General features: G+C 36.0%; 4 protein-coding genes across 5 annotated transcripts; all 4 read right to left on the bottom strand.

The window, feature by feature from the left end:
• Window positions 1-103381: 103381 nt before the first annotated feature.
• Window positions 103382-104446, bottom strand: LOC150097374 (zinc finger MYM-type protein 1-like). Its single transcript, XM_090407656.1, has one exon. The coding sequence runs from the start codon at window positions 104444-104446 to the stop codon at window positions 103382-103384; it is 1065 nt and encodes a 354-aa protein (XP_090263782.1).
• Window positions 104447-154920: 50474 nt separating this feature from the next.
• On the bottom strand, window positions 154921-387914 carry LOC150097373 (TATA box-binding protein-associated factor RNA polymerase I subunit A-like). Of its 2 annotated transcripts, none has more exons than XM_090407416.1 (13): window positions 387888-387914; window positions 374311-374416; window positions 346322-346406; window positions 323701-323837; window positions 315424-315488; window positions 287887-287992; window positions 255505-255634; window positions 237503-237624; window positions 226571-226720; window positions 218092-218158; window positions 208673-208790; window positions 178876-179045; window positions 154921-155923 (listed from the first exon to the last, which is right to left on the bottom strand). In XM_090407416.1, the coding sequence occupies exons 2-13, from the start codon at window positions 374380-374382 to the stop codon at window positions 155709-155711; spliced, it is 1437 nt and encodes a 478-aa protein (XP_090263542.1). In that variant the 5' UTR covers window positions 374383-374416; window positions 387888-387914; the 3' UTR covers window positions 154921-155708. The 2 variants fall into 2 exon arrangements, with proteins under 2 accessions (XP_090263542.1, XP_090263543.1); XM_090407417.1 differs by lacking the exon at window positions 154921-155923 and adding an exon at window positions 156086-156420.
• A 19179-nt stretch (window positions 387915-407093) lies between these two features.
• Window positions 407094-424296, bottom strand: LOC150097372 (zinc finger MYM-type protein 1-like). The gene is made up of 2 exons (XM_090407655.1): window positions 424257-424296; window positions 407094-407854 (listed from the first exon to the last, which is right to left on the bottom strand). Exons 1-2 carry the CDS (start codon window positions 424294-424296, stop codon window positions 407094-407096), a joined length of 801 nt encoding a protein of 266 aa, XP_090263781.1.
• A 16408-nt stretch (window positions 424297-440704) lies between these two features.
• Window positions 440705-508021, bottom strand: LOC150097371 (multiple coagulation factor deficiency protein 2 homolog). Its single transcript, XM_090407531.1, has 4 exons — window positions 507892-508021; window positions 501737-502014; window positions 453667-453824; window positions 440705-441008 (listed from the first exon to the last, which is right to left on the bottom strand). The coding sequence occupies exons 2-4, from the start codon at window positions 502003-502005 to the stop codon at window positions 440824-440826; spliced, it is 612 nt and encodes a 203-aa protein (XP_090263657.1). The 5' UTR covers window positions 502006-502014; window positions 507892-508021; the 3' UTR covers window positions 440705-440823.
• Window positions 508022-521576: the final 13555 nt, after the last annotated feature.

Here is a 521576-nt window from a genome sequence, read left to right as displayed (position 1 = left end):
CTTATATTCCTCATGCAGCTGTTTTCTACCTCTCTTTATATGTCTTCCATAAACTCTTTTTCATCTGCAATTCCTCTTTAATTTCTCTTGTCATCCATTTGAATCCAAATCGCTTTATCTTCTTCACTTGAGGTATAAAATCTATCGTTGCTATCTACAATGTCAAACATGGGAGATACCAAAGAAAAAGCTATTTCTTCTTCAATATCTCCCATGTGATACTGACCTCCCTTCCTTCAAATTCTTTCATCCATTGTACTGCTGCAACCTGGTTTCTAAGTCTATGATAATTGCCTGCCTATAATTCCACATCCTTCTGCCATGATACTTCTATGTGCCTATTCATCCTCCAAGCCAAGACTTCATGGTCACTCTCACCAGCTGGGGGCAAGTATGACATCTCAGTCGCAATCAGATCCTCTGATGCTATAACCAAATCCAAAACTCTTGATCCTCATGTTCTTCCTCCACATGCTGCCTAAGACAGTAGTGCTTCAAGAAATCCAGAAATTGCTATAGTTGAAACCCCATAATGATCACTCATTCTGTGCTTGCCAAACTAATTTGATAAACCTTTCCTGCTCATCACTATAGCAATATTCCACTAAATATTGTCTTATAAACATCTATTGCACATCGTATACTCTCAAAGCATTAGTGTTATTTCCAATGTGACTCCACCCAGAGAGAGCAAAATTCATCTCTTATAAGTACCACTCCACCACCACATTTACCTTCCCTATCCTGCCAAAATATGCTACCCTTCAATTTCTATCCCCCATTACAATATCTTCCTCAATTAATCAACTTTCACTGATTACCATTATTTATACTCAATCTTTAGAGAGATTGAGTCAATCAATACCACAAACTTATTCCTTTTATTTCTAATGCTCCTAGCATTTGTATATAGAAAGCAGTGCATTGCCAGTATTCTTAGAGCCATTTTTACTCCCCTCATACTCCACCTGGCTCTGAGACCACAGGGTCATTCCTGCTATGTTCCACCCTTGCAGTTCTACTTTCCCAGCTTTGACACACACTCACTTGCCTAGAAACAACAGTCTCTCTCTCTAAATGCCTGCATTCAAATGTAATCCAGCTCTTGCATACAGCTCTCTTCTATCCTCAAATGTATCCCATAGATCCACATATTCCAGACCTCTATTCCTACACATTCTTGCTATCATCTCATTCATTATGATAACTAATATTTAAGGCATTGACAGTGTATACTAGAAATATAAATTAAATAAACTTTAATATATACTTTCCGATATTTTGGCAAACGTCACGTTGCCATCTTCTTGGGAACTTAATACAAAGACACGTGCACACAAGTACTAATAACAGCAAATGAGACCGAAGCTAGGAAGCTAACGTTTTCCTAAAGTCCTGATGGTGCCCCCTGGCAGGCTATATTGGTAGTTCTTGGCCTTTGGGCTGAAGTTCTTCTGATAAAAGTTTCCCAAATTTGGGGCAGTCTCATGCATCCAAATTTGTTGAGGTTTGGCATGTTCCTAAGGGCCGAGGCTGATTCTATGAATAGTCTTTCATACTTGAACTTGCTGCGGTGTATTACTGTGGCTTTCTTCCATCTTATTCTGTGGCGGGTATCCAGAGCGTGGTCTGCAAGCCCAGAGTGGCTGTATTGGTGAAATCGGATGTAATCCTTGTGTTCTGAGATTCTGATATTTGCTGTCCTGCCTGTTTGGCCAAAGTAGGACATTTTACAGCTGCAAGGGACCTGGTATACACCAGGTAGGTCTAGGGGACGTGGTTGGTCTTTAGTGGAGCAGATAAGGGATGCCAGTTTTCTATGTGGTCTGTAACAAGTGGTCAAGTCATGTTTTTTTAAGATTTTATTGATTTTTTCCTCGGATGTAGGGAATGGTGATGGATTTAGAGTAATCTTTTTTGTGAAGGGGAGGGGTGGTGGGTTGTGGATAACTGGGTAAAGTATTTTTTGGATTTTTTGGAGGGGGTAGCCATTGGCTGAGAAAGTGTCACGGATGTGATTTAGTTCAGTGGTTAAGGCTTGATCATTTGAACAGATTATTTTTGCCCTGTTGAATAATGTCTTAATAACTCCATATTGTTGTGAGGGGGGGAGTGATGGGATTGTTGGTGAATGTATCTGCCTGTATTGGTGGGTTTTCTATAAACTGAGAAAACCAAGGTTCCATCAGGTTGGCAGGTGACTAGTGTGTCTAGGAAGGGGAGGTTATTGTTTTCCTCTTTTTCCAGGGTGAACTTGATTCTAGGGTGTTGGTTGTTTAAGTGTGTTAGGAAGGAGAGGAGTGAATCCGGGCCATGTGGCCAAATAGCGAAAACATCATCAACGTAGCGAAGCCATATGGTAGGTTTTTGTGGGGCTGAGTTTAAGGCTTTCTCTTCAAACGTCTCCATGAAGAAGTTGGCCAAGGGTGGGGAAAGTGGTGAACCCATGGCTGTCCCCTCTATCTGTTTGTAGAATTTTTCCTGCCAAACGAAATAGCCTGAGTTCATTGTAAACTGAAATAGGGCTGAGATATCGGGAGGAAATTTAGCTTGGATTAGCTCGGTTTCTTTGAGGGAGACATTCGTGAATAGGGAGGAGACATCAAAACTGACCCCACAAACTCAGCCCCACAAAAACCTACCATATGGCTTCGCTACGTTGATGATGTTTTTGCTATTTGGCCACATGGCCCGGATTCACTCCTCTCCTTCCTAACACACTTAAACAACCAACACCCTAGAATCAAGTTCACCCTGGAAAAAGAGGAAAACAATAACCTCCCCTTCCTAGACACACTAGTCACCCACCAACTTGATGGAACCTTGGTTTTCTCAGTTTATAGAAAACCCACCCATACAGGCAGATACATTCACCAACAATCCCATCACCCCCCCCCCCTCACAACAATATGGAGTTATTAAGACATTATTCAACAGGGCAAAAATAATCTGTTCAAATGATCAAGCCCTAACCACTGAACTAAATCACATCTGTGACACTTTCTCAGCCAATGGCTACCCCCTCCAAAAAATACTTAGCCCAGTTATCCACAACCCACCACCCCCTCCCCTTCACAAAAAAGATTACTCTAAATCCATCACCATTCCCTACACCGAGGCACCCCCGAAAAAAATCAATAAAATCTTAAAAAAACATGACTTGACCACTTGTTACAGACCACATAGAAAACTGGCATCCCTTATCTGCTCCACTAAAGACCAACCACTTCCCCTAGACCTACCTGGTATATACCAGGTCCCTTGCAGCTGTAAATTGTCCTACTTTGGCCAAACAGGCAGGACAGCAAATATCAGAATCTCAGAACACAAGGATTACATCCGATTTCACCAGTACAGCCACTCTGGGCTTGCAGACCACGCTCTGGATACTCGCCACAGAATAAGATGGAAGAAAGCCACAGTAATACACCGCAGCAAGTTCAAGTATGAAAGACTATTCATGGAATCAGCCTCGGCCCTTAGGAACATGCCAAACCTCAACAAATTTGGATGCATGAGACTGCCCCAAATTTGGGAAACTTTTATCAGAAGAACTGCAGCCCAAAGGCCAAGAACTACCAATATAGCCCGCCAGGGGGCACCATCAGGACTTTAGGAAAACGTTAGCTTCCTAGCTTCAGTCTCATTTGCTGTTATTAGTACTTGTGTGCACGTGTCTTTGTATTAAGTTCCCAAGAAGATGGCAACGTGACGTTTGCCGAAATATCGGAAAGTATATATTAAAGTTTATTTAATTTATATTTCTAGTATATACTGTCAATGCCTTAAATATTAGTTATCATGTTTAACCAGCGTATAAGTCTCTCAACAAGAATAATTATCATTGCTCTTCTCCTCTACTTTGTATTATCATACTGGAGCAATGTGAATAACTATCTTCCCTCTGACACGTTTCTGCTGCACTATCCCTAACATTAATCTTAAAGCGCTCGGTAAATGATTCACACTACCTCTCAGGTTCTTTGTACCAACCATTACTATCATCTCCTCTACATTTTCACCTGTCTCTTTATTGCCATACTCTCTATTGTTCCACCTGGCAAGCACTCCTCTATTACTCTACTCTGCACATCCCAAATCATTGAATCTCCACCTCTATTACTCTACTCTGCACATCCCAAATCATTGAATCTCCATATATGATCCTTCGAACAGATTCATTCATCCTTCTCTCACTGGCATCCCTGACTATTTCTTCCAAACTCTCTCTTCCTCTCTACTTTATACATTTGTACAATAATGATATCAGGAGAAGTTTACACTGTTTGCTGATGTTGCAAAATTAGTAGAGCAATAATTATAAAGGTGATGTAGTGAACTTGGAGGAAGATCACTACATCACCTGTATAAGGATTTAAATAGAGCAACAGTATGGGCAAAGGAGAATGACTGTTGGTTTAATGTAATGCAGCAAAGTGTAATGTTTATGCATTTTGGGATCAAAGACTGCCAACTGTGTACTACATTGATGGAAATGGGCTAGGGATATTAGAGGTGTGTGTGTGTGTGTGTGTGTAGGGGGAGGATTGGTGGACTACAAATTAAAAGTTCAGAAGTCATAAAGAGGTATGAGTATACCTCTCTATAAGGCTTTGATATAGCCTCATCAGTACTATTATGCACAGATCTAGACTGCCAACTGTGTACTACATTGATGGAAATGGGCTAGGGATTTGAGGTGTGTGTGTGTGTGTGTGTGTGTGTGTGTGTGTGTGTGTGTGTGTGTGTGTGTGTGTGTGTGTAGGGGGAGGACTGGTGGACTACAAATTAAAAGTTCAGAAGTCATAAAAAGGTATGAGTATACCCCTCTATAAGGCTTTGATATAGCCTCATCAGTACTATTATGCACACATCTAGTTGCCCGGGTTTCTTGGGGATGAAGAAGAGTTGGAGAGGATCCAGAGGTCAGTAACCAAGTTGGTGGCAGTTGTAGAATGCTCCTTATGAAGACAGGTTGAAAAGTTGTGGGTTACAGAAATTGGTTGATAAGTGGCAAAGGGAAGATATGACAGACACATAAAAGTTACTTAAAAAGATTTTTATGTGATTAATATACTAGAAAATTTTCAGTGCACGACTTTTGAAGGAGTAATAAACTATAATTTTTTTTTGCTTAGAGAGTAACTGGAATGAGTTGCCTGAATCAGTTGTAAATGTTCTGTTGGTGAATGAGATCAAAGTGAAGTATGACAGATATTGTGTGAATGATGATTAGTAGTTGATGAAATGTTTAGGGGCCTCTCCTCTTTGAGTCTCCATGGAGATGCCCATGTAATAAGAAAAAATAATAAGCTTAATATATTCTTAAAAATGGAAGAGTTTTATTAACGTCAGCATACCTTGTAGTATTTACACCTATAAACTGTGAAGCTTTTCTCTGTTAGTCTACTGAAACTAGCTGTTAGTTTGTATTTATACCTGAATTCCATTATACACATACCGGCCACTGAATTAGGAATCTTTATGCAGACATATGTAAATGTCACTTCTTTGAGTCTCCATGGAGATGCCCATGTAATAAGAAAAAATAATAAGCTTAATATATTCTTAAAAATGGAAGAGTTTTATTAACGTCAGCATACCTTGTAGTATTTACACCTATAAACTGTGAAGCTTTTCTCTGTTAGTCTACTGAAACTAGCTGTTAGTTTGTATTTATACCTGAATTCCATTATACACATACCGGCCACTGAATTAGGAATCTTTATGCAGACATATGTAAATGTCACTTATGCAGAGTATATACAAAATACTTAGTTATGTGCATCACCACATGTTCTAGGCAATTATTTAAGAATTCTGCTGGTCAGTAATCATGAATAATGTTGATCACAATGGGAAAAATAAAGGATCTTTCAGAGTTTGATAAAGGGCTGTCTTATTGTAGGTGCCCATCTGGCTGGAGCCACAATTCTGAAAACAGCAGAGCTGAATGGTTTCTCAAAAAGTGAGATATCCCAGGTGTTTAATCAGCAGAAAAGTAATCTGCATTGCTTGTCTAAGAGGCATAACTGTAGCCCAAAGACAATCAGGAATGAGATTGCTGAGAAGGCTAGTAGAGATAAACAGAACGTCTGTGTGCATCAATTGACTGAAGGCTGGTATGTGCATAAATAGATGTGATAATTTAATGTAAAAATAATTTTTATTATTTCTATTATTATTAGAGACACTATCATAACAAAAACATTCTTGTTTACTTCAAAGCTCTATTTGCTTTAAAGTAACAAAGATAATATTGAAAAGGCCATCCATTAATAACAAAGATAAACTGGCTATTATAAGATGTACACTGTGTGCGTGCGTGTGTGTGTGTCCACAAATTCCAGACATATTCTCCAAAAAAGGTCAATAATGATTTTTTTTTTTTTTTTCAAATAATAATAATGCATATGCAATACAGTAAAACATATCAGAAAAGTTTTACCTCTTGTCTCCTTTCCTCTGCTTTTTGCTGCTTTTCCTCAATTTCCTGAACTGTCAATGTTCCCTGAGCCTGTTCTTCAAGACGCTAAACATACACCTCAATTAATAAATTAATTAAACATTATAAAAGTAATTTAATATTATACAACACTAGACTCTTAAACAATAACTTTGCTTATTTTATTATTTTGTTATTTCAGTTTTTGTGTAAATTACAGATATGACGTTCTACCTTTTGTATGCATGACTATGATGAGAAGTTACACAGTGGTCACTTCTTTAACTCTACTAAGCTTGCCGATTATTCCTGATCATTTTGTATTTTCTCTCAGTATGCAAAATCGTATACAGGATAGTAAAGAATATAACTTAATTCTCTATTTTTAGTTTAACCTTATACTGCATTGTGGCCACTTATTTGTAGTAGTAATGGTTTATTTTGAGTACAATCAAACTGTGTTGCTGACATTTATTGAGGATACTGAAACTTATGCACAGGTTGATAACAAAACATTTTATTAAACTGAAACTTATAATGATTAAGAAAATTCAGTTATAACAATATTCTCACTCTCTCATTTAATAAGTTAATCCACTTGTCTGCCTGGTTGATATTAATTCTTCAGAATGAGTTTTTCAATGCTACATTTTTCAATGCTTTGCGAGTGTTTATTAAATAACTTGGGAAATCTGTATGAAAACTGAAAAGTGCCTGAACATGATTTTGTAATGTGCAAAAACTGTTTTGTGCAATGTTTTCAGTATTCTGCATATTAATGAATAGATTTTAAAATGCATTTATTAGTTGGAGTTCATAATGAACCAAATTTTGTCAAGCCTATTGCTATTTGGCTCTTCATTAAGTAAAATGAATAATGCAAAAAAATGAATAATGCCAAAAAAGAATAATGCAAAAAAATGCAGCCAATTTAGAACAATAGCTTTAATCCCACATGTTAGCAAAATTCTGCTAAAAATTATTCAAAAATAGATTGTCTATTGGATGAAGACCAATTTGGATTCAGAAAGAATAAAGGAACAAGAGTGGCAATACTTTAAGAACAATAATAGAGAGAAGATTAGACTTAGTCAAAATACTTACATTTGCTTCCTTGATTTAGAGCAAGCGTTTGATAAAGTAAACCAGCAAATATTCCTAAATTGTCTAACTAATATCGGCATAGATTTGAGGGATAGGAAAATAATTTATCAAATTTACAAAAATCAAAATGGACGGATTAAAATTAACGATAAGGAGAAAATAATAAATATCAGGAGTGGAGTAAGACAAGGATGTATACTTTCACCACTTTTATTTAATTTATATATTGAAAAGGCCATTCAGGAAACTAAAGATAAAATAAATAGTGGCATAAAAATAAATGGTGAGCAAGTCATGTATAAGATTTGCTGATGACATAGCCCTTGTACCAGAAAACAGAAGAACTTTAAAAACAATGCTAGAATTACTAAATACTAACCTTGAAAAATATAAAATGAAAATTAACCCAGATAAGACTAAAATCATTGTTACAGGCAAAATCCCTATCAATACAGAGCATATAGACATCAGCAGGGAACAAATAAAACAAGTGAAAAGCTTTAAATATTTAGGAAGCCTAATAACAGAAGATGGCAGAACAAAAGAAGACATAAGATCAAGAATAAACAACGCAAAAGCCCAATTCTCTAAGATGAAAAGCATTTTAACAGGAAACCTCAACCTACAATTGAAAAAAAAAATTAGTAAAGACATTGATATGTAGCATTGCACTGTATGGATGTGAAACCTGGATTCTAGGCAGAGAAGATGTAAGAAGATTGGAGGCTTTTGAAATGTGGTGTTGGCGTCGCATGAACAAAATAAAATGGACAGAAAAAAAATCAAACCAACAAGTCCTAAGAGAGATAAACGAAACAAGAACCCTAATAAAATTGATCAAAATTAGAAGGGATAGGTGGTTTGGACATATACTTCAACATGATGGACTTGTGAAAAGAATAACTGAAGAATAACTGAAGGCAAAATAGAGGGGGAAAGAAGAAGAGGCAGAACAAGGAAAAGCTTTCTTGACGAAGTCAAAGACAGCACAGGTTTGAGGAGTTACCAGGAGGTTAAGAAGAAAGCCAATGACAGAGCGGAATGGAGGAAATTGCTGCTGAGCTACCAGTCCCAAGACTGATGCAACTGATGATGATGATTAAGTAAAATGGCATTTTTAATTTTAATGTCATTAAATAAAATGGCAATGCCGACCTGGTTGGTCGAGTTTAGCGTATCTGCTCTCCAGCCAAAAGGATGCGGGTTTGAATCCTGCAATGAACATAGATGTTTGTGATTGTCTGAAAATACTAGTGCTGGTGGTTGGCAGTAGATGGCGTTGGTATAGTTGCGGTTCGTTGTAGGTGGTGAATTGAGTGGTGTAGATAGAGTTGTAGGTATCCACCATTGATGAGTCTTTGGACTCCCTGGAAGTGTCACATAATAATAATAATTTTGATGCCATTGTACATAATTCTACTGAAGACTAATCCTTCAGTCTGTTTTTTCACAATACACCTCATTAGTAGCACAAATACAAAAATATTTATACACAAATATTATACACAGTTCAACAATTCTTAAATAACATCGATTTCTTAGTAAATGATGAAGAAAACAAAATTAAATTATTGGAAATTTTTTCCCACTTGGTTAGACTATAATAAATTTAGTTTAATTCTTTATCCAAGTGTAAGCAAACAAAGTTTGTGCCTGAAGTATCTTCAGGACTGAGGCAACTTGGGGCAAAGGTGGACCAAGCTCTCATCACTAGTCTCAGTGTCTCCCATAATGCAAAGCACATCTCCTTGCGGACATGTATGGGAGACACTGAGAGAAGGAGTGATGAGAGCTTGGTCCACCTTTGCCATGAGTTGCCTCAGTCCTGAAGATACTTCAGGTGCAAACTTTGTTTGCTTGCACTTGGATAAAGGATTAAACTAAATTTATTATAGTCTAACCAAGTGGGAAAAAAACTTCCAACATCTTTCTCTAAATCCAGAGTAATTTAACAATAAGGTGGTATACCTTTTGGCAACTCGTATAGGTAAATATGACTTCTCCATTGCTTCTGCCTTAGTGTCACCACTTCTGGGTCTGGCTCCCACTGACAAGACCTCAACAAAGGTCAAAACCAGTTCGAAGCTTGGGTGATGAATGGCAATGCTGAAGCCCATAAAGTTTGAACTGAGGCTCGGTTGTTGCTGTCATCCAGGTCCTGAGTGGGGTGGGGGTAATGAATGGCAATACTGTACCCCGTGAAGTTAACTGAGGTACGGCTGTTGCTGTTACCCCTCGGATGAGATATGAGCGGCTCTGCTCGGTGGTGGGGTGAGCCTGCCACTGTGTAGAGCCAACTGGTTCTGAGAGTTCTTCTTAGTGGCAGGGTGAGCCTATTACTGAGAGGAACAACGCTGAGTTTTTGGAGTTTGACCTGTATTTGAACATTCAATAAAGGCCGAAACCAGTCTAGGTAGTGGCCCTTCCCTTAATGCATAGCATTATACATGTCCGCAAGGAGATGTGCTTTGCATTATGGGAGACACTGAAGGAGTGATGAGAGCTTGGTCCACCTTTGCCACGAGTTGCCTCAGTCCTGAAGATACTTAAGGTGCAAACTTTGTTTGCTTACACTTGGATAAAGGATTAAACTAATTTTATTAAAATTAAATTATATTCACTGGCCTGATTGGCCAGTGGTTAATGTATCTACTCTCCAAGCAATATGCTGCAGGTTTGAATCCCACCATGGGCTTGGATGTTTGCAGTTGTCTTTAAGTGGGAGATGAATTTCATTGCTCAGTGTGACACCACCAGCCTGCTTATTGGAGTCCTAAAGTGGTTTGAAAAAGTTCCATGCTTGGTCTCTAGATAGGGTTTCCAGATTAATTAAAAATAATGATAATAAAAAATCCTTAGCCCATGCACTTTATTAATGTACTATAGGTTTACAACTTTTCATGAGTGGGTGTCATGTAAAAACAAAATTCTTGTTTTAATACTTTACCCAAGCATATCCAAATAAAAGTTTGCACATGAAGCATCTTCATGATTAGGCTGAGGCTAATTTTACCAGTCTCTATATAAGTGACTGTTGACTTCACATCAGTTGCATCAGTATCCCACTGTGTACAGCATACTTCCCATAATGCATAGCAATATATTGCTATGGATTATGGGAAGGATCACTAGTAAGACCAGTTTTGATCTTTATTGAAGTTTTCATCAATGGTATCATTCCCAGAATATCTAGCAATATACATGTGCTGAGGTACCTTACGTGCAAAAAAGTGTCACGAGGAGAGATATCTGTGTATTTGAACTGTGCTAAGAAACAGTGTTTTGCTATTTCAAATTATACTGTGTAGTTTTTTTGTAATGGTGCTTTTGTGTAAGTGCAAGATTTGATATAGGCACTGATTTTGATTTTGTTGGTTTCAGTTGTTGCTCTTTGGTTTAACAAGATAGTTGACAGTTCAAAAATGGTGGCAGTAAGGAAGCACATGTTATCAGCACAAAAAGTTTTAACTCGGAGATCAAGTTTTTCCTTGGGTTTTTCACAGTGTATATGCTTTGAAAATTGTTACATGCATGTTCAAAAAATGTGAAAGGTTTATGGACTATTAGGTTAAATGAGAAGAAGGAAAGTATTAGCATGTGTGAGTAAAATGCAATGACAGACTAGAGCATTCCAAAAATGAGAATAGTATCACCAGGGGTAATCAGAAAATGAATGGAAGTCCTGGCAGTGATAATACCAGAAATAAAGTTAAAGCGGTTAGGCAAGAGTTAATGAAAATGAAGAGGGAGGTTAAACATGTTATTACTATTATTATTGCATAGGCACCTCCATGGAGTCCTAAGACTCATCATGGGAGAAACAAACTATCAGCACAATATCTGTCATACCTCTCCTTGAAACCGTTAATAGACAAAGCACTTACAAATGATTCAGAGCAACCCATTCCATTCATTCACCACTCTCCAAGTGAAAGATCTAGTCCTCACACCCTTACTAACCACACACTTACCCAAATTCCAGGGATGACCTCTTGTTCTGCTCCCTCTAGCTAGATGTTAAAACATTTCCTCCTGCATCAATCCTATAAAATTATTTCAAGTAACTTACATGTTTCTATCATATTCCCCCTTTTCACCTATCAACCAACATTTGTACTCCATAAACCCTCGATCTATCTTCATAGGAAGAATTCCATAGACCACAGACTTGCCTCTGGATCCACTTCACTTCCTCATCCCCAAGAAACTCAGGTGAACAGACCAGAGCATAGTAATCCAGATGTGGTCATATTGAGGCTTTATCAAAAAAAAAAAAAAAAAAAAATTATAACTCTCTTATCTCTGCTTGTTAGTGTGTTCTTCAATAACCAAGTAATCCTGTGAGCTACTCTGGCTACTTTAGTAATATGCCCTCTAAACTTTAACTCTATCTACTCTACCCCAAATCTCTGGCTTCACTTCCTGGAGTATAGTTCCCTCAATGTGGTACACAGCTTGTGATCTTTGTATCCCAAAATGCGTAACTTGACATTTTTCCACATTAAATTGGCATACATTAAGTTTTGATCATACTGTCAGCCATTCAAATCATCTAGCAAACTCTGTACATCACCTTGATTAAATATTATACTACCCAACTTTACATCATCAACAAACAACTGAATATCTCCCTTCAAATTATTTCCTATATCATTTATATACAAATTAAACAGCGGTGGTCCAAGCACAGAGCCCTGCACACCACTAGTCACCTGCCTTCTCCTGGATTGTGCTGCTCCATATACTACATTTTGGTATCCATCCATCAGCCATCCTTTAATCCATGTCACTAGTTTCATATCCATCCCTATTTGTTGCAGGTTGCATAACAGAGTTCCACGTGGTATCTTGTCAAATGCCTTTGCAGTATTATCATGTAGCTATTCCCTTTATCCAACTCACTTGTCACTCTATTATAAAAAGTCAGATTACTAAGCATGACCGATCTATCACAAAGCCATGCTCCCCCCCTCATAGAATATCATATTCTTATCCACCCATTCTTCTTGAATTCTCTTTTTGATCAACTTTTCTAGTATACTTTTACCACCACTCCTAATATGCTACCACAGACCTCCTTTATGCAAAGAAATTATTTTGCTCTCCTTCCACTGTTTTACAACTTTGCCAGAGCTGAGACTTAAATTAAACAGCCTAGTCAAAGGCAATGAGAGTTCCCATGCGCATTCTCTTAAAATGTGAGCTGATATCCCATCCAATCCCATTGCTGTATTTGCATTCAGATTTTGCAATATCCTAAGTACTTCCAATTCATCAACCTCTATTCTCACATCAGTCCCCATTACTTCTCTTATAACAATATCTTCACTTGGATGATATATCCTTGCAAAATGATCATTCAGTAGCTCAATAATTTTATCTGCCTCTGTTGCCTCTCTACTATCTGCACTTATTATAGTTATACTTTCATAGTCATTCTTCCTCCTACTTGCAACATTACGAAAAAACTCTTTGGGATAAGTTATGGAGGAGGAAACTGAACATCTAAAGAAGCAATTGATTGATGTGAATGAGAAGGAAATTTGGTAATGGGAAGAAGCAAATATCAAGGGATGATGGGGTGACATTGTATGAAGATTCGATCGTTAGTGAGGTGGTATATAAGAGACTCCGTATCTCGATCAGAATAGATGAAGCCCTTTGGTCAGAAAGACCCGAGTTTGATTCCCATCCAAGATGTGAGGAACCTTTATCTGGTCTCTTCTGACTAAAAGTGAGTGTTAGCTGGTCTCATACAGAGGTGAGGTCCCCCCCCCCTGGAAACTCGGGTTTTTAGCCCCCCCACCACCACCACCAAGCCAGATGTGAGATGATATTGTCTAACTTTTAGTTTGAGTGTTATTGTGCGATAGTTGAGTGTGAAACACAGTGTTTAGATAAGTTCTCAGGTAATATTACTTTAGATTCATTGTTTCTTGTTAGCACTCAGTGCAAAATAGCAGTGAGACGTAGATTGTTATGTAGGTTGACGCAAAAGAAAAAAAAGTGATTGGTATTGATTTTTCAAGAACAGTACAGTGCCATGATTGTAGTGTGTATGTGTGAGAAGATGTTGTGGATATTTGTGTGGAGAGGTTGAATAAGAGAAAGGAGTGAGCGTGGGTATAGAGGAAGTGCAATATTCTGATGACCCATGATGCTTGTTTAAATCAGAGTAGGGAACATGGTATCGTAACTGAAATAGTTATTTCAGAGGAAAATTGTGTGAATGCTAAGAAACCATGCAAAACTGATAGTGAAGAAAAGAGTGCAGTTGACGATAAAGTGTGCAATGAGGATGTTAATAAACAGAGCACAATTAATGGTAAGCGAGACTGACAGAGAACAAGCTTGTGTAACTGATAAGATAGTGAGAGTGAACAATAGCAAAAAAAAGATGCAAAATTTGAAAGCTGAGTTAGTAAGGATGAAGCAGATGTGAATTGAAATGAAGAGAATTGTAGATGTGTATGGAAGAGTATAGAAGACAGAAATGAATGATATTGTATGAAGGAGGTAACGAAACACTCAGGAGTGGTGTGGTATGTGGATTTGATTATTCGAGATGTGGTGAACGAGAAGATGCACAAGGTCTGTTTTCCAGGAAGTAAAATGAATAGAGTGATTGAGGATTGAATGAGGAGTAAGCAAGCAAAAGTGTTGGTAGTGGGAATAAATGTCTTGACTAGGAACAAGGAGAATGTAAGATGGGATATTAGTTATTATTTGTTAATTATTTTTGATTTTTATGGTGAAAAGACATCAAAAGTCATACTGTGCCAGGACACAGCAGTACATATGTTAAATGGTAAAATGGACAATTGCAAACATTCATGTCCCTAGTAGGATTCGAACCCACAGTCTTTTGGCTGGAGAACAGATACACTAACCATTCAGCCAACCACGCTGACTGGATATCAGGAGGTTGTTGAGAAGGATAAAAGTGTGATAGGAAAGGTAGTGTGTTGCCCGGGTAAGACACTGATGAGATGAGATGAGATGAGGTGGAGAACAGGGATTATGAATGATATGCTAGCAGAAATATATGAAGAGAAATGAATGCAGTTTGTTAATGTGTTGAATGAGTTTGAAGGAAGAATTGAACTATATAAATGTGATGGACCACATTTGAATGGTTTTAGTGCAAATCATTTGGAGAGACTGCTGCCGGAGGTGCAGAAAATGAATCTAAACAAGTAAGAAGGCATGCGGAAGAACAGAAGAGTAAGGAAGGATTGAAGTGGAGCTTTTGAATGGAGAAGTGAAGAGCACGAGTGTGCAAGACAAACAAGGAAATGGAGTGATCATTATGGGCAATTTTAATTATGGCAATAGAGACTGGGGAATACAATGTGACAAAAGTCAATGCTCAAAAAAGAAGTGAAAGTGTGAATAGACAAGATAGGAATGGAGTGGCCTGGGATGCAAGGGAAATAGTTGGGTTTGAAGAGGGTACACCAGGATGGGTAATGAGAGAGAGGAATGGCTCAAATGGAGAACCCACATCTATAACAAGTTTCACACCCAGTGAAACTTGTTATAGATTTCAGAAATGAGCTGTTATGTCCTTATACAAATACAGAAGTATCAGGAACAAGGGAAATGAAATGTTGCATTGATTGAGATTGTTCACTCAAAAATTGTTGGAATAAAGTGAGACATGGTTAGATGAGGATGACATCTTAACAAAAATAGAGATGGAAGGTATGATGTTTTTTGTGAAGATAGAAAGTGAAAAAAGAAAGGTGGAGTGCTACTGATGATAGAAAAGAAGTTATGTCCATACAAGATAGAGATACAAAGGGGAAAATAGTGACAGTGGTTTTGAGGCAGCATGGTGTGAGATAGAGGTGAATAAAATGAAATACTTAGTTGGATGTTGCTGGCCTGGTTGGCCGAATAATTAGCATATCCACTTTCTAGCCAAAAGGCTGTGGGTTTGAATCCCTCCCTGGGCATGGATGTTTGTGATTGTCTGTGAAAATACTAATGGTGGTGGTGGTGGTGGTGGGCAGTAGATAGCATTGGTGTAGATGAGGCAATTTGTTGTAGTTGGTGGATTGAGTGGTGGAGATGAGAGTTGTAGAGTAGGTGTTTTCCCTCAATGAGTCCTTGGACGCCTTGGAGGTGTCACGTAATAGTAATATAGGCCTGGAAATGTGGAGGGTAGTGACCATAAAATGTATAAGCAAACTAGCTAAGGCATATAGGAAAATGGTGATCATTATGGTAATTTTAATTATGGCAATAGAGACTAGGATGATGAGGTAGCAACTGGAAGTAAAGAAAATGAGTTTCTCAAGTTTTTGAGGGACAACTACCTCAGGCAGTATGTAACAGAGGGCACACGAGGATTGAGGGTCTTGGATTTGATCATCTTATCAAAGGATGTTATTATAAATGAGGTGTCAAATCACCTCCCAGTTGGTGAGAGTGACCATGAAGTGATTACCTTTCGTGTGTAGAGGCTTAAGTGCTGTGAGGACATCATGTTGGAGGCTTAATGGATTTTTTACAACACTCAAAAAGGATTAAAATAGAATTTAATACTTCCTATATTTCGTCCTAGTCACTAGGACATCTATGGGATTACAAAAACAACTAATGTAACATGTACACAAATATCATACAATACTAAGCCCAACCACATGGGTGACACTAAAGTCCTATCTAGGTGGAGCGCTCTCAGAAACCAACCAAATCTTAATAAATACAATTGCATTAAGCTTCTGAAGATTTGGGAAACACTCATCACCAGAGGTCCCACCTTACATTCCAGGCCACCTACTACTGCCATTTGAGGGCGCTCCACCTAGATAGGACTTTAGTGTCACCCACGTGATTGGGCTTAGTATTGTATGATATTTGTGTGCATGTTGCATTAGTTGTTTTTGTAATCCCGTAGATGTCCTAGTGACTAGGACGAAATATAGGAAGTATTAAATTCTATTTTAATCCTTTTTGAGTGTTGTAAAAAATCCATTAAGCTTCCAACATGAAGTGATTACCTGGTTAATTGCCAGCAGTGTGAGGAAAGTATATGTGGAACTACAAGGCTGGTGATTATGAAAAGCCAAGGAGATAGTTTGCAGGTGTAGCATGGAATGAGGAATTGGGTGGAAATGAGATCAATTCTGCTTAGGTGATATTCAAGAACTATCTAGTAGAAGCAATGTCTAAATGCATTCCAAGAGTCAGAAGGTTAAATAAGGTATGTGTGAAATGAATGAATGACCATATTAAGCATATGAAAAAGGCATTATGGAGGCAACATAAGAGGAGTAGTAATAGTTAATTCCACAGGGATTACAAAGAACAGGAAAGGAGGATGACTTGGTTGGTAAGGGTAGCAAAAGTAAAGTGTGTGAGCAGCAGTTAGCTAATGAAGCCAAAAATAATCCTAGGGAGGTTCTTTCGATATGTAGCCAGCAAAAAAAAAAAAAAAATTATGGAAGGATGAGATTGATTGGAGAAAATGGTATAAGAACAACTGCTACAGAGGATATAGTTGAGATACTTAATGAGCAGTTCATCCTTTTGAATGTGACATTATGGAGAGTTTGAGAGAATTTGATGATGAGGAGGAGGAGAGTAAGCAAGCAAGAGGTATATGGAGAATTGAGCAAACAATGTTAATAAGGCTGTGGGACTTGATAATATATCACCATGTATTTTGAGCCTCCATAGCTCAGTTGGTATACACAAAGCCCTTTGGTCAGACTGACCTGGGTTCGATTTCCGTCCATGACGTGAGGAACCTTTATCTAGTCACATTTGACTAAAGGTGAGTTAGCCAGTTTCATACAGAGGTAGAGGGTTTTTTTCAACTGTAAACTCAGGTTTTTCATCTCTCAGAACAGGCAAACCAGGCCCATTAATACAGAGATCTACAGTCATAAAATACATACTTAATCTCCCTCATTAGGAGGGCTCAAACCATTCCTAAGGGAGGAAAGAGGGGAATGCCATGAAATAAATAACCATGTATTTTGAAAGAATGTGCCATGCAGTTAGCATCTGCCTTGACATATTTGTTTAGTATGAGTCTTGCATTGGGTCAAGTTCCAAAGGAGTGGAAGGCAAGATTGTTCTGCTTCATAAGCTAGGTGATGGAACTCAAGCATCAAATTATAGGGCTATCTGTGTGTCAGTTGTTGTAGTTAGAGTCCTGGAGAGGGGCTGGTGAGAACCAGGATCCAGAATTGGGTTGACAACAGTGATATTATCTTTGATGGACAGCTTGAATTTGCTAAAGGAAGGTGTCATGTTTTAGTAATCTACTTACTTATTACAATAAGGTGACAGCTTCATTGGACAAAGGAGATGGATACACAGTAGTTTACTTAGATTTTGCAAAGGCTTTTGATAGATTATCGCATGATAGCCAAACTAGATCAGGTCGGGTTGGATATTAGACTAGTGCATTGGATTGGAGATTAGCTATGTGATAGGAATCAGCAAGTTGTGTATAGGGGAGCAATATCCCAGAAGGGGAAAGTCACTAGTGGTGTGCCTCAGGCAGGGCTGTCGCCAGATTATATCGTGCCCTGATGCAAACAATTAATCGCTCCTGATGGATTATAAGACAAAAATATAAGAAAATCTCCAATTGCTATTTTGTTTTTATTACAAGAGAAACATTAATGCAAAACGATTATATAATAATATTAATTAAATGTTTGCTCTACGGGGATATCGCACAATAAAACTGTTTATAAGTCTTCTAAATTAAAATTATAAGATGTCTGCCTCTATCAATATAGTTGCTAGATCAACCAATCTTTCTTGGGTCATTGCTGTTTGCAAATATTTTTAAATCAGTTTAAGCTTGGAAAAACTTCTTTCTGCACCGCAATATGGCTGAACGAGAGCCCTTATTAAGCTGCGCCGTGAGGCAGGCTGCCTCTATACTACACCCTGTCGATGGTAGCCTCAGGTGTCAGTTTTAGGGCCATTGCTATTTAACCTGTATATTAATGATATTGGGGAAGATTTAGATGGGGATATTCAGTTGTTTGCAGGTGATGCAAAGTTGGGATGAACTATGAGGAGCAAAGCAGATGTTCTGGCCTTACATGAAGACTTGAATAGATTGAGTAAATGGGCATGGGGGTGGGGTGGGGATGACAGTTCAATGTTGCAAAATGTGAGGTTTTAAAATTTGGGAAACAAAGATGGGATGTAGAATTTACACTTGGTGAGGATATATTGTTGGAGGTGGAGGAAATAACAAATCTTGGGGTGATGGTGGATGAGAATCTAAAATTTAGAGAACACATTGCCAAAATTGTGAGGACAACACAATGAATTCTGAGAATGATGTGGCAGACACTGACTTCTAGAAGTAAGACGATTCTTGTTCCATTGTATAAGGACTTGATTAGGCCACATATGGAATACTGTGCACAGATTTCATTACCTAGTTTTAAAAAGAACAAAGAGATGTTGGAAAGGGTCCAGAGGCAATTGACTAAGGTGGTTTCTGATCTCTGGAATATTGAATATGAGGAAAGGTTGAGAAGATGCAATTTACAGAATCCAGTGGACAAGAGGAAGAGGGGTGACATGATAGAGATGTGCAAGTTGGTAAGGGGGTTGTTATAGGCTCAATGTTGAAGAACTTTTTCATAAAATAGTGGGAGATGAGGGAGGGGGATAAATAAGGTCATTTCTGGAAGTTGTATAAGGAGGGTTTTAACAGGGAGTGAGAGGCAGGTTTTTTGCATGCAGAGTTGTGAATGATTGGAATGCCTTGCCTGAGAGTGTGGTGTCTACAGAGAAGTTGAATGTTTTTAAGGCAAGTTATGATGAGCTGTGTGTATGATAAATGGACCTCCTCGATGAGTCTTTGACTGCATGGGGTCATAGGATAATAATAATAAATACAAACTATAATAAATTATTGCTTTTGGCCTCTATTAATTATGATTAGTTTGCTTTCCTCTATTGATTGCAATGATTTAAAAACATTTCGTTAAATGTTAAAAGTTATGAATCTGCAAGATTTAAGGTAAGCAGTGGTGTCCTCAGGGTTCAGTCCTTGGGCCATTATTGCTCAATCTATACATTAATGACATCAAGCAGGATCTATCATCAGATTTGCAATTGTTTGCTGATGATGCGAAGCAAACGTAGATAATATGTTTGCTTTGCGTTAGATAATAGCAAACGAAATGATATCTACCATTTCTTTTGCCCAGACTGGAAATCTGGGCAAACGAAAATGGTTATCAGTTTAATGTTAGTAAGTGTAAAGTTATGCACTTTGGTGTGATTAGAGTTCCAGCGGCATATTATATTAGCGGGGTTATGCTACAAGAAACTGAGGAGGCAAGGGATCTTGGTGTATTAGTGGATAAGAATTTAAAGTTCAAAGGTCACATAGCAAAAGTTGCAAATACAACTCAGAGGATAATTACTATGTTGAAGCAAACCTTGACATGTAAGGATAAGGAAGTAATTTTGATTCTTTATAAGGCTTTGATAAGACTACACCTGGATTACTGTGCACAGATTTGGTCTCTGGGCTTCCAAGGGGATAAAGAAGCTGTGGAAAGGGTGCAAAGAAGAGTTACAAATATATCCAGATTATGGGATTTATATTATGAAGACAGATTGCGAGTATGTAAATTGCAGACTATGGTTAACTGGAGAAAGAGGGGTGATATGATAGAAGTCTATAAACTTTTGAATGGGTGTTATAGCATTTCAAATGATGAAATTTTTCATTATATGGAAGGCAGGGAGAGCACACAGGGGCATCCATGGAAGTTAAGGTTGTTCTCAGTCAAGAAAGGGGGTACGAGCTAGTGGTGTACCTCAGGGTTCAGTCCTTGGGCCATTATTGCTCAATCTATACATTAATGACATCAAGCAGGGTTTATCATCAGATTTGCAATTGTTTGCTGATGATGTGAAGATAGGCAGGGAAATCAGGGATGCTACTGATATTCAGCAATTACAAAGTGATTTGAATAGACTGGAAATCTGGGCAAACGAAAATGGCTATCAGTTTAATGTTAGTAAGTGTAATGTTATGCACTTTGGCGTGATTAGAGTTCCAGTGGCATATTATATTAGCAGGATTATGCTACAAGAAACTGAAGAGGCAAGGGATCTTGGTGTATTGCTGGATAAGAATTTAAAGTTCAAAGGTCACATAGCAAAAGTTGCAAATACAACTCAGAGGATAATTGCTATGTTGAAGCAAACCTTGATATGTAAGGATAAGGAAGTAATTTTGCTTCTTTATAAAGCTTTGATAAGACCACACTTGGATTACTGTGTGCAGATTTGGTCTCCGGGGTTCCAAGGGGATAAAGAAGCTGTGGAAAGGGTGCAAAGAAGAGTTACAAAGATTATATCCAGATTATGGAATTTAGATTATGTGAGTATGTGGATTACAGACTCTGGTTAATAGGAGAAAGAGGGGTGATATGACAGAGGTCTATAAACTTTTAAATGGTGTTATAGCATTTCAAATGATGAAATTTTTTGTTATATGGAAGGCGAGGAGAGAACACTGGGGCATCCATGGAAGTTAAGGTTGTTCTCAGTCAAGAAAGGGTTAAGAGCTAGGTTTTTCTCCCAGAGAGCAGTGAGTAAGTGGAATAATTTGCCCTTACGGGTAGTGAGTGCATCTAGTGTAAATGAATTTAAGGGAAGGTATGATAGCTGGGTTGGGTAATTTACAGCCTCCCTTGATGAGGCCTTGACTCCTTGGAGTTCTCAGATAATAATAATAATAATATACTTCACTATGACATACTCCATATAATTTAGGACAGTGACATCTCAGATAGGATTAACCAATAACATATAATGCAAACTACCGGAACAGCATGAATCTTGCTTAGAATCATTCGCATGCATAATTCTAAAACTTTGCATTCTCACAATTCTTTCTTATTCAACACTTTGTCAATCATAATAGTGATTATAAACAAAAAAAAAAAAAATCATTAAATTTCTTCCTGCCTTTTGTATTTGTGGAGGTGGAGCCTTTTTAGGTACAGTGTTTTCCTTATCTTCATCCAAGGGAATATCAAAAGCAACAGGTTTTGGAACTGTAGAGAAAAAAAAATAATATGCAAATTAATTTATTTGATACACCAAAAAGAAACTCTCAACTGCAGGATATATAAAAAAAAAACTGTCTTGGTTTGAACTGAGTATATGCATTCACTGAAATATTGTACTTTTAAATTATTCTGATATTATCGCAACAGATATCCACAGGGACAACAGATTAATCTTGGGAAGGCTCACTCAGCTAGCAATATCTATCATCTATCATAAGTGGATCATCCATCTCCTAACATACGAGGTGTGAAAATTTAATTCCCAAACCGTCCACATAGTGTTGCCTATGTGGTGATTTGGTTGGAGTCACGTGAGTAATCATCTTTGTATATGTTTTAACTAATGTCTGCGTAAACCTCAAGCCAATAGAGCCATATGCTAAGTTGGCTATTGCAAAAAACCATAGAGATCTGCATGTAAACTTTGGAGTAAAAATGTGTGATCGAAATTTGGAACATGTTAACATCAATTTTGTGTGAAAATAGGCAAAACTGCTACTGAAACGTTGGAGCTGTTGAAAGTGGCATATGGTGTGGATGCTCTGAAAAAGTCAAGTATCTTTGAGTGGCATAAGAGATTCAAAAGTAGGTGAGAAGATGTGAACGATGATCCCATAAGTGGGCAGCCAAAAACAAAAATGATGGACACGAATGTGAACATTTGGTACAGTCTAACAGATGATTAAGTGTGTGTAATTAATGGCTAATGCATTGAGAAACACTCAGGGTAATTTTAACTGAAGAATTGGGTATGCAAAAGATTTCTGCGAAGTTTGTGCCTCAGATCTTGATGGACGAACAGAAGCAGCAGCGGCTACAAGTTGCGACTGATCTTTCTGCAAATAAGCACATGTTTCCAAAAGTAATTATGGATGACAAAACCTGGTGCTTCCAGTACAATCCTGAAACAAAATGCCAGAGCATGCAGTGGAAAATCCAGAGTTCACCACATCCAAAAAAGAAAAGCATGCATGTCATGTTCGCAGTTCAAGACCATGCTGGTGTGTTTCTTTGATCACAAGGGGATAGTTCACTTTGAATTCATTGAACAGGGACAACAAACGGTCAACAAACAATGCTATTTAGAGGTGCTGAAAAGATTACGAGATTCTGTTCAGAGAAAAAGACTTGAATTTTGGCCTGATAAGTGGGATCATTCATCACGACAATATGCCAAGCCATAGTGTGCTCACCATGAGAGAGTTTTGGCCAAAAAATCGATTACCGAATTAGATCATTCTGCTTATTCACCCGACTTCTCCCTGTGATTTCTGACTGTTTCCAAAATTAAAGACTGCACTAAAAGGACGAAGATTTTCTGACATCGGTAATATCCAGTATAATATGCCGGAAAAAGAGTTCCAGGCCTGTTTTCAAAAATGGGAACACCGTCTAAACCAGTGTATAAATGCACAAAGGGACTACTTCGAAGGCGACAGTAGCCACTAATGTATAGTTCCAAATACAGTAAAACCCCGAAGTTATGCAGTAGGTGGGACCAACAAAAAGTGCGTAACTCAGGGTATAATTTTGCATGTAATTTATATATACAAACATACAATTGGGAACAAAGATTTACAAAAACACCTATATTTTTTAAGAAATATAATCATAATTGTAGTTTTTCGTACATAAAAAAAAAAAAGTTATTTCGATGTCAATGGTTTCATAAAATCTAATAGATTCGTTTGACAGCATAATGTCTTTTTCTTGTCACGCAAAATTTCTTCATAGCAAGCTAATGATTATTTTATTCCTTGCCTTGTGGCTATAATTCGTTCCTCGTTAGAATCTATGTCCTCCAAAATCTGTAAACCTTTCTTTTATGATTGTTCTTACTGTGGATTCCTGTAGATCGAACTTCTTTGCTAGCTCACAAATTTTCATTCCGCCTTCAAAATCCTTAATAATGTTGAGTTTTGTTTCCAAAGTCAATGTTTTTCTTTTCTTGCTAGCTGTAGAAGAATCGGACTTGCTTCTTTTGGATGACATTATTATCTTTTATGTGATAAAATTTTTATCAAGAACATAACATTAAACAATCCCAAGGTTTGTAGACTATAAAAATCGTGTATGAATGGAGACCGCGCAAAACACATCAGTGGTCGTTCACAGCATGTGCGACACTGGCGAATGCGGCCGGCGCCTGAAAGATACTAGTGGTGAGGAGTGAAGCGGGACGGGAATACGTACATATAAGAAACCGCGTAACTCCAGATTCGCGTAAGTCGGGGTATGATTGTATAGGTATTTTACAGGTGCATTCCGGGAATTAAATTGTCACACCTCATGTATTATTATTGTATTACCCACCATGGAGTCAGCTGACTCATCACAGCCCACTCAACAATATATTTATCATATTGAACTTAAACTCCTGGCATTCACACCTGGGTGCAATCCATGCCAGGTAATGGATTGCACCCATGTAAAATATCTACTCCTCATCCTTTACTACGTCCATAACTTCTAGGGATGGCCCTAGTTCTTCCCTCACCTTCCTCTCTTTTTTAAATCCTGGTTGTCTCTATCTAATAAAATTTCCTCACCAACTTAAATGTATCTATCGTAACACCTCTTTTGCTTATCCACAAAAACTCTGAAATTTCTGTTCTCTCAACCTCTTCCCATAACCAACATTCCTGAGTCCTGATATTGCCTTGTTCACCTGTCTCTGAACTGTTGTCAATGGAGTTTTACAATGAAAATTAGACAACTAAATCTGAGCACAACAGCCCATACAAGTGGCACAACAACCTCCTTAATTCCTATTTGTCATTAGCCTCTCTATATACTCATACAAGTAGCCTAGTTGTGAAGTGACTTCATGTGTAAACTTTGCTTATGCTTGTATAAAGGATGAAACCAAGAACATTATATAATTTGGTATGAAAATTGGCTGGAGCATAAAAAACTTGAGCTGCATTCTGAAAAAATGTAGAATATTTCAACTATTTAAGCACAATTTTTTTACTAAATATAAAGAGCCAAAGGCTTCAATTTTTTTAATGAAGATGGTAGATTATATATGGGAATAGACAACAGAATAAGCAAAACTAGTACGAGGAACCAATTGAATACATTTATATGGAATAAGAGAGAAATTAGTCGAAATACTAACCTAGCACCATACACTCTCTTGTATGGTGCTAGTTTTGTATTTCGACCGATTTTAACTTGTGGATCTGAAAGTTGGGTTTAGAAATAAAACAGTTGATCAAAGGCTAGACTGCAGATATAAGAGTTTTCTGTGAAAAATTAGCTAAGTGAACAGATGGTACCAATCGCAAGAATCGTATTAAAAATGAAGATAACAGGAAAGAACAATATTTTTAGCATTCAAGAATTGGAGTCTGATCTCTGATGAGGTGTCTGATGTCAAGATTTCTAGAAAAAGACCCAAAGGAAGACTAAAATCTAAGTAGATTGATATAGTCAGAAGTGCTCTAGAAGGCAGAAATATAAAATCTAACAAAATTGGAGTGCAGAGCAGTGATAGACTAATTTGGAGGAAAATTGTTGACAGATTAGTAATAATGTAAACTTAATCGATATGTAGTGCTGTCATAGTATCCTGTACAACACCTGAAGACAAATCTGGGAATGCATGGTGATGATGAATCTTTCTCTATGTGATCTGCTCTACCGTAAGATTTCCTTGTTCTCTCTTGTTGCTTTTACTGTTCTCCTAATTTGAGACCAATTGAGCTTCCATAGATCTGTTAGTATTATTAAAAATGCTGTAATGCAAAAAACCTTTATAAGGACTTTCATCTGAAGGAGAATTACCTGTTTCACATGACAACATATCTGTTTTTCATTCTGGCTTAAAACCATCAGTCAGTTTGGCTTAATGCCAAATGACAACAACCCCAACCGATTTCAGTTTCATGTTCTTAGGCCCAGTAATGACCTCTAGATTTTCTACACTCTTTTGCATGGTTTAATTACTCTTTCCACTATGCTGATACAAATACTTTCTCAAACTGAATAACTGAAATAATGCTTTCTGGAATAAAGACTTTCATTACTCTTCTTTCCCCCCCTACACACCACAATCCAGATTTGGTTCTCCAAGAAGTCTGCTAAAAGAAATCAAAGAAAAAATTCAGGATCTGCTAATCATATCTGCTGAAATTTTATATTTTATTTTCATTCAGCCTGAACTGTCTGTTTTTTTTTTTTTTTAAATCAACAACAGTTCCAATGTAAAAAATGACCAGACAATGTAAAAAAAAAAAAAAAAAAAACTTGCCTCCTGTCCAAATGGCATTCGAACCTTCTGGACTCTTGCTAAGGCTCATTTCAATAATGAAATACCATGAGTTGGCATAATCAAAAGATATATAAAAACAGAGGAAAATTCACATATAAAACTTTATTAATATTGAAGTTTTTGGACGCCTTGGAAAAGTTTGGAGATACTTGAGTGGTTGTTCTCTTGACTTTTCTAAAGAATTTTACCAATTTTGCACAGCGTCATCTTACAAAGCTACTATCTTATGAGCTCCCTTCTGTCCTTTGCCTGATTTATCAGTTTTGGTCATTCTTTATATGTCACAGTGGATTGATTCCACTATGTATGATCTTTCAGTAACTTGAAATCCTATCCATAGTTATGGTGATGACACACTCCATTTCTCTTCTTTATTTGAGAAATCTTATAGTGATCAAATGATTCAAGCTTCAAAATCTTTAACCATTGCTTTAAACACTGTTCTCTAACAGGGAAAGTAATCTTATGAATTTCAATGCTACCAAAACACAATTCTGTCTTATATTTTGGCAGAATGATCTTACACTGTTGGAAGTTTTTTCCACTTGGTTAGGCTATAATAAATTTAGTTTAATCCTTTATCCAAGTGTAAGCAAACAAAGTCTGCACCTGAAGTAACTTCAGGACTGAGGCAACTCGTGTAAAGGTGGACCAAGTGCTTATCACTCCTTGTCTTAATATCTCCCATAATGCAAAGCACATCTCTTTGTGGACATGTATAATGCTATGCATTAAGGGAAGGGCCACTACCCAGACCGGTTTTGACTTTTATTGAGGTGTCGTCAATGGGAGCTAGACCCAGAGGTAGTGATACTAAGGTGGAAGCAATGGAGAAGTCATATTTACCTATACGAGTTGCCAAGAGGTGTCTCACCTTATTATTAAATTACTCAGGATTTAGAGAAAGATGTTAGAAGTTGTTTTCCACTTGGTTAGACTATAATAAATTTAGTTTAATCCTTTATCCAAGTGTAAGCAAACAAAGTTTGCACCTGAAGTATCTTCAGGACTGTAGATAGACCACTCCAGACCACTGGGTCTGGCTCCCACCGACGAGATTCAATAAAGGTCAAAACCGGTCTGGGTAGTGGTATTAAACTAAATTTATTATATCTAACCAAGTGGAAAAAACTTCCAACATCTTTCTCTAAATCCTTATTATTAATTTAATAATACGGTCAGACACCTTTTGGCAACTCGTATAGGTAAATATGACTTCTCCATTGCTTCCACCTTAGTCACCACCTCTGGGTCTGGCTCCCACTGACGAGACCTCAGTAAAGGTTGAAACCGGGTTGGAAGCTTGGGTGATGAATGGCAATGCTGTAGCCCATGAAGTTTTAACTGAGGCTTGGCTGTTGCTGTCACCCAGGTCCTAGGTGTGTGTGTGGGGGGGGGGGGGGTAATGAATGGTAATGCTATATAGGTAAATATAACTTCTCCATTGCTTCCACCTTAGTATCACAACCTCTGGGTCTGGCTCCCACTGACGAGACCTCAATAAAGGTTGAAATCGGGTTTCAGCCCATGAAGTTAACTGTGGCACGGATGTTGCTGTTACCCCTCAAATGACATATGAGCAAATGAGCGGTTCTGCTCGGTGGTGGGGTGAGCCTGCCACGTGGTAGAGCCAACGCTGAGAGTTCTTCTCAGTGGCAGGGTGAGCCTGTTACTGAGGGGAACAACGCTGAGTTTTTGAAGTTTGACCTGTACTTGAACATTCAATACAGGTCAAAACCGGTCTGGGTAGTGGCCCTTCCCTTAATGCATAGCATTATACATGTCCACAAGGAGATGTGCTTTGCATTATGGGAGATACTAAGACAAGGAGCTATGCGAGCTTGGTCCACCTTTACCACGAGTTGCCTCAGTCCTGAAGATACTTCTGGTGCAAACTTTGTTTGCTTACACTTGGATAAAGGATTAAACTAAATCTTATAATGGTTTCACTTTAATCAAAATCAGTTTTCTCCTCTTGGATTGAGTGCAAAAAATGTTATTATTATTATTATTTTGGAAACCTCCATGGAGTCAGACTCATCGTGGGAAGCCTATTCAACCAGCAATATGTCTATCATAATGAGCTTTGAAGTTATTTACACTACCTGCATTCATAATGCATCTCCGCTCACCAACAACTTTCCACGCAAAAATCTACTCCTCAGATCCTTCTTCTTTATACAACTTCCAGCGAGCGATGGCCTCTCATTTCATATCTATTCTTTTATAATTCCTTCTGTATTAATCTGATAAAAATCCCATAGCTAACTTGAAGGTTTCTATTATATCTCCTCCTTTCCTCCTATCCACCAACCTCTGTAATCCACATTCCCTTTAATGCTCTTCATAACCAGCACTCCAGAGTCCTGATATCACTTCAGTCATTTGTCTTTGAACCCTCTCTAGTGTTCCACATCACAATAAAAAACAGGTGACTAAATCTGAGCAGCATAGTCCATATGTGGTCTGACCAATGTCTTATATAGAGGCACCACCACCACCTCCTTATCCCTATATGTCAATGTACTTTTTATCATAGCAGCTATACGATATGCAGTCTTTGTAACACTCAAACGCTTGCCCTCGGAACTTCTGTCCACTGTCTACCATCACTCCAAGATCTCTAATCTCATCCACTTCCTAAAGTACAGCTCCACCAATACAGTAAATGGCCTTATATCTCTGTATCCCAAAGTGTAACACCTTGCATTTATTAATCAGGTAAAGCTGAGCCCAGTGGAGTCCAGAGGGGATAATGCTAGGTATAGAAACAGTGGCATTTTTATGCTTTATACTGTCAGGAGAATCCGGAATGAAGGAGAGGAATTGGTGGTGCTGATAGCATCAGCCTGGCCAAAGATTATTGGGATCACTGAGACATGGTTGACAGAAGAGGATATAATAACAAGGAATAGAAGTAGCAGGGTACAGCATTTTTCGGCAGGATAGGAAGGGAAAGCGTGGTGGTGGAGTACTGCTTATGATAAGTGACGACTTATGTCCTCTAAGAGTGGAGGCTTTGGAAGGCAGTGACACTAATGATTTTGAAAGCATATGATGTGAGGTAGAGGTGGGCAAGACAGGATATTTAGTGGAGTGTTGCTACAAACCAAGGAGCACAGAGGGTGGGGACCAGGAGATGTTTAGACAGTTGAGCTTGGCAAGTGCAAGAAGAATGATTCTTATGAGAGATTTTAACTACAGCAGTATAAGTTAGGAAGAGGAAAATGCATGTAGCAATAAGGGAATAGAATTTCTAGAATTCTTCAGGGACAAATGTCTTAGGCAACATGTAATAGAGGAACAAGAGTTTCAAGAATTTTGGATTTGGTCATAGCATCAGAAGAGTTGATAATAACTGAGATAACATCCCTCCCACCAGTTGGAGAGAGTGACCATGTGGTTTTGACTTGGAAGATGAATAAACATGCAGGAGTATCAAAGAAAAGGGAACGTATGTGGAATTATAAGTCAGGTGATTAAAATAGTCTTAGATATCAACTTGGGGGTTTCATGGAGGAAGGAATTGGAAGGCCAGGATATCATTAGTGCTTGGGAAATTGTGGAGGAATATTTGTTAGCAGCAATAGTAAGCTGTATTCCACAAGTGAAGAAGAGGACACAATTTGGTGTAAAGTGGATGACAAACAATACTAAATAGAAACTGCATGTGAAAAAGAGACTATGGAAGAGATATAAGGAGACAGGTGAAGAGCAGATGCAAGAAGAATATAAGACACAGGCCAGGAGAGTGACTAGTGTGACTAGTGACTGACCAAAGAAAATCCTAGGGAATTTTTTAGCTATTGTGGCTAGTAGGAGGAGAAATGATTGTGGAAGAATGACATTGTGGGATAAAAATAGGAATAGAGTGACTGACGCAGAGGACATAGTGGAATTGTTCAATGAACACTTTATTGAAGTATTTCATCCTGGAGGAGTATTTAATACTAGAGGGATAGGGCTGGTTCAAAGTTGAGAGATACAGGAGGAGAGTGTGTTCCAAATACTGAGTACTCTAGATGTCAGTAAAGCTGTGGGACTGGATGGTATTTCACCAAGTTTTGAGAGAATGTGCTAAAGAACTGATGGCTCCTTTGACCTGGCTTTTCAATGAAAGTCTGGCTATGGGAAAGGTGCCCAGGGAATGGAAGGAAGATAAGATAGTGCCATTGCATAAGGGCAATAGCAGACTGGAAGTGTCTAATTATAGGCCAGTTTGTGTGCATGGGTGTGCCAGCAGTGTCCAGCACCTGTGTGCAAAACTTTAGTTGGCACCCCTATACCCAGTAGCATGCCAGTAGTGTACAGCGCCCATGTGCAAAACTTTAGTTGGTGCCCCTATACCCCCTCCAATAAAAAATCACTTTAAAATTAAGTTTTTTTTAAGTATTTCCTCCTCTTTGGCACCTTTACTATCCTGGCACCTGTGTGCATCACACACATTGCACATATGGCCGATGTGCCCTAGTTTGTGTGTCATCAGTAGTTGTTAAGATCTTGGAGAAATTAGTGAGGAACCGTATACAGCATTAAGCAGATGAGGGTAATGTTATCTGTGAGAATCAACATGGATTTGTTAAGGGGCACCCTGTCAAATTAACTGCATTTGACAGGGTGCCACATGATAAGCTGATATTTAAGTTGCAGCACATGGGTTTGGATATCAGGTTGGTTAACTGGATTCAGGATTGGCTGGATTCAGGGAGTTGTGTATGGTGGGGGCAATATCAAGGAGGCAGAAGGTTACAAGTGGGGTCCCACAGTGCTCAGTACTGGGACTTATATTTAACCTTTATATCAATGAAATTGTCAGTGGATTGCAGGGGGATATTCAGTTGTTTGCAGATGATGTGAGGGAAAGATTAGTAATAGTGCAGATGTGGTAACCCTGCAAGAGGATTTGAATAAACTAGACAGATGGGCAAATGAATGGGGGTGTCGGTTTAATGCAGCAAAATGTAAAGTCTTGAGGTTTGGGGCACTTCATACTCTATTGGAGGAGTCATACTAGAGGAAGTATGGGAGACAAGAGATCTGGGGTTGATGATTGATAGAAACCTGAAATTCAGGGGACATATTGCAAAGGTGGTGAAGGTAACAAAGGATTGCTGCAATACTGAGAAGGATGCTGACCTGCAGAGATAAAAGAGTTATCATTCCATTGTATAATACCCTCATCAGAACACACTTAGACTATTGTTCTCAAATTTGGCCTCCAGGATTTGAAGGGGATAAATTAACTGTGGAAACAAAGATGGTTTCAGGACTGTACAATGTTAGTTATGAGGATCGGCTGAGGGAATGTGAACTGCAGAGTTCAGTAGATAGGAGGAGAGATGATATGATTGAGACTTTTAAAGTGTTGAGAGGTGGTTACAGGGGTGATACTGGGGAGTTCTTTCGCTTGGTGGAACAGTAGGAAGGAGTGATTATGAGGGGCCATCCCTGGAAGTTACGAATGGAAGCTGTGAGCAAGAGAGTGAGGAGTGGTTTCTTTGCATGGAGGGTGGTTGAACTGTGGAACACATTGCCTGATAAGAGCGAGAACAGTCAGTGAGTTCAAGGAGTGGTATGATAGACTTTGTGTTTCCTAGGAAGGACCTCCCGTGATGAGTCTTTTGACTAAATGGAGGCATGAATAATAATAATATCAAAACTGTAATCCCACTCATTTGTCCAAGCAAAAATCTATTTAAATCTTCCTGTAGAAAATTATCAGCAGCACTACTGATAATTCTACCTAACTTTGCAATATCAGCAAACATTTAAAGATCCCCAGTCAATCCACTGAAATATTATTAACAAATAAGTTAAACAGTATAGGACCCAAGAACAGAATCCTTAGTCACGCCACTGGTGTGACTATAATACTTCTAACCAATATACTATCTCTTCCTATCCTCTACATCTTGTACACCAACTTATCATGTGATAATATATCAAACGCTTTTGCAAAGCCCAAGAATATCATTGTATATGATTTTCCCTTATCCAACACATTTATCACCTTATTATAAAACATAAGCAGATTGCTGAAAAAATACCTGTCCTTCATAAACCTGTGCTGCCCATCACGGAGAATCTTATGTCCATCAACCCAATCCTGTATTCTATTTCTAACCAATTTTTCCAACACTTTGATCACAACTGCAGATATACAGGCCAGTCTGTAATTGTAAACGTCTAGTCTCAAACCATGCTTGTGGAGAGATATTATTTTGCCTTCTTTCTACTCCTTAAGAACCTTCCCTACTGCAAGACTTTCATTAAATAACTGGTGAAGGACATGGCTAACTTTTTTTGCACATTTTTTAAAAATATGTGGTGATATATCATCCATTCCAACAGCTTTATTAATGTCTAACCCAAGCAGCACTTGATATACTTCTAACTCTCTTATGCAGCATCATTCACACCACTGTGATATATGCTGATGAAGTGTTCATTAAATAATTCCACTATATCATTTGCTATGGTTACTCTGCTACCATAACTATCCACCGGTTTCATCCTGCCATAATTGTTTTTCCTCTCACTTACCACATAGCAAAAAAATTCCCTTGCATTAGCTTTGACTTGACTGGTCAATCTCCTCTCATATTCTACCTTTTCTTTTTTAATCACACCTGTCATTTTTCTGGCCTGCAGTTTATATTCTTCATGCATGTGTTCACTGCAAACCGTCTTGTACACAGGCGCCAGATAGTAAAGGCACCAGAGGAGGAAATACTAAAAAAAAACCTTTTTTTAAAGTGATTTTTTTATTGGGCGGGGGAATAGGGGTGCCAACTAAAGTTTTGCACACAGGCACCGGACACTACTGCTTGTACATCCTCCATAACAACTTCTTTAGTAACCCTACTTGCTCGATTTCACCATTCATCCATCTCACTCCTACTCTGTTTATTCACTTAGCTCTTGGTACACAGTTATGCATTGCTTGTGTTAGATACTGCCTTATCATTTTCCATGCACTGTCAACATCTTTTCTACAGAATTCATCAACCCAATGTATTGATGCTAGACTACTACAGAGCATCTCATTATCACCTTATAGTTCCACATATAAACCTTCTTGATAACTTTTTCCTGTTTGACTCTCTACCAAACCAATATCTCATGATCACTGATGATGACAACTCATGATGACAACAGGTGGCAGTGTTGATATCTCATTCACAACCACATCCTTTGAGGATATCACCAAATCTAAAACCGATACATTTTACAACTATAAACTTTATATTAGACTGAGTTCAATGTGTGATGCTCTTCAAGAGTTAGCTCAGACCCTGAGTTTGACTTACAGGAACATAGTACTGATCTGTAACAGGCAAATGAAAAATATACAATTTGTTATACAACTTTTTCATAACAGACAAAATCGTTCAAGGACAATATGCCAAAGATGCCGAAATCTATGATTTTTTTAAGGAGTTCCACTTCATGAAGCAGATTATAAAAATTTTTCTCCAGTCGATCGAAAAGCTTTCTACAGAGCTTTGAAACAATCAGTAGAAAGCAGGCTGCTGGATAGGGAAAATGCGGATTTATCAGTGTTAGGTCAAGTACTATAGGAAGCAGCTGCCTAAAGATATTAACTCTCAATACAAAATTAATAATGGAAAACTCACGTACAAAGATTATTTAATAGTATAATTTTCGCCTGTGTGTCACAGGCATCTTCAGTACATTTTAAGCTCAAATTAAACAATAACTGACAATTCCAAAAAGCGTCACACAAGTAGCTGGTGTAAGATAACTAAAAAGGTCAATACATTTCCTAACAAAAAAAAAAAAAACGAATACAATAAAAAGTTAGGAAAGATTAGCTGATTTACAAAGTACTATCTCCCATAAAGGGGATAGACGTAATCCGTCGGATCTGTTTAAATTAGGAGAATGAAGTAAAGTTTCACATGTTTCTTTATAAAGGCGTTCCATGAGGAACCGACTTTTGTGAAGGACTCTTGTCTTTCTCCAATGAACTCTATGTCTAGTGAAGGTGGCATGTTCTGCAAGTCCAGACTTTTCGGGTTTAAAGTATTCAATATAAGATTGGTGTTCTTCTAGCCAAATAGAGGCAGATCTTCCTGTTTGTCTGAAATAAGATAATCCACAAGAGCACGGAATCTGGTAGACACCTGGATATTTAAGGTGTGGAAGCTTGTCCTTAGAAGAAGTGAGAAATGTGGAGATTTTTCTAAACGGTCGAAAGGCAACAAAAATATTCACTGGTTTTAAAACTTTTGCTATACATTCACTAATGCCTTGTACATAAGAGATAGGAATGCGGCATTTGAAGAGGAAGACATATTAAACTACTCAAAGCTCTTTTAATGAAGCAATTCTTATAACCATTAGATAGAAAGGAAGAAGTCATATATTGCAGTTCTTTCTGTAAAAGATCGTCTGAAGAACAAAAGGAGTGGGCCCGATGAACCAGTGTTTTAATAGTTCCTGCCTTTTGACTGGGATGGTGATGAGATTCAGCATGGATATAATGGCCTGTATGAGTCTTCTTTCTATAGACTGAGAAATGTAGGTTACCATCTGGTTGACGAATAATTAGAAGATCTAAAAAGGCTAACTGCTTATTTGATTCTACTTCTAGGGTAAACTGGATCCTAGGATGAAGTGCATTTAACCTAGTGAGAAACTGTTGAAGTTCATCAGAAGAGCCATTCCATACAGTAAAAATGTCATCGACATATCTGAACCAATGAGTAGGGCTGGGAGAAATGTTGTCAAAGATACGTTGTTCAAAATGTTCCATAAAGAAATTGGAGATAGCAGGAGAAAGGATTGCCCATTGCTGTTCCTTCAATTTGTTGATACAACTTATTTTTAAAGGAAAAATAACCAGAATGTATTACAAAGTCAAATAATTTTACAATGTCTGAAGGAAATTCCTGTTGCAGTATTCAATGCTTTCAGAAAGAGGCACATTTGCAAATAAATAAACAACATCTAAACTGATCATGATATCAGAAACGTCCAAATGAAGATATGAAATTTTATTTTTGAAATCCGAAGTATTTTGTAAGTATCAGTTCTTCTAGTTGAAGGGAGAGTAAATTTGATAAAAATTTTGAGATTTTGGAATGAAGATCAAAAGAAAAAACTTAAAAATCTTCTTCGGTCTTCCACCTAGATTGTATGGTCTTCCGAAAGTTCATAAACCAGCATAATGGTTATAAGAATTGCTTCATTAAAAGAGCTTTGAGTAGTTTTAATATGTCTTCCTCTTGAAATACAAAAGAAATTAACGCGCATTCCTATCCCTTATGTACAAGGCATTAGTGAACGTATAGCAAAAGTTTTAAAACCACTGAATATTTTTGTTGCCTTTTGACCGTTTAGAAAAATCTCCACATTTCTCACTTCTCCTAAGGACAAGCTTCCACACCTTAAATATCCAGGTGTCTACCAGATTCCGTGCTCTTGTGGATTATCTTATTTCAGACAAACATGAATATCTGCCTCTATTCGGCTAGAAGAACGCCAATCTTATATTGAATACTTTAAACCTGAAAAGTCTGGACTTGTAGAACATGCCACCTTCACTAGACATAGAGTTCATTGGAGAAAGACAAGAATCCTTCACAAAAGTCGGTTCCTCATGGAACACCTTTATAAAGAAACATGTGAAACTTTACTTCATTCTCCTAATTTAAACAGATCCGACGGATTACGTCTATCCCCTTTATGGGAGATAGTACTTTGTAAATCAGCTAATCTTTCCTAACTTTTTATTGTATTCGTTTTTTTTTTTTTTTTTTGTTAGGAAATGTATTGACCTTTTTAGTTATCTTACACCAGCTACTTAGGTGGTGCTTTTTGGAATTGCCAGTTATTGTTAAATTTGAGCTTAAAATGTACTGAAGATGCCTGTGACACACCGGCAAAAATTATACTATTAAATAATCTTTGTACGTGAGTTTCCCATTATTAATTTTGTATCGATATGTCTACTCACGGTATACCTCTTTTAAAACTTATTAACTCTCAAGTGATGCTTGGTGAAAGTGAAGTTAGAAAATTGTCAATTAGGTGCTTCAGTTAAATGAAAGAGACACAATTCATGGATTTCAGAAAAATTTAAGCATTTAATGAATGCTCTGAATACAATACCAATTTCATCAAATCGATGGGAACAGAGTAAAAAAAAAAAAAAAATCTGATCATTAGGCCAACCAGAACGCCACTGGTAACAAAAACATTTTCATCCATACTGTTAAAATCATAGATCCACTCCCGACATGCTTCAGATTTTTGCTTGGACTTCTGACCAGAACAGACGTGTTATTTTAGATTGAGCCTGATTAGATTTCATACAAGGTTTTTCAGAAATCTCACACTGCACTGGCGCTGACACGGTATGATTCCTACTGTCTCCTCCTCTGCATGAAAAATGCACGAGGTTTGATGGCTGTGTAGGTCCCACCTGAAACAAATACCCGTGGTGGATTTATGGTATTTTAGGGAGGTAGGTTTTCACTCTGTGACCAAGTGAGTTCTTGACATTCCTTTTCCCTTTTAGTAGGGCATTACAAACTTGTTTTACTTAGCTAGTAGACTTCCGCATGAGTCTACAGGATCTGATAGTAGGCTATAAGCCTACAGGATTGCCAAAACAGGCATAACTGAACAAGAGATATATCTACCAAGGTGCTCTTTAATCCCAGTATGGACATCACAGACGATATTGTTCAAGCCTTTAGCAAAGAGCAGTTGCTTAACCTGTTCAAGAAGATATTAAAAAGGTTTGATACAGAATTCCTGGGATTTATAAACATATATGCCCAGGAAGGAGAGGATGAAGATACAATGACCAAGAAGGAGAGGATTCACAAGGGTTCCATCTCCCAAGAACCCTCTACAGATCGACTCCCAGGGTGCACAGGCAACCAAAAGACAGAGGACTTCTGAAGATCTTATGGAAGAAGATCTAACACCATAAGCTTCAGAAGACAAAAAGGAAAAAGTCCTACCAGTGATTCTCCGAGACAAAGAAAAGTGGACATCAGTTTCAAGGACCCTTGGGAACAAAACATCAACTTCTCTAGGGCCAGAAACATAGATGAGAGAGTTAAGATTCATCTGTTATTGTCTCAGATTATTGCAAAATGACAAAAATGCTGGACAAATCCAAATTGCCCTTCCACACCTTTGCACTAGCAAGCGAGAAAAATCTTAAAGTGATCCTCAGAGGAGTTTGTCGAGGGCATCACAACAGATGAGGTCACTGCTGACTTCATCAGTGAAGAACTTACCCCAATCAAAGTTAACAGAATGCTGAGATCTGACAAAAGGCCAATGCTTTTAGTACTAGTAGAAATCAGCAACGCCCAGAAAAGAATATACGAAGTGACAGATATCTGCAGGCTCAAAATTACTACTGAGCCTCTAAGGAAAAGGGCATCGGCAGGCCAATGCCATAGATACCAAAAGTTTGAGCATGCCCAAAATTTGTGCAGAGCAGCCTACAGATGTCTAAAATGTGGTGAATGATACCAGACCAGCTCCTGCACCATGCCAAGGACTTGGTGCAGGAACTGGTCCTCTACAATTGGCACAACCTGCCTGTTGTGCCAATTGTAGAGGACCTCACCCTGCAAACTACAAGAGGTGCCTTTTCCATCCAAAAAATCATGGTCCTCCACGTAATGACACCATAAGCAACCAAGCAAGTTGCCTTCCTGTTCGAAGTACCTCACCTTCGGCAGCACAGGAAGGCACGCGATCTTCATCCATGACAAAAACATACGCAGAGGCAGCTTGAACTCGTATTCCTTCATCTCATGAGCAAGCAAGCTCCTCCATCTTCCAGAAAGAGATTTTATCTAAAAACCCAATCCATACTGACAACTCTATACAATGTATAAAAAATTCAAACCAAACTCACTCACTCACGACAATAGCATGGAATGCTAATGGTCTGTTAAACAAAATCCTTTAACTGCAAGAGTTCACTCACAGAAACAATCCTGATATAGTCTTAATTAACGAAACACACCTTAAGCCAGCTAATAGCCCTAAATTACGGGGCTTCATGATGTATAAAACAGACAGATTTACTGCCAGTGGAGAAGGCACAGCCATATACATCAAATATTATTTAAGCCACAACGTCATGACCAACCCACAAACCAAGAACCTTAAGATAATAGGTATTGAAGTTCATACTAACAATGGCAGCATCAAAATCGACGCTGCATACAACCCACCCAGCATCCCACTGTTGGCAGCTGATTTGGCTTCCATTCTCGGCTCTACTGACTCCATTATTATGGCTGGAGATTTTAATGCCAAACACACAGCTTGATTCAGCTCCACAATCAACAATAAAGTTCGTACACTAAACAATTACACAACCCAAAATCAACAGTTATAGCTAGACCTACAGATCCCGCTCATCATAGCCCAGCTGGAAACTCAAATGTACTTGACGCAGTCATCCTCAGAAACATTAGATACCAGTATCAGCTGGAAACACTAAATGAACTGTCTTCCGACCACAACCCCATCCTGCTTAAGCTCGGTACGCTCGAGCAACTCACTCCTCCGCACTCATTTATACCTTGGGACAAACTCTCTAGAATTCTCCCAGAGCACATCGGCCCAGCCTCTGTTATTCAAAATAAAGAGGAGATAGACCTTGCTGTAAACAACCTAACCAGTCAAATCAAAAAAGCAATATAGTCAGTCCCCCAAACTACAGTCTTTCACCCAATCAGTCGGATCCCAAAGGAAACCATGGACCTATTAAGAGCAAAAAACAAAGCTCGCAAAAAATACCACAACACAAGAGCCCAACAAGATAAAACAATATTGAACAGATTAAATCGGCAAGTCCGTGAAGCTCTTCAAAAGCACTGAAACCTTGATTGGGAAACCAAACTGACTAACCTAAACCCAGAGGACAACTCCATCTGGAAATTCTTGAGATCTCTTCGCACTAAAAGGCAACTTTACCCCCAATACAGACCAAGAAGGGAGTAGCCCACACTGACAAAGAAAAAACAGAAGCTCTAATAGACAACTTGGAAATACAATGCAACCCCTGTTATGAAAATTTAAACATCAACCTTATTTACAAAATTCACTGCCGTGTCAAGCAAGTCTTAAGATAACAACAGGCCAATTCTTCTGAACCTATCATACCTACTTCTCCAGCAGAAATAACAAATATCATAGCCCATCTGAAAAACAAAAAGGCTCCAGGTCCAGATGGCATCACCAACAGAATAATCAAATTACTACCTAGAAAAGCTATAATTCATTTAGTCAACATAATTAATGCTATTCAGATTTCAGCACTTTCCCACAACTTGGAAGACTGCCGATATCACCCCTATCAAAAAGATTGGAAAGAACCCCAACTCCCAGAAAGCTACAGACCTATCAGCCTTCTACCCTGTCTTGGTAAGGTCACTGAAAAAGTTATATTCACAAGCTTTCAATCTGAAACAGACAAGTTAGGAATCATTCCAAATGAGAAATCTGCATTCCGTAAAGACCATAATACTGTACAACAGATACACAGACTGGTTGAGCAAATCACAAAAGGCTACAATTGGAACCTCCATAGAGCTGCAGTCTTCATAGATGCTGCAAAGGCTTTTGACAAGGTGTGGCATCAGGGCCTGCTTTATAAACTCATAGAATTCAACCTACCAATTAAGCTAATAAAAATAATAGATGCACACCTCAAAGACAGATTTATGCAAGTCAAAATAAATGAAATCGCATCTAGTTGATGCGATTTCATTTATTTTGCGACTCTCTCAGCCCCCCCCCCTGTTGTTTTCAATTTACATAGCTGATATCCCCCAAAACCCTAGTACAACCATCACAGCATTATATGCAGATGACACTGCTCTACTAGCAAGATCACTCAGCCCCCAACTTGCAATCAGTAGACTCCAAAGCAGTATTCGTATACTAGAAAAGTGGCTGATGGACTGAAGGATTAAAGTAACCCCCCCCCCAAAAAAAAAACTACAGCTATAATGTTTTCCAAAAAGAAGGTCCAGAGCAAGAAGGACATTCACCCATTAGGAGTCAAGATTCCATGGCAGACCGAAGTTAAATACCTAGGTATGATACTTGACAAAAAAACTTAAATTCAACAATCATATAAAACACATTAGCTCGAAGACATCTAAAGCAATCATGCAACTCTATCCCATGATCAACAGAAGCAGCAAGCTGGATGTACATAACAAACTACTTATATATAAGATGGTAATACACCCAGTCATCACTTGCGCATCAAGCCATACCTCGAATACAAATACTGTATTCAAAAACAGCAGAGGATACAGAACAAATGCCTGAGGATGATTCTGGATGCCCATGGTTCATTAGAAACTCACAGATTCACAGAGAAGTCAATATTCCTTATATTTCCTCCTTTCTCCACGATCTAGAAGAAACGTTTTTTATCAAGGCAAGTCATTTTTATCAAAGCAAATAATCATCTAAACCCGCTGATCAAACAAGCTTCGGACTACAATGAAGCGAAAAACTACAAATATAAAAGACCCAAATCAATCTTATGCTCAGCAGAATGTAGCTAATCTCAACGCCTTCACAGGGCGAGCCTAGAGCTCAATAACACACCACTAAAAGAATCTCCCTCACAGACAAAGGGGAATATGAAAAGCATTAGTGCTTCACCCATCAAACCAGCAATGTTCTGCATTCTGCGACACGCTTCAATAAACCAAAATATGTCAATTAATGGCTGCTTAGGAAACGTTATTCATCAGATACATATGATAAGGAAAGTATTTGGCATACTGTGGCGGATAAAAAAATCATAAAAATTTGGAACTTTTAATTAGAAAATTATCATATACATCTGGCATTTTTTAAAGCAGTGTACACACGCGCATACGCAAGGTTCGGAACGTGCCCCTGATCGCTCTTTTTTTTAGCCTGATTTTGTTATTGAACAGAAAAACTGGTTGGTTCTATACGTACCGACTGATAAATTGTACAGTGTAGCGCATATGAGTGATTTTTGATTCTACCTTTTTGGAATGAATAAGGCCTGTGAGACTATCCGATGCTCAACTAGTCTCAAAAACAATGTCCCTCTCACAACATCATTAACTGTTATTGCAACGGCCATACCTCCCCCCCCCCTCCACAGACACACGCCCCATCCCAAAAGCTACCTCTGAGAAGGACAGAGGTCACAAGGAACAGCGCTCTGAAGAGAGCTCAATTCAATGGAAGTGTCACTTCTACGAACAATCAGCAAAACTATCTCTTAAACTTTGTACTTTAGGGAAACTTAACAGTTGAAGCGAGAAATTATAGTACAACTTTCATTAACACTAAAATGGACACGGGACGAATTAAAGTTTGAAAAGCTCTCGATTAGTTGCGTAAGGTTGCCAAAACAAGCGATAATAATTTAAGAAATGACAAAAAATGGCATACTAACTGCAGCGAGAGAACTAACGAAGGTATTCAATAAAATGAAATAAAAGCATCGAAAGACCTACAGCCAAGCAGGCGCAGGCTAACGATGAGTCTTTTGACTCCATGGAGGCACCTTATATAATAATAATAATTTAGCTCAACGTATTCACAAGTGATTAAAACTAATGCTAAAATCAAAGACGAATCTGAAAACAGTCCTTGCTATAAATTAATAGTAGTTAAACCGATAGCTCAAGTAAAGAGCAAAGAAATCAAAAATAACACAAAAGAAAAAATACCCCCACCCCCCAAAAAAAAAAAAATCAATATCAAAATTCACATAACGGGGGGGGGGAGTCTTAATTGAATCCAAAGAAAAGGACCGACATTGACTTACTACATAACGAAATCTCTAAGTAATACAAATACATGTTAGTAGCAAATCCCAGTAAGAAATACTTCCAAGGCTAATTATATATATTTCCAGCGAAATCGATACGAACAATGCAATGACTCAATATGCTTGCAAAACGAACTCTTCAGTGGAGATCACGAAAAAATTCATCATGACAAATAAAAAAAAAACGGGCAAACCTAGGATAAAATTGCTGAGAATGGTGTTAAAATACTGTGGAGAAGTTGTCATTGTGCAGACTACATTAGCATTCTGAGGTGGTGCTTTAACTACAATAAGTTCCACCATCATACACAAGACTGTGGTGGTGGGGGGGGGGAGAAACCACCTGTCCTTCCTACTCTAGGGAACACAAACTCAGCGAGTGCCCACGAAATGAGTCCGAGATGAACTGTATAAACCGGCAAAATCATAATAAGCATGTCAAAACCAAAAACAACTGCAAACACATGGCACTAAAAGACTGTCCGACATACAACTACTGCAGATAGCTCAAAATTCAAAATGTAGATCAAGGCTGTCCAACCTTAGGTAATCCGAGGGCCGCATTAAAAAAAAAATCCGAGGGCCGCATCACAATGCGTATCTAGTAATTTGGTGAGCAACAGCGACACAACCTCGAAAGCTGAACAAACGAACAGCACTAATCGCGCGGTCACGTTCCCCGTGAGTGCCTGGGGAACGTGAAACATGTAGACGAAGCTTTGAAACATGTTGGAGCATGTGCGTTGGAGCAAGACAGTGTAAGAACGCTTCTTTAACACATCTAATATTTGAAAAGCACGTGGATATATAGTGATGTAAAAGCACCAAATAAAATTACCAACATCGAGATTATCGATTAGTGATAGAATTAAAATATCTAGTACGCATTCGATTCAAATTGTCGTTTTATTTTTTCGCTCGTGAAAATCAAAACCCACAGGTGGGCCGCACAAAATCGCAACACGGGCCGCATGCGGCCAGCGGGCAGTGCTTTGGACAGCCCTGACGTAGATTATGGAAAGCAATAATAAAGTTGGCAGAAACAGCTACTTCCCTTCAAATAAATCTTCAACTCTCTATCAAGGCTGTAAATAACTTAACAGGACTCATACATAGAAAACATATAGGACTAGTATTAATACAAGAACCTGACAACAAAATATGGGGTTTACAACTAATTATAAAATATTTTACAAAGGATCAGAAAGAAAGAGAGCTGCAATACTCGTGGTCAACCCTGAAATCGAGGCAATATTAATTTCTCAGTGCAGCAACGAGAACTCGGTACTTATTGAAATGACGTACCGCGGAATCAAAACTTTTGCTGCAAGTATGTATGTAGACCAGCGTTTCCCAAATTTTTCCTAAGATGGAACACACAAATCCTGAAATTTTAACGGGACACCTTGGTTGGAGTAGGGTATCATCGGTCTCGTATTCAATGTAAAGCTAAGCGCACACTATCACCGAAGCAGGCTGTATCGCATCGCATTGACCTTGCTTGTGACCGCACGTTTCCTAGAATAGATACCTCCGTACTTCACTCGCACTCGGAGGTGTCGACAACTACGGGCGGCTGAGTCAAGGGCAGCGCGCGCTGGCCTTAATAGCACAATCCACACGCAAAATGAGGAGCGCCTGATTTTCAAACATGTTTGAACTTGTCGCAGCATTTAAAACTATTTCAGGCTCATATTAATTTTGATAATTTTCACGGAACACTTACTCACTTTCCACGTACACAATTTGGGAAACCCTGATGTAGACCATCATAGTGACATAAAATACGACTTAGAAAAAAAATTGCCAATATCGTGGATTTTATCATCAATCACGGCCAAATTCTTGGAATAGATAGTAACGCTCATTCTGGTTTACGGTTTAATGAGAGTACAAACAATAGAGGTATACATGTGGCAGAGTTTTTAGCATCAAATTCGGTTCTAGGAAAATTCGCCGTAAAGATTTTCACTGTAGGAAAATTCGACGGCAACATTTTCGCTGTAAGATATTTTGCATTAAGTTTTGTAAATAATCAATGGATGATAAATGTATTATAAATTCATTAAAAAGGCCAATTTTCATTAAGGTGAATGTCAGTGATACATAGCACATTTTAAAATTGTGCAAATTAAAAGAGATGCTGAGTAAATAATTAACTTTGTGCTGCATATCATCAATTCAACAAATCCATCAGTAATATCGCTAAATGCTAATGCTCTGAAGCATTTAATTTTCGTGTTGAATTCAGCATCTGTTTGATAATGTAACTTCAAATCAGTGGCAACAGTTTTGCGATATACATTTTGTACCATATGAAATAAACAACCTGTTATAGTTGTTGATGTAAATATGTTAGAAAAAACGTTGATAGTTGCTTTATCGAAGAACCATTAATGTTAAAAAAAATCAGTTAACGCCTTTTTATTTACGTGTAGGGAGTAGGCGAGGCCGTTTAGCCCTATCTAACTTTTGGAGACTGAGTGGGCAGTTCAATCTCCATTGGTTTCAGGATCTAATGATGAACATAAGCCATTTTAAGTCACTGAATAATCTGCTGTAAGTTAATTATGATTTGCCAGGAAGCAAAGCAAAAAGCCGCCATGGAATACTTAGGGGGTCTCATGCCAGTCCCAAGCCTGGACAAAGGAGGAGGATCGGTCAGACGAGTGTCGATGCTCTGACTGTAAAGAAAAAACACGATTGTTATCTGATGCATATACGATCAACAGCTACAACATGCCGGCTCGGACGTCGGCCCGGATTAACAAGGTCCGCAATTCCATATCATACTCATTACCTAGTGGTGATATCTGCTTCAATTCTTCAGTCAGTTTCCCAACGCTATCTAAATCTACTTTTTTTCATATAACTCACTACAGTATCCTGTCCATCGCTGTACAATTTTATCTTTATTCATCAATACTTTGCCTTTTTCGTCTTTAACTGTCTTCTTTTTTGGTTGCCACCTTCTATTAATGGTTCTAATCATTTCGTACACCTCCCTAGTTTTATGCTCGCCATAGCACTGTTCTATATTATTGCATTGGACTTCTAAAAATTTGATCTTATCTGGCTGACTGCTCTTTTCACCTCATTACACTTTCTTCTATATTGCTCCTCTATTTGTTCTGATGTATTCCTTTTTATCTTCAACATTGTTTTCTCCTGTACTAACTTCAGTGTTTCTTGTCTAATCCATTTCTTCTTGATCTTCTCTTCTTCTGGTACTGTTTCTTCAACTACATCTTCTATCGCCTTCATTATTCCTCTCACTCTTAGATTCGAATTTTTTTCTTTGTCCACACTTTTAAGTTTCTCCTCTAACACTGTTCTGCACCTTCTTCCTATTTCTGCTTCACTTGTTCTTGTACTCTTCGTTTCTGATGATGGGGTTTATATTTTCTTTTTTAATTTCAACTTGATGTTTGCAATCACGAAACTATGATCCGAGTTTATTATCCACTCCTTGAAAAGTTCGATACTACTGTACTGATGTTATCCATCTTCTTTTAATCATAAGAATATCATTAAGATTATTCATATTTGGACTTTGTATATTTAATAAACACAAAACTTATTCTTATATAAGACCATCTATTTAATACAACTATGTACGAGAACGGCTAGCGAAACTAGTAGGCGTTCTTGTACATAGTTGTATTAAATAGATGGTCTTATATAAGAATAAGTTTTGGTTTATCATAATAATATCAATCATGTTCTTGGTTTTCCTATCATTTGATCGCCACGTCCATTTTCTACACTCCTTTTGCTGGAAACTTGTGTTAGAGGTCATCATATCGTGGCCCACAGCAAATTCTAACATTTTTTTCACCTCGTTCATTTCTTTCTCCGAAATCATATTTTCCCATGACTCTTTCCCAACCATCATTATATACTCCGACTTTGGCATTCCAATCTCCTTCAATAATTAGTACATCTTGTTTTGGTATTGTTTCTATTGTCTCTGTCAGATCTTTGTAAAATAAGTCAATATCCTCATCTGTACTGTCAGATGTGGGCAGTGGCGGATTACCCATTAAGGCAATGAGACACGTGCCTAGGGGCCTCAAGCTTCTGGGGAGGGGGGGGGGCAGGCAAGTCAAGACATTTTCCTCTAGTGTTTAAAAATAGATTAATGTTTTCAGTAAACACATCATAAAAATCTTGATTATTTTAAGCGAAAATTTTTTCAAACAATTATTACGTTTTAATACGTATTTTGAACAGCGCGCACTATCTACGCTTTAAATAATGCCGCAATACCAATGTCGGCGCTGGTTGACAAGCTTCGTATTTTGTATTTTGAACAGCGCGCGCTATCTACGCTTTAAATTAAAGTTGCATTACCAATGTCGGCGCACGGCGCTGTTGACAGTTTCGAGATCACGAAAACTGATTGCATTGCTGAGATAGGAAGTTTCGTCTGGTTGCTCCTTAATTTCATTTGTTATTGAATCGTGTAAGAGTGAGGTGTTTGTTTCAAAAATAACTTTTTAGTGTGACTTTTCGTGTTTTCATTATTTGAGTGTAGTGCAAGTAAAAAAAAAACTTTGTAAAATTGTAAAAAAAAAACGGTACAAAAATTAAAAATAAAAATAAAAATAAAATAAAAAGTTTTATTATTTATCATCCTTTAACTCTTTAACAGGCAGAAAAATCAAGAAGTTCAAAAAATTCAAAAGTACAAAATTTCATTTATCTTCCACCTAACTTTTATTTTTTGTTTATTCTTTATTATTATTTTTTTTTCGGGGGAGGGGGGGAATATAATTTGTCGAGGGGGCCCCAACTATCTTTAATCTGCCACTGGATGTGGGTGCATATACTGGACTATTGATATATTAAATGGTTTTTCTTGAAATCTTGCTGCTATGATTCGTTCATTGACTGGTCTGTAGCCTGAGATTGCCTTTCTGGCTTTCTGAGATTGCCTTTCCTTCTTTTGTTAAGGAAACCAACTCCTGCTTCATGCTCGGTGTCATGCCATGACCGTATGACACTTCGCATCTATTTATCTTTCCAGCTGACGTCCATCGCAACTCCGCCAGTCCTAGTATATCACACCAATTTCTCTTCATTTCCTCGAGAAGTAATTCTAGTTTTCCTGCCATCCAAAGTGTCCGTACATTCCTACTGATAACAGTTCTGTTAGTTTCAGTTTTTGTTTCCTTTTGGTATCCCACTTTTCGATCCAACCCCCGATCTCTCGATTGGTATCGCGGACCTTGTTGATCCGGGCCGACGTCCAAGCCGGCATGTTGTAGCTGTTGATCGTATATGCATCAGATAACAATCGTGTTTTTTCTTTAGTCAGAGCATCGACCCTCATCTGACCGACCCTCCTCCTTTGTCCAGACTGGCGTGAGACCCCTAAGGATTCCATGGCGGCTTTTTGCTTTGCTTCCTGGCAAATCAGAATTAACTTACAGCAGATTATTCAGTGCCTTAAAAGGGCTTACGTTCATCATTAGATCCCAAAACATTAATGGTTGACTACGAGAAAGCAACTATCAACGCTTTTTCTAACATATTTACATCAACAACTATAACAGGTTGTTTATTTCATATGGTACAAAATCTATCGCAAAATTGTTGCCATTGGTTTGAAGTTACGCCATCAAACAGATGCTGAATTCAACACGAAAAAATAAATGCTTCACAACATTAGCATTTTTTCCAATTAGCGATGTTACTCATGGATTTGTTGAATTGACGATCCGCAGCAAAAAGTTAATTATTTAAGCAGTATCACTTTAATTTCTTTAATCATCTTTAATTTGCACAATTTTTAAATGATTTCATTATGGTATATATCACTGACATTCACCTTAATAAATATTGGCCTTTTAATGAATTTATAATACCTTTATCATCCATTGATTATTTACAAAAATTAATGTAAAATATCTTACGGCGAAAATGTTGCGTCGAATTTTCTGGTCACGATCAAATTCCTTACACACACTAAACGACGACAGTAATTCCCTATCGTTTGAAAATACCAGAGGAAGTAGCGTCATTGATCTGACAATAGCAAACGGCCTTATTTTACCCCGGAGTTCTGAATGAAGATGTAAGGAAGAAGAAAGTTGTTCTGATCATCGCATATTAAGTTTCATCATCAGTAACAAACATTTAAATGGTATACACGAGATAAACCACTTCAGTAACTTTAAATACTTCACTAAGAAAACCAGCCTAGACGCATTTGTCAAAACATTGACATATTTATCTCAGAGCATCGCTTCACTGTCACCAGTGAACAGCAAAACTTAACCTTGACAAAAACTTAGCTATCAGCACAAGCCAATATAGACTTCTTGCTCTTTCATCATGTCTGAATAAATCCTGAGACCAAACACTCACAATATCCAAGAAGCTAAACATCAGTACGTTGGTGGAATGACAAATTAACAGACAAAAGAAGACATGTAAATGCACCCAGACGACTCTATCAAAGAACCTACAACAATCAAGAATTAAGACAGAGTAGATGACAGAACTACTTTAAAACTAAATACAGCTATCAGTCCAAAATTACAAACGTGAAAACAGAATCGCGGAAAAAATTCTGCACTGTTTCGATCGCATGGAATTCTTGGAACTCTATGTATAAATTAGAAGCAAGCGAGAATAAGGCAACACTTATATTGTCAACTACAGTATTATGAAAACAGACGGCTCTTACGCAGAAATTGCAGCTACTATGATAAACAAGTTTATTCCTGGTGACGACGAATCAACAGATGAAGAAATCTACAAAACTTACAAAAAAAAAAAAAAAGAAAGAAAAAAGAAAACAGACGATAAAATTACGTCTAATGAATTCAAATCAATATTAATATCAATGGAAAACCCCTAGAGACGGAATGACCAGCGATATACTCCTAACTCCTAAGCGCATTTGTCGAATTCCCTGAATTCACAACAACAGTTTACAACGAATGCCTCAAGAAAGGGTGATTTCCTTTATTATGGAAGCATCCTAAAATTATACCCATGATGAAACCAGGAAAAGGAACGTCAAACGAATTAGCAAACACAGGCCAATTAGTCTCATAAATGAGGCTGGTAAGGTACCAGAAAAACTTCTGATAAACCGAATAATACACTTTGTCTGTTCAAGAGACCTAATAAGCCGCAATCAATACGCATTTAAACCTCAATTTTGCACTCCAGGTGCAATTATGGAGGTTTAAAGCGTTCACAGAAGACAGTCTACAGCAAGAAAGGACGTACTACTGATCTCACTCGATGTATAAGAAATCTTCGAAGCTGCATAGTGGTCAGCCATAACTACTCAATTAAAAGATTTCAAATGTCCAGAAAGCCTACTCTAGCTTACAAAAAATTATTTTGCAGGCAGAAGAGCAACATTGAAAGAAGTCAAATGAGGCTGTCCGCAAGGTTCTTGGTGTGGACTAGGTTTCTGGAACATCCAGATCGACTCGTTATTAAGACTTCCTTTCAATGCTGAAACAAAAATCATAGCTTTTTCACTGATGATGCAATGATAACAGCCAACAAAGAACTCTGAAACTGAGGCGCGGGGGACGAAAGTTAGAAGAAAAATAAATAACATGTAACGGTCTTCCTAAACGGAGTAGCCAGCAAGCTAAAATACAATAGACAACAAATTTAACTTCAACAAGTACATCTCATATGTCGCCGAAAACAAGCTTATAAATAGTAAACTTTCTAGCGAAGTCGGCAAGGATAAACTGGAGGTTAGTCAAAAAACACTGATATTGTATGCTGCACCCGCTTGGAAAGATGTAGTAAAAACCTAAGGAAAACTAACAAGATAAACACGTTAAACAGAGTTCAACGCCTTATAGCCATACGAATAAATATCTTTCAAGGCTGCTTGCATTATTGCTGATATATATATATATATATATATATATATATATATATATATATATATATATATATATATATATATATATTAGGGTTACCAAGTAATTTTATAAACTTGGTTATTTACTCCTAATCCCAAGTAAGCAAACAGTTAAGTTTGCGCCTGAAACGTAGTTCAAGTCTAAAGGTGGTGCAACACCAGGGGAACTCACTGTAAAGGTGGTAAAGCTCTGATCACTATTCTTAGTATTTTTTATAATGTAAAGCACATCTCACTAAGAGATGTATACTGCAATACATTATGGGTGGGGTCACTACCCAGACCGGTTTCAACCTTTTTTTGAGGTCTCCTCATTGAGTAGCTAGACCCTAAATACCAAGGTTTTAGTAATACAGAGTCTTATCAACTTTACCTATGCAGGTTGCTAAAAGATGTTTTTATTTTGAATAATCTCTGGAGGAGAGATAGATGTAAATAATTTTTTTTTTTTTTTTTACCTTGGGAATAATGTAGATTAGGGTTACCAAGTCATTTTATAAACTTGGTTATTTACTCCTAATCCCAAGTAAGCAAACAGTTCAGTTTGCTCCTGAAACGTAGTTGAAGTCTAAAGGTGGTGCAACATCAGGGCAACTCATTGTAAAGGTGGGTAAAATAAAATAAAAAAATTATTTACATCTATATCTCCTCCAGAGATTATTCAAAATAAAAACACCTTTTAGCAACCTGCATAGGTAAAGTTGATAAGACTCTGTATTACTAAAACCTTGGTATTTAGGGTCTAGCTACTCACTGTGGAGACCTCAAAAAAAGGTTGAAACCAAGTTTATAAAATTACTTGGTAACCCTAATATACATTATTCTCAAGTTAAAAAATTAATTATATATATATATATATATATATATATATATATATATATATATATATATATATATAGGTAAATAAATTTTTGTTACCAAGTATAAAATTACTTGGTAACCCTAATATACATTATTCCCAAGTTAAAAAATTAATTACATATATATATATATAGGTAAATAATTTTTTTTTTACCTTGGGAATAATGCATATTAGGGCTACCAAGTAATTTTATAAACTTGGTTTCAACCTTTTTTGAGGTCTCCTCAGTGAGTACATATTAATTACATATATATATGCGTAATTAATTTTTTAACTTGGGGATATTGTATATTAGGGTTACCAAGTAATTTTATAAGCTTGGTTATTTAACTCCTAATCCCAAGTATGCAAACAATTAAGTTTGCGCCTGAAACATAGTTCAAGTCTAAAGATGGTACAACACCAGGGCAATTCATTGTAAAAGTGGATAAAGCTCTGATCACTGTTCTTAGTATTTTCCCCTAATGTAAAGCACATCTCACTAAAAGATGTATACTGCAATACATTATGGGTGGAGTCACTACCCAGACCGGTTTCAACCTTTTTTGAGGTCTCCTCAGTGAGTAGCTAGACCCTAAATACCACAGTTTTAGTAATACAGAACCTTATCAACTTTACCTATAGAAGTTGCTGCAAGGTGTTTTTATTTTTAATAAGAATCTCTGGAGTAGATATAGATGTAATTATTTTTTTTAACTTGGGGATATTGCAGTATACATCTTTTAGTGAGATGTGCTTTACATTATGGAAAAATACTAAGAATAGTGATGAGATCTTTACAGTGAGTTGCCCTGGTGTTGTACTATCTTTAGACTTGAACTATGTTTCAGGCGCAAACTTAATTGTTTGCATACTTGGGATTAGGAGTTAAATAACCAAGCTTATATATATATATATATATACATATTATAGGGAATTAGAACTGAACACCTCTCATTAAAAGACCGCAACAATTTACAGTGACAGTGGACGCACTATGGACGGCATAACAAAAAAAAAAAAAAAAAAAGCAGAACAACCATCTAGCAAACAAGAAATTTGGCATGGAATCTCATTTTAGAGGGATGGGAAATCAAGTTCTGCTGATGAGCGCGCTTACTGGGATAGCAAGAAACGAGAGCGCGAATCAGTTGGCTAAAGAAGCGGCTAGAAACGAAAGTACTCCAAATCTGCTATAAAAACACTTTGCAGAAGAACTAAGCCTAAACATGTGGAAATAAGAATGGAAAGCATCTAAAAACGAATCAACAACAAAAGAATTCTTGGCAAGTATCAGAAGCAGACTATTGCTGAAAATATACGCCATCTCTCCAGGTTTAACCACGCTACTAACGGGACATGGAAAAATTAAGACACTATCAACACACAGTCCATATTCTGGAATCGCCATTATGCATTTTTGTCCTTCAGCAGACTGTCGATCACATACTTTATGACTGTCAGCTACTCTCCATCAGGCATAGAGACGTCGTTTTTTTTTTTTTTTTTAGTTTTTAATTTTTCATATTTTATTTAATTTAGGGGCAACAAAACTGTGCTTGCATATGGGATGTATACAGCACCTAACAACGGTTCCGAGCAGTCATTATATTCACCTAAGTTACATGCAGAATTACTACACAAATGATTTGCATACATAACAATATATTTTGAACTATGATATATCGAATAAATAAACTATCCTTTCCGCACACTAGACATGGGCAAACTGAGAGCCGCGAGTCAGATGGTAGCCAGTAAGGAGATTTGTAAAGAGAAATTCCGTTTCGATTTTTTTAAAACCATAAAAATTGACAGAAAGGATTGCGCTCATGTATATTTGCAATAATGTCGTTAAATATCATACTAAGCTAGAGAAGCTTGTGGTGCAAAGAGGAGTAGACAGCATCAGCCGCACAGATGATCCACGATTAGGGTGTATGGTATTTCCCTGCTGATTGTGTTCCTGGCAAGATCTATGCAAGTATACTTGAGAAACGGTTGAGAAGAATTGTTGAAGAAAAGATTGGTGAAGAACAAGCTGGATTCAGGCCAAATAGAGGCTGTCAGGATCAGATCTTCACTTTACGACAAATAGTTGAGAAATCATGGGGAATATAACAAAGATCTGTATTTAAGTTTTGTTAATCTGGAAAAAGCATATGACAAGGTGCCAAGAGAGAAGCTATTCAATACGCTACAGCTATATGGTGTCAATGGGGCATTATATCAAGCAATACTTAGTCTGTATTTGAGTTGTAAATCGGCAGTTAGAATTGAAGGATGTACACGAAGATGGTTTAATGTTAAATCTGGTGTGAGACAAGGATGTGCATTATCCCCTCTGTTATTCATTATCTATATGGATCACATTATGAAAAAAAGTGGTATTAAACATGATATCAGAATTGGAGATGTTAATGTCATCTTTGCTTTATGCGGACGATGTTATACTTCTGATTAAATCTGCTACAAGTTTGCAAGATTCCCTGACTAAATTGAATAACTGTTGTAATAGATATGGTATGAAGGTCAGCATTAAAAACACAAAGACAATGAAAATAGGTAGAATTGTTGAAAATGTCAACTGTGTTGTGAACGGGGAACCTGTTCACAACATTTCAACTACTTAGGCACGATTTTTAATGAAGATGGTAAATTAAATATGGAATAGACAACAGAATCAACAAAGCTGGTATGGCTGGAAGTCAATTGAATAAATTCATATGGAATAAGAGAGATATTAGTCGGAACACTAAATTAGCTGTATACAAGACAGTGTTCAAATCAGTTTTAACTTATGGGTATGAGAGCTGGGTCAGAAGTAAAACACTTGACCAAAGACTAAAGACCGCAGATATGAGAGTCCTGAGAAAGATTGGAGGCGTGAACAGATGACATCAATGGCAATATCATATTAAAAACGAGGATAATAGGAAAGAACTTGACATTGTCAACATCCAGGAATGCGTTAGCAGAGCTAATCTCAGGTGGTATGTTCACTTAAACAGAATGGGCGAAGAAAGATTAACAAAACAAGTGTTCTCTCTCTCTCAGGTTGGCAGCAAAACGACCCAGATGAAGACCAAGATATAGGTGGATTGATACGGTACATAGTGCCTTAGACGATAGAAATATAAGATCTGATAATGTTGGAGTCTTGACAAGTAACAGACTGATTTGGAGGAAAATTGTGGATAGGAAGTTAGTAATGATGTAATTTTTTTCATGTAGTACTATCATATCCTGTACACCCCTTGAGGGTACATGGCAGGAATTTGATGATGATGATGATGATGAGTCTTGGCTATTTTTTTTTTGTTCCCAGGACACAAGATATTTTTATTTCTTTTCAAGTTCCCCGAATTCCCAGTAATATACAATTTCAATCATGAAAATTATTTTTTAAATATATTTACTATATTCCAATACATTTCATTGCCATTTTTTACATGTTATGTCATTAATACATTTTTGCAATGAATAAAATAGAGATTAAATAAGTATATAAATAAATCCGCCATTATATTATTATTATTAGTCCCTATAGGGAGTAAAAAGAACTTTTAGAGACTGAGGGACAGTTCAATTTCCACCGGTAGCCAATTAGAGATAGCTGACTCAAGACTGTCGCTAATTGGAGACTGTAACAAGGAGTCAGATCAAATTTTATCAACTTTTGGAAATTAAATTAAAACTATTCCAAAAAAAAAATAATTTTTTTAGACTGTTACTCGTAACGTTTTGACGTACAATATACATATGAGCATACATTTGAGCACTAGTATTAAATAAAATCCTTCTTATTCAGAGCTGAATGAATTTTCAAAATTTGGAACTGTCCCTTTTTACACCAAATTGCATAAAAACACTCTAATCTACTGTAAATAATTAAAATAAGTAACAAAATTCTGTACAAAATTATTTATTACTACATGGGCATATATATATAAGAAAATAAAAAACAATACAGTTTTATAAAAGTTACAATGAAATATTTGCAAAAAATCATGAATATTAGTCGCAAAGTTGTACAGTGCAAGTACTATAATTCATTATACAGCCACATTGGCTTATTGGAGCTCCTCGTTTTTACATCTGGTATCTATTCAGCGATTTTTTTTTTTTATAAATACAATGCAGCCTATAACTCAGTTTTCGACTAAAAATGGAGCGGCTTCTCTTCTGCAGCAATGTTTTCAATTATAAACCGCATCTGATGACTGCATCTTATGGTCCCTAACACAATATACTATTTATCTGATATCCTATGTGTTCTACGGTTGATTATCTCGAGTTTGCGGGATGAATACTCGTAAACCTTAAGAAAACCAGGAAACTCGGCCACCAAGGGAGGCCGAGTTTCCGTGAGGGGAAAAAACGTGCTTGCCTCTGTAAGCGGTTTTTTAGAAGTTCCTCTAGTCGGCGACTAGTTTGGAACTGAAAAAGGATTTCTCTGGTTAGCCAGCACTATGGACCAACGTCACTTACACAGGCCTTAAACATGCAGGTGAAAGAGTAGCGTAGTTATTATCGTCAGTTATAAGATGTGTGCAAGTGGGAACATGTTGACTCCATTTGCCAACGCCGAGTGGGTTGACATTCGTTTCGACCCACTCGGCGTTAAATGGAATCAATATAGCACTAGTCGGGTTCGGAGAAAGCCTAGTGCTACGGAAGCACACACACACCATTTCCACAAGGCTATATACATGTGCGTGTGTGTTTTTTCGGCCTTGTGAAAATGGTGTGTGTGCTTACGTAGCACTAGGCTTCCTCCGAGCCGACTAGTGCTATATTGACTAAATTTACCAACGCCAAGCGGGTAAATCGTCAACCCATATAGGATTGAGGTTCATTTAAAAAATGCCCACAGTGTAGGACCGAATCTGCAATTTTTATATTGTTTTCGTCATCATTTACTAAAGTGTCTGACGTAACAACCTTATTCTCGACATCATTGTATGTTTGTACGTGAGAAAAACTGCGTTTTCTTCAATAATCGATGATAACGATGTAGATGTACATTTCGTAAACATGAACGTTTCGGAATCAGTTGTTGCTTTAGCGAAGAATGCAGTTTTTTACACCACCTTTTAATATTTTCTTTAGTTTAGTAAATTATAACAAGAAGAAACAACAAAAAAGTTGCCTTTTAAGCACGTTTTAAATATTTTCTTCTTGTTATAATAGACAAGCAAATGTATTATTTTAATCCTTTACACATAAAGAAACAAATTGTGGATGAAGCTTGTTGAAAAACTTCCTATAACTATTTTTTTCTTCTTGTTTATTTAGCTTATAACTCGATAGATTAATTTCAGTTATTTCATAAGAATACTATGCCTCTTGGACGCTTTCCCCCACCCCCTCCCAAATTTCCAAAGGTTAAGATTTACCCCTAACCTTTGGAAATTTGGGAAAGGGTAAAGCCTCTCTTAATCCCCGTTGAATAAAAGCCATTAGTTTTTTTTTTTTTTTTTTTTTTTTTTAACTATCACATTTTTACATCAGAATACACAGGCCTTATTATTTCAACTAGGGAACTAACACTAATTATTACAGTTCTAGGTTATTTATACTTTGAAAACGATAATATACTGTACACAGTGTGCCGGTAAGTAATGAGACAGCAGTTATTATATCAAAACAACAATGGCGGTCCGTACATAAGCACTGCGACACTGCAGTACCCCCATGGAAAAAATGCAAAAATTAAATATTGTTTGTGTTTATAAATAATAACAATGCTTACAACATTATATAAATGCAACATTTATATAACAACTTACAACATTTGCAGGCGTAAACTTCTGTGGCTAATTGGTTCAAAAGACATATTTCGGTGATTACACCACATTTTTATTTATTTTTTATTATTATTCAGTTCTATAAAACAACATGTTAAAGGTTATAGCTTATATTTCGACATTGATTGAATAGTTAATAATTGGAATTGTTCTATTAACGCTTTAGATTACGAAACAAATGCACTGCGGATTTAACACTGATATTCGTTTGCGCTTGTCACGTTACGTCATTCCCACACTGCTCAAACGGCAGTGTATCTTTAGTGTGCTTACGTATGGTGCGTGGTGAACTATTTTTTGTAAATCTTATTTTATTTTGTTAAAAGACCATATAATTATTTATTTATTATAGATACAAGGCTGAATTATGACGAGTGTCACTGTTGAAAATATGAAAAGAATTATATTTTTTCATTTCTTTCGTGTAACGATAATTGCGATCTAACACCGATATTCGTTTGCGCTTGCACGTTATGTCATACGATACACTGCCGGTTGGACAGTGTCTCATATGTTTCCGCGCGTTATTTCTGTGAGATATTGAAACGTTTATTATTGGTGCGTGTTCGTGGTGAACTATTTTTTGTCAATCTTATTTTATTTTGTTAAAATAACATATAATTATTTATTTATTATAGATACAAGGCTGAATTATGACGAGTGTCACTGTTGAAAATATGAAAAGAATTATATATTTTCTATTATCGTTACACGAAACAAATGCACTGCAATCTAATGCCGATATTCGTTTGCGCTTGTCATTGCTATTGATACGAGACTTTTATTATTGGTGTTTGTTCGTGGTGAGGATGAAATATTTTTAATAAAACAATTTTAATATGTAAATTTATTCATTAATAAATTCGTTACTGATTAGGAAAAAAACGTTTTTGTATATGCAGCACCCCCACTTAAAATTTTCACCGGCCGCCACTGCAAAACAAAGAACCATATTTGGAATTTTCAAATTGCACAGATTCATAATAATCTCCCTACAACTCCACACAACGTTTATATCTGTCGTACTGGAGAACCTTCCCTCCAGTCTCTGGGTCACACTGCGTTGAATGCCCTCAATGTCGCTGAAGCACTCCCCTTTCACGACGCACTTCATCTCTGGGAAGAGGAAAAAGTCTGCGGGAGTCAAATCTGGCGAATAGGTGGGTGGGGGGGGGGGGGGGGGGGAAGTGGTGTAGCTAGAGATGTTGTCGCCCCTCTCAATACACACCAAAAATACTACAAAAAGTCAAAACGACGTATAGGGAAATAAATTAAAACGCCTATGTTCAAAATCATCGATGACATTGGCAAAGTCTATTTCCTAGTAATGTAGGTAATTCTTAATCAATTTTATTTAGAAAACTCCTCTCACAACACTTACAGCAATTGCGAGGAAAATTCGCAGCAGTATTACAATATTTGGAACTGAGTTCTCGAGACTGTATTTTAGAATTAACTATAAAATTCAAAAAGGTTCAAAGTGCCGCCCCGGGCGGACCGCCCTTCTTCCCCCCCTCTAGCTACGCCACTGGTGGGGGGGGGGGGGGTGTTCAATCACACAGGTCGACTTCGAAGGCAGCGCACAGTGCGCAGGTACGTTGTCGTGCAACAGAAACCAATTGTGGAACAGTTATTTCCTGACATGTCGCATGCGAGCGTACAGACGTTGCATTACTCCTAAATATACTGACTGTTCGCTCTGGTGCCCTCAGGAACAAATTCGCGATGGATAAGTCTAGCAACGTGGAAAAGTGAAAAAAAAAAAAAAAAGACCATTGTCTTGACGCGTGATTTTTACAACCCAGCTTTCTTCTGCCGGAGAGAAGACGCACCACGTCATTCCATACTTTGGCGTTTCGTTTCCGGTGACAATTCTTTGTAACACATCACGATCTTGATCAACTGCATAGATGAAATTCTGACATGCAACCCAGTGTTTCTCTGTTCGTGTGTCAACGTGCGCAGCGCAAACCTCCAACAAATCTTCCTCTTGTGCAACTCTCTTTCTAAGATTAAGAAAACTAGGGCAACAATTTCCCTAGCTTTCACCACATTTTCATTTGTCCGTGAAATATTATTATTAACAGTGTGGTTCATCCTCCAGGAAATCCCTCTCTTCCCCCCCCCCCCTCTCTTTAAACGTTGAAAATCAGCGGAACACTAGTGCACGGCTCAGTCGCCATAAACTTTAGGCCTTGATACACTAATGCAACCGTTTTTCCTAATTTACAGTAAAATTTTATCACTCCATGATTCAACTTCTGACACGCTCCACTCACACACTCTTACTTCAATGGTTACCATACAAAAACTGCCGCGTCATCCGACTCGAAAATTGCACCTGCGATTACAATACACTCTAGCGGTCAAAACTAAAGACACGTTTGTTACTTTTATTCAAAGGGCTGTCCTATAAAAAATCAATGTCAACTTAATGGACACACTGTGTATATTAACCATACATGACGCGAAGAATTATTATTATTATTAACATTATACCTCCATAGAGTCAGAGACTCATCGTGCGAGGTATTTCTCTGAAAGATAATATTTCCTGGGAGAATATTTCTCTGAAATAAAGGTTTTTTTTTTTTCAAATGAAGTTATTATAGAGAGGTCAAAGGGTTTATTTATTATCTGGCTTGAAAACATAGACCGCGCGGTTAGCCTAGTGGCTTTGCGCTTCGCAACCATATGCCTGGGGAAGGAGTGTCCCAGGTTCGATTCCCGTTGCAGACGTGAGGAATTTGAGGATCTTCCTCAGGCATAGCCAAGTTAGCCGGTCTTGGGCGCGTCAGTAGGGTTTTTTCCGCCAGTTTATCTGGCGTTTTTCATCCCGCAAATAGGCAAACCGGCCCCATGAACATACACCTCTACAGTCAAAAATATATCTCCCCCCAGCGGCAGACCAGGCGACGGGTCGGTTGGGAGTAGTACTAACAAGAAGTCGCATCTAAAAGTAACACGCGGACCCTGCATGGGAAGCGGGAATAACGCGTTGTAGAAGAAGATCTGGCTTGAAAACATAGCATAATTCAGAACGTCTAGAGATAAATTGAATCCCTAAAAGGCTTGAGCTCAGGATACTAGTCGAAGGGTAGAAAATAATAATAAATTAAAAAAAAAAAAAGCAGGAAACAAACTGTATCCAGGGTAGAACTGTTTAAGGTAGGATCGGATTTCGAAGGTGAGAAAATATCTGGTTTAAAACACTGGTTTAGAAATCGTGAAATATAGGAATCGTGAGTAGGAAAGTACTTAGCATGTGCACGCGAACCCTGAGCATTGGGATCAATATTCCCCTCCACATATATGGGAGGGGAATGATCAATTAAGGTGATCAATTAAGGATCAATATTCCCCTCCCCATATATGGGAGGGGAATATTGATCCTTAATTGATCACGGACTCCAGTTGTAATGAAATAACGTATAATTTTGGTTTGCTTGTTTTTTGACACAACAAAGAATCCTTCCTATTGAAGCCAGAATATGCAGTTCAATTAATTTTAATAGAGATTGTAAGAACCAAATTTCACTAAATTCCACTAAGTTAGTATGGAATTATTAATACCATTTCGAATCGTTTTGTTAACAAAAATGATCTGATTGAAACCAAATCTGAAATACATTGATATATCCTAGTTTGCATGCATGTCAAATTTTATTAATCTCTCCAGCCAGAATGGAGTTATAGCTATATATAATTTCGACACATTTCACTCCTTTATGCCACTCGAAATAATTCAACTGAGGAAAAATAAATAAAAATAAAAAAATTAGTGCACAAATTTTTGTAAGGATTCCCAGTCCTATAGTCCGTCCAATCAGTTAAAAAAAAAAAAATAAAATAAAATTAAAAAAAAAAAATTGAATAGTGACGAATCGACAAATGAAATCAATCTTAACAGACACATCTTGCAATATATGTATATATATATATATTTGTGTTTGTGTGTGTGAGAAAAAAATGATGCAAATATATACAGGGTGTTCGGGATAAATTTGACAGTTTCGTAAGGAAAAAGAAAATCTTCTTTGTATCTATTAAATTAAATGAATTGACAAAAAAACATTACAGGCAGAGTTAATTACAATACTATCAACAAGATTTACTCAAAATAACCACCATTAGCATCGATCACAGCTTCAATTCTGCTTCGGAACCTCGAACAAGCTGATGCTACAGTCTCCCTGGGAAGGGCCGCAAAAACTGTTTTAATTTTATCCATTAACTGGGCTTTTGTATTACTGGAAGTGCGATTGGTGTCTTTTTCAACTGCGCCCCATACAAAATAATCCATGGGGTTAAGGTCTGGGGAGTTTGGAGGCCAAACATTTGGACTGGTGAAGTCGTAGAAATTTTCAGACAACCATTTTTGACTTTTCCCAGAGGTGTGGCAAGGGGCCGAATCCTGCTGCCATACATACGGCCTACCATTGGCTACCCTTGTTATCCAGGGCTTGACTACAGTTAGCAACTCCACGAACAAAGCCCGAATTCCAATGCCAGGGTTCTTCAACACCTGTTCCTGCAGATTTGCGAGGAATTCTGCTGTACGAACGCAATCAGATCGTCTGCTAGGGATCTTTCTTCTTGCTACATCCTCGTAGTCACCATTGCAAGTCTCTAGTTCATGCCTGATTGTTTTTACTGTATTCAGGGAGCATTGGGCAGCAGTCGTAATATCCTTATTTTGATGGCGGGCACGAATCATCATGATACAAGTTATTCTCTTCCATGATTCAGGTGGGTTCCAGCTATCCATCATTTCTGACATCTTGTATATGAATGAAGAAGGGTCCAAACTTTTAAATGAAGAGAAGTGTGTGTTAATACATGTAACTTACGGGAAAATATAATTAATTATAAATATGTCAAATTTATCCCGAACACCCTGTATATATATATATATATATATATATATATATATATATATATATATATATATATATATATATATATATATATATATATATATATATATATATATATATATATATATATATATATATATATATTCATCTGTGTAGTATTTGTTGCGTGTACACAGGCGCGCGCCAGGGGTATTTGCCGCTCGGACGCAAACTTTTATCGGCCGCCCCTTAAAAAAATAACTAAAAGAAATTGCATGTAGCATTTACTACAATAAATAAAATAATAATTTATGCAAACCAAAAGTTGCATGTCTTATTTGTTAAAAACACAGAATACATACTTTTGTATAGTTATTTTTAACATTTTTTCAAAAACAAACAACAATAAAAGAATAACAATTATTTCTTAATATAAACAAAGATTAATTGCACATGCCTTTATGTAAAATTTACTTGACGTGATTTTTTTGTAGCAAAATCATTTATTATATCCTCCATATTTAAATTAGTAGCAATTTGATGGTCTATGCTAATAAGACTTAAATTGTTGGCTCTCTCTCCTGTGTCATTGTACTGCGGAGATGATTTTTTATAATTTTCAACTTTGAAAAGGATCTTTTGCCAGTTGCAACAGTCACAGGTATTGTTAAATAAATTCTATTAATATAGTTAATAATATTATATAAGTTAAATTTTACGATGTAGGATATACCAAGAAATGAATATTATTACTATTAATGATTATACTGCATTGTAGCTACATAAAATAAATATTTGATATTTGTTTCTTGTCGCCCTATCAATGTTGTCGCCCGGGTGCGGCCCTGCGTATACAATTGAAGATGTGTATCATTTTGATAAGATAAAAAAATAATAATAGCAAGCGACATGCTTCAATGAGAATATTTTTCCCATCGACGTCTTCTTCTTCTTTTTTTTTTTTTTAAACAAGCGCTTAATCTTGCCAGAGATAAAAATGAACAAGATTTCTACTTGAATAAATCACTTCCAGCAAATCGTATTTGTTAGGTATTTAACATCATAATTTTTATCTAATCTCTTTATTTAATAGTATCAACTACCCTGCACACACGCACGCACGCACGCACACCCACATATACACACACACACACACTCACTCACTCACTCACTCACGAACCTGACAAGAAACGATCTGTAGCTTGTTTCGAAATTCCGACTTTACCTTTACGCTGACTGAATGCAGAAAAGAAATCAATGAACAGAACGTGTACAATTTTCAGCGAAGATCTATATAAAAAGCAAAAGATGTGGACTTCTTGGAATGATCGAACTGTACGCAGTAACTTTATTCTGTAGCTATCTAAAGATAAAAGCGAGCTGTCACACTAACATGGTGAGGCTTCCGAAAACTGCTTTCTAAACAGACACGATTAAGACATGGCTATTGGTATACTTTCTCCGAGTATGCTAAACCGTCATACCTCAACCAATGAAAGCATAAATGCTATTTTATAAAATATATATATATATATATATATATATATATATATATATAAAATAATAAAAAAAAAAACTATATGTACAGGTACATACCTAACTGAATAAAAGATTATGCGTATATGTTGATACTCGATTTTATACCATGGTCTGGCATGTTTTTAATTATTTTTGACTGGAGTTCATTTCACATGACAAAAGCAGATAGGGATACAAAAATGAGTAACGCAATTTCTATATTCCATTATTATTTCAAAAGTGTGATATCTCGTGAGGTTACAGCGGGGCGGAGAGGAGAATGATAGGGCCAGCATCTCTTATCGAAAAGAGGGAAACATTTTCCTCTTGAAATTCGAAGGAGAAATGAGATTTTCCTCTACAAATAAACAAGGCGCACATAATAATAATAATAATACAAAATAATCTTTCTATGGGCTGTTTCAACTGAAGATGAGTTAGTCTCATAAGAAGGTAGCAGGTTTTCTCCCGGAAACTAGGAATTTTCATCGTAGTTTCAGGACTAGCATACAGGCAAATCGGCAACAGTACACGCGCAATTTGCATACCAAAATACTATTAGTGGGATAGATGGTGTTGTGTCTAGATGATGGATAGCTGCATGGTGTGCAGATAGTGGGGTTATGAGTAGAGGGAGGATTAATTAGTGCAGACGGTGGATTGTATGACGTTGCCTCTCAAGATGAGCTCTTAGACGTCTTGGAGGTGTCTCGTAATAATTATAAAACCGCCTATTTATAAAATTTTAATTTAAAAGGCGCTGGTTTATAAAATGTTAATTAAAAAAAGTCTCGAATTGTTTTTTGTTGCAAGCTTTAAACAGGCTTGAAAAAATGCCACCAATTAAAGATAAATCCCTTAATGTATTTCCATAATTTATTATTATTATATGGAATTATACAATTATATAGTAAAAAGCAGCAGAAACTGATCGTCGAACTAGAAATTCATTCTCGAAGAACATAGTCTAGCAAAGCAAATTGATAAACAGTTTTCTGTCCGTTGCAGGGGCGAATGCTGGTCTTGAAATTCAAGCTTGCTCTTGTTATCATTCAGGGAGTGAGAGGTGTGATAGAAGTCTAATTAGCGGAATAATGAATTACTGACCATTTAAAACTATATATTTAGAAATTTATGTACATTTAATCATAAAAATACAACATTTATTTTACAAATGATATTCTGTCTTTTTCAATTTAGCTACTTGAATACAAATTCTACCCTACGGTTCTTCTTTATGAACTGGTCAATAACATCGTCATAAAATGTTGGTTGTAACTTAATTTTCCCAAGAAACACGCACACTTGTAAAGGCTGGCTGAAGCTCACTGGCTAGAGCTACTTTGACTGCGTATGGCCTGTGTTTAAGACGACGTGAAGGGAGCAAAAATGGCTATGCGCGCGCATGAAATCATGGTGCTGCGAGGACCTGGAAGTTCCCACAACTGAGCAAGCCAAGGTAGCTTTGACTAGACGAGCAAGCATCGTCCTTCGATACACAACGCAAAGTTCAATTATTGCCGAGCAAGCTTAAGACGTCTTCTGTCTACAAAAATAAAAGCCTAAATGGAATGCTTATAAATGCATGCATTTATTAACAAATAAATATTACTTCTTTCTCAAGTAATGAGCTTGCATAGCAAGCATGGAGAATTCGCCCCTGGTACGTTGTCTCAGTAAATTCATAAAATAATTTTGCCTCATACTGTAAGTTTACTAAAACATCAAGTTGATTTACTAACTCCCCATATATACTATGTTGATAAAAGTATTTTGGGTACCTTACGTGCCATGCAAATTTTTGTTTCTACTTCATGCAAATATTCATTGATTGTCTGCATAAGTCTGAATAACAAAAGGTGATGTGTGCTGCATGTTTTGCACTGTACCCTATGTCAAGATGCCACGCTCAGCTGAACTGGCAGACTTCCAACGTGGGTGTCACGGACTTCGTAGTTGGGTGTAGTATTCTTTCTCTCCGTTACATTACGGACAGAAATTCGGTATACCTGTCTTAGTATATCGAAATTCACCGTTGCTTATGTCATTCGTAGATGGAAAGTTGATGGTGTTACCACAGCAGGAAAACACCCTGTGAGGCCACCGACACTCACTGATCGCGATCGACGAACTCTGTCTCAGAATGTTCGAGCATCCCGCACGTCTTCAGCGTCGGGCCTCGCAGTCAACTTGGAAAATACTGCAGGAACATCTGTTAGCACTAAAACCTGAGGCATGCAACTCTCTCTCTCTCTCTCGAGTTGCATGCCTCAGGTTACCACGGCAGAGCTGCCGCAAACAAGCCACACACCATAACACTGAAAGCCGAACGACTTTTGGACCGGTATCTTTCACATTGTTATCGGACCGTAGATAATTGGAAAAGGATTCTGTAGAGCGACTAATTACGCTTCCAAATGTTTCACTTTGATGGTCGTATTTGGATCTATAGATCACCCTGGGAACGGTTCCAGCAGGACTGCATCCTTCCAACTGTCAAGTTTGGTGGAAGCTCGGTAATGGTATGGGGTGCTTCAGTTGGGTGGAACTTGATCTATTGGTGGATGCCAAAAACCATGACGTCTGATGGCTAACTGGACATCCTTGTCCACGTCATGCTTCTGACTCTGGGATACTTCGGTAGTGAATCTTGTATGTTTCAGCAGCACAACAATGCTCCATGCCATACTGCACTGCGTGTCCGAGACTGGTTTCCATAAAACAACATTGAAGTGTTGGATTGGTCAGCTCAGAGTCCAGACCTTGGACTCTGAGCCGACCAGTCCAACAACCCAATCGAACATCTCTGGGACGAATTAGAACGCCGAACTCCTCCTTACCATAGTGCCCACCATCAGCATCAACAATGGGGGAAGGGGATAGTTTTGCGAGAGGAATGGAAGAAAATTCCTGTTGCGTATCAGAAATTGGTTGAAAGCATTGGTTGTCCCGAAGGGTAGTTGGTATCATTCAGGACAAAGATGGTCCCACTCGGTACTAGAAATGTAATTAAAACTCATTTTTTGACCACAACTAGGTGTCCAAATACTTTTGTCAACATAGCGTGCATATTACTTATTAGACTTGCAATAGCGAAAAGATAACTGAATATTTGGGATGGAAGAAAAGTGGCGAATTAGCATGGAGGCTCTGGATTCATGACACATTAATTAAAATTGTCATAGTGAACTTATTTAATTATAAAGTAGTTAATTCTTTTAATTGAATATATTTTCTAAAATATCACTGCCAGCATAATTATAGGAAACACACTCACTTTAAATGAGGTTAAACAAAAATGAATTACAGAGCTCTTGTGGTTCAAGTTCAGTGACACAAAGCTGTACCGCATTATGCAGAATGGCTTTCCTGAAGTATTCCTGGAATTGGGAAACGCTGAGAGAGCTATTATCGAGATTTTTCAACCAGTACACAGAAATGAACTTTAATATTTCCGGAGACTCAGGTCATTATAATTCTACCTTATTACTTTCTTTTGTCAAATTTGTTTTTAGCAGCTTCTGACTGAAAATAATTATAGATTGGTATTTTTATCAGTTTCAGTTAAACACGGTATAAAAATTGATAAAATTAAGGCAATCTTGTATATAAAGTAACAGAAAATATAATATGGTGCAACTGTTATTCATACATTTCGCACTCGATCCTTTAATGCTTTCTAGTTTTTTTGTTTTTTTTTAATAATTGTGCATATTAGAGAAATTCTTGTACGAGAGTATTTTTCGATGAAAGCTACTGAATATGAATTTTAACTTCTCTTTATTTACATTGATGTTATAACAGTTTACTTACAGCGAAAAAAAAAGGGGGAAAAAACGAGTTGCAAAAGTATTTTTAAAATAACTATTTATCTCTTTCTTTTCATTATTGTTATTATTAATTACAACACATCCTGGAATGAAGATTCGTCGAGAGAGGTAACAGTAGGAATCAATCTAACAAAAATAATATATATCATACCTCCCTTTAACTTGATTCAACGTTCTTGTAACCACTCATCAGCATGCAAAAAAAGATAATAGCTCACTCTCTTTCCGGAGCTTGCCGCTCTCTACTAGTAATACAGGCGCTCAAATCTGTGCGCAAGAGTCCATATGTGGTCTAATCAAGCATACAACAGAATGATCACCTTCTTATCTTTATTTGTCAATATTCTTCTTACTATAGCACCACTTACTAAGAGTAGCGCAATTAGAAGAGCGAAGGTACATTGTGCCCTTCGACTCGAAAAGACCTGAGTTTGATTCTCATTGTGAGGAGCGGTTCTTTGCATTGTTGGTAAGTGGAATGCACTGCCTGAGATGTGTGCAGCAACGGTGAATTTAAGTAGCGGTTTCATAAACGTTTTGTGTAACAGTGTGGATCTCCGCGATGAGTTTTGATTCTATGAAGTTCTGGTGCGAATAATCATAATAATGTAGTCATGACACACTCTCTGACCAGAGGTTGCTGTTAGGATCATGTAAAATGTGATATGTTCACAGGAATGGTAAGTTTATTAATGTATTGGTGGTTGTTAGTACTGTCCGACCACAGATTCGAGACCCTCAGCTGGCAATGTACCTAGAAGAGTCAATTCATGTTGAAGGGGAGAAAGGAATAAGACGATGTTCAAATGCTTTATACGTAAAAGTTTCCAACTGTTGTACAAGCAAAATAGTTACCAATTTAAAAACTATAATTTTCATAAAAGAAAAGCTAATTTTCCGACGTATAATACGAGCATTCATCCCACGAAACCGTAGATTACTCTATTATCGGAATGGATTTGCCTTCTTCTGACATGCGCAGAAGTGTCGAGGGGTTTCGCATCTGTGGTCGCACAGTACAGTACTAGCATTTCTTATCTTGCGTATGTTGTACTACTGCAGCTGACTTGTGTGTAGAGCATCAAGTCATATAGAGTTCATGGTACTGGGGTGTTTTTTTTTTTTTTTGGAGGGAGAGGGAGGGAATGGAGGGTATGAAACTTTCGAGAGCTTCAAGCAAGAAGCGTTGGGTAGTGTGTACTACATTTAAACATTTCAACATTTAAACTAGGTTACTTAACTTTTAGGACATTTCTTCATCTTTTGATACTTACATATTATTTTTATCTCTGAGACAAAATACTTCATGGACATATCACATTGTATGTGATCGTGTACACCAAAAAACCTCTGGTTAGAGAGTACGAACAATTCGCTTTCTTTTAAGTCATGGTTGCCTATCTTATTATTATTATTAATCAAAAATCAGCTAACTCCTTTTATTCCCTTATAGGGAATAGGCGAAGTCGTTATAATGGTATCTAACTTTTGGAGATTGTGTGGGCAGTTCATTCTGCACTGGTAATCAGTCAAAGAAAGCTGGTCCAAGTTATCACTAATTATAAGTGGCAATCGATGAAGAGACTGGCAAGCAAGTTATTGTTAATATGTTCTTGTCTGAAATAGTGTGGGTTCTACGGTCAATTTTATTGAGTTTCCGGGGGGGGGGGATCGTTTTCCAGTGCCAGAGATCGATTAACTCGGGAACAGGTCGAAGAAAGGCCTAGTCGGCGACTAGACTTGAATTTGGGTCTATCTTCGGGCAGCCTAGCGCAGAGGATGCAAACATTGCTTCCACCGAGTTACAGGCCTTCTTCTTTATTATTATTATTATTATTATTATTATTATTATTATTATTATTATTATTATTATATACCTCCAATGAGCGTAAGGACTCATCCAGAAAGCTCTGCATTCCATACAAATCCACTGTATTCATTACTTAGTCCTCATTTACACACACACAACAGCACTATCACAATGGCACTGATTAGGGCCTTACTTACGCTTTTCCTGAGGTGGGTGGGGCCCAAGGCGCTAGAGGGCTCTGGGATCCACCCATTGTTTGGGTACCTTAAATTGGTCCTAATTTTTCGGCGCCCCCAGCTAGAGTCTCGTGTACCGGTGTATAAGTATGGCCCTGGCACTGAAACCATCAACTCACATAACTATCTACTAATATAGTATTTTTGTCTGTGAATTATGTGAGTTCTCTAGCCGATTTGTCTGTATGTAGGAAGAAAACTCTGCTACCTCTGTATGAGATCGCCTAACTGGGCTTAATTGAATGTTAGTTATATGAAACATGTAAGTAAAAAAAAAAAAAATCTTTAACACTGCTTTTAGGGGATTTTGCATGTTTTTTTTGTTTTGTTTTGTTTCTTACTTAATAAACATCAACAACAATAAAAAAAAATAAGCAATTTTAATCGTAAGCAGTTCAAGTAAACTTAACGTATTGCTTAATCCGTGAGTCTGTCTAGTGCAGGGGTCGGCAACCTTTTTGGATTGAAGAGCCATTTTTAAAATTATATCTGTTAAAAAAAAAAGGGAGCCGTACGCAGTGATGAGCAACCAATGGTCCGCGGGTTGCATGCGACCCTCTCAGGTTTTTTGTGCGGTCCACGGTGTTCGTTTTGTACGGCAGAATTAGTATATTTTAATTAAAAATCTATTTTATGAATGTTGATTTTTACATGTGGATTTATTTGTGCAGGTTAAAAAATTAAAATATAGCTAAATGGAACGTAAATTAATACTTTCTTATCAAAGAAAAAGAAAATATTCTTTATGCGGATCGAACCGAGTATTTGATTTATTATTTAATTGCTCATCACTGCTTTAAATTTAGAAACTACATTGAAAAATATTATAATTAAATTATTTATTCTTTTTTTTTTTTTTTTTTTACAGTAACGCGTTATCATACTTGTAAAACACAGGGGTGGCATGCCACACGAAATTATCTGATATTTTTAAATATTAAATAATAAAACAATGATTTGTTCCTCCTTACAAATACATGTGTATAAAATCCAATAACATATCTATTTCTTTAATTTTTTTTTAAATTTAAAATATCTTCTTAGTGCGACTTTTGCTGTTGAACTTCTTGGGATAGTTTCTCAATATGCGGCGAATACGCCGTAATTTTCATTTTCAAACATGACGAAAGACTCACGTTGTTTAGTAGGTTTCTCAACTTACTTTTAATAAAATTCATATTAGAAAATATTTGCTCACAGAAATATGTCGATCCGAAAATCGATAGAAGTCCAAATGCGTATGTTTGAAACCACCGAATGTAAGTGTCCTGTAAACAATTCCACGTGTCAAATACAATCTGATCTTGCTTTTTAAGATCTTCCATTTCAGACCATTTTTTTGTATTGCAAATGTAGATTTTTGTCTTTCCAACTCCTCCAGGTCAGCTTTAAGATTTCTAAATTTTGAATTCCACAAATCCTGGGTTTTCAAGTCCTCTGACTGAAGTGAAATTCAGCCTCATCAATTCCAGCAGAAGGTGAAAAATTTAATTCGGCAGGATTAATTTCAAGCGGTCGCAATAAAAATGACATAGTTGCCTTGTTCTTTCTAAATTCCTCAAATCTCCCATTAAATGCAGATCGCATATTTACCACAATTTCTTTGAAAAAGGTTAAATTTATGGAATTATTATCAACTACGTTGATATTTCTTCAACGTAGGAAAATGTAATAATGTGCCTTTCTCTAAGTCTGTCGCAAACAAATATAATTTTTGTTCAAACGAAATCACTTCTTCTAAAAGCAAAACTGCTGTATTTCCCTTTCCCTGTAGTTTCTTATTTAGTGCGTTTAAATGGGAAATCATATCCACCATAAAGTAGAATGTAAATAGAATGTAAAGAAGGATTATCGCGTATGATTTCAAAGCGTTCAAACATGAAAGTATTAATTTTTTCAGCATCGCATGTGCTATTTTCGATTGTAAAATATCCTTGACTTAATGTAAAATGTCCTTAATTTATTGCGAATGCTAAATTTAGGGTTTTTAGTTTCTAATTTAATAAATAACATTAATTTTGCATTATTCAAAAATAGATTGTTTAATAACGAAAAGAGCCGCAGGTTGCCGACTCCTGTGTGTCTGAATTTCATTCTGAGTCATTATCCCCTTTGAACAGTTTGCAACTATCGTTAGCTGCTAAATCACTTGACACGTTGTGCGCCTAGCTCGATAGTTCACCAGAGCTTTAACCTCCCTACCGGCTAGGACGTCTATAGACGTCCAACTAAATCTGGATATGTTTCAGCCCACCTGTTTAATGCTCTGGTGAGTACAATAAAAGGGCATACGAATCTGCTCCCCACATTTATGTGACTTGCTGTTTCATAGAATGTAAATTAATATATATTAACAAAATAAAAAAAAATTGTATTAGATTATAAAGACATTCCTCTCTTCCTCGTCGCTATATATATATATATATATATATATATATATATATATATATATGCTAAATTTAGGGTTTTTAGTTTCTAATTTAATAAATAACATTAATTTTGCATTATTCAAAAATAGATTGTTTAATAACGAAAAGAGCCGCAGGTTGCCGACTCTTTTATATATATATATAAAAGAGTCGGCATATATATATATATATATATATATATATATATATATATATATATATATATATATATATATATATATATATATATACACCTGTTTGTGCGTTTTAACACACACACACACAACTTTGTAGATTTTAACATACACTTGTGTTAAAATCTACAAAAAAAACACACACACATTTAGGGAGTGTTATTTAGAACGCTCATTAATTATGAATAGACTTTAACATCTGTAATGTAATAAATAAGATTTGTAATAAACTTGAGATCGAAGAAATATAGTTACTTGAGTACACTGAAGAAAAATCTCTATATCTAGATGACGCCGTTGTTATTTAATCAGAGGCTGGGTTAGACTGGATTGTTTTGAATCACAGCTGAAACACCCAAGGCTATAAGGCCATTATTATGTTTGTTAACTGCGTATGTTCTTCTGACCGATTTGCCTGTCTTGTTGGATGAAATCGAAATTTTCAGGAGGTACCACCTCAGTATGAGATCGGTAAGCTCATCTTCGGTTGAAAAGCCCTTATAAAATTTCTTCGTATCCTAGACAGGGTAGGGTTCGAACCCAGGTCTTTCTGACCAAATGGCATTGTCGATACAATCTGAGCTATGAAGACATATGTATAGGCATCTAACATCACTATAAGAATCTATTGCTTCTTTCAAATCCACGTGTGTGTTCTATAAACAGTTCTGTTTGTTAAAGAACAAACTAACTCGCCTTCAGCTGAAAAGCCTTTTTAAATGTTTCATGTTTCCCAGACGAGGTGTGAACCTACGTCTTTCTAAACAAAGGTCACGAGAGTTCTTTCAACTGCGCTAAACAGGAGCTTTAATCCTTCATTTTGTAGCCGGTGTACATTAGGATAGATATAGATTTTTTTTTTTTTTTGCTTCATATTATACTACAAAATTTTGAATAATCATATGAAACTTTTTAATACAAAAATGCTAAAACCAATCATTTATACAATTATTTTGAACAGTGCTTCCGCATTTCTGTGGGAAAATAAATATTCTTTCATTCGAGTTTTGTATTTGTTTGGGTTAGTTGCATTTCTTATTGCCAGAGGTAGTGTACTGAATATTTTTGGTGCTAAATAAGTACAATGTTTATGTATTGCTTCTTTATTTGATTTAGGAACTATATATTTTAGGCCCTTATTTCTACTAAGGGAAGCATCTCGTTTGATATTTACGTATTCGTTATCGTTTTTTATGAATATCAGCATCCTATAAGCGTATAAATATCTAAGGGGTAGTATGTTTAGTATGCATTTATTATACATTGCAGTATCCTTGTATTTGTTTCTAGTTAAGATTTGAATTACTTTATTCTTAGTCGAAACTAGAGCTATTGGCAAATCATTTACTAAGGAGAGTAAATTATTTATTTATTTTTCTTAATAATTACTATTGTTGCCATATAATATTAAGATGTTTATTGAAAGCCTGATGTCGATCAATAATTTTTTTTTTAAATAATTATGATGCATTTTTATTCCCAAAGAGTGTAAGATAGAACTTTTTTTTTTGTTTGTTTTTTTAGCACTGTCTAATTTTCGGATATTGGTGGGTAGCTGGTCTCCACTATTAATTGTCATATTAGCCGATCTCATAACTATTTGATGATTTTCAAGGAATCAAGGAGAGGGTAAGGAAGACAACTGCTCAACTGCTGCCATCCCAGGTAATCGTACTAAATCGACTAAAAGCCTAGCAAAAATTCCTCTTGGCCAGTGCGAAATATACACATTTCGCACGGAGTCAAATACTCGCGCACGCATTTAAACTCCTATAGCCACACGACTTGCATGAAATTATTTACAACAGTCATTTTTCAGTAAAGCACTATTAATGTATGTAATTCTTAAACATACGACAAGCTTTAACCACACGAGTGTTAAGCAAATTCCCCCATTGTTTGTTCTATTTTAGTTCTAATTTCGATCGATTCATCGTTATCATACATTTGCGAATAAACATTTTCTCATATGAAATTGAAGAAATCAAGAATAGAAAGAGGAGACAGGTGATCATCATCACCAATTATTGCGAATTGATTCATTATCATATTGCATCTATTATTATTGTTGTTATTGTTGCAATACACATCCGCACATTCCAGTAATGAGTGAATTTTTTATTTTATTTTATTATATATATATATTTTTTTTTTGGTATCATAATAATAGTAAGTACCATACCCTTATATTTCGACCAGTGGCGGCCGATGAAAAAAAAGTGGGGGGCTGCATATAGAAAATAATTCATTTTTTCCTAATCAGTAACCACTTTATTAATAAGTAAATTTACACATTAAAAAATTGCTTTATTAAAAATATTTCACCCTCACCACGAACATACACCAATAATAAACGTTTCCTACACAGAAATAACGCGCGCAAGCATACAATTTATCTGTAGCGACACTGCTCAACTCAACGAGCAGTGTAGGTTTCGAAATTCCGACACTGCGTAATATATCACAGTGCATTTGTTTCGTGTAACGATAATTTTTCATGTAACGATAATAAAAAAATATAATCATTTTCATATTTTCAACAGTAACACTCTTCATAATTCAGCCTTGTATCTATAATAAATAATAATTATATGTTATTTTAACAGAATAAAATAAGATTTACCAAAAATATTTCACCCTCACCACGAACACACCAATAATAAAAGTTTCGTATCTCACAAAAATAACGCGCGCAGGCATACAATTTATCTGTAGCGACACTGCTCATTGGGCAGTGTGATAATTCCGACACTGCGTTAGATCGCAGTGCATTTGTTTCGTAATCTAAAGCGTTAATCGAACAATTCCAACTATTAACTATTCAATCACTGTCGAAACATAAGCTGTAACCTTTAACATGTTTTATTGCATTTATATAATGTTGAAAGCATTGTTATTATTTATAAACACAAACAAAATTTAATTTTTTCATTTTTTCCTTGGGGATGTTGCAGTGTCACAGTGTTTATGTACAAGCCGCCACTGATTTCGACACCGCTTTTCTATATTTGTATACATTTTAGCCAGTTTTTCTCCCGATATCCTTCCCTTCCAGAGCCTTCGTAGCTCATTCGGTATACATGAAGACGTCTTTTGGGAAAAAAAATGGCTTCGAATCCCGTATGGGATGCGAAGAAGCTTTATCAGGGTTTCTCAACTGAAGATAGTCGGTCTGATACGGGGGTGGAGGGGTTTTTCTTCGTCCTGGAAACTCAGGTTTTTCATCCCAAAATCAGACTGGCCAGGAGAATACACACAATTTGCATACAAGGAATACTTATAGGCATAGCGCTAGCCACCTTATCCTAGAATTATGGTTATGAAATCAGAGAATATTTGGAAGGTCGTGGACGCTGAAGTGTTTGTTAGATCCATTGATGACGGTGATACTTCCCTTTGCCAATTTTGTATATGAGTAACATATGACGGCTTTCGCGGTCACTTTCCACTTGACTTTTTTCTTGCCATTCCCACCCACGAAGGGTTTTTAAACCTTTAGTTGGTACCAGAGGCAGACTCATCTGGAAATCCTACACGGCCCGAAAAAGTTGGGCCGTAACTGTTCTACTCATTTAACCGTCTCACTTGTCACAGTCGTATATATCGAATTTTTGGAATTTTGTAAGGTACTTCATATGGGGAAAAAAAAAAAAAAGTTCGTAGGAAGCTTATCAGGCCATGGAACCAAAAACAGGCTACAATATTAAGTTAAGGGGATAATAAATCCCTCATTATTTTATTTTATTTTAAAGCCGGATCCGAAACTCGGAGATCGAAATCCATCGAATTCTAAGAGTTTCATGCCGAAGAACTATCGGCGAGTCCAGGCGTAAGTGATCACCTGGGTAGTACAACACTAGGGCAACTCGTTGCAAAGGTGGAGCAAGATCCGTCACTATCCTTAATATTTTCTCATAATGTAAAACGCAGCTCCTAGGGGATGTAATACTGCCTTACATTATGAGGAGAGGTCGCTACCCCGACCGGTTTCGACCTTTATTGAGGTCTCATCAGTGAGTAGGTAGACCCGGAATACCAAGGTTTAAGTGAACCGAACATACAAATCGATGGATTTCGATCTCCGCGTTTCGGATCGGCTTTAAAATAAAATAAATTGATGAGGGATTTATTATCCCCTTAACTTAATTTACGCCGCCGGAAAAATAGCCTCTTGGCTCTTTTTCGTAGGCTACAATATTATTTGTTAACTGTGTTCTCTTAGCCAGTTTGCCTATTTTGCAGAATGAAAAATTCCACTTTCCAAGAGCAAAAATCCTGTCATCTTCGTATTTAGCTAGCTAACTTTCCTTCAGTTGAAAAGCCCTATTAAATATATATATATATATATATATAAACAAAAATTACTTTTATTTTAATATAAAAAGAAATATTACATAATAAAGATATTTGGAGATATGATTTTAATTAAATAACAATTAGGATAAATGTAGATTTATTTTACATATTTATCCGTCTTGCTTTAGCCTCCACAAAATTTTTAATAATAATTTAATGTCTAATGAATCCATAATGTTATTTTCAATTGATATAATTGATACATCCGTTAGACGCTCTCCAGACATTGTTGACCGCAAATAATTTTTTATTAATTTCAGTTTTGAAAAACTTCTTTCCCCTAATGCTACGGATATTGGTAATGTTCAATAAATATGCATCAAAATCGCAGTATTTGGAAACGTGCCAGTTAATTTAATTTCGTATATCTAATTTAAAACATCCTGAGAAGCCGACTGTTTTTTTAATAAAACATTGCAAAGTTTTTAATTCCTCAAATATAGTCATACCGATAATCAATATCGCGATTGCCGGAATCTTGATTGTCGCTCAGTTTTAAGTGCAAATCTTTACAATGTTTCATTAAATCTTCATCGCTCCAATCTTTTAATTTGCTAATGTCTCTTATAACTTTAAAGTCCTCGCTATGTTGTTTTAAGAATATGAATCTTTCCGTGACTGAAGTTATTGTTGTGTCTAAAATCGCGAAGAAAAAATTTATTTTAAAATTTTGTTTAGGATCATGCGTTGTCTCATCTGATGCTTCGTAACCAAACATTTTTGTTTTTGTTCTTTTGCGAATGTCTGGAAAAATAGGATCAATATTAAGATCGTTTGCTACTTCTTTTGCAGTTCTAATAATATTTTCAAAATATTGGTCTGTTCGGCGAGTATTTAATTCTTGTATAACATAATCAAGATTTTCTGTAATTTTTCCTATATCAAATGTCGGATTCTGCATTATTTTGCTTGCAAACATTTACGAGACTTAAGATTTCGTACCAAACATGAACAGAGCAAATAAATTTAAACGAATAAATCTTCGAAATTAAGTTGTCTGCCTGAACTTTAGAATCGATATCTTTAGCTTCATCTTCCGTAATATCAAAAAGAGCCTGGTAAATTTCTTTGATATTATTTTTAAGTGGCTTTATTGCTTCTACTCTACTTTCCCACCTAGTAGCAGAAAGTGGTTTAAAATTTAAAACACGAATATGTTTTTTTAATATAGCCCAACGCTTCACAGATATTGAAAAAGAATTATATAATTCCTGCATTAGCCCAAAAAAAATTACAGTTTCAGAGGATATCTTAGCTGCATCATTAACTACCAAATTTAATGAATGAGCAGCACACGGAATAAAAAAAAAGCCCTTGAATTTATTTCAAGGATTTTTTTCTGCAGTCCATTATGTTTACCTCGCATATTTGAACAGTTAACATAAGCTTGGCCGCTTAAATCCGAAATGTTAATATTCAATAATTTTAAATAATTTTTTTATAAATTGAAAGTATTAAGTATTAATGTCAAGAATTAATGAATAATATTTCGCCTCTTTAACCATATTTTACTTAAACTTTTTTGTTTTATAGCTTCAGAAATTAAACGGATGATTTCATTTTGTATTTTATCACCTAAATAACGAGCAATGTTCCTTTTTTGTGATGTTTGGATGCGATGCAAGTGTTCTGCCATTATCGAATCAAATTTAGCGACAGTTTCTACTAACTTTAAAAAATTGCCGTTATCATTTTCAAAAAGTTTTTGTGAAGAACCTCTAAACGCTTTCACTGTCTTGATAAATATTGTATTATGTAGATCAACCGTGCTATAACAGATTGCCAATATTTTTTCTCAGTTTCGTATAATCTTTTTTGTGTGCAATCAATAATGCATTTCTTAATCAGCGACATTTTAAGTTCGCTGGATTTTGAACAGTTTTTAATGTGCGCGGAACTTGTCTAGTGTATTTTTAGTATATGACTCAAATGTTGCCAATCGTTACAACCGTATTCGTTAGTAAGTTGGGAATTTTGACTACCAAATATTTTGCAATAATAACAGAAAACCGAATTTCGCGATTCTGAATAAACTAAATAACTTCTTAAAAGTTGTTCTCCATTTGCTAAAGTTCGATAATAGTATGAATTGGAAAACTTGTGACCAGATTCATCTTTGGGAAATTCTTTATTAACTACTTGACGCGGGCAATGCTCAACCAAACAATCTTTAACTTTGGTAGTTATATGATTCGGCCAAGTACCTGGATGATTAACATTAAAATTTAAAGTAAAATTTGAAGTTTCGTGTTTCGCTGAATCGGAATCCAATATTTCCTCTGCTGCAACTTCTGTAGACGATCCAGTTTCATTTTCGCATGTAACATTTGTTTCTTCATATTGTGTCCTCTCTTTTTCTGTTGTAGAGCTACACGGAGTACTTGCTTCGTCAGAACTTTCTGTTCTTCGTTTTTTATGTGGTCCTGAAGTTAAAAATTTATTCAGCAATCCAGCCAATTTATGTTCCAGTTGTACTCGTTGCAATTGTTTTTTCCTGTTTTGTGCACCAGAAAATTTCTTTGGCTTTTTTTCCCGACATCTGGGGGTTAACATACTTGGTTAGACTTTAAAATAAGAAGAGCGTTAAAAGTTGTCCACCAAAATAAATAATAATTGCTGAAATTTTCCTTTAAACTTATTTTTTAACCCCTATTATTTTTAAGGTGAATGGCCCAAAACTATTTTTTTTTTTTTAATTACAGAATTTGATTTTTCAGATGTTTTGAATAATAAATATGCTTACATTTTAGGTATTATTTTGAAAATTAGCAAGTAGAGATATTAGGAACTGATTGATTTCTCGGTGATATTTATTTAATATTTTTTATATTTTGGTAATTGTTTAATAATTAAGAAATTTCTAGAATATTAAAATTAGTTATTAAAGAAATTAGTAAAAGGACCCCAACCCCAATGTCTTCCAACCAGAAGAAGAACAAATATATAAATAGATTTCGTATTTTCTAGACGTCTACCCAACATAAGATAAAAATCTTTTGTTTTCAAAATAAGATAATTAATTAAAATGAAACAATGAAACTGATTTTCAAACTTAACAAAAATATAATAGACGTACTTACTTTACGTGAATAATAATCCAAATTCACAAAAACCAGTCAAAAATTATCCAAAGTCACTTAAACACAGAATACATAATACACGCAATATGTTTCACATTCAAAATTGAAATGACGCTGAAAAAAATGTAAGAAGTGCATATTTGGATAGACGCTATTTCGTCTATCCAAATTCGAAGCTGAATTTAAGAAAACGAACATCATACCTATGTTTCAGACTAAATATTTGGATAGATCAGTGTTTCTTAAACTTCAGATATCTGTGTACCCCTTCTTTAATTTTCATTATTACCAAGTACCTTTTCAAAATGCCCTTATCAAAATAATAATAATAATAAATAAATAAAAATATATTTCATTTTAAATGTCTGTTTTATTTGAATTTAGATATACATTTCAACAAAGAAAAAAAAAGATTTATTTTTAATAGAACAAAATTTATAAAGATACTATACATTTTTACTTAATATAAATAATTTATCATCAATGAGACAAGTGAAATTGCCTATTTCTATATCTGCTCTCTTATGTGCGCTTTATAAATCTAGTCTTTAACCAATGGTCCATACTTAAGAATTTGAAAGCTAAAAAAATTACCGTATTTACTCGACTATAACTCGCACTTTTTACCAAAATTAAAGCTAAAAAATCGTGGTCCGAGATATATGCGGGGATTTTCGGAAACTAAAGTTTTCAGGAAAAAAAAAACTGAAAATGGGTATGACTTACCAAGAAGCTTCTATTCTCCATCACGTCTCCTGTCCTCGAGAGTGGTTTCCTTGTGTGTAATCAAAGTTATCTACCCAAATAGAGTCATCTCCTTTCCCATTATATCAAGCAAAAATTACCAGTAATTTAAAACTTGAGATACGTAATGAACAATCCTTGACAAATTACTAATGAGAAGTGAAAGATGTGCGCGATTGTAGGCCAGTAGAGAAAAAGCAACTATTAAGAAGTACATATGATTGGTGCGGTATTAACAAAAGATCGCACGACCCAAACAAAACAAGCTGACAATTGCTAATTCTCTTAAATCGATTTCCATGATATCTGAAATGCATTCACGATATATTTCTTAGTTTTAACACGCTCATGACGGGGTAGTGTCAACATGTGGTTTGCTCCAGTCTATACAGCAGAGGAGATGTGATTATTAGTTAGTGTTTATATATTCCCAGTTGTCTCTAATTGCACTGTTTTTTGAGAAATATATTACACAGTCTGCAAATGTCTGTGAACCTTATTCAGTGACATGATAAAACGAATTGTTTTTCGTGTTTCTGCAGTACAGTTGCTGTTGTGGAGGGCGTATTGTTTACTGCAGGGAGTAAAATGTGAAAGTCGGAGCGATAGTGATTCGCAATTTGAGTAAGAGAATTCATGCATAATATAATTTAATATATATATATATATATATATAGACTATAAAAGTTTATGAAATTCACATCGTATGATACTTTATGAGCTGTTTCCTTAAGTATCTAATAAGTGGGTTCTAAAATGTTTAGTTAGTATGTATGACTGTAATTTTTTTATTAATAAAATATAATAAGCACATATTTAACTGTTAATAGGGAAATGGCGTCTTTTTTATTTGCTAAACTAAACGCTGTATTTTTGTAAAATATCATGTTGCCGTAATACGGCTGAACGAGCGCTCTTATTAAGCAGCGCCGTTAGGCAGGCTGCCTCTATGCTACACCCTGTCGACAGTATGAATTCACTGTCTGTCTTAAACTAACAATGTCCACTAAAAATATAATAAACAATCGAGAATATTTATACAATTTTCGCTGAGTCAATGCTTACTCTGTGAAATAAAATCTGTGGTAATATTGATAACGTTTTACTTCAAACAAATTATAATAAAACTGATGATGTATTAAGTTAAAAATGTTGTTAGATTATTTAGAATTCATAATAATTTGACTGATTAAAAATTTTATTTTTATTGCATTAACTATAATTTGTAATTGTGATATTTATATAGTAAGATATAATTCAAGAATATATATTATTATTATTATTATTATTATTATTATTATTATTTCCCGTCGTGAAATGGCGCCCCTATCTTCAAGCGCCCTTGTGCAGCGCACAACCGCACGGCTCGGCCCTGCACCCACCTTAACAAGATGTAGGACCTCATACGTTTCGACCAGACTACAATGTATTCAGCAGTTGCAGTATAATTGAAAACGAGAAAGGAAATAACAAGAAAGAAAGACATGGCCGTTAGGCATCATTTTTTGCTTTTTATCACACTTTCAGTAGTACAGTGTTTTTTAGCATCGTCACAATGACAGATATTGCGTGCGACCCGGAGTAGCGAGGAAGAGAGTGAAGCATATTAACATTAGATTGAATTTTTACAGTTTGTACTTTTTTATGAAATATAGGTGAATGAAAAGGTAAAAACGTTTGTTCTGTATATAAATTTGAAGTTAATTTCAGTTACAATGATTCTGATTAAGAGGAAGAGAAGTGCGGAGAAAATATTACGAAGCCATTTCTGATGAATAACGAATGAAATTCACATTAACGCTTGTGTAAAAGAAAGTGAAGCCAATCGATGATAGAATAATTTTCTTAAAACGAACTGCTCCCTTTTGAGCAGAGTTAAGAATTTTTAGGGACGTTACAAGTGAATTCGCTCTCAGATATGGAAACACTATTTCACGACTGGAGATTTGTACAGGATTATTACTTAATATTTGTACAACTGACAGAGAGAGAGAGAGAGAGAGAGAGAGAGAGATCCAGCTTTATTACCGCCGAAGCTAACAATTGTAGTTACTAAATAAGACGGAATCGAGTTTTATTAGCACTGAAGCTAACCTTGTTATCAAGCAACAGGGATCAGATAATCTTATTATCTGACTTATGTTGAAAAATATTTTTGAAAATCAATATTTAATAAGATTTGGGGAGCAACTTTCAAAGCTGCACCCTTGAAATGAAAGAAACGTCGGAACTTTCTCTGATGCTCATCCTCAGGAGGACCATTACAGAGAACGTGAAGCATTTTCTACAAGTGCCAAATTAAAATGGGATTACTTCACTAAAATGTAATCTGAAAAAAGATTCGAAATTATTTTGCGTTCAAGGTGCTAGAAAGCGGGGAGTCGTCTGTCTCCTGACTATGACACTAATGGCATTATATCGGAATGCTGCTGGTATCCACCACTTGCAGAATGATTTGAATAGGCTGGAAATTTGGGCAAACTAAAATTAGCAAGTGTAAAGTTATGCACTTGGCGTGAGGAGATTTTCAGAGGTATATCATATTACCGGAGTTATGCAACAAGAAACTGATGACGCCAGGGATCTTGGCATAATGATGGATAAGAATTTGAAGATCAAAGATCACATAGCAAAAGTTGCAAATACAGTTCAGAGGATAATTGTTGAACGAACCTTGACATGTAAGGATGTGATTTAAGGTCTTGATAAGACTGCACCCGGACTATTGTTCCCAGATTTAGTCTCCCGTGTTCCAAGGGAATAAAGTGGAACAGGGGCAAAGAAGAGTTACAAAGATTATATCCGGATTATGGGATTTAGATTATGTGGACAGATTGCGAGTATGTGGATTACAGATTTTGATTAACAGGAGAAAGAGGGGGGGGGGACGATATGATAGAGGTCTATAAACTTTTGAATGGGTGTTATAAGATATTGTCTGGTGAAAATTTTCATTATATGGAAGGTGGGGAGAAAACACGGGGACATCCACCGAAGATCAAAGCTCTTACCCCTTTCTTGACTGCAAGAAAGGGGTAAGAGCTAGGTTTTACCCTCTCAGAGCGGTGAGTGAGTGGAAGTTTGCCTTTAAGGGAGAATGAGTGCATCTAGTGTGAACGAATTTAAGAGAAGGTATGAGAGTTGGTTTGAGTAATGTATAGCATATATCGATGAGTCCTTGACTCCCTGGAGGTCTAAGATAATAATAATAATAATAATAATAATAATAATAATAATAATAATAATAATAATAATAATAATAATAATGTCTGAAGTCCAAACATAGTTTTGGTCATTTCAAACCTCCAATATGAAAAGTGGAGCTGTTGTATGAGAGATGAAAAGTCTTCTATCTACAACCTTGTGCTCTGGGCGGAGTGAGCGGGAAGCAGTGTTTCTTAAACTGTTTTCCTTGAAACTCTAGAGTCTGCGAAAACTTATGGGGGTTTCCCGGAGCATAGAAAATCTTTCATTGAATAGGGAGAGTACTAATATTTATTAAACTGACTTATTTCTAAAACAAGTTTGCTACTTTATTATTATTTTTTTTTTGTAATATTATGTATCCCATGTTTTTTTTTATTAAAACATCTTTCAGGTAACTGCTCATTGTCACAAATCGTTTCCGATGATTTATGAGCATTTTCGTACTGGTTCCGTGAAAAAAAAAATTTTTTATGCAGGGTTCCGCAGTCTCAAACAGTTTAAGAAACACTGCTGTAGCGGCTTGGTCTATTCTCTGATGCTCTGCATTGATGGAAAGACCATAAAACACACCATTTCGGAACATAGAACTAACACTGTTTCAGACGGTGACATATACAAGTTAGGATTTCGGAATATTATTATTATTATTATTATTATTATTATTATTATTATTACGGGCAACTCCAAGGAGTTCTTAGACTCATCGAGGGAGGCCCTAAACAACTACTCAACATCCACACAGTATCTATCATACTTTGCCTTGAACTCATTCACAGTCATGGCACCCACAACAGACTCTGGCAACTTATTCCACTCATTCACCACTCTCCGAGTAAAAAACCTAGTTCTAACAGCCTTGCTAACCACACTCTTGCCCAGTTTCCAAGGATGGCCCCTAGTCCTCCCACCAGTCCTGCCAATATGAATGGCAGCAATTGTCTGCCACACGTTCAAGTCTCAAAAATTCGTAGCGATGAACTGAACTGAACTAGGTGATGATTAGGAATGAACTAAAGTCCGGTTCCTTTGAAAAAAAGAAAAAAAAAAGACGTTAGGAGATTTATTTTATCTTTTTAATATATCTCCATTTCTTTTAGCAGAATAACTTAAAGGATTCAAAATATCAAAGAAACACTGCTTAAATTTTGACAAAGTTCTAGGGAAAACATAGGCACATAAGCATGGCAAGAAATATATACACGTTAGCACAAGAATAATGTTTAATTTGCCAAATATTTCTGGATTAGCTCAGCATGGATTAAAAATAAACCACAACATCCTTTGGTCCAAGACTCTCCTCCTACACAGATGTCGCTACAAATTTGAACGTTTATTTAAAGAAAGTGTAGAGGCCTTACTTCAACGTCCCAACTTGAATCGTAATGACTGTATATCTATATCAAAAATTTGGGAAAGTTTAATCAGGATGACACATTATTATTTTTTTTATCAGCATAATGTTATTTAAGATCATTATATGAATTTCTGAATTAATATCTTTAATTATGTTTTTTTTAAATGTTTCTTCTAATACTTAGCGATATGACATCACGCGGCGCGTTCTATTTATGAATGATAATTGTTCGTATTCCACTTCTTTTTTTTTTTTTTTTTTTGAAACCATTCCTATGTAGCCACTGAAGATGGTCTGTAATATTCAGACCGAAATATTTGGCAAATTAAACATTATTCTTATACTAACGTGTATATATTTCTAATCATTATGCCACAAGTATCGTTAAAAAATCAAATAAGAATGGCATGGATAAGGTGATTCTAACAGGTGCTAGCATTTTGCGACCAGTGACTGAAAATATTCAAGAACATACAGTAGGTCCTCAATTTAACGGATCCCGATTTAACAGACCAGAAATTTCTATCCTAAAGGAAAAATTTATAACCCTTTTTTTTTTTTTTTTTAATTCACGAGAGTAAGCTAAATATGTTGGGTCAATGAGTCAGCATTATCTTAACATGCATCCCGTATGAACTCCCTCTCTCATCTAGACGAGAGCGGGAGTTCATAGAGAGGGAGCGATTAGCGGTGTGCGTCAATACTGTCAGTATTTATTATTTTATAATAAATACGTAATATTATATAAATTAAGTGGATATTAAATTCAACATAATTTCAAAGCTGAATACAGAAACTATAATGTTTCGTGCGAAAATTGACTATATCGACTCGTAGTATGGAGGAATACACCGCCGCATACTACGAGTTGCCATAGCCGAACCTAATAGGAAAAGCACGAATGCTAAAAGCGCCCGTATATTGCCTTCTATTGGTCCCTTTTGATAGTTTTCACTAGTCTGACAGTTTCAAACTGATTGGGTTTCGTCAGAGACACTGTTTAAGTAAAGGTCTCTCTTAAAAATTAGTCGATCCCGCGGACCACTCAAAACGAGTGACCGAAAGATCGTCCAACTCAGCATTGGTTCCAGTGGCGGATTAAGGATAGTTGGGGCCCCCTAGGTAAATTATATTTTGGGGTCCCCCCAAAAAATAATAATAATAAAAAAATTTAAAAAAAATAAAAGTTAGGTGGAAAATAAATGAAATTTTGTAATTTTGAATTTTTTGAACTTCTGGATTTTTCTGCCTGTTAAAGGGTTAAAGGATAATAAATAATAAAACTTTTTATTTTTTAAAATTTTTAAATTTTATTTTTTATCAGTTTTTTTTACAATTCTACAAAGTTTTTTTTACTTGCACAACACTCAAATAATGAAAACACGAAAAGTCACACTAAAAAGCTATTTTTGAAACAAACACCTCACTCTTACACGATTCAATAACAAATGAAGTTAAGGAGCAACCACGTGAAACTCCATATCTCAGCAATGCAATCAGTTTTCGTGACCTCGAAGCTGTCAACAGCGCCGTGCGCCGACATTGGTAATGCGGTTTAATTTAAAGCGTAGATAGCGCGCGCCGTTCAAAATACAAAATACGAAGCTTGTCAACTAGCGCCGACATTGGTATTGCAGCATTATTTAAAGCATAACTAGTGTGCGCTGTTCAAAATACGTATTAAAACATAATTGTTTTGAAAAAATTTTCGCTTAAAATAATAGATTTTTATGATGTTTACTGAAAACATTAATCTATTTTAAAACACTATAGGAAAATGTCTTGGCTTGGGGCCCACCAAAGCTTGAGGCCCTTTAGACACGTGTCTCATTGCCTTAATGGGTAATCCGCCACTGATTGGTTTCACTCAGTGATAAGTTCAATCTATCACTGAGCAGAATCGCTCATATTCCAGAGAAAAGCACTCACTAACATGTCCCCACACGGACCACGCCAGAAAGCACCCTCCCCGGAGACTCAAAATGCTCTCTCAGGCAAACCAAAATCAACCCCCTCTCACCGAGAGTAAAATTCCGGAAGAAACCCTAAGAAAGCAAAAACTCTCAGTACTAGGGAATTGACAATTGACTTTAATGGCTTTAGGGGTGAAGCAAGATGCTTTTCATATACCCTGCTATCTGTTACGGTTACAGTGAGGGGAAAATTTTATGAGCAGTTTGCTCGCCCTGAATGGGCATGGAGATTATGTATCGCTACAGGAAGTTAAAATGGCTTTTGGTCTTTTATGTTTAAATATATCCGCTGCCTCGTAGGCTACAGCTTTCTGAACTAGATCGTTGGGTTGTATGGACGTTTTTAGGATAAACTTTGTTGCTAAAGATTGTAGGAAAGGGAAGATATAAGGAAGATTTGTATCTCGATGAAGTTGATTGTTTCTGATGAACCATGGGGCGTTTAGAATCATTCACAAGCACCTATTTTGTACACGTTGCAGTTTGAGAATGTTAGTATTGGAGGTATGGCTCCAGGATGGAGAAGCATAAGTGACTATGGATTCGTCAGCTGGTATAAAAACAATTTGATTCTGATGTTTAGCTTGCTGTTCCTGTTAATTAGGTGGTAGATCTAGGCGATGGCTTTGCATGCCTTTGCACACGTAGTCTTCATGTGCTGGTTAAAAGTTAATTTTTTGTCGAGCACGACACCAAGGTATTTTGTTTCTGTCTGCCAGGGAATTTTAGTATTGAATAGTAAGACGTCTCCTGCAGGAGATATCGATCTTTTCGTGAAGAGAATGGCTGAGCGCTTTTGGAGATTTACTTGTAGTCTCCATTTGGAGAACTATTTCTCTAAATTTAGAAGGTTTTCTTGAAGCTTTTTAGTAATGAGGTGTGGCCGAAGAGATCTGGCTGATAATGTTGTATCATCCGCATATCGGGCCATGATGGATGACATTGGGTTGTGCGAATGTCTGACATGTATATAGAGAACAGCAATGGAGCCAGTAGGGATCTCTGTGGTACTCTGGCCAAGATATGGCGCTGGGATGAGATAGTACTATTGATCTTGCTATTCTTCTATTCTGTAGATAAGATCTAACTAGGTGTAGCATTTTCAGTGAAATACCGGCAGATACGTTTATGTAGCAATCCGAAGAGCCATATTTTGTCAAATGCTTTAGATAGATCAAGAAAAACAGCTCCAGTGTATTGACGCCAGTTGTAGCTGGTGGTAATATATTCAACAATTCTGAGGATTTGCTGGGTAGTACTATGGTATTGCCGAAAACCAAATTGTTCTTTAGGAAGGATGTTTAGTTCATTTACTGAAGCTTGAAGTCGTGAGAGGATGACCTTCTCTGCAACCTTACCCAGGTTGTAGATGAGACTGATTGGACGATAATTTTGAGGCAGGTGTGGGTCCTTGCCTGGCTTATGTATAGGGATGACATCAGCCAGTTTACAAGTGGTAGGAAAATAGTGAAACCTCAAGATTACATTTATGATTATGGTCAGGTGCACTACAGTTTTTCTGGGCAGCAGCTTGATCACTTTATTTGTGATGCCCTCTGGACCAGAAGCTTTTTTGTTCTTCAAATTTTTTATAATATCATATATTTTAGCAGGTGATGTGGGTGCAATATGGTAAGCACCTGTATCAGGGAGTTTTAATGAGTGTCTGACCTGTCTGTGAATTTTATACAAGTGATCAAAGTCCAAGTTTTCATATGAAGGTTTCCACTTTTCTTCTAAATTTTTTGCTATGGCTTCTACCTTTTCTACGTCTATGTGAACCAGTGGCGCACTCAGAATTTAATCTTGGGGGGTGCCGAGCACTCAAGATTTAATCTTGGGGAGGGGGGGGTGCCGAGTTAAGTAGACGATTTGAGAATACACACTACGCATTGCATACGACCTATGACAGCATCTGCAGTGATCGCCAATACATGATCTCCTTTGGCCCGGCTCGGGCAAACGAAGTAGCGCTCGGTCCAACGGAACAATACTTCGCCTCGCGTTCAACAGTGGCCGTGATTCCCGAGAACTACAGGGTATTATCCTACCTTATGTAACCGCTAATTCATAAGTAGTATAGAAATTGAAGACACAACACAATATAAATTTTTAAACAAAAATTAATTAGGAAAAGATTTTTGGAAAATGTTCTAGTGTTTTTCCTTTTTCTTTTTTTGGGGGGCCAGGGCTCCTTGGCCCCCTATCTGGGTGCGCCACTGGTGTGAACAAGGAAACCTGAAGTGTACTAGGGAACTTGAAGCGTCGGAGAGGTGTATTTTCCGTATGCGAACTCTCGGTTAGTGCGTAAAGTATTTACTAAAATAAAGAGCCAAAGCATTTCGGCGATGCAAAATTATATAAATTAAGTGGATATTAAATCTAACATTATTTCAAAGCCGAATGCCGAAAATGATATTGGATTTAATATCCACTTAATTTATATAATTTTGCATCGCTGAAATGAAGCCTTTGGCTCTTTATTTTAGTAAATACGTAATATTTGTCTATCATTATGGCCTCTCGGGATAAAGAAGTAAAGCGTAAACGTGTTAACTTGAGTGTCACACAAAAATTACAACTGGCGTAAAACCTGAAATGGACTTTGAGGGAGTTGAAGCATCTAATTTTCGGGATACTCCTCTGAGGGCCGGCAACAAAAATGCAACTGAGAATGATGTAGAACAGTGGCTCGAAAATGGTGAAGGTGATCCGGGCTATCAAATTTTTTCTGACGTACAGATTGCGTAAAATATCTTCATGAAGAAAAAGAGGACGATGATGATGACAAAGACAAAGAATCAGTTGCACCTCATCCTAAATTGTCTGTTATAAGACAGCATATGGATGACATCATACATTATACTGAATCGTCATCAGACCTTGATGTGCTTCCTTGTTATGAACATTTTAGAGAATTTTGCTTTACAGTAATAAGGAAGCAGTACCAAAGTGTAAGGCAATGAAACTTGATGATTTCTTCAAGTCCACTTCAACTGGAGCAGTTTCACCAGAACCCTCTACCAGCAAGGAATTAACACCTCTTCATCCATGTGACAGTTGTATTTCCGACTCTGAAAATTGCGATTCTTTCAATTAAGTTAATATTAATACTTAATATTATGTATCTTTATTTAACGTTTTTTGTACGTTTTTTTATTAATATTAACTTAATATTAATATTATTATTCAATGGAGTTTAAGAATTTTGAAGTAATTTCTTCCTCTAAAATGAATTTACATAAAAAAAACACTAATCTTCATATTGAAAACAACTTTCTGTGAGTTTTAAGAAAAAATAAAAATTAAAAGTGGGGGAAATACTCCATTAGTTACATTGCATAGATTTTAACGTGTTTAATTAAAATAAAGTTTGGTTCCTGTGGTAAATTTATTTTTTATATTTTAACAGATGTTTTATTGGCGTGTATAAATTACTCAATGTACATTATAATAATAATGTATTCATATTCACACTTATATATTATAATAACATTTTAATACATGCTGCACACTTGTAAGTTTATTAATATACGTTTTTAAAATACATTCGATTTAACAGACTTTCGGCAATAGCGGAAACCCTCTTCACCCAATTAGTTCGTTAAATCGAGAGCCTACTGTATAATTAATAATATATATATAAAAAAAGGAGGAAAACATTCACAGAATTTAAATGCGATTACAGAATGAAAATGCATTAAAACCATTACAACAGTAAAATTTAGCAAACAGAAGATGAAACTACGATACTTACTAGTGCAGTTACTGCCACTTTCTATATAAGCAGATTGAAATGAATTGTCACACAGCTTCAAAGAATTAATGATAAGCGAAATCACTCGATTAATATTTTGCGATTTTCATTACATGTTATTAGAACAGATAATCAGCATCACACGTCTCCTCTAACTAGACTTTTCTTTTTTTATTATTCACGAAGCTGCAATATCATCATTAATATTCATTTACATCGAAGGATGGCATAACGTGAATAATAATTTATTTGTAACTTTCATCTGATAATAACGAAACTGCTGATAACAAAACTTACCACCACACAGATACCGCCTGTCTAGTAGCTGACAGGAACGCACTGCTATCGGCAATTTGCTTTGCCGGTGTTGTCGCCTTTTCCAACATAACCACGCGGTTACCATGACGCCAATAGACGATTCGTAAACAGACGCGTGTGACACTTGAGTACCATCGAAAGTTTTATAAACCAATACATCCCTGGATAAATGAGGATCGGAACAAGCACGGTGACCCAGAGACACAAATCGTTATATATTTCTTTGTGTGATGACATTATTTATGCTTGAAAGCAAGACGTCGATTGTGGCGCCACGTGCTGGTAAGTAAATTGACTCTGTTTTATCTCACAACATACGATAACAGCAGAAGTTGCTACTTGTTGCCGTTCTGTATAAATTAATTTTTAGCTTCTCTCTTCTGAATGAATTTAGCATTAGAGCAAATAATCGTTATTTGTTGTACGTTATTTTTCACATTTCGGCAGAGATAAGCTATTATTTTTAAGTAAAATATATTTTTCAAGTAAGCATATTTAAGTAATATGTTTAAAGTCAATATATATTTTATTAAAGATAAAGTATATATAAAGTTTAAGGTAATATATGATGCATATAGGAGGAGATTGACTATCGCCAATAATCTTCACTAGAGAAAGTATTACGGCGATTAAGAGATAGTGAAACAACGCTTTCGATTAGTTTTTTTTTTTTTTAATTATTATTATATTTCCAGAAGTGTTTCGTGGTTCTCGCATGGCGTTGGCTACAACCTTTGTAGCGCAATTGGAAGAACGACGGTACGCTGAGCCCTTCGATTGGAATAGGCCTAAGTTCGATTCTCGTCGCGACGGAAGGAATATTTATCTGGACGATTTCAATCGAAGGTGAGTTAGCCGATCTCATACGGAGGTAGCAGGGTTTTTTTCTCCCGGAAACTCGGGTTTTTCATCCCGCATACAGACAAATCGGCCCTTCAGAACACACGCAATTTACGGACAAAAAATACTAGTTGTGGTGGAGGTGGGCGGTAAATGGCGTTGATGGAGATGATTCATAGTAGAGGTTCGGTGTAGTGGTTGAGACAGTTGTAGCTGTCCTCCCGCGATGAGTCATCGGAGGTATCAATAATAATTAGAAATACCAAGGTTAAGTAATACAGAGCTTATAAGTATTTTACCAAATCAAGTTGCCAAAAGGTGCTTGGTATCTTGGTATATAAAATAACTTGGTATCTTGGTATATAAAATAACTTGGTATCTTTAACATATATTATATCCAAGGTAAAAAAAAAAAAAAACTTTCTACATCTATCTCTCATCCTGAGATTTTTATTTTTATTTAATAAGATCAAAGCACCTTTTGGTAACTTGTTTTGGTAAAATACTTATAAGCTCTGTATTACTTAACCTTGGTATTTCTAAGCCAGGCTCCAACTGATGAGACCTTAATAAAGGTCAAAACCGGTCTGGGTAGTGGCCCCTTGCCTTTAGTGCATAGCATCGTACATCTCCTCAAGGAGATGGGCTTTGCATTAAGGGTAAATATTAAGAATAGTGATCAGAGCTTATTCTAACTTTACCACGAGTTGCCTGGACTTGTACTACTTGGTCAGTTAGACTTGCATTACATGCAGGTGCAAACTTGACTTATTTGTCTGTTTGCTTACTTGGGAAATGGAGTAAAAACCAGATTTAAAATAACTTGGTATCTTTAACATATATTATACCCAAGGTAAAAAAAAACTTTCTACATATATACATATAAATTTAACTGTAGATTTTAGCGATCTTGTGATTATTATCGAGGCATAATCAGTTTCTTATTTACTGAAGAGGCCTATGACATCGGTTGTTTTCTTTTGAACAGCATATAATTAAAATAATGATATAATTTAAATTTAATATAATAACTTTAAAATATTTAAATTTCCTATTTTAAATAAGTATATGAATTAGAACAATTCTTAGATATTATTTAAAATTACCAGCAACAAAAATAACTTAACCATTGTCATGAACATATCTAAATAGGGAAGTCAGAACTTCTCCAACCATAAATACTTCATTACGATAAGCTGCCTTTTCCTTTCTGCTAAAACGAAAATAAATTAATAATAATAATAATAATAATAATAATAATAATAATAATAATAATAATAATAATAATAATAATTATTATTATTATTATTATTATTATTATTATTATTATTATTATTATTAATTATAATAATTATTATTATACAAACATCTCCTGGAGTCAAGACTCATCAAGGGAGGCAATAGTAAGATGCATTCTAACAGAGATATTTTTTATCATACCTCATCTTAAATTGGTTCAATGTTTGCGCACTCACCATCTTCTTATTTGGTAATAAATTTCACCCACCAACCACTCTCCATGCAAAAAAAAAAAAAGTCATGCCGCACTCTCTTACGCACCACCCCTTTATACAACTTCCAAGAATGACCTCTTGTTTCTATCCCCTACCCTCCTTCCACCCTTTAAAAATATCCTCGGTATCTATTTAATAAGCACCCCTTAGCAATTTATGTCTCGGTCATATCGCCCCTCTTCCGCCTGTTGAGTAGCGTCTGTAATTTACATTCTCACAACCTGTCTTCATAGTCAATATTCCACAATCCCGATATTGCTTTTGTTATTCGCCTCTGAACTTTTTCCAGAGCTTGCTTCTCATCTAGGAACGCAGGTGACAAATCACTGTGTAGTAGTCCAGATGTGGTCTAATCAAAGTCTTGTACAGCGGAATGACCACATCCTTATCTCTACTTGTCAGTCTTCTTCTTCTTAGTATACTGGCATTTCTTTGTGCTGCTTTTATAATTTTTGCAATATGTCCCTTTAACTTCAGTTCTTTATCCATCAACATCCCAAGATCACACGCTCCCTCCACCTCCTGCAATACAACGTCTCCAATATGATACGCAGCTTTACTTTATTGAGATCGAAAATGCAAAACCTTACATTTACTGATGTTAAATTGACATCCCTACTTGTCTACCTACATAGCCCACTTTATTCAAATCACTCGGAAGCACCAGTACATCTGCATCATTCCTAATTACTTTTCCCAGCTTAGCATCATCCCCAAGCAGCTGAATACAGCTTGCAGACCACTCGCAATATCATTAACAAACAAATTGAACAGCAGTGGCCCTAGAATAGAACCCTGTGGGACTCCACTGGTAACTCTCCTCTTGAGAAACGTGGCACCTCTATACACAACCGTTTGATATCGATTAGAGTTATAATATGTCGCTGGAAATCTCCTCATGCTAAAGTGCATAACTTTACACTTACTAACATTAAATTGATGGTCATTTTCGTTTGCCCAAATTTCCAGTCTATTGAAATCATTTTATAAGTGCTAGATATCAGTAGCATCCCTGGTTGCCCTGCCTATCTTTGCATCATCGGCAAATAATTGCACATCTCCTGTTAGACTCTTCCTAATGTCATTAATGTATATATTATCTGAACCCTGAGGTACACCACTGGTCACCTTAAATCTGGCAGATTCACACCCACCGTATACCATTTTTTGATATCTGTCAGTCAGCCATCCTCTGATCCAAGTCAAGAGTTTATATTCCAATCCTATATTCTCCAGTTTCTGCAATAGCCTTTCGTGTGGCATCCTATCAAATGCCTTAGCAAAATCCAACATTATGATAATATATGCATTCCCTTTATTCAACTCGGTCGTAACATTGTTATAAAATATTTTATAATAAATAAAATATAATAAAAAATTATTATTTTATTTAGAAAAATGTTTAATCCAGTTTGTTAATGCATAATCATTTGTTATAATTTAGTCCTTCATCGATATATACTTCTTCTCTTCTTCTTGAGTATTCTGCAGTTGAGCAGGTTCTTCTCTTAGTAGCAAAAACAAAAACTATTTCCACTCTCTTCTGTTCTGAGCCTTCTCTTTCAAGGTTGTGTACCTGTCTCCATTCAGCATGTCATTTAGCATTGCTTTCCTTACTCTTCCTCTGGGTCTTTTTCCGTCTATTTTTCCTTCGATAGCATCTCTGATGATTCCATTCCCTCTCAGAATATATCCGATCCAGTTTCCCTTTCTTCTTTTTATCCTCCTTAACAGACTTCTTTCTTCTTCTATTCTTTTTAAGACCTCTTCATTAGTTATTTTATCTGTCCATTTGATTTTTTCCATCCTTCTCCAAATCCACATCTCAAAGCTTTCCAATATCTTAATTTCTTCTTTCTTCAATGTCCAAGTTTCAGCTGCATAGACGGCAACTCCACACATAAAATTTTATTAAATTCATTTTACTTCTGAATAAATTCTACTTTCTATTAAAGGCATCTCTTCTCATCGCTATTCTTGCTTTTATGTCACTTTTACATCTTCCATCACTGCTAATCACACTTCCTAGATATTTAAATGTCTTTACTTGATTCAATTTTTCCCTATTTATTCCGATATCCATATTTGCCTCTTTCCTTGCTATTTTCATTACCTTTGTTTTTCTTTGATAATAATGACTTGTGATCTGCGTATCTTATTGCAAATATCTGTCTACCTCCAATCTTTATTCCTTCTTCCGAATTCTCCAGTGCTTCTTTTAACATTGCTTCGGAATACATGTTAAACAAAATTAGTGACAGAGAACAGCCTTGTCTTACTCCTCGTCCAATGATACCTGGTTCTGTTGTACCATATATGTCTCTCACCATGGTAGTTTGTCCCATATATAGTGAAATAATTAGCCTTCTGTCTTTCCAATCTATACCAATCTTTTCCATTACTTTCACCATCTTATCCCATTTTACAAAGTCAAAAGCTTTTCCAAAATCTATATAACAGATATTAACTTCTTTATTCACTTATTCACTTCCAGACTTATTTCACTTACTATTCTTAACAGTCCAATCGCATCTCTTGTTCCCTTACCCTTCCTGAAACCAAACTGATCTCCAAGAAACTCTTCCACCTTAGAAGCAATTCTTCGTGTTAAGATTCTCATAAGTATTTTTGATGTATGGGAAATGAGGCTTATTGTTCTAAAATCCTTGCAGTTCACTGCATTACTTTTCTTTGGTATAGGTATAAATATTAAGGTCATAAAATCTTTTGGTAATTCTCCTTTGTTATAAATGAAATTTATTATTTTGGTTATTTCTTCAGTTCCTTTCTTCTGAAGTTGTTTCAGGAATTTTGCAGGTATTTCATCTATTCCTTCTGCCTTTCCACATTTTAGTTCTTTAATGGCCATTTCTACTTCTGTTTTCAAAATCTCTGGGCCTAGATCATCTTCATTTACCTTCTTTATATCTTCTAATGGCAACTCATTTGGTCTATTTTCCTTGTCATATAGGTCTTTAATGTATTCCTTCCATCTCATTAGGATTTTATCTTCTTCAGTTATGATTTCTCCATTCTTATTTTCTATGCCTCTAGCTCGAATTCCATTTCTTTTGCGATTTTTGCTTCTTGCTGTTTCATACAAAAGATCATACCTTCCCCCTCTCTCATACTTTTTCCATCTCTTCACATTGTTTTTTAAGTCAATCTTCTCTACTTCTTTCTGCTTCCTTTCTCAATTTGTCATTCTATATTGTATTTTCCCTTCTGGGGTGTCTTTATTTTTCCATTTCTTCTTTCTTCCATTAGAGATATCATAACATTATGGAAAATTATGGATTGAAAAGTGTTTGTAATGAGAAACAACACTTTTTTTTTTCTTAGGTGTTTTCCAAGTTTTCCAAAACATGGTATTTATGAGTGATTATGATCACTGAATGTTTTCCAGTTCAAGGCTTTCTGGGTAGAGTATGCAGACAACTGCTGCCAGCTTGTGAACCCAAATCCTAATAGTATTATATCTGAGATATATATATATATATATATATATATATATATAATTTTAATTCTAGTTGCAGACCAGGAAAACTTTTTTCTAGTTTTTTATTTATTTATTTTTTTAGTCAGTTCTTTTAGTTTAGTTAATCGATCTTTGGCACATACAAGTAGGTTACCTTTAACCTCAAATCTCAGAAAAATCGACTAGCGAACTCATACTATTTCACACAATGCTTAAGGGTTTATATATATATATATATATATATATATATATATGTTAAAAATACCAAGCAATATATATAGTTTTAATTCTAGTTGCAGACCAGGAAAACTTTTTTCTAGTTTTTTATTTATTTATTTTTTTAGTCGGTTCTTTTAGTTTAGTTAATCGATCTTTGGCACATACAAGTAGGTTACCTTTAACTTCAAATCTCAGAAAAATCGACTAGCGAACTCACACTATTTCACACAATTCTTAAGGGTTTACGATCGAAATATGGCTGTAGTGCTGTGCACTCTCTATTCGATGCCCTAAGTAAAATGATCGCTAGCCATGAGCTAAGCCATCACTAACGACAGAGGGGGTGATCTGGTGCTCAACGATTCCTAAATGCAAAAGGATTCCATCTCTTCTTTTTTAAAGGAATAAAAAAATAAAAAATATATTATAGGATTTATTTACTTTTTAAATTTTGAAATCATCAAACTACTTTTGTTCACCCTGTACTTTTAACATTTTTCATGTGTTTTGATTGTTAAGTTATAAAAGCGAATCATGAAATAATTTAAAGACTAATTAGCAGCTGTACTGTACTGCGTAAATCCAGGTCTTTATTGCCTATACCGATTTTGAATATACATATATTTTAAAAAATAAGGACACTAAAAGATTATGCTTCGCTGATTACGTCCTGAGGGAAAAATAATACAAACATCGTAATTTCTAACCAGTCAAACATATTTAGGCTTTGAACTATGTAATTAATTAGAGAGGGTCAGCTAGACTTCCAATACGTGCAGGCGCAAACTTGACTTGTTTCTCTGTTTGCTTACTTGGGAAATGGAGTAAAACCAGGTTTAAAATAGCTTGGTATCTTTAACATTTATTATGTAATTAATTACTTGTGAACTTAAGTTTTCGCGTCGTGATATATTACAATTCAAGAAACATTTGGAAACTACCTCTTATCAATGAAAAGTAAATAAGAGGCTTTGAAATGATTATAATGAATAACAAAAATACGTTTCACGAAGAGAAGAGGAAGGGAGAGGGTGTTTTAAAAGTATAGTATAATCGTAGGGCAACATTGTGAAATCGAGACTGAATTACACAACTGTCGTCACATGCAAAAAAGAAAAAAAAAACTATTTGCTCCTGCTTGATTAAAAATAAGAACTTTTCTTCCACTTTTTAAATTAATTAGAATAATAAAGGAAAGCCCTAACGTGTCTAAAACATCGGGTTAACTCATATGATGCAAGAAAATTTACAGCCAAATATATTAGTGATGGCGGACAGTAGATGGCATTGTGCGTAGATGATGATGGTAGTTGCAGTTCTCTTGGTAGATTAAATGGTGGAGACAAAGGTAGAGTAGAGTCTCTTCCTTGATGAGTCCTTGCAGATGTCACGTAATATGTAGCTACTGTTATAGTGTCAGGGGGCGTAGTTCAGATGGAAGAGCGCTCGCTTAGTAGGCGAGATATACCGGGATCGATGCTCGGTGCCTCCATTTAATTGAGGTGGCTAAAAAAAAAATCATTATTATTTTTTTTTTTTAGCCAGCGACCATCTTACTACGAATACACCGGTTCTCGTTCGATTTAGTTCGAGCTTGGATTTCGTCCAGTACAGACGTGTTTTTTAAGCGCTCCAACAACATTTGAAATTGTTCATGCCTATTAGGATTACCCGGACTGTCACACTGAAATATGGGGGATTAACCGTCACTTCACCGTGCGAAGGTCATCCAAAAGAATGTCATGGCTCTGTGATCTCAAATGTGGCTCATTACTCGCCTTCAAAGCTGATCTGTGGCGATGCAAGTCCGAGGTCACCACTTCATTCGTTATCATGAGCGAAGGTCAATCTAACAAGTACAGTAATTCCGTATCTCACTTATTGTCTTATTCAGAAAACGTAAAAATTGAAATTAATAACGTTAGACCAACCCAGTCAACCAACAATAATGGCCAAGAGAGTTTAGCAACAGTTAGTGGAATGAAACCGGTAAAATCTGCAGTACGTATTGCAGATTTTACCGGTTTCATTTTACCGGCCGGACAATACCTCCTGATTGTAAGTAGGTATAGGTTTTCTCAAATGATTAATAATTTCATAACTTCAAGATTTCTACTTATCATTTCTATTCACTAACAAAAAAAAAAAAAAATAGTACATACAAAAAAAAAAACAACAACTAAATTATTGGTTATTAAAAATATTATGGGTTTTACACTTTTGATTTTATCAATTATAATTTACATATATATTTTTATTGATTTTAAATCTGCGAAAGTTTTTATTCCTTCACTAATGTCTATTTTCTGAACAACTGCATGTTCAATAGATAGTAAGTCTAAAGAATTTGATCTCTCACTCCCCATTGTTGATCGCAAATATGTTTTGATAAGTTTCAATTAGCTGAAGCTTCTCTCAGCTGTTGCTACTGTAATAAGAATCGCCAGCAGAATTCTCAATGCAACCTACGTATTTGGAATTATATTCTGCAAAATATTTGCTTTTAAAAATTGTAAAGTTTCCAATGGCGAATTGATGTTTTCCGGAAGAAAACTGTTTGGACTCTAAACAGGGGTGTCCAATCTTTTAGCTTCCCTGGGCCACATTGCAAGAAGACGAGTTGTTTTGGGCCACACATAAAATACACTAACACTAACGATAGCTGATGAGCAAAAAAACGTAGAATATATAGTTAACATATTTAAGTAATTTAAACTTCATTAATTCATGAATTTTTTATTATAAAAGTAAAAGACAAGACAGCAACATGAAATTAGTGAGATGTTTGACATTGTTTTTGAGACACTAATGCTTCGATATTTTGTTCGATGGAAGTAGTTGCAATTCTCAGTCAGTTCTCAACGTGCTCATCAGATATTTTGGTTCTAGTTTTATTCTTCGTGTGCTTCATCCTTGAAAATAGCTGCTCACAAATGAAGGTGCTTCCAAATAGCGATGACATGAATAAGGCATGATTGTGAAGCGAGGGATATTTTTCTCTGGGAAGATATATCTTATAGAAGTCCAGTAAAGCGACATGATCAAATTTTTCTTTAAGTTGAATGTCAGATTGTAGCTCTATGCATTCCATTTGAAAATTGGCAGGTAATATGTTTATGAAAATGTAATATGTCTACTGAAAATGGAGTCGCAAATATACCAAAAGATTGATGATTTTTCCGGAAATCTTGAAACCTGTTCTCAAATTCCTGTATCAAATCGAAATGCAAGGCTGCATATTTTTCGTTGTTCACAGGACCGTGTTTAGCCAACGTGTCGAAATGCATAAAATTGTTTGCCTTAATTTGAGATTGTCATAGTTTCAGTTTCATTTCGAGCGCTCTTATAGTTTGAAACATTGTATTGATCAGTTGGTTTTCACCTTGAAGACGCATGTTTAACTCATTTAAATGAGCGATCAAGTCTACTAAAAATTACAAATCTGTGAGCCAGTTTTCATCGTCAAGTTCTGGCACAAATTTTGTTTTTGATTCCATAAACGACTTGATTTCATTTCGCAAATCATAAAACCTTTTCAACATTTTACCGCGACTTAACCATCTTGTTTCCGAAAAAATAAATGATGTCCCCATAGTCACCATCCATAAATTTAAGGAATTGCTGGAATTGCCGATGATTCAATCCCTTGGCCCTTATGAAATTTACAGCCTTGATGACAATCTGCATGACGTTATCCATCTTTAAAGCTTTTGCGCATAAAATTGCCTACCAAAATTTACGTATTTCATCATACGTAAATTTTGGTAGGCAATTGCATCGTCTTCTATTAATTTTACAAGTCCATCTCTTTTACCTATCACCACACAAACTGATTTCATCAAATCAGTTTGTCTGGTGAGACAAACTGATTTTAGAAAAATCCCCTTTTTTATCAGGGCAAATTATATCTGCCACACTTTCCATACATTGCTTAATAAACTCACCATCGGCATACGGTTTTGATTTTTTTGCTATCAGGTTTGCAACCACATAACTAGCTTTTACAATGGAATCCGTTTCAGTTGTTATATTTTTAAAAAAAATTTGTTGAGATGATAGACTTTTTTTTCAGTTTCGATATTTTGTCTTTACGACACATTCCTTGATACGCACTAGATTTCGCAGCATGTTTTTGCGTGTAATGCCTTTTCAAATTGTAGTCTTTGAAAACTGGCACAAATTCCCTACAAATTAAGCAGATTGCCTTAGTATTTGCCTCGACAAAAAAGTAGTCATCTGTCCACTTTTCGTTGAACAATCTTCCTTCTATAATTTTTCTTCTTTTTTTTATTCGGTTTTCTTTGGAGACGCTGTGGAAGCCATGTTGGAATTAAAAAAAAAAGATTGAAAATTAGAAAGCAAGGTTTAATAATCGTCAAATTTTTACTACTAAAAAAATTACTCGCCAAATCGCCACAAACACACGTAACGTGTGCACCTTTCTTCGATGTTAACTCGACTGTTTACAAGTGCACATTGAAAGCCGTACCAGCGTACCCATGGCGCACATAGAGAGACATCTATTGCGTGGTAAAAGTAGGAAGCAAGAGCGCTAGCGCACCATTTATTATGTCGAGAAGTAACTACTCGCATGGGTGGCAAGTTTGAATAAATATAATTATTTGAGAATTATTTTATGAATCTCTCATTGCTAAAGAACGTGTTAAATTCAAAAATTCACCGCTTATAAATTAATAGCATGCTAAAATTGTATTTGTAGTATTATTAATGGTATTTTTAGTCGCAATCTCATAAAGTTTATAAGTTTACGATTTTTTGTTTGGCCGCATTCATAGCCGTCCTGGGCGCATGCGGCCCGCAGGTTGGACAAGTCGGGTTTAGAGATTTAATTTCTTCAAAGAGCTCGTTCCCGTCAATGTCACTATTATTTTCATGATGAAGAATTGAATGCAAATCCATACATTGTTTTTTTAATTCATTTAAATCGCCTATTTTAGTTATATTAAAAAGAAAACCCCAATTTCGCTCGTACGTTTTTATTTGTTCAAATCTTTCTTAAAGAGATGTTAATATCCTGTCCAAAATGACGTTGAATATATTTATTCTAAACTTCGTTCTCTCATCAACAGTAACAAAGAGTGTCTTCAGATTCATAACTAAATAATTTCTTCCTACGAATTATTCTTTTTTCAGTAAATATTGGCTCCGTTCCTAAAAGTTCTGCTAATTCCTCAGCTTGAGTTAAAGCATTTTGAAATTCTAGTGTACGGTATTATCTAATGAATGCCGTACATGATTTTAATAAATTTATAACCGTTTTTAAATCCATACTTTTTGTTTGTATTGATTTGTTAACTATGTTAATCAAAATGAAGTATGTCATACCACTTCACAAACATAACTAAAAAGGAATAATCGCAAAGTTTTTCTGTGTTACACCCTGATACCTTAAGAATGTAGAATTCCCAGCTATCATGGTGTAACATGAAGAGAAAATAAAATAAAACCCCTGTATAAAAGCTAATAGATGAATTATTTAAAAGAAAGAAAAATATTCTTGCATCCAAGTAAAATAAAAATAAAAAAAAGGTGTTTGAAGAACTTAATAATAAAAGAAGGAAAATATTACAGTTGTGATATAAAACAATTAGCTAAGTAAAACAGAAAAGATTAGTAATAAAAAATTGTATGTGAGAGGCTAGAGATTGAAATATTAAGAAAATTCTTAAAATTTTGGAAGGGGGATTAATTTAGAGGCTAGCAAAAGAAAAACAATAGACTATCGCTCAGGGTCAATTCCCGGATTTGAGACATCGTCATGGACTCGCCGACCAAAGGATGTTTGGCAGAAAAACGCCACCCTAATTTGTCGGTGAAGTCGAATCAAGTAAGGGGCGGAGAAAAGAAATTAAAGTGGGTGCCGTTAGGAGTCAAGGTATAAAAGGGTTAGAAACCCTCCCCCAACAAGGCTTTTTTTCCCGGATAGTTTCTTCACGAGTTCCTTCGTATAGGTTTCACGTGGTTTTCCTGAGTGGCGGGATTGGAGTTAATCCCCACAAACACAACAAGGAAGCAAAAGTGAGCGGGATTTCGATTCCGTGTTTCCTATGGTAAGAAACGAGGAATGCCATTTAGCCAAAGAAAAGAAAGAATTGTCTAAGTGTTTCATCATCCAGTGACAACTACGAAAAAGGGGAAATCTGTAAAGAAGTTTGTGTCCACATGGCGAGTTTCACAGCCATTGTATAGATGATTCTAAAAGTGTCCGTAATTCAAGTACAAGAAGTTAAGATCGTGTAAGCACAGTTTAGTGCCAAAAGAACTTAGGAGTAACAGATTATTAGAGAGATCATACCAGGATAGAATAATCGGATAAAAGTGGAGGCCAATATAGAAAACTCAAGAGAAAAAGGTACTGTAAAATCTCATGTTAACTGAAAATCGTCTGTAATTGTTATCATTATTCTATTATTGAACTGTTGAAGAGACTAAGGAAAGTTATACTAGGACTTTAGTGCATGACTGATTATAATGAAAGTATGCTTGTTAATATTAATATTATATAAGTAATTATGTGTCCTAAAATTTATGCATGTGTATTGTAACATATAGGAAAGTTTTAAATGTCAAAGTTATGTGTTAGTACAGTGAAAGGATAATTTAATCCACATAGTTTTGGATAGTTAAATAGAGTGAATTGATTACATATGTGCTACAGCATATAGCGTATTCAGACTAATATAGGGTTAGCTAAAGTTAATTAGATAAGGGATTATACATATGATTGTATGAGTCGAATTTGTCATGGCGGCATGATCGCATTACTCATATAGGATCATAGCCAAATTACTTGTGATAAGCTAATGTTACTTTTTGTAAATATTTTCTTAGTATTGAATTAAAATATATTAGAAATTGAATTGTACCATACTAATGAGTTTAATAAACCTTTGTTCATTGATAAAACAGTTGTCTGAAATTGCTGCCCAATGCACCACTTGAAAAACGTACGAATCTAATCACGTGGGAAATCAATGTGTTAAGAAACGAGATAAAGTGTCACGACTGCAATATTGTTTCACATTCAGACATATTTTAGTAATTGCTCCTTGTTTTGGTATTTAATATCTCAAGCTAAATGTCCCAAAAGGCACAGCATAATATAAATATTAGGGACACTAAGGGAAGAAATAACTTAAATATTTGTAATTTGGGTGATATCTCGTGCATAGATAATAGGCGAACATAGATAAGCATAATTTCACTAGATAGGATAATAGTCGTAAATTGGGACACAACATCTGCTAGTGTTAAAGATTCAGATTTGGTGGCTGCATCGGTTGAATTTTCACTAAGTAATATCAGTGCATCATGCATTTCGACAACTAATACCTAACTGACTTTATGCATTCAATACGACTCTCTCAACGAGTTTCACATACTGCTTCAACAGTGAAATTTGGTACATTATCAGTTAAAATTTTCCATCTAGCAACGGATGCTGAAAATAATGTATAAAGCTGTTGAATAACACCAAAAAATGAAACAGATTGTGGGCAAGACATTGCTGCATCTCCTATAACTATTAAAGAATGGCAGCCACAAGGTATGTAAAATGCTCGGGGATTTACTTGCCGTAAACGAGCTGGAACACTTTTATTTTTCCCTCGCATATTGGACCCATTGTCATAGCCCTGTCCTCTAATATCATTAATATTTAATTTTAAATCTAAAAGCAACTTAATGATCTTATCACATAATGATTCTCCTGTAGATTCATTGATTTCATAGAATTGAAACAAAATAACTAAAATAGACTCTGTTAAATCTACGAATCGTAAAATAAAAGAAAGTTGTTCTTTGTGACTAATATCTGGGGTGCAATCTAAAATAATTGAAAAGTATTTTGCTTCTTTGGCACGCTTAACAATATCATCGCAAACAGCTGATGCCAAAAGAGAAATCATCTCCTTTTGAATAGTTTTGCTGCAATATGTTACATGGGTTTCCTTCGACAAAATGTGACGTACATGTTCGTGCATAATGACATCATATTTACTCAATAATTCTATCAAACCCAAAAAATTGCCATTATTTGGAGTATACAACCAATCTGATGAACCGCGGAAAGCCAAATTATGGGTTGATAAAATAATATCACACAGCCTTTTCAATACATTTTCCGAATGCTCTCTTTCTTTAACAATGAGTGACTGCATTTCTTCATCTATTATTTTACTTTTTAGAAATCTCGTATTTGTTTCAACCCATTTGAAATAATTTTTTACATGTTCTGGTGAATTTTCATGACTCTTTAAGTAATCATTTATATGTTTCCACTTACAATGACCAAGTGATCCTAAGGCTGAAGTCACTTTATTAGAGTAAAATAATTCGCAGCAAATACAAAATACTTTGTTGGCACTCATTGAATAAAAAAGCCATTTTCGTAAATATTTTTCACCATTTGGAGTTATTCTATAATACATTGATGCTGAAAATAATCGATTTTCTGTGTCTCTGGGATAAACGAAATCAGTGCTTTCATCTCTGGTACATTCTAATAAATCTGAAGATAAAATATAATCGCGAACTGCAGAGTTTAATGGGAAAGGCCATGTAGCAGGATCGTTATACTGAAAAGTATTTTCAGAAATTTTCTGCGGGTTTTCTTTGAAATTTGTCACTTTTCAATTTGAAATTTGCAAATCATTATTTTCATTTTTTTGATCTTTTTCATTTAGACTTATATCATCAGATTTTAATTCTCTAGAATTTTCATCACGTGATGCATCTTATTTTATTGAAATGTTAAAAGAAGTAGAGTCAGGTGAAGATGAATTTGTTGATTTTAGGAAGTTAGTTAAATATTTTGCACTTTTAAAAATATTTCTTTCTTTTTCTAATTTTATTTTACGGTTTTCTGCCCCAGATAATTTTTAGAAGCCATTTTGAAGGGTTAGAAATTTTCAAAATTCTATGATTTAAAAAAAAAAAATTGAATTAACAGTAAAAGGGGATTTAATAGTAAAAATAATAAGATGTAAAACTTACCACTAAATCACCAGTATTATTATAAATTTAAAGGACAGGCAAAATAAAACAAAAAGAAATACTTAATAATTTCAAAACATATAACACATACAAAAACACAGAACGGATAAAGACGATCTTGTATAATTCTAATTTAATGAACTAACACCTAAAATTAGAATCAATATGGAGAACGCCTTTGTTTGACGACTTTTCCGAGAGAGTTTTAAATTAGTTAATTGGTTTAGCCAATGCCAAGGCGCCGCGTCGTACCAATTTTCAACTTTTTGCGCACACTTCCACCTCGCCTACTGAATATTATGTACATTTTTTATTTGTTTACTAAACTTTTATAATTCGAGCTTCAATTAAAACAACTTTATAGTACATGGTATTTTTAATTTAATTTCTTTGCGATCCATCCTATCTTAAATATTTTTAAAAAAAATCACGCATAATGAATAGTGATGATGACTGTTATAAAATGAAGTCCCTGCTATCTAGCGGTGGTTTATTTTACTGTTACCGTTTATTGTTGCTATCAATACATTCTACGCTCTCCCTATGGACTTTTAATAAGTAATAAGACCCTACTTCGCCTTTTCAAAGTTGCATAGGTATAAGGCTTTATTGCCTCCCAGATGAGTCTTTGACTTCATGAGGTCTTGGGAAATAATAATATTGCTGGCGCCCCAGGCAGCTGCCCGTTAAGCCTACCTCTTAATCCGCACTGACTGCAGATTTTTTAAAATTATTAAACCTACCATCGGAGATAGGCTGGTCAAAAACAGTTATTTGAATGTGACCCAAAGTATGGTCCTTATACAGAGGAAGATATAATTAAAGGCTTAGAAAAGGAAATAAAAGAAAAGGAAGTGACATATGACACCTAGCTCACTTGATGTATGAATTAATCGTATTGCACTTTGAAAAATATGGTAAAATAGAGTTCTTAGGCAAAATCGCTACGATTAAAAATAATGATTGGTCACATGTTTTCAGTAATAAAAAGAAAGTTATTTTAGAATTAAAAGAAGGGGTAAAATTTGAGGAAATTCCATATGTTATCCGTGTAGAGAAGATAATCGGAATTGTGATCCAGGAAAGTCACCTTCATGCTTTAAGTGTAAGAAAATAGGTCATCTGAGAAGACAATGTGTAGAACCAAAATGAGGGAATTGCCTCCGCATCGGATATATGGCTGATAATTGTACTGGAAGTAGATATGCCTCTGTTTTAAGGAGGAAAGTGGATAACCAGGAAATGCATGAATTAGAAGAACTGGAAAATGATGATGTGCAAGATAAGGCAAGAGCAATAAAGTCACAAACACAAGAAGGAATGATTCAGTATAAGAAAGTTATGTCACAGAAAGGTATTCAGACAAATTCTCATCCTCTGACAGAAATTACTGGAAAACCTGAAGAGAAAATTGAAGCAGAAGATGATCAAAAAGTGTCCAGGTACACAGGAATATGATGTCACAAAAGAACATGAAACAACCACGAAAAATGAAGAAAGTATTAAAAAATAGAATAAAAAAATACTTGGAAACAGAATCTGAACAAGAGATTGAAAAAAATTAGAAAAACAGACGAAAGTGTTAAAAAACAAAATAGAAAAAGTAAAAATACACTGGAAACAGAATCTGGACAGGGACAGGAAATTGAAACAGTGTTCCTGAAACTACAGCTAACATTAAATCGCAAGGAGGAACATTGTATACATCACCAGTGATAACGAGTGACCTTTGTAACCCTTTAAAACGAGTGACCTTTAAAACATAGAAGGACGAAAATAAAATTCACTCCAAATATCATAAGAGCAAAAAATAAAAAAGGCAATGAAAAAAGAAATCTGTACGAAGAGTAATATAAAGAACAAAACCACGAACGTTATGAGTCTAAATCATAAGGATACTCAAAATTCACTAGTCAAGGGACCTGTAATTAAATCTTTTCCAGATATTCTAATAATAGAAGAAACAAAAATTTGCTCTATTAATCCACGAATTTGTAAATAATATTAATAGTGGTGGATTGGTAACAATCCGGACATTCAGTTACTTTCTCATAAGGTACTAATAAGGCATAAAATATTAGAAATAGATACAGTAGTAGAAAACAAAGTATGTACATTTATTAATGTATAAATAAAATAAAAAAGCAGCTAACGCCTTTTATTCCCTTATAGGGAGTAGGTGAGGCCTTTACACCCTATCTAGCATTTGGAGACTGAGTGGGCAGTTCAATCTCCACCGGTAGCCAATTACAGATAGCTTGCCCATGTCTATCAATAGGCAGCCACCGATGAAGAGGCTGGCAAACAAGTGCCGCCATCTCTTGGTACTTAACCCTAACAGGATATGTTACTGTCTGAAATAATGTGGGTACTACGATCGATTTCCTTGAGTTTACGAGATGCAAAACCCGAGTTTCCGAGAGGAAAAACCCGCTTGCCCGTGCCAGAGATCGACTAACTCGGGAATCGGACGAAAATAGGCTTAGGAAAAGTTTCTCCAGTTGGCTAGTCGACGACTGGACTTGAACCAATGTCTAATTTCGAACGACCAAGTGGCACTTCCATTGATCTACACAGGCCTTTATTAAGGTATATGATTAATATATATATATTCATATACATTAATATTAATAATATACTTTAATATACATTAATATTAATCATATTTCTTAATATACATTAATTTTAATAATATTTCTTAATATACATTAATATTAATATTAATAATATACACTGATATACCTTAATATACAATAATATTAATAATATACATTGATATACATTAATATCAATAATATACATTGATATACCGGGTGATTATAAAATAAAGTCAAGTGTTCAGAGCCCTTTAGCGAGTAATGTATTGGACGAAACACACCAATATTCGGTAGACGTACACAGTGGAACATGGGGATTCGATTTAACGAAAAAAAGTACCAAACGTCGCCAACAGGGGAAATTTTGGCGCTGTTTACCGAGTAAAATGCATTAATTTGCATTATCGCGTTTCTTGTGAGTGATCATGCAATAAAAGGAAAGCTTGTGAGATTTCTTATCATTCGTAGACGAACTGCTTTTCGATGCCTCTTATCTTACGTGAGCGTGCTTTGTTAGTCAAACTCTATTATCAGCGGAACAATAATACCAGTGCTTGTCTTCGTGATTTTCGGCGTATGAAAAATTTACGAAAAGGACCGATTAGCGTAACAAACTTACGAAAACTGATTCGCCGATTTGAAACTACTGGAACTCTAGCAGTGCAGGTAGGCAGGGGATGCAAACCAATTAATCACCGACAAGTTGAACAAGTTGCAACTGCTATTGTGGAACAGGAGATGACGAATGTGCAGGGTACCAGCAGTGCATGAGCCATATCCCAGCAAACGGATATCGCATACACAACAGTGTGGAAAATCCTACATCAGATGTTGAAGTTTTACCTCTATAAAATCAGTCATGTTCAAGAATTGCGCCCTGGTGATGCGACCACACGAATCGACTTATCTTTGAGATTCTTAGCATGCATGGAAGTGGATGATACATGGCCATGGCAGATTTTATGGAGTGACAAAGCTCACTTTTATTTGAACGACGATATTAACACACGCAACTGTCGCATTGGGGCTGCAACTAATCCGCACATGTGTCTGCAAATGCCTATCTACTCGCCCAAAGTCACAGCGTGGTGCGGATTTACGGCATCTTTTATCACCGGTCCATACTTTTACGAGGAAAATCGCCAAAATGGACCAGTGACCTGTTCCGTCAATGCTAACAGGTATGCCAATATGCTACAGAACTTTGTGGTTCCACAACTGCAGCAAACAGGATATCTCGATTCGACTATCTTCATGCAGGATGGTGCACCATCCCACATCCGACTTCAGGTACAGCGTGTTTTGCGACAACATTTCTCTGACAGAAGAATCATTAGTCATGCATTTCCCACGTCATGGCCACCGAGATCGCCTGATCTCAATCCTTGTGACATTTGGCTCTGGGGATTTCTTAAAAGCATTGTGTATCAAGGACATGTACCCGATATTCCAACTTTGAAAGATCGAATGTTACACGTGAGACAAATCAATTCCGATATGTTGCGAGCCATTGGGGAAAATGTCGTGCGCCGTATGCAGTTCCTGGAACATCAGAATGGTGGTCATATTGAACCTCATTTGTAATTAACAATAAACGTCATGAAATTGATGTGTGCTGCCTCTCATTTGCCATTTAGTCATTCATTAGTCACACCTACTACAATTAATTTGGCAGCGCCAAAATATCCCCTGTTGGCGACTTTTGGTACTTTTTTTGTTGTTGTTAAATCGAATCCCCATGTTCCACTGTGTACGTCTATCGAATATTGGTGTGTTTCGTCCAATACATTACTCGCTAGAGGGCTCTGAACACTTGACGTTATTTTTAATCACCCGGTACATTAATGTATTAATGCATATTTATTAATGTATATAGACCAACAAAACCTGAAGAAAAAAACATTTTGGAAACAAATGAAACATCATATATTACAAAAAACATCGCCATAGTAGCAAGGAACATGAACTTCGCGGAAAATAAGGTAAACCACCAAGAGAAAATAACTTAAGTACTACAAAAGGAACACACTAACATCTTTAAATTCAACGAGATTTAGCATCTGGAGACTTACTAATGATTTCAGATTTTTATATCCGATTAAAAAATAATTCACTCACTTCGCTACAGGCAATGCATCTAGAATAGACAGAATTTACCTTCCAATCATCGAAGAATAACCGTAAAAAGGCGTTAAACATACTTTAGTCGATTTCAGTGATCACCACATGGTAGAGGCTAAACTTCAGTATTCCTAAAAAGAAAACCAAAAAGATTTATTAATCGGAACTTTCCATTATGGAAATTCAATGAAAAGCTAACAGAGGAAAGGGTATTTAATACGGAAGTAAAAATATAATAGCAGAAACAAGACAACTTGAAAATGTAATCAGCGCTTGGGAAACATTTAAATTAAATAGAAAAAAGGTAGCTATCCGATTAGGAATTAGAATAAAGAAGAGCCAGCAAAAGAGAGAACAGGAAGAGGATCTAAAAAAAATATCTAGCCTATACTACTGAGACAGAACAAATAAAAAAGTAAAAACATAGTCAAACATAATAAGACAAACAAGTAAAAAATAAAATAAAATAACTACAATACAAGGAAATAGAAGGTGCATGGCTACGGGCACGTTGAAAAGCTGTAGAAAATGATAAAACCAAAACATCCACTGCCTGGCTGTTTGAAAGAAACAACAATGAAAGAAGAAGGATAAATGCTCTGCATTATGAAGGTTATGAAGAAGAAAAGAAAGACAGAAAGGAGAGAAGGGGAGAGGGGCCATTCTACAAATAATATAACAGATGCATATTACATAAAGTAAGGCTGGTCAGGCATCAGGTCCCTTGCATTTGCTACTCCCATTAAAGTGAGCCCTTGAGAGAGTTTTTGTAACAGAAGACGAAATTAAAATGAGGAAAGAGGATGTGTGCATAATAGAAGATTTATTAAGGATTCATTTTCGAGCCAAAATTTTTCTTCGAAGAAAAAATCATGGATAAAAGTAGATCCACGCATAGTTTAGCTGATATACTAAGTGAAACAAGAAGTGAAGTGATCATGATGTTCTGATACATGGCCCTGTGAGAGTAAAAAGTCATATTCATTGTACCGCTTTTATGTTCAGAAGAGAAAAATGTTCGGATAATATAATAATAAATACACGTTTGGCTTTGCGATGTATATTTCAAAGTACACTTATTTAAGTAGTGTTGAGTGCATGCTCCAGCAATCATAATTGCCACATTACGCTACTGGGCAAAATATAAAGCTATGCACTTTGGAATGAAAATGTTACATATTGGGAATTACATTGACGGTACTGGTCTGCAAGAAACTGATGAAAACAGGGATTGGGTGGTGGACAGGTAGTTGAAGTGCAGAGAGTATATTGCAAAGGTAGGCAGTATGTGATCACGTTGATGTTGAAGAACACATTACCAAATAGAGATAGAGAAGCTAAGTGTGTGATATAGCGATTCTGTGATGTGATAGTGACTATGTGCACACATTTGGTCACCTGGATTTCTTTGGGATTCTCAAATGGTAGCGAGGATGCAGAGACGAGTGACCAGGTTTGGTGATAAGTCTGTGGAATGCTCTCTATGAGGAGAATTTGGTTAACAAGCAAAAAGGGGATATGGCAGACATTTATGTTATTAAAGAGGGTTCTATAAGATTGATACGAAACGAAAATTTTCAATATATAAAGAGTTAAGAAAGAACTAAGGGTCATCCTTGGAAATTGTGTAATGGTGTGCGTGCGTGTGTGTGTGGAGTAGATTTTTTTGATTGCAAAGTGGTGAATGAGAGGAATGGATTGCTAGAGTGCGAGTGCTCAGACAGACAGTGAATGATTTTAAGGAGAGGTATGATAGATAATATGCGAATAAGGATAGTATTGCCTCCTGCAACGAGTCTTCTGATTCCATGGAGATTTTAATATTATAATAACTCGGAAACCAGATGACTAAGTCTTATAAAGAAGCAAAATATCATTCCTATCATTACATGTTAATGATAATTTCAGCATCGAAATTAAGCTTTGAGTTGTGCTTGTTTGTAATCTTTGTTATATGGCTCCTGATTTCTTTCTCTGTACTAAAATTCCAAGATCCTTAGACTGATCAGCTTTTCTTACCATAATCCCATCAATCTAATACACCATTGGATATCTCATCACGCCAAAGTAGAACTTTACATTTACTAACACTGAACTGATAACCATTTTCGCATGTCCACAAACTGACCTCTTCAAATCATTATGCACAAGTACTGCATATCAGTCATTACCCTGCGTATTTCTGCATCATCAGCAAGAAACTGTACGTTTCCTGTGAAATCCTTTCAAGTATATTTAATATAAAGACTGAATAACAATGGAGGAAATGTCTAGGGCAGTACCCATGACCTTAAATCTTGCAGAATGACACTACACAGACACGCCACTTTGTGATATTTCTGTCAGTCATCCTCTCACCTAAGCTAATAGTTTATACTTCATTTTCATATCAACTTATGGAACAGCCTTCCATAGTACATTGTGTCAAAAGCCTTCACAAAGTACAAACATATCACGGGGTATCCATTTCCTACCTTGTCTAACACAACCATAACATTATTAAAAAATGTGAGCAAGTTACTCAAACATGCCCTTCCCTTCATAAACCCATGCTGTTTGGAAAGAATAAACTCTCCGCCTACCCATTTTTATATGTGACGACTTATCAAGTCTTTGAAAACCTTTATCACCACTCCAATGGCAGGTCGATAATTATACATATCAGTCGCGCCATTCTTGTGCATTGAGACCATCATACGAGCTCTCCACTCCTACACTTAGACTCAAAGCTGGAATAACAGCAGATACAACTAAGGCTACGAGGTCAGCACTTTCACCTGTGCAAGAACGAACACTAGACTGGTGCCCAAAAGCAAAGCATGAACTACATTTGTACTTATATATGAAAAATATTTCATGACTACAGCCAAATATGGACATAAATTTATTGCCAGTACTAATAAATTATATTGCACAAAAAATGTGTCATAAATTTCGTACAAACTGAATTGCAAAACGTTTTCTGCAAAAGGTAAGGATATAGTTAAGGAATTAGTGTACAGTGCTTACAGAAAACTATGCAGTGAGACCGTTCAGTATGGAATATGTCTACCACGAACTGCAATGCGGTTCTCACAACGTTGTACCATGCTTAGCACTAAGTGATTCAGGAGTTCTTGAGGCAAACTGGCCCACCCCCTCCTTCAGAGCAAGGAGATCTTGTTTGTTTTCTGGAGGGGAATTTCAAGCAGCAGTGCATCTCACTATTAAGTCCCAAACATGTTCAATGGGGTTGAGATCTAAAGAGAGTGCTGATAACTTGATTCAATTGATATTATCGGTCTCCAGAAGTATTCCCACTGCTCGTGTACGATGTGGTATGGCATTGTCATCCATAAAAATGAATTCTTCACTTACAGCACCACGGAACATTCGAACATGACTTTGAAGAACTTCGTTGCTATATCGTTCAACAGCCATAATCTCATTTTTCCAGCACTTGTAGCTCAGTGCGTCCATTAAGCATAATGTCTCCCTGCACCCTGACCCCAGCACAGCCGATTTTATCCCTTTCAAGAATATTCTCGCGATGGTAAGCGGTACCACTTTCATTCCAGATCAAGCGTCTCCTAGAATCGGAGGAAAGATGAAAAATACTCTTATCAGTAAAGAGTACATTAGCCGATTGGTGCCTTGTCCAATTTTTATGGATACAACACTAAAAAGGGACACAGTTTACAGGCCTTCTGGTGCATAGACCTACTTATCGCAGACGTCTTATCAGAGCTTTTCGAGATATCCACGTACCTGTGCTTGAATAGAACTGACTTGTAGCTTACCTGCAGTGGTGTGTTCATTATGTTTTGCTGTTATCATCAAAAATCTATCTTCATGATAGAGCAAGTGCATTCGTGATAGAGCAAGCTTTCCAATAATTCCTCTCAGCGTGAAAGCATCTAGATGACGTCTCTGCGATATTATGAGATATCTAAGTTTGCAACTTTATTCCTTCACAGAAAGAACTCTCTTCAAATACAATTCGCTTAGCGAAGCTTTTGAGCGCTACCACGTGACCCCCTTTTCGCGCGATTCGAAAATTTGAATGTGTACCACTTTCTACTCAAAATCGTCAGTTTATACAAATTTGCAGAAGCTGATTCGCTTGAATCTGCGGCTGTGATCTTCAAAAATAGTGTTTTTCCTTAGGTTTTGGACACCAGTGCATATTCTCAATATGGTGAAACCCAGTTGAACAGTGCGAGATGTAGAGACGGAGACAAAGGAAATATAGTCTCCATACAGCACTACATAAATAAATAAAGGGAATAAAAGGCGTCAGCGGCTTTAATTTATAACCACCTTTCCACTGAAATCATTCATCTTTGACTCATTTGCCACCTGGTACCTTCCCTGTTACACTCTCCAACTATTAATATTGATAACTATTGATATCGTCTCTAAGTGTCCTATCTCACTCTGCACCCGTCTCAATTCATTCTTCAATCTTACCAATTATTTTCGAATGTCCTCATTTGCATTTATATCTTTCATACTAGCTTCTTTACATTCATCATTCATTCATTCTATTATTGCACTGTCTTTCGCATCTTTGTCTGTCTTACTACACTCTGCCGCGTCATTCATCACATTTGTACTGCATTATTCCTGACTTTTGATACACTTGTATCGTTACGTCATTCATATCAGCATCGATTATTTTTTTCATCAGATCACTTGTTCATAATCGTCTTACTACTTATTCTCTGCTCTTTCACAGAGTATCGCTCTTTGGTATCAGACGAACACCTTCTTCTCGTTCCATTGTGTTGGTCAGATTCTATTCTTAAGGTTCCGAGGATAAATAAAGTAAGGGTGAAATGGATGAATAATGGGATTAAACAAGAGCTTCTGAGAAAGATAATATTAGACTACCCATGATACTGAGAGGTATCCTCAGCAGCATGCGGAGTATAAGAAGTGCAGGCTAGGAAGGTGGCAAGTATAAATTGGCATATAAAAACAGATTGGCTGAAGCAATGAAGCAAAAGCGTATAGAATTCTATAGTTATGTTACTGGTAGAAGAAAGGATGAATATATGGAAGACTGACCATAGTTGTTGTAGAGTAAACATGAGTCACATCTACTGAAGATAGAGTGACATGGTTCAATTAGTATTTCACAAAAAGGTGACCGAGTAGTTGATTAGCAATATGAAGGAAAACAGAAGTCTGAACAGTTCAAGAGAATATTACCTAACTTGATGTTAATAAGGCTGTCGGGCTGGAAGAAATATGACCAAGCATATTACAGGAATACGTGAAAGAGCTGGCGATGCTTTCTCTCCTGATTTGGTTGTTCAACAGAAGTCTGGCAACATGAACGGTCCCAGAAGAGCAGAAAGCAGGAAAAATAGTACTACTGCACGAGGGAAAATCAAAGTCAGTGTTGTCAAACTATAGATTAGTGTGTATATCAAATGTAGTGATGGTGTCAGAGGAGCTAGTTAGAGATGGAATACGAACCTGGACTGATGAGAATGGAGGTCTTTCGAGAGTGAGTAGCATGGATTTGTTACGGAGAAGTCACGCTTTCCTTACCTTTTATATTGGGGTGACTAGCATATTGAACAGAGGATATTCTTATACCGTGATCTTTCTGCATTTTGCTAAAGCATTTGATCGAGCACCGCCTGATAAACTATTGTTGAAATTGAGCAGGATCGGGATGGATAGTCATTTGGTCACAGGGATGGTTGAATGACAGGAGCCAGCGAATTGTGTATGTAGGTACAGGGTCCAGAAAAAAAAAGGTAACGAGTGGGTGTTCCAACTTCCATAGGGTTCTGTTCTGGAACCACTGTTGCTTAACTTATACATCACTGATATAGTTCAGGGCATGAAAGGAGATATTCAGTTGACAGCTGATGCTAAATCAGGAAGGACACTGTCAGGAAATTCTGACGTATTTTTGTTACAAGAGAATTTGAATAGGTTTTTGCTTTGGACTGAAGAATAGAGATGCCATTTCAATGTTGCTAAGTGTAAACTTATGCAATTTGGCCAGAGAAGATGGAATCTACAGTTTGCCATATTGGAAGAACTTTGCTTCAGGAGGTGGAGGAGGAAAGGTATCTGGGGATCTTGTTGTACACCGAACTGAAGTTCGGTGGAAACTGCGCGAAGGTTGTAAGAGTTATCCAAAAAAAGGCTGTTATATTGCAAAGAATGCTGATATGGATGAATAACGAGATGATAGTTCACCTTATAAGGTGCTAATTAGGCATCATTTGGATGTCTTTGCCCAGATTTGGTCACTTGGCTATATGGGTGATAAGGAAACTTTGGAGAGAGAGAGAGTGCAGAGATGAATAACTAAGACTATCTCAGGATTCTGGAACATTAAATATAAGAACAGATTGATGTGGTCCTCAGAGATTGGCAGGTAGGAGGAGGAGGGGGTGATATGATTGAGATGTTGCAGTTGTTGAGAGCAGCTTATCACATAGATAGGAATTTCTGCAGGGGAATGTATCTGTAGACTACCATTACTAGTAACCGCAGTCGATACAGATGAAGCCCTTTGATTGGAAATAACTGCATTCGAATCCAATCTAGGACGCTAAGAAACTTATTAGGCATTTTCAACTGAACAATTGCAGGCTAGTCACATCCAGAGGTAGAAGCAATTTTTCCTAATGGAAATTCGAGTTTTTCATTCCAAAAAAAAAAAAAAAAAAAAACAGGCAATCCAGCCAGAATAACACAGGCAATTTACAGACACAGAATAATGCAGAATAAGGATTAACCAACTTATTCCATCGCATCTGGTGTACAGCCTGCATGGTTTATGCATAACCTGTAAAATAAAGGCTATTACTAGTAATCACTTTTTGTAGCTGATGCACAACTACAGCATCCAAGTTAAATGTGAATGACATTAAAATCTTTTCAAACTGACAGAAAACGAATGTGAAAGTGTTGTGAAGAGTTGCACATTCCTGCCACAATGAATTAGCAAATTTTTTTGAAACACTGGGATAACCAGCTATAAAGAATTGTCAGTTTGTGGGTTTGATATGATAAAAGTCTTTTGATGATTAAGTAGTAAACCATTATATTGTTATATATAATGATAAATCACATCCACACTTCGAATCAGATAGATATATTTGGTAATGGGATCTGCCAGGAGAATATTATCCTGTTAAATGCAGTGATAAGATTACTGTATGAGAATCCTTCTCCACTTTGGAGAGCAAGTCATTGCAACCCCTCCCTCCAAAAAAAAAAAATGAACAACAGATGCAATATTAACATTTTGAACAGTCTGTACTGTGCCACTCATATGGAAATATACCTGATAAATATCAACACGATAACATGTTACGTCATTCTATACTTATGGCAGTATAGTTTGTGGAAAAGGAAATAACAAGGAGTTAGATTACTATAGTGATTTTGATTTTGAAACAAGTAATTACATCAAATAATATATCTGTGTTCATTTATTAACATTTACTGGAAAGTGGAATATATAACTGCAGCCAATAATGTATACCACTGAGTACAATTATGGTGAACTTTAAAAAGTTTAGGTTTTTCCTTAATTTTATTTTTAGATTAATGAAACAAAGGGTCTGTGTAACTCAGTGGAAGTAATCTTCGTGCGGCCTTGCGCTTGCATCCTCTATACTAGGACGCAAGAAAATAGACTTATAGTTCCAGTCTAGATGCTGACTGGAGGAACTTTTTCTAAGCCTTTCTTCGACAGGTTCCTGAGTTAGTCAATCTCTGACACTGGCAAGCGGGTTTTTTCTCCCGGAAACTCGGGTTTTTTGTCCTGTAAACTCAAGAAAATCGACCATAGAACCCACATTATTTCAGACAGTAACATATCCTCTTAGGATTAGGCACCAAGAGATGGCAGCACTTATTTGCAGGTCTCATCATCGGTGGCTGCCTATAATTAGTGATAGACATGAGTCAGCTATCTCTGTTTGCCTACCAGTAGAGATTGAACTGCCCACTCAGTCTCTAGAAGCTAGATAGGGTTTAAAGGTCTCACCTACTCCCTATTAGGGAATAAAAGGCATTGGCTTATTATTTATTATAATTAATGAAACAAACACTGTCTGTATACTGGAGCCTCTACACAACTGGAAGAATGATTGGATATTATGCCATTCGACTGGAAAAGACCTGAATTTGATTATTGTCATGACGAGAGGAATCTTTATGAGATTTTTCAACTGAAGATCAGTTAGCCACCAATCTCATATGGAGTTAGCAGGGTTCCTCCCGCCAAAAAATTTATCTTTTCAACCCAAATAGAAACAAACTGGAGAACAGAACACTTGTCAAATTAGACAAAAATACTCATAGCGGGCAATGGATAATACTGTTGTGTAGACAGAGGATTATATAGTGGGGAAGGTGGGTTGTGTGGCAATGAGTACTTGGTCCTTGAAGGTGTCAATAATAATATGCCTGTGTAGCGCTGTGGAAGTGGCATTTGATGCAATAGCCCTAGACTGCCAGAAAAAACCCATTATTACCTTGATTCTCTTTGCCAATACAGCAATTTATGGACTATTTTTAACTGGTTTCTCAAGTTAGTTGATCTTTGGCAAATAAGGTCTCCTTACCAGACTGATTTTTAACTCCACAACTCGAGATAAATGACCACAAAACTCAGTTTTATACAATAATTATCGTGAGCCTGTGTAGCTAAGTGGAAACGTGTGCAAACGCTACTTCTACAGCGATGATCGCTCAAAGGAAGACCTAGGTTCAAATCTAGTCGCCGACTAGAGGAACATTTACTAAGCCTTTCTCCAACCGGTTCCCGAGTTAGTCGATCTCTGGCATGGGCAATCGGGTTTTATCCCCCTGTAACGTTTTTTTTTGTCCTGTAAACTCAAGAAAATCGACCATAGAATCCACACTATCAGATAATAAATATATAGTGTTAGGATTAGGCACCATGTGATGGTGGCACTTGCCAACTGCCTCTCTTCTTCACCAGATGTTGGATGCTGTTAGTGATAGTCTTGGGCCAGGTATCTCTAATGGATCCTCAATGGAGACTCAACTCCCCTTCAGTCGCCAAAATTTAGATTGGGCTAAAGCGGTCTCATCTACTCCCTGTAAGGGAATCAAAGGCATTAGAAGTTTCTTTCCCAATAATTACTGTGAAGACTATAAACTATTGGCCGTTTTGTGCCATACTCTCATCTTTTATGGCTATCGAAATCCTTGAAATGCAGGCATAATTGATTTAATAAGCATTGCTATGCCATTCCAAATTGTCATTGATAACCTTGGACCTGCTGTCTGTCATGGTGGGAGATAGTTTCCCTCCATCTTCAAAAATGTTACAGATAAACAACCTCACCATTTGCAGAAGAAAGGTGATAACAGATTTTTTATGTACATGCACAGCCTCCATATTACAATTGGAATAATGTTGGAAAATTCTGACCTTTGACTGAAGAGACCCTAGTTCGATTCTCATCATGATAAGAGGAATCTTTTCACCGAAAGGCTAGTTAGCCACTTTCATATGGTGGAAGCACAGCTTCTATACGAGGAAATTAGTTTTTCAACCTACATATAGGCAGATTGGCTAGAAAATACACAACCTACAGACAAAAAAAAAAAAAAGGAAAAAAAAAGGCATTTCTGGAAGGCAGATAGCATCATGAAGATGGAGGATAAAGGGGCGTAGACGACGAGATATATACTGCTTGGAAAGAAGTCATTCTTCCTGTAGGCATGTAATAAGGTCCTAGACTTTTGCATGGTGGACGTCCCTTGACTTCACCTCATCCATTTCATCTCCTAGATGATCAATAGAGTTAAGATCAGGGCTCTGTGGAGGCCAGTCAAGTATGGCGTTCATATTCATCCACAAACCACGCAGATACAGCAGCACCCTTAGGACACGGTGCAGTCTTGCAGAAAGAGACAATGGTCAGTTCTGTAGAAATGCCACATTGTAGGACGCATCGTGTTCTCCAAAATGTTCAGATACCTCTTGGAGTTCAATGTTCATGGCACCACATAGGTCCGAGCCAAAAAAACCAGAAAAACAGGACCATACCATCACACTTCCACCTCCAAAGTTAATAGTTGGAGTTATGCACTCTGGTAAGAGACGTTCACAAGGCATCCGCCACACCCACACCCATTGATCTGGTCGGTAGAGGGTGTAGCGTGATTCATAACACAGCTTTCAGTCCCACTGTATGTGCTGTTTGCACCACTGAAGATGACGCTGCATGTTGTTTCTGGGAAATGTGGGATTGCATATTGAGGTCCTACCATGGAAACCCATGTTGTGAGCCTCGGTTCTGAATGCTTTGTACAGATGTGTCGGCCGACGAATGCCGGATTTTACATCCTTCGTAGTATCCTACGAACACGTGTTGTGGGGTCATCCACTGTGGGTAGCAATTGCAGTTGACTCCGTGAGCTTTCATCTCCGATGGAATCGCTGCTGACCTGGGATAAACTAATTTCTCAACAAATTACCGAACAGATAGGTCTACAATATGGCATCCCATCCTGTTTCTTTCGAACTCCGTTAGATCCCTTTTCGCAGCCATTTCACCCGGACATAGTTGCACTGACTTGGGAACATCCTTTTCATCCAATTTATAACTGCCTCAAACATGTAACTCGTTACATGGGGATGCATCGTGTCCATGGGGATCTGTTGACTTCTTTCCAAGCAGTGTACTGTAGACAGATTTGTGTATCAATTGTGATGACAAATACATCATTGTGATTATTCACTACAAAACCTTGCTACTCACCTAAATGTATGTTTAACTTTCCTTTTTGAAATTGTTGTCAATAATGTGCTAAAGATCAATTTCTTCATGGTCTTCTTTGTTTGCATTGTTGCTTTTTTGTATGTCTTAGTTGTGTAAAAAAAGACAAAACCGTATTCAAAATTAAAATTCACTATCTGATCAAAAATAAGAGGATGCCTGATGATCCAAACTCTCAACCTATTATGAAAGGAATTAATATGGGGTCAGACCACCCTTTGCTGCTATAACACCCTTAAATCTTCTGGGAATGCTTTTCATTAGATTTTCATGCATTTCTGCGGTATTTTCCTTCCATTCTTTCAGAAAAGCATCAGGTCAGTCACTAACATCAGGTGATTCGACCTGGCTCACGATCGGCGTTTCATTTTATCCCACAGATGTTCAGTGGGTTGAGTTCACAGCTCTATACAGGCTAGTCAAGTTCTTCAACACCAATCCAATCAAACATTTCTGCATAAACTCTTTGTGGACGTGGGCATAACGTGTTGATATAGGAAAAGTTCACTAAATTGTTGTCATAAAGTTGGAAGTACGGAATTGTCTAGAATGTCATCACAGACTGCCAAAACCATGAAAACATTTTGAGATCACGACACCTTCTCCACCCAACTTCAAAGTTGGCACAAATATTCGAGTAGGTAGCGTCCTCCTAATGAAATAAATGCCATTATGACATTTATTATACACGCATACAAGTACATAGTAATTTTATTACTGCAAATATTTCAACCAAAAGCTAACTGGTCATCATCAGTGCATGAGCATTATTACAAGATGAAGCTACAACAAAGAATGTTAATTCTATTTACTCAGCCAAATGCCGGATGCCACTTAGTGGGCAGTTAGAATAAAATAAGATTACAATTTTAAGGCCCAAATTTAAAACTTAAGTGATTGGAAATAAAACTAAATTACATAATGAAACGACAGCGCATTATATTAAATTAAAAAATAATTAAAATGGGGAAAGAACATTGCCATTTATAAGATTCTCCCAACCTTGGCAATAGTCATACCGATTTATATTTGGATGGTGTAGAAGTGCTTCAGTACCCTATTTAAATAATCACTCAAGCCTAAACCTGTACCGATGTAAAAGGCAAATATTGGACCATAGAATATCGTAGTTAGTGTCCACTCCATGCTGAGCAAAGCCAGATTTTCAGGTTGAGTTAATATGATTGGTGTGCTTGTAATCGTTTTCAATAGTCAGATATGGAATTCCTTTAGGCACTCTTGCAAAATTATGTCCGTTCGAGAGAATTGAAGTTTCCATAGAAGTGAGGGAATGTTCGGATATGCTGACAACCCGTCTGTTCATTGCTAGCTTTACCTTAGTTGGTTTACGCTTTTGAGCAAGTGAGTGAAGCTTGCAGTCAAGAATAAGTTTTTATCCTAAGAACGTTGGAGAGACTGCCTAGATAAGTCTAAAAGCAAGGAGAACAGATTTCTGTTCAAGACATGTTGTATCTTAGAGAGATAATGCGAATATTCAGGGCTAGATCACGTTCGGTGGCTCGTCGTTGATTATGTACGAGCGTATGGCTAGCTTTCATATAAATACGATGAGCACCATACAATTCGATGGTTTCTTTGAATTTAGCGAAGTTAGGAATTATCTTGGAGACACGGCATTGTTTTAAAAAGGAAATCCCGCTTGTAGCTTACCTTGCTGAACAGAACATTTGCCGATTTTATGTGGCTCTTTCGACGAAAGGTGGGTTAATTGCCAACAAACGCATCTACAGACATTGGTCTCACACACACACCGGGAGGCATAGGGTTAACCACCTTATCCTCGAGTACGGTTATGATTGTAAGAATACATACATCGACACCATAAAAAGGTAGAAGGATAATTAAACGAATTAGAATGGAACTTGTGCCATTATAACATTTATTATATACACGTACTCACAAGTATATAGTAATGTATATTTGATATATTTTATTATATACCACAACCAGAAACTAACTAGTCTTCATCAGTGTATCAGCATAATCACAAACAGAGCTGAGTCACGTGCCACCTAGAGAGTGGTTACAATAAGATTACAATTAAGGCCCAAATTTATAATTAAGTTATTTGGAATAGAATTAAATAACGAAATGACAAAGCATTCTATTAAATTAGAAAATAATAAGTTACTAATAATTAAAATTGGGGGAAAGGAACATTATTGCTTACCATTTATGAGGAATCACTTCTCAAAAGTAAAAACCAACTAAAGTAAACCTAGCAATAAACTGATGGATTGTCAACATATCCAGACATTCCCTCTCCTGCAGAAACTTCAGTTCTCGTGAAAGGACATGACATGTAGTTCTTAAAAGAATTACATATCTGGACGTTGAAAAACGACAAGCACCCTGATTTTATATTAACAAAAATAAACCTGAAAAATCTGGCCTTGCTCAGTATGGAATGTACATCGACCACAATATCCTATGGTCCAATACTTGCCTTTTACATCGATACAAGTTTAGGTTTGAGTGGTTATATAAAGAGTGCTGAAGCCCTTCTACAGTCCAAATTTAAATCGAAATGATTATTGCCAAGATTTAGGAGTCTCATCCTCATAAATGGCAAGAAATAATGTTTCTCCCCAGTTGTTATTATTATTATTTGACACCTCCAGGGAGTCCAAAGACTCATTAAGGGAGAGTGTGCCAACAGCATCGAACGTTTGGTCCCCTTCCAACTACTAACCGCACTCAAACTTACTTAACCGAGTCATTAGTAGCAGAGGCTCTACCAATCGACCAACTATTTTAATAATTATTTTTATTAAATCTATATTATTATATTAAAGTTAATATAATGCTGTGTCATTTCATTATGTAATTAAATTTAATTTCAAATCACTTAATTTTAAATTTGGCCTTAATTGTAATCATATTTCATTGTGACCACCCACTAGATGGCTGCAAATAGGATTAACATTTTTTGTTGTAGCTTTACCTTGTGATTATGCTGATGACCAGCTAGTTTCTGGTTGAAATTTTTTGCAGTAATACAATTACTATATTCTTGTGAATAGCGTGTGTAATAAAATAAACCAGGCTGGTATGACAGACTGCTAGATGCAAATTGTGATTCTTCACTCGAGAGAACGCGTTTCCACTTCTGCAGAGTCCGATGGTGGCAAACTTCACACCATCCCACCCTGTTTTTTATGCCCCAGTTGCAGAGGCATTTTTGAACTCAGTAGCGAGTGTTTCCACTGAGGATATGCGATTTTTTTTTGCAGCACCTGCTTCAGCACTGTGGTTCTTAATTTTATGTGACCTACCAGGTTGGAATTCTGCTGTTGTTCCTTTGCATTTGCACCGCAATACCATTTACAGTTCAGTGGGAAAACTGCAGCACGCCAGAAATTTCCAAAACTGAGTTCTTACAAAGGTGACATCTTATAATAGTACAACACTGAGCTCTTCAGCAGGGACAATTTTATTAATATTAGTCTATGAAGATTGTAAGACTGTGCTACTTCTTGCAGCTGTATGACTCATGGTTATGATGTATATAGCAATATTCACTGATATCTGGATATTTTTGATCAGACAGCATATTGGAAAAAGAAGTTCACGTTATTATTATTCAAGAATGTGTAAGTAGAGTTCATCTAAGCAGGTAATACAAAGAGGAGATTTTAGTCAAAAACTTATTTGATGGCTGGACAGTATGAAAGACTAAGAAGTGGAGGCCTGGGGTGATTATTTTATTTAGTTATTAGTAGCTTAAGAGACCAAAATGTCATATTTAGTAATATTGAGACATATAAAGAATTCAGAAAGAATAAAGGAACAAGAGAGGCATACTCTGTTTAAGAACAATAATAGAGGAAGATTAGACCTTAGTAAAAATACTTACATTTACTTCCTTGATTTAGAGAAAGCGTTTGATGAAGTAAACCAGCAAATACTCCTAAATTGCCTAACTAATATCAGCATAGATTTGAGGGATAGGAAAATAATTTATCAAATTTACAAAAATCAAAATGGACTGATTAAAATCAATGATAAGGAGAAAATAATAAATAGGAGTGGAGTAAGACAAGGATGTATACTTTCACCACTTTTATTTAATTTATATATTGAAAAGGCCATTCAAGAAACTAAAGATAAAATAAATAGTGGCATAAAGATAAATGGTGAGCAAGTCATGTGTATGAGATTTGCAGACGACATAGCCCTTGTAGCAGAAAACAGAAGAATGTTAAAAACAATTCTAGAATTACTAAATAATAACCTTGAAAAATATAAAATGAAAATTAACACATATAAGACTAAAATCCCTATCAATATAGAGCATATAGACATCGGCGGGAAACAAAACAAGTGAAAAGCTTTAAATATTTAGGAAGCCTAATAACAGAAGATGGCAGAACAAGAGAAGACATAAGATCAAGAATAAACAATGCAAAAGCATTTTAACAGGAAACCTCAACCTACAATTGAAAAAAAAAAATTAGTAAAGACATTGATATGGAGCACTGCACTGTATGGATGTGAAACCTGGATTCTAGGCAGAGAAAATTGGAGGCTTTTGAAATGTGGTGCTGGCACTGCATGAACAAAATAAAATGGACAGAAAAAAAATCAAATGAACAACAAACCCTAAGAGAGATAAACAAAACAAGAACTCTAATTAAATTGATCAAAATTAGAAGGGAGGGTGGTATGGACATATACTTCGTCATGATGGACTTGTGAAAAGAATAACTGAAGGCATAATAGAGGGGAAAAGAAGAAGAGGCAGACCAAGGAAAAGCTTTCTTGACGAAGTCAAAGACAGCACAGGTTTGAGGAGTTCCCAGGAGATTAAGAAGAAAGCCAATGACAGAGCGGAATGGAGGAAATTGCTGCTGAGCGACCAGTCCCAAGACTAATGCAACTGATGGTGATCTAACTCCTACCTGATTAACCCTCCTTACCTTAAGTATATAATTTAATATCGCTTCTCCTTAACTATCTCTCAATGACTACTATAACATGCTTCCCTTGCAGGGTTAGTTAGTTAGCGTATGATGATACAACAGCTGTGAGGCCCTTTTTACAGGGAATTACGGCACCATCTCAACCCCTCCCCACAATTTTATCAGGGCTCGGGATCGACATAGTGATAAATCAGGCCTATGGCTGGGACTTAAGTATTCCTGACTATAATCCGTGTGTGTTCACAGGGCCGGTTTGTGCTTGCGGGAGGGAAAACCCTGCTGTCCATGCCCAAGATTGGCTAACTTGGCTATGGCTGAGGAAGATCCTTAAGCTCCTTGCGTCGTTGACGGGAATCGAACCTAGGACACTCCTTCCCAGGCATATGGTTGTGAAGCACATAGCCACTAGGCTAACTGCACGGACCTTGCAGGGTTTTATGCCATGAGCAGCTTAGAGCTTCCTCCTAAATGTCAAAATAATCTGCCTTGTAGTTTCACATATACCTCTTCTTGAAAAAATATTCATTTTTTTTTTTTTTTTACAATCTCCCAAGTCAAGACCACATGGTCACTTTCCCCAATCAGATGCAATATGGCCAACTTAGTCATGGATGTGAATTGAAGAGGATCAGTATTAATAGTCTCTAAAGGAGGTCCAACATGGTATTAAATAAAAGTTTCTAATGTGTAGTTTCTAATCCTGTACAACTTTTGAAGGTGGATAGATACATACACACACGTTTTTATATATCTGACCCACACGAATGTCACCAGACCTATAGCATATCTGTGCCATGTATGGGCAAGAGGTTAAGGAGGAGGAAGATGGAACGGCTGAAGGCTGTATTTTATGGGAAGGAAGGAAGAGTGGGGGGGGGGCTGAAATGGAATGGAAGAGGCAGAGAAGTTGATTTGGTCAGTTTCAAGCTGAACTACAAATGGGTTTTGGTTAGCAGCAGCAGCTCTTGTTCTTATGATTTTGGAGGAAAGGTAATAATATCAAACATATTATTACTTGTGGCAACTGAAGAAGCTATGGATGAGATGTGTCTGTTCCAGGAAAGGTTGAAGATGAAGAACTGAAATTCTGCTCTGTTTGGATATCTGATTATTTATAGTAGTTGTAGTTGAATATAAAGTTGTAGATACCCCACAAAAATATAGCTAGATCGGAGTTTAGGACACTGGTCGTCATAGATCTTGAGGGTTTTAATGATTGGGCACTACAAGATTTATCAAATGAAAATGAGGAATAGAGTGTACTGTCACCTGAAAAGCTATGGAAAAGATTTGAAATCTATGAGAGCAGGTCACTCACTGTACAGGAGAAAGCAGGGTGAGTGAAAGTACAGAATCCTAGGGCTCCTGAATTGGTGGGAATTCTGAAGAGAGAAAATCATTCAACATGACTGATTGTGCATGACCAGAGAGACCGAAAGCTGGTGATCCAGTTGCAGAGAGTAGAAGGCAGATAACAGAACACCAGGTTGCTAAGTAGATACCTGTGCCAAACCCATTCAAATGTTTTGAAATGTCAAGAGCAAGTACGTGAGTTTCTGTGAATTCTTCTGTGACTTTAATCCAGAGATGGGTGGGAAAAACTAGAAGACTGGGTGTATATCAGGAGTGGCAAAATCCATATTGTTGGTCATTGATTAGTTGGCAAGTCTCCAGGTAGTGCAGGAATTAGTTGATTAGCTTCTCCAGTTTTAGAGAGAACAGAAGTGAGAGCAATTGAATGGGGGTGTTTTGTTGGTTGATTTTTATCACCTTTCTCTAGGATTGGCTAGATGTGGACTTGCTTTCATGCTGTAGGGTAGATGCTAGTTAAATAGGAGAGGATAGACTGAAAAGGTGATACAATTCATGGGATGCCATCAAGACCAGATGTTGTGCTTATATTTGGGTTTTTAAGGATCCTTCAGATTTCTTTTTGATGGAATATTATGGGTGGCATGGATTAAGCAGTTCTTGGTAAAGTGGAGACAACTTTTCCCTGGCCATCAATGCAAGAATCGAAAGAGTGCATTCTTATAAGATTTTATTAAATGTAATGGCTATTATGTCATTTGATCACTCATTAACGTTTTCATTGTTTTAATCAGTGGTGATTATCCCACCTCTAATGCCTTCACTGAAATTTATCTTTTGGCATTTTTTTCATATGTACAATTTCACAAGTTATTTTTTCTTTTACTTTCGTAAGAGTTACATATTTCACATTCTTGTATGGTTCCAAGTTGTTTCTAATATTCGGTATCTATATATAATTCTACATTTCAAATTACTCTTGCATTTCAAGATGTTATCTTCCTTTTATTTATTTTTTGCTGATCATTTTGCTTTTTTCACTTTTCTTGATTATCATTACTTATATAATTGAAACTTTTAACAGCCTTGAAATGATTTTTTTTTAAAAATTCATCACAAAATCATAATCTATATGTGAATATATTTTGTTCTTTCAGCAGTCTAGTGTGAAACGAAAATGTTCTCTTTCATTAATTCTTTCCAAATGAATTGGTTCACTAAAGCTGCTTAAGTATATTTTAATTTTTGCCCCATTTTCATTTTTTACTTTTGAAATTTTGTGCAATTTGCAGCATAATTTATAGTGACTAATTTGTTACTATGGCTTAATGGTGTATTTTTCCTATTACCATGTATAGCCTACTGCTAATTTTTATCTGCTACTCTTGCTCCCCCCTGCCCCCAGAAAAATGTTGATCTGTTATCAATAACAGAATTAATAAACAGTGTCAAATAAAATACACTGAATCTATTTTAAGGTGTGTAATAACACACCTTAAAATAGATATCAATATGTGGAAGATAAAATTTGAACTATAAATCCACAACACTCTTCTCTAGATCCATTATGTTGTTGTTGAAATTTTTGCCATCTGATAACACCTTTCTATAAAAAAAAAAATCAAGTCTTATACCCTAGAATAAAATTTAACGCTGGAAAAGAATTACATAGAACATTAGTCTTGCCAAATTTTTACCTGAAATATAAATAGGAAGATCTCTCTCTTCCTCTGTCAACCTACTATTACCAGATGCTATACATATCAACCTTATGCTCATCATCCATTCAAAAAACATGGAATAATTAAATCTTTAGTGTCAGCAGCTTACAACATTTGCTCTTCACAAGAAACACTTCAAAAAGAAATGGAAACAAAACAAATCTCCTTTCTCAATATTTGAATGTGCAAAAGAATTGGCATTGCTCATGACGAAGTTGTTCAATCCAAGTCTCAAGTCCTGGCAGGGTTCCAAGGGAGTGAAAAGAGGGTAAGATAGCATCATTGCATACAGATGGCTCCAAGACAGAGGTAGCAAACTACAGACCAATTAATATATCTGGAGTAGTTGTTAAAGTATGGGAAAAGTTGATAAAAGGTAAAATACAACACTGGGTGGATAAGGATGCAATACTCTATAGTGCATGCCTTTGTAAATGATAGGTAATGTCTTAGTAACTAATTCATATTTTATAACAAAGTGACAGCAGAATTGGATAAAGGTAATGGCTACACTATGATGCTGCTGAACTTTGACAAGGCATTTGACAGAATATCACATGGAAAACTATTATAAAAACTGGAGGAAATGGGAATGGTTATGAGGCAAGTAGCATGGATAGGGGTGGGGGTTGACAGACAGATACCAGAAAATAGTAAGTATATGGTGGAGTGGAATCTAGGAGAATGATGGTGACTAGTGGAGTACCTCAGGGTTTGGTACTAGAGCCACTACTCTTTAATTTGTATATTAATGACATAGGGAAAGATTTAATTATCATTATTATTACATAACACCTCCAGGGAGTCCAAACACTCATCGAGGGAAGGCGCCTACTCTACAACTCTGTCTCCACCACTCAATCCACTAACCACAACTACACCAATGCCATCTAGTGCCCACCACCAACACTAGTATTTCCACAGACAATCACAAACATCTATGCCCACAACAGGATTTGAACCTGTAGTCTTTTGGCTGGAGAGTGGATAATGCTAACCACTCGGCCCACCAAGAGAGGAAATTCAGTTTGCTGATGATGCAAAACTGGGGAGAGAAGTAGCTGATGTAGATATCCTGCAGGATGATTTAAATAAATTGGCATTGTTGGCAAAGGATAAAGATTGTCAATTTAATGTTGCAAAATGTAAGGTTATGCACTTCAAGCTGAAAAGGTTGCATATGGTGTATCATACTGATGGTAATGGATTGCAGGAAATTGATGAGGCTAGGCACTTGGGGATAAAGGTGAACAAAGAGTTGAAGTTCAGAGGGCATATTGCAAAAGTTGGTAAAATAGCTGAATGAATTACTTGGATGTTGAAAAACATGCTAACAAGTAAAAATAAGTTATTATTCCTCTTTATAAGGCTATGATTTATTGACTACTGCACACAGTTTTGGTCACCTGAGTTTCTTGGAGACAAGTTACCAAGATAGAGACAGGTCTGTGGAATACTCCCTATGAGAACAGGTCGAAGGTTTGTGGGTACAAAGTTTATTGATAGGTGGAGGAGAAGGGACATGATAGAAACTTTTAAGATATTAAAGGAGTTTTATAAAATTGGTGGAAGTGAAAATTTTCAATATATGACAAATAGAGAACTAGGGGCTACCTGTGGAAATTGTGTAAGAGTGTGGTTAGTAGGGGGTGTGCAGACCAGATTTTTTGCATGGAATTGGTTGTGAGTTCCCTGATGGTGAATGAATTCAAGGAGAGGTATGATAAGATGTGTATATGATAGTTGATTTGGGTCTTCCATAATGAGTCTCTGGACCCAAAAAAAAAAACACAAAAAGAATGCTTTTTAATTCCTCTAGACTGAAATTTGCAGAATTCGAATTACTTATGTAAAAAGGCATTTCTGTATGTGTTGCAGCAAATATTCTCAAAAAAATTTCAGTTATTATCCCTCTTTATAAAGATATGATTCGGCCATATCTTGACTACTACACACAGATATGGTCACCTGGGTTTCTTGGGGACAAGGAGGTGGTGAAAAGGTTTCAGAGGCCAGTGACCAAGATGGTGATAGGTCTGTGGAATACTGCAACTTTCAAACCTATCAACCACAGTATTACCCATATTGTAAAAACATGCTCTCACTACTTTGTCACCTTGTGCATATCTTTACATTCTTGCAACTTGTCATACTTTGGTCAAACAGGCAGATCAACTGAAAAACACATTGCTGAACACCAAAGTTCAGCAATGTGTTTTTATGCAAAAGTTATGCAAATGATTCAACCTTAACCTGGATTGGCACAACATGGAAATGACTCTAGCCATGGGACTTATTGAAAAATTACCAGAGAAGTATTTATAAATATTCAAAGAAAGTGCTGAGGACTTACTATGCCACCTGCAACTCAGTTGCAACTATAGCCTTACCAATGCCAAAGTTTGGGAAATAATGATTTGTATTTTCATTATCCTCCCTCACCCCCAAAAAATGTGTTTAACTTTAGTCTAATTAAAACTAATGCTACTGTGTTTAAAATTAACACAATAATGTTAATTTAAAATCTAGCAATGCATATGCAACTACATATAAAAGAGATAACCATGCCATCTCTTATATGTAATTGCATGTGTGAAGATGATGATATTGCACACACTTGTGACATGCAAAACAGAGTACCTGTAGTCACTGCCGAATTAAAGTATCTCTACAGTGGATTACATGTTTTTGAAGAAATGTACATTTATTTTTGTGAATTTATTTCCAATTATTGAAACTAACTCATACAGCTTTACTCTATTACTAATATTATCTACAGCATCTAGTGATTTTTCTTAAAACTTTTTCCACTGTTCTTTGTAATGCTAATTACAATTGTCTTTTTATTGTTAAATAAATTTGGTCATTAATGTATTTAGATTTTTTTTATATTTCAGTGCTTACTTTCATATTATTACTGACATACACATACAAAAATGGCTAGTAAAAAAGGATGAAAAAAACTCAGATATAAGTGTGAATTATGACTAGAATTTATCTTTTTTTTTTTTTTTTTTTTTTTGCATTAGGGTGGTCAGTCTTGGACTATGGATGTAAAGCTAGTCTTTCCAAACAAACATAAAATCCATTCCAAACACACTTGGCAATTGTGTTTTATATACAGCTCTTCCTTGGTTCTGTTCCACAATATTACATAACGCAAGTTGCAGGTATATTAGAATTCACTGCATTATCTTAACTACTAATATTATTGCATTACATCACCTTGATTAACTATTACCCCATCCAACTTTGCATCATCAGCAAACAATTGAATATCTGCCTTCAAATTATTTCCTATATCATTTATGTACAACTTAAACAGCAGTGGTCCCCTGCCTTCTCCTGGATTGTTCTCCTCCATATACCATATTTTGATATCTGTCCATCAGCCATCCTTTTATCCATATCACTAGTTTTATATCCATCCTCATTTGTTGCAGTTTGCATAACAGAGTTCCATATGGTATCCCGTCCTGATATCAGTGGTAAAAAAAAAAAAAAAAAATTAAAAAAATTATGATAGAATTTTTCTATTGCTAACAGTACTAAACAAGTTATTCCTTTCAAGTTTGCTATAGTGAGAGTTGACTTCACTTGTTCACAAGAAAATGAACCAGTTACATAAAATGATTTGACAAATAAGTTTTAAAAGTAACTTGCAATTCTCATTTTATTTTGTATTTTTCACTTTATGTTAACAATATTGATTTAAAAATTTATATCTAAAAACAATTTTTATTGCAAAAACAAATTGTTTCTTGTCAAATTTGACTTACAATGCAAGTATGACCACTCTACTTAACAGCAATCCCATTACTATGTTCACTGAATACCATCTCACTTCTGCAACCCATGGATCAGGGTGCTATTTCTATTACTGAGAATGAGAAGCTCTCCAGAAATGATGGTACATTGCGCCCTTTGATTGGAATAGGCCTAAGTTCAATTCTCGTTGCGACGGGAGGAATCTTTATCTGGATGATTTCAATCAAAGGTGAGTTAGCCGATCTCATATGGAGGTAGCAGGGTTTTTTCTCCCGGAAACTCGGGTTTTTCATCTCGCATACAGACAAATCGGCCCTTCAGAACACACACAATTTACAGACAAAAAATACTAGTTGTGGTAGTGGTGAGCAGTAGATGGCGTTGATGGAGGTTCGGCGTAGTAGTTGAGACAGTCGTAGGTGTCCTCCCGTGATGAGTCTTCGGACTCCTTGGAGGTGTCGCGAATAATAATAATAATAATAATATAACATCTTGCAGATGCAACATGGAGTGAGGTGACACCAGAGTGTATGAATGGTGTTTGGAAGATGCTGCTGAAAATAAGTGTTCACACATTCACAGGATTTGACAAAGACAAAACCTTACAAGAGATTCGCAACAAGATAGTGCTGCTAGCTAAAGAGTTGGAGATGCAGAATGACAATGAAGATGTAGAAAATTTGTTGGAAGAAGAGCTCTCAAATGTATATAGGTAGAAGAAGAAACAGAAGAACAATAAATGGAAGCAGAGTCCAAGAAAAAGTTTAGAATGAAAAAAATTGACAGAGGCATTTGTCTCTGTTAATAAGGCAGCTTGGCTGTTTAAAGAAATGGATTCCAATGGAGAGATTTAGCAAAGTAGAAGAATGATGCAAGCTGCAACTACATGGTACAGAGAAATTTATGCAGAAAAGAAAAGGAAATCTGTGTATACTAAGTTTGATGTAACGTAGAAATTTTTAAAGAAGTCCATTCCTGCTGTCGCATAATTTCCTCAGTTATGCATCAGATGAACTATCTTTGGAATGCTTTGTTGCAATTCCTTAATTTTAAGAGTTTATTGTTAATATACTTAGTTTTCCCTGCCTCTTCTAATGAACTGTCCAATTAAGATAGCAGCATTTTTGAAGATATTTCTTTAAAATAATCACAATTCTTTCCATGTGATTTTAGTAAGTGCACAGATGCACTGTATGCTAAAAAAAAGCCATTAGGTGGCGTAATGTGTGTAGTGTGGATTTATCGCTCCTGAAAATAAGTAACTTTTTTGTAGTTTAGTTTGAAAATATTAGGTGAAGTTGTTGTAGTTTTTGTTTTAAACAAGTAAAAATACTAGGTTCACTTACAAACTAGATAGCTCATGTGATTGAATGAGCTATCTAGTTTGTAAGTGAACCTAGTATTTTTTTGTTTAAATATGATATTTGGTATGGTGCTATAGGAGCAATGGCAGCAAAGACCATGTTGTTGGGTTATTTGAATTTGTGGGATTTTGTGCACTGCAGTACGTGTGAAATGTATTTGTCGAGAAAATTAAAGGATATCTGGAAGGAAATTGAAACTAGAGAGAGTGTGTGTATTAAATATTTCAAAAGTGACTGCCTATTAGGTGACAAGAATGCAGCAAATGCTAGTCGAGCAGACAGTACAAACAGTAGGATAGAAAATGATGTTATTAATGCTGAACATGCAGCCATGAAAATAGAGAACAAATGAAATGATATCACTAAAGAAATAGCACACTTGAATGTTATACTACAGAGGACAAAGCGCAAAATTGAAAAATTGCAGAAGTAGCAAGAGATTAGCAGGGCTGAAAAGAAAAGGAAGCAGGTGGTGAGAATTAACAATAAAGACTGAGCAAACAAACAAGAAAACAACTTAAGGAGAAAATTATATACAGAGACTCAGTGATCAGGGGAGTATTTAATGAAAGCGTGACAAAATCATGTTTCCCTAGAGCAAAAATTCACGATATGTCATGCCATCTGGATATAAAAAAGGTAAGTCGAAGGGAATTATCATCTTGGTAGGCACAAATCATTTGAGAGGTGAGAAGTATTCTATGAGGAAGGATGTAAAGTAGTTGTTAGAAGGGGCAAAACTGAAGAGCGAGAAGGTGAAGATTGCAAGTCTTCTACCATGCAATGATAGAGACGAACTGAAGAGGAAGGAATTGCTAGCTAATGAGTCTGTACGTAGGTTGTGCAGAAGGAATGATGTTGGATTTGTGGATCTGTGTTTGGTGGAAAGAAGGATATGTACAATGCTGATGGACTACATCTAAATGGTTTTGGTGTTAGGTGTCTGAAGAGAGAGAGCTCTGTTTACTGAGCTATACTGAAATGCAAATTCAGGAAAACTTAAGCAATTAGGGTGGAAGCAGGTGAGTTTGTGTAAAGGCACCAAGTGAGTGAGTGTGAGAATGACCCATTGTGGAATCTTGTTTCTCAAGCAAAAATATTGAATAGGGTGGTCAATTAAAGGTAGGTGGTGCCTATAGGAATGTTACAGTTTCTATATGCTAATGCCAGAAGTATCAGGAACAAGCAGGAGGAGTTTTTGGCATTGGTTAGTGCAACCTCGCCAAAAGTTATAGGCATTAATGAGACTTAACAGCAGACGATCTAGTTACAGGGACAAAAAGTGAAGGGTTTAGCATTTTCAGTGAAGACAGGATGGGAGGAGTACTGCTGATGACAGCAGATGAATTGCAACCAAAAAGAACTGGAGATAGGCAGGAGGGTGGCTGTTCATTTGAAGCAGTCTTGTGAGCAAAATATACAGCTGTTTGTTGCCACCGGCCAGTGAGTTCAACAGGTGATCTGGAAGATATGCATTGACAAATTAGTACAATGAGTACTGGTCAAGTGATTATTATTATGGAGGACCAACTATGGAGATAAAGACTGGAAGGAAGAAAGAGCACATGGCAGGAAGGAAATCGAATTTATATACATACTTAAAAGATAATTACTTGAGGCAGCATGTGATGGAGGAGACTAGAAGTGTAAGAGTATTAGACCTGGTCATAGGATTGGAAGAGTTATCCATAACCAAGGTGACCACATTACCTCTGATTGGTGAAGGTGATCACGCAGTCTTAACTTGGGAGATTGTATAACATGAAGAATATTCTGTCAAGAAGGAATATTTGTGGAACTACAAGGCACATGATTATGACATGCTTAGGAAGAAGCTTAAATCTGTACCATAGCATATAACACTGCAGGATAAAGATGTTAATAGTGCATGGGATATAGTTAAGAGTCATCTAGAGGAAGTAGTATTATGTTATTATTATTATTTTACACCTCCATGGAGTCCAAAGACTCATTGAGGGAGGGCACCTGCTCTACAACCATCTCCACAACTCAATCCACCAACTGACCACAACTATGCCATCTACCACCGACCACCACTAGTATTTGACCACAAGACAATCACAAACATCCATGCCCAAGGCAGGATTCGAACCCACAGTCTTTTGGCTGGACAGTGGATATGCTAACCACTCGGCCAGCCAGGCTAAAATTTATCATTATTATTATTATATCACATCTCCAGGGAGTCCAAAGACTCATCGAGGAAGGGCATCAACTCTACAACTCTTTGTCTCACTACTCCACCAATCTTCATCATCTAACACCAATACCATCTACAGCCAACTACCACCACTAGTGCTTTCACAGACAATCACAAACATTCATGCCCACAGCAGGACCCGAACCCGCAGCCTTTTGGCTGGCGAGCAGACACACTAACATCTCGGCCAACCAGGAAAATATTGTATTAAATTGTATACCTAGGGTAAGGAGAGTTAATCAGGAAGGGATAAGCTGGATGAGTAATATCATTAAGCATGAGCTGAAGAAGAAGAAAATGCTGTGGAGGGTATATAAAGAAAAACATGACCAGCAAACTCATGAACAGTACAAGGCTCAGGCAAGAAAGGTGACCAGCATAGCAAGGAAGGCAAAATCAGATTATGAGAAGAATCTAGCCGAGCAGACCAAAGGAAATCCCAAAGAGTACTTTCGTTATGTTGCAAGTAAGAGAAAGAATGACTATGGAAGATTAAACTTAATGAGTGATAATGGTCACGAGGTAACAGAAGTAGATACAATAGTCAAGTTACTGGGTGACCACTTTGCAAGGGTATATCATCCTAGCGAGGTTATTGCTTTAACATATGTTACAGACACTAATGCAGGGACAGAGGTGGATGAATTGGAGGTTCTTAGAATATTGCAGAATTTCAATGTAAATACAGCTGTGGGATTAGATGGGATATCAATTCAGGTTTTGCAAGAATGTTAAAGGGAACTGGCAATGCCTCTGACTAGGATGCTTAAGTCTCAGCAAGAGTTCCAAGGGAGTGGAAAGAGGGCAAAATAATTCACTTGCATAAGGGAGTGAAGTGCTAAGACTGCAGTAGAAAATTATAGACCAATCAGTATCTCAGGTGTGGTGGTGGTAAAAGTACTGGAAAAATTGGTCAAAAAGAGAATTCAAGAATGGCTGGATAAAAATATGATACTGTATGAGGGGCAACATGGCTTTGTGAAGGGCTGGTCATGCCTTAGTAATTTATTGTCTTTTTTTATAATAGAGTAACAGCAGAGTTGAATAAAGGAAATGATCATACAATGCTTCTGCTGGATTTTACAAAGACATGCATTTGACAGAATACCACATGGAACTCTGTTATGCAAAATTAGAACAAATGGGGATGGATATGACACTGGTTAAGTAGATAAAGAGAGTGGCTGCTGAACAGATATCAAAAAGTGGTATATGGAGGGGCAGAATCAAGGTGAAAACAGGTGAGTGGTGTGCTGCAAGGTGCTGGGATTGTTGCTGTTTAGTATGTACATAAATAATATAGGAAATAACCTGAAAGGAAATACTCAGTTCTTTGCTGGTAGAGTAATAGTTAATCAAGGCGACGTGGAGAGCTTGCAGGACAATTTAAATAGTCCGTCAGTATGGACAAAAGATAATGGATATCAGTTTAATGTGGAGAAATGTAAAGTTATAATAAATAGATTATAAGCTGTGTATCACATTGATGGCACTGTACTACTCCAAGAAATAGATAAAGCTAGAGATTTAGGAATGGTGGTAGACAGAGAGTTAAAGTTTAGAGGACATATTGCTAAGGTAGCCCATAAGATTACTTGAGTATTGAAGAACACATTAACAAGTAGAGAAAGATAAGTTATTCCTCTTTTTAAGGCTTTGATATGTCCACACCTAGATTACTGTGCTCAAGTCTGGTCTCCTGGGTTTCTTGGGGATAAGAAAGTCATGGAGAGGATTCAGAGGCAGGCGACCAAGATGGTGAGTGGTCTGTGGAATGTTCCCTATGAAGAAAGATTGAGGGTGTGTGGACTGCAGAAGTTGGTTGACAGGAGAAAAAGAGGGGATATGATAGAACCACTGAAGTTGTTTCATGGGTTTTATAGGATTGATGTAGGGGAAATGTTTCAGCACTTGGCTGGAGGGGCCAGAACAAGGTGTCATCCCTGGAAATTGAATAAAGGTGTGGTTAGTACGTGTGTGGACTAGATTGTGACTAGATTTTTTGCTTGGAGAGTTGCGAATGAGTGGAATGGGTTACCAGACTCAGTTGTGAGTGCATTATCTATTAATGGATTCAAGGAAAGGTATGACAGATTGTGTGGATAGTTTGGGGTTTCCCACGATGAGTCTTCGGACTCCAAGGAAGTGCACCCATACAATAATAATAATTTGTACATTGTATTATTTCAGTATAAACAAAGAGTATAATTAGTTAAGAAATATAACACAAAGACCAATACATTTTAACATTCAGGCATGCTAACTGTTAACACATTCTTATGGTTCATATATGATTTCCAACTAATGACCATTGTTGATTATGATAGAATCGTTGGAATGGAATACCATTGTAAGGTGAGGACTGATGGTACACATTTATAAATAAGCTACTTTTCAAAATAAGCAATTCTATGTGAACCAAGAGTTTATATTAAAGCATTTATGGTGACATTTACTAATTGAGTAAATGAGCATATTTACACCTCTCAATTTTACCTTTATATTTGAAACAAGGTACGGTGTGTTTGAATAATATCTGGAAATTTCATGTATCCTATTCTCAACCTAAGACATTTTATTTGGAGCATTCAGAAGACATCCTTTTTTCATCTATATATACCCTCAACCTTCATTTGGTTTAGATATATAGATGACATTTTTGAAGTGCCTCACAACAGAGATTCCCTACCTTCCTTTTTAGCCAAAATCAATACTCTACACCCTCGTATCAAATTCACCATGGAAATTGAAAAAGACAACAAATTATCCTTTTTAGACATCCTTCTCATCCGCTCACCATCAGGTAATTTAACAACATCAGTCTACAGGAAACCCACTTTTATTGGATGTTACATTCTCAAATAATCTGCTCATCATCCGTCTCAAAAGATAGGAATAATCAAATATTTAATCCGATGAGAGACAACTAATTGTTCAACCTCCCCATCATTTGCAGAAAGAACTTTCTACTATTAAACAATATATGAAATTAAATGGGTTCTTCGAACCAAACCAAAACAACAAAGAATCAATATACGTCGAGTTCAAATCCGATATATCTCCAGAATTTCAGAACCAATTTCAAAGAAATATGATCTAACAGCTACTTATATTCCTATTAATAAAACATCCACCTATTTTGCCTCGTCTAAAGATAAATGCTCAACTATGTCTCTTCCTGGTGTATACCCAGGTCCCATGTGACTGCCATCTTTCTTACTTTGGACAAACCAGATGCTCTCTAGAAAAAAGAATACAAGAACATCAATCTTGTATTCTTCACAACAAATCTGATAAGTCTGGATTGGCACAACACGGAATAGAGACAAAACCACAACATTCTCTGGTCCAAAACTCGCCTTCTACACAGATGTTGGCACAAATTCAAACGCCTATTCAAAGAGAGCGCTGAGGCCTTCACTGCCCTAACCTGAATCGTAATGACTGCCTATCTATGTCAAAAATATGGGAAAGTTTGATCAAAATAACACATTCATTTTATTATTATTATTATTTTTTTAAATGAAGACCTTCTAGATAATACATATGTCTAATGATATCTTTAGTATGATTTTATAAATTAAGTTTTTTGTATGACAATGCAAATGTATATATGTAAATATTCCACACTCATGTTTGCCTTTCTTCAGTGAAATGAGATCGTGATTAACGATGTAATATCACGTGGCTTGTTCTAATTTTGAATGATCAATTGTTTGTATTCTACCTTGTAAAAAACTTTTCTGTCTAGCCACTGAATGATAGTTTGTTATTTTCAACCTGAAATATTTGGCAGTATATTAAATATACTTTTCATGTGCTGATGTGCAGATAATTCTTAACATAAGACATATTTTGTGTGTGTTTTTCTTAACAATAAGAATTTTGTAACAGATGAAAAACAAAGTTGAAAATCTGCACAAAATAGGTTAACTGTATATTCTGTGCACGAAGTTATGTGATGATAGGTTTAGCCTTTTTACATTTTAAGGAGTTTATTTTGTTGGATTTTTTTTTTGTGCTCTTATAATCTTTTAATTTATTTTCATTATTAGAACTTTCAAACACAAGTAAAATTTCTAATTTTTTTTTTAAATGAAGTAATTTGTTGACATGCTAATTAAATATGGCTAAAATCAAATTCCATTTCTGAATGTGCATATGAAATTCATTTTGGTAAATTTTGGAAACTACATCCATGTTACGAATAATTAATTTCCCGAAGTTTCAACTTCAATATTAAAGTCATTTGGAGTATACACATATATATTAAACAGACAAGCTATATTACATTTCAAACAGTATGCCAAAGTGACAATGATTTGATCAACCGTTATTCTACTTACCTGACCTCAAAGAACAAATTCATGTCAACACTTTTAATACAGCAATAGTGAATGGCAGCCTAATCAACAATTTAACACAAAGGTTTGTTATATTAAAGCTAAGATTCTACATTCCTGTAATCCTAATTATAATTAACTCTTAGAACAAAAGATTGTGTGTGTGGAATATATGCCATCCATATTCTTGGGATTTTTAGACCACCATTATTGTTAAGATTAGGGTGGTTGATATGAATTTCATAGGCCTCTTTAAATTTGTGCTCATACCAAGTTTTGGTGTGATGTAAAGAACAGGTGCCTTTCCAGTCAATTCTACAGTATGTAGAGTTTTCAGGATATGATCAAAAAAGCCAGATTTACCATAGTTATTAAATTTAATGTGCCATTAATGTGCCCTGCAAGAAGATTTGAATAAACTGAACAGACAAGTGAAGGGAAGGTATCAGTTTTCAGCTAAATGTAAAGTCTTGAAGTTTGGGATACACTGATGGGAGGCTGCATACTCTGTTGGAGGAACTGTACTGAGAGAGAGTGGGTGAGGCAAGGGATCTGGGGGGTGACGATTTATAAAACCCTGAAATTCAGGAAACATATTGCAAAAGAGCTGTCATTCCATTGTTCTGATCAGACCACACTTAGATTTGGTCTCCAGGATTTGAAGGGGATAAATCAACCATGGAAAGAGGGCAGAGGTAGATAACAAAGATGATATCAGGACGGTACAATGTTAGTTATGAGGATAGGCTTAGGGAATATGGACTGCAGAGTTTGGTAAACAGAAGAAGGAGTTGACATTGGTTGCAAGAGGGGGGGAGGAGTGAAAACAAAGGGGCCATCCATGGAATTTACGGAATATATTCCATCCATGGAATATATCTTGTGAGCAAGAGGGTAAGGAGTAGTTTCTTTGCATGGAGGATGGTTAAACTGTGGAATGCATTGTCTGATAGAGTGGTGATAGCACGAACAGTCAATGAGTTCAAGAAGTATCATGATAGACGTTTTCTAGGGATCGCCTCTCACAAAGAGTCTTGTGACTCTGGAGGCCTGAATAATAATAATAATGGCTTTTAATTAATGTTTAATGCTTGCTCATTGTAGCAAATCTTTAAAGCTCTGTTTTTCAGTGTGTTAATGACACCCAATTTTTGTGTCAGGTGGTGGTAAGAGTTTATGTGTATATATAGTATGTGTAAGCTTATGATAAACAGTGAAGGAAAGACTGCTGGAAGGAAGATGTGTGACAAGTGTATCTAGAAAAGTGTGATCTGACTTTCAATTGTGAACTGTATACATTTGTGTTATTCGTTTAGGTGGATGAAACAAGCAGCCATTGGACCAGATAATGAAAATGTCTTTGCTCAAAAGCTTCCATATAAAAGCATGTGGGATAACAGCAAGCCCATAGCTGTGCCTTCTTTTTGCAGGTAAAAAGTATTTGGCCACACAAAATAGTCAGAATGTAGTACAAGGGTAAAGAGTGCCAATAGTAGGAATTTGTCCTGTAAAAGAAGCATTGTGTCATTGATTGAGATATTTGTAAAAAGGGTAGAGATGTCAAAACCGACTAATAAATCACTTTTATCAAGTGTCATGTCCTTATGTTTACATAGTGTTGCGTGTTTTTTATATTTCTTTTTTTATATATATATTTTTTTCATGGGACAAATTCCCACCTGATATCACGGCACTCTTTGCCCATGCACTACGTTCTGGCTATTTTGTGTGGTCAAATACTTTTTACCTGCAAAAAGAAGGCACAGCCATGGGCTTGCTGTTATCTCCCCTAACAGCTAACTTTTATATGGAAGCTTTTGAGCAATGTATGGCTTAGGTACATTGACAATGTTTTCGTTATCTGGTTCCATGACTGGCAGATATTAGATGCGTTCTTCAGTCACCTAAACAAACAACACAAACATATACAATTCACAACTGAAACTGAAAGTCAGAACACACTCCCTTTTTTACAGGGTGTCCCAAAATTCACGCAAGAAGTAATTTTGATAGAAAACACAGGTTTTTAATTAAAAATTGTGATTTCTTATTGATTCATAGAGTATACAGTATAGGGTTATGCATGGAATAGCATAGCGGGTAAATGGCCTCCACGGCTTTGCTGGCACATACGCACTCTTTTGCCGAAATTTTCCATGACCGTTTTGCATAAATGTGGCTGAAATTTCGTTGATACAGTGCTCAATTTCCTCCTTCAAGGCATGGGTGGTCGTGGGCTTGTTGGCATAAACCTTAGACTTCAAAAAACCCCAAAGAAAAAAGTCCAATGGCGTTAAGTCACATGATCTGGGCGGCCAATTCTGATCACCAAAATGGGACATTACACGACCAGGAAATGACTCATGCAGTAATTGAATTGCTTCTCGGGCTGTATGGCATGTGGCACTGTCTTGTTGAAACCACATGTCGTCCACATCCATATCTTGCAATTTAGGCACAAAAAATTGGATTATCATGTCGCGATAGCGAGCACCATTAACTGTTATTGCCTTACCAGCCACATTTTTGAAGAAGAATGGACCGATAATGCCTCCAGCCCAAAATCCGCACCAAACAGTGACACGTTGTGGATGCATTTGTTTCTCAACAATCACTCGTGGATTTTCTGAACCCCAAATGCAATAATTTTGTCAATTAACGAAGCCATCAAGATGAAAATGAGCCTCATCGCTGAAGATGATTTTGTTCGAAAAAGCTTCATTATTTTTAAAATATTGCTCAACAATGAAAATGCGTTGTTCTTTCATGTAGCGCTCCATTTTTAATAATCCTGAACTGTCAGCTGTCACGCTGTCTTTTTTTTTCTCATTGGCAACACTATACCGCACAAATGGTGCTAAATTTAAATCTTGCGTGAATTTTGGGACACCCTGTAAATACACTTGTCACACGTCTTCTTTCACTGTTTACTGCAAGCCTACACATACTGGCCAATATACACACACATCAACTCTTACCACCACCGGATACAAAAATTAGGTGCTATTAACACTAAAAAACAGGGTTTTAAAGATCTGCTCTAATAAGCAAGCACTTAAACATAAATTGAAGGCTATCAGCAATATTTTTTAAAATGGCTATGCAAAAATACTATCAACAAAATTTTTCACAAGACTCCACTTAAAAATAAACTAGATTACAATAAAACTGTACTATTCCATAAATTAAAGGGATATCAGATAAAATAAACAAAATTATAGGAATACAACCATAATGCCACCTTTAAACCTCCTGCAAAATTAAAGAACTTATTCAATTCATTCAAGGATCGACTTCCTCCACTAGCCCACCCTGGAGTATACCATATTCATTGCACCTGTAATTTGCCCTACATATTTGAAACAGGAAGCACAATTCCTATCTGAAAAAAAGCAACATAAACAGCACATTAAATTTAATAACTATGTAAATCTGGCCTCTCTGCTCGTGCCCTGAGCAATCTACAGAGAACTGACTGGAAAGGCATCTGTTCTTTACATCATGCCAAAAAATGGTATGAATGCAATTTAAAGATGCCTGTGATATTCTTATCAACCACTCTAATCTTAACAATAATGGTGGTTTAAAAATCCCAAGAATATGGATGGCACATATTCTATACACATGTAATCTTCTTTTCTAGGATTTAATTATAATTAGGAATGTAGTAATTTAGGATCTTAGCTTTAATATAAGAAACACTAATGTTAAATTATTGATTAGGCTACCAATCAATCTTGCTGTATTAGAAGTAATATGAATTTGTTCTCTGACAATGTTATAAATAGGATATAGCTTTGATGTTTTTTTTCTTTGTTTCTTTTGGCTATTAGAGGTCAGGCCAGTAGAATAACGATCAAATCATTGTCACTTTGGGCCTACTGTTTTAAATGTAATATAGCTTGTCTCTCTGTGTGTGTGTGTGCATGCGTGCACATGCTCCAGATGATGACCTTAACATGAAGACCAAAATGCTGGGAAATTAATTATTCCTAACATAGTTGTAGTTGTTAAAGATGCCAAGCTATTTTAAAACCCTGGTTTTTCTCCATTTCCCAAGTATGCAAACAGACAAATAAGTCAAGTTTGCACCTGCACGTAGTACAAGTCTAGGTGACCCGCAAAGCAGTGCAAGTCTAGGCAACTCGTGGTAAAGGTGGAATAAGCTCTGATCACTATTCTTAATATTTACCCTTAATGCAAAGCCCATCTCCTTGAGGAGATGTATGATGCTATGCATTAAAGGCAAGGGGCCACTACACAGACCGGTTTCGACCTTTATTGAGGTCTCATCAGTGGGAGCCAGGCTTAGAAATACCAAGGTTAAGTAATACAGAGCTTATAAGTATTTTACCAACACAAGTTACCATAAGGTGCTTTGACCTTATTAAATAAAAATATCAGGATGAGAGAGAGTTTTTTTACCTTGGGTATAATATATGTTAAAGATGCCAAGCTATTTTAAACCTGGTTTTTCTCCATTTCCCAAGTAAGCAAACAGACAAATAAGTCAAGTTTGCACCTGCAGGTAGTACAAGTCTAGGTGACCCGCAAAGTAGTGCAAGTCTAGTTAACTCGTCATAAAGGTAGGACTTGCACTACTTTGCAGGTCACTTAGACTTCTACTATGTGCAGGTGAAAACTTGACTTATTTGTTTGTTAACATATATTATACCCAAGGTAAAAAACTTTCTACTTCTATCTCTCATCCTGAGATTTTTATTTAATAAGGTGAAAGCACCTTATGGTAACATCATCATCATCAAATTCCTGCCATGTACCCTCATGGGGTGTACAGGATATGATAGTACTACATGAAAAAAAATTACATCATTACTAACTTCCTATCTACAATTTTCCTCCAAATCAGTCTGTTACTTGTCAAGACTCCAACATTATCAGATCTTATATTTCTATCGTCTAAGGCACTTTGCGCCGTATCAATCCACCTATATCTTGGTCTTCCTCTGAGTCTTTTTTCTGCCAACCTGGCAGAGAACACTTGTTTTGCTAATCTTTCTTCACCCATTCTGTTTAAGTGACCATACCACCTGAGATTAGCTCTGCTAACACATTCCTGGTTATTTCCTAATATCCTCATTTTTAATATGATATTGCCATTGATGCCATCTGTTCACGCCTCTAATCTTTCTCAGGACTCTCATATCTGCGGTCTCTAGTCTTTGGTCAAGTGTTTTACTTCTGACCCAGCTCTCAGATCCATAAGTTAAAACTGGTTTGAACACTGTCTTGTATACAGCTAATTTAGTGTTCTGACTAATTTCTCTCTTATTCCATATGAATTTATTCAATTGACTTCCCACCATACCAGCTTTGCTGATTCTGCTGTCTATTTCTACATTTAATTTACCGTCTTCAGTAAAAATCGTGCCTAAATAGCTGAAATGTTTTACTTGTTCCACAGGTTTTCCATTCACAACACAGTTGACATTTTCAATGATTCTGCCTATTTTCATTGTCTTTGTCTTTTTATTGCTGACCTTCATACCATATCTATTACAACAGCTATTCAATTTAGTCAGAGAATCTTGCAGACTTGTAGCAGACTTGAAGTATAACATCATCTGCATAAAGCAAAGAGCTGACATTAACATCTCCAATTTTGATATCATGGTTAATACCACTTTCCTTCATAATGTGATCCATATAGATAATGAATAACAGAGGGGATAATGTGCATCCTTGTCTCACACCAGATTTAACATTAAACAATCTTCCTGTACTTCCTTCAATTCTAACTGCTGACTTACAACTCAAATAAAGACTAAGTATTGCTTGACATAATGCCCCATCGACACCATATAACTGTAGCGTATTGAACAGCTTCTCTCTTGGCACCTTGTCATATGCCTTTTCCAAATCGACAAAATTTAAATACAGATCTTTGTTATATTCCCATTCTTTCTTGATTATTTGTCGTAAAGTGAAGATCTGATCCTGACAGGCCTCAATCCAGCTCGTTCTTCACCCAGCTTTTCTTCCACAATTATTCTGAATCGTTTCTCAAGTATACTTGCATCGATCTTGTAGAGAAATACCTCTGTAATTCTCACATTCAGTTTTATTTCCTTTTTTTTATATATGGGCACTATGAGAGCTCTACTCCAATCATCGGGAATTCTTCCCTCTGTCCAGGCTTTCTGAACTATGCAGTGCAGCCACTGTAAGACTTTTATACCACCATACTTCAGCATTTCTGGTCAAATATCATCTACTCCTGCTGCCTTTCCACATTTTAAGCCTTTGATGGCTTTTTTTTTTACTTCAAGTATGGATATGTATTCCTGACTGCATGCCCGGTCAGAGTTTTTTTACCACTGTGCTGTCATCACTGCTTGTTTCATTTAGCAGTTTTTCAAAGTAATTACTCCATACTTCAAGGATATCTTTTTCTTCCGTTTTCATGTTACCTTTATCATCTCTAACTCCTTTTACAGCACTCTTTCTTCCATTCCTAAGCTTCTTCAACAGCCTCCAGAATATTTTGCCACCTTCTTGATATTTATTTTCTATATTCTTGCCAAAGTCCTCCCATGACTTTTGTTTAGCTAGTTTTACACAGTGCTTAGCATTCTTGCATTTGTCTCTGTATTCTCTAAGAGCACATGCTGACTTATTTGCCAGGAACTTTTGATATACTTTCTTCATTTCCTTCACTGCCTCTTTAACTTCCTGTGTCCACCAGGGAGTTTTGATTTTTTTATCCTTGCAGACAACTTCACCACATGCCTCTCTAGCTGAATCAATCAGGGCTTTCTTCACGGCTCGCCACTGAATCTCCAAGGTTTGATTTCTGTTCTCAAACTCTTTCATTTTTTCTTCAATAATCTTTGTGTATTTTAGTCTACAGTTCACATCTGAGAGCTGCTCAACTTTTATTTGCTTTAAATCTTTCTTAGATGTTATTCTTTTCAATATGAAATTCAATTTTATCCTGCTCAAGACTAAATAGTGATCACTTCCAATTTCAAATCCTCTGTACATTCTGGTGTCCTGCACCAAGGAGAAAACATCACTATCAACAATAACTTAGTCAATGAGACTTTTCTTATTCCTTGCCTCTTCTCTCCATGTGAATTTGTGCACATTTTTATGTTGGAACATGGTGTTAGTAATAACCAGTCCATGTCCTGAGCAGAAATCCAACAGATATTTGCCATTATTATTAGCTTTGCTCTTTTCTCCAAATTGTCCCAAAATATTTTTGTATGTCTCACAATCATTTCCTACTCTGCTATTTAGATCCCCAACAAGGACCAACTTTTCCTTTTTCATTGTGTCTGTTGCTTTTTCTAAAGCATCAAAAAATTCCTCCACTTCTACCTTAGTAGAACCTTCTGTGGGACTATAGGCACAAATAAGTCTCATTGTCCAGTTCCCCATTCTCATATTTGCCCACATTACTCTACTTGAGACTGACTGCCATTCAAGAAGATTAGCCTCGTATTTTGTGTTGAATACTATGGCTTCTCCTTCTTTTCCTTGATTGTCATTGCCTGAATATAACATTTTGTATTTATTGCTCAGAAAGATCTCACCATTTTTTGTCCATTTTGTTTCAGTCTCCCCTATTATGTTGATCTAGTACTTATCTAATTCCTCAGCTAGCACCATTTCTTTGCCATTCAGGCTTCTTATGTTGATAGTACTGATCTTTAACTCTGGTGATGTTAAGTTGGGGTGTTTTTCAGATTTGTTCCAGTAGCTGACTTTTCGCTGTTCGCCCTGGTTCCCTGGCAAAAACAACGGGGGCCTTGTTTAACCAGGCGGCGCCTCAGCCGGCATGAAATTTTGTCATGTTGTACCATCATTCTATATTTTGGTTTAACCAATAAGAATACAATTTGGTCGGCTAAATCCCAAATTGCCAGCCCATCCTCGTTCATTCGGTATCCAAGTAGATACCCAACAGGGTGCACCATGAGAAGGTGAGCATTGGACATTAGGTCAGAAGCCCTGGTCGGATCTCCACATTCCTTTAAAGGCTATGTGGAGGTATCCTCTCTGTTATACAACTTTGACCCCTAAGCACACCCTTATGGTAACTTGTGTTGGTAAAATACTTATAAGCTCTGTATTACTTAACCTTAGTATTTCTAAGCCTGGCTCTCACTGATGAGACTTCAATAAAGGTCGAAACTGGTCTGGGTAGTGGCCCCTTGTCTTTATTGCATAACATCATACATCTCCTCAAGGAGATGGGTTTTGCATTAAGGGTAAATATTAAGAATAGTGATCAGAGCTTATTCTACCTTTACCACGAGTTGCCTAGACTTGCACCACTTTGCAGGTCACCTAGACTTGTACTACGTGCAGACGCAAACTTGACTGATTTGTCTGTTTGCTTACTTGGGAAATGAGTAAAACCTTGTTTAAAATAGCTTGGCATCTTTAACATATATTATACCCAAGGTAAAAAACTTTCTATAGTTGTAGTTTTCATAATTTACTGAAATGAATGCTGATCACCATGTAACATTAAAGAAAAAAGATTCTCATAATTCATGAGGGCATATGAAATGCACACAAGTACATTTCATATGCTAGCAGAAAGAACATACAACATTGAGCATAAAATTTTACATATATGTCAATATGAACTTTATTTCTGTCATTTTATAAAATCAGGTTTCATTAGGAAACCAAAATGAGTTCATAATACAAGTTATTTGTAAATCATTTGTAAACTATGTTTTATTCCTAAACTTAAATAAAAAAATAACACTTTAATAGGATTCTTGGTGAGTTTTAATAGCTAAACAGTAATGAAAAAAAAAATGAAACAAATAAAATGATGAATTTAACAGTAATATAAAAAGGATCTGAATTATCATGCATTTGATTAAAATAAAGGCTTTCCCTTCACACCTTTGTACAATTAAACCATAACAATTTCATAGTAAAGCAAAGTTTTTAACAGAAATTGTATAAATTTTGTTTTATATATCAAGAATACCAAATCCAAAAAAAAAAGAAATATATATATATATATATATATATATATACAGTACATATATATACTTACAATTTTTTTAATGGCAACAACAAAAGAGTTGCTTCTGAGGAATGACGATGTTAATTTTCTGACTGTATTGTGCCTAAATGGCTAGTTTTAATTGATGTATACTGATGTCTGCAAAATATGGGATAATTTGGTATACATGATCATGAATAATCAAGTTAAAATGAAAATGCAGTCCTGGAAGAAGGTCACAGTGAATATCTACATGGCTTGGAGTTCCTAACAAAACCATTTAGAGCCCCTAAATAGAGAATATGTACATCCATACTATTTACAAGTAGAATCTTAAAGAGGAAGAAGCCAACAGTGAAAATTTGTCACTGGTTACTTGTAAATACTCACGTGTAGGTGCATTGTATTCACTGATGAAGCAAAGTTTGTTTATTACAGATGGAGTGAATAATGTTTATAATGAACATTGGGCTAGTGAAAATTCTCATGCAAGTTAAATGAATTTTTAACACAAGTTTTGAGTAAATGTATGATGCAGGATTGTTGCAAACTAATTAATCACAGTACATGTTCAATAGTCTATCTCAGTGGGGAAACACACCTTAATTGTTGAAGGCCTTTTACAGGGTGTTTCTTTATTTACAGAATAGTGTATGTATTTTTATCATGATGGAGCTCCACAACATTTTCTCCCTGCAAATTTCTAATTATCTGAACTACTGATCTGGATAAGGAGATTCTTATCCATATCATATCCATTTTGCATTTAGAGGCAGTAGTGTATGCATAACTTGTTAATGATAGAAATGCACCGACTGTATCAAAGAATTTTAGATACTGTAGACTACATTCAAAATAACTAGCCAAAGATAGGAAGAACAACGTAAGATTACATAACAAAGAAATGTGTTTCCAAATGGAAGGCATAGAACTGTTATAGAGTTTGATGCTCCTTTCTTCAAATTGATTTTTCAGTTTGAGAGTAAGTTTTAAGTTATAAAACATGTGTAATTTTAAAATAAATGTTTAATACAGTGTTTAGTTTCTTCTGTTATATCTCTATACTGGTTAGAAAGCAGACTCCTTGTTTTTTTATGAAGATACCACTGAAAGAAAGACCAAGATGTGATTCATCTGGATTTCAGCAAAACAGAAGGATTTAATCACTTTAATTAGCATATGTTCTATATGCTGATTAAAATTAGGTTCTGTTTATCATCTAGTGAGATGGCAGTGAGTTGAGAGAGAGAGAGATGATAGGAGATAGTGTTTAAAGGGAAGTCTTCTAAGAGCAAGTAATAAGGAGAACGTTTTTATGAAAATAAACAGGAGCCAAGACATCAAATGTCTTTGCTCCTGTTTATTTTCATAAATTATTTCAAAACAAAGAGAAAAAATCCTCTTTCAATTGATATAAAAAAAGGGTATTCAATTGTTTAGACAACCTAAGTACTTTATAAGATGATCTTAAAAGATTAAATAGGAAAGTAGGAGTTTAAAATTAAAACAAATGCAAATATATGTGATTTGGTCAGAAGAAAGTAGATGGATATAAGTTGACAGGCTATAAATGCATGTAAAAAATAAAATGATGTTAGTATTTTTGGTTGATAGGAAATTTCAGAATCAACATGATATGTTATGACATTATATGGTTAATTTGATGTTTCATTTAAAGAAATTTAATTTGTAGAAGTTATGATACTCTTATACAAGCCAACACTGTATTACAGATCATGACTTCATTCATTCAGATTTTAATGGATGTTAAGAGAATTAAAGGATTTAGAGAAAATTCACAGGTAGAGAGAGAGAGACTGGTCATCATATTTAATCAGTCATGCATCAAACCATCATCACATTGCTACACATATCAGTTTGTTTTCTTTGAAAACAATGGAGATCTTCAGTAGTTGAATTTGACCCACCTGAAAACCTATCAATATGGATTTTGCCATTCTTGATCCACATCAGATCTCACCTTCAATACCATCTTTGAATACAAGCAACAGAAAGGTTTGAAGAAGCTCATGACTCGGCATTTCTAGGGCTTTTGATCATATCTGACATATATAGAAGCCTACTTACCAAAATACTACACATACAATCTGTCTTTGCCCTTTTCAGTTAGGTTGCCATCTTCCTTTCTGGTGTTCTCTGTTAGTAAGTACATTAGGGCTCTGCACTACTTTCACTTACTCTCTTCCACTTGTCATGATTAATGAATGCAATGACCCCTCTATAACTTGACCATCTTATCCACAGTTTTGCTGATGATAGAGAACACTTCATTCATCTTCATTTGATAAACCATGCAGTGTGTGTGAGATCTCTTTGCAATTCACTGGGGAAAGAATAATGTTGTAAACATCAGTGTTATCAAAGCAGTCTTATTTCTTATATCTTGCTTCATTCTTTCTTGCCTTTTGATAATACCTAAGCAAAATTAGAATTCTCTTTTTGGACTGACTTATTCTTCTAGCCTTCCTAGCACAAACACATCCGCCCATGGTTTCTTCTCCTCCACTCTGCCCCCCCCCCCAAAAAAAAACTACTTTTTTTTTTTAAATTCTAGACGCTACTTACACTAGTGGCCAAAATTGTGGAAACCTTTTGGAAAAAGTGCATTTTTGAGGTTTGATGGCTCATAACACCACTTTTTTTTGGTGTAATACCAGAAAATTATATATCAATGGAAAGATAATTTAATCAAGAATGTAATGCAACAAAGTTTGTTCAATTATCTGTATTCTATGAAAAGTTATAGCCAAATAAACAGAAAAAAGAAACACAACTTGCTTAGGTTGATATGAAGTAGCTTTCCTTCATTTAAATGTAGCAATGAGCATGAGTATTTAGAGAGCCAATTAGGTGTCATCTTGTTTTGGCAATGAGACAATAAGGTCACAGCAGGATTCAGCTATTGATGTCATGTATTGGAGCTGAGAGGAGGACATTTGTCAGTGTGTTATGTGATCGCTATCAAGATGGTTGATTTTTGGTGTTCTTTCATTTAGTGAGTAAAACGTAATAAAATTAAAGAAATGGCAAACAAAGTTGACTGGTCACCCAGAAAGCTATGTAAAATAGTACTATTAAGTGAACAAGGCTACAGTTATGAAGAAATTAGAAGAAATATTGGTGGAAACTTAATCAAATGTGGCAGTTCTAAATTTTTGAAGAGGTATAAGAAGATTCAGTCACTACAAAACCAGACTGGTAAAGGCAGGAAAAGGTGCACAACAGCAAGTGATGATAGAAGAATTGAGAGACTGTGCCTACGTGATAGAAGAAAATCATCTGGGTGTATACAAGATGAAATGGTGCAATACAATGTGAAGGTGAGTGCAAGGACTGTTCAGCGCAGACTGCAGGAATTTGGTCTAAATGCTAGAATTCCACAAAAAAAAGCCATTTTTATATCTCAAACAAAGGTTGAAAAGATTAAACCGGGCTAAACGCACGTTAACTGGACAGCGGAACAATGGGACAGTGTTATTTGGAATGATGAGACCAAAATCTCCGTTTGGTAGTGATGGCATAAAATACGTAAGGAGAAGATTTGCATCCTGATTGCATTACACCTACCATGAAACACCCACTTACTGTTATGATCTGGGGTTGTATGACCTCAAAAGGTGTGAGCAGAATTTGCGTGATTAATGGGAATATAAATGTCCAAAAATACATAAATGAAATACTTGAGCCCAAATTGAAGTGTTCTGCACATGATTTTTTCCAAGATAACGAAGCATTTATATTTCAACAGGATTCAGCTCCATGTTATGTTGCTGCTGTGTGCAAAAACTGGTTTCAAGATAATCATATTCCACTGCTGGAATGGCCTGGGAATGACCTTAACCCAATCGAAAATCTATGGAGCCGACTAAAGAAACTTGTTAGTCAGAAGCAACTCACCAATAAAACCCAATTAACAGAAGCAATAATTCAATCTTGGTTTCACATTATAACAGCTGCAGAACTGAAAAAGTTGGTTCACTCCATGGGAAGGCGTTGTAAGGCCGTAATTAACGCTAAAGGTTACCCAACTAAGTATTAACTCACATTGTGAGAATTTTTGTATATCTCATTTTTTCTGTGTTTCATTTTTCTTCTTTATAACTGCTGTTTTAATAAAAAATCCTTCATAAAAGTTATTGCATTACATTCTTGATTAAATTATCTTTTCATTGATATATAATTTTCTGGTATTACACCAAAAAAAAGTGGTATTATGAGCCATCAAATCTCAAAAACACACCTTTTCCAAAAAGTTTCCACAATTTTGGCCACTAGTGTACTTATACACTCCTAATACGCATCCAACCTTAAATACCGTTCTCATATTTGGGTGGGACCAAAAACCTCTCTAAAATAGAAAAGAGTAATTTTTTCTGAAGTACAGCAGAAATTTTTGATTAACAGATGATCACACATACACTCCGATCACTTTCTCATAGATGTTTTATTTCGTCTTTATGCTTCTTCTATAGGGATGTTTATGTTTTACCAAACTTACTGCCATCATTCCTTCACATTCATTAAAGTCTACAAAACCTGAGTATATGTGACTGTCAATATCCATACTAGTTCAGCTTCAAACTAACTGGACTTACATCTCACCCTCTTCTCTTTCTCTAAGGAACTACAACCTTCAACCATTTGAAAAACATATTAGCAGGGTTAATTTTTTTCTTCTTTAATCACTTTATTTCACACAGCATGCATATGCTATAAGTTTTGCAATTCTCATGTGTAAGATTGATGCATATACATATATATATATATATATACAGTCATACCCCCCCGACTTACGCGAATCCGGAGTTACGTGGTTTCTTATATGTACGTATTCCCATCACTCCTCACCACTAGTCGTATCTTTCTGGCATCGGCTGCATTCGCCAGTGTTGCACAAGCATTGACGTGTTTCGCGCAGTCTCCATTCATACACGATTTTTATAGTCTACAAACCTTGCGATTGTTTAATGTTATGTTCTTGATAAAAATTTTATCACATAAAAAATAATAATGTCATCCAAAAGAGGCAAGTCCAATTCTTCTACAGCTAGCAAGAAAAGAAAAACATTCAAAGCGTACTACACATGGCGTTGCAAGTCTGAATGAAACTGAGGCAAAATGCGCAACTGTCTGTTAAAGAGTTTTGAAAACGGTTTAATGTTTTAGATGATGTAAGGATTATCGGAGATTCTTGGGGTGTCTCCGATATCGGAGACTCTTCGCTACTGAAACCTCAGATCCAGTTTTACCAGAAAAGCACATGACAATTGCAAAATTAACAGAAGGACTCAGCTTAATTAAGAAAGGTTTACAGATTTTGGAGGACATAGATTCTAACAAGGAACGAATTATAGCCAGAAGGCAAGGAATAAAAAAATCCCTGGCTTGCTATGAAGAAATTTTGCGTGACAAGAAAAAGACATTATGCCATCAGACGAATCTATTAGATTTTATGAAACCATCGACATCGAAATAACTTTTTTTTATGTACGGAAAACTACAATTATGATTATATTTCTTAAAAAATATAGGTGTTTTTGTAAACCTTTGGTGCCAATTGTATGTTTGTATATATAAATTACATGCAAAATTATACCCCGTGTTAAGCAAATTCAACTTGTGCGCTTTTCGTTGGTCCCACCTATTGCGTAACTTCGGGGTATCACTGTGTATATATATATATATATATATATATAAAGTTTGTTGCACTAAGCTGAAGTAGGCTCTACTAGTGGGCACAGTAAAAAAGTGAAGAGAGTTAAAGCAAATGCACAAAGTTCATTTTTTTTTTACTGTTAAGGTAGAAAGAACGCAAAATGGTCCTTGGTAGTTATGGAAGCAGTTAATTTATATAAAAATTTTTTTAAAGAACATTTAAGAATGAAGATGGAGAAAAGTAACATACACAAACAAACCTAAATAAAAAATGATGAATCTTGTATTATGCATATCAGTTTGGCCACAGTGACAATTACTCAGTATATGTTTTGGCCTGTTTCTTATTCCCCCCCAACTATACCGAGTTAGCTTGTCTACAATTGTGGTTGTGAAGCTGGCTTTCCTCAGAATGCAAAATGGTTCTCGGTAGTTATGGAAGCAGTTAATTTGTATAAAAAAAAATTTTTAAAGAACATTTAAGAATGAAGATGGAGAAAAGTAACATACACAAACAAACCTAAATAAAAAATGATGAATCTTGTATTATGGATATCAGTTTGGCCACAGTGACAATTACTCAGTATATGTTTTGGACTGTTTCTCATCTCCCCACTATACCGAGTTAGCTTGTCTACAATTGTGGTTGCAAAGCTGGCTTTTATCATTCACCTCAAGTTTTCCCCTGACAAACAAACAAACAAAAACTGATCTCAAAGACATCTAGTAGTAGTTACATATATGGCCAAGTATAATCTGAGTAATCTGGTTTATGCCACTGCCATTCTAGATGGGCTGGTATTTAAATTTTCTAATACTGCAGAGTCAAAAGTTTCTTGGTGGCAGGTTGATAATAATTACTTTATGCCCATATATCTTCATCTATATCAATATCCATTTGGTCATTACATGACAGACTTTTCTGTGACTCTTCTTCACTGTTTTCAGCCTCATACTCATCCCATGATGAATCAGAACGAAGTCTTTCAATTTTATCTATCAATTTAAGCAGCTTGGAAGATAATTTCAGTGATAATGAGCTCAACTTCACCTGCACCTTCTTAACAAATGGGTGATCTGAAATAAAAACATGAATGGGATATGCCATTTCAGAAAATAAAATCAATTTTATTAAGACTTATCACAGCAGTTTCTAAAATAAAAATACAATTTTTAAAAAATAAAAAAATAGTCACACACATAATAAAAATTGATACTGTCATTTATAGCATAATTTCTGTTATCTGTAAGTGCAAGTGGTTATGAAAAAATTAGCTGCAAGAATGATTTTAAAACGTCAAATGATATAATCACAAATTTTAACGAGAAGCAGATAATGTTGCAGTAACATAAATTAAAAAAGGACTTAAACATCATGGCAAAGCAACTAGCTAATACCATCAGCTGAGTATATTTGATTTGAAAATCACATTTCTGTTTCTGGGTGAAAAACGTAATGATCCCTGTACCACACCAACTGACTTATTATTATAACGGTGTCTCCATGGAGGCATTGCAGCATTCCAGATAAGATTACAACCCAGTTCTTTTCAGTCAAAGGCCACATATTTCGTCTACAGAAATAAGAGCAATGAGAATGAAGTTAGGACAGGAAGAAGAAGGTGGTAAACCTACAGTACATTAATACTGTGGATAAACATATACATAAAACTAATAAAAATGGGGGAAAAAATATTTCATTTTTCACATAATCTTGAAAACCTGCTCTGGAGACCAAACATGGAACAATGGCCTCACTAGGCAAAGACATTCATCTCCCACTTAATGACAATCACAGATATCCTTTCATCAATGACCATGATGGGATTTGAACCTACAGCTTGGTGGTTGGAGAGCAGGCATGCTGATCACTTGGCCAAACAGATGAGAAAACCTGTATGACATGTATATATATATATATATATATATATTGTGAGTATGGTGTATACATGCTGCATATCCATAATTGTAATAAATTTAGTTTAATCCTTTATCCAAGTGCGAGCAAATTTTCAGGCACAAATTTTATCAAAGTTTGCGCCTGAAAGTATCTTCAGGACTGGGGTAAGGTCGTACAACACTGGGCAACTCGTTGCAAAGGTGGAGCAAGCTAACATCACTCCTATCTCAGTATCTCCAATAATGTAAAACACATCTCCTTGCAGATATATATAATATTATGCATTAAGGGAAGGGCCACTACCCAGATTAGTTTCGACCTTTACTGAGGTCTCTTCAGTGGGAGCCAGGCCAAGGTGCCAGGCCCAAGTGGAGATACTAGGCAGAAGCATTAACAAGGTCATCTCTACCTATAGGAGTTGAAAAACGGTGTGCCACCTTTTTATTAAGTTACTCTGGATTTAGAGAAAGATGTTGAAAGTTTATTTTTCACTTGGTTAGACTATAATAAATTTAGCTTAATCCTTTATCCAAGTGTGAGCTAACAAAGTTTGCGCCTGAAAGTATCTTCAGGACTGGAGAAAGGTGGTACAACACCAGGCAACTCATTGCAAAGGTGGAGCAAGCTAACATCACTCCTATCTCAGTATCTCCCATAATGCAAAACACATCTCCTTGCAGATACGTAGATGTATAATGTTATGCATTAAGGGGAAGGGCCACTACCCAGACTAGTTTCGACCTTTATTGAGGTTTCTTTAGTTGGAGCCAGGCCCAAGTGGAGATACCAGACAGAAGCATTAGCAAGGTCATCTCTACCTATAGGAGTTGCCAAACGGTGTGCCACCTTTTTATTAAATTAATCTGGATTTAGAGAAAGACGTTGAAAGTTTATTTTTCACTTGGTTAGACTATAATAAATTTAGTTTTTATTAAATTACTCTGAATTTAGAGAAAGATGTTGAAAGTTTATTTTCATTTGGTTAGACTATAATAAATTTAGTTTAATCCTTTATCCAAGTGTGAGCAAAGTTTGCACCTGAAAGTATCTTCAGGACCGGGGTAAGGTGGTACAGCACTGGGTAACTCGTTGCAAAAGGTGGAGCAAGCTAACATCACTCCTATCTCAGTATCTCCCATAATTAGCTTGCTCCACCTTTGCAACGAGTTGCCTGGTGTTGTACTACCTTACTCCAGTGCTGAAGATACTTTCAGGCACAAACTTTGTTTGCTCACACTTGTATAAAGGATTAAACTAAATTTATTATAGTCTAACCAAGGGAAAAATAAACTTTGAACATCTTTCTCTAAATCCAGAGTAATTTAATAAAAAGGTGGCACACTGTTTCGCAACTCCTATAGGTAGAGATGACCTTGCTAATGCTTCTGCCAGGTATCTCCACTTGGGCTTAGCTCCCACTGAAGAGACCTCAATAAAGGTCGAAACTAGTCTGGTAGTGGCAATTCCCTTAATGCTTAACATTATAAATATCCGCAAGGAGATGTGTTTTGCATTATGGGAGATACTGAGATAGGAGTGATGCTAGCTTGCTCCACCTTTGCAATACCTCCACATATCTCCTATGTATAATGTTATGCATCTAGGTAGTGGCCCTTCCCTTAATGCATAACATTATACATATCTGCAAGGAGATGTGTTTTGCATTATGGGAGATACTGAGATAGGAGTGATGTTCGCTTGCTCCACCTTTGCAACGAGTTGCCCGGTGTTGTGCCACCTTACCCTAGTCCTGAAGATACTTTCAGGCACAAACTTTGTTTGCTCACACGTGGATAAAGGATTAAACTAAATTTATTATAGTCTAACCATGTGAAAAATAAACTTTCAATATCCATAAGTGGATTTCCATTTAATTTCATTAAGTATCCTGGCCTGGTTGGCTGAGTGGTTAGCATATCTGCTCTCCAGCCAAAAGGTTGGAGGTTCGAATCCTACCATCGGGATGGATATTTGTGATTGTCTGTAGGTGATAGATGGTGGTGGTGTAGTTGCAGTTAGTTGTAGTTGGCGAAGAGTTGTACAGTAGGTGCCCTCCAACATCTCTCGATGAGTCTTTGGACTCCCTGGAGGTGTTAAGTAATAATAATAATCTCTAACTGTATTAATTTCTTGAAGTAATGTATCAGAAAAATGATTCTATGTGCAAAGGTCTTTATTACAATACATTTTTATAAAGAAAGAGTGTAGATAATGATGAACATACAGGGTGTTTCAAATTAAAGTATCCCTATTAAGAACAATCTGTAAAGAGAACCAGCTGACAAAAGGTTTGTTTTTGTGATTGTCTGTAGGTGACAGATGGCATTGGTGAAGAGTTGTAGAGTAGGTGCCCTCCCTCGATGAGTCTTTGGACTCCCTGGAGGTGATATGTAATAATAATCTCTAACTGTATTAATTTCTTGAAGTAATGTATCAGAAAAATAGATGTTCGCCCAAGGTCTTTATTACAATATATTTTTATAAAGAAAGAGTGTAGATCACTATTTAGTCTTGAGCAGGATAAAATTGAATTTCATATTGAAAAGAAGCACATGTAAGAAACTTTCTTACATGATGTGAACTGTAGACTAAAATGCACAAAGATTATTGAAGAAAAAATGAAAGAGTTTGAGAACAGAAACCAAACCTTGGAGATTCAGTGGCAAGTCCTGAAGAAAACCCTAATTGATTAAGCCAGAGAGGCATGTGGTGAGGTTGTGTGCAAGGATAGAAAAATCAGAACTCCATGGTGGACACAAGAAAGCATATCAAAAACTCCTTGCAAATAAGTTAGCTTGTGCTCTTAGAGAATACAGAGACAATTGTAAGAAAGCTAAACACTGTTGTAAAACTGGCTAAACAAAAGTCATGGGAGGACTTGGGTAAGAACATAGAAAATAAATATCAAGAAGGTAGCAAAATATTCTGGAGGTTATTGAAGAAGCTTAGAAATGGAGGAAAGAGTGCTGTAAAAGGAGTTAGAAATGATAAAGGTGACATGAAAATGGGAGAAAAAGATATCCTTGAAGTATGGAGTAATTACTTTGAAAAACTGCTAAATGAAACAAGCAGTGATGACAGCACAGTGATAAAAAACACTGACCAGGCATGCAGTCAGGAATACATATCCATACTTGAAGTAGAAAAAGCCATCAAAGGCTTGAAATGTGGAAAGGCAGCAGGAGTAGATGATATTCGACCAGAAATGCTGAAGTATTGTGGTATAAAAGTCTTACAGTGGCTGCACTGCATACTTCAGAAGGCCTAGACAGAGGGACGAATTCCCGATGATTGGAGTAGAGCTCTCATAGTACCCATATATAAAAAGGGAAATAAAACTGAATGTGAGAATTACAGAGGTATTTCCCCACTAAGTGTTCCTGGTAAGATTTATGCAAGTACACTTGAGAAATGGTTGAGAAGAATTGTGGAAGAAAAGCTTGGTCAAGAACTAGCTTGATTCATGCCAAATAGAAGCTGTCAGGATCAGATCTTCACTTTACGACAAATAGTTGAGAAATCATGGGAATATAACAAAGATCTGTATTTAAGTTTTGTGGATCTGGAAAAGGCATATGACAAGGAACCAAGAGAGAGAAGCTATTCCAAATGCTACAGTTATTTGGTGTTAATGGGGCATTATATTAAGAAATACTTAGTCTTTATTTGAGTTGTAAGTCAGCAGTTAGAATTGAAGTATAGGAGGATGGTTAAATCTTCCTGTACTTCTGGGGTCAGACAAGGATGTACATTATCCTCTCTGTTAATCATTATTTTATGGATCACATTATGAAGGAAAGTGGTATTAAACATGATATCAAAATTGGAGGTTTTAATCTCAGCTCTTTGCTTTATGCGGATGATGTTATATTTCTAAATAAATCCGCTTCAAGTCTACAAGATTCCCTGACTAAATTGAAAAACTGTTGTAACAGATATGGTATGAAGGTCCATTGAAAATATCAACTGCATTGTGAATGGAGAACTTATAGAACAAGTAAAACATTTCATCTACTTAGGCACGATTTTTAGTGATGGTAAGTGAAATATGGAAATAGACAACAGAATCAACAAAGCTGGTATGGTAGGCAGTCAATTGAATAAATTCATATGGAATAAGAGAGAAATTAGTCAGAACACTAAATTAGCTGTATACAAAACAGTGTTCAAACCAGTTTTAACTTATGAATCTGAGAGCTGGGTCAGAAGTAAAATGCTTGATCAAAGACTAGAGACTGCAGATATGAGAATTCTGAGAAAGATTAGAGGCATGAACATGGCAATATCATATTAAAAATGAGGATTAGGAAAGAACTTGACATTGTCAGCATCCAGGAATGCGTCAGCAGAGCTAATCTCAGGTGGTATTGTTATGTCCCTTTCTATCTTACGATTTTGTTTGTCTTACAAACTGCCTTCGTCTATATTCTTCTAACTTCTACTTTCAAGACATCACCAAAATTTCTACTAATATCTGAGTTATTGTTCCCCGTAGTATCCCTAGTATTTGTATTTTAACTGCGCCCTTTGGGATATTTAGTTTAAGATATTTTATACATAAACAGAGAAAAGGAACTCAAATATCTGAAAGTGTAACTATTGCAGTCCTGACACTATTTCTTGTTACTCAACATTAATTCCTTAAACTTCCCGTTTCTTAACATTAATTCCCCGCATGGTTAGGCTGGAATGTTTCTAAGCGGTGCATTGGATTAGCAATATCAGACAAATTTTATCATTAAACAAAAGGTTTATTATTTCTCTAAACATGGTACATATCAAAATACTCAACTAAATTACTTACACACTAAAATTAGCTACAAGTAGTTGGGCTATGATTCGACAAAAGTTACTACGATCATGCCGCCACAAAATTTCATACAAAACATGAATTCACTTAACATGGAAAAATTAGATCACCACACATTATTAGATTATTCAACTTCAAGTACACTAACAAAATCATTAACTACTCTAGCACATACTTATGACAAATTCCGATTCTCTACACAATCACTCTAGGTATTCAAATTCCTCAGGCTACTTGATTACTCAATTTACACTAATCAAACTCAATATTAATAAAACCATTTACTTCATTAACACACAACTATGTCATTAACTTTCCTTTTACAATGTGGTAGGCACTCAAGATTCTTAGAATAATTAATTATTCACAAATTATCAACACTAGCTAGCTTACTTTTATCAAATTCTGAAGTCCTATTATAATTTCTCCCTAATCACTTTAACAGTTCTGTATTATGACAATGGTACCTATCACAAACAACTTCTAGTTAACATAAGACAAAATTCACAATACCTTTCTTTAGCTTCACTTACGGGCCTTTACCTTCTACTGAACGAACTTGCTTGCATAACTTCTTGCCATTCAGGGCTATATAAACATCTGCGCCGTCGGCTGTACTATCAGAAACGAGGACATCGATATTTTCACAGCTTCCTATGACTCTATGGTATATTTCGCTTTCTACATAGGAATACGGGAATAGCTTTCCCGCTCACCTTCGATTCCTTGTTGTGGCATGAGGATATAAGCCATATCTCTCCACTCAGGAACACCGTGAAATCCACTAGAAAACCAAACTAAAACCACCGCGACTATCCAAACGTTTCTTCTCCTCTGGCAAAAAGGCAAGAAGGCCTCAAGCCTCCTTGACTATCTAAACGTCTTCCCCAAAACCCAAAAGAGCCTACTCTTCAAAAAAAAAAAAAAAAAAAAAGCGAGGGGGGTGGGGTTACCAACCCTTTTATAGCTGCTCCCCCAACGGCGCCCTTTCTTACTTCTTTTTTCCCGCCTCCTACTTGTTTTCCGTCTGCCTACCAATTGGGTAGCATTTTGCCGCCATACGTCATTTTGATCGGCAACTCGTAACGAAGTTTCTATCTGGGTATAGGCCCTAAGCGATATTCCGTTATTTCTCTTGTTAGCCTCTATCTTAACCCCCTTTTAAACCTTTTCTCAGAATTCTACTTAATGCTTAATCTGTAGCCTCTTACATAGCGTATATCACGACTCATTCTTTTATACTCATGCACTTAACTCTTTCATTCTTAATTGCATTACTATATTAATTCTTAGTTAGCTACTTATTTAATACAAATTCCTTGTTTAGTCATAATACATCTTAATACATTCTTTTCTTTTGTTATCTTAACTAAACAATAGACCTTTACATTTTACTCAATTTATACTGGATGCAAGAATATTTTATTAATTAAATTATCCTTTTTATGCAGGGGTTTTTATTTATGTTATTTATTTTTCATGTTACACCATGATAACTGAGAATATTATATTCTCAAGATATCAGGTGTAACAGTATGGTCACTTAAACAGAATGGGCGAGGAAAGATTAGCAAAACAAGTGTTCTCTGCCAGGTTGGCAGGAAAACGACCCAGAGGAAGACCAGGATATAGGTGGATTGTTATGGTAAAAGTGCCTTAGACGATAGAAATATAAGATCTGATAATGTTGGAGTCTTGGCAAGTAACAGACTGATTTAGAGGAAAATCATTGATAGGAAGTTAATAATGATGTAAATTTTTCATGTAGTACTATCATATCCTGTACATCCCTTGAGGGTATATGGCAGGAATTTGCTTGTTTCAAATTAAAGTACATCTATTACGAGCAATCTGTAAAGAGAATCAGATGACAAAATGCCCTCAAACTTGGTGGGTATCCTAACCATGATGAAGAGATTTTGATAATAAAGGAGACTGAATCTGCAATCATTCGACTTGCACGATGGGTCTCACTTTGCCTGAACTTGCTTTGCTTGTGAAGTGTTTCCTATAGGATGAGGCAAATGCTGCAGTAGCTGCAGCACTTCACAAGTACAGATGCCTTAAAGACATTGCAAAAAGGTTCAATGACACCAAATGCAGTGCAACACATGGTTCATCAATTGGAAGGGACAGACAGTTTGACAGTCAACAGAAGGAGAGAGAGTGTAAATCTGAAACTGACTGAAGATGTTGAGCAGTCAAATGAAAATGATGTAGGTTTATGAAGTGCACATGCAAGATAATTAGATTTACCATATACGCAATAGTATGGAGAACTTTGCATAAAGCGTTACAGTGCTATATGTATAAACTCAGCCACAGCCAAGAGTTGCAAATGGGAAATGCAGCGTTTGAGAAACATTTGCATTGACATTTCTAGCATGCATGGAGGTAGACAAGAAGTGGGCTTGGAATATCCTATGGAGTGCATTTTCATGTCTGTGGAACACTAAATACATTTCAACAAATTCCCTTGTTGAAATGCACAAAGAATATGATTTACAGACAAGTTCGTTATCAGCCTGTTTTTCTTAGAAGAAATCCACTGAATAGGACCTGTAACCTGCATGGTCATAGCTGAGCAGTTTCATCATCCTGTAACTGCAGCAAAGAGGGCACCTGAAAACAACATCGTCGATGCAAGATGAAGCACCTCCCTGCATAGGATGTGAAGTTTAAAAATTATTGTGTCAACTTTTCTCAGAGGACAGAGTAATCAGCTATTCATTTTCTATGAAATGGCCACCATGTTCACAAGACTTTAACCCATGTGACTTTTGGTTTTGGGGTTACTTCAAAAGCATGGTATCAGGGCAAAGATCTTCACCTGGAAGATTTGAAAGACAAAATTGCACATCATGTGTGAAACCTTTTGATACATTAGTTGCATTCTGCTAGGATATGCAAGGAGATGCACTTTACATTATGGGATACTAAGACAAGTGATGTGAGGTCTTAGCTTCCTTATACGAGTTATCCAGTCCTGAAAACACTTCAGGCACAAACTTTGTTTGCTTACACTTGGATAAAGGATTAAAGCAAGTATATAATTTCTTGGTATCTTTAATTTACAGCATAATGAAGTGAAAACACTTCGAACAACTTTTTCTAATCCAGAGTAATTTAATAATAAGGTGTGAGACCTTTTGGCAACTCGTATATAAAAATATGACTTCTACATTACTTTAACCTTAGTATCACCACTGGGTCTGGCTCCCACTGAAGAGACCTCAATAAAGGTCGAAACTAGTCTGGGTAGTGACCCCTCCCATAATGCATTGCGTTACAGATGTCTGCAAGGCGATGTGTTTTGCATTACTGGATACTAAGGCAAGTGATGTGAAGTCTTAACTTTCTTGTACAAGTTGCCCCAGTCCTGAAAATACTCAAGGGCAAACTTTGTTTGCTTACATTTGGATATGGAAAAGAGGTGACCAGCATAATCAGTGCTGTGAAAACAAAGAGGTGAGATACTTAACTGTAAGAACATACACACTCTTTCCATAAATACTGTTACAACTTCTGTACCCCCCCCTCCCCCATGCTGCCCACAGAATTGTGCTAACCTGGTTGCTAGTTTCGCATATTTATCAGTAGAGAGAGTTGTCTAGCTGTATGGGTTAACATGCAGTGGGGAGATAATGAGAACCGTATAGCTGTAATAGCACTTCACAAGGTTGGAATGCAGCTACCTTTATTGTCAACATGCTCAAGATCAGTAGGATATTTGTGTATTGGACTATTAACTGTTATAACAATACAGAAGACATATGTGACTGCCAAAGGACAATCAACTATGCTGCGCTAGGATGCAGCATAGTTGATTGTCCTTTGGCATGACTTCAGCCCTTGCACAACTTGCAAGGGCTGAAGTCATGCCTCTGCTATAATTCTGTGAGAACACAGAAAGTGATATTGTAAGAGATGAACTTTACACAGTGAATGATGTCGCACATACTAACTGATGACCTATCGTTGTTCTACTAGACACTTCCTAACACCACAACTTAGGTGGCAGAGGGTAATAAAATCAAAGACATTTCTCTGGCAGTATATAAACAACAGACACAGAGATATCCTCTTCAAAGATGAGAAGATTGAAGAGTCGTGTAACTACCTAAAGGATCAAACCAAGTATATAATTTCTTGGTGTCTTTAATTAATTTTGTTCTAGGTGTTTATCCAACTTTCCAACCCCCCCCCTCATAGTCCTGCACAAAGGCTAACACACTGAACATCACCTCTACTGATTATCAGGAGCTCCTCGCAGCATGCCAGCTCTATATGATATGTTTTTTGTATCGCATTATTTTAAGAAATGAGTGAAATAAACATCATTGAATAAGTTTTTTTTTTTTTTTTGTCATTGACTCTAAATCATTTCACAATCATAAACCATCCAGTTCACATTAATGTAATTAATTTTCTCCTGCTCACAGTGCCATATTTCGCTATCAGTCATTTCTGAAAAAAATTTTTTATTTTTATTTTTATTTTTTTATTGTCAAAATCTCTACCCCATGATCTGGTTATAGTACCAACCAAGTTTGAGAGAAAATTGTCTACTGATTCTCTCTCTCTACAGATTGCTCTGAATAGGGGTACTTTAATTTGAAACACCCTACTTCTCTGCAAACATGGATTTGTGATAAACAGCAAGTGAGAGTGCCACCAGATCCTGGGTTCAACCCAACAAAATGAGAACATACCATGGGCAGTCTCATATTTCTATCTGTAGCACACAATCTTGAATACTTTGGGCATCTATTTTATTTCATTCTCTATGGATATATTATATGGACTGCATGTTTGTAATTTTGGACAATACAAAGTAAGTCTTAGAGCAATTTAATAACCATGGCAGAATTAAATTTATACTAGAAATAGAATGATTCCAAAATTCAACATGAATCAGATCTCTTGTTCTCCATTTATTATGAATTTATATTTGCTGAGCTTATGATAAATAAACTTCATTCAAGAATTACATGATAATTTGCAAAAACATAGTCAAAACTTTGCTTTGCAGAATGTGTAGCATCTGTTTGTCTGATATTCATCGAAATTCATATGACCAAGGATAAGAGGAAACTATGATCAGAGCAAAAGGCAAGGCATCCCTGATTAACAATCTCTTATTTCACCTTTGACGTGCATGGCAGAGATCCTGCTATTTATTATTTATTTATTATGCATATTTATTATAGACAAGTGCAGAGTACATCACAGCAGAGTTATAATTCAAGATAAAGTGGAAAAATAACAATACACCAAACACTATAACTTTAGTCTACTAGCTGATGTGGCTAAAAATGATGTAAATAACATAGCAGCAATAACAAAGGATTGGAGATTGCTTGTAGGTGTAGGTGCATAATTTCTCATGTCCTCTAGCACATAATACCAATGCATCATACTGAAGAGTATTACACATTCACAGTTTTCCATACTGCTGATGCAACATTATAATAGCTTTATATGTTCTATAATTTTTGTTTTTTAAGTTATCTACTGCTAGAAAAGTGAACTGTAGTCTTCAGCTAAGTCTATAAAAAATGTTTAATAAAATATTTAAACTGGAGGAGGATATTGACATGCAGACAAAGAGGTTATGGTTCCCCTATATAAGACTTTGATCAGGCCACATGTGGACTACTGCACACAGATTTGGTTGCCTGGTTTTCAGAGTGATGAACATGTATTAGAGAAGGTTTATACTAAGTGTCAGGTCTATGCAATGTCAGATACGAGAGAGAGATTGAGGGAATGCAACATACAGAGCCTTGTGAATAGAAGAAGAGGGGATATGATTGACACATAAGGTGGTGAGGGCTGTTACTAGATTAATATGGAGAAGATATTTCATAGAGTAGAGGGAAGCAAGGTTAGAGCTAGAAGCCATCCATGGAAGATCTATAAGGAGGGTGTGAACAGGAGGAGTGAGAAGAAGGTTCTTTGCATGAAGATGATTGATGAGTGGAATGCATTGCCTGAAAGTTGTGGTGAGTGCAAAAACTGTGAATGGGTTCATGGCATGGCTCAATCTTTTGGCAAGATTAGTATAGACTTCCTGTGATGAGTCCTTTGACTACTCAATGGAGATCAGATAATAATAATAATAATAAATGAAATGCTTAGTATTGTTTTCTAGTATAGAATGCAAAAAAAAAAAAAAAATATCAGGGATGCAGAAGAGAAAAAGCTATTTATTAATAATAAAAGAAAAGAAAATTAATCATTACCTTTGAAGTTTAAAAGATCTATGCACCTATGCATTATTATCATTATTAAGAGAGACCTTTAGGGAATCAGAGACTCATTTTACTGTTTTATGGAATAAAAAAAAAACAGTGCGTATAAATAATTAAACGGCATGTTTGATCACTACTATATTTCATCTCAGTCATTGATTGAGATGTCATCAGGGTAACAATATGAACAGACTCAGAAATTCAAGGGGACACATGTACTATTCCAAAAAAAATCATGTAGCTAATAGAAACTTCATGTTCTATAGAATGACTTCTGTGGCCAAAATAGAGAGATTGAAGGAATAAGGAATCTTATGAACTTCTGGCTTAGCTCTTCTTTGGTGCATCAATCCGAAGATTGGTAATTATAGCAGCACATCAGAACATCCTGTCTTGTGACTTCCTTTTTATCTCTTCATAACTCTTAGTGCCAGTTAGCATCATTATGTTATTTATATATGAAATTCTTGGTCTGCCTTGTGGCCTCTTTCCTTCTACAGTCCCTTCCATTATTTCTGTAATCAGCCCCCCATGCCTCAAATGGTGTCCAATTAGGCTTTTTCTTCTCTTATTGATTTAGCTAAGAAAAGAAATTTATCTTTAGAAGGAGGAGGCAGAGTAGGGGGGAAAATGTCTCATTACTGGCTTGAAAGTTGTCTTAAAAATCTTTTTTTTTTTTTTTTTTTTTTTTTTTTTTTTTTTTTTTTTTTTTTAGAATCCTTGAGATACTTTCAGAAGTACCTCTGATATAAGGAATGGAAATTCTTGTTCTGAGAGAGAGAACAGATCATACTTTTCCCGTGAGTGTGGGTCTTGAAAATTTCAAACTTTTGTAAAGTGATGCAGTGAATTCTGGAAAATGTATGTTCCAGGATATGTTTCTTATAAACAAGAAAATATGATATATATATATATATACATATATATATCAATTTCCTGATTCACAAGTAGAAAGGACTCCAGTGCTTTCTTTTCTAATATAACTTTTATTCCTAGGGAAAAATTTGTTAATTTGAATTACATGTTTAATTCTTCATTAGAATATTACTAGAATATGGCAAAATAGCTAACATCATTAATATAATGAAACTAAGGGAAGGGGCAAGCAATGATAACAGGAAAACTTCATTTTGCTAAGTTTCCATGAAATAGTTAGATAACAGTAATGAAAAGGAACCCATGATGCAATCCTCTGGGCCTGTTTGCAGATATTATCTTTCCAAGAAAAGTACCAGAGTGCATAGTAAAGTCAAATAAATTAATAAAAAACATTTTTTTCTCTCTTCCTCAGATGAGATAGAATGGAGAGTATTACATGTAACCATAATGAGAATGGAATGGAAATTAGTTTACTAATTAAATTATGATGGGGTGTACACACACACACACACACACCACACACACACACACACACACACACACACCAACATAATTTAATCATTATCATTAAGAAATATAATGCAGTACAGGAAGATACACAGAAGATATACTTTTGTGTATTTTCCTCTTTGTCTTTAGAAGGAGGAGGCAGGGTAGGGGGAAAAAAAGCCTCATTACTGGCTTGAAAGTTGTCTAAAAATATATATATATATTTTTTAAGAATTCAATATATTTTATAAATGTTTGTTGCTGATATGTATTTGCCAAAATACAGTCCTTAAGCTTACATGTACTGATATCTCAATATTTCAATGACAGCCACTTCCTATTATGATTATTAAACAAATTAATTTAGGATTCATATTCATGAATTTAGGGACACAAAACATACATGCTGAAAAGATTATTTTACTGATTAATAATAAAATAATAACTTGACGTTTCATTGAGGTCAGAAGGATACATGTGTATAAAAATTAAGCTACATGCTGTTTAATTTACTCTATACAGGTAAATTCTATCTACGTTGTTAACTAATCTTTTTTCTTAGCCTGCCCTCTAGTGATTAAAAAAAAAAAAAAAAACCGCTAAAGTCCAGACGAAAAATTTCCAGAAGAATCCTAGTATGTGAGGACTTTAGCAGAGTTTATTGTAGGGTTTTTTATTTTTTTTTATCACTAGAGGGCAGGCTAAGAAAAAAGATTAGTTAACAACATAGATGTAATTTACCTGTATAGAGTGCAACAGCATGTAGCTTGTTCTATACACATGTATCCTTCTGATGATGACCCCAATACAGGGGTCGAAACGTCAAGTTATTATTTTATTATTAATCAGTAAAATAATCTTCTCAACACGTGTGTTTTGTGTCCCTAAATTCATAAATATGAATGCTGATCACCGTGTAACTTTAAAAGAAATTAATTTAAGAAATTAACGCAAACTCTATGGTTAATAGGATTACATTTTGTGTAAACATCAGAAATTAAAATAAATGAATTGAAAAGCATCTAAATAAAAAGAAAAGTTCTTCTCTCTCCTTCAGTATTGCAATAGGCAGTCAGTGACAAAATGTGATGATTGTACACTATATTAGATAAATATATTGCCTTCTTTTTTATTTTTTAGTAGTTTCTTTTGGTCTGATGAGAGTGACAACCTACTGTTGAAAATTGTAAGTTTAAGATTACCTTTTGATCAATGTCTGAAAACTTTCAGAAGATAAAATGAAAATCTAGAAGAAAACAGTTTTTGAGAAGACACACATTGTATACTTTGAAATAATTGTAATTTGATGATGAAGGCAGATCTGAATCAACTAGTAAATATAGTATGGAAGGGGGAGGGAGAAGTGCAGTCTGCTTTGAATTAACATCTTCACACCATACAAATTTTATCATTGTATATTTGCGAACAGGATAATATGACGTGATAAATCATCACATGCTTGTAGAGAAATCATAGCTATGCAGAAGAATTAACGTTTGCTGCTTTCAGGATATATAAGTAATAATTACGAGAATTTCAATAACTCGTTGGTATGTTCAAATTTCTAAGAGGTATAAGTAATTATATTTCAACATACATTAATCACATATCATATGATACAAAACATCTGTACATGGTTGGTATGTATAAGAAAAAGAATGGGCATGAATGCAAACAGATTTGTTAGAGAATACTAAATATCCAATTTACAACTGTGGTATTATGGGCAATGCAATAAATTACTATGATGGGGAATGAATTACACATCATCCTATAACTCTAGTTATGCATGTGTACATTTATGAAGAGCTTTGATTAAAAATAAAAGGGGGGGTATAAAAAATAATCTAGGTGAATAAATTGCTTCCCCTGCATAAATGTTTTTATTGCAGCATGCAGTAAACTACCCAAAAAGCCTATTTCAAAATAATGGATAAGAGAAGTTTTATCTAAGATTTTTCAGTGACCTCAGATCTAATCCTTCTGTTCTTTTTTTTCAAGAAAACAGGTAAAAGTGTTGATTCTTTCTTTTAAGGTTACACAGTGATCAGCACTCATATTTGTAAATTTAGGGACACAAAAACACACGTGTTGAATAGATTATTTATTAATTACTAATAAAATAAAACTTGACGTTTTGACCCCTGTATCGAGGTCATCATCAGAAGAATACAAGTGTAAACGGAACCAAGCTACATGCTCATGCCCTGTATACTAAATCCTTTTCCCTAGCCTGACCTCTAGTGATAAAAAAAAATAAAATAAATAAAATAAAAAAATAAATAAATAAAAAAAAAAAAAATTGTGTTGGGTAGTGGTAAGAATTTTTGTGTGTGTATGGCCTGTGTGTGTGTGTGTAGGTTTGCAGTAAACTGAGAAGGAGAGACAGCAAGAGGGAAGACATGTGACAAGTGTGTCTAAGAAAGGAAGAGAGTTGTTTTTTCCCATTTCAATGGTGAAAACAAAACAAAATCAAAAATCTAGCCCTTAAATCCTTAAAAAATAACCAAGACATTATAATCATGAAAGCAGATAAAGGCAATGCCACTGTCCTTTTAGACCATACAACATACATTGAAAAAATGAACCATTTAATATCGGACCACAACACCTACCAAATGGTAAACTACAACCCCACAAAACGTAACAAAAAGAAAACAACTGAATTAATCAAATCCATCCACACATAGCCTGAAGAAACAACAAAAAAATTAATACCTCAGTATGCCCGTGCACCCAGAATTTATGGCCTGCCAAAAATACACAAACCAGGCACACCACTTCGTCTGATTGTTGAAGGAATTGACCCAAATTATCACTTAGCCAAAAAATTAGCTGCTACACTCAAGGAATTGGTAGGTCAGTCCCCTTCCTACATAAAAAATACACAACATTTCATTAATAAAATTAAAAACATTACACTCAACGACCAAGATTTATTAGTCAGCTTTGAAATAACTTCCCTTTTCACCAATGTCCCAATCAATGACACGAACTTGCTCCTACAGAACATATTTCCACATGACATCACGGCCCTCTTTGCCCACGTACTCCGCTCTGGATATTTCGTGTGGCAAAACAATTTTTATCTTCAAAAAGAAGGTACAGCCATGGGCTCAGCACTTTCTCTCCCAATAACTAACTTTTATATGGAAGACTTTGAGCAACGTGCTCTAGAGACAGCATGTCTAAAGCCCAAAATTTGGTTCAGATACGTCGACGATATTTTCGCCATTTGGCCCCAAGGCTGCGAAGCTCTAAATACTTTCCTTAGCCACCTAAACAAACAACACAAACGTATCCAATTCACCATTGAAATGGGAAAAAACAACTCTCTTCCTTTCTTAGACACATTTGTCACACGTCTTCCCTCTGGCTGTCTCTCCTTCTCAGTTTACCACAAACCTACACACACAGGCCAATACATACAAAAAAATTCTTACCACCACCCAACACAAAAACTAGGTGTCATAAGCACCCTTAAACACAGGGCCCTAACCATTTGTTCTAATGAACAGGCTCTAAACCAGGAATACAAGATCATCAACCAAACATTTATCAAAAATGGATACAGTAAAAAACTATTCAAAAGATCCTCCATAAAGATACCAGTAAGAATAAAAAAAGATTTCAAGAATGCTATTGCCATTCCTTATGTTAGAGGCATTTCTGAAAAAATAGACAGAACGCTTCGAAAATACAACATTAAAACCACCTTTAAAACCCCAAATAAGTTAAGACACCTACTCAGTTCTTCTAAAGATCCTCTTCCACACTTGCCCACCCAGGGGTATACAAAATACAATGCACAGCAACATACCTTACATAGGGAAACAGGGCGAACTATCCCATTCAGACAAGACGAACACAAATGACACATTAAATACCTCCATTTTGGTAAAACCGGCCTTTCTGACCACACACTCCAAACATACCATGGAATTGATTGGAAAAATACCAAGTCCCTACATCGCACCAAAACCTGGTTTGAGAGAAAATTTAAAGAGTCATGTGAAATACTCAAACACAACCCAAATCTCAACAAAAATGATGGCCTAACCATTTCAAGAATGTGGAGGACCCATCTACAACCTGTATAACAACCTAAACTAGCCATAGAAAAATCCCACTACAAGAAGACAACCTGGTGAAGTGTTTGTAACATTCAACAGCAACTAAAAGAAATCATATTATAACAATCAGAACTATCCAGAAGAATATTAATACACGAGGACTTTACCAGTTTATTGTAGTTGTATTTATTTATTATTATTTTTTTAATATATATATATTATTTTTCATTTTTATTTATTTTTTTATTTATTTATTATTATTATTTTTTATCACTAGAGGTCAGGCTAGGGAAAAGGATTAACTAACTACATAGATTTAGTTTACTGGTATACAGGGCATGAGCATGTAGCTTGGTTCCGTTTACACTTGTATTCTTCTGATGATGACCTCAATACAGGGGTCGAAATGTCAAGTTTTATTTTATTAGTAATTAATAAAATAATCTGTTCAACACGTGTATTTTTGTGTCCCTAAATTTACAAATATGAGGTAAAAGTGTGTTTTGAAAGCATTGAAGATGACTAGTTTCCTTAGCAAATTTTAAGCAGATTTAGTTCTTTCCTATTTACTATAATTCCCCAATTTTCTACTCCAGATTTCTATATATTTTTTCTAGAGCTGCTTTAAATAGTTTAGGTGAAGTGGCATCTCCCTATCCAACTTCCTTTTGCATCAGAAATTTCATATTTATTCTGATTTTATAAATGCAATTGAATCTTTTTTAGATATATGACCAAATACACTGCTTGGAAAGAAGTCAACAGACATCCTCATGGGCAACGTCCATTGTGCCGTGTAATGAGTTGTGTTTGCCAGTGTAAATCAGAGCAATTTGATGTTTCTGAGTCAGTGTAACTGTGTCCAGGTGAGAAGAAAACCGAGGGAATTTGAATGAGACATTGTGAAAGGATGCCATGTTGCAAACCTAAATGTTTGGCAAATTGCTGACAAATTGGGCCATCCCACATCAACAATCAGTGATACCATACTGAGAGGGGAGTGCAGCAATTCAACTGCAAGTGCAACCCACAATAGACGACCCACCACACTCAACGAATATGACTGTAGAGTGCTATGAAGGATAATATGTAAAAACCACCATTTGTTGGCTGACACACTAAATGCAAAGTTCTGGGCATTGGCTGGAACATGAATCTGTACAAAAACATTCAGAACCGAAGCTCACAACATGGGTTTTCATAGTAAGATTGCAATATGCAACCCCACACTACCCGAACCAACATTGTCTTCAGTGATGCAAAGAGTGTGTGTGTAGTGGGATGCGGAAGCTTGGAAAACTGTGTTATGGAATGACACATCATGCTACACCATCTACCAAGCAGATGGATTAGTGTGAGTGTCGCAGATGCCTGGTGAACATCTCTTACCAGAGTGCATAACTCCAACCATGAAATTCAGAATTGGCAGTGTGATGATGTGGTCCTATTTTTCTTGGTTTGACCTCTGTTTGTGGTGCCATGAACAATGAACTCCGAGAGGTATCTGAATATTCTAGATAATGCAATGCTTCCTACTTTGTGGGATTAATACTGAACTGACCATTGTCTCTTTTGGCAAGACAATGCACTGTGCCATAAGGGTGCTACTGTGGCTGTGTGGTTTGTGGACATGGATGTTACCGCACTTGATAGTTCTCCACAATGCCCTGATCTCAACCCTGCTGATCATCTATGGATGAACACTAGAGTGTAGGGTGAAGTATCTAACTTGCAAGTCCAGGAGCTCATTACATGCCTACAAGAAGAATGGTCTAAAATTCCCATTGATCACTATTGTATGCTTGTGGAAAGTATGCATTGTAGGACTGTTGCATTCATCGCAGCAAAAGGAGGTCCTACATCTTATTAAGGTGGGCACCATGGCTGTTTGTTCCTCATATTATGGTATCCGTTGACATATTTCCAAGCAATACATAAAAGTTTTTATTGTTATACTCAGATCACATATATAAAAATTGTTATAATTAACAACCAGACATTGTTAATTATATAATAATATTAAATAAGTGGGGTGCTTAAGGGTCAAAGCTGTATAACTGAGAGGAGACCTCCACATAGCCTTTAAAGGAATGCGGAGAACCGACCAGGGCTTCTGACCTAATGTCCAATCCTCACCTTCTCGTGGTGCACCCTGTTGGGTATCTACTTTGATACTGAACGAATGAGGATGGGCTGGCAATTTGGGATTTAGCCGACCAAATTGTATTCTTATTGGTTAAACAAAAATAAAAAATGATGGTACAACATGACAAAATTTCATGCCGGCTGGGGCGTCGCCCGGTTAAACAAGGCCCCCGTTGTTTTCGCCAGGGAACCAGGGCGAACAGCGAAAAGTCAGCTACTGGAACAAATCTGAAAACAAACCCCAACTCAACATCACCAGAGTTAAAGATCGGTACTATCAACGTAAGAAGCCTGAATGGCAAAGAAATGGAGCTAGCTGAGGAATTAGATAAGTACCAGATCGACATAATAGGGGTGACTGAAACAAAAAAGACCAAAACTGGTGAGATCTTTCTGAGCAATAAATACAAAATGTTATATTCAGGCAATAACAATCAAGGAAAAGAAGGAGTAGCCATAGTATTCAAAACAAAATACGAGGCTAATCTTCTTGAATGGCAGTCAGTCTCAAGTAGAGTAATGTGGGCAAATATGAGAATGGGGAACTGGACAATGAGACTTATTTTTGCCTATGGTCCCACAGAAGGTTCTACTAAGGTAGAAGTGGAGGAATTTTTTGAGGCTTTAGAAAAAGCAACTGACACAATGAAAAAGGAAAAGTTGGTCCTTGTTGGGGATCTAAATAATAGAGTAGGAAATGATTGTGAGACATACAAAAATATTTTGGGAAAATTTGGAGAAAAGAGCAAAGCTAATAATAATGGCAAATATCTGTTGGATTTCTGCTCAGGACATGGACTGGTTATTACTAACACCATGTTCCAACATAAAAATGTGCACAAATTCACATGGAGAGAAGAGGCTAGGAATAAGAAAAGTCTCATTGACTATGTTATTGTTAATAGTGATGTTTTCTCCCTGGTGCAGGACACCAGAGTGTACAGAGGATTTGAAATTGGAAGTGATCACTATTTAGTCTTGAGCAGGATAAAATTGAATTTCATATTGAAAAGAATAACATGTAAGAAAGTTTTAAAGCGAATAAAAGTTGAGCAGCTCTCAGATGTAAACTGTAGACTAAAATACAGAAATATTATTGAAAAGAAAATGAAAGAGTTTGAGAACAGGAATCAAGCCTTGGAGATTCAGTGGCAAACTCTGAAGGAAACAGTGATTGATTCTGCCAGAGAGGCATGTGGTGAGGTTGTGTGCAAAGATAAAAAAATCAGAACTCCCTGGTGGACACAGGAAGTTAAAGAGGCAGTGAAGGAAAAGAAGAAAGCATATCAAAAGTTCCTGGCAAATAAGTCAGCTTTTACTCTTACAGAATACAGAGACAAATGTAAGAAAGCTAAACAGTGTGTAAAATAAAACTAGCTAAACAAAAGTCATGGGAGGACTTTGGCAAGAATATAGAAAATAAATATCAAGAAGGTGGCAAAATATTCTGGAGGTTGTTGAAGAAGCTTAGGAATGGAGGAAAGAGTGCTGTAAAAGGAATTCGAGATGATAAAGGTGAAATGAAAACAGGAGAAAAAGATATCCTTGAAGTATGGAGTAATTACTTTGAAAAACTGCTAAATGAAACAAGCAGTGATGACAGCACAGTGATAAAAAACACTGACCAGGCATGCAGTCAGGAATACATATCCATACTTGAAGTAGAAAAAGCCATCAAAGGCTTGAAATGTGGAAAGACAGCAGGAGTAGATGATATTCGACCAGAAATGCTGAAGTATGGTGGTATAAGAGTCTTACAGTGGCTGCACTGCATAGTTCAGAAAGCCTGGACAGAGGGACGAATTCCCGATGATTGGAGTAGAGCTCTCATAGTACCCATATATAAAAAGGGAAATAAAACTGAATGTGAGAATTATAGAGGTATTTCCCTACTGAGTGTTCCTGGCAAGATCTATGCAAGTATACTTGAGAAACGGTTGAGAAGAATTGTGGAAGAAAAACTTGGTGAAGAACAAGCTGGATTCAGGCCAAATAGAGGCTGTCAGGATCAGATCTTCACTTTACGACAAATAGTCGAGAAAGCATGGGAATATAACAAAGATCTGTATTTAAGTTTTGTCGATTTGGAAAAGGCATATGACAAGGTGCCAAGAGAGAAGCTATTCAATACGCTGCAGTTATATGGTGTCAATGGGGCATTATATCAAGCAATACTTAGTCTTTATTTGAGTTGTGAGTCAGCAGTTAGAATTGAAGGAAGTACAGGAAGATGGTTTAATGTTAAATCTGGTGTGAGACAAGGATGTACATTATCCCCTCTGTTATTCATTATCTATATGGATCACATTATGAAGGAATGTGGTATTAAACCTGATATCAAAATTGGAAATGTTAATGTCGGCTCTTTGCTTTATGCGGATGATGTTATACTTCTAAATAAATCCGCTACAAGTCTGCAAGATTCTCTGACTAAATTGAATAGCTGTTGTAATAGATATGGTATGAAGGTCAGCAATAAAAAAGACAAAGACAATGAAAATAGGCAGAATCATTGAAAATGTCAACTGTGTTGTGAATGGAGAACCTGTGGAACAAGTAAAACATTTCAGCTACTTAGGCACAATTTTTACTGAAGATGGTAAATTAAATATAGAAATAGACAACAGAATCAGCAAAGCTGGTATCGTGGGAAGTCAATTGAATAAATTCATATGGTATAAGAAAGAAATTAGTCGGGTCAGAAGCTGGGTCAGAAGTGTTTTACTTCTGACCCAGAAGTAAAACACTTCTGGGTCAGAAGTGTTTTACTTCTGACCCAGCTCTCAGATCTTATGGATCTGAGAGCTGGGTCAGAAGTAAAACACTTGACCAAAGACTAGAGACCGCAGATATGAGAGTCCTGAGAAAGATTAGAGGCGTGAACAGATGGCATCAATGGCAATATCATATTAAAAATGAGGATATTAGGAAAGAACTTGACATTGTCAGCATCCAGGAATGCGTTAGCAGAGCTAATCTCAGATGGTATGGTCACTTAAATAGAATGGGAGAGGAAAGATTAGCAAAACAAGTGTTCTCTGCCAGGTTGGCAGGAAAACGACCCAGAGGAAGACCAAGATATAGGTGGATTGATACGGTACAAAGTGCCTTAGACGATAGAAATATAAGATCTGATAATGTTGGAGTCTTGACAAGTAACAGACTGATTTGGAGGAAAATTGTAGATAGGAAGTTAGTAATGATGTAATTTTTTCATGTAGTAGTGTCATATCCTGTACACCCCTTGAGGGTACATGGCAGGAATTTGATGATGATGATGATGATGTTAAATAAGTAACCCCCCCCCCCCTGCCTATCTACAGCTCACAATTTAAATGCTAGTTCAATTATTCATCTTCTGTGAAGGTTAGATAATATTTCCAACATTCAGTAGCAATATTTAGTCTGATGATGATTATGGATAAAATTAATTACTTTCGAAGTTTTAAAGAAACTATCAGACACTGTTAAGATCTTACCAATATAATGAACTTCTAGTACACCAAGAACTTTCACTTTTTCTAAGGCCAGTTTCCCATCTTCCTTGCTTTCTAGACAAGCTCTTACAGGATCAAATTGATAATTTAGCCATACGGATGCTCGTCTTTTCCATAGGTTCCTCATTACATTTACCTGAGTTGGAACTGAACTTAAAATAAATAAATAAAAAAAAAACATTCTTCATTCATACTTAAATGAAAACATTAAATTCAGTACAATTCTTCAGAATATTTAATTAGCTTTAGCACTATATTTCAGAGTATTTTTTTAAGTGTAAGGAATGATTAAATAACATGTAATAGTGTTTCTTATAAGATGGACTAAACTTGGTTTAAAACATAAAAAGAATTTGTATAAAGCTGCCTTACTAGTTTAGAAGCCAGTTAGTTATATGATGTCTGAACTATATATAATTATAAAGAAACATAACTGAGCAACAATATTGCCCAGTTATCAAGTCTCCCCCCCACCAACACACACACACCTGATGTTTTTATCATGGAACCCAGAGAGAAAACAGAAACAGTGAAATGTCAGCAATTGGAATAACAAGGACCTCAATAGAACAGCACAGAGGTATAACTTTCAAAATAGTTAATTAGCTTCAGCAGAATGTTTCAGAATATTTTTTGAACTGTAAGAAACGTTCATTGCATCAATTTAAAAAAAGAAAATGGAAACTAAATGCTAGAATTCTAGAGGAATTTTCTTACAAAGCATGCCAGAAAAGATTTATAAAATCATACCTGAGAAGAAAAAATAAATAAAAATAAATATATCAAAGAAAGTGGGCATATTTTTCTTGGTGCATCCTGAAACAATCCATGAAAAGAAGAAATCACATAAAACATTACTGCAAGTAAGGATGCACTCACAGGGAATAAAGAGAGAGAGAGAGAAATGTAAGAAAGATGTGTATAAGCAGCTAAACAAAAGTCATGGGAAGATTTTGAAAATACAGAAGATAAATATCCATGAAGATGGTACTTTTTCAGGTAGGATTCAAACTAAAACCAATTAAAGAGCAGATATGCAAACCATCTGGCCATGGAAAAATTATTAACTGAAACAAGAAGTGATAATAGTCAGAAAATATCCTGGAGAAATGCAATATCTGAGGAAAAATGCTATTAGACAGCTGAATTTTTTTAATGCAAATCCCACTAATGAGAGTTATAAACTTATCATAAATTAATACTAAGGGCAGTCTAAGAGTAGATAATCTGGAAACTGTTCTAGAGACATGGAACTTTGGTGGTCTCATAATGGGCAATGAAATTCATCTAACATGTAAAGACATTCATGTTTTTAACCTACAAGTTGGACTGCAGGAAGGCTATTTACCAAGCTAACCAAGGTTAGCAATTTGGAAAAGCAACTAGAATCTGACATGAAAATTTCAAATCTGGTGGTATAGGAGCAGAGTTCTCATTACATCAATTTAGAAAAAAGGAAAATGAAACTAAATGTTAAAATATAGAGGAATTTTCTTAGAAAGTATGCCAGAAAACATTTGCACAATCATACCTGAGAAAATATGAGAAAAATATGTGTACATTTTTTTTTTCTTGGTGCATCTTGTCGGTTAAACTATTGTATAAAATTGCCAGTTGATGATGCCACTGTATAATAAACACAATGTATATTTTCTTCCTAGATTTCTGAGTGGTTTAAATCTTAAATTTTAAAATTAAAAAAAAAAAAAATAGATAAAACTAAACATAAATTGACTTTCAATCTCCTCACAAGTTTGCACATATTCTCAGAATAGCATATACAGACGATCCGATTTATGATATTCCGTACTTATGAATGGGCTCCCAAGGCTCCACATAAGGATAATTAATAAAATTAATAATTCGGGAACTAGTTTCTTCCTCGCATGTAAAAAAACCAGCATGGCGTAAGCAGTCAGCCCTACGGAAGATGATGTGATGACCATGAGAGAGTTCTGAAAGAATTAACATCTGTGATGCCATCAAAAACATTGCTGATTCTTGGGAGGAAGTGAAGCAATCCACAATGAAAGGAGTGTGGAACAAACAAAAGACATCGCTAAAGCCAGAAAAGCTGTGGTGGATAGTGGCAATGCACTGCAATTGGACGTCAGTGAAAATGATATTAGAGTCCCATTCACAAGAATTAACCAATGAAGACTTTATGGAGATAGAGAAGCAGCTGATAGAAACACAAGAATATGAAGAATCAGAAGATCCAGAGCCAAGGAAGTTTAAGACAAAAGAATTAGCTGAAACCTTTTGTCTCATTGAAGCAGGATTTGGTAAGCTTGAGGAGCAAGATTCTAACATTGAGTGATTTACAAAGATTTACCATGCAGTTAGTGAGAACATCAGATGCTATGATTTATTTATAAAAAAAAAAAAAAGAAAAAGGCTGTGCAAATAACCCTATATAGCTTTTTCAAGAAACCAACGACTTCAGTGGTAAGCTTCCCCTCCTCCAGCAACAGAACCAAATCTTGATTCAAATCCTGTCTGTTTGAATTAAAAGAAAGAGCACAATAGTTTCTGTAACTTATTATCACAGTCCTCTTCTTCTTTCACTACGCATTATTTCCACTTCCTATGCAGGGTCTGCATGTTACTTTGATGCGACTTCTTGTTAGTACCACTCCCAACCGACCTGTCGCCTAGTGTGCTGCTGGGAGGATATATTTTTGACTGTAGGAGCGTATGTTCACATTTTGAACGTGAGGAATTGAACCCCAGGTTCAATTCCTCATGTCTTCGACGGGAATTGAATTTGAAGGGTATATGGTTGCGAAGCGCAAAGCCACTAGGCTAACCGCACAGACATAACTTATTATTACAGTACAGGGGTATTATTATTATAGCATTACATCGTATTATTATTATTGCCACATATGAGCCATTATAGTATTGTTATTATTACTATCATACATGCACAATTCATCAGGGATCCAAATTACATACAAATCCGACCTAAAGACATTCTCAGGAATGTATCTCATCCTGGGGACTGCCTGTATAACTTATTCACCTAATTCAACAATATTATCCATTTAATCTATTAAGCTTTAGACACTTTTATAATCAAACAAATACCTTTAATTTACAAAAAGCAAATATATATACAACATGTTCGAATCCCACCGTGGGCATGGATGTTTGTGATTTATCTTTATGTGGGAGATGAATTTCATTACCCAATATGAGACCACCACTTCTGCTTATTGAGGTCTGAAGTGCTTGAAAATGCTTGAAAAAGTTCAATGTTTGGTCTCTAGAGCAGGGTTTTCAGACCTTGTAAAAAATAAATGAAAAATACAAAAAAAAAAAAAAATATATATATATATATATATATATATATATATAAAACAGATAAAAATGGGGGAAAAAAAATCCTTAACCTACCCATGGTACAAAATGTACTATAGGTCTGCTAATAAACTTTTGTGGGTGGGAGCAACATTAAAAAAAAAAAAAAAAAAATAGACTGTACCAAGCATCAAGATTTTGATCTTTCTACTGTTATCCATCCTGCCGATATGTCCAAAAAGCTTAAGTTTCCTTTGAATTATTTTCTGCATTAGACTCTCTTTGCAGTTTACTTTCTTATACAGTTCTTCATTTATTACCTTTTGCATCAATCCAATTTGTAGAATCTTTCTATAACATGTTCTTTCAAAAGCCAATTATTGTCTCTCAGTTTTTGACTATTACCCATATCTCACAACCACAGAGAGTACCTGTGAATATGCATGTTTCCAACAGTCTTAGCTTTGTGGTCCCAGTGATTTTTTTTTTCATGTATTTATTTTATAGATCAGAAAGTGGCCTGTGCCACTTTCTGATCGATACTGTCAAAAATTTATTTTTAATTATTAATCAAAAATTCCCTTTATGGCATTCACTGTTCTTTATAAAGAGTTGGAGATTTTGGGTCTCCTTGTCACATGGCTCTTGTTGTTTCCCTGTTTGTCCACAATTTATCACAGCAGTCTCTGCATTATCATTGATCTTCTGCAATATACATATCACGTTCCTGTCTGCTCTATAAGATTTGAGTAGAGCCTGTGCCACTTTCTGATCTATGCTGTCAAATGTTTTCTGAAAGCATTTGACAGTATAGAAACAGGCATGAGTATTTTTATGTAAAGTTTCTCTACAATTAACTTCAACATTAACATTTGTTGCACAGCACTCTTATCTCTTCTAAATCCTGCTTGCTCATTGTCTAGATTTTCTTCTATTAGTTTCATCATCCTCTCTGTTAATAACATCATTAGCACAAATATTCTGCAGTTTTTGCAGGTCCATTTTACTTCCTTTCTTGTGAATGGGTATCAGGATGATCTTGTCTTTTCTTTTGGTGCTTTCCTTCATCCATGCAATATACATAATGGATTAGTTGATCTATCATCAGTTTGTCACCATATATATCAGCATCTCTCCAGTAATCTCATCATTCCCAGAGCTCTTATGGTTATTCAGATGCTTTGCTGCCTCCACAACCTCCTCCTTCAGCATATCTATTTCTCCTTCTTTGCTTGGTGGTGACATTTCCTTCAATTCATCAAATAACCTCTTTTGGACTTACATCTCCTTGTATATTATATGACTGTGAGCAGTATCTTGTCCATCTCTCTCCCATCAAAATCTAAAAAAATTTCTATATTTATGAACATGGGGTGCTTAAGGGTCAAAGCTGTATAACTGAGAGGAGACCTCCACATAGCCTTTAAAGGAATGCGGAGAACCGACCAGGGCTTCTGACCTAATGTCCAATCCTCACCTTCTCGTGGTGCACTCTGTTGGGTATCTACTTGGATACTGAACGGACGAGGATGGGCTGGCAATTTGGGATTTAGCCGACCAAATTGTATTCTTATTGGCTAAACCAAAATATAGAATGATGGTACAACATGACAAAATTTCATGCCGGCTGGGGTGTCACCAGGTTAAACAAGATACCCGTTGTTTTCGCCAGGGAACCAGAGTGAACAGCGAAAAGTCAGCTACTGGAACAAATCTGAAAATAAACCCCAACTCAACATCACCAGAGTTAAAGATCGGTACTATCAACGTAAGAAGCCTGAATGGCAAAGAAATGGAGCTAGCTGAGGAATTAGATAAGTACCAGATCGACATAATAGGGGTGACTGAAACAAAAAAGACCAAAACTGGTGAGATCTTTCTGAGCAATAAATACAAAATGTTATATTCAGGCAAAGAATCAAGGAAAAGAAAGAGTAGTCATAGTATTCAACACAAAATACGAGGCTAATCTTCATGAATGGCAGTCAGTCTCAAGTAGATTAATGTGGGCAAATATGAGAATGGGGAACTGGACAATGAGACTTATTTGTGCCTATGGTCCCACAGAAGGTTCTACTAAGGTAGAAGTGGAGGAATTTTTTGAGGCTTTAGAAAAAGCAACTGACACAATGAAAAAGGAAAAGTTGGTCCTTGTTGGGGATCTAAATAGCAGAGTAGGAAACGATTGTGAAACATACAAAAATATTTCGGGAAAATTTGGAGAAAAGAGCAAAGCTAATAATAATGGCAAATATCTGTTGGATTTCTGCTCAGGACATGGACTGGTTATAACTAACACCATGTTCCAACATAAAAATGTGCACAAATTCACATGGAGAGAAGAGGCTAGGAATAAGAAAAGTCTCATTGACTGTGTTATTGTTGATAGTGATGTTTTCTCCCTGGTGCAGGACACCAGAGTGTACAGAGGATTTGAAATTGGAGGTGATCACTATTTAGTCTTGAACAGGATAAAATTGAATTTCATATTGAAACGAATAACATGTAAGAAAGTTTCAAAGCGAATAAAAGTTGAGCAGCTCTCAGATGTGAGCTGTAGACTAAAATATACAAAGATTATTGAAGAAAAAATGAAAGAGTTTGAGGACAGGAATCAAACCTTGGAGATTCAGTGGCAAACTCTGAAGAAAACATTGATTGATTCTGCCAGAGAGGCATGTGGTGAGGTTGTCTGTAAGGATAAAAAAATCAGAACTCCCTGGTGGACACAGGAAGTTAAAGAGGCAGTGAAGGAAAAGAAGAAAGCATACCAAAAGTTCCTGTCAAATAAGTCAGCTTGTGCTCTTAGAGAATATAGAGACAAATGCAAGAATGCTAAACACTGTGTAAAACTAGCTAAACAAAAGTCACGGGAGGACTTTGGCAAGAATATAGAAAATAAATATCAAGAAGGTGACAAAATATTCTAGAGGTTGTTGAAGAAGCTTAAGAATGGAGGAAAGAGTACTGTAAAAGGAATTAGAGATGATAAAGGTGACATGAAAACGGGAGAAAAAGATATCCTTGAAGTATGGAGTAATTACTTTGAAATACTGCTAAATGAAACAAGCAGTGATGACAGAACAGTGGTAAAAAACACTGACCAGGCATGCAGTCAGGAATACATATCCATACTTGAAGTAGAAAAAGCCATCAAAGGCTTGAAATGTGAAAAGGCAGCAGGAGTAGATGATATTCGACCAGAAATGCTGAAGTATGGTGGTATAAGAGTCTTACAGTGGCTGCACTGCATAGTTCAGAAAGCCTGGACAGAGGGACTAATTCCCGATGATTGGAGTAGAGCTCTCATAGTACCCATATATATAAAAAGGGAAATAAAACTGCATGTGAGAATTACAGAGGTATTTCCCTAATGAGTGTTCCTGGCAAGATATATGCAAGTATACTTGAGAAACGGTTGAGAAGAATTGTGGAAGAAAAGCTTGGTGAAGAACCAGATGGATTCAGGCCAAATAGAGGCTGTCAGGATCAGATCTTCACTTTACGACAAATAGTCGAGAAAGCATGGGAATATAACAAAGATCTGTATTTAAGTTTTGTCGATCTGGAAAAGGCATATGACAAGGTGCCAAGAGAGAAGCTATTCAATACGCTGCAGTGATATGGTGTCAATGGGGCATTATATCAAGCAATACTTTGTGTTTATTTGAGTTGTAAGTCAGCAGTTAGAATTGAAGGAAGTACAGGAAGATGGTTTAATATTAAATCTGGTGTGAGACAAGGATGTACATTATTCCCTCTGTTATTCATTATCTGTATGGATCACATTATGAAAGAAAGTGGTATTAAACATGATATCAAAATTGGAGATGTTAATGTCAGCTCTTTGCTTTATGCGGATGATGTTATACTTCTAAATAAATCCGCTACAAGTTTCTCTGACTAAATTGAATAGCTGTTGTAATAGATATGGTATGAAGGTCAGCAATAAAAAGACAAAGACAATGAAAATAGGCAGAATCATTGAAAATGTCAACTGTGTTGTGAATGGAGAACCTGTGGAACAAGTAAAACATTTCAGCTATTTAGGCACGAGTTTTACTGAAGACGGTAAATTAAATATAGAAATAGACAGCAGAATCAGCAAAACTGGTATGGTGGGAAGTCAATTGAATAAATTCATATGGAATAAGAGAGAAATTAGTCGGAACACTAAATTAGCTGTATACAAGACAGTGTTCAAACCAGTTTTAACTTATGGATCTGAGAGCTGGGTCAGAAGTAAAACACTTGACCAAAGACTAGAGACCGCAGATATGAGAGTCCTGAGAAAGATTATAGGCATGAACAGATGGCATCAATGGCAATATCATATTAAAAATGAGGATATTAGGAAAGAACTTGACATTGTCAGCATCCAGGAATGCGTTAGCAGAGCTAATCTCAGGTGGTATGGTCACTTAAACAGAATGGGCAAGGAAAGATTAGCAAAACAAGTGTTCTCTGCCAGGTTGGCAGCAAAACGACCCAGAGGAAGACCAAGATATAGGTAGATTGATACGGTACAAAGTGCTTTAGACGATAGAAATATAAGATCTGATAATGTTGGAGTCTTGACAAGTAACAGACTGATTTGGAGGAAAATTGTAGATAGGAAATTAATAATGATGTAATTTTTTTCATGTAGTACTATCATATCCTGTACACCCCTTGAGGGTACATGGCAGGAATTTGATGATGATGATGATGATGATGATGATATTTTTATATTTTGGAATTTTAGTTACTTGTTTCCAATAGCATTTTATTCTTTGGGATTCACACAAATATAAACATACACTGCTCCTATTTGTATAACAGCAATACACATCAAATAGGTTCTTCCTGCATCCTTAATCACAGAACGTGTTTTTCACCATATACAACATTTCAGTAATTTAAAGAAGAAATAATCAGAATCATAATAATTTTGCCGGCTGGTTGGTCGAGTGGTTAGCATATCTGCTCTCCAGCCAAAATGCTGCGGGTTCGAATCCCACTGTGGGTATGGATGTTTGCGATTGCCTGTGAAAATACTAGTGGTGGTAGTGGGCAGCAGATGGCATTGGTATAGATGATATGGTTTGCTGTGGTTGGTGGATTGAGTGATGGAGATGGAGAATTGTAGAGTAGGTGCCCTCCCTCAATGAGTCTTTGGACTCCTTGGAGATGTCACATAATAATATCAACAATTTTTAATTACTTTTCAGACTAAGAATCTGAAATAAAACAGCAATAAATCTCAAAACTCACAAAACATTCAGGCATTCCTAATAATGTGACTATTTACACATTGCCATTACTGGTTTAAGTGTGCATTTGAAAAGGCAAAAAAGTAATTTTCATAGTGCAGAAAAAATAATTTTTAACTTTGCCATGAAAAGGGCAGAAAGTATAACAATAAGAAAGTATAGAAATATATAAGTATATGATCACATTGGTGTCTCTCATAAGTTGTTTAGGATCTAATTAGGAGAACATCATCTGCATAAAGCACAGAGGAAAGTTCAATATCGCTGATTCTAATACCAGGTTTAATGTCACTTTATGCATCATCTATATAAGACTGGAAATAAGGTGCACCCTTGTCTTGCACCTGATTGCACATTAAACTATCATCCTGCGCTACCTCTAATTCAAATTGCTGACTTACATCTTAAATACAGACCATGTATTGCTCTGTATAATGTTCCACTTACACCATATAATCACATATGGTGTAAGTGTAAGAAGCATTTTGAAAAGCTTTTCTCCTGGCATCTTGTCATATGCTTCTTCTTAAAAACTTAACTACAGATCCTTGTTAGATTACCACAATTTCTCAAAAGTCTGTTATAAAGTGAAAATCTGATCCTGACAACCCTTATTTAGTATGAATCCAGCTTGTTCTTTGCCAAGTTTCTCCTCCACAATTTTTCTTAGTCTCTTTCAAGTATGCTTGCCTAAATTTTATTCTTGGAACACTTAGTAAGGAAATTCCACTATAATTCTCACATTCAGTTTGATTTGCCTTTTTATAGATGGGAACTATGAGAGCTATATTATAAAAAGTGTTTTTAATTAGTGTATAGGGTGGTTTTCATTGCTAATTGTGCTGCATTCTTTTCAGTTTGGATACAAGTGTCCTTCAGTGGTGGTGTTGAATTTTTTTGTTGTTTATATTGTGTTTTGCTACTTGTTTGTTGTACTACTTCAGCTTCTAAAGATGGCATCCATAAAGAAACGTATATCAGTGGCACGGAAGGCTTCTGTACGAAAGTCTGGCTTTGCCTCGGATTTTTTGCAGTGGATGCATTGTGAAAACTGCTATATGTATGCACTGAAAAATGTGAACGATCTGTGGACTGTTTGGGTAAACAAGAAGAAGGAAAACGCTAACGTATGTGAAAAGTGTCTGGATAGATTAGAGTGATTAGAAATGGAAGGCAAACGATCATAGTAGAAGAGCTTCGGTAGGAGTTAATGAAAATGAAAAGCGAAATGAAACATCTAGAAGAGGAAATTAAACAGCTAAAGGAGAGACTGGCTGATAATAAGGAGGAGGAAGTTAATGTTATAAAGAAAGAATCAAAGGATAGTCGTATATCAGTGTATGGGGACTCAATCATTAGAGGTGTGATTACTAATAAAGTGCATAAAACATGCTTTTCTGGTGGAACAATGAAACAAATAACTGATGTGCTGCAGAAAAGAAAATAACGAGCATCAAAATTAGTGGTAGTATTGGGCACAATTGACTTAGTTGGGGAAAAAAAAGAATGTTGATAGACTTGAGGAAGTTACTGCAGAAGGTAAAAAATAATAGTGTTGTTGGAAAGTCATAGGCGTGTTGCCCAGATATAATAACTGTGAATTGAGAAGAAGAGCAGAGATAATGAATAGTAAGATGGCTGAGTTGTGCGAGGCAAAGGGGGTTCAATTTGTAAATCTGTGGAGTGAATTTGAAGGGAAGTTCAAATGGTATAAACCTGATGGATTACATTTGAATGGATTTGGTGTTGGGCATTTAGAAAGGCTATTGTTTTCTGAAAAGGCACAGAGTTCAAGAAGTTAATGTAGCAAATGATCAGAGTCTACCTGTGGAACAGGATAGCACAAATCAACAGATTATACAGCAGGAGGATGATGGATATGAGGTTGAAGAGATGTAGTTGCAGCAGCACAAGGTGATGGAATGCATAAAGGCGAGGATGAAACAGGTCAGAATGGAAATCACAATCAGGATCAGGGAAACAGGAGTGGTCAAACCAAAGAGAGGTGTAGTATAGCAGCTAGAATAGAGAATGTTGATGGTGGTAGGATGGCCTCAAACACACAGCGATTGTTATGTTTATACACAAATGCAAGGCGTATTTGAAACAAGAGGGCAGAGTTTGTGGCATTGATTGAGACAGTATGCCCAAAAGTAATTGGAATAAGTGAAATTTGGTTGTCTGGGGAGGTTGTGACATCGGGAATAGAATTAGAGGGATATATAATTTTCCGGAAGGAGATGTGAAAAGAGGATGGGGGGGGGTACTGTTAATGATTGCAGAGGAATTGTGTCCACAAAGTGTGGAAGTTGATAGTGCATGCACAGATTTTGAATCTGTGCGGTGCAAAGTTGAAATAAACAGGTTAGTATATCTGATTGGATGCTGTTATAAGCCATGGAATGTAGAGAATACTGATTGTGAAATGTTCAGGCAAATTAGTTGAGCATGTACAAAGAAGGTGATCCTGATGGTAGACTTTAATTACAGGAATATAGACTGGAAGGAGGAGATTGTGTATGGGAACAAGGAGAATGAACTTGTGAATTTCTGAGAGATAAGTAGCTTAAGCAGCATGTGATTGAAGCAACTAGAGGCTTTAATGTTTTGGATTTGGTGATACTTCACAAGATGTAGTTGTTAATGAAGTGTTGATGCTGCTGCCAGTTGGTGAGAGTGATCATGAGGTACTTGTTCTGGGAAGTGATGAAACAAGAAAAGGTCACTGCCAAAAATGGATATATGTGGAAGTATAAAGTATGTGATAATAGGAAACTCTGTAGTCAGTTAGCATCAGTACGTTGGATAGATGAGTTGAGCAGAAAAGATGCTGAAAATGCATGGAAACTCATAAGGCAGTATCTGACAAAAGCAATGTATGCATACTGAGGGTTAAGCAAGTAAATACAGTGGGAGTGAAATGCATTGGCGCACCCAGGGAGGGGGGGCTAAGGGGCCCTGGCCCCACTAAAAGAAAAAGGAAAAAAAGACTAGAAAATTTTCCAAAAATCTTTTCCTAATTAAAATTTATGTTGTGTCGTGTCTTCTATTTCTATACTACTTATGAATTAGCGGTCACATAAGGTGGGAATGAATACCTTCTGGCTCTGGGGAATCATGGCCATTGTGAATGCAAGGTGAACAAAGTAGTGCTAGGGCGATACTTTGTTTGCCCGAGCCGGACCAGAGGAGATCACGGGTATCATGTATTGGCGATCACTGCAGATGCTCAGTTATAGCTTGTATGCAATGCATAATGTGTGTTATCAAATCGTCTACTCAACTGGGATCCCTCCCCGCAAGATTAAATCTTGAGTGCCCCACTGGTGAAATGGATGAACAGCAAAATTAAGCAAGCTGTGCTGGAAAAGAAAATGTTATGGAGGAGGTACAAGACAGTTGGTGGTGATCAGATCCATGAAGAGTATAAGGTGCAGGCTAGAAAGTTGACTAGCATGGTAAAGAAAGAAAAGGTGCAGTATGAGAGGATATTAGCTGATCAGGACAAGGTCAACTTGAGGTAATTTTTCCACTACATGGCAAGCAAGAAGAAGAATAATTATGGCAGACTAACATCGGTGGATAGTCATGGCAGCAGACTAACAGCTGCAAAGGATATAGTGGAATTATTGAACGAGCAATTTTTCAGCGTATATCATACAGGTATAAATTATCCAGTACAATATATAGAAGAGAGGCAAGTATTAGGAGAATTGGAAGTGAAAGAAACATAGGTGTATCAGATGATGGTTGGGTTGGATGTGAATAAGGCTGTGGGAATGGATGACATATCACTACGTATACTTAAGGGATGTGCAGCACAGTTGGTTATGCTATTGACCTGGTTATTTAATGAACGTCTTGTGATGGGTAGGATTCCTAAAGAGTGGAAAGAGGGCAAAATAATACCACTCCACAAGCATGGTTCTAAGACGTCTCCAACTATAGGCCAGTCTGTATAACTGCAGTTGTGGTCAAGGTGTTGGAGAGATTGATAAGAAATAGAATACAGAATTGGGTTGATGGACATGGCATTCTTTATGAAGGTCAGCATGGATATGTAAAGGGTAGGTTCTGTTTCAGTAATTTACTTGCATTTTATGATAAGGTGACGACTGTGTTAGATAAGGAAGAATCATATACAGTGATATTCTTAGACTTTGCAAAACCGTTTGATAGATTACCACATAAATTAGTGTAGAAGCTGCAGAGGATGAGAATAGACAGTATATTGGTTAGATGGATCCGAGATTGGCTCTCTGAATGATACCAGCAAGTTGTTTATGATGGAGCAGTGTCTCAAAAAAAAAAAAAAAGGTAACCAGTGGCATGCACCAGGGTTGTTCTTGGTGTTTAACTTGTTTGTAAATGATATATCATGTGGACTGACTGGGGATCTTCAGTTATTTGCTGATGATGCAAAGTTGGAAGAATTATAAGTAGCACTGCTGATGCTGAAACCTTTCTGGAAGATTTAAATAGGCTTTTTACTCAGACAAAAGAGTGGGGGGAGTAGTTTTAATATCAATAAGTGCAAGGTGTTGCATTTCGGAGTGCAGAAATATAAGGCTGTGTACTATATTGATGGTGACGTACTGCAGGATGTGGATGAGATTAGAGATTTGGGAGTGATGGTTGACAGTAGACTGAAGTTTAGAGGGCATATTGTTAGGGTTGCAAAGGTTGCACATTGTAGTGCTGCTATGATAAGAAGTACTCTGAAATGCAAGGATAAGGAAGTGGTCAGACCACACTTGGACTAATGTGCTCAGATCTGGTCACCTGGTTTTCAATGTGATGTGAAGACATTGGAGAGAGAGTCCAGAGACAAGTGACTAAGACAATATCAGGAGTTTGGAATGCTAGTTATGGAGAGAGGTTGAAGAGATGTGGATTGCAGATGGTGGATAGGAGGAAGAGAGGTGATATGATAGAGACATTTAAGTTAGTGAGAGGATTTTATCAGATTAATCCAGAGGGGATTATAAAAAAGAGTAGAAGGTGAGAGAGGAAGAACCAGAGGTCATTCCTGGAAGTTATGTAAAAGTGTGGTGAAGAAGGGTGTGAGGAGTAGATTTTTTTACATGGAGAATTGTCAGTGAATGGAATGCATTACCAGAATGTATTGTAAATGCAAGGAGTGTTAAGGACTTTAAGATTCTATATGATAAATATGTTGTCAGTTGAATGAACCTCCCACGATGAGTCTGTCGACTCCATGGAGGGTGTAATAATAATAATAATACTCTGGAATTTGACCTCCTGAAAAGGCCTTCTGAATTATTCAGTGTGACCATTGTAAAATTTTTATACAGTGGAACCTCGGTTGTCGAACACCTCTGTTCTTGAACAATTCAGTTCCCAAACATATTTTCCGAACAAACTTTTACTTCCATCATGGAATTCTTATTTTCTATTCTTGTAAACAACCTCAAGACTTCAGCTTTAAACAATTCCAATTTTTGTCTATATGTCCCTAGCTGAATTAATGTTTTTTTTTTTCCCTCAGAATTTTCCAGTGAGACTCCAAAGTTTGGTTCTTGCTTTCCAACTCTTTCATTTTTTTCCTAAATATTATCTGTATAGTTGAGGCTACAGTTCATCTCTAAAAGCTCCTCGACATTAATTTTTCTTAAAACTTATGTATATTTTTCTTTTTAATATGATATTTATTTTTATACTGTTTTAAAACTAAGTGATGATCACTTCCAACTTCAAACTCCCTTGTATCTGCTGGACCAGTGTGAAGATATCACTATCAGTTGTAACAGTCGATAACACTTTTCTTTTTTCTTATGTCTTCTCTTCATTTGAATTTGTCCATGTCTTCATGTTAAAACACAGTGTTAGTGATGACTACTCCATCAGAAGTTCAGCAGGCACTTATCATTATTGTTAGCTTTGCCCATTCTCTATTTCCCAAAGTATTTCTATATGCTTCAATAATGAAATAATGTGAGTTAACCACTCAGGTGGCACTTTTTAGAATTGTTTGTTATTGTTTTGTTGCCATTCTGTGATAGGTGACAATTCTACAGTAATAAAGTTCTTTTACATACGTTTTCCTCTGTTTTTAGAATTCTTTTGATTTCTACATGCCTGGAATTATTTTCCTACCTTTCTGTCTATATCTCCAAAAAAGGACCAGCTGTTTCCAGTTTTATTATGTCAGCTGCTTTCTCTAATGATTCAAAAAATTCCCCTACTTCTTCCTTAAATAGTCTTTTGTGCAACTATAGGCTCAAATAAGTTTTAATTCAATTCTCCATTTTGAAATTTGCAATAACTCTACTTCAACCTGCTTGCCAATCAAGCAATTTATCTTTGTGTTTAATGTCGAATATTACTGCCATTTCTTCCTTTCCCAAATCAGTACTGCCTAAATAAAACATCCTATAATGCTAAAAAAAAGCATTCTCGATCACTCCTGTCCAAACAGAACATCCTATAATGCTAATAAATTAGCATGTTAAACAATAAATTATATAGCAGGATCTCCTGTCTTTGTCTCAATAACACCAAACATGTTATACTTCTAGTTTCATTTTCTTTCCACTGATATTCCTTATAGTGATGGTGCTGTCCCTTACTTCTTCTGACATTGTGCTTGTTCGAGTAGCCAACCTTTTACTATTTGCACTGGTTCCCTGACAAAAACAGTGTGCAGTGTGTGAGCGGGTGGGGGACTTGCTTAACTGGGAGATGTGCAGTGGCATGAAATTTCATCACTGTTCAATCATGTTTGTTTCTGATTTAAGATAAATACTTAGAACAAAAAAATGATATACAGATATAACCACAAGAAAGTAGCAGAGTTATGAAGGTAACTTATGTTATTATATCCTCATATGTTCTTTCTTGTGGTTATATCACTTTTTGTAATAAATGTTTATAAGAATTTTCCAGATACCCCCCCCCCCCAGCCTCATAATAGAGATTCTACAACAGGCTATGTTGGTACTTTGATGGACTTTATCACTAAAAGGTTTTCTATGTTCATTATAAAATTTGCCTTATTTTCTACACTTTAGAAAACAGGGAAAATTTTGCTATTATAGAGTAATTTTTGACCAGTAATTAAACTAATTAAAATCACTCAGAATATAGATGCTTAATGCCAAAAGAGAAAATTCTCTCTCTCTCTCTTAAAAAATGGATCAAAATATTAAAAGAACAGGAAGTATTTAAATTAACTAAGAATCCTAATCGGGGTGCTTAAGGGTCAAAGCTATATAATTGAGAGGAGACCTCCACATAGCTGTCAAAGGAATATGGAGAACCGACCAGAGCTTCTGACCCAATGTCCAATCCTCACTTTCTCGTGGTGCACCCTGTTAGGTATCTACCTGGATACTGAACGGACGAGGATAGGCTGGCAATTTGGGATTTAGCTGACCAAATTGTATTCTTATTGGCTTAAACCAAAATAAAAAATGAAGGTAAAACATGACAGAATTTCATGCCAGTTGAGGCATCACCCGGTTAAACAAAGCCCTGTTGTTTTCGGCAGGGAACCAGATAAAACGGTGAAAATCAGCTACTGGAACATATACTAAAACTTACCCCCAACTCAACATCATCAGAGTTCAAGATCGGTACTATCAACATAAGAAGCCTGAATGGCAAAGAAATGGAGCTAGCTGAGGAATTGGATAAGTACCAGATCGACATAATAGACATGACTGAAACAAAAAAGACAAAAACTGGTGTGATCTATCTGAGTAATAAATACAAAATGTTATATTCAGGCAATGACAATCAAAGAAAAGAAGTAGCCATAGTATTCAACACTAAATACGGGGCTAATCTTCATGAATGCCAGGGAGTCTCAAGTAAAGTAATGTGGGTAAATATGAGAATGGCGAAATGGACAATGAGACTTGTTTGTGCCTATGGTCCTATAGAAGGTTCTATTAAGGTAGAAGTGGAGGAATTTTTCAAAGCTTTAGAGAAAGCAGCTGACACAATGAAAAAGGAAAAGTAGGTCCTTGTTGGAGATCTAAATAGCAGAGTAAGAAATGATTTTCAGACATATAAAAATATTTTGGGAAAATTTGGAGAAAAGAGCAAAGCGAATAATAATGGCAAATACCTGTTGGATTTCTGCTCAGGATATGGACTGGTTATTACTAACACCATTTTCCAACATAAAAATGTGCACAAATTCATATGAAGAGAAGAGGCAAGGAATAAGAAAAGTCTCATTGACTATGTTATTGTTGATAGTGATGTTTTCCCAGTAGTGCAGGACACCAGAGTGTACAGAGGTTTTGAAATGGAAGTGATCACTGTTTAGTCTTCGGCAGGAAAAAATTGAATTTCATATTGAAAAGAAGGACATGTAAGAAAGTTTTAAAGAGAATAAAAGTTGAGCAGCTCTCAGATGCGAACGGTAGACTAAAATACACAAATATTATTCAAGAAAAAATGAAATAGCTTGAGAGTAGGAACGAAATCTTGGAGATTCAATGGCAAGTCCTGAAGAAAACACTGATTGATTCAGTCAGAGAGGCATGTGGTGAGGTTGTGTGCAAGGATAGAAAAATCAGAACTCCTTGTTAGACACAAGAAGTTAAAGAGGCAGTGAAGGAAAAGAAGAAAGCATATCAAAAGTTCATTGTGCTCTTAGAGAATACAGAGACAAATTTAAGAAAGCTAAACACTGTGTAAAACAGGCTAAACAAAAGTCATGGGAGGACTTTGGCAACAACATAGAAAATAAATATCAAGAAGGTGGCAAAATATTCTGGAGGTTGTTCAAGAAGCTCAGAAATGGAGGAAAGAGTGCTGTAAAAGGAATTAGAGATGATAAAGGTGACATGAAAATGGGAGAAAAAGATATCCTTGAAGTATGGAGTAATTACTTTGAAAAACTGCTAAATGAAACAAGCAGTGATGACAGCACAGGGGTAAAAAACACTGACCAGGCATGAAGTCAGGAATACATATCCATACTTGAAGTAGAAAAAGCCGGAAAGGCAGCAGGAGTAGATGATATTCAACCAAAAATGTTCAACTATGCAGTGCAGCCACTGTAAAAGTCATATAGTGGCTGCACTCTATGACTTTTACAGTGCTATATTATGATTGGAGTGGAGCTCTCATAGTACCCATATATAAAAAGAGAAATAAAACTGAATGTGAGAATTACAGAGGCATTTCATTACTGAGTGTTCCTGGTAAGATATATGCCAGTATATTTGAGAAACAGTTGAGAAGGATTGTGGAAGAGAAGCTTGGTGAAGAATAAGCTGGGTTCAGGCCAAATAGAGGCTGTCAGGATCAGGTTTTCACTTTATTTCAGATAGTTGAGAAATCATGGGAATATAACAAAGATCTGTATTTAAGTTTTGTCGATCTGGAAAAGGCATATGACAAGGTGCCAAGAGAGAAGCTATTCAATACGCTGCAGTGATATGGTGTCAATGGGGCATTATATCAAGCAATACTTAGTCTTTATTTGAGTTGTAAGTCAGCAGTCAGAACTGAAGGAAGTACAGGAGGATGGTTAAATCTTCCTGTACTTCTGGGGTCAGACAAGGATGTACATTATCCTCTCTGTTAATCATTATTTTATGGATCACATTATGAAGGAAAGTGGTATTAAACATGATATCAAAATTGGTGGTGTTAATCTCAGCTCTTAGCTTTATGTGGATGATGTTATATTTCGAAATAAATCCGCTTCAAGTCTACAAGATTCCCTGACTAAATTGAATAACTGTTGTAATAGATATGGTATGAAGGTCAGCAATAAAAAAACGACAATGAAAATAGGTAGAATTGTTGAAAATGTCAATTGTGTTGTGAACGGAGAACCTGTAGAACAAGTAAAACATTTCAGCTACTTAGGCACAATTTTTACTGAAGATGGTAAATTAAATATGGAAATAGACAACAGAATCAACAAAGCTGGTATGGTAGGCAGTCAATTGAATAAATTCATATGGAATAAGAGAAAAATTTGTCTGACCACTAAATTAGCTATACAAGAAAATATTCAAGCCAATTTTAACTTATGGATCTGAGAGCTGGGTTTGAAGTAAAACACTTGACCAAAGACTAGAGACCGCAGATATTTAAAAATGAGGATATTAGGAAAGCACTTGATATTGTCAGATTCCAGGAATGCATTAGCAGAGCTAATCTCAGGTGGTATGGTCACTTAAGCAGAATGGGAGAGGAAAGATTAGCAAAACAAATGTTCTCTGCCAGGTTGGCAGGAAAAAGACCTACAGGAAGATATAGGTGGTTTGATACAATAAAAAGTGCCCTAGAAGACAGAAATATAAGACCTGATGATATTGGAGTTTTGACATTTAACAGACTGATTTGGAGGAAAATTGTAGATAGGAAGTTAGTAATGATGTAAATTTTTCATGTAGTACTATCATATCCTGTACACCCCTTGAGGGTATATATCAGGAATTTGATGATGAAGAATTCTAATCTAAGAATCCATATATTAACAGGAACTATATCCATGAGTACATTTCAATGCTGGAGGTAGAAAACTGCCTGAAATCTGAAATACAAAGACTGCTAAATGATATCCAACCAGAAATGATCAATCATGGCAATCCAAACATACTTGAGAAGAAGTATGCTTGCATAATGTTTGCATAAGTAGCAGAAATGCTATAGAACAAAAAGACAGAGAACCAAGCTAGGTTCAAGCAAAATAGATTATCAGGAACAGATTTTTATTTTAAGACTAAGAGATGAGATAGCATGTAAATATAATATCCATATTTAAGTTTTCAAAGACTGAGATCAAACTCACTCCTCATAGAAATGAAGATAGGTACCATCATTCTGCAAGTATCAATGAAAAAGAAGTGGAACTTGCAGAAGAAATTACAGAAGTATTGTGTTGATATAACTGGTGTTATCCATCAATTGTGTTACAGAAACTAAGAAAAAAAAAACAGCTTAAGCATCAACTATATATAACATCTTAATAAACTATAAGATGTTATATATAGTTAATGCTTAAGCTGAAATCAACAGTTAGAAATGAAGGAGGTACAGGAAGACAGTTGGACAAAATCAGGTATATGAAAAAAATGCATGTTCACTATTGTTTTGTCAGTGATCAAGGAAAGGGAAGAGCAGCTATATTCAATAGTTGAATGGGAAGCTGTTTCAAGCAGAGAAGCAGAAAGTGGGCAAATTTCCAAATGAGAAATTGGATGACGAGACATCTACCTATGTCTCAACTTGTGGTCTCACAGAAGGTTTTGCTAAGGAAGAAGTCATAATAAGTTTAGTTTAATCCTTTATCCAAGTGTGAGCAAACAAAGTTTGCGCCTGAAAGTATCTTCAGGACTGGGGTAAGGTAGTGCAACACCAGGCAACTCGTTGCAAAGGTGGAGAAAGCTCTCATTACTCCTATCTCAGTATTTCCCATAATGCAAAGCACATCTCCTTGTGGATATGTGTAATGCTATGCATTAAGGCAAGGGCCACTACCCATACAGGTTTCGACCTTTACTGAGGTCTCGTCAGTGGGAGTCAGGCCCAGTAGTGGAGATACAAAGGCAAAAGCAATGAGAGGTCATCTTAACCTATAGGAGTTGCCAAAGGGTGTGCAACCTTATTATTGAATTACTCTGGATTCAGAGAAAGATGTTGAGAGTTTATATTTCACTTGGTTAGACTATAATAAGTTTAGTTTAATCCTTTATCCAAGTGTGAGCAAACAAAGTTTGCGCCTGAAAGTATCTTCAGGACTGGGGTAAGGTAGTGCAACACCAGGCAACTCGTTGCAAAGGTGGAGAAAGCTAAAGGATAAAGATAAAGATAAAAAAGATAAAGGATTAAACTAAACTTATTATAGTCTAACCAAGTGAAAAATAAACTCTCAATAAGGAAGAAGTCACGGGAGTTTGAGTCATTGGAAACAGCAACAAAAAAAAAAAGGAACTAAGCAATAACAGACATATAAGAATGTTTTGGGAAAATTTCAAGAAAAGGACTAGCAGGTGTTTACCATAAAAATGGTCAACACCTGACAGATTTCTGTTCAGGCCATGGATTAGCCATTACAAACATTATGTTCCAATATGCAGGACGGGCATAAATTTATACAGAAAGAGAATACACAAGAAATTTTTTTTTTTTTTAAAAGATCACTGATTATGTTATTATTGCTAGTGGCATCTTCTCAATGGAAACAGGGAATCTGACATAGGAAGCAATCAGCCATTTAGTTTTGAGCAGGATAAAAACCAATATCATACTGAAAAGAAAAATATGTACGACAGTTTTGAAAACAATCAGTGAATGCTTTCAGAGATGAGCTGCAGACTTGCAGATAGAAATATTATTTAAGAAAAATGAAAGAATTTTGTTTTCAAAATTCATGGAGACTCAGTGGAAAAATCTGAAGGAAACACTCATTCAGCCTAAGAAGCATGTGGTGAAGTTGTGTGCAAGGATAGAAAAAAAATCAGAATTTGGCATGAAAATTCCAAGGATCTGGATGGCACACATTTAGCCTACCTAATATGAAAGATCCAACATAAGTCAGGACTCTAGCCAATTCTTAGCTAGTATTAGAAACCATTCCATACCAACTGGCTGGAATGATGTTAATATATGTATATAGTAGACAACACTAATAATAGGACTCCAGCGTTGGTGTATTATTTTTTATTTTATTTTATTTATTTATTTTTATTTTTTTTATATTTTTATTTATTTTTTCTCACCAGAGGTCAGGCCAACAATTGTTGTAGCGGTTGGTCAGTGTCTTTAACAAACCAGTTTGATTGTAGTATAGCTTGTTTCCAGTGTATAGTTGTATGGTCCAGAAGATGACCTTGACGTAAAGGTCGAAACGTCGAATGTAGATTTTAGTTATATTAAACTAAAGTTTAATATAACTTTATTATATTAAATGTGGTGGTTTAAAGGTGGCATTGAGGTTATAATGTAGGATTCTGTTGATTTTTTCTGATAATCCTTTAATGTATGGGATGGCTATGGTTTTACTGTAATCTAGATTCGTTTTTGTTGTAGTTTTATAGAGTATTTTATTAACAGTATTTTTGTTATAGCCATTATTTATGAATGTGTCACTAATGATTTTTAGTTCTTGTTTCAGGGCTTGTTGGTTGGAGCAAATAGTTGTGGCTTTGTTTTTAAGGGTGTTAATGACTCCATATTTTTGTGATGGGTGGTGGTATGAACTAGCATGTATGTATTGGCCAGTGTGTGTCGGTTTTCGGTAGACCATGAAGGATAGACTGCCTGAAGGAAGACGTGTGACTAGTGTGTCTAGGAACGGGAGCGAATTTTGGTTTTCGATTTCAATGGTAAATTGTATGCATTCGTGTTGTTTGTTCTGGCCGCACGGGCGACAAACGCTAAACACATTCCTCAGCCACCTGAACAAACAACACGAACGCATACAATTTACCATTGAAATCGAAAAGCAAAATTCGCTCCTGTTCCTAGACACACTAGTCACACATCTTCCTTCAGGCAGTCTATCCTTCACGGTCTACCGAAAACCGACACACACTGGCCAATACATACATGCTAGTTCATACCACCACCCATCACAAAAATATGGAGTCATTAACACCCTTAAAAACAGAGCCACAACTATTTGCTCCGACCAACAAGCCCTGAAACAAGAACTAAAAATCATTAGTAACACATTCATAAATAATGGCTATAACAAAAATACTGTTAATAAAATACTCTATAAAACTACAACAAACAAGGAATCTAGATTACAGTAAAACCATAGCCATCCCATACATTAAAGGGTTATCAGAAAAAATCAACAGAATCCTACGACATTATAACCTCAATGCCACCTTTAAACCACCCACTAAACTTAAAACCATATTCAACTCCTCAAAGGATCCTCTCCTCCCATTAGCACATCCTGGAGTCTATTGCATCCGCTGCACCTGTAACTTACCGTACATTGGTGAAACAGGACGGATAATCCCTATACGCAAGAAAGAACACATTATACACATTAAATATAACCATTATGGTGAAGTAGGCCTCTCAGACCATGCACTCAACAGCTTACACCAAATCAACCGGAAAAGCACCTGCTCCTTACACCGCACAAAAACCTGGTATGAAAGGAAATTTAAGGAATCCTGCGAAATCCTGATAAACCACCCAAATATCAACAACAAAGATGGCATGAAAATTCCAAGGATCTGGATGGCACACATTCAGCCTACCTAATATGAAAGATCCAACATAAGTCAGGACTCTAGCCAATTCTTAGCTAGTATTAGAAACAATTCCATACCAACTGGCTGGAATGATGTTAATATATGTATATAGTAGACAACACTAATAATAGGACTCTAGCGTCGATGTATAATTTTTTATTTTATTTTATTTATTTATTTATTTTTATATTTTTATTTATTTTTTACTCACCAGAGGTCAGGCCAACAATTGTTGTAGCGGTTGGTCAGTGTCTTTAACAAACCAGTTTGATTGTAGTATAGCTTGTTTCCTGTGTATAGTTGTATGTGTATAGTTATACAACTATACATCCAGAAGATGACCTTGACATAAAGGTCGAAACATTGAATGTAGATTTTAGTTATATTAAACTAAAGTTTTTATTCAAACACGGTAGTTGTCTCCATAATTTTCAAATATGCACAATGTATCTTTGATTCCTATACTCCGAGCTCAAACAATAATGAAACTGTACACAGAATTCTTATTCCCTACATTTCTGGGATCCTGGAACCAATCTCTAGGATCCTTAAAAAGTATAAGCTAGTGACTACATTCTTTCCTTTCAACAAACGATCAGCTTAGTTACCACTTCTAAAAATAAACAATACCTTCTCACACTTCCTGGCATCTAAAAGTTCTGTGTGACTGCCATCTTTCTTACTTCAGACAAACTGAACATTCAGAGGAGAAAAGAATGCAAGAACACCAATCATACATCAACTGAGAAATCCAGCATCGTATAACATGGAATGGATACTGATAGCAATATCCTAGGATCTGAAATGCACTTACTTCATCGCTGCACTATAAGTTGGAACATTTATTTAAAGAAAGTGCTGAGACCTTACTCCATCATTCAAACCTAAATCAGAATGACATGGAAAAGTTTTATTCTAATCAAACATCATTAATTAATTTTTTTTTTTAAAATTAAAAATACTAAGTTTTCTCAGTTGTTCCTTTGCACTGTTCTATGTATAACATCACATAGCTCTAAGTGTTCTGAAAACTCCATTGCTCGTGTTCTACTTTGTATTCAAATATCTATGCCACTGATGACCTATAATTTTCAGGATGGAATATATGATTTTAACATTTAAATAAACAGATTATTCGTTCTTTCCTTGTGTTATCATGTTAATTTATGAAACATAACTTATAGTGCAGGTATCGCTAAAACAATGCCGACAAAAATCTTTTCCAACAATTATATATTTTTGAGAATATGTCATGGTAATGGAGGAAGGGCATAAGGAGAGATAAATGGAAGTAAGTATTGTATCGTATCTAGTATGCAACATAAGAGGCATTTTATATCACAGCAAACAAATATTCCCAAACCCATAAAACAAATACAGAGTAAAACATAATTTCAGCCTTAAATTTATTAGCCAAACACCAAATGATATACAGAAATTGCAACTACCATCCAACTGAATTCGATAAAATTATTTGGATTATTTATTTTTTTACTGGACATGAACTGTTTGGTGGATTCTATAGGTAGATAAGTGAGGATGCTGTTCTTGTCATGCTTGGATTTCTATTGTCTGCAATTTGCACCTCCTGGTACTCCAGCAAAATTCATAATGTGATACAAGATGATTTCTCAGAGTTTCAGTATCTACAGTTGATTACAGCAGTTGCAGTTTGTAGCAAGTTTAACAAGCTGATTTATGAGGATTGCAAAAAAATGACTGCAGACTGATATCAAATATTTCTTCATTGCTACCTGGCTTAATTCACACATATATGCAATTGAAAACTGGTTGCAAAGAACCGAGTTTGAATTTATAAGTGATTTTTAAAATGAAGGTAAATTAGCTTTTCACATATAGCAATGGTAGGATTTTTCTTATTGGACCTTTGCATTTTTACAGTTAGCTGACCATAAAACACAACAGAATTACATATTCCTCTCACTGCTTTTTAGTTGCTTTGGCATTCCTAAACAACCAGAACTATGTTTTACCAGCTTGAGTAGGCGAGTGAATAGTATTTTACTTTGCTTCCAACATGCTATGGGTTCGAGTACCACCGAAGCATGCAGGCTAAATCTTAGAGCAAGGTAAAGCAGTAACTATCTTAGGTACCACACTTCCAAGGCTTTACTGCCACCTCTGGTGATACACCAGAGATGGCCTTAGAGATGGCTTGCAAAAGTTATTAGCTGGAATATAATCACCATCCAGTATAAGATTATAATTCTACTCACAAAACATTCTCAGCCTTTCACAAGTGAGTTTATCATTATTTAACAACAGAAAATTAGAACTCTTTCAAAATTAGTAACAAAGGAAAGTAAGATAAGAACATCCACACACACGTACACATATAAAAAAAAGAAAGAATAATCTATAATAAAAAACAAAAGGAAAATCTACTCAGAGAATCAATTTAGTGTTTCAATTACTGTCAGGAGAGAAAAAAAAATTTCACTGAACACGAAAATCATTGAATATTTATTACTGAATCACCACTCTGAAAGAAAGATTGCAAATTTCACCTTCTAGATTTTTTTTTTTTTTTTAAATTTTAATTCAAGAACTACTACACCAAACAGCCTCTTTCTTTCTCTCTTTTTTTAATTATTATTATTAACATGGAGTCAGAGAAGACTTACTGTGGAAGGTACATACTATTACACACAATGCTCATCCAACTGTGCTTTAAACTGATTCGAAATGTGTCTACACCAACAATACACTCCGGCAATGCATTCCACTCACCAACCACTCTCCATGCAAAGAACCTACTCCTCACTCTCCTGCTCACACTCTCCTTATACAGTTTCCAGTGATGGCCTCGTTTTACTCCTCTCGCATTCTATGAAAATTTTCTTCCACATCGACCTGATAACAACCCGACTATCTTATATGCCTCAATCATATCCCCCCCCACTTCCTCCTATTCACAAGAGAATGTAACTTTCTCTTTGTTATGTGGAGTTTGAAATGTGGAGTACGAGGACAAATTGAGAGAATGTTACATTCTCTCAATTTGTCCTCGTACTCCACATTTCAAACACCACTGACCACCTTTGAGAATCTCCTCTAGACCCTTACCAACATATCCTGATCACCATGAAAACCCAGCAACCAAATTTGTGCACAATAATTCATATGAGGCCTGATCATGCCTTATACAATGGCATCATAACCTCCCTATTTCTGCATGTCAGGGTCCTCTGCATCATTGTCATTATCCAATGTGATGTCATCACAACTTGAGCAAATGTGGCCCCTGAATTTCAGGTCCTTGTCCACCATCACTCCTAGATCTCTCACCTACTCTACTTCCATTAAAGTTTCCCAACCAGTGTATACTTTGTATGCCATCATTGCTTACCAAATCTCAAAACCTTACACTTTGCAACACTGAACTGACAGTTCCACTTACCTGCATATTCATGCAATCTATTCAAGTCCTCTTGTAAGGCCATAACATCCACTTGACTTTGCATTACTCTCTCCAGTTTTGCATCATCTGCAAACAGCTGCATAACACTAGTTAAACCCATCCCAATATCATTAACACACAAACTGAACAACAATGGCCAAAACTGACCCCTGTGCAAACCACTAGTGATCTTTCTCTTTCGGGATATCACACTCCACATATACAACTTTCTGATACCTATCCAACAGCAAGTCACTGATCCAACTCAGAAATCTGTTGTCCAATCCCATCAGTTTCAATTCTTTTAAGAGTTTGCCTGTGGCAGTCTATCAGAAGCCTCAAGAAAATAAATTTTGCAAGTATTTGATAGGTACCAGTATGGATCCATTACACTCTAGCAAAATTCATAATGAGACATAAGATGATTATAAAACCAAATTTTTGGAATCTGGTTGTTAGTGAAATCTTCAATTATACTACAGTGAAATTCAGCCTATATTCATTCAACAAGACTGAATCCTGTTGAATACAGTGTAGTCCAGGGGTCTTCAAAATTTCAGACAGTGCGGGGTGCATTATAAATTTCAATGAGGCCACTAAGCTATACTGTGGTATTTAGAATTGTAAGATGCTTTCCAGATTCACAAGGAACACTGTGCATTTCATACTTTACATAAAATCCTATAAAAATAAACAAACTCAGCTTTAAGAGCATAGGCAGGAGTCAGGTTCATGATAAGTAAATACAATCAATACTTGAAAAAAAGATAACTTAATGAAGAAAACATTCATTTTTTTATAATGTCAATGGGCAAATTGGCAATGTTTTTCCTTGACCAGCTTGTCAATGTTGGAAGTCGCTATGCGCAGAGTATTCTTGAGATGTTGGTCCGTAATCTGAGTTCTTGTCTTGGGACTTCACATGCTTCATTCTAGAGAACTGTTCACATAAGTATGTGCTTCCTAACAAAGTACACATCTTCAAAGCATGCCAGCGAAGATCATGGAATGCGTCCTCAGAAATGTAGTCTTTGTAAAATGTAAGAAAGGGCACATTGAATAATTTTTCACTCAAAGAAGAGTTGTTTTAGAGTTCAATCAGCTCCATTTGTACTGAGACTGGCATTTCGGCAGCATTGAAAATAAATCTAAAGAAGACTGTTGGTTACGAAAATCACTAAATCTCTCTTCGAACTCACTTCACAACATGGCTAATTTTGTAGCATATTCATCAAGAGACGAACAGTTGGACTCAGCGAGAAGCTGAAAATGAGTCAAGTCCTTTTTTGCGAGTTGTGCCTCCCAAAGTTTGAGCTTGGCTATAAAAGCTTTGATGTGATCAAACAGAATGTGCACCAGTTGATCTTTGGATTATAGCCGTGTATTTAGGTCATTCATATGCAACGAGATGTCGGTCACAAAGGCAAAGTCTGTCATCCACTTCAGATCGTTAAATTCTGCAATCGGATTCCCCTGAACTGCTGTATTTCGCTCCTTAAGTCAAAGACTTTTGAAGAACCTTCCCTCTGCTCAACAATGCACATCACTATAATAAACCACATCGTCATGATCCGCTTTGCACTCTTGGGTAGTCAAAAACTCTTGGAATTGACGACGATTCAATCCTCTTGCCCAAATAATGTTGACAACAGTCACAATAACTTCCATGACATTCTCAAATCCAATAGTTTTCACGCACAAATTCTCCTGGTGGATTAAACAGTGGTAATGGACAAAATCTTTTCCTTCTAGTTCCTTTTCTTTCTGTAGCAGCACAACAAACCCTTCGTTCTTTCCCACCATAGCAGGGGCACCATCAGTTACCACACCCTTGAGGTTGGCTAAGCTGAGGTCGAAACACTGGAGCGTTTTCTTGGCGGCTTCAAGAATATCAGTGCCTTAATCGTTCTCTTCATAGGTATGAGCACTAGCAGTTCTTCTGTCACATTGAATTGATGATCAATGCCACACACAGAGATAGCCAGTTGTGCTGTATCATTGACATATGTGCTCTTATCTAAAGCAAGTGAATATGATGTAAATTCGGACGACCGTTTTTTTTAAAGTTCCTTCAATGTCATTGGCAAGTTCTTTGACACGTCAGGCTACAGTTACCCCAGACGAACTTAGTTTTTTTAAACACTTCCTTATTATTTTGGCACAGAATATCCCCAGCAGCGATGAGACACTCTTTCACAAACTCACCGCCCAAGAAGGCTTTTAATTTTTTAGCAATTTTTTCAGCTATTACATACTTTGTACTTTATAACTTACTTTGACGCACGCTTGCTCTCTTCCCTCTGCCTTTTAAACATACCCTGCTGGCATTTAAAATCAATTTGGAGACGGTTTACTTTGTCCACACGAAGCCGACCTTGAAGGTGATTGAAATTGGATGCATGCTTTGTCTCATAGTGCCTTTTTATATTGTATTCTTTTGATACTGACACTGACTCACAACAAATTAAACACACTGGCTTATCATCAATCGGCACAAAAATGTACAAATTGGTCCACTTTTCATTAAAAACCTGACAAGAATCACTTGATTTATGCTTTTTACTCATAGACGACATAGTGATTGAAGGTGAACCCAAAAAATTACCCAAAATGTAACGGTTATTATCCACTGAATATGTCTCACACTAATGAAAAAAGTCTGGCAATATAAAACCACAGTAAGCTGTTGCTGACACGACAAACCTGCGTGTGCTCATACATGAATATCACACTGTTCATGACTGACTGACTGACTGACTGTGGATGAGATCCTCTTGTATTTATATGAAAATAAAGTATAGAGATCCTTTGAGATGTATCTGGGAGGCACTAGACAGTGCACATGAACGAACTACTGCTTCAGCCATCTACCTGCGACGTTAGTACTAGTACTTAAGTACCGCTTGGCGCTAGTAGAATGGCTGAAGAAGCATGTTTATTTAATATTTATTTTTATAGGATTTTTATGTAAAGTATCAAATGCACAGCGTTCCTTGTGAATCTGGAAAGCATCTTACAATTCTAAATACCACAGTATAGTTAGTAGCCTGTGGGCTTCATTGAAATTATTTTTTATTTAATCGCATTTTAATGTTAAGTAGTTATTTTTTCAAAATGGCCAGTGGGCCATGGCAAAGAGCTCTGTGGGCCACAGGTGGCCTGCGGGACACGCGTTGAAGACCCCTGGTGTAGTCCATATAGTATGCATGGAGCAACTCATGGAAAAGAGTTGTTTTCCATGAGTTGCTATCCCAAGCACTTAACACTATGAGAAAGTTTAGTTTCTTAGTATAAAGCTGGTTTTTCTTTTTGTGTAAGAAGAAATATTTATCTAGCTTCACATCAATGATATTGTCAACTCTATAGCAAACTTGTAGGGACTAAAAATCTAGTGAAAAGTATGACGTATATACAACAGTATTGATACCATAATATATATCATGGTATCAGTATATGCCTAGATACTGGAAAGTCTCAGCTAATATCAATGCAGCACTAGCTGGGACTTTTCAATTATTTGTATAGTGAGGTCCATTTTAGTTTTGTCAAAAATATCAAGTCATGACTGTTAATAGTAGCAAAAGTAGCATACTTACTATTGTAACACTGTCATCAACTTTTTTGCTAAACATTTCCATGCAGTAATGTTATTTAGATTAGCATCATAGTCCAGAAAGGCAAAGAGCAATGGCAAAGATTTCTCTATACTATAAACTGAAACAATCCAATAATACAAATTTTTCATTATTTTAATGTAGATTTCAATATATAATGTTAAGTACATTATTAAGGAAAAACCTTGCATGCAAATAAGAATGACTCACATCAGTAAGTTTCTGGTAAATGCTAAAATTTAATCATTCAGACATCAGTTCTGTATAATGCAGAATACCATTTCTTGAAATCCTTAAAAGCTGAAAAATCATACACAGTTAAAGTACATAATCATATATATTAGCAACACTATTATATTAAAATCATTTGCTATAACGAACTATATCTTTAGTCTCTAAGAGTTTGCTATAATGAGCATAAGTAATAAAGTTCCGTTTAAGCAATAAAAATTGTTTCACAAAGCATGATACATTAAGAAAAAAATAGAAAAATCAGTTTATTGTGGAATTTTATAAGAAACAATTGAAATTATAGCTAAGGCAATCAAAGCCATGAAAAGCATGTAGATTATTATAATCGGGCTTCCATCAGAGGACTTAAGTCCATCTAGGGGGTAGTAGTGACATGAACTCCATCAGTTACCCAAATTCACATAATTATACCTAGGAAAAATTACATTAGATATTTCAGGCTTTTGAAATAATTAATTTTAATTTAACCTATATAACAATTTTGTATCTGTTTATGTTCCCATGTTAATAGGAAAATAAGTAGACATAATTACTCTAATTAACAGATAACTTATATGAAATTTCTTAAGAAAATTTTTGCATATGTATCACAGGCAATGTCAGTACAAAAATGAAACAGAATAACATACAATAGAAGAAAAATTCAACAATGCACCATGGTAACAGTCAATTAATTTGTAGAAGGGGCATCCCTAGGAAAGATTAATATTGGAGAAGCAACATTTCCCAAAAGAGAGATAAACATAGGCCATCTGACCCTTTCAAGGTATGATGAGTTAATGATGCTTCACAACTTAACTTTCTTTATAAAGCCATTCCATAAAAAATCTACTTTTGTGTAATATTTTAGTTCTTCCAAAGGACCCTATATTTAATGGGGATGGCATATTCTGCAAAACTAAACTGACTGTTCAAGGTCCCAACTTAATGTACGTTTTATGTTCCTTACGACAAGGTAATTTTGTTAAAAATAAGGATTGGAAAGTAATCTGACAGATACATGGAAAGTTTAAGGGAGGAAGTCTTGTCATTAGAAGAAAGAAAAAGTAGAAATTATTTGGACCAGACAGAATACTAATTTAACGTAGAAACCTGAGAATTTTAGCAATACTACTTCTTTGTTATGTGGAATTGATGTATGGAAATGAAAGTAATTTCTTCTTGAACAGATGCAGGAGTCCAGTAACTTTGAATGTTTTATGAATAAAAGTCTCACTGAAGTAATTTATTACGAATGTTATAATATGCTGTAACTCAATGTTACATGGCATCTGCAGAACAGAGTATGAGTTCACAACAAATTAAGGTTATGATAGCCTCAATTTTCTGATAAGGATGTTGGTGGGTGCATGGATATAGCATCTTGTATTTGATTTCTTCTGATATACTGAGAATTGAAGTCTTCCATCTTTAATGAAGAATTAATAATCTAAAAAAAAAAAATTAAATGACCTCCCAAATCATACTAACTGAATAGGTTCAATGGCCTACATTTATCTCCCGTACAGAAAACAGTGTTGCTGAACTTTCCTATTTCCCCCAATCCCTCTTCTCTCTTCTTCAACCTTTTGGTTCTGTCTGCTGCTGGATGAAGGTCTTCCCCATGATTTTCCAGACCACTCAGTTTTCTGCCTCACCCATCCATCTCACTCCTGCAATTTCTTCCAGTTCATCTCTCCACCTTCTTCTCGGTCTTCCTCCATCCATTGGTCCCCACTCTGTTGTTTTTCTAGTCCATCTGCGTCACTGCATCTGGAAATATGGCCAGCCCATCTTCACTTAGCCTGTTTAATGTATTTTACAATATCCATGACACTTGTTTGAGATCTTATCCGGGTATTTGTCTTCTTATCTCTTAATGTTATTTTTAGCATACCTCTCTCCATGCGATGTTGTGTTGTTCTCAGATTTTTGTTTTGGGCTTCTGTTAAAGTCCATGTTTCTCCTCCGTATGTTAGGACAGGAAGTATGCACTGGTCGAAAGCTTTCCTTTTTAAACTCATAGGGATGTCACTTCTGAATATGTCTCTTATTTTCCCATAAGCCATCCATCCAAGATGAATTCTTCGTTCAATCTCTTTTCTTTGGCAATCCTCAAAGGATAACAAATGGCGCAATTATACATATGAAGTAATTTGTTCTATTTCATGGTTTTAAACTTTGACAGTTCTATGGCTTATGTATTTATTCCTCATTATTTTTGTTTTTTCTCTATTTATTTTTAATGCAGTTACTTTAGAGGCTTCATTTAGCTGATTTAGATCTTCAAGATTATCTGCTATTAGGACAATATCATCTGCAAATTTCAGATGATGCAGCCTCTCTCCATTTATGTTTATTCCTTTTGTTTCCCAATCAAGGCTTCTAAAGACTTCTCTAGTGCAGCTGTAAATAATTTGGGAGATACGGTGTCGTCTTGCCAAATGCCTTTTTGTATTGGGAACTTTTCACTGTTTTTATATAACTTAACAGAAGTTGCATTATTGTAGATATGTTTTAGTGTTTCAATATATGGTTTCTCAGTTCCTGGATTTCAAGAGCTTTTAGTGTTGCAGATGTTTTAACTGAATCAAATGGTTTTTTATAGTCTATATAGGCCAGACATAAGGGTTTATTGTATTCAATTGATTTTTTCAATGAGCTGTCTTAATGTGTGAATATGGTCCAAAGTATTATATTTCTTTCTACATCCAGCTTGTTAGCAGGATAGCATTCCCTCTAGTTTAGATTTATTCTTTTATAATTTTTGTGAAGACTTTATATATGGTGGGAGTAGGCTTATAGGTCTGTAGTTTTTAATTTCTTCCTTATTGCTCTTTTTAAAAATTAATATTAGAAGTGAACCAATTTTTTGGAATTTTTCTCTGTTTTAGACATTTATTAAAGAGTTTAGTCAGCTGTTTGATGACAAAAGCTTCCTCCCAGTTTTAAGAAGTCTACCATAATTCCATCTTCTCCTGGGGCCTTTCCATTCTTCATTTCCCGTGGTGCCATTTCCACTTCACCTTGTAAGATCTCAAGGACATCATGTTCTTCTTCACTCGAGTTATCCATAGATGATTCTTGGATGTCTTGGTCTTTGTCTTCATAGAGTTCAGTATAAAATTCCCAAATTCTTTTGATTATTGCATCTATATTTTTTATAAGTTCACCTTTGTCCCAATTTTTCTTCCTCTTACAGCAGCTATTTCCTTTGTCCCAAATGATAATGTTCGTCTTAAAACTTTCATATTACTATTGTTTTCTATTGTTTCTTTAATTTTCCTAGTATTATACGATCTAATTTCGTGTTTCATCCTTTTACGTATAATTTTACAAATTTCCACATATTCTATTTTATTGTGTCATTCAAATCTCTTTTCATATCTCTTCTTTTCTTCATCAGATCTAAAGTTTCCTGTCTTAGTTTTTCCTCTCTTTGGTGTCTTTTTACACCTATTTCTAGTGCACAATTCAAGATTTTGTTAAGATTTCATTAGCATCATAGATGGTAGTAGCTGTGTTTAACTTTTTTAATTCATTTTTGAGTGATTCTCTATAACAGTTTTTATTGTGGTAAATTTTGTAGATCCACTAAATTGGACTTTTTTCTTATGAGCTTATTCCGTTCCCATTTTTTGTTGATCCATACTTTTGCCATTACTAGTCTGTGGTCACTTCCTGTATAAAATCAATTAAGCACTTCGGTTTTATTTATTATATATCTTCTGTTGGAGAGGATGAAGTCTATTTCATTGTAAGTTTGTTCATTTGGGTTTCTCCAAGTCCATTTTCGGTTGATTTTCTTCTTGAAAAAGTCATAATAAAGAGGTTATTTTCTTTTGCGAATTCGATAAGTCTTTCTCCTCTTTCATCCTTCTATCCAAATTTATCGATGGAGTTCAGATGGTCATCTCTACTTCTAATCTTGGTATTAAAATCACCCATTATAATTATGTAGAATTCTTTAGAATTATTTAATGTGGATTCTAATGTTTCATATAAATCTTCTATCTCTTCATCTGGATGGTCCATAGTTGGGGCGTATGTTTGTATAATTTTCAGTTGGTATTTTTCATTTATGAAGTTCAGCTATTTTTGATGTTACTCTTCTCTCTAATAATTACTTTTTTTTAATGATTCTCAGCTATAAAAAGTTGTGCAGCCTACATAGTACATCTGAAACCATGGATGAAATAAGGGTATTTTTTTTTCCTATTTTTAATCAATCATTTCAAAATATTTTTGTATTTTTATTTATTTTTTACAGTCTGGAAACCTTGCTCTAGAGACAACTAGAACTTTTTCAAGCTGCTTCAGGCCTCCAATAAGCAGGGTAGTGGTCTTGCATTTGCAATGAAATTCATCTCCCACCCATGTCAGAATTCAAACCTGCGGCCTGTTGGTTGAAGAATTGATGTGTTAACCACTTGGCCAACCAAGACAGCAATTGACCATTTACTTTAATAATGCTTCTGTGGTGCACTGCTAAATTTATTAATTATTTTATTTTATTTTTCTGTTATGTTGTATATTATTCTTCTCCCTTTTTTTTGTGTTACAAATATATATATATATATATATATATATGATGATCTTGCAGATCAGTGATCATGATTGATGTTACAAGCAGTATGAATATGAGAAGATATGAAAGAGTTGCTAGTGCATGTGAAAAAGAAGAGTGAACATGTAAAAGTTGTGAGTCTGATGCTATGGTGTGATATAGGCAAACTGAGACGGACAGCCATGATCGCAAATGGGTCAGTGTGCAGACTGTGCAGGAGAAATGGTGTGGAGTTTGTGGAGGTATAGAGGGAGTTTGATGGAAGGAAGGATTTACATAAGGCATGCATTTGAATGGATTTGGGATCAAGAGTTGAGAAAGTGTTGTTAAGTGAGTTCAGAAGTGCAGAGTCAGAGAAACTAGAATGTTTAGGAAGGGGGGGGGATGTAGGTCAGTGCAAGTCACTCTCTCCCATTTGCTAACATTTTAGTTTTAATTAACATTTCATTTTAATTAACATTTTAACATTGAAGTTAAGAACTCCAGGTTCTTAACTTCAATCTAATAAACAACACAAGTTGTAAGTAGACTGAAGTTAACTTGGCCAAAAGTTAGACGTTAGTGAGATGGTCACAGGAACAGAATGCAAGGGATATGGAGTCTTCAGAGAGGACGGAAGGAACAGGATATAGCCACAGGGAGAGAAGGAAATGGAATTTATACAGCTTCAGAGAGATAATTACCTGAGGCAATAAGTAATGAAGGGGGCATGAGGTTCAAGAGTGCTGGATCTGATCACAGCATCAAGGAACTTAACTGTAAACAATCTAGCTATGCTGCCTCCACATCAGGAAAGTGATCCTATAGTTTTGACCTGAAGTACTGATATACTCCTGATTGCATTTCTCTTAATATTTTCTAATACTGTTCTGTCACTGCTTGTTTTTGATTAAAATTACTTTAATGCTTTTACTACAGATTTTTTTTTAATAAGAGTATAAAGCATGTTGGAAGTTTTTACACTTGGTTATACCATAAATTAAAGATGCCAAAAAATTATATTCTTGGTTTAATCCTTTATCCAAGTGTAAGCAAACAAAGTTTGTGCCTTATGCAATATGAGAAGGGCCCTTCCCACAATGCATAGCATTATACATGTCCATAAGGATATGTGCTTTGCATTATGGAATACAAAGGCAAGTGATGTAAAGTAATCAGCTGCTATATACGAGTTGCCCAGTCCTGAAATTACTTCAGGACTTCCCCTTACAGTTTTACTGTAAGAGGATGTTGAACAGCAGCTGCACTTGTTTCAACAGGACTAACAGCAAGTGGAGGAATGATGTTTGTCAATTCACTGGAGCAGTCACCATGAAAGTACCCGTAGAAACACTGCATCTGTGAGATAGAGGTTGACGTGATCCTGTGAGGGGAAAGGTCATCTATGAGTTGAATTGCTCTCCTCTGGATAGCATCAAGAATTTTGAATGAGGTTTTAAGTGCTCCCCCCCCCCCCCCCCACGTGTGTGTGTACAGTATTCTAAGGATGAGTGGATTTGGGATTTATATAGGGTTAGGAGCTGGGCAGGTGTAAAATAACTTCTAGAGTGGAAAAGAATGCTTAGCTTTCTAGAAGCTGAGGGGGGGGGGGGGCTATTGAAGTGATGTGATTGTGCCAAGAGAGGTTGGAGGTAAATGCCAGTCCAAGAAGAGAGAGTACAATTGTCCTGTCTGGTGATATGTGTGTGTGCATTACTGAGGATGAGGGAAGGTGAGCTGAGATTTTTTTTGAGAGAGAAAAGGCATGGCTGTGTTTTGGCAGCATTTATCTTTGCCTCACTGAAGGATGGTAGTGTTTAAGCTAGCTGCAGATGATCTTGATGTAAGGGATGTTGTCGGAAAAGCTATGAATAGGATTTGAGTGGCTGAGAGTAGGTCATTTATGTATAAGAGAAAGAGGACATGTGAGAGAATGAAGCCCTGAAGTACTCCTGCATGAGTTAAGAGAAATGTTGGATTCTATAGTTGCTGTCCAGGAGTTCTGGACACATTAATTATAAATATTATATAAAAAGAGATTATATATTATTGAATATGAGTGTATTCAAGGACCAGGAAATTACTAAAAATGTAGATGCACCTTTGTGTAATGTTCAAACCTACATGAGGTTTGAAAGTGAAGATGAGAACGAAAATGCTGATAAGCCACATGAAGAAATTTCACTCTCAGAAACTTTAAAAGCTTGAAAAGAGTCTGAGCATATTTATCCTCTACTACTCATGTCCCATAAAATATTTCTCAGCAGTTAAACAGTATTTAAAATTTCATTTTTAATGGTGTCATTAAAAATATGAAACAGTTGAAATTAACAGACTTCTTGATCAAAAAATAAATTTATAATTTTTCTTTTCTTTGCAACAAAATTTCAGTATAACAAAGTAATTTGTACAGCACTAAGAGTTTCATTATAACACGATTCAACCTGTGTTTAGTTTGTGATGTGACATAAAGTGGAATTTCACTTTTTTTTACTAAAGAGTGACACTGTTTAGGATGATCCAATTAATTTTAATACTGTACAATGTAATTAGGTTTAATCATAACTTGTGTATGTATATGTGTTAGTGTGTTTGTGCATGAGAGAGTTCTAATATATTCATTCAACATACAATCTATGCAATCTACATATTTTATTTTATTAAAATAGAATAAAATATTCTATTTTAATTAAATTTAAACAATACTTTGTTAATCTCTATGCTGTATTTGGTCACTTATTAATTAAACTTGAACTTTATATTGGCTTTATTAGTTGACCAGAGATTTTGAAAAATATATGCAATTGTCTACAAGTTTCACCAGCAGTTCTGTCTGGCTTCTTCAGGACACGTGTAACGGTAACTCAACGTTTGCTAACAAAAACGAAGAATGGAGTGACACTGTGAAATAAATTAAACCGACGCATGACATCATAAGCATGAAATGCAGTCATTGTTTTTTGAGCACGTTATATAGTTTTTAGCTAAATGAAATTCTGGTAAGCTGACTGAACTTATTAGGCTTTTCCAGGTGTCTTTCAGAATCATTCCTTGATTTCTGTTTAGGTTTTCTCTAGAATACAACTGCAGCTTCTTTGAAGTTTCTACATTGAAAATCCTCTTCTATATAGGGCATGGAGCTTTTATCACAATCGATGGTGTGGTTGGGCTAATCCTGAAGTATCTGTTCTGTTGTTGTTCACGTCTCCTACATGTTCTTTTTTTAGAATTTCCAGGCTTCTCAATGTTTGCCCTATGTAATTTAATCCACAGGAACATGGAATGTTGTACACACCTGCATATTTGAAGAAGGCATTAATGTCCTTTGGTGATCTTAAAATCTGGCGTATTGTCTTGACCGGTTTAAGAGCAACTCTGACGTTGAAGGAAAGGAGTTTGACAATTTTTGTTGACAATGCGCCTGCATACGGGATGACGATGTATAATAAAGCTTGTTATCCCTGCTTGTTAGTGTGTTCTTCAATAACTAAGTAATCTATTAGCTACCTTGGCCACCTTAGCAATATACCCTCCGAACAACAATTCTCTATCAATCAATGCCCACAGATCCCTAGCTTCATGAATTTCCTGGAGTACAGCTCTATCAATGTCAAGAAATGATCTTCTTGGTTTAATCCTTTATCTAAATGTAAGCAAACAAAGTTTGTACATGAAGTAACTTCATAACTGGGCAACTCGTATATAGAGGCAAATGACTTCACATCACTTGCCTTAGTATCCCATAATGCAGAGCACACACACACGACATATATAATGCTTAGCATTATGGGAAGGGTCAGTACCCAGACCTATTTCAACCTTTATTGAGGTCTCAGTGGGATCCAGGCTCAAAAGTGATATCAAACTTAAAGTAATGCAGAAGTCATATTTCCATATGCAAGTATCCAAAAGATGTCATACCTTATTACTAAAATATTCTGGATTAGAGATAGATGTTGAAAGTTTTCCCACTTGGATATACTATAAATTAAAGGAGGCAAGAAATTATATTCTTGGTTTAATCCTTTATCCAAGTATAACCCTTTGGCTACTTGTATATGGAAATTAATCGAAAGTGATAATCCTTGGTACCATGAGCACAGAATTAACTGGGAGCTACTCTACTTAATTCATTAATAGAAGGAAGATTGTCTCTAAATTGGAGAAATTATCATTATTTTTATTTATTTATACATTTTAATCAGCTAAATTAACCCGACATAGACTAGTATATCAGTTAATTCAACATCTTTGCTGGAAGCAAAAAGCTATGAATGCTGCACAGCAGTAATTTTCAGTGGAAGTAAAGATTAGTGTAATTATTACAGAACAATCTTATTCTTTTGTTCCTGCCATTATTTCTTTGCTAACTTTTATTTTCATCATAGAGTTTGATGCCTTAATTATTATTTGAGGAGATTCGCTACTTTTTTTTTGCTTGGATAGCATAATCACTTTGATAGGTTCTTAAAAGTTTGTATTATAGGTTTTCATATTCATGCAACGCATGATGTGGCATAACACAGCTCCTAGTTTGTCTTAATAGGTCAAATATGGTATTAACGTGAAAGAAGGTTCAAACCTGTCAAGGGTAGGATTATTATATAAAAAAGGATAAACTTACTATCTTCTTCCAGTGATGCTACCAGTTCTAACACTCTTGGATCAGATTCAGACATTTCAACTAATTTCTACAAAATAAATAAATAAGATAAATAAGCCAACTTTCGAAAAATTTAAATGAAAATACATGAAATAATACTATGGCAATAACTTAATCTTCTTTTAATCCCCCCCCCCCCCCAACAGGCCATGACATCTATAGACGTCAAGTTAAATCTGGATACGATTCTGTAACACCCACTGAATAATATGGATAAGAAGTGCAATTTGGTCTCACTATTTCATCCACCTCGGCTGGTAGGGTCTCAGTTGTTATGACTAGAAGGTAGGTTAATTAAATGAAGCTTCACTTGTAGGTGCCAGAGAACATTAACACGTTCACGCTAGGCAGTATCTGCAGGTACATAAACTGCTGGCAAGAACTAGCATTAACCCAGGGGTTCCCAACCTTTTTGTTTCCTAGAGCACATTTTAAAATACCGGTAGGGCGAAGGGAACCATCTATTTTTTCAAGCAAATTTTTTGAATTCTTTTGTTAAATGAATAACATACAAAGTTTACATTATATAAAAATTTAAATATATATATATATGTAAGTTAGTGTGATCTTTGTCATTGCATTTCATTGGCCAGTGCTTCATAATTAGGAGAATATGATGATATTCCAGTTCTTAAACAATCATCAAGATGCTCATCAGTGAGTCGTGATCTATATGTTGATTGTATGATATTCATGGTTGAAAACAATGATTCGCAAAGGTATGTGGAACCGAAAAACAATTTTATCTTGAACATTGCTCTTTAAGAATGGAAACCTTTTTCTATCCACTAGATTCCATAAGTTTTCAGGTTATATGGGATTTTACCGTAATGTCATTCTGAAGATCCAAAATTTACAGTTCTTCAGCATTTACTTGAACAAGCTTTGCAATGCATGCAGCTATTTCCATTATATTTACTTGGCAAGTAAAAGGATTGATAAGAAAGGAGATCATTGGCTCGATGATAGTAAATTCCTGAAATCTCTTTTCAAACTGTTCTTTAAGCACTTGAAGATGTTTAACAAATGGTGACAAGTTAAATTCACTATCACCTACCATTTTTTTCATATTTGGGAAATGAACGGGAGATCCCATCTGCAGATGTGATATCCACAAATCCAGTTTTGCTTTAAATGAATTTACAGAGCCTATCATTTTAGCGACACATCTATCTTTTCCTTGCAATTCCAAATTTAAAGAATTCAATTTTTTCCATGATGTCTGTGAGAAAACATAAATCCAACAGTCAGCAAAAGTCATTTAGTCCATCAAAATTTTCATTTTTGACGTGAAGATATTTTTTTATTTCTTCAATTAAGCTTAAAAATCTTGTAAGGACTTTACCTTTACTGAGCCAACATACTTAAGTATGCAGGATGAGATCAGGTTCTTTATCTTCAATGTCTTGCAATAGAGCCTTGAAAAGTCGGTGTTGCTCGATTGGAGTTGATTATTTTTATAACAACTTTCATAACATGTCCAAAGGGCAGTATTTTACTGCACAAAGCTTCCTGGTGGATAATACAGTGGTAGGACATAAAGTTTGGAAATGAATGATCTTTCTTGCAGAGTGCAATAAATCCACTGATATAGCCAACCATTGCTGGTGCCTCATCAGTAGTTATCGCAGACAGCTTGTGCAAAGGCATATCTATCGACTTGGTGTATATTCTGAATGTATTATAAATATATTCACCCGTTGCTCGTCATTTCATGGGTAATATTTTCAGTAGATCTTCTTTTACAGTGAAGTTACTAAATACCATTCTCACCATAACTGCTAACTGTGCTGTGTCTGATACATCTGTTGATCGTCAAATTGTAAAGAGAATCAGTTACATGTTTCCAAGTCACTTTTTAACAGAGTTTGTATGTCCATCGAAATTACATGTATTCTTCTTGTGACGGTGTTATTTGACAATTGTAAATCTTGTATTGCTGACATAATCTAACGTTTGTTAGAAAATCTCTCAAATAAACAATCGGCACCAGTCAAAAATGCTTCTTTTAACAACTCGCCATCTTGGAACTTTTTTTTCTTCTTTGCAAGCATGTGAGAAATTTTTAAAGAAGCAATGGTGCCATTTTTAGATGTTACCACATCTAGTGAAAACCAACTGTTGGGCAGACAGGTTCAATTTTAGTTGATTTATTTTTTTTCATTCTTATTTCAGATTTAAGTGGATAATTCATATTAAAAGTGGCATGCATTGTCTGGAAGTGATGTTCAACACTATGTTTTTTTGGAATTGCAACGCTACTGTTGCACAACAAACAAATTATCTTTAACATTAACGAAACAATATGTTTCCTCCCAGTCAGTGTTAAAATTATAGGTACATTGTCTTTTACTTGATTCATTCATTTTAGGATTAAAAATCAAAATATTTCAAAAATTTAAGTACAAGACACCATTAAAATTATGCGCATATAACTAGCAATAGATAATGAACAACTTCGAAGGTGAGTCTACTTTACATTGTATGCGTTTAATACTTGTCATGTGTCATTAGCGCATGCCATGAATTGTTGCATGATGTGCACACGATTATTTCAAACTATACGGCACACGGTTGAACAGCGGCAGCACACACAAATTGGTCGACGGGCGCCAGAGTGCCTGCCTGCGGGCATAGGGTTGGGAATGCCTGTATTAACCTATGTATGTCACTTCCCTATCAGACAGTTGCATTTTCACTATGGCATGTTAGTTGCAACTTTTTCAGTAAATATATTCATAAATATATTTTATATTCATAAATATATTTTATTTGTAAAATTAGCATTTGTGAAGTGTCTTGATTATATTGAATATCTCAAACGTAATTCAAACTGATTTCAAGTTGTGTATATATATATATATATATTCTCATACTGATCTTTTGCTTTACATAAATTGTGTACTTTCTGTATCCAATGGCTGCATTATAAACAGCTGTTATGTGTATTTCTGGAATGGAAAATTTGAAAGAGGATGTTGGGACAAATGTTTAGTTAACTGCTACGTTTAATGCTACAATAAATCTATTTTGTTTGAATATATGCATGCAGAATAGTTTTTGTAGGAGGGGAGTGTTTTTCCATTATGAGTGTCATTTCAGCTGTATCTAATTACACTAATTGTTGCTAAATATAGTACAAAGACGCTAAATGTCTCTGTATTGTATTTAGTGATAAATAAAACTACTTATTTTTCTTTCTTCTGCAGTATAGCATCTGTTGAGGTTGAAATGTTTTTCACGGTATATAGACATTTTTATTCCAGTCTTTGGAAACAACAGTCATAGTAAACATTTATCATCTATTCCTGAATAAAAATTAATACTTTTATGCATAGAAAGTCACTGATCTACAACAAAATACTAACATAATGTGGGATGCCTCTATTATTGATAAGACAGAAGAGCTACTGACAAAAAAAGTAATCTAATTAGCTAAATGAATTTACTTATTACTTTAGACATCCATTCTATTTATCTAAATATCAGCATGTGTAATTTTTTTTTATGAATGTGGGATTTGTGAAAGGGTAGGTAATTCTGATGATCAGAAATTTTTATGTATCTTATTACTATATAAAATATATACTGATCCTCAGTAAACAAAAGAAAATTCTAGAAAATTAAGCAAAAAGTAAATAAAACAGAGAAATAAATACACATAACAAGCGCAACAAATTCTACAAGATGATTTGCTGCTCCATCACCCACATGTATTCCTGTCATGCTTAAATGAATCACCTGATCAACATTATTAGTTCACTAGATTAGTCCCTTCCTATAGTTATTTAATGAATTACCAAATGCATATAGCAGCCGTTTATTATTGGTTAGTTATTTATACTTCACAAATAAATCTCTTTCAATCTCTTGGTAAGTTTTTTTTTTAAATTATTATTGTTATTATTATTACATGACACCAAGGAGTCCAAAGACTCATCGAGGGAGGGCTCCTACTCTACAACTCTCCACAACTCAATCCACCAACTATAGCAAAGCGCAACTACACCAACGCCATCTACTGCCCACCACCACTAGTATTTTCAGACAACCACAAACATCCACTCGCACAGCAGGATTCGAACCCATTATGCCATCATAAATTCACTATGTATGTATAGAATTTACAGGTTCGCATGCTATTTGCTTCACCCAACAACTTACTTATAGGACACATACATATAATATCACAAATGTTGATTATTAATAATTCATTTGCCAGAAATAAAAGTATTTTTTTACTCACACATTCTTTTATATCTTTGAAAAAATATAAAATGAGAGAATGTGAAATTTATATTTCACATTCTCTCATGGCTCATAAATGATGGCTCACATATTTACACCTTTGAGTTCATTCAAATATACCAACCAAATGTAGCATTCTGCTTTGTTATTGTTTGAAAAGTTCTCGGCCTTGGATATAGATGGCAAAACTATCGACAGGATTTTTTTTTTCTAAAGTTGGTACATCTGTAATAAGCATCCATGTGAAATTGCAAGTCATTCTATCAAGTAGTTTGTTTTATATAGCTGTCTGAAGCAAAGGTGTTGTCTGTATCCCTTGAAATGGATAAAAGTGAGTACCATGAGGTTATAAAATTCTTTGTAAAAGAAGGTTTAACGCCAAAAGAAATTCATTCGAATTTCATAAAAGTTTATGGGCACTCTTCTCCTTCGTATGCGAAGGTTTCTGTGGTTCAGCAGTTCATAAGAAAGATTCCGGTAATTGGACCACATGTTTATTAAACTAAATGACAATAAAAAACAAACCCGACAAGTTTCATAAGTCATTTGACTTACATCTTCAGGGGTCAAAGGTAACTAAAAGTTTAAACACAAGAAATGAGAAATTATTCAAAATAATTCATTATATACAGTTGTGGCCATCTAACTGTTATTAAATTGAATATCTGAATGTAGATTCAGTGGAATGCTAAGTTTGAACAATGCTGGATGCTGTCACGTTCTGTTGTTCACGTTCACATTGTCCGAGGTCTGACTTGGGTATATTTTTTATCAATGCTGACCAAACGTGGTGTAGAATTAGGCCCTCGTTTTTGTTACACTGCGTTGGAAGTCTAAGCATGTTTGCAGCTTCCTTAAATTTCCTTATGTAACAATTTTTTTCAATGTAAGACATATTTGTTTTTTTGCCAGAGGACATTATGGCCGGTGGAAGTTGTAAGGTATGCTAGGCCTGATTTGTGTTCTCTTCTTTTTTTTACATCTTTTTGGTGTTCATTCACGTGAATTTCCCTGATCATCCTGTCTGGCCTACATAGCAGATGTTACACGAACAATGAATTTTATATACACCTGGTTTTTTTAAAGGATGATGTGGAGGTTTGGGGATGGGGGGGGGTGTAGAAATCTTGAAATTTTTTCCAGCAGTAGAAAAGCCACTTTGATGTTATGTTTGTTTATTAATTTGGCCATTTTGTCTATAACATTCTTGATGTATGGAAGCGCGACTGCATTCTAGAAATCTTGCTTTTGTGAGATGCTTGTAGGAGGTGTGTTCTTTTTATTGTCTTAGCTTCATAACCATTTTTTTTAGGATCTGTGTTAAATATTTTAACGTGAATGAAAAAAGACAATAAATTATCCTTCCCCATCCAAAGAAAACCCACCAACACAGAAGGAGAAGATTTCTTAATGCGGCCTCACACCACCATCCACTAGTATTTTCAGACAATCACAAACATCCATGCGCACAGCAGGATTCGCACCCATTATGCCATCATAAATTCACTATGTATGTCTAGAATTTAGATATAATTAATATTTAATATAATTCTTGATAGGACTCTTGAAGAAAGGTTAATTACTACTTTGGAGTAATCTAAATGTTTTCTTTCTCATCAGACCTCGGACAACGTGAACGTGAACAACAGAACGTGACAGCATCCAGCATTCAAACTTAGCATTCCACTGAATCTACATTCGAATATTCAATTTATTAAAAGTTAGACGGCCACAACTGTATATAATGAATTATTTTGAGTAATTTCTCATTTCTTGTGTTTAAACTTTTAGTTACCTTTGACCCCTGAAGATGTAAGTCAAACGACTTACGAAACTTGTCGGGTTTGTTTTTTACTGTCATTTAGCTTAATAAACATGTGGTCCAATTATCATATAATCATTATCATATATCAACTGTATATAATGAATTATTTTGAGTAATTTCTCATTTCTTGTGTTTAAACTTTTAGTTACCTTTGACCCCTGAAGATGTAAGTCAAATGACTTACGAAACTTGTCGGGTTTGTTTTTTATTGTCATTTAGCTTAATAAACATGTGGTCCAATTACCGGAATCTTTCTTATGAACTGCTGAACCACAGAAACCTTCGCATACGAAGGAGAAGAGTGCCCGTAAACTTTTATGAAATTCGAATGAATTTCTTTTGGCGTTAAACCTTCTTTTACAAAGAATTTTATAACCTCATGATACTCACTTTTATCCATTTCAAGGGATACAGACAACACCTTTGCTTCAGACAGCTGTATAAAACAAACTACTTGATAGAATACTTAAGTATAAAGAGCTAATAAGCTTCATTTCGGCAATGAAAACATTACTTAAATTAAGGGGATATTAATTCCCACATAGTTTTAAAACTGAATAAGAGACTCAAAGATTGGAATCAGAGAGTTTCTTGCCGAATATAGTAAACTATAAAGTATCGGCGAACACTAGCGTTAGCCAATGCAAGTGATCCTAGTACGTGGTACAATCTCGGGCAACTCGTTGCAAAGGTGAGTAAAGTTCAGATCGCTATTCTTAGGTATTTTCCATAATGTAAAAACACATTTCCTAGGAAATGTATGCTGTTATTACATTATGGAGGGAGGTCACTACCCAGACCGGTTTCAGCCTTTTTTGAGGCTTCATCAGTGAGTAGCTAGACCCAATGCCAAAGTGTATAGCGAAAAGAACTTATGTACTTTGTGAACGAGTTTTCCAAACAGGTGCAACCATTAAGTTACTTAAGTATAAAGAGCTAATAAGCTTCATTTCGGCAATGAAAACATTACTTAAATTAAGGGGATATTAATTCCCACATAGTTTTAAAACCGAATAAGAGACTCAAAGATTGGAATCAGAGAGTTTCTTGCCGAATATAGTAAACTATAAAGTATCGGCGAACACTAGCGTTAGCCAATGCAAGTGATCCTAGTACGTGGTACAATCTCGGGCAACTCGTTGCAAAGGTGAGTAAAGTTCAGATCGCTATTCTTAGGTATTTTCCATAATGTAAAAACACATTTCCTAGGAAATGTATGCTGTTATTACATTATGGAGGGAGGTCACTACCCAGACCGGTTTCAGCCTTTTTTGAGGCTTCATCAGTGAGTAGCTAGACCCCATGCCAAAGTGTATAGCGAAAAGAACTTATGTACTTTGCGAACGAGTTTTCCAAACAGGTGCAACCATTAAGTTACTTAAGTATAAAGAGCTAATAAGCTTCATTTTGGCAATGAAAACATTACTTAAATTAAGGGGATATTAATTCCCACATAGTTTTAAAACCGAATAAGAGACTCAAAGATTGGAATCAGAGAGTTTCTTGCCGAATATAGTAAACTATAAAGTATCGGCGAACACTAGCGTTAGTCAATGCAAGTGATCCTAGTACGTGGTACAATCTCGGGCAACTCGTTGCAAAGGTGAGTAAAGTTCAGATCGCTATTCTTAGGTATTTTCCATAATGTTTTTACATTATGGAAAATACCTAAGAATAGCGATCTGAACTTTACTCACCTTTGCAACGAGTTGCCCGAGATTGTACCACGTACTAGGATCACTTGCATTGGCTAACGCTAGTGTTCGCCGATACTTTATAGTTTACTATATTCGGCAAGAAACTCTCTGATTCCAATCTTTGAGTCTCTTATTCGGTTTTAAAACTATGTGGGAATTAATATCCCCTTAATTTAAGTAAACTTGATAGAATGACTTGCAATTTCACATGGATGCTTATTACAGATGTACCAACTTTAGAAAAAAAAAATTTGTCGATAGTGTTGCCATCTATGGTCAAGGATGAGAACTTTTCAGACCACCCTCATATTAGAAAACAATAACGAAGCAGAATGCTACATTTGGTTGGTATATTTGAATGAACTCAAAGGTGTAAATATGTGAGCCATATTAATTTTTAATTAGTAAAATAATTTTTAGTCTACAGCTCAGAATACAGGAGTGGCTCTATTATAATAAAAGTCTTGCTACTTATTCATTTATTGTTAATGATGTGCACAATTTAACACTATTATTTAACTACATACAGGATAAAAAAAATGGAAACCTGATATATGACTTCTAAACAAAGGTCAGTTATTTTTTCCTCTCTTATATTATATGCAAACAATTAATAGTATAATAAAGACTACTTAAACAGGAAACAGGATTAACAAATATTTTTCCATGCCTGTAGGTATTTCATTTTTTTCTGATGTTGGCCATGTTTCTTCAAAAACTCATATAGGTATATGTATGCATTAAGATGTTCAGGATTAATTTCCACATATTTTTGAAGAGCTTTTTCAGCATCATCTAAATTACCTTCATTTTCAAAAATCTGAATACAAGGAAAAAAAAAAAAAAAAAAAAAAAACTTAGTAAATTTCAATAAACTTTGAATGTTTTAAATATGCAGGCAATTTGTATTCTTTTTGCAAAATAATTCAGTATGATAATTCAAATTTACTATTTTAAACACATCATGAGATATTTAAAGCTGGAATTTAATCATAAGTCAACCACTAGTCTTAACATTATTTACTTTACTGAAAACCAGAAATTCTGCAATGATTATAAAACAGAAGATGATGAGACTTTCAAAAACTAAGAAATATATATTTCCGAATCAAATGTTTTAATACAAAATAGCATAATGGAGTATTGGTAAACAAATAATGCTTAAAAATGACAATTTTATTTATTTATTAATACCATATGCTATCAATATTTACTGAATTATAATAAATGAACAAAATTCAGTATCTTAAACAAGAGGGCTGGCCTACTCTTTACAGAGGATGTGATTTTGGTTGAGACATTATGATGCCACAGATTCATTAATTCGTTTTTTTCTATTGTAAGAAAGAGGGAAAACTGCATTGAAGTGATAATGTTCATTTAAAAATAAACTAACATTCAAGTATGCTAGTTAAGAAAAGCAGAACAGCAGTTTAACCTTGTAAGTTTTAATAAGAATATGTTATCAAGAAACCATTCATAAATTTTCTTCTGATCATTTTTTATGTAAAAATTAAAATATTACTGATGTGCTCAGAGGATTTCCCATTACCATAGCATGAATAATAATAAAATTTCTGTCTAGTGCTTTTGGAGTCTGTTTCAAGCAGCAACTTTGCTCCATAATGTGGGCATACTTTTGTTTATTAGAACCTAAATTTATCTTATTAAGCAGAACATCTGATATCAGAATGGCATTTCCTTAATATCAGAAAAATATAAGAAAGCAAACTGAATTTAAAAAGAAGAAATAATTACCTTACCCCACATCAATGTTTTTCATAATTTTCCTATTTTGCTTTTAATATTAAAATATAAATGGTAATGTTGTTAAGCAAAACATAAGTTGGGAAGCAACATTAATACATACTCATTAAAACCAAAGTCACAAAACCCTCGATTTTATTTATTTATTCATATGGAGTTTCCTCCCTTTTCTCTCCCGTCCCTATTGGGGGGTTAAGTATTTATGACTGTGTGTTGTGTTCAGGGGGCCGGTTTGCCTGCTTGCGAGATGAAAAACTCCAGATAAACTGGGGGGGGGGGGAACCCTGCTGTCCACGCCCAAGACTGGCTAACTTGGCTATGGCTGAGGAAGATCCTTAAGCTCCTCACATCGGCAATGGAAATCGAACCCAGAACACTCCTTCCCCAAGCATATGGTTGCGAAGCGCAAAGCCACTAGGCTAACTGCACGGACCAAAACCCTTGATGGTGGCAATTAAGAAAATATATTTTTCAAAAAAAAAAAAAATCTTGTTTCCAAGACAGACCATGGTTTATAAAATGTTTATAAAATGCTTGTGCATGCATTCTCAGATTGCTTTGTTTTGAAAGAAGAAAAAAAAATTATTCTTCGAGAAATTTCAACCTGTTTAAGTTTGCCAAATTTCGATCTCTTGATGAAAAAAAGACTTGGATGTCTAAAATTGTTTTTTTCTGCTAATTTTGTTTTGGGATGAAGCAGAGCAGCCTTACAGAAAATCCCCTAGAAAACTATCAAAGAAGGAGAATGAAGCATACTGACAATAGCAAAACTAAATATACAATTTGAAGTTAGTGAGAGAATATGATTTATGTATAAAAGGGAACAGCATGAAGCTCTGGAGCATTCCAGCATTAGTGAGAAAATAAAGAAAAGAGGCCACTCTCCATACCATGGAACAAACAACTGGAAAGAAACTTCTTAGTGTTCATAAGAGGGAGTTTTGAGTTAGCCTCTATGCCAAACCCAATAAACACAAAAGTTTCTCCAAACTTTTCTATGGCTGAGTTCAAAGGTGGGTAAATGTTGGCTACAAAATTTTCTGTGAATCAAGAGTGGTGGAATCCACATTTGTGGTCAAGGATTAAGAGGCGAGACTTTAGGAGATGAAGCCGAATGTAGACTCTCTCTCTCTCTCTCTCTCTTTTGGAGAGAACTGAGGAAAACCAGTTCAATATGTATACTGATACATATTGAACTGGTTTTCCTCATGACTGTACAGACAAAATAATATAAGAGTGTCAATTTATTATCATCATCATCAATTTCCTGATATGTGCCATCAAGAGGTAGACAGGATACTATGCCAATACTACATGATTAAGTTTACATTATTACTAATGTCTCACTAATTTTCTTCCAAAGTAGTCTATCACTTGTCAACACTCTAATATTGTTAAATCTTATATTTCTGGCTTCTTAGGTACTTCCAACTGCATCAATCAACCTACATCTTGGAATCAAACACTTGTTCTTCTAACCTTTCTTCTCTCTTTCTGTTTAATTTAAGTGACTGTACTATTTTAGATTAGTGTTCTTCACACATTCTTGAATGCTAACAATATCAAGTTTCTTCTTAATATTTCCATTTTAAGTATGATTCTGACATCGATTCCATCTGTTCTCTCTCTCATAATTTTTTTCAGAACTCTCATATTAGTGGTGTCCAATCTCTGATCAATTTCTAATTCCATTACCTTGATGGACCTGTGATTTGGAGAGAACTGAGGAAAACCAGTTGAATATTTGAATAACAGTTGGGCCTTTCTTCTCCATTTTCTTCCAACTTTCTTAATCATTAGGTCTTCTCATCTTAAGGCTGGTCTTCCAGGTTTCCTTTTGGTATCTCTTGAATACCAATTTGTTACTCTGACTGTCCATCTGTTGTCTCTCATTCTGGTGAGATGTCCTGCTCATCTACTATTGCTGTTGTAGGTTTTTATTACATCTTTGAGTCCAGACTTCTTCCTGATTTCTGTGTCTTACATGGTCTATTTTATTTAAATTGCACATTCTTCTTTCTATTGCACGTTGAGTTGTTCTTCTTTTAAAGTTGTGTGCTATAAGTTAATGCTGGTAGGATGTGACTATTGAAAAGATGAGCTCTTATTTCTATATCTATGTTTTGGTTGGTGATTGCTGATTTTATTTTGTTGAAGGCTATCCAAGTAGCTGTTTTTCCTCCTTGCTATTTCATTTGATATGTTATTATTCATTTTTATGAATTGTCCTGTCCAAGGTAGATATAATCTTCAACTTTTTCAATGGTGTAGGATTCTAGAGTGATTGTATAATTTTACAGTATTCGTTTTTCATCCATCTTGTTTTGTCCGAATGTATTCTTTACTTCTTCAGGTAGGACAGTATTTCCAAATTATCATCTGGTACTGGAGCTGTGACTACTTGAGGTTCTCATAAAGCGATTTTATTATTTTTTCCATTTCATCTCTGTTTGTGTGCCTGTTTCCTTGATTGTCTATGAAGGCTGAATGTAGTGGTTGCTTTAGACTTATTTCTTTTTCTACTTTTTTTAGGCTAATGCGAAGCCTAGCTACTTCTGCCAATTTTATCATTCTATATATATTATAGTTGTCTTTGATGTTCTGCCTCAGTTGTTTACAGATAATTTTATATTCTAAAAAGTGATCTTTTCCTGTATCTTTCAGTATTCTTCTTTTCTTCAATACTTATATCGTTCTTGCTAATATACATTCCCTGGTCTTAAGAGGACATTCATAGGAGGCTCTTTCTTTGCAGTTCAATAAATGATTTTTAAAGTTTGTTAAATCTTCGTTGATGTCATATTTTAATTTTCAGTCGGTTTCTGTGACATTTTTTCTAAATTCTTCTGAGTTTATCTGTTTTCAGTGTTTTTTATGGTTGGACTGTGCTCGTTTCCGTTCTTCACAAGTAAGAGTAAACAGGGATTCTTTCATTATTTTTAAAGTTTTTGGTAGTCTTCTTCACACTTTATCCTCCATATATGTGTAGTGTCATCTTTTCTCATGAGTTTACTATCCTTGATCCAGAGGTACTTATAGTGTTTATCCTGTTTATATTTTTTTGCTGTATACAGTAGATGCTTCATGTTTGCAATCAAATGTTCATTCAACTATATTTTTTTACCATCTTTAAAATTACCACTTATATCTCTAGTACTTATTTTGTATTTTATGTTCTTGTGCCCTTCGCCCAGCATGGTTGGCTGAGTGGTTAGAGTATCTGCCTTCCAGCCAAGAGGCCGTGGGTTTGAATCCCACCACGAAACATGGATGTTTGTGATTATCCTACTAACTCCATGTGGAAAGGGCATCTGCGACACTACCACTTCTTCTAGCAGAAGGCTTCACTCTCAAAACCCTGCTGTGAAGTACGAGAATAACCATATGGTGTCTACAAATGTCAAACGTGAATTTTTTACTAAACAAACACACGTAATAACCACAGTAATAAGTTTTAATAGGTAAATATTTCACCCTAAGTATCTTAGGATATCATCACTACAGTTAATTCAAACAATACTAGGAATAACATACAGTTAGGTGCATGATTACAATGGAATCCCAATATGCGTGCAGTAGTGTGTTATAGAATTAAATTAAAGTTATAGAATTAAATTAAAATATCTCTGGAGGGGGGGGGAAGAAAGATTTTTTCCCTCCAGAGATATTTTAATTTAATTCTATAACACACTACTGCACACATATTGGGATTCCATTGTAATCATGCGCCCTAACTGTATGTTATTCATAGTATTGTTTGAATTAATTACTAATGATGTCCTACAATACTTAAAAAGATACTTAAGATGAAATATTTACTTATTGAAACTTTTTACTGTAGTTATTACGTGTGTTTGTTTAGTCATGAATTCTCCACAGGTTTCATTGTACAATAAATGTGAATTTTGTTTTGAGTCCTTCTAGTCACATATCTCTCGTCTCCTTAGACCTGAATTTTACAATAATGTTTTGACTTGTTTGTGCATCATGGAGTCTGTGGGCTGGTTCGATGTCCTTTTCATTAAATTCCACTTGAATTATGTATGAAATCTTTTGTATTCTCACAGATGCTTTCTTGCATCTCTTGAGGGACACCTACTATTTCCAAATTTCTGTTTATGGTGTTGACTGAGATCATCAACAGTTTGATTAATTAATTTAAATTCACACTGTAACTGTAAATTGGAATTTTCTAGTTCTGTATTTGTAGATTTAAGTTCTTTGATTTCCTCTATTAGGCCAACTATGGTATAAGACTTGTCTCTTTCGACAGATGTGTATTCGGCAAAACTTTTTTATTTAATTTACCTCCTCCTTTAAGTCACAGTCACACTTGTTAAATTAGCAATGGACATAGCTGCACTGGTTTCAGGGCAGAGCGACTCATTTTTGAGTGGTTATTGATTTCAAACTCTCATTTTCTCTTGAATAATATTTGTGTACATGAGTCTACAGTTCACCTCTGAAAGTTGCTCAACTTTGATTCGTTTTAAAACTTTCTTAAATACTCTTCTTTTCAATATGAAATTCAATTTTATTTTACTCAAAACTTAATGGTGATCACTTCCAATTTCAAATCTTCTGTATACTCTTGTGTCTGGAACCAGTGGGAAAACGTTGCTATTAACAATAACACAGTAATGAGACTCTTCTTATTTCTTGCATCTTCTCTGCATGTTTGTGAGCATTTTTTTGGAGCATGGTGTTAGTAATAACTAATCCATGTCGTCAACAAAAACCCAGCAGGCATTTAGCATTATTAGCTTTGAGCTTCCTCCAAATTTTCCCAAAACATTTTTATATGTCTGGTAATCTTTTCTTACTCTGCTGTTTAGATCTCCAACAGGGACCAACTTTTCCATTTCATTGTGCCAGCTGCCTTCTCTAATGCCTCAAAAAATTCCTCCATTTTTTTTCTTTCTTGATAGAACCTTCTGTGGGACCATAAGCACAAATAAGTCTCATTGTACAATCTCAATTCTGATATTTGTCTAGATCACTCTACTTGATATTGCCTGCCTTTCAAGAAGATTATCCTCATATTTAGTGTTGAATATTATAGCTGCTCTCACTTTTCTTTAATTGTTATTGCCTGAATATAACATTTTATATTTGCTGCTGAGAAAGATCTCACCTGTTTACTTGGAACCGTAAAACCCTAACAGTTACCTTGTCCTATTTAGAGGACAACTCCCCTTTAACGCTGAATAGAAGAATCTACCACTGTCATTCATTAACTCACAGGTTAACTCAATAGAAACCAGTGACTCATCTTAAATGACATCTGGAAGTCATTAATCTGATTTCTCAATATACTTGAATTCATCTTTTCCAGAAGTCACTTCCAATCAAGCAGAGAAGAAAGATGACCAGATAACATATGCCATGCATCACTGGTGTCTCATTTTGTTTCTATTCTAACACTTTATCTGAGACTTGTTTTAAATTTGATTCATTGATCCATTCTTAATTTACCATACTGAAGAAGCTCTTAGTCCTTAATGCGAGAAAGTAGTTGGCATATTAATTTAGTTATTTCACCAAACTTGTAGTCAAAGTTTCAATAATTATCTTTGTGTTTTTAAAAAAATATGAATATTTTGATTTAAGATCAGAACTTTCTTTTTTTTTGTATGGTTCCCACCTATGAAAGGTTATTAATAAACCTATAGTACATTTGTACTGTGAGTGGACTAAGGAATTTTTCCACCCATATTTATATATATATTTTTGTAATTTATATATTTTTACATAGTCTGAAAACCCTACTCTAGAGCCCAAACATGGATTTTTTCAAGCTACTTCAGGCAGCCAATAAGCGGAGCAGTGGTCTTACACTGGAGGATGATGTTCATCTCCACACCTAAAGACAATCACAAACATCCATGCTCATGGTGGGATTCGAATCCACGACCTATTGGTTGGAGAGGGGGTACGCTAACCCAGCCAACCAGGCCAGCAACTCTAAGAATGATTTAAAAAAAAAACTGAGGTATACTTTTTTTTTTTTTAAATTGAAAAATATCTTTTGCTACATATTATGATTAAAGTTTACTATTCAATTTGTATTAAATTAGTTATTAAATATTTAGGTGTTTCCAACTGTACTGTGTGTTGGAAAATGTGATAAGGGTCAAAGTTGAATAACCAGGAGAAGACTTCCATGCATCCTTTATATATATATATATATATATAAGGATATAAGTGTTCATATTTGAATCTGCATCTATGGAGGAGAACTGCTTTATCCCACTGGACACTATGAGCAGCTTTTACAGTTTATCTGTAAAAGCTGCTCAACTTAACAATTCTTTTTAAAACTTTCTTACACACTGTTCTTTTCAATGTGATATCTATTTTACTAATTAAAGATATCACTGTGGTTTTTATGTGTTACTTTATTATTTAATTACTATGCCACAGGTTCTACTAAAAATTTAATTTTTTTTTGTCCATGGTGTTCTTATTTTTCTATCCTTGCAGGCAACTCACCACATGACTCCCTAGCTGAATCAATCAATATGTCTTCTTCAGAATTTGCCACTGGGATTCCAAGGTCTGATTCTTGTTTTTGATCTGTGTCATTTTTTGTTTCAATAATGTTTATGAAGTCATATCTACAGTTTATCTGTAAAAGCTGTTTAACTTTATAATTCTTTTTAAAACTTTCTTACACACTGTTCTTTTCAATGTGATATCTATTTTTATCCTGCTTAGTACTAAGTAATGGTAACTTTAATTGTCAAATTCTGTGTACACTCTTGTATTCCTGAACCAGTATGATGATATCACTATCAAGAATGATGTAGTCGACGAGGCTTTTCTTATTTCTTCTCTCCATGAGAACCCTATATGACTGGTGGGATTCATTTCCTTCTCTGCTGTTCAGATCTCCAACAAGGTCCACTTTTTCCATTTTTTTTATGTCAGCTGCTTGTTCTAATGATTAAAAAAATTCTTCGACTTCTTCTTTAGAAAAACCTAATGTGAAACCATAGGAACAAATAAGTTTCATTGTCCATTTTCCCATTTTGAAGTTTGCCCACATAACTCTATTTGAAACTGCCTTCCAATCAAGAAGTTGTTTATCTACATGTCTGGTGTTGAATGCTATTGCTACTCCTTCCTTTCGTTGATCATTATTGCCTGAAAATAACATCATATACTTATTATTTAGTAAGATCTCACCTAGTTTTGGCGGGATTTTATTTAATAAGATTTTTATTAAAAAAAGATTTTGGTCTTCTTTGTCTCAGTAATGCCAATTATATACTTTTCCAATTCTTCTGGAAGTTCAATTTCCCTTTCATTAATACTCATTATATTGATGGTTTCTATCTTCAGTTTGTCTGATGTTGGGTTTATTCTTCTTCTTCTTCTAGATGTTGAGTTGGAGCATGTTCCAGTAGCTGACTTTTCACTGTTTGCCCTGATTCTCTGATAAACACAGTAAGAGGGAGGGATCTTGTTTAGCTGGGCAATGTCCCAGCCAGCATGAAATCTTGTCATGTTGTATCTCATATGCATTTGTTGTTTAAGCCAACAGAGTACAATTTGGTCAGCTAAGTCCTAAATTGCCAGCCCATCCTTGTTCGTTCAGTACCCAATAGATACCTACTAATGGGGTGCACGACATGAAGGTGAGGAATGGACATTAGGTCTGAAGCCCCAGTCGGTTCTCCACATTCCTGAAAGGTGTTGTGGAGGTTTCCTCCTAACTGCTTGGTTTCAGGTAACCAGCAAGAACAGCAAAAATTCAGCTAGTGGAACGAACTCCCAATTCAACATCAGCAGAGTTGAAGGTTCACACCATCAATTAAAAAGAAACAAAACTATAGAAGAATTGGATAAGTTCTAGATCAACATACGAGGGCGGTCTGAAAAGTTTTCGGCCTCGATCATAGATGGCAACACTATCGGCAAGAGATTTTGTTTTCTAAGTTGGTACATCTGTCATAAGCATCCATGTGAAATTACAAGTCATTCTATTGAGTAGTTTGTTTTATACAGCTGTCTGAAGCAAAAGTGTTGTCTGTCCTTGAAATGGATAAAACTGAGTATTGTGCAATTATAAAATTCTTTGTAAAAAAAGAAGGTTTAACGCCAAAAGAAATTCATTCGAAGTTCATAAAAGTTTATGGGCACTCTTCTCCTTCGTTTTCAACAATTAAGAAATGGGCTGCCGAATTTAAACGTGGCCATACCAGCCTTGAAGATGATCCACGTGAAGGATGTCCAAAATGTGTAACAACACCAGAAATCATTGATCAAGTGCACAAAATGGTATTGAATGACTGGCAAGTCAAAGTGTGCATGAAATTGCTGAGACTATAGACATTTCAAAAGAATGTGTAGGATATATTTTGCATGAAGAATTGCATATGAAAGAAATTGCGCAAGATGGGTGACACGCTTGCTCACAGCAGATCAAAAACGCACTCGCATGAAAGTCTCTGAACAGTGCTTGGAGCGTTTCAACAAGAATAAAACTGATTTTGTGCATCGATTTATTACTATGGATGAGACTTGGATTCACCATTACACACCAGGATACAAACAGAAGTCAAAACAGTTGTTCTGACTGCTGTTTGTATCCTGGGTGTTGAAGCTGGTTGTTCAGCACCAAAGAAGACAAAGTCAGTTCCATCAGCATGGCATTGGTGTTTTGGGATGCAAAAGGCATTTTGTTTATTAATTATATCAAAAAGGGTAAAACAATAACCAGGGAATATTATTCCGATCTTTTAACCAGACTAGACAAAAAAATTCGTGAGAAAAGACCCAGTCTGCAGAAGAAAAAAAATTATCCTTTTTTTTTTTTTTGGCAAAAAATCAAGTATTTTGGCAATGGGAAAATTAAGGGATCTGCACTATGAATTGTTGGAACATCCACTCTATTCCCCAGATTTAGCTTCCTCTGACTTCTATCTCTTCCCAAAACTATAACTCTTCATCGCTGGTCAGCATTTTTCTTCGAATCAAGAGGTGATTGCAGCTGTAGAAGGTTATTTTGCAGATCTTACTTAGAACCACTACAGGGATGGGATAACGGTGCTGGAGCATCGCTGGAATAAATATATTAGTCTGAAGGGAGATTATGTTGAAAAAAAAATCATTTTGAAATTATAAATTCGTTTTTTTATTGTTAGGCCGAGAACTTTTTGGACCACCCTCATAGCAAGATTCTTCTAAGCAACAAATACAAGATCTTATATTCAGGCAATAATGATCTGAGAACACATGCAATTTACTGCTTCTTATATTGTATTAATTATAAACATAATTAATTTATAATGTATTAATTTTTTATTTTCTTTAAATGTCTTATTTCCATTGGCAGAATACAGCCAAGGGAAATAAGTTTGATAAAAACAAGGTTGATAAAGATATCTCACAGCATAGATACAAGTGAGATTTTACTGGATGTTTCGGAAGTATATGAGGTTCGACTTCTTTTCATGGCATGTGGTAAGTGAGCGCATGGAACTGACTACCAGTTGATGAATGTTTTCAAAGAAAGATATGATGGGTAGTTAGGCACTGTGTGCTCTAGAAGACACTTTCTTATAGAGTTCTTGTCTCCCTGGAGAAGCATGTATAATAATAATAATTATCAAATTTTTCTACTGGGGTATTTTATTTTAAGTCTTCAAGAATTTATGACTATCATCAAATGTATAAAGATTTATGTTTTATTTCAATAATTTCAATTGGCTGTGCAACCTATTATATATTCAAGAATGATGTAAGGAATAATTCCTACGTTACCATACTAAGAGCTAAATAAGGCAATATGCATATAGAATATATGAAGGGAAATACTATGCATACAAACCTCAACTATTTTTGGAATAATAAAATCCCACATTCCTGGAACTTCAATAAGTTCTAGGAATAACTGTGTAATTCGATTACCTAATGCATTTGTTTCAAGGTCCTGAAGATGGTCAGCCACATCTGGAAGAAAGAAAAACTGAGTCAACTGGATGATTTTTATTAGTTTTAATTATTATTAGAAGAAAAAAAAACTTATTATAATGATAATATGGTTGGGTTCACGGACAACTCATCACCGTCAATTCATCGAGAGGAAAATCTATCACAGGGAAAACTCATTGCAGAAAAAATTCGCTGAAAGTGTTATTCGCTAGAAAATTGAAGTCAGTTTGGTTTAACACGTGTTATGTAGAAGCATGTGATATTTGATAGTAAATTGTATCTGAGAGATACTGCGAACTCCGATGTCAGTATAGTATTGGTTTAGTTTTTTAATTTTTTATTTACCATTGAAAATCGCTGGAAAAATATATCGACAGGATAATCTATCAGATGTTGAAGAAATTCAGCGAATGTTACTTGAGGCCAATGATGAGAATGATAGAGTCGAATGCGAAAGTGCAAGTGATATTTAATAGTAAACTGTATCAGAGAGATACCGCGAACTCCGATGTCAGTATAGTATTGGTAGTATTGGTTTAGTTGTTTTTTTTTATTTGTTTCTTTTTTCAATAATTTCTAGATTGTAACTGAAACTAAATAAACCATCATGTATTATATTTGTAGCGTTTTTTTTTAAGTTTTATCGCATTTCAACACATACTAGTAATGAATGCATCTCTAGGATACATGTGACCTAAGCTGCAATTTTTTCAACTGTGACCTCCACAATGTTAACCTCCCAACAGGCCAGGATGTATATATACGTCCAGCAAATCCTGGATACAAGTCAGACCACCTGTTGAAAAAACATGGATGTCAAGTGCATTTGACTGTCATATCCATTAGAAGGAGCAATAATCCTTCACATTGACGAGAACACTTAACCAGATTACCTCTTGTATGTAGCTATGTTCAGTTATCTATTGCCAGAAATGCAGTTGCTTGCTGTTTGTTTGGTAATTGGAATCTAATTTATATTACCTACAAGTTGCATTTATTTTTGCTGCTTGTTCTATCGTATAATTATAGTTTTTAATGCCAGTGCAAATAAGAGCAGATCTTTTCATATTTCTTCACATAAGATTGTATCACTCTGGAGAATAATGCCACTATCATTTTTTTTTTTTTTTTGCTAATCATCTTAGTCACCAATACATTTTATTCTCCCAGAACTTGATTCAAGATAATTATTTTTGTCAAATAATTATTTTATAAATTAATAAAAATCTGAATCTTAAAATAAACACTGCCTCAATCTGTTACAAATTGTTTTCTTTATTTTTTATTCCTAATCTTAGAAAATTTGTTCACAGATTGCGTGAAGGTTCGCTCTTTTACGATATTACCTTATAGATAATCATACATAAATCTTGAATCATATCATATAATGTATAATATTTATAACATAATCTGTAGTTTTTTGCACTTCAACTTTCTTGGTTTCCTGGAATTGCTCATTACATATTGAAATGAACGGCTATCATGAAGTAAACTGTTATATACATATTTTCTGCTAATTTTGATTGTGGCAATTTTGAAGTAGCGTTACTTTTCCTACAGTTTATCATTCGAAACATCATAATAGAATTAAAATTGTATTTCGTCTTTGATGACTCACCCCCCCCCCTTCCAAACTATCACACACACACACAAATACTGCTAGGTAACATGTGTGCACTTTCTTTTTATTTGAATTCATTATGTTTCCAAAGTAACTGTACCAGATAACTTTTAATATTCTGATACTGAAATTAAATTGTGATTATTACAAATGAGCAAATTTTGTATATTTTCTCATTTATATTATTTCCTGATAAATACGAGGGCTGTTCAATAAGTAATAAGACTAATTTTACTGTCGCAAAACCACTCATCACATTATTATTTTCTGTGGAATAAAGAAATGTTGCTGCCTGTATTAACAAAAGAGATTGATAGATGGCGCATAAGGGCTGATGTGCCAGAGTGTCATGTGACTAAATGCAAGCTTGTTTCGGCATGCCTACGAGCCGTGACCAGTTGTCGAAATGGAAGCGTCCTTGGAACAGCGTTATGCGATTCAATTTTGTGTGCATTTGCAAAAATTGGCATCGGACACTTTTAACATGATACGCAAAGCTTTCCACGATGAAGCAATGTTGAGGGCAAGTGTTTTTCACTGGCATAAAACTTTTAAGGAAGGAAGGCAAAATGTGGAAGATCTTGAAAGTGAGGGAAGACTTTCAACGTCCATCACAGAGACAATGATCAACACAGCAGCGATTATCATCAAGGAGGATCGCAGAATTACAGTACGCCAGCTGCATGTTGTCCTGAATATTTCTGTGGGAAGTGTTCACTCAATCATGGCTGAACATTTGGGACTGAAACGTGTTTGTGCCCGATGGATTCCCAAACTCTTGACACCGGAGCAAATGCAGCATCGAGTGGCTGTGTGCACAGAATGGAAAGAAAGACTGGAACAAGAAGGCGACAATTTCTTAAAACGCATCACTACAGCAGATCAAGCTTGGTTGTATCACTATGACCCTACAATGAAACAACAAAGCAGTGAATGGAAGCATCCGTCTTCACCTACCCCCAAGAAAGCAAAAACTGTAAAATTGGCTGGTAAAGTTATGACCATAATGCTTTTTGACTATGAAGACATTGTTTACCAACACGCTGTAGAAGGAATACTGTAAATGGCTCATACTATGCAGATGTTTTACGGACAATGGTACAGCACGTCAAAAGGAAGCATCCATTGCTGAAGAATGGTTTCTTATTGCACCATGATAATGCAAGGCCACATATTGCTGGTTGTGTGGTGGACATTTTGCAGAAGAACAGCATAGATATCCTACCACACCCTCCATACAGTCCTGATCTCGCACCATTCAATTTCTGGCTGTTTCCTCAGCTCAAGAAACCACTAAGAGGTCGCCATTTCGAAAGCAACAAAGCATGTGTAAAAGCTGCGGAGGCGGTTTTGAAAGAACTCTCAAAAAATGGACTTTCACATGTGTTTAAGAAGTGGACGCAACGTTGGGACAAATGCATTGCATCTCACGGTAGTTACTTCGAAAAAGACCATGTAAATGATGACAATTAAAGGTAATCTGTTTTCTGTATAAATATAGTCTTATAACTTATTGAACAACCTACGTATAAATTATTAAATTATGTGATATTGGGGAAATTAATGTTTAAAAAAACAGTGTCATAATACAAAAGCAATAATAGAATAAAATTAAAAAAAAAATATTGCAGCAGTGCTATTTTAGCACACTACTGTGAGCAATGCGAGTTCTAAACTCAGCAGAGCAAGCAAACTTCATTTATTAAAGGATAAAATTTCAGGATATGGAGCTTAATGCTTTTTATGCTAAAACAGATGCATTTACTTTTTAACTTAATACAAAATAATAGTCATAACAGTCTATTACGGGTAGCATTACTGCCTTAGAAGACTTCTGGAAGGAGCAAGAGATAAAAGCTTGTTTAACCTTCCTTTTAACCTCATAGATTTCTCAAAAGTCATCAATTCAGTCAATAGACAAGGAATGTTCAAAATTCTCAGTTATTATGGCATATCCTTGAAAATAACAATAGCAGAAGCATACCAGAATTGTCATGCATGAGTAACTGTTAATGGAGCGATGACTGGGAGCTTTCCTATTTTCACTGGAGTTATTCAGGAAAGCGTTCTAGCACTATATCTTTTTATTATTATTCTTGACTATGTTTTCGGATTCACAGGAAATAGATATAGAATACCTCTTGAAGATACAGCAGAATAAACCCATATAAGCAGTCTACTTTGCAGACAAAGTGCTAATAAACTAACATTCAGACTACCCAAAACCACCTAGATAAATCTACACAAAAATGCAGCACTGATTGGGTTAGGTTAACAGCTAAAACTAAGGTAATAAAAATAGAAGAGAAGGAAATATTAAGCTAAATAATCACACAGCTGAAGAAGTAAAAGATTTTTAGTACCTTGGATATTACACTGATATTTTAACTAACATAGTAAAAAAAAAAAAAAGCACAAAACTCTTCAATTCTATAAAAGCCTAGCTAATATCTAGACATCCAAACTCATTAACAAAAACACCATAATTTGTCTGTACAAAATCACCAGTCAAGCTATATTGGCATGTGGTTCCTAGACAAGGAACACCACTACTCAATGAGCAGTTAACATCATCAATAGCTTTGGGACAACATGCCTTTGATCAATGCTAGGATACATATGGCAAGATCACATTCCTTGCGCCGTCATTTTTGAAGAGAGCCAGCAAAGTTCTCTAACAGAAATAATTCAGAAAAGTCAGCTGAGGTGGTTGGGACACCAACTCAAACATCCATCTTCATCTATGTTCAGTGCTCTTTCTCTCTACAGATCAATTGAATGAACAGAGAAAAAGGCCAAGAAAGCAGTCCTGGCAACACCCAAACATAATTCTTTTTTTAAGATGAGACTCATGAACCATTTGACATTTAACAGCTGGTGCAAAACAGAGCAACTTAGGTCATTTTCATTTAACAGATGATCTCCATGAGTTGTTTTTATTTGCATATTTCTGTATATATTTCCTATTCACTTGAATCAACAGTGATGATGATTGTAATAGCAGACGTGAAAGGAGATTGTCCCACTTTATATGTGTGTGGCAACCTTCATTCAATTCAAAATAGTTCAACTGTGGATGGATGGCTGTTCAATGCACAGCTATGAAGGGGGAATTAAGTGGCCCATACTTGTCAGTACTATATTGTAACTGAGTGCTGACTTCTAATTGAGCAGTGCAATGATCACCATCACCATCAAAAAAGCCGAGAAATAAAAACATGCTAGAGTTTTCAATTTAATAAAGTTATCTGACCTGGTTGGCTAAGTAGATAGCATCTTCACCCTCCAACCAACAGGTCATGGGTTTGAATCCTACCATGGGCATGGATGTTGATGAATGTCTTTAGGCGGAAGATGAATTTCCTGACAAGTATGAAACCACCACCCATCATGCTGGAGATCTGAAGAAACTTGAAGTTCAATGTTTGGTCCCTAGAGCATGGTTTACAGATCATATGAAAAGAATAACAAAATTTTAAATCAGGAACAAAATCACATACCTAAGATGCCAATATACTACAGGTTTAAACCCTTTTCAGGTGGGAATCACAGAGTTCAATTCTACAATGTGGAATACAATTAAAATGAGTAAAAGGAAACAAAACCATTGCTCTATGCTACAAGAAATAAGAAATGATCAGAAAGTATAAAAACATTATTTAAAGAAAGGATAAAAAACAATCTGAGAACTATGGTCAATTAATCCTCAAAGATGGAAAAAAAAAAAGTGCCATGTCCAGACAGCTCACAACTGGGTGAAAGACAGCAGGGAGATAATGTACACAATGATTGATTAAAATAACACTCCAAATCAGAAGTGATTATTAAATTTAACTATTAATTATTGAAAATTAATATTTACAGGTCTTCTTCTCTTTCAAGGATTAGGCATTTGCCTGTTACAGCTTCACTGGTCTTCCTCTTCCTCCCCTTGGTTTATATCTATCCACTTATTTTGGTAGCTGATATCTTTCCATCCTAGATAGATGTGTTCTTTCCATTTCTCTCTATATTCCTTGATCTTTTCATTTATGTTATAAATATCTAGTTCTTTTCTGTTATAAATATCTCGTTCATTTCTTATATGGTTCAATTTCATGCATCTTTCAAATGTTCTTAAAAATCTCATCTCTGCAGCTTGTATTTTACTTTCAACTTTATTTTTAATTGTCCATGTTTCTGAAAAAATATAACAGAATGGGAGTGGTCATTACTTTATAAAATTTTAGCTGAGTTTCTCGTCTTGTTTTTTTAATTCAGTGTCCTTTTAATTGTTCCACAGATTCTAAAATTTTTTTACTTTTTACTTTTTTACCTAGTCGGTTCTCTGCATTCTTTTAAAGGCTATGTGGAGGTCTCCTTCCAGTTATATAGCTTTGATCCTTAAGCACCCCCCCCCCCCCACTTCAGGCAAGCTTGTAATACAATTAAGCAAATTAGAAGAAGATATAAACTTGGGCTAGATATATGCAGAGATGAACAAGGAAACATGTTAACAAAGTTAAAAAAAAAAAAAAAAATGGATGGAGAGAATATTTCCATGAATTGCAGAGTAAGGACACTAGCTCTACAACTCAAAATTACATACTAACTACTACTGAAAAAGTTGATTCTGTAAGGCTATCAGCAAGGCTTAACGATATAATACATTCACTCATGAACAACAAATCCCCAGGAATAGATAAAATCCTTGCAGAGTTACTGAAAGAAGGAAAGAAACCAGAAGAAAAATTATATGAATTGATTTTAACCGTATGTAAGAAAGAGGAAATGACAAAAGAATGGAGAAAGAGTCTGATATGCCCGATACACAAGAATGATAAATCAGTTTGAATCACAGAAGTATTTCTCTGTTTTGTATAACATACAAAATGTTTACTTCTATTTTGAAGAACGGATTAAACCCATTTATGGAAAAGATAACTGATCTCTATCAGGGAGGTTTCAGGAAAGGCAAATCCAGAACTGATCAAATATATATAGTTAAGCAATTATTAGAGAAATTTCATATAAATATTCATCAGCTTTTTGTTGATTTCTAACAAAAATATGACAGCATTAATAGAAGAAAATTATATGAGATTTACTTTGGAATACCAGATAAGTTAATACGACTTACAAGATTAACAATGAAAAATTCAGATACACAGGTCAAAATAAAAAATACAAAAAATACAAAATGATTTAACAGATCTCTTTCCAATACTCAAGGATTAAAATAAAATGATAGTTCAGCTCCAGTATGCTTTAAATTATAATTGGAATACATTATCCAATCATTGCCAACAGATACTAAACAGACTCTAATAAACAAATCCATACAGACCGTAGCAACATGATATTACAATATTCAAATTAGAGAAGTATTTCTTGTTTGGTAACCGAGTTACCCAACAAACAAAAAAATACTTAACAAGAAATGCTTTGCAGCCCTTGCTACAACTACCTCCAATCCAGACATCATGTCAAAAACCACACAGAAAGAGAAGAAACATATTTGGAACTAGAAAATCAGCACAAGAGATAGGGATAAAAATTAATCAACAAAAAGCTGAAATAATATTTAAACCAGGCAGATCAGTTAACTGATACAAGTGAGAAAATTAGGAACCTCGGAATAGAAAAGTGGAACAAATTAAATATTTAGGAGTAATGATAGCTAGTTAACTTTCATGTGTACTCAGTTCAAAAGATATTCATTGGAAGACTAAAGTATAAAAATATATAAAGCAATTATATCTGCCATCCTGGTTGGCCGTGTGGTTAGCGTATCCGCTCTCCAGTCAAAAGGCTGCAGGTTCGAATCCCACCATGGGCATGGATGTTTATGATTGTCTGTGAAGTACTAGTGGTGGTAGATAGCGTTGGTGTTAGATGATGAAGGTTGGTGGAGTAGTGAGACAAAGAGTTGTAGAGTAGATTCACTCCCTCGATGAGTCTTTGGACTCCCTGGAGGTGTGATGTATTAATAATAATAATAATAATAATTATTATTATTATCTATCCAGTTGTTACATATACTTAAAAAAATATTTGTCCCAGTGAAATATGATGGCCTCTGGAGGATTAGATACAACCATAAGTTATATCAACTTTATAAAGAACCTACAATATCTGGTATAATCAAGTTCAAAAAGTTGCAGTGGACAGGACATGTTTTATCTATGCAAAATGACAGTTTTCTTAAGACAATAATAAATAGTAAAATTCTTGGTAAATGACCAAAAGGAAAAACACCATTAGTCAAGATATTAACATCTTCTTCAAGTGTCATCTCCTAGAAGGAAGTTGGCAACCATGTCACGGAACCTTTTTCTTTCTTTTGCTGCTCTGGAACATTTATGGTAATTCAAGCCAGTCCAGTCCAGTCCTTAATGTCTTCGAACCACATTCTCCTGGGTCTACCTCTCCCTCTTTTTCCATCCAATTTCCTTTCTAATATTTAATTTCTGAATGCCTTCTTGTCTAGTTAGATGTCAAAAATATTTAAGTTTCCGTTCTTTAATTATTTTCATTAATGTTCTTTTCATTTTTGCTTTCTTTAAAACATCTTCATTTTTCATTTTCTCTGTCCATGGTATTTTCAACATTCTTCTGATGGTCCACATTTCGAAAGCTTCTAATTTTTTCTCTGCTTCTTTATTTAGAGTCCAAGTTTCACTGTTGTAGAGAAGGCTTGACCAGATATAGTATTTTATTAATCTTTTTCTTGTGTCTATATTAATGTCTCTGGATGTTAGAACAGTTTTCATAAGATGTTAAAACATCTTATTACAATGTCCAAATTGGAGAAGTAAAGTTTTGGACACACAGGGCTGAAGGCAACAAATCCAGAAGGCTAATGCTCGGTTTGGGCTGTAGAGCCATATACGAAGAAGAGGAAAAAAAGATACACTTTTGTATCTTGAACTAATCTGAAGACCGCACTGTTGTGTATAACATAAAAACAATAATTACATAGCATGATTTCTCTGTGTAAATTCATGCACCTTTAAAAATTATCACGGTGTTAGACATGAACTTGTCACTTGAGCAGAAATCTAGCAAAAACTTTTAATTATTAGGTGCTTTACTATTGTCTTCAAATTTTCCCAAACTTTGTACATGTCTGGGATACATTTCCTATTCTGCTTGTTTAGGTCTCAAACAAAAACAAACTTTTCCTTTTTTTTTATCAGCTTTTAATGATTTGAAAAAGTCCTCCATTCTGGTAAGAACAGAGACATTTTTCTTCCATTGTGTTTCTAGTTCAACCTACATTGGAATTATAATCACAATAAGTCTCATTTTCCAATTTTCTATTTTGAAATCTGTCCAAATTCTTCTACTTGCAATTCATTCCTATTCAAGATATTTATCTTAATGTTTAATTTAAGTCTGAGAGTCTAAGCTAGATAAGTTAATTTATAGCTCAAATTTTTCTGAGTTATAATGGAAACACTAAGATATTTAGAAAAAATTTGTTTGTGTTGACTACGTTGAAAAAAAGTATGGTGGAAACACTGAATGTTCTTGTTTTGTTTACGCTCTATATATTTGTATACGCAGATCATAACAAGACAACATCATTGAAGAAAAACAGTAGGCAAAAATCAAAAAGTGACAGAAAAACTGTTGGAAATTCAGAAGGATTGTTTCAAAAAATCGCAGACCTGTAGCAGTACAGGTAATAACAGTAGAACTGAATATTCATCTTGCAGAACCTGTTTCCACAAAAACCGTCTGATGCAAACTTCATAAATCCATTTTTCTGCTAGAGTTGCAATTGCTAAATCTCTGATTACTAAAATGAATGTTCAGATGTGTAAACAGTGGTGCCACAACTGTCAAACCTGGACATTAGAAAAATGAGTCAACCTTCACACTGTTTCATACATAAGGATGAGTTTATGTCTGGAGAACAGCCAAGGAAGCTTACAATTCAGAACACGTGGTTCTAACAGTAAAGCGGGGGAAGGGGGCAGTTCTGTGATGATCTGAGCAGCAATATCATGGTATTCTGTTGGTCCTATTTTTACTCTTCATGGCAGAATTACTGCAAGTGATTATTTGGACATTTTGGGTCATCAAGTGCAGCCCATAATCCAAACATTATTCCCAAATAACAATGCAGTATTCCAAGATGAGTGCCCCATTCACACAGATCTGACTGTACAGTTGCGATGACAGAGCATGAAGGTGAACTTCAACATCTTAGTTGGCCACCCAATCACTGGATTTGAACATTATTGAACTACTCAAGTGAGTTTTGGAGACTAAAATAAGAAACAGATTCCTACTTCCAACATCTTTAAAACACTTGAACGAGGGAGGGTGCCTACTCTATAACTCTGTCTCCACCACTCACTACACCAACGCCATCTACTGCACATCACCACCACTACTATTTTCACAATCACAAACATCCATGCCTACAGCGGGATTCGAACCTGCAGTCTTTTGGCTGGAGAGCAGATACGCTAACCGTTCGATCAGCCAGCCTGGCTGGCCGAGTGGTTATATAGTGTAAACACATACATAATCTTTATTTTATACGAGGGTTGTTCGATAAGTCAGTGCAAAAATGAAGAAACAATTTTTTTGGGACAAGCATTTTTTATTTTTCAACATAGTCTCCTTTGAGGTCTATACACTTAGTCCAACGATGCTCGAGTTTTTTAATCCCATCTATATAGTATGATTTGTCCAACTCTTCAAAATAGGCAGTTTCGGCAATCACTTCATCGTTTGATGAAAATCTCTTTCTTGCTAGCCGTTTTTTCATGTTTGGAAACAAATAGTAGTCCGAGATCTGGAGAGTAGGGAAGGGGGATGTGAAAGGACTTCGTAGTGTAAATCGAACAATTTTGCGGTCACAATTGCAGAAGAGTGAGCGGGTGCATTGTCGTGGTGAAAAAGAATCTTATTTTTCGCCAAGTGTGGCTGTTTTTCCTTTATTTCATTATTTAAACTATCCAGCAAAGATGCATCATACACTCCAGTAATTGTTTTGCCCTTTTCCAAGAAGTCTATGAAGATTATGCCACAACCTTTCCTGCAGATTCCCTGCTTGCAACCCATTGTTTTGCCTGTTCCTTGGTCTCAGGCTTGTAGTGATGAATCCATGTTTCACCCACTGTTATGAAATGACACAAAAATTCCCGTGGATTCCGATGAAACAGCTTCAAGCTGTCCTTGCAACAGTCCACACGTTGACGCTTTTGATCCAGTGTGAGCAAAACGCAGCATCCATCTTGCGGATAGTTTTCTCATATGTAAATGTTCATGTAAAATATTATGTACAGGGTCATTTGAGAAGCCCACAGCTTAGCAATTTCACGCGCCTTCACTCGTCTATCATCCATCAGCGTATCATGGATTTTTTTAATAATTTCTGGAGTGGTGACCTCAACAGGGTGTCCAGACGTTCAGCGTCACTTGTGCTCATATGGCCACTTCGAAAGTTACTAAACCACTTATAAACCATTCTAATCGAAGGTGAAGACTCACCATAATCTTTATCAAGCTTAGCTTTGGTTTCCCGAGCCGTTTTGCCTTTCAAAAAGTAATGTTTAATCACTACACGAAATTCTTTCCCATCAATTTTTCACAAATCACGGTACTTGATTGATTCAAATGAATGCCAAACAAAAAGTAATAGATTTATCTGACTGACACTTAGCGTGTGATTCTCCAACAGTTGCCAACAACTAAAAATAACCTCGATACATACTGATGGTGCCATCTCTTAGACTTTGCACAGACTTATCGAACAGCCCTCGTAAGTATACCAGTAAAATTACCTGGCATTATTTGAGATCTTGACTAAATTTGTTTAAAAAAAAAAAAAAAAACAGCTTTTCATATCAGATTTTGAAATATAATCCCCCCCCCCTGCATTCCACTTTATTTCTCAAAGTTTGGATTGAAGTATAGTTTAGTTCTTATAACTGAGGAGACCACACAAAATTTTTGATTTTTAGTCCAACATCATGAATTTTCATAACAAACAGTCTACAAAATAGATATCTGTCTTTTTACATGAATTATGATATACAGATTGATTACCAAGTTATCAAACAAGAAATACTTTCCTGCCCTTGCTATTGCCACTACTACTACCTCTAATCCAGACTATTATGATAATATGGTAATGCACCAGTCTGTCACTTGCATGTGAAAATAATTTACTAACTGAGTTAGCTCACAACATTTCAAAAGGTGTAGCACCTACTGATGAGATCTCAATAAAGGTTGAAACCAGTCTGGATGGAGTCATTACATAACATTATATACATTCAAGAAGAGAATGCAATGTACACTACCCAACCAAGGGCAACCTGATGCACATCAAATGCACTATACGTATGTATTCATGTACAAACTTTTGTTTGCCTACAAATTGAGGCAAAAATAAAAAAGAAGGAAACAAGAGTTTAATTTCTAAAAAGTACTATATGACTTTCTTCATTAGTGAAGGAAACTTGATGTAATAATTTCTACTCTAGACCAATGTAACACTGCAACATATGATCATGATTTTACTACTAATATATGGAAATGAATTTTGCCAGTTAATTTCTGTCACTTAGCCTTTAGTATTTACTGACATGCAGCTATCACTAATAAAACCTCAGTAAAGGCCATTCAGTAGGTACTTACTGCAGATGGAAGTAAGCTCTTACTTTTAAAATCAGGAGAACTACTAAGATTTGGACTGTGCTGTCTGGCAGCACTGTTGGAAGACCCAACGTTATCCTGAAGGAATCCACCACTCGGAAGGTTCACAGAACAATAATAAAAGTTTTATAGAACTTCAACTGTTTTTGCAACCAGAGTTGCAGGTTTCTGAATAAATTTTCCATTGCACGAAAGGCTCCTCACCCCCAAAAAATGGCATGCTGTGTCTTCATGTGCAAACTTTTATTTGTTCATGCTTGGGAAAAATAATAATATAATTTCTTGTTAAGTATACTTTACTTTTCTTCATAACTGGATAAAAACTAGCTACACAGTTATTTGATTCTATCATAATGAATCACCCTGCATGCCACAACAAATCAGGAGTTCTTCATATGAACATTCATTATGAATTAAGTCTAGAAAGATAACTCTTTCCTGATACTCAATGATAATTATCAATGAGTATCAGGAAAGAATGATTATAATCATTATTATTATTATGTGACATCTCCATGGAGTTGAAAGACCCATTGAGGGAGGACATCTACTCTGTGTCTCTCTCTCTCTCTCTTCCCACCACTCAATTCACCAACTACACCAATGCCATCCACCACTAGTATTTCCACAGACAATCACAAACATCCATGCCCACGACGGGATTCGAACTCGCAGCCTTTTGGCTGCAGAGCAGATACGCTACCTGCCCGGCCAACCAGGCTGGCATAAAGGTTCCTCACGTCACTGACAGGAATCGAACTCTCGGGTCTCTCTGACCAAAGGACTTTGTCTATACTGACTGAGCTACTGAGGCTCAGTACAATATATTAATACAGTAAACTGTTGATTTAACGGACTATTAGAGGCTAAGGGTTATCCATAAAATCAAAAGTTCCATTAAATTGCGAATCTTATGAATTGAAAATAAAACACTTTCAGTGGTACAGTATTAATATATCAAAGAGGTAGCAAAATCAAAGATGGCAGACTTAATGAGAACGTAAATACCATTTTACTGAGGACTGGGCTTGCAAAAAAGCATCAAGTTTCAGTTGTTTTCCACTTTTATACTGTTTCTTAATAATTAACGATTGAAACTGCCAAAAATTTTCATAATAAGCAATCACCTCTGAATCTGAAGATGTGCCTATGAACAAGATGATGTCGTCCACCGATAATCACCGATAGTTTCGGACCAGCTGGAACCACTTCTTCTTCCTCGTTGTCAACCTCCTGATGCAGAACATCTTCAGCAATCTCTTCCTGGCTGAGAATTTGGTAGCATGGGTCACCCTCGTTGATGTCTAGCCATTGTTCCATGTCATTCTCACTGACATTATCACCAGCTCACATCAAAGTTTCATGGAAATCAGAGGTTTCAAAACCTCTGGAATCATATTCTGGTTCACTTCTGTTCAGTAACTTGGTCTAGCCATTAGCCAATGTTGTAGTCTTTATCTCCTTCCAAGCGGCAGCAAAATCAAAGATGGCAGACTTGATGTTGTACATGAGCAAATTTTGAACTGTCCTGGCTCCTCTTGTATCTTCTTTGGGATTGTTTACATTCTCCAAAACAACCATAACTTCTTCTTATACAACCTCTTGTAGGCAACAATGACTCCCTGGTCTATAGGCTGTATTATAGAAGTGGTGTTTGGAGGAAGGAAGATACATTTTATTTTTCCATTCCTACTAATCAACTTCTCAGCATTAGGATGGGCTGATGCATTATCAAGTAAAACAGCTTTTACATCTTCAAGAGAGATTTTCAGGACCTCTTCTTGGTAGTTTTGCACTTCAGTATGAAGTGATTGAAAAACCAGTCAGGAAAAATGTCACTTGTAAACCAGGCATTCCTTGAGTTGGAATAGATGACAGGCAACTGGTTCATAACATTCTTCAAAGTGTGAGGCTTTTGTGCTCTTCCGACTACCATCGGCTTGAGGCAATGCGTGCCATCGGCATTAGCACAAAGCAGGGTTGAAATGCACTCCTTGTTTAATTTGAGGCCAGGCATGGTAATCTCATGTTTGTTTGCGAGGGCATTTTCAGGAACAGCACGTTAGAACAGGCCGGGCTCGTCTGCATTGTAAATGGGAGACAAAATAAGACCCTCAGATTCAATGACTTCACTGATGTATTTTCTGAAGGGTTCAACTTGTTTGATATCAGCATTCAGTGCTTCACTACATGTTTGCCTGTTCGTAATGCCATGGTTTTTACGAAAGGACCAAAGCCACTCATCACTCACCTGGAATTGTATGCCCATGTGTAGTGCCAGTTTTTCAGCAGCTGACCTTAGTTCAACACCACGAACAACAATGCCAATAGACCATTGTTGAACGAACCACTTGTAAACTCCTTCTTCTAAATTCTTATGATTGGCCAACTTCACATTTCTTATCTGCCACAGTGAAACCAATTTTGGAGCTCTCAATGCTATATTTTAGCAAAAACTGAGTAAGTATGCCTTTATTTTTGCGTATGTCCGAAACTGTTTGTTTTTTCACCCCGTAACAAACAATCACAAAGATCCCACTCTGTAAAGTTCACAAAGTTTCTGTGCTATCGTTAAGTTTACTTGTTTTCTTTTAACCCCAGACATATTAACCGATATTAATAATGATTAATAATGATTAATAACGGTTTAACTAAAAATTACTCCAGCAACAGCCTAAACACCACATGTTTTGTGCTAGCAATGCTACCGAACCAAAGCACATGCATGCCAAGAACTATTACGAGTATGCACAAAATATCATGAATATACACGAATGTATCCAAAGACACAGTTTATAAGCACTTCCGATTAACCATCAAATTATTTATTTATTTTTTTATTAATTATTTCATTATCTGTATTTATTTGTCAAAATATGTCAGTTAAATCCGAAGTCCGTTGAATCGGGATCCATTAAATCAAGATTTTCGAAAAATATTTTTCTTTTAATAAGGCATTAGACTTCAGATTATTTTTCAAATCATCTTTACATACACACTTCAACAGTTTTCCAGTAAGACCATCTCTCCACAACAGCCTTTTCACGGTATTAATATAGAATGCCTGCCTAAAGAGATTTCATCTTCTCAGTTGTACAGTAAATTTTTCTCAGTGAATGTTATTTATTTATTTATTTTCAAAAATTTATTTATATTCAAAAAAAATTCAAAATTTTTTATTCAAAAGACTAACCATAACAAACTTGTAAGGACCTTAGAAATTGTTATAGTAAATCATTTGTTACAGTGAATTTCTTTTAGCATAGTACTGTATCTACAGGGCTTTTGCTGAAACTTATCAGTAGTTCGTTGTAGTGAGAGTAAACTGTATCAAGAACTTTTACATACAGGGTGATCAAAATTAAAGTATCTCTGTTTAAGGACTTGTGGAGCATCCAGTGATCCAAATGCTGATAGACTTTGCAGGAATACATTGTGTATCATGCAGAAGCAATGTTGGGAGGGGGGGGGGTTTCCAAAATTCGCCACCAGATGTTATTATTATGTAACAGCTCCAGGGAGTCCAAAGACTCATCGAGGGAGGCATCTACTCTACAAGTTCCTGTCTCCACCAACCGCAACTACCTTCATCATCCACACCAACGGCATTTATCACAAACCACCATCACTAGTATTTTCACAGACATTCACAAACATCTATGCCCACAGCGGGATTTGAATGGCCTTTTGGTTGGAGAACAGATACGCTAACCACTCGGCCAACCAGGCCGGCACCAAATGCATGGCATTTGCATATCATGCAACTCTGCAGATGCCAGGAGGGTTTAAAAAGCTGGATACGGGATTTTCCCATGGTTTTGGTAGTTAATACTGTAAACAGTGATTGCACCAAACTATGGCCCAATGCACTTTGCTCCTGAAGCCATACTACCTAAACAAATGTTGATGAGGTCCATCTGTTCTGTGATAAATGATTAGTTTAAATAAAAGAAGCCAAGAAATAATATTCTTGGTTTCATCCTTTATCCAAGTGTAAGCAAACAAAGCACAAGAAATAACTTCATGACTGAGCAACTCATATATAGAGGCTAATGACTTCACATCAATTGCTTTAATATTGATGTGAAGTCATTAGCCTCTATATATGAGTTGCTCTGTCTTTAAGTTATTTCATGTGTAAACTTTGTTTGCTTACACTTGAATAAAGGATGAAACCAAGAATATTATTTCTTGTCATCTTAAATTTATAACCTAACCGAGCGGAAAAACTTTCAACAACAAAATGATTAGTTGTTCTGAAGAAACAGGTTCATTGGGATGTAGACCTGGAGAAGTCACAAACCAATCAGTTCACAACAAGTGAATGAAGTTGCTACTGATGTTGCGGAGCAGGCCTTGAATAACAGCATCGGTTCACATGCTGTATCAAGACACATGGATGTGCCTTACACAACTATCTGGAAAATTCTATGGAAGATTCTGCATTTCTACCAATTCAAATTAACCCTGACACAAGAGTTGCACCCACAGGACTTTGAAAGTTGACTGACATTTGCTTTAACCTTCCTTGCTCAAGTGGAATTAGATGCTGCATGGCTATGGATGATTTTTGGGGAGATGAGGCTCACTTTCACCTTGAACGAAGCTGTGAATATCCACAACTGCCAAGTATGGGCTATGCAAAACCCACATGCAATCAAACAAATTCCTTTGCATTCACCTAAAGTTACTGTCTAGTGTGAGTTTACAGCTTCGTTTATCACCAGCCCATTCTTCTTCGAAGACATTCACCAGATGGATCCTATGTAATGCTCAGTTACTTGCCAAGAGTATGATAAACAATTTTTTTGTGCCACAGCTACAGCAGCACCTACACATGGATTCAGTCATTTCCAAGTGGGATGGGGGGGGCCTCCATACATCGGTCAATTCATAGGAGGTTCTTCGAGAACATTTCACAGAAGCCAGGGTTATCAGCTGTGCATTTCTCACTGCATAACCAGCTGCTTTGTTCACATGATCTGACCCCCCCCCCCCTGTGACTTGGCTCTGGGAATTTCTCAAAGATATGTTTATCATCAGGATCATCCTAATAACTTGCCAGCACTGAAAGACAGCATAATGCAGCATGTACATCAGTCCCAACCAGCTGCATTCTGCAATTGAACACGATTTGCAAAAGAATGCAGTTTGTGGCATACTGGGAAGGGCAGCACATTGACCAGTACAGCCTGTGAATGCATAATGGAAGCGAAGAAAAATGCTATTTATGCTTGTGTCATTTTTTTTCCTCTTCTTACACACACAGAAAAATTACTACATCTACATTCGGTATATCATACAGTGCCGAATTTTGGAACTTTTTTTTTTTTTTTCTCTCAGATATCATTTTCCCATGACACACAATGTATTTTTGCAAAGTTTTGCAGCATTTGGATCACTGGGTGGAGCTCTACAAGACTCTAAAACAAGCATACTTTAATTTTGATCACCCCTGTACTTTAATTATACCATCAAGGAGCTTAAACATTAAATGGAAATTCTTAAAACATTTAATGTAATATTTGATTTTATTCAGAGATCAGTTTCGTAAATATACAAAATACATTACACAGTATGTGTGAATCTTGTAAATTTGCTAAAACTTCCATACTCACCAGTATTGTCTGCTTCACGCTGCATCTGAGCCCACTTCACATAGTCTAATACAGCTAGATGTGCTTTCAGAAGTGGATCTATGATATAATTTTTTCGCAAACAACTACGCCGCCGTTTTAGCAAAAGATGCTGAAAGTTTAAGAATATTAAATTTTAAATATCATACTGATAATTAACTAAACTCTTGTTTTGTTTACATCTTTTAAAATCCAAATAGTAAAAAAAAAATAATAAGTAAATAACTATACTTATTCACCTAATTAGATTACTAAGCCAATATTTTGTCTTGGTAACCAAGGCATCTTCATGGGCACAAAAAGATATTTGAGTAGATGCATGTAAGCACACCAGTAGGAAGGTAAACACAGATTGAAGATGGCTTCTACAGTCCTAACAGGCACCCTCTATACGTGCAGTGATGGACACCTGCTGAAGTCCTGAAAATGATGGTCTTCCAGCTTTTTGGCAATATAATTCAGCCAAATTCATTCAAGTTTGGGGAATATTGTGGAACTATTGAAGATTCAAAAACATTGAAAAAACTCTGATTGAAATCTGTTTCTGTATATATATATATATATATATATATATATATATGAGGAAGGTTTTTTTTTTTTTTTACACTGAAGCAAGTGATCTGTATCCATGGCTTGATAAATAATAAATTTAGTTTAATCCTTTATCCAAGTGTAAGCAAATAAAGTTTGCACCTGAAGTATCTTCAGGACTGAGGCAACTCATGGTAAAGGTGGACCAAGCTCTCATTACTACTTGTCTTAGTATCTCCCATAATGCAAAGCACATCTCCATGCGGACATTTATAATGCTATGCATTAAGGCAGTGCTTCCCAAACTTATAGATGTAAAGGCTCCCCCTTGGAAAAATTAAAATATTTCACAGCCCATATCTAAAAAAAAAAAAAATCTTAATAGACATATCATCATCATCATCATCAAATTCCTGCCATGTACCCTCAAGGGGTGTACAGGATATGATAGTACTACATGAAAAAATTTACATCATTATTAATTTCCTATCTACAATTTTCCTCCAAATCAGTGTTACTTGCCAAGACTCCAACATTATCAGATCTTATATTTCTATCGTCTAAATCACTTTGTACCATATCAATCCACCTCTATCTTGGTCTTCCTCTGGGTCGTTTTGCTGCCAACCGGGCAGAGAACACTTGTTTTGCTAATCTTTCCTCGCCCATTCTGTTTAAGTGACCATACCACCTGAGATTAGCTCCGCTAACACATTCCTGGATGCTGACAATGTCAAGTTCTTTCCTAATATCCTCGTTTTTAATATGATATTGCCATTGATGCCATCTGTTCACGCCTATAATCTATCTCAGGACTCTCATATCTGTGGTCTCTAGTCTTTGGTCAAGTGTTTTACTTCTGACCCAGCTCTCAGATCCATAAGTTAAAACTGGTTTGAACACTGTCTTGTATAGAGCTAATTTAGTGTTTCGACTAATTTCTCTCTTATTCCATATGAATTTATTCAATTGACTTCCCACCATACCAGCTTTGTTGATTCTGTTGTCTATTTCTATATTTAATTTACCATCTTCAGTAAAAATCGTGCCTAAATAGCTGAAATATTTTATTTGTTCTACAGGTTCTTCATTCACAACACAGTTGACATTTTCAATGATTCTGTTTTTTCATTGTCTTTGTCTTTTTATTGCTGACCTTCGTACCATATCTATTACAACAGTTATTCAATTTAGTCAGAGAATCTTGCAGACTTGTAGCGGATTTATTTAGAAGTATAACATCATCCGCATAAAGCAAAGAACTAACATTAACATCTCCAATTTTGATATCAGGTTTAATACTACTTTCCTTCATAATGTGATCCATATAGATAATGTACATCCTTGTCTGACACCAGATTTAACATTAAACCATCTTCCTGTACTTCCTTCAATTCTAACTGCTGACTTACAACTCAAATAACGACTAAGTATTGCTTGATATAATGTCTCATTGATATCACAGAATTATAGCTTCTCTCTTGGCATCTTGCCATATGCCTTTTCTAGATCTACAAAACTTAAATACAGATCTTTGTTATATTCCCCTGCTTTCTCAACTATTTATCATAAAGTGAAGATCTGATCCTGACAGCCTCTATTTGGTCTGAATCCAGCTTGTTCTTCACCAAGCTTCTCTTCCACAATCCTTCTCAACCGTTTCTCAAGTGTACTTGCATATATCTTACCAGGAACATTCGGTAATGAAATGCCTCTGTAATTCTCAGATTCAGTTTTATTTCCCTTTTTATATATGGGTACTAATAGAGCTCTACTCCAATCATCTGGAATTCGTCCCTCTGTCCAGGCTTTCTAAACTATGCAGTGAAGTCACAGTAAGACTTTTATACCTCCATACTTGGGCATTTCTGGTCAAATATCATCTACCCCTGCTGCCTTTCCAATTTCAAGCCTTTGATGGCTTTTTCTACTTCAAGTATGGATATGTACTCCTGAATGCATGCCTGGTCAGTGTTTTTTACCAGTGTGCTATCATCACTGCTTGTTTCATTTAGCAAATGTTCGAGGTAATTACTCCATACTTCAAGGAGATCTTTTTCTCCCATTTTCATGTCACCTTTATCATCTCTAATTCCTTTTACAACACTTTTCCTCCATTTCTAAGCTTCTTCAACAACCTCCAGAATATTTTGCCACCTTCTTGATATTTATTTTCTATGTTCTTTTCAAAGTCTTCCCATGAATTTTGTTTAGCTAGTTTTACGCATGTTTAACATGTTTCTTAAATTTGTCTCTGTATTCTCTAAGACCACAAGCTGACTTATTTGCCAGGAACTTTTGATATGCTTTCTTCTTTTCCTTCACTGCCTCTTTAACTTCCTGTGTCCACCATGGAGTTCTGATTTTTCTATCCTTGCATTCAGCCTCACCACAGGCCTCTCTCGCTGAATCAATCAGGGTTTTTTCAAGGGTTGCCACTGAATCTCCAAGGTTTGGTTCCTGTTCTGAAACTCTTTCATTTTTGATTCAATGATCTTTGTGTATTTTAGTCTACAGTTCACATCTGAGAGCTGCTGAACTTTTATTCGCTTTAAAACTTTCTTACATGTTGAAAGTAAAGAATATTAAGTTATTTCCTAAAATTATCATTTATATTATGATAGTGCCATTGATGCCATCTGTTCACTTCTCTAAACTTTAACAAAACTCTCATATCTGTGATTTGTCTTTATTCAATTAACACTTGATAATTGACTAAAATCCATAGGTGAAAACTGGTTTAAACACTGTTTTGTGCAAGTGCTTTGACTAATTTCTGTGTCTTATTTCATATAAATCTATTAAGTCGACTTCCTACTGTACAGCTTTGCTTATTCTGCCGTCTATTTTTATATTTAATTTGCCAACTACATTAAAAATTGTTCCTAAATAGCTGAAGTATTTTACTTGTTCTATAGGTTCACCATTCAGGATACCACTGATGTTTTCAATTCCTGCTTATTTTCACTGTCTTCGTCTTTTTATTGTTGATTTTCATACTAAATTTATTACAAAAGTTATTCAGTTTAATCAAGGAATCTTGCAGATTTGTATTGGATATATTCAGAAGTATAACATCGTCTGCATAAAGTGAAGAGCTAAGATTAACACAGCCAATTTTGATATAGGATATAATACCACTTTCCTTCATATGATCCATATAGATGACAGTGGAAATAATGTGCTGTAAAATCTCTCATGGTAAGTGACTTTGTAACTTACGTTTGATTTTATGTTTTTTAATTTAGGTGAATGCACTCATAAAATTGTTAAATTTTGACTGAAATTATATTTTCTGTAATATTATTGAATTCAGCCTTTGTTAAGAATAATGTGGTGCATGACATCATTAAATAAATCTAATATGTTAAATAAATAAGTCTAATGCTAAAACTAGTGAAAATTTCAGAGAATTGCCATAACCGTTGTCTGTTTTTCTATTTTTTTTTTTTTTTTTCAATCTCTTGTACAGATTCTGTTTCCAAGTATTTTTTTATTTTGTTTTTTTGATACTTTCTTCATTTTTCCAGGTTGTTTCAGTTTCTTTTGTGGCATCATTTCCAGTGTACATTAATACTTTTTATCATTCAATTTTCTCTTCAGCTTTTCCAGTAATTTTTGTCAGAGGATGAGAATTTTCCTCGATACCTTTCTGTGACATAACTTTCTTATCCTGAATCATTTCTTCTTGTGTTTGCAACTTTATTGCTGTTTCCTTTTCTTGCATATCATCTTCCATTTCATCTATTTCCTGATCATTCATTTTCCTCCTTAAAACAGAGGCATATGTACTTCCAGTACAATTATCAGTCATCGTATGTCTGATGAGGCAATTCCTGCATTTTGGTTCTAAAATTATCTTCTCAGGTAACCTATTTTCTTACACCTAAAGCATGAAGATGGCTTTCCTAGATCACAATTCTGATTATCTTCTCTGCATGGATAACATATGGAATTTCCTCAATTTTTACTCCTTCATTTAATTCTAAAATAACTCTTTTTATTACTGAGAACATGTGCCCAATCATTATTTTTAATCATATATTGTCTAAGAACTCCATTTTACCATATTTTTCAAAGTGCAATGCAATTGATTTATTTGGAATGTGCAGTGGCATCCAGTGCACAATAATTTCTATCTTCCTGGAAAGTTTATGTTAATAATTTCACATTTTTCATTTCTCAATTTAATGTCACCCATGTTTGTGAACATTTCTTTAACAGCAAATTGTTTGAAGGATAAAAACAAAAACATAATTATACATCAAGTGACCAATTATACATAACTATACACCAAGATGCCGAACGTCAATTCCTTTTATTTCCTTTTCTAAGCCTTTAATTATATCTTCCTCTGTATAAGGACCATACTTTGTATCACATTTCAAATAACTGGTTTTGACCAGCATTTGAAATGTGACATAACTCCAATGGTAGGTTTAACATTTTTAAAAGACGTACAGTACTTATTGCAGATTTTACCTGTTTCATTCCACTAACCGTTGCTAAACTCTCTTGGCCATTATTGTTGGTTGACTGGGTTGGTTTAATGCCATTAGTTTCCATTTTTACGTTTTCTTCATTTTTCCAAGTGAGATTACTCTATTCATTAAATTGACCTTTGCTGTTGAAAGCAAATGAAGTAGTGACATTGGACTTGCATCGCCACAGATCACATCAGGGTGAGTGATGAGCAATGATGCTGTAAACGTTTGAGATCACAGAGCATTGGCGTATTCTTTTGGATGACCTTCACACTGACAGTGAAGTAATGGTTAATCCCTGTATTTCTTGGGTATACTTCAGTGTGATGGTAATCCTAATAGGAGTGAACAATTTCACTTGTTGTAGGAGAACTTAAAAACACATCTATACTGGACTAAATACAAGCTTGAACTGGATCAGACAAGAACCAGTGTATTCAGCGTAAGATGTTTGCTGGCTTAATAAAAAAAAAATTACTGAATGGAGGTGCCAGGTCAATCTCGGTACCACTCGCATGCTAAGTGAGTGTTAAACCATCTGAGCTATGCCCCCTGATGTTATAACAGTAATCCAGTAGCTAATATTACATGACACCTCCAAGGACTCATCAAGGAAGGCACTCTACTCTACCTCTGTCTCCACCATTTAATCTACCAACTACACGGAACTGCAACCACCATCATCTAAAATTATTCCAATCTATTCAAATAATTATAAAATTATTTGAATAGATTGGAAATTTGGGCACACAAAAATGGCTGTCATTTTAAAGTTAGTAAGTGTAAAGTTTTGCACTTTAGCGTGATGAGATTTCCAGCAGCATATTATATCAGCAGGGTTATGCTACGAGAAACGTGATGACACTAGAGGATCTTGGCATAATGTTGGATAGAAAATTCAAGTTCAAAGATCACATAGCAAAAGTTGCAAATATACACAATGCCATCTACTGTTCATGACCACTAATATTTTTTGTCTGTAAATTTTCTATCATTTTTTTTTTTTTTGCATGTGATGACTGTTATGTAATTTAATCTTGAACTCACAATATTGTCCTTGTAATAATAATGATGTTATTATTTTATTTAAGGTTCGTATCTTTTGAACTTCTTCCTTTATTCTATCTCAATATTATTTTTTCCAGTTTCTCTTATTATCAGTTGTACTCCGAGTTGTAATTGTTGCTTGAGCTAGTCTTATCACCTTTAATCCTTTAGTCTACAATTTCATTCTCCCTTCTCAAGGTCGTAACTACTACCTTCAAGTGTGTGGAGTATAGATTCAGGAATTGTCTCTGGCTGGAACCAATTCCTTTGTCTAACTAGCTGACTTTCTCTTACACTGATCTTCAAAAATTTATTTGTATAACGACTGCACCATTAAAGATCACACTTTGTATTTCCTATACATGTAAGAGAAATGCTCAGCAGAACACAGAATTATCTCTAAAACTCAGTTCTAAATCAAGCAACGTTTAAAACTTACTATTAGTCAGTCATGGTTAACTTTAAGGACATACAGGTTCTATATTTATATGAGAGGTGCATTGGTAAATCAAAATCAGGCAAGTTATTAACAAGCAAAACAATTTATTCATACTAAGACATGATAATTACAACATAAAAGAAAAGGATTTCGCACATATCAATTTTTATCTGGTTCTTGTCAATTCTGCTAAGCTAACAATGCAACGCACATGTCTGGTTCTCAAATTAATTAAATCAGCACTTCTAGCCTATGGCTTAAAGACAAAGACAAATTTATATGATCACATATATCAGAGACATGTGGTTAGTTTCACACACATTTCAACTCCATTTTACTTACACCATTAACAGAATTATGCTTAACTATGCTTCACATTCAATCTCTCATTCAAACATTAATTCTTAACCCTTAACAAAAACCTTTTAACATTAACAAATGCTCATTACTCTGCAGATAACTACTTCATAATAATTTAGACGTGCGGTTTTCTGACTTCACAACTTTACATTATACTAGTAACTATATAATCAACAGTTCCTGTTCTAAGATTCACAATCCATAACAGGTCTACATTAATCTTACTTGAAACCTGTCTCAGCCGGTTCAGCATTCAAGATCATAAAGATCATGAACATAAATTTCTTTCTTCCCGTTAGAACTGCAAACAGACACTACTCCACGGTACTCAACGATACAGCATTCTCGGAGATCGCTTAAGGAACTTCGCAATTAGACTTTTCGAATAGGCCAATAACGCCATTAAAAATCTCCTCTCATCATCCTCCATCCTTGGAATGGCTGGACCCAGGAACTTCTTCGAAATAAGTCAGGAACAGAGAGCGAGCGAGCAAGAGCCAAAAAGAAAGGGCCTGTCTCCCTTTTATTCTACCTTTACAACCTTCAGATTGATTTCCCCAGATGTTCTACAAGGGGTTCCTTCACCCCTACGAAATCACTGAGTCATGGCAGGAAAACCCTGTAACTCGCTGACCTTCGCGCCTGGCGATAGCATCAGGTCCACATTTCTAATCCTGTCTGGGCTATCTCTTTGTTTGTACAATATTGGCAGTCAAATAACATTAGCAATTCATTCTAATATTTTACCATCATCATCAAATTCCTGCCATGTACCCTCAAGAGGGTGTAAAGGATATGATAATACTGCATGATAAATTTACATCATTACTAACTTCCTATCTACAATTTTCCTCCAAATCAGTCTGTTACTTGTCAAGACTCCAACATTATCAGATCTTATATTTCTATCGTTTAAGGCACTTTGTACCGTATAGATCCACCTATATCTTGGTCTTCCTCTGGGTGGTTTTCCTGCCAACCTGGCAGAGAACAGTTGTTTTGCTAATCTTTCCTTGCCAATTCTGTTTAAGTGACCATACCACCTGAGATTAGCTCTGCTAACATATTCCTGGATGCTGACAATGTCAAGTTCTTTCCTAATATCCTCGTTTTTAATATGATATTGCCACTGATACCATCTGTTCACGCTTCTAATCTTTCTCAGGACTCTCATATCTGCGGTCTCTAGTCTTTGGTCAAGTGTTTTAGTTCTAACCCAGCTCTCAAATCCACAAGTTAAAACTGGTTTGAACACTGTCTTGTATATACAGCTAATTTAGTGTTCCGACTAATTTCTCTCTTATTCCATATGAATTTATTCAATTGACTTCCTACCATATCAGCTTTGTTAATTCTGTTGTCTATTTCCATATTTAATTTACCATCTTCATCAAAAATCGTGCCTAAGTAGCTGAAATGTTTTACTTGTTCGACAGGTTCTCTGTTCACAACGCAGTTGACATTTTCAACAATTCTGTCTATTTTCATTGTCTTTGTCTTTTTATTGCTGACCTTCATACGACATCTATTTATTTAGAAGTACAACATCGTCTGCATAAAGCAAAGAGCTGACATTAACATCTCCAATTTTGATATCAGGTTTAATACCACTTTCCTTCATAATATGATCCATATAGATCATGAATAAGAGAGGGGACAGCACAGTGATGACACTGCTTGTTTCATTTAGCAGTTTTTCAAAGTAATTACTCCATACTTTAAGGATATCTTTTTCTCCCATTTTCATGTCAACTTTATCATCCCTAACTCCTTTTACAGCATTCTTTCCTCTATTTCTAAGCTTCTTCAGCAACCTCCAGAATATTTTGCCACCTTCTTGATATTTATTTTCTATGTTCTTGCCAAAGTCCTCCCATGACTTTTGTTTAGCTTTCTTACATTTGTCTCTGTATTCTCTAAGAGCATAAGCTGACTTATTTGCCAGGAACTTTTAATATGTTTTCTTGTTTTCCTTCCCTCACTGCCTCTTTAACTTCCTGTGTCCACCATGGAGTTCTGATTTTTCTATCCTTGCAGACAACCTCACCACATGCTTCTCTGGCTGAGGGTTGTCTTCAAGGGTTGCCACTGAATCTGCAAGGTTTGATTTATTTTACCAGATTACATAAAACACTAATGAAAAAATGTTAATTAAACTACGAGTATTTTGTATTGAGTTTCTTTCTTAAGTAAAATCGGTATATAAAGGATTTTGCACAAAATTCCTTCTATACAAGATTTTACACCTACAGTTATACTATACTTTAAAAACATCCTCTCCTCTTTGTTAAACGCATTTTTGTTATTCATTATAATCATTTTAAAGCTTCTCACTGACTTTTCATTGGTAAGTGAGGTAGTTTCCAAATGTTTCCTGAATTGGAATATATCAGTTCACTTTGCAGTCCTTATTTAAATATAGAAGGAACCAGATGGTAGTTAGCATGCATTTACTTAACACAAAGCTCGATGCTATAATAAAATAACTTGTGAAGTAATGACACAAAAACTTAAGTTCATGAGTAATGACTTACATATTTCAAAGCCTAAATATGTTTTGGCTGGTTAGAAATGACGATGTTTGTATTATTTATCTCTCAGGATGTAATCAGCAAAGCATAATCTTTTAGTGTCCTTTATTTTTTAAAATATATGTATAGGCAAAATCAATCTAGGCAATAAAGACCTATTTGCATAGTACAGTACAGCTGCTAATTACAACCTTGAAATTATTTCATGACTCACTTTTATAACTTAACAATCAAAACACATGAAAAATTTTAAAAGTACAGGGTGAACAAAAAGTGGTTTGACGATTTCAAAATTTAAAAAGTAAATAAACCTATAATATATTTATTATTTTTTTTATTCCTCCAAAAAGGAAGAGATGGCACCCTTTTAGACTTCGTTTGCATTTTGGAATCGTTAAGCATCAGATCTCCACCCTCCGTCATTAGTGATAACTCAGCTCATGGCTAGTGATCATTTTAATTAAGGCATCAAATAGAAAAGTGCACTGCACTACAACTATATTTTGATCATAAACCTTTATGAAATAGTGAGAGTTCTATAGTCGAGTTTTCTGAGATTTGAGGTTAAAGGCAACCTACTTGTATGTGCCAAAGATCGATTAACTAAGAACTGACTAAAAAAATAAACAAAAAACTAGAAAAAGTTTTCTAGTCTGCAACCAGAATTAAAACTATAATTGTGTCTACTGGGGGATCTAATATAGTAACATTGCCACAAGATTACATAAGCACTGGAGAGAGCATACTACATGCAACAGCAGGCATTTCACTAATATATATATATATATATATATATATATATATCCCCACAACTCAGAAAAATCGACTGTAGACCACACTCTTTCAGATATAATATACACTGATTAGGATTTGGGTTCACAAGCTGGAAGTAGTCATCTACATACTCTACCCCAGAAAGCCTTGAACTGGAAAACATTCAGTGATGATAATCACTCATAAACACGATGTTTAGGAAAACTTGCAAAGCACCAGGAAACAAAAAGTCTTGTTTCTCATAACAAACACTTTTCAATCCATAATTTACCATAATGTTATGAAAAATAAACAAAAAGAGTTTGTTTTTAATAACAAACACTCTACGATCCATAATTTATACACCTGCGATAAAATATTTTGTAGTTTACATTTTTGAATATGACTGTTTTTGTGATTTGTTTAAGCCCTGCTATAATTTACATCTCTGCGGCTGAAAGCTAACAGATGTTACTCACCACTGTTCAGAAAGAACATGTCCTAGAATGCACACTTCTTTCTTTTTCATCTTTTTGATTATTTGCCATTCTAAACAAAAATGTTAAGCCTGTGTAGCTCAGTGGAAGTGACGCTTGCATCCTCTGTGCTTGGCTGCATGAAGATAGACTTATAGTTCGAGTCTAGTTGCTGACTGGAGGAATTTTTTCTCAGCCTTTCTTCAACCAGTTCCCGAGTTAGTCGATCTCTGACACGGACATGTGGGTTTTTTCACCCAGAAACTCAAGAAAATTTATCATAGAATCCACATTATTTCAGACAGTAACATCCTGTTAGGGTTAGGTACCAAGAGATGGCAGCACCTGTTTGCTGGTCTCTTCAGCAATGGCTGCCTATAATTAGTGATAGACATGGGTCAGCTATCTCTGATTATCTACTGGTGGAGACTGAACTGCCCACTCAGTCTCCAAAACAGGGTTAAAAGGCGTCGGCTGATCCCTATGGGAATAAAAGGCATTAGCTTATTATTATTTATTTTATTTATATTTATAGACTGGAGAGAAATTCCTCATATTCATCAGAAAGGACATGTTGATAGTAATGGGAGACTTTAATGCAAAAATAGGCAAGTATTGTAATTGGAGGCTTTAATGCAAAAATAGGCAAGTATTCTGAGGATATGGAAGGAGAAATGCAGAAATTTGAGACTGATGAAAAAGGCAACAGAGCCCTTGAGTTTTTCAAAACAACAGGATTAGTGATTACTAACACTATTTTTTTCAGAGTCACAAATACACACGGACTTCACGATAGGAAAACTAAAGACTATACTGATTATGTCTTAGTCAACAAAAAATGGAAAACATCATTTTGAAATATAAAAACCTTAAAGAAAACAGATATGGGTTTTATCATGAAACTCTATCAACAAAAATAAAGAAAGTAATCCTTAAATTCAAAACAACTACAAACAGGAAAATACCTCTATCACTTGATACCTCAAAAATAAAGATTCCAGCACACAAAACTTGTTTCCAGAAGCAAAACAAATCATAAAACAGGAGCCCAAACTCTTAAAAACACAAAAGAATTTTGGGAAAAAGATAAAAAATGAAATACTAGATGCAATAAAACAAATATTACAGAGAAAACTGGCTTACTACTGAATTAATAGATCTGTGGCATCAAAAGAAAAAGATAAAAAACTTTCTCCTTAGAACATATCTGAATTGCTAGAAAACCACAAGCAGTTAAAAAAAATAAAAGTACATTCTTACAAATGTAGAGATGCAAAATCAAAAAGCAGATATATATCAGAATGCAGCCATCAATCATAATACAAAAGTAGTATATAGCATAATAAAAGAACTTTCAAAAACCAAAACCTATATGGGAGTGCTTAAGGGTCAAAGCTAGATTACTGGGAGATCTCTATGTCACCTTTTAAGAAATGCAGAGAACTAACCAGGGCTTCTGAACTAATATCAATCCTCACCTTCTTGTGGTGTGCACCATTAGTACATATCTAGCTGAATAAATGACAATGGGCTGGCAATTTGAGATTTAGCCAACCAAATTATATTCTTATTGGCTTAAACCACAATCCAAAATGATGGTAAGCATGACAGAATTTCATACCAGCTAGGTCACTGTCCAGTTAAACAATTAACGCACCTCACTGCTCTCTAAACATCTTGCACCAATAGTCCACTCATATGCAATACATAAACATGTCATACTTCATCAAAAAGACAAAAGATCTAGTAATAAAACTATCTGATCTGGTAAATCTGGGTCACCAACCTGTTAACCAATGAACCAAGAATGGAGACCATAGGTTTACTTCAAGAATTATTTACAATGAACGTTATGGCATTATTCAAACACCATCGATAATCTTTTTTTTAGGCTTACAGGGTGATCAGAATACATTTTTGAAAATTATGGAGACAACTACCGTGTTTGAGTAAAACTTTAGTTTAATATAAACCAAAATCAACACTCGACGTTTCGATCTTTATATCAAGATCATCTTCTGGAGCATATACACTATATACAGAGAAACAAGCTGCACTACAATCTACATGGCTTGCTAAAGTTACTGACCAACCATTACAACAATTATTGGCCTGACCTCTGGTCAAAAAAAAAAACCTTGACTACATCAACGCTAGAGTCCTATTATTATCTATTGGTTACAAAATTACATTGGGCTGGAGAGCAACATGTTTATACATATATATTAAAAACATGATTATACGTATAAATTTTAACCAGTTGGTATGGAATGGTTTCCAATACTAGCTGAAGACTGCTTAAGGTCCTTAAGCATGCTGGGTACTAAGTATTAAGTAGGTAGCCTGAATATGTGCCATCCAGATTCTTGGAATTTTCATGCTGCCATTATTGTTGATATTAGGGTTGTTAATCAACTCCTCTAAGGATCCTCTCCTCCCATTGGCACATCCTAGAGTTTACTGCATCTACTGCACCTGTTACTTACCTTATATTGGTGAAACTGGACGAACAATCCCAGAAGGAAAAAAGAACACAAAAAACACATTAAATATAACAATTTTGGTGAAGTAGGCCACTCAGACCATGTTCTCAACACCTTATACCAAATTGATTGGAAAAGTACCCGCTCTCTCTCTCTCTCTCTATATATATAAACACGTTGCTCTCCAGCCCAACGTAATTTTGTAACCAATAGATAATAATAATAGGACTCTAGCATTGATGTAGTCAGGATTTTTTTTTTTTCCACCAGAGGTCAGGCCAATAATTGTTGTAACGGTTGGTCAGTAACTTTAGCAAACCATGTAGATTGTAGTGCAGCTTGTTTCTCTGTATATATATAGTGTATATGCTCCAGAAGATGATCTGTTTATGGAGTGGTTTGATCAGTTTGGTTTATAGTTTATTTGGCACAAAAACAAAACAGGTCATACTGTGCCATAGTAAAGGTTACAGCCATATATAAACAGTTAGAAAAAATTGTAAACAATATGCAAGTGCAAAAATTAAGTTCTACAATGCCGCATCTACATATAAACAAAATTACTGCAGAGGTCATAGCAATACAAGGTCAAAAGTTACAGCAGTACATAAATAGTCAACAGTACAAGTCAATAAACAAGATGAATGCACAAAACCTAGCCAAGGCCAAAAGTTACAGCAGTACATAAATAGTCAACAGTACAAGTCAATAAACAAAATGAATGTACAGCCAAGGAATGCATACATATTGATAAAATTACAACAAATGCTATTACAGCAGTACATAAATAGTCAAGAATGAATCATTATGCAATGTATGCATAAAAATTAAGTTTAGCAATGTGGTATCTACATATAAACAAAATTACAAGGTTGCACAAACATACAAGGTCAAAGGCTACAGCAATGCATAATTAGTCAAAAAATAAACTAGTAAATAATATGCATGTACAAAAGTTAAGTTAAGCAATGCAGTATCTACATATAAACTACATATAATATATTTACAGTAAAATGCTTTTTACAAAGAATTAATTTGTACAAAGTTAAAAACATCATGCAATTTGCCTGAGTGTATATGGCTTGGCTTCTTCAAGTGTCATCCCCTAAAAGGAGGTCGGCAACCACATCACAGAACTTTTTTCTTTCTTTTGCTGCTCTGGAACATTTATGGTAATTCGAACCAGTCCAATCCTTAATGTCTTCAAACCACATTCTCCTGGGTCTATCTCTCTCTCTCTCTTTATCCATCCAGTTTCCCTTCTAATATTAATTTCTGAATGCCTTCTAGTTAGATATCCAAAATATTTAAGTTTTCGTTCTTTAATTATTTTCATTAATGTTCTTTTCATTTATGCTTTCTTTAAAACATCTTAATTTTTCATTTTCTCAACATGATATTTTCAACATTCTTCTGATAGTCCACATTTCGAAGGATTCTAATTTTTTTCTCTTCTTCTTCTTTATTTAAAGTCCATGTTTCACTGTTGTAGAGAAGAGTTGACCAGTTGTAGGATTTCATTAATCTTTTTCTTGTGTCTATGTTAATGTCTCTGGATGTTAGAACAGTATTCATATCAATAAAGGCTTTTTCTTGCTATCGCTTTCCTTCTTTTTATTTCTTTAAGGGAATTTCCTCCATCTGTAAACATTTGTCCCAAATATATAAAAGGCTGAACCTGTTAAATTTTCTTTTTGTTTACGGTTATGTTTAATTTCTTATTTATTGATTTTTTTTAAATATAATCACGCACTGTGTTTTCTTTAGGTTAATAATTAATACCATTTCTAAGCTTCTGTTGTAAATTTCTGTGACTAAGTTTTGAAGATCATCTTTAGATTCAGCTATAAGGACTGTGTCATTTGCACACCTGAAGTTGAAGTTCCTAACCCTGACTTTTACATCCTTCAATTGTGATATATAAAAAACTTGCTCACTATATATAACACAGTAAGGGTGATGAGACACATTTTTTGATTTCAAAGTTGTCAGTTGGTGCAATCAATAAAACAAAGATATATGCTTTTCTGGTTATCGAGGCTTCTTTCACATAAATGTTTTCAAATTGAAAATTCCTTCTCTCGTAAGTTTGTCTTTTTGAAAACCTGATTGAGTGTCTCTTAGTTCTATTGATAAAGTGCCTTTTATTCTTTCTAGGATTATCCTCAGTAATAATTTTGTAACATGGCTTGCTAAACTTATCAGTCTATATTCTGAACATTCAAAAATTCTTGGAATTTTGGGAATAGTAACAAAGATGGATTTCCTTAGATCATCAAGGATGTATCATACATGTCATTAAAAATAACCCTCAGGTCGTTAATTGTGTTTTGATTTAATTTCTTTAACAATTCGATAGGGATCTGATCAGGGCCTGGTGTTTTACCCGTTTTCATTTGACTTAGAGCGTATTCTATTTCTTCATCATATATAATTGGTTCGCCATCCATATTTTGTATATCTGGCGCGTCTGTGCGATCAGAGTCAAACAGTTTTTTCCATATTCTTTCCATCTTTTTAAGGTATCTTGTGCCTCTAGTAGCATTTTTCCATTTTGATCTTTTATACAAAATTATGGGTGAAATTTTTTTTTTTATTTGTCAGAGCTTGAATTGACTTATGCATTTCTTTATTATTGTGTTTGTTGTCCAATTCCTCTGTTTCTTTACATTTTTCATTTAGCCACTTGTCTTTAGCCTTCCTGTATTCATTTTTCATAATTTTACTTTATAAAATTACTTTATAAAAATAGCCAAGCCAAAAATTTCAATTCTCTCTCATATAAATTGCTGGCACTCCAACAGAATTTGACAAATAGTGAGATGTATTGCATTTTCAACACATAGGAGGGTCATCAGCTTCAGTAAATAAGAATGTGTAAGATGATTGTGACCTATGCAGAGCCTAGCAAGAACAACTTCCTCTCTTCTCTTTATACATTGACTAGAATGCCAAAACTTAATTTCAGGCTTAATGTCATAATTTGTTTGTCAATGCTTACTGCCATTGAGCAATTAGCTTTGATCTTATAAACTGTCTGTAGTCTATATATATATACAGGGTGTTCGGGATAAATTTGACAGTTTCGTAAGGAAAAAGAAAATCTTCTTTGTATCTATTAAATTTAATGAATTGACAAAAAAACATTACAGGCAGAGTTAATTACAATACTATCAACAAGATTTACTCAAAATAACCACCATTAGCATCGATCACAGCTTCAATTCTGCTTCGGAACCTCGAACAAGCTGATGCTACAGTCTCCCTGGGAAGGGCCGCAAAAACTGTTTTAATTTTATCCATTAACTGGGCTTTTGTATTACTGGAAGTGCGATTGGTGTCTTTTTCAACTGCGCCCCATACAAAATAATCCATGGGGTTAAGGTCTGGGGAGTTTGGAGGCCAAACATTTGGACTGGTGAAGTCGTAGAAATTTTCAGACAACCATTTTTGACTTTTCCCAGAGGTGTGGCAAGGGGCCGAATCCTGCTGCCATACATACGGCCTACCATTGGCTACCCTTGTTATCCAGGGCTTGACTACAGTTAGCAACTCCACGAACAAAGCCCGAATTCCAATGCCCGGGTTCTTCAACACCTGTTCCTGCAGATTTGCGAGGAATTCTGCTGTACGAACGCAATCAGATCGTCTGCTAGGGATCTTTCTTCTTGCTACATCCTCGTAGTCACCATTGCAAGTCTCTAGTTCATGCCTGATTGTTTTTACTGTATTCAGGGAGCATTGGGCAGCAGTCGTAATATCCTTATTTTGATGGCGGGCACGAATCATCATGATACAAGTTATTCTCTTCCATGATTCAGGTGGGTTCCAGCTATCCATCCTTTCTGACATCTTGTATATGAATGAAGAAGGGTCCAAACTTTTAAATGAAGAGAAGTGTGTGTTAATACATGTAACTTACGGAAAAATATAATTAATTATAAATATGTCAAATTTATCCCGAACACCCTGTATATATCGTACTGTCAGACTTATTAAGCAGCTGTATCTGCAGCCTCATATCCCTTAATTCCAATGTAGCTGGGAATCCAGCATGAACGATCATCAAAATTATGGATTTTTCATTTTGTACAACAGGTGTAACAACTCATACAGCACTGGATGTGGATTATACAATGGAGAGGAGATAGCCTGAAAAGAGCTCAATGAGTCTGTATAAAGTATACATTTTTGGTAGCAGTTTTCTTTTATATGCACAAGTGCAAGCTGAATGGCATGTAACTCTGCTGTATAATTGCTGCGATCAAGTGGGATCTGGCCAGAGATAATAATCTCAGGAAACACAACAGCACAGCCACAGGTATTAGTTCTTGAGCCATCAGTAGAGATGGGCAAGAAATCAGAGTGGGCTGCTCTGTATACATTAAACAAGTGCAGGTAGACAGATGATGTGGAGTATGAGACTTTTGTAACTGACAAAGTGAGAGGTTGCATGATGGAGTGCAACCCTGTCATGGAGGGATACTGTTATGTTTAATGTAGGCAATATCAACATTCATACCAACAGCTTGCACAGTTTCTTTAACAAGCATACCAAAAGGACGTATGGCAGTGTGTGAAGTGTGTGATATTGAGGCAACTGTTTCTGCCGAAGTGATAGAGCCGGTTCATTTGCTTCAACATAAAAATTTTGAGTGAGTGATGTGCAAAAAGCACCAGTAGCTATCCATATACCCTGATGATGGATGGAATCCAACTGTCGTAGGTTACTCTGTCTTGCAGAACCATAGACTTGAGACATAATCCAGCTTTGAACGTATAAGTGTACAATAAAAAAGGAGCAATGGCGATCGATCAGCACCCAACTCAGAAGAGGATAGAATGCGAAGGAGGCTCTCTTGCACTTTTCTCTTAGTTGCCGAACGTGTGCAAGGAATGCAAGTTTTCTGTCAAAGATGAGTTCCAAGAACTTGGTTTCTGTAGCTACTGGAATAACAGTTCTTCTCATTCTTAATTCAGGATCTGGGTGAAGAGTGCATTTTCAACAGAAGTGTACACAGACACTTTTTTCTGTTGAAAACCTGAACCTATTACTAAGAGCCAACAGAGAAACATGACCAATTGCTTGCAGAAGTTGTCTTTCAATTACCCTTATGTTACAAGAGTGACAGTAAATGATGAAGTCATCAACATATAGAGCATTTACTACAGTGGGAGGAAGCTGTTAAAAGAAACAAAGGCTAAATAGCAAAAAGCGTCACACTTAACACAGAGCCAAGAACACCCTGGTTCTTGATGATATGGTCAAGATAGCATACTTCCCACTCTGACTTGAAAAGTTCACCTGGACAGAAAGTTTTTAATAAATACAGGAGGGTGTCCTTTGAGACCCAGGTTATAGAGATCTTTTAAAATGACATATTTCCAGACTGTGTCAAGCTTTCTCCATGTCAAAGAAAACTGAAACAAGATGTTCTTGCTACAGAAATGCATTTCTTATACACGAACCAAATGGCCTAAAAATGAACAATGTCTACAGAACAATGTCTACATTGTGTATTGGAGAGAAGATTGTTGCTTTCTAAATACCAGAGAAGTCTGGCATTAACCATTTTCTCTAGTATCTTACAAAGACAGCTGGTCAGAGCAATAGGTCAATAATAATTTGCTTATGTTGGATCCCTTCCTGGTTTTCCTGGATAGTAATGACAACTGACCTATGCCAAGAATCCGGAAACTCTTCCACTGCAAATATTCTGTTATATATTAAGAGAAGGAGATCCATAGAAGATGATGGTAGATGTTTTATCATCTCATAATGGATGTCATCAGGCCATACTGCACTAGGGTGAGACAGTAGAAGAGCCATTTGTTATGCAGGAACTTTTTAGTTCCTGCTTAACAAATGGCTGATTGTATGGCTCAAGAACATTGGTAGAAAAATTTAGACTTTGTTTCTCTTGCTGCTATTTCAGTATTAAAAACTCAGGAGGATATGAAGTTAAAGCTGAGATTCTGGCAAAAGTTTCTCCCAAAGTATCTGCAATAGCTTTGGGATCAGCACTAACACTTCCATTATGGTCTAAGGTAGACAAATGGTGTGTTCTATATCTACCTTTCATTTATGGATTTTATCCCATACAATGTTTGCACATCGTATGGGATAAAATCCCATAAATTTGATTAATTGATTTTGATCATTTGATTAATTGACGAACTAAATTGGATCCAAAACTGATTTTGACTCTGACGTCTCACATAATGTGCTGTGGCACAAGCATGCTTAAAAGCTATTAAAGTTTGATGCGGTGGGGTATCTACAATATACACCCCATGCTCTGTGCTGATAGATAGAAGATAGAGTGGAGATCAAGATGATATTTTCAGGATGGAGGCTGGTGCTGCCTGGACAATGCATGCTTCATTACCACTTCATTAATAGGTGTTTGACTGACAGCATCAGCATTAAATTTTGCAAGGTGAGAAAAAGTGTTCCAGTCAGGCTGGTCCATTTTCCACATGGGCATCAGTGTGGGTGAACATGGTTCCTGCGAAGACATTGTGCAAAGAACACAAAAGTGATTGTTTCCACATATGTTCTCTTCAACATTAAATGTGAGTAGTGAAAGAAGGGAAGAGGAGCAGACTGCAAGATCAATTTCAGCATATGAGCAAGTAGGTATATGGAAGAAAGTATAGTCTATTATTCAAAAGGGAGAGGTCATTATTATCAAGGATTCCTTCAATGATTCGAACTCGCCTATTAGTGTTGGCACTACCTCCACAGAGTATTGTGACCATTAAAGTTACCCATCAAAAGTATGGGTTCAGGCAGCTGCAAGATAAGGTTATCAAGATCAATTTCATTTAACTCAGCACTCAGTGGTAAATAAAATGAACATACTATAATGAGAAATCCCACAAAGAGGCAAATCGCTACTGCTTCCTGATCAGTATTAAGTTTGCGATGATACAAAGGAGTTTGACTGCCCACTGGGATAGCTACTCCTCCATAAGCAGGACCACCTCCAGTTCTGTCCTTACATACAACAATGAAATTGCTCAAGATAGAGTCCTCATTGAGTCCTAAGTACGTTTCCTGTATACAGAAACAGAAAGATTTGTGTTTCAGCAACAAAATCTTGATATCATTGATATTCTGGTGAAACCAAAGACAGTTCCATTATAAAAATTTTTCTATTGTTTCAGCTTTATAGACTTGCCTAGTTTTCGGCAGGTTGAGGACTTACCCTTTTCAGGTTTATATTTATCAGCTATTTTTGAGAAGTATGGATGACCAGTATCCATCTCTTCGTCTGGTAAAATATTCAATACATCTGATGTATTGAATATTTTCAGTTGGTAAGTTTAATTTCCTTTCAGTGGATACTGAAGTATCCATTTTTTTTGTGGGGGCATCTGGTGATTTATCTTTAAGTGTTATCTTTGACATTTTTTTTTTGACAAGTGTCTTCCTGTTGAATTGAATAATTTTTGGAGTTGTCCCTGGAGTAAGACGATAGGTCATGTGTTGATGCACTCAACAGAGAACCACTTGAATTGCTGTTGGCAATTTCTTAATTCTTATCTTTTCAGCATACAAGGATCTCAGAGCGGGTGTGGTGGTGGCTAGCTTTTTTTTTTTTTGCATCCTGATATGATATGTTTTGTTCTGTTTTAATATTTTGTATTTTTTTTTCATCTTTCCACTTCTGACATGTATACAAGAGTAAGCTGGATGATCTCCCTGACAGTTGACACATTTAGCTTTTTTTCCAGAGCAAGATTTGTTATCATGCTCTTTACTACCACATTGGGCATAGGTAGCAGAACCACGACAGGAAGTTTGGGTATGTCCATATTTCTGACATTTAAAGCATCTTAGGGATGTACACTCTAACAGGACAGCTGAGATACCCTGCTTTTACAGATGTTGGAGGCTTAGGTGTATCAAAAGTAAGGATGATGTTCCTGGTTATATCCAGATGACCATCTCTACATGTCAGGATGCACCTTACACCTGTCACTTCCTGTTCTTAAGCACTGAACATATCTCCTCATCAGGAACATCAAGGAGATCCCATTCCGATATCACTCCTCTACAAGAGTTGAGTGGTGTTAATGTGATTGATATTCCATCCATTGATATTGCTCCCAATAATTTCTCAGAATGTTGCTAACACGATGTTTCCACAAGGATTGTTAATTTCACCAGAATGTAATTTCTTAACAGTTTTGGGAGGTCCTGCCAGTCCTTCTAAACCCTTCTGAATAAAGGGTAACATTTTCCCTATTGGCTTTTCACCTGTTGCATGAATGATCAATTATATGATACATTATACTAAGCTGGGATTTTGTTAGGGCCTCTGAAATGTTTAAGGATGAAGAATTCATGTTCACAGAGTTTTTGATTCATTGCCAGAGTCCCCCACCTATTACAGAGCCACACATGGATGCCCACTGACTGGCAAGCAATGACTGCTCTCTCAGGAGTGGAATGCCAGGACTACCCTGGATGCTATACTGGAACTACAGTAAGCCTAGGATCTCAACCCCAGATCATGGGGTGAGAGATTTACCGCAACACCATTGATCCTTGCAGGCAAGCCCACTAGTTGACTGATCCTGGCTGGGCCATCCAGGATTGCCTGTCTTGCTGAAGCAGAGGCCAAAGCAGTGCAAAACTACCAGGATCCCTCTTTCCAGATGTCCATGGGTCGCACCACATAGCAAACACTGTGTTGGATCCCAGTGATATGGTCTGGAAAAAAAAAAAAGGACAGTAAAAAAGACTCAGGAGAAGTAAAGCAAAGAATACAGGAAGAAAAGTAAAGAAAAAGAGGAAGAATGAAAAGGACAGTACCATTCACTGGGAGGTCCCCCTCCACCACAAACATGTGCTCCACATGGAGGGGCAATGGTCTGATAAAGACCCTAGTCTTACAAAAGTACAACACAAGTCTAGTTTAGATATACCCAGAGCTAAACATTAACTACAAGATTTTATATTGCATTGCATGACATTCATTCATGGACTGTAAAATTAGAAACAAATTGATTTCTACCATTTCTTAGACATGCTCTCCTAGAAGTCTCCAAGCAACACAAACATCCAGTATATATAGAAAGCCAACAAGAACAAGGAGATACCATGCAAAGTCCCATCACAAAAAATTAGTCTTGTATAAACCCTCCAAGAGAGGGCATACAAGAATTCCAGCAATGCGGAAAAAAGAGAAATCAAGAATTAGAATACATCAGTTTCATCCAGCCAAAAAATGGCTACAAAACGATTGATAAAATAAAAAAAAAACAGTCCCCAAAGGGGTGGGTATCACTTTCTTACATTTATTCAGTCATGAATAAGGTATCAAGGCTATTGTATCAATTAAGGATAAGGTCACCTTCTTTTCTTTCTGGTTTTCAGGTCTACGATCTTCAAAACTACCCCACTCACTACTCAAGAAATTGGGGGGGGGGTATAAAAGATTACTATGGAATTTGCTATGTAGAATAGAATGGCCAGTCAGGAGAGATACAAGTCAGAATACATTAAGGACAGAGAGAACAAAAAAAAAACAAATCAGAATTAGAAGAACATACAACAGTAACTGATCCCTAAGTACTCTGGCAATATACTGACATCGTATACACTGACTACAATTTTTCAACGTGAGGGTCAGGAAAGACAGCATGTCAGAACACATCACAGATGTAGAGAGCAAAAGAAAACATAAATTAGGACTAGAAACACATACAATAGAAACTGAACATCAAGTACTTTGCCGATGTACTGACATGGTATATACTGACTACAATTTTTGTCTATATGAGAGCATTTAAAGTCATCAGAAAGGTTAAAAAAAAAGCCGAAAAAAGAAACAAGGTATAATCCTACATCAGATTTAGTCATTATTATAATCAATTTCTTGATATGTACCCTGAAGAGGTGTTTTTTCAGGCTATTATGACAGTACTATATGATTAAGCTTCCAATAAGAAGGATGGTGATCTCACAGTGGTCAATGAAATTCATCTTCCACCTCAAGATGATCACAAACATCAATGTCCATAGCAGGATTTGAACCCTCAGCATGTTGGTTGGAGAGTGGAGACACTGACCACTTGGCCAACAAGGCTGGTAAAACTAGATCATATCACACACTAATATCATTTGTTTGTAAGTAAAGATATTAATTTTGAATTTACTTTGTCTCTCGCTGAATCTCTTTAATTCTTAAGTTTATAATAATATTCCAGATCTGAACCTGTATTATTACCTGAAAAGAAAAAAATTAATAAACCATTCTGGGACACCACAGACAATTCAAACATCAGTTAATCATGATAATCTGAAACCAGATCTTTCCATTCTTTTAATTAAATGGGTGCAATGAAACTGTTTCTAAGATGAAGTCTGCTGCTTGATTAAAACATATTGTAAACCAAATCTGGACTAATTTGTTATTTATTATTTTAATGTGAATCTCACTCATGAAAGCTGGTAATCTTAAGATGGTTGGTGAATTTTATCTACCATCTCAAGTTGCACTTCCATTAAGAAATCAGTGAAAACTGAATTTTTAAATAATAAAAAATATTATTTTAAAAATTATAATACAAATTAAAATTTTGAAATAACTATATCAGTGAAAAAGTTGAAGTTATATTAATAAAGCATGATGCAAGTGAAAATGTGGACTATAGGAAGGAATGCTTGTTATAGCAGAGAGTTTGATATAGTGAATTTCTTTTAGAACAGCATTATTACCACTGGCATGTGGTTAACTTTTCAATGGATTTGGCATAATGGTGCTAGGTGAGAAGAGTCAACTGTATCTACAGAAAATCAAATACAAAGGGGGGGGGGGGTCTGAAAAGTTCTGATAAACACTTAGAACAAAAATGATATTAAAGCAACTGATATAACCAAGAAAGAACATGCGAGAATATAAGAAAATAAGAACATAAGTTACCTTCACCTGCTGCTAGTATGCTCTTTCTTATCAGTTGTGTTAATATAATTTTTGTTCTAGGTGTGAGAGAATGAGGGAACCAATGGCTTATATGAGAACTGAAGTGAATGAAATGGAGGCGAATAGCATATTACAGAACCTTAACATGAATACATCTGTGGGATTGGATGGTATACCAGCTCGAGTCTTATGTGACGCGGCAAAGGAATTGTCGGTGCCCTTGACCATATTGTTTAATCTAAGTCTCGGCTCTGGGTTAGTCCCGATGGGATGGAAAGAGGGGAAAATAGCTCCATTGCATAAATGAGGCTCCAAGACTGCTGGAGCGAATTACTGACTGATCAGCATATCAGGAGTTGTTGTCAAAGTATTGGAGAAGTTGGTCAAGAGCAAACTACAGGAGGAATGGATAGATGGAAATGGAATACTGCATGTGAGGGCAGCATGGTTTTGTAAAGGGTAGATCATGCCTCAGTAACTTGCTCACGTTTTATAATACAGTGACGGCTGAATTGGATAAGGGTAACGGGTTTACAGTGATGCTGCTGGACTTTGCACAGGCCTTTGACAGGATACCACATGAAATCCTAATCAGTAAACTGCAGCACATTGGGATGGATATAGGGTTGGTGAGATGGAGAGATATCAAAGAGCAGTTTATTCAAGAGTAGGACCAAAAGAAGGCCTGTTTTAAACAAATTAAATAGCAGTGGTCCAAGAACAGGATTCTGTTCTTGGACCACTGCAATTTAATTTGTTCATTAATGATACAGGAAAGGATCTGGGAGGAACTATTCAGTTATTTGCTGATGATGCAAAAGCGGGGTAGAGCAATAGTTAATGCACATGATGTCAAAATTTTGCAGGATGATTTAGACAGATTGGCAGACTGGGCTTAGGAGAATGGATGTCAGTTTAATGTAGCAAAGTGTAAGGTTATGCATTTTGGGGTGAAAAGATTATCATAAGTATACCACATTGGTGGACCCTTCCAGGAAATTGATGAAGCCAGAGACTTTGGAGTGTTAGTGGATAGGGAGTTAAAGTTTAGGGGGAAACATAGCAAAAGTAGTTTATTAGATCACTTGGTTACTGAACAATACTTTGATGAGCAGAGACAAGCAGGTTATTGTTCCTCTTTATCGAGCCTTGATAAGACCCCATCTTGACTACTGGGTGCCAGGGTTTCTTGGTGATGGAGAGGAGGTAGAAAGGATCCAGAGGCGAGTGACCAAGATGGTAGCAGGTCTATGGAATGAACCTTACGAGAACAGGTTGAAGATGTGTGGGTAACAGAAACTGGTTGATAGGTGGAAAATGAATAATATGATTGAGACATTCACTAAATTAGGAACACTAAATTAGCTGTATACAAGACAGTGTTCAAACCAGTTTTAACTTATGGATCTGAGAGCTGGGTCAGAAGTAAAACACTTGACCAAAGACTAGAGACCGCAGATATGAGAGTCCTGAGAAAGATTAGAGGCGTGAACAGATGGTAGTACTATATACATTTTTAATATGATATTGCCATTACAATATCATATTAAAAATGAGAATATTAGGAAAGAACTTGGCATTGTTAGCATCCAGGAATGCGTTAGCAGAGCTAATCTTAGGTGGTATGGTCACTTAAACAGAAAGGACGAGGAAAGATTAGCAAAACAAGTGTTCTCTGCCAGGTTGACAGGAAAACGACCCAGAGAAAGACCAAGACATAGGTGGATTGATACGGTACAAAGTGCCTTAGATGATAGAAATATAAGATCTGGTAATGTTGGAGTCTTGACAAGTAACAGCCTGATTTGGAGGAAAATTGTAGATAGGAAGTTAGTAATGATGTAAATTTTTCATGTAGTACTATCATATCCTGTACACCCCTTGAGGGTACATGGCAGGAATTTGATGACGATGATGAGAATTTCCTTCAGAAAGTATTAAATCACTTCATTTTGCCACACATTCTGGCCATTTACAAACAAATTTCATCAAGAAACAGAAACTGATGGAACTGCTATGGGTAGTCCTCTCTCTCCTACCACTGCCAACCTCTTAATCTGATTTTGCATTCCTTACCATGCTGGCCACTTTTCTTGTCCATCTTCTGATCCTATGAATAGATCCAGCACTCTCAAGCCCCCAAGTCCACTCCATCACGAGCTGTTTCAAGTATTAACTCTCAGTAAGTAAGTAAACAAATTCCATAATGTGTGGCAATCCATATCATCAATAGTTGAAGCCCCCTCCCCCTCCCTGCATACTAATTACCTGACTTACTCATTTGAACTAATTTGACAATAAATATCTTCCACATTATCTCTTGCATCGCAATGGCCTATATAGTAGTAACTAATTATATATTTTGTCCTTATCTGTCTTTCACATCTCTAGCTTCATGTTGACCTCTAACTCTATGAGCTATATTCACCAGCAGTTGAATACCCCCCCCTTCTATTCGTGTAATTACATCATCACTTTAACAACCAAGTCTTACTAATGCTTATCGCTTTTAGCAAGGTTGCCCCAGATTTGGTCATCTTTCATTAAAAATGTGGCACATGCAAACTTTGGACAGTCTCATCATGTCATGAACACCATCATAAAAACAGCACACTTTCTATTGTAAGTCTTTTTTTTCCAAATATTATATACTAATGTTGCCATTATTTGCTCATCACCAAACTGTATTATAATCTACTCCTTTCTCTCCTGATGAAGTGTATGATAAAGATACACAAAACTGATAGAGATCTAAATCTAAATAAAATTGTTCTACCAACTTTCTCCATGTGGAATTAACACTGGTTTAAAAAAATAATAATAATCAAAATAGAAGATTTTGTCATTTATAACAATATAAGAATAATGAACTCAGTATTTGTTTATTTATATTATATTATTGAAAATTTAAGCTATCTGAGTTAATCCTATCATTCACAGAAGAAAGGTGAAATATTTTTTCTCCTGAGGAAGACTTTTCAGAACAGTAATAGTAGGTAAAGTTCCTGGAAAAAGAGGAAGGGGCAGACTGTCAATGCGATGGATGGATGGATAATGTGTCTGGAGTGACTGATCTTCAGAGTTGAAGCCTCCAGAAAAGCATACAATAGGACCACATGGTGAGGACTGGTGTGGCACATCACCGAGCATCTGAGTGATCATGCATCTGTTGATGTCCAATGAACAGATAGATGGATAGAGTTAATTATAGATGTAAGAGTATATCAAGGTTTTGAATTAAATTCTGATCATTACAACAAATGGTAAAAATTTAATTTAAACCAAGGTGGCTAAGATTCCCATACTATGTAGCAATATCAAAGATGCACTGATTTAAAAGGCAACAACAAAAGAAGCAAAAATCAAATAACACAGAGAAGGAATAGAAAAACCTTAAACAAATCCTAACAAAATGAACAAAAGAAAGTCCTCTTTTTCTATTCCATTTACCCTTAGACATAAAGGCTAAATGGAATAGATAAAGAGGATTAAGAAACTGAAACATACAAATTACAAATATAACAAAGACCAAAAAAAAAAAAAAAAGTTAACAGAAATGGCTAAGTTTCAAGATAACACAAGCAGAAATAGGGTATACAAAAGTGCAGAGGGTTATTGCATAAAGAGAAGGAGGGGAAAAAAAAACACAGAGAAAGATGGAACAATTCTGTTACAGAACTAGAAAAGGATACAGCAAAGACATAACCCAAAAATACACAATAATAAAATGCATGAACAAAGAAAAGAAGAAAAGGTAAAAATACCAACAACAGACTTAGAAAAATAGAGAACCTATTTTTGGAATCTCTGGACTGATGATGATAAAGTGAAATTTTATAGAATAAAGATGGAACAGAAAATATTATTATTATTATACATGTACCTCCGAGAGCCTCCGTGGCTCAGCTGGTATAGACAAAGCCCTTTGGTCAGAAAGATTTGGATTCGATTCCTGTCCAAGAGGTGAGGAATCTCTATCTGGTTTCTTTCGACTAAAGGTGAATTAGCTGGTCTCATATGGAGGTAGGGTTTTTTTTTCAACCTGTGAACACACACACACACACATCTACAGTCATAAAAATTGCCCCTCCCCAATGCCAGACTGTGACAAGCCAGTTGGGGTATCTCACAGTTGCATAATCATAGCAGACCCTACACCAAGCGGGATAAAAGTGCTATAAAGAGGTAGAAGAAGATCATACAGGTATCTCCATGGAGTCAAAAGACTCATCGTGGGAGATCCATTTATTCCCACACTATTCTCATAGGGAGCATTCCACAGACCTGCCACAATCTTTGTTACTCGCCTCCGGATTCTCTCCACAACTTCATCACCATGGAATCTGGGAGTCCAGATGTGGCCTTATTAAAGCCTCATACAGAGGAACAATAACATCTCTAGCCCTACTTGTTAGTGTGTTCTTCAAATTCTTTATTAACCACGTAGTGATGTGCTGTTTTGGTTATCTTTGCAAGATTCCCCCTAATCTTACTCCCTGTCCACAATCACACCCAAGACCTTGGCCTCATCAGTTTCCTGCAATTCAGTTCCACTGATATATAGTACAAACCTTCTGATCTAATTATCACCTTACACTTGGCCACATTAAACTCTATTTACCTTTGCTCAATTATAATATTACAATGTCAAAACTACAAAATACGATGAAAATGAAAATGGAAAATAGGAAAACACCAAGAGAAGACAATATAAATATGGAACTGTATAAAAATGCAGGTGAAAATCAGATGAAGGGCTATTGAAATTCTTTATTAAGTTATGGCTTTCTGGAAAAATATCACTGGTTATTCCAATTCATAAAAAATGAAATAAAGATGACTGCAATAACTATAGGGGAATTAGTCTACTTAATGCAGGCTACAAGATATATGATGGAATATTAAAAGAGAAGCGAAACAAATATTATTGAGGACAAACTACTGAGAGAACAAAATGGATTCTCTAAATGCTGATCTTGCACTCAATTTTTACTTTAAAATTTATAACTGAAAGTAAAGATAATTTAAAAATGAAACACATGGGCTATAGTAATTATGAAAATGCCTTTTATAAAATTAAAATAAAATATTAGCCGATTTAAATATACCAAACTTACAGTCTATTCAATACATACATACAGATAAACAAAATATAAAATTAAAACAGATCTGAATGGAAAGACATATCAAAAGGAGTATGGCAGGGAGAACATCTCTACTTTTTTTAAATATATATATGAAGGTAGGGGGTCTGGAAAGTTGTGATAAACACATACAACAAAATGATATTAAACCTACTGATATAACCACAAGAAAGAACACATGAGGATAAAATAATAAGAATGTAAGTTACCTTCATAACTCTGCTATTATGTTCTTTCTTGTGGTTATGTATTGCTTTAATATCCTTTTGTTCTAGGCATTTATCAGAACTTTCCAGATCCCCCTCGTATATAGTTATTACAATCTGGAAACAGAATAACCTATTTGGTATACAAATAAACTCACAAAGATAGACAGACACTATTATTTGCAGATGATCAAATTATAGATCATCAAAAGATGATTTATAGAGATCATTAAATGAAATCTCAGAACAGTATAACATGAGAACATCTAAAGTTAAAAACAAAAATAATGGCCTTCAACAGAGAAAACAAAATAATAAATCAGTGATAAATATTATAATATTAGAATAAGCAAACACTTTTAGACACCTAGGATATGATTTATCATATGAAGATATACCAAATTTTGTTAAAGTAAATGACATAATAAATAATATACAGTATTTAAGCTATCCCTAGTACAAAAACATACTAGAATCAGACTATATAATGTCCTGCCTAAAAAAACTTTATTATATGGAAACAAAACTCATCCATAAAAAAAGAAAGATGAAAAATTCAAACAGCAGAAATAAAATTTCTCATAAAAGCAGTTGGATATATCTATCGTGTAGGATCATAAACTAAATGAAAAAAATTTACAATCTCTGAATATAAAACAAATAAATTATCACATAAGTAAATATAAACAAAAAATGAACAGAACATCTAAATCATATGGATGGTAGCAGAACTATCAAAATTACTCTGAAGATATAAAATAAATGGAAAAAAGAATTAAAAGATCAAGAAAGCAATGGCATGAGACCAGAATATGCCATTGGCCTTGGACCACAATAGGCAAAACATAAGAAATGAATACATTTGATATGAACCTTCTAGTTTGTGGCACTTGCCTTTATTGGTTAACTTAAAATGTATAATAATGTAATCAAATAACTGATTTATATCTGTGCATTTCTTCATCTTCAAATACTGAGTTCATTATTCTCATATTATTATAAATGACAAATCTTGTATTTTGTATCCATTGATGATTACAGGTATCTTATATCAAATATATAATAATAAATATACAGTAAAACCCCGAAGTTACGTGGTACGTGGGACCAACAAAAAGCGTGCGAGTTGAATTTGCGTAACTCGGGTATAATTTTACATGTAATTTATATATACAAACATACAATTGGGACCAAAGGTTTACAAAAACACCTATATTTTTTTAAGAAATATAATCATAATTGTAGTTTTTCGTACATAAAAAAAGAAAGTTATTTCGATGTCAATGGTTTCATAAAATCTAATAGATTTGTCTGACAGCATAATGTCTTTTTCTTGTAACGCAAAATTTCTTCATAGCAAGCTAATGATTTTTTTTATTCCTTGCCTTGTAGCTACAATTCGTTCCTCGTTAGAATCTATGTCCTCCAAAATCTGTAAACCTTTCTTTTATGATTGTTCTTACTGTGGATTCCTGTAGATCGAACTTCTTTGCTAGCTCACAAATTTTCATTCCGCCTTCAAAATCCTTAATAATGTTGAGTTTTGTTTTCAAAGTCAATGTTTATCTGTTCTTGCTAGCTGTAGAAGAATCAGACTTGCTTCTTTTGGATGACATTATTATTTTTTATGTGATAAAATTTTTATCAAGAACATAACATTAAACAATCGCAAGGTTTGTAGACTATAAAAATCGTGTATGAATGGAGACCGCACGAAACACGTCAGTGCTTGTTCACAGCATGTGCGACACTGGCGAATACGGCCGGTGCCTGAAAGATACGACTAATGATGAGGCGTGAAGTGGGACGGGAATACATACATATAAGAAACCACGTAACTCCGGATTCGTGTAAGTCGGGGTAGCGTAAATCAGGGTATGACTGTATTTGATATGATTCTTCTAGCATGTAGCACTGGCTTAACCAATTCATGTTTTTGCCAGGTCTTCTGTCTCTTTGAAGTGCTTGTTTTTTCCATACTGATGATGCAGCATTAGTTTTGTTATGAAGTATTCCTTTAAATACTTCATACATGTCTAATATTTTATCTCAATGTTTTCTATATCAATGTCCACACATCAGAGGTTGCAAATCATACAGCACAGTGCTATGTGTTGGAAAGTGGTCATCGAGAAGAAAGAAAGGAACCCGTTTTTTTTTTTTTTTTCCTTTTTGAAAAATTGGAGGGTGTAGTCCTTAGGTGGGACTATTCTATTCTACAAGCACAGATTAGATGGCATGAGAGAGCAGGATAAGAAGTTGGTTCAGTATATTTGGAGCTATACCACGAATAGATGTTGAATGGCAGCTTACTTGTGTATGGGTTTGAAGGGAAGTAGGGGAATGGCTACCAGTTCAGTGGAACAGAACCTAAGAAAATACTTAGTCATATAGCAGAGATAGTATGTCTAAGAAACAGAACTGGATTGAGTCTGTGAGAGGTGGACTGCCAATTAATTGAAGCACACTCCTCTAAATCACAGGCATTTTCAGATAGATAATTTGTGCACAGGCCCATATGTCAGAATATTATAAGGTAGAACAGATTTAGGGTTTATAGTGTAAGATGCTGCATGGGTGAAAAGTTGCAAGGGTCAAATTAATGTAATTAAGTTAAAAAAAAATTAGTTTTTTGGAGGCAAAAAAAAAAAAAAAAAACTGTGGATATGATGTGCATATACAAAGAGAGGTTAGATCTGTCAGCTAAAGAACAAATATCTGATTTCATGTGGACATCTGGGTATTACCAAAAGTGAGGAGGGTGAAGTGTGCTTTATTTTGCAGGAGATAAAACAAATTAATGTTTTAGTGGCATTCACAAGGTTATCCTCTGATGAGGACGAGCATGTCAGTAGCTTCAAGATTGTGATTAGAATTGATTCAGCAGAAAAGAGACTTAGATAACATTATGGTTAGGAGCTGATGTTATCTATAATTTTGGAAGTCCCAAATTCTATTTTGCTATACATTTACCTGTATAATATCTTGAGCTTGTTGAAACCTTCTCTGCTTCATTAAATAAATGAGATATTCAAGGAATACTTCTTTTTTATTTAGATATTCTAAGATGCTGATGTGCCTTCAGATTCAAGTACATGAAAAAAAAAAAAAAAAAAAATCAAAATCATACATTTATTACTCTGGAAGAAAGGGTGAAAAATTAAGCATTTCTTTTAGGATAACTTTAATTTTCAGATAAGACTTAATCTGCATTATAACAGTAACTCTCACATTAACCAACACAATGTAGCAAATTCATTCATTATAAAAGCTACCAATAAAGCCATTGTATTAATGAAATTCTAAAGGACATTTACTACAGCAAGCCTTCCACTACAAAACTATTGCTTTGGTGCCTATGTGTTAGTCTAATTCGAGTTAACTGTAAAATGTGTACAACAGAATTACTACCAATTACAGTCCCCCCCCCCCCCACACACAGAGTACCATTTATCCAAACTTATCTGGAAGGCAATTTGCTATTTTGATAATTGAAGGGTCATTGTTTTGTAGGAGATAAATGGTAATCACTGTGTGTGTGGAAGGGGGGGGGGTCTGATTTTAAGATGTTAGATTTAAACAGATCTGATTATAACGCTTAAATGAACTCTACATATAAAGTCTAGATTCCATAAAATATATAAGTATATGAAATAAACAAATGACATCATTGGTGTGCTTAATCAAGTGATGTCATTTGTTTGCTGGCTTTGTGTCTTAACAGGAATATGCTTATGACATTGCAGGGAGCAGGAGAAGGAACTCCAGAAGAAGTAAAATACCTACAAAATTCTAGATCAGTGAATCAGCTGCAGAATATTTTAAGATAACAAATTATGAAGGGAATAAGAGAAAGAACAGCCTGGGATAGATATGTGAAGCAAGCAAAGAACAATGTCACACAGTAAACTTTCAATGGTAAAGCCTTGTAATTATAAGCAGCATTTCCATATTCACATTGCATCCAATCTCACAAATTCTTAGAAACAGTTTAAGTTGTACAGAATCCTAATATAGCAAGATGCACACACACATAGAAAAAACCACTATAAAAATTATGGATTAAAATGAACTATGGAAATCAATGCTCTTTTCAGCTGATTATTACAAACAGTATGTGTAGAAGACATAGGAGAGGATGGCTTAATTGTGAGTGAGCAGGAGATATTTGAGGAAATAAATAAACCCGATGTCAATAAGGTGATAAGATTTGATGATGACATATGACCATGCATCTTAAGGAAATTGGCAGCACCATTGGAATGTCTGTTTAATAAGAGTCTTACAACAGCACATGTTCCAAGGAAGTGGAAGGAAGGTAAAATTGTTCCACTGCATAAAGGTAATGATAAGGCTGTACTTCAAATTATAGGCCAATCTGTGTATCTGGAGTTGTGGTGACAGTACTGGAGAAATTGGTGAGAAGAATGATACAGAAATGGGTTGATAACAGCAGTATTCTCTGTGGTTATCAGCATGGGTTTGTTAAAGAGAGATCATGTTTCACTAATTTACTTAAGTACAATAACAAGGTAACAAATACCTTGGACAGGGGAGATGCATATACAGTGGTGTCCTTGGATTTTGGAAAAGCTTTTGATAGACTGCCACATCACAAGCTGGTAAATAAATTGAAACACATAGAATTGGATAACAGACTTCTGAGTTGGATCAGAGACTGGCTGTCATATAGGTATGTATATGGGGCTGTAGTACTGTATTTACTCCAATATAACTTGCCCTCGCGTATATCTTGCATTCTGATTTTACTTTACAATAAAAGAAATCAAAAAGTTTTGCATATATATATATATATATACCTTGCACATTAAAAATGTTTAAAACTTTTAAGAAATAGATTGCTTTTGTTGTTGATTCATGCAATCTTTTGTAAATACCGCACCAATCATATACATAGAGATGGAAGCAATTAGTAGAGGAAATGTGGGAGTGAGAGCATTGACTTCTACTTGACCTTGGATGGAACAGTAAATGAGGTGAAGTTTAGGTTCTACACAGAGTGGATGACAGCCAGTGGCTATGACCTGACTCAAGCAAGGAAGATTAAGAGACCACCGTTAGAACTGTTGTGCAACTGGATTTTGAGAGCATGGGATGTAATTTTGTCAGAAATAATTGCCAAGATTTTTTTAAAAAAACTAACATCTCTAATGCCCTGGATGGGAGTGAAGATGACTGTTTTAATTTAATTACAAAAGTAGTGTTGTTAAAGATTCAAATATATCTCATGATGAAAGTGAGTGGCCAATCACGTAAATAATGTTGATAATTAAAATTTAAATGCATTCATTTTATAAATAGTGTGAGCAATTATAAATTAAAATGAATACCGAGGATTTAATTATCAAGATCAATTTAGTTTTTTTCCTGAAAAACTTTAGTTTCCAAAAATCTCCACATATATCACACCACAATTTTTTAACTTTAATTTTGGGGAAAAAAGTGCGAGTTATATTCGAGTAAATACAGTATCCCGAAAGAGGAAGGTCACTAGTAGCAGTGTGCTGCGGGGGTCAGTTTTGAGACCATTGTTATTTAATTTGTATGTTAATGATAATGGGATGGATTTAATTAGTGATTTGCAGCTGTTTGCAGATGATGCAAAACTAGAGAGAGCAATGCAGAGTCAAGCAGATGTTATGGACTTGAATAGATTGCATGAATAGGCAGGTAAGTGGAACCACAGTTCAATGATGCAAAGTGTAAAGCTTTGAGATTTGGTAAGCAACGATGGGATGTGAAGTATACACTAGGTAGGGAAACTTTAAAGGAAGCAGAGGAGATGAGAGATCTAGGAATGATGGTGGACAAGGACCTGAAATTCAAGGGACACACTGAACAAGTTGTGAAGACATCATATCATCAGATAATGAAAATTACATGGATGGAACAGTAAATTGTAAATAGAACCTTAATAGAACAGTAAATAGAACCTTGACATGCAGAAATAGAGAGGTTATGATGCAATTGTATAAGGCCATGATCCGACCTCACATGGATTATTATGCAGATATGGTCGCTAGGTTTTCATGGTGACCAGGATATGTTGGAAAGGATCCAGAGAAGATTCACAAAGGTGGTCAGTAGTCTTTGGAATGTGAAGTATGAGGATCGATTGAGAGAATGTAAGTTGCAAAGCCTTGTGAATAGGAGGAAGGGGGGGGGATATGGTTGAGACATAAGCTAGTCAGGGATTGTTATCATGTTGACATGGAAGAAATTTTTCATAGAATGGGAGAGAGGGAATAGAACAAGAGGTTCTATAAGTCATTGCTGGAATATATACACTTAGTTCAATGATGCTAGAGTTTTTTGATCCCGTCCATTAGTATGATTTGTCCAACTCTTCAAAATAGGCAGTTGTTTCGGCAATCACCTTATCGTTTGATGAAAATCTCTTTCCTGCCAGATATTTTTTCATGTTTTTAAACAGATAGTATTCCAAGGGAGCCAAATCTGGAGAGTACAGGGGATGCGAAAGGACTTCGTAACATAAATCGAACAATTTTGAGGTCACAATTGCATAAGAGTGAGTGGGTGCGTTGTCATGATGAAAAAGAAGATTGTTTTTCACCAAGTGTGGTCGTTTTTCCTTTATTTCATTATTTAAATGATCCAGCAAAGACGCATAATACGCTCCGGTAATTGTTTTGTACTTTTCCAAGAAGTCTATGAAGATTATGCCACGAGCATCCCAGAACCATAACCTTTCCTGCTGAAGAAACAGTTTTCGCTTTCTTTGGTGCAGATTCCCCACTTGCAACCCATTGTTTTGACTGTTCCTTGGTCTCAGGCTGGTAGTGCTGAATCCATGTTTCATCCACTGTTACAAAACAATGCAAAAATTCCTCTATATTCTGTTGAAACAGCTTCAAGCTGTCCTTGCAACAGTTCACATGTTGATGCTTTTGATCCAGTGTGAGCAAACGTGGCACCCATCTTGCAGATAGTTTTCTCGCATGTAAATGTTCGTGTAAAATATTATATACGCAGCCATTTGAGATGCCCACAGTCTTAGCAATTTCATGTACCTTCACTCTTCTGTCATTCATCATCATATCATGGATTTTTTTAATAATTTCTGGAGTAGTGACCTCAACAGGGCGTCCAATCGTTCAGCATCACTTGTGCTCATATGGCTACTTATAAACCATTCAAATCGAAGGTGCAGACTCACCATAATGTTTATCAAGCTTAGCTTTGGTTTCCTGAGCTGTTTTGCCTTTCAAAAAGTAATGTTTAATCACTACACAAAATTCTTTCTCATTCATTTTTCACAAATCACGGTACTTGACCAATTCAAATGAACGCCAAACAAAAAGTAATAGATTTATCTGACTGACACTTAGCGTGTGATTCTCCAACAGTTGCCAGCAACTAAAATAACCTTGATACGTACTGGTGGCGCCATCTCTTAAACTTTGCATGGACTTATCGAACAGCTCTCGTGTATATATGTGTATACATATATATCAATCTTTGTAATTAGAGGTGATTAATTATAAAGTTGCGTGACTGCTGAAGTTTTCAAGTTGCTTTTGATTTCAGTAGCACAGACTGCACATATACAGTTTATTATGAAGATTTCAAAAAAGTGACAATTAAACTAACATAACATTTTTTACTTTTTTATTCTTGTTTTGTGTTCATAATATTTTCATTCCTACCAATCCATTGTTATTTGTCAATAATTTCTTGCCACTACCATTATTCTGTCTCCAGCCATGTCTTTATTTTTTCTGTTAACTGCTCTGACAAAATATAACGATAGGACTTATGATCATGGAAGTTTACTTTCCATTTGGTTAGACTATAATAAATTTAGTTTAATCCTTTATCCAAGTGTAGGCAAACAAAGTTTGTGCTTTAAGTATCTTCAGGACTGAGGCAACTTGTAGTAAAGGCAGACCAAGCTCTCATCACTCCTTGTCTCAGTATCTCCCATAATGCAAAGCACATCTCCTTGCCGTCATGCATCATGTTATGACCACTACCCAGACCGGTTTCCCTACTGCCCAATTTGTTTTTAAGCAGCCATGATCGACATGAGTCGTGAAGAAAAGCCGTTTAAGTTGTATCCCTAAGTATTTGGCAACTGGTTGCCAAGAAATGGGGGATTGGTTGTTTTATGGTTTATTGGTGCAAGAACAGCATATTGCACAGTAGCAAAGGTTACAGCAGTATACAAGGTCAAAGGTTACTACACTGACTATTTACTACATAAATAATCAAAGATACATATTATTTATCTAATTTATACTAATTAGATACATTAATACTAATTTATGTTCAAAAATGAAGCAAAGCAATGCAGTATCTACATATAAATATAATTACAGTAAAGGTTACAGCAGTATACATAAAGAGCCAAAGACAATTTAGTCCTTGGCTACATATAAACAAAATTACAGCAAAGGTCACAGCAATACACAATATCAAAGGTTACAGCAGTATGTAAATAGTCAAAGATAACCCAGTAAATAATACGTTTATACAAAATTTAAGTTAAACAATGCAATAACTACATATAAATAAAATTACAGCAAAGGTTATAGCAGTACATAAACAGTCAAAGATAAATTAGTAAATAATGTGTGTACAAAATTTACATTAAACAATGCAGTATCTACATATAAACAAAATTACAGTCAAACTAGTAAATTAGTAAAAAAATTGTAAATAATGTGTGTACAAAAATTACATTAAACAATGCAGTATCTACATATAAACAAAATTACAGTCAAACGTGTTTGTACAAATTAATTCTTTGTAGAAGATTAAAAAAAAAACATCATGCAATCTGAGTCTGATAACATCTGCCTGAGTGTATATGTATATGGTTGTCTAGATAGGTAAAAGTTTCATTCTTCTCTCGTGTAAAGTGCTGGCACTGCACTAGAATATGACACATTCTGGTAAATAAGATGTGAATATAAGAATAAAATGCTTATTGCAATTTTTACAGACAAGAGGGTCATCAGCCCTCAGTAAATAAGAATGTGGAAGGTGACTGTGACCAATGTAGAGCTTAGCAAGAACAACTTCATCTCTTCTCTTTCTAAATTGACTAGAATGTCAATGCTTAATTTCAGGCTTAATTGTCATATCATTTGTTTGTCAATGCTTCCTGCCATTGAGCAATTAGCTTTGATCTTATAAACTGTCTGTAGTATGTATATCGTACTGTCAAACAGTACGTGGAGAAAGTATGAGCTGATTTAGCAGCTACATCTGCAGCCTCATCGTCTCATATAGCATTGGATGTCGATCATACATAGGAGGGGACATAGCCTGTAAAGAGTTCAATGAGTCTGTATAAATGAAACACTTTTGAAAGTAGTTTTCTTTAATTTGCACAAGTGTAAGCTGAATGGCATGCACCTCTGCTGTATAATTGCTGCAATCAGGTAGGATCTGGTTGGAAACACAGCAGCAGCATAGTCAACACAGGTATCTGTTCTTTGAGCCATCAGAACAGATGTGCAAGAAATCAGAATGGGCTGCTCTGTATGCATTAAACAATTGCAGGTAGACAGATAATGTAGTATGAGACTTCTGTAGTTGTAAAAAGTGAGTAAAAAGTTCATTTGCTTCAACATAAAGACTTTGAGTGCGTGATGTGCAAAAGGCACCAGTAGCTATCTGTATGCCCCGATGATGGATGGGATCCAATCATCACATTGCACCATACTGACTTGCGGAATCATACACTTGAGACCCATAATCCACCTCTGAATGTATAAGTGTACAATAAACACAAAGCAATGAAGATTGATCTGCACTCCATTCATTCAGTAGAGGATAGAGTGTGAAGGCCAATACTTTCTTGCACTTTTCTCTTAGTTGACAAATGCGGCCAAGGAATGTAAGTTTTCTGTCAAAGACGAGTCCCAAGAACTTGGCTTCTGTTGCTAGTGGAATAACAATCCTATTCTTAGTAGAAGAGTGCATTTTTGACAGAAGTGTACCCAGACACTTTTTTCCATTGAAAACCTGAAAAGGGTCTGGAAAGTTCTGACAAACACCTAGAACAAAAATGATATTAAAGCAACAGATATAAGCACAAGAAAGAACATACTAATAGCAGAGTTATGAAGGTAACTTATGTTCTTTCTTGTGGTTATATCAGTTGCTTTAGTAATGGCTAATAATGTCTGGGTTAAAAATAAATATCAGATATATTTTAAAAGGGTATTACATACACACACTGCTTGGAAAGAAGTCAACAGACATCCCCATAGACAAGATCGGTACACAATAAATAACAAAAAACTCACGTAGAAAGATTATTTATTAGTATAATTTTCGCCTGTGTGTCACAGGCATCCTCAGTACATTAAGCTCAAAATTAAACACTAACTGACAATTCCAAAAAGCGCCACCTAAGTAGCTGGTGTAAGACAACAAAAAGTTATCTTACAACAGCTACAAGAACAAGAGTTCTTCACAAAAGTCAGTTTCTCATGGAACGCCTTTATAAAGAAACATGTGAAACTCTACTTCATTCTCCTAACTTAAACAGATCCGACGGCTTACGTCTATCCCCTTTATGGGAGATAGTACTTTACAAATCAGCTAATCTTTCCTAACTTTTTATTATATTAATTTTTTTAATTTTTTTTTTAGGAAAGTTATTGACCTCTTTAGTTATCTTACACCAGCTACTTAGGTGGCGCTTTTTGGAATTGTCAGTTAGTGTTTAATTTTGAGCTTAATGTACTGAGGATGCCTGTGACACACAGCCGAAAATTATACTAATAAATAATCTTTCTACGTGAGTTTTTTTTTTTTTCCCCCCGTTATTTATTGTGTACCGATATGTCTACTCACGGTTTACTTCTTTTAAAACCCATAGACAAGATTCATCATGCCATGTAACGAGTCATGTTTGTAGCCAGTATAAATTTTAGGAATATCATGCTCTCCAGTCAGTGCAACTTTGTCTGGGTGAAATGGCTGTGAGAAAGGAACTGATGGAGTTTGAAAAAGGCATTAGAATAGGATGCCATGTTGCAGGCCTATCTATTTGGCAAATCGTTGACAAATTGGGCCATCCCAGGTCAACAATCAGTGATGCCATACTGAGATGGAAGCACAGAGTCAACTGCAAGTACTACCCACAGTGGATGACTCACCACAATCACTGAATGTGACCATAAGGTGTTAAGAAGGATAATATGTAAAAGCTACCATTTGTTGGCCGACACCTTAAATGTAGAGTTCTGGGCATCGTGTGGAACGCTGTTACATGAACTAACCAGTGACAGAACCATAACAGAAAATTTTCAAGAGGAATGCAAAGAGAAGTACATATCAAACTTGAGTTAGAAAAAGCTGTGAAAAACTTGACAAATCTGCACAAAACACATTCAAAACCTAGGTGCAATATCTGAGTTTCCACGGTAGGACATCAACCCTCTACAGAGCAGATGGATGGTGTGGATGCCTGTTACCAAAATATGTAACCCCCAACTATGAAATTTGGAGGTGGCAATGTGACAGCATGGTTCTGTTTTTCCTGGTTTGGCCTTGGACCATTGTTTATGGTGCCACAAACATTGAACTACAAGGTGTATCTGAACAATGCAATGTTTCCTATTTTGTGGCATTTCTACGGAATTGACCATCGCCTCATTCAGCAAGACAGTGCACCATATCACAAGGCTCCTGCTGTAACTGCAGTTTTTGGACATGAACATCACCACACCTGACTGGCCTCCTTGTTTTCGTCAGCTAGGGAGTTATGTGGTCAAGTTGTTTGCAAGGATAGAAAAATAAGAACACTATGCTGTACAAAAGGAGTTTTTGGTAAGAATATAGAAAATAAATACCAGGAAGGTGACAAAATGTTTTGGAAGCTATTAAAGAAGTTTAGAAGGAAGAAAGAGCTGTAAAAGGAATCAAAGATGATAAAGGTGACATGAAAACTGAAGGTAAGACTATCCTAGATGTCTGGAGTAATTACTTTTAAAGACTGTTACATGAACTAAGCAGTGACAGAACCATAACAGAAAATTTTCAAGAGGAATGCAAAGAGAAGTACATATCAAACTTGAGTTAGAATAAAAGCTGTGAAAAACTTGAAAGGCTGGAGAAGATAATATTTGACCAGAAATGCTTAAGTATGGAGGTATAAAAGTTTTGCAGTGGCTACATTGCATAATTCAGAGGGTCTGGTCAGAATTCCCAATGATTGGAGTAGAGATCTCCTACTGCACATCTATAAAAAAAGGAAATAAAACTGAATGTGAAAATTACTGAGGAATTTCTCTACTAAGTGTTCCTGGTAAGATTTATTCAAGCATACTTGAAAAAAGGTGGAGAAAGATTGTAGAAGAGAAACTTAGAGAAGAACAAAGCTGGGTTCAAGACAAGTAGAGGTTGTCATGATCAGATTTTCGCTTTAAGACAAATAGTTGAGAAAATCTTGGGAATATGACAAGGATGTGTACTTAAAGTTTGTAGATCTCAAAAAGGCATACTACAAGGTGCCCAGAGAAAAGCTTTTCAAAACACTACAATTATATGGGATTAATGGAACATTATACAAAGCAATACATAGTCTGTATTTAAGTTGTCAGTCAGCAGTTAGAATTGAAGGAAATAGGAGGATGGTTTGATGTAAAATTAGAGGTAAGACAAGGATGCACATTATCTTCACTCTTATTTATCATCTATAAGGATCAAATTATGAAAGAAAGAGGCATCAAGCGTGATATTAGAATTGGAGACGTCAAACTTAGCTCTTTGCTTTATACTGATGATGTACTCAAACACATCTAGTGCAAATCTCCAGGATTCACTAACTAAATTGAATTATAGCTAAAACAAATCTGGCATGAAATCAGCAATAAAAAGACCAAAGCTATGAAAATAGGCAGAAGCATAAAAAACTTAATTCTGAATGGAGATCCTATAGAACAAGTAAAATACTTCAGCTATTTAGGCACAGTTTTTAGTGAAGATGGCAGATTAAATCTGGAAATAGACAACAGAATAACCAAAGCTGGTATGGTGGCTAGCCAGATGAATAAATTTATATGGAATGAGAGTTTTAAGTTATGGATCTAACACACCAAACTAACAGTATAAAAGACTGTGTAATCTTGTTTCATCATACAGTATCCTTCTCCTTTCCCCCAAAAATTTTTATTTATCATCTTCTTCCCAAAGAATTCACAGCTCACCTTTAAAACCTGGGTTTTAAATTTCACATAACTTGTGTCTCACTTGCAATTTTCTCACATCTCTCTATTTCCACATTTCCAATCCTCCCCTTCTTCCTTTCAGTCATACTTCAGTAATATCGACATATGCCAGATGCTGCTCACTAAGAAGACAACCAGGAACATCCTACAAAGCTTTGTCCAAAATTACTCTTTCTTTGTATTCTTCATATATTTACGAGGATGGTCTGAAAAGTTCTCGGCCTTGACTATAGATGGCAACACTATCGGCAAGAGGTTTCCTTTTCTAAGTTGGTATATCTGTCATAAGCATCCATGTGAAATTACAAGTCATTCTAGCAAATAGTTTGTTTTATAGCTGTCTGAAGCAAAAGTGTTGTCTGTATCCCTTGAAATGGATAAAATTGAGTATCGTGCAGTTATAAAATTCTTTGTAAAAGAAGGTTTAACAGCAAAAGAAATTCACTCGAAGTTCATAAAAGTTTATGGGCACTCTTCTCCTTCATTTTCAACAATTAAGAAATGGGCTGCTGAATTTAAACGTGGCCATACCAGCCTTGAAGATGATCCACGTGAAGGATGTCCAAAATGTGTAACAACACCAGAAATCATTGATCAAGTGCACAAAATGGTATTGAATGACTGGCAAGTCAAAGTGTGCATGAAATTGCTGAGACTATAGACATTTCAAAAGAATGTGTAGGATATATTTTGCATGAAGAATTGCATATGAAAGAAATTGCGCAAGATGGGTGACACGCTTGCTCACAGCAGATCAAAAACGCACTCGCATGAAAGTCTCTGAACAGTGCTTGGAGCGTTTTAACAAGAAGAAAACTGATTTTGTGCATCGATTTATTACTATGGATGAGACTTGGATTCACTATTACACACTAGAATCCAAACAGCAGTCAAAACAGTGGACAGAAGCCAGTTGTTCAGCACCAAAGAAGACAAAGTTGGTTCCATCAGCAGGAAAGGTCATGGCATCAGTGTTTTGGGTTGTTTATTAATTATCTTGAAAAGGGTAAAACAATAACCGGGGAATATTATTTTGATCTTTTAACCAGACTAGACGAAAAAATTCGTGAGAAAAGACCCAGTTTGCAGAAGAAAAAAAAACATCTTTTTGGGCAAAAAATCAAGTGTTTTGGCAATGAGAAAAAAAAGGATCTGCACTATGAATTGTTGGAACATCCACTCTATTCCCCAGATTTGGCTCCCTCTGACTTGTATCTCTTCCCAAAACTAAAACTCTTCCTCACTGGTCAGCATTTTTTCTTTGAATCAAGAGGTGATTGCAGCTGTAGGGGGTTATTTTGCAGATCTTACTTAGAACCACTGCACAGACGGGATAACGGCGCTGGAATAAATGTATTAGTCTTAAGGGAGATTATGTTGAAAAATAAAAATAATTTCGAAATTATAAATTCGTTTTTTCATTGTTAGGCTGAGAACTTTTCAGACCACCCTCATGTATCTTTAAAACATCAGTAATGGCCTAAAAATTGAGTAAAAACCAATGACATCATAAAAGAGATATTCCTAAACAAAAATAATAGCCCTAAAAATTAATATTTATTTAGAGATGTAACATAGAAAATTTTCCAGAAATAATATGTAAAAGACAATGTTTAAACCAGGTTTAAGTTATGGATCTGAGAATTGGGTTAGCAATAAACAACTTGCCGAAAGACTAGAGACCACAGATATGAGATTCCTGAAAAAAAATTAGGGAAATGAACCGATTGTATCAATGGCAGAATTATTAAAAATGTAGTACGTCAGAAAGGAACTTGATATTATTAGCATTCAAGAATATGTCAGCAGAGCTAATCTAAGGTGGTATGACAACTTAAATAGAATGGGTGAAGAAAGGTTAGCAAAACAGGTGTTGGATGCCCAAGATGGCAGGAAAGAGACCCAGGGAAGGACAAAGGTCTAGATAGACTGATTCAGTGCCTTAGAAGCACGAAATGTTAGATCTGACTATATTGGAGTGTTCACAAGTAATAGATTGATTTGGAGGAAAATTGTTGATAGATTAATAATAACGTAAACTTAATCATATAGTGTTGCAATAGCAACTTGAATACCTCTTCGGGGTATATATCAGGTAATAATGATGATGAACAATCAGGAAAACAGGGAATAGCTATAGTATTCAAACATTAAATATGAATATAATTTTCTTGAATGGCAGAAAATATCAGAATGGGGAAACTGAACAACGTGACTTATTTGTGCTTATGATCCCACAGAAGGTTCTACCAAAGAAGAAATGGAGGAATTTTTTTGAGGCATTAAGAAAAGACAGCTGGAACAATTAAAAAGGAAAAGTTGGTCCCTTGTTGTTGATCTAAACAGCAGAGTAGGAAATTATTAATACACACATAGAAATGTTTTGAGAAAATTTGGAGAAAAGTACAAAACTAATAATAATGGTAAATGCCTGCTGGATTTCTGTTCAGGACATGGATTAGTAATTACTAACATGTTCCAAAATAAAAATGTGCACAAATTCACAAGGAGAGAAGATGCAAGAAATAAGCAGTCTCAATGACTATGCTATAGTTAATAGCAATGTTTTTCCAGTGGTTCTGGACACAACAGTATACAAAGGATTTGAAATAGGAAGTGATCACTGTTTACTTTTGAGCAGGATAAAATTGAATTTCATATTGAAAAGAAGAGTGTGTGAGAAACTTTTAAAACAAATCAAAGTTGACCAGCTTTTGCAGGTGAACTGTAGACTTGAATACATTAACATCATCGAAGAAAAAACGAAATAGTTTAAAAACAAGAACCAAAACTTGGAGATTCAGTGGCAAACCCTGAAGAAAACTTAAACTAATTATGCCAGAGAGACATCTGGTGAGGTAATCAGTAAGGATAGAAAAATCAGAACTCCATGGTGGACTCAGAAAGTTAAAAAGGCAGTGAAGGAAAAGAAGAAAGCATATCTAAAGTTTCTGTCAAGTAAGGTTTTAAGTTACCTTGTTCTCTTAGGGAATACAGAGAAAAATGTAAAAAAAAAAAAAAAGGCGAAGAACTGTGTAAAACTAGCTAAACAAAAGTCATGAGAAGACTTTGGTAAGAACAAAGAAAATAAATATCAGGAAGATGGCAAAATATTATGGAGGCAAAGGAAAAAGCTTAGAAATGCAGGAAAAAAGAACTCTAAAAGGAATCAGAGATGATAAATGAAACAAACAGTGTCAGCAGAAAAGTAGAAAATTCTCAACAGGAATGCAATCAGGAAGATAAATCCATTGTTGAAGTAGAAAAAGTAATCAAAAACCTGAAATGTGGAAAGACAGCTGGGAATAGATGAAATTCGACCAGAAACTCAAATATTATTATTATTATTATTACATAACACCTCCAGGAAGTCCAATTACTCATCGAGGGAGGGCACTCTACAACTCTGTCTCCACTGCTCAATCCATCAACTACCATCACCATCTACACCAGCACCATCCACCGCCCATCATCACTAGTATTTTCACAGACAATCACAAACATCCATTCTTGCAGCAAGATTCGAACTCGCAGCCTTTTGGCTGGAGAGTGGATACGCATGACCACTAGGCCAACCAGGCTGGCATACGGAGGTCTAAAAGTATTACAGTGGCTGCACTGCATAATTCAGAAAGACTGGTCAGAGGATCGAATTCCAGATGATTGAAGTACAGCTCTCATAATATCTATATATATCTACCCTATATATATAAAATAAGCCTTTTAATGTCAAGTCTTATACGTTTTGAAACTCAGGGGGCTACTCTGAGTGTCGAGTCTTCAAAATTCGAGTCATCAGAATTCAAGGAGAACTGGCCTACCAGTCCAGAACTCGGGGGGGGGAGAAGCCCCCTTTTGAAAACTCGACACTCAGAGACTACCCTACGACCTGGGGGGGGGGGGAACCCATTTTGAGCCTTCAAAATTCGAGTCATCAGAATTCAAGGAGAATCGCCTATGAGTCCGGAACTTGGGGAGGTTGGGCGCTGTAGGGGGGAGCCCTGAGTGTTGAGTCTTCAAAATTCGAGTTATCAGAATTCAAAGAGAACCGACCTACCGAACATTGGGGGTTGGACGCCGTAGGTGCCAGAGGGGCGTATACCCCCCCCCCCAGTATATATATATAATATCTATATAAAAAGGGAAATAAAACCGAATGTAAGAATATAGATATTTTTCCACCGAGTGATCCTGGTAAGATTTATGTAAATATACTTGAGAAATGGCTAAGAACAATTGTGGAAGAGAAGTTTGGTGAAGTACAAGCTAGATTCAAGTCAGAGAGAGATTGTCAGGATCAGTATTTTCACTTTAAGAAATGTGGAAAGGCAGCAGGAGTAGATGATATTTGACCAGAAATGTGAAGTATGGTGGTATAAAATTCTTACAGTGGCCGCACTGCATAGTTCAGAATGCCTGGACAGAAGGACGAATTCCAGACGATTGGAGTAGAGCTCTATTAGTACCCATATATAAAAAGGGAAATAAAACTGAATGTGTGGATTACAGAGGTATTTCCCTACTGAGTGTTCCTGGTAAGATATATGCAAGTATACTTGAGAAACGGTTGAGAACAATTGTGGAAGAAAAGCTTGAAGAACAAGCTGGATTCAGGTCAAATAGAGGCTGTCAGGATCACATCTTCACTTTATGACAAATAGTGGAGAAACCATGGGAATATAACAAAGATCTGTATTTAAGTTTTGTAGATCTAGAAAAGGCATATGGCAAGATGCCAAGAGAGAAGCTATTCAATACGCTACAGTTATATGGTGTCAATGAGGCATTATATCAAGCAATACTTAGTCTTTATTTGAGTTGTAAGTCAGCAGTTAGAATTCAAGGAAGTACAGGAAGATGGTTTAATGTTAAATCTGGTGTGAGACAAGGATGTACATTATCCCCTCTGTTATTCATTATCTATATGGATCATGTTATGAAGGAAAGTGGAATTAAACATGATATCAAAATTGGAGATGTTAATGTCAGCTCTTTGCTTTATGCGGACGATGTTATACTTCTAATAAATCCGCTACAAGTCTGCAAGATTCTCTGACTAAATTGAATAACTGTTGTAATATGGTATGAAGGTCAGCAATAAAAAGACAAAGACAATGAAAATAGGCAGAATCATTGAAAATGTCAACTGTGTTGTGAATGGAAAACCTGTTGAACAAGTAAAACATTTCAGCTACTTAGGCACAACTTTTAGTGAAGATGGTAAATTAAATGTGTTAGATCTTGAATGATGGTTCTATCAAGAACAGAACTGCTCCATTCAAGATTTAACAAGAACAACCATATCAAGCAAAAGCACACTTGTATTCTTGGCAAAACAGACATAATATGCAAAAATGCAGATGTTAACTTTGCTTAAGAAGGGAATTAAAATATAAAGGAAGAAATTGAATCCTAAATTAAAATGAAATTGAAGAAGGAAATAAGTATTAGATTGTACTATGTTTAAAGTATTGTCTAAAATAGATGGATATCTTAAACTTTCAAAAGCACCAATATTAAACTATGCCATGTATAAAATCGCGTATTGTCGTGCGAACGAAAGTACAAAGGTTGCTGTGTGACCACCAAAGATGACGTAACGAACGATGAGTAGGCATTCGTGGAAGGCACTCGAATTTCGCATTCCCCAAAGAGAGCGATCCTTGTTCAGCTTTCCAATTGGCTTTTGGAAAGCGCCAATTGGAAAGCGTCATAGACAAGCATGGAGTACGGAAGAGGGCACTATAGAAGAGTTTAAAAACGAACTCACGGGGCTGGAGACTCTCTTAGTTCCCTCTACGTTTTGGTTCCTGTGGTGTGTTCCCTGGTTGCATGTGCCCCCCCCATGTGGGTTGCAGGCTCATAGTTCCGAAGTGGGTCAGTGCATGGCTGATATCTGATAAGATGCCAGGGCAGCAGCGAGTTTATTGTTTGTAATTCCGAAGCGGTTCAGCACGGCTGATATCTGATAAGACGGCATGGTGGCAGCGAGTTTATGGTTCGTAATTCTGAAGCAGGTCAGCACAGCTGATATCTGATAAGATGACAGGGCGGCAGCAAACTTATTGCTCGTAGTTCCGAGGCAGGTCAGCATGGCTGATATCTAATAAGATGGCATGGCGGCAACGTGTTTCTAGTTGCTGAGCGGCGCGAATCGAAGAAGTTGAGCACGAGATGACGACATTGTTTCGGCCATCGGTCTGGTTCTAACCGATGAGAAGGCAGCAAAGGATTCCCTTTGAAGATAATTTGTGTTAAAAGCAGCGCCGCGAAAAGTTCATAAACCCAGAGGAAACAAAGGAAAAAAATTGGGACGAGCATGTGACTCCACGTGGTGGCAGATCACCGTAAAAGGGGACAATCCATAACAAAGAATAGACGGAAGGATCGAGAAATCGTCTAACAATGTGGTAACGTACAAAATCTTCATTTTTTGTATTATCTATTAGTGATGAGTGTAAAAAAATGGACAGAGATTAGAAAAGAAAAGAGTGAGAATTTAGAGACAGTTTCATATGTTAAGTTGGTTGAATTGGACTGGTAGTCTACGTTCTTAGATTGTCTAAACCCTAGTTAATGTGTATGGGTCGACAGAAGCACTAATTTAATTTGATATTGGGAACCATGTTTGTGATTTAGACGAATCATGAGAGTATATAAATAACTTGCCTGTTTGATTACCATTGCCTTGCTTTATCTGTTATTTAGTATTGATCTTGATTAGCTTTGAATATACGTGTTAGTCATATTGATCTAGTAGTCTGAAAGCATGAGAGCATGCAACACTTAGTTAGTTGAATGTGAATTGATCTTTGTTAGCAAGTTTTATTTAGAATTTGAACTAGTGTTTTATGATGAATGTGTACTTATTTAACCTAGAGATGTAAGATAAGAGTATTTTGATAATTAGAATGTTCCTTATTGTTTAGCTAGTAAATTAGAATTTTGATATGACATATCTTTGATGTGTGGAACCATAATGTATGTAATCTTGATAATTAATAAACATGTTTTTCTTATGTAAGTCTGAGTCTGTCTGAGCATGAGATTGAAATTACCACTCGCTAAAGTTCGAACCTGTGAATAAGGGGAAATTAAATAAAGTTTAGAAAGTTTAGGCCATGACTGCAATGTTGAAGTTTCTATTGGCACTTAATACTTTAATAAGATTAGGTAATACTTAAACTCTGGGAAGGTTTCTTCGTACAAGAACTCTTCTGTACTAGGACTCTGGCTGGCGCAGCTAAAATAAATAAATTTTGTCAGAGTTCTGAATAGAGAAGCAGCCCCAGAGAGATAGGTTAGAGATTTCAGGCTTAGTTGGTATGACAAGGATATAAGATAGAAAATTTACAAGAAAGCGACGACACACAAAGAAAAAGCAAGAAGAAGATATAACATATGGAACCAGACAACAGAATCAACAAAGCTAGTATGGTAGGAAGTCAATCGAATAAATTCATATGGGATAAGAGAGAAATTAGTCAGAACACTATAGCTGTATACAAGACAGTGTTCAAACCAGTTTTAACTTACGGATCTGAGAGTTGGGTCAGAAGTAAAACACTTGACCAAAGTCTAGAGACTGCAGATATGAGAGTCCTGAGAAAGATTAGAGGCGTGAACAGATGGCATCAATGGCAATATCATATTAAAAACAAGAATATCAGGAAAGAACTTGACATTGTCGGCATCCAGGAATGCGTTAGCATAGGTAATCTCAGGTGGTATAGTCACTTAAACAGAATGGGTGAAGAAAGATTAGCAAAACAAGTGTTCTCTGCCAAGTTGGCAGGAAAACGACCCAGAGGAAGACCAAGATATACATGGAGTGATATGGTACAAAGTGCCTTAGACGATAGAAATATAAGATCTGGTAATATTGGAGTCTTGACAAGTAACAGACTGATTTGGAAGAAAATTGTAGATAGCAAGTTAGTAATGATGTAAATTTTTCATGTAGTACTATCATATCCTGTACACCCCTTGAGGGTACATGGCAGGAATTTGATGATGATGATGAGACAAACAGATGAGAAATCTTAGGAATATAACAAGGATTTGCATTTAAGTTTTGTTGATCTGGAAAAGGCATAAGAAAAGGTGTCAAGAGGAAAGCTTTTCAAAATGCTACAGTTATATGATGCAAATAGGACAATATATCAAGCAATATGTAGTCTGTATTTAAGCTGTAAGTCAGCAGAATTGAAAGAGTTACTGGAAGATAGTTTCATGTTAAATCAGGTGTGCAACAAGGGTACACATTATCTCGACTGTTATCTATATGGATCACATTATGATCGAAAGTGGTATTAAATCTGATATCAAAATTGGTGATGTTAATTTTAGCTCTTCACTTTATGCAAGTGATGTTATACTTCTGAATAAATTCAGCACAAGTCTGCAAGATTCCCTGACTAAATTGAATAACTATTATGATAAATTTGGTATGAAAATCAGCAGTAAGAAGACAAAGACAATGAAAATAGGCAGAAACATTGAAAAGCTGAACTGTATCCTGAATGGTGAACTTTTAGAGCAAGTAAAAGATATCAGCTATTTTGGCACAATTTTTAGTGAAGATGGCAAATTGAATATGGAAATAGACAACAGAAGTAAATCTGGTATGAAATAAGAAAGAAATGAGTTAAAACACTAAATTAGCTGTATACAATACAGTGTTCAAACCAATTTTAACTTACTGATCTCAGAGCTTGATGAGAAATAAAACACTTAAAGATTGGATCAACAGATGGTATCAAAGGCACTATCATATTAAAAATGAGGATATTAGGAAAGATCTTGCATTGTTAGTATTCAGGAATGTGTCAGAAGAGCTAATCTCAGGTAGTATTGTCACTTAAACAAAATGGGAGAGAAAAGATTAGCAAAGCAAGTGTTCTTTGCTAGGTTGCCAGGAAAAAGTTCCAGAGGAAGACCAGAATGTAGATGGACTGATACATTATGGAAGGCAAGATAGTGGCATTGCATAAGGGCAGTAGCAGACTGAAAGTGTCAAATCATAGGCCAGTTTATGTGTCATCAGTAGTTGTTAAGATCTTGGAGAAATTAGTGAGGGACAGTATACAGCATTGGGCAGATGCGGGTAATGTTATCTGTGAGAGTCAACATGGATTTGTGAAGAGGCGCTCTTGTTTTAGTAATATGCTAGCCTTTCATAATAAAGTTACAATAGCAGTACAAGGGAAAGGCATATACTGCCATTTTCTTGGACTTAGCGAAGGCATCTGATAAGCTGATATTTAAGTTGCAGCACATGGGTCTGGATGTCAGGTTGGTCAACTGGATTCAGGATTGGCTGTCCGAAAGGTATCAGAGAGTTGTGTATGGTGGCGCAGTTTCAAGGAGGCAGAGGGTTACAAGTGGGGTCCCACAGTGCTCAGTACTGGGACCTATATTGTTTAACCTTTATATCCATGTCAATGGATTGCAGGAGGATATTCAGCTGTTTGCAGATGATGCGAATCTGGGAAGCGTTATTAGTAATAGTGCAGATGTGGTAGCCCTGTGAGAGGATTTGAATAAGCTAAACAGATGGGCAAATGAATGGGGTATCGGTTTAATACAGCAAAATGCAAGTTCTTGGGACACATCGATGGGACTGCATACTCTATTGGAGGAGCTATACAGGAGGAAGTAGGGGAGACAAGAGATCTGGGGGTTGATGATTGATAGAAACCTGAAATTTAGAGAACATATTGCAAAGGTGGTGAAGGTGGTTAATTTACTTACTTATCCTCTTGGTGTCCCATAGCACATAAGGCTCAGATTACACCTCTATCAAATTTTAGCATTTTTAACTTTCTAAAACTAAAATGTTTGCTTGTTGTGCAAAGTTTACTAACTTTGCATAACAAAGTTTACTTTACAAAACTTTGCATCATCATCAAATTCCTGACATGTACCCTTAAGGGGTGCACAGGATATGATAGTACTACATGAAAAATTTACATCATTACTAACTTCCTATCTACAATTTTCCTACAAATCAGTCTGTTACTTGTCAAGACTCCAACATTATCAGAGCTTATATTTTTATTGTCTAAGGCACTTTGTACCATATCACACCACCTATATCTTGGTCTTATTCTGGGTCATTTTCCTGCCAACCTGGTATAGAACACGTTTTGCTAATCTTTCCTCGCCTATTCTGTTTAAGTGACCATACCACCTGAGATTAGTTCTGCTAACGCATTCCTGGATGTTGACAATGTCAAATTCTTTCCTAATATCCTCGTTTTTAATATGATATTGCCATTGATCTCATCTGTTCATGCCTACAATCGTTCTCAGGATTCTCATATCTGCGGTCTCTAGTCTTTGGTCAAGTGTTTTACTTCTGACCCAGGTCTCAGATCCATAAGTTAAAACTGGTTTGAACACTGTCTTGCATACAGCTAATTTAGTGTTCCGACTAATTTCTCTCTTATTCCATATGAATTTATTCAATTGACTGCCTACCATACCAGCTTTGTTGATTCTGTTGTCTATTTCCATATTTAATTTACCATCTTCAGTAAAAATCGTGCATAAGTAGATGAAATGTTTTACTTGTTCTACAGGTTCCCCCTTCACAACACAGTTGACATTTTCAACAATTTTACCTATTTTCATTGTCTTTGTCTTTTTAATGCTGACCTTCATACCATATCTATTACAACAGTTATTCAATTTAGTCAGGGAAACTTGCAAACTTGTAGTGGATTTATTTAGAAGTATAACATTGTCCGAATAAAGCAAAGAGCTGACATTAACATCTCCAATTTTGATATCATGTTTAATACCACTTTCTTTCATAATGTGATCCATATAGATAATGAATAACAGAGGGGATAATGTACATCCTTGTCTCACACCAGATTTAACATTAAACCATCTTCCTGTACTTCCTTGAATTCTAACTGCTGACTTACAACTCAAATAAAGACTAAGTATTGCTCGATATATTGCCCCATTGACACCATATAACTATAGCGTATTGAATAGCTTCTCTCTTGGCACCTTGTCATATGCCTTTTCCAGATCGACAAAACTTAAATACAGATCTTTGTTATATTCCCCTGCTTTCTCAACTATTTGTTGTAAAGTGAAGATATGATCCTGACAGCCTCTATTTGGTCTGAATCCAGCTTGTTCTAAACCAAGCTTTTCTTCCACAATTCTTCTCAACCGTTTCTCAAGTATACTTGCATAGATCTTGCCAGGAACACTCGGTAGGGAAATACCTCTGTAATTGTCAGATTCAGTTTTATTTTCCTTTTTATATATGGGTACTAATAGAGCTCTACTCCAATCAACCCGTAATTCGTCCCTCTGTCCAGGCTTTCTGAACTATGCAGTGCAGCCACTGTAAGACTTTTATACCACCATACTTCAGCATTTCTGGTCGAATATCATCTACTCCTGCTGCCTTTTCACATTTCAAGCCTTTGATGGCTTTTTCTACTTCAAGTATGGATATGTATTCCTGACTGTATGCCTCTGGAGTGTTTTTTACCACTGTGCTATCACCTTGTTTCATTTAGCAATTTTTCAAAGTAATTACTCCATACATCAAGGATATGTTTTTCTCCTGTTTTCATGTCACCTTTATCATCTCTAACTCCTTTTACAGCACTCTTTCCTCCATTCTTAAGCTTCTTCAACAACCTCCAGAATATTTTGCCCCCTTCTTGATATTTATTTTCTATATTCTTGCCAAAGTCCTCCCATGACTTTTGTTTAGTTAGTTTTACACACTGTTTAGCTTTCTTACATTTGTCTCTGTATTCTGTAAGAGTAAAAGCTGACTTATTTGCCAGGAACTTTTGATATGCTTTCTTCTTTTCCTTCACTGCCTCTTTAACTTCCTGTGTCCACCATGGAGTTCTGATATATCTATCCTTGCAGACAACTTCACAACATACCGCTCTGGCTGAATCAATCAGTGTTTTCTTCAAGGCTTGCCAATGAATCTCAAAGGTTTGGTTCCTGTTCTCAAACTCTTTCATTTTCTTTTCAATAATCTTTCTGTATTTTAGTTTACAGTTCACATCTGAGAGCTGCTCAACTTTTATTCGCTTTAAAACTTTCTTACATGTTATTCTTTTCAATATGAAATTCAATTTTATCCTGCTCAAGACTAAATAGTGATCACTTCCAATTTCAAATCCTCTGTACACTCTGGTGTCCTGCACCAGGGAGAAAATATCCCTATCAACAATAACATAGTCAATGAGACTTTTCTTATTCCTAGCCTCTTCTCTCCAAGTGAATTTGTGCATATTTTTATGTTGGAACATGGTGTTAGTAATAACCAGTCCATGTCCTGAGCAGAAATCCAACAGATATTTGCCATTATTATTAGCTTTGCTCTTTTCTCCAAATTTTCCCAAAATATTTTTGTATGTCTCACAATCATTTCCTACTCTACTATTTAGATCCCCAACAAGAACCATCTTTTCCTTTTTCATTGTGTCAGTTGCTTTTTCTAAAGCATCAAAAAATTCCTCCACTTCTACCTTAGTAGAACCTTCTGTGGGACCATAGGCACAAATAAGTCTCATTGTCCAATTCCCAATTCTGATATTTGCCCACATCACTCTACTTGAGACTGCCTGTCATTCAAGAAGATTAGCCTCATAATTTGTGTTGAATACTATGGCTACTCCTTCTTTTCCTTGATTGTCATTACCCGAACTTTCTGAGCAATAAATACATTTTGTATTTATTGCTCAGAAAGATCTCACCAGTTTTTTCTTTTTTGTTTCAGTCACCCCTATTATGTCGATCTGGTACTTATCTAATTCTTCAGCTAGCTGCATTTCTTTGCCATTCAGGCTTCTTATGTTAATAGTACCGATCTTTAACTCTGGTGATGTTGGGTTGGGGTGTGTTTTCAGATTTGTTACAGTAGCTGACTTTTCGCTGTTTTCGCCCTGGTTCCCTGGCGAAAGCAACAGGGACCTTGTTTAACCAGGTGACTCCCCAGCCGGCACGAAATTTTGTCATGTTGTACCATCATTTTCTATATTGGTTTAAGCCAATAGGAATACAATTTGGTCGGCTAAATCCCAAATTACCAGCCCATCCTCGTTTGTTCAGTTTCCAGGTAGATACCGAACAGGGTGCACCACGAGAAGGTGAGGATTGGACATTAGGTCAGAAGCCCTGGTCGGTTCTCCACATTCCTTTAAAGGCTATGTCTCCTCTCAGTTATACAGCTTTGACCATTAAGCACCCCTCAAAACTTTGCAAAGTTTACTAACTCTTTTGTGCATGGTTAGTAAACTATGCACAAAAGAATGCTTGCTTTATTGTTAAAACAAGCAAACATTTTAATATGTTAGAAATTTGTGGAATGCTAAAATTGACAGAGGATGTAAACCTTTATCAAATTAGAATACAACATACTTTGGTAAAGCTGTCCAATCTTTAAATGAGCAATTTCCTAATCATTATAGAGCAAAAGTGATCCAGTTGATTGTCTCGATAGAATCCCTGTAATCTGACCAGTAGTCTCATGATCTAAATCCTGCTGTGATATAAATGTTTGTGCAAGTCTTTAAGATAAAAGACAATCTCTCACCAGATGTTAGACTACCATTCTGCTTACTGGCGGCCTGTGGCAACTTGAAAAAGTGTTTCATCTTCTAATACAGAGCTCCTAGATTATCTAACTCTTACCCCACCCATCCCTGGTATTCTCATGTTAAAACTAGATGAATGAATGATTATAGATTCCCTCTATGAATGAAGGAATGAATGATTATAGATTCTTTCTCTCTCTCTCTGCACAAACATGCATACATTCAAGAACATTATCAGGAAAGAATATAAAAAATCAAAAATGCCCATATTTCACTCAAGGTGTAGAACAATGACGAGAGATCAAGTGCTACTTAAAATGCCTGTCAAATTACAAGGAGAATTTTAAAAAATAAAATGTAATTTACAAACTTACCATTTTATACATATTTGTACTTTTAAATAAATGATATCTATTTTAAATATCCATTTAAATAAATCTATTCTACATAGGGAGACACAACATAAGGAGAGTGGATGTAGTATGGTCATCATAGGAACAGGAAGGCCTTCGAAGTAACAGGAGTTGGTGAGTATAAGAATAAATGGGGTAAGTTGAGATAAAGGTGACTGGGCATGGGCAGATGGAGAAATTACAGCTGAGAGGTGGCATAAGTAGTGGTTATAGACCTAAAAGTGAATTGCTGTGTTTATTTACGAATGACAGGAGCATCAGAAACAAGGGAGATGAAATTGTTTCACTGGCAGATTATTTAGCTAAAATTTTAGAATAAGGGAACAGAAATGGAAAAATATGGTGTCTTTTGTGAGGATAGAAAGGATAAGAAGAGAGAGGGGGGGGGGGTTCTGCTGCTGATGATAGCAGTGGAAGTATATAATAGTGGGAATGGTTTTGATGCCCAGTAATGGTGTGAGATGGAGGTTGAGGAAGACATTCTTAGATGTTACTATAGTTCAGAGAAGGTGGAGAGTAATGATGAAGGAATGTATAAACATGGCCTAACGAAAAAAAAAAAAAGAGAAAAAAAATGAAGGATAATCATTATGGGTTATTTTAATTATGATAATGTAGACTGGAATGAAGAGATAGCATTTGGGAATAAGGAAAATGAATTTCTTGAGTTCTTAAGAGACAATTCTTTTAGACAGTATATAATACAAAGCAAATGAGGATCATGACTTAGACCTAATCATTTCATCAGAGAATGTGATTGTGAATGGAGTGCTGCATTTGCCTCCAGATAGCAAGAGTAACCATGAAGTGATCATCTCGGTGCTGGCTATTCATATGAAAACTTCTGAGATGGAATTACAAGGCTGATGATTATGAAAAGCTTGGAGTTTTGACGTAGAATGAGGAGTTAAGCTGAAAGGAGATAAATGCTGCTTGGTCACTGAACAAGTGCAACAAAAAGTGGAGGAATGATGGTTGCCAGTTCAGTGTAGCAATGACCAATGCATCTATGAGATAGAGGTCGAAGTGAATTTGTAAGAGAGGGATCGTTTATGAACTGAATTGCGCTCCTTTGGATGGTGTCTGTCAAGAATTTTTCAAGAAGTTTTAGGTGTCCCATCCCAAACATGTGAGCAGTATTCTACCATGGGTGGATTTAGGATTTGTATTTGTTAAGAGTTGGTTGGATGAAAACTGACATCTCGAATGAAAAAGAATGCCTAGTTTTTTGGATTCTGAGGAAGATATTGTTGTGATGTGTTTGTGTCAGGAGAGGATGGAGATGAATATCAGTTCAAGCAGAGAGATATCATCTTGTCTGGTGATTTGTGTATTACTGAGGGTAAGGGAATGTGAGCTGAGATTTCTTCTATGAGAGAAGAGGGAAGACTGTGTTTTGGTGGCAGTGAACATGACCAGATTTTTCCTTGTCCCATTGAAGGATAGTGAGTAACTCAGTGTTTAAAGGATATCTATGCACAGTGTAGTTTGTCAAATAAGTAGGATGCATGAAGAGTACTATTGTCTGCAAAGCTGTGCTAGGATTAGTGGTGATTGAGAGTAGCATTTATGTACATGAGAAAGATAGGTGATACAGAGCCATGAGGTACTCCTGCATTGGTAGTGAAGCTTGAAAAGAGGGGAGCCATCAACTATGACACAAAGTGAACAATCAAAGAGGAAGCTAACAGCACAGTTACAGAGGGTGGTAGGTAGACCAAAGCATAGCAGTTTGTTTAGCAGGCCTCAAAAGCCACACACAATTAAAAGCTCTGGAAATCTCAAGTGTTGCCGAACCTTTGCATTGTATTTATGTCCAATGGTAGGTAATGTAAGCTTAGAAGCCAGCAGTGAATCTTGAATGATGGAATCTATACTGGTGGTCACTGATTAATTGATGAACTTCTAGGTAGTGGAGAAGTTGGCTATTGATGGCTTTCTCCATTATTTTGGAAAGGACTGAGGTGATAGCAAATGGTCAGTAGACTTTTACCTCCTGTTTTTGGAAGAGGCTAGATATGAGAATACTTCCACATGTTGAGATAAGTACCAGCTATGTAGCTATGTATAACAGACAGTGGTGATGATACAGGATGGGCATTAGCTCTGAAGAACAATGTTTCAGAAGAAATGAAGGGATGCCATCAGGACCAGAAGACTTTTTAGTATCCAAGTTATTCAGTAATTTTCTGATGTCTTTTTGTTGAAGAACTACAGGAGGAATACGGTGCTTGGATTCTGGTATGTAGATAGAGATGCACATACAGTGGTATACTTAGATTTTAACAGAATAACTTTTGAATAGATTGCTATATGACAAGTTGGTAACTAATCTATAATGGATGGGATAAGATATTAGTTTAGTGATTGGATAGATGACTAGCTATCAGATAGGTATCAGCAAGTTACATATTGGAGAACACGCTACTGTTGTTTTAGCTGTATATTAAAGATATCGGGACGGGTTTAACTTTAACTAGAGATATGCAATTCTTTGAAAGATGCAAAACTTGGGAAAATGATGAGGAGTCAAGTAGATGTTGTGGCCTTACAGAAGGATCCGAACAGATTGTATAAAGTAGGCAAGTGAATAGAACTGTCATTTCAATGTTGCAAAGTGTAGGGTTCTGAAATTTGGCAGACAAAAATGGGATGCAAAGTATATGCTCGGCAATATCTGAGTTATGGAGGACAAAGACTTGAAGTTTAAGGCCACATTGCATGAGCCATCAAGTCATCACATTGGATTATTATAATGATGAGGAGGACCTTGACATGCAGAAATAGAGAAGTTATGATTCCATTGTATAGGCCTTGCTCAGGTCTCATATGGATTACTGTGTACCTATTTGGTCACCTGATTTTCATGGTGATGATATATGAGAAAGGATCTAGAGAAGACTGGAGTGTGTGTATGTGTGGGGGGGTTGGTCTTTGGGACACAGAGTAAGATTGAGGAATGCAATTTGCAGAGCTTTGTGAATAGAAAGAGGAATAAGTTAGTAAGGATTTGTTACCAAGTTAATGCTATCCCTGAAAACTATAAGGAAAGTGAGCAAGAAAGTAAGAAGCAGTTTCTTTGCATGGAGAGTTGTTGGTAAGTGGAATGAATTGCCTGAGAGTGTGATGAATACAGACACGAGTGACTTTAGAGCACAGTTTGACTTGTTTTGTATGCAGTATTGTCTACATCTCAATGAGTCTTGATTCCATGGATGTCTGGTATTAATAATAATCATAATAAATTCATTTTTATGTGGAAAAATTACTATTAACTACCTCACAAACTGATCCACTTCTTCAGGTGTAGCTTTAGGATGATTTTCTAGTACTTGAAAACCAGCCTAAGAAAAAGAAGAACAATTTAATCTCAAAATGTACAAATCTTAGAGATAAACTATGACATTCAATATATCCTGAAAGAATTAAAATTAAATTAAAGAAAACATAACACAGTAAAGTATGCTCAATGGACAAAACATTAGAGATAGGGGTAATGGGAAGTTGACACTGACATCCCTTACGCAGAGTGAAATGTATCCAAACCGAATGCAGATAGTAAATAGACAACATTGAAGCTTCCCAACAATATATCACAACTGACGAACATTGACAAATGTGGTGTTCTTAGTGACTATGATCATGGATGTATTATCGGCATAAGACAGATGGCTCATTCTACTGCCCAATTGGTAAGAAACCCTAGGGCAACTGTATCACAAACAGACACACCAGCGTCCAGCAAGAAAGTGGTGACTGATGATGTGCCATTGATGACTGAGGTCGACATAGACTGTCCAGACTCATATGGACCAAATGCAGGGCAACAGCAGCACAAATCACATCCAGTTTCAATGTCAGAGATCCAAGCAGCATCAGCGAGTGAAGGGTATGGTGTACCCTGCATACTATGGGAGCTGAAACCTTACTTGTGTACCAATGTGGACAGCTCATCATCGGGTATTGTGCCTCGTCTTGTGTCGAGACCATCAACACTGGACCTTGACCTCTGCAAAGTGGACAGTCATGTAGTCTGATGAATTCCATTTTCAGTTGTACCGAGCTGATGGGAGGGCATGGGTGTTGCATTGACAGAATGAAGCCATGGCCCTATTGTGCCAGGTCAAGTCGGCTCTATTCAAGGAGGTGGTAGCTCTGATGGTTTGGGGGAGCCTTCTCATGTGACACATTAGGTTTCTTAGTTTGTCTGGAGAGGTCCTTAAATGCTACCAGAATGTGCTGGCTGATCACTACACTTTTATGGTCTTTGTGCATCCTAAAGTGATGGTCTATTCCAGCAGGACAATGCACCACCCCACCAGGTCACAACCACCCAGGCATGGCTTGAGGAACACTCATCTGAGTTTGGGGCCATCTCCAGTGGCTCCCAAGGTTCCAAGACTTAAATCCAATTGAATCTCTCTTTCTCTGGGATGCCATAGAGTTAGACATCAAATCTGCGTATCTGGGAACCAATGCCTAAGGTGCAGTTGTGGACAATGATGCAACAAGCATGGCTAGAATTACATCTGGCAACCCTTTGGCATCTGGTGGAGTCAATGCCTCAGAGAGTACAAGTTGTTTGTGCCAGAGGAGGAGACCAGCACACTATTAGGTAGGTATCTCTAAGGTTTTGTCCATTGAGTGTATTCATATGAGCACTATGTCTGGAAGTAATTCATCTTCCTGATTATACCAGGAGGAAGATAAGCTACTTTTAATGATTCTGAACTGGTGACAGATATGCATACCATAATTCCAAAATCAATGGAAAGAGAAAATTCCCCACAGTTTGCACAAATCTTAGTGAAGTGTATTTCATTATGTTGAAAACTTTTCTTTTTACAATGAAACATCAGACACAGGAAGCTGCAAATTCAGTACTGTGTATGGGCAAACTGATAAGAGAAAGAGGAAATTTATTGATATGTTTTTGAAAACATATCAATAAATTTCCTCTATATATAATAAAACCAAAACCTGGCTCTAACAGCAGAGCAGAGGTATGTGAAAATAAAGAGGAAGATGATATGTTGGTTCAGCAGGCCTGGAGCTGAACAAGCAGATGTGGCCCAGCAGTTGCTATATGTTTATCTTTACAGTTAAGTATAGGAATGGTGATAGCCAGTTCTGCAGAACAGCACCCATGATACTTGCAAAACAGACCAAAGGCCAAAACAAAACATCTATGTGTGAATCTGTGGAAAAAAGGTGTTATGAATTAATCGGAATGTCTTGTTTGATAGCATCATAACAATGCATAGAACAGATTAGGCATTTATGTAGCATTAAAAGTTGTGAGAAATAGTGTCCTGAGTGAGAAAAGAACACTTCTTTCTGAAAAGTGAGAAGACTAATGACATGATACGCTTGTCAGGAAGTTAGCAGTTTAAATTCAGCTTAAGGAGCAAGGGGGAGAGAGATCCAATTTTACAAGATGATCTGGATATTATCAACAGTAAAAGAAGGTAATGTGTGACTTTTCTTATGAGAAATAAAGCAAAATGGTTTTTTGAAGCACTGTAGCTGACAAGGTTGTTTTCACCTGACTGAAATATGGTAAGGACATCAGTGTTTAAGGCATTGGTTATGTAGGATCTTGTACTGTAGTTTGAGATATCTGAGCAAAGTTCATTAAATACTAAGGAATAATGGAGTATACTGACATCAGCAAAACTATGAGTGGGATGGAGTTGAAGTTAGTGAGGGAGGTCATTTATGAACAGGAGAAAAGTGTGGGCAAAAAAAAAGTACAGAATCCTGGAGTATTCCAGCACTGGTGGAGAAACCTGAAGAAAGGAAAGCCACCCACAATGACAAGTAATGAACCACCGAAGAGGAAACTACTTGTAATTGTGGATCAAAATCACATACTTCATCTCATTTGACAATGCCCAAAGACATCAGACAGAATGGGATGAATGAGCTGGCATAGTTGGCTGAGTGGATAACATCAATGCTCTCTAAACAGATCACGTGTTCAATGTCACTTCAAGCATGGACAGGACTTGAAAAATGTTGTGCTGGTTCAAGCAAATATCTCATTAGTCAGGTGTCATCTTGGGTGAAGTACCACAGTTGCTTCATATATCTCAGTTGCATATTCAATGCTATGACTAATTTTTACTCTATGTAACTACAAATGTTGAAGAAAATTATGTTAATTTTTAGGTGGGAGACAAATTTCATTGTCCCACTTATTGTACCCCTGAAGAAGTTCCATGTTTTTGAAGAGGATTTCTGGATTATGTAAAAAAATAAATATATAAATATATATTTTAAAAATAATAATAAAATTCCTCCATCTACCTGTGGTACTAATGTACCACAAGTAGTAGTATTAGAAAAATACAGTGTGTTTATCAGTATATGAGACATGAAGGGAAAAAATCATACATTTTATCAGTGATATATGACAACTTGTTATTTATTAATTATCAGATCACTTTCATAATCTTCAGTTCTAACATATACAGTAGTCTTGAATCGCTTACAAAAATAAAATTAAAAAATTAATAATAAATATAAATTTCTTCTGTGCCATCATAAGCAAATATGTTGAGAGTAAAAACATTTCAAAATTATCATAAAATCTTTCAATAAAACAAAAATGAACATGTAATTGACTTTTCAAGCCTTGGTTTAACAGAAGGTATATCAAAGTAGCAATGAAGCATGAAATAAATCCCACCTGATTTATTTCATGCTTCAGCATGAAATAAATGCAAACTACCATTGGAGATTTTAAATTTCATTTCATAAAGATCAATAGCAGAAAACTTGTCTCCTGTCAAATCGAAGCCTTGCAAAGACCACTGGACACAACTTCTACTCACTTGAGCTTCCACCTCTCTCTCATTCAAATGATATCACTGTTACAGCATTCAAAGATAAAGCTGAAACTCTTGGCATCACTACTCTATTCCAACTCAAGCACAGATAACCAAGTCAAATTGCCTCCCACCATAAAGAAACTAATTATCATATTCATCCTGTAGCTTTTTCAGCAAAAGAACATCAGAAGAATACTAAACTAGACACTAAAAAGTCTTCTGGTCCTGATGGCATCTCTCCAATTGTGTTCTAGAGCTAACACCCATCCTTTATAATCTCTAAAATCTTCTACTCAGCTGGCATTTATCCCAATACACGGAAGCAACAATACAGGAAGTTCCCCTTAGGCTCCTCAACCATCTATACCACCCTATTTGATATTGTTGCCTGAGAGAGAGAGAGAGACTAGATTCTGTATTTTTTTGTTCATTCATACACTCATTTGCTTCATGGATGCCTTCACACACTCCTCATCTGCACTAATTGCTTTAGTTTTCCTGACGCTGTGCTTCCATACTCTCAGTGAATAAAGCTCTCTCTCCAGACACCTAACTCTGAATCCATTTAAGTGCACTCCATCAGCATTGTACAAATCTTTCCATCCATCAAACTCAGGCAACAGATCCACAAATCTACATAATTCCTTCTGCACAACCTGCATATTGATTTATTGGCTATCATCGCTCTCCTTCTCAGTTTGCTTCCATCATAGCATGGCAGTAGACTCACAAACTTTACCCTGTCGCTTTTCTTTTTTGCTTCTTCCAACAACTCTGACATCCAACCCTCACACAATATTTCTTACCTCTCAGGGCACAGGTTCCAGCATATTATTATTTGGGAACCTCCACTTTTTTACAACTATGAAGAAATATATAGTGCTGTTTTGAATATCTAAGAAGCAAGAAATGAATTATTCAAAAGCATATTAACTTCATGCAAATTCTGAAAACTTTATTTTCTACCCATGTTTTTTTTTCTTTTTCAACAAACATAAGCTATAATAAATAAATGAATTGCTTTCCTGAAAATGCAGTATTTTCTGTATAAACAACACTGGTATTCCATGATCCACCTGTTATAAACTAGCATTTCTACATTCATTATGAAAACAAATCATCACATCTATTTTAAGCAAGTTATATCTATATGAAAGATTCTGCAAAGAAAGCAGTACAGTAGCAAAAATACCATTATAACAAACTTGCTCACCATTGCTAACTATTGAAGTCCTAAATAAATAGGTACAATGCTAAGAAAAAAAAAAAAAAAATTCACTATAAGAAACTAATCCTGTGATCCCTCTGACTCTCATTTTAGCAAACTCAGAAGGAACACAGGATTAGTAACTGTAACTTCCCTTGTAGTCCCTGTGAGAATGCTAAAGTGAGTCAACTGTAATTTTTTTTTTTTTAATTGATAATCTTATTCACAAGACTGGAACCTATAACACAACAGTACTATAAGTGGGCTCTGAATTAGATAATCAGGACATCTCACTCTAGAGACAAAACATGATACTTTTACTTTAAACTATTCATAATCAGGCCTCCATTAAACAGTGGTGATTTAATCACTTAGTTTCTTACTAAATGATAAAATTTTCAGCCCTAAGAATCCTGCAAGCATATGAGCCACAAGAGAATTTCAAATAATCACCCAATGGTGATCATAAAAATGCCATCCACTCAGTTACCCAAATGGCCAATAACCTGGGGTCTTACATTACTCAGGAATTTCAATCAAATTGTTGCAGAGTTTATCTAAAAAAAGTAACTGACAGGCCCACAACTTTCTCTTATTGTAACTTAGATAGGGATTAGGCTGAAGCCCAACCAAACTCCTGTGAATTTTAACCTTTAAGCAAAACTCACAGTAAGAAAAAGTATGCTTAATTATGTACCAGTTAAAATCTTGTGAAAACTAGAAACTATAAGCATGTTTTAGTTTCTAGTTTTAAGACTTAAAAAAGATGAAACCGGATCACAAGAAAATGGTGAGGCTAGGGATTCGGGACTGTTAATTGACTCAAAGTTCACAGGAGTTACTGCAAAAGTGTCCAAAATATATCAGTGGATCACTTATATTAAAATACAAATTGACAAATGGGGAATAAGGAAATTGATATAAATCTTTATAAGGATGTGATAAATGTGTGACCAAATCTATGCAAAGTGCACAGATTTGATCACACAGCTTTCTTTTGAGAATGTGACTGAGAAGATTGGGGTGAGTGAATAAATGGTGATGGTCTGTGGGAAATCAGATTGAAGGTTTGTAGATTACAATATTTAGATGATACAAAAAAAAAGAGAGTAGATATGACAGCGGTATGTACTGGGTTGTTGCAAATGAAATGGTCGATTTTAAGGACGATTGAAAAAGAAGAGAATAAAAAAAAGAATACCTGTTTAATCAAAGTAATCTCCAGCAGCATCAATGCATTGTTGCCAAAGTGTGGCAAGGTCATTTATACCACATTTGTAAAAATCAGTGTCTCTGGAAGTGATGAAGTCCTCCACTGCCTGATAAATTGATTTGTCGTTGGCAAAGCATTTCTTAGACAAAAAATGGCTCAAGTGCCAGAAAAAATGGTAATCTGTTGGAGAAATGTCAGGAGAGTATGAAGGATGAGGCACAATTTTGTATCCCAAATTGTTGATTTGCTGTATGGTTGACATTATCGTATGTGGTCGGGTGTTATCCTGAAGCAATAGGACTCCATGTCTATTCACAAGTGCTGGTTGCTTAAGGCACAATTTGTCATGCATTTGCCGCATATCTGTACAATATCAAGCTGCATTTATCGTTTCACCTTGTGGAAGGAATGAGTAGTGAATAACACCAGCAGAAGACCACCATACAGTAAACATCTTCATTGGATATAGAGGTGCCTTTGGAGTCCTTCCTGGAGCGTCTTTCACTTCCAACCACTGCGACGAACGTGTACGATTGTCGTAGAATATCCACTTCTCATCCACAGTCACAATTCGTTGCAGGAACCTTTCTTCTTTACTTCTTAAGAGAGAAGAGCACACTTCCAAACGCCGTGCTTTGTTTTCATCAGTGAGTTCGTGAGGCACCCACTTGTCGAGCTTCCTTACTTTTCCTATTATTGCCAAGCGCTGTGAAACAGTTCAGAAGTGTACATTTAGTGTCTGGGCGATCTCTCGTACAGTTTGTTGTGGATCTGATTTGATTAAATCCTTTAATTCATTCGAATCAATGGATGAGGGACGATGGTTCGTTTTGTAGCCTCAAATCTCCTGAGCGAAATTTTGCAAACCAACGGTGAGTGGATCTCTCATTAGTTGTTCCTCCACCGAATGCTTTATTTATGTTTTTTACTACAACGAAGGTGTGGAAGAGACTCATTACAAACAGTGACCCCACTTAAGTGGGAGAAGCTGCAGAAGAAGAAGAATGCAGAATTTCTCAATTTAATCGTTTGAGAAATGACTATGTCAGGGGAACAGTGAAAGTTACGAACTTAGGAGCGAAAATACAGGAGGCAAGGTTGAGATGGTTTGGTCATGTGATGAGGAGGGAGGACGAATATGTGGGAAGAAGGGTCATGCAGATGGATGTGCAAGGAAGGTGGAAGCGTGGGCAGCCAAAGAAGAGATGGAGGGAGCTGGTAGAAGAGGACTTGAAGATGAAGAACTTGGATGTGGTGACAGCCCAAGACAGGAAGGTGTGGAAGAGACTCATTACAAACAGTGACCCCACTTAAGTGGGAGAAGCTGCAGAAGAAGAAGAAGAAGACTGCAGAATTTCCCAATTTGAACTCGTAAAGGTATAGCAACCTTAATTGACTGGGTTCCATGATTGACTTGATGTCAGTAGTATTCAATGTTTAATGGTCATTGAATGAAACGAATACTACAATTGCATTACCCACGTGTGACGTTGTCACATGACAAAAAAATTTGCATATACCTCAGCGCTTGCTTTCTTCAGCAACCAATAGACACCTGACAGTCATTCAACGCCCATTTCATTTGTAACAATTTGTAACTTGACTAATACATTGGTCAAGGAAGATGTGCAAGATTGTGGTTAATAGTCAGAGGTAGTCATGAGTACTTGTCATTAAATGAGTTTAAAGAGACATATGGACCTCACACAATGAGTCCAGAGACTTGTCGACGGAGAGCACCTACTCTACAACTCTATGTCTCCACCACTTAATCCACCAACTACAGCGACTGTAACTACCATCATATAATTATGTAATAATAATAAATGTCATTTCCTTATAATGGAACCTATGTAACCCAAATGGTACTGTCAATGTCCTTTTAGAAAGGCATAAGTTTGAATACCATCTAGGATGTGAGGAACTCTTATCAGGGCTTTTTAAGTGAGCTACTGGTATCAGATGGAAAGGTGTTTCCTCCAGGAAATCTGTTTTTTCTAAAAAAAAAAATTTTTATTATTATTATTTTTTTTATCATGCAAGATAGGCAAACCAGCAAGAAAAACACATACAATTTCCATAGTAGACAATGCAGACAAACTTTATCCCATTATAAATAATCATCAGGTTTCTAAGATTTCGCTAATTCAGGTTTCGCCAAGTTACTTGGTCACGACAGGCCACTAAACTGAGATTGCCTCATAATGGTGTTCATTATAGTATCTATTACATTTGTTTTTATCAGATGAAAGTTTGAAAAATGAAAAAAGGAACATGAAATGGGAAAATAAGCAGGCCAGTACTTTAAATATAAAATGATCTGTTTTCCTGTTCTCTAGACAAACAGCTTGCAACATCTGAGCTACACCATGGAACCTATGACTTGTAAGACATCCTCTTGCAACATTCATTAAACTGCTTGCGAGACTATAACCTGTAGCTAAAAAATAAAAATAGTTTATCAACTTTTAGATTATCAACATATAATAGCAAAATACTGTAAATAGCATTATCTATAGTCATTTTATTCGACTCTTACACAACTGAATAATCTATGTGAAAGTGATAATGACTGATCGAGACTGATGATAATCTCATGATCAGTCTCGATAAACCAGGTAGCTAATTCATTATTATAAGACCAGCTACAGAGATCACAAGTCAAATTTTGAGTGCCCAGGCAACATGTTTACTTGAATAATATCTTTATTATACACAGTCAAATAACAGAGTAATGCAACTACCCTAGAATATCCGTAAATTAAAAAAAAATTTTAATTACGATAAATGTTTAAAGTAGTTCTCTTCTGCAACTGTGCAGTGCTTTTTCAGCTTTTGAAATCAGCACGGAAATTATTTTCTGACATGCTTTTTAGTAGGGTCTTATTTTTCTTTTATCACATGTAAAGCAAGGGCAATTCCTTGGGTCTGAATAATTTATTGAAATTTATTTCATCACAGAAATATAAATTGCTAGTGAAAAAAAAAATTTTTTTTAATAATAGATCTATATATAGTTACTTGAATATAAATTACTTTAATTATGTTATATTACATTATTTATTAATGTTATTAAGACGTTTATTCAAGTGGGTCTTTTCCGAAAGCTAGAAGAGAAATTGTCATCAATTTCCTGATATGTACCTTGACAACATATAGACACAATACTATGACAGTACAGTAATCCCTCGATTAATGCGCCCCCGATTAGTGCGTTATTTTTTTTCTATAGCCAAATTTGATTAGTGCACCTATTTTAAAAATAAATGTTACAGATTTAAAAAATTTTTTTCTCTGTACATTTTTATGGTTAACTATTTAAAAAAAAAACCCACTCACCGGGATGAAATAATTTAGTTATCGATTTAAAACATTTCACAAAGTGAATTTTAATGCCGTACTACACAATTTCCATGTACACTGTGTTCCAAATTTACTGCCAAATGTAATTCATCTGCTAATTACTTTTGATGATCATATCTCGTCCCTCCTTTGCGACTATTTTCTTTAATTTTTTAATTTAAAGTATTTTCCCAGCCTTTCATCATGAGTAAAAGAATTAGTGAGCAAAAAAGGGAAGTGTGAAAATGATTCTAAAAGTAATCTAATTGGAAGAAAAACTTGGAATAATAAAGAAAAATGAACAAGGCGAGTCCAGAGCAAAGATAGGACACAAACACAAAAATGGATGAATCAACTATAAGAGCAATTTTAAGCAAAGCTGCTAAATACAAAGAGAAAGATAAGACTGCTTCAAGTTCATCATGCAAGCAGACCACTCGAAATCAAAGTATTATAATGATTGAATAAGAGAAACTTCTTTCTACACGGATTGAAGATTGTAACCAAAAACCAATCCCGCTAAACATTGACTTCATTAAATCAAAAGCATTAAGTCTCTTTGCAACCTAGAAAGAAAGGGCTATCAATGATGGAAAAGAAGAATAATTCCACGCTAGTGCTGGATGGTTTGAGCGTTTCAAACAGAGAAATAGCCTACATAATGTTTGAATCACAGGCAAAGCTGCAAGTGCAGATAATGAGGTGGCCACAAATTATCCCGAGATTTTGAAGAAAATTGTGGAAAGGAGGAGAGGGAGCTATTGTGGCTAACAAATATTTAATATCAATGAACCTAGCCTTTTTTTTTTTTGGAAGCAAATGCCTTCCAAGACTTTTCTGGCCAAATCAGAGAAATCTCAGCCTGATTATGAAGTCTCAAAGTCGAATGACATTTCTGCTGACAAACAATATGCGAGCATTTGGAATCACATTCTTCCACATTGTGCAAAATGATTTTAGAGGCTTTTCAAATGAATGTAAGTTAATTAAATCTCATTCTGAGAAATTGGGTGATTCTGCCCTGTAAAATTTAGATGCACAGTGGGAAGATCCTGAAGAATATGAAGAAAATTTAATCATTGACAAGCCCAAAGAGATTTCACAGAAACAATTTAAAAATGTTCGTACAATTGAAGTTTTTAAGCAGCAATGCTTAGAGGCTGGCCCTGATGAAGAGAGAAGCAGTAAAATTTGCAGAAGAGTAGAAGAGGCCATAGGGTCATACCGTCAGTTGTATGCAAGAAACAGAATGCCCACCAAACTACAGTAGCTCAATTCTTTGTTAAGAAGTAGAATAATAAATTGATATTCTGAATATGTTTTATTGTCTATTAGCTTCATGGTTTTCCTTTAACTAGGCCCTGAGATATACCCTAATTCTTTTATAAAAAATAAGGGTCAAAAAAGAAATTTGAGGAACGAATTATACATTTTCCCATAGGTTATTATATTTGATTAGTGCATTTTCGATTAATGCGCCTGTTTTAAAGAACGCATTAGGCATTAATTGAGGGATTGCTGTACTATATGATTCAGTTTAAATTATTAATAATCTCCTACCAACAACTTTCCTTCAAATTAGTCTATCACTTGTCAGTACTACAATAACTAAAATCATATACTTTGCTTTTAGGGTACCTTTGACTGCATCGATCCACCTAGATCTTTATCTTCCTGCCATCTTTGCATCAAACACCTATTTTGCTAACCTCTCCTATAGATTAGATCTGCTCAAGCATTCTTTAATGCTAACAATTTCAAGGTTCTTCCTAATATCTTCATTTTCTACTGCTGATGCAGTTTTATTTCTCAGCTCTCAGATCCTTAAGTTTAAAATGGTTTGACTACTGGCTTATATATATATAGCTATCTTAGTTTTTGGCTAATTTCTCTGTTATTCTGTATGAATTTATTCAGATATCTTTGCTTATTCTGTTGTCTATTTCATATCCAATTTTTCATCTTCACTGAAAATTCACTAAAAAGATTAAATGTTTTAACTTTTTCTATAGATTTTGGATTCAGGATGCAAATCCATTCAAATGCTGCTTCTATTTTCATAGTTTTGTTTTTTTATTGATTTTTCATACCAATTTTTTTACAACAGTTTTTTCCATTGTTAAGAAATTCTGCATACTTGTACTGGATTTATTTAAGATGATAACATCATCTACATTAAAGAGCTGAGATTAATAGCTACAATTTTGATATCAAGCCCAATGCCACTTTCCTTCACAATGTGCACCATTGCTTCACACCCGATTTTATATCAAACCACTCTTGTACTTCATTTCTATTTCTTCAATTTTTTAACAGCTAACTTAGCTCTGTACAATGATATAACTGCAGCATTCTGAAGAGCTTTTCTTCTTAGCACATTATATGCTTTTTCCAGATCTACAAAACTTAAGAAGAGATCCTCTCTTTTCTTATTTTATATTCTTACATTACTTATAAGCTAACATAAATTATATTCTGATATTTGTTTAGCAACAACAATTATATTATCATCTGAAAATGAATATTTTTCTTAACACTTAGCATAAAAAGAAATTAAATAGAAACCCCATTAACAAAGCAGGTATGATAGAGAACTAACTGAATACATTTATACAGAATAAGAGCAAAATTAGTCAAAATACTAAACTAGCAAGACAATGTTCAAATCAATTTTAATGTATGGATCTGAGAGCTGGACTAGAAATAAAACATTTCATCAAAAACTAGAGACAACAGATATCATAGTTAACAGAGAAGACTCACATAAAATCATATTAAAAATTAGTATATTAGAAGTTGCTTTACATTGTTGGCATTCAGGAATGTGTGAGTAGAACTAAAGTGGTACTGGTCCCTTAAACAGAATGGGAGATGAAAGATTAGCAAACAGGCATTTCTTGCCAGGATAGGAAGAAAATGGATTCAAGAAGAAGACCAAGTGAAGATATTAAGACCCATCTTAACATCTCCTCCCCAATTTCTGCCTATTCCTTTAAATTTTTTTTTCTTCAGAATTTCCTCGTATTTAATGTTAACTCACTACTTACTCAGATTTCCTGATTTCTTCAGCTAGATTTGTAAACCACCAAATAAAACATAAGACTCCTCTTTCTAACTTCCTTTAATAATAGTTTACCTCGACATCTAGCACTCTGAAGTAATAGTTACATCTGAGTATATGTGGCTCTTACATTCAGATTACCACTACTAATATTCAAATATATTAAGAGCCCTATGATATGCAGGTCTTTCACCAAACAATATATAAGTTTTCTTTAATAGGTGCAGATCAAATTCCAGTATAATGAACTCCACAGTAATGAAAACTTTAGAACAGCAAACAATTTTCTCATGTGAAATAACTCAGTTAATAAAAATTAATACAAATCACCTAGATTAAAATTTCAATATAATGAACACTTATTGCCAATATAAAGCTTTCAATTCAATCAACCATATGAAACTGATCAGGTGCCCTGATAAAATTGGAATGGATGGAAAAGATATAAGGCTGTTAACAAATCTATATTGGGAGCAAACAGAAGCAATAAAAGTTGCCAATAAGACATCTAAAGAATTTACATTCCAAAGAAGTGTATGTATACTGTCCCCAATACTCTTTAATTTATATACTGAAGAAATAAACAAGAAAGTTGAAAACATAAAAGGAGTATCAATGGAAGGAAGGAACATAAACAATATAAGATATGCTGATAATACAGTTCTGCAGACAGAAAATAAAAAAAGATCTAGAAAATCTAATAACAACATAAGAGTTATGAGTGAAGAATATGGTTTGCTTTTTAATCCCAAGAAAACAATGACAATGGCAATAACCATGAAAAATGACACCTGAAATTGATATAAAAATAGATGACATACCTATTCAACAAGTAGACAAATTTACTTGGCATCTTAATAACAATGGAAGAAGCACAAGAGAAATAAAAAGAAGAACTGAAATAGCTAAAGAGAAGTTCAACACAATGAAAAATGTCCTGATATCTAGAGATCTGAGCATAAAAATGAGGATAAGATTAATAAAATGCTATATATGGTCTATTATATGGGGCTGAGACATGGACAATATTAAAGAAAGCAGAAGATAAAATTAAAGCTTTTGAAATGTGGATTTGAAGAAAAATTATGAAGGTATCATGGACTCAGAAGAAAACAAATGCAGAAGTTCTATAAATGACCAGAGAAAAAAGAAATCTTAAAACTATCAAAAGAAGAAAGGCCTAATATTTTGGACAGTTGCTAAGACATGATGGACTACAAAAAGCAGTCCTGGAAGGAATGGTAGAGGGATAGAGGGAGTGAGGAATTCAAAGAATTACTTGGAGAGGCAATCTTAAGAACTGGACATATGAAGAATGTGTAAGGGAGGCACAAGAACGAAGTTGGTGGTGAGACATGGTAGTCAACCTCCTGGTAGACGACACATCATGATGAAGGCTGCCAATAAAAACAAAATTAATTCCATACCAGCGGGGGGGAAAGAAAAAAAAAAAAACAGATTTCCTTTGATTTTAGCTAAATCTACTTTTAGGCTCAACAGCATTGGCAAACAATGTTTAGGTGTCATCTGAAGTTCAGTGCAATAATCCATTTTAATTATGAAATAAATGAACGAACTATAAGACATGGATTGTAGAAAAGAAAATACAGTAATTCAGTATTCTGTTCCTGAGTGTACAGAGCACCATGTGTAGTTAAAATTACTGCAGATAACAAAGTGATTTTCTTTTATATTTTATTTTGGTGACCATTAAAATGCAGAAAAAGATGAAACCTACACTTACATTAATACTCCTTTGACACTATATACAATTATAAGAGACTATATATGACTTAAGATGAGAGAGAGTTCTTGGATCTCAAAGAAAGAAGATTCAGTCTTTACATGATGCATTGATAAATCTGCTTTTTCAAGGTTACAAAATGGTCAAAGAAATATCTCTATTACTGACTAATAATATGTAAAAAGTCATTAAACTTTGGGAAAATTTAGGACAGTAATTTTCAAGCAAGCATTGTATGGTTGAACAGGTTATAGGAGTAATAATATTGAACAGCTTCTAAGGCAATCTCTGAGGAATAGAATAATGTACTCTAGGATTCAAATTAACAAATGGCACCTCCTGAAATTAAGGATAATTACAGAATACAATATCAGTGATATTTTTAATACCAATAAGATGGGGGATGGTCTATCAGTTCTTCCAAATTGCACGCACACACACACACACACACACAATATTAAGGAAGAAAGAAATCAAAATGTTTAACTGTCTGTTTTGATGCAATGTTTCTAAAACAAAAATGCTGAATATATTAGCATACATTGGAATATATGCCAATTTATAACATTTTAGGAATGTTTACATCACTTGTCAGTGATCATCATGAGAAAAAATAAAAAAAATAAAACCCTGCCTGGATGACAAGCAATATTTAACTAACGGTTAAAAACCTTGGATACCCAAATAAAAAAAATTCTTTTATTAAGTGATGACTATATAGTCATCACTTAAAGAAGAAAGAAGATATTTTAAAAAAATTGCCGAAGAAAATATAAGCAATGAGAACAGGGATCACCCCCAATGGCCGCAACTGGAAAATCATTGCAGAATGGGTATTCGAACAAAGGCAGAATGGTTATCTTGTTACAAGAAATATGATTAAAGAATATGCACTAAAATGGTCATGATTGAATCAGGATAAAAGTATAGAATTTCAAGCTACTTCAGAATGGTGTAATCATTTTATGAACAGACAAAATCTGGTAAAACGACAAAAAACGAAAATTGCTCAAAAACTACCAGCAGATCTTGACCACAAACTTACCAGTTTCCATAAATTTATTATTCAGTTGAGACAAGAACATAAATTTCTATTGTCAAATATTGGAAATATGGATGAAACTCCTATGAGCTTTGATATGATAAGCAATAAAACATCGGAGACTAAAGGCAGTAAGAGTGTGCTAGTTTGAAGTACAGCTCGTGAAAAAACAAGGTTTACGGTTGTGTTGTCATGTTTGGCTGATGGAACCAAGTTAAAACCAATGATCATGTTCAAACATAAAACTAAACCTAAGATAAAATTTCCTTCAGGTGTTTTTGTACATTTTCACGAAAAAGGATGGATGGACAAAAATGGTGTGAAATCATGGATAAATAATGTGTGGAACACGTAACCAGGAGGTATAATGAAGAAACGCAGTTTATTAGCATGGGATGTGTTTTGTAGGCATTTAACTGAGAATACTTAAAAGTCTTCTAGAAAAAAAATAACACAAAAATTGCTGTTATACCAGGTGGTTTAACTTCTATATTGCAACCACTAGACATCTGCTTGAACAAACCATTTAAAGATCACATGTGAGAAGAGTGGAATAATTGGATGTTGACTGGTGAAAAATCATTTACAAACGGTGGATCTATGCGCACTGCATCACTTGATATGTTGTGCAATTTTGTGATCAAAGCATGGAATAAAGTAAAAGTAGAGAATGTAATAAAATCATTTAAAAAGTGTTGTATCTCTAATCTTATGGATGGTACGGAAGATGATCTGTTGTGGAACACTGATGACGATGAAAATGAAATCAATTCACCGGATTCGAACTGGGATCCATATGACGGTCATTTAAAGAATGAATCTGAAGAACTATTTTCAACAGATGATGAAAAAAATTAACATAAAAATTGAGGTTAATAATTATTATTTGTTTTTTTTAAGTCTTACATCTATTGTAATATTTTAAATAAATTTATGTAACAAAAAAATTAATCTAATTTGTTTATAAACATTGCCCATTTTGTTATATAATGATGTATTGTAACTACCTAAATGTTCATCCAAGAAATTAAGTTCCCTTTTTATACTCTGTATAAGACGACCCATGATTTTGAGGGATTTTCTGTAGTATTTGAGAGTCATCTTATACACCGACATATACGGTATATCAGTGGCATCGCATGCACATTTCGGTTGGGTGTGCTGTCATGTGGGTTATGTAACCCGAGCTACAAATTTCAAGTCAATTTGACTGTATGCATGGCTGTGCACCTGCAGAAAATTTTCCATGGGGTAGGGGGAGGCAAAGCTTGGAGACAAATAATTACATCAATAAATTTTTATAATTATTGATTTAATTAAATAATTACATCAATAAACGACTTTTAGCTTTTTTTTATTTGATGTAATTATTTGTCGATGTAAACTATAAATACATTATTTTCATTTTGCATCGATTTTAATGATCTTTAATTCTTGGAAAAAAGAGTATTCAGAATTAATAGTTTTTAGCACAATTTCATATATAAAAAAATTGACCAGCATATTTTATTAAAAATTAACTAATTAATTAATCATAAATTCAATTATTTGAGTTTAAAAGCAAAAAAATCATAAAAGTAACAAGTAAAATAATATTAAATTACATACACTTACCTTTTAAAAATATATTTTTCTGTTTAAATTTGTTTCACTATAAATTTACAATTCACACTTCACTCAGTGACTCAATAGACACAGAGGGCAACACAAATGTCCACAAATCAGAAAAAGATGAACCAAAAACAGGAACACCTGTTTTATTGCTGCAATAAAACACGTGTTCTATGGCTACCCCACCGTGGGCCGAAACAGGCCAACCCATAATAAAATTTTAAGACAGACAAAGCGTCCCATATCTCAATTTTATGATTATAATTTGTGGAATTTTTTAATCGATCCCGGGGAGCTCTTCTCCCTGGGATCGATTTTTTCAGTGATGCTTAGGGACATTAAATCATGGGAAACATATAGTTTCAGTCATGGGTTTTTGATTAATAGCAAGGCACTGGAAGCATCCTATCTCTCTAGTTTGCACATAGCTAAAACTGAGAAACCTCATTGTATCGGGGAAAATTTACTACTTCCAGCTATAAAAGATGTGGTAAAAACTATGTTCGGCAACAAGTTATTAAAAGACGTTGATTTGATTCCTCTTTCAAACGACACTGTCGGTAGCAGAATTAACGATATGGCAGATGACGTAGAATCTCAGTTAATCGAAAGAGTTAAGAAGAGCCCTTATTATGCGTTACAAATAGATGTGGCTACTGATGTTACAAATGATGCACAGTTAATATGTTATGTAAGATATGCGCATGATAACAACATTTATGACGATATTCTGTTTTGGGGAACTAAGTCAACCCAAACAACTGGAGAAGAAATATTTCACTCTCAATAATTACATAATATACAAATGGATCCAGTGGGAAAAATGTGTGGGCTTCTGTTAGGATGGAGCTTGCACCCTTACAGGCAGCCATAGCGAGGTTGTTTCTATTTTCAAGGAAGTAGCTATGGACATGAACTGGGTACATTGTTTCATACATGGGGAAGTGTTAGCCTCCAAAGGAATGCCACCAGAATTTAAAACAATGCTGTAAAGCTATTTAATTTTATTAAGGCTTGACCGTTAAATAACACGTCATTTTCAGTATTCTGCGATGAAATGAGCAGTGAATATATACAACTTTTGCTTCATTCTGAAATTTGCTGGCTTTCCAGGGGCAAAATACCAACAAGGTTATTTCAATTAAGGCACAAAGTTTTATTGTTTGTAAATGAACGTAATTCTGATTTTGCATCACTCCTTGTTTACGATGCATGGTTATCAACACTGTCCTATCTTTCAGATATTTTTTTAGAATGAAATGAACTAAATCTCACCCTTCAGGGAAATTCTTTAACTGTTCTTAATGCCTATGACAAAATAAGGCATTTGAGAAAAAACTGGTGTTATGGATTAGTTATGTAAAAGACAGACAATATGCATCTTTTCCAACATTGGAATCCTATTAAGTGCAAAATGATATATTTGTCGATTCTGAGTTTCTAGAGAGGATTTCTGAAAACTCTGAAACAGAATTTTGAAACATATTTTCGAATAACTTTTAAAAGAAATTTCTGTGGATTCGCAATCCATTTTAGGATTACAGTCATGAGAACACCCTTTCGTTATTGAAAATGAACAGTTAATTGAGCTTTCAACTGACAGTGGGATTAACAATTCTGTGTTCTTGGTTTGACTCAATTCTGTATCTCGCCTTCAGTGAGAGAGAAGTGAATTTCCTGAATTATCCGAAGAAGCATCACAAATCGTCATGCAATTTTCTACAACCTATCTTTGTGAGAAAGGATTTTCATCGCTCCTTCAAATAAAAACAAAATGCAGAAATCTTAGTTTGTGCTGATCTTCAACTGAAGTTGATCAATATTGAGCCAGATATCCAGCAACTCTGCAAGGGCCAAGAAGCTCAGCCATCTCATTAAAAGTAGTAACATAATTATATCATGTTATTTATTTGTTTAATAAAAATTAAAACTTTGTTCAATAATGATACACTTTTAATTGTTTACTACCAATTTAATTATGTTTCCATATGTATTCAAAGCATGCTTTTAGATTTATTATGTTATAAATGGCACAGTTTTTCACAAATGTTGGTAATCCCCATATTGGTTTTTTAAAAAAATTACATACCTTAGTGGTCCGTAGAATTGTTTTAGGCATTTTACTGGTCCTGGGGCTTAGAAAGATTGAGAAACGCTGCTCTGGAGAGTTAAGAACAGCTTTAAATTAATTCTTTAATATCCATCTTAGATTGGGCAAGTTCGAAAGGAGTGGAAAGAGGACAAAATTGTTCCACTTCATAAAGGGTATTATAAGACCAAATTTTAAATTACAGGTCAATCTGTTTGTCTGGAGTTGTGGTCAAGGTGTTAGAGAGGCTAGTGGTGACCCCGAGCTTGCTCCACCTTTGCAACGAGTTGCCCGGTGTTGTACCACCTTACCCCAGTCCTGAAGATACTTTCAGGCGCAAACTTTGTTTGCTCACACTTGGATAAAGGATTAAACTAAATTTATTATAGACTAACCAAGTGAAAAATAAACTTTCAACATCTTTCTCTAAATCCAGAGTAATTTAATAAAAAAAGTGGCACACCGTTTGGCAACTCCTATAAGTAGAGATGACCTTGCTAATGCTTCTGCCTGGTATCTATACTTGGGCCTGGCTCCAACTGAAGTGACTTCAATAAAGGTCGAAACTAGCCTGGGTAGTGGCTCTTCCCTTAATGCATAGCAGCCATGCCACTGAACTATTCCATCGTCAGGTTAGTCCCCTGACATGGAGAACATAATTCTACTTGTAAGCTGACAGAAAAAGATAATCGGATTGAATTTATGGAAAACAACCCTGGAATGGAAAAGGTAAAACAAAAATGAAAACGACAAAATATAATACACATAGCAAACTGGAATGTAAGAGGAATAGCATATAAAGAAATAGAATTAGACCAATTATTCAATGAAAGAAAATTTAAAATAGCAGTAATCACTGAAACAAAAAGGCAATTAAAAGGAACCATGAGAACCAAAAATTTAAATGTGATATACAGTGGAGTCGACAGAGACCAAAGAGCACAAGCAGGAGTCATGATTTGGATTCATAACTCCCTTTCAAAACAGTTAAAACATTATAATTTATGGAATGAAAGAATAATAGAAGCTAGAATAAAAATAGATGGAGGCTATTTAACAATAATTGGTTTATATGCCCCAGAAGAAGGAAGAGAACAGGATAATATTCATTTTTATAATCAGCTACAAAACATATAATAAAATAAATAAAAATGATTACGTAATTTTAGCAGGAGACTTAAAAATGCAAGAATTGGAAACACTAAAATTAATAATAATATAGGAATACACGGAGAACATAGTTTAAACATGAATGGTAAAAAATTGATTGACTTTGTAGTTTATAAGAACCTAAAAATAATAAATTCCTTCCATAAACATAAAGACATACATTAATATACTTGGGCAGCAAGAGGATGGAAATCAATATTAGATTATTTTATATTAAATGAAAAGACATCAAAATTTCACTAGATGTTAGAGTTCACAGAGGATATGAAATAAGCTGTGACCACTTCCTTGTTAAAACGAAATTAAGATTACCACCTAAATGGCTATAACTAACAAGAACAGAAAGAAAATTTGAAACATTTGTTTATAAAACTAAACAATTGAATGACACAAATGTACAATGGCTATATGAACAAAGAATTAACCAATATCTAGATAAAATAAAACAAAATGAAGAAATAGAAACAGAATGGCTTAATATAAAAATGATACTAAATGCAGCAGCAAATGAAAGCTTTGGAAAGACCAGAAAATTCAATAAAAAGAAAAAAAGTGAAGATCTGGGATGATACAATCAAAGAAATAATCAAAAAGAAAAAAAAAGCCTATCACAAATGGTTAAGCAGTAAAATATTAGAAGATGAAATAGAATATAAAAGAATAAGAGCCATAGCTAAAAGAGAAGTCAGAAAAAGACACAGAGAATCATGGAACAAATTTGTTTCTAATTTAGAACATGATTTATATAAAATAAGACCCATTGTATATAAGATTTTGAAACACTTAAATGCAGATACCAAAGAAAACATAAAATTAAACACCAAATAGAAATTAGAAGAATTTTTAAATTGTGGACAGACAAATATTTAAAAAAAAAAGACAAGGGACAAACAATTAATGAAAATGAAAAGGAAATAACTAAAGAAGAATTAGAAATCAGCCTGAAAGAAACAAGAAACGGTAAATCACCTGGAGAAGATAAGCTAGGTTCAGAATTATATAAATACACAGGAACAAGATTCAAAGAAAGACTCTTATTATTTTTAAATAAAATTTATTCAACTGGTATCCCCCCCCCCCCCCCCCAATAGAATGGAAAAAAGCAATTGTGATTCCTATCTTTAAAAAATGTAATAGAGATGACCTTAAAAACTATAGAGGTATCAGTATACTAAATTCCTGTTACAAAATATATAGCAGAATCTTAAATAGCAAACTACTGAAATATTCCAAAAACTTTATTTTAGAAGTACAGAATGGATTTAGAAAAGGACGATCATGTATAGACTCGGCCTTTTGCCTAAAATTAATAATAGAGAAAAGAAGAGAATACAATTTAGAAACACATAATGCATTTATTGACTTTGAAAAAGCATTTGACAAAGTTAAAAGAAACATTATTTAACATATTAAAAAAAGGAGAAATACCAAATAATATCCTAAAAGCTATCACAATGAAAATAATCAAATACAAATAAGATTAAATCACGGGCTATCATATACGAGAGAGATAAACCAAGGGGTCTGACAGGGATGTCCCCTCTTTTTAATATCTACTTAAATGAAATAATAAAATGGAATAAAAATTCACATCAAGGAATTAAACTTTCTCCTACAGTAAACTTAAACACTCTCCTCTTTGTCGATGACTAAATAATAATTACAAATTCTGAGGATAACTTACAGAAAGCTATTTTAGATCTAAATGAGATATCCAAAGATTATGGTTTGATAATATCAATAGAAAAATCAAAAACTATGGTCTTTAAAGGACAAGATCCAGCAAGAACTAAAATAGTAATAGATAACAACATCTTAGAACAGATGAATTCATTTAACTACCTAGGATGTATGATCACATATGAAAATGAAAAAGATATAAACGTAAAAATTGCAAAATATTTAAAAATAACAGGTGTGATTAACTCTATATTTAAACCAAATCTAGTTTAAAAAAAAACCAGACTAAAAGTATACAATACATTAGCCCTATCAGTCTTAATGTATGGAATCAAAATGTGGACAATAAAACAAAAAAGACAAAGATTAACAACAACAGAAATGAAGTTTATGAGAAAAATTGCAAAGTATATCTTATTTGATCACAAAAGAAATGAAGAAATTATGAAAGAATTAAACCAAGAACCAATAATAGAAAAAATTAAAAAATATAAACATAAATGGATGGAACACATTCAAAGAATGAAAACAGAAAGATTACCAAAACAAGCCTTAAAGTACAAGTCATTAGGAAAAAGAAAACAAGGACATCCTCTTAAACGATTCAACGATGACTTCTAAGGCCAGAACAGGCCTAAATCCTTGATACGCATGATGATGATGATGAGAGAACTAGGGGCCATCCATGGAAGCTGTGTAAGAGTGTGGCTAGTAGGGGTGCATGGACCAGATTTTTTGCATGAAGAGTGGTGAATGAGTGAAATGGATTGCCAGAATTAGTGAATTTCCTGACAGTGAATGAGTTTAAAGAGAGGTATAATAGGTTTTGTATGTACAATAGTTAATTTGGGTTTACCACAATGAGTCTGTAGACTCCATGGAGATACTGTATAATAATAATATATACAACACATTTTCTGCATATATTTCAGAAGATGAATTACCATATTTGCTGGCAAATAAGGTACATTTTTTTTCCCTAAAAAAATGTCTCAACTAAAACTAGGTTGCATTTCATATGCCGAAGGTTGAAATTTCAGTTAGAATTTTGATTGGTCAAAATCAGTTATTTTATGCTTCCACTCCACCCATTTATATATATGTGATTTTAACTTAAATAGGTAAGAAATTTAAAATATAGGTAACTGTAACTAATTAAAGAAGACAACAGATGCATTCCACATAATGAAATGGAACTTAATACATTCAGTTTCATTTAAAAAACAGCACACAGAATTCAACAGTTGTCAGTCAAGTGTTCTACAGCTTGCACGTGCGCAGTTTCATAACAACAACTGACATGTCATGTGTCCAACAGTCTTTTGAGTACAATACAATTAGTGATATTCTAGTCTTTAAAATTATTTTTATTATTAGCCCATGGCTCAAAAAGCAACACAGACATTGCTATAATATTGCTTTCAAACTTGGAAAAAAAGGAAAAACAATAGAGCAGCAGCATGGTATTTTTGGCTGCCACCAACTGACAAAAATTATACGAACTTGGAGAGAAGTAGAGAACTTAAGAGACTCAATGTAATAAACAATCTCCATAAAGGAATTGTAAAATGTCCAGAGCTTGAGGAAGAATTAAAAATGTGGGTATTAGAAAACAGAAAATCTGGTATTTTAGTATCCACAAAAATGATTATTCACCAATCAAAACAAATGGCAAGAGATAGAGGTATCATTGAATTCACAGGTTCAACATCATGGTGCTATAGAGTTATGAAAATAAATAACCTATGTATGTGAACGAAAACAAAACTATCACAAAAGATACCAAATGGATATGAAAATAAAGTTGACTTTTATATTTTATAGGTATGTCATGAATTCAAGGGAACTTGGAACTATCACAAATAGGAAATATGGATGAAGTACCTATGACATTTGATGTACCTTCAAACAAAACAATAGATGTCAAAGGTGCAAAAAAGTATTATTGTTAAAACTTGTGGCCACAAAAAAACTTGCTGCACTGTTGTTTTGTTGTGCTGTGCTGATGGCACAAAATTGCAACTTTTTCTTATTTTTAAAAGGAAGACTATCCAATCAAAACTTGCCTAGTGGAGTTTATATTCATGCCCACCCTAAAAGTTGGATAAAGAAGGAATGAAATTGTGGATAGAAAAAGTATGGTCTAGACATTCTAGTGGAATGTTAAAGAAACCAGCTTTGCTAGTATGGGATCAGTTTCGTTGCTAGAGAACTGAGGCTATTAAGAATACACTTAGTCATTTGAAAACTCAGCTTTAATTCCAGGATGTTTAACCAGCCAGCTACAACCTACAAGATGTCTCCACCATTAATAAGCAATTTAAAGGATTCCTGAAGCAGCAGAATAACTGGATGCAGTCTAGATTTTGAAGTAACACCAAATGAAAAAAAAAAAAGAAAGAAATATACAGTTTCTGAAGTATGTGAATTGTTTAAAACCTAATGGAATACAATAAAACCAGAGATTACTATTAAGTAATTTAAGTAGTGTGGTATTAGTATTGCCCTTGATGTACTGAAAATGATTTATTGTTTGAAGAAAGCAAGCAATGACTGTTTCAAACATGGAAAGGATTTCAGAAGATAATTTGTCTAGCTCTGCAGATGAGGATGAAGATTAAAACCATTATTGTAATCCTACAGTTTTTCCTTGATATATAATTGTTTTTCACCAAATTCTCTGAAACTGTTTTCAATCAATGTATGACAAAATGTTATAATTATTTTCAAAAATGTATAATTTTTTTCCCCCCAAAAATGTTCCCTGAAAAAGGGTGCATCTTATATGCTGGCAAATACGTTGAATCCTAGAAGAACCTGTATAACAAAATGAAGTACACTGTGGAACTCTTTAAATTAGTCCTGGTATTTTGAAATTGTTATATAAGATCATATATAACAATACAATGATAAGTATGTTATTTTCGGCCACAAAACTAATGTAATAGAAATGATTAAACACTGGGCTTATTAGTCGTTAAGATTTAATACTACTAGTCACCTACTAGTTTCGCCACATAACCTAGTGGCTTCATCTGGGTGTGATGAACATACAACACAACAAGCATTAATTATGAATCAATACATTACTAAAAAAAAAAAATAATAATAATAATAAAATACCGAATGTGCAGGAACAGTTACACAAGTACAACAGAAACACGTGGAGCACAGATGCTGGCACATGGTCACTGTTCAGCAGGTGCATCCGATAGTTAGCAGAGGAATTAAACTGATGTGTTTAGAGATCTAATGAGTGATTTCCAAATGTCACACAAAAGTTTAGAAAAGAAGCATATTGGAGATGTCAATAACAACAGAGAGGACAGTTCAGGCTTGGCATTCCATTTCTCCAACACTCACGACAACATTGAATGGGATAAGAGTTCCATGCCACATAGAGAAGACTGCACTCCTGCAACGTCAAAGAGGCTACAGTTATAATCCACTCGTAAGATACTCTAAGTAAGCAGAAACTAAGGGATGATTTTGTGACATTTGGAAATCACTCATTAGATCTCTAAACACAACAGAGTTTAATTTCTCTGCTATCAGATGCACCTGCTGAACAATGACTGACCATGTGTCAGCATCCGGGGTGCTTAAGGGTCAAAGCTGTATAACTGAGAGGAGACCTCTACATAGCCTTTAAAGGAATGCGGAGAACTGACCAGGGCTTCTGACCTAATGTCCAATCCTCACCTTCTCGTGGTGCACCCTGTTGGGTATCTACTTTGATACTGAACGAACGAGGATGGGCTGGCAATTTGGGATTTAGCCGACCAAATTGTATTCTTATTGGTTAAACCAAAATAAAAAATGATGGTACAACATGACAAAATTTCATGCCGGCTGGGGCGTCGCCCGGTTAAACAAGGCCCCCGTTGTTTTCGCCAGGGAACCAGGGCGAACAGCGAAAAGTCAGCTACTGGAACAAATCTGAAAACAAACCCCAACTCAAAATCACCAGAGTTAAAGATCGGTACTATCAACGTAAGAAGCCTGAATGGCAAAGAAATGGAGCTAGCTGAGGAATTAGATAAGTACCAGATCGACATAATAGGGGTGACTGAAACAAAAAAGACCAAAACTGGTGAGATCTTTCTGAGCAATAAATACAAAATGTTATATTCAGGCAACGACAATCAAGGAAAAGAAGGAGTAGCCATAGTATTCAACACAAAATACGAGTCTAATCTTCTTGAATGGCAGTCAGTCTCAAGTAGAGTAATGTGGGCAAATATGAGAATGGGGAACTGGACAATGAGACTTATTTGTGCCTATGGTCCCACAGAAGGTTCTACTAAGGTAGAAGTGGAGGAATTTTTTGAGGCTTTAGAAAAAGCAACTGACACAATGAAAAAGGAAAAGTTGGTCCTTGTTGGGGATCTAAATAGTAGAGTAGGAAATGATTGTGAGACATACAAAAATATTTTGGGAAAATTTGGAGAAAAGAGCAAAGCTAATAATAATGGCAAATATTTGTTGGATTTCTGCTCAGGACATGGACTGGTTATTACTAACACCATGTTCCAACATAAAAATGTGCACAAATTCACATGGAGAGAAGAGGCTAGGAATAAGAAAAGTCTCATTGACTATGTTATTGTTGATAGTGATGTTTTCTCCCTGGTGCAGGACACCAGAGTTTACAGAGGATTTGAAATTGGAAGTGATCACTATTTAGTCTTGAGCAGGATAAAATTGAATTTCATATTGAAAAGAATAACATGTAAGAAAGTTTTAAAGCGAATAAAAGTTGAGCAGCTCTCAGATGTGAACTGTAGACTAAAATACAGAAATATTATTGAAAAGAAAATGAAAGAGTTTGAGAACAGGAATCAAACCTTGGAGATTCAGTGGCAAACTCTGAAGGAAACATTGATTGATTCTGCCAGAGAGGCATGTGGTGAGGTTGTGTGCAAGGATAAAAAAATCAGAACTCCCTGGTGGACACAGGAAGTTAAAGAGGCAGTGAAGGAAAACAAGAAAGCATATCAAAAGTTCCTGGCAAATAAGTCAGCTTTTACTCTTACAGAATACAGAGACAAATGTAAGAAAGCTAAACAGTGTGTAAAACTAGCTAAGCAAAAGTCATGGGAGGACTTTGGCAAGAATATAGAAAATAAATATCAAGAAGGTGGCAAAATATTCTGGAGGTTGTTGAAGAAGCTTAGGAATGGAGGAAAGAGTGCTGTAAAAGGAATTAGAGATGATAAAGGTGAAATGAAAACAGGAGAAAAAGATATCCTTGAAGTATGGAGTAATTACTTTGAAAAACTGCTAAATGAAACAAGCAGTGATGACAGCACAGTGATAAAAAACACTGACCAGGCATGCAGTCAGGAATACATATCCATACTTGAAGTAGAAAAAGCCATCAAAGGCTTGAAATGTGGAAAGGCAGCAGGAGTAGATGATATTCGACCAGAAATGCTGAAGTATGGTGGTATAGGAGTCTTACAGTGGCTGCACTGCATAGTTCAGAAAGCCTGGACAGAGGGACGAATTCCCGATGATTGGAGTAGAGCTCTCATAGTACCCATATATAAAAAGGGAAATAAAACTGAATGTGAGAATTACAGAGGTATTTCCCTACTGAGTGTTCCTGGCAAGATCTATGCAAGTATACTTGAGAAACGGTTGAGAAGAATTGTGGAAGAAAAGCTTGGTGAAGAACAAGCTGGATTCAGGCCAAATAGAGGCTGTCAGGATCAGATCTTCACTTTACGACAAATAGTCGAGAAAGCATGGGAATATAACAAAGATCTGTATTTAAGTTTTGTCGATCTGGAAAAGGCATATGACAAGGTGCCAAGAGAGAAGTTATTCAATACGCTGCAGTTATATGGTGTCAATGGGGCATTATATCAAGCAATACTTAGTCTTTATTTGAGTTGTGAGTCAGCAGTTAGAATTGAAGGAAGTACAGGAAGATGGTTTAATGTTAAATCTGGTGTGAGACAAGGATGTACATTATCCCCTCTGTTATTCATTATCTATATGGATCACATTATGAAGGAATGTGGTATTAAACCTGATATCAAAATTGGAGATGTTAATGTCAGCTCTTTGCTTTATGCGGATGATGTTATACTTCTAAATAAATCCGCTACAAGTCTGCAAGATTCTCTGACTAAATTGAATAGCTGTTGTAATAGATATGGTATGAAGGTCAGCAATAAAAAGACAAAGACAATGAAAATAGGCAGAATCATTGAAAATGTCAACTGTGTTGTGAATGGAGAACCTGTGGAACAAGTAAAACATTTCAGCTACTTAGGCACAATTTTTACTGAAGATGGTAAACTAAATATAGAAATAGACAACAGAATCAGCAAAGCTGGTATGGTGGGAAGTCAATTGAATAAATTCATATGGAATAAGAAAGAAATTAGCCGGAACACTAAATTAGCTGTATACAAGACTGTGTTCAAACCAATTTTAACTTATGGATCTGAGAGCTGGGTCAGAAGTAAAACACTTGACCAAAGACTAGAGACCGCAGATATGAGAGTCCTGAGAAAGATTAGAGGTGTGAACAGATGGCATCAATGGCAATATCATATTAAAAATGAGGATATTAGGAAAGAACTTGACATTGTCAGCATCCAGGAATGCGTTAGCAGAGCTAATCTCAGATGGTATGGTCACTTAAATAGAATGGGAGAGGAAAGATTAGCAAAACAAGTGTTCTCTGCCAGGTTGGCAGGAAAACGACCCAGAGGAAGACCAAGGTATAGGTGGATTGATATGGTACAAAGTGCCTTAGACGATAGAAATATAAGATCTGATAATGTTGGAGTCTTTACAAGTAACAGACTGATTTGGAGGAAAATTGTAGATAGGAAGTTAGTAATGATGTAATTTTTTCATGCAGTACTGTCACATCCTGTACACCCCTTGAGGGTACATGGCAGGAATTTGATGATGATGATGATGATGATGGTGTCAGCATCCACGCATTTCTGTTGTACTTGTGTAACGGTTCCTATACATTCGTTTTTTTTTTGTTTTTTTTTAAAGTAATGTATTGATTCATAATTAACACTTGCTGTGTTGTATATTCATATTTGTATGTTCATCAAAACCCAGATGAAGCCACTGGGTTACGTGGAAAAACCAGTAGGTGACTAGTAGTATTAAATCTTTATGACCAATAAACCCAGTGTTTAGTTATTTTTATTATAACAATACAATGTTTTGTATCATTTACCATAACCCAGCCAAAAAAGGGTTTAATTTAAATGGCAATACTGAAGCAGTGTGACAAATTTCAACAAAATCTGCTAAGCCAGATATTTAAACTGCTTTGAAAGAAGCCAACAGACACTCCCATGAGCAGATGCATCATGCCATGTAACAAGTCATGTGTTCATAGCAGTATAAATTGGAGGAATATGATACTCCTTAAGTCAGTGCAACTGTGTCAGGATGAAATGGCTGTGAGAAGGGAACCGACAGAGTTTGAAAGAGACGTGATAGGATGCCATGTTGCAGACCTATCTGTTTGGCAAATTACTGAAAAATTGAGCTATCACAGGTATCTTAGTGATACCATACTGAGATGGAAGCTCAGTTGACTGCAAGTACACCTACAGTGGACAACCTGCTACACTCATCAGCAAATGTGATTGTAGGGTGTTAAGAAGGATAATATGTAAAAACTGTGATTTGTCGCCTGAAATGTTGAATGTGGAGTTTCTAGGCATCGAATGGAACATGAATCTGTGCAAAAACATCCAGAACAAGGCTCACAACATGGGTTTCCATGGTAGGATTGCAATATGCAAGCTCCACATTACCCAAACCAATATGCAGTGTCATCTTCAGTGGGGCAAAGAGTGTGCACAGTGTGCACTACACCCACTGCCAAGCAGATGGGATGGATGCCTGGTGAATGTCTCTTACCAGAATGTGAAACTCCAATTATGAAATTCAGAGGTGGCAGTGTGATGGTGTGGTCCTGTTTTCATGGTTTGGTTTCTGACCTTTGTTTGTGGTGCCACGAACATGAAACACTCCAAGAGGGAACATTCTGGAACAATACAACACTTCCCACTTTGTGGCATTTCTACAGAACTGACCATTATCTCTTTCTGCAAGACAATGCACCGTCATAAGGCTGCTACTGTAATTGCGTGCTTTGTGGACATGAACATCACGACACTTGACTGGCCTCCAGAGAACCCTGATCTCAACCCTACTGAACATCTGTGGGATGAACTGGAGCATTTGGTGAGGTCAGTGGACATCTGCCCACAGCAGTCCAGGACTTCATTATGTATGACCCCATAGGATTGCTGTAGTCATCGCAGCAAAAAGAGGTCTGCCTTACATGTTATTAAAGTGGGTGCTATGGCTGTTTGTTCCTCACACTATGGTGTCTATTGATTTCTTTCCAAGCAGTGTATGTGCTGTTATATGCATAGAATGAATGGTAGAGAAATAAAGTCACCTGAGTGCACTGTTTTCAAAGCCATCTAAAAGACAATAAATGATATGAGTGAAATTTCATTAGAAGAGCTTACCAGACAGTTTCAGTTTATGACTACAGTACATTTTCCTTTTCAGAGAGACCTAAAGAACATTTTGGTCCTTGCAAGCGAATTTCTTTTAACATCATTGCTATGGATGCTATGCTAGCCATGGAGGGTCTTTTGGCAAATACAGTAAGTAAATTCACTTCAATGGTTTCGATATAGCAAAAGTTGACTTTATTTCTGCATACAGTGAAATCAACGAAGTATGCCATCTTTGTATCCATGATAGGTGAATAAGTGAATTACTTATATTCTAAGAGTATATTCAAGCTTCAGTGGAAATGTTCTGGTAAGATGGACTGCATGCAACTCGCACTATTAGAAAATGTCATCATAGCAAACAAATTTAGTATAATCAACTATAATGAATCCTTACAGATAGCAATGATGCCTTTAGGACTTAAGTCCTGACAAAAATCCTACAGGCATCAGTGATATCTGAAAGGTTATGAACCATTTCTTTAGTCCCTATCAATTTAGTATAGTGATTATATAATGTTGAAAAAGCCACATCTACTTATTAACACAGAGATGCAATTTGATATGTGCTAAAAAACACCATTTGAGATGTGCTTCAAACAAACAGAATAAATTAAAAAATATACTATTTAATGAACTAATAATATCTGATGTAATACTTACGATCACCTTTATCAAAATGCTCCCTGTAGGAATCAGTGGGATGTGCTGAATTACCATATTCAACCAGCAGATCAAGAATTTTTACCTAAACATAATTACGTTTTAATTGTATGGAAGAGATTTTATTATTATTATTATAAACTAGGATTCCCAAATTTATACCTTGCAATCCGTTAAGATATTTTATAAATTTCATGTGCCTGTTCTAAAACAAGTCCAAATAAACAGGTTTGATATGAAAATAAGAAAATCAATTATACTATATATATATTATAATATAAAGCTAATTATAAAATCTTCATATATATAGACCACTGCTGCAAACAGCTTCTTGTATGTTATACTGCCGCCATCTATAAGTAGCGATAGTCATGGGCTATCTCTGATTGGCTACCAGTGAAGATTAAATTGCCCACTCAGTTTCCAAAAATCTAGATAGGGTTAAAAGGCCTCAACTAGTCCCTATAAGAAAATAAAAGGCATTAGCTTATTATTTTATTATAACTGCTAAGTGGCTATGAGTTTGAGTTCTACAGAACCATATGACTAAACAATCTCAACCTAAGCAAAGGATTTTAAAAATGTTTCTGCATATGTCATTAAAAAGCATTTCATATCAATAACATGTGTTTATGGGGGGGGGGGAAATAATCTCCCCATTTAGGAACCTATGGTCAAAACAAAACAAAAGATTACTTCATATTAAGAAACAATCGCATAGCATATATTAGCAATGTCTTTTGCCAGTATTATTCCACATGAAAGAACCAGATAGGATACAATAATTTATTGACTACTCTATTAGTGTCATGAAAAGTGTGTTTTACATCATCAGGAGAAATATGATGTGAATAAAAAAAATAGGTAATGCACATACTGAAATATATGAAGAGGAATAAGAACAGAAAATGTGCATTTCCTGTAATTTCTGTTTAAATATTTTATTATGTATATATTGTCACCTCAAGAGTTCACTTTAGCGAGTATGGACATGGCAAACCCGAGGTACCAGACGCTGGACCATGCCTTACTTCATGTAATATACATCTGTTATATTATTCTGTAGACTAGTCCCTCCTCTTCTTTCTTTGCTTCTTTCTCCTCTCCTTGCTCCTTCCCCCTAATGCTATTAGAGTATTCAAGGGGTGAATCTTTCTTATCTTGCTAAGTCATTTCGTCTTATGCAGCCACCGAAGGAGGCAAGCTAGCCTCAATAGGTGCCGGTCCCAAGTCCGGATAAATGGCGAGGGTTGATGTCAGGAAGGGCATCCGGTCGTAAAACTTCATTGCCAACTCTAGCTATGATATGAGTCCAAGAGAAAATGATATAAGTGCTAGAGCATACCCCTTAAGCGACGTGCAGCCACATCGCCCTATAGCTGCGAGAAGTGGACGAGGGCTACCGCATCAAGGGTGGGTGCGGTTAAAGAAGAGAGCCCAGCAGGTGGAGAGGATGTTGCGAGTGGGAACACTGAATGTTGGAAGCATGACTGGAAGGGGAAGAGAGGTGGCAGACATGATGAGGAAGAGGAAGTTGGACATTTGATGTGTGCAGGAGACAAGGTGGAAGGGGGGAAAGGTAAAGGAACTGGGAGATGGATATAAATTGTTCTACTCTGGAGCGAATAATGAGGGAAGAAATGGTGTAGGAATTGTGGTGTGTGGCAGAATGAAGGGCGAAGTACTGGAAGTGGGTAGAAGGAACGACAGGATCATGCGAATGAAATTGGGTCTTGGAGAAGAGCGGGTGGTCGTATTATGTCTATATGCCCACAAGTTGGCTGTACAGCAGAGGAGAAAGATGAGTTCTGGAATGTGTTAGATGAAGAAAAGAGGGAACTGGAAGAAAACGAGATGGTGATTGTTGGAAGAGACTTGAACGGACACATAGGGAGACAGAATAGAGACTGTGAAAGGGTGCATGGTGGCCATGGAGTGGGAATGATGAACCAGGAAGGAGAGAGGGTTGTGGACTTTGCAGTAGCGGTTGATCTGGCAATTGTGAACTCGTTTTTCTACAAGAGGGAAGAACATTTGATAACATTTAGGAATGGTAACAACAGTTCACAAATTGACTATATTTTGACTAGAAGACAACATCTTAAGGTTGTGACAAATTGTAAAGTAATTCCAACAGATCAAGTGGCACAGCAACACCGACTGCTGTGTGCAGACTTTAAAATAAGATCGAAGATAAGAACCTCTGGAAGCCATGGGATGAAGACAATTAAGTGGTTTCGCTTAAAAGAAGAGAGTGTGAGGAATCGTTTTAGGAAGAGGGTGTTAGAGAGGATTTCAGATGGACTGGAAAGTGTACAAGATTGGTGGAAACATAATTCAAAAGTAATCCTGAGCTGTGCAATCGAGGTGCTTGGTGAGACATCTGGAAAGATTAGAGAGCAGAAGGAGGGTTGGTGATGGAATAATAATGTACAAGTGGCAGTGGCAGCTAAGAGGAAGGCAAAGCAGTTGGGGTGAGTCAAGAGTGGAAGAGGATAGAGAGGTGTACAGAGAGAGAGAAAGCAATAAGCCAAGAGAGTTGTGGCACAGGCAAAGGCCATGGCATATCAAGATCTGTATGATCAATTAGAAACAGAAAGGACAGAGAAAAATTTACCAACTAGCGAAATGTAGAAATAAAGGAGCAAAGGACATCTTACATGTGAGGCAGATCAAAGATGCTGAAGGGAGAGTATTATGGAGAATATACTTTGAGGGACTTTTGAATGAGGAAAATGCAAGGACTCACACAGAGAAGATGGGCAACCTTCTGAGGGGATGGTGCAGAACATCAGTAGAGTGGAAGTGATGGAGGCCATGAAGAGGATGAGGAATGGAAAATCGGTGGGCCCCGACAGGATTCCAGTGGAGGCATGGAAGGCACTGGGGAAGAGGGAATTGACTTGCTGTGGGACCCGTTCAAGAAAGTTTGCCAACAGGAAAATATACCCGAGGAATGGAGGGAGAGTACTCTTGTCCCCATTTACAAGGGTAAAGGGGGTGCACAAGACTGTAAAAATTACAGAGGAATAAAGTTGATGGAAGGAAGTGGAGATTGCAAAGGAACAATTTGCTTCATGCCTGGTAGATCAACAACAGATGCTATCTTTGGGTTACGGCAGATGATGGAAAAGTTTTGAGAGAAACAACGGGAGCTACATCTGGCATTTATTGATCTGGAGAAAGCATACGATAGAGTGGCAAAGCAAGAAGTCTGGAGGCGTCTGAGGGAGAAGAAAGTTCCGGAGAAATATGTCAGGTTGGTGCGGGAGATGTACAGAAATGTAAAGACAAGTGTTCGGACCTGTCTGGGACAGACAGAAAGTTTTCAAGTAACAGTTGGCTTGCATCAAGGGTCAGCATTAAGTCCGTTTCTATTTAACATTGTGATGGAGGTGGTGACGGAGGAGGTGAGAGAAGATGCGCCTTGGACAATGCGCATTTTGCCAATTCAAGAGAAGAAGCGGGAACTAAACTGGAAAGATGGAGAAAAGTACTGGAAGAGAGAGGTATGAGACTGAACAGAGTATATGTGTTGCACAGTGGGCAGCGGCCAGGAGACAGATCAGGAGCTGGAAGGAAATGTCATCAGGAAGGTGAGGGACTTTAGATATTTAGGTTCAACAGTGGAAGAAGATGGAGGGGCTGAGAAGGAAGTGGGATGCAGGATACATGCGGGTTGGAGGAACTGGAGGAAGATGGCTGGAGTGTTATGCGATAAGAGGGTGCCGATCAATCTGAAAGGCCAAATCTATAGGACAGTAGTGAGGCCAGCTATGACGTATGCTATAGAAACTGTGGCCCTGAGGAAAAATAACATCAGCAGGATGGAAGTAGCAGAGATGGGAATGCTTAGGTGGATGTGCGGTGTGACCAGAAAGGATCGTCTGAGAAATGACGATGTAAGAGGAACAATGAAAGTTACGAACTTAGGAACGAAGATACAGGAGGCAAGGTTGAGATGGCCTGGTCATGTGATAAGGAGGGAGGATGAATATGTGGGAAGAAGGGTCATGCAGATGGATGTGCAAGGAAGGAGGAAGCGTGGGCGGCCAAAGAAGAGATGGAGGGAGCTGGTAGAAGAGGCCTTGAGGATGAATAACTTGGATGTGGTGACAGCCCAAGACAGGAGGATGTGGAGGAGACTCATCATCAAGTGACCCCCACTTAAGTGGGAGAAGCTGCAGAAGAAGAAGAAAAATTATGTATATATTATATTATGTTATGCCTGTTATAAATTGTTCTTCTAATTGATTCGTGTATTTCTCCTGATGAGAAACACAAGAATTTTCACTAAACTAGTACAGTAGCCAAAAAAATTATTCTATCCCATTTGGTTCTTTTATGTGGAACAATACTGGCAAAAAACATTGCTATATGTCATCTCTCCACAGAAGCCTACACAATGAAATAGCAGAATATAACAAAAAATTTGAATTAAAAATACATTTAATGTATTTTTAATTCAAATATACCTTTCCATTCCATTTTCCTTTAGGTATTATGTAAAAATGCGACAAAACCATACTAAATAATTTTCAAGAGGAATGCAAACAAGGAGTACATATCAACACTTGAGGTAGGAAAAAAGCCATCAAAAACTTGAAATGTGGAAAGGCAGCTGGAGTAAATGATACTTGACCAGAAATGCTAAAGTATAGAAGTATAAACATTTTGCAATGGCTAGACCACATAATTCAGAGGACCTGGTCAGAAAGTTGAATTCCTGACTGGAGTAGCTCTCAGAGTATAAAAAAGGGAATAACACTGAATGTGAGAATTATTATTATTATTTGTCACCTCCAGGGAGTCCAAGGACTCATCGAGGGAGGGATCTACTCTACAACTTTGCTTCCACCACTCACAATCGACCACAACTACACCAACACCATCTACTGCCAACTGCTACCACTAGTATTTCCACAGACAATCACAGAGGAATTTCTCTATTAAGTGTTCCAGGTAAGATTTATGCAAGAAAGATTGTTGAGATAAAACCAGATTTTCACTTTAAAACAAATAATTGAGAAACTGTGGGCAAGGATCTGAAATTGAGTTTTGTAGATCTGAAAAAGGCATATGACAAGGTGTCCACAGAAAAGCTTTTCAAAACACTATAAGTATATAGGGTGAATGGAACATTATACAGAGCAATACACAGTCTATATTTAAGTTGTTAGTCAGCAATTTGAATTGAAGGAAATACAGGAAGATGGTTTGATGTAAAATCAGGGGTAAGACAAGAATACACATTATCACTACTCTTATTTATCATCTATATGCTCTCTGCTTTATGCAGATGAAGTTTTACTCATAAACACATCTTGTGCAAGTCTCCAGGATTCACTAACTAAAATTCAATAACAGCTGTAACAAATTTGGCATGAAAATCAGCAATAAAAAGACCAAAACTATGAAAATAGGTAGGAGCACAGAAAACTTCAGTTGCATCCTGAATGGAGATCCTATAGAACAGTGGTCTCAAACTCAAATTACATGCAGGCTGAATGCACAATGTGAAAGCAGCTGACGGGCTGGAATTTTTTTTTTTATTAATAAAATGAGAGTGAATATATGTATCGAACCGTACTTACCCCTAATGTATGGATACCACCCCTTTATAACTTTTATAATTATAAAAACCCTTTTATAACCTTTATAACTTGAGAATAAATAATTACAACCTATTCTCTTTCTTTTATTTATTAAATTTTTCTTCGACACATACAGAAAAAATACATATGTTTGTATGTAAATAATTATAAACTTCTTTATTTCTTACTGCAACTTGACACTTGATGGCGTTTCGATTCTGATAAAGTTTGTAGCCTTGGAGAAAAATTACTAGAAACTATCTTCATCACAGATTGTAGATGCTCATTGGTCAATCGGGTTCTTTTCTTAGACTTATTAATTTTCAACTGCGAAAAAAACTGTTCACATATAAATGTACTCCCAAATAAAGCAATTGTTCTTATTGCAAAAATTCGTAACTGAGGGTATTTATCTTTTGACAAGTACGAATAAAAGTTAATCAAATCTGTATCTTCAAATCTTTGAATAAGATTTACATCACACTGTAAATTAATTAGCTCTATTTGTAGATTTTCTGGTGCATTATTCACGTTCGTTTTTAATGGTAATGAAAATAACGTCAAATCAGACTCCAAATCATTAAAATATTTTTTCAAATTCTTCGCAACAATGCTATTTTTCTTGCATATTCTTGAGATTTTTCATTTGAAATAATAGGGCAGGATTCAAGATGTAGGAAATGTACAAAATTTTTTGATTCCAGTTGTATTTCCCATAATTGCAATTTAACTTTAAAAGCTTTATTACAAGAATACATGTCAGTGATAAGTTTATTCTTTCCTTGCAGCTCTTTATTGAGAATATTTAAAATGGCCAATTAAGTCAACAAGAAATACTAAATCTGTTATCCATGTATCATTACAAAGCTCGTCGATGGTTTTATTTTTTTATGTCATGAAAATTTTGAATTCATTTATTAAATTAAAAGCCATTTTAATACAGCTCCTCGACTTAACTACCTCACCTCATTATAATAAATCATTTCTCTGTACTCACTTTCAATTTCTTCAAGCAATGCAACAAATTCTCGATGATTCGGAGCTCGTCCACGGATAAAGTTTACTGTTTTAGTTACCATAACATTATCCAGCTACAAACTTTTGGCACAAAGTGCTTCTTGATGAATAATGCAATGTATAGTGCAAAATTTATTCTAAAATTTTTCTTCTTTCACTATATTTCTTAATTTTACCACTACTCCATTTTTTTTTTTACCAACCATAGCAGCTGCATCATCACTTGCAAATCCAACCATTTTATCCCAACTTAATTTATATTTATCTATTACAGTTTTTATTTCAGAAAAAAATATCCTGTGCACCAATTTTTCCTTTCATAGGAATTATTTCCAATAATTCCTCAATTACTTCAAATTCATCAGTAACACCTCGTACAAAAACAGCAAGTCGTGCTATATCTGTTGATGTCAGTACTCTCATCAACTGCTATTGAAAATGCTGCAAAATCAATACTTTTTTCTTTTAACTGACATCATAAATCACTAGCAATTTCGTTAATACGTTCCGCTACCATGTTGGGCTGACAAACTAATATTTGTAAATAATTGTTGTTTGTCAGGACAAAGAAGTTCAGCAGACTTAATCAAACAATCTTTAAGGAATTCGACATCAGTAAATGGTTTTGATCGTTTTGCAATGATGTGTGCAAGAGCAAAACTTGCATGAACTGTTGCTTCACTGGATTTATTTGCATCAGTAAAAAAATTTTGTCGTTGTAAGACAGATTTTAGAAATTGTAACTTTCTTCCCTCAATCTGCCTTCCAACATTTCAAATTTTTCTTCATGATTCGTTTCATAATTGCGACGTAAATTGTACTCTTTTGGAACTGATAGTCCCCTATTACAAATCAAACATACAATTTTATTGCGCACAACACCACAAAAGTAGAAAAATTCCAATTTATCTCGAAAAAGGCATCCTTCTTTGTCCATTTTTCTTTTACTCTTGGTTAAAGACATGGATAGCAGATCATCATCATTCATCAAATTCCTGCCATGTACCCTCAAGGAGGTACAGGATATGATAGTACCACACGAAAAATTTACATCATTACTAACTTCCTATCTACAATTTTCCTCCAAATCAGTCTGTTACTTGTCAAGACTCCAACATTATCAGATCTTATATTTCTATCATCTAAGGCACTTTGTACCGTATCAATCCACCTATATCTTGGTCTTCCTCTGGGTCGTTTTCCTACCAACCTGGCAGAGAACACTCGTTTTGCTAATCTTTCCTCACCCATTCTGTTTAAGTGACCATACCACCTAAGATTAGCTCTGCTAATGCATTCCTGGATGCAGACAATGTCAAAGTTCTTTCCTAATATCCTCGTTTTTAATATGATATTGCCATTGATGCCATCTGTTCATGCCTCTAATCTTTCTCAGGACTCTCATATCCGCGGTCTCTAGTCTTTGGTCAAGTGTTTTACTTCTGACCCAGCTCTCAGATCCATAAGTTAAAACTGGTTTGAACACTGTCGTATACAGCTAATTTAGTGTTCCGACTAATTTCTCTCTTATTCCATATGAATTTATTCAATTAACTTTCTATCATACCAGCTTTGTTGATTCTGTTGTCTATTTCTATATTTAATTTACCATCTTCACTAAAAATTGAATTATTTTTGGTAAGTAGATAAAATGTTTTACTTGTTCTATAAGTTCTCCATTCACAACACAGTTCACATTTTCAATGATTCTGCCATTGTCTTTGTCTTTTTATTGCTGACCTTCATACCATATCAATTACAACAGTTATTCAATTTAGTCAGTGAATCTTGCAGACTTGTAGCAGATTTATTTAGAAGTATAACATCGTCTGCATAAAGCAAAGAGCTCGCATTAACATCTCCAATTTTGATATCATGTTTAACACCACTTTCCTTCATAATGTGATCCATATAGATAATGAATAAGGATAATGTACATCCCTGTCTCACACCAGATTTAACATTAAACCATCTTCCTGTACTTCCTTCAATTCTAACTGCTGACTTACAACTCAAATAAAGACTAAGTACTGCTTGATATAATGCCCCACTGATACCATATAACTGTAGCTTATTGAAAACTTCTCTCTTAGGACCTTGTCATATGCCTTTTCCAAATCGACAAAACTTAAATACAGATCTTTGTTATATTCCCATGATTTCTCCACTATTTGTTGTAAAGTGAAGATCTGATCCATACAGCCTCTATTTGGCCTGAATCCAGCTTGTTCTTCACCAAGCTTTTCTTCCACAATTCTTCTCAACCGTTTCTCAAGTATACTTGCATATATCTTACCAGGAACACTCAGTAGGGAAATACCTCTGTAATTCTCACATTCAGTTTTATTTCCCTTTTTATATATGGGTACTATGAGAGCTCTACTCCAATCATTTGGAATTTGTCGCTCTATCCAGGCATTCTGAACTATGCAGTGCACCCACTCTTTTAATTAAAATCACTATTATAATTTTATTTAGAACTAAAATTCAACAAGATGAATTTTTGTATGAAAGCAACACTCAAAAGTTATGCACAATTCTAAACGATAGGTATTGATATAATGTAGATCTAACAACAAGCACAAATAAACAGGTTTTATAAGCCGTTCATTAGTTTGTCTCCATCTATATTGCAATATGAACTGTGCAGCTGTGCATTGGAAACACCAGAATACTGAAGCACCACCAACTGTCAGCTGGTGAACTAAATTTACTGATTGTAAATTGTAAATATGGACTGAGCTTATGTGTGCATAAGCTCAGTCCATATCTCTATGTCTCTAAAACTATAAGCACCGTATTTACAACAAATGCATAATTGAAATGTAATCGCGGGCCATGTATAATTGCTTCAGGGGCCGGATGTGGTCCGCAGGCTGCCAGTTTGAGACCATTGCTATAGAATAAGTAAAATTTTTCAGCTACTTATGCACAGTTTTTATAGAAGATGGCAGTTAAATCTGGAAATAGACAACAGAATAAGCAAAGCTGGTATGGTGAGTAGCCAGCTGGATAAATTTATATGGAATGAGAGAAAAATTAGCCAAAACACCCAACTAGCAGTATACCAATGTTTAAACCACTCTTAAGTTATGGATTTGAGAGCTGGGTTAGAAATAAAGCACTTTATCAAATACTAGAAACCACAAATATGAGGGTTTTGAGAAAAGAGTGAACTGATGGCATCAATGGCAGAATCATATTAAAAATGAAAGCATTAGAAAGGAACTTGGCATAATTACCATTCAAGAATGTATCAGCAGAGCTAATCTAAGGCCATTTAAATAGAATGGGTGAATAAAGGTTAGCAAAACAGGTATCCGATGCCAAGATGGCAGGAAAGAGACACAGAGGAAGACCAAGGGTCTAGGTGGATTAATTTGGTCAGAAGTGCCTTAGAAGCACTAAATGTTAGATATAACAATAATGGAGTGCTCACAAGTAACAGATTGATTTGGAGGAAAACTGTTAATAGGAGATTAGTAACACTGTAAACTTACTGCCGGCCTGGTTGGTCGAGTGGTTAACGTATCAGCTCTCCAGCCAAAATGCTGTGGGTCTGAATCCCGCTGTGGTCATGGATATTTGTGATTGTCTGTGAAAATACCAGTGGTGATGGTCAGCAGTAGATGACATTGGTGTAGATGACGAAGGTAGTTGTGGTTGGTGGGGACGGAGAGTTGTAGAGTAGGTGCCCTCACTCCCTAGAAGTGTTGCATAATAACAAGAATAAGAATTAATTATGTAGTACTGTCATAGTAACCTGAACACCACTTGGTGGTACTTATCAGGAATTGATGATATATACTTCCAATTCCAATTTTCTTTTATGTATTATGTAAAAATAAATATTAGCCAAGAAAATAGCTTAATTAAACCTAATCGTTGTTGCAGTAATCTACTATTTCTCTATTCATGTTGGAAAATTGATTTTTTGTTCGGTGATCTATAGATTCATTAACTTGAATGCTTTGTGCACTGAGGGGAAGTATTACTCTTGGAGACAATGAATGCTTTTTGCATTATTGTTAAATGAAAGTATAATTGAAGCTTTTATTTGGTTTCATCAATTTAAAAAAAAAAAAAAATTGTAGTAAATAACATTTTCAGAATGATGGGGTGCTTAAGGATCAAAGCTGTATAACTGAGAGGAGACCTCCACATAGCCTTTAAAGGAATGTGGAGAACTGACCAGGGCTTCTGACCTAATGTCCAATCCTCACCTTCTCGTGGTGCACCCTGTTGGGTATCTACTTTGATACCGAACGAATGAGGATGGGCTGGCAATTTGGGATTTAGCCGACCAAATTGTATTCTTATTGGTTAAACCAAAATAAAAAATGATGGTACAACATTACAAAATTTCATGCCGGCTGGGGCGTCGCCCGGTTAAACAAGACCCCCGTTGTTTTTGCCAGGGAACCAGGGCAAACAGCGAAAAGTCAGCTACTGGAACAAATCTGAAAACAAACCCCAACTCAACATCACCAGAGTTAAAGATCGGTACTATTAACATAAGAAGCCTGAATGGCAAAGAAATGGAGCTAGCAGAGGAATTAGATATGTACCAGATCGACATAATAGGGGTGACTGAAACAAAAAAGACCAAAACTGGTGAGATCTTTCTGAGCAATAAATACAAAATGTTATATTCAGGCAATGACAATCAAGGAAAAGAAGGAGTAGCCATAGTATTCAACACAAAATACGAGTCTAATCTTCTTGAATGGCAGTCAGTCTCAAGTAGAGTAATGTGGGCAAATATGAGAATGGGGAACTGGACAATGAGACTTATTTGTGCCTATGGTCCCACAGAAGGTTCTACTAAGGTAGAAGTGGAGGAATTTTTTGAGGCTTTAGAAAAAGCAACTGACACAATGAAAAAGGAAAAGTTGGTCCTTGTTGGGGATCTAAATAGCAGAGTAGGAAATAGTTGTGAGACATACAAAAATATTTTTGGAAAATTTGGAGAAAAGAGCAAAGCTAATAATAATGGCAAATATCTGTTGGATTTCTGCTCAGGACATGGACTGGTTATTACTAACACCATGTTCCAACATAAAAATGTGCACAAATTCACATGAAGAGAAGAGGCTAGGAATAAGAAAAGTCTCATTGACTATGTTATTGTTGATAGTGATGTTTTCTCCCTGGTGCAGGACACCAGAGTGTACAGAGGATTTGAAATTGGAAGTGATCACTATTTAGTCTTGAGCAGGATAAAATTGAATTTCATATTGAAAAGAATAGCATGTAAGAAAGTTTTAAAGCGAATAAAAGTTGAGCAGCTCTCAGATGTGAACTGTAGACTAAAATACAGAAAGATTATTGAAAAGAAAATGAAAGAGTTTGAGACAAGGAATCAAACCTTGGAGATTCAGTGGCAAACTCTGAAGAAAACATTTGATTGATTCTCCCAGAGAGGCATGTGGAGAGGTTGTATGCAAGGATAAAAAAATCAGAACTCCCTGGTGGACACAGGAAGTTAAAGAGACAGTGAAGGAAAAGAAGAAAGCATATCAAAAGTTCCTGGCAAATAAGTCAGCTTTTACTCTTACAGAATACAGAGACAAATGTAAGAAAGCTAAACAGTGTGTAAAACTAGCTAAACAAAAGTCATGGGAGGACTTTGACAAGAACATAGAAAATAAATATCAAGAAGGTGGTAAGATATTCTGGAGGTTGTTGAAGAAGCTTAGGAAAGAGTGCTGTAAAAGGAATTAGAGATGATAAAGGTGACATGAAAACAGGAGAAAAAGATATCCTTGAAGTATGGAGTAATTACTTTGAAAAACTGCTAAATGAAACAAGCAGTGATAGCACAGTGATAAAAAACACTGACCAGGCAAGCAGTCAGGAATACATATCCATACTTGAAGTAGAAAAAGCCATCAAAGGCTTGAAATGTGGAAAGGCAGCAGGAGTAGATGATATTCGACCAGAAATGCTGAAGTATGGTGGTATAAGAGTCTTACAGTGGCTGCACTGCATAGTTTAGAAAGCCTGGACAGAGGGACGAATTCCTGATGATTGGAGTCGAGCTCTCATAGTACCCATATATAAAAAGGGAAATAAAACTGAATGTGAGAATTACAGAGGCATTTCCCTACTGAGTGTTCCTGGCAAGATCTATGCAAGTATACTTGAGAAACGGTTGAGAAGAATTGTGGAAGAAAAGCTTGGTGAAGAACAAGCTGGATTCAGGCCAAATAGAGGCTGTATGGATCAGATCTTCACTTTACGACGAATAGTCGAGAAAGCATGGGAATATAACAAAGATCTGTATTTAAGTTTTGTCGATTTGGAAACGGCATATGACAAGGTTCCAAGAGAGAAGCTATTCAATACGCTGCAGTTATATGGTGTCAATGGGGCATTATATCAAGCAATACTTAGTCTTTATTTGAGTTGTAAGTCAGCAGTTAGAATTGAAGGAAGTACAGGAAGATGGTTTAATGTTAAATCTGGTGTGAGACAAGGATGTACATTATCCCCTCTGTTATTCATTATCTATATGGATCACATTATGAAGGAATGTGGTATTAAACCTGATATCAAAATTGGAGATGTTAATGTCAGCTCTTTGCTTTATGCGGATAATGTTATACTTCTAAATAAATCCGCTACAAGTCTGCAAGATTCTCTGACTAAATTGAATAGCTGTTGTAATAGATATGGTATGAAGGTCAGCAATAAAAAGACAAAGACAATGAAAATAGGCAGAATCATTGAAAATGTCAACTGTGTTGTGAATGGAGAATCTGTGGATCAAGTAAAACATTTCAGCTACTTAGGCATGATTTTTACTGAAGATGGTAAATTAAATATAGAAATAGACAACAGAATCAACAAAGCTGGTATGGTGGGAAGTCAACTGAATAAATTCATATGGAATAACAGAGAAATTAGTCGGAACACTAAATTAGCTGTATACAAGACAGTGTTCAAACCAGTTTTAACTTATGGATCTGAGAGCTGGGTCAGAAGTAAAACACTTGACCAAAGACTAGAGACTGCAGATATGAGAGTCCTGAGAAAGATTATAGGCGTGAACAGATGGCATCAATGGCAATATCATATTAAAAATGAGGATATTAGGAAAGAACTTGACATTGTCAGCATCCAGGAATGCATTAGCAGAGCTAATCTCAGGTGGTATGGTCACTTAAATAGAATGGGAGAGGAAAGATTAGCAAAACAAGTGTTCTCTGCCAGATTGGCAGGAAAATGACCCAGAGGAAGACCAAAATATAGGTGGATTGATACGGTACAAAGTGCCTTAGACGATAGAAATATAAGATCTGATAATGTTGGAGTCTTGACAAGTAACAGACTGATTTGGAGGAAAATTGTAGATAGGAAGTTAGTAATGATGTAATTTTTTCATGTAGTATTGTCATATCCTGTACACCCCTTGAGGGTACATGGCAGGAATTTGATGATGATGATGATTTACTCGCAAGCAAACAAAAGGTGACGATTAGAAGATTCCTGAAGCAGGGAGAAAGAAAGAACTAATCAGAACAAACTGTAAACAAAAACAATAGTTTCTCCTGCTATATTTTATCTATTTCTAATGGAGTGGCATTGTTTCCTGAACTTACTTTCAATCAAATGAAGAATTCTAACTCCCATCCCATCACAAAAAAAAGATGTTAATTTTATAGGTAATTAAAATGATACATAAATTATTGTCAAATCATACAAAAGTATCCATAAGTTAGAACTATCCAGCTTCTTGTTCACTTTATTTTTATGGCTTTTTTCCCCTCCTGCTATCACATTAAGCACTTATTACCATTCTCTCTCCCCCCAAGTTTTCCAAATAAATACGGTTTTTGTTGAACATTTCATTTTATAAAAACACCATGTTATTTTAAATTGGACAAATGAACTTCTTTCGAACTAGTTATTCATTTTTCTTTGCAAAGTACTCACCATATTCATTTAAACAATGTTCTTTACCAGCTTCCTTAAGTGATATTTTTTTTAAAATAAAAATGTTATTAATCTGCAGAACACAGCTGAACTGTATATGTGTATATCTACCAACAAATAAAAATTACTTGGCAAACAAATGCATTTTTTAAAATTAAAATAATTTGTTAACTTCTGTTATATCACACGTAATATCAAGAGAAACATTGTTCCATGAAGGCTAAGATATATCAATATGTAAAAAAATTTTAATGGAGCATGGGCACACTACACATATTAAAATAACTTTCACAGCTTGCACATGTAACAAAAGTTATACGGTATTTTATTCAAAAACTATAATATATTTCATCTAATGTTACATAGACATTGTCAGGGAGACAGACCATTAACTACATTCAAAACTTCATCAATTTCTCCTGATATGTACCCTTAATGTACATATCAGGAAACTGATAATGATGCGATTCATTCAAAGCATGAATCACAATAACGAGTGATATGACGTATATATTAGTTCATGTCTTGGTTGCAGTTGAAATATATGATGTTACACTATTAGAGTTCAGAGGAGCAATTGTAGACAATTGTGTAGATAGAAAATAATTTAAACTAATTATTAATTAATAAAAATCTCATAAACAATTAATAGTGATCAATTCCCAAAATGTGGATATTGGCATGCAGCCTGATCGGTTCAGGTTCAGACAATTTCATAGCATTTCATATATTTCAAGGAAGAGACGATCAAATTTGATTGTTTGGAATGAAGAAGTTTTGTCTGCTGTTCAAAAAAACTTTATTGCTAGTATTGATAACATGAGAAGCAAGGCCAGATTTGTTGGATTCCAAAATTGTAAGTCTTGATGGTCTTCAGTTCTAATCAAGGCAGAAAAGTCAGTCTGTCCAGACACTTGGTAAGGAAAGAGGTGATTTTTCCTTTGTAGATGGTAGGAAAGAAGCATAAATATTGAATTTAAGAAGAATCCTTGCCATTTATTCCAAGGTTCCTTTAAGGTAGAGTAATGAAATTCTTTTCACATTGGATTGTAGTCTAGTAGAAGGATGGTAATGTTTTTAATGATTGTTTTGTTATATCCATTACATATCAGATTGCTTTTAATTTTATTCAGTTCATCTAACAAAAGGAAATCAGAAGAGCATCATATGAACTCAATGACAAGACTCTTGATAATGCCTATTTTCTATGATGAATGATGGTGGGAGGATGAGAGAATGTATCTGCCAGTAAAGTTTGGCTTCTGATATTATTCCTTTGTTAAATTTAAAGAAATTATTCGGTCATGTTCTGCAGAAGATTTACCAAAAAGCAAGCAAGGCATTATTAGTAAATCAAATATGACATAAAAAAACATTTTTATTTAAATAATGCCCAACTTCTGGAACTTGAAAGTACTTTAAAAGATATTCTCAATCAAGACTATTTTGAGTTAATTTCTTGTATTTCTCTATCCTCAGCCATTTCATTCATAAATGTAGATTAATTTGTAAGTTTGAAATATCAGAAGGAAGAAACTGCCACAATATTCAACCAATAACTGAGTCTAACTGTAACAGCTGAGTTATAAACCATCAGACCACTAACAAATGATGAGATAAGTGTTTATCTAAAGGTCCCAATTTTACCTTCTTCTCGACATATACCTTACTTATAAATCATGGTAAACATGAAAAAAAAGTATGAGAGAATTATGCACAGATGAAGCAAATAAATTACGTTTTGAGAGTGCCCAAATTTTATACAAAGCAAAACCACCTCCTTTAATATACCCTTCTCAGAAGTACAAGCTCTTCACTTTCTAATGCCAGAAACACCAGTATTGTCATCATGAAGGCTGAAAATGGTAATACCATTGTTGTCATATAAATACCACCAAGTATAATCATATTAATATCCTATTAAGAGATAACCTACAGTGTTATCAGCAGAGATCCAACAAAAAGTCAAAATCAATAAATTAAATAAATTATTAGACAATGCACAGTTGTGGGATATCACTACTGTTGAGAGGGTACAAATTCATCATGCCTATCTGCTTCATTTGTGATCTTCCTAAAATATATAAGAATGGCACCCCAATATTGTGGACTGTATTGGCTCTCCCACTTATTACCTTGCAGAACACCTCTCTCATCATCTTCAAAACTTCACTGGCCACACCTTATATCAAAAACAGTTGGCTTTAAAGAGAAAATCTACATCTGTCTAATAATGAGATTATGGTTTCGTTTGATGTAGTCTCCCTATTCACTGCCATAACACTTGTAAACTCTTCAGTTTTGACAATCGGATTTCCCAGAAGACATTGTTAATCTATATATATTCACCATCAATGAAAGCTATTTTACATGGTATAATAAGTGGATCAAATAGTAGGAACAGAAATGGGCAGTCCTATCTCACCAGACTTAGCTGATTACTTTATGGAGCATCTAGAAAAAGAACTCTCTGACACTATATTTCTTCAGCCTCATATATGGTTATACTGTTTATATGATTTATATGGTTTATATGATTACATATTGTTGATGATATATTTGCAGTCTGGTCCTACACTGAGTCAGAATTACTACATTTCAAAGAGTTTCTAGAAAAAATAAACTCCTTGTACTCCCATATCAAGTTCACTATTGAATCCAATAATCAACTACCCTTTTTGGATAGCTTAATAATTCGCAATTCCACATGCCATGTTGAATTTTCAGTTTATCAGAAGCCAACCTTTAATGGCAGATACATTCACTCATCCTTCCACCATCATTCATCACAGAAAATGGGCATTATCAAGAGTTTTATAGAGCTAATACCATCTGCTATTCTGAACCCCTTTTGTTAGATTAACCGAATAAAATTAAAGGCAATCTGATGTGTAATGGATACAACAAAACTACTTCTTTTAACCCTTTTTATAAACACTTCTGGCTATAGATTTCTCCCACCCAATTCTCATCATCTGTTTCTAGCTTGTTGGTGCCAATGTTAGGAGCGGCCTTTTAAAATGCTGGCAGAAGCAGAAAAATGCATTTCCCAAGACATCTAGTAAGTGTGGAAAATTAGACCATCAATCTCCCAAATGCCACAACAAACTGCCATTCAAAAAATTATTGGTAATTATCATCCATCTACCAGACTACAATCTGATGTGAAAAGAATTTCAATACCCAAAGGTACCTTGGAACAAATAGCAAGGATTCTTCATAAATTCAATCTGTATGCTTCCTTCAAACCAGTTTGGAAACCGTCTTCCTTCTTACCATCTACAAAAGATACTTTAATACCTCTTTCCTTACCAAGTTTCTATCAAGCACCCTACTCATGTCATCTTTGTTATTTTGGACAGACTGGCCATTCTGCATTGATTAGAACCGAAGAACATCAAGACTATATTACATTTTTTGAACCGGACAAAACTTCTTCATTCCAGTAAGTTCAAATTCGATCATCTTTCCTTGAAACGTGAAATGCTATGAAATCATCCAAATCTGAACCAATCAGATTGCATGCCAACATTCATGTTTTAAAAATTGATCATTATTAATTGTTTATAAGGTTTTCTTTAATTAATTATTTTAAATTCTTTTTTTATCTACACAACTTTCTACAATTGCTGCTTTGAACTGTAATAGTGAGATATCATATACTTCAGCTGCAACTGAGACACAAGCTAATATACACATGATTTATGACTTATTGTGATTCATGTTTTGAATGAAGTTAATGGTCTATCTCCCTGACGATGTCCACGTAACGTTGGATGAAATACATTGGAGTTTATGAATAAAATTGCATTTTTATAGATGTATGAAAGTTTTACGAGTGTATAGCACATCAGTGCTCATCTTAATTGGTCAAATGCAATTAACTGTAGAATAACTTTGAATACTTTTATTTTTCAATTAATTGTAACCAAATAGGTACAGAGTGGGGGACAATGTGTTTTTTAAGATACTGTATATTAGAAAACAATAATGAAGGAGAATGCTATATTTGATTGGTATATTTATGCATATTAATTAGCTGCTTGCCATGAGCTCTTATTCTCTAGCAAGTACTTCACTTTATGTAAGTATTGAACTATAGTCTAATAATAAAAACATAGTGCACTGCTTACAGTCCAATGTTTTCACTGCATTCGCTTCCTTCTGCACAAAATTAGTTGGCCAAGTTAATGGCAACTATGCTCTGCAACAGGCAGATAAAAGCCATTCTTCCATGAACATCTGAGGGAGGCTTCAGGTGGCATTTATGAAACATTCAGGAGGAATGCAGTCAGGAGTACGCATCAATATTTGAGGGAGAAAAAGATCAAAAATGTTAAATATGGAAAGGTAGCTGGAGTAGATGAAATATGGAGGCATAAAAGTTTTCCAGTGGATACGCTGCATAATCCAGAAGGCTTGAATTCCAGATGATTGGAGTAGGGCTCTCATAGTCCCCCCCCCCCCAAAAAAAAGGAAATAAAACTGAATATTAGAATTACAGAGTGTTCCTGGTAAGATTTATGCAAGTATACTTGAGAAAAGGCTAAGAAAAATTGTGAAAAGGAAGCTTGGAGAAGAACAATCTAGGTTTAAGACAAAAAAAGATTGTGAGGTTCAGATTATCACTTAAAGACAAATAGTTGAGAAATATGGGAATATAATAATGATCTGCATTTAAGTTTCGTCTCTCGGGGAGATCCTGTAACCCTTAGAAAGTGCGTTCCCTGGGTGGCGGATAGGGGAGCCCACCGTGTGTGTGTATGGTGGGGTGGTCAGAATATACTGAATAAGGACTCATGGACCAACAGGGCCATAAGGGGCAATCATCTTGATTGTAAGGGAAGTGGCACTCCCATGGAGAGCTGGATCTATCCTCTTCTTCTTCTACTTTGAGGAAGATCCACTTACTTTAATCTTTCTTATAAGGCCTTATCAGCCAACTCTTCTTATTTTATGACCCTTATGCTATTAGAGTACTCGAGGGCCATGGGGTCTTTCCATTTCTGGCCTTATATTATACCCTCTCTATAAACCTTCCTATAATTCTTCTATAATCTACTCTTTCCTCCTTCAATATACCCTATTCCTTCTATGGGTTTAAATTTGGAAGAAGGCTAGTTCAGAAGCCTTAAGGTAGCAGCCATACCACTGAACTATTCCATCGTCAGCTAGTCCCCTGACATGGAGAACATAATTCTACTTGTAAGCTGACAGAAAAAGATAATCGCATTGAATCTATGGAAAACGACCCTGGAATGGAAAAGGTAAAACAAAAATGGAAACAACAAAATATAATACATATAGCAAACTGGAATGTAAGAGGAAAGGCATATAAAGAAATAGAATTAGACCAACTATTAAATGAAAGAAATTTTAAAATAGCAGTAATCACTGAAACAAAAAAGGAATTAAACGGAACTATGTGAACCAAAAATTTTAATGTGATATTGTTGGATTCTGAATGAAGAGAAATGAAAATTATTAATAATTCATTCAGAGTCCAACATAATCTGCCATTCCCTGAACTATATTTGCTCATCAGACTAATAATCTCTTATTAATAGTATGCTGTTCATATCTTTTTTTTAGTTATCTTTATTAATATTTATTTGTTCACTTATTTTATTTTGATATGAAGTACAGTTATAAAAATTATGTATTAAATGTTGCTTATTATTATGAGATTAATGTTATTACTAAAACAGAGATAAAAACTGTAAAATATGTAATCTTTTTATGTTATTAGAAAGATGTAATGTATCCAAATAATTCTTCAAAATAAGATTTGATTGGTTGTTGTGAGAAATTATGTTATTTTTAGCCAGCACATGCTTTAGCACAAGTTACTGTACAGTGTACAAGAAGCTAGTTCGGTATCAATAAAACCAGTTAGAACCAGATTTTGGCAGGAAAAGGAGAGTAGGATATCATGAGTAGTACATGGAAAAGAAGTGAGACAGTAATAAGCAGGAGAGAGATAACCTGGGGCTGAATGGAGTAGGAAGGAATTGGGAACCGCTCTGTATTTTGACTTAACTTTCGTGGAGCTCTTATTCTTTTATAATTTCCTATCGCCTCACAGAAGGATAGCATTGGACGAAACGATAATAAGAATGAGCAAGAAATATTGAAAGTTAGGCAATTACGAGCAAGAAGATAAATTCTCCCGAGTTAATTAATCACTTACTGAAACCCAAGATTCTATAATATTTCTGTGCTCTCATGGCGGAAGTATTCATAAACCAAGGAATGTTTGTAGGATTCTCGTTAATGAGGAAGCTATACTGTTTGTACCTGTAAGGATATCTTTTCTATGCCTAGTGTGAAGTAGTGAACTTATTTCAGGCGAACATAATTTAATCCTTATTGCTGTATTTAACTATTCAAGATCGAATGTGTGATATAGTGAGACATTTCCCTCTTGACGTGCCAAATATTGTACCATTTGGATTAATGGTTCAAGACTGAAAGTGTTATATATAGAGAAGCCTGTTGTAAGAAAACTTAATGTAATATTGGTAAACTGAAATTTCTGCAAACTATTCTGCTAGGTTGATAGAACTTTGAAATCTTCAAATGAATGTCTCATGGTTTATTATTATTATTATTATTATTACGGGCAACTCCAGGAGTCATTAGACTCATCGAGGGAGGCCCAAATCATATTCATCACAACTATTTGACATTCATACAGTATCTATCATACCTCGCCTTAAACTCATTCACTGTCACAGCATCCACTACAGACTCAGGGAGCGCATTCCACTCATTCACTACTCTAAAAGTAAAGAACCCAGCTCTAACACCTTTACTAACCACACTTTTGCCCAGTTTCCATGGATGTCCCCTAGTCCTCCCACAACCAGCCCTGTTCTCAAAAATATCTTCTGAATTAATTTTATAGAAACCCTTCAGTAATTTGAATGTCTCAATCATATCTCCCCTCCTCCGCCTATCAACCAATTTTTGCAACCCACAAATCCTCAACCTGTTCTCATACGGTTCATTCCACAGACCTGCTATCATCTTGGTCACTCGCCTCTGGATCCTCTCCACCTCCTCCCCATCAAGAAGAAACCTAGGTGACCAAATCTGAGCACAGTAGTCTAGATGGGGTCTTATCAAGGCTCGATAGAGAGGAACAATAACCTGCTTGTCTCTGCTTGTCAACATATTCTTCAGCAACCAAGTGATTTGATGAGCTGTTTTGGTCACTTTTCCAATGTGTCCCCTAAATTTCAATTCCTTATCTACCAACACTCCTAAATCTCATGCCTCATCAATTTCCTGGAGCAGGGTTCCACCAATGCAGTAAACTGCCGCCAATCTTTTCACCCCAAAATGCATAACCTTACATTTTGCCACATTAAACTGACATCCATTCTCCTTAGCCCAGACCTCCAATCTATCCAAATCATCCTGCAAAATTTTGACGTCATCTGCATTCACTATTGCCCTACCCAACTTCGCATCATCCGCAAACAAATGAACTGTTCCTCTCAGATCATTTCCTATATCATTTATGAACAAATTAAACAGCAGTGGTCCAAGAACAGATCCTTGTGGCACACCACTAGTCACAGGCCGTCTTGTGGACTCTACTCCCGAGTAAACCACTCTCTGATATCTCTCCGTCAACCACCCTCCTATCCATCTCACCAACCCTATGTCCATTCCCATATGCTGCAATTTACTGATTAGAATTCCATGTGGAATCCTGTCAAAGGCCTTGGCAAGGTCCAGTAGAATCACCGTAAACCCATTACCCTTATCCAGTTCAGCCGTCACTGTGTTATAATACGTGAGCAAGTTACTGAGGCATGACCTACCCTTCACAAAACCATGCTGTCCCCGATACAGTATCCCATTTTCTTCTATCCAATCTTGTATTTTCCTCTTGACTATTTTCTCTAAGACCTTGACAATGATTCCTGATATGCTAATTGGTCGGTAATTTACAACAGCAGTCTTGGAACCACCTTTATGCAGTGGAACTATTTTCCCCCCTTTCCACCCGCTCGGGACTAACCCAGACCCGAGACTCAAATTAAACAAAATGGTCAAGGGTACTGACAATTCTTTAGCTGCTTCTCGTACAACACGAGCTGGTATACCATCCAATCCCACAGATGTATTGACATTGAGGTTATGCAATAGACTACTCACCTCCACTTCATTAACCACAATTCCCGTATAATCTACTGGTTTATTCGTTTCTGCAATGTCACCACCTGGATGATATACTTTTGCAAAGTGCTCACTCAGTAACTCAACTATCTCAACTGATTCAGTTACCTCCCTACCATCGGCATTCTTTAAAATCAATCTGCCATGTACATTTTTCCTTTTACTTGCTACATATCTAAAAAACTGTTTAGGATTCTCTTTAGCCTGCATGGCCAATGTTCTTTCGTAATCCTTTTTTGCTTTTCTTACCACACTCGTCACCCTTCTGGCCTGCGCTTTATACCGTTCATGTGCCTGCCGGTCACCCTTCTCCTTAAATTCCCTCCATAGTTGTTTCTTTTTTTGCAACTCAAGCTTAATGGTGTTATTCATCCATTTAACCCCTACTTGATTTATTATTCGGACTCTAGGTATACAATCAGCCATTGCTTCATGCAAGCACTTCTTAACTACCTCCCATGCACTATCAACTTCTAGTCCTTGCAGTTGTACATGCCATGGCACTGAACCAATCAAACTCCTAAGCTTGTCATACTTTCCCGCCCGATAATTCCACATGTACCCTGTCTTAATTGAAAATTCTACACCTTTAGCCACCTCCCAAGTTAAGACCCTATGATCACTCTCACCGATTGGTGGCAATGTGGTCATATTTGTTACAGCCAAATCCTCAGATGTAATTACTAGGTCAAGCACTCTCTGATCCCTAGTATTTTCCATTATATGCTGTCGCAGATAGTTATCCCTTAATAACCGCATAAAACCAGTTCCTTCCTCCCATGTGTCCTCTCCTCACTCCAATCAATGCGACCATAGTTGAAATCTCCCATAATAATCACCCTCCTTCCACCCATTTCTTCTATTTGCTTGTGCATACTGTCACCACCATCTTTTCCATCACCTGGTCTATAGCAGCACCCAATTGTATATTTAGTTCTGCTAGCCACAATCTCACACCAAATGGCCTCAAATGTGCTCTTTTCTCTATCCTGCAATTCAACTTCTATTCTCCGTGGCTGGAGCTCATCAGCTATCATCAACAATACTCCTCCCCCCATTTTATTCTCTCTGTCATTCCTGAACACACTATACCCATCACATTCAATCCCACTAGTTATATCATCTACAGTCAGCCATGTTTCACTAATACCTATAACCTGTGGTCTGGAAGTGCCAACCATGGCCAAAAACTCTTCCTTCTTGTTCCTAATACTCCTAGTATTAGTGTACATGAATTTAAGACCCCCATTAGCCCCAACCCTACCTTGATGCCTTATATTAACTATCCCACTCTGATATTAACTATCCCACCCAAATCTTACATCATTATATTTTATAACTGTTCTGAATAGTTAAACTGAGTTGATATTTAAACTATATTGAATAATAACTTTGATCAGAGTGAAGTTGTGATAGGAATCCTTGATAATAAGAAGAATAGAATCTGTATGCATAAGTTCTAATCGTAATTATTATACTCAGCTGAGTAGTTTGTTAGTATCTCAATGAAAACTTAATTATTGTTTAACTGTATTTTCCCTACTTTGATGTAAATTTATGTGACACTGCATTAAATGTTTTTATTTGAGTTGAATCTTGTGTTTGCCTGATTTCTTTCATTCCACCGCTCATTAAATTAGTTCGAATCTTAGCGATACATCTATATATATAATAAGGAGAATTTCTGCCTGAATTAAGTTGGTAACAATATTGTGCTAGCAGATGGTTGATTTCACAATGTTGCTTATGCAAATTAGAACATAGTGTGGCACAATAAAAAAAATAAATTTTCGCTGTGTTCGAATGTGGAGTCAGTCAGCAGCTAAGAATATACATCGGAGTACAACGTAGGATCCAACAATATACAGTGGAGTTGACGGAGACCAAAGATCACAAGCAGGAGTCATGATTTGGATTCATAACTTCCCTTTCAAAACAGTTAAAACATTATAAATTATGGAATGAAAGAATAATAGAAGCTAGAATAAAAATAGATAGAGGCTATTTAACAATAATTGGTTTATATGCCCCAGAAGAAGGAAGAGAACAGGATAATACTGATTTTTATAATCAGCTACAAAATATATATAATAAAATAAATAAAAATGATTACGTAATTTTAGCAGGAGACTTATATGCAAGAATTGGAAACACGAAAATTAATAATAATATAGGAATACATGGAGAACATAGTTTAAACATGAATGGTAAAAAATCGATTGACTTTGTAGTTTATAAGAACCTAAAAATAATGAATTCCTTCTATAAACATAAAGACATATATTAATATACTTGGGCAGCAAGAGGATGGAAATCAATATTAGATTATTTTATATTAAATGAAAAGACATCAAAATTATCACTAGATGTTAGAGTTCACAGAGGATATGAAATAAGCAGTGACCACTTCCTTGTTAAAATAAAATTGAGATTACCACCTAAATGGCTATAACTAACAAGAACAGAAAGAAAATTTGAAACATTTGTTTATAAAACTAAACAACTGAATGACACAAATGTACAATGGCTATATGAACAAAGAATTAACCAATATCTAGATAAAATAAAACGAAATGAAGAAATAGAAATAGAATGGCTTAATATAAAAACGATACTAAATGCAGCAGCAAATGAAAGCTTGGGAAAGACCAGAAAATTCAATAAAAAGAAAAAAGTGAAGATCTGGGATGATACAATCAAAGAAATAATCAAAAAGAAAAAAAAAAGCCTATCACAAATGGTTAAGCAGTAAAAGATTAGAAGATGAAATAGAATATAAAAGAATAAGAGCCATAGCTAAAAGAGAAGTCAGAAAAAGACAGAGAATCATGGAACAAATTTGTTTCTAATTTAGAACATGATTTATATAAAATAAGACCCAATGTACATAAGTTTTTGAAACATTTAAATGCAGATACCAAAGAAAACATAAAATTAAACACCAAATTGAAATTAGAAGAATTTTTAAATTGTGGACAGACAAATATTTAAAAAAAAAGACAACTGGCAAACAATTAATGAAAATGAAAAGGAAATAACTAAAGAAGAATTAGAAATCAGCCTGAAAGAAACAAGAAACGGAAAATCACCTGAAGAAGATAAGCTAGGTTCAGATTTATATAAATGCGCAGGAACAAGATTCAAAGAAAGACTCTTATTATTTTTAAATAAAATTTATTCAACTGGTATCCCCCCAATAGAATGGAAGAAAGCAATTGTGATTCCTATCTTTAAAAAAGGTAATAGAGATGACCCTAAAAACTATGGAGGTATCAGTATACTAAATTCCTGTTACAAAATATATTTACAGAATCTTAAATAGCAAACTACTGAAATATTCCAAAAACTTTATTTTAGAAGTACAGAATGGATTTAGAAAAGGACGATCATGTATAGACCCGGCCTTTTGCCTAAAATTAATAATAGAGAAAAGAAGAGAATACAATTTAGAAACACATATTGCATTTATTGACTTTGAAAAATCATTTGATAAAGTTAAAAGAAACATATTATTTAACATATTAAAAGAAAGACAAATACCAAATAATATCCTAAAAGCTATCACAAGTATATATGAAAATAATCAAATACAAATAAGATTAAATCACGAGCTATGATATACGAGAGAGATAAACCAAGGGGTCCGACAGGGATATCCCCTCTCAGCAACTCTTTTTAATATTTATTTAATGAAATAATAATAAAATGAAATAAAAATATAAAAATCAAGGAATTAAACTTTCTCCTACAGCGAACTTAAATACCCTCCTTTTTGCTGATGACCAAATAATAATTACAAATTCTGAAGATAACTTACAGAAAGCCATTTTAGATCTAAATGAGATAACCAAAGATTATTGTTTGATAATATCAATAGAAAAATCAAAAACTATGGCCTTTAAAGGACAAGATCCAGCAAGAACTAAAATAGTAATAGATAACAAGATTTTAGAACAGATGAATTCATTTAACTACCTAGGATGTATGATCACATATGAAAATGAAAAAGATATAAAAGTAAAAATCGTAAAATATTTAAAAATAACAGGTGTAATTAACTCTATATTTAAACCAAACCTAGTTCAAAAACAAACTAGATTAAAAGTTAGCCTTACCAGTCTTAATGTATGGAAGCAAAATCTGGACAATAAAACAAAAAGACAAACAAAGATTAATAACAGCAGAAATGAAGTTTATGAGAAAAACTGCAAAGTATACCCTATTTGATCACAAAAGAAATGAAGAAATTATGAAAGAATTAAACCAAGAACCAGTAATAGAAAAAATTAAAAAATATAAACATAAATGGATGGAACACGTTCAAAGAATGAAAACAGAAAGATTACCAAATCAAGCCTTAAAGTACAAGCCATTAAGAAAAAGAAAACCAGGACGTCCTCTTAAACGATTCAACGATGACTTATAAGGCTGGAACAGGCCATGCTAGGCCTAAATCCTTGATACACATGATGATGATTTAAGTTTTGTAGTCTGGAAAAGGCAAATGAAAGGTGACAAGAGAAAAGCTGTTCAGAACTAGTTATATGGTGTAAATAGGACATTATATTGAACAACACGATCTATATTTGTTGTTGTGTATATAAATCATAAGTCAACACTTAAAATTGAAGGAGGTATAGGAATATATGGTTTGATGTTAAATTAGGTGAGACAAGGGTGAGCATTATCTCCACTGTTATTCATCATCTATATGGATCACATTATGATGGAAAGTGGTATTAAGCTTGATATCAAAATTGGATATGTTAATCTCAGCTGCTCTTTATCTTATGCAGTTGATGTTATGCTTCTAAATCTAATACAAGTATAAATCTAGTACAAGTCTGTAAGATTCACTGACTAAATTGAATAACTGCTGTAAGAAATTTGGTATAAAAATTGGCAATATAAAAAGACAAAGACAATGAAAATAGACAAATCTCACGTGGTGTGGTCACTGAAGCCGAATGAGAGAGGAAAGTTAGCCAAAACGAGTGTTTTTTGCCAAGATGACAGGAAAAAGACTTAGAGGAAGACTAAGATCTAGGAAGACCGAAGAAGTAAGAAGTGCTTTAGAAGATAAAAATAAAATATATGATCTGATAATATTAAAGTCAAAAACAGATTAATTTGTCAGAAAAGTGTTGATAGGAAGTTTGCAACGATGTACTTTTTCATGTCACCCAATCATGATATCCCTTGAGACAACATATCAGGAATTTGAAAATCATGACTATAATTTTTTCTTACCAATTTATGAGTTATATTATCTTCCTTCTCCTCCTGAAATGTCAGATCCAATCCTACAGGTTTCCGAGGCATATTATCTATATTGCTAAGTCTGTTGTTTTATGAGCTATATAAGAAAATAAATATAATGTTAAACACTATTCAAATACTTTTATGTAATCATCTTGTCATATAAAATAATTTTATTAAAAAGTAAGCTCATTTATTGATGTTAAATTAGCATTATACTGATATATATATATATATATATATATATATATATATATCAACATACTTCTCTTATAATAATGCAACAATTTTAAGTTGTATGCTCAAATATTTTTTCTTTTATTAAAAATAAACACCAAAAATGGAATAAATTAAAACTGAACTTTTCTATTTTTTAAGCAAAAAATTAATTTTTTTTTGCTTTATTATAAAGACAAACAATTTTATATAGTAATGTTAATCAGACAATTGGTCTTGAAAGCAGTGACAAAATGATATAAAATATTCAAGAGGAATGAAGTGGAGAATAGATATCAATATGAGACAAAAAAAAAGCATCAAAAACCAGAAAGGTAGCAATTTGAGGCAGAAATCTGAGAGTAGATATAAATACATATGAGATATGCATTTCGACCAGAAATGCTTAAAATGTGAGAGAGAGGGACTCAAGAAGGGAGAATGTTAACTATGAAGGAATGACATTATGTCACTGTGCAAAGATTCATATTATTATTATTATCCTAAGATCCTACAGAGTCAAAGACTCATCTGGGAGATCTCTTTGTCAGACACAAAGCTCATCATACCATGCATTAAACACATTCAAATTCTCTGCAGACACCACACTCTCAGGAAATGCATTGCAGTCATTCACAACTCGCCATGCAAAAAACCTGCTTCTCACTCTCTTGCTCACACCCTGCTTATTCAGCTTACAGGGATGACTTCTTGTTCTCCCCTGATCTCCCACCATTTTATGAAAAACCTCTTCAACATTAATCCTATAGCAACCCTTTACCAACTTGTATGACGTCTCTATGACATCACCCCTTCTTCCTCCTATCTACTAGACTCTGTAAATTGCATCTTCTCAACCTTTCTTCATATTCAACAGTCCAGAGATCAGAAACTAACTTAGTCAATCGCATCTGGATCCTTTCAACATCTCTTCATACTTTTGAAAACCAAGTGAACAAATCAATTCACAGCAGTCCATGATTTGTGAAGATTTATGAAAAGATAATGGCAAGAAGAATAAGGGATAAAATAGAGGAAGGTCTAGGAGAAGAATATGGTTTTAGAAAAGGGAGATCCAATTAATTTGATTTTTGCTATAAGGGAAATGATGTAGAGACAATGGAAATTTAGAAAAATTACAGACTGGGTTTCCCTGGAAAAATTTAAAAATGACAAGTATAGGCACAGGAAAAAGCAAAAAGAGTAAGAAAATGGTTTTAAATCATAGAGAATATGTACAAGTTAATGATGTTACATTTAATGTGTCTAATACTCTAAAAAGTAGTAATAACTTCAAATATTTAGAAGGTATACTTACCAGCGATAAAAGCTTATATCAGGAGATATTTTAACAGTGCAAGTAACCTACTTTGGGACAGTGAGATCCCATTGAAGTACCTCTTTTAATCAAAGATGCTTACACAAGCTTGTACTTTTGTGTAAGCACCTTTGATTAAAAGAAGATACTTTATTGTTATTATTATTATTTGACACCTCCAGGGAGTCCAAAGACTCATCGAGGGAAGGCGCTTGCTCTACAACTCTGTCTCTGCCACTCAATCCACCAACTGACCACAACTACACCAACGGCATCAACCCGCCAATTACCACCATTTCCACAGACAATCACAAACAACCATGCCCACGACGGGATTCGAACCTGCAGCCCTTCGGCTGGAGAGCAGATCCGCTGCCACTCGGCCAGCCAGGCTGGCTGGCTGGCTGAGTGGTAGCGGCTGTTGGGCTGATGTTCTTTTTGTTCAGAGGGAGACTAATAAAAAGAGACAAGTACTGTAGAATAAAAGCAATGAAACTGAAAGTTCTGAGAGAATATCAGGGGGGAAAAAAATCAGAAATACAGACATTAGAGAAAGGATTGGAGAAATGCTTGTCAACTTCAGCTTGATGTGGTTTTGATATACAATGATAATGAATTTGGAGAGAATACCAAGGAGGATGCAGAAAATAAAAAGAAAGAGGGAAAGGCAAGAGGAAGACTATAGAAAATAGTCTTCCCCTTGCCTTTCCCAAGAAAAGATTTAGAAAAAGAAACTTGAGCTGGAACAGCATTCACAAAGAATTTGTAATCTGAAGGTAAAATTCCAGATCATTGCAGTTGAAGTCTCATAGTTAATCTTTAAAAGGTGAAATAAAAATAATGATAAGTAGAGGACTCCATATAAATTTCTTCAATTGACTTCCTCCCATACCAGCTCTGCTAATTCAACTGTCATCTATTTCCATGTTTAATTTGCCATTTTCACTAAAAATTGTGTGTAAATAAATGAAATATTTTACTTGTTCTATAGGATTCTCCATTCAGAATGCAGTTGATGTTTTTGATGTTTCTGTCTATTTTCACTGTCTTTTCTTGTTGATAGATTAACTAAAATATTAATTAAAAAACTTTAACCATTACCTTCCTATATTTCGGCAATGTTACATTGTCATAAGACTATTACACTTTTTTTTATCTAATCTTTGTCAAGTAGCTTTATTTTATCCTCCTACATGTTTCGCCAATCTTTTTCTATCGGAATCCTCAGGGAATACAAACTAGTAAGCTAAAATGAAGGTTACAGACTAGGTTATAACTGATGGTTCTAATTCATACAAAAAATTGGTATTGTGCGTGTCTCGTTAACGTGATTTATTCGTTATGGCTCATGACGTAATCGTTATGAAAGTTCATTTCTTTGATGTTTAATGATCTGATAAAAGTTTTCTAAATTTCTGGTAAAATTAGACCTTGATTCTTGTTTAGGTTTTCAGTTTTACGGGCAACTGTAGCTGCTTCTTTAAAGGTTCTTGAATGGTAGTTATCTTCATTGGAGAAAGACAAAAGTTCTTCACAAAAGTCAGTTTCTCATGGAACGCCTTTATAAAGAAGCATGTGAAACTCTACTTCATTCTCCTAACTTAAACAGATCCGACGGCTTACGTCTATCCCCTTTATGGGAGATAGTACTTTACAAATGAGCTAATCTTTCCTAACTTTTTATTGTATTAATTTTTTTTTTTTTTTTTTTTTTAGGAAAGTTATTGACCTTTTTAGTTATCTTACACCAGCTACTTAGGTGGCGCTTTTTGGAATTGTCAGTTAGTGTTTAATTTTTGTGCCTAATTGTACTGAAGATGCCTGTGACACACAGGCGAAAATTATACTATTAAATAATATTTCTACGTGAGTTTTTCCGTTATTTATTATGTAAGTACTCTGGAGTATATAATATACCTTGCTCATGTGGTATTAGTTACGTAGGTCAGACCTCTAGAAGCTTTGAAACGAGAAAGAAAGAACACATAGGATATGTCAGAAATAACAGACAAGACATTTCAGGCCTTTCATGCCGCTTTACCTCTACTAACCATCACATTGAGTGGGATAAGAGCCTTATGCCATACATAGAAGATAACTACCATTCAAGAACCTTTAAAGAAGCAGCTACAGTTGCCCGTAAAACTGAAAACCTAAACAAGAATCAAGGTCTAATTTTACCAGAAATTTAGAAAACTTTTATCAGATCATTAAACATCAAAGAAATGAACTTTCATAACGATTACGTCATGAGCCATAACGAATAAATCACGTTAACGAGACACGCACGATACCAATTTTTTGTATGAATTAGAACCATCAGTTATAACCTAGTCTGTAGCCTTCATTTTAGCTTACTAGTTTGTATTCCCTGAGGATGCCAATAGAAAAAGATTGGCGAAACATGTAGGAGGATAAAATAAAGCTACTTGACAAAGATTAGATAAAAAAAGTGTAATAGTCTTATGAATAATTGTCAGGAAAAAATTCAACATAACGTTACATTGTCATCTTCTGGGAACATAAAACTATGATATATGCACGCAGGCACTAACAAAGAGCAAATGAGGCTGAAGATGGCAACTGGCGTTGGTCTTAGAGTCCTAAAGGTGCTCCCTAGTGGTCTAAATTGGGTTGTCTTAGCTGTTGTGCTGATGTTCTAAGCATGCAAGCTTCCCAAATTTGGGGCAGTCTCATGCACCCAAATTTGTTGAGATTTGGGAAGTTTTTTTAGATGAGGCTGATTCCAAGAACAATCTTTCACATTTATATTTGCTATGGTGTAGTAAAGTGGGTTTCCGCTAGTGTATTCTGTGGCAGGTATCCAGTGCATGGTCCACAAGTCCTGAGTGGCTGTATTAGTGAAACTGGATGTAGTCTTTGTGTTCGTAAATCCTGATATTAGCTGTCCTGCCTGTTTGGCCATAGTAAGACAGTTTACAGCTGTAAGGGACCTGGTATACTCCAGGTAGGTCTAGGGAAAGTGGCTTGTCTGTGGTGGAGCAGATAAGGGATGCCAATTTCTTATGCGGTTTGTAACAGGTAGTCAGGTCATATTTTTTTAGGATTTTTTGTGAGCTTTTCAGATTTGCTCTGGATATATGGAATGGTGATAGATTTAGTATAATCTCTGTTAAGAAGGGGGGGGGGGGGGAGTTGTGGTTAACCGGTTTTTATATTTTCTGGATTTTTGGGGGGTTGTAGCTATTGCCAGGAATCCATCAGGTTGGCATGTAATCAGAGTGTCTAGAAAAGGGGAGACTGTTGTTATTGTTTTCTTTTTCCAAGGTGAACTGGATTCTGGGTGTTGATTGTTTAAGTGTGTTATGAAGTTGCGGAGTGTGTGTGTGTCTAGGCCATATGGCCAAATAGAGAACACATCACCCACGTAGCATAGTCAAACGGTGGGTTTTTGTGGGGCTGAGTTTAAGACTTTTTCTTCAAAAGTCTCCATAATGAAGTTTGCTGGGGGGGGGGGAGAACCCATGGCTGTACACTATCTGTTTGTAGAATTTTCCCTGTCAAACAAAATAGCCTGAGTTCATGGTGAACTGAAATAGGGCTGAGATATAAGGAGGAAATTTGGCTTGGATGAGATCGAAGGTATCTTTGAGTCGGACATTTGTGAATACCGAAAGGACATCAAAACTGACCATTATGTCAGTGTTTTGGAGTGAGAGGTTGTCTATACTGGCTTTAAAGTGGGCTGAGGTTTTTTATGTGTGATGATGTGTTGCCAGTATAATGTGAGAGCACTTTGGCTAAATGTCTGGCTAATCTGTATGTAGGAGGAATCAATGCCATCCACAATGGGATGTAATGGCACATTCTACCAATGGATTTTTGGTAGTCCATATATTTGGGGGGGGGGGGTCTAGAGTTGAAAGGTTTTAGTTTGCTAGTCACTTCCTCAGGCCAAGAAGTAACCTTCTTAAGGAGCCTTTGGAGTATTCTGATTTGGGAGCTGGTGGGATCATATTCAATGGGATGGTAGGTAGAACAATTTAATAGTAAAGTTGGGGCTGAGTTTAAGACTTTTTCTTCAAAGTCTCCATAATGAAGTTTGCTGGGGGGGGGGGGAAGAACCCATGGCTGTACACTATCTGTTTGTAGAATTTTCCCTGTCAAACAAAATAGCCTGAGTTCATGGTGAACTGAAATAGGGCTGAGATATAAGGAGGAAATTTGGCTTGGATGAGATCGAAGGTATCTTTGAGTCGGACATTTGAAAGCTCACCTGTGTAGTGCGTTTGGTTGAGAACCGTAGCAAATATAAATATGAAAGATTGTTCTTGGAATCAGCCTCAGCTCTAAAAAACTTCCCAATCTGAACAAATTTGGGTTCATGAGACTGCCCCAAATTTGGGAAGCTTGCATCCTTAGAACATCAGTCCAACAACTAAGACAACCCAATTTAGCCTGCTAGGGGGCACTTTTAGGATTCTAGGACCAATGCCAGCTGCCTTCTTCAGCCTCATTTGCTCGTTGTTAGTGCCTGCATGCACATATCAGAGTTTTATGTTCCCAGAAGATAGCAATGTAACATTGCTGAAATATAGGAAGGTATTGACTAAAGTTTTTTAATTAATATTTTAGTATACATTGTCATTTCCTGAAAAATTTAATTTTCACTGTTTTTATCACTGAATTTTATACCAAATTTAATTCATGGCCAGAAATGGATGCAAATGAGGGTAAAGTTATTTAAGAGGGAGGCTCCTCTTTGTTTCAAATAGGTATGAAACAAGAGCATTCCCTTAAGTAGCATTATCCTCATTTCCATCCAATTCTGATCATCTAATTTTAGAGACTTTTGGAGAAGACTTCAGACTCACTGAAGTTTTCTTCAAAATCTTAATTAAAAAACAGAAATCAGCCCATATTTTGATGCCTCCATTCTACTACATTTATGCAATGGAACTATCTTATGCTCTTTAGGGACTCTTTAAATTGCAACTTTCATTAATCAGCCAGGTTAATGACATAATCGGCTTCTTAGCACATTTCAATTAAAACATATGGCAAAATTTCATCCAGACTCATTGCTCTCCTGACATAGTGAACTCAGTATTACACTCTAATTCTTCAACCTTCCCTATTCCCTTCAGAAAGAAAACTTACTTTAATATGATGAAATGCCACAATATAGTTATCATTAACCAGCACTACTGTCTTTACTTTATTAGTCACCTGAACACACTCTCCATCTATCAAGGTCATTAATCTGGAACTCCTTGGATCATGGTGCTAGTCTCCTCTTATAATGTCAGTTTTCTTTATTATACCAGCCACTTCCTCAACTAGTCTTTTTATTTATTTTTTTCAGTTCCATCTGCTCTCTTTATATCTTTTCCAGCTTTCTCTTCTACACAATTCCTGTTTGATTTTTCCCTAGGGTCATATATTTTAATCCAAATCTCTCTCTCTCACTTGATAAGTACAGCTAATGAATATTTAAGTTGCTTCCATGCACTAATGATAATTTTCTTTTTCTAAATTTTTCCATCCATGAAACATCAAATTTATTTCTAATTATATTATACACCTGTTTATAATTTCACATAAAGTCCACTTTTCTCCTTGAAACTTCTGCATGTCTATTCATTTACCAAATGAAGACACGATATCACACTCACCAGTTATCAACAAGGAGGGGATATCCAAGTCATAACCAGATCCTTTGATGCTGTGACTAAAATTTTTTTTTTATTATTATTATGCAGGCCTCCATGGAGTCAAGAGACTCATCGTGGGCAAATTTATTTTTAATTATATTATACACCTGTTTATAATTTCACATACAGTCCACTTTTCTTCTTGAAACTTCTGCATGTCTATTCATTCACCAAATCAAGACATGATATCACACTCACCAGTTATCAACAAGGAGAGGATATCCAAGTCATAACCAGATCCTTTGATGCTGTGACCAAAATTTTTTTTTATTATTATTATCATGCAGGCCTCCATGGAGTCAAGAGACTCATCGTGGGAGGTCCTTCCTAGGAAACACAAAGTCTATCATACCATTCCTTGAACTCATTGACCGTTCTTGCTCTCACCACGCTATCAGGCAATGCATTCCACAGTTCAACCACCCTCCACACAAAAAAACCACTCCTCACCCTCTTGCTCACCACTTCCTTTCATAACTTCTGGGGATGGCCCATTGTCATCACTCCTTCCTGCTGTTCCACCAAGCAAAAGAAGTCCCGAATGTCCACCCTGTAACTGCCTCTCAACAGTTTAAAAGGTCTCAATCATATCACCTCTCCTTTTTCTATCCACAAAACTCTGCAGCCCACATTCCCTCAGCCAATCCTCATAACTGACATTGTACAGTCCTGAAACCATCTTTGTTTTCTGCCAATGTGGAGAACTCACAAGAAATGCTTTGGGAAGGAGTCAGGTCAGGGACTGAGGAATATAAGAGATTACATACAGAAGTCAGAAGAGCCATCATACAGGACAAGGAAAAGTTTTATTACTAATAAATGTGAAGAGATAGAGTTCCAGATGAGGAGGCACAACTATAAAAGGATGTTTAATTTAGTTTGTGACCTAAAGCCCAAGTTTAAGCCCAAATTGAATGTCATCAAAGACAGGAATGAAGCATTACTAACAGAAGAAGTGGAAATCAAAAACAAATGGAGAGAATACTGTGAGGAACTGTACAACAGCGTGGATAAAGAAAATTTGGAGGAGCACTCTCACCAGGAAAATTCCGATTTGGAACCTCTTCTACTTAGGCATGAAATTGAAAGAACAATCAAGCAGCTTAACAGCCCCATTTGCAGATGAAATCCAAGCAGAGTTAAGGCCAAAAAAGGGGATGGAGGGATAAGAGTATTTCATAGATTGATTACAAGAATATGGGAGACAGGATCATGGCCTAGAGACTGGAAGAAGTCGATTTTCATACCACTACATACGAAAGGAGATATGAAGGATTGCAAGAACTATACAACTATTAGTTCAATATCTCAACAAGCAAGATTTTATTGAAGATCATGCTGAATAGGATTGAGGCCAAAGTTGAGGCAGAGATGCCTGAGGAACAAGCAGGTTTTAGGAAAGATAAGGGCACCAGAGATCAGATCCTTTGCCTTAGACAGACCATAGAAAAATATAAAGAATTTAGACTCCCTCTGGTAATGTGTTTCTTAGACTACTCTAAAACTTTTGACTGTGTTTAGCATGTGAAACTGTGGGAAGTAATGAAAAGAATGAGTTTTCCTCAACACCCTATCAGGTTAATAGTCAACTTCTACAGGGAGCAAGAAGTCATGGTAAGAACAGGTGTTGAATTAACTGATTGGAAAGGAAGTTAGGCAAGGATGTTTACTTTTTCCTCACTAGTTTAGTATATATGCTGAGGACATCATGGTTGAAACATTGGATTAGCTCAAGACAGGAATTAGGATAAGTGGTAGATTGATCACTAATCTGAGGTATGCTGATGATACTGTTGATACTAGGACAAATTCTTGATAAAGTTAACAAGATCAATAATAACATAGGACTTCAACTCAATCCTATTAAGACAAAGATTATAGTTCTCAAAGGAAATGCAAACAGGGACGCCCTTGGATAACAACTGTACCTTAATAGAGAAAGAACTGAGGAAGTCAGCAAAAATGAGTACCTGGACCCATTATTAATATGAAGAATTGCTGTTCACAAAACATCAGAAGAAGATTAGGAATGACTTTGGAAGTTTATTTTGCACTTGGTTAGACTATAATAAATTTGGTTTAATCCTTTATCCAAGTGTAAGCAAACAAAGTTTGCGCCTGAAAATATCTTCAGGACTGAGGTAAAGTAGTGCATCCCTAGGCAACTCGCAGCAAAGGTGGACCAAGCTCTCATCAGATACTATGGAGATACTGAGACAAGGACGATGAGAGCTTGGTCCACCTTTGCTGTGAGTTGCCTAGGGATGCACCACTTTACCATAGTCCTGAAGATATTTTCAGGCGCAAACTTTGTTTGCTTACACTTGGATAAAGGATTAAACCAAATTTATTATAATATTAGGAATGACTAAAACAACTGTCTGAGACGTCTAAAATCTGGAAGGATGGATCTCCACAGGAACAAAATTGAGGATTTTGGATGCAGCTGTTTTTCCAACAGCGATTTATGGATGTAAGATTGGGAACCTAAAGAAGTCAAATAAGAAAAGGATTGCTGCTTTTGAGATGTGGTGTTACAGAAGGCTGTTGGGGATATACTGAAAGGCATACAAATGAATGGGTGTTAGACAAGATCAGTAGAACTTTAAGGCTCCTTAAGGGTATTGACAGAAGAAAGTTAAAATATTTTGGACCACATTATAAGGATGGAAGGAGGATTTCTTAAAACAGTAAAAAAGGTAAAGTTCCTGGAAAAAAGAGGAAGAGTCAGACCGTCAGTGAGATGGATGGTGTGTAGAGTGACTGATCTTCAGAGAGTTGAAGCCTCCAGAAAAGCATACAACAGGACTACATGATGAGGACTGGTGTGTGGCACATCACCGAGCATCAGAGTGACCATACAGCTTCTGTGGATGTCTAATGAACAGATGATGATAAAATATGGAGACGGAATTGGAAGGAAGAGAGAATGTATGGTTGGAAGGTTATTAGTTATACAGATAAAACACTTTGTATTCTATTTTCTAGAAAAATGGATGGAATAGGATGGGAGAGATGAACTGCTGATGACAGCAGAAATGCAACCAATAAGAATAGAAATTTGACAAGACATACACTGAGAAAAATGTATAGTAGGCTGCTGCTATAGGTGAGTTTGCAAATGAAGATGGAAAAGATGTGTATCAGAAAATTGGCTGAATTAGTACTGGAGAAGTAATTAATAATTACTCTATATTTAAACTCCCCATAAAATATGGAGATGGAATTGGAAGGAAGAGAGAATGTATAGTTAGAAGGAAATGGAATTTATGTAGTTACTAAGAGATAATTACCTGAAAAAAAACACGAAATGGGAGAAGAGGGTAGGACAGGGAATCAAAGTACTAGATCTGGTGATAGGATTTTTTCCGTAACCAAGGTAGTTGACAGAGGAGACTGATCTGCAGCCTTCACCTGAGAGATGGATAATCATATGGAATTTTCAGTTAAGACAGAGTATTTAAATAATTTATAATACCGGAATAAACTCACTTAAAATATTATTTTATTAGTGTAATTTTTGCCTAAGTATCAAAGGCATCTTCAGTACAAAGATAATCAAACAATAACTGACAATTCCAAAATAATATTTTACATGAATTTATTCCAGTATTATAATTTATTTAAATATGCCTACTCACAGTATTTCCTTATTGAAACACACACACAATAGAGTATATTGTGAAGTACACAGCCAGTGATTATGACATAATTAGGCAACAGCTTTGAACCAGTGCCATGGCATAAGAAACTGCAAGAGAAGGATGTTAGTAGATGCATGGGAAATAGTAGAAGAGCATTTGAGGGAAGTGGTATCAAACCTAGAATTCAAAGAATAAATAACTTTAATGATTTGCACACCAAATACCTGCTGCTACTTAGTGATGACTAGCATCACTAAGTAGCAGCAGGGAGGGTGGGGGAGAGAACATGCTGAGAGAATATAAAGAGAAAGGAGATTAGCAAGCTCATAAGCAGTGCAAAGTAAAGGTAAGAAACACAACATAACAATGAAAGCAAAATCAGATTATAAGAAGAAATTAGCTGGTCAAGCCATAAGAAATCCCAAGGAGTTCTGCTACTATATGGTAAGTAAAAGGAGAATGATTGTAACTTTAATGAATGCTAGTGGTGGGGAGATAACAGAAGTTTAAGGAACTGTTGAATCTGAGTAATTACTTTGCAAGAATGTATCATCCAGGCAGAGAAATTACAATGACAGATGGGTATCAGAATAGAGGTAGATGAACTAGAGGTATTTAAGATATTACAAAATCTCAATGAGAATGCTGCCATGGAACTGGATGGGATATTAACCTGATGTCCCATCCAGTAAATTTAAACAGTCTGACAGTACTTTGCCAGGCTGTTTCAATTTAAGTTTCAGCTCTAGTGGGGTTGCAAGAGAGTGAACAGAGGACAAAATAGTTTCATTATGTAGAAGAAGCTCCTAGGTATGGTAGGAAATTACAGACTGCTCAAAATTATCTGGAAAAGTTGATTAAGAGAAGAATTCAGGAATGGGCATATAATAGTATGATATTCTGCTGAGGACAGCACAGCTTTGGGAAAGTTAGGTGTTACATTAATAACTATAACACAGTAATAGTTGAGTTAGATAAAGAAAATGACTACATCATTATACTACTGAACTTTGCAAAGCCAGCTGACAGTATACAACATAGAAATCTATTAGACAAAAGAAAATGGAAATGAAGCCTGGATAAGAGATGAATGATGGACAGACATGAAAGAGTAGTAGCAGGTGAGTAGAATAGAAGGTAAGCAGCTAGTGTTGTACTGCAGGGTTCTGTATTTAGTCCAATGCTATTTAATTTATACATTTCATGATATTGGGATGAATTCTGAGTTACATCCAATGGTTTGCTAACAAAGCAAAAGTGGGAAAGATAACAGTTAATAAAAGTGATGTATAAAGCCAGCAGGATGATTTAAGTATACTGATATTGTGTACAAAGGATAATGGTTACCGGTTCATTGATGTAAAGTGTAATTATGCATGTTGGAATGAAAAGATCACAAGCTGTGGATTTCATTGACAAGATGTTAAAGTTCAAGAGTAAAAAGGTTATTATCCCACTATATATGGCTATGACACAGGCACATCTGGATTATGCACAAACTTGGTAGATTGGGTTATTCTGAAATGAGAAACTGGCAGACAGAATAAGAAGTGAGTGACCAAAAAATAGAGACAGTGGAATGCTCATTATAATACAGCAAAGATTTGCAAGTCACAAAATTTAGATGTCAGGTAGTAAAGCTGGGATATGGAAGACTGGGGAGGTATCATAGATGCTAAAGAAATGCTCCAATACATGAACAAAATAGAACAGAACAAAGGGGTAATTCATGGAAGTTGGGAAAGAATGCGAGACAATAAGAATAAGGACAGTTTTTTTTTTTAAATTTTATTTTATTTTGCTTGGAGAGTGGTTAATGAGTAGAAATTGTAGGTGGTGGACAACAGTATTTTCTCAATGCATGAGTTCAGGGAGATAAGAGGTACTATATGAATATTTATTGGTCAGTGTTGCTGCACATGGTAAGTCTTCAAAGTCCATGAAGGTTCTCATTTAATAACTCCAAAATATGAAGAGTAGCAAAATGTTGCAATGACTGAAATAGACATACAAATGATGTGGTGCTGGAAATTTCTTTTAAATGTCAGCACTGAACTAAGTTCTCTCAGAATGACATTTCCTAATTCTGTTAACATTTCACAATTTATTCTAATCTACGCTTCATGTTTTGTTTTTTCCTTCTTCTCTGAATCATGACAAAAAGTGTAAATTTTAAGTTAAATATAATTATTTTACTTATAATGCAAATTAAAGTTGAAATTAATGGGTGCTTAATACTCAGTAACGGAGAAATAAGGTTCTATACGGCAGAATCTAACATGCAAAACTCGTTTCTTTTGTTGTTATTGTTTTCCTATAATTATAAAATGCAATTAGAAAGCATGAAATAAGTTTCCGTATATTTTACGAGGGTACATGGACAGTTATTTCGAGATACAGAGTAATCTAGAAAATAAAGACAATAAGTTCAGATTTCTAATTGCATTTTTAAATACCTATTCACATCCAGTTGTAAACAAACAGCGGAAGAGCCAAAAAAAAAAGTGGTCATTTCCTAGTCTAGCTTGCTAAGAAAATTTTGAAATTTACAGAAAAGGTCTTTTCTGCACTAATACCGAACCGAGTATACTAATTTAGCATGTTTTATAGAAGCTCCTTTCCTTGGGTCGATGTGCATAAATAATATCTAATACATTCAGCTATATTACATTACACTATTCATCTCTGATATTCTATGAATAATTTTCAAATTACTTTCACACAACTCTGAAAGGATTCAAGTAACATTTCAAGATGTTTACCACTCACATACCACAGTTAAAGCACGCGCACTTCAGAAATCAGCATCCACAGATATATAACAAGCACCCCTCTACCTCAAAAAATAAAATAAAATAATAAATAAATAAAATAAATAATCATTAATAAACAAGGATTTGGTAAGTACGAGTAAAACTGGCAGCTTTTACAGACTATTACATATGCAGAATTTTTTATTCACTTGGTTACAAAATAATTCCTGCAAAGAAATTATATTCTTCTGACCTCCCTTTATTATTATTATTATTATTATTATTATTATTATTATTATTATTATTATTATTATTATTATTATTATTATTATTGAAGTCTTGGGGTAATTATTATTACTCCAAGACCTCATGGAGTCAAAGACTCATCTGGGAGGTCCTTTTATCACACACACATCTCATCATACCGTGTCTTAAACACACTCAAACTCCTTGCAGACACCACACTCTCAGGCAAAGCATTCCAATCATTCACAACTCTGCAGGAAAAAAACCTGCCTCTCACTCCCCTACTCACACCCTCTTTATACAGTTTCCAGGGATGACCTCTGGTTCTCCCCTGATCTCCCACTATTCTCTGTAGAACTTCTCCACCATTGATCCTATAACAAGCCCTTACCAACTTCTAGGTCTCTATCATATCTCCCCTCTTCCTCCTGTTCACCAGACTCTGCAAATTACATCTGCTCAATCTTTCCTCATACTCGACATTCCAGAGGTCAGAAATTACCTTAGTCAGTCACCTTTGAACCCTTTCCAACATTTCTTCATCCTTCTGAAAACCCGGTGACCAAATCTGGGCACAATAGTCCATGTGTGGCCTAATCAGAGCCTTATACAACAGAACAAGAATCTCCCTACTTCTATACATCAGTGTCCTCATCATTCCCAGAAGCCTTTGTGTTGTCTTCACAATTTTGGCGATGTGTCCCCTAAATTTTAGATCCTTATCCACTATCACCCCCAGATCTCTTATTTCCTCTACCTCCAACAATATATTCTCACCAAGCATAAATTCTGCACTCCATCTTTGTTTTCCATATTTTAAAACCTTACATTTTTCAACACTGAACTCACATCCCCATTTCCGCGCCATGTGTATGCAAACAAAGTTTGTGCGTGAAGTATCTTCACGACTAAGCTACTTGTATATGGTAGCTGATGACGCCAGATAAATTGGCTTAGTATCCTATGATGCAAAGTATATTTACTTTTGATACTAACATGAGAGCCTGTGTAGCTCAGTGCATGCGCGTTTGCATACCATGGCGCTTGACCGCACGAAGGAAGACTTGTTTTCGAATCTAGTCGGCGGCTAGAGGAAATTTGCAGGCCTGGTTGGCCGAGCGGTTAACGTATCCGCTCTCCAGCCAAAAGGCTGCGGGTTCGAATCCCGCCGTGGGAATGGATGTTTGTGATTGTCTGTGGAAACACTAGTGGTGGTAGCGGGCGGCAGATGGCGTTGACGTAGTTGCAGTTAGTTGTAGTGGGTGGATTTGGGTGGTGGAGATAGATGTAGAGTAGGTGTCCTCCCTCGATGAGTCCTTAGACTCTCTTGAGGTGTCACGTAATAATAAATAAATAATATCATTATGGGGTGATCACTACACAGTCAGGTTTTGACGTCTATTGAGGTCACATCAGTGGGAACCAGACCTAGGATACCAAAAAAAAAAAAAAAAATCAGCTAACACCTTTTTTATTCCCGTATACGGGGAGTAGGAGAGGCCATTTAGCCCTATCTAACTTTTGGAGACTGAGTGGGCAGTTCAATCTCCACTGGTACCAATCAGAGATAGATGGCCCAAGGCTATCACTAATTAAGCAGTACACAGTGAAGAGAGACGGCTCAAATGTGCCGCCATCTCGTGGTCCCTAACCCTAACACAATATATTTAATGTCTGAAATAATGTGGGTTCTACGGTCGATTTTCTTGAGTTTACAGGACGAAAAACCCGAGTTTCCGGGAGAAAAAACCCGCTTGCCCGTGCCAGAGATCGACTAACTCGGGAACCGGTCGAAAAAAGGCTTAGAAAAATTTCCTCTAGTCGCCGACTAGACTCGAAACCAAGTCTACCTTCGTGCGGCCAAGCGCCGTGGTATGCAAACGCCACATCCACTGAGCTACACAGGCTCTCCTAGGATACCATAGTTTCATTAATGTAGAAATGATATATGAGTAGCAAAAAGGTTAGGTTAGGATAAGTAGGTTGCCAGGAAAGAAGTGAAAGCCAAGGCAGTGAATCTGTAGTGATATCTATATCTGTGGTACATTGCTAGAGATTGATAAAATGGTTTCTCTGAATGATTTCTCATATTCGAGAAGCACTAAACTCTTCTTACTATCGCGAATGTGCCAGGTGGCTTGTTTCCATCTCGGCCCAACTTTTCATGATCTACCTATGTTTCTTCGATCTTATGGTTTGTAGGTGATCGTCTTTGTGTATCTATCATACACCATTCGTTCTAGATGGTCTTTCATTTGGTTCTGTATTTTTTCTATGGTTCTCATTATTAGTGTTTGTAATCGTTTTTTTCAGTGTCTCCATTTCTCTTTTAATTTAGTCTCTTATGCCAGCCTGGCTGGCTGAGTGGTTAGCGTATCCGCTCTGCAGCCAAATGGCTACGAGTTCGAATCCAGCCGTGGGCATGGATGTTTGTGATTTCCTAGTGGTAGCGTTGGTGTAGATGATGAGGTTCGCTGTAGTTAGTTGATTGAATGTTGGAGACTGAGAGTTCTAGAGTAGTTGCCCTCCCTCGATGAGTCTTGGACTCCCTGGAGGTGTCAAATAATAATAATAATCTGCTCTTCTTCAGATATATTTCATTTCAGCGGCAAAGATTCTTTTCTTATCTCTTTTTCGTCCTTTTATACACACACACACACACACACACACACACACACACACACACACACACACACACACACACACACACACACACACACACACACACACACTTATTCCAAAAATCTAAGGACCAAGACTATTTCTAAAGACTACAACTGCAAATCCAGACGAATCATCCTGTGGCAATTTGTATAACTGACAATTTCGAGTAAAAGGCGCGTACACATTCCAATTTTCTAATCGCGCGCAAAAGGGCCACGTTGTAGCACTCAGCAGGATAAAAAGGCAAAAGGTTGTGCTAAGCGAATTGAGTTCAAAGGAAGCTCTTTTCGTGAAGGAATAAAGTTCATGTCTTGTGATGTCTCAAAGACATCATCTACGAGATCAGGGCTGTCCAAACTTAGGTAATCCGAGGGCCGCATTAAAAAGAAAAGATTTATTCGATGACCGCATCACAATGCGTATCTAGTAATTTGGTGAGCAAGCGACACAACCTCGATAGCTGAACAAACGAACAACACTAATTGCGCTCTAATCGCTCGCTCAAGTTCCCCGTTAGCGCCATGAGCATGAGCGTTGGAACAAAACAGTGTAATAGTGCTTCTTTGACACATCTAGTATTTGAAAAACACGTAGGTATATAGTGATGTAAAAACACCAAATAAAATGACCAAATCGAGATTATCGATTAGAATTAAAATATCTAATACGCATTCGAATCAAATTGTTATTTTATTTTTTCGCTCGTGAAAATCAAAATCCACTGGCGGGCTGCACAAAATCTCCCCGTGGGCAGTGTTTTGGATTGTCCTGATCTAGATTATTTCAAGAGGGAAGAATTAATGCGAAACGTGAAGAAAGACGCAGAATTACTGATACTCCAAGAGAGATTGGAATCTCACATATCGTTGTATCCAGATTCTGAGCAGCTTTTCAAGCCAATGGTTGCATTCCAGACATTTGCAAAGAGGTCACCCTCGCTCTACCACAGAGCATGAAAAGTGATTTTTGATTATAACAGCAAAATCTAATCGACGCACCAAGTCAGTTCAGCAAGACATCTGCAACAATCAGACCTATACGCTCGAAGGCCTGCAGTCGGTGTCCCTTTATCCACAGCTCATCACAGAGCACGTTTTCAGCGGTGTTGTATCCATAAAAATTGGACAATAATGGGTTAATAAAAATCTTTACAGATGAGAGTCGTTTTAGTGTTTCCTCCGATTCTAGACGACACTTGATCTGGTGTGAAAGTGGTACTGTTTACCAACGCAAGAATGTTCTTGAAAGGAATAGAAACTGCAGTGCTGAGATCATGGTGTGTGTGTGGGGGGGGGGAGGCATTATGGTTAATGGACGCACTGAGCTACAAGTGCTGGAAAAAGGGATTATGTTTGGGGAACGATATTGCAATTACGTTTTTAAACATCATTTCGACGTTTCGTTGCGATGTAGGAGAAAAAATAATTTCAATGGATGACCATGACACCGCGTCGTACATGAGCAGTGGAGATACTTCTGGAGAGCGAGGATAATAGTCGAATCGAGTGGCCACAACGCTCCCTAGATCTCAGTCCCATAGAACACGTTTGGGACACAACAGGGAGACGCAATGCTTTCGAAAAACCCTTCCAGAAAACAAACAAGTCCTTATCCTTGCTCTAAAGGAATTAAGACGCTATTATTATTATTGTTATTATTATTATTATTATTATTATTATTATTATACAGGCACCTCATTAGCGTCTGAAGACATCCCGGGAAACACAATCTATCATACCGCTCCTTAAACCCATTTACAGACAAACCACGCACAACTGATGGTGGAAAGCCATTACAAGCATTCACATATCTCTCCAAGCAAAAAATCTAGTCCTCACACCCTACTAACTACACCGTTGTTCAACTTCCAGGGATGACCACTTGTTCTGACTGCCTCTAGCCATGTGCATGTGCTAAAACATTTCCCCTGCATCAATTCTATAAAACCCTTTAAGCAACTAAAATGTTTCTATCATATTCCCAGATTTTATCCTATCAACCAACTTCTGAAATCTACATACTCCCAATCTATCCTCATAGGGGAACATTCCACAGACCGCTCACCATCCTGGTCGTTCGCTTCTGAATCCTCCAAGGCTTCTTCATCCCCAGGACTAGATTTGAGCACAGTATTCCAGATGGGAACATATCAAGACCTTATAAAGAGAAATAACAAGTTCGTGATCTCTATTTATAATAGTATAATCAGCTAACCCTTTTTATTTCCTTATAAGGGAGTAGGCAAGAACTTCTAACCATACCTAGCTTTTGTAGATTGAGTGGGCAGTTCAATCTCCACCAGCAGCCAATCAGAGATAGCTGGCCCATGTCTATCAATGATTATAGGCGCACCCAGGGGCAGCTCGTGCATTGACACTGTGGAACTGCAGCACTTCCACTTTTTCTAGCTATATAAATATATTTATTCATTTATTTATATTTGCTTGTAATATTTAATTTTATCAACAACAATCCTATACAATTCCGTTATTTTGTATAAAAAATAATAAAAATCCATCTTGTACCACTTAGGAGGGTGAAGGATACTAGCAGCACCGTGCTTACCACAGTGTCATATTGCTACGCGCGCAAGCATATGCACGTCATAGTGAGATGCGAGTTATTACCGTAATACGGCACTGTCCGTCGCGCAGTTACAATGTTCTTTATATGCAGTTTGCACAAGTAGTAGAGTGTTCGTAGTGCTTATCATGTTTACATCATCTCTTTAAATATTAAAAAAATCAGCTAACATCTTTTATTCCCTTATAGGGAGTAGGCGAGGCCTTTATATTCTATCTAGCTTTTGGTGACTGAGTGGGCAGTTCAATCTCCACCGGTAGCCAATCAGAGATAGCTGGCCCATGTCTATCACTAATTATAGTAGCCACCGATGAAGAGGCTGGCAAATAAGTGCTGCCAGCACTTATTTGCCAGCCTAACCCTAACAAGATATCTTACTGTCTGAAATAATGTGGGTACTATGGTCGATTTTCTTAAGTTTAGGGGATAAAAAACCTAGTTTCTGGGAGGAGAAAACCCGCTTGCCCGTGCCAGAGATCGACTAACTCGGGAAAATATTTGGACATTATAATTAAAGACTTCATTTGTTATAGTTTTATTTTAGAACATTATTGGTGGTATGATAATGGATTTTATTTTTAAGTAATTTTGAATTATACTAAACTGTATAATTTTATCGATAATAAACAATATTTTTTCATGAAACAAAACAGGAAGAATATATTTTATTTTTAAGTAATTTTAAATTATACCAAACTGTATAATTTTATTGATAATAAACAATATTTTTTCATGTCTAATTTTTAAAAATTTTTTACCATAATTTTGATATTTTATCCAAAAAAAACAAATCCCGTTTCTTAATGTACTTTTCAATAGTCAATTAATGTTTTGGTGAACTTTAGCAAAATGTCCTCTAACTTTTAACTCTTTGTCTAAGTGTACCCCTAAATTTCTAGCTTCATCTATTTCCTGAGAGTTTCCTAGTTTGCTTGAAGAACTCCTGAATCACTTGATGTAAACAATATTTTTAATGTCTGAAATAATGTGGCTTCTACGGTCGATTTTCTTGAGTTTATGGGCGAACAAACCCTCTTGCCTGTGCCAGAGATCGACTAACTCGGGAACTGGTAGAAAAAAAGGGATTAAGAAAATTTCCTGCAGTCAGCCAACTAACGACGTTCTCTCTTGGAGCGGTTTTGCGCAGAGGAGTGTAAACATAATTTATAGCCCAAATAATTTAAATTGATGACTTGATATCATTTTATTGTTTATTACTACAAACAAAGCAAGAACTACAAAGCAGGATATTATGACCATCTGAGGAGTATACTGAGTTCAGTGGAATGGGATCGGTTGCTGGATGGAAAGAATATCGACAGTGCATGGGAAGCACTTAAACAACACTTGAATGATGCGATATCATAATGTGTCCCAAGAGTTCGAAGAAGAAATAGAGTAGGAGTCAAATGGATGTGTAATCTTATTAAGCAAGAGATTCGTAAGAAATGGATGATGTGGAAGGAATACTGTGTGCATAAGGATGGCATGCGTCATGAAGTTATAAGCAGCAGGTTAGAATTGTCACAATTGTTGTACAGAAAGCAAAGTTTGAGTATGAAAAGAAACTGACTCTGTGTGGTAAAGACAACCCACAAGAATTCTATCGATATGCTTCAAATAAAAGAAAGAATGAATATGAAAGAATAATTCTTCTAAATGCAGATGGCATGACGGTTACAGATGCAGAAGAGTTTGTTCAACTAATGATTGTCCATTTTGTTAAAAGCTATCAACCTGGTGTATGCAACATTGAGTTCACTGTTATCTCTTCAGTAGATGAAGAAAAGCAGGTGTATGATAACGAGGTGTTAGACTGTTGCACAAATTGAATAAGAATTCAGCAATAGGGACTAATGGAATATCAGCACGTGTGCTAAAGGAGTGTTAGCTGAAGTGGCAATTCCTTTGGCTAGGCTGTTTAATATGAGTCTGAGAACAGGGAAGATTCTGCAGGAATGGAAGGAATGTATGGTAATTCCATTGCACCAGGGTTGTGCAAAGACCGATGTACCCAACTATCGACCAATTAATATCTCAGGAGTGGTGATGAAGATTTTGGAAAATCTGGTTGTGGCTTACATTCAGAAAAATGGGTTGACAGTGAATTTTTACTTTGCAGTGAACAACATGGGTTTACTAAAGGAAGGTCATGTTTTAGCAACTTGTTCTCATTCTATAAAAATGTTACCATTGCAGTAGACAAAGAGAATGGATACACCATGATATTTTGGATTTTGCTTAGGCTTTTGATAGAATACAGCATGGTTGACTTTTGCATAAATTGGAGAAAATGGGTCTGGGTTATAGAATATTAGCATGGAAAAGAGAATGGCTAACTGACAGATATCAAAAGTGGTATATGGGAGAACTGAGTCTGTAAGGTTTAAGAACTATCTTAATTCCGAAGAAAGAAACTTCAAGCCGTGCATAAGATTTTAGACCTATTACCATCTCCCCTATGATACTTATATACTCTATCATAAAATCTTAGTTAAACGAATTCAGCAACATATATAGCATGATTATAGACAGAGAGCTTTAGTTCCTTTGGACGGCTGTGCCAAGAATATATATCTTCTTTCTTCTCTTCTCTCTGATTCCCGACGCCGCCTTAAGCCTTTATATATGGCTTGGCTGGACCTCCAAATGGCCTTTGATAACGTCTCCCTTCCTGCTCTCCTTCGAGCGCTGTCTATTGCTGGATGTCCAGAACCCTTTCTTTCCTATGTTATTGAGCTATACTTGTGTAGCTTCATCACTATAACTACAAGGTCCCGTGCGTCTTCTATTCCTGCAGCGCGGGGTGTTCCTCAGGGTGATTCTGTATCTTTAACTGCGTTATAGAATACTTTCTTCACTCTCTTCCTCGCAATATAGGCTACTCTCTAGGCGCTTCTAGCTTTAATGCTATGGCCTTTGCGGACGATCTTATTCTCTTACCTTCTACTACGGTAGGCTTGCAGGAACTCCTTGAGTGGGTACTTCACCTTTTCTCTATTCGAGGCCTTTCTATTAACGTAGAGACGTCCTGCTCTTTAGCTCTTGTCCCCTCTGGTAGTGACAAAAAGCTTAAGGTCGCGACTATAGTTTTCCCCTGCACGGGAGGCCGTTGAATGCTTTGACCATCCGGGAAGAGTGGAGATAACTCGGTATCATGTTCACGCCAAAGGGAAGGTCTTTTATCCCTTCTATTCTAGAAGCTGGGATCGCTTCTTTGAGGAAAGTTACTCTGTTTCTCCTTTCCCACTATCTCCTACCTCGCTTTTACCACAAGTTGGTGCTTGATAGGACATATATCTTGGTCCTGTCCCGAGTGGAAGGGCTGTGCGTTCAGCAGTGAGATCATGGCTTCAACTGCTGCCTGACACCCCCCCCCCCTACGGCATATTTCCACGCGAGGGTGAAGGCAAGCGGGCTCGGGCTTCCATCACTTAGATGGCTGATCACATGCCTGCAGCTGTCCAGAATCGCGAAGTTAGAACTACTTTCTTGCCCTATCTGCAGAGATGCTTTCTATAGCCCATTAATACAAGAGTTTGGGCGGGCTAAAGCTGGTCCTATTATCAAATTACCTTAATTGAGTTAGTACCCGCAGAACACAAGAGAGGGACATCTCTGCTGCACTGTTCTGGATGGTACTCCTTTAAAAGAGTCATATCTGGTGCCTCCCAGCATGATTGGGTAAGGGATGGCACCAGACTCCTCCCTGGGTTCGAGTATATTAACATTATCAGGACGAGGATCAATGCCCTGGCCATTCGAGCCCGTACAGCTCGATGGGGTAGTGACGACTCAAACTGCAGGGTTGGCTGCCAATACAGCGAGACATTTTCTCATATAGCCCACTGTTGCTTCCGCACCCATGGGGTCTTCGTGCGGAGGCATGACGCCGTGGTCTCCATTCTGAACAACCGCTTTAAGAACAATGGTTGGGAGACCGCGGTGGAACCACATTATATGACTTCCGTGGGTTTGCCTAAGCCAGACTTAGTGATTAAAAGAGATGGTGGCATTTGAGCAGTTGATGCCCAGGTGGTGGGAACAGGATGCCCATTAGTCTATAGCCATAATAATAAGGTAAGGGAGGAGCATGGGGTAACTCCGAAGTTAACCAGCGCCACCATCTCTTTACATGGCATATGGAGCGCAGATAGCTATAATGACTTAAAACAGCTTGGGCTTACGCAGAAGGATATATAAGTTCTTTCCTTGAGGGCCCTACAGGGCACACTGGTGGCATGGCGTTGCCAGTAGAGAGTGAATACAATGATAACTAGAACAGGCATAGGGTAAAACACTTGTAAAGGCTTAGGCCTATATCAACTCTGGATGAGATGTGTGGACGTGATGTAAGGGTAGTACTACCCATAACCAGTACAAAGATTAATAATAAAAAAAATAAAAAAAAGTGGTGTAACACAAGGATCACTGCTTGGTTCACTGTTATTCAATCTGTACATTAATGATATTGGGAAGGATTTAACAAGCGACATACAGCTATTTGCTGATGATGCAAAGATAGGTAACATAATCAGTAATGCTGCTGATATGAAGTACTTGCAAAATGATTCGAACAGACGGGAACTGTGGGCATGGAAAAATGGGTGTCAGTTCAATGTCAGTTTTGGCGTGTTTAAATATCCAATGTAGTATTATATTGTTGGATTAGGCTAAAAGAAACTGATGAGACTCGGGATCTTGGGGTGTTAATAGATAAGAAGTTGACGTTCAGGAATCATGTTGCAAAGATTGCAAATACAACTCAAAAGATAATTGCAATGCTGAAACTAACGTTCACATGTAAAGATAAGGACGTTAATTTGCCTCTTTACAAGGCCTTGATAAGACCACACTTGGACTATGTGCGCAGGTCTGGTATCCTGATTTCCGTTGTGATTCTGATATATTGGAAGTACAAAGGAGAGTGTTAAAAATGTTATCAGGATTAATATGAAGACAGATTAAGAATTTCTAGACTTCAGACACTAGCAAACAGGAGAAAAAGCAGTGACATGATTGAGACTTACAAAGGGTCATACAGGATTTCAATTGATGGAATTTTTCAATTTATGGAGGGTGGGGAAAGGACAAGAGGAAGCTGAGAGTGAATGCCATTAAGAAGGGCTAGATTTTTCTCCCAGATGGTGGTGGTGATTGCCATTGGATGTTGTGAGTGAAATTAGTGTGAATGAATTCAAGAATAATATGATAGCTGGTGTGTGTAGTACGTGGCCTCTCTCGATGACTCTGACTCCCTGTAAGTGCCTCTAAATAATAATAATTATAATAAAAATAATTACTGTGATGGTCATTTTCCTTTGAATGCCGTGCTTTTGTTTTTCTTGAGAGATATATCATATTGTATATATGATATATATAAATATCATAGTGTATTATTAAATTCAGTTTATAGACAGCATTATGTAGAGTGTCCTCAGTTGTGACAAATATCACTTGGTCATCTGCAAAAAGCATGATATCTAAGATAAAATTATTTTCTATTGGAATCCTTCCTTTGTTGCTTACAGTATTTTATAGCTGTCTATCTTGTCAAAAGTTTATTTTTATAATCTATTAATGATAGATGCATTTCTAAGTTGAATTCCCTTCTCTCAATTAGTATTTTGATGCTGAATATAAGAACTGTGCAGGTTCTTTATTTATATTTTTTCTAGTACTCGGTTATAAAATTCTTCATTTTATTCATCTTTGCCTTCTACTAGGGCGTATGTTCATATAATTATTAGATGACCATTTTTTTCGCATTCTTGTTAATATTAATCTTTCACTGCCATAGCTGCTTCAGTGATTATTGTAAATCAACGTTTACCTTCTTAAGCTGTTTATCTAGTACTTCTTTGTGGGTTATACTCTCAACATTCCAGGCAGCAATTCTGACGCTCCAGTTCATTCCACTGATGGTCAATAGGGTAGAGACCTCGGCTCTATGGAGGCCAGTCTAGTGTGGTAAGGTTCATGTCCACATACCACGCAGTCACAGCAGCAGTATTCTTATGATAAAATGGATTGTTTTGCTGAAAGAGACAATGATCAGTTCTAGAACAGACACAAAGTAAGAAGCATGGCATTGCCCAAAATGTTCAGATACCTCTTGGAGTTCATTGTTCGTGGGAACACAGAGGTCCGAGCCCAAAGTAGGAAAAACAGGAACATACCAGTACACCACCACCACCTCCGAATTTCATAGATGAAGTTACGCACTCTAGTAAGAGACGTTCACCAACCATCCTCCACACCCATCCATCTGCTCGGTAGTGGGTGTAGCGTGAATTCGTTCCTCCATAGCACGGCTTTCCAAACTTCCGCGTCCCATTAAACATGCTCTTTGCACCACTGAAGACCATGCTGCATGTTTGTTCGGATAATGGGGGGCTTGCATATTGCAGTACTACCATGGAATCTTATGTTGTGAGCCATAGTTCTGGATTTTTCCTTATGCATCTTGAATGTTGAATCCTTATGCTTCCATCTTTGTATGCTATAACTGACTGTTGTCCTGGGATGGCCCAATCTGATAAGAGTTTGACGAACATATAAACTCCAACATTGCATTCTATCGCAACGCCTAGTTCAAACTCCGCCAGTTCCCGTCTCGTAGCCATTTCATTTAGACAAAATTGCACTGACTTGGGAGCATCAAAATCCTATAATTAATACCAGCTACAAGCATGTGACTTGCTACATAGCACGATACATCTTACCCAATGGGATATCATTTGTCTTCTTTCCTAGTAGTATATATGGACAAGGTTTGAAACGCACTTTGCTTAAAGATTCACCATTTATTTACAAACGGCCAATATGGATGAAAGATATATTTGCTTTGTATCCTAGTTTTCATAAGAGTACCCAAAAGGTATTTCATTTGCAACTTTACATCCACATATTTAGTGACTGTAAACAATTTAAGGTAGGAAAGTGGATTAGTAAGTCTTCCTTGGAAAGCTTTGCCTTTATCAACAACTGCTCCAGCAGAAACTGTCAGGTCATGTGAATCAACGCTCTCCATTTCTTTACATTCTCAATTATATCTTTATTTTTTTTCTAAATCTTATCTGGTTTCTCTACCTTTTCTTTGGTCATTTCTCTTAAATTTTCATTTCATTCTAAATTATTCCATGTCCAAACCACTCGAGCAAGAGTTCACAAACATTTCTTATTCTATCTTTCCTTGTTTTTGTCAACACTTACTTAAAATTTTCATTTTTACTGCTTGTATTCTACTTATGTTTCTTTTTATTAGTCTACATGTTGCATAAATCAAAATATGCAAAATATAACTACTGTTAATTAAAGGCTTGCATACCACAGTGGGACATCACTATCCCAAAGTAGAATACTTTCACCGTTAAAAAACGTTTGGTCCAGTGAAATTCTTCTCATCTCGTGATCATCAATAGAAAGTATACTTTCTATTATTCAGAAAATATACTTCTTAGATATTTGAAATTTTCTCTACTCTTCACGGCTTGTCCAATGAGTTCAACACCATTAATGTCTACATTTTCTCTACAATTTAAAAACATCTCTCTTCTTGCTATTTATAAGTACACGATAGTTCTTGTCACAAAATTCATTTTGTTCAGTCGCATCCATCACACGGCATTCGGATGTGCCCAAATCACTACACAGCTGTTTCTCCTTTTCTGGTCATTAATACAGGTAAATCAGAAGCTGCTTGAAACATTTTAAACATTCATTACTAATAAACCACGCAAGAGATAGAGGTGAGTTTTACGCTGAAAGGATACTATGCATCACCACAATTAACAGAAAAGACACTTGTTGCATTCCATTATTAAGTATAAATCACTCTGAATGACAAAATTTAATCTGTACAAAATCACTGATTTAACATGCATATTCTTGATGAGTATCTCTTCTTTTTCTATGCCTATCTTTTTCCAATTGAATCCCAATCAAAAGTTTTTTTTTTTTTTTTCAAATAAAAAATGCTGTAAATAGGCTAAATTAAACACAAAGTTATTTTGGCAATGGAGTCTCTTTATCACAACTAGGCTAAAATCGAGATAATTAAATGAAGTTTTTAATTCAATGATATTAATTTGAAATATGTGTGCATTTTTTGAAGGTAAAGATGGTAAATAATTTAGAACAAGACCTGCTCAGAGCTGAGACGGTATATAATTAAAAGAGCGAAAGATTATTTATCAAACGACTTTTAAAATTATTCAATATCTGACAGCAAAGAAAAATTCAAGAAAGTTAGAATAAGGTAATTATCATCCCAATATATAAAAAATGCGATAATTGCAACTGTGAAAACCACAGAGGGTCAAGTCTTCTAGATACTGGTTATAAGTTATATGCACGAATATTAACTTCAAAACTTAAATCATATGTGGAAGATAAACTTTGAGAAGAGCAAATGGCTTTCGAAAAGGACGATCGTGCATTGACTCAGCTTTTACATTAAAAAAGTAATGGAAAAACATTACGAATACAACATAGAAACGCGCATAGCATTTGTAGACTACCAGAACGTCATTAACAGTCTTAAGGATTGTGGAACCAGACTCAAGAATCTAAACATTCCAAATTAAAGTTACAGAATGGAAATCAATAAGATTTCCATTCTGTAACAGAGGGGTCCGTCAAGGATTTCCAATGTCATCACTGTTATTTAATATCTATATAGATGAATTAGTAAAGAAATAAAAGTAAAATAGAAAACAGGCATTTCAACTGGATCGTGGAACTATATTTAATATCCTTTCGTTCGAAGGATAATCATAGCAAGAAGTGAAAATGAACTCCAAAAATCAATATATGCCTTAATAAGTGCAAAAAAAAAAATTTGGAGTGCAAATATCAACAGACAAAACAAAAATCATGGCTTTTAAAGGACCATTTCCAATCAGAAGTAAAATCATGAGTGAAAATAAAAATTTAAAACAAATTAACTGTTTCAAATAACTTGGATGTGCTGTATCATATACAAAAGAAGATGACACTGACATCAAAATTTCAAATTTTCTAAAGATAACAAGAATGATCAATAACATTTTCAAACCTAACCAAGTTAGAATAACAGTTTATAAAGTTTGGCAAGACCTTCTCTACTACGAAAGTGAATTATGGGTCATAAAAATTGCAGGAAAAAAAAAGAATAGAAACTGGAGAAATGAAATTCCTGCAAAGGTCAGCAGACTATATTCTCTGGGACAAAAGAAGCACAGAAATTCCTAACGAACTAAAAATAGACTCAGTATTGGGCAAAGTGTATGAATGCCGAAAGAAGTGAACATATCGAAAGAATGGGCAGTTCAAGACTACTCAAAAAAAAAAAAAAAAAACTCCGATACCATCCAGTTGGAGGATAGAGAAGTCAGGGACGACCAATATAAAGGTAGAAAGAGACCGAAACAGGCCACTGGGTGTGAATCCCTCAAAGGATGATGATGGCGAACATAAGGTATAGATAACTGAGTGTAGAAATACATATCAGATAGCTGGAAATGTGAATTAAACCAATAACGAAAAAATAAATTCTCCAAACCGTTAATTTAAAATTAAAAATACAGGAAAAAAAAGAAACAAAAAACCTGTTATACACAGTTAACCACCTGATGAGTGCTGATTGCTTCATTTAACAGATCTGTAAAATAATGTTCAATGATCCAGTATTCACAAGATTTCTACCTCCATTTATTAAAAAAGCTTGGTTCCTCATTGCTTCTTCTATTATCATTATTCCATACAACTTGGGGTCATGAAATGAATAACATAGGCCTTTCTCCATTTGTTAAAATACTGTTCCACTATCAGGACCGGCCTTCTCTATAAAGGGCCCAGGTGAAAGAAACCTTTTCGGGCCCTAAAATATTTTTCAAAGGTAAAAATTAAAGGATTCGAAATAAACGTATTGTAAAACCTCTTACCTGCAAATGATTTTGGCACAGGAAAACAAAAACAAAAACAAAAAAAAACACATTCGAAATATCATACGTTTCCGCAAATGTGTACCGACTCGATCGTGGGGCCCGGGTGCATTGCATCCACTGCACCCCCGAGATGGCCGGCCCTGTCCACTATGCATTAGTCCATGTAGCATTAACTTATGTGTGAATTAAACCCAGCTTTTTATCTTTTACTCTTTGTTTTTTGCATAGCTTTTCTTCCCTAATCCTAACAGTTCTATCATTTGATCTAGTCCTTATGAACTTGCGTAAAGCTTTATTTTTAACTTATTGCTTCCATGGGCGAATGCTGGTCTTGAAATTCATGCTTGCTCTTGTTATCATTCAGGGAATGAGAGGTGTAATTGAAGTCTGATTAGCAGAATAATGAATTACTGACTATTTAAAACTATATACAGTATTTAGAAATTTATGTACATTTAATTATACAAATACAACATTTATTTTAGAAATGATATTCTATCTTTTTCTCAATTTAGCTACTTGAATACAAATTCTACCCTACGGTACTTCTTTATGAACTGGTCAATAACATCGTCATAAAAAGTTGCTTGTAACTTAATTTTCCCAAGCAACACACACACACTTGTAAAGGCTGGCTGAAGCTCACTGGCTAGATCTACTTTGACTGCATATGGCCTTGTGTTTAAGATGACGTAAAGGGAGCGGAAATAATTATGCGTGCGCATTATGAAATCACAGTACCTCAGCGAAGACCTGGAAGCACCTACAACCGAGCAAGCCAAGGTAGCTTTGACTAGCCGAGCTTGCTCGGCTAGTCAAAGCTCAATTATTGCCGCACAAGCTTAAGACGTCTTCTGTCTACAAAAATAAAAGCCTAAAATACAATGCTTATAAATGCATGCATTTATTAGCATTGTATTTCTCCAAGGATAGCAAGCATGGAGAATTCGCCATTCATTGCGTCTTCAACTCTCTCATACCACCAGCCAGTGGCGTATTTAGATATTTCCCGCCCCTAGGCCCGCAGAAAGTGCCTCCCCCCATATTTAATGAACATGTTGATTTTCATGCATAACCTATTTATATCATAAATTCGTAATATAAATATAATTACAAAAATGAGAGCCCGAAATTTCCGCCGCCCCTCAAAATTTGCCGCTCTAGGCCCGGGCCTATACCTAAATACGCCACTGCCACCAGCTGGTTCTATTCCTTCTCTTTTCTACACACTTCTCCTGCTCCTACCATTATATCTCGAAACATTTCCTATTCCTCTTCTTAATTTGTAATTAACTCATGAGCTCGAGACTCAAATTCCTCAATCTGTTTCAACATCTATAGCTTCAGCTTTATATCTCTTTTTCTTTGCCACATTCAGTTCCTATATACACACACATTAAAGGTGGCTATAAGAATTTTATTTTATTTTACTTTAATTCCATCTTTTTTATTTTTATTCTGCTTTATTTCCATCTAAAGCAGGCATGTCAAACACGCGGCCTGGGCCGCATGAGCCCCCCCCCCCCAAAAAAAAAAAAACTTTTTTTGGGGGGGCTCATGTAACCAATATGGTTATTTAACTTTTGACAACACCGAATTAAATAAACATATTTTAAAAAAATTAACATTTCCACTTAAGATTACTTTATACGCCAAACTACTCTGCAATTTCTAAAGGAAATAATGTTCTGTCATATCAAAAAATCTTGTTACACCACTGCATAAATATCGAGTTTTACCGAGCATGATTACTGATAGTAGCACAAGGTTTCGCATGGTTTTTGATTTCTGATGCAATTTAATTGCCATTGCTTCGTTTAGCCTACGCTTGGTATTGTTTGCAGTCCTTTGTGGCTGCGGGATTTTCTACAAAATTTCGGCTGGCAGGTCTCTAGACTTGCGGGATTTCTACTAGCACTCACACGCAATTAAATCGATATGAGCGTGCCTGACCTAGACATCGTCACTGATTTGCTCGATAAAGAGCCGACTCTTATACGCATTAATAAACTCCAAAAGAAGTTCAAGCTGAAATGGCCTACTAGCATGATCGACCTCGACATCATTATCGAGTCACTCGATAAAGGGCTAGCACTAACGTTTGTTAAAAAGCTTCTCAAAAAATTTGAACGAGATTGGCCCGGCTACTTAAACTTATATTCTTCACCCGAGGTCGATGTTGAGGAAAATGAAGAATCTTCTCAAATGGAGGAAAACTCAATCTAGTTGTCTCTGCCTCTAATCTTTTTGATCAAGGAGAGATCCACGCTCGTAAGAAGCGAAAAACTCTCGCTGCTGAGCCAACAAATGATGTTGGTATGAATGAGGACGCTCCCATTTCAGATCACTCTGCCTCCCCCCAATGAAAAGGTGCCACCGATTATCCAAAGGGAAAAACAGAGATGGACAACACTAAGAACCACCATGGCTAACTTCAGGGCCAGATTTAGACTTGGTGAGGCCCTAAGCTATACAAAACCCAGAGGCCCCTACTGTTTTAAATTACATCAGCTGGTCCCAGAAAAATTTAAAATATATACGCCTTTTTAATATATGAAAATATATTGTCTCTTAATTTTTATTAAAAAAATAATAAAATATGCGTTTACAAAATCACAGAAATAATTATATAATTAAAGGGTTTTAAAAACGACAAATAAGGCTCATAGAACAGAAAGTTTTAAATTAAAATAGGAAAATAAAAATTAAAATTAAATTAATATAACAACATAATTGGTAGTATATAAAAAATTAATCTTTTATTCAGGTGAAAATTTGACAGCAGACATCACATAAAATTGGGTACCCAAAATTCCAACTAATAGAGGTACATATATATATATATATATTGAAAATATCGAGTGGATAAATTATTATAATACAACAATATTTAATAGAAATAATTATATTATATAATCCTCTAAAAGGCTCTAAGATATAACTTAAAACATTTTCTTTCTTGATTTCCCAAAAGCAAAATCATTAATTATGTCATCAAAAGATATGCTACGTAACTTATTGCTTTCTATACACATGATGCTAAGTGCAGACAATATTTCGTGAGACATAGCTGCTCTCAATTCATTTTTTATTCTCTTTAGCTCTGTAAATGATGTTTCTCCTGAACAATTTGTTACCATTAAACACAGGAATAGTCGTAATATTGCTTCCACATTAGGGAAAATTAACTCAATCTTGTCTTGAAAGATGATTTGATACATATCTTTGTGTTGAAAATGTTCTTTTTCAGGATAATTCTGCTTGACATACTCATGGAAGTGCCTCAGTTCACTCGTGAGATTAATATCAATATCGTGCGGATACTCTTTTATTAACGTATCTACTGCTTTTCGTAGCTGTACCTCTGTAAAACAAACTCTAGTTCCTCCATTTTTTCCAGAAGAGTACCAGCTTCTAGTCTTATAGCTCCCTTTTCATTCTTGTCATCATAAATGTGACTTAGAGCATCTATGATGGACTTATAACTCACATTTATGGCAGACACTGTTTTGACATTTGCTTCCCACCTAGTGTCACACAGTCTTTTTAGTACTCTGGTATCTCAGTCTGTTTTCAAGAAAGATAACATCACAGACCACCTCTTTGTAGAAGATGAAAAGAAAGTGTATATTTCTTGAACAACAGCAAAAAAGTTTACTGCATCTAAACAGCAATCTACAGCAGCACGGCCGACAAGATTTAGTAAATGACAGGCACACGGAATATATATAGCATGCTTGTTTAACTCAAGGATAGGATTTTTTGTTGCATTCCCTTGTATTTGCAGCCATATTCGCTGCATTATCATATGACTGTCCTCGGCATTTGCTGAAATCAACTTTGCAGTCCTTACTTAGACAATCCACCACCATACCTGCCATATATTCATCACTGTGATTTTCCAACTCTAGGAAAGTCAGAAAACGTTCAACAGGTAAACCATCACCAGGTGATACATACCTTACTATAACAGTTAGTTGATCCACATGGGAAAGATCTGGCGTAGAGTCCAGAGACAAACTGAAGTAACCAGCCTTTCTCAGATCATCCAAAATTGATTTTCTTACTTTATTAGACATAAGCTGGATCAATTCATCACATACTGTCTTTGACAAATATGAAGGAGACCAAGATCCTCTGTTTCCATGTTGTTTTATGTGATTGGAAAGAAATGGATCAAACTTAGCAATCAATTCTAAAAAACCAAGGTAGTTGCCATTATTTCGCGATTCAAAAGTTTTATTGTCTCCCCTAAAAGCCAGACCACGTTCTGCTAATGTGCATATCACTGCAACAACACGCTCAAGCCCATTCCTCCAATAAAGCTGTTCTACTTTTATTTGTTTTCCTAGTCCCGAGTCTAAGGTTTGACCACGCTTTCTTGTCAAGTATGTAAGCAAAGTTTCGTGAATTTTTTTTGTTTCAACTGTAGATGTCGGTTCTCCAACAGCAGCAACGCTCACACTGGGATCAGTTACAATATTTCCATCAGCTGTGATTCCAGACTCTATGATCACAGAGACAACAGGCGGTTGTTTTGGAATTGGCTACTCTCCATGGGTCTGTGGATCATCTTTCGTTGCTGCGGTGAAATATATATATATCAAGTTTTGTTACTTTTTTGAATTCGTCTTCAAGCTGCTGCTTTCTTTTTCTTTTCTGGTATCCGCTTACAAATGTTCGCTTCATTGTGTGGTTGGAAATGGAATAGCAGAAGTAAACGCAGAAAATAAAAGATTACAAACATTTTCTAAATAATGATTTTAAAAATTAATTAAAAATTATTTGGGTATTAAAGATAAAAATTTTAATTAATACGTTTTTGAGAGGGAAAAAAAACTTTTGTTATATTTTGTATATTTAAAATTATTTGAAATTATCATCGTGATATGTCTGACTTCATTTGAGTGATTTTTCTAGGAATATTTTTTTATCAATTTATATATTTTTTTGTTTTTTATTTGAGGCCCCTGCAGATTGCGAGGTCCTATGCTGTAGCTTTTTTAGCTCATACGTAAATCCGGCACTGGCTAACTTACAAATAAGTTATAGATCAGCTAAAAATGTAGATGAGGGCATAAAAATTCAGCCCGCCACGGTGGCTGATTATAGAAATCTTACAAAGGAGCTGGACGCAAGAGGAACACAATATCACACATTTTCACTTGCCTCCGAAAAAATTCTGAAAGTGGTCCTACGAAGTGTCTCCGAGGATATTGACACGGATGAATGACACGGTAGATCCTGGCCTCAACTTACAGGATCTACCTCCCATAAAGGTCACTAGAATGTTCAGATCAAATAAGACACCTATGCCTCTAGTCTTAATAGAGATTCATAATATTTACAAAGACATATACAATCTAAACTCAATATGTGGACTTAAAATCACCCCAGAACCATTGAGAAAGAGAGCATCTTCTGGGCAGTGCCACAGATGCCAAAAATTTGGCCATGCCCAGAAGCTATGCAAAGCCCAGTACAGATGCCTAAAATCTGGTGAGAATCATCCCACAAACACCTGCACCCCAACTAAGTGTGCTAATTGTAGGAGTCCTCACCCTGCTAATTATAGAGGGAGTATACATCATCCCAAAAACAGATGGAACAACCCAAAAATCAATCTACCTCGTCATCTAGTGCGAGAGTTCCTGAAGTTCAGGCTCCTCAGTCTTCCAAGAGTGAGAACATGACAACAGGTGCTCGCCCGCCATTAACTGAGCCTCTTAAGAAAATGAATCTTCAACATCAAGCGAGAACATATGCTGATGTGGCCTGCTCCAAACAGATAGTACAAACCCAGAACCTGGCTAATCCACATTGAAATCTATCAGCTATTATCACCTCTTCTCTCGCAAATATGCTGCAGGATTTCAATAACTCAAATCCATCACTAAGTGTTGCAAAAAGATTCTTACAGCAAACCCAATCCATATTATCTGCACTCTCTGATGCATAGGAAAAAAATCACCCCAGATTCGCTTAGGATTATCGCTTGGAACGCCAATGGTATCAAAAATAAAGTTATGGAAATCCAGGAATTCAATATATATAATCCAGACATATTTCTAATCAATGAAACTCACCTGAGGCCTGCGGACAATCTAAAAAGCAGAGGGTATCAGATTTACAGAAACGACATAGTTGACTACAGAGGTGGAGGTACAGCCACCATTATCAAAAACTATATCAACCATCATTTAATAACCAACCCTACAACCACCAACCTCGAAATCACAGGCATTAATGTCTTCACAAACTCAACTGGAAACCTAAAAATGTTTGCTGCTTACCACCCTCCATCAAAAACATTGTTGACCTCAGATCTGGATGCCATCCTTGGAGTAAAAAACCGGTCATCATCGCTGGAGACTTCAATGCAAAACATCCTGCCTGGAACAGGAGGGATGTTTTGTAAATTTACCAACAAAAATGGGCGAATACTGTTTAACTACTCAAGTTCTAATTGCATAGCTGTGGCTGGTCCTTCTATACCAACTCCTATCAGTCCAATTGGCTCCTCCGACGTCCTAGATATAGCTGTCCTCCAAAATGTCAAATTCCAGTACAACTTGGATTCACTTGACGAATTAACTTCCGATTACAACCCTATTCTGTTCCAATTAGGCAATCAAAAGGGAATGCCCCCCCCCCCTGCCTCACACCTTGGGAAAAACTATCCAATGTACTCCAAAACTACTTTGGTCCTGTTCCTCATATTAACTCTAAAGAAAAAATTGATTCTGCAATCAATAAATTTACTCAACAAATCAATGCAGCCTTATCATCTATCACCTCAAATACGCCTACTTCTAAGCCTAAAAGACTACCAGAAGATATTTGAACTTAATCAGGGAAAAAATAAGGCAAGAAAACGATACTTTAATACCAGGGCTGCCCAGGATAAAACGTTACTCAACCGATTGAATAGTGACACTGTTCACTATTCAATCGGTTGAGTTCACTGTTCACTAAAAACTGAGAGATACACTGAAGGCCCACAGAAACAAACTATGGGAAGATAAATTAGCTTCCATTTCACCCAGTGATCAAACCGTTTGGAAACTGTTAAGAAATATCAAAAATAAAAATAAAACTCTTCCTCCTCTCAAATCGGATTTAGGCATAGTTCACTCAGATGCTGAAAAAGTTGAAACTATAGTCAAAAACTTAGAAAAGCAGTGCAGTCCATCTTATGATAACCCGAACTTCAATCATATTTATAAAATCCACCGCCGTCAGATACGTACTAAAACAGTGTGATACTTGTACCAGCCAACTCACACCTACTTCACCACCCGAAATCTACGACATCATACAACATTTAAAAAATAAAAAAGCTCCTAGACCTGACGGCATCCCAAACAAAGTTATTAAATTGCTACCTGTGTTTTGTGTGAGCCTGTGTAGCTCAGTGGGTGTGGCGTTTGCACACCACCGCGCTTGGCCGCACGAAGAAAGACTTCATTTCGAGTTTAGTCGGCGACTAGAGGAAATTTTTCTAAGCCTTTTTTCGACCGGTTCCCGAGTTAGTCGATCTCTGGCACGGACAAGCAGGTTTTTCCTCCCGGAAACTCGGGTTTTTTGTCCTGTAAACTCAAGAAAATCGACCGTAGAACCCACATTATTTCAGACATTAAAATATATTGTGTTAGGGTTAGGGACTACGAAATGGCGGCATATTTGAGCCGTCACTCTTCACTGCGTACCGCTTAATTAGTGATAGCTTTGGGCCATCTGTCTCTGATTGGTACCAGTGGAGATTGAACTGCCCACTCAGTCTCCAAAAGTTAGATAGGGCTAAAATGGCCTCGCCTACTCCCGTATACGGGAATAAAAAGGCGTTAGCTGATTTTTTTTTTAAATTTTGTTCGACAATTTCCCATACTTTAGGAATAGTAAGAACGTCGTTTAATACGTGTATTTCTTTTAATTATGATCGCACCACAGGTTTCGTTATTTAAAAAATAAAAAATAAAAAAAAAATCGTGAAGATAAATTGTCAGAATTAAAGTTGACACTTCAAAATCAACAAAGTGTATTTACCAAACCTATTGAAGATAATAAAGCTATGGTAAAAACCAGTTATTTGTTATCACATTTAATTGCAAGCAAGTCGAACTATTCACTGAAGGGGAATTTATTCGCGAATGTATTATTAAAGCAGTTGAAGTGTTGTGTCCTAATCAATTAAAGAAATTTAAAAGTATAAGCTCATCTCGAAATACCGTTGCTAGCAGAATTGATGATATAGCTGGGAACTTAAGGAATCAACTAAAATCAATAATTCCAACATTTCAGACCTATTCCCTTGCAATTGACGAAAGTACAGACGTAAAGATATCGCTCAGCTGGCTGTTTTTATTCGTGGATGTGATATGAACTTAAAAGCCAGTGAAGAACTTCTAGAAATTATTCCTATGCACGATACAACCACTGGAGTTGATATTTTTGACTTCCTTATGGAAGTTTTGAATGAATACAATTTACTTAAAAAAGCTAGTTTGTCTTGCAACTGATGGCTCCTGTCATGACTGGTGTTGTTAAAGGAGTTACTACAAATTTAAAAGAAAAAATGCAAAGAACAAGGTAATAACAATTTTCAACATAATTTTCAGAATATGCCAATCAAATTAAGTTATTAGAAAATGAATGAGAAAGAATTTTTGGATTTTAAGAAATATTAAAATGAGTTTCACCTATTTACTTCTCCTCTATCGATTGATGTTGAAACTGTTAATGACAATTTACAGCTGGGATTAATCGAAATTCAGTGCGATTCCGTATCGAAACCAAAATATATGGATGCTGGAATTCCAAAGTTAATATTATTCGTATCACCTCCAAGGAGTCCGAAGACTCATCATGGGAGAACACCTACTGTACAGCTCTCCATCTCCACTACTACACAGAACCTCTACTACCAATCACTTACATCACCGCCATCTGTTGCCCACAACCACCACCTCCACCACAGCTAGTATTTTTTGTCTGTAAATTGCGTGTGTTCTGAAGGGTTGATTTGTCTGTATGCGGGATGAAACACCAGAGTTTCCGGGAGAAAAAACCTGCTACATCCGTATGAGATCGGCTAACTCACCTTCAATTGAAAAAGTTCTATAATTATTTATAAGTCGATCGATACCCCCAATGTGTTATGTGCATCATGAAGATTTGAAGAAACTTGACAACGGTTTTCATTAACGAAATCTTCAATATTTGGTTGAATTTGTTGAGCTGTAGTTATTTTCAATGTTGCTTGCACATACTGCTCAGCACATATTTATGCGAACTTTAAACGATAATAAAACTGCGGAAAGATCAAGATTAACAGACCAGTATGTGCAAGCAACATTGAAAATAACTACAGCTCAACAAATTCAACCAAATTTTGAAGATTTCGTTAATGAAAACCGTTGTCAAGTTTCTTCAAAAAAATGATATGTATCATTTTATTTAAATATGTAAACTTTATATTTTATATGTATTTTTGTAACATGGTTGTATTTTGTACTTATATACTCTAATGTTAATATTAAAAAATCTGTTTCCTCTTTATTTCTGTTGTGGCCCGCAGCTTGATATATAATTCTTAATTTGGCACTTGGAGGTAAACGAGTTTGACATGCCTGATCTAAAGCAACAAACATCACAACTTTGATGTCCATGAATATCCTGCTTCCATTTTTTTTTTAAAATCGAATCTGAAAATAAACCGCAACTCAACATCACCAGAGTTAAAGATCGGTACTATCAATGTAAGCCTGAATGGCAAAGAAATGGAGCTAGCTGAGGAATTAGATAAGTACCAGATCGACATAATAGTGGCAACTGAAACAAAAAAGACCAAAACTGGTGAGATCTTTCTGAGCAATAAATACAAAATGTTATATTCAGGCAATGACAATCAAGGAAAAGAAGGAGTAGCCAGAGTATTCAACACAAAATACGAGGCTAATCTTCTTGAATGGCAGTCAGTCTCAAGTAGAGTAATGTGGGCAAATATGAGAAAGGAGAACTGGACAATGAGACTTATTTGTGCCTATGGTCCCACAGAAGGCTCTACTAAGGTAGAAGTGGAGGAATTTTTTGAGGCTTTAGAAAAAGCAACTGACACAATGAAAAATGAAAAGTTGGTCCTTGTTGGGGATCTAAATAGCAGAGTAGGAAATGATTGTGAGACATACAAAAATATTTTGGGAAAATTTGGAGAAAAGAGCAAAGCTAATAATAATGGCAAATATCTGTTGGATTTCTGCTCAGGACATGGACTGGTTATTGCTAACACCATGTTCCAACATAAAAATGTGCACAAATTCACATGGAGAGCAGAGGCTAGGAATAAGAAAAGTCTCATTGACTATGTTATTGTTGATAGTGATGTTTTCTCCCTGGTGCAGGACACCAGAGTGTACAGAGGATTTGAAATTGGAAGTGATCACTATTTAGTCTTGAGCAGGATAAAATTGAATTTCATATTGAAAAGAATAACATGCAAGAAAGTTTTAAAGCGAATAAAAGTTGAGCAGCTCTCAGATGTGAGCTGTAGACTAAAATACACAAAGATTATTGAAGGAAAAATGAAAGAGTTTGAGAACAGGAATCAAACCTTGGAGTGGCAAACTCTGAAGAAAACATTAATTGATTCTGCCAGAGAGGCATGTGCTGAGGTTGTTTGCAAGGATAAAAAAATCAGAACTCCCTGATGGACACAGGAGGTTAAAGAGGCAGTGAAGCAAAAGAAGAAAGCATACCAAAAGTTCCTGTCAAATAAGTCAGCTTGTGCTCTTAGAGAATATAGAGACAAATGCAAGAATGCTAAACACAGTGTAAAACTAGCTAAACAAAAGTCATGGGAGGACTTTGTCAAGAATATAGAAAATAAATATCAAGAAGGTGGCAAAATATTCTGGAGGTTGTTGAAGAAGCTTAAGAATGGAGGAAAGAGTGCTATAAAAGGAATTAGAGATGATAAAGGTGACATGAAAACGGGAGAAAAAGATATCCTTGAAGTATGGAGTAAATACTTTGAAAAACTGCTAAATGAAACAAGCAGTGATGACAGCACAGTGGTAAAAAACACTGACCAGGCATGCAGTCAGGAATACATATCCATACTTGAAGTAGAAAAAGCTATCAAAGGCTTGAAATGTGGAAAGGCAGCAGGAGTAGATGATATTCGACCAGAAATGCTGAAGTATGGTGGTATAAGAGTCTTACAGTGGCTGCATTGCATAGTTCAGAAAGCCTGGGCAGAGGGACGAATTCCCGATGATTGGAATAGAGCTCTCATAATACCCATATATAAAAAGGGAAATAAAACTGAATGTGAGAATTACAGAGGTATTTCCCTACTGAGTGTTCCTGGAAAGATATATGCAAGTATACTTGAGAAATGGTTGAGAAAACTTGTGGAAGAAAAGCTTGGTGAAGAACAAGCTGGATTCAGGCCAAATAGAGGCTGTCAGGATCAGATCTTCACTTTACGACAAATAGTCGAGAAAGCATGGGAATATAACAAAGATCTGTATTTAAGTTTTGTCGATCTGGAAAAGGCATATGACAAGGTCCCAAGAGAGAAGCTATTCAATACGCTGCAGTTATATGGTGTCAATGGGACATTATATCAAGCAATACTTAGTCTTTATTTGAGTTGTAAGTCAGCAGTTAGAATTGAAGGAAGTACAGGAAGATGGTTTAATGTTAAATCTGGTGTGAGACAAGGATGTACATTATCCCCTCTGTTATTCATTATCTATATGGATCACATTATGAAGGAAAGTGGTATTAAACATGATATCAAAATTGGAGATGTTAATGTCAGGAACAAGTAAAACATTTCAGCTATTTAGGCACGATTTTTACTGAAGATGGTAAATTAAATATAGAAATAGACAACAGAATCAGCAAAGCTGGTATGGTGGGAAGTCAATTGAATAAATTCATATGGAATAAGAGAGAAATTAGAACACTAAATTAGTTGTATACAAGACAGTGTTCAAACCAGTTTTAACTTATGGATATGAGAGCTGGGTCAGAAGTAAAACACTTGACCAAAGACTAGAGACTGCAGATATGAGAGTCATGAGAAAGATTAGAGGCGTGAACAGATGGCATCAATGGTAGTATCATATTAAAAACGAGGATATTAGGAAAGAACTTGACATTGTCAGCATCCAGAAATGCATTAGCAGAGCTAATCTCAGGTGGTATGGTCACTTAAACAGAATGGGCGAGGAAAGATTAGCAAAACAAGTGTTCTCTGCCAGGTTGGCAGGAAAAACGACCCAGAGGAAGACCAAGATATATGTGGACTGATACTGTACAAAGTGCCTTAGACGATAGAAATATAAGATCTGATAATATTGGAGTGTTGACAAGTAACAGACTGATTTGGAGGAAAATTGTAGATAGGAAATTAATAATGATGTAATTTTTTTCATGTAGTACTATCATATCCTGTACATCCCTTGAGGGTACATGCAGGAATTTGATGATGATGAATAATCTATCTTTTTAATTTGTAGGTATCCTTTCACAAACCTGCTGTTTCTAATTTTGAGATAATTTCTGATGCAAAAATCTAATCTTTTGTCCCCATTTCTGAGTAAAACCAAACCAATGGTAGTATCATATTAAAAACGAGGATATTAGGAAAGAACTTGACATTGTCAGCATCCAGGAATGCATTAGCAGAGCTAATCTCAGGTGGTATGGTCACTTAAACAGAATGGGCGAGGAAAGATTAGCAAAAACAAGTGTTCTCTGCCAGGTTGGCAGGAAAACGACCCAGAGGAAGACCAAGATATATGTGGACTGATACTGTACAAAGTGCCTTAGACGATAGAAATATAAGATCTGATAATATTGGAGTGTTGACAAGTAACAGACTGATTTGGAGGAAAATTGTAGATAGGAAATTAATAATGATGTAATTTTTTTCATGTAGTACTATCATATCCTGTACATCCCTTGAGGGTACATGCAGGAATTTGATGATGATGAATAATCTATCTTGTCAATTTGTAGGTATCCTTTCACAAACCTGCTGTTTCTAATTTTGAGATAATTTCTGATGCAAAAATCTAATCTTTTGTCCCCATTTCTGAGTAAAACCAAAAGGGTCCCAAAATATCTTTTACTCTTGTTCTTTCTCTGCTAACCTCTGCATTAAAATTTCCTAAGATGATTACACTCTTATTTTGAATAGTGTTTCAACGTTCTTGAAATGTCTTGTCCTCCATATCTAAAGCTTATTGTGGAGCATATATCGCTCATTTGCGAGAACGATATAACGCAAGGAATGTAATTTTTCAGGAAAAAAAGTTTGAAAGTTTTGATTGAATTGCTCAATACTATTTTAAAAATTATTATTTACAGCACAAAAAACAGAGCAATGAAGAATTGGAATATTTAACACAGATCCTCAAAAAAAAAAAAGGTTATGACCCAAGACTATCACAAAAATTCTCCACGCACCTCCTACAAGCATCTCACAGAAACAAGATTTCAAAAACGCTATCACGCTTCCATATATCAAGATTGTTACAGACAAGACGGTTAAATTACTAAACAAACATAACATCAAAGTAGCCTTTCTGCTGCTGGAAAAAATTTCATGATTTCTATATCCCGCGAAACATCCACATCATCCTTTGAAAAAAAAACAGGTTTTATAAAATTTATTGTTTTTGCGGAATCTGCTACGTAGGAGAAACAGGAAGATCTGGGGAAATACGCATGAACGAACACCAAAAGAATGTGCAAAAAAGAAGAGAACACAAATCAGGTCTAGCTTTTCATTCCCCTTCCACCGGCCACAATGTACTCTGGCAAAAAACCAACATGTCTCACATAGAAAAAAAAAACTGTTACATAAGGAAATTTAAAGAAGCTGGAAACATGCTTAGAATTTCAACACAATGCAATAAAAACCAAGGCTTAATTCTATACCAAGTTTGGTCAGTTTTGATAAAAAATATACCTCAGTCAGACCTTGGACATTATGAACGTGAACAACAGAACGTGGCATCATCCAGCATTGTTTAAACTTAGCACTGCTTTTAATCTGCATTCTGATTTTTTAATTTTCTGAACAGTCAGACGGCTATACCTGTATAGTATGAACTATATTTGAGTAATTTATCTTTTTTTGTTGTTTTAAACATTAAGTTACCTTTTACCCCTGAAGTTGTAAGTCAAACGACTTACGAAACTTGTCGGGTTTTATTTCTTTATTGCGCTTTTAGTTTGATAAAAAAATGTGGTCCAATTACTGGAATATGCCTTATTACTATTTACTTCGGGGAAATGATTGTATTTGAGTAAAGTTACATTAGATTTTCATGCATTACAATTCTCATTGCTAGAAAAATCAGACACCATGAAAACAACTCTTTTTAACTTATGAATGACACCTTCTTTCAAAATTTTCCTTTCTACTGTGAATTATTTGAGATTATGTCGAAGCTGTAAAAAACTGTTTTTAAACTTATATTTTAACTGGACTATTTGGAATTGTGCTGTTGTTCTAAAAAATTGCATTTGTTATTTTTTTATTACTCATGAAAATGGCTAATTAAAAACTTAATAAAGAAAATAGGCCAATGAGAAAACTATTAACAGGAAACACAACGAAGTGCAAACAAAAAAATCTACTAATTCGGAAAATCAGTCGAAATCCATCTTATTTCTTTAATGGCCTGTTACACAATCGTCGGATGGTACTACTTAGCAGATAAATTTTGAAATATGCCATAGGAATATCATTATTCAATGCAATTGACAGATGAGTTTTATTATTATTAAGAGGCATCCAAGGAGACAGGAACTCACTGAGGGAGGCCATACTATTCGCAAGAGCCATCGCACCAGTTCTTGAATGCATTCACGTTACTTGCACACACATCCAACGGCAATCCATTCCAATCACGCACTACTCTATGAGAGAAAAATCCAGCGCTAACCCCCTTCTTGACAATGACTGCATTCATTTTCAACTTCCATGGATGCCCTCACACCCTTTCCTCATTCTCCATAAAATGAAAAATTCTGTACAATCCTTTCAGAAGTTTGTAAGTCTCAATCAAATCACTCCCCCCCCCCTCTCTCTCCCGTTTGCTAGAGTCTGAAGCCTACAATTTCTCAATCTGTCTTCACTGTATTCCACAATTCTGATATCATTTTTGACACTCTCTGCAATGTATTAGAATCAACACGAAAATCAAACCTGCCCGCAATAGTCCAAGTGAGGTCTTATCAAAGCCTTCTAAAGAGGCAAATTAACATCCTTATTTTTACATGTGAACGTTCGTTTCAGTACTGCCATTATTCTCTGAATTATATTTACAATTTTTTTCCTATATGACCCCTGAACTTCGACTTCCTGTCTACTAAAACTCCAGGATCTCTAGCTTGATCAGTTTCTTCTAGCATAATCCCACCAATATAATACATTGGATATCTAATCACACCAAAGTGCATGATTTTACATTTATTAACATTGTAATGACAACCATTTTCACATGCCCACAATTCGAGCCTATTCAAATCATTGCTAGTATTGCATATCACCAGCATTCCTGATTACCCTGTTTATCTTTGTATCATCAGCAAATAATGTCACATGTCAAATCCTTCCCAATGTCCTTAATGCACAGAATGAATAACATAGGACCAAATGTATCCTTGAGGCACACCAGTGGTTGCCTTGAATTTTGCAGAATCACCCACACACACCACTTTTTTATATCTCTCTCAGTCAGCCACCCTCTTATACATGCCAATAGTTTATAATCCAATCCAATTTTCTCCAATTCATGCACCGGTATTCCATGTTGTATTGTCAAAAGTTTGCAAAATCCAAAAGCATCATGCTGCATCCATTCTTCTTGTCTAACTCAGCAGTAACATTATAGAATTTGACCAATTTGTTCACATTCTTCACCAAAACATTACCTTCACTTAGTAAACCCATGCTGTTCATTGCAAAGTAGACATTCTCCATCAACCCATTTCTGAATGCAAGCCCTGACTAACTTTTTCAAAATCTTCACCACCACTCCTGAGATACTGATTGGTGGATAGTTGGATACATCGGTCTTTGCACCACGCTTGTGCATGGAATTACCATACATTCTTTCCACTCCTGTAGAATCTTCCCTGTTCTCAGACTAATTATATAGCTTGGTCAAGGGAATAGCCAGTTCAACTGAACTTTTTTAGCATCGGTGCTGATATCCCATCAGTTCCTACTGCAGAATTCTTATTCAGTTTATGCAACAGCTCTGGTACTTACTACTCATCCACGAGTTTCCTCATATGGTGAGCTCAATGTTGTATATACCAGATTGATAGCTTTTAGCAAAATGGCTGCTCCAGGGGCGTGCCAGTAGTGTCTTGCGCCTGTGTGCAAAACTTTAGGTGGTGCCCCTATCCCTCCATCCAATAAAAAAAATCACTTTTAAAAAACGTTTTTTTAAAGTATTTCCTCCTTTTTGGCACCTGTGTGCGTTGCACACATTGCACATATGGCCAGTGCACCCCTGGGCTGCTCATTAGTTGAACAATCACTCCTACATCAGTCTCCCACATTCTGCATTCAGTAGTCATTCTTTATTTTACTTGCATTTTTCTTACGAATCTCTTGCTTAATTATATTACGCATCCATTTCACTCCTACTGTATTTATTCTTCAAAATTTAGGGACACATTCTGAAATCGCATCATTTATTTTTTTTAAACACTTCCTCACGCATGGTCGATATTTTTCCCATCCAATAACTGATACCATGGTACAGAACCCAGAGTATATTCAGGTGATCATAATTTGCTACAAATTATGTATATCCCAATTATTTTATCCAACTTATGTAAATTCAGTATATGTAACCTTTTCTGAATGAAATATTAATAATCTCAGCAACTTCCCAAGTGAATATCGCATGATCAGTCATCAACAAGAGGCAAAATAGTTAGGTCTTTAATTCAAATCTCCCTCTGACACTATAATCAGATCAAACTCTTTGACCTTGAGTTCTTTCTCTTAAATGCTGCTTCAGGAAGTTGTCTCGCAACAACTCAATAAATTCAGTTTCATTCTTCTCATGCGATTTCATAGCTACCCAGTCAATGTTCGGATAATTATAGTCCTTATTCTTTTGGCACCCATCGTATTTTATCCATTTCTTTGCCACTAGCAACCGATCCACCAAGTCTGTAACAACACCCCACTGTGTATTTAATCTTGTTAGATTCTACCTCATGCAGATGGCTTCAAATTCACTATCGCATGAAAAATTGTTACTATTGCAGTAATAATTCTCGTCTCTAACTGGATTCAAGACATTTGATATCATTAGCAGCATCCCTCTCCCCTCCCATCCTTCCTAAAAATACTGTACTCGTTCTTTTCATTCACTGGTCTGCATGACACAGTTCGACAACTTACAGATCCCTGTTCTTATATAGTTCCTTATTTATGCAGACGTGCCTCACACATTCTTCATAGGTCCGAACCGGTCGAACACAGAAACGTTCTCTCTTCATAATTATTACGTGACACCTCCAAGGAATCCACAGAATTATCGAGGGAGAGCACCCAGTCCACAATTCTCCGTCTCCACCACTATCCATCAACTACAGCCAACTGCACCACCACCACTAGTATTTTCACAGACAGTTACAACATCCATGCCCATGGCGGGATTCGAACGCGCAGCCTTTTTGGCTGGAGAGCGGATCGACTAGCCACTCGGCCAACCAGGTTGGCGGCTATCACATAATAATAACCATTCTTATCATTAACACAGTTACCTGACATTATTGCTCTTACTTTCTCACGATTCATTCATCAGAATTCAGTATCTCTGACCTTCTTTGTTAGGTCTTATATCAATAATTTTTCAAGACTCTTGATGCCAAACGCATTCACTTGTAGGTTTAGTATGCAGCTTCTGAATTTTACCTGTTGAATATCGGTATCTGACGATGGTGAAACAGGCCCTTGACGTATGAAAGGGCAATGGAAAAAATTAAATAAAATTTATATTTCTTATTCAATTACAGCCTTATAAAATGATCTGTAATATCATTACAGATCATTTCGTAATACTGTGATATTCGAGATGGAATTTAACGTTACTAATTCCAATAAGTTTGCCACCTTCTCAGAAATTAGGTTTGGGATCATAAGCCTTCTTTTTAATAATAATGGCTTCTCTTAATTGTGGCTCAGCATACAAGCTTTTGTAAAACAAGGATCGTGAAGAATCTTTTTGAACACCGTTAAATTAACCAACCGGCTATGACATGTACACACTGGCATGTGTATGAGGAATGATGTATATTGACGTCGATGTGGTTAACTCTAATCTAGGTATTCACATTTTTCCAGTCGTAAGTCTTCTGGGCACAATTCATACACGTGAAACGATTTCCGTTTTTCTTTTAGCAGATCTAATCACAGAGATGGACTCTGGAGTATACATAGGTTTACTTTTCAGTTGCTTCTTCACTTCTTCTCTATTAATGAATGTGCTGAGTCATCTTTGTTCTGGCCTTTAAATATTTACGGGTAATCGACTTGATATCGAATTCCCACTAAAAATGTATAACGAAATCCTAGTTTTATTTTTGCTGTTCGGTGCAATTTTCCGAGTAAAAGTTACATGTACCTCTTAATAAGCTGTGCCTATTTTCCCCCAAGTACTTAAATCCACAGGTACCCAAATCATTAATACTTCTGTTTCCACAAGATTCACTCCAAATAAAACAATCGGCAATATTATTGAGAAGATCGTATATTGTAAAATTAAACACGTCCAGTTTCGATTTGTAATAAAAACTGATACATGTCCGTTTGAATATTGAAAAACAATTTGTAGATCATACACAGCAAGGCTATTATTATCACACCTCCTTTTATCTGCTTTTTTTCTCTGCACGGGATAACTCATTTTCAGTTAAATGCTGTTTCCATTTATCATTAAAGTTTTATTTTTCCTGACATTCTTCATTATCATAAACAACACAGAGATCACACAGATCCTTCTCTGGTTGGAAAAATGAAATATTAAACTTATCAGTAAAAACTCTGTAGAATAATAGATTACCACATGGAACCTTTCTATCACTGTAATTTGTAGATATAAAATAAGCAATCTCAATTAAATTCATAAGTTGAGTAGTATTAATATGTAATATAGCTACATCAATTTTCCAGCACCCTTGGTTCCAGCGAGCCTTGCAGAATTAACTGAACTAACTGAGGTCACGCAATAATAATTCATCAATGTACCCCAGTCCTACTAATTATAATTCTCTCATGTCTCTAAAAAACCATGGACCTAAAAATTGTTAACTATAAATTAAATGGGGTTTTTAAACGATTAAATAAAATACGTTAGTATAAATGATACGACAATTCTGTTATCTTTTTATCCAGATCCAGAACAACAGCTATAATTTCAGAGCAAGTATAGTGATGAACAGGTGTTTCTTCATCAATGTTCATCCACTCAGCCAGTTTCTCAATTAAGCCTACTTGCCCTTAGAAGCAGGTCCTGTAACACATTTTGCATACTCAAGAACTTTTTTCTCATTGGAAAGGAGAAAAAAGTTGTTACCTTAAATTAAACCCTATAAATTTATTGACATTTTCATCAGGAGAATTATCAAACATTAAGACAGCCACAACGTATGCCAGCATTTCTTTGGTTCTGATGTTTGTACCTTCTTCCAGTACAAGCATCAGATACCAAAGTGCTTATTTCTTGTTAAATTCTTTAACATACAGCATATACGACATTTGACAAACATTTTATGAAAACTGTGTGATACTCTGCCTTCACGAAGCATATTCCTGGGTCTTGAGTTTAGTAAGAATGTATAGTTTGGTGGTAAATACATTGTATAAATGTTTTCATTACACAAAAGAATGTTTTCATTTACACAAAAGAATGAAAATATAAACGTTTTCATCACACTCACTCCAGAACTGAACAAAAGTTCAGTTCTGGAGTGAGCTGAACAGTTGTCAAGAATGATAGTAGACTTACAGATGTGCAGTTGAAGCTTCAGGTTTTTCGAACCATTCTAACATAATCTAATCTCGGCCGTAATCCAGCCACTTTTATTTGCACATTATGTTAAGGTAAATTTCAATGCCTTTCAAATCTCTAGGACATTTAGTTTTTCCTCACCAGTGGCTTACATCTGAGCATGACTGTTGCGTTTGAGCACCCTAAGATTGTTTGAATCCTGTGGGCCTTTCTTCGTTCTCTGCTGTTAATGTCCTTTGCAGTGTGCATCGCCAATATAATGCAGTTTCATCACCATTATACACTTGCTCAGGACTGAGGCACTCGTCATCTATTTAAGTTTGTCAAATTCATCCACATATTCGACAGCTACTTCGTGGTTTGTTGACCGTTTTCATTACAAACTTTATGGATTGAAATTTCATGATGCTTCTTAAATCTCTAAAACCATTCTTCATCACAGTTACACTAATTAAGCAAGCCTGTGCTTAATTATTTAAGAGCATCTCTGGTTACCCATTTAACTAGCCAAATGGATGCAGGAACTTTAAATGCACTCTCCTAATTTGTCTGGACTAAAGATGGTGCCAGACTATCCACTGCTGAAAAACTGTGTTGAACCTGTATGTATGTAAGTATTAACTCACATCTAAGGAACTGGTAAGAAATCCGCGTGAATGAGAATTTTTTTTAATAACACCATAACGAGGAATAATGAAAACTAAATACTAATTAACAAAAATATTTATTCGAGAATAACATCACAGTATAAAATAATTCTGTGTAATCATGAAAAGTTTATCATATAAAAGTCACGAGTCAAAATAATACAGTTATAATTAAACATCAGTAAGACAAATTTATTCTTACCTTTGCAGCTTGAACAGATTAGATGAAGATATGTCGTCATTGCTGTACATGAAGTACACTCTACGCACCAAACACTCAATGACAGCTGAGATAACACACTATAGAAGTGGTGCAGCTGAAAAGTGATAGCAGTGATGTCATTATTGCACTATCTCTCTTGCGACAATTCTCAGAAAGTCACTGAAGTCATTCTTCCAGTAAAGAGAACTCAAGGTTCCCTTTCAATTTCTGCAGATAACTTAAAACGAATTTCTTTTATTTTTTTTTAGTTATGCCATTCTTTTTGCAGGTGAATGATATCTGGATAAGTGAGATAATTTTTCCATTACATTCAAATACAAGCCTCATTATCCTATCATTAATTCAATCACACTCTATGCACCTGTCATTTACTCCTTTAACTGATGTAAAACCAACACCCTATTTTGATTGGTCACTTTCTCCTTTCTAAACAAAACAGTCTCCTCTTAAACTTTTTTTCCCCATTTTGTCTCCAACCAAAGATGCCTAAATCCTTCTCCATCATAACATACACTAACTCCTCCTGTTTACCTATAAGTGTTCAAATGACCCTATTCTTGGTTTCCAGTTCAGATTGTTTACCATTTATATCTCTCCAGTTTTGAACAATCTTCAAATTTTGTTAGGATAATATTCAAATCTTCAAAAATTGTTAGGATAAATTTTACGCATTGTTTACTTTCAAATAGATTGTTGGGATTATGAACTGTAGGCACAATCAAATTTCTATTTTGGTTTTCCTGTGCAGAATGATTTTTTGTGTGTGTGTGTGGGGGGGGGGGAGGTATTACTATAGTGTTATTCACTAGGAATATTAATTTTGGAAAACACAAAAAAAAAAAGAAATATAATTTTCAAAAAATAATAATTATTTATTATTATTACTGGTATCTCCATGGTCATAAGTAGACTTACTATAATTTTTTTTTTTTATCAAACCGGGACATTGAGTTTGCTCAAAACAGAAAGTAATGCCTTCTATGCTAAGTACTTATGATTCAAAAGGCAAAATAACAGTGGTTAACAAAAACATTTCGTAGTAATAATTTTACTCTTAACTGAACATAACTTATTAAAAAATTATTATTTATCACTAGCGTGAACTTTCTTTAAAAATGCTTTGTTATTTTTAATCGTGTCGAAAAATTCACTACAATTTAGTTCACTATTAAGCTTGCAGCGCAATACAGCTTTTACTGTTGATTCAACCATTCCACCTCTTTCTTCAGACCATATGTTATTCATTATTGAGAATATCCTTTCAACAGGTGAAGATGTGCTTGGGTTGAAAATGTATTCTATAATTTGGACAAGATTGGGCAATGAAATGTTCTTTTCTTTGAAATGACTGAATAGTTGTATACATTTTTCTTTGCAACTTGTATTTTTCAAAATGTCATAGTTTGCCGACCAAAAAGCTTTTGCAATCACCACTTCATCAAACAGTTCATCCATGTTTACTGCATTATTTGCAAGAGTTTCATTAATTTTTTCACCTGAAGCTTCAATTTCCAACCATGTTAATTCATTGTTGTTTATCCAAGTAAAAGATTCTGTTCCACCAAAACTGTTTTACCAAAGCTCAGTGTAAGAAAGACATCGGTCATAAAATTTTGTAAACTCTTGTAGTATTGTATTAATATTAATACTTCCATTATTTTCCAGTATTCTAAAAAGCTTTTTTGCTTCTTGAGGTATACATTTATTATCATGCCTTTCCTGAAGATGTTTTCAATTTTCTAAGTTCAATGACAATATCTGTTGCACTCACTTTTGTACTTTGCATAATCAAGATAGATTTGTTAAACAATTTGAGTTGCCGTGCACAAACCACAAATACATTTCACCACAATCATTATCAAATAACTGTTTTATTATCACAGTGTTCTTGTGAAATAAAATATGATTTCAGTCCCTCGTAGATTTCAAGTGTTCTGTCAATAGCTGGAAGTAGCGAAAGAAAACTGGTGTTGCCATGTTGAAAAACCTTTTTATACTCTACATCTACAAATTCACAGAACGCTTTTAGTTGAGTGACTCGAACCGTATAAATGTGGAAATGTTTATAAATTTTGACTACTAAAGTTTCTATTTCAATAGGTAGAACATCAACTGCGGTTTGAAGAGCGCTGTGAACGATGTGAGCACTGCAGCCAATGCCCACAATATTTCTTCCTAGTTCCTTCTTCAATCGACTGTAAATATTGTTTTCTTCTCTCCGTTTTACATCCCCAAAATTGGTATTGCAGTTATCTCCACAAAATCCAATAATTTTTTTGTTATGAGTTTTCATAACTGATATTAAATGGTTTGTCAGTATTTCTGCAGTTTCACCGGGAACTCATTGAAAGCCTAAACTTTTACTCCACAATCTGGTGCCAAATACCGCACAACACATAGCACAATTTTAATTTCTTTCCTGTTGGAAGAATCAATGGATATCGTCACAATTTTTGTTTAAATCTTCACAAAGTTGCTGAAACAACAGTGGCTCAACCATATTAACAATGACAGCTTCACATTTTGTTCTACCCAGTCTAAACTTTGTTTCAAAAACCTTTGATATCAATTTAGATGAACAATCAGTAGACTTAAAGCTGAGATTGTGAATAGCAACATGAAATGCAAAAGTTGCTTCTTTAGCAGCTATTAAAAATTCTTTGTCACTTGGATCACACCTTTAAAATATGACAATATCTCTGAGGAAGTTCCTGCCGCTGCTAGACTAGCTTTATGTTTCGCACATGTCAAGTGATTTTTTTTATGTCCGAATGCCCAACATGATTCACAGAAAATTCTGAAGAGCACTGTTAACATTTGACTTTGTCAATATGACCACAAACTTTTTTCAAAAACGAATAATCCTTTAATTCATCCGTAAACACAGTTTCTTTTTGGCATTTCGGGGTTAAATTAATTTAATGAAGTAAAAAAAAAATCACAAACAACACGCCGAAAAGAAACATCGATTCGCAATCTAAACTCAACTAAGATTGCACATGCTCAACAATGACTTGCAATGTAGCGTACCGGCTAGAGTCAAAGTGGGGTATTCGTGTTGCCTAATCGCCATTTTCCAAGGCTGCACTTTTTGTACTGCATGTATATTCTGCACTTTTAAATTTTTACTAAATAACCGGGACAAAATGACAAACTGGCTGGTACCATACCTTCAAACCGGGACATATGGTAAGCCTAGTCATAAGACTCATCATGGGAGACACACACTAACGTGTTTCAATAAGGAATTACTGTGAGTAGGCATATTTAAATAATAATACAGAATTAACTCACATAAAATATTATTCATTAGTATAATTTTCGCCTGGGTATCACAGTTCAAAGTTGAACAATAATGACAATTCCAAAAGGCACTGCCTAAGTAGCTAATGTAATCTCGCTAAAAAAGGTCATTCAATTTCCTAACTTATTACAAAATAATAAAATAAATAATATATATATATATGACATTTTTGCTATCTGGAAAGGCTCTTATGAATTACAACAGTTTCTCTCTAAATTAAATGAACTTCATCCAAGGATTAAATTCACCCAAGAGGAAGAAGTAAATAAACAGTTAATCTTTTTAGATCTTTTAATTCTTCACCAACCAGATGGTAGTCTACATTTCTCTGTTTTTAAGAAGATTCATACAGGCCATTATATCCATGCTGAATCTCATCACCATCCCAGTCAAAAGGCTGGAACTATTAAAACACAGGTTCATCGGGCCCACTCCTTATGTTCTTCAGATGAGTTATTACAGAAAGAATTATAACATATTTTTCAACTTTTTTATGCAATGGTTATAAAAATTTGTTCATCAAGAGCTTTTAGCAGTTTTGGTATCTCTACCAAAACTGCTAAATAACTCGTATTCCTATTCCTTATGTGCACGGCATTAGTGAACGAATAGCAAAACTTTTAAAACCACTAAATATTTTTGTTGCCTTTCATCAAATCAGAAAAATCTCTACCTTTCTAACTTTCAAAGGACAAGTTTCCACATCTCAACTATCCAAGCATCTACCAGATTACTTGCTCTTGTGGGTTATCTTATTTTGGACAAACAGGAAGATGTTTTTATTCGGCTAGAAGAACACATCTTATATATTGAATACCTTGAACCTGAACAGTTCTGGACTTGCAGAGCATGCAATCAACACTAGACATTCATTGGAACAAGACAAGAGTCCTTCAGAAAAGTCAGTTCCTCATGGAACGGCTTTATAAAGAAACATGTGAAACTTTACTTCACTCTCCTAACTTAAACAGATCCGATGGTCTACATCTATCCCCTTTGTGGGAGATAGTACTTTTTAAATCAGCTAATCTTTCCTTTTATTTTTAATTGTATGTGTGTATGCATATATTATTTATTTTAATTTATTTTATTATTATTTTTAATAAGTTGGGAAATTTAATGACCTTTTTTAGTTATCTTACATTAGCTACTGTTGTGTCGTATATCCTGGCTTTGAGTCGGCCATTTTGTTTGTTAGATGTTGATTGATACTGATCCGAATATAAGGAAATTTATATTATCCTGCGCCACCCTATATTCAGATGTCTATATAATACAGAGGAATCAATCATCAACTAACTTTTGCAATCTCACTTTATACAGGCCGAGGTTAATATTATTATTTAAGGCTTCCGCAAGGTTCGAATAAGTTTTATGAGCGGTGCAATGAAGAAAAATCAGGCAAACAACAAATTGAATTCAATAAAAACATTTAATATAGGGTTATAGAACATGCACATTTAAGCATCATTTTGAAAACAAGATAATGCAAATCAACTTAGTTCAAATACTCATAACAAACATAAAATATTAGGCATCAGACATCCAGCTGTCAATTTTACATTCTTCCGAATAATTAAAAATGGTTCCCACAGTTCAATGTTACAGAATCTTACAGTAAATATTCTTAAAGCAGAATTCTCTAATTCTCTCTTAGTCAACAAACACTTAATTCAATTATGAGGCAGTTATCACTTCAAGGGGGAAACACTTTTAAGTTCCATACTTCGGCTATTTTTAGTAGAACGCCACATTTAAAGTTAAGATATATATCGGGCGGAGCTAACTCTTATTTCTTCATGCTAGAATATAAAAAAATTGAACTGCTCTTACCGGGTTATATCCTTTACACATTGGATTCACTATAGGCACGCTTCAAACTGAAGTTAACTATCACTTTGAAGTAACACTATTCAAAAGGAATCTTCACTATATAACTGAAATATTAAACAGAGCTTCACAAGTCTTGACGCACTCGTTTTAGGTAATCTACTTAATCCTTGTTCTTCTATGCATTAAATTCAGCTTTGCACTATTCTTCTTCAAAACAATTGGAATTCGTCGTAATTTTAGAATTCCATATAAATATTCCAAATTGCCTATTAATTTCCCGGTTCTTTCCTAATCTATTTACGGCATATCCAAATCCCTTTACTGCCACCCGTTACTTTACTCCTTGCTGTCCTGAATGCTTCTCTCTTGTTTACTTTCGTTTTACAATAAAATACCTCCATTCTTCCTGCCAAAATCCGGTTCTAGCCAGTTCAGCTCATATCAACTCCTTCTCCCTTCGAATACCGTAGCTCACGCTCCACGCACGTGCTATCTAAAATTAACTCCGTTTCCTTAACAGCCAATCAAATGCATTCAGAAGAATTACATAAAATTACTTTCTCTTTCAGTAATGTTAATAAAAAAAATACATATCACAGTTCATATAATATACATTTAAATTTACTTACACACAGTTTCTTACAACATTTACACAGGAATTAATAAAATAAACTGAATGATATTTTAATACAGAGTCCTGTCAGTACCAATACATATTTTAGATTAATTATTTAAACAATAATAAACAGACTCCAAATAATTATATGAATAATAATTTACAAGTAAGAGACTAACAACAAATGATATTTACAAGTCTTGCTTATAACATGGTGGATTATGTTAAATGTGAATGAAGAATTAAAACATACAAAATAATTTCATTCACAATTTAACACTACTTAGGTGGTGCCTTTCGGAATTGTGTTATTATTCTATCAGCTTTGTACTGAAGATCCCTGTGATACTCAGGCAAAAATTATACTAATATATAATATTTTACGAGTTAATTCCGGTATTATAATTATTTAAACACACAATACTTCTCAAACCTCTCCTTAAATTCATTCACTATTAGAGCATGCACAACTAATTGTGGCAATCCATTCCACTTATTTACTACTCTTCAAGCAAAAAATCTAGTCTACATATCCTTACAAACCACATTCTTACAAAACTTCTAGGGGTGACCAATAGTTCTCTCTACTCATCATGAATTGAAAATTTTCTTTGTGTCAATCTTACAGAACCCTTTATAACTTATAAATTTGTATTATGCTGCCTCTTTTCCACTTGTCAAATAAACTTTACAACTTACACATCTTCAGCCTATCCTCATAGGGAGCATTCTACAGATCTGTCACTAGCTTGGTCACTCATCTCTAAATCTTCTCCACTACCTCCTGATCCCTAAGAAACCCAGGTGACCAAATCTGTGAAAGTACTGAAGATGCAGCTAAATCGGTCTGAAAAAGGATAACTTCTGTATCTTTACTTGTTAACGTGTTGAAAACACACTAACCAAGTAATCCTTCGAGCTATTTTACCAACTCTAACGATATGCACTTTGAACTTCAACTCTGTGCACCATTAACTAAGTCTCTAGCCTCATCAATTTCCTACAATACCATTAACGTGATAGACCATATGCAACCTTTTCAACCCAAAGAGCATAACCTTACATTTCACAACATTAAATTGAAAACTATTACCCTTCACCTACAATGCCAATTTATTTAAATCATCCTGCAGGCTATCTACACAACCTTTATCAACTATTGTCCTTCCCAGTTTTGTATTATCAGCAAACAAATGAATATTCTGACTTAAACCATTTCCTATATCATTTATATATACAAATTAAAGAGTAGTGGCACTACTCTTAGAATCCTAACTAGTACAGAACCCTATGGTACTCCATTAATCACTCACATTCTCCTAGATTCCATGGCACCATATACTACTCTCTAGTTTCTGTCTTTCAGCCATTTTCCCCCACTCATGATACCAGCTTTATATCCATTCCCATTTGTTCCAATTTATGTAATAGTTTTCCATGTGGTATTCTGTCAAATGCCTTTGCAAAGTCCAGCAATATCATAGTGTAACATTTCCTTTATCAAATTCTCTTATCACTATTATAAAATGTGAGTAAATTGCTAAGACAGGACCTACCTTTTACAAAGCCATGCTGTCCACCACAGAGTGTTGTAATCCTATCCAGGATTACAACTTTTCCAATATTTTAACCATAACTCCTGATTTATTAACCAGTCAGCAATTTGCTACTTCTGTTTTGAAGTAACCTTTACATACTATCTTACCCTCTTTCTACTCTGATGAGGGTTCAACAACTTCATCAGAGGCACTGCCAATTCTCTGCACATTGGCAAGCTCATGGTACAACATGCCATTCAGTTCCACTGCTGTGTTCATATTGATATTTTTCAATATGCTGAACACCTCCTGTTCATCCACTTCAATTCTAGCATCATTCTCTCTCATCAGCAACTTCAAAATCTTCACCTGGATACACACCTTTACAAAGTGATCAGAGCACAACTCAACTATTTCTTTGTTTCTGTCACCTTCTTACCATCAGCAATAATTAGTCATCCTTCCATAGTCATTTCTCCTCTTACTTGCTACATAACCAACAACACTCTTAAATTTACTTTGGCCTGCTTAATCTGATTTGGCTTTTCTTATCATACTGGTCACCCTTCTTGCCTAAATATACCCGACAAGAATGTGCAATCATTTGTCATCACATGCTTGTCTGAGAGGCAAACATGCACAAAATGATCTGTCACATCCCATTCCATATCATGTAAAAGTTCAATACAATACAATTTTTCTGATGCTTGGCATGAATGTGTTAAGTAATGTTATATGTACTTATTATGAGAATGCTACAGATATAGACATCAAAACTATTTAACTGAAAATTATTTTATTTCAACTTTATGTCTTTCAAAAATTATATCATGATTTCACACAGATAATCCAATATCATGAATCATTCTATGCAGATATATAAGGGTGTGTGAAAAGTTGTGATAATCACCATGAAGGAATTGAGGTAGAACCATGTAACTTACACATTATTCTACATATTCCCCATGAAATGTTATATGTTTGTTACAATGCTGCTGCATCATTTTTCAATCCTCTGGGAAAAAAATTCTTTCCCTTGTTGCACAAACCAGTCATTTTTGTTCTAGGTGTTTATCAGAACTTTTCACCCTCCCGTCGTATGTGTTGTTATATGGTAACCACTCATCTCATCTTCTTTATACCCTCTTTCACTTTGCGGTGTCGAGGGTTTATTAATCTGTGCAGTTAGCCTAGTGGCTGTGCACTTCGCAACCATATGCCTGGGGAAGGAGTGTCCTAGGTTCGATTTCTGGCGGTGACGTGATGAAGAATCTTCCTCAACCATAACCAAGTTAGCCGGTCTTGGGCATGGACAGTAGGGATTTTTCCCAGTTTATCCTGGGGGTTTTCATCCCACAAAACAGGCAAACTGACCTTGAGAACTCAACACTACAGGACATAGGATACACCAGGGAATAGGGCTGACCACCTTATCCTGTGAACGGTTTGAGGTCTGATGATTAATAAACCCTCAACATGGTAACCATTCTCTTTAAAATAAATGCAATAAGATATGAATATCTGTTGTGCTGGAAAAATTTTTAATGAAAGCCAGTCAGTGGAATCCTTGATTTGAGTACCTCAAGCAATTCAATTCATCATCATAATTTATTCATGTATGAATAGGAAAATATAATACAGAACTATTCATATAATAAAAACTCATGGGGATAAAGCCAATTACGTGAAAGTGAGCCAAGTTGCTGTTTTGTGCCAACTGGTTCATGAGTCTCATCTTTAAAAAGAAGTTTGTTTATGTATTGCCAAAACTGTTTTCTTGGTCTTCCTCTTCTTCTGTGTCCCATTAGTTACCTGTAGAGAGCAAGAACATTGAATGTTGGTGTCCTGTCCATCTTATCTGATTTTTTTGAAGTGCTTCTATTAGAAGTCTTTGTTAGCTTTCTTCGAGAATGATGGTATTAGGTATGTGATCTTGCCACATAAATCATAATATTGTTCCAGAACTATTGATGATATTAACTGCTTGCTGAGTAGTGATGTTCCATGCCTGGGTACTACATGCAAATATGGTTTGGCTGGTGGTTTGTGCAAATGAATTTTGGTATTTGTGCTGATAAGGTTAGATTTCCAGATATCAGTTAAGACTTTTATGGAACTGAAGAGCTTTACACATTCCTTTCACTATGTCAGTTAGGGTATCAGTGTAGGAAACAAGGTACCAAAAATCATTTACTTCTTCAAGAATATTGTTTAGCCTAATATCTCCTTCTATTCTATTTTTTAGGACGGGTTTTGCTGCTATTGACTGCCAACCCAATCAGTTCTGCACTTTTACATAAATTATCTAAATAATAAATTACACAGTAATTATAACTAAGTAATAACCACAGTAATTAACTTTAATGAAATAAAGGTACAAATATTTGGTACTAAAATTAACAGTACATCATCAGTGTAGACAACAAGCAGTTCAAAGGAATGGAATACAAAGTACATGACAGTTGGCAGAAAACCAATTAAAAACTGTTGCCGTGTGCTAGAAATTAATAGTAATAAAATATTATAAATAATTCTTAAAAATTATTTCTTTGATGATTACATAAGATAAGAATCTCTCAAACTTTTGGGAGAGAGAGAGCAACAATCATTTCAATTCAGATTTGGCCAATGTAAAAGGGCTTCGCAACTTTCTTTGAAAAGGCGTTCATATTTAAACTTGCATCTATGAAGAAGATGAGCTTTAACTCACTGGATATTGTGTTTAGTGTCAATACTATGTTGTGCCAGAAAAGACTTTTGAGGTTTCATGTATTTAATATAATACTGATGTTCATTCATTCTTTTTTTCAAAGAACAGCCTGTTTGTCCAAAGTATGTTAAATCACAATCACACGGTATCTGGTAAATGCCAGCTAATGATAGAGGTGCCAGTTAGTCTTTTGTAAATGGCAACAGGTGAGAAATTTTGTTGATAGGAAAATATGTGGGAATGAGATGCCAGAAATATAAGGGATTGGAACCCTGTGGTCTGTTGAAGAATCTTGAAGTGTTGGAACATAGGAGTCAATTATCTGTGGGATTTGATTAGGGTTGTAACCATTAAATTCCATTAACTTTCTGATAGTGAAAAGTTCTTGTTGTAAGCTTGAGGGAGAGGAGCACACTTTATGTGCTCTATTAATTAAAGATTATAAATTATCTAATGGTTCTGGGCAGTCTGAATCAGTACATCATCATCCGCAAAACAGAGACCTGCTTATGCAGGTTTGTCCTACTCTTCGAGAGTTATTCTGTACCCATTTCTAGTGAGTCTGAATGCATAATCAGGGTAATAATAAAAAGATATGGTGCCAAAAAGTCTCCTGAAGAACTCCAGTGGAAATAGAAAAGTTCTCATTAATCTCAATAATTAATGGAGGAGTGATCTCCTCCATTAATTAACAAGCTATACTACAATCAAACTGGTTTGTTAAAGTCTTTAACAAACCAGTTTGATTGTAGTATAGCTTGTTTCTTGTGTATAGTTGTATGCTCCAGAAGATGACCTTGCCATAAAGGTCGAAACGTCAAATGTAGATTTTAGTGATATTAAACTAAAGTTTTTATTCAAACACGGTAGTTGTCTCCATAATTTTCAAAAATGAATTCTGAACATCCTTGAGAAATCGATGAAGTTTAAGATTAAAGGAAGGTTATTGTCTTGTGTTACTTCTAGCAATTCACTTAATAAAGCTTATTCATTAACAAGAGAGCAGATCTTGTTTCAATCAACATCAAACAGGATGTTGATTGAAACAACATGATTTCAAAAAAGAATTCACTGAAATTAAATAACAGAATTTTATGCACAAATGACAGTTTCATTTTGTCACTGGTTAGGGGATGAATTTATTATATCTACAGGTAGCTCAAAGACTGAAATGTCCACCCCTAGAACATTTCGGTCCTTAAACTACAAATGTAATCCAGACATTATAAATCTGGTTAAAAGTGTGAACTGTGTGTATCAGAATTTTCCTTAAGTATGATAAGCTTGTTTTTTAAGAATAGAAAAGAAATTGTATTTTGAAAGAAAGCTAGAAAATATGAAATTAAGTACTCAAACACATTTACATTGTCTTTTATTGTGATATAATCATTATACATTGAAGTATAAATATATTAATTTTTTTTATATTTTCCTCCCATAATTTTTAGTTTACTATTCGTGGAATACTTAAAAATTCACAAAATATTTTTCTTTGTTCATAAAACAAATCTACAATTAATTCTTAAAAATATTTACAAATGAGATATTCTAATAGTATGTACAAATATTAAAGTGAGAGCATCATGTACTAGATAGAAGAGAAAAGAAGGGATAGAGATATTAATTTTTACATCGTTACAATCAACTGCATGTACCTTCTTTACATTGTATATATATATATCTATAACTTTCAAGGTTTAACCCTAAATTACTAACCCTGTGTATTTTATGACCATTATTTGTTTACAGAATCTAAGGAAAATCCTGATGTATTTTTTGGTATATTGGTGTATGTGAGAGGAGAAAATGTTTTTCCAGAATGAGACCTCGACTGGAAACTACAAAATTGATGGCATTTATGTATGTCTACTGACTAGTTATCCCAAGTGCAGACAGTCTGATAACGTGTGCATTCTCCACAATTAAAAAGTGGGTTTCATCGTGGGATATAAGGTGATAAAAGGACACAGTGGTGAACCTTTACCTGGAAATTTATCCCATAAAGCAGATAATATATTAGAACAAATTTTCCAAGATATATCATGGGTACACTAACCGAGTTTAGGTCTTCTCTCATATATACTCAACAAGCCTAAAGAAACTTCAATCATAACATGAGTATGGACAAATTCTACTTAACTTTAAGTTTTGGACAAAATGAAATATGAATTTATATCGGTTTTGGGATGAAAATAAAATTCAAAACCAAAAATACATATGTTTACATATGTATGAATCTTTGTCATTTTACTTTCATTAAACATTTTACTTTCAGTTTTTGCATATAGAGACAATATTTGGTGACTAGGCCATAATAATTCACTCAAAACTAAAACTAGGTTTGTTTTATCACTTATATATGCCTTATTTCACATGACTGCATCTGTTTTGTAATGCTAGTTACTAGCAACATAACTGCTAAACCTCTTCATGTTCATTGTAGATTTTTTTTTTTTTCACTTTTGCCAGAATAAAATTCAGGAACAAATAGAACAAGAAGTTTTAAAAATTAAATAATGTAATATGAAGAACATGAGAATGAATCTGAATTATATACATTCCCCTAATCAAGTCTCAACTTATAAACTGAAAAACAATTTAGTGTGTGCACTAAATTCTTTAGTTAAACACACACACACACCCACCCACCCACCCACAAATATACCTTAGTGTTTGTTGTTTTAGCATATGCTGTATATAAGGTGAGGATTTTTTTCTAATCAGTACAAAAAAAAAATAAATAAATAAATAAATAAATAAATAGTAATCCACAAATTAAAAAAAAAGGCATATTTCATTATGTTGCATATTAAATTTTATTTTAGTTGTTTAAAAATAGTATTTTGTGACTGAACCTTAAGAATAATATCCAAAGTTTTATTAAAAACGTTACACAATAAATCTGTTGATATTTAAAATTAGAAGTTTATTTTATATCAAACTGGATGATATAAACTAAACTAACGCAATTCAATAATAACAAAGTGCAGGATTTACCCTATATTAAAGTTACTTACCTCAACAGACATCTTTTCTTGTGTAGAGGCTTAAGTGCTGTGAGGACATTATGTTGGAGGTTTAATGGATATTTTACAACACTCAAAAAGAATTAAAATAGAATTTAATACTTCCTATATTTCGTCCTAGTCACTAGGACATCTACGGGGATTACAAAGACAATTAATGTAACATGCACACAAAAACTTACAATACTAAGCCCAACCACGTGGGTGACAATAAAGTCCTATCTAGGTGGAGCGCCCTCTAAGGGCAGTAGTAGGTGGCCTGGAATGTAAGGTGGGACCTCTGGTGATGACTGTTTCCCAAATCTTCGGAAGCTTAATGCAACTGTATTTGTTAAGATTTGGTTGGTTTCTGAGAGCTGCTGCTGCTTCTAAGAAAAGTCTCTCTTTCTTGAATTTGCTGTGGTGGAGCATGGTGGTTTTCTTCCATGATACTCTGTGGGTGGTGTCCAAAACATGGTCAGCCAAGCCTGAATGGCCATAGTTGTGTTTAACGATGTACGACTTGTGTTCCTCCAGGCGGATGGATGCTGATCTGCCTGTCTGTCCAAAGTACGCAAGCTTACAGGAACAGGGTACTTTGTAAACTCCAGGCAGAGAGAGAGGAGGGAGCTGATCTTTCGTAGAACGGATAAGGGTAGCCAGTTTGCGGTAGGGCTTATATGCTGTGTGTAGGTTATACTTTTTTAGTATCTTGGCTATTTTTTCCGAAGTGCCACGGATGTAGGGTATGGTGATGGCATTTTTAAATTCTTGTTGACGAGAGGGATGGGGAATGGGGGAGGAATTGATTATTTTTTTGATGCTGTGTTCGCTGTAGCCATTGGAGAGGAAAGTTCTGTGTATGTGGTTAAGCTCAGTAGTGAGGGCGGTTCCACTGGAACAAAGATTGTGGGCTCTCTTGGTAAGGGTTTTAATGATGCCATATTGTTGTGAGGGGTGGTGGTGGGAGAGTTTGTGAATGTATCTGCCTGTGTGTGTGTGGGTTTTCTGTATACAGTGAAGGCAAGTGTATCATTAGGCAGGCGTGTGACTAAGGTGTCTAGGAAGGGTAAACGATTGTTCTTTTCCTTTTCCATAGTAAACTGGATTCTTGGATGTAGGCTATTGAGATGACCGAGGAAGGAGTCTGTTCCCTCTATCTGCTTGTAGATTTTGTTATTCCAAGCGAAATACCCAGAGTTGATGGCGAAGGAAAAGAGATCTAAGATGTCAGAGGGAAAAACGTTTTCTAAGAGAGATAAAGTGTCAGTTAAGGGAATATTGGTAAACAAGGAGGAGATATCAAAGCTTACTAATATGTCTGTATTATTCAAGGTTAAATTTTCTGTGAGGGCTTTAAAGTGGGTCGAATTTTTTATATAGGAAGCTGAATTTCCAGTGAGGGGGGACAGAGAGTTGGCCAGCTGTTTAGACAGTCTGTAACAAGGTGCATTGGTGGCATCTACTATAGGCCTGAGTGGGGAATTAAGTTTGTGGATTTTTGGTAAACCGTATATTCGGGGGAACGGGAGCGGAAAGGTTTAAGTTTTTTCGTGCCGTCGGGGGGCCAGGAGGTTACTTTTTTAAGTAAGATTTTTAATTTCTTAATTTGCGTTTTTGTGGGGTCGTGTTCTAGCGGGATGTAAGTAGCGCGATCGAGGAGGATAATGTTCATTTTACGATTGTATTCGCTGGTATTAAGGACAACTGTGGCATTACCTTTATCCGCTCTGGTGATGACGATACTTTTTTCTTTGCGTAGTTTCTGGAGAGCCATGCGTTGGGAATAAGATAAGTTACTTTATGGAGGCGAAGAGTGAACGAGGATGTTGGCTACGTCGAGTCTGATGTTGTTGGCTACCTCCGACGGTAAGCGACCGATCCCCTGTTCGATGTTATCCATTACATCGAGCACCGGCACTTCTTTCGGGGCGACGGCAAAATTACGGCTCACCGGAAATTCAGCTTCCTATATAAAAAATTCGACCCACTTTAAAGCCCTCACAGAAAATTTAACCTTGAATAATACAGACATATTAGTAAGCTTTGATATCTCCTCCTTGTTTACCAATATTCCCTTAACTGACACTTTATCTCTCTTAGAAAACGTTTTTCCCTCTGACATCTTAGATCTCTTTTCCTTCGCCATCAACTCTGGGTATTTCGCTTGGAATAACAAAATCTACAAGCAGATAGAGGGAACTGCCATGGGCTCCCCCCTCTCACCCCCCATTGCCAATTTCTATATGGAAGATTTTGAAAAATGAGCCATAGACTCAGCCCCACTCAAACCTTCTATCTGGCTAAGATATGTAGATGATGTGTTCTCTATTTGGCCCCATGGCCCAGACACGTTAGACTCCTTCCTCGGTCATCTTAATAGCCTACATCCAAGAATCCAGTTTACTATGGAAAAGGAAAAGAACAATTGTTTACCCTTCCTAGACACCTTAGTCACGTGCCTGCCTAATGATACACTTGCCTTCACTGTATACAGAAAACCCACACACACAGGCAGATACATTCACAAACTCTCCCACCACCACCCCTCACAACAATATGGCATCATTAAAACCCTTACCAAGAGAGCCCACAATCTTTGTTCCAGTGGAACCGCCCTCACTACTGAGCTTAACCACATACACAGAACTTTCCTCTCCAATGGCTACAGCGAACACAGCATCAAAAAAATAATCAATTCCTCCCCCATTCCCCGTCCCTCTCGTCAACAAGAATTTAAAAATGCCATCACCATACCCTACATCCGTGGCACTTCGGAAAAAATAGCCAAGATACTAAAAAAGTATAACCTACACACAGCATATAAGCCCTACTGCAAACTGGCTACCCTTATCCGTTCTACGAAAGATCAGCTCCCTCCTCTCTCTCTCTGCCTGGAGTTTACAAAGTACCCTGTTCCTGTAAGCTTGCGTACTTTGGACAGACAGGCAGATCAGCATCCATCCGCCTGGAGGAACACAAGTCGTACATCGTTAAACACAACTATGGCCATTCAGGCTTGGCTGACCATGTTTTGGACACCACCCACAGAGTATCATGGAAGAAAACCACCATGCTCCACCACAGCAAATTCAAGAAAGAGAGACTTTTCTTAGAAGCAGCAGCAGCTCTCAGAAACCAACCAAATCTTAACAAATACGGTTGCATTAAGCTTCCGAAGATTTGGGAAACAGTCATCACCAGAGGTCCCACCTTACATTCCAGGCCACCTACTACTGCCCTTAGAGGGCGCTCCACCTAGATAGGACTTTATTGTCACCCACGTGGTTGGGCTTAGTATTGTAAGTTTTTGTGTGCATGTTACATTAATTGTCTTTGTAATCCCCGTAGATGTCCTAGTGACTAGGACGAAATATAGGAAGTATTAAATTCTATTTTAATTCTTTTTGAGTGTTGTAAAAAATCCATTAAACCTCCAACATAAAGACATCTTTTCTGATACCATACTCAAGATAATCATGGTAAATGAGAAGCATAAAATTAAGTTCTTGGAAGAGTTTTAAATATTAGTTGCAGGTATTAAAATCCTCTTGACTGCTGTGCAGCTACAAACTCAGGATAATCAATGAACCCATCTTTGTTTCTGTCATCCATGTCCAAAATTGGATCAATCATAATTGCTAATTCATTGTCTGAAAATAATTTATGACCACCACCACCTTGTCCTTGTGTTCTAGTGGTATCTGAATGGCTACTTTCTTCCACTAAAAAAGAAAATCACTTTTGTAAACTGGATCTTATCTGAAATGGATTGAAAATCTGCACACAGATAGCTCAAAGTTGTAGTATTTAAATTAAACTACCTCATTTTATATCAAATGGAATGATATAAAATAAGACAATTCAATAATAACTGTTAATAATAATAGACAAGACAATAATAAAGTGCAGGATGTTACCTATATTAAAGTTACTTGCCTCAACCGATCTTTTCTTATATCATACTCAAGGTAATCACAGTAAATGATAATCATAAAATTAATCATTCAGTGCAAAATGAAATATGAATTTATACTGGTTTTGGGATGAAAATAAAATTCAAAACCACAAATATATATGTACATAGTGTGTGTGTGTGAATCTTTGTCATTTTACTTTCATTAAACATTTTACTTTCAGTTTTTGCATATAGAGACAATTGGTGACTAGGCCATAATAAAGCAGGTAATAAAATGGCACAAGATTCACTCAAAATTAAAATTAGGTTTAGTTTATCATTTATATATGCCTTATTTCACATGACTGTATCTGTTTTGTAATGCTAGTTACTAGCAACATAACTGCTAAGTTAACAGACGGTGTGGTGTGGAATGAGTTTGATGGGCGAAAGGACTTATACAAGGTGGATGGCCTGCATTTGAATGGACTTGGTGTGCGGAGACTGGAAAAAGTGTTGCTGAATGAAGTGAAAATGGATGTGCAGGACCAGGGAAACTAAAACTACCAAGGAGGGGGGGGTGGATATGCGGACATCAGTGAGACAGTTGAGTGTAAAAATGCATATAATGTACCCGAGCCAGCACTAAGGACAAAAAATGGGAATGGGACATTTAGAATAACGCACCAAGATAGGGGTGGGACAAAGGGATGACTGCATTTCATGTATACTAATGCCAGGAGTATTAGGAACAAGAAGGAAGAATTTTTGGTCTTGATTGGTTCTTCATGGCCACAGGTTATTGGCATTAGTGAAACATGGCTGACGGAAGATGATATAGTTAGTGGGATAGAATGTGTAGGTTATAGTGTGTTTAGGAGGGACAGAGAATATAATGGGGGAGGGGTATTATTGATGATAGCTGATGAACTGCAGCCAAGGAGAATTGAAGTTGTATCGCAGTATAGTGAAAGGAGCTCATCTGAGGCTATTTGGTGTGAGATTGAGACTGGCAGAATAAAATATACAGTTGGATGCTGCTATAGACCAGGTGATGGAATAGATGGTGGAGATAGTATGCATAAAGAAATTGATGAAATGAGTGGAAGGAGGGTAATTATTATGGGGAATTTCAACTATAGTAACATTGATTAGAAGGATGAGAGGACACATGCGAGGAAGGAAATGGATTTTATTCAATTATTAAGGGATAACTATCTGAGACAGTATGTAATTGAAAATACTAGGGGTGTGAGCGTGCTTGACCTGGTAACAGCATCTCAGAATTTGACTGTAATGAATATGACCATGTTGCAATCTATTGGTGAGAGTGATCATAAGGTCTTGACCTGGGAGATGGCTAAAGGTGTGGAATTTTCGATCAAGACAGGGTATATGTGGACTTACCATGCTGGCAAGTATGACAAGCTTAGGAGATTGCTTGGATCGGTAACATGGCACGTACAACTGCAAGGGCTGGACATCGATAGAGCATGGGAAGTGGTCAAGGAGCATTTACAGGAGGTTATGGCTGATTGTATACCTAGGGTCTGAATAGTAAAACAAGTAGGGTTTAAATGGATGAATAACACCATTAAGCTTGAGCTGCAAAAAAAAAAGAAACAACTGTGGAGGGAATTTAAAGAAAGGGTTGACCTGCAGGCACACAAATGGTATAAAGTGCAGGCCAGAAGGGTAACGAGTGTGGTAAAAAAAGCGAAAGCAGATTATGAAAGGAAACTAGCTATGTAAGCAAAAGAGAATCCCAAACAGTTCTTTCAATATGCTGCAAGCAAGAATAAAACTGTACACGGCAAAATGATTTTAAGGAATGACAATGGTAAGGAGGTCACTGAATCAGTCAATATAGTGGAGTTACTGAGCGAGCACTTTGCAAAAGTATATCATCCAGGTGGTGACACTGAAGAAATGAAGGAACCATTAGTTTATATGGGAATTGTGATGAATGAAGTGGAGGTGAATAGTCTATTACAGAACCTTAATGTGAATACATCTGTGGGATTGGATGGTATACCGGCACGGGTCTTGCGTGAAGCGGGCTAAAGAATTATCAGTGCCCTTGACCATGTTGTTTAATCTGAGTCTCGGGTCTGGTTTAGTCCCGAAGGTGTGGAAAGAGGGAAAAATAGTTTCACTGCATAAAGGAGGATCCAAGACTACGGTTGCAAATTACCGACCTATCAGCATATCAGGAGTCGTTGTCAAGGTCTTGGAGAAAGTAGTCAAGGGAAAAATACAGGTTTGATGGATTGATGAAAATGAGATATTGTACAGGGGACAGCATGGTTTTGTGAAGGGTGGATCATGCCTCAGTAACTTGCTCAAGTTTTATAACAAGGTGACGGCTGAACTGGATAAGGGTAATGGGTTTACAGTGATACTGCTGGACCTAGCAAAGGCGTTTGACAGGATACCACATGGAATTCTAATCTGTAAACTACAACATATGGGAATGGATATAGGGTTGGTGAGGTGGATGGTTGATGGAGAGATATCAAAGTAGTTTATTCAGGAGTAGAGTCCAAAAGGCGGCCTGTGACTAGTGGTGTACCACAGGGTTCTGTTCTTGGACCACTGCTGTTTAATCTGTTCATTAACGATATAGGGAAGGATCTAAGTGGAACAGTTCAATTGTTCACTGATGATGCAAAGTTGGGTAGGGCGATAGCGAATGCAGAAGATGTCAAAATCTTGCATGATGGCTTGGATAGATTGGAGTTCTGGGCTAAGGAGAATAGATGTCAATTTAATGTGATAAAATGTAAGGTTATGCATTTTGGGGTGAAAAGATTAGCAGCAGTATACCACATTGGTGGAACTGTACTCCAGGAGATTGATGAGGCCAGGGACTTGGGAGTGTTGGTGGATAGGGAGATGAAGTTTAGGGGGCACATTGCAAAAGTAGCTAAATCAGCTCATCAACTCACTTGGTTGTTGAAAAATACCTTGACGAGCAGACACAAGCAAGTTATTGTACCTCTGTACCGAGCCTTGATAAGACATCATCTCGACTACTGTGCCCAGATTTGGTCATCTCGGTTCTTTCTTGATGGGGAGGAGGTGGAGAGGATCCAGAGGCGAGCGACTAAGATGATAGTAGGTCTATGGAATGAACCATATAAGAACAGGTTGAAGATTTGTAGGTTGCAGAAACTAGTTGATAGGCAGAAAAGGGGAGATATGATTGAGACATTCAAATTGCTAAAGGGATTCTACAGGATTAATTCAGAGGATATTTTTGAGATCAGGACTGGTGGTGAGAGAACTAGGGGACACCTATGGAAGCTGGACAAGAGTGTGGTTAGCAGGGGTGTTAGAGCTGGGTTCTTTACTTTTAGAGTGGTAAATGAGTGGAATAAGCTGCCAGAGTCTGTTGTGGGTGCTATGATGGTGAGCGAGTTCAAGGCAAGGTATGATAGATACTGTGAGAATGTCGTATAGTTGTGTGGACATGATGTTTAGGGCCTACCTCGATGAGTCTAAGGACTCCCTGGAGTCGCCCGAAATAATAATAATAAAAAATTCAGGAACATATAGAACAAGAAGTTTTAAAAAATAAATATTGTAATATGAAGAACATATTACAATATTTTATACATTCCCCTAATCAAGGGGAATGTATATATACATTCCCCTAATAAATGACTCGAAACAGTAATGCAACCAGGGAATGAAGCAGAGAAATAGCAGATATCTCGCTTGGTATTCTTATAATGTCAGATAACATGCTGTTAACCATGGCTGTGTAAGTATTATGCAAAAGAAAACATCAATACTAGGTTATAAATTAAAGATGTCAAGAAATTATATTATTGGTTTAATCCTTATCTAAGTGTAAGCAAATAAAGTTTGCACCTGAACTATTTTCAGGACTGGGCAACTCATATAAAGAAGCTAATGACTTCACATCACTTGCCTTAGTATCTCATAAAGCAAAGCACATATCCTTACAGACATGTATAATGCTATGCATTATGGGAAGGGTCGCTACTCAGATTGTAAACCTTTTGGCTAATTGTATATGGAAATATGACTTCTGCATTACTTCAACTTTGGTAGCACCCCTGGGTCTGGCTCCCACTGATGAGACCTCAATAAAGGTTGAAACCAGTCTGGGTAGTGACCTTTCCCATAATGCATAGCATTCTACATGTCCATAAGGATACGTGCTTTGCATTATGGGATACTAAGGCAAGTGATGTGAAGTCATTAGCTTCTTATACAAGTTGCCCAGTCCTGAAAATAATTCACGCAAACTTTGTTTGCTTACACTTGGATAAGGATTAAACCAATAATATAATTTCTTGGCATCTTTAATTTATACTATAACCAACTGGAAAAACTTCTAACACTAGGTGATGATCGAACTGATAAGTGGATAAACAATATCCACAGTATACTTAGGAGCACCAGTGAGGAGGAGTTCAAGTATGTTTAGAGACAGGCTACAGTTATCTGGTATTCTAATGCAGGCATGGCATGCAAACAATTTTTGAGATAATTATTGATAGCAAATACCTTGACATTTCTGTGTGCTGAATCATTGTCGTTGGAAAGAATAGCCACATGCATTGCATGAATATTAAGTTTTTCAAAGAAGACGACTTTACTATTAGGAAAGTGGTACTAGAGAAAATCAATGTTTAAAGAAAGGAAATTGAAAGTACAGAATAGTTGGTGGAATGAGAGATGCAATTAATTTGATAGAATGAAGCAAAGAGATTCCAGAGCAGATCAAAAACAGGAGAGTCAAAGTATTCTCTGATGCAGGATATTAGAATGAACACGTGTGTCAACTTTGAGATGGCAATTTGTTTAGAGCAGTCAAAAATAAAATTTCTGACTTTAAACCAGCTAGGAAACTGTCTTTCTTCACATCATCTACAAAGGATACATTACCACCTTTTTTCTTACCAGGTGCCTATCAAGTGTCCTGATCATGCCATCTTTGCTATTTTGAACAGACTGGCCATTCTACCTTGAATACAATCGAAGAACATCAAGACTATGTTACATTTTTGAATCCGTCAAGTTTGATCTTGCTTCTCACACTGTTGACACTAGAAACAGAGTTCTCTGGAACCAGACAAAACTTCTCCATTCCAGTAAATTCAAATTTGATCATTCCTTGAAACATGTGAAATTCTACAAAATTATCCGAACCTCAACCGATCGGACATGCTAATCTCTAGGTTTTGGGAAGTGATCACTATTAATTGTTCATAAGTGGTTGTTTTTAAATTAATAATTATTTAAAATTTTTTTTTATCTACACAACTTTTTACAACTGTTCCTTTGAACTCTAATAGTATAATATCTATACTTCAGCTGTGACTGGGACATGAGCTAGTATACGCATGATTTATGACTCATTATTATCATTCATGTTTTGAATATAGTTAATGGTTTGCCTTCCTGATGATATCTATGACGTTGGATGAAATATATTGGAGTTTTTGAATAAAATTCTATATATTTTTTGTTACATTTGTAAATTGTGAAAGTTCTTTAAATTTGTGAGATATGGTATGTGCACAATGTGTCAGAAAATTTAAGAGATTTAGATGGAAAGGGAAAATGATGAAAAGGTATGTGTCAAGAATGTTCCAAAAGAGTGCTTGAGTTGAGAATTGTGTGCCAAAAGCAAGATAGTGGAGTTCAGTATAAGTGACAGAGAGTGGAAAAATGATGGAAGAGCAATCTGAAAAAAAGATAAAGAAATAATCGAGGAAGAAAAGGGAGAGAGTTCATAATTATGGAAGGTATGAATAATTTGAAAGGTGATTACAGAATGGAAGATGATACAAAAAAGATGTATGCAATGAACTGAAAGAAAGAAGCAAAAAGGAAGAGTGAGAGAGTGAAGAAATATGACCTAATTTTCCAAGTTCACTGTTATACTGGCTACAGTACAATAGTGAACTGAGAAGAAGGGGTATGATTGTAAATAATACAATCAATGCAGTAGTTGTAGCAGGAACGGTGTGCTGTTTATAAATATATGGGATGAATTTGAAAGATGAAATTACATATATATGACTGAACTTGAATATGCATGGATTTAGACATAGGTGCATGGAAAAATTCTTGTCCAGAGAGAGAACAGGTGAAGACTCAAAGAAATTAGGTCAGTGGGAAGCAAGCATGAGAGTGAGTTTACCAGAATGATCAAGGAATGATGAAAGTCTCAGGTCTGAAGCTGGAATGGAGCAATTATTAAAATATGAAGGGATACTATAAGGAATATTATATTTTTAATGAGAACAGACAGAAGAGGATGAGAGAGTAGTACTGCTGATGACAACAGAAGAACTGCAACCAACAAGAGCAAAAATTCAATAGAAGGGAAAGAGAGAAGTAATGGAAGGCAATGTATTTGAACTACCTAGTGTGAGACAGAAGCCAACAGGAAATAATAACTGCTTGCTGTTAGGGCCGATATGGTGTAAAGGAAGCAGTACATGAATCAGCAAAATCAGCTCACTGATTATAAGATGAGTAATTATTATTGGAGATTTAACTATGGGAAAGAGGAAAAGACCATCAGGTGGAGGGGAGGAGAGGAAAGGAAACAGACCTTATGTAGCTACTGGCAGATAATTACCTAAAGCAGTGTGTGATAGAGAGGACCTTGAGTTTGAGTGCAACAAATCTGGTGATACAATAACACGACTTGTTGATAACCAAAGCAGTCCATATGATCACTCTCTGAATGAAGAGATCATGCAAGATTTAACCCAACTAAGCATATGAAATTTTCATTTAAGTGGAACAGAGCCAGCTTGGAAACTTTTTTCACATGAGATCTGCTGTAGATCTTGATTAAAAAAATCCATGAGTTGTTGACAGTTCTCCAGATGTCAAAGAAGCTCACTGTAGATGACCCTCTCCATTACATTGGACATATCACTTTTTGGAACTGGCTGTATGTGGACTTGATTCCATGCTGTAGGGTGGATGCAGCTGAGTATAATATAGTGTAGAGATGATAAAGAAATCCATCAGGAATGAAAAGTCTTTTTTGGTTTTCAGGTAGTTAGTTCAAGATTCTTCTGATGTCTTTCTAGTGGAAGGATATAGGATGCAATGATACAGGAAGACATGTGATGCAATGTTCCAAATAAAGGGGATTAGCCTTTGTCATCAACGTAGGAATTGGATGAGAAGAATGATGCCAAAAGGTCAGCTTTATCTTTGGGTGATTTTGCAAGATTACCATTGGAATGAGAAAGAGGTGAAAGCAAAGATGGACAAAAGTTGTGCTCAACAGCTTTTGCAAAGGACCAGAAGTCACAACTACCAGTGGCACAAGTGGGGAGTTTTACATTTAACCCTTTCAAAGTCAGACTTAGTCCTTTTAATGAAACTGGAGGTTTAGTCTCAAGCCACTTACAATGTTTTCTTTTCTTGGCTGAGCCCAACACATTTTTTTTTTAGAAAACTATGGCTTAGATGAGAAATTTGAACACCGTGGGGAATGAAGGCCATCTTCTTTCTACCATGAATATCATCTATAGCAAGATCACAGCATGTATTTGGATGTGGAGAACAATAGTCTAACCATGGAAAGCATAGTAAAAATCTTGGAAATATTCCCACTTAGCACTGTTGTAGTGCCAAAGTACATGAAGTTGTGAACAGCAAAGAGTTGAGAGTTTCCACTACAAATGAAACTTGAATGAGATGATTTGAGTTATTAAGAGGATGGGTCACCTCAAAAGTGTACCTGAAAGGAAAGCTACTTAACACCCAGTGTTGGGAAAGTAGAGGATTGTCAGAAATGGCTGGGAGATAAGGCAAATACCTCTGTTGACTTCATCCATCTTGATTAGTGGGAATGGAAAAAAAGGGAGTCAGATGCAGTTGTGGACATCCCAAGGGGTGGAAAGAGGGGAAAATAGTTTCATTTCATAAAGAAGGCTCCAAAACAAATGTAGCAAATTACCAACTGATCAGCATATCAGGACTCATTGTCTAAGTACTGGAGAAGCTGGTCAAGAGCAAAATACAGTAATGGATAGATGGAATTGGAATACTGTATGGGATGGGAAGGGGGGGGGGGACATGGTTTGGTGAAGGGTAGGTCATGCCTCAGTAACTTGCTCATGTTTTATACTACAGTAACAACTGAGTTGGATAAAGGTAATGGGAAAAGGAAATAGCAGACCATCCTCAGTGGTCTGCTATTTCCAGACTGAAAATATTTGGTTAATTAAATATCTTTCTTGTGTTTACGTGCATATATCATTCAGCCCTAATCAAAGTTACAAGAAGCATTCTGATAAGATTTTTTTGCCAATGAGAGCATCCGTGTTAGGTAGAAAGCAACCCAAATGTGAATGCAAAAGGTAGATCTATTATAATGTGTTCCGTCTCACTGCTCTGTATATCTATTACATTGTCTTCTACAATATTTCTGCTATTGTTACCTTTAAAAAGACTCTAAAAAACAGGCAATAATAACAGCTTTCAAAGTGTTCATTCTGCTTTTGTTTTTTCCCGTTATTGTTAAAGATATCAAAGAACCGTTTTTAATGCTGTATGAATTTATGAGCAGTTAAAGCAACTTTTATATGCCATAAATCACTATTCTTATTTAAAGCTGTAATGATAGTACTTGCAGTACAAAAAAAAAAAAAAAAAAAAATATATATATATATATATATAAATATATATATTTTTTTTTTTCTGATAAAGTTTAATGCAGAAAAGTAGCAAGAGAACACTTTTGAACTCAGAAAGGAAAGGGTATAAAAAATGTTGTTGTTTTTTAACTTGGCACTAATCTTTGTGAAATTAGCAATTTTATAACTTCATGATGGCAATCTTCAGTTTGAATATCTAATTTGGATATTAAAAATAAAAAAAGCATAAAGTCTAGCAGCATGCCTAGAGAAGTGTTATCGCTCTGGAGATCAGTACAATGTTTCACCTGTGTTCATCATGGTTAAAGCATTTAAGGAGCAAAGCTATATATTCTCATAGGATTCATGGAAGTGGCATATGCTACTAAAAAAAGAGGGAAATTTCATTTTAGTGTGTAGAAGACAGCCTTCAAACTAAGCTTTCATTCATCTATAAATAAACAAATGCCACTATTCGTTATCATTTTTCTCTCCAATAATTTCATTAATATCATTGCAAAACATAAAATTACCGCCTCATAGGAAAAGATAATTAAAATAAAAAGATGATTTCAAGTTGATTATGTAATACAGAAATAGAGAAGAATTTTATTTCATAACTTCAAATTTCAATTTAAAACCAAAAAATAAATCTATCCTGTATATATAAAATGATAAGCCTTTTTATGTCATGTTTTTTGAAATGTTTTGAAACTCTGGGGCTACTCTGAGTGTTGAGTCTTCAAAATTCGAGTCATCAGAATTCAAGGAGAACTGGCCTACCAGTCCGGAACATGGGGGGGTTGGGCACTGTAGGCACCAGGGGGGGCATAGCCCCCCCAGTAGATAGATAAATAAATAAATTCTACTGGCTGCCTCTATTGCATACCATCCATTTTTCAAAAAATGATATTTTATATTTGTCTAGCACTGTGAATAATGTAAAGAGAAAGTAAATCACCGATCCCGAGTGATTTTTAAAAATTTAATTAAATGATTATTGTATACAGTGGAACACCTCGGTTGTCGAACTTAATTCGTTCCCGAAGGCTATTAGGAAAGCGAATTGTTCGAAAAGTGAATCCATTTTCCCATAAGACAATGTAAAATGGATTAATCTGTTCCCGAACTCCAGATGATTGTTTATTTAAACCTTTACAACAGTACCTCATGCATAAGATCGTATACAAACATAATGAAAATGCATAAAATCTTACATAAAAAGAATAAAGACAATAAATAGATAAAATAAAAAAGAAAATTTAACTTCACTTTAACTATACATACGGAGGAGAGTTGATGGCGTAAATGGAAGGAGGTGAGTAAGGAGAGTCCCCTTCCATAAAAACATTAGGTTACTGTCCTGGGGTTTTTTCTCTTTCTCTTTTCTGTCTCTTGGCACCACTCGACTCTGCTTGAGACACACACTGGGTCTCTGTCTCACGAAAAACCTGTCCAATGACATTTGTTTTCGCCTGCGTTTTAAAATGTTTCTGAAGTGAGACATGGCACTGTCATTGAAATGGTTTATGATGCGGTTTGCTACAGCTTTGCGAGGGTGATTGCCACAAAACTTTGCACCTCACCCCATTTTGCACACATTTCTTTGATCAAAGAACTAGGAACATCCTCAATCCCTTCCTCTGTGTCTGAAGACATTTCCTCCACCTCTGTCTTTTGCTGCTCCTTCTGAAGGTGTTCCAGTTCTTCTGTGGTGAGTTCATTCCTGTGATCCTCCACATCAGCATTGTCAACTTCCAAGCCCATGTTTTTGCCCAGAGACACAATATCATCGACAAGAGCAACATGCTCAGCCTCAATGTCTCTGTCTGCTACACAGTCTGGCCACAATTTCATCTAGGCCAAGTTCATTGTCCTGTAAGTCACTTGCACCCAGGCTTTGTCAAGGATACTTAAGCAATGGAGGATTTCGAAGTGATTTTTCCAGAATTCTCCGAGTGTTAATTCTGTGTCAGAGATCACTTCAAAACACCTTTGAAACAGTGCTTTGGTGTAGAGTTTCTTAAAGTTCTAAATGACCTGCTGGTCCATGGACTGAATTAGAGAAGTTGTGTTTGGGGCGGCAGGTACTTCACTGGGATAAAATCAGACTCCTCCACTAACTCGTCCTCCAAGCCTGGAGGGTGAGCAGGAGCATTGTCCATCACAAGAAGGCATCTAATTGGCAATTTTTTTTCTTGAAGGTATTTTCTCACACTTGAGGCAAAGACTTCATGGATCCACTCAATAAACAATTGCCTGGTTACCCAAGCCCTACTATTAGCCCTCCACATAACAGGCAATTTACTTTTCAACACGTTCTTTTTCTTAAACACCCTCGGATTCTCAGAGTGGTACACAAGCAATGGCTTGACCTTGAAATCCCCACTTGCGTTTCCACATACCAAAAGAGTCAGCCCGTCCTTCATTGGCTTGTGTCCTAGCAATGCTTTTTCCTCCTGAGTGATGTAGTTCCTCTTTGGCAATTTTTTCCAAAATAGGCCAGTTTCATCACAGTTGAACACTTGTTGGGTAAGAAAACCCTCAGCCTTTACATAGTCACCAAATTCTTGCACATATTTCTCAGCAGCTTCTCGGTTTGAACTCGCAGCCTCCCCATGCCTAACCACACTATGTATGCTGCTTCTCCTCTTAAATTTCTCGAACCACCCTCTACTAGCTTTGAACACATCAGTATCAGCACCCGTACCAGGATTTTTCTTTAACAGGTCATCATGTAATCGCCTCGCTTTTTCACAAATTATAGCCTCAGAAACATTATCACCAGCTAACTGTTTCTCATTTATCCAAATCAGCAACAATTTTTCCACTTCTTCAATCGTCTGCGATCTTTGTTTAGTAAGAACTTTAAATCCTCTTGCAACATCAGCTCTCTTGATCGTCTCTTTATTTTTGAGTATTGTACATATCGTTGATTTCACCATACCGAATTGCATAGCAAGATTCGTGACACGAACGCCATTTTCATGTTTGGATATGATTTCTTTTTTTATTTCTATCATGATTCTAAAAACTTTTCTTTTCATTTTGCTGCTATCACTATTCTTCTGCGGCCCCATGGTGGCTTAATTAATAATAATTTATGAAAAAAAAAAAAAACACAAAGAAAATCAAGAAAACTCACTGCAAATTCGAGCAGGTGTCTGCATTGAATGAAGGCTGCCACGGAACTGACGCTTTCCCGCCTTACAGCTCAGCATGCGGAGCACATGGTTGCTGTTTGCCTGTTCGGGAACTGGGGCGTTTTTTGTTCGGAAAATATGTTCTCGAATTGTTCGAGAACAGAGGCATTCGACAACCAAGGTTCCACTGTATTTTATTCAAATCTGAGTTAAAATATCCTCAGCAGATCAAATTTTCAGAGAGGGGGAGGGAGGGAGGGAGAGTGGATAAAATGAAAGAAATGTCAATATTCAAAATTTTCCATTATGCAGTGTAAAGCATTCTGCACAGCAGTATAATAATATTGGTACCTTGCAGTGTTAGAATTCTTCCATGTTTGTTAGCCAATAATTTGTCCATTGTCAAAATGATGTTAAAGAATAAGGAATGACTATCACTTTTATATGACAAAATATACGTAAGTAAAACAAAAATACTTATAGAATTTTGTTTTTATTTATGTATATTTTATCATGAGTTTATGTATAATATTAAGAAATGCATTAAAACCAAATTTCTCTGTATACCAATTATAAGGTAAAATATATAATAATATAATTATCAATTATATTCTGAAGTATTTTGCTATAATTATAAAGCAAAATACATTAGTAGTTTTAATTATCTTGATATTATTTGAAGTAAACTTTCACTTACTGTGCCAATGAATGAGAGACTTGATCAATTCACAGCCATCTAATTTGTTATTGTTATCGCTATCATGCAGTTTAAAATAATGAAACTGCAATTCTTCCTCGGACATCTTCGACAAATCAGGCTGATCTACCACACCGTCAAGATGTTCTTTAATGTGTCTTAAGGTAAAAATTGATTAAATAATCAAATATTATATAATACTCTTTCACGGACAATCATATTCATTTTTTTAACAATGAAAGATCATTAAGTCAAAGAACAAAATATTATTATTATTTTCCAGGCCTCTATGGAGTCAGAAGACTCACCACAGGGGCTAAACACTCATACACCATTATATTCCAAAGCAGATTTCAAAAGAATGAAATGTTAGGCCTTTCGGTCCCATGCTAAGACTGTTCAGTGTAACTTCTAGCCATCCCTGTTCTCACTTTCCTTGCAACTTGATGGCACCATGGTAACCTTACTCAAAGAAAACACAGACCTCTTGGAATCAGTTTTTGATTCCGAGTCTTGCTTGCACGACGAAGGCAATCATCTCCCATACTACAAAGTGCCTACTGCATGCCTCCACTGAACTTTCTCCAGAAGGACATCGTCAGGAATACCTTGATTAATCCCATACTAATAAGGTCCTGGTCCTGATAACATTCCTCTAGTTGTGCTCCAGGATTAACATCCATCCTGTATTGCCTATATAAGCTATCGTATTCTACTGGCATCTACCCAACAAGCAAATCATCTACAAGCCTACATCCAGTCTGTACCCAAAAGAGGGAGACAAAGTCAGCCATCATCCCATTGCTCTCAACTTAGTACATTCAAAAGTGATGGAGAAAATTATCAACAATCACCTTCTTCGCTACCTGGAGACTCAGCAGTTCATTAGCAATCAGCAATTCTACAGCTAACCTCCTAGTTAATCTCACCCACCTTTGGACACTAGCCATGGAAAGATTTGGAGAAACCCATGTTACTGCTCTTGGTTTCAAAGGCATTCGATCATATATGACATCAGGGCATCCTTAACAAGCTACCATTTTATGATCTCTGTCCTGCACTTGTGATTCAATTGCAGTTTCCTCACTTGTTGTTTGAATACCATGGAGGACACTTTCTCTCATTAAATTTCTCTATAAATGTGAAGCCCCCCCCCCCCCCCCCAGGGTGACTTCAAATTCTATTCACAGCTTTGCTGATGACAGTACTCTTCATTCCAGAATATTGTTGTTCCCGCATTTGGGGTAGTGCACCCAAGACCTCCTGATAATATTCAGAAGTGGGAAATTTGCTTAATAGATAACCCTGTCCTCACAGACTCCTTTCAATCACTTTCCCATGGGTCCTCTGTTTCTGCACTATGCCTTTTCTATGAGTACTTTCATGAACACTGCTCCTACGAATTGGTCACTGCCATTCTTCCACTTTCTTCTATGTAAAACTAGAGTAGCCACTAGCCAACATTCATACAGTGTCCAATACCATACATACCAAACCAACTTCTCATCATCTTCCTTCATTCCATTCACCTCTATTATTTGGAACAATCTCCCCATACTGTTTTTTTCCCACTGAGTACAACCTCCAGCTCTTTAAGAAAAATGTCAATAGGCTATCTCTTTCCCCTTAATCACTTATCCACACATCACACTGTAGTGTTATAGGTCCTGTGATCTTTCATATGTGTGGGAGGTTGTAATAATAATAATAATAACAAAAATCTATCACACTTTCCATAGAAAAGGTACAGCATTGTGACAATGCATTCCATTTATTCACCATTTCCTGTGCAAAAAAAAAAAAAAACTCTTTTTCACTTCCTTACTCAAATGACTTTTGTACAGGTTCTTCTTATCAATTAATATGTCACGGTCATATCACTCCTTTTTCTATTATTTACCAAGCTCTGCAAGACATTTCCTTAATCTGTCCTCACACTTAATATTCCAGAGTCCTGAGACAATTTTAGTTGCTCACCTCTAGATGATCTCTCTCTCTAATGTTTCTTTCTAATCAGGTGAACAGATCTGTTTAATAAATCCAAATATGGCCTGATTAGTGCCTAATACAGTGGAAAGTTTTTTGAATTATATCAACTTTTTGGGTAACCTTTACAACATAGCCACTGAACTTCAACTCCCTATCGACCAAAATCTCCAGATTCTTTGCCTCTTCCACCTCCAGAGCAGAGCTTCAATATCATAAACCTTGTTCTGTTTTTCTGGCCAAAGTGCATGACTTTACACTTAGCATCAGTGATATGATATCCCCATTTTTAAACCCAAAGTAATAACTGAATATCTCCTTTCAAACCACAAATTATACCACTAAGATATATAAAAATTAAACAATGGTCCTAGCACAAAATCCTAAAGTATCCCACTTGTCACTTTTCTTTTTCAGGACATTGCATCCCCATACACAATTCACTGGCTTATCAGCCAACCATCCATCTTGCACAATTTCAATAGCAGTTTGTCATGTAGTACTCTATCAAACACTTGAGCAAAATCTAGAAAACTTGCTGTATAAGCATCTCTCTGTCCACTACAGTGGTCACCCTATAATAAAATGTAATCACGTTACTGAAGCAGCCCTCTTCTAAACAATTCCATGTTTATTTCTTGAAAGATTTCATTCTCAAAATACATTCCCAAGTTTGTATTCTGTCTCGGTACACGCACGCGCGTGTTGCGTCTCCCTTTTACCATCCTATAATTGTTAATTACTCTTACAAGTTTAATTTTTTCTTGTTTGTAACAAATTTCTTACTATACGTGATATCACCCAAATACAAGATATCTAAGTTCTTGCTCCCCTTAGTGTCCTAAAACATTTATATTTTTTAGCTGCGCCATTTAGAACATTTAGTTTATGAAAAGAATCAAAACAAGAAGCAATTTCTTAAATATGTTTCAGTGTGAAACAATTATGCAGTCGTGACCTTGAACTTGCAGCTTAATTTTTCTTCCCCCCCCCGGCTAGATTGTTACATTATTACGAGTGGTGCATTGAATGGCAATTTCAGACAACTGAGTTTTCAATGAGCAAAAGTTTATTATACACATAAGCATAATACAATACATTAAAATTCGTTAAAACTAAATTCAATGCTAAGCTGAAGCAATACTAACAAAATACAAATGATAGGTTATAAAATCCTATGTGGGAAGGGCGAGTATGCTGCCACAAAAGACTCCACACATATGATAAAAGGATATCCTCTCAAATGTTAACAATTGACTAAAACTTCTCATCTGTCTGAGCACAATATTATGATACAATACCTTAATTAAACACAATTAGTTTACACACGTTAACTCAAGAGAGTAATATGGGTTAAACAATCCTATTGCTACAATAGTAACCACATTCAATTCTTCAAACAGCTCTCAGACAAAATATAGATGACATGCATAAGTTTCTAGACACATGATTATTTATCTATCAACACTGACAAGTTTACTCTCTTTCTATTCTTAAATGCACTAAAGTCCTAGTTCAACTCTCGTTCAAGTCTTTCAATTGATCAGTAACTGAACTACAATCATAGCTACATTAAGATTTCAAATAATATAAGCTTTTACGATACCGTTTGATAAGGATCTTTTATGCTAGTCTCTGTTCTTGCTCGTCTATAATTTCTGAGGACGAATTCTTCTGTAGTGGACCATATTTGAGATTTCTCAGATCAAGATGGGCCTTCACATCTTCAGCATATCAAGCTACTTCCAAGGAAACACAATGGATCTGCGATTTTGTAGTCATGAGATTCACTATGTGGACACCCACTTCTCCACAGATTTTCCTTCTTTGTCAAGAACACGGTTGATATAACATGCAGTAGTTACCTTTCTTCTCAGCTGTACGGTGTCCCTCCTTTCTATAATAGGGAATTGGGACAGAAATCCCACTTACATTGTTCTTTGTCGTGGCGGAAGGAGAGAACTCCTGACCATCACTCAAGAAAACCACATAAGACAACCCATACAAAGAACCAAGAGAGAGCCTGTGTGTGTGTGTGTGGGGGGGGGTTCCTAACCCATTTATACCATGACCCTACCTGCACCTTCTGCAATTAATCTCCCCCCCCCCCTCCATGTCTGGATATGCTTTCTGTAACCAGTTAGGGTGGCATTTTTCTGCCAAAATTCCTGCGGGTCGTGTGCATGCAACTGACTCCTGGCAATGTCCAAAATTGGGAACTTTGACCTTACCTTGTTTCTTGCTAACCCTATGAGTCATACTTATTGAACTTTATCAGCTTACTAAAATTTTCTAAGAATTGACATAAACTTATAATCCCATGTTTCAACTGTTTAGCAACGATCCTTTACATGCAAAATTCTTATGACCAATATTCTGTAAGTAAATTATCTTATTTTCATCATATTACAACAAATTTTCCTATGTGAGTTAACAAATATTCTCAGTTGTATTTCACACTTAGATGTAAGTATATTTTTCCTTTTTGTTAAAGGTTCCTGCTTATTAAATTGTGATCAAAATAAATTCTTTTAGTAACTTTATTAATCACAAACTTGAACACATGTATACCAATGATACATGGATTCTCTCTCTCTTGTATGGTGACAATATTATTATTACTTTCATCGGACCTCCATGAAATCAGACTCATTGTGAGAGGTCTATCTCTCTCACACAACTCATCACAGTGTGACTTAAATATATTCACTGTATCTGCACTCACCACGCCTTCAACCAATGCATTCCAATCATTCTCCACTCTCCATGCAAAAAAATGTACTACTTACATCATCCTCCTTATACAGCTTCCAGGAATGGTCCTCTTTCCCTGCCTCAGTCATTCTATGAAAAATCTCATCTACATTAATCTGGCAATTACACCCCTCCCCTCCCACCAACTTATATGTCTTGATCAGGTCCTCCCCCCCCCTCTTCCTTTTACCCACGGCTCTGAAATTTGCCTTCCCTCAATCAATCAGTCCTCATACTCAACATTCCAGAGACCGGAAACCATTTTAGTCCTTCTCTGAAATCTTCTTCGACATCTTATCTTTTATCCCTTTTGAAACCTAGGTGAAAAAATCTGTGCATGGTAATCCATGTGCAGTGTGATCAAAGCCTTATACAGTGGAATCTTAACTGCCTTACTTCTACATGTCAGTTTTCTCTGTATCATTGCCATAATCCACTGTGCTGCCTTCAGAAAAATGTCCCCAAAATTTCAGATCCCTATCTGCCATCACTTCTGAGATCTTTCATCTTTTTCACCATCTCTAAGATATCACTATCAATCTGATAGCGATACTCTGCATCCTATTTTTGTTTCCCAAATTGTTACACTGAACTGGCAGCGGACCCACTCACTCATACATTCACCTAGTCTATTCAAGTCCTCTTGCAAGGATACAACATCTGTTCTACCCCTAATAGCTCTTATATATCACCATTCAAGTCCTTCCCAATATCATTTATGTACAAATTAAACAACAACAGCCACAAAACAGACTACTAGTGATTTTATCTGAGATACTGCCCTCATACAGAACTTGCTGATTCCTATCAGACAACCAATCTCCAATCCAATCCGATGCACTAATCTACTATCCAACCCCATCTGTTCCAATTTAATTACCAGCTTGCCTTGTGGCAATCTATCAAAGGCATTTGCAAAATCTAAATATACTACTGTGCATGCAAACCTCCCTACCAGTCCAATGCATTTGTCACCTTGTTATAAAAGTAAGCAGATTATTAAAACAAGATCTGCCTTTAGCAAACCTATGTGGTCTCAAAGCAAATTCTTCAGCAGTCAACTGACTTCTAAATCATAGTCTTCACTAGCCTCTCTAGCACTTTGACTAGAAATCCAGACAAGCAGTTTGCCTCTAATTTTAAGCCTCAGTTTTATCATCCCGTTTCTAAAGAACAATTTTGCCCTCTTTCCACTACTTTGGAATTTGGACCAATCTGAGATTCATGTTAAAAGTGTTTAACTCACTGGAACATTCCATTAAGACACATGGTGATATACCATCAAGTCCTACAGCACCGATGACTTCAAGTTTACTCAATCCCTCCTGCTCACTCACTATCAATGGTTCCTCCCCCATTCTCACTGCTTTCAAATTCTGCAATGCTACATTCACAAGGATGGAATAATTTAATGAATTACTATCTCTACTATATCCTCAGGGGTTATCATTCTACCATTATCATTGACCAACATCATCCTTCCTTCCTTTTAATAACCACATATCAAAAAAAATCCCTAGGATTTCTTTGGGCTAGAGAGTGCAATGCTTGCTCTTTGTACTCTCATGCGACTGATTATTTCCACTCATCTTGTAGAGGCACAAGATGAGTGGAACTCATCTTGTTCCATATATATCCCTTTCTCATAAAGATCCTGATATGGCTGACCACCACCTAAGATATAACTGCATGGCCACTTTCACCAACTGGAGGAAGATTTGACCTTTAATTGCAATAACAATCCTCTGATGAGATAATTAAATCCAAGACTCTTGATCCTCATGTATCCTCTATTACATACTGCCTAAGATAATCATCCTTCAAAAACTCAAGAAGGGAGAATATATGGAATGATTTGAGGAGAAATATCCAGATTTTCCGGATGATGCTAACTGGGGAGTGCTATAATTAATAAATATCATGAAGAGATTATAGGATGATTTAAATAGAGTGAACCAAAAGTATGAAACAAGGGTATAAACTTATTACAAGTTCATTATTTGTAATAAGATTAACGTACTAAAAACTACCCAAGTAGGACTACATGAAAGTGATGAAGCAAGGGATTTGAAAGTGATGGTAGAGAGAGAGAGAGAGATTTGAAGTTCAGAGGCAATACTGCAAAGTAGGCTAAACAGCTCAAAGGATCATCACCTGGATGTTGTAGAACATAATGACAAGCAGAGATAAGTAGTTTAGTGTTTTTCTTTATAACAGTCTGATTTATAAACTACATCCTAATTCATAAGCCACATCACAAATAGGCAGCACTAGAATGCAGATATGCAGCTGGTTGATGTAAGCTGTTAAAAAAGATAAGAATCAGCAGATAAGTATTTATTGTTTATCTCATGACCAGTACTGGTTTTTAAGTTTGCACTATAGAAATTGATGGTTGTGTGGTCTTCTATTAGGATAATATTGTCGCTGTATTATATCCAATGTATCGATCGTATTCAAATTGAATATGATCGATACATGATGAATGTCAGTTCTAACACATTGTTACCCAACCCCACCATTTAAAAACTACATTATTCATAGCATAGTTGACGATTCCGTAGCATGCTATGCATAGCAAGCATACTTTTACTTTACCATTATTTTATACCATGGCATGTACACATCCCATGGTGTAAAATAAAAATTGTATACCAAGGGATAGAAAGATCAGAGGAAGGAGAAAAATTGGGAGAGAGATACTGGAAGTAGAAAGAGTCAGGGATGCCAGTGAGAGAAGGATGAATGAATCTGTTTGTAGGAAATGCTGGAGACAATAGGTATTTCAACCTTGGAATTCAGCAGCAGCAGAGATAGTGCTTTGGAATCAGATAAATGTCAAGGTGAAGAATATGTGAAAGATGTACATATAGATTTGGCCTTGGGCAGTGTGGCCGAGGGAGATGGTTCATTTGATGGACATGACTGTGTGTGTATGTGAGAATCAGTTGAAAGCATGAGAGAACATCTGAGAAAAGGGATGGAAGGCATCTCCTTTCTTACTAAAGAGTGAGTTGAGGAGAGTGAATAGAGATTAGGAGGCTGGAGAGATCGGCTAGTGTGAGAAGAACAAGAGTAGGTGTGAGAGAAGGACATGAGACCACAGGAGAGAGGAATTCAAGAGAATGGGAGAGGAAATTAGAGAAAGTCGAGAATGTGTGGAAGCAAGAGATTGAGAGATCAGAGGAAGGAGAAAAATTGGAAGAGAAAGGAGAGAGAGAGATACTGGGAGTGAGAGAAAGATGAATGAATCTGTTTAGAGCAGCATTTCTCAACCTTTCTAAGCCCAAGGACCAGTAAAATGCATAAAACAATATTACGGACCATTAAGTTACAGAAGCGTAGCTGGGGAGGGGGGGGGGAGTAATCTGCCCCGGACGGCACTTTTTTGGCGTTAAGAAATCTTGCCATACTGTCTATAGAACAGCAACTGAGGGATGAAATAGACTTCGATTTTGCGAACAGAAAAGCAACAAAAATAACAATTTATTTCCCTATACGTCTTTTGACTTTTTGTAACTTATTTAAAAACCTATCTAGGAATTACCAACATTTTGGAAAAACTGTGATATTTATGACATAATAAATCTAAAAGCATGTACTGAATACACATGGAAACATAATTAATTAAACTGGAAGTAAACGTATTATCATTGAACAAAGTTTTAATTTTTATTAAACAAAGAAATAATGATATAATTATGTTACTACTTACTTTTAATGAGATGGTTGAGCTTCTCGGCCATTGCAGAGTTGCTGGATATTGGTCAACTTCAGTCAAAGATCGGCGTGCACACACACACTAAGACAATTTCTGCATTTTGTTTTTATCTGAAGGAGCGATGAAAATCCTTTCTTACAAAAAATAGGTTGTAGAAAACTGCATGACGATTTTCAGTGCTTCTTCGGATAATTCGGGAAACTCATTTCTCACTGAAGGCGAGATCCAGAATCAAGCCAAATCAAGATCACGGAATTGCATTTTAAACCCACTGTCACTTGAAAGCTCAATTAACTGTTCTTTTTTCGATACCGAAAGGTCCTCCTCGTGACTATAAGCCTGAAATAGAACTCGAACCCACAGAAATTTCTTTTAAACGTTATTTGGAAAATATGTTTCAAAATTCTGTTTCAGAGTTTTGAGGTAGTCACAAATCCTTTCCAGAGACTCAGAATCAACAAAAATATCATTTTCCAAAAAGGATTCCAATGTTGGAAAAGGTGCAAATTGTCTGTCTTTTACATAATTAATCCACAAAACCAGTTTTTTCTCGAATGCCTTTATTTTGTTGTAGGCATCAAGAACAGCTAAAGAATTTCCCTGAAGGGAGAGATTTAGTTCATTTAATTTCAAAAAAAAAATGTCTGAAAGATAGGAGAGTGTTGATAACCACTTCGTGAACAAGGAGTGATGCAAAATCAGAATTACGTTCATTTACAAATAATAAAACTTTGTGCCTTAATTGAAATAACCTTGTTAGTACTTTGCCTCTGGAAGGCCAGCGAATTTCAGAATGAAACAAAAGTTGTATATATTTACTGCCCATTTCATCTCACAGTACTGAAAATAACCTGTTATTTAACGGTCGAGCCTTAATAAAATTAACTAGCTTTACAGCATTGTATAGCACAGTTTTAAATTCTGGTGGCACTGCTTTGGTGGCTAACGTTTCCCTATGTATGAAACAATGTACCCAATTCATATCCAGAGCTACTTCCTTGACCATAGAAACAACCCTACAATGCCTACCTGTAAGAGCGCACAGCCCATGCATTTTTTCCACTGGATCCCTTTGTGTAATATGTAATTATTGAGAGTGAAATATTTCTTCTCCAGTTGTTTCGGGATGACAAAGCTCTACAAAACAGAATATCGTCATGAATGTTGCTACATGCGCATATCTTACATAGCATATTAACTGCACATCATTTGTTACACGAGTAGGCTCATCTGTTTGTAACACATAATAAGGGCTCTTCTTTACTCTTTCGATTAACTGAGATTCTACGTCACCTGCCATATCATTAATTCTGCGACTACAGTGTCATTGAAAGAGGAGTCAAATCAAGATCTTTTAGTAACTTGTTGCTAACCATAATTTTTACCACATCTTTTATAGCTAGAAGTAGTAAATTTTTTCCGATAGAATAAGATTTCCCTGTTTTCGCTATGCTCAAACTAAAGAAATAGGATGCTTCCAGTGCCTTGCTATTAATCAAACCCATGGCCGAAACTATATCTTTCCGATGATTTAATTCCCCAAGCGTTGCTGAAAAAATTCAATTGGCATATTTTTCACATCACAATGTTTATTTTCTAAATGTCGGAGTTTCACTGGTCTCATGCACTCGTTCGACAACACTTCATAACACAAAACACATTGAGATTTCTGTTCACTTTCATCTCCACATCAAGTAAACCGGAATTCCAAATATGAACTGTTATATTTCCTAATATAAATCTAATACTTTAATAGTATTAGATTTCCTCGCCGTTACAACACGTGCATCACAATTAGGGTTAGCATCACCTTTTCTTTCAAAGTCCTAGTTCTAAGCCACTTTTCCATTATTAAAAAAAAGTTCCCGAAAAATATATAAATACTGGGATTAACTCATGACACACTTTGTTCAAGTATCACTTCTGAAGATATACTGAAGCTTGGTTGAAGGAGGGAAACTTTCAGTAATAAAAATCAATAAACAATAAGCAATTTGTTGAAATGTGGATACAAGCAAGGGAAGGCGGAAGCAATAAAACTATAGTTGTTGTTCACTTCACCTCTCTTTTATTATTCGTCATTCTGCCATTTGTAGCAACAGAATGAAGAATAATAAAAGAGGAGGTGAAGTGAACAACAATATAGTTTTATTGCTTCCACCTTTGAACATTGTGACGCTAATATTGTTTTTTTTAAGTCTCCATTTGATTTCAATAATTTTTATTTACCTATTTAATTTTAATGTTTTCTTTGGATAATTAAAAAATATATATTTATTTAATTAATTTAAGTCTGCCTGCGGGCCAGGGCAATCGCGAGATTAGATCGTACCCTGAGGCAAACAATTAAATATCATCCCTAATGGATTATAAGACAAAAATATAAGAAAATTTCCAATTGCTGTTTTGTTTTTATTACAAGAAAAACATTAATGCAAAACGATCGCATAATAATATTAATTAAATGTTTGCTCTATGGGGAAACACAATAAAACTGTTTATAAGCTCTTCTAAATTTAAATTAGAAGCTGTGTCCGCCTCTATCGATATAGTGGCTAGACCAACCAATGTTTCTTGGAACAGCAAATAATTTTTAATCAGTTTAAGCTTGGAAAATCTTCTTTCCGCACTTGCTACACTAACAGGAATTGTTGGCATAGCGACGGTGCTTGCTGCAATATAGCGCCCTTATTTAGCCACGCTGTGAGGCAGGCTGCCTCTATGCTACACTCTGTCGACAGTACTGCTGTGGAGCACAGGTTGAGAAACACTGGTTTAGAGTATCTTGTATGGAAATTCAATGATTTGGAGAATGCAGAGTAGTGTCCAGAGGGGGTGATTGTTGGGTAGAACGATAGAGTGTGGCAATGAAGAGAGGTGATAATGTGGAGGATATGATAGTAATGGTTGGTACAAATGACCTGAGCGGTAGCATGAATTGCATAGCAGGACATTTGAGATTGATGCTAGGAACAGTGCAGCAGAAATGTATCAGAGGGAAGACAGCATGTTGCCCTAGTTATGATAATGCAGAGTGGAGAGAAGAGCAGTGATAATGAATGAGATGATAGCAGGAATGTGTAAGAAGAGAAACCTGGAATATATGGATGGGTGGAGTACATTTGAAGACAGAAGAGAGCTGTATGCAAGAGATGAATTATATTTGAAGGCAGAAGGATGCAGGCATTTGAAGAGACTTGTTTTCTGGGCAAGTGAGTGTGTCAAGGCAGGGAAACTAGCATGGTAAGGGTGGAACATAGCAGGGATAGCATCGTGTCTGAATAGTAGCATGAGAAATGAGCGGGTGTACATTGTAGAGCCAGGTAGAGTATGCAGAGAGTAATAATGGCTATAAGAATACTGGCGGTATACTGGTTTTTCTGTATACAGATGTGTAGCATTAGGAAGGAAATGAGTTTGTGGCATTGATTGACTTGGTCTCTCCAAAAATTGTTGGTATCAGTGAAACCTGGTTAACACGTTCGCTGCCAACTCAAAGCATACTCATAGTTCATATATGAGCTACACAAGCCAGCAAAGCGTAAACTCGTATGACGCTTACCGCTGGCAACGAGATTACCGTACTGACCTTGAAGAAGTGAAATTGCTCGGTGTACGGGAACAGACTATGCCAAAGTAGCATGGCAGCGAACGTATTAACTAAAGAGGATGTTCTAATAAGGATAGAAATTGAAGGGCATAGCATGATAGAGTGTTACTCATGATAAGAGATGAATTGTGCCCTATCAGGGTGGAGAATCACAGTGAAAATAACACTAATGGCTTTGAGAGTATATGGTGTGAGATAGACATAATACAAGATATTTAGTGGGATGTTGTTATAGACTAGGAATATAGGCAACGAGTAGGAAATGTTTTAGGCAAATTAGTTTGGCAAGCGCAAATCAACAGGGAGGGAGTATGTACCACTAAGGGAACTGAATTTTTGGATTATTTCTTGAGGAACAACTTAGGCAGCATGTGGTGGAGGGACCATGAGAATCAAGAGTTTTAGATTTGGTCATAGCACAAGATGAGTTTGATTGAGACTGAGATGTCATTTGTTGTCACAGTTGGTGAGAGTGACCACGTAGTCCTCACTTGGATGATGAATAGGCATGTAGAAGGAAATTATGAGGAATTATAAAGCAGGCAACTGTCATAGACTTAGAAAACAGTAGTAGTACAATCATCATCACCACCATCATCAAATTCCTGACACATACCCTCAAGTGGGTGTGCAGGATATGATAGTACTACATGAAAAATTTACATCATTACTAACTTCCTATCTACAATTTTCCTCCAAATCAGTCTGATACTTGTCAAGACTCCAACATTATCAGATCTTATATTTCTATCATCTAAGGCACTTTGTACCGTATCAATTCCACCTATATCTTGGTCTTCCTCTGGGTCTTTTTTCTGCCAACCTGGCAGAGAACACTTGTTTTGCTAATCTTTCCTCTCCCATTCTATTTAAGTGACCATACCACCTGAGATTAGCTCTGCTAATGCATTCCTGGATGCTGACAATGTCAAGTTCTTTCATAATATCCTCGTTTTTAACATGATAATGCCATTGATGCCATTCATGCCTCTAATCTTTCTCAGGACTCTCATATCTGCGGTCTCCGGTCTTTGGTCAAGTGTTTTACTTTTGACCCAGCTCTCAGATCCATAAGTTAAAACCGGTTTGAACACTGTCTTGTATACAGCTAATTTAGTGTTCTGACTAATTTCTCTCTTATTCCATATGAATTTATTCAATTGACTTCCCACCATACCAACTTTGCTGATTCTGTTGTCTATTTCCATATTTAATTTACTATCTTCACTAAAAATCGTGCCTAAGTAGCTGAAATGTTTTACTTGTTCCACAGGTTCCCCGTTCACAACACAGTTGACATTTTCAACAATTCTATTTTCATTGTCTTTGTTTTTTAAATGCTCACCTTCATACCATACCTACTACAACAGTTATTCAATTTAGTCAGGGAATCTTGCAAACTTGTAGCGGATTTATTTAGAAGTATAACATTGTCCGCATAAAGCAAACAGCTGACATTAACATCTCAAATTTTGATATCATGTTTAATACCACTTTCCTTCATAATGTGATCCATATAGATAATGAATAACAGAATGATAACGTACATCCTTGTCTCACACTGATTTAACATTAAACCATCTTCCTGTACTTCCTTCAATTCTAACTGCTGACTTACAACTCAAATAAAGACTAAGTATTGCTTGATATAATGCCCATTGACACCATATAACTGTAGCATATTGAATAGCTTCTCTCTTGGCACCTTTTCATATGCCTTTTCCAGATCGACAAAACTTAAATACAGATCTTTGTTATATTCCCATTCTTTCTCAACTATTTGTCGTAAAGTGAAGATCTGATCCTGACAGCCTCTATTTGGCCTGAATCCAGCTTGTTCTTCACCAAGCTTTTCTTCCACAATTTTTCTCAACCGTTTCTCAAATATACTTGCATATATCTTACCAGGAACATTCAGTAGGGAAATACCCCTGTAATTCTGACATTCAGTTTTATTTTTCTTTTTATATATGGGTACTATTAGAGCTCTACTCCAATCATCGGGAATTCGTACCTCTGTCCAGGCTTTCTGAACTATGCAGTGCAGCCACTGTAAGACTTTTATACTACCATACTTCAGCATTTCTGGTCGAATATCATCTACTCCTGCTGCCTTTCCACATTTCAAGCCTTTGATGGCTTTTTCTACTTCAAGTATGGATATGTATTCCTCACTATATGCCCGTTGAGTGTTTTTTTAACACTGTGCTATCACTGCTTGTTTCATTTAGTACTTTTTCAAAGTAATGACTCCATACTTCAAGGATATCTTTTTCTCCTGTCTATGGACATGTCACCTTTATCATCTCTAACTCCTTTTACAGCACTCTTTCCTCCATTTCTAAGCTTCTTCAACAACCTCCAGAATATTTTGCCGCCTTCTTGATATTCATTTTCTATGTTCTTACCAAAGTCCTCCCATGACTTTTGTTTAGCTAATTTTACACAGTGTTTAGCTTTCTTACATTTGTCTCTGTATTCTCTAGGAGCACAAGCTGACTTATTTACCAGGAACTTTTGATATGCTTTCTTCTTTTCCTTCACTGCTTCTTTAACTTCCTGTGTCCACCATGGAGTTCTGATTTTTCTATCCTTGCAGACAACCTCACCACATGCCTCTCTGGCTGAATCAATCAGTGTTTTCTTCAAGGCTTGCCACTGAATCTCCAAGGTTTGATTCCTTGTCTCAAACTCTTTCATTTTTTCTTCAATAATCTTTCTATGTTTCAGTCTACAGTTCACATCTGAGAGCTGCTCAACTTTTATTTGCTTTAAATCTTTCTTAAATGTTATTCTTTTCAATATGAAATTCAACTTTATCCTGCTCAAGACTAAATAGTGATCACTTCCAATTTCAAATCCTCTGTACACTCTGGTATCCTGCACCGTAGAGAAAACATCACTAATGACAATAACATAGTCAATGATACTCTTCTTATTCCTTGCCTCTTCTCTCCATGTGAATTTGTGCACATTTTTATGTTGGAACATCGTGTTAGTAATAACCAGTCCATGTTCTGAGCAGAAATCCAACAGGTATTTGCCATTATTATTAGCTTTGCTCTTTTCTCCAAATTTTCCTAAAATATTTTTGTATGTCTGACAATCATTTCCTACTCTGCTATTTAGATCCCCAACAAGGACCAACTTTTCAATTTTCATTGTGTCAGTTGCTTTCTCTAAAGCATCAAAAAATTCCTCCACTTCTACCTTAGTAGAACCTTCTGTGGGACCATAGGCTCAAATAAGTCTCATTGTCCAGTTCCCCATTCTCATATTTGCCCACATCACTCTACTTGAGACTGCCTGCCATTCAAGATTAGCCTCGTATTTAGTGTTGAATACTATGGCTACTCCTTCTTTTAGTTGATTGTTATTGCCTGCAGATGAAACAACTTTAAGGAAGAGAGATCAGTAATGCATGTAAGATGCTTAAGAAAAAACTGTTGACAACAATGGCAATTGTATACATCGATTGAACAAGATAAAGTGAGTTGGAGTCAAACAGATGAGTAAAGAAATTTAATAGGAATTATTATAGATAATTATTATATATATTATTTTAATAATTATTATATAATATATATTATAGAAGAGTACAGAAGACATACAAAGAGAATGAGGAGGAGAACAGTTGCACGAGGAATGTAAGTCTCAGGCTAGGAAAGTGAGTAGTATTGTAAGGAGAAAAAAATTAGAATACGAGACGAGACTAGCAATGCAATCCAAGGAGAATCCAAGTTTTTTTTTTTTTTTTTTTTGCTATGTGGCAAGTAGAAGGAAAAATTATTCTGGACAGAGATGGACTCAGGTCACCAATGCGTATGACATAGTTAAATTCTTTAATGATCACTTTATTTGCGTGTTCCATCCTGGTACAGCAGGCTTCGTTCCTAGAGAGATAAGGAGTGATGAACTGTTAGAGATGAATGAAGAGGATGTACTCTGAATTCTGAGTATACTAAATGTTAGTAAGCAGGGGGAACCACATGGAATTTCACCATGTTTTTAAGGGAATGTGCTGTGGAAATGACTGTGCCATTAACTTGGATTTTTAGTGCAAGTCTTGCAATGGAAAAGGTTCTTCCTGGAGAGTGGAAGGAAGGCAAGATAGTGCCATTGCATAAAGGTGGTGGCAGCAGAATGAGGGTATCAACTACATGCCTGTTCGTATTTCTTCGGTAGTTGTTCAGGTTTTTGAGAAATTGGGAAGAACTCATATACTGGATTGGGCAGATGACAATATTATTTATGCAAGCCAGCATTGATTTATTAAGGGGTGCTCTTATTTTAGTAATCTGGTTAGCATTTACAATAGAATAACAAGAGCAGTGTTTGAGGGTTTTGAGAGTAAGGCATACATTGTCACTTTTTTTTTTTTTTTTTTTTTGAAATTGCAAAGGCATTTTACAGTGTGACACATGAGAAGTTGGTTTTTAAGTTACAACATATGAGTTTGTATATCAAGCTAGTGGACTGGATTGGTAACTGCCTTTCTGGTAGATATCAGAGAGTTGTGTATGGGGGAGCAGTATCTGGGAGTAGGAAGGTTACAAATGGAGTTCCACAGGGTTCAGTCCTGGAACCATTGCTGTTCAATCTTTATATCAATGATATTGTCATGGGACTAGAGGGAGATATTCAGCTGTTTGCAGATGATGTGAAGCTTGGAAAGATTATTTCTAATATTGCTGATATTTTGACTCTAGAAGATTTGAATAAACTGCAAAGTTGGACAAATAAATCAGGATACCAGTGTAATGCAACTAAATGTAAGTTTAAAAATTTGAGATCCATAAATGAGATGCTTCATATTCTCTTGGTGGAATTATACTGGAAGAAGTGGAGGAATCAAGGGGTCTTTGAGTGACTGTAGATAGCAATTTGAAGTTCAGAGGACATGTACAATGATGATTATGAGGATAGACTGAGGGCATGCAGGCTGAAGAATAAAAGACAAAGGGGAGGAGAGGGGAAATGATAGACATTTAACCTACTGAAGGGGTTATCAGATTAAAACTGGGGAGATTTATCATGTGGTAGAACGAGGAAAAGGAACAAAGACAAGTGACCATCTCTGTAAGATGCAAAAGGAAGTGGTGAGTAAAAGAGTAAAAAGTAGGTTTTTTGCATGGAGAGTAGGGAGACAAGATTTGGTCACTGGTTTATTGCTTCAGACAGCTGTATAAAACAAACTACTTGATAGAATGATTTGTAATTTCACATGGATGCTTATGGTAGATGTACCAACTTAGAAAAAAAAATCTTGCTGATAGTGTTGCCATCTATGGTCAAGGCCAAGAACTTTTCAGACCATCCTCATACATGCTAAAAAAAACATTTCAATAAATGAGGGGTAGGGTGAGCATTAGGCCTGGAAGTTATGTAAGAATATGGTTAGCAAGTATGTAAGGACAAGATATGTTTCTTGGAGAGTGGTATTTATTGTATAATGACACAATGGCCATGAGGTGCTTACAGGCAGGTACAACACCATCTTATGAAACCAATATAGTGCTACTGGCTGTAACATATTTTGTTTGTAAATTTTGTTCAAGTTTAGGTAAGGAAAAATTAGACAAACAGAGACCTACATTAAAAACTCTTAACAATTTGTGGAAAAAATCAAAAGGATCAAAATATCACAAACTGACATTATGGCTATAATAAATTTAGTTTAATCCTTTATCCAAGTGTGTGCAAACAAAGTTTGTTTCTTATGCTGTGTAGGATTTTCTCTGAGAAGTACTTCCATGGGTAATTCAGATCTAATAACAAAATATAAACAAATAATGATATACTTTATGAAATATTTTGAAACAGGATGTATGGAATAATCGACCACTGCTACTAGCAATGCACGTGCTTTTAAACAATTCCTCCGTCCTCTACTTCCTAACTCTACCACTAGTTGGCGCATGCACATTATTTATACATCAAAAGGAGTGATGAAAATGTTGGGGGGGGGGGGTGCGCGTTATCTATCGAAAAATACGGTATATATATATTATAGGATAAATATTACTTGTTCCTTATAATTCAAGTTAAAATGTTGTAAAATAATCTAGGTTTTTCAAGAATTGGAAATAAAATATATATATTCAGGACATGGACTGATCATTACTAACATCATATTGCAACTAAAGATGTGCATAAAATCATGTGGATCTGTGCACATCACAGATTACAAGAAAAGTTTTTGTAATTGTTCATAGCGATATTTTCATGCTGGTTCAGGACACGAGCATATACAGAGGATTTGAAATAAGAAATGATCACCATTCAACTTTGAGCAGGAAAAATATGAATTTCATATTGAAAACAAAAATATGCAAGAAATATTTAAACAGAATCAAAGTTGAGCAACTCTCAAAGATGAACTGCAGGCTCATGTATACAAATATTACTCGAGAAAAATTAAGTTTGAAACAAGCGTTGAAATAAATATCCGAAGAACGAATTCTTTTTGATCTTCACACAACTATTCCAGAGTGGAATGAAACATTTTTTTTATAAATATATTTCTATCTGCCTGAAATAATTGATTATTATTATTATTCAGGCCTCCATGGAGTCAAAAGAATCATCGTGGGAGGTCCTTCCTAAAAACATAAAGTCTGTCAAGACTCATCGAGGGGGAGGTCCCCCCCTAAGAAACACGAAGTCTATCATACCACTCTTTAAACTCATTGACCGTTCTTGCTCCCACCACTCCATCAGGCAATGCATTCCACAGTTCAACCACCCTCCACGCAAAGAAACCACTCCTTGCCCTCTAGCTCACAGTTTCCTTTCGTAACTTCTAGGGATGGCCTCTTGTCATCGCTCCTTCCCGCTGTTCAACCAAGCGAAAGAACTCCCCAGTGTCAACCCTGTAACCACCTCTCAACAGTTTAAAAGTCTCAATCATATCACCTCTCCTTCTTCTATCCACCAAACTCTGCAGTCCACATTCCCTCAGCCAATCCTCATAACTATCCTTGTACAGTCCTGAAATCATCTTTATCATCCGTCTTTGTATCCTTTCCACAGTTAATTTATCCCTTTCAAATCCTGGGGACCAAATCTGAGAACAATAGTCCAAGTGTGGTCTGATCAGAGACTTATACAACGGAATGATAACTCTCTTATCTCTGCAGGTCAGTGTCCTCATAATTGCAGCAATCCTCTGTGTTACCTTCACCACCTTTGCAATATGTCCCCTAAACTTCAGGTTTCTATCATCAACCCCAGATCTCTTGTCTTCCCTACTTCCTCCAGTATAACCCCTCCCATAGAGTATGCAGCATCCCATCGATGTTTCCCAAACCTCAAGATCTTACATTTTGCTGCATTAAACTGACACCCCCCATTCATTTGCCCATCTATCTAGCTTATTTAAATCCTCTTGCAGGGCTACCACATCTGCACTATTACTAATAATCCTTCCCAGCTTCGCATCATCCGCAAACAACTGAATAACCCCTTGCAATCCACTGGCAATGTCATTGATATAAAGGTTAAACAATATAGGTCCTAGTACTGAGCCCTGTGGGACCCCACTCGTAACCCTCTGCCTCCTTGAAACTGCTCCACCATACACAACTCTCTGATACCTATCAGAGAGCCAATCCTGAATCCAGTTGACCAATCTGACATCCAGACCCAAGTGCTGCAACTTAAATAAACTTCACTCTCAGAAAATAATGCTCTGTCTAAAAAAAGGTGTGCACAGGCACACACACATATATTTATATTTTAAAAATCCATGACAGAACACACACACACACAGCTTATATCTTCTGTATAAATAAAATTTTTCTTTTACTTGTTAATAGTAACAATAAATAAAGGTATACTATATAGAAATGAGGCGCATTAAAGATCTGACGTTATTTCAAAGCAAATGTATGTAGAAACTATGAAAGTTTTATAAATTTGACCTGAGAACTTATGAGAATCCAATCCTCAGCATCAGAGTTGCCCTAACTTGCACTACTTACATTATCAAATGTAATAGCAGTAAATGTAAAAGGCAAATATACAGATACTTGGGCAGCGGTCATGTTCATTTGAGTAGTGCAAGCTAGAGCAACACTCTGATGCTGAGGACTGTATTCTCATACGTTCTCAGGTCAAATTTATGAAACTTTCATAGTTTCTACATACATCGGACTCAAATAATGTTGGCTTTTTAACATTCACTATTCCTATAAAATTTATGTTCCCAAAATTATTGTTATGTTCCCAATATATATTGTGTGAGTTCAAGTCTTTCATCATTGGCCTTCTAAGCATAAAAGTGGCACCGAAATTCAGGAGAGAGAGAGAGAATGAAATAGTGATAGAGGTTTCAGTGACCAGTTTTTGATTGTTGACCCACTGGGTACTTCTAAAATGGTCATTTGACTTTTTACTCATTAAAGGAAAAGTCCCAAAAAGGGGAGAAAAAACCCACTAAAACCCTAACAAGACTAAACAAATAAAAAGATGAACATTAAAAATACTTTAAAAACCAGTATTCATGTACCGGTTTTATTCTTCATAGAATAAAAAAATTTTCATAACCTAATAAATGGATAAAAATAATAAAAACAAGTGAACAAATTGAGAAGACCTGGCCCAAGAGATCCTGCCCTAAATGGGCTCAGGATAGCCTCAATGTTGGCCTTCGCAGACTGGGTTTGTTCAGACCAAGTGCCTATGTTGGGATAAAGTGAAATTAGACTAAGATGACAAAAATGATATTAAAATCTAAGTTTAAAACATCATGAAATCAATGATATTACAGATATATGCAAACTTAAATTCTCCCCTTTGTGATATGACATATGATTAGTGGATATAGCATCCCCATAGGAACCATTCCTCACCCTAGAGGTATCTTTCCTGCTTCAGAAATTGAGGGAGAAGGGCAGAAAAGCAGTTCCTAATTCGATGGTAGATTCTGTTTGGTGAGGAGATATTTTTTACGTATTTTCCACATATGATATTTTAGAACACTGATGAGAAAAATTAGGTATTTTTTGTTTTTCCTTACAGAGTAGGCAGGTGGGGATAGGGGAACTACAATAGTACAGGTATCCCTTGTTTAACACGGGATTTGATTAACACAGCGAAATTAATTGCAACAACTCCTTTATATACGCGGCAAGAGTTTTAATTAATGCGCCTTTAAATTTACCACACAAAAAAACATGCAAGCCTCAAGGAGGGTTTCCTGGCCGAGAGGAAGAAAGTCATGAGCATGATGACGTTGATGATAATGGACCTGATCATCCAAATTCTCTTAATGATCTTTGTCAGAATGTGAAAGTTTTATTTTTTCGACCAAATACGACATCATTGCTACAATCCATGGACATGGGCGTAATTGCAAACTTTCAAAGCCTATTTTCTTAAAAAGACATTCTCAAAGGCAGTAGAAACAACAATGGGAAAAAATGCAATTACTCTCCAAGAATTCTGGAAAAATTTTAACATTAAACACACAATTGAAAACATTCATGACTCGTGTCTTCTAGCTGCATGAGAGAGAGAGCTGTTTTTCCAAACAGCTCTCTCTCGTGCGCTAATGACTAAGTGGTTTTCAAATTCCTGGGAACAACGTCGTTGAAGAAATCGTTGCATTTGGTGAAGACCTTGGTTTTGATGGTGTTGAAGCAGAAGATGTTAAAGAATTATTTGATTCAAATTCAAAAGATTTTAGTGACAATGATCTTGAAATTGAACAACAATGCACATATGAAGACAACGAACAAATGGAATGCGAAGATGAGGTTTCACAGGAAATAACAATCAAAGAACTAGATGGAATATTTTGCAGTTTAGAATCGCTTAAGAAGCAAGTAATGGGTATGGATTCAGATGTTAATCGAAGAATACTTCTTTGTCGAGGTCTAGAGTCATTTTGCTTGTTATTGTAGAATTTATTGAAAGTTTATTTTTCAACTGATTAGAGTATAATAAATTTAGTTTAATCCTTTATCCAAGTGTGAGCAAACAAAGTTTGCACCTGAAAGTATCTTCAGGACTGGGGTAAGGTGGTACAACACCAGAACACTCCATGCAAAGGTGGAGCACGCTACCAATACTCCTATCTCAGTATCTCCCATAATGCAAAACACATCTCCTTGCGGATATGTCTAATGTTATGCATTAAGGGAAGGGCCACAACCCAGACTAGTTTCGACCTTTATTGAGGTCTCCTCAGTGGGAGCCAGGCCCAAGTGGAGATACCAGTGAGATATGAGTGTTGGTAGCTTGCTCCACCTTTGCAAGGAGTGTCCTGGTGTTGTACCACCTTACCCCAGTCCTGAAGATACTTTCAGGTGCAAACTTTGTTTGCTCACACTTGGATAAAGGATTAAACTAAATTTATTATACTCTAACCAAGTGAAAAATAAACTTTCAACATCTTTCTCTAAATCCAGAGTAATTTATTAAAAAAGGATGGTACACCATTTGGCAACTCCTATAGGTAGAGATGACCTGCTAATGCTTCTGCCTGGTATCTCCACTTGAGCCTGGCTCCCACTGAAGAGACCTCAATAAAGGTCGAAACTAGTCTGGTTGTGGTCCTTCCCTTAATGCATAACATTAGACATATCCGCAAGGAGATGTGTTTTGCATTATGGGAGATACCGAGATAGGAGTGTTGGTAGCTTGCTCCACCTTGGCAAGGAGTGCCTTGGTGTTGTACCACCAGGTACAACACCAGGGCCTGAAGATACTTTCAGGTGCAAACTTTGTTTGCTCACACTTGGATAAAGGATTAAACTAAATTTATTATATTGTAGAATTTATGCTGATAAGAAAAAACTAAAACTGTTCAAACAACTCTTGATAACTTTTTTTGATAAAAAATTGCAGTAACTAATGTAACTGGTAATTAGTTTACGGAATTAACAATGCATATAAAGTATATTAATTAAAGGTAACTTTAATAAATAACTTCTATATTTCGGCAACGTCACGTTGCCATCTTCAGGAACATAAAGATATGGTATGTGCACGCAGGCACTAACAAAAGCAAATGAGGAAGAAAGCAAGAAACTAATGTTGTTCCTAAAGTCCTAATGGTGCCCTCTGATGAGCTAATTTGGTTGACTTGGCAGTTGGGCTGAAGTTCTCAAAATGTAAGTCTCCCAAATTTGTTGAGGTTAGGAACGTTTTTTAGAGCTGCTGAAGATTCCTTGAATAATCCCTCGTATTTAAACTTGCTGCGGTGTATTATTTTTGTTTTCTTCCAATGAATTCTATGGTGGGTAAATAAGGCATGGTCTTCCAGCCCAGAGCAGCTGTACTGGTGAAATCGGATGTAGTCTTTGTGTTCCTGATATTTGTTGTTCTGCCTGTTTGGCCAAAGTAGGACAATTTGCAGCTGCAAGGGACCTGGTATACACCAGGTAGGTCTAAGGGAAGAGGTTGGTCTTTGGTAGAGCAGATAAGGGATGCCAACTTTTTATATGGTCTGTAACAGGACGTAAGGTCATATTTTCTGAGGATATTGGTTATTTTCTCAGAGGTGACTTGGATGTAGGGGATGGTGATAGATTTGGTGTAATCTTTATTGTGAAGGGAGGGAAGGGGTTGTGGTTTACTGGTTTGAGTATTTTTTGGATTTTTTTGGGGTTATAGCCATTGGCTAAGAAAGTGTTGTGGATGTGGTTTAGTTCAGTAGTTAGGGACTTGTCATCTGAGCAGATTAATTTCGCCCTGTTATATAGTGTTTTTATAACCCCATATTGTTGTGAGGGGGGGGGTGCTGGTGAATTTATCTGCCAGTATGGGTGGATTTTCTAAACAGAGAAAACCAAAGATCCATCAAGCTGGAGGGTGATTAAAGTGTCTAGGAAGGGAGGGTGTTGTTTTCCTCTTTTTCTAAGGTGAACTGGACTCTGGGGTGTTGGTTGTTTAAGTGTGTTAGGAAGGAGTGGAGTGAGTCTGAGCCATGTGGCCAAATAGCGAACATATCATCCACGTAACGAAGCCAAATAGTGGGTTTTTGTGGGGCAGAGTTTAAGGCTTTCTCTTCAAAGGTCTCCATAAAGAAATTGGCCAAGGGTGGGGAAAGTGGTGAACCCATGACTGTTCCCTCTATCTGTTTGTAGAACTTTCCTTGCCAAACGAAATAGCCTGAGTTCATAGTGAACTGAAATAGGGCTGAGATATCGGGAGGAAACTTGGCTTGGATGAGCTCTAGGGTTTCTTTGAGTGAGACATTAGTGAATAGGGAGGAGACGTCAAAACTGACCATTATGTCAGTGTGTTGGAGTGAGAGGTTTTCTACACTGGCTTTAAAGTGGGCTGAGTTTTTTATGTGTGATGGTGTGTTACCAGTATAGTGTGCGAGCGTTTTGGCTAAATATTTGGGTAATTTATGTGGGGAAATCAATGCCATCCACTATGGGACGTAATGGCACATTTTGTTTATGTATTTTTGGGAGTCCATATAATCAGGGGGGGGGGGGATATAGAGTTATAAGGTTTTAATTTGTTAGTGACTTCCACAGGCCAAGAAGTGCCTTTCTTAAGGAGTCTGTGGAGAGTTCTAATCTGAGAGCTGGTAGGATTATATTCAATAGGGAGGTAAGTAGTATGGTCTAGTACTAAAGCATTAAGCTTACCTTTGTAGTCCTTTTGATTTAGCACCACAGCGGCGTTTCCCTTATCCGCTTTGGTGATTACTATTTTTTTGTTATTCTTCATTTCTTGTAGGGCTGCATATTCGTCTTTGGATAGGTTGGTTTTTGGAGGTTTGGCTTTAGTGAGAACACCGACTACATCCAGTCTAACGTTGTTGGCGATATGGTTAGGCAGGTTGCGAATCCCACGTTTTATTTGGATCATGATATCTTCGGCAGGTATTCTTTTAGGAGCTAGGGCGAAATTGTGACCACGTGCAAGTGCGGTGAGTGCCTCACCGCACTTGCACGTAGACCTACCTGGTGTATACCAGGTCCCTTGCAGCTGCAAATTGTCCTACTTTGGCCAAACAGGCAGAACAACAAATATCAGGATTTCAGAACACAAAGACTACATCCGGTTTCACCAGTACAGCTGCTCTGGGCTGGCAGACCATGCCTTAGATACCCACCATAGAATTCGTTGGAAGAAAACAAAAATAATAAACCGCAGCAAGTTTAAATAAGAGAGATTATTCAAGGAATCTTCAGCAGCTCTAAAAAAACGTTCCTAACCTCAACAAATTTGGGAGACTTACATTTTGAGAACTTCAGCCCAACTGCCAAGTCAACCAAATTAGCCCACCAGAGGGCACCATTAGGACTTTAGGAACAATATTAGTTTCTTGCTTTCTTCCTCATTTGCTCTTGTTAGTGCCTGCGTGCACATACCATATCTTTATGTTCCTGAAGATGGCAACGTGACGTTGCCGAAATATAGAAATTATTTATTAAAGTTACCTTTAATTAATATACTTTATATGCGTTGTGAATTCTGTAAACTAATTACCAGTTATGTATGACCAACGTATAAGCCTTGCTACTAGAAAGTAACTAATGTAGGTACAAGCATTTATTAAACATTTACTTTGCATTCATTTTTTATCTTTCCTAATAGAGTACCATATAAAATGAATTATTAATACAGTAATCGATTATGGACAAATTGTAATTTTTACCATTGATTATTATATTTGATTAAAGCAATTTTGATATACACAGTAACATCAAGGGATTAATTAATCGCGTTAATCAAGGGATACCTGTACTACATCAGAGAAAGTTGGTACCGGGATCTTAAACACCTCGGCCGGTCTCCGACAAATGTCCTGCACTAGTGAACACTGGTAGAAGAGCTGCCCCACAATTTCAACTTTGCAAAAGGGGTCACGAGGTCAGGGGTCATATGTATGCATGTGTATGCGTGTACGTGTGTGCGCGTGCGTATGCTTTTCTCAGATGGAGCATTATTTTCACTGTTCATCCATCATTTGCTATGGTTACTCTGCTACTGTTACTATCTAGTGTCAACTTGCCATAAGACTGGCTTTCTGAAAGTCACTAGCAAGTTGTGTATGATGGAGTAGTGTCTCAGAAAAGGAAGGTGACCAGTGGCATGTCTCAGGGTTCTGTTTTTAGGCACCAGCTGTTTAACTTATTTGTTAATCAGCGGAATGTATGTGGGACATCCAAAAAGTAAGTTTCAATGAGCTGTCAGAGAAACAAAAATATACTTACAAAAAACACTTTATGGAAATTAAAGTAAACATCTTTCACTACTTTTCTACATAATTTCTGCCATTGTTCAGGCACTTATCATACCGGAGCACCAAGAGTTGTATACCTTCGTTGTAGAAGGTTGCCGCCTGTGAAGCAAACCACGTATTGACTGCTTCTTTGACCTTGTTGTCGTCTTGAAACCACCGTCCACCAAGAAAAGATTTCAGATGTTTGAACAGAAGAAAGTTGCTTGGCACGAGGTCAGGCCTATATAGGGGATGATGGAATTGTTCCCAGCTGAAGATGGCGAGAAGTTGTTGTGTTACGCTGGCCGTATGTGGGCGAGATCACATTCTGATTTATTCTGATCCAGATTTATTCTGGATCACATGATGCAGTTTCTTAAGGGTTTGGCAGTACATACTCGAGTTGATTGTGGAGCCTTGACCCAAGAGGTCTACCAGCAAAATTCCTTGTCTGTCCCAAAACACAGTGCACATGATTTTCCGAGTTGAAACCATTGTCTTCAATTCTGTCTTGACTGGTGATGAGGGGTGCCACCACTCCATGGACTGTTGTTTGGTTTCAGGAGTTGCGTGCGACACTCAAGTCTCGTCTCTGGTGACAAGTCTCTCAGGAAAGTATCACCATCTTCATGGTAGCACGTCAAGAATTCCAATGCACTGCCCAGCCGATTCACTTTGTGTTGTTCTGTAAGCAACTTCGGCACCCAGCGTGTACACAATTTCCAATAATTCCGTTATGGAAATTAAAGTAGACATCTTTCACTACTTTTCTACATAATTTCCACCATTGTTCAGGCACTTATTATACCAGGGCACCAAGAGTTGTATACCTTCGTCATAGAAGGTATTCTGGAAATTGCAGTGAGAGTGACATCATAGTGCATCCACTATTCTGTCAAATCTTCTCTTCAACTGAACGCACCAAATCGTCAGTCACTAAAGATGGTCGCCCAATCCTTTCATCATTGTGCACACCTGTCCTTCCTTCATTAAAAAATCTTACCCATCATACCATTGAATCCCTCTGTGTGTTTTCCATAAACCTCAATAATTTGCCGATGAATTTCAGATGCTTTAACGTTCATTCAAGAAACGGATGACTGACACAATTTCACATGCGGCAGGTGATTCGATTTTCTTAGACATTATAAACACACACTAAGAAGCATACGCACTGCAAGAATGTCTGAAAATGGCGCCAACATCTTGCTAAGGAATCAACAAACTCAGCATGCACGTGCACCATTGCGATCGCAGCGCTGCAGTGAAAATATTTAAAAAGGGAACTTACTTTCTGGACGTCCCTCGTATGTATACGAGAGTTGAATTTTTTGCTCTCATTCACAAATGTATCTTCAGAGGAATGAGTAACTTGTTCCGATATGGATAGCTATCCGGACAGGAAAATTTTGGTCAGAAATTTTTCCAGTCAATATCAGAACTGGAGATGTTAATCTCAGCCATGAAGATGATGTTATACTCCTAAATAAATCAAGTACAAGTCTGCAGGATTCTCTAACTAACTAAACTGAATAACTGCTGTTAAAAGTTTTTTCACTTAGTTATAATATAAATTAATGATGCTAAGAAATTATATTCTTGGTTTCATCCTTTATCCAAGTGTAAACAAACAAAGTTTGTATGTGAAGTCACTTCATGATCAGATGCAATCAGAAAAAAAAAAGTTCCCTTTGAATTGTTCTTAGAGGAACATTTTATTTTGATTCAAAGCCATTTCAACTCATGGTTTGAAAGAACCAAAACTTGGACTCGTTGGCAGACAACGAAGAAAACCCTGATTCAGCCAGAGAGGCATGTGGTGAGGTTGTCACAGAATGGATAGAAAAATTACAACACCATGGTGGACTCAGGAAGTTAAAGCAGCGGATATTTCAGGAAATGTAATCAGTGGATATTTCATGTGGACTTGCTGGGTATCTTCAAATGTCTGCCAATGATGCAAAGTTAAAGAAGAATTAGCAGGAGTAGTGCTGATGTTAATTCTCTACAGGAAGATATGAACAGACTTTGTTTGCAGTTTTAATATCAATAAATGCCAGGTATTACGCTTTATTATTATTACCTAAGATCCCATGGAATCAGAGACACAACTAGGAGGTCCTTTTGTCATACAAACAGCTCATTATACCATGCCTTAAACACACTCAAATTCTCTGCAGACACCACACTCTAAGGCAAGGAATTCCAATCATTCATAACTCTGCATGCAAAAAAACCTGCTTCTCACTTCCCTATTCACATCCTCCTTATACAACTTCCAGGGATGACCTCTTGTTCTCCTCCCCCCCCCCCACAATCTCCCACCATTTTCTGTAAAACCTCTTCAACACTGATCCTATAACAACCCCTTACTAACTTGTATGACTCTATCATATCATCCCTCTTCCTCCTATCCACTAGACTACTAGATTGCATCTTCTCGACCTTTCCTCATATTCGATATTCCAGAGATCAGAAACTACCAACTACTGACTACAATTAGTCAGTTGCCTTTGTACCCTTTCCAACATCTCTTCGTCCTTTTGTAAACCAGGTGGCCAAATCTGTGCACAATAGTGTATGTGCAGTCCAATCAGAGCCTTATACAATGGAACAACAATCTCCTTACTTCTACAAGTCAATGTCCTCTGCATCATTTCCAGAATTCATTGTGTTGTCCTCACAATTTTAGCAATGTGTCCTCAAATGTTCCCCTAAATTTTAGATCCTTATCCATCATCACCTCAAGATCTCTTATTTCCTCTACTCTCACTAAGCTTAAATTCTACATCCTCTCTTTGTTTCCTAAAATACAAAACCTTACATTTTGCAATATAGAACTGGCATCCCCACTCCTGTGACCATTCATTCAATCTATTCATGTCTTCTTGTAAGGCAAGAACATCTGCTCTACTCTTCATTGTTCATCCCAACTTTGCATCATCTGCAAACAACTGAATATCCCCATCCAAATCCTTGCCAATATCATTAACATACAGGTTAAACAGCAATGGCCCTAAAACAGATCCCTGAGGCACATCACTAGTGACTTTCCTCTTCCAGGATGTTGCTTCTAAATACTTGCTGATACCTATCAGATAGCCAATCTCCAATCCAATGCATTAGGCTAATACCCAGCCATATCTGCTTTAGTTTGACTATGAACTTATCATGCAGTAATCTATTAAAAGCCTTTGCAAAATCTAAGTATACTACTGTGTATCCCTCATCTCTGTCCAATAAAGCAGTCACCTTATTGTAATAAGTAAGTAGATTACTAAAACATTATCTACTTTTAGGAAATCCATGCTGTCCATCAAAGATAATACCATTGTTGTCAACCGTTAAACTTGTGCTTCCGAGTTTTATCGCAATTGCAAGTATCTCTTTTGTGCAAAACAACCGGTAAACGGAATACAGAGGGTACCAAGGAGCCAGCTACTTCTACACAACTCGTAAGTACCCATAGTACTTCCTATTAGTTATTATTCAATCAAAAAAACAGCCAAGTGAAAGCACCCAATATGCCAACCATGCGAAATAAAGATGGCGCCAACAAAGGCCAGCAACGAAAGATTACTTCAAGTCCCATCAGCATGGTGCAGCTGATAGCCAACAAACTGAAAGACAATACGAAGTGCCACAGTTGCGAAACCGAAATTACCGAAAGGGAAAAAGGCATATCGTGCAACTTCTGCCGCAACTGGCTACATACTTCCTGCGCAAACGTAGAGAATTCGGTACTCAAGTTACTTATCGAACTGAACCAGCCTTTTTTCTGTTTGATATGCCTCCCCTCCATTAAACAGCTGCTAAACATAGGCAAACGAGTCAAAGATCTAGAACAACACCTCAGTAATATGATCGATACTTTCTCGTCCAAAATCCGAAAGTTGGAAACAAAGCTCGAGATATTCGACAATCAGCGGCCGATCACAAGTGCATCTGTACCAGCTAACAAACCCCATGATTTAATCACATCAACAGTACACTCGTCACTCGAGGCCGAAAACAGGAGACTCAATGCCGTTATTTTGAACTTCCCGGAGGAAAAGGGTAAATCTCTAAAAGAAGAAGTTAGCAAACTAGCAGGCGAATGCAACTTCGATCCCGGAAACATCATCAAATGTCATCGATTTGGTCCCGTAAAAAGAAGAGAGGATGGAACGAACTATCCACGTCTCGTCAAAGCGATCTGTGATACACCGACAAACATTTCCAAATTAATAATGGCGATAAATAGCAAGCTAAAGGACAGTAGCCCCCAATCACGTGTACGTGCTTGACCTGACTTAACCTTTGAACAAAGGGAACAAAGATGCCAACTCCGAAAACAGCTAGAAGAAAAACACCAGAATGGAGACAACAGCTGGACCATAGACTACAAACCAAACTAGTGCAAAAACCAAGTGAAGCTGCTAGCAGCCACCAAGGAGACCAGTATGCAGGCACTGCATAGGAAACGTGCAAGACCCCAGCAGTCAAAACCATTCCCCACAGACCCTTGCATATCCGCCAGATCAACATCCGTAGTCTCAACTCCAACCTTAATAGCATTCAATATCATCTGCAGTCAACCAAACCCCACCTACTCTTCTTAACAGAAACACAAATTTCACCTTCCTCCAGCACCATCCAAACTATTCACTATTTAATTCCTTTCGACCCAAGGTGGTGTGTGTGCATATATCTGCTCTGACATACCCTGCCAGAGAGCACCTAACCTTGAATCGCCCAATTTTGACCTTCTTTGGCTAAAAAAATTCAACTGCTGTCTCTATCGCTCTCCCAATGCCACCAACCACTCCAAGCTCTTTAACTTCCTCTCCTAAAAAGTTGATTTCCTCCAGTCCCACTATCCTAATAGTGAAATCATCCTCCTAGGTGATTTTAATGTTCATAACACCAACTGGCTTTCCTCTTCCAGTTGTACAGATCTTGCAGGCAGAGATGCCGAAATCTTTGCCATCACCAATGACCTTACACAAATTGTTCACAAGCCGACGAGAATATCAGATAACCCAAATCACTCCCCAATACCCTAGACTTCTTCCTTACAAACGATCCTTCCAAATATACAGTGAATGTAGTGAGCCCCCTGGGTAATTCTGACCACAACCTATTTCTCATCTCCTGCCCAATGCAACAACGCTCACGTAGTCACATCTGCACAAGGATAGTCTGGCATTACAACAGTGCTAAATGGGACAGCCTCCGAGACTACTATGCTTCATTCCCATGGTTGGACTACTGTTTGCAGTATTCCAATCCTAACATATGCACTGAACACATCACCAAAGTAATCCTCACTGGCATGATAACATACATCCCCCACACCACTCTGAACTGCAGTCCCCTATCCTAACCCTGCTTCTCCAAAAAATGTGCCAAGGCTGTGCAAACGAAAAATCAGGCATACCACAACTGGATCAAATAAGAACATCAACCTCCTTCAGTACCTATACTGAAGCCCGAAACAGATGTAAAAAAAGTATCAATGGTTCCAAAACAGAATTTGAACAGGCAAAAAGCAGGAAGCTTGCAGCCTGTCCTAGCGGCAGCTATGCCTTTTGGTCTCTCGCCAAAGCAATTGGTCGTAACTTTTGCCCTACACTACTCCCACTGCTACCATACCCAAATGGCTCAATTGTAACATCCCCCACAGAAAAAGCTAATCTCCTAGCTTCACACTTTGCCTCCAATGCACGCATAACCAACAATGGCAAATGTCCCCCAGTCATTCCAACTGCCCAACACACAATGCCCCCTGTATCCTTTTGCCATAAAGAGATCATAAACCTGTTGTCAAAATTAGACACAAAAAAAAGCCCCTGGCTCTGATGGCATTCCTCCAATTGTCCTGAAAGTCTGTGCAGCAGAACTGACTCCTATCCTATGCCGTCTATACATGCTCTCTTACTCCACCGGTATATATCCCAAAGCCTGGAAATTGGCCTATATTCAACTCATTCCCAAAAAGGGTGACAAATCGCTGTCATCTAACTACTGCCCTATCTCACTCACCTCAATCCTATCTAAAGTGATGGAGAAAACCATTAATTCTCAACTCCTACTCTACCTTGAAGGCACCCAGCTATTAAATGACCACCAGCATGGATTCCATCGATGACGATCAACAGGTGACCTGCTGTCATATATCACCCATCTCTGGACATATGTCATGAGAATTTTTGTCATGAAAAATTTGGAGAATCCCAAGTAGTCGCACCTGATATCTCTAAAGCCTTTGAACAGGTCTGGCACAAATGCTTCTTAAGCAAACTCCCATCATTTGGACTGTCTCAGGACTTCTGCAGATGGATTGCCAACTTCCTGTCTGGATGCACACTATGTGTGATGGTAGATGGCTCCCTATCCTCCCACTATCCAACAAATACAGGGGTCCCACAAGGTTCAGTTCTCTCACCGACCCTCTTCCTTCTATACATCGACCAACTTCAGTTGACCTCCAACCCAATACACAGTTTTGTAGATGACAGCACATAGCACTCCTCCCTTACATTTGATAAACCTCGCCCCATACAACTCACTTCAACCCACAGAACATCAACCACAACTTCCCTTAACGCAGACCTCCAAAACATCCTCCGATGGGGCTCAGATAACTTCATCAACTTCAATGCTAGTAAAACCCAGTTCTGTCTTATTTCACACAAAAAAGAACCTTTTCCCACCAGTATTATTTTCGATGACACTCAAATTCCCAGACAAGATGAAATCTCTCTTCTCGGAATTACCATGACATCAGGCCTCTCTTGGCATAAACACATTACAACCATTGCATCCTCAGCTTCCAAAAAACTAGGCTTTCTATTTCGCTCAAGATGTTACTTTACTTCAAAACAACTGTTAACCCTATACAAATCGCAAATCCTCCCAGCTATCGAATACTGTTCTCACATTTGGAGTGGGGCTCCTAAAAGCTCCCTCAAAATGCTTGACTCAATACAGAGGAGAGCAATTAGACTGATAAATGATCCATCTCTTACTGACTCACTCCCCCACTCTCACATAGACGCTTAGTCTCTGCAATTTGTATATTCTACAAATATTTTCAGGGAAAATGCTCATCTGAAACAACATCAATAACTCCCCCACTCTCTACTAAACCAATTGGAACACGTACAGCCACCTCGAAACACACAGAACAAGTTTCTTTTCCTCCTCCTTCATCCCTGCTACTGCTGTACTGTAGAACAATCTTACCCCTGATATATTTCTCAAGGAATACAATATACAGGCTTTTAAATTGAATGTTAACAAGTTCCGCCTCTCCCATCCCACTACCCATATACGGTACTAAAGTACTATAGGTTGAACAGCCAACCTCTCGTATATGAGCCCAACATAAAAAAAAAAAAAAAAAAATTCTGGATCCTGGTTCTCACCAGCCTCTCCAACACTTTAACCACAACATCTGACACAAAGATAGGCTTATATAAATTTGATGCTTGAGTTCTGTCACCTCTCTTATGAAGCAGCACACTCTTGCCTTTCTTCCACTTCTTTGGAACTTGACCTAGTGCAAGACTCATATTAAACAAATATGTTAAGGAAGATACCAACTCCCTGGCACATTCCTTCAAAATATATGGTGATATATTATCAAGTCCCACAGCCTTATTAACATCAAGTTTGCAAAATTCCCCATATACCTCTTGCTCACTTACAACCAGTCTCTCCTTCTCATCATCAACTTCTCTCAAACTCTCCATGATGTCACAATCACAAGAATGAAAGACTTTTATGAACACTCATTAAGTATCTCAACTATGTCCTCTGTAGCAGTTGTTCTTATACCATTTTCTCCAATCAATCTCATCCTTCCATAATCATTTATTTTTTTGCTGGCTATATGAAGCCCTTTGGCTACAAAGAACTGGGTTTGATTCCCGTCAGTGTTGTGAGGAACCTTTATCTGGTCTCTTTTGATGAAAGGTGAGTTATAATCTCATATGAAAGTAGGGGGTTTTCTCACCTGGCTATATATCGAAATAACTCCCAGGGATTCTTTTTGACTTCATCAGCTAACTGCTGCTCATACTTCACTTTTGCAACCCATACCAACCAAGTCGAGCCTCCGTATTTCACATATATAATGCACACATATAGATGAAGCCCTTTGGCTACAAAGAACTGGGTTTGATTCCCGTCAGTGTTGTGAGGAACCTTTATCTGGTCTCTTTTGATGAAAGGTGAGTTATAGTCTCATATGAAAGTAGGGGGTTTTCTCACCTGGAAACTCGGGTTTTTCGTACCCCAGAAGAGGAAAATCAGCCCTGTGAACTGTAATCCATGTGAACACACATGGATTACAGTCATGAATATGTCCCAGCCATATGCTGATCACAAGCCCGGATAAAATGGGGGGGGGGGGGCAATGGTGAATGACTGTAAAAATCTCACCAGGAACACTTTTGGGCAATGCCTACAAAGTCACCTAGGGTTGGAGACAACTGAAGGGAGAAACCACCAACAACCAAGTCACCTTCCTTGCCTGTTCTTTGTAATCCTTATGGAATTGATTATTACCACTACCCTTATCTTGCTTCCATAATGCCTTTTTACTCTGTCATTCATATCACAGCTACTTTATTTAACCTTCTGATCCTTGGAATACATTTAGACATCGCTTCTACTAGATAGTTCTTGAATATATCCAAGCATCATTGATCTCCTTTCCAGACAACTTCTCATTTCATGCTACACCCGCAAGCTGTCTCCTGAGTTTCTCATAATCACTAGCCTTGTAGTTCCACATATGCCCTTTCCTAACAGAGGTTCTCAGACTGCTGGCAGCCACCCAGGTAATCACTTCATGGTCACACTCACCAATTGGATGGTGATTTGACACCTCATTTATAACAACATTCTCTGAGATGATCAAATCCAAGACCCTCAATTCTTACATGCCCTCTGTTACCTACCTGAGGTAGTTGTCCCTCAAAAACTGAAGAAACTTACTTTATTTACTTCCAGTTGCTATCTCATCATTCCGGTCTATGTTGCTATAATTAAAATCTCCCATAATGATCACTCTTTTCTTATTTGCTTGGCTAATTTGATTATACATTTCATGGTCACTACCATCCACATTACTAGGTCTATAACATCCAACTAAATATTTCATTCTATTCACCTCTATCTCACTTTGGGTTGCAGACACATAACGCTATGTGCTGTATTAGAGAAAATGGATGATATCTGAGATAAAGGAGTGATGATAGACAGTGGACTGAAGTTCTGAGGGAACATTGCAAGTGTTGCAAAGACTGCACATTGTACTACTGCTATGATAAAAAGTACAATGACATGTAGGGATAAAGAGGTGGTGCCTCTATAAGGCATTGGTCAGACCACATATATACTACTGGGCTCAGAGTATTCATTGAACAAAGACAAATGAACAAAGTGATATCAGGACTCTGGAGGGTTGGTTATGAAGAGCATTTGAGAGAATGGGAATTACAGAAGTTGGGGAATAGGAGGAAAAAAATTCAAGTTAGTTAAAGGATTCTATCAGATTAATACAGAAGGTATTATAAAAAGAGCGGATGTTAAGACGGGAAGAATGAGAGGTCATCCCTCAAAGTTGTACAAAAATGTGGTGAAGAAAAGAGTGAGGAGTAGATTTCCTATATAGAGAGTTGTCAGTGAGTGGAATGCATTGCTGGAGTGCATTGTGAATGCAGGTAGTGTAAATAACTTCAAAGTTCATTACGATAGTCATGTTTCTGGTTGAGTAGGCATCCCATGATGAGTCTGTTGACTTCATGGATGTTACCAAAATAATAATAATAATATTCTAGATATCTGGAGTTGATTATTTGGAAATATTGCTAAATGAAACAGTGAAAGCACATTCGTCAAAAACATTCAAGAGGAATGTAATCAGGAGTGTATATCAATAATTGAGGTAGAAATAGCCACCAAAACCTGAAATGTGGAAAAGCAGCTAGAGTAGACAATAACTGACCAAAATGCTCAAATATGGAGGCATAAAAGTCAGTGCTTACACTACATACAGGTCTGGTGAGAAGGTCAAATTCCAGATGATTGGAGTTGAGTTCTCATAGTAACAACCTATGAAAAAGGAAATAAAATTGAATGTGAGAATGAAAGAGGAATTTACCTACTGATTGTTTGTTAAGATTTATGCAAGCATACTTGAGAAAAAGCTCAGAAAAATTCTGGAAATGGAAAATTGGAGAAGAACAAGCTGGGTTTAGACCAAACATAGGTTGCCCAAATCAGATTTTCAGTTTAATACAAACAGTTGAGAAATCATGGAAATATAATAAGGATCTGTATTTAAGTTTTGTAGGTCTGAAAAAGACATAGGACAAAGTAGCAAGAGAAAAACTGTTCAAAATATGGTGTAAATGGGACATTTACACCATATTTTAATGATATGGTATAAATGGGACACAATATCATGAACAATATTGTTCTTGATATTTATCACGAACAATAGTCTAGATTTGAGTTGTAAGTCAGCAGTCAGAATTGAAGTGGTACAAGAAGATGGTCTGATATTAAATCAGACATGAGACAATGGTGCACATTATCTCCACTGTTCTTCTTCATCTACATTATAAGAATCATAATATGAAGAAGAGCAGCATTAGGTCTAATATTAAAACTAGAGAGATGTTAATCTCAGCTATGCAGATGATGTTATACTCCTAAATAAATCAAGTACAAGTTAGCAGGATGCACTAACTAAACTGAATAACTACTGTTGAAAGTTTTTTCACTTGGCTATACTATAAATTAAAGATGCCAAAAAATTATATTCTTGGTTTCATCCTTTATCCAAGTATAAGGTATGCCAGTATGCCAGCCTGGCTGGCCGAGTGGCTAGCGTGTCCGCTCTCCAACTAAAAGATTGTGAGTTCGAATCCTGCCGTGGGCATGGATGTTTGTGATTGTCTGTGGAAATACTAGTGGTGGTGGTGGTCAGCGGTAGATGGCATTGGTGTACTTGAGGTCAGTTGGATTTGAGTGGTGGAGACAGGGTTGTAGAGTAGGTGCCCTCTCTCTCGATGAGTCTTTGGACTCCCTGGAGGTGTGAAATAATAATATAATAATAAGCAAACAAAGTTTGCATTTGAAGTCACTTCACGACTGGGCTATTTGAATATAGAGGCTATTGACTTCACATCAATTGCCTTAGTATCCCATAATGCAATTCGCTCATCCTTACAGACATGTATAATGCTATGCATTATGGGAAGGGCCACTACCCTGACCAGTTTCGATCTTTATTGAGGTCTCATTAGCGGGAGCCAGACCCAGAAGTCATATTTCCATATACAAGTAGCCAAAAAATGTCACCCCTTATTACTAAAATACTCTGGATTAGAGAAAGATGTTGAAAGTTTTTTCATTTGGTTATACTATAAATTTGCGAGGAAGTTCAGAGGAAGGAGATTACCCGATATTAAAAGAAGTCATTGTAGCAGTTAGCTCCTCAAAAATAGGAAAATCACCGGAAATTGATGGTGTCACAATGAAACTGATACGTGAAGGAGGTGACATCATCATAGACACCTTGATAATTTATTCCAGGATGTATGGAACACAGAGACTTGGCCTTCTGATTGGCAGACTTCTGTCCTTGTGCCTATTCCTAAAAAGGGAAACAGCAATAAATGTAGTAACTATAGAACAATAAGCCTTATTAGTCATCCAAGCAAAATCCTGTTAAAAATACTATTGTCAAGAATCAAAAAGAAAATAGAAAGCAGACTATCAGATGAACAAGCAGGTTTCCAGAAGTCCAGAAGTACAATCGACCATATTTTTACAATACATATACTAGGCGAAAAATACATAGAACATAACAAAATAATCTGTCACAACTTTTTAGACCTTCAAAAAGCTTTTGACTCAATATGGCACGAAGCATTATGGAAAATTTTAGAACATTATGGTATTGACAACAAAATCATTAGGATAATTAAATCTGTTTATTCTTCATCTGATATGAGAATTGAAATTAAAAATTACAGCAGTGAACCATTCTGGGAAGAACTGGGGGTAAGACAGGGATGCATCTTGTCCCCTCTTTTTAATTGTTTTCTGGAATATGTCATAGATGAAGCTCTTCATGAATATGACACTGGAATAGTAGTTGGCGGACTAAGAATAAATAACTTACGTTTTGCAGACGATATCGATCTTCTGGCAGAAAGTGAAGAAGAATTACAAGAGATAACCAGCTGTGCTTTCGGAACATTAAAAAAATATGGATTATACATAAACCTACAAAAAACAAAAACAATGATAACCTCAAAATCAGACAAACAGATACAAATTGGCAATAAACAAATTGAGAATGCAAACAAGTTCACTTATCTAGGAAGCACGTTGAGTCAAGATGGTCGTTCAAAAACCAACATTAAATACCGAATTGCTAAGGCAACCGTGGCCCTACAGAAGACCATTGTGGGGAGATAACAGAATAGCAATAACAACCAGACTAAGACTAATTGACACCTTGGTGAAGTCTGTCCTCTTGTATGGTTGTGAGGCCTGGACTTTATTGAGGGAAGATGAGAGGAGACTCCTGTCTTTTGAAATGAAAACTTACAGAAGACTTTTGAGAATTCCCTATACAGCTCACGAAACCAATGAAAATGTCCAAAAACTGACTGATTCAAAAGCCAGGAGAAAAAGGGAAAATATTCTGACAGTCATCAGAAGAGGACAGATGAAATGGTTCGGACATGTGGGGGCTAATGGCATTCCAAAGCAAGCACTAGAAGGAATCGTTCTGGGACCAAGGGTTAGGGACTGACCTTGATTAAAATGGACTGATAACATCAAGAAATGGAAAAATTCCTCCCTTTCTCAACTGACATCAAGAACAAGAGACCAAGATGATTGGAGGAGGCTTCTGACAGTCATCAGAAGAAGACAGATGAAATGGTTCGGACATGTGGGGGCTAATGGCATTCCAAAGCAAGCACTAGAAGGAATCGTTCTGGGACCAAGGGTTAGGGGCTGACCTTGATTAAAATGGACTGATAACATCAAGAAATGGAAAAATTCCTCCCTTTCTCAACTGACATCAAGAACAAGAGACCAAGATGATTGGAGGATGCTAACAAAGAATATCACCTACCAGCCATGAATGACCCAACGGTTCATTTAGGACTATGGGAGAAGAAGATACTGTAAATTAAAGATACCAAAAAAATTATATTCTTGGTTTCATTCTTTATCCAAGTGTAAGCAAACAAATTCTGCATGTGAAGTCACTTATGACTGGGCTACTTGTATTGCCTTAGTATATTGCCTTAGTATTGAAACCTCAATAAAGGTCGAAACTGGTCTGGGTAGTGGCCCTTCCTATAATGCACAGCATTATATATGTTCATAAGGTTATGTGCATTGCATTATGGGATACTAAGGCAATCGATGTGAAGTCAATAGTCTCCATATACAAGTAGCCCAGTTATGAAGTGACTTCACGTGCAAACCTTGTTTGCTTACACTTGGATAAAGGATGAAACCAAGAATATAATTTCTTGGCATCTTTAATTTATTGAATAACTCCTGGAATAAATTTGGTATGAAAATCATCAGTAAAAAGAAAGACTATGTAAACAGACAGGAACACAGAGAACATCAACAGCATCCTGAACAGAGAAGCTCAGGATGCTGTTGATGATACAGAATAAGTAAAATATATAGCTATTTAGGCACAGTTTTTAGTAGATGACAAATTAAAAGATTTCATTGGAAGGTGAGTTGGCTGATCTTATATGGAGGTAGCAGGGTTTTCCCTTCTGGGAACTCAGGCTTTTCATTCTTTGTACAGGAAAATCAGACTTCAGAACGTGTAATTTACAGACAAGAAATACTATTGGTAGTAATCAAGGGTGGTAGATGGTGTTGAGGGTAGTTGTGTGCAGTGGAGTACAGTGGAGCACCCTCCTGATGAGTCCTTGGACTTCATGTAATAATAATAATAATAATAACAAAAAGAGATATAGGCAACAGAATAAGCAAAGCTGGGAGTCAAGTGAATATATTTATATGGAATAAGAGAGAAATTAGTCAAAGCACTAAACTAGATGTGTACAAGACAGTGTTCAAACCAATTTTAAGTTATTGATCTGAGAGTTGGGTTAGAAATAAAACATTTGATCTCAATGTGGTGATTTGGAAATCACCACATTGAGAGTTCTGAGAAAGATTAGGAGAGTGAACAGATGACATCAATAGCGTATTAAAACTGAAGATATTAGGAAGGAACTTGGCATTGTTAGCATTCAAGAACGTATGAGCAAGGCTAATCTAAGGTGGTATGGTCACTTAAACAGAGTGTTAGAGAAAATGTTCCCGGGGCAGAGCTGACCACTACCGGCTGCATCCCCAGGTGGCAGATCGGGGAACAGCCTTCAGATATGGAGGCTAGCTGCGATATAAGCAGAGCAATCTGGCGAATAAGCAGCCGTGGACCAATCCCTGTTAGCTCAGCGACTGAGCTATCAGGGCGTGGGGGAGCAGAAGTGGCAACTCTGTCTCACTTAAAACCTCACAACGCCCAATGACAACTCGGTGACATGGCAAGTAGTGCCGCCATTAAATAAGCACCTGCTGGGGTCACTGCCCCTGACATTGGGAAGCAGCATTATCAGTACTGACACAAGGCTGAAGCCAAATGATGATGGAAAAGCGCAGAGATTTGCAGATAGAAATATGATTATATTGTGTACATCTGTAATACTGCGGAGCAGAAAGCAAACGGAGAAACTACTGCTCTACATTATCTCCAGAACAACCATGGCGAGCAAACCCTTACAATTGGCCCCAAGTTCCCGGCGTCCCTTAAATGGGACAGGGGTGCAAAGAATCTCCGGGCTCAAAATGGTGTCCACTTTTAAAATCGCAACTTGGAATGTCAGAACTCTGTATGAAGCTGGCAAATTAAGAAATGCCACAAGAGAAATGAAGAGGCTGGGCATCCGGATTTTGGGAATTTGCGAGACAAGATGGCCAGGATCTGGAAAGTGTCAACAAGATAATACAACAATGTATTACTCTGGGAATGATGAGAACAAACGTCGACATGGTGTAGCTGTAATAGTAGATGAAGATATCGATAAATCAGTAATAAATTGGATTCCATTTTCTGAAAGGATAATGCTGTTACAACTTAAAGGAAACCCCGTTAACATAAATATTATCCAAGCTTATGCACCCACAGCTGACAAAAGTGAAGATGTTGAAGAGTTTTATGAACACCTAAAAGAGATTAAAAACCTAACAAAGAAACATGATATAAACATAGTGATGGGTGACTTCAACGCAAAAGTGGGAAGAGGGGGATGATGGAGAAATTGTTGGAGAACATGGCTTAGGCACCAGAAATAACAGAGGAGATCGCCTAGTTTAGTTCTGTCAGGAAGAAGATCTAACAATAGCAAATACCTGGTTTAAACTTCCACCCAGAAGACTGCACACTTGGAAATCGCCTCAACATAACTGACATAACGTTGTCAGAAATCAAATTGATTACATACTGATAAATAAAAGATTCCACAGTAATATAAAGAGTGTAAAGACTTATCCTGGAGCAGATATCTCATCAGACCACAATCCCATAGTTGCAGAAGTACGTCTTAGATTAAAATCAGGTAAAAAATCACAAAAGAAAAAAAAGAGAAAATTGATGTAGAAAAACTGAAAGACCCGAACATAAATAAAAGTGCCAAGACACAGCTTAACTTGCGATTACAACAGATTAACATAGAAGAAAATAAAAGAGTGGAATCTGTTTGGAATAGCTTAAAGAATGCCATTGCAACAACAAGTATTGAAGAAGAAGGTTATGTGAATAATATAAAACAACAGGAATGGATGACAGATGAGATTCTTTTTCTTATTGATACAAGAAGAATGTACAAAAACAAAGACCTAGCCAGATATCCAGAAACACATAACATCATCAAGAAAAAATAAAAGAAGCCAAGGAAAATTGGATGAAAAATTTATGTACTGAAATTGAACTGCTTCAGAAGAAACATGATAATTTCAATCTGTATAAGAAAATCAACAAAATTTCCAGAAAACTCAGGAAAAAGCAAATAGTGTCTCTAAGAGACGAAAATGGGAAAAATTGTTCTAGAAGAAGAGAATAAAGCACAGATTTGGATAAAATATGTAACAGAACTTTTCAATGATACTAGACAGAAGCCTATAAATATAAAAGATAACATTCAAGGACCAGCAATCATGAAATGCGAAATAGAGAATGCTATACAAACAAGTAAAACAGGAAAAGCCAGTGGACCAGATGGTGTGCAAACAGAATTTTTAAAATTAATAGAACCAGATAACATCAAACTTCTTGAAAAACTATTTAATAAAATATATGAAAGTGATGAATTTCCATCAGATTGGCTCAAATCTACATTTATCTATCCCAAAGAAACCCAAAGCGAATTCATTCCTGTGGTGACTTCCGACTTATTAGTCTAATGAGCCAAACATTAAAAATATTTTTTGAAAGTAATTCAGAATCGCATTTATAGAAAAAGTGAAGAAAGTCTAAGTGAAACACAATTCAGCTTTTGGAATGGTTTTGGTACTACTAGAGAGGCCCTTTTCATACCCAAATATTGATACAAAAATGCATAGAAAAACAGAAATCTGTCTTTATGTGTTTCAGAGATTTTGAAAAAGCACTCGACAAAGTCAGACACACTAACTTAATAGAAGTCCTTCGACAAATAAGGTTAGACAAACAAGACATAAGACTAATAACAAATCTGTATTGGAATAAGTCAGCTACCATTCAATTAGGCAACATTACCACCAGTGATATTAACATCAAAAGAGGAGTGAGATAAGGATGTGTGCTCTCACCACTCCTGTTCAACATATACGCAGAGGTAATCTTTAAAAAAGCATTGGAAGAATGTCCAGAGGGAATTCTGGACATTCTTCCAATAAAAATAATGTTATCTGCAATTAGCAGATGACACCATGCTAATTGCAGATAACATTATGGATCTCCAAAAACTCACTGACAGAGTATACATAGAAAGCCAAAGAATGGGAATAAATATAAACATCAACAAGACAAAATACATGATCATCAGCAAACATCCAGCCTCATCAATGAAACTGACACTCAATGGGAAAAATATCGATCAAGTGTCAAGATATAAATATCATGGTTGCTGGCTTAATGAACGGTGGGATCCAGAAATAGATATAAAGACAAGGATTGAAGTTGCACGGCAGTCCTTCATGAAAATGAGAACACTATTCTACAATAAAGACCTAAACATGGAAGTCAGATGCCGAATGCTGAAATGCTACGTGTGGTCTATTCTGCTCTATGGAGTTGAAACATAGACATTGACGGCGACAACCATCAAGAAAATCGAAGCCTTTGAAATATGGCTATACAGAAGAATGCTAAAGATATCATGGACAGAAAAAATTACCCAATGAAGATGTCTTAAAATCTATTGGCAAAGCTAAACATCTTGTACAAATAATCAAGAAACGAAAAGCATCATATCTTGGCCACGTCATGAGAAACAGCAAATACCAATTTCTACATACTATTTTGGTAGGAAGAATTGATGACAAAGGAACTAGAGGAAGAAAAAGAATATCATGGTTTGACAACATCAAGACGTGGACAAGAGCAGTGCACAACTGCTCAGATTAGCACAAGAGCGCAGTTTGTTCGCCAAGATGGTTGCTGACCTTCGATAGAAGATAGCACAATAAGAAGAAGAAGAGGAAACGTTAGCAAAACAAGCAGGTATTTTTTTTTTCTCCCAAAAAAATTCAAAACTGTTCCCACTATTTGAAAAGTCATGGCCACAATGTTCTGGGATCACCAAGGCATTCTGGTGGACTTCTTGCCAAAGGGAGAAACAATCAATGCAGAGTTTTACTGTGCAAGGACAAACTGAAAGTCAACATTCAACACAAATGGCCAAGACTCCTGAGGTGATTGTGCTGTAATCAACAGGAAGCTCAGCCACATACTCCCCCATCCCTCCCAACAGCCCAGACTAAGTGCCTTCAGACATCTATTTGTTTGTCCCTCTCAAAAAACACCTTTCTGGAAGACATTACTATGAATTAGGAAGTTCATCAGGTGGTGCAATGTTGGTTACTGGGTGTGGGCACAGACTTCTTCATTACTAGTACTGACAAACTTATCTATCGTTGGGACAAGTGCATCAATAAAGTTGGAGAGTTTGTGGAGAAGTGGTGCATGTTCACTTATTTCTTGGTGTATAATTTCAACTTCCTATTATTAAACATCCTAAAGGGGGAAAAAATGTGTTACTTTACTTGGAAATCCCTCATAGTACTATCATAATATCCTGTACACCTCTGAGGGTACATATTGAGAATTTTATAATGATTCAAACACAGACATCTAAATATATGAACTGTCAGTTATAGTATTTTATATAAATGCATGTACTTGCAATAATTTTTGAAATGCAAATGCTTTGGCTTAGAAAGAGTAAACCAAATTTGGATAAAGAAAGAGCGATATTTTCTATTTTGGATGTCCATCTGCTAAATATATAATAAAAAAAGATGATATATTTGTGGATCACTCTAATGTTTTCTGTTTCTTATTCCATTATCTGTTGATGCTGCAATGATTTCCATACTTGGTTGGGGCCTGAAGATCCAAGATAAACATAAGGATAAAAAAGTGATTATTAAAAGGAGGAAGAATTACCACACACACACAGTGTCCACTGATAACAGAACCACATATGAACATCCACAATTCTGCAAGCAATGGCTGCACTCAGAAACGGAATGCCAGGGCTAGCTATCCTAACCTAAGCAACCATACTAGTGCCACAGTAAGCCTTAAGTTCTGTCTCTGGACTATGGAGAAGGAGACTTACTACAGTACTGTTGACTCTTGCAGACAACCCCACTAACTAAATAATCTTGGCTGAAACAGGGATCAAAGCAGCGAGACCATCAGGATTTCTGATATATTGATGACCATGTGTTATACCATATGACAAACTCAGCACTGGATCCCAGTGATGGGCGGTCTGGAAAACAGGACAGTGAAAAGACATGAGTGAAGAAAACAGAAATATTTAGCGCAGATTCACCCACGATGTCTCCGGACTCCATGGAGAAACTGTATAATAATAATAACAATTAATAAAAGGAACCATTTTAAAAAAAAAACCTCGTAAATATTTGTCAATTCCTCCCTCCCTAAATCTCAACTGCCTCTCTAATATTTGTCAATCCCTTCTCAAAACTAACATCTGGATCTATCCAGGTTAATGAAAAAATTGGGTGGAGGCTGGAACTACATGTGAAATTAGAGACAACACATCTAAGACTATAGAGCCAGTACATTATTTGCCTATCTGTTTTGGAGGATGAAAAATACAAAGTTCTCTGAAGAAAACTCTCACAAAGAAAGTTCTTTCTCACTGAGAGAAAGCTGAGGTGTGTTAATGAGAAGAGTCGAAGCATTAATTCATTAAGATAGTTATATGCCGGGCTCCAGAAATTCACTCACCAACAGGCAAGTTTTCAAAGGCAAATGGTAAGTGAATTTTCAGCCTTATTCTAAATGCATTCTAAAAGGTCAAAGTAAACCATTCACCTTCACTTTCTTCCATCCTTTAAAGTTTAGAACTTTATTTCTCTTTCTATATGAAATGACAAAAAAAGGAACAGTAATTAAAAACAATCTGTTGTATCTTCTTTCTCCAGCAGCTATCCAGTTGTCACTGCCATAACATAACAATTGACAACTGTCAAACACAATATTTCATAAATATCCACTATCGAGTTCCAAAAATCCCCTCAATACAGCAGTATTATAGTTTTCTTTTCACTTCACATGCTCCCCTAAGCATCACGATTTGGGTTTTCATTTCAGCCATGGAACGAAAAAAATGAGTTGCCATTATATGTTATAATTATAGTGCTTTAATTGCAAACAATAAATGTCAGACACTTGAAATGTGTAAGAAAACATTAAAGTTTTTCATATGATGAATACATTTAAATTACAGTCATCATTTCTAATAAAGAAATTTTTAAACAAATCAATGCATTCATTTAGCTCAATGCTAACCTTAAATGTATACACGGTATGCACAGCATATGTAATAGAAAATCTATTATTTAAAAAAAAAATAATAATGGTACTTTTCTCACAATATAATTGCATTAACAGATCATTATAAGCAAAAATATTAAAACTGGCACAATCTAATTAAATACTTTTAGTGTATCTATACATCTGAGGCCAGTGTAGCTCAGCAGAAGTGATGCTTGCATCCTCTGCACTGGGCCACCCAAAGATAGACTTAAGTTCAAGTGTAATCATTGACTGGTTCCCGAGTTAGTCGATCTCTGGCATGGAGAAGCAGGTTTTTTTCCTCCTGGAAACTTAGATTCTTTGTCCCATAAACTCAAGATAACTGATTGTAGAACCCACATTATTTCAGACAGTAACATATGTTAGGGTTAGGTACCAAGAGATGGCAGCACTTGTTTGCTTGTCTCTTCATTGGTTGCTGTTTATAATTAGTGATAGTTATGGGCCACCTTTGAACGGCTACCAGTGGAGATTGAACTGCCTACTCAGTCTCCAAAAGCTAGATAATGTTAAAAGGCCTTGCCTACTCCCTATAAGGGAATAAAAGACATTAGCTGATCTATACATCTTATTCTGAAAATACCTTGAGTGAGCACAATCGTAATATAGCAGTCTTATGCTTATTTTCACAGTTCACAACATGAATTAGTTTAGTACAATTAAATGCTTGAAAATTTGGCATAACAAAAATGGTTTTTAATACTTTTATTTAAAAAATATAATTATCTTGCAAAGATTGGATCATGTGACTGAGTACATCATGAAAAGTGAGTCTGGCTTCACATGGGGCATTACCTTCTTTCTTGTTTCTTATGAATTTTAATATTTGCTTTTCATATTAAATTATTGTTTATGAAGAATTTATATAAATTCATCCTTCATTATAAACAAAAGATACAAATGGAGTTGTGATGAGTTGTGTTGTGGAGTACATTTTAAACCCACATTACAGGAAAGCATATTTCTGTATAATTATGTGTAATGTATAATGAGAATTAAAGAATGTATTACTTTGTTTTATCATGACAGCCATCACCTATAACAATATTTATATAAAGTAGACTGATAACTTGGGCAACTAAAATTTTTTTTGTTGGCTAGTAGGTTTAAGTTGTATTTCTGGAGTGCTGGTTATATTATTATTATATGACACCTCCAGGGAGTCCAAGGACTCATCAAGGGAGGGCACCTATTCTACAACTCTCCATCTCCACTACTCAATCCACCAACTACTTTCATCACCTACACCAAAGGCATCTACCACCAACAACCACCACTAGTATTTTTGCAGACAAGCACATACATCCATGCCCATGGTGGGATTCGAACCCGCAGCCTTTTGGCTGGAGAGCAGATATGCTAACAACTCGGCCAAACAGGCCGGCAGTATGACATAGATCATGACATATGACAGCAGACTAGGATCACCTCTGGAAGTAGAACAAGAATATGGTAAGAAACGAGAAAGAGTAAAGTTTTCCTATGAATAGAATGGTAAATGAGTGGAATCCATTGCTAGAAAGCAGTGAACACTATTAAGAAAACAACATGAACATAACAACAAAGAAGGTCATTCATGACAGTCTTGTAACTACATGGAGATCATATAAGATAATAAGAATAAGAACAATAGTAGCTTACTCTTTATCTTGAATGTGAGCTTTATCTCTAAGAAGATTTCCTTGGGAGGTATCTTCTTGAGTGCTTGGTAGAACTGAGCTTCCATATATTTGTGTATTCTGTTGATTCACTTGAAAATTATGAGGTGGGTTTCCCTGAGTATCTCTCTGATGTGAATGATAACCCTGAAGTTCACCTGGCTGCTGAAAAACATTGCCTGGTTGAACATGAGGATTAATATGACCAGCCGCACCAATCACAAGCAATGTGGCCTTTAAAATTCTTATCATGATGTGTTGCTTTAGGGGAGAAAAAAAAAAAAAAGAGAATATTTACTAGTTCAATTAATTAGTCACATATAAAAACTAAATTTTAATGAAGACTGCTAATTTTATTGTTTCTGCAATAAAATACATATGTATTCTCCTTGTTAATACAACAGCAAATCAGGTAACTAATTTTTAATGGATTATAAAATAAAATCATAATGAAATTAATAATTCTATTTTTTCTGAATTAGAATATGATACATACTATGATCTTGCAAGATCACAGTATATGATATGAGTATGGGTTATTGTGTCAAGTGACTTCTGGTATAGCTGTAATTGTGTCTTCAGTTATCCAACTAGAAAAATCCACTCTTCCACTGTGGTTGGATAACTCTGTGCACATGCATGCGCGCACACACACACACACAGTCAGTCCTTGACTCGTGACATATGGGATTTATGACCACTCATACTTACAATGGCCATGTTCACCAAATACACCTCACTTTTTCAACCAATGGACCAGGGTCTAATTGATGCCTTCAAGACATTATTTATGAAATGCTCCCCCCCCCCAAGCTACTACGAGTGAGAAACCTTCATGCTTTTGAAAGCATTATAATATGAATAGTCTGTGCTGACTATTCTTTGTATTACAAAGAATGTAAATGCAGCATGGAGTGAAGTGAAAGCACTATGAATGAATGGTTTGGAAGAAGCTGCTTAAAATATACACTATCTACCAATAATTGTCCAGATACTTGAGAAATTTACAATTGATACCAGCAGATGAACCCTAATATCAAGTCCACCTTTGGCACTGATCACCTCCCATGCCGTTTGAGGGAGGGCAGAAGGTTATCGGCAAATGTGAGGCAGACATCAAGAGGAATTTGTCTCCATCAAAGCAGCACTGAGTTCAGCGACAGATCGAGGATGCGCTTCTCTGGATCTCAATAGCTGCTCCAATTTGTCCCACAGGTGTTCGATGGGGTTCTGGTCAGGACTCTGTGCAGGCCAGGGTCATTTACCACCTATTTCTTCACACCATTCTATAACAGCTGCAGCTTTCTGGCATGGGGCATTGCCGTCTTGATAGTAACATGGGTCCATTCCATAAAATATCCACAGTGTAGGCAACACTTGATTATCCAGAATATCATGTTGCCTTCATAGAACCATGGACAACGACCAGTGGTCCCACTCCAAACCAGCTGACTGCACCCCACACCATTACTCCTCCACTACCAAACTTTACTGTGGGTAAAACACATTGGTGACAAGCATTCACCAGGCTGCCTCCACACCTTGCCATCAGACTGGAAACAGGTGAACCTTGATTCATCGCTCCAGAGTACCATTTTCCACTTGTCAATTGTCTAGTTCACATGCTCTCTGCACCAGACCAGACAAACCGCCTTGTTCGTTGTTGTTGTGATATTCGGCTCGTGTGCTGCTGTTCTTCTGCGGAAACCCAGAAAATGGAGTTCTTTTCGTAGAGTATTACTGCTCACCATAGTGTTACTGGTACTCATCATGGATGGTTTGTGCTGCTTTTAGCCGGTTTTGGCATGCCACCCATTTTAACACCCTCCTGTCCCTGTCAATCATTTTCGACAGCCACCATGGGTGCTTTCCTGGACTACTAATGCTAGAACATCTCCATTTGATCACATCACCAACTGTTGATTTTGGATGCTCCAGTTAGCAGCAATGGCACATAGGGACATGCCACCAATGTGACAGCCCACGATACCTCTCTCGAAATCACCGAGTTCATGTCACGTTGCCATACCACCTGTATTCAATGCAATGTGAAATACTGCTTCCTACAATTGGTACACAGATTTTTATGTTATTAACAAACCTGGAATGTTCCATAACTTCAAATAACAGAGGTGTCCAGACAATTATTGGTAGATAGTGTATGTTCACATATATTTTAAGCAGCTTTACAAATATATTTAGTATAAATATAATATACAATAAATATATCATAATAATAAATATGTAATAATAATATAATAAAAAATATAAAAATAGATAGTGCTGCTAGCTAAAAAGTTAGAGATTGACAATGAAGATGTAGAGGTGGAAACTGTGGAAGACCTTTATTACAGAACTAAAAGTACAGAAAAATTGGAAGGGGGGAGGGGGAGAGAGAGAGAGATAAAGCAGAAGAATCTTTAAACAATACTAGTGAATATGAAGAGTATTGTCCGAGGAAAAAAAAAACCTCATGTGCCAACACAGGTTGTGTTCTACAAGCCCTATGTTTAACTTATTTGTTAATATTTCATGTGAATTGATGGGAAATCTTTAGTTGTTTGCTGATATGATGCAAAGCAGAGAATAGCTATCATCAAGCGAGACGATGTTTACTCTCAACAACAAGACTTAAACAGACTTTTAGCCTGGCCAAATGAGTGGGGTTACATTTAATAAGTGCAAGGTGTTGAATTTTGTGGTGAAAAATACAAGGTTATGTATTTTGGAACTGTCGATTCAGGAAGAGGATGAGATTTGTGATCTGAGGATGATGATGAGGAGTGGCCTGAAGTTCAGGAGGCACAATGGAGGTGGTACAAAGAGTATGCAATACACCTAATAACTAGGAATAAGGGGATGGGTGCTACTGTTGTATAAAAAAGTGGTCAGCCCACACAGACTATTGTGCTCAAATAAGTAAATAAAGATAACTAAATATCAGGACCCTTAGAGTGTTTCATACAGTGAAGGGCTGAAGGAATGTAAATTGCAGATAAGATGAAAATGTTTAATCAGCGATCAGATTTTACTCATTAACATCTAGTAAAAAATTATACATAGGGTAGAAAATGAGGAGGAGAATGAGAAGTCATCTCTGAAATTATTTAAAGGTGTAATGAAAAAAAGAGGAAAGAAAAGTAAACTTTTTTTTTACATGGGGAATGGTGGGTAAACAGAATGCATTTCCTAAATATGTTGGGAATGCTGTGAGTATGAATGGGTTTAAGGTTCAACGAGTTCAATCAGCAGGAACTCAAGCAAGAATGCAAGGTCAGAATAACCACAACGAGTCTGTTGACTCCATGGAGGTTTGTTATAATAATAATGACGTTCATTTTATCCTGTTCAGATTTTAATCATAGATTACCAGGCATATTTTTCAGTTTGAGTCACCATGCCTTCTTAGAGGATGAAGTGCAAATTTTTATTTATTAATCACTGTTATGTATTGTAAATAAAAAATGCTGATGGGTTCTTTGAGAGAAGTGTAAAGAAAATTAAAAGGACCACAGATGTCAAGTAGCAGAACATAATTATTACTTGAATGTATCCAAAAGTGAAAATTAGTATAATAAATTTAAATTTAGTTTAATCCTTTATTCAAGTGTGAACAAACAAAGTTTGCACCTGAAAATATCTTCAGGACATAAGCAAGGTGGTGCATCTGATGTCAACTCGGAGCAAAGGTGGACAAAGCTCTCATCACTCCTCTCAGTATTTCCCACAATGCAAAGCACATCTCCTTGTAGACATGTATAATGCTATGCATTAAGGGAAGGGCCACTACCCAGACTGGTAGTGGCCCTTCATTGTGCACTGTGGAAAATACTGAGACAATGAGTGATGAGAGCTTGGTCCACCTTTGCTCCGAGTTGCCAACAGATGCACCACCTTGCTTATGTCCTGAAGATATTTTCAGGTGCAAACTTTGTTTGCTCACACTTGGATAAAGAATTAAACTAAATTTATTATAGTCTAACCAAGTGAAAAATAAACTTCCAAGTGAAAATTAGGCTATTACTTGTCAGGTTTTCAAATAAGCTCTTACATTCTGCATTCTAGATACTCTAGTCCATCAAGAGCAGGAGTCTTTGAATCGCAAGACTACCTCACTTAAGATGAGTTAGCTATTCTCATATTTTGATGATGCAGCAGCAAGCTGCAGTAAGAGTTTTTTTACTACATCAAAAACAGGGTATGAACTCAGGTCATTCAAAGTGAAAGGCAAACATTACAATTAGGACTCTGTGAAAAATAATAATGAAAGTAAATGTTGTATTAGTCAAGTTGCTAATACCACATTTTCTGCAGTAATGCCATAGAATAAAGTCTGCTAAGAAAAACTACAAAACAGATGACATTCTGCTGCATTAAAAAAAAAAAAAATAGACATCATCAGACCTCCACAGAGTCAAAAGACTCACCACAGGTGGTCCCGTTCTCACATAAATATAGCTCATACTGTGCCTTAATTGCATTCACTGGCTCCATGCTCACCACACTCTCAGGCAATACACTGTCTTCATACTCAACATTCCACACCAGAAACCACTTTAGTCGACTGTTTCTGGACCCTTACCAACATTTCTTCATCCTTTTGAACCAAATCTGTGCAAAATAATCCATATGCAGATTAATGAAAGCCTGATAAAATGGAACCATTACATCCTTACTTCTACATCAGTGTCTCCTGCATTACTGCCATACTCCTTTGTGCTATACTCACAATTTAACCATGTCACTGCAATTTTAAGTCTCATCCACTGTCATTCCCCAAGATCCCTCATTTCCCCTAAAATATCCCCGCCTCGTATATTGTGCATTCCATCTATGCTTTCTGAATTATATTATTATTAAGTGATGCCTCCGGGAAGTCTAAAGACTCATTGGGTAAGGGCACCTACTCTACAACTCTATCTCCGCCAATCAATCCACCAACTAATGAACCGCAACTACACCAATGCCATCTACTGCCCAAAACCACAACTAGTATTTTCACAGACAATCACAAACATCCATGCCAATGCAGGATTCGAACCTGCAGTCTTTTGGCTGGAGAGCAGATACGCTAACCATTCGGCCAACCAGGCTGGCTTATAAAACTTTAGATTTTGCAAAGTGGAAACTGCACTCACTTTCCCATTCAGTCTATTTGAATTGCCCTTGCAAAGCTGCAGCATATGCTCCTCATAATTCTTCGCAACTTGGCATCATCTGCAAACGACTGTATATCATCATTCAGCAATGGCTCCAAAACAGACCCTCGAGGCACACACTACCAGTGACTTTTCTTTTCAATATATACAACTTGCTGATATCTATAGTTTGCTAATCTCGAACACAGTGTATCTACTATCCAGCCCCATCTGTTCTAGTTACTATCCAACCCCCATCTGTTCCAGTTTAATTACTAGCCTTTCATATGGCAATCTATCAAGGCCTTTGCAAAATCTAAATATACCCCTATGTATGCATCTCCTTTAACCAATGAATTTGTCATGTTGTAATAAGTAAGCAGATTATTAAAACACAATCTCCTTTTGGCAAACACACACTAAAGGGAAATCAACCCAATTCTGAATCTTGATCCTCACTAATATCTTTAATGCTTTAACCATAACTCCAGACAAACAGACCAGCATATAATTCGAAGTTTTAGTCTTATTACATCGGTTAGGAAGCTAAACAATTTTACCCTCTTTCTACTCCTTTTTAGCATAAAGAGGTCAAAATTGTTATCCTTCACATTGCAAAATATTTAACATGAGCCTTACAAGAGCTGTTGTGGTTCTAATTGACAATAAATGTATCTTTTTTCAAAATTCCAAAAAGCATGAAACCTTATATATGACAATCCCCTACCTGTCGAATGTCACAGCGCAACCAAGCGCCGAAACGGATAATCCATATTTTTTGAATTAATCGGTTCTAATTGACAATAAATGTATTCTGTTGAATTTCAGATGTAATAATTTATCTCAATATCGCCATTACTCTGCTTCTCACCCCATTCCAACTTTTAATTAGCATTTCACCAATGGGTGATAACTCACTTTTAATATGTAGATTACATAATGATAATGATTAAAATAGGAGAAAAGTTTTACTCCCATAAATTCTACACATATTACTTACTATGTGTGGTACCAAGATGGAGAGAAGTAAAACTGTCAATTTCAATTAATATGATATTTGTATATTAAACACAATATCGCATATTGTGCTACATTTCCTTAAAACGAAACAGGAAAAACCACGTTTAAAGCCGGTAAAATACAGAGTAAAGTAGCTGCGACACCTCTACTTTTTTCCATTGTGAGTAAAAAAAAAAAAAAAAAAAAAGAAATATTGTAGATTAAATATCTAAAATCGTTTCGTGGAGGTATACGGCTGCTAAAAGTAATTGAAGCATAAATATTATTATTATTTATTATTATTTTTTTTTAAAAAAATAATATTTAAATAAAAATTGGTTAAACAATGCCAACTTGCTGGCGTGTGTTGATTAAATTATTTTGAAAACATTGTTTGTTTGTTTTTTTAAATATTTTTATTTAATTATTTTTACGAACAGCGAGTACAGTATTTTTTTTTAACAACAAAGAAATTATAAGAATAATATGGGATGTTATCGATGCAACAATATGGGATGTAATATCCCTTAACTTTTATATAAGAATAATATTCTCAAAGATAATAATACTGTTTATATTTCATTATTGTTTTTTTAGTTGTGGTGGCCTGTAGATGGCGTTGATGGAGATGATTTGTAGTAGAGGTTCGGTGTAGTGGTTGAGACAGCTGTAGGTGTCCTCCCGCGATGAGTCTTCGGACTCCTTGGAGGTGTCAGGAATAATAACAATAATAATAATAAAATCAAAAATCAGCTAACGCCTTTTTATTCCCGTATACGGAAGTAGGCGAGGCCATTTAGCCCTATCTAACTTTTGGAGACTGAGTGGGCAGTTCAATCTCCACTGGTACCCAATCAGAGACAGATGGCCCAAACCTATCACTAATTAAGCGGTACACAGTGAAGAGAGACGGCTCAAATGTGTCGCCATCTCGTGGTCCCTAACCCTAACACAATATATTTAATGTCTGAAAATAATGTGGGTTCTACGGTCGATTTTCTTGAGTTTACAGGACGAAAAACCCGAGTTTCCGGGAGGAAAAACCTCCTCTAATCGCCGACTACACTCGAAACGAAGTCTTCCTTCGTGCGGCCAAGCGCGGTGGTGTGCAAACGCCACATCCACTGAGCTACACAGGCTTCCCCTAACAACAACAACAACAATAATAATAATAATAATAATAATAATAATAATAATAATAATAATAATAATAATAATAATAATAATAATAATAATAATAATAATAATAATATTTCCTATGGAATAAAGCTGTACATAGTAGGAGATGGATGAATAATATTATTAAGTAGGAGTTGCAGATAAAGAAAAGGTTGTGGTGGAAGTATAAAGAAACAAGGGATGAACATGCCCATGAGCAGTACAAGGTACAGGCAAAGAGCGTAGCCTGTATGGCAAGGAAAGTCAAAGCTAATTATGAGAGGAAGCTAGCTGATGAGTCCAAAAGAAATCCCAAGGAGTTCTTTCGCTATGTAGCAAGTTAAAGGAAGAATAACCATGGAAGGATGGCTTTAAAAAGTGTTGATGATAGGGAAATTACAGAAACAAATAAAATAGTTGAATTATTTAGTGATCATTTTGCAAACGTGTACCATCTTGGTTGTGATAATCCAGTGCCAAATGTGACATTGACTGATGGGACTCTAAAGATAGATGAAATAGAGGTGCATAGTTTATTATAAAAACTTAATGCTAACACTGCCATTGGGTTAGATGGCATATTGGCCCATGTGTTACGAGAATGTGCAAGAGAATTAGCACCTCCTCTAACCAGGCTGTTTAATTTAAGCCTGTTCTGGTAAAGTTCCAATAGAGTGGAAAGAGGGGAAAATAGTTCCACTGCATAAGAGAGGCTCCAAGACAGAAGTTGCAAATTATATACCAATCAATATATGTGGAGTGGTGGTTAAGGTTTTGGAGAAATTGATAAAAATTAGAATTCAGGGCTGGGAGGACAGCAGTATGATACTTTATAAGGGACAACATGGTTTTGTGAAGGGTAGGTGTTGCCTCAGTAACTTGCTTGCTTTCTATAATAAAGTAACAGTGGGGTTGGATAAAGGAAATCCTTACTCAGTGATACTGCTTGACTTTGCAAAGGCTTTTGACAGGATTCCACATGGAACTCTGTTACATAAATTAGGGCAAATGGGTATGGATCCGAAGATGGTGATTTGGATTAAAGGATGGCTGGTGGACAGATATCAAAGAGTGGTTTACGGAGGAGCTGAGTCCAGGAAAAGGCAAGTGATTAGTGGTGTACCTCAGGGCTCAGTTCTTCCAGTCGAAGCGCGCAATGTACCGTCGTTCTTCCAATTGCGCTACGGAGGCACTGTTGTCAGTTCTTTTAAAATATCTTTTTGGTCTAATAATGTGTATTTTGCAGTTCTCATAAATCTCATTTCACTTGTTTTTATTCTTATTCTGTTTATTCTTTTTATTCTGTTTATTTTGTTTGTTTATTGCCCAAATTTCACTGCCATATAATAATGTGGGCACTGCTGAAGTAGTGTATATTTTCAAGTGTCTTTCTTTTTGTACTACATTTGGATTGAGTGTTCTACTTATCAGGCCTAAAATCTGTAAAAATTTTGAAGTTTTTAATTTTATGTCTTTTCTCCTTCATATGATATTTCACATCCAAGATAACCGAAAGTATTTATCTGTTCTATTATTTTATTATTAATAACTATTTTACTTCTAACAGGAGTTTGTTCACAAAATTCCATTGTTTTAGTTTTATCTACGGATATTTTCATTCCAAACAGTTCTACTATATTGCTCTTTGTAAATTGTCTTCCTTATCTGATATTATTACCTGATCATCTGCAAATAATAGCGTATTTATTTTGTTATTATGGGAAATTTCTGCACCTGAATTGTTTAAAGTGTTCCGCTGTATTAATAATATTTAATTAATATAAATATTGAAGAGTGTTGGAGACAGAGGGCATCACTGTCTTAATCCTAGGTTCATAGGATGTAACATTATTGTGTGAAGGAATGACCCTTAGGGCTCACAAAATAGCACTATCTGCAAGCAGCACTCTTCTGTATAGATTATTTTTATACAACCCAAGTAGTCATCCTGTTGTGACATTAAATGACATGAAGTTCAACGACTTAAGGTTGATGATCCAATATATGTACCATGGTGAAATTAATATTTCATGGGATATGCTTCCATCATTGTTAAAATCTGCAGAGTTCCTAAAAATGAAAGATTTTTTGGAAGTTGCTAATAAGTACAATGATTCTGTGGAAGGCGTAATGCAGAGAGCTTTAGATTATGATCGTCACGAAGCAGGGAAACCGATCATTGTTCACTTGGTTGCTGAGGGCCAATTGTCAGGTGAAAGTGTGCATACGGGTGTATTGTCTTGTTCAGTGTCTGATGCTACAGTTGATTCTCACCTACCAGTCACAACCTTGAGTAGTGATAACAACAGCCCTTTCTTCAATTCAGGTGAATGTGTGCATAATGGTGTGTTCTCGGTTTCTGATGCTGCACTTGATTCTCACATTCCAGTCACTGTCTTTAGCGGTGATGATGGTCCTTTCATCAATTCAGGTGAATGTGTGCATGGCAGTGTGTTGTCTGTTTCTGATGCTACGGTTGATTCTCACCTGCCAGTCAAAATCTTGGGTATGTCATCTGATTCAGCCATTTGTTCTGTGGTTGCTGGGGATGGCAATCCAGATTACTTAACATCTTTATCATCTTGTGTTTCTATAGTATCCCCTCTTGAATCTGATGTCAAGGTAGAAACGAAAGATTGTGCGGTCCATTCCACATCTTCTAATATATCAAATGTTTTGCCTGTGTTAATTGACTCGTATGATCGCAGAAGTTTTAATGTAATATATGATGATACATCTGGTTTGACTAATATCCCAAGTTTAAGTGATCATCAAGACTTCGCAGTTAGCTACCATCAGTCACATAGGGAACATACATGTTTTATACAGCCATATCCCAATGTATCTGATAGAAGCATGTGGAGTAGACTGTGTTGTGCAAGTTCTCCTGAAACAAATGAACGGACATTTTTAAATGACTAATATATTTTATACGTTTGATTGGACCAAATTGTATAATCTATCTTTTAGAATTCCAATATGTTCTAATGTTTTTTATGGAAGTATGGGGGTATGAGGGGATTAAGAATGACAAAGTATGAGAATGACAGAAGTGAACATGTGCATGGAATAAATAGTGCAGAAATAGATACACACATATTGCTGAGTAATATACTAAAGAATGTGAGAGAGGTTCAGGAACAAAAACAAGCATCAGTGGGAGTAAACGATGTCAAGTTAAGAAGAAGAAGCAAAAAAGATGTTGTGCTGTATGGGAATTCTATAATTAGGGTGTGAAGGATGGTAGAGTAATTAAAGCGTGTTATCCAGGGTCAAAGATTAAGGATATAACTGGGGCTGTGAAATTGCAGAAAGATAGAGTGAGTGAGATTATTGCAGTTATAGGGATGAATGATCTACGTAGCGAAAGATTTTCTGTAAGACGGGATTTGAAGGATTTAATGATAGCAATGATTGCAAAGAGTGAGAGTGGAAAGATCATGAGTGTGCTACCACGATTTGATTGTGATGAAATGAACAGAAGAGCAATTATAGTAAATGGAATGGTGTCAAGATTGTATAAAAGGTTTTGCAAAGAAATGAAACTGAATATTCATTTTATGAATGTCTGGGATGAGTTTGATAAAAGGAAAGAGTATTTTAAGAGAGATGGTTTGCACTTAAATGGATTAGGAGCTTGGCATTTAGAACATTTATTGATAAAGGACAGAGTAAAAGGTCATAAACAGGGAAATGGAATTTGCTAGGGAGGCAGGTGATAGATTAAGCTGTAAATAGTACTAAGGTCATTAATCGCTGTGAAATTGAGATTAATTGTTCGCAGAATGTTAATAGTATACAGAGTGGGGTAATTCGCACACAGGGAGATTATGGGAGGAAGGGAGTATTGCAGTTTGTGTATACTAATGCTCGAAGTATTAGGAATAAGTGTGAAGAATTCTTGTCATTACTTAGTACGACATGGCCAAAAATTTATAGGAATTAGCGAAACTTGGTTAACCAAGAATGATATAGTTATTGGGACTGAATGTAAGGGGTACAGTATTTTCAGGCAGGACAGAGATGACAGAATGGGGGAGGGTAGTAATGATAGACGAAACATTAAAGCCAAAAAAGATAGAAGTACCTCACTGTGACAGGTATGTAGAGGGCAGTTCATTAGACGCTGTTTGGTGTGAGATAGAGATTAACAAGGCGAAATATGTAATTGGTTGTTGCTATAATCCAAGGGGAATAAGGGAGAATGTAGATAGCATGTATTGGCACATTAGCACGATAAGTGAAGGTCAAGTAATTATTATGGGGGGTTTTAATTTGGGGGACATAGATCGGGGTAAGGAATGGTCACAAGGAACAAAGGAAGTGGAGTTTATACAGTTGTTAAGAGATAATTACCTGAGACAGCATGTGATGGAAGGGACAAGAGATTCTAGAGTGTTAGATCTGGTCATAACATGGGAGAACATATCAATAAGTAATTTAGTTACAATGTCTCCACTTGGGGAAAGCGATCATGTGGTCTTGACCTGGGAGATTGAAAGACGTACTGAATATTCTATTAAGAATGGGTATATGTGGAATTACAAGGCTGGTGATTATGGCAAGCTGAGAAGTCAGCTTTCAGCTGTACTATGGCATGAGAAATTCAAGGGGAGAGATGTTGATGGTGCATGGGATATTCTCAAGGAGTATTTGAAGAAAGTTGTATCAGACTGTATTCCCAGAGTCAGAAGGAGATATCAAGTAGGAGTAAAATGGATGAATAATACTATTAAACAGGAGTTGCCGATAAAGAAAAGGTTGTGGAGGACGTATAAAGAAAAAGGTGATGAGCGTTCCAATGAGCAATATAAGGTACAGGCAAAGAGCTTTGGCTTTCCTCACCTATGTGGTAAGGAAAGCCATACCTAATTATGAGAGGAAGCTAGCTGATGAATCCAAAAGTAACCCTAAAGAGTTCTTTCACTATGTGGCTAGTAAAAGGAAGAATATCCATGGAAAGATTACTTTAAAAAGTGTTGATCGTAGGGAAATTACTGAAGCTAATCAAATAGTTGAGTTGCTTAGTGATCATTTCGCAAACGTGTACCATGTTCATAGTGATAGTGCAATGTCAGATGTGCCATTGACTAATGAGAGTATAGAGATAGATGAAATTGAGTGTTTAATATATTAAAGAACCTTAATGCTAACACTGCCATTGGGTTAGATGGCATATCGGCCCATGTGTTACGAGAATGTGAAGAGAATTAGCAACTCCTCTAACCAGAATGTTTAATTTAAGCCTCAGTTCTGGTAAAGTGCCAATAGAGTGGAAAGAGGAGAAAATAGTTCCATTGCACAAGGGAGGCTCTAAGACTGAGGTTGCAAATTATAGACCAATCAATATATCTGGAGTGGTGGTTAAGATTTTGGAGAAATTGGTTAAAATTAGAATTCAGGACTGGGTGTACAGCAATATGATACTTTATAAGGGGCAACATGGTTTTGTGAAGGGTAGGTCTTGCCTAAGTAATTTGCTTACTTTCTATGATAAAGTAACAGTAGGGTTGGATAAAGGAAATCCTTACTCAGTGATACTGCTTGACTTTGCAAAGGCTTTTGACAGGATTCCACATGGAACTCTGTTACATAAATTAGGGCAAATGGGTATGGATCCGAAGATGGTGATTTGGATTAAAGGATGGCTGGTGGACAGATATCAAAGAGTGGTTTACGGAAGAGCTGAGTCCAGAAAAAGACAAGTGGCTAGTGGTGTACCTCAGGGCTCAGTTATTGGTCCTCTGTTCTTTAATTTTACATCAATGATATTGGAAATACCTTTAATGGAAAGATCTAATTGTTTTCTGATGATGCAAAATTGTGAATGGCGATAATCAATTCAAACGATGTGGATATTTTACAGGATGACTTAAATAGGCTGACGGTATGGACTGAGGTAAATGGTTGTCAGTTCAACGTGGCTAAGTTTAAGGTGATGCACTTCGGGAGGATGACATCGCATGCTGTTTACTATATTAACGGTACTGAACTGAAAGAAATTGACGAGCAAGGGACTTGGGAGTTATTGCGGACAGAGAACTTAAATTTAAAGGGCATATTGCAAAGATTGCCAAAACATCACATCAAATTACATGGTTGTTGAGGAACACACTAACAAGCAGGGATAAGGAAGTTATTGTTCCACTCTACAAGGCATTAATAAGGCCGCATTTGGAATATTGTTCACAGATCTGGTCGCCAGGATTTCTTTGTGATGCGGAAGTGGTGAAGAGGATTCAGAGGCTGGTTACAAAGATTGTTGCAGGTCTGTGGGATGTTCCCTATGAGAATAGATTGATGATCTGTGGTCTCCAAAAACTAGCTGATAGACGTAGGAGAGGAGATATGATAGAGGTATTTAAATTGTTAACGGGATTTTACAGGATTGATTCTGTTGATATTCTTAAGACCAGTGCAGGATGTGAGAGAACGAGATGCCATCCCTGGAGATTGTGTAAGAGTGTGGTTAACAAGGGTGTTAGGACTAGATTTTTTACTTGGAGGGTTGTGAATGGGTGGAATGCTTTGCCAGAGGTTGTTGTGAATGCTTCAACTGTGAATGAATTTAAGGAGAGGTATGACAGGTATTGTGTAAATAATGGTTAGTGTGTCAATGTCGGGTCTCCCGCGATGAGTGTTTTGACTCCATGGAGACGCCGTTAAAATAATAATAATAATAATAGATTTTTTTTCAGACAGTTTTTCCATTTTTTCCCCCATTATCTTTGCATATATTCATTATTGCATGTAGTAAAATATTAGGTATATTTATTCTTTGTAATATATGAAACAGTATATATCTTTTTTAATTTAATATAATAATATAATATATATCATTTTATTCATTATTTATATAACAATAAATAATAATAATAATAATAATAATAATAATAATAATATTGTTTACAATGTATATTATTGTAATATTAAAAATGATGATTATTACAGATATTTTTGTTTTGCATTTTATACTCTATATATACAATAACAGTAGATATAATTTCTCTATATAATTATTTTTTTAATAATAATCATTTCTTTCCTATTATAATCATACAGAGTATTTACATGTGTATAATTAAGACATATTACATTTTCTTGTCTGTACAAAATTCTGTAGGCAGTTTAATTGCATTATTTTTTAAAATATTTTCTTTGAATATAAATATATATAATTTTTTTTTCCATATCAGTATCATCATGTATTATTATACTCCGTACTGACATATACATTGCAATAATTTGCAGTCTATGATTATGATGATTAATTGAATGAGGCGGGATAATCCCCTACTTCGAAGCTAGGGTTAGCTTTTATGAAGAGAGTGTGATTAGCCTTCACTATTTTTGTTGTTTGGTACTTTTCATGAATGGTACGTAGGCGTTGGATGCTGGTGATTTGTGATGTATATATATATAAGTGTTAATGCTGTGTTAACTATGTTGGTATAGTTTCCATATAATAATAATAATAATTTTTTTAATAATAATAATAATAATTTTTTTTATTGTTCTTTCAAATATTTACATATGTATAATGATCATCTATTCAGTATATTATTTTACAAGGTTCAGCACTTTGTGCTACATATAATGAGATTTAAATAGTAATGATGATAACAGTTTTTTTTTTATATAACACAATCAATAATAATTTACAATTATATTGTTCAGAGTTACATAAGTTGTATAATATTACATGTTGTGGTTTACTATTTTTTTTTTCCAAGTTTGAAAAGGTGTGATTATACAACAGTATTTACACATATGCAATCTGAATATTATATTTCCTTATTTTCACAAACATACGGTGTAAACTCATGATTTACTTTTAAAATAATTTTTTTTTTGCATTGCATACATTTGTTACAGTTGTTATATACATTACATGCATTTGTTACAATTATTATATACATTACATTCATTTGTTTACATATGATACATTACTTATTATTATTATTATTATTATTATTATTATTATTTGACACCTCCAGGGAGTCCAAAGACTCATCGAGGGAGAGTGTGCCAACAGCATCGAACGATTGGTCTCCTTCCAACTACTAATCGCGCTCAAACTTACTTAACTGAGCCATTAGTAGCAGAGGCTCTACCAATCGACCAACCTTTGCCGGCAAATACTTACTTACATTTGTTTACATGCGATATTTACATTACGTACATTGGTTTACATATAGTACATACATTGGTTTTCTTGTGATACGTACATTTCATGCGTTTCGTTACATATGATACATCTTGGATGAGAACTAATTTTTTTTTTCCTTTCGTCCTCGAAGCTTAAATGTAAGCTTATCTGAGGATGACACCAGTTGGTTATTATGTATTGTTATTTATTTATTTTTTATTTTTTTTGCTGTGTTAGGATGCTACGGAATCTATGATTGAGAAATTCGCGCGCGCGCACTCACACGCACACGCACGCACGCACACACACGATCTCACCCCCCCCCCCACAATAAATTGGAATGTACTGATGCGTAGCTGAACTGAAAGCCTGAGCGAATATATTGTGTTTCGTTAAGTTTGTATGGTATTTTGGGTGCGTGTTTCTTGTTCGTAGTATGTCCTTAGAGCTCTTTTCAGGCTATTGTAGTTTGTAAGGTTTCTGTATTCAAAAGGTAATTTGTTTATCATGTCTGGGATGTAGAAATTTCGCGTGGCCTTTCTGTAGTGATTATTGTATTTATATGTGATATAATTAGTAGTCTGAGGTCTTGTTATACGGTATGTATTTCTAACTGTCCTGTAATTGGCATCGAAATAATGTTTTAGCAAGGCTGCATAGTGACATAAATGTTTTGCTGTCAGTATCTTGTGTTCTGCCATTGCAATGTTTATAAGGTCGTGATTTTCTCTTTGTTCCCAAAAGATCAGTTTTGTCATTTTGTACTGTAGCGACATTAATCTATTTAATTTGTAGGGTGCACAGAAAGCATACGTTGTTATAGCATATCTTCGTATATTTTGGCATAGTGCTTTGTATATTAGTGTTTTTAGGCGTATGGGAACTATGTCTTTTAATCTGTAGAGTTTGCCACTTATTGTTCGGAGTTTGTTGTGTAGATGTTTTATATGGCTATTCCAGTTCACATCTGCATCGAGGTAAATTCCAAAGTATCGTATTGTTTCAACCTGAGTGATTGTAGTGGTTTTGCTGTTCTGTGTGTTTTTTGTGTTGGAAAGTGGATGTTGGATGGTTATATATTTGTTATCAACTGGTCGAGTCAGTGGATTTTTGAATATCATTAATTTTGTCTTTTCTGAGTTTAGGTGTATGGAGTTTTTCGTGAGCCAGTCTATGATCAGATTTATATCATGTTGCATATTTGTTTGGGCTATGCTTGCGTTATTATGGATGGATATTATTGCTGTATCGTCTGCGTACTGGAATATCTTACCTTTGAGTGGTAACTGATTAATATCGTGCGTGTAAATGTTGAATAGAGTTGGGGAGAGTACAGCTCCCTGTGGCACTCCACAGGTTACTGGTAGCTCTCTGCTTCGGTTTGATCCGATACGTGTGATATGCTTTCTATTTTGGAGGTAGTTTGTAAACCACCTGTGAAGAGGCCCGTCTGTTCCAACATGCCTAAGCTTTCTAACAAGGTTTGATGTGTGAGTGTATCGAATGCTTTGGTTAGATCTATAAAGACTACCATGGCTATTTTGTTTTTGTCTAAGGCGGTATTAATTTCGTCTGTAAAGTCTTCCAAGAGAGATGTTGTTCCCTTATTTTTCTCAAAAACCATATTGTGTTTTGGGGATAATATTAAAGATCTCAGTGTATGCTGTGAGTTTCTTCAGTATGATCCGCTTCATAATTTGATTGATAATTGGTAATGTTGCTATGGGTCTGTAATTGCTGATTAAATTTCTTTTTCCTTGTTTGTATATGGGTGTAATTATGGCGGTCTTTAGCATACTTGGTATCTGTCCTGTTTTAAATATATTTTTTTATTAGTTTTAGTAGGATAAGACTTAAACTAGTTGCATGTTGCTTTATATCTTTAGGTCTGATACCATCTATTCCTGGGCCTTTGTTTGGTTTGATTTGATGTATTGCTGAGAGAAGTTCTGCTTCTTTTATGGTTGGGAACCATAATGTCTGTTTTGATCACGGTCCAAGTGGAGGGTCTCGTTTTGTGATTGGGGGAATATTTCTGTGAAGTTCTTGGATGGAGTCTGCAAAGTATTGGTTAAAGTCATTTGCTAGTTGTTGGATAGGTTTTGCGTCTTTCATGAAGCTGTGTTTTATGATTTCGGAGGCAGTGGTGTTGGGAACAGAATCTAGCATCTCATTAATCAGATGCCAGGTTTGTTTCATGTTGTTTTGTGCGGAGGTTAGTTTGTCTCTGTAGTAGCTTCTTTTTGCATTTCTGATTTGTGTTGTAAGGCAATTCCTTGTTATCTTATATTCAGTTTTTAAAGTTGTGTTATTTGGATATCGCTTTAATTATTTCCATAAAGCGTCCTTTCTGTGTATTTCTAGGATTAAGTTTTGTGTTATCCAAGGATTTTGTGTTGTTTTTGATCGAATTCGGACTTTCTTTGTAGCTTTCTTATATATTTCCTCCAGTGTGAGTTTAATGTTGTTGTATAAGATATCTGCTGAATCTGATGCCAGGTGTTCCCAGTCTGTTTTTCTTATTTCGTGGTTGACTATTTCTTCGTCTATTATTGTTTTCTGTCGTTTTTCTTCTGTGGGACATTGCATGGGTATTGTCTTGGTGTGCAGGTTTAGAGCGGTGAAGTAATGGTCTGCTACTTTGCACTTTATGACTGATGCAGTGTAACTATTTGGTGATGCTCGGACGTTTATATGGTCTAGACAGGAGGCAGTGATAGTATTTCCGAATATTTCTTCTCTAGTACATGATGTTATTGTTGGTATTAGATTGTACGTGGATAGTGTGTCTAGGTATTGTACAGTGTTGTTCTGGTTTTCATTTGCAATATTTATGTTTATGTCGCCAATTATCATTAGATGTTCGGTTGAGCATATTTCTTGGCTTGAAAGCCAGCAATTGAGTTCGTGTAAGAATTTTATCATGTTTAGGTTTGGTGGCCTGTAAATAGCATTTAGTATTATGGGATGCTGTGTGTTCGTGGTATTAATGATTTCGAGGCAGTGAGTTTCAGCATGCTCAAACTGATAGGCCATTTCTTTTGCTATTAATTTTTGTTTCATAAATATTAGTATTCCATCCCCTCTTCTTGCTTGGCGGCATGATCTATTTTGTTGGAAGCCTGGAATTTGGAAAGCAGTCGCTTCGTCATTAGTTATGGATACTTCTGTAAGAATCAATATATCAATAATATCAGTGTAATTCCTCAGATAAGCCTGTAATAATAACCAGTGTTTTCGGATGCTTCTGATGTTAATATGCAAGATTGAGAGACCTCTCGCTTGTACTGTGTTTTGTTTTCATGCATCAAGAGATTCTAAAGTACAATTACTGATGTATTCTGGTAATTACATCTATCTGATGGTTCACATTCATTTTTGTTGTGTTGAGATCTACTTATTGAACTAAGTTAGAGTCTTTTGTTTCACTCTGGCAACCTGTCTATATCTTCCGAGCTTTTTATTTGTATAGACTTTGAAGTCTGTGACTTTCTCAAGAATATTTTGCCGTCTTTGATCCATAAAAATTGATACTTTTTTTCTGTTTTTTTCCTTTCTTGCTTGGTACAAAAGATTCTGATTGAAAGGTGTTAAATACTCAGATAGAAAGATTGGCGTATTGTCTTGCGATGCATTTAAATCCTTGACTACTGGTTTTTTCAGTTTGCTGGCTTTTATGAGATTGTCTCTCGTAGTCTTGCTTGTCAGACGAACATGACTGGTGCCGATTGTGGCGAACCTTGTTTTCTGTTCTTCCTGGAAAGCCGATTTATGGTCTGAATATCATTATGCTGTAAGGGGATGTCAATTGCATGGCCTAACTTTAGAACTACGTCTCTGAGATTTTCTGTGGATTCGCTTTCTGGAAGACCGTTTATGACAAGGTCTTCTTTATGTTGTTGTTGGTTTAAAACTTGGTATTGTTGTTTCAGGGAATTAAATTCTTGGCGGAGTTCCGTTGTGTCTTTTATCAGTTTGTGCTGCCTCTCAGTTAGTGCGTTAATGCTGGTTTTAATGTCTTTTACCGTTTGTAAGACTTCTTCGACTTTTGAATTATTAAATTTAACAAACTCTTCATATTCGCTAATTTTTTTTGTTATTTCTTTATTCTGTTTATCAAATAGTTCTTGGACAAGATCTACCAAGCTGGCTTTTATATTTTCTAAACCTTTTTCTAGTAATAAATTAACGGAGCTCAAATTATAGGACTCACCGGTGTTTTATTGTCTGTTCAGTTCATCATCCGATTCTGCCTCCGGCGTAATCAGTTGCGTCGTGGTAGTGGCGTTTCTTTGTTCTCTCTACAGTTTAGGCACTTCCATTCTTCTCGTTTGGCATTGGATTTGCGTTGCCAGGTTGTTTCAGAAAGTCCGGAACAT

This window comes from Typopeltis vanoorti, chromosome 17 (assembly GCF_054136105.1).
Source record: "Typopeltis vanoorti isolate ZY-2024b chromosome 17, IOZ_Tvanoo_1.0, whole genome shotgun sequence".
In the NCBI taxonomy this organism is placed as follows: Eukaryota; Metazoa; Arthropoda; class Arachnida; order Uropygi; family Thelyphonidae; genus Typopeltis; species Typopeltis vanoorti.
Note: the sequence above shows the minus strand (reverse complement) of the source record. Positions and strands in the feature narration are given on the sequence as shown.

Excerpts from the sequence above, each read along its gene's own strand:
- LOC150097374 (XM_090407656.1), bottom strand. The coding sequence starts at position 104,446 with ATGTATTATAGAATAACTCCAAATGGTGAAAAATATTTACGAAAATGG.
- LOC150097373 (XM_090407416.1), bottom strand. The coding sequence starts at position 374,382 with ATGCCTCGGAAACCTGTAGGATTGGATCTGACATTTCAGGAGGAGAAG. Across the intron at positions 179,046-208,672 it reads TTGATGACAGTGTTACAATA|TTCAGTTCCAACTCAGGTAA; the intron begins GTAAGTATGCTA and ends ATTTATTTTAAG. Across the intron at positions 155,924-178,875 it reads ACTAGAAGTTCATTATATTG|ATCACCCATTTGTTAAGAAG; the intron begins GTAAGATCTTAA and ends TTTTTATTTCAG.
- LOC150097372 (XM_090407655.1), bottom strand. The coding sequence starts at position 424,296 with ATGACGACATATCTTCATCTAATCTGTTCAAGCTGCAAAG. Across the intron at positions 407,855-424,256 it reads AATCTGTTCAAGCTGCAAAG|AGTCTGGAATCACAGCTGAT; the intron begins GTAAGAATAAAT and ends CTGTGATCATAG.
- LOC150097371 (XM_090407531.1), bottom strand. The coding sequence starts at position 502,005 with ATGATAAGAATTTTAAAGGCCACATTGCTTGTGATTGGTGCGGCTGGT. Across the intron at positions 453,825-501,736 it reads GCTCACATTCAAGATAAAGA|ACACATTAAAGAACATCTTG; the intron begins GTAAGCTACTAT and ends TTTTACCTTAAG. Across the intron at positions 441,009-453,666 it reads GTCTCTCATTCATTGGCACA|TGGAAGAAAGTAGCCATTCA; the intron begins GTAAGTGAAAGT and ends TTTCTTTTTTAG.